We start from the raw sequence: 472,769 nt of genomic DNA, 5'->3' as shown, positions 1-472,769 counted from the left end.
TGACACACATGTACAGTGGTGTTAAAGCTTAAAGTAACCAAATTACGGTATCTCCAGCTCAAGAGCCATTGCACTGAACTACTCAGCTAGCGTTTGTCCAAAGTTGAAAATTTAAATTCCGGAACGGACCCATTGAATCCAAATCTCTATGAAAATGATCTGTGTTTTGTTGTTTTTTTGTTTTGTTGAGACAGGGTATTGCTCTGGTTGCCTAGGCTAGAGTGCAGTGACACTATCTCTGCAGTCTTGACCTCCTGGGGTCAGCTGATTCTCCCACCTCAGCCTACCAAGTGGCTAACACTACTGGCGTGCACCACTACACCTGATTAATATTTTGTATTTTTAGTAGAGATGAGTTTCACTATGTTGCTCAGGCTGGCCTGGAACTCCTGAGCTGAAGCAATCTGCCCACCTGGGCCTCCCAGAGTGCTAGGATTACAGGCATGAGCCACTGTGCCTGGCCTGAAAATGATCTGTTTTTAGCAAGCACTGCAGGGGAGCTCTTATGATCTTACAAATTTGGGAAATTCTTTTCTAAAGTAGCTGCCTACATCCAACACACTGTTTGAGTAGCTAATATGGCAACAACTACCATTCTCTAATCCTTGGCAAGAATCACCCATGAATCATAGTGGTTAAGAGTAATAAATGCCTGTGAGTCCTTAAGTTGGTCAACTTGGGTTCATCCTGGTTCTACCCACTTGCCGGTTGTATGCTCTTGAAAACTGCGTAGCTTCTCTATGCCTCAGTTTCCCTATCTGTGAAATGGGAACAATAGTAGCATCTAGGTCATAGAGTTGCTGAGAGTCTTAAATAAGTTCATGTTATCAAAGTGCTTAGAATAATAGTTCTAATAACAAACGGTAGGTACTCAATGAATATTAGTCATTGTTACTATTAATTATGATATCCCTATTCCCTGAATATGGCCTGGCCCAGAGGAAGAGTGCCAAGAAATGTGAAGGAGGCTGGGCGTGGTGGCTCACGCCTGTAATCCCACACTGTGGGAAGCCAAGGCAGGCAGATCACTAGGTCAAGACATCAAGACCATCCTGGCCAGCGTGGTGAAACCCCATCTCTACTAAAAATACAAAAATTAGCCGGGCATGGTGGTGTGTGCCTGTAGTCCCAGCTACTCAGGGGGCTGAGGCAGGAGAATCACTTGAACCTGGGAGGTGAAGGTTGCAGTGAACTGAGATTGTGCCACTGCACTGCAGCCTGGCAACAGAGCAAGACTCTGTCTCAAAAAAAAGAAAGAAAGAAAAGAAAAAGAAATGTGAAAGAGAAGCCGGCACAATGGCTCATGCCTGTAATCCCAGCACTTTGGGATTAGGCAGGAGGATTACTTGAGCTCAGGAGTTCAAGACTAGCCTGAGCAACATAGTGAGAGCTCATCTCTATTATATTAAAAAAAAAAAAAGAAGGGCCGGGCGCGGTGGCTCACGCCTATAATCCCAGCACTTTGGGAGGCCGAGACGGGTGGATCATGAGGTCTAGAGATCCAGACCATCCTGGCCACGGTGAAACCCCGTCTCTACTAAAAATATAAAAGTTAGCCGGGAGTGGTGACACGCGCTTATGGTCCCAGCCACTCGGGAGACTAAGGCGGAAGTATCGCTTGAATCCAGGAGGCAGAGGTGGCAGTGAGCCAAGATTACGCCACTGTACTCCAGCCTGGTGATAGAGCAAGACTCCGTCTCAAAAAAATAAGAGAAATGTGAAGGAGAGAATGAATGATAGAAACAAAAGTCCTAATGGTGGCCTCAAAGCCCTGCCTCTTATCCACTAGTTTTGTGGCCATACTGGCCATTCAGTTCATTAAACATGCAAATTTACTTCCCTTGCTGCATATGTGGTTCTTTCTGCTTTAAATGCCTCTTCCCCTGCTGAGCTAAAGTGCATTTGAACCTGAAGGCCTGTACTTAAATAACACCTCTATGGAGAGGCCGTACCCTACTCATTTGTATACTTTGCTGATCTAAACTAGGCCTCCCTCATTCTTTGTTAAAGCACTCTGTTTTTGTCCCTCATCGCACTTTGCACAGTTGATAATTGTATTTTTGGAGGTGTAATTATTTATTAAATGTTGACTTTCCCAACTCATGTATAAGGTCTATGAGCTTGGTTACCTTTTTAAAAAAATGTATTGTTTTGGCTGGGCACTGTAGCTCACACCTGTAACCCCAGCACTTCAAGAAGCCAAGGCAGGCAGATTATTTAAGGACAGGAGACCAAGAACAGCCTGGCCAACATAGTGAAATCCTGTCTTTCCTGAAAATATAAAAATTAGTCAGGCATTGGTGCACGCCTGTAATTCTAGCTACTCAGGAGGCTGTGACTGGATAATCACTTGAACCTGGGAGGCGGAGGTTGCAGTGAGCCGAGATTGTGCCGCTGCACTCTACCCTGGGTGACAAAGTAAGAGTCCACCTCAAAAAAAATTATTATCTCTTGTTATAGGGATGGTGTCTCACCATGTTACACAGGCTGGTCTTGAACTCAAGTGATCTTCCTGCCTCAGCTTCCCAAAGTGTTAGGATTACAGGCATGAGGCACCACGCCCAGCCAAGGGTGGTTACCTTGACTGTCTAGCTCACCAAGCAGGCTGCCTGAGGCATAGACACTAAAAGGTTGTTGCATTAATAAATGGATTATGAATATGTTGACAAGAAAACCCTAGTCCAAACCTCAGCAGCAGTTGGGAATAGCTCTATTGGCCGATCCGGAGCAACTTCAGAACTGCACCAGTGCATTGAATGATAGCAATAGCTGCAATTGTGAAAGAAAAATAAATACTGGGACCCCAAAATCACTAAGCCAAAGGAGAAGGTCAAGCTGGGAACTGCTTAGGGCAAACCTGCCTCCCTTTTTTTTTTTTTTTTTTTTTTTGAGATGGAGTCTCACTCCCTCTGTCACCCAGGCTGGAGTGCAGTAGTGCAATCTTGGCTCACTGCAACCTTTGCCACCTGGGTTCAAGTGATTCTCCTGTCTCGGCCTCCCCAGTAGTTGGGATTACAGGTGTATACCACTGTGCCCAGATAATGTTTTGTATTTTTAGTAGAGACAGGATTTCTCCATGTTGACCAGGCCGATCTCGAACAACTGACCTCTGGTGATCTGCCTGCCTTGGCCTCCCAAAGTTCTAGGATTACAGGTGTGAGCCACTGCAACTGGCCACCTGCCTCCCATTTTATTCCTAAAAAAGTTAGCTACCAAGGCTGGGTACAGTAGTTCACACCTTTTATCCCAGCACGTTGGGAGGCCGATGCAGATGGATCACTTGAACATGGTAGCATATGCCTATAATTCCAACTACTTGGGAGGCTGAGGCAAAAGAATCACCTGAACTCAGGAAGCTGAGGTTGCAGTGAGCCTAGATCGTGCCACTGCACTCCAGACTAGACGACAGAGCAAGAACCTGTCTCAAAAAAAAAAAAAAAAAGGTTCTGACCATGAGACACTCCTGGAGTCTCTGTGAATCTGCTGTGATTCTGGGGGCTACCTGATTCACAAATCATTCATTGCTCAATTAAACTACTTTGAACTTAATTTGGCTAAAGTTTTTATCACACAACTAAATTCTGTCATCACTGAGTTCCAGGAACCTCTTAGCCTCATGTCTGTCTCCTCCTTCCCCTCATCACTACACAGCTCAGTGGTTCCCACCTCCTCTGACTGTACTCTTTCAGCTCATACACACTTCTTTTCACTTGTCTGCTTGTGACCGCCTGACAGTTTCTTCAGGCCTGCTGCACAAACGCAATTCATGGATACTATGGCATTGCAGTAAAGAGTTTAATTGACAGGCTGACCATGCCACACAGGCGATGGAGTTATTACTTAAATCAATCTCTCTGAGAGTTTGGGGACTAGGGTTGTTCAAAGGTAGTTTGGGGGAAGGGCTGGAGTTGGCTAGGTAATGGGGGCTCGCTGCTGATTGTTTATGGCTGTAATCACAGGGGTCTGGGAAATGGTCCTCCTGCAGGCTGAGTTGCTTCTGGGTGGTGCCTCAGGAGCAGCTGGCGGGTCCAGGTGGAGCCATGCATCCTCAGCCATGCAAAAAACCTGAAAAGATATCTTAAAAGGCTAATCTTGGCTGGGTGCGGTGGCACACACCTGTAATCCCAGCATTTTGGAAGGCCGAGGTGGGCGGATCATGAGGTCAAGAGAACGAGACCATCCTGATCAACATAGTGAAACCTGGTCTCTACTAAAATACAAAAATTAGCTGGGCATGGTGGCACGCACCTGCAGTCCCAGCTACTTGGGAGGCTGAGGCAGGAGAATTGCTTGAACCCAGGAGGCAGCGGTTTCAGTGAGCCAAGATCATGCCACTGCACTCTAGCCTGGTGCCTGGAGACAGAACAAGACTCTGTCTCAAAAAAAAAAAAAGGCCGGGCGCGGTGGCTCAAGCCTGTAATCCCAGCACTTTGGGAGGCCGAGGCGGGTGGATCACGAGGTCAAGAGATCGAGACCATCCTGGTCAACATGGTGAAACCCCATCTCTACGAAAAATACAAAAAATTAGCTAGGCATGGTGGTGCATGCCTATAATCCCAGCTACTCAGGAGGCTGAGGCAGAATTGCCTGAACCCAGGAGGCAGAAGTTGTGGTGAGCCGAGATCGCGCCATTGCACTCCAGCCTGGGTAACAAGAGTGAAACTCCATCTCAAAAAAAAAAAAAAAAAAAAAAAAAAGTCAACTTTAGCTTCTGCAATTGTGATGTTATCTGCAGAAGTAATTGGAGAAATGCATATCATGCTACCTCCAGAATATGGCTGGCAATGATTTACGTCTATACTTTAGCACAATTCAGCTCCTCCCTTCCGCCTAGCCTGGTGGTCTCACATTAGCTTTTACAAAGGTGGTTGAATTTGGGGGAAGGGCTGTTATCATTTCAACTATAAATTAAATGTGTCCCAAAGTTAGCTTGGCCTAAGTCTAGGAATAAGTAAGGGCAACTTGAAGGCCAAAGGCAAGATAGGGTTTGGCCAGGTCAGATTTTGTTTATTTATTTATTTATTTTATTTAGTTTATTTATTTATTAATGCACTGAAGTGCCGTAATTTTCTCACTGTTATAAGTTTGGCAAAGGGATTTTCATTCCTGGAGGCTGAGAGGAGACACACAGGCAACATGAGAAGTGTGTATTCCTTGAATATAGTGTATACTCTTTGGGGGCACACAAATCTCAGAAATCACCGATAAAGAACCTACTCATTCTGGGTGTGGTGGCTGTAATCCCAGTACTTTCGGAAACTGAGATGGGTTAAATACCTGAGGTGAGGAGTTTAAGATCAGCCTGGCCAACATGGTGAAACTCTGTCTCTATTAAAAATACAAAAATTAGCCAGGCATGGTGGCATGTGCCTGTAATCCCAGCTACTTGGGAGACTGAGGCAGGAGAATTGCTTGAATCTGGGAGATGATTGTTGCAGTGAGCTGAGATCACACCATTGCACTCCAGCCTGGGTGACAGAGCAAGACTCCATCTCAAAAACAAAACACACAAAAAACTTATTCACATAGTCAAACACCACCTGTTCCCTAAAAACCTACTGGAATAAAAAATAAATTTAAAAAACAATTTTTTTTAATGAGAAGAGCATATTTCTGAGCATCAGGGAGACCTGTTCAGTCTATCTCGCAGCTGTGTGACTTTAAACCAATTAATCTCTGACCTTTTGCTTCTTCATCTAAAATGAGATAACCAGGCTGGGCAAGGTGGCTCATGCTTGTAATCCCAGCAATTAGAGAGGCTGAGGTGGGTGGATCACTTGAGATCAGGAGTTTGAGACTAGCCTGGCCAACATGGTAAAAACCCATCCCTATTAAAAATGCAAAAATTAGCCAGGCGTGGTGGTGGGCACCTGTAATCCCAGCTACTTGGGAGGCTGTGGCAGGAGAATGGCTTGAACCTGAAAGGCAGAAGTTGCAGTGAGCTGAGACCATGCCATTGCACTACAGCCTAGGTGACAGAGCGAGACTCCTTCTCAATAAATAAATAAACAAACTAACAAACAAACAAACAAAATAAAAAGCACCAACCTCATATGGTTTTTGTGAGAATTAAATAAGATGCTATGCAGAATTTCTGGAACGTGTAAAGGGTTTGATACATTTTGCTGTAGTTGATAATGTTAGCATGGTTGTAATTATTGTTACAGTATCCTTCAATTGATCCTTTTGTAGGCAAATTCTATTCCTTTTTCAAGATTCTATTCAAGTGTCACCTCTTATATGAGTCAGCATTGTTTCATTGCAAATTATACAATATCAGTTCAAAATAGCATAATCAGAAAAAGGATTAATTGGCATATATAAACTAAAACCCTGTTGCAGTTTGGTGAGGTTTGATCCAGGTGCCCATATGATGTTATAAGAATCCAACTTCTCTCCATTTATCCTCTTGAAACTACCATTGCAAAGTTATAACCGGGGAAACTATTACAGTGAAAGAGTTGGGGTCTAACTGAATCCATCCTGCTTCTAACCTTCAAGCTGTCCTTCTTTGCTCCTGGGCTTAGGCTGAACTAACTTTGCGAGGAACTTAGTTTATAGTTTAACTTTGAAGCAACGATGACAACAGTCCTCTTCCAAAACAATCCCCCTTCCTGCCTGGGGATTAGACTGCCTTTATTGGACTAACAAATTAGCTGCAAGATTAGAAATTATGGTTTAGGGCCGGGCACAATGGCTTACGCCTGTAATCCCAGAACTTTGGGAGGCCGAGGTGAGCACATCACCTGAGTTGGGGAGTTTGAGACCAGCTTGACCAACATGGAGAAACCCCATCGCTACTAAAAATACAAAATTAGCCGGATGTGGTGATGTATGCCTATAATGCTCAGGAGGCTGAGGCAAGAGAATCACTTGAACCCAGGAGGCTGAGGTTGCAGTGAGCTGAGATTGCACTATTGCACTCCAGCCTGGGCAACAGAGCATCTCCATCTCAAAATAAAAAATAAAATTATGGTTTAGGAGTCATCCATTTGGAGGCTGAAAGATTCTAAACCTCTCCAGATAGCTCCTGGGGATAACATCACTATTGTGAAACCTAAGATCAGTGGTTAAGATATTTTGCTGATCCTACACTTGATGGACAAACTGACACCCCCCCAGCTGAATAGACTGGCTCATCTGGTCTTTTTTTTTTTTTTGGAGACCGAGTTTTGCTCTTGTTGCCCAGGCTGCAGTGCAATGGCACTATCTCAGCTCACTATAAATTCCACCTCCTGGGTTCAAGCAATTATCCTGCTTCGGGCTCCTGAGTACCTGGAATTACAGGCAGGCACTACCAGGTCAGGCTAATTTTGTATTTTTAGTAGAGACACGGTTTCACCATGTTGATTAGGCTGGTCTCAAACTCCTGACCTCGGGTGATCCACCTGCCTTGGCCTTCTAAAGTGCTGGGATTATAGGCATGAGCCACCATGCTCAGCCATTTTGCCAGAGGTGCCTGAATTGGAGCGACTCTGTCTTGAATAGCAGATGGGTGAAATAAGGCTGAGATCTGCTGTGCTACATTCCCAGGAGGTTTACGCATTCTATGTCACAGGATGGACCTTGGGAGGGTAGCACAAGATATAGTCATAAAGACCTTGCTCAGCTGGGTTTTATGTATGATTACAGGGGCTCCTGCCTGTAATCTCAGCACTTTAGGAGGCTGAGGTGGGCAGATCACCTGAGGTGAGGATTTTGAGACCAGCCTGGCCAGCATGGAGAAACCCCATCTCTACTAAAAATACAACAATTAGCCTGGTGTGGTGGCAGGTGCCTGTAGTCCCAGCTACTTGGGAGGCTGAGGCAGGAGAAGCACTTGAACCTGAGAGGTGGAGGTTGCAGTGAGCTGAGACTGCACCACTGCACTCCAGCCTAGGTGACAGAGTGAGACCTCAAAAAAAAAAAAAAAAAAAAAAGAGACCTTGCTGATAAAATAGTTTGCAGTAAAGAAGCCAGCCAAAACCAAGATGACAATGAGAGCAACCTCTGGTTATCCTCATTGCTCATTATACACTAATTATTACGCATTAGCATGCTGACAGACACTGTCACCAGCACCACGACAGTTTACAAATGCCATGATAACATCAGGAAGTTATCTAATAAGGCCTAAAAAGGGGAAAAACTCTTCAGTTCCAGGAATTCCCCACCCCTTTCCTGGAAAACTCGTGAATAATCCACCCCTTGTTTAGCATATAATCAAGAAATAACCATGAAAATGTGCAACCAGCAGCCCTCAGGGCTGCTCTGCCTATAGAGTACCCCTTCTTTTATTCCCTTACTTTCTTAGTAAACTTGCTTTCACTTTACTCTATGGACTTGCCCCAAATTCTTCCTTGTGCAAGATCCAAGAATCCTCTCTTGGCATCTGGATAGAGACCCCTTTCCAGTAGCAGTCTTATGGCCCCCACCCAGGAACTGACTGACTTGCCACCAAGAGGTCGACTTCCCTATGATTTCATTTCCGAGCGAACCGATCTGCACTCCCAACTCACTGGCCCACTAGCCACCAAATTATCCTTGAAAAACCTGATCCCCACATTTTCACAAGGAGACCAATTTGAATAATAATAAAATTCTGGTCTCCCACACAGCCAGCTCTGAGTGAATTAAACTTTCTCTATTGCAATTCCCCTGTTTTGATAAATTGGTTTTGTCCAGCCAGCAGACAAGGAGAACTTGTTGGGCACTTACACCCTCTGCCTTTTATAATTTTGGCTTTATCTTCACTCTCTACAGAGAAGACTTCCTCCCAATCACTTGGAAGCTCCAGGCTCCCCCTTCCTGGGAGCAGAATGGCTACAGCAGTTCTAGAACACACTCTCATCAGACATCACCCAGGGAGGTGAGGAAGGAAGTGTCTTTTTTTTTCTCTGAAGTCCCTAGCAAACATCCCCTTGCATCACTGCAATGCCAGTTTAAAACCTAAAACTAAGGTCAGAAGGATAGACAGCATGTTTAAATTGGCTGTAGTCATAAGACCCACCCTGGAAAAGGCATGGTATCAATTTCACCCTAGTTACATGCTTAAGAATGGGGAGCACAGGCTGGGCACAGTGACCCATGCCTGTAATCCCAGCAATTTGGGAGGCTGAGGCAGGCTGAGGTCAAGAGTTCGAGACCAGCCTAATCAACATGGAGAAACCCCGTCTCTACTAAAAATACAAAATTAGCCAGGCGTGGTAGCACATGCCTGTAATCCCAGGTGCTCAGGAGGGTGAGGCAGGAGAATCACTTGAACCTGGGAGGTGAAGGTTGCAGTCAGCTGAGATCACGCCATTGCACTGCAGCCTGGGCAACAAGAGCAAAACTCTTGTCTCAAAAAATAAAAAAAATAGAACGGGGAGCACAATTCTCTTAAAATGAAATCGTGATGCCATTGCCCTGAGAAAGAAAGAACAACCAATTTCTAAAAAAAAGCCAATGGATAATGCATTACATTCTCCATGTAGGAGTGAGTATTGAAGTGGGGGTGCGAGAGTCACAAAGGCAGTGACTACCATCCCCGCTCCTCACCCTTTAAAAACACTGCCCTTTTTCTTCCCTCCCACTTCTTATAACACCTATTCTTGTAAAAAGCCCCTAATCTAAATGTACTGTTATTTAGGGTCCCAGATATATGATTAAGAACTTTACTTGCTGTACTGAGCTGTAGAATAGCCTCACTCCTTGAAGCAGGCAGAACAATTTGTCCTAACACTCAAAGGCCCTCGGCTGCTGGGCTTTTATAGTTCTTCTGTCTACTTTTTATAGATCTTCTGTCTCCTTGCTCCCAGCCTGTGAGCCATCACTCTTTGCTTTTCGTTGCATCTCCTCCAGGTCCTGTCTATCTCTTTCCCTTGTTTCTCATCTGCCCCAGTTTGTGAAGCTGGATGACAAAGCTTGTTAAGACCCTGAGCTCGGTTGGTTGATGGATTGGAGCCAGTAGGCTTGGCATAAAAGCCTAAGGCCTCATTTAGAGAGAAGCACTTGGGCCTTACAGTCATTCCTGGTAGGGCTGTGTGGCGGCTAATTTTATGGGTCAACTTGGCTGGACCACAATGCTCAGTTATTTGGTCAAACATTCTGAATGTTGCTCTTGTTACTGGTGGAGCGTGTCCAGATTCTTGGTGTCTTGAACAAAGAATTGGACAAAATGCACAAGCAAAGCAAGGAAAGAATGAAGCAACAAAAGCAGAGATTTATTGAGAATGAAAGTACACTCCACAGGGTGGGAGCAGGCCTGAGCATAGGGACTCAAGAGCCCAGTTACAGAATTATCTAGGGTTTAAATACCCTTTAGAGGTTTCCATTGGTTACTTTGTATATGCCCTATGTAAATAAAAAGGTAAAGTAAAGTTACAAAATTACTTACTTGGCACACACCCTACATAAATGAAGAAGATGAAGTAAAGTTATAGAGTCGTTTACTGGGTGTATGGTATATGTGCTAGTAAATGAAGAGGATATTTCCTGTTATAGCTGCAGTGTTTCCATTTGATTTAGTTCTAGGAAGTCCTTAGATTCCCTGCCTCCAGGTCTTCTTTTCCTGACTCACTTTTTTTTTTGAGAGGAAGTCTTGCTCTGTTGTCTAGGCTGGAGTGCAATAGTGCAATCTCAGCTTACTGCAATGTCTGCCCCCTGGGTTCAACTGATTCTCCTGCTTCAGCCTCCCGAGTAGCTGGAATTACAGGAGTGTGCCACCATGCCTGGGTAATTTTTGTATTTTCAGTAGAGGTGGGTTTCATCGTGTTGGCCAGGCTGGTCTCGAACTCCTGATCTCAGGTGATCCGCCCGCCTCGGCCTCCCAGCAGACCCCTTTGGACTTAAACTGCAGCAGCAGCTCTTCCTGGTCCCAAGCCTTATGGCCCACCCTGCAGATTTTGGACTTGCCAGCCTTTCTCTCTAGATAATCTGTATGCAGTCATGCATCACTTAATGACAGGGATACATTCTGAGAAATGTGTCATTAGGTGATTTCAGTATTGTGTGAACATCATAGAGTGTGCTTACACAAACTTAGATGACCTTGCCTACCTCGCACCTAGGTTGTGTGGTATTTATAGCCTATGGCTCCCAGGCTACACACCTGCTTAGCATGTTTCTGTACTGAATACTGTAGGCAGCTGTAACACAATGATAAGCATTTGTGTATCTAAATACCTCAAAACATAGAAAAGGTAAAGTAAAAATACAGTGTTATAACATATTTTTATTTTTGAGATGGAATCTCCCTCTGTCACCCAGGCTGGAGTGCAGTGGTGTGATCTTGGTTCACTGCAGCCTTCACCTGCCGTGTTCAAGTCATTTTCCTGCCTCAGCCTCTTGAGTAGCTGGGATTATAGGCATGTGCCACCACACCTGGCTAATTTTTGTATTTTTAGTAGAGATGGGGTTTCACCATGTTGATCAGGCTGGTCTTGAACTCCTAACCTCGTGATCTACCCACCTTGGCCTTCCAAAGTGCTGGGATTACAGATGTGAGCTACCCGGCCACAGTGTTATAATATTATGAGACCACCATCATATGTGAGTATATGTGGTAGGTTATTGACCAAAATACAATGCCGCACATGACTGTATATACTGTGAACGCAAAATAAATCTTGGGACCCCAAAATCACCAAGCCAAAGGGAAAAGTCAGGCTGAGAAGTGTATCAGGCAAAACTGCCTTCCACTTTATTCCTAAAATAAGATAGCTACAAAAATAAAAATATTACATACCTCCCTCACAATTTGCCCACAAGGAAATTCCTTGTGGACAAAGGACAGCTGGAACTCAGCCATATCACTGCTCATATGAGACAAAATGCATATCCGATTACTTTCTTTTTGAGATGGAGTTTTGCTCTTGTTGCCCAGGCTAGATTCAGTGGTGTGATCTCAGCTCACTGCAACCTCTGCCTCCCAGGTTCAAGAGATTATCCTGCCTCAGTCTCCCAAGTAGCTGGGATTACAGGCACCCACCACCACACATGGCTAATTTTTTGCATTCTTAGTAGAGATGGGGGTCTCATCCAAGTCTTATCCAATTATGTTGGCCAGTCTGCTCTCAAATTTCTGACCTCAGGTGATCCACCTGCCTCGGTCTCCCAAAGTTCTGGGATTACAGGCCTTAGCCACTGTGCACGGCCAACTTTCTAATCTTCATTTTTTTCATTTGAATAATGAACCTAGCCTCCTGAAGCATTTAAATGTTTTTCAGTTATTCACTTTGGGTTGTGAAATGACCTTTTTCCCCTTTTCCAACAAGCATAAGAGTATTCCTTAAAGCTCCACTTCCTGAACTCAATTGTACATTGACTGTACAACTTAAGCTCTTTGCAGAATTATAAGCTCCCCAAGGCTTATGTATCCATTAGAATACACCAAGTGTCCAGAACAGGACCTGACACATAGAAAGCCCTTAATGAATACAAAGCCCTTAATAAAAAGCCCTTAATCAAAGTGGAATTTGCTTCTCGGTTCAACTTACTAATGTTGAGAATCCTGAGGGCATATTTCAAATTCTATTTAGTTTCTCCATGAGCCTTGGTACTGGATGAGTTCACAATGAATAAGAGCAACAGAATTTCACATACTTCAACCCCCACCTCTTGCCTTCTTGTTTAATTTGTCACATGTCCTTGCAAAGTAACTGCAGGTGGTTCCTGGCCCTCTCAGGATGACATTTTTGTCATTGGGGGCTCAGGGCAAAATTGAAAGCTACTGATTTTGTCGGAAAACACTGTTGATACACGCAACTCTTTCTACATTTTCATTTTCTTTTTCCATCTTCCCCCTGCTGGGTACTGTTTGATTGAAGCCAAATCCTGTGTTTGCTAACCTCATAAATGTGCTTTGTTTCCTAGGAGGAAGAACACATGTCTGACTCTGTCAGATCTTACTGGTTTTTAATCTTCCCAAAGAACTAGTCTGGATTTTTGTATTGAGCATTTAATATTCTGGAGAAATAAGATCTATACCCAGAGGCACTCCACGAGCAGGATTCTGGATTTTTCTCTCTTGGGACTCTGAACATATTAGTCTCAATTAGTGGTTCTGAACCCTGACTGTGAATTAGAATCACCTGGGGAGCTTTCTGAAGCCTATTCGGTCCAAGACTCCGCCCTGGGAATTTCTGATTGGATGAGTCTTGGCTGAGACCTCAGCATTGGTCTTTAAATGTCCCAGGTGATCCTAATATGAAGCTAAGGTAGAGAACTGCTTGTCCACACAGTAAAATAAGCCAAATGGCTGGGCACGGCGGCTCACACCTGTAATCCCAGCACCTTCGGAAGGCAAGCAGGCAGATCACTTGAGGTTAGGAGTCCAAAATCATCTTGGACAACTTGATGAAGCCCCATTGCTACTAAAAATACAAAAAAATTTAGCTAGGCATGGTGGTGCACACTTGTAATTTCACTTGGACAACATGGTGAAGCCCCATTGCTACTAAAAATACAAAAAAAATTTAGCTAGGCATGGTGGTGCACACTTGTAATTTCAGCTATGTGGGAGGCTACTGCAGAAGGATCACTTGAACCTGGGAGGTGGAGGTTGCAGTGAGAGCCTAGATTGTGCCACTGCACTCCAGCCTGGGTGACAGAGTGAGACTCTGTCTCAAAAAAAAAGAAAGAAAGAAAGAAAGAAAAGAATGTAAAATAAGCCAACCACCTAAGTCAAATGAACAGCAAGGGAAAAATACAGCCTGTTGCTGGTGAGATGAGACAAAAACACTGTGGAGTCACTGGGCACTGGGATATGTACCTTTAATACAGATTCTTATTTTAGCTTCACCAAAGTCCTGATATTTTATGCATAGGATTGAATGATTGAATAATATCTTCACAAAATTCACGTCCACCCAAAACCTGTGCATATGATCTTAACTGTAAATCAGATCTTGGTAGATGTAATCAAGTTAATACTCATACTGGATTACAGAGGGCCCTAAAGCCAATGACTGATAACTTGAATTTTTTTTTTTTTTTTGAGGTGGAGTTTCACTCTTGTTGCCCAGGCTGGAGTGCAGTGACACAATCTGGGCTCACCACAACCTCTGCATCCCAGTTTCAAGCAATTCTGCCTCAGCCTCCCGAGTAGCTGGGATTGCAGGCATGTGCCACCATGCCTGGCTATTTTTTTTTTTTTTTGTAGAGATAGGGTTTTGCCAGGCTTGTCTCAAACTCCTGATCTCAAGTGATCTGCCCACCTCGGCCTCTCAAAGTACTGGGATTACAGGCATGAGCCACCAGGCTCAGCCTAGCCTGGATTTTTATTGAGCATTTAATATTTTGGAGAAATAAAGTTTATATCCAGAGGCACTCCCACAGCAGGATTCTGTGACTCTGAACATATTAGTGTCAATTAGTGGTTCTCAATCCTGGCTGCATACTAGAATCTCTTGGGGAACTTTTGAAGCATACTCGTCCTAAGACTTCACCCTGGGAGTTTCTGACTGGATGTCTTGTCCGGGCTGGTCTTGAACTCCTGGGCTCAAGTGATCCTCCTGCCTAGGTCTCTCAAAGTGCTGCAATTACAGGCATGAACCACCGTGCCTGGCCTGATTTTTTTTTTTTTTTTTTTTTGTGATGGAGTCTCACTCTGTCACTTAGGCTGGAGTGCAGTGGTGCAATCTCTGCTCACTGCAACCTCAGCCTTCCAGGTTCAAGTGATTCTCCTGCTTCAGCCTCCTGAGTAGCTGGGCCTACATATGTATGCCACCACCTCTGGCTGATTTTTTTTTGTATATTTAGTAGAGACCGTGTTTCATCATGTTAGCCAGGATGGTCTCTATCTCCTGACCTCGCGATTGCCCACCTCGGCTTCCCAAAGTGCTGAGATTATAGGCTGAGCCACTGTGCCTGGTGGCCTGATGTCTTTTAAGAAGAGAAAAGGACACACGAGAAAGCAGTGTGAAGACATCCACAGAGATTAAGAGTGTGTGGCTAGGATGCATCTATAAGACAAAGAATACCAAGATGGCCAGAAAACACCAGAAGCTAGGGCCCAGCATGGCAGCTCATTCCTGTAATCCCAGCACTTTGGGTGGCTGAGGTGAGAGAACTGTTTGAGCTGAGGACTTTGAGTCCAGCCTTGGCAACATCACAAGAACCTGTCTCTACAAAAATAAATAAATAAATAAAAATAAAAAATTCCCTAAGTGTGGTCCTGTGCACTTGTGGTCCTAGCTACTCAGGAAGCTGAGGTGGTGGAATTGCTTGAGCTCAGGAAGCAGAGGTTGCAGTGAGCTGAGATCGCACCACTGCACTCCAGCCTGGACGACAGAGCCAGACCATTAAAAAACCAAACAAAACAAAACTCCAGACACTAGGAAGAGGCGAGGCAAGGAAGCATTCTTCCCTGGAGCCTTTAGAGGAAGCATGGCGCCGCCAACACCTTGATCGCAGATTCTTGGCCTCCAGATACGAGAGAGAGTCTATTTTTGCTGTTTTAAGTCACCCAGTTTGTGCTACTGTGTTATGGAAGCCCTGGGAAACTATTACAGGTGGTTACTCTTGCCATTTGATGGATGAAAAATCTGAGGCAGTATGAAGGATGCCAAGAAGTTAGATGTGGGGCCCACCACTGGAATCTATACCAGGGCTGTGGGAAAGCATCCCATGTGGATTGAGAGCTTGGAGGCCACAGACCCGGGCAGCATCTGAGCCCCACCACTGGCCATATAACCTTGAACAAGTCCCCTAGTCTTTCTCAACCACACTGTCTTCATCTTCAAAATGAAATACTTCATAGAATTTTGGGGAAAATGAAATAAGAAACTGCAGGTAAACACAATGAACTTGCATGTGGTTAGCTCTCAAAAAGGATACCTGGGCCGGGTGCGGTGGATCTTGCCTGCAATCCCAGCACTTTGGGAGGCCAAGGCAGGCAGATCACTTGAGGTCAGGAGTTTGAGACCAGCCTGGCCAACATGGTGAAACCCTGTCTCAATGAAAAATACAAAAATTTGCCAGGCTTGGTGGCACGTGCCTGTAGTCCCGGCTGCTAGGGAGGCTGAGGCAGAAGAATAGCTTGAACCCTGGAAGAGGAGATTGCAAGGAGGTGCACTGCAGCCTGGGAAACAGAGCAAGATCTTGTCCCAAAAAGAAAGTACTCTGTTATTATTATTGGCATTAAATAATCGATATTAAATATTAATGTATATTGATAATTAAATTAATGAAAACAATTCAATTTATATTACATGTTAAATACATTATTTCATTGGTATTAAATAGATGAAACTGGCCAGGATGCTTTCAAGGGGAGGAATCAGACTTGACTTCTCATCTTCTGCTCCAGCTTCATCCCCTTCATATGGCCCAATTGTGATCTATGGTCAATAAAGTCAACTGACGGAAAGGGAGGAGGGTCTTGAGCGCCCCCTGAAGGTGAGTGTGGGTAACAGTCTGTGTGAGGAGGGAAGGGAAGAGAATACACCCCTGGGGTTAATGAGGCCAGATGGTGGAGAGCCTTGAATACTAGTGTATTAGTCTGTTCTCATGCTGCTAATAAAGACTTACCCAAGACTGGGTAATTTACAAGCGAAAGAGGTTTAATGGGCTCACAGTTCCACATGGCTGGAAGCCTCAGAAGCATGGCGGAAGGCAAAGGAAGAGCAAAGGGACTTCTTCCCTGGCTGCAGTCAACAAAGCGTGCGGGAGAACTGCCCTTTATAAAACCATCGGATCTCATGAGACTTGTTCACTAACATGAGAACAGTACTGGGGAAACCGCGCCCATGATTCAAATATCTCCACCTGGCCCTGCCCTTGACACGTGGGGATTATTCCAAGTCAATGAGATGTGGGTAGAGACACGGCCTGGGCGATAAGAGTGAAACTCCATCTCAAAAAGAGGAAAGAAAAAAAAGAAAAAGAAAAAAGAGAAACAGAGAACTGAGGACAGAGAATATTCACCCACTGCTAAAGATGGTCAAGGTTAAGAACATGAGGAGGAGGAAAGGCAATAAAAGAGACCGAAAAGGGGAGTTTAGATGGAATCCTGCAGGACATGAGAAGTCTCAGGGAAGCCGTATTAGTCCATTTTCATGCTGCTGATAAAGACAGACCTGGGCCTGGGCAATTTACAAAAGAAAGAGGTTTAATGTACTTACAGTTCCACGAGGCTGGAAGGGCCTTGCAATTATTGTGGAAGGTGAAAGGCATGTCTCATGTGGCAGCAGACAGGAGAAGAATGACAGAGCTTGTGTAGGGAAACTCCTGTCTTTAAAACTATCAGATGAAACTTATTCACTATCACAAGAACAGGATGGGAAAGACCTGCCCCTATGATTCAGTCATCTCCCACTGGATTCCTCCCATGAAATGTGGGAATTGTGGGAGTTACAATTCAAGATTCGGGTGAGGACACAGCCAAACCATATCAGAGGCATAGATGTCAAAGAGATTTCAGGGAATCTACGGTCAACTGAGGAACTATAGCAATGGCTGACGAACTGAGCATCTATATATGCTCATATTATCCTTGCAGCAACCCAACAAGGGGTGTTCTGTAAATCTCCCCATTTCTCAAGCATGGGAACTGAAGCTCAGAATGTTTAAATCACTCGTCCAAAGTTACATAGAATAAAACTTTTTCATCAATTATTGGAAATCTAGAACTAGCACAGTAAGTCCCTCTCTCTCTCTCTCTCTCCCTTTCTTTCTTTTCGTTTGTCTTCCTTCCTTCCTTTCTTCCTTCCTTCCTCTTTCTCTCTCTCTTTATTGCTTGCTTTCTTTTTTCTTTTGTTCTTTCTGACAGGGTCTCACTCTGTTGGCCAGGCTAGAGTGCAAAGGTGCTATCTAGGTTCATTGCAACTAATGCCTCCTGTACTCAAGCAGTCCTCCAGCCTCAGCTCTCGACTAGCTGGGACTACAGGCACGCCACCACACCTGGCTAATTTTTGTATTTTTGTAGAGGTGAGGTTTCACCATGTTTCCCAGGCTGGTCTTATACTCCTGGGCTAAAGCAATCCTCCCACCTTGGCCTCCCAAAGTGTTGGGATTGCAGGTGTGAGCCACTGTAACCAGCTAGTGTTATTTCTTAGATCTCCTTAAATTTTACACATATACACATTTCTATAGATGTTAAAGTGTTGGGATATATATACGTGCATATACAAACACACATATATGTATATATCTCAGATTGTCATCCCAAATTGTCAACAACAACAAAACAGAAGGGCCAAACAGAAAACAAACAATAAAAAAAAAAAAAGCTGAAGTTTTTTATAAAAGCCCTCAGATGGGACCCTCAGTAGAACTGACCTCAGATCAGTTCCTCAGCTGTGTTTTTTTGTGAGACGAAGTCTCACTCTGTCGCCCACACTGAAGAACAGTGACGCAATCTTGGCTCCCTGCAACCTCTGCCTCTCGGGTTCAATCGATTCTTGTGCCTCAGCCTCCTGATTAGCGGACACTGCAGGTGCCTGCCACCACGCCCAGCTAACTTTTGAATTTTTGGTAGAGACAGTTTCACCATGTTGCCCAGGCTGCTGTCGAACTTCTGACCTCAGACGATTCACCTGCCTCGCCCTCCCAAAGCGTTGGGATTATGGGTGTGAGCCACCACACCCGGCCCTCAGCTGTGTTCCTGAGCAATGCTGGCCACTGTGTCCAGTGCTGTGACAACCCACCATCCAGCTGTGAACATCTTTCTCAGCATGTGCACAACAGCCGCCACAAGCACAACACAGTCTGACATTCAGCCATGCAGGTCTTGACACAGATTATTAGAGCAAAAGATATGCAAAAACAAGAGAGCAAGGAGATTTGTTTTCCTGTGTTGTCCCTTACTGCCTTATTAGGAGAAGCTGTTCTATGGAAACTGTATGCCCTGGGTCAAGTCCACGTAAAAAATGTCATGACGCTAACACTGGCTCAAGGCTTTTAGAGTCCTAAGAACTGCAATTGTACCGCTCCTTTCTTCATAATGGAAATAATACCAAAATCAGGATGAGAAAGCCCAATACAATTCTGATTTTATTCCAGCACAGGCATCTTCGATGCTTGTATTATTGAAATATTATATATCCACTTCTTTCCATTTTTTTCTCCTTCTCCAACCCTTTTTTGCTGGTGGTCTGTTCATGTTTTGTTGGCCACCTGAGTGTTCTGACACTACAGTTAATGCAAATGGTAATGTGTGAAATTGAAGAAACGTCTCTAAGCCTCCAGGGAAGTTTTATTGCCTAATAAAAATACAGTCTCTATGAAATACTAAAGCAATAAAGAGCAAATGAGTTTTTTCTTTCCTTTTCTTTTTTTTTTGACAGGGTCTTGCTCTGTCACTCAGGCCGGAAGTGCAGTGGCACAATCATGGCTCACTGCAGCCTGGACCTCCCAGGCCCAAGCGATCCTCCCACCTCAGTCTCCGGAGTAGCTGGGACTACATACACACACCACCATGCCTTCCTAAATTAAAAAAAATTTTTTTTTGTAGAGACAGGATTCCACTATGGTGCCCAGGGTCTTCTCCAACTCCTGGGCTCAGAGCATCCTCCTGCCTTGGCCTCCCAGAGTGCTACGGTTGCAGGTGTGGGGTGCCTCGCCTGGTCTGAAAGTTTCTTGTAATTCAGTTTTTCCCAGACCAGTTTTCGGGGTGTGTGTGTGTGTGTGTGTTTGTGTGTGTGTGTGTGTGTGTATAAATATACATATATGTATATGCACATATATTCCTAGTTTTTAATGTCTCTAGAAATGTGGATGTGTGTATAGTTTAGGGCAGGCGTCCCCAGACTTTTTACACAGGGGGCCAGTTCACTGTCCCTCAGACCGTTGGAGGGCTGCCACGTACTGTGCTCCTCTCACTGACCACCAATGAAAGAGGTGCCCCTTCCTGAAGTGCGGTGGGGGGCTGGATAAATGGCCTCAGGGGGCCGCATGCGGCCCGCGGGCTGTAGTTTGGGGACACCTGGTTTAGGGTATCTAAGAACTAACACCATCATTCTCCATTTTGGTTCACAAACAATTGAGAGGTAGGCCTGGGAATTAGGCAGGCAGAAATCAGTGTATGTCCTTTGTTACATAACAAAGATATTTTATTAGATATACAGGGAGGTCAATATGCCTTTTAAGTTTGGAGGGCAAAGCTGGTGTGGATAATCAAGTCATCTTTTTTTTTTTTTTTTTGAGACAGGGTCTCACTCTGTCACACAGGCTGAAGGGCCCTGGCATGATTACAGCTCACTGCAGCCTCAGCCTCCTTGGGTCAAGTGATCATGAGTAGCTGGGACTACAGGTGCCTGCCACCATGCCCAGCTAATTTTTGTAGAGACAGGGTTTTGTCATGTTGCCCAGGCTGGTCTCAAACTCCTGGGCTCAAGGGATCTGCCTGCCTCAGCCTCCCAAAGTGCTGTGATTGCAGGCGTGAGCCACTGTGCCCAGCTCCAAGTCAGCTTTCTTTTTTTATAGAGCCTTGCTCTGTTGCCCAGGCTGGAGTGCAGTGGTGCAATCTTGGCTCACTGAAGCCTCTGCCTCCCAGTTTCAAACAATTCTCCTGCCTCAGCTTCCCGAGTAGCTGGGACTATAGTCACACGCCACCACACCCAGCAAATTTTTGCATTTTTGGTAGAGACGGGGTTTCACCATATTGGTCAGGCTAGTCTCGAACTCTTGACCTCAGGTGATCCACCCACCTTGGCCTCCCAAAATGCTGAGATTACAAGCATGAGCCACTGCGCCCAGCCTCCAGTCAGTTTTCTAACGCTTTCTGCCAGTGTTAGACAAACTCACCCAGTCATTACATAGCCAAACAACAATGGGCCTGTCCCAGCAAAATAGAATGCTATTTTGTAAGCTGCTTTCCTTTATTTTATTATTTTTTTATTTATTTTTTATTTATTTTTTTTATTTTTTGAGACGGAGTTTCGCTCTTGTTACCCAGGCTGGAGTGCAATGGCGTGATCTCGGCTCACCGCAACCTCCGCCTCCTGGGTTCAAGTAATTCTCCTGCCTCAGCCTCCTGAGTAGCTGGGAATACAGGCATGTGCCACCATGCCCAGCTAATTTTTTGTATTTTTAGTAGAGACGGGGTTTCACCATGTTGACCAGGATGGTCTCAATCTCGACCTCGTGATCCACCCGCCTCGGCCTCCCAAAGTGCTGGAATTACAGGCTTGAGCCACCGCGCCCGGCCTATTTTTTTATTTATTTTATTTTATTTTTTTGTGACAAAGTCTTGCTCTGTCACCCAGGCTAGAGTACAGTAGTGCCATCTTGGCTCACGGCAGCCTCCGTCTCCAGGGTTCCAGTGATTCTCCTGCCTCAGCCTCCTGAATACATGCGATTACAGGCACCTGCCACTGCACCCGGCTAATTTTTGTATTTTTAGTAGAGACAGCATTTTACCATCTTGGCCAGCCTGGTCTCGAACTCCTGACCTCGTGATCTACCTGCCTTAGCCTACCAAAGTGCTGAGATTACAGGCATGAGCCAGTGCACCTGGCCAATAAGCTGCTCTCTTTACTTAATACGTTGATGTCATGTATAATTAGACCCTGTCCCTCTACACTTGCATGGTTCCAGGAAGCAGTAAGAACAAGCCATCTCTGAAACCAGGCTAAACCAGTGAGAGAAAACTGAACGGCTGGGCCATCTACACTCATTTCCTTTTTGCCAAAATGCCCAGCACAAGTTATTTCTCCTTCCCTGGGGAGTTGTGAAGGGATGGAGAGGGATTAGGAATGTTACCGAGACAGAAGTTCCTACACTAGAAACATGATGGAGTGGGGAGTAAGTACATAGAAAAAAACTAATGGATATTTCCCCTCTCTGAGCTTTTGCTACTGGCCATAAAGCTTCATGACAGTGCTTAGGGGAGTAAAATCATGCCTTTTTTTTTTTTTTTTTTTTTTTTTTTGCACATGTTCTTGCTCTGTTGCCCAGGCTGGAGAGCAATGGTGTGATTATGGCTCACTGCAGCCTTCACCTCCCAGGCTCAAGTGTTCCTCCCATTTCAGGCTCCTGAGTAGCTGGGACAACAGGAATGCATCACAATGCCCAGCTAATTTTTTTTTTTAAAGAGATGGAGAATAGGGCTTCACCATGTTGCCCAGGCTGGTCTTGAACTACTGAACTCAAGTGATCTACCCCCTGTGACTCCAGTGATCCACCGGCCTTGGCCTCCCGGGATTACAGGCATGAGCCACCGTTCCTGGCCTAAGAATGTTATTTTGTAAGCTGCATTCTTTACTTAACATGATGATGCCATATATAATGTTATGTACGAGTGTGTATGCATATGTTGATATGCCATACATATATGTGTGTGTAAAATATTCCACAGTTTTACAGTTACACTTGGATTCTGAAGTTGTTTCAGATGCTATTCTTTTAGGCAGAACTCTGTGAAATTCCTGTGTTCATTGGTCAAAAATGGCCAAATACTAGCCATTTCATATGGTTCAACATACTATCTATGAGGACTATTGCAATAAACAGCTTAAATATATTGGTGCCCTTTTTTGGAGAATTTCTTTTTTTTTTTTTTTTTGAAAAGGAGTCTCCCTCTGTCACCCAGGCTGGAGTGCAGTGGTGCGATCTCAGCTCACTGCAAACTCCACCTCCTGGATTCAAGCAATTCTCTGTCTCAGCCTCCCAAGTAGCTGGGATTACAGGTGTCTGCCACCACACTTGGGTAATTTTTGTATTTTTAGTAGAGACGGGGTTTCACTATATTGGGCAGGGTGGTCTTGAACTCCTGATCTCATAATCCACCAGCCTTGGCCTCTTACAGGTGTGAGCCACTGCACCCAGCTGGAAAATTTCTTTAGGATAAGAAATGTGATCCTAGAAATGGGATCTTTGGGCTAAACAGTTCATACATATAAAATGCTGATGGGTTTTGTCACCATACCCTTTTTACCACCAGTAGTGTAAGGGGCTCCCGAATTTCCCTCACACCTGGCAAACTAATCTGTAAGTTATGGGTAAACTGGTTTATTCTTTTTTTTTTTTTTTTTTTTTTTTGAGATGGAATCTTGCTTTGTCGCCCAGGCTGGAGTGCAGTGGCGTGATCTTGACTCCCTGCAACCTCTGACTCCCAGGATCAAGTGACTCTCCTGCCTCAGCCTCTCGAATAGCTGGGATTACAGGCACCCATCACCACGTCCAGCTAATTTTTTTTTTTTTTTTTTTTTTTTTTAGTAGAGATGGGGTTTCGCCATGTTGGCCAGGCTCGTCTTAAACTCCTAATCGCAGGTGATCTGCCCACCGCGGCCTCCCAAAGGGCTGGGATTACAGGAGTGAGCCAGCACGCCTGGCCCTTAACCAGTTTACTCCTATGAAATACGTATGCACTCCTCTTTACGTGACATCTTTCTGTGGATCTTTGTATCCTGTTGCTTCCCTTCAGGGTGATCATTCCTCTGGCATACAGACACACAGCTGCCCCCCTCAACCCTCATTGCACAAGAATCAGGCAGTAGAAACTGTGAACCCAAACAGGTAGCCCAGGGAGGTTCCAATCAATTTAGGAAGTTTATTTTGCCAAGGTTAAGGACATGCCTGTGACACAGCCTCAGGAGATCCTGGTGACATGTGCCCAAGGTGCTTGGGGTACAGCTTGCTTTCAAATTTTTTAGCTAGACATCAATCAGTCAATATATGTGAGATGTGTATTGGTTTGAGCTGGAAAGGCGTGATAACTTGTGACAGGGGCTTCCAGATTACAGGCAGAGTTACAGATTTTCTGATGGGCAGTTGCTTAAAACAGTTAAGTTATTATCTGGATACCTGGATTCAACAGAAAGGAATATCTGGTCTATGATAATGGGTTGTGGAGACCAAAGTTTTAACATGCAGATGAAGCCTCCAGGTAGCAGGCTTCAGAGAGAATAGATTGTACATGTTTTTCTTTTCTTTTCTTTTCTTTTCTTTTTTTTTTTTTTTGAGACAGTTTTGCTCTGTTGCCCAGGCTGGAGTGCAGTGGTACAATCTTGGCTCACTGCAAACTCTGCCTCCTGGGATCAAGCAATTCTCTTGCCTCACACTCCTTAGGAGCTGGGACTACAGGCACCCACCACCACGCCTGGCTAATTTGTGTATTTTTAGTAGAGATGGGATTTCACAATGTTGCCCAGGCTGGTCTTGAACTCCTCCTGGCCTCAAGTGACCTGTCTGCATTGGCCTCCCAAAATGTTGGGATTATAGGCAGGAGCCACCAAGCCGGGCCTGTAAATGTTTCGTGTCAGCTTTAAGGTCTGTGTTGATGTTAATGTTGGTTGGCTTTTCCCGAATTTCAAAAGTGGGGAGAGTATAAAGAGGCATGTCCGACTCCCCGCCAACCATGGCCTGAACTAGTCGGGTTAACTTTGGAATGCCCTTGGCTAAGAGGAGGGGTCCATTCACGTGGCTGTGTATCCTTAGAATTTTATTTTTGGTTTACAAAACTGAAACTGTGTCTCCTTTTGTGACAACCATAACACTGAATTTCCTGACACATGATTTAAAAAATTGATTTGTATATTTAAAACTCCTGTATATCACATTAATTATTTCCTGAGTTGTGATCAATAAAAGAAAAGTAAATTTTGGCCAGGTGCAGTGGCTCACGCCTGTAATCCCAGCACTTTGGGAAGCCTAGGCAGGTGGATTGAGACCATCCTGGCCAACATGATGAAACCCTGTCTCTATTAGAAATACAAAAAATTTCTCCCAGTGTTATCCCTCCCCATCCTTCCTGCCCCCAATTTTATATTTGTAGTACATCTTAAGTCAAACAGTAAATTTTCATTGGTAACCTTTAAAAAAAATACAAAAAATTAGCTGGATGTGGTGGCGAGTGCCTGTAATCCCAGTTACTTGGGAGGCTGAGGCAGAGAATTGCTTGAACCCAGAACGTGGAGGATGCAGTGAGCTGAGATTGCACCACTGCACTCCAGCCTGAGTGAGAGTGAGACTCCGTCTCAAAAAAAAAGTAAATTTTAAAGTAAGCTTCCAAGGTGCCAGCTACAATGTTAAGCATTGTTTTATTGAATCTTTACAGCCATGCTGAGAAGTAGCTATTGGCATTCACGTTTTACACAGAAAAAACTTGGGCTCAGAGGTTAACTCACTCATCCAAGGTGGCATAGCTACTGTATTGTCTATTGCTACTTGATATGGTTACAATTCAAATCTCACTTGAATTGTAATAATCCCCACATGTCAAGAGGGCCAGCTGGAGATAACTGAATCTCTTACCTGGGGAGTGGTTTCTCATCCTATGGGGGTGGTTTCCCCTTACTATTCTTGTGGTAGTAAGTCTTACAGGATCTGATGGTTTTATAAATGGGAGTTTCCCTGCACAAGCTCTCTTTCCTGCCACCAGGTGAGATGTAACTTTGTCTCTCCTTCGCCTTCCACCATGATTGTGAGGCCTCCCAGCCATGGTGGAATTGTGAGTCCATTAAACCTTTTTCCTTTGTAAATTATGCAGTCTCTCCTATGTTTTTATTAGCAGCATGAGAAGACTAATACGCTACTTAACAAATTACCACAAACCTAGCATCCTTAACTGACAAATATGTATTATTTTACAGTTGGTGGGGGTCAGGCGTTTGGGCAAAGCTTAGCAAAATACTCTACTTATGGGCTCTCAAGAGGCTGTAACTGAGGTGTCAGCCAGGGTGGGGGTCACATCTGAAGACTCAGCTGGGGAAGGGTCTGCTTGCAACCTCACTTACATGGTTGTTGGGAGGATTCAGTTCCTTTAGGATTCTTGGCCTGAGGGCTTCAGTTTCCTGTTGGCTGGAGACCACTTTGAGTTCCTTGGCAATGGTGCTTTTTAACATGGTGGCTTACAACATGGAAACTTGCTTCATCAACGCAGCAAGGGACAGAATCTTCTAGCACGACAAAACTCACATCTTGTGTAGCTTCATCACAGAATAGCATCCAATTTCTTTAGCCATATTCTGTTGGTTAGAATCAAGCCCCCAGGGCAATCCACATTAGGGGAGGGGATTGCACAACTGCACAAACACCAGGAGGTAGGAATCACTGGGCCGTATAGAGTCTACCAGCTATTAAAGAGCAAAGCTAGGATGTGAAGCCAGTTCTGTCAAACTCTGATGCTCCCTACAGCTAACCATTAAGCTCTACTGCCTTCCACACAAATTAATCCGATTACATCTCAGAAATATTTATCTGGTTATTCTAATATAGACTCCAGTATTTATCTCAATGAGTTATCTTTTTAAATCCATTCTCTTAAGTGAGAGCTGAAACATCTAGCCAAAGCAAATGAATTTACTAGTTTCATGAATTTTCTTAAGAGGTAACTTTAGAAAGGAAGACAAACGACCTGAAGACTCCAACTTGTCCTCGAGCTGTTAGACCTAGCCTTCCCATATGATTTTTAGAACATCTGACCAATTTGCATAAAGATAAAAACAAATCAGGAAGGTGATTAGATTCAAAGAAGATAAGCAGAGCTTCCCTGGGAGAAAGAATCTAGACTATCCCCTCAACCTGTGTCCCCTCCCCTTTTATGTCTTGAATGTGTAACTAAGTTCGGAATTGAAATGACTAGCCTTAACAGACATCTTCAGACTCAGCCATACATCTGTGTATAATTTGGTTTGTGGGAGAGCAGGAGGACTGGTTCATGGGGCATCTTTGTGGGCAGCAATATATCTTCATTTATTGAAACGTTCCTAGCAACAGAAGTTGTTTTCTTTTCGCCCCCAAATCCTCAAAGTAGAAACAGGCAAAAACGATGACAAGAAATCTAGAAAATTGTAGATGCATTTAATGTTTTTAAAAATGCAATTTGTGGTGCAAGTGTATTTCATTGCATTTGGCCACATTAAGTCAAAAGCTTTTTTTAAAAAAATTTTAATGACAAACATAGATTCATGTACAATTTTTTCCTCCAAAAGCTAACATATGAAACAGTAGTGAAATGATGTCCTGTCATACTGCTTAGAGATTGCTTTGGGGTTTCAATTGTATCTCCCTGGAATGATGATTTTTTCTTTGGCTATTTTCATATTATTCAACTCTGCATGCATTCAGAACGTAGCCAGCTCAATTCATTATGGGGAGAAACAGTAACAATCATAAAATTTGTTAAAAATTGTTATTGATCACTTAATGTGTAGTCATTCTAGACTACACACTTTCCATGCATTATTTCAGTTTTCATAAAAATCCTAAAGCATAGGTAATTACCTAATTTTACAGATAAGGAAAATGAAGCTGGTAGCTCAGAGAACTTAAGTAGCTTGTCGAAGGCCACACAGCTAGTAATTAGTAGAGCAGGATTTCAGACCATGCTCTTTGGATTGTGTGATACTACCTTTCCAGTGTTTCGGCATATGCAGGGAATGAATGATCACTGAGCTCAATTAGAGCAGACCTTACTTGTTTTTTTTTTTTTTTGAAACGGAGTCTCGTTCTGTCACCCAGGCTGGAGTGCAGTGGTGTGATCTTGGCTCACTGCAACCTCTGCCTCCCAGGTTACAGCGATTCTCCTGCCTCAGCCTCCCGAGTAGCTGGGACTACAGGCACCTGCCACTACACCCAGCTAATTTTTTATTAGTAGTAGAGATGGGGTTTCACCATGTTGGCCATGAGGTTGAATTTCTCACCTCAGATGATCCAATGGCGTTGGTCCCCCAAAGTGCTGGGATTACAAGTGTGAGCCACCGTGCCTGTCCCCTCGGTTGTAAATGTATGATTAAATCACTGTTTCTCATTCTCTCCCATCCTCCATTGGCAAAGGGTACAGTGTAATGAGACCTCAGGCTTTGTGGGTGTTTGTGTTGGTAAAGACTGTAGGCTGTGGAGTCAGACAGAACTATATTCCGATTCAGAAACTGGAATATAATTTTTGTACAGCTTTTTAGCTGTACGACCTTGGCCAGGTTATATAACCTTGCTGAGCCTCAGTTTGCTCCTCAAGGCTGTCTGAAAACAATGATCTATTTTACTGAAATAAATATGACTATATCCACTTCTGACAGTTGATGTGAGGTCTGTGAGGGTGTTTGCATGAAGTGCTTACTTAGCATGGTAATGAATAAATGCTTACTCATTGGTGGTTACCATAATTACAATATCACATGGAGTTATGCAGAGTTGGATTTCAGTTCTGATTCTTTCACTTGTTAGCTCTGTGACTAGCAGTAAGATATCTCTCTGAGAGTCAGTTGCCCTATCTGTAAAATGGGTGTCATAATATCCCCCTTGCCATGAGCAATGCTGTGAAAGATTGTAGGGAAGTGGTTCTCAAGTGTCACCCAGAAATATTTGGCAGGGTTTGGAGACATCTTGGCTGTCATACCGAGGGGAGATGGTGGTGGTATTACGAGCATCTAGTGAGCAGAGGCCAGGGATGTTGCTGAACAGCTTAGAAGGCAAATGGCAGCCCCTACAACTCAGCATTATCTGGCCCCAAATACCAATGATTCCAAGGTGGAGAAATCCTTTGGAACAGGCACTTCATGCAGAGCGACTGCCCGAGAAATGCTAGCTATAATATTATTAGTATTTTTGTCATTTTGAGCTTCTTTTCTTTCCTTTTTTTCTTTTTTTCTCACTCTGTTGCCCAGGCTGGAGTGCAGTGGTGCAATCTTGGCTCGCTGAAATCTCCACCTCCTGAGTTCAAGTGATTCTCCTGCCTCAGCCTCCCAAGTAGCTGGGATTATAGACGCCCACCACCATGCCCAACTATTTTTTGTATTTTTAGTAGAGACGGGGTTTCGCTATGTTGGCCAGGCTGGTTTCGAACTCCTGACCTCAGGTGATCTGCCCACATTGGCCTCCTAAAGTGCTGGTGGTGGTGCTACTGTCCTCTAGTGGGTAGAGGCCAGGAATGCTGCTGAACATCTGTGCCTGGCTAGAGTTTCCATTTCCATTTTGAATTTATGAAGAGTTGGATTTGAGTCCTGATTCTTTCACTTAGGTCTGTGACTAGCAGCAAGATACCTCCCTTTATTAGGGTTCTCTAGAGAGACAGAACTAATGGGATAAATGTATATATAAAGGGGAGTTTATTAAGTATTAAACTCACATGAACTCAAAGTCCCACAATAGGCTGCCTGCAGGCTGAGAAGCAAGGAGAGCCAGTCTGAGCTCCAAAACTGAAGAACTTTGAGTCTGATGTTCAAGGGCAGGAGGCATGCACCATGGGAGAAAGACAGGCCGGGAGGCTAGGCCAGTCTCACCTCCTCACGTCTTTCTGCCTGCTTTATATTTGCTGGCAGCTGATTAGAGTGTGCCCTCCAGACTAAGGGTGGGTCTGTCTTCCCCAGCCCACTGACTCAAATGTTAATCTCCTTTGACAACGCCTCAGATACACCCAGGATCAATACTTCACATCCTTCAGCACAATCAAGTTGACACTCAGTATTAACCATCACACTCCCTGAGACTCAATTTTCCTGTCTATAAAATGGGTATCATAAATATCACCCTTGCTGGCTGGGCATGGTAGCTCACACCTGTAATCCCAGCACTTTGGGAGGCCGAGGTAGGTGGATCACCTGAGGTCAGGGGTTCGAAGCCAGCCTGATTAACATGGAGAAACCCTGTGTGTACTAAAAATACAAAATTAGCTGGGGATGGTGGTACATGCCTGTAATCCCAGCTACTTGGAAGGCTGAGGCAAGAGAATTGCTTGAACCTGGGAGGCGAAGGTTGCGGTGAGCTAAGATTGCGCCATTATACTCCAACTTGGGTAACAAGAATGAAACTGTCTCAAAAAATAAAAATACAATAAATAAAATAAATATCTCCCTCGCCATGAGGGATGCTTTGAAAAATTATGTATTATTTCTTTATTTTAATTTTGGTCAGTGGGGTGCTTATGCAGGGTTGTTACATGGAATATTTTGTGATGCTGAGGTTTGAGATAGGCATGGTCCCATCACCCAGATGGTAAGCATAGTACGTGTATTAGTTCACTCTTGTACTGCAATAAAGAACTACCTGAGACTGGATCATTTATGAAGAAAATATGCTTCATTGACTCACAGTTCTGCAGGCTATACAGGAGGCTTGGCTGGGGAGGCCTCAGGAAACTTACAATCATGGCAGAAGGCAAAGGGAAGCTGGCATGTCTTCCCATGACAGAGCAGGAGAGACAGAGCTAGGAGTTGGTGCCACACACTTTCAAACAGTCACATCTCCTGAGAAGTCACTTACTATTATGAGAATAGCAAGGGCGAAATCCACCTTTATGATCCAATCACCTCCCACCAGGCCTCTCCCCTGACATGTGGGGATTACAGTTTGACATGAGATTGGGAAAGGCGGCGGACACAGAGCCAAAGCGTATCAGGACCTAATAGGTAGTTTTCCAGCCCACATCTCTTGTCTCCTGCCTTTAGTAGTCCCCAGGGTCTGCAGTTCCCATCTTCCTGCATATGTGTAATACATTATTTCTAAGGACTCTTCAGCTTTAAAAGTCTTGGAGTCAGTGTAATATAAAACACAGATACAACTACATATATGAAACAAGTAGGGTATGAACGTTATTTCTGAGTGTTTTCATCAAGGCCAGTTGAAAACAATGAAATACTTAAATGAAAGCAATATATATACATTTTTTAAGACAGAGTGTCTTTCTGTCACCCAGACTGGAGTGCTGTGGTGCAATCTCAGCTCACTGCAACCTCCATCTCCCAGGTTCAAGCAATTCTCCTGCCTCAGCCTCCTGAGTAGCTGGGATTACAGGCACATGCCACCAAGCCTGGCTAATTTTTGTATTTTTAGCAGAGATGGAGTTTTGCCATGTTGGCCAGGCTGGTGTTGAACTCCTGACCTCGGGTGACCTGCCTGCCTCCACCTCCCAAAGTGCTGGGATTACAGATGTGAGCCACTCCGCCTGGCCTAGGCCATCTTTAATGTCAACGAAGAAGCAGATTAGCCTTCTACGTAGTTTAGATTTTTCTTTTTTTAGTAGCAACACTTAATCATTGTGGAAGACTTGCAAGTTAATCTAGTTGTAGTTTAATTACCTGCCCATCATTACACAGCTGGTAATGGAAGAAACTGGTGTTCAATCTCAGTTTTAATTCCAAAGCATTTTATTAATGTTAATAAAAACTATCCAAAACTTGGAAATTAAGACAGTTGGGCAGGATGGGGAGCGGGTAGGAGATGAAGCGGGGAGGGCATTAAAAAAAAAAAAGAAAGAAATACTGAGGAGAAGAAAGAAGAGATAAAGAAAACACTCAGCTGCGCATGGTGGCTCACACCTGTAATCCCAGTACTTTGGGAATCTGAGGCAGGAGGATTACTTGAGGCCAGGAGTGTAAGACCATCCTGGTCAACACAGGGAGACCTCCATGTCTAGGAAACTAGAAAAAATTTTAAAAATTTGGCCAAATGTGGTGGTGTGCCCATGTACTCCCAGCTACTTGGGAGGCTGAAGCAGGAGGATTGCTTGAGCCCAGGACTTTGAGGCTGCAGTGAGCTAGGATTGTGCCACTGCACTCCAGCTTGAGTGACAGAGCAAGACCCTGTCTGTTCTCCTCTCAAAGACAATGGTTTTGTCTTTATCTTTTCCCTTCATCTTCCTATTAACCTGCCTGCCATCTGCTTGCATCATACCACATATCCCGCCTCCTCTCTCCAATGACAATGTAGGGACAGACTGTGACACGCACAAAAAAGACCCTGTATTTTGTGAACTGCATGCTACTCTCTCTAATCTGCTTAGCAGATAGTAGTTTTCCCATCTGTACTCCGTATTTCCCTTCAGCACAGAATGGTAGACAGACTTTTGTTACAGCAGAAGTGTAACCACTAAATTGTCTGGTCTTTCTCTTCGGAGAGTGTGGGAAATAGAAAAGTTCCTTTTTAAAGTTTCATTTCTTGTTAAAGAATAAATGTGACAATAACTTTGTTAAGCCCTATCCTATGTAGCTGTTAGACATGCCACGCTTACAGGCATCTAGTATATTCTATGTCCTTGTATTTTAACCAAGGTGTCTGTGCTAGACAGGCTCACAGGCACGTCCCAGCCCTCCATTGCTTTTACCTCTTTAGAAAGGTTTTAAGTTATTAGCCAGTTGGGTTTTAGTTTAGATTGTGAGGTCTGGCTCCAGCCAGTGGAGATCAGACACAGCAGTAAGGACAACCCCAAATGTGTAAGGAATAAATTCATGTGTTTTCCTTTGTTCACTGTACTCTCATGGCAAGATGGCTAGTGAGAGTGCCCTTCCTGCAGTCCAGGAAGTAAAAATTGCATTGCTGAAAGATCCTTGGTCTCAGTGCCAATTTTCTTTGTGGCACTGAGCATCTATTTCCAACAGAGATGGAACTAAAAAAAAAAGATGCAAGGGGCAACATCTTGTCAGATGTGCTGACCCACTCAGGGTTCCTCTGAAGTGGTGTGGGCTGCAGCTGTCTTAACCTGCTGGAGAATTTGCATGTGGGACAGAGCAGCTGCCGCCCACACTGCAGAGTGCCTGAGACAAGCTATGAATTTTATTTTATTATATTTTATTTTATTTTGAGACAGAGTTTCCCTCCTGTTGCAATCTCTCAGCTCATTCCAACCCCTACCTCTCGGGTTCAAGTGATTCTCCTGCCTCAGCCTCCTGAGTAGCTGGGATGACAGGTGTCAGCTACCACACCCAGATAATTTTTAAAAATATTTTTAGTAGACATGGGGTTTTGCCATGCTGGCCACGCTGGTCTCGAACACCTGACCTCGGGTGATCCACTTGCGTCGGCCACCCAAAGTGCTGGAATTACAGGCATGAGCCACTGCACCTGGCCTCAGAAGTATATCAACCACTTTTTTTTTTGTCAGTACTTCCATATATCTGTAACTAATAACAATTGATATTCAGAATGATGAACCAAAGATCTATAAAGTCCTCAAATACCTTCTACTTCATTCGTAAAATGATAAAGCCTGGTCAGGAGGACCTTTTGTTTTGGTTTATGATTGGCAACTGATGATCTTTTTAAGTATGGTACCTAGTTGTACCACCAAGAGTACTGAATTCACCAGCTTCTTCTCCAATTACATCTGTACAGAGAAAGGAGTGTGGCATGAGTGAACCATGTCAGAACCAAACAGATCTGAGCTAGATGGCTGGTGCTGGCATTTCCCCACTGTGAAAACTAATTTAAATCTTCCCAGTACCTGGGAATAACAACACCTGTCTTGGAGGAATATGGGGAAAATGTGGAACCTGATCCTGTACTGTAATTATTATTGCTGTTTCTATTTCATCCGTAAGGTGCATGCTGAACAATGATTCCACTTGTTCCTTCCTCCCCACCAACAGAGTGCCTAGTGCGGAGCATAGTAGGTGTTCAATAAATGCTTACTGATTCATCACTTAGACTATTCTCTGAGTGAGTAGAGGGCTCTCATTTCTCTCCCCTACTCTTCTTCTGCATAAGTATATGTTGGTGTTTGTTTTTTTCTATGACACATATCACTATGTGGCATGACACGTTTATCTGCTTATTTTCTGCCTCCTCCATGAAATGTAAGCTCCAAGAAGATAAGACATTGTATTTGTTCAATCCCTATAGCCCTTTTCCTCCTCCTCCTCCTTCTTCTTCCCTTTCTTCTTCTTCTTCCTCTTCCTCTTCCTCCTTCTTCCTTCTTCCTTCTTTCTTATTTTTTCAGACAGGGTCTTGTTCTGTTGCCCAGGCTGGAGTGCAGTGGTGGGATCTTGGCTCACTGCAAACTCCACCTCCCAGGCTCAAGTCATTATTGTGCCTCAGCCTCTTGAGTAGCTGGGACCACAGGTGTGCATTGCCACACCCAGCTAATTTTTGTATTTTTAGTAGAGACGGAGTTTTGCCGTGTTGCCCAGGCTAGCCTCAAACCCCTGACCTCAAGTGATCCACCTGCCTTGGCCTCCCAAAGTGCTGGGATTGTAGGCATGAGCCACCATACCTGGCCTTTTTTTTTTTTTTTTTTTTTTTTTTGAGTCAGGGTCTGGAGTGCAGTGGTGGGATCTCAGCTCACTGTAGCCTCAACGTCCCAGGCTCAAGTGATCTTCCTGCCTCAGCCTCGTGAGTAGCCAGGACCGTAGGTGTCTGCCACCATGCCCAGCTAACTTTTGTATAGTAGAGATGGGGTTTCCCCATGTTGGCCAGGCTGGGTTTGAATTCTCGACCTCAGGTGATCTGCCCACTTTAGCCTCCCAAAGTGCTGGGATTACAGTGTAAGCCACTGCGCCTGGCCTTGGCTGCTTTTTAAATTCTTTTTTTTTTTTTTTTTTTTTTTGAGACGGAGTTTCGCTCTTGTTACCCAGGCTGGAGTGCAATGGCACGGTCTCAGCTCACCGCAACCTCCGCCTCCTGGGTTCAGGCAATTCTCCTGCCTCAGTCTCCTGAGTAGCTGGGATTATAGGCACGCACCACCATGCCCAGCTAATTTTTTGTATTTTTAGAGATGGGGTTTCACCATGTTGACCAGGATGGTCTCGATCTCTTGACCTTGTGATCCACCCGCCTCGGCCTCCCAAAGTGCTGGGATTACAGGCGTGAGCCACCGTGCCCGGCCTCTTTTTTTTTTTTTTTTTTTAAAACGACAGGGTCTTGCTGTGTTGCCTAAGCTGGTCTCAAACTCCTGGCCTCAAGCTATCTTTCTGTCTTGGCCTCCCAACATTCTGGGATTACGGGCATGAACCACCATGCCTGGCCTAGTTCCTACATATCTCTAGCACTCAGTACTGATTCTCATTATTGTAGAGGCTCAATGCTCAATAAATATTATTGAATAAATGAAGTGCATGAATGATGTAAGCAAAAAAACTAACTTTATTATTTCACATACAAAGTGAAACTCCAAAGACCATAAGCCAAATCACCTTGAAAAATTTGTTGCCTGGAAGATGGTGGACCTCACATTATTTCCAGCGGTAAGTTTTCACAAAGTAATTGATTTTTTTTGATTCACTTAGCGTGGGCTTAAACCATTTATCCAAAAGCGCTACAATATATCCTTTGAATTACTCAAACAATTAGAGATCCGAAAGCTGAAATGATGAGTTAAACACTTAGTTGAGCCATCTCTATTAGCATTTTGCGTTCATTGCCTTTCAGCATCATCTCTGCAGTGTGAGCTTCAGTGCACACTGGGGTCTTCTGGGGACCGATCGGATGAGTTCTTTCTGCGTTCCCCTCCCTGCTCACTGGAGGAAACTGCAGACCTGCCCACTGGTGACATCATGTCCTTGCAGCACAAGAGCTGCCTGCCGGACCTTCTGCACGGAGCTGCTTCCTTGTCTGGGCCCTCGCCTGCCGCCGCCCCTGCACCAGCAATATTTAATAACATGAAGAATACAAAGACTGGTGAGATGAGTCACTGTTGTGAGTGACCAGCCAAATCAAAATCTCCTTTAACGGAAAGGCCTTGAAATAAAGGAATCCAAATGCACTCTAATTTCCAGTTTTAGTGGGAATTAAATCCCTTTCCAGGGAGGACGCTCGCACCTGCTTCTTTCTGTTGGATGCCATACAACACCTCTGAACTTGAATTAGGTTCCAAATTCTTTCTTCACCCAGTGTTCTGTAAATTTCAGCATTTGTGTGCCATCTTCCCTAATTTCTTTGCCCCACCTGCCTGGCTCCTGTGTTATTATTTACTTTCTACTTTTCTTTACTATGATTCACTTTTGTTACTCAAATACCTTGGCTTAAAAGTGGAAAATAGGCCAGGGATGATGGCTCACGTCTTTAATCTCAGCACTTTGGGAGGCCAAGACAGGTGAATCACCTGAGGTCAGGAGTTCAAGACCGACCTGGCCAACATGACGAAACCCTGTCTCTACTAAAAATATAAAAATTAGCTAGGTGTGATGGTGATTGCAATCCCAGCTACTTTGCAGGCTGAGGCAGGAGAATCACTTGAACCTGGGAGGTGAAGGTTGCAGTGAGCCGAGATCACATCACTGCACTCCACCCTAGGCAACAAGAGCGAGACTCCATCTCAAAAAAAAAAAAAAAAGTGAAAAACTGATACTAGGAAATACTAGGAAACTAGAACCTCCGGCCACAAATAGACATGTATAAAATTAGAGGGGAAACAAAACAGTATCAACAGTTGTTCGGTAGCTTCTGCTGTCTGCTGGGGACCTTGAGACTGAGATTTGAGATCTCTTGGATCAAGGAGGAGGAAGAAAGTGTCAGGTGGTAAAGAAACAGTACATGCAAACCAAGGCTTTCTCCTTAAAGCAATAAAGTACATTGAAAAGGGAATACTGCCAGGAGCTCCTTTGTGGTGATAGGTTCTGTATCAGGATTATGCTCGTGGTTGTACAGAGGTACGCACAGAATAAAATTGCACAGAACACCCCACCCCTGCCACCCCCCCCCACAGGTAAAAACTGGTATATCTGAATGAACTCTGTAGCTTAGTTAACAATATTGTACTAATGCCTATTTCTTCGTTTTGATATAGCACTAAAGTTATATGTCACCATTTAGCTGATTGAAGCATGCACAGCACTTTCCGTGTTATTTTTGTGAGAACTTCCTATAGGTCTGCACTATTGCAAAATAAAAATAAAATTAGCTGGGCATGGTGGCTCAAGCCTGTAACCCAGCACTTTGGAAGGCTGAGGCAGGTAGATCATTTGAGATCAGGAGTTCAAGACCAGCCTGGCCAACATGGTGAAACCCCAACTCTACTAAAAATACAAAAACTAGCTGGGCATGGTGGCGGGCGCCTGTAATCTGAGCTCCTCAGGAGGCTGAGTCAGGAGAATCACTTGAACCTGGGAGGTGAAGGTTGCAGTGAGCCAAGACTGTGCCACTGCACTCCAGCCTGGGAAAGAGAGCGAGACTCTGTCTTAAAAAAAAACCAAAAATACATGGAGGGGAGTATTATCTTCCCTGTGTGACCTGCATCTGTGTACTGCCTAAAATCAATATGTCTACTGCTCACTTTGGACACAAATTGGTATATCTTTTTCTGCAGGTAAAAATCTAAGTCTATTCATTTATCTGGCTTTGGGCCCTTATGGAATAGTATGTAGTATCATTAGAGGCAAGATAGCATTGTGGTTAGGAGCCTAGGCTCAAGATTCCAACAGAAATGGAGGGAATCTCAGATTTTCTCTGCTATAGAGAGACCTTGGGTAATGGTCTTAAACCGCTCAGAGCCTAAGTTTTTTTTGATTGAACAGTGAGGATAATGTGATTATGATATGTTTCTCACAGGGGTTATAGATAGATTTTATGAAATAATTCAGATAAGGCACTTTGCATACTATATAGCACTTAATAAGTGCTCAAAGATCATTTGTCTTATCTTTATCATCTTCTTTCTCTTATTCGCCCTCTTTTTCCATTATCATCATCATCATCAATCATTATTATTGTCATCATAGGGGGTTGAATTGTGTCACTTAAAATGGTATGTTCAAGGCTGGGCACAGTGACTCACATCTGTAATCCTAGCACTTTGGGAGGCCGAGATGGGCAGACCACCTGAGATTGGGAGTTCGAGACCAGCCTGACCAATATGGTGAAACCCCCATCTCTATTAAAAATACAATATTAGCAGGTTGTGATGGCACATGCCTATAATCTCAGTGACTTGGGAGGCTGAGGCAAGAGAATCACTTGAACCCAGGAGTTAGAGGTTGCAGTGCACTGAGATTGCATCATTGCACTCCAGCCTGAGCAACAGGAGCAAAACTCTATCTCAAAAAAAAAAAAAATTGACAAGTTCAAGTTCTAACCCCTGGTATTTGTGAATGTGACCATATTTGTGAACAAGGTCTTCACAGATGTAATCAATCAAATTAAGATGAGGTCATTCAGGCTTGGGGGACCATACTCCACTGACTGGTATCTTTATAAAAGAAAGAAGAGGGTGATTCAGAGATAGAGACAAGGACAAGATGCTCAGGAAAGGAGACATGTAAAGATGAAGGAAGACGCCAGGTGCAGTGGCTCACACCTGTAATCCTAGCACTTTCGGAGGCCAAGGTGTGTGCATCACTTGAGGTTAGGAGTTTGAGGCCAGTCTAACGTTTATGGCAAAACTCTGTCTGTACTAAAAATACAAAGATTAGCTGAGCATGCTGGTGCATGCTGTAATCCCAGCTACTCAGGAGCTGAGGCATGAGAATCACTTGAACCTGGGAGGTGGAGGGTGCAGCTCCTGTGAGCTGAGGTCACACCATTGCACTCCAATCTAGGCAACAGAGGGAAACTTAAAAAAAAAAAAAAAAAAAAAAAAAAGATGGAGGCAGAGATTGGAGTTATACTGCTACAAACCAAGTAATGCCAAGAATTGCCAGTTCCAACTAGAAACTAGAAGAGCCAAGAAATAATCCTTTTCTAGAAACTTCAGCGGGAACATGACCCTGATAACACCTTGAATTTAGACTTCTAGTCTCCAGAATTATGAGAGAACAAATATGTATTTTAAGACAGCCAGTCTGTGATAATTTCTCATGGCAATTCTAGGAATCTAATAGAAATGTTTGTACTGGGAAGTGGAGTGCTGCTATAAAAATTACCTACAGTGGCTCAAGCCTGTAATCCCAGCACTTTGGGAGGCTGAGGCGGGTGGATCACGAGGTCAAGAGATCGAGACCATCCTGGTCAACATGGTGAAACCCCATCTCTACTAAAAATACAAAAAATTAGCTGGGCATGGTGGCGCGTGCCTGTAATCCCAGCTACTCGGGAGGCTGAGGCAGGAGAATTGCCTAAACCCAGGAGGCGGAGGTTGCAGTGAGCCGAGATCACGCCATTGCACTCCAGCCTGGGTAACAAGAGTGAAACTCCATCTCAAAAAAAATAATAATTACCTACAAATTGGCTGGGCACAGTGGCTCATGCCTGTAATTCCAGCACTTTGGGTGGTCAAGGCGAGCAGATGACTTGAGATCAGAAGTTAAAGACCAGCTGGGCCAACATGGTGAAACCCTGATTCTACTAAAAATACAAAAATTAGCTGGGCGTAGTGATGTATGCCTGTGGTCGCAGCTATTTGGAAGGCTGAGGCAGGAGAATTGCTTGAACCTGTAGGCAGAGGCTGCAGTGAGTTGAGATTGTACCACTGCACTCCAGCCTGGCTGACAGAGGACAACTGTCTCAAAAGAAAGAAGGAAGGAAGGAATGACTGAAGGAAGGAAGGAAAATAGGTAGGGAGGAAGGTAAGAAAGAAAGAAGGAAGAATCTGAAAATATGGAAGTGGCTTTGAAATTGGCTAGTGGGTAGAGGCTGAAAGAATTTTGAGGCATTGATAGAAGAAGACTATGTTGCCTTGAAGAGATTATTGGTAGAAATATGGACATTAAAGAAGATGTACTGATGAGAACTCAAAGGGAAGGGAAGAGGTTGGTAAAGAAAACTGCTATTGTTTTAGAGAATACATATATTGTCACAAACAGTCTGTTATAGAGATATGATAATTAAAGGTGCTTCTCTTGAGGCCTCAGCAGGAAATGAGGAAACCAAAAAATAAATAAATAAAAATAAAAAAAAGAAGAAAACAAGGAAACCAAAATAATTATTGCACAGAGGAGAAAAGGTAGTTCTTGTTATAAAGCGCCAGGAAGTGTGGCTGAATTGTATTCTACTATTGTGTGGAAGGTAGAACTTGTAAGCAGCGAATCTGCATGTTTAGCAGAGGAGATTTCCAAGCAAAGCATTGAAGGTGTGACTTGATTTCTCCTTGCATTTACAGTAAAATGCAAGAGGAAAGAGTTAAATCAAGGAAAAACCTATTAAGCAAGAAGGAGACAGAACTTGGTGATTTGAAATAATCCCAGTCTATCTATATTTCAAAAGATGATAAAACACATTCTGGAGAGAATTCCCATAGAGTAGCTGGAAAACCATTTGCTAAAGAGGTTCAATTTCTTTTCTTTTCTTTTCTTTTTTTTTGAGACAGAGTCTCTCTCTGTCACCCAGGGTGTACTGCAGTGGTGGGATCCTGGCTGACTGCAACCTCTACCTCCCAGGTTCAAGTTATTCTCATGCCTCAGCCTCCAGAGTAGCTGGGACTACAGGTACATGCCACCACACCCAGCTAATTTTTGTATTTCTTAGCAGTGACGGGGTTTCACTACATAGCTCAGGCTGGTCTCAAACTCCTGACTTCAAGTGATACACCAACCTCAGCCTTCCAAAGTGCTGGGATTACAGGTGTGAGCCACCACGCATGGCCTAATCTCCTTGTTTCTGACTGCTGTCTCTTGTTCCTAAAGAGGCTGAATATTTGACTAATGGCAACAATCTGCCATCCTAGCAGAAGCCAGGAATAGAGATGGGGATATCCAGGAAAGATATGTGGAGAACGCTCTTACTTGATGGTGTGGACTCTTTGAGTTGCACAGGAGACCCACAAAGCTTTGAGAATGTTATATCAGCAGAGTTACTGTCATTCTGAACTGAAAGGGACAGAGGCAGAATGAAGTGAAGTGAAGCTGTTGGATTTCCAAAATGTCACAGGCAGTATATGAGCCCATAAAGGTACTGCGCTTCAAACGTGTTTCCTCCAAGAAAAAGGAAGAATGACTCTTAGTACATCCCTAAGACTTGCAGGGCTTCTGTAGCCTCAGAAGGCAGAGCATCAGCCCTTTGAGGATTATTTTCAGGCCTTGAGACCTAATACAAATTTGTCTTGCTGAGGTTTTTTATTTTTAAAATTTTTTTAAGACAGACTCTTGCTCTGTCACCCAGGCTGGAGTACAGGCGTGCGATCTCAGCTCACTGCGGCCACACACTGCCTTCCAGGTTCAAGTGATTCTCCTGCTTCAGCCTCCCAAGTAGCTGGGATTACAGTCATGCACCACCAAGCCTGGCGAATTTTTGTATTTTTAGTGGAGACGGGGTTTTGCCATGTGGACCAGGCTGGTCTTGAACTCCTGACCTCAGGTGATCCACCTACCTCAGCCTCCCAAAGTGCTGGGATTACAGATGTGAGTCACTGTGCCTGACCTTGTCTTGCTAAGTTTTAAACTCGCTTGGGACAAGTGATCCCCTTATTCTTTCCATTTTCTCTCTCTAGGAACAGGAATGTCTCTCCTGTATCTGTCCTGTCATTGAATTTTGGAATCAGGTGACTTGTTTTATACTTTCACATATCCACAGATGAAGATTTTTGCCTCAGGGTTCACCATACCCAGAGTTGCACCCAAGCTTTATTTAGATATATTTTGTTGTTGTTTTTCTTGTTGTTTGTTTGTTTGTTTTGAGACAGGGTCTTGCTCTGTTACCCAGGCTGGAATGCTGTAGCATAATCACAGTTCACTCCATCCTCTGCCTCCTGGGTTCAAAAAATCCTCCTGCCTCAGTGTGCTGAGTAGCTGGGACTACAGGTGTGCACCACCATGCCTTACTAATTTTTGGATTTTTTAGTACAGATGGGGTTTCATAACGTTGCCCAGGCTGGTCTTGAACTCCTGGGCTCAAGAAACCTAGCTGCCTTGGCCTCCCAAAGTGCTGGGATTATTGGTGTGAGCCACCACAGTTGTCCATTAAGCCTCTTTTTCTGTTCTGATCTTTATTATTTCTTTCCTCCTATTAATTTTGGGCTTAATATTTCTACACATTAATAGTGAATGATCTGAAAAATAAATCAAGAAACCAATCCCATTTATAATAGCTACAAAATATAATGCTTAGGAATAAATTTAACCAAAGACATGAAATGTAAAACACTGACGAAAGAAATGGAAGAAGACATAAATAAATGGAAAGATATCCCATATGCATGGCTTGGAAGAATTAATATTGTTAAAATATTCGTATAATCAAAAGCAATGTACATATTCAATGCAATCCCTATAAAAATTCCAATGACATTATTCACAGAAATAGAAAAAACAATTCAAAAATTTGTATGGCACACAACATCCTGTATAGCTAAAGGACTCTTGAGCAAAAAGAACCGAGTTGGGGTCATCATACTACCTAGCTTCAAAATATATTACAAAGCTATAGTAACCAAAACAACATGGTACTGGCATACTAATAGACATATAGACCAATGGAACAGCTTAGAGAACACGAAAATAAATCTGCACACTTACAACCAGCTGATTTTTGACAAATTTGCCAAGAACATACTCGTCAGTAAATGACGCTGGGAAAACTGGATCTCCCTACACAGAAGAATAAAACTGGATACCTATCTATCACCCTATACAAAAATAAATGAACTCAAAATGGATTAAAGACTTAAACTTAAGACCTGAAATAATAAAATGACAAAACTACTAGAAGAAAACATAGAGAAATGCTTCTCGACATTGGTCCGTGCAAATTTTTTTTTTTTTTCATAAAACCTGAAAAGCACAGGCAACAAAAGCAAACAGAAAAAAAGGTAATTATTTAAAGCTAGAAAGCTTCTTCTCAGCAAAGAAAACAATGGACAGAGTGAAAAGACAACCTTCAGAACGGGAGAAAACATTTGCAAACTATATATCTGACCAGGGGTTAATATCTAGAACATATAAGGAACACAAACTACTTAATAGAACAAAACCCCAAACAAACCAATTAAAAATAAGCAAAAGACTTGAACAAACATTTCTCAAAGAAGACATATAAGCCAGGCGCGGTGGCTCAAGCCTGTAATCCCAGCACTTTGGGAGGCCGAGGCGGGTGGATCACGAGGTCAAGAGATCGAGACCATCCTGGCCAACATGGTGAAACCCCATCTCTACTAAAAATACAAAAAATTAGCTGGGCATGGTGGCACGTGCCTGTAATTCCAGCTACTCAGGAGGCTGAGGCAGGAGAATTGCCTGAACCCAGGAGGCGGAGGTTGCGGTGAGCCGAGATCGTGCCATTGCACTCCAGCCTGGATAACAAGAGCGAAACTCTGTCTCAAAAAAAAAAAAAAAAAAAAAAAGAAGACATATAAAAGACCAACAGGTTTATGAAAAATGCTCAACATCACTAATCATCAGGGAAATGCAAATCAGAACTACAATGAGATATCATCTTAACCCAGGTAAAATGGTTACTATCAAAATGAGAAAAAATAACGTGCTGGCATACATATGGAGAAAGGGGAACCCTCACACACAGCTGGTGGTAATGTAAGTAAGTACAGCCTTTATGGACAACAGTATGGCGGTTCCTCAAAGAACTAAGAGTGGAACTACCATGTGATCCAGCAATCCCACTACTGGGTATACTTCTAAGGGGAATGAAATCAATATGTCAAAGAGGTGTGTGCACTCCCATGTTTATTGCAGCACTATTCACAATAGGCAACGTATGAAATCAATCTAAGTGCCCATTAACAGATGAGTGGATAAAGAATATATATGTGCAATGGAGTACTATTTAGTCATTTAAAAGGAGGGAATTCTATCATTGCAGCAACCTGCATGAACCTGGAGGACATTATGTTAAATAAAATAAACCATGCACAGAAAGACAAATACCACATAATCTCCCTCCCATGTGGAACTGAAAGAAGTTGATCTCATAGAAGTAGAGAGTAGAATAGTGGATACCAGAGGCTGAGGAAGTTAGTGGAGAGGAGAATAGGGAGAGATTGGTCAACAGGTACAAAGTTGCAGTTAGATAGGAGGAATAAGTTCTTGTGTTCTACTGCACAATAGGGTGACTATGGTTAACAATTTGTTTTTGTTGTTGTTTGAGATGGAGTCTCACTCTGTTGCCCAGGCTGGAGTGCAGTGGCACAATCTCGGCTCACTGCAACCTCTGTCTCCTGGGTTTCAGTGATTCTCCTGCCTCAGCCTCCAGAGTAGCTGGGATTACAGGCACGTACCATGACACCCAGCTAAGGTTTGTATTTTTAGTACAGCTGAGGTTTCACCATGTTGGCCAGGCTGGTCTTGAACTCCTGACCTCAGATGATCTGCCTAGCTTGGCCTCCCAAAGTGCTGGTATTACAGGCATGAGTCACTGTACCTAGCCAACAGTATTGTATTATATATTTTGAAATAGCTAGAAGAGAGAATTTTGAAGGTACTCACCACAAAGAAATGATAAATGTATGAGGTGATTGACATGAATACCCTGATTTAATTTTTACACAATGCATATATATATTGAACCATTACACTATACCCCATAAATATATATCATTATTATGTGTCAGGTAATAACAAAATAATAACTAATAATAACAACTAATAACTAAAAACAAAAACAAAAATAAGCCATAGATCATAAAACCCATTAGAGGTAAAGTAAGGTTAATGCTTGAATGTATTAGATTTGGATTTGTGATTCCTCTAACTTTGCTATGGAATATATCATTCATAACAAAATATTTCCTTTAACTGATTATATATATATATTTTTTTCTCGGTTAATTCAATATTATTCCACATTTAGAGTTAATAATTTTCTACCAGACTTTTTTTTTCTATTTCAATTTGTTTCAACAGCACACTAGACCAACAACTAGTTTGCATGGGTTTTTAAATTGCATTTTCTTTGCCCACCTGAATGACCAGTAATGACATAAGTCCAACTGGCAAAGTGAAAAGGGGGTCCTACCAGATTTTAATACATAGTAAAATATATATAAGTAAACCAAAAGTAATGTTTTCCCTGACAAAACTATTTTAAAATCACTTTCAATTCATGTACCATGAAAAATGTTTAGATTTCCCCCCAGTTATGTAATTGTAGAATTGAGATACATTTTATATACTTGAATAGCTTACATGCTAATAAAGATGATAGTAACCCAGATAAACTGCGTGTTAGTTTATCAAATGTCTCAATGGGGAATCTTTTTTTGTTTTTTGTTTTTTTGTTTTTTGAGACAGGGTCTTGCTCTGTCTCCCAGGCTGGAGTGCAAGCGCTGTCATGTTGGCTCACTACAACATCCAGCTCCCAGGTTCAAGCGATTCTTATGCCTCAGTCTCCTGAGCAGCTGGGACTACATGTGCCCACTACGATGCCCAGTTAATTTTTGTATTTTTAATAGAGATGGCGTTTTACCATGCTGGCCAAGCTGGTCTCAAACTCCTGACCTCAAGTGATCCTCCCACCTTGGCCTACCCAAGTGCTGGGATTATAGGGGTGAGCCACTGTGCCCAGCCTGTTTTTTTCTTTTGCCCTCAAATTCTTAGTCAATGCTTGTAAGATATTTTAGCAAAACAGTGAATGAAAAGCAGAGAACTTAAAGTCCTAGAGTTGGAGAAGTAGTTTATCCAGAAGCATCCGCCAAGTGATTGACTTTTTGGGGACTGCAGGAACAGAACAGGTGCAAGGAATAACTTTTCTGGAAAATCAGGAAGTGATTGCCTCTCGTTCTTCAAATGAAGACAGGATTAACCAAGACAACGTGATTAAGTATTTGGCAAAGAGCTGCAGACCTCACATCCTGTACAAACGTCACATCTTGTCTTAATGTCTGAAAGAGATTATTTTTAATAGAGATGGAGTTTCACCATGCTGGCCAAGCTGTTGAGGATGCTGTTGGACCAGAGGGAAGAAAAGAACCAGTTCAAGCTGATGCTGCCACATTTACATCCCAAAACAGGAAGGCTGAGGAAACAAAAATTGTGTACCAGGCAAGCACTTAAAATACATCGTTCTTTTTTTGGACGGGCCAGAGTCTCACTCTTTCACCCAGGCTAGAGTGCAGTGGCATGATCTCTGCTCACTGCAACATCTGCCTTCCAAGTTTAAGGGATTCTCCTGGCTCAGCCTCCTGAGTAGCTGGAATTATAGGCACCTACCACGTTCGGCTAATTTTTGTGTTTTTAGAAGAGATGGGGTTTCTTCATGTTGGCCAGGCTGGTCTCGAACTCCTTACCTCAGGCAATCTGCCCACCTCAGCCTCCCAAAATGCTGGGATTTCAGGCATGAGCCACTGCACTCGGCCAATACTCCATCGTTTAAAGTCCTACCAGCATATATATGAGAAACATGCCAATACTCTCTTAGGAAAAAGGAACCCAAGGCTCAAAGGGGCTCATTTGTTCTTGATTTTATTTTGTTAATTGGCATTTATCGAGTACTCTTGCTAGGTGCCAGCACCTGTATAATTTATGTGTGCATATTATCTCATTCCGTCTTTAAAACCTGTGTGCCATTGTCCATACCATAGGTGAGAAAAGCGTGCATAAGGAATGTTAACACATTTCCATTCCTATGGAGGGGCAGGGAGAAATAAACACTTTGGAAACAAACTGAGGAACAAGATACAGTAGTCAGAAACAAGGAGATCAGGCCAAACGCAGCGGCTCATACCTATAATCCCAGGACTTGAGGCAGGAGGATCATTTGAGGTCAGGAGTTCAAGACTAGCTTGGCCAACCCCATCTCCACTAAAGATACAAAAATTAGCTGAGTATGGTGGTATATACCTGTAATTCCAGCTACTCAGGAGGCTGAGGCGGAAGAATTGCTTGAATCCAGGAGATGGGATTGCTCCACTGTACTCCAGCCTGGGCAACAGGATGAGACTCTGTCTCAAAGAAAAAAAAAAAAAGAAAGAAAAAGAAACAAGGAGATCAAAACACCACGTCGAAGACTGGTGGCCTTGTGAATGGATGTTGCTTTCCAATACGCCACAGGTTGAAGGTCGCACACACGGCTGGTGACCAGAGAAGATGGGATTCGAACTCTGATCCACATGACTCCAGAGCCCAGGCACTTACCTACCCTACTCTCCTGTTCTTATTCTCTTTTTCAGTGAAATAATGGTACAAGGCAACCATAAAAACAAACCCGAATCTTGGCTACTCACAGGCACTTCTACTTACTATCATTAACTGGTTAACTAAGAGTTAACAAACACTACAATTCTTTTTATTTCAGTCCTTGCAAATAAAAAATCTATTGACAAATGGTCCTCTGCTTGTTTTGGCAAATGAAATTAGCAATCTTTTTTTTTTTTTTTTGGGATGGCTTCTCACTCTGTTGCCCAGGCTGGTGGGCAGTGGTGATCTCGGCTCACTGCAACCTCTGCCTCCCAGGTTCAAGCAATTCTCATGTCTCATCCTCCTGAGTAGTTCGGATTACAGGGGTGCGCCACCATGCCCAGCTAATTTTTGTATTTTTAGTAGAGATGAGGTTTCACCATGTTGGCCAGGCTGGTCTCAAAATCCCAGCCTCAAGTGATCTTCCCGCCTCAGCCTCCCAAAGTGCTGGCATTACAGGCATGAGCCATCGTGCTCCAGTTGGAATCAGGACTCTTAGCTGCAAGTGATAGATCCAAATTCAACCAACTGCAACCAAAGGTTACTTTTATTAGTGAGATTCTTGAAAGTCATGCAAAGGGAAAAGGTTGAGTCAAACTGGGAGAAGAGCAGAGCAGAGATGCTGCTGAGCTTCCATTTGAGGGTGACAAGAGGCATGACCTGCCGGAAATCCCAGCCCAGCTTCTCCAGCAGCAGAAGTGAGTATTCATGTATCAGCATCCTATTGCCGCTGTAACACACGGCTGGAAATTGACTGGCTAAATGCCACGCAAATCTATTATTTTCTGATTCTGGAGGTCAGAAGTCTGACATTGAGCTGAAATCAAAGTACTGGCCAGGATGTGCTCCCACCTGGAGGTTCTAGGGGATAATTCATTTCCTTGCCTTTCTCTGTTTCTGGAGACTGCCTGCTTTCCTTGGGTCTTACATGCTTTCTTACGTCTTCAAAGCTAACAAGAGTTGCATCCCTCTCTGATTCTGGTTCTTCCATTCTTCTTATCTCCCCGTGATTCTCATTTTTTGCCTCTCTCTCTTTTTTTTTTTTTTTTTTTTTGGCGATGGGGGTCTCACTTTGTCACCAAGGCTGGCATGCAGTGGTGTGATCTCAGCTCACTGCAACCTCCACCCTCTGGGCTCAAGCCATCCATCCTCCCACCTCAGCCTCTTGAGTAGCTGGGACTACAGGTACATACCACCATGCACAGCTAATTTTTTTTTTTTTTTTTTTTTGTATTTTTGGTAGAGGAAGGGTTTCACCATGTTGCCCAGGCTGGTCTTGAACTCCTGAGCTCAAGTGAACCACCTGCCTCAGCCACCCAAAGTGCTTGGATTACAGGTGTGAGCCACTGGGCCAGGACTTTTGTACTTTTAATAACCCTCATGATGACATTGCTCTGGCACCCACCAACCACAGATCCTGTTTTAAGGTGAGATGATTAGCAACCATGGATTAGGATGTGAACAACTCTGGTGGGGGCAATCATTATTCTGTCTCCTATAGGAGCATACCCCTAGATTTACCAATCAGCAATTCTGGATGCAATAGGAAAAGGGTAGATTTCCAAAAGGAAATTGAAGTGTTAGAAAGGCGGATGGGTGGCTGGGCGTGGGGGCTCACACCTGTAATCCCAGCACTTTGGGAGGCCAAGGCAGGCAGATTGCTTTAGGTCAGGAGTTTAAGACCAGCCTGGCCAAAATGATGAGACCCCGCCTCTACTAAAAATAGAAAAATCAGCTGGGCGTGGTGGTGGGTGCCTGTAATTCCAGCTGCTTGGGAGGCTTGAACCAGGAGGCAGAGGTTGCAATGAGTTTAGATCCTGCCACTGTACTCTGGCCTGGGTGACAAAGTGAAACTCTGTATTTAAAAAAAAAAAAAAAAAGAAAGAAAAGAAAGGAGGATGGTAATCAGTAATTCTTAGCAATTCCAGAACAAGGAAGGGCTGCTGGGCAGACCTAGCCATAGCTGTCCACTATAGATTGAAACAGACGTCAAATCTGTCTTTGATGATTTATGCTCTTTCAACATCTCCAGATCAATCTAATGACTGCTACCAGTTGGACTTAGTATTAAACAGGTAGAAATACAAGTCAATGTGGATTTGTATTGACTTATAAGATACCCTGAAGTCTTTTTGTTTGTTTGTTTGTTTGAGACAGAGTTTCACTCTATCCTCCAGGCTGGAGTACAGTGGTATGATCACTGCGGCCTCTGCCTCCGGGGTTCAAGTGATTCTCATACCTCAGTCTCCCAAGTATCTGGGATTACAGGCATCCACCACCACATCCAGATCATTTTTGTATTTTTAGTAGAGATAGGGTTTTACCATATTGACCAGGCTGGTCTTGAACTCCTGACCTCAGGTGATTCACCTGCCTCAGCTTCCTAAAGTGCTGGAATTATAGGCATGAGCCACCACACCCAGCTATACCCTGAAGTTTTAAAAAATTCCTGCCTATGTTGTTCTTTTGTTGTCTGTCCTTTTCTTAAGTGCAGAATTCATAAAAATGGTTATGTGACGGCCCTAGTGAATTGAAATTTTATTCTGCTACATTTAAGAAAATCAACATCCTTAAAAATAAATGGTGTAATAGTAAGACTTTTTCTCAATTTAAGGCATTAAGCTTGTTCTCATCTCTACTAAGGGGGCATCTAAACTTGGTGAGTTGTCCTGGCCAGATAATATCCTTCATTTAAATTTTGGGGTGCTGTGGAATCCTCCCAACTCACTTCATTCCCAATCAGTACCTATGATTTATAGTTTGGTGTATATATTTTTCTAGATCTTTTGATCTGTTAAAATGTGTTCATATATAGGAACAAACTATAATTTTTTTTTTTTTTCAGATGGAGTCTCACCCTCTTGCCCAGGCTGGAGTGCAGTGCTGTCATCTCAGCTCACTGCAAACTCCACCTCCTGGGTTCGAGTAATTCTCTGCCTCAGCCTCCCGAGCAGCTAGGATTACAGGTACATGCCAACATGCCTGGCTAATGTTTGTATTTTTAGTAGAGACAGAATTTCATCATCTTGGTCAGCCTGGTCTTGACCTCCTGACCTTGTGATCTACCCACCTCTACCTCCCAAAGTGCTGGGATTACAGGCCTGAGCCACCACACCTGAACAAAAATTTTTTATTTCATTTTTTTTGGTGATATAACAAGTCTCTTTAGGCCAGGTGCAGGGGCTCATACCTGTACCCCCAGCACTTGTGAGGCCAAGGTAGAAGAATCACTTGAGCCTAGGAGTTTGAGAGCAGCCAGGGCAACATAGTGAGACCCTGTCTCAAAACTCAAAATACAAACCCACCAACCATCCCAATACTCTTTAGGAAACGTTGTAGATCAATCTATATATTAATAGTTCCACCTCCTTCTCGAAACAGATCATTGCAAGACCTTCCAAATGTTTTGAGAGAAACCCTAGATCCTGGATTTTATAGGAAACGTTCTGATATTTTAAATGTTGGCAACAAATTAAAACATTTACAGTGTGTAGTCTTTACTGCATATGCCTGCAGGCTTGATTCATCAACCCTGCACACCACTAGTCTGATACCTCGACTGAGTGTGTTTTCCAATCCAGCCCCATATGCCTGGTACTGCGCAGAATCTGCTAAAATCTGGAAGTGAGTAGACAAAGGAGGAGAGAAGCAGTGGTTGAAACTAATACCATTCATGATTATCCTGTTCTGTCTTCCTATGCACACAAATGGATTGCACTTTTTATCTCCCTTATCACCAGGCAGGGCCATGGACTAGCTCAGGTCTTGGGTGCCAGTGAGTAGAAGAGATGTGTGTCCCTTGCAGGCTTGCATATTTAACTGCTGGCATAAAACTTCTAGCTCTGCTTCCTCCAGTAATCATAGACATGCATCCTGAAATCACACAAGCCTTCCGCTGGCATAAAACTCCTAGCTCTGCTTCCTCCAGCAATCATAGACATGCATCCTGAAATCGTGCAAGCCTCCCGCATCCTGGGTCCCTGTGAGATTATTTTAAGTGGAGCCCTTCTGAGGACCCCCACTAGATGCTAGTGTGAGTGAGAAAGAAACCTTGGTGCTTTTATGATTCTGAGATTCTGTGGTTTCTAAAATAAATACTTTTTAAAAAATATAACGTGATTTATCCTGGCTTATACGGGGTATATTAGCTTTTGATTGCTGTCAAACAAATTACCGTAAACTTAGCAGCTGAGAGCAACACTGTTTGCTCACAGTTCTGCAGGTCAGAAGCTGGCATAGTGAGGCTGGGTTCTCTGCTAATGACATGACAAGGCTGAAATCAAGGTGTCTCTTGGGCTGTATCCTAATCTGGAGATTCCGCTGGGGAAGGTGCATTTCCACTTCCTGTGAGTATTTGGCAGAGTGCATTTGCTTGTGGTTGTAAAGCTGAGGTTCCTGTTGTCTGTTGCCGGACAAGGACCTTTTTTTTTTTTTTGAAACATGCTCTTGTTTTGATGCCTAGGTTTGAATGCAGTGGCACAAACACAGCTCACTGTAGCTTCAACTTCCCAGATTCAAGCCATTCTTCTGCCTCAGCCCTCCCAAGGCACACGCCACCACCCCTGGCTAATTTTGAAATTTTTTGTAAAGATGGGGTTTCACCCTGTTGCCCAGGCAGAGCTCAAACTCATGAGCTCAAGCAATCTACCCATCTTGGCCTCCCAAACTGCTGGGATTACAGATGTGAGCCACTGTGCACTGTCCAGCCCGTGGATTATTCTTGACTTCTACAGTCTACTCCTAGGTTCTGACCATGTGGTTCCTCCATCTTAGCAATTGAGAACTTTGCACAAATTGAATCTCTCTTATGCTTTGAGTCTCTGTCTTTTTTTTTTTTTCCTACAACCACCCAGAGAAAACTCTCTGTTTAGAAAGACTCTTGTGATAAGGTTAGTTGCAATCTCTTTATCGCCCTATTTTAAGGTCAGCTGTGGCACTTGGCATCACTCATTCATGGGAGTAAAACCCATCATGTTCACAGTACCAAGGATTACACAGGCCATGTACGCCAGAGGAACAGAACATCTTGGTGGCCATATTAAGATTCTAACACGTAGCAAGGAAGTAACAGAGGTTAAGTAAGAAAGAAAGACTAGGCTGGAGTCTTTACACGGTGGCTCATGCCTGTAATCCCAGCACTGTGGGAGACCAAGGCAGGTGGATCACGAGGTCAAGAGATTGAGACTATCCTGGCCAACATGGTGAAACCCCGTCTCTACTAAAAATATAAAAATTAGCTGGGTGTGGTGGCACGTGCCTATATTCCCAGCTTCTTGGAAGGCTGAGGCAGGAGAATTGCTTGAACCCGGGAGGCAGAGGTTGCAGTGAGCTGAGATCACGCCACTGCATTCCAGCCTGGTGACAGAGCAAGACTCTTCAAAAAGAAAAACAACAAAAAAAGAAAGACTATCTGTTGGCCTATTTCTGCATGGAGAAGGATCTATGTAACTATCTTTTGTTTAGTGACTTTAATTCATTCCCCAAAACCCTGTTGCTAAGTAAAAAGCTATTAAATTAAGAAAAATTTCCCTTTGTTTTAGTGGAAAAAATTATGATGCTATCCCTCACAAGCCATAAGTCCTCACAATGCTCGAAGATAAAAAAAATCAATTGAAAAATGAAAACATACTTACATAAGTAATGACTAAAACAGAGCAAGTAAAGAAATATAGTTTGTATCTAAGATATAGGAAGGTTTTACTGTCTTTGCCAAAAGAAGATAAGAACACTTAATTGCCAGTGGTAGCTGGTGAGGCAAGTATGCAAGAAAATCATTCTTTGAAAGGTAACTTTTGCTCTATGTGTCAGGTTCTTCTGTAATTTCCAAGCCATTTAAGGGCTGGCAGATTGGTTATTTTGCCCTGAAATAGCACACAAAAAACAGTAGAGCTCAGAGAAATGCCTTTAGGATGAAGCAAGCCTAGACATGAGTGTCCTCATGGAAGTAACACATGTGATAAACACACTGAGACCTAGAGAGGGCATTACTTCTTCATCCCTTTGTCTTGATATACATATGTAAGGCAAACCTTTCGGATTTACCCAATTATGGCTCGCAATTCACATTTGTTTTATTTGATGCTTTGACTTGAAACTGTTGTGCCAGGTAAACTGGAGAGCATAAGTTGACCTTAAACCATAGTGTCAAACTATGGTTTCACTTCTTTGCTTCTTTTTTCTTTGAGTCTCGCTCTGTTGCCAGGCTGCCGTGCAGTAGTGTGATCTCGGCTCACTGCAACCTCTGCCTCCTGGGTTCAAGTGATTCTCCTGCCTCAGCCTTCTGAGTAGCTGGGATTACAGGGGCCCGCCACCACACCTAGCTAATTTTTGTATTTTTAGTAGAGATGGGGTTTTGCCATGTTGGCCAGGACAGTCTCCAACTCCTGACCTCAAGTCATCAGCCCACCTCGGCCTCCCAAAGTACTGGGATTACAGGCATGAGCCACCGCGCCTGACCCAGTTCTTGTAACATATTTATTTAATGGGTTTTAGAGCAAAAAATATGCTCTATATACACCATGGAATAAAATAAGAGATGGTGTCTTTTGTGGGAACATGGATGGAGCTGGAGGCTATGATGTTCAGCAAACTAACATATGAACAGAAAAACCAAACACTGCATGTTCTCACTTATAAGTGGGAGGTAAATGATGAGAATTCACGAACACAAGTAAGCAAACAACAGACACAAGTCTATTTGAGGGTGGAGGGTGGGAGATGGGAGAGGAGCGGAAAAAAGTAACTACTGTGTCCTAGGCTTAATACCTGGGTGATGAAGTAATCTGTACCAACCCTATGACATGCGTTTTTTGTTTTTTTGTTTTTTTTTTGAGACGGAGTTTCGCTCTTGTTACCCAGACTGGAGTGCAATGGTGCGATCTCGGCTCACTGCAACCTCCGCCTCCTGGGCTCAGGCAATTCTCCTGCCTCAGCCTCCTGAGTAGCTGGGATTACAGGCATGCGCCACCACGCCCAGCAAGTTTTTTTTTTTTTTGTATTTTTAGTAGAGACGGGGTTTCACCATGTTGACCAGGATGTTCTCAATCTTTCGACCTCATGATCCACCCGCCTCGGCCTCCCAAAGTGCTGGGATTACAGGCTTGAGCCACCGCGCCCGGCTTGACATGCGTTTATCTATATAACAAACCTTTACGGGTATCCCTGAACCTAAAATAAAAGTTAAAAAATAAAAACACAACTGACTAACAAAAAAGACACTTCCCTATGAAGTTCCAAAGGTCCTTCAAGAACCTCAGTGATCCTGGCTGGGCACAGTAGCTCGTGTCTGTAATCCTAGCACTTTGGGAGGCCAAGGCAGGCAGATCACCTGAGGTCAGGAGTTTGAGACCAGCCTGGCCAACATGGTCAAACCCAGTCGCTACTAAAAATACAAAACTTTGCTGGGCATGGTGTTTATGCAATGGAGTTTAGGCAATTCCAGCTACTTGGGAAGCTGAGGCAGAAGAGTTTCTTGAACCTGGAATGCGAAGTTGCAGTGATCCGAGACTGCACTATTGCACTCCAGCTTGGGTGACAGAGCGAGACTCCATCTCAAACCAACCAACCTACCAACCAAGCAACCTCATTGATCTTGGTATAGAAACATTTTCAGGATTTAAGGCAAACATATCGTTTGTAGAGCATTCTTTATGGTTTCTGTTGAGTTTCATAGGACATCGAGTTCCATGCCATTTTTCATTCATTCATTCGCTTCCTTCTTTCTTTGTTAAATATTTATCATGTTTTGGGTACTGTGACAGGCGTTAATGATATATAGTCCTGGCAATCAAGAGACTCAGAGTGTTGAACAAAAGACACATTAATTACATTTTTTTTGGTATTTTTGAGATAGGTATAAATCACATAAAATAAAATTCACCAATTTTAAGTGTTAAAAAAAAAGGATCATTGTCTAAAATGTAGCATGACTTCTCAAGAGTCATTATGTCCAAAATTGACTGAACAGCTACAAATGTGATCTTGTATTTAGACTTAACCCTAGGATATATGGCTTAGGAACCTCTTGAGATATATAGGCCCTTAGACAGTTTCTACTTGTTCTCTCCAGTTAAAAAAAAAATTACTTTTCTTTTCCAAAGTTAAATTGAAAAGGAACAAGCCAAGTATTATAAGAGAAAATATTTGAGATTAAGCCAAAGTGACCGATTTGAAGGTCATCACTAATTAGAAATTTCTGAAAGAACCATGCTTAAGAACCAAATAGAGACCTTGACGTGGATAGTTACTGACTTTTAAGAATCTTTCAGTTTTTAAAATGAGGACATTTTAAAGTTAAATATTATTTTTATATTTTAGAGTGCTGCTTTCTATATCACATTATAATGTAAAAATAATTTTTAAAACTTAACACAAAATAATAATAATGAAGTCGCTACCTTCCTTTAAAGCATTTCAGCAGGAACTGTTCATTTCTATTATAGTATTATATCTCAACTTTCTAAATGCCATGTAGGGTACTTTTTTAGGATTCTGAATGAAGTAGGCTGTAAGCCTCAGCTTTTCTTTTGTTGTTTTTCCAAGATAGTCTTTAAAAATTCCCCAGTATAACATTTTCTTTGCCTAAAATGGACATAAGAATATTTTTAGTAAAGTCTCTTGAAAGTGCAAGAGGAGGAAATACAGTTTTAATTAAATACCATATAAATATATTACATGTCAGATAATGTTCATAAGAGATGCTGTTTTCTTTGTATTTTCAATAAATTTATAATCTAAAACTACTTACTTGGGGTCAATTCTGATATATATGCTATATACATATATATTTGAGAGGGAGTCTTGCTCTGTCACCCAGTCTGGAGTGCAGTGGCCCTATCTCGGCTCACTGCAGCCTCTGCTTCTCAAGCTCAAGTGATTCTCATGCCTCAGCCTCCTGAGTAGCTGGGACTACAGGTGTGCACCACCCTGTCCAGCGAATTTTTTAGTAGAGACAGAGTTTCACCATATTGGCCAGGCTGGTCTCTAACTTCTGACCTCAAGTGATCTGCCCACCTCAGCTTCCCAAGGGATTACAGGTGTGAGCCACCATACCTGGCCCAATCCTGGTATTTTTTTTTTTTTTTTTTTTTTGTTGAGACGGAGTTTCACTCTTGTTGCCCAGGCTGGAGTGCAACGGCGCGATCTCGGCTCACCACAACCTCCGCCTCCTGGGTTCAGGCAATTCTCCTGCCTCAGCCTCCTGAGTAGCTGGGATTACAGGCACACGCCACCATGCCCAGCTAATTTTTAGTATTTTTAGTAGGGACGGGGTTTCACCATGTTGACCAGGATGGTCTCGATCTCTTGACCTCCTGATCCACCCGCCTCGGCCTCCCAAAGTGCTGGGATTACAGGCTTGAGCCACCGCGCCCGGCCCTGATAGTTCTTAATGGTGTTTTTGGGAGGTAACACACACACTGTACTTACGGAGAAGTTGGTAGGGCCTTTCTCTTACCTTCTCTTCCCCACACTCCCTCTTCATTTATTGCTTTGGGTATGCATGTTGAGCAAGGTGAAGTCAAAACTTGATTTTGGTGAGGATTGAATCTTAGCATTTACCAAAAACAGAGCTCAGCACCATTTTCTTCAGAAAGGATTCCATTATGTTTTCTATTTGAGCAGGCTATATATTTATGAGTATTATCCTATACAAACTGATTCCCCCAAGATTTCCTTAGGTGAAATTATTATTAATAGTAGTTTTAGGACTTCTGTCTTCAAAATGCTGACAGATTGGAAGGGATTGTGTTGTATGCAAATGTGTTGGGATGCAAAATCATCCCAAAACATTGGCTCAAAAGTGTGTCTTTTTTTTAAACCCATATCAACGAAGCTTAGAGGCAGATATTTCAGGGCAAGTATGGCAGCTCCACACTTTTCAGGGGATCAGGTATTTTCTATACTCAATATGGCTTTTACCTCATTGCCCAAAGTGGCTACCATTGCTCCTGCCAGCAGAAGGAAGAAAGGGAAAAAGCAGAGTCCATAGGTGCATGGCAACTGCATCTCAGAAAGGTTTCCTAGCAGCCACAATAGATGACCTCCTCTCACACCTGGAATTTCATTACATGGCCATGCCTAACTATAAGGGAGGCTGAGATGTGTCACCTTTATTCTGAGTGGTTATATGCCTAGGTAAAAATCTGGAACATTATTACTATGACAAAAGAGGAGAATGAATCTTGATCTCTGCCACGAATAGAAAGAGCATGGTCTTTGAAGGCAGACACATCTAGACTCAAATCTAGCACTTATTATTATTATTATTATTTTTGAGATGGAGTCTTGCTCTGTTGTCCAGGCTGGAGTGCAGTGGTGTGATTTTGACTCACTGCAACCTCCACCTCCTGGGTTCAAGGAGTTCTTCTGCCTCAGCCTCCTGAGTAGCTGGAGCTACAGGCACCTGACATCATACCCAACTAATTTTTGTATTTTTATTAGAGATGAAGAGGTTTCACCATGTTAGCCAGCCTGGTCTTGAATTCCTGACCTCAAATGATCTGCCTGCCTCAGCTTCCCAAATTGCTGGGATGACAGGGGTGAGCCACTGGGCCCAGTTTTAATTTTTTTTTTTTTAACCTTGTGAAAGTCACTCTAGCCTTCTCCTGCTTTTAAAATTTGAAAGCAAAGATGGTATCACATAGCTTTTCTGGTAGCTATGGCCTGTCTTCCTAACTTCCATGAAGTGTATCTATGAAATAATAAAGCCCTGAATCCTGATATGTGCATATTCAGAGAGGTTTCCTAGTTACAGTATGACCCCTACAACACATTTAAATATATTTGGACACAGCTCTTTGATAAACTGCCTTCAAAGTCATATAAATCTCAGTAGATTGGAATCCAAACAACAGAGTGTGTGTACAGTAAATGTCGACTGAAAGCCTACATACAGTTAAAGAATGCCCCCATGATCTCTACCAAACAATTATAGAATAAATATTGTCTGGATAAAAAAAATTAAAGAAAAAATAGCCAGATTATACCATTCTTTACTTCAGAAAATAATTTTGAGTAAGTGCTGGCTCTGGGTGCTTCCATCAAGAGACAGGAGGGAATGAGAAAGCAAGATCCCTGCATTCATGGATCTTACAGTCTGTGAAAGGAGACCTGCTTTTTCCCATCTTAAGGGCACAATATCAGGATCATCCGGGAGAATGTGGAAAAAATTTAAAAACTTAAAAAAGAAAAACAACAACAAAAAAGGGCACAATACATTCACTGTACAAGACTGAAAGAATCTTGGCCTGATTGAAAAATCAAATCAAATCTAATTCCTGCAGATATTGGCTACGCTCTTCTACCTGGCAGTATGATTCTCTGTCAACATGTAGCAGGACCATAGCATTTCCAGCTCAGTCACTCAGTTGCTGCCGGATCTATCCATTCATCCATCCATCTGTCATCAAATATCTTTTGCAATGATGAGCAAGTTGTGGCTCCTGCCATCAAGAAGCTCACAGGGTTCTGGAGAAGATAAGCAAGCAGCCTGTTCCAATCTCACTATCGGCTCTAATCAGAACGAGTGACCAGCTCACATGAAGAGATTTATTACAGTAAAGAGGAATCCTCCAGGATTCAAAATAAATTTTTTTTTTTTTTTTTGGAAATGGAAACTCACTCTGTCGCCCAGGCTGGAGTGCAGTGGCATGATCTCAGCTCACTGCAACCTCCCTCTCCCTGGTTCAAGCAATTCTTCTGCCTCCGCCTCCCAGTAGCTGGGACTACAGGCGCACACCACCATGCCTGGCTAATTTTGCATTTTGAGTAGAGACGGGCTTTCACCATATTGGCCAAGCTGGTCTTGAATTCCTGACCTTGTGATACACCCATCTCAACCCTGCAAAGTGCTGGGGTTATAGGTATAAGCCACCGTGCCCAGTCCCCAGGTAGAAATTTTACCTACACCCCATGGGCACCGAACACTGCTTTGAATTGAAGTATCCACTCCCTCTCTTTGCTCCCTTTGTTATCTAATTCATTATTCTCTTTCCTGCATACTGGCCTCTTGGTGTTCCAGAAGCCCAACTGAGGCTTACACTTAGTGCTGGCATAATAAATGCTCAATAGAGCCTATCTCTTATTATATATTTAATATAAACTGATACATCCTCATGCACTTGTATGTGTCTAAGCTGATATATATTCATATGCATAGATGTCTTAAACAAATTTCACATCACGTACATTGGGATGTGATGTCGGTGGCCAATTATCCTTTGCAGTGAAACTGAGAGCAGCCTTTCATCAGGGTCGACAAAAGAGCGATCCTTGTTCCAGCCCCATCTGGGTGTCCCTTCTGTCACATTTTGGGGGTCCCCTTTTGCCTTCTGTGGTTCTTGTCCTGCTGGCTGATTACCTCATGGTCTTGGGATCTACACACTCAGTCGTCTCTGCCAGACTTTACTGAAGCACCAGCTTTATGAACTGTGCCCACAGGAGGCTCCCCTTTCTCCCAACAGATGCCACACAGTTTCAGCAGACCCCTCCCACGATCACACTTGCTTAAATGTGCTGTACTAGTCTGTTATCGTGCTGCTAAGAAAGACATACCTAAGACTGAGTAATTTATAAAAGAAAGAAGTTTAATTGACTCACAGTTCCCTATGGCTGGGGAGGCCTCACAATCATGGTGGAAGATGAAGGAGGAGCAAAGTCACTCACGTCTTACACGGCGGCAGGCAAGTCACCATGCGTAGGGGAACTCTCATTTATATAACCATCAGCTCTCGAGAACGTTATTCACTATCACAAGAACAGCATGAGAAAGACCCATTCCCATGATTCAATTACCTCCCCCGGGGTATCTCCCATGACATATGGGGATTATGGGAGCTAAAATTCAAGATGAGATTTGGGTGATGACACAGCCAAACTGTGTCATGTGCTTTGGTATTATGGTGTTGCTCTTTGAAAGCATGCTTTGCTTTGTTTTGTTCTTTTTTTTTGAGGTAGGGGCTCACTCTGTCACCCAGGCTAAAGTGCAGTGGTGCAATCACAGGTGTCTATAGCCTGAACCTCCTGGGCTCAAGTGATACCCCCTACTTCAGCCTGATAAGTAGCGAGGACTACAGGTCCACACTGCCACTGACTTTTGTATTTTTGTAGACATGGAGTTTTGCAATGTTGCCCAGGTTGGTCTCAAAACCCTGAGCTCAAGTGATTCTCCCACCTTGGCCTCCTAAAATGCTAGGATTACAGGTGTGTGCCACCATGCCCAGCCTATTCTGTTCTTAAACAGAACCATTAGGTATCTGTTTCCGCATCTGTAAAATTGAGGTAATAATAGAACCTACCTCACAGAAATGTTGTAACAAAAGTCTATAAATATGTATAAAGCATTTAGAAGAGAGGGACTTTTTAAAATTAATATTATAAAATTGAAATTTTCATTACAAAAGTCAGGGTTCTTCAGATAAACAGAACCAACAGGAATTATATCCGTATCTCTATATATGTCTCTCTCTCTCTATAGATAGTCATACACTGCTTAATGATGGAGATGGCAGTTTCTTCATTGTGTGAACATCATAGGTTGTACTTACAAAAACCTACATGACATAGCCTACACACCTAGGCTATATGGTAAAGCCTATTGCTCCTAGGCTACAAACCTGTACAGCATGTGATTGCACTGAATACTGTAGTCAGTTGTTAACACAGTGGTAAGTATTTGTGAGTATAAACCTATCTAAACATAGAAAAGGTACAGTAAAAACATGATACTAAAATCTTATGGGACCACTGTCTTAGACGTGTTCTGTTACTGACTAAAATGTCAATATGTGACGCATGATTGTACGTATACAAAATTTATTATAGGAATTGGCTTATAATGAATTATTATGGCAGCTAAGTCCTAAAATTTTTCTGTAGGCTTGAGACCCAGGAAAGCCAGTAATGATAGTTTGAAGGGCTAATAGCAACACAGCTGATGGTGTAGTTTTCAGTTTGAGTCTTAAGACCTGAGAACCAGAAACCTCAAGGGCAGGAGAAGATCACTGTCCCTGTTCAGGCAGTCAGGCAGAGAGAAATTTCAATCCTCCTCTAGCCTTTTGTCCTATGCAGGCCCTCAAGGGATTGAATGATGTCTACTTACAATAGGGAGGGGCAATCCACTTCACTTATTCCACCAATTCAAGTGCTTATCTCCTCCAGAAACACTCCTAAAGAAAGACCCAGAAAAAATATTTAACCAGATATCCGGGCACCCTACATGACCCAACATGACCCCATCAAGTTGACACATAAATTAACCATCATAAAAAGTAACAAGGCTGGGTGCAGTAGCTCATGCTTATAATCCAACCACTTTGGAAGGCTGAGGTGGGCAGATCACTTGAGGTTAGGAGTTGGAGACAAGCCTGGCCAACATGGTAAAACCCTGTTTATCCAAAAAACACAAAAATAATCTGGGTGTGGTGGCAGGTGCCTATAGACCCAGCTACTTGGGATGCTGAGGCAGGAGAATCGCTTGAACTGGGAGGTGGAGGCTGTAGCGAGCTGAGATTGCTCTACTGTATTCCAGCCTGGGTGACACAGTGAGACTCTCGCCTCCAAAAGAAAAAAAAAAAAAGCTGGGCGCGGTGGCTCAAGCCTGTAATCCCAGCACTTTGGGAGGCCAAGGTGGGTAGATCACGAGGTCAAGAGATCGAGACCATCCTGGTCAACATGGTGAAACCCCATCTCTACTAAAAATACTAAAAATTAGCTGGGCATGGTGGCACGTGCCTGTAATCCCAGCTACTCAGGAGGCTGAGGCAGGAGAATTGCCTGAACCCAGGAGGCGGAGGTTGCGGTGAGCCGAGATCGCGCCATTGCACTCCAGCCTGGGTAACAAGAGCGAAACTCCGTCTCAAAAACAAAACAAAACAAAACAAAACAAAACAATAAAATAGATTACAAAAAAATATGAAGTATAAAATAAAATAAAACATTACAGCCCATTATTGTCTTTATCTTTTAACTTCATTTCTCAAAAGGTAATTATTGTTTATAGTATGGCTTTTTTCCTTCTAGGCATTTTTTACTATACATGTTCAAAGATGTATATATATTTTATTAAATATACTATTAGGAAACTTGTTTTGTTTTCTTAACAATATACTTTGAACATAGATCCACATCATTTAATAAGAGCTGACTTTATTCTTTTTCATGGCTGTATACTACTCCATGGAATAGAGATACTGTAAAGTTCATAATGGATGTGTATATCATGCTGAGTTTTTCTCCATAACATATACTGTGGCCAGGAATATTCTTGTACAAATATTTTTTCTTACATCTATGAGAAAAATTTATAGAAATAAAATTACTTGACCTAAGGAGATGCACATTTGGCATTTAAATGTATAAAGACAAAATGCTACAAAAAGGCACATCACCATATTTTGTTGGCCATTGTCTGATACGCATCTGGATAGAAAAAAATGCCCCATTGAGGAAAGATACAAATTCCTTCATATTTTTAAATGTCTAACAACTCCTTACCATCTTTTTCCTCCCAGCAACCCAGGGGATTGTTTAACCATTTAACAACTGTACAAAAGAGAAAAGCCTGTCTAAAGTTTCCCTAAAGTATCAATAGTATCGTTTTGAAAACAGATATTGCTTCAAGTATACTGCTTTCTTTTAATCAGAGATCAGCAAACTACGACCTTCGGGCCACATCTAAATGCCATCTCTTTGTGTGCTGCCCGTGAGCTAAAAATAGTTTTTACGTAAGTGTTGAAAAAATAAAAAGCCAAATATCTGTGCTACATGAAAAGTACATGAAAGTCAAATTTCATGTCCATAGTAAAGTTTTATTGGAACACAGCCACACACACTCATTTGCATATTGTCTGTGGCTGCCTGCCCTCAACAATGGTAGAACTGATTTGTTACAACAGAGAACACATACGGCCTGCAAAGCTGAAAACATATGCTGTTAATTTGATTGACATCTTTGTATACTTACATGCAGTTATAAGAAATAATACAGAGAGATTGTACTCTTTGCCCAGTTTCCCCCAATGCTAACGTTTTGCAAAATTTAAGTGTAACAGTACAACCAGGATATTGACGTTGGTATAATCTACTGGGCTTGAAACTGAAAGTATTTACTACTTGGCCTTTCATGAGAAAATATTTTACAATCATTACTTTAGGTATGCAGTCTTATTTTTTTCTTCTCTGAATTTTTCTCTTTGTTTTTTTTCCCCTCAATACTTCTCTACAGATAATACTGCAAATTAGCAATGCCCACTTTCACAGTGAATTCCATCTTTCTACTTGCCAAGTTTCTAAGGTAAAATATATTTTAAGGAAAACAAGCAATAATGGTTTTTTCTTTGGTCTAAAATTAATTTGGGTCACAATATTAATATAAAGCTAATGAAATTCAGAACTAAGGGAATTAAAAAATATATATATATACATACATACATACATACGCACATAAAACCTAGTTTTTCATCTTTCTAGTCTTATTTTTCCCTAGAAAGACTGATTTACTTTTAGGGTAGAAACTGGAGATACTGGATAACCCCTCACAGGTGGAGTTCAACAAAACAAAGAAATCATTAACCCTTTCTGAGCTGGGGCTGACCAGGGGCTGAGTAGCTGCTTAAGTACCTCTGGAAAAGCGAACTTGTCAGCCCAAGGGTGCAGGGCTTGACTTGGTCTTTTTCGATTCATACCCTGGCTGGCTGGAGGTTAGTTTTGTAAGGTAAGAAAGCAGCATCTAGCAACGAAGGACAGACTGTGAGAGATAATTCTGGTGGTCCTTTTGCTGCTATGTCTCCTCCAAAATTCATGTTGGATTTTAGTTACAATGTTAACAATATTAGGAGGTGGGACCTTTGATGTGTCTGGCCCTTTGTGCCTCTTGGCCCTTCCACTTTCTGCCATGTGAGCATCCAGCCTTCCTTCCCTCTGGAGGACACAGTGTGAGGTGCCATCTTGGAAGAAGAGAATTGCCTCACCTTATCAGACACTAAACCTACCAACGCCATGACTTTAGCCTTCCCAGCCTCCCGAGCTGTGAGCCGACACATTTCTGTTCTTGATAAATTTCCAAGTCCCAGATGTTCTGTATTATTTTTGTTGTTCAGCACAAATGAGACCATGGCAGCCGCCATCTTGGGAGGACAATACAGAGCAGAGAGACGTGACAGAGGGCAGTGAGGACAGAGACCGGGCATGAGGGGGCTTTCTGAGAATTAACCTACATCAAAGCTTCAAAATGCGTTCCCAGGCCGGGTGCAGTGGCTCACGCCTGTAATCCCAGCACTTCGGGAGGCTCAGTCAGGCAGATCACCTGACGTCAGGAGTTTGAGACGAGCCTGGGCAACTTGGTAAACCCCGACTCAACTAAACATACAAAAATTAGCTGAGCACGGTGGCACATACCTGTAGTTCCAGCTACTTGGGATGCTGAGGTAGAAGGATCACTTCAACCCGAGAAGCAGAGGCCGCAGTGAGCCGAGATCTCACTCCTGCAGTCCAGCCTGGGCAACACAGTGAGACTTAGTCTCAAAAAAACCACAAAAAACAAAAAAGTCTTCCCAGACAAACAGGACCAGCATTCCTAGGGACTCTTGACTCTAGCAGCTTCTACCCTAAACCTACTAAGGCTGATTCTCTGGGGGTGGAGCACAGGAATCTGTTTTAACAAGCCTTTGGGTTATGATGATGATGAGGCAGAGTCTAGTTTAAGAACAGCTGCCCTCAATCCATGCCTAAGGGCCCACGCAAAGTCTCAAGGGAAAGCTCGTCTTCCAGGTCTGCTAAGATAGAAGTTTCCTGTTGCTCATTGTGTCTCCTGATGATAGCTACTATTTATCTAGTGCAAAGTATGTCTTAGATACTGTAGTACATGAAAATAATAGTGCTTAGGGCTTATTGAGTACTTAATATATTCCAGACTCTGTCCTTCATGCTTTTTAAAATTATCTCATTTAATTTTGGGAACATATTTTTCAGTGAGAACTAAGTGATAAGAACACAGGATCCCAGAGATGGGAACAGCAGACACTAAGGCCTACCAGAGGGTGGAGGGGAGGAAGAGGGAGAGAAGCAGGAGAAATAACTAATGGGTGGTAGCCTTGATACCTGGGTGACGAAATGATCTGTAAAACAAACCCCTGTGACACAAGTTTACCTATATAGCAAACCTACACATGGACCCCTGACCTTAAAAATTAAAGTTAAGGCTGGGCGTGGTGGTTCACACCTGTAATCCCAGCACTTTGGGAGGCCGAGGGGGGCAGATCACCTGAGGTCAGGAGATTGAGACCAGCCTGGCCAACAAGGTGAAACCCCATCTCTCCCCAAAACTACAAAAATTAGCTGGGCCTGGTGGCACGCACCTGTAATCCCGGCTTCTTGGAGTCTGAGGCGGGAGAATCGCTTGAACCCAGGAGGTGGAGGTTACAGTGTGATGAGATCGCGCCACTGCACTCCAGCCTGGGCGAAAGAGCAAGATTCTACCTCAAAAATAACTAACTAAATAAATAAATAAAATGAAAGTTAAGAATATCATAGTAAATGTAATATAAAGTATGCAAAGTTTTCACCAGTGTAGCTAATCAGAGTTGGCATTAGTATATACAAATGTAAAATTATTCTTAATAATAATTTTGAGAACACTCTAATGTGATAGGTGCTTTCATTAACTCTGTAATACAAATGAGAAAACCGAGGTCCAGAGAAGTTATGTCATTGGTGACGGGTCATAAAGGTAGCAAAGAGAAGACCCCAGCCTGACCCCAATAGTCCTGACTTATGACCCCTATGCTCTCTCATTGGTGTTCTGAGACGCATGAACTCGGTGGTTCTCAGCCTTTCTGACACCAGGGACCAGTTTCATGGAAGACAATTTTTCCATGGACTGGCATTAGGAGTGCAGGATGTTTTGGGGATGAAACTGTTCCACATTAGATTCCCATGAGGAGTGTGCAACCTAGGTTCCTCACATGCGCAGTTCACAATAGAGTTTACGCTTCTAGGAGAATCTAACAGGATTCTCTGATCTGATAGAAGGCGAAGCTCAGGTGGTGATGCTGGCTCGCCCACAGCTCACCTCCTGCTGTGTGGCTCGGTTCCCAACCCTCCGTCCCAGGGTCTGGGGACCCCTGCATCAACTCATTTAATCCCCTCAACATGACTAAGAAAAGTGAAATTAATTAGTGAAATTTTACAGCTTAGGAGAGGGAGGCTCTGAGAGGTCGGATGACTTGCCCCAAATCACATAGCTTGTTAAAAGCTCAGCTGGATTTAGAACCTGAGCCATTACTTGTGCTTGTCTCTCCTTGTGCTTGTCCTAGTGCCTGGCACCTACTGTGTCTTCAGACATTGAGTGATGCCAGCTGCTGACTCAGAGACCATCCCCTGATCCTGTTGGGGAGCAACCTGACCTGTTCTTTAGGGAGCACAAGGAAAGGGTCCTACATCCAACCCTAAACTGAGTATTCCCAGAAAGAACATTCCCCAGGAGCCTCCTTGAAGCTTGCTGCAAAATGCGATGAAGGCGAACCTGAATCAAGTGTGATTCATTTGAACAAAGTTTTAATTAGTAAATAAATTAGTTGGGGGGCAGGGGAAAAGATATCAATTAGAACATGTGGTTAAATAGGCAGAAATATGTAGAGAGTTTTTGTGCCTGGAGGAAATTTATGTGTTCCATTAGCACTAATTAAGAAGCACAGACTATCCTTTCTAGGCTACACGAGACTTGAGCTTCAAGAACAGAGAGGTGGTATCTTGCCAGACAGAGAGTCCGGCTGAGTCCTGCTTTAGGCTGAGTGCAGTGGCTCACATCGGTAATCCCAGTACTTTGCGTGTGGATCACCTGAAGTCAGGAGTTCGAGAACAGCCTGGCCAAAGTAATGTAACTCCATCTCTAGTAAAAATACAAAAAGTTAGCTGGGCGTGGTGGCGAGCACCTGTAATCTCAGCTCCTGGGGGAGGCTGAGGCATGAGAATTGCTTGAACCTGGGAGGCGGAGTTACAGTGAGCTGAGATCATATCATTGTACTCCAGCCTGGGTGACAAGAGTGAAACTCCATCTCTCTCTCTCTCTCTCTCTCTCTCTCTCTCTTTCTCTCTCATACACACACACACACACACACGCACATTCAAGTTGGGGCAAGCTGGTCACTTCAGGGCATTAAGAATAAAGCTTCCTAACTGTGTGAGCTCAGCCTCCAAAGCCTTAACTTCAGCTTTGCTAAAAAGGGTGATAATGATACTGACCAGATAGGATTATCAGAAGGTTCTGTGTGTTTGAGATTGTGAAGGCAGTGATATTTGAGGAGGTCCACATTTTTGATCTTGTTTTCCCCTAAACATAGCCTTGTGACTAGGTAGAGCAGAAATTACAAACCCATTTTTTTCAGGTGGAAAAACAGTAGAGTGGATCTAGTCACTTGTCTCTTTTAACATCGGTTCAACTTTTCTTTTTCTAGGACATCTCTCTTACTATGGAGACTGGAAAGTGAAAATCTGCAACACATTTCCCAGACTGCCTTGCAGCTAGAGCTCCCAGTCTGATTCACCAGTCACGTGGACTCACCAAAGACTTGAGTTTAGAATGAAGTTTGGTGGGGAGATGAGGCATCCAATTTGCTGATAGAGCTCATAGCAGATGAGGAGTGCCTCTACAAACAACAGGAGAAGGGATTGGTTCCTGCATCTGGACCATGGCTAACGTGGTGTGCTCCTGAAGCCAGACATCAGAAGGTGGCTTTCTGATGGCCCCTCTTCTTCTTTCTCTGATGGGCCAGTTCTGAGATGCTGCCTGAAAGTCATTCCTGGAGGATAGCCTAGATCCTGCTCCTTCAGCCCTCATGACAAGTTCATTTTGAACTAATTTTTTTTTTTTTTGGGGGGGATGGAGTCTCACTCTGCCACCCTGGCTGGACTGCAGTGGCATGATCTTGGCTCCCTGCAATCTCTGCCTCCCAGGTTCAAGCAACCCTTCTGCCTCAGCCTCCTGTGTAGCTGGGATTATAGGCACCCACCACCATGACCAGCTAATTTTTGTATTTTTAGTAGACGGGGGTTTCACCATGTTGGCCAGGCTGGTCTTGAACTCCTGACCTTCAGTGATCTGCCTGTCTTGGGCTCCCAAAGCGCTGGGATTATAGGCGTGAGCCCCTATGCCCAGCCTGAACTGAATTCTTTATATTAAATTCTTTTTTGCCTTATGTAGTGGGAGAGATTTTGCAGCTCAATTCCAGATGATACAATGCGTCATAGAGAGGTTTTGCCACTTGTCCTAATAAAAGTTAAGTGTTTGATATTGCTGGCTCTTAAAAAAAAATCCCTACAGATATTAATTTCATTTTCTGTGGATTTTACACTTTAATTTACTTCTTTAAGCCCCTGTTTCCTCATCTGTCAAATAGAAATAATAATATTTACCTTGCAGATGATGTGAGAATTGAACGAGATCATAGATAACAAATTATTAGAGTCATGTAGATACTCCACAAATGGTACCTATTAGTAATAAAAACTGGTTTTAGAAGAAATTCTATCAGGATGTGCTAGTTTGCATCAAGATAACAAATATTCCCCAAATCATTTCAATATCTTTTTTTTTTTTTTTTTTTGAGGCAAAGTTTTCACTCTTGTTCCCCAGGCTGGAGTGCAATGGCACAACCTCATCTCACTGCAACCTCTGCTTCCCAGGTTTCACTGATTCTCCTGCCTCAGCCTCCCAAGTAGCTGGGATTACAGGTGTCCACCACCACACCCGGCTAATTTTTTTGTATTTTTAGTAGAGACGGGGTTTCACTATGTTGGCCAGGCTGGTCTTGAACTTCTGGCCTCAGGCCATTCACCTGCCTTGGCCTCTCAAAGTGCTGGGATTACAGCTGTGAGCCACCACACCTGGCCCATTTCAATATCTTAAAAACAGACAGGGTTTATTTTTCATTCACACTCGTAGATACGTCTTGAGTTGGCAAGGGTGTTCTGCTCCTCTTGGTTACTCAGGGGTCCAGGCTAATGGAGCAGCCACCATCTCATATGCACACTCATGAAAGAAGACCCTTCGGAGGCCCTTCAGTGGGCAGTATGATGCCCTGGCTTGCAGCAATACAGGATACGTGCACTCACAGTTCATTTTCTAAAACCAGCCACAAGGTCCCAGCCGATCACAAGGGAACCAGGGAATGTAGTGCTGTCGCGGGATAAGCTGTATAAAATATCTGGTGACCACACAGAGAGTAGAAGTGGAGTGACAGCCAGACAGGAAGCTCTGCAGTGCTTCCAACATTTCTAAACTTCAGAACTCGTTCCATCTCCGATTAGGAACTGCAAGACTGCGATTGGATGGTTGGAAAGAAATTAAAGGGCATTTTCAGACAGCTGGAAGGAAGTCTGGAAATAGGAATCCTTCCAACACCTTGGTTTCTCTTGCTTTCCTACATCCCATTCCCCTCCCAGAATCTGGAGTGCTCCATGTGAACATGAATCAGATCACGTCATCTTCCCACTTAAAATCCTCAAATGGTGCTAAAAAGAAAACCCAGGCTTCTCACTATAGCGCTTCATGACTGTATTAGTTATTGATGGCTGCACAAGAAATAATTCCTAAAATATAGGGACTTAAGAGACCAAAAAATCTTCATTATCTCATGCAGTTTCTTTATTTGGTTTTGTTTTGCCTTTTTTGAGACAGGGTCTTGCTCTGTTGCCCAGGCTGCCGCGCAGTGGTGTGATCATAGCTCACTACAACCTTGAGCTCCTGGGCTCAAGAGATCCTTCTGTTTCAGTCTCCCAAGTAGCTGGAACTTCAGGGATGTGTCACCACACCTGGCTAGTTTTTTAAAATTTTTTGTAGAGACAGTGTCTTGCTATGTTGCCCGAGCTTGTCTTGAACTCCTAGCCTCAAGTGATCTTCCTCCTTTAGCCTCCCAAAGTTCTGGGATTGCAAATGTGAGCCACTGAGCTCGGACTAATGTAGTTTCTCTTGGTCGGGCATTTGGGAGCGACTCAGCTGAGTGTCTTGGCTTATGGCCTTTCAGAGGCTGCCATGATGACATCAGTCGGGATTGCAGTTTTCTGAAGGCTATATGGGGCTAAAGGATCTGAGATGATGCAGTCACATGGCTAGCGGGTTGATTCTGGCTATGGGCAGGAGGCTTCAGTTCCTGGTAACACGGAGCTTCCCATAGGACTGCCAAACGGTGCTCCTGACATGGTGGTTGGCTTTGTCCACAGTGAGTGGTCTGAGAAAGACAGCACAAGTCAGAAGCTGCAATGTGCTTCTATAAACCAGTCTTAGAACCCACACCCTGTCATTTCCTCCACGTCCTGCTGGTTCCCCAGGTCAGCCCTATTCATTGTTTACACAAGAGTGTGAATTCCAGGAGGCAGAGACCATGGGAGCATCCAGGAGGCTAGCAGGCAGTGACTTACCTCTCTGTTTTTGTCTCCTGTTGATTCACTAAGCACTCATCCCATCGACCTTCTATCTGTTCCAAACATGCTAAGCTGAGCCAAACCCAAGGCCTTTGCTTGCTCTTTCCTCCGCATGAGATACTTGTTCCTCCAATCTGTGCTTCATCGTCACATTCAGGTTTCAGCTCAAGGGTTGTTTTCTTAGAGAGGCTTTCCCTGACCACCCTGTTCAATATTGCTCTTCCCACTGGTCCCGACTCCAGGCTAATTGCTAGCACATGATTCTGTTTCTTCCTTTCACTCTTTGAAATCACTTTATTTATTTATTTACAGGCAGGGTCTCATTCTGTTGCCCAGCCTGGAATGCAGTAGCATGATCATGGCTCACTGCAGCCCTGACCTCCTGGGCTCAAGCCATCCTCCTGCCTCAGCCTCCTGACTAGCTGGTACTACAGGTGCATGCCACCATGCCTGGCTAATTCTATTTTTTTAAAAAAAATTTTGGAGAGATGGGGAGGGTCTCGCTATGTTGTCTAGGCTGGTCTTGAACTTCTATACCAGTGATCCTCCTGCCTTGGCCTCTCAAAGTGCTGGGATTACAGGCATGAGCTACCACACTCGGCCTTAGTCTGAAATCACTGTAATTACTGATTAGTTTATTAGGCCTCTGTCTCCTTTCTGACAACTTCAGGTCCCTGAGAGTGGGCCGGGCCCATTACGTTCATCTCAGCATCTCTAGCACCTGACATACCTGCTAGTCTATAGTAAGCGAACCCTACCTATGTGCCTAGTAAAGCAACAGCCTCCAGCCTCCCACCTCCCATGGGGAAGATTACAGATCCCTCCAATTTTCTCAAGACCTCTTGCTGTTATGAACCTGATCTGAAATCTGACCCTGGGTTTGTCCTAAGCTCCCTGCTCCTATGTGATCATTATTCACAGTGCAACCCGTGAGTCTGCAAAGCCCCACAATCTTCCTGGAGAGGAGAGGGTGAGAGAAATCCGGCTGGCAGGCTGAGAGGCTGCCTCGCTGCAGGCTCACCTGAACCCACAGCCAGAGCTCAACCTTCCAGCCCAGAAGCCTTTCCGGTTCAGTTGGTGATTATCTGAATAAGGCACCTTTAACTGCACAGTTTGACAAGGGCTTCTTGGCAGGTGACCTATTAATGCTGGCCTACATGGGAGTCACCTAGAGGGAGGGGAGCCCTGGGAGACCACTCTGAAAGCTTTAGCAGAATTCGTGGATTTCTCAGTTGCTGTAGCTTCCCCAGGTAATTAAATGGGCAGCAGACAAGATTACTCACTTAGCATCTCGAGCCTCTGGTCTCAGAGGCTGCAGGTGACTGAGAGGGACCATTGGAGCAGATCAACCATCTGCCCGGTAAGCTTCCTTTCATCTTTTCTCCATCTTTCCTTCCTCCCTCCCTCTCCCGTCCCCTTTCCCTCCTTCCCTTCCTTTGTCCCTCCCATCCTCCTCTCCCTGCCTAGGGAAGTTGCAAAAGGTTTATGAATTCCCCAGCCATCCACCTCCCACCTCTGGCTATTGGCTCCATCTACTCCATCCTTCTCCTGTATCTTCCCTGACTGTAACATCTGAAGTATTGAGATGACCTACTTTCACTGCATAAGTAGAGGCACTGGAGCTGTGGGCTAGACGTATGAGAGACATGGGCAGAGGCATCCGGCTGGTGAGAATCATGAGACCCCCCACTGACTATCTGGCTGGAATGCTGGTGGCTTCTTTTAGGCCTAGATTTTCAAAGCCTGGCACCTTGGACAGCATTTGTGCACCTGGAGTTTTTGACATGGGGCATTTTATTGCAGCTCTTTTAGTACATTTCTATAGCCAGAGTGCCACGTGGGGTCCAGCATTTGCTGAGTATTTCCGGGCACTGTGCTAGGCAATATGATTTCGTTAGTAATGACTGTGAATACTCTATAAAGCAAGAATTTTGCACATGCCATCTCATTTCATCCTCCCTCAAACCTTGTAAGATGGGGGTGATTTGTGCTCATTTTTCAGAAGAGAGAAGCTGATGTGCAGAGAGGTTACGCAGCTCAGGAAATTCTAAAGCCTTCATGTTGGGTAAGGATTCTCACATTTATTTTTATTTTTATTTTTAGACAGAGTCTCCACTCTCGTCGCCCAAGCTGGATTGCAATGGCACAGTCTTGGCTCACTGCAACCTCTGCCTCCTGGGTTCAAGAGATTCTCCTGCCTCAGCCTCCTGCGTAATTGGGATTACAGGCAGCTGCCGCTACATCCAGCTAATTTTTGTATTTTTTTAGAAGAGATGGATTTTCACCATGTTGGCCAGGCTGGTCTTGAACTCCTGACCTCAGGTGATCCACCTACCTTGGCCTCCCAAAGTGCTGGGATTACAGGTATGAACCACTGAGCCCAGCTGGGATTCTCAAATTTGATCCTTACAGCAACTCTGTGAGATGAAAATCATCAACCTCATTTTATATGTGAAAGCCCTGAAGCCTGAGAGTGAAGACCACACACCCATCAAGTTGGACATCTACTATTCATCAATAGTTCCCTGTGCATGTGATACTAGGTTGTATGTGCAAATGATTTACTATCGTGTGCAAAACTTGAAAATTGAGTTGTTAGGAAAATCATTTACTCATTCCACAAGTACTTCCTGTGTGCCAGTTAGGTATTAAGATCACAGTGATATGGTAGATTACACACATGGCCACAGACTGCTCTCTTCACTTTACCCATATCCCTGTGTAAAGTGGCTTTGAAGCTTCTCCCATCAGGAGGTAGAGTATGTGTCCTCACCTCTTATGTCTGGACTGGTCTTGTGATAAGCTTTGAACATTAGAATGTGACAAAAGTCACAGTGTGCCAGTCTAGACCTCTAGCTGTTTCTATTCTCTCTTGGAACCCCGTGAGCTCCATGTGAGCAATCCTTAGCTAATCAGCCAAGCACTGAGAGACATACGTCCCAGTCACACATGCTGTCTTAGCCAACCCCTAGAAACAGCTGTGGGGTGGACTGGCAGCTGCCCACAGATACATGAGTGAGCCCAGCCAAGACCAGAAGAACGGGCCAGCTGAGCACATCCCACATTGCCAGACCACATGTTCAGGAGCGAAATCAGTGATTCTGAAAATGTAGTTCCTAGTCCAGTAGCATCAGCCTCACTAGGGAACCTATCAGAAATGCAACTCTTTGAGGTAAGTTCTATTTTTTAAAATTTTTTTATTTCTGTAGGTTTTTGGGGGAACAGGTGGTATTTGGTTACCTAAGTTCTTTAGTGATGATTTGTGAGATTTTGGTGCATGCATCACCTGGGCAGTATACACTGCACCCATTTTGTAGTCTTTTATTTCTCACCCCATTCCCACCCTTTCCCCCAAAGTCCGTTATGTCATTCTTATTCCTTTGCATCCTCGTTGCTTAGCTTCCACTTAGGAGTGAGAACATACAATGTTTGGTTTTCCATTCCTGAGTTACTTCACTTAGAATAATAGTCTCCAGTCCCATCCAGGTTGCTGCAAATGCCATTAATTCATTCTTTTTATGGCTGAGTAGTATTCCATCACACACACACACACACACACACGCACCCCACAGTTTCTTTATTCACTCTTAGATTGATGGGTATTTGGGCTGGTTTCACTTTATATTTTATTATTTTGTTTTTAAGATGGACTCTTGCTTTGTTGCCCAGGCTGGAGTACAGTGGCACTATCTCAGTTCACTGCAACCTCCGCCTCCCATGTTCAAGCGATTCCCCTACCTCAGCCTCCCGAGTAGCTGGGACTACAGGCACATGCCACCATGCCTGGCTAATTTTTGTATTTTTTGGTAGAGATGGCACTTCACCATGCTGGCCAGGCTGGTTTCAAACTCCTGACCTGAGGCGATCTACCTGCCTTGTCCTTCCAAAGTGCTGGGATTACAGGCATGAGCTACTGTGCCTGGCCTGGTTCCACATTTTTGCACTTGAGAATTGTGCTGCTATAAACATGTGTGTGGAAGTATCTGTTTCATATAATGACTCGTCCTCTGGGTAGATATTCATTAGTGGGATTACTGGATCAAATGGGAATTGTACCTTTAGTTATTTAAGGAATCTCCATACTGTTTTCCATGGGGGTTGTACTAGTTTACATTCTGTGGTATCTATTTTTTTATGTTCATTTACAGATGAGGAAACCTAAGGCCTAAAGAAGATAAAAGCTTTGCCTGAGGTCACTCAAGCAGCCAGGATTCTGACTCAGGTGTCTGGCAGACTCTCAGGTTTATGCTCTTACATGTTGTGGGATCCAAACTCTTAGTTTGATGCAGAAAATGTGTGGTGGACACCCAGAGTGGCCAGAATGGGAGCATTACAGTTCCGTAAGTCAAAAGAGGTTTTAAGGGACAGGGATTCCTTCAGCTGACTATGTGGGCCAGGCAAGATTGGAACAGGTGGAGAGAGAAGAGAAAAGGAATTTCAGATGGAGGTAGCCACTTGAGCAAAGATGAGTGAACCAGCAAACCTTAATAAGAGCAAGTCATTTTATTGGCAGAAGGGAGTGTTCCAGGGTAAGACAGCAGCAGAATTTTAAATTCAGAGCATTACAAAGATTCAGCATTAATGAGTTTGTTAGAACATGAGGTGTGGAAAGGTTCCCTGAAATATTAAATTAGTAACCCCAGCGAATGTTTTTTGACTTTTGAGTAATGTGGTCTCTAAATTGACTTCCCTCCACCATTGGACTATAAATGGTTTGAAGATGTTAGATCTGAAAGAGTGGGGAGAATATTTTGCTGTTGCTTTAGTTTATTCTCTCACCTAAACTTTTTCTTTCAACATTTTTTTTTCCTTAAAGTGTATTGAGAAGGTGAGATGCCCCTCTTTCTGCTGTCTTCCTTTTCTATACCACTGATAAAAAGAGGAAATAGTCAGTGAGCATCTGTTAGGTACTCAACATCTGCCATGTTCACCACAAGTTAACACTGACCCTACAATCAAGAAACTTAGCAGTCTAACTGGACACTAACCCATCTGGCATGCATGCCAAAGACCATGAACAATTGAGAAGAGAAAAGTCAGTGTAGGCTGGAGAAACCAGGAAGATCTTCAGGGGAAACTCAGTCCTGACACGGAGGAAACATTTCAGTGTTTTTTTTTTTTTTCTTTCTGCTTCTTCTTTCCTCTTTCCTTCTCCTCCCACCTTCATTCTTCCCTCTTCCCTCCTTCTCCTCCTCCTCCTCTTTCTTTCTTCCCCCCTCCTCCTCCCCCTTCTTCTTCTCTACCTCCTCCCTCCACCTTCCTCTTCTTCCTCCTCCTCCTCTTCCCCCACCTCCACTTCCTCTTCCTTCTTCCTCTTTTCCTTCCCCCCTTCTCCTCCTTCTCTTCCTCCTTCACCCCCTCTTCCTTCTCCCCATCCTTCTCCTTCTTCTCCTCTCCCCTTCCTCTTGCCCCCTCCTCCTCCTCCTCTTTTTCTACTTCCTCTTCTTCCACCTCTTCCTTCTTCCCTCTTTTTCCTCCCCCTCCTTCTCCACATTCTTCTTTCTTCTCTTCATCTTCCTCTTTCTCCTCCTTTTTCTTTTTTTTAAAAACCAGTGAACAGAAATATTTCAGTTTTTCATATTGACATTCAGAACATTAGGACCAACCTCAGTACCACCTAGAATATATTCTCATCCAACTTAGGAAAACAAGAGATGATCCTTTGCCTAAAAACTTCTTGGCAGATTTTCAACCTGAAATGGCAAATGCTCTTTACCTCTCAGATCAGTACTGCCTGGAGTGCTATCTCGAATCTCAAAACTTTGGAGGCTTTCCAGCTTCAGAGGAAAGGAGTGTTGGAAGCAATTGGTGATGTCTGCTACGGTATGAGAAGTATGGGAGGAGTCGGGGAGAATATCCTATGTATATGACTTCTCTCTTCTACACTTTTCTCTGCGAATTATTATAAAATCTCTATTTTCATGTGCTCAAGTAGCTAAAATATGTAACTAATTGGACTGCATGCCTTGCTTTTGACTTTATTTATTTATTTATTTTTGAGATGAGGTCTCACTCTGTTGCCCAGGCTGGAGCGCGGTGGCACAATCTCAGGTCACTGAAATCTCTACCTCCCAGTTTCAAGTGATTCTCTTGCCTCGGCCTCCCAAGCAGTGTGGGCACCTGCTACCATGCTTGGCTCAGTTTTTTTGTTCTTTTAGTAGAGATGGGGTTTTACCATGTTGGCCAGGCTAGTTTTGAATTTCTGACTGGAAGTGATTCACATGCCTCGGCCTCCCACAGTGCTAGGATTACAGGTGTGAGCCAGTGCACCCGGCCCTTGCTTTTGACTTTTAAGACAGAGGCACACAAAAAGAAAATTAAACGTGTCAAATATCTGAAAAGAGAATGACCTGGTACATTGCTGTTCAGCTATTTCAATTGTAACCTAATATCCTATACTTTATTTGGAGTACTTCAAGTTGTTTCCTTTCTATCCCGAAAGATGACACTGAGATGCAGTAAAATACTAAATGATTAATGGATATATTCATATAAATACCAAGCTGTGTCCTGTTGAAAATATATGTTATCTGCATTAAGAAGGAAATAGTCATTTGAGGATGTAGTGACTTACCTGAGTGATACTAGGAGGTTCTAAAATGCTTGATTCTAATTAATAGCAACTCTAGATTTCCAAGGACAGAGATTAGGGTAAGAAGTGGGCCACATGGAGAAACATTTTTCTTTTCTTTTCTTTTCTTTTTTTTTTTCTGAGATGGAGTCTCACTGTGTTTCCCAGGCTGGAATGCGGTGGCGCGATCTCTGCTCACTGCAACCTCCACCTCCTGGGCTCAAGTGATTATCTTGCCTGAGCCTCCCAAATAGGTAGGATTATAGGCATGCACCACCACGCCTGGATAATTTTTGTATTTTAAGTAGAGACGGGGTTTTGCCATGTTGGGCAGGCTGATCTCGAACTCCTGACCTCAGGTGTTCCACTGGCCTTGGCTCCTAAAGTGTTGGGATTACAGGTGTGAGCCACCGCATCTGGCCAAGAACAATTTTTCTTGATTAGACAACAATAGCATGAATGGGAGTGGAGGTTAGTAGTCTTCCATAACCACAACTCTAGGAGACGCTGTTTGTGACACAGTCATTTGTAGCATAGTGTGTAACACCTTGTAGCATTGTGTCCTGAAGCTCTTCCAGTCTAGGCAAGTTCAAACGTCAATTTCACCTCAGCTCAACAAATATTTATTTCACACTTACCCAAGTGTTTTAGTCAAGGTTTTCCAGGGAAATTGAACCAACAGACTCTATGTATGGATTTGTTATAATGAATTGGCCTATGACATGATGGAGGCTGAGAAGTTCTATGACCAGCTGTCTACAAGCTGGAGAACCAGTGGTGTACTTCTACTCAGAGTGAAGGAGAGGAGCATTGTTCTAGGTCAAACAGGCAGAGAGCAAAGGTGAATTCTTACTCTGACCTTTTGTTTTATTCAGGCCCTCTATGAATTGTGTCTAGTTACATTGGGGAAGGCCATCTAATTTATTCAGTCTAGATACATAAATGTTAATCTGATCCAGAAAAACCACCACAGGAACACCTGAAAATAAGGTTTAGCCCAATATCTGGGCACCTTATCATCCAGTCAAGTTGACACGTACAATTAAGCATCATACCATGTGTCTGCCTCTGTGTTTAACACTAAAGAAACAGATAAATACAAAAGAATCCCCCATCTCAGGGAGGGGAGGGAGGCTGACAGCTATAATACAGCATCCTTAGGACATTAGAACAGGATTTCTTGGAATAGAGAATGTTTGGGTTGAACCTTGAAGGATGGGTGGGAGTTTATGCAGAAAACAAGATTTGGGAAGAGGCAGAGTAGCACAGCATGGTAGAAGGCATAGGGTATGAAGAACCATGGGGTATTGGGGGGACTCTAAGCCCTTCGGTATTGCCAAGAAGGGGGATGTGTAGAGCCGTATGTGGCTGGCAAGCAGACTGGGGAGCCAACAGAATCTCTGATGCTTAAGGATTTGGGACTTTATCCTGAAGGTAATGGTGATCCCATGAAGGGTTGCAAACATGAGTCAGATTTCCTTTTAGCTAAATCACTGGTGAGCAATGCAAAAGAAATGCAAGGACATGCATGAATCAGAGTCTCTCTCCTCCTTTACGCAATGAGATAGGGGAGAAGGAAATAGTTGAGACAGTCTCTAGGGCTTTGATCTCAAATAGCACTAAATGCTAAAAACTTGGAGTGAGAATGGTGTTTTAAGTGCATTCTGGAAGCTTTATGACTGTAATAAGAGATTCAGATGAGTTGACTTTATTCAATCTCACATACAGATGCATACATTCTACAGATATTTTTGAATTAAAATTTGATGAGGACCAACCCTAGAGAAACCTGTGCCCATGAGCTCAACATTCATGTCCTAGAATGTTCACAGGAACATTGTTCAAGATAGCCCTAAAATGGAAACAGCCTAAATGTGCCTCTGCTGTAGACCTGATAAGTACATTGTATACTCACAGGATAAAATACTATATAGCAGTGAGAATAAATATGGTAGAGCTACATGCACTCGTGAGAGTGAAACTGTCAGGTACAGTAAGTTTCTCTTCAAAAGTTTAACCTTTTTAACTTCCTTGTTCTCTGTTCTTGAGGTCAACTTCCTTGTACCTTCCCATCCCTAGTTACCCACTCTGTAAACAACCTCTCCCTCCAGTCCGAATCTGTAACCTTATTTGAAAAGAGTCTCTTTCACCCCTAGTTGCCCGTTCTGTGAACAGCTCTTCCTGCCAAAACGCCCCTTCCTGCTGCTGTAACCCATACTCCTGCTGTATTTGAACTAGCCAATCGACATCAGCTCAGAGTGTGCGGTCTGGCTCCAGCTGATGGGACCAAGACACAGAAGCAGGGACTGACTGCATTAGGGATAAAAATCCTTTCCCACCTTTGTTCAGTGTGCTCTTGCAGTGACCACAAGTATAAGCAGCACCCTTCTGCAGAAGTAAATTTGCCTTGCAGATCAATCTTTTGCTTGAGCCTTCAATTTCTTTGCAACTCTGAGCTCTTATTTCCAACAAAACTAAATGCATAATTAGAGCAAAAGAAGCAAAATTAGAAAGAATGTATACCGTACAATTAAATTTATATACGTTTCAAAAATAGTCAAAATGATACTATATTCTTTAGAGGTGCATCTATAGGTTGTAAAATTAAAAAGAAAGTCAAGAAAAAGTTATCTCTAAAGCCTGAGGGAGGTAGAGTGTTATGATGGGGAATTGACCCTGGGGTTCCTGGGGTATTGAGAGTGCTCTGTTCATGACCTAGGTGGCAGGTGCCTGGATATTTGCTTACTATTTAGTAAGTAGTATATTTATATTTTTACTCTTTTCTTCTGTATTTATATTTTATAATAAAATATTTTTAAAGTTAGAAAAAAGCCTTTGATCGTATTAAATGAAAAAAGTTGTCATAGGGGTAAAGCTGAAGGGAGACAAGGAAATTCCACAACATGCCAAGGCAGTTTTTTTTCTTTTTTTCTTTTTGAGATGGAGTCTCACTGTCACCCAGGCTGGAGTATAATGGCACAGTCTCAGCTCACTGCAACCTCTATCTTCCGGGTTCAAGCAATTCTCCTGTCTCAGCCTCCTGAGTAGCTAGGATTACAGGCACCTGCTACCACATCTGGCTACTTTTTGTATTTTTAGTAGAGATGGGGTTTTGCCATGTTGGCCAGGCTGGTCTCTAACTCCTGACCTCAGGTGACCCACCCTCTTCTGCCTCCCAAAGTGCTGGGATTACAGGTGTGAGCCACCATAGCCAGCCACCGAGGCATTTCAATATGTTTAAATCTTGCTCAAAAGTTTGTATCACATTTGTTTATCATAAGTGACTTATTTTGCTGCTACATGTTCTTTCTTAAGATTTGTTCAAAACATGCACACATACACCCCAAGCAGAACTGTGGGGTCCTTAAAATGACCCAAGCCCAAAGAAGTCTAGACACCACCTGGGGACAGCTCTGTGAATGCCAGGCATGGCGTCTAGGAACTTCTTAAAGATTGGTTCTAGAAGTTTGAGTTTCCAGAGATGAGAGATATCAAGGCTACCAAAAAAAGAAAAAGTTTATGTTTGCCCACTGTCCTCCCCAGAGGAAGGGCAAGATTACCCCTACCCGATAACTCCTGTTCTAAAACAGTGCTGTTTAATTGAAGTGAAATGTAAGCCACATACACAGCTTTTAATTTTCTAAAAATTAAAATCTTCACTGAAAAAAAACTAAAAAGAAACACGTGAAATTAGCTTTATTTTTATTTATTTTTCTCAGATGGAGTCTCACTCTGTTGCCCAGGCTAGAGTGCAGCGGCACAATCTTGGCTCACTGCAACCTCCGCCTCCTGGGTTCAAGCGGTTCTCTTGCCTCAGTCTCCTGAGTAGCTGAGACTACAGGCGCCGACCACCATGCCTGGCTAATTTTTGTATTTTTAGTAGAGATGGGGTTTCACCATGTCAGACAGGCTGCTCTTGAACTCCTGACCTCAAGTGATCCTCCTGCCTGGGCCTCCCAAACTGTTGGGAGTATAGGCGTGGGCCACTGCTCCCAGTCAAAATGAACTTTAATAACATATTTTACTTGACTCAGTAATGTCCAAAATATTATCCTTTCAATACGTAATCAATCTTTAAAAATTGGCATGCTTTGTCATTCTTTTTCCAGTAATAGGCCTTTGAAATCCTGTGTGTTTCTTACATCGATAGCACATTTTAATTTGGACCAGCCACTTTTCAAGTTCTCAGTAGCTCATGTGACTCATGGGTACCATCTTGGGCAGTCAAGTTCTAGAACATAAGCTCTCTGAGAATAGGATTTTTTGTCATTTTTTTTTACATTGCTATATTTTTAGGGCTTAATACAGTACATAGTACATAGCAGACTCTGTGATAGATACTTTAAAAATAAATGATTAAATGAATATCTAATTCTATTCCTAAGAGAGAAGAACATTCTTATACAGACTAGGCCACTTTAAAAGCAATAAGGGCCAACAAAATGAGTCAGAAAAATAATCCCATCTGGTGAATACTGCACAAGATGAAATCTACAAAACCACCATTAAATAGTCCAGTTTGCTGCCAGGTGGATGAAGTGTGTGGGGAGGAGGATTTTCCAATAAATTGCTGAGTTGTTCTGTTTGAAATGTCTTTCTCTGTCACACTCCCTCCCCCAAATGTGGTTTCGATATCCACATCATTGTGTTTTGTTTGTTTGGTGCTTTCTGAGACAGGGTCTTTCTCTGTCACCCAGGCTGGAGTACAGTGGTGCAATCATGGTTCACTGCAACCTCCATCTCCACCTCAGCCTTTCAAGTAGCTGGGACTTAAGAGGCATGACCCACCATACCCGACAACGTTTCGTATTTTTTGTAGAGACGGGGTTTCTCCATGTTTCTCTGACTGGTCTCAAACTCCTGGACTCAAGCAATCCTTCTGCCTTGTCCTCCCAAAGAGCTGGGATTACAGGCATGAGTCACTGCACCTGGACCATTGTGATCCTTATTTCAACACTTTTTTTTTTTTTTAAGGTGGAGTCTTGCTCTCTTGCCCAGGCTGGAGTGCAGTGGCACCATCTCAGCTCACCACAACCTCTGGCTCCCAGGTTCAAGTGATTCTCCTGCCTTAGCCTCCCAAGTAATTGGGACTACAGGCACACACCACCACACTTAGCTAATTTTTGTTTTTAGTAGAGACGGGGTTTCAATATGTTGGCCAGGCTGCTCTCTCGAACTCCTGACCTTGTGATTCATCTGCCTCAGCCTCCCAAAATGCTGGGATTACAAGTGTGAGCCACCACACCCAGCCTCTATACTCTTTTAATGCTTCAGACACTGTTTAAGAGAACCACAGGTTTCTTCTAGCTGCCTGGTCTAAAAAAAATTGGCTTGCTCTACCAGCACTTGAGATTCAGTTTTTTAATTGGCAAACATCACAACCTCCTGTGTATACATAGGCAGTTAAGTGTGCTATTAAAATGAGATGATGTTTTGTCCTTTACATATGACATGCTGATACAAGAAAACTGGCCACAAAAGACACAACCAGGACCTTCTGTCAGCAACTTTTCCCACATCTTCTCCCAATATCCTGATGTACTTTTAAAATTAGACTCCAAGGAATTACCATTCTGGGCAAGCTAGTTGTTCAGGAAGACACTGGACTCATTTCATGAACTTTTCTTCTTCCTCATGCTTCTAGCATTGATATAAATAAGTACTTATAGATGGACTAGAGTCTTCTTTTCTGCAGTTCAAGAAAAAGATTCTCCTCCATTGACAAACATCGAGGGAAAAATCCAACCATACTAACTGAAGTACAATACCTTTTCATCAAGAAATCATCTGTGGCCGGATGCAGTGGCTTATACCTGTAATCCCAGCACTTTGGGAGGCTGAGATGGGTGGTTCACCTAAGGTCAGGAGCTTGAGACCAGTCTGGCCAACATGGTGAAACCCCGTTTCTACTAAAAATACAAAAATTATCCAGACATGGTGACATACACCTGTAATCCCAGCTACTTGGGAGGCTGAGGCAGGAAAATCACTTGAACCTGGGAGGCAGAGGTTGCAGTGAGATGAGATTGCGCCACTGCAGTCCAGCCTGGGCGACAGAGAGAGACTCGGTCTCAAACAACAACAACAAAAAGAAATCACCTGTATTACAGTTGGTTGTTCCCTTTTCAATAAGTCTGCCATTTGGCCCCTGGCCCTGTCAGCACATCTGCTTCATGGATGTTATGCTAACCTGATGTCTCCCTGTAGGGTAAGCAGACACATTTTTCCAAAGTTCCTTCTAAGGCCAACTTTTTGCTATCTGTTAAGTGGTAACAATCTAGGCTTGCATTCTCTGGCTAAAATATTTTGCAGAAGGTTAACCCTCAGCTGAATTAGAGGTACCCAGCCTCTCATTCTAGTCTGTCATTTTTACTTCTCCCTAGACAAAAGAGGCTGTCTTGATCTCTCCAGTGAGGACAAATCAGTGGTTATGAGGCTTTTTGAGTCACTTTAAGATAAATGCATCCCTGGGGCTTACCGCAACCACTCTTGTTCGCTGCCGGGGAGAAAAGACTACCACCTTAAAATTAGACACTCACACAGGCACATATTCACAGGCTCGGTTATCTTAGCACCGAATGGCAAAACAGACATACATGACATTCTCTCACTACATATGGGTTAGAGGTTCTTCCTCTCTCTCTCCCTCCCTCCCTCCCTCCCTCCCTCTGTTCCTTCCTTCCTTCCCTTCCTCCCTCCCTCCCTCTTTTGCTCCCTCCCTCCCTCCCTCCCTCTCTTCCTCTCTCTCTCTCTTTATTTCTTTCCTTCTTTCTTTCTCCTTTCTTTCAGACAGAGTCTTACTTTGTCACTCCGGCTGAAGTGCAGTGGTACAATATTGGTTCACTGCAACCTCTGCCTCCTGAGTTCAAGGGATTCTCCTGCCTTAGCCTCCTGGTAGCTGGAACTACAGTTACCCACCACCATGCCTGGCTAATTTTTGTATTTTTAGTAGAGACGGGGTTCACCATGTTCACCAGGCTGGTCTTGAACTCCTGACCGCAGGTGATCTGCCTGCCTCAGCCTCCCAAAGCGCTGGAATTAGAGAGGTAATTTCTTACTGACCCAGGAAATCCACCAGAATCTGGTCCTCTCAACGTGATGATCAGCAGAATCACTTATAGGGCTTTTAAAAAAGAGCATTCTGGTTCTACTGAACATCATGTTCTCTTGTCTACTTGGCATCTGTTTAAAAACAGTTTTCCCTTGTGCTGGCAACAGGATACTTATTTTGTGGGGAAACTCATTTTTCTGATTTAGGTGGAGTCAGCACCGATTTCTCAACAACAGCCATGAACACATGGCTCAGGTCTTACCTATCAATGAACTATATCCTTCTGCCTACTGATTGGCTCAAAGATGGGCGTGTGACCCAACCTGGACCAGTCATATATCTCTCAGAGGCTTCTGCTGAAACTACCCGGAAGAAGGTATGTCCAATCTTTGAAGATAATGAGTGGAAAGACAAGGTAGTAACAGACTGCTGGGACTATTATTTCATCATGTGGAGAGCCCATGGATGGAACCAATTGGACTTCATCATGATAAGAGAGCCAGGAGAGGGAGGGGAGAGACAGAATCCTCAAGGCAGCATTTGATTCCCTGGATCTAGCCAGGTCTACAGCTGACCTTGAAATTTCAGTTTTATGAACTAATAAGTCTTCCTGCCTTTTATTTTCTTTTTTTAGCTTAATTTCACTTGAGTTTCTGTCATCTTAGAACAAAATGGCTTATATTAACACACTACTCTCATGAACACCCTGGTTCACTGGATCAGATATGGTGATTTTTAAACTTTAGAATACATAAAATTTAAACAGAGGACTGAGCATGGTGGCTCACACCTGTAATCCCTGCACTTAGAGAGGCTGAGGTGGGCAGATCATTTGAGGCCAGGAGTTCGAGACCAGCTGGGCCAACATGGTGAAATCCCTTTTTTACTAAAAATACACAAGAAAATTAGCCATACCTGGTGGAGCATGCCTGTAGTCCCAGCTACTCAGGAGGCTGAAGCAGGAGAACCACTTGAACCTGGGAGGTGGAGATTGCAGTGAGCTGAGGTTGCAGTGAGCCGAGATCACACCACTGCACTCCAGACTGGGTGACAGAGCAAGACTCTGTCGCCAAAAAAAAAAAAAAAAAAAGTTAAAAAAATAAACATAGGGCATTTTTAAAAAGACCCTGATTTCTGAGTCTTTCCCAGAAATTCTGACTTACAAGGATGGAGTCCAGAAATCTTCATTTAGCAAGCACTCCAGATGATTCTGATGTAAGGTCATGCTTTGAAAATCACAGAATTAGAGCCCCCTCATAGGCCACAACTGCATAATGAAAAAAGGTGGCTAAGTGCTATGTGTCTTCTATGAGCCACACACCGCTTGGCTATGTTCTGTACTTACTTCATTTAATCCCCAGAACAAGAGGTGCCAAAAAAAGAATAAGATATGGCCCTTTAGACTTGCAGAATGATTTTGGATCAAAGTGCAATAGCAATTCTATTCTTAACATGGGCAGATAGAGGCAAGAAATAAAAGAATCCACCTAGTCTTCATTGATTTTCATTCCAGGTGTTAATTCCAAGGACAACTGTAGCTAGGAGAACTTAATTAATTTCTTAAATAAAACCTACATGTAAGCAAGAGAAGGTAATATAGGTTTCAATAAACAGAATCATTAGTAGGTTACAGAGTCTGAGTAGTAATTACTATAGTTTCAAGTTGTTAGAAACTGTCATTATATCTGCTATGATTGGAATCAGTCTGTTTTGTGAAAATGTGGAGCTAGACCTTTCCACAGCTGGTCTTGGATCAGTGATCTTTGTACTTTTTGTTTCTAGTTTTAGCTTATGAGAATAATTGCCTGTGGCTGGGTGCAGTGGCTCAAGCCTGTAATCTCAGCATGTTGGCAGGCTGAGGTGGGCGGATCACTTGAGTCCAGAAGTTCGAGACCAGCCCGGGCAACATGGTGAAACCCTATCTCAACAAAAAATACAAAAATTAGCTGGATGTGGAGGTGCATGCCTGTAGGCCCATCTACTCAGGAGGCTGAGGCAGGAGAATTGCTTGGGCCTGGGAGGTGGAGACTGCAGTGAGCTGAGATTGTGTCACTGCACTCCAGCCTGGGCGAGAGAGCTGGAGCCCATCCTAAGATGGAGTTCTTCAGAAGAAAGCCTGAGATGAGGATTTACATGCAGTTGATTCTTTTTTTTTTTTTTTTTTGAGGCGGAGTTTTGGTCTTGTTGCCCAGGCTAGAGTGCAGTGGCACAATCCTGGCTCACTGCAACATCCACCTCCTGGGTTCAAGTGATTCCCCTGCTTCAGCCACCCAAGCAGCTGGGATTACAGGTGTGTGCCACCATGCCCAGCTAATTTTTTTGTAGTGTTAGTAGAGATGGGTTTTCACCATGTTGGTCAGGCTGGCCTCAAACTCCTGACCTCAGGTGATCCACCTACCGCAGGCCTCCCAAAGCGCTGGGATTGCAAAAGTGAGCCACTGCACCTGACCACAGTTGATTTACTAAGGAAGCATTTACAGGAGAAACCCATAAAGGAAAAACAAGAAGCCAAGCATCTTAGTCAATTTGCATTGTATAAAGAACAACCCAAGGCTGGATAATGTATAAAGAAAAATAAAACAAGTTTATTTGGCTCACGGTTCTGCAGGCTGTACAAGAAGCATGGCGCCAGCATGTGCTTCTGGTGAGGGCTTCAGGGAGCTTCTACTCACGGGGAAAAGTGAAGGGGAGCAGGCATCGCAGGGTGAAAGGAAGGAGGGAAAAGAGAGAGGAGGAAGGTGCCAGGTTCTCTTAACAATCAGATCTTGCAGGAACTAACATAGCAAGAAGTTGCTCATTACCATGAATATGGCATCAAGCCATTTATGATAGATTTGCTCCCATGACCCAAACACCCTCCAGCCCAGCCCATCTCCAACCCTGGGGATCACATTTCTTTTGTCTTTTCCTTCCTTCCTTCCTTCCTTCCTTCCTTCCTTCCTTCTTTCCTTCCTTCCTTCCTTCCTTCCTTCCTTCTCCTTCCTTCCTTTCCTTCCTTCCCTCCCTCCCTCCGTCCCTCCCTCCTTCCTTCCTTCTTTCTCTTTTTCTCTTTCTCTCTTTTGTTCTTATTTTCTTTCTTGCTCTGTCTCCCATGCTGGAGTGCAGTGGCATGATCTCAGCTCACTCCAACCTCCACCTCCCGGGTTCAAGTGATTCTTCTGTCTCAGCCTCCCATGTAGCTGGGATTACAGGCGCCTGCCACCACACCCAGCTAATTTTTGTATTTTTAGTAGAGACAAGGTTTCACCATGTTGGCCAGGCTAGTCTCAAACTCCTGACCACAGGTGATCTGCCCACCTTGGCCTCCCGAATTGCTGGGATTACAGGTGTGAGCCACAGCACCCAGCCTGGGGATTACATTTCAACATGCAATTTGGAGGCTGCAAATATCCAGACTATATAATCAAGCAAAAGTGAGATTTTAGACGGAGTTCCACAGTTCCTCTAGCTTAATCCTGCAGGAGACTCTGGAGTGCAAGTCGTATCTCAGAGTTTGATCTGACTTGAGGCAAGAGAGCTTGAATTTCATACTCCTGCATTTGCAAATCAGAGACCAGAGCCCTCTCCCCTCCAGGGATAGAACCTCTTAGCAATCTGACTTACTGAGTATCCAAGCAAATTTGTTCCAGCAGCTTCCAACAGTTGTCTTCCTATAAAAGTTCACCTGTGCATGGTAGTAGATGCAAAAGCACACTGAAGTGGGCATAAGACATGAGACATGGTCAGAGGAACCCAAGGGGTTCTGGCAGAGCACTGACTGTGTCTGGTCCAATAATACTGATTTCGTTGCTGACTTGACACATCTTTAGTAATTTTGTTTTATTTTTTTGAGACAAAGCCTCACTCTTGTTGCCCAGGCTAGAGTGCAATGGCATGATCTCAGCTCACCACGACCTCCGCCTTCTGGGTTCATGTGATTCTCCTGCTTCAGCCTCCTAAGTAGCTGCGATTACAGGCATGCACCACCACACCTGGTTAATTTTTTACTTTTAGTAGATACAGGGTTTCTCCATGTTGGTCAGTCTGGTCTTGAACTCCCGACCTCAAATGATCTGCCCACCTCGGCCTCCCAAAGTGCTAGGATTACAAGTGTGAGCCACTGTGCCCAGCCCATCTTTAGTAATTTTTATGCATTTTAATGAATTTATCAATAAATCACTGGCAGAAGACAGACACTGGTTTTATGATCTGACCCTGCTCTAGTTTTAGAATGAAAAATTAGGAAGTACTGTTTGCGTTGCCATTTCTCAAACATGTGCAGCTCTTAATATTTTTTGTGTGCCCGAAATGTGCAAAAAATTGTCATAGAGTTTATTTCCTTAACATTATTCCATTCAACAAAGTGAATCAGTTGAGGATATATTTACCATGAGACTTAATAAAGTGTTTGATTAAGGAATACTGGAGATTTATCAAAATTACAAAAGTAGAGCATGCCAAAATAAATGAAATAGGAAGTGAAAAATAAAATGGAAAAATCTCACTCTCACGTAGCACTGCCCAGACGTAATCACATTCTAATGCTTTATCCTATTTATTTCTTATTCTATTTATTTAGCCAATCTCCAGTATCCAACTGACGGACACTTAGGTGATTTCAATTTTTCATAATTACAATGTTACAATAAACTTTGTCAACAGTCTCGTGTATAATGATGCAAGTATCTTGTGTACCAGTAGGGATATCTTGAAAGAGGATTGTTGATTTCAAGGTTCATGCATTAAACATTTTAAAAGATGGAGTCAAATTCTCACCACATCAGTCAATGGTGGTGCTAACATATATTCTCATTAACAAAGGATTGGCCGGGCATGGTGGCTCAAGCCTGTAATCCCAGCACTTTGGGAGGCTGAGGTGGGTGGATCACGAGGTCAAAAGATCGAGACCATCCTGGTCAACATGGTGAAACCCCGTCTCTACTAAAAATACAAAAAATTAGCTGGGCATGGTGGCTCGTGCCTGTAATCCCAGCTACTCAGGAGGCTGAGGCAGGAGAATTGACTGAACCCAGGAGGCGGAGGTTGCGGCGAGCCAAGATCGCGCCATTGCACTCCAGCCTGGGTAACAAGAGTGAAACTCCGTCTCAAAAAAAAACAAAAAACAAAAAACAAAGGATTAATCATCCATTTCCCTAGTTATTTTAGTCTTTAATTAAAAAAGGCCAGGTGTAGTGGCTCAGGCCTGTAATCCCAGCACTTTGGGAGGTTGAGGTGGGTGGATCATCTGAGGTCAGGAGTTTGAGACCAGCCTGGCCAACATAGTGAAATCCCATCTCTACTAAAAATAAAAAATTAGCCAGGCACGGTAGCAGGCACCTGTAATCCCATCTACTTGGGAGGTTGAGGCAGGAGAATCGCTTGAACCTGGAGGCGGAGGTTGCAGTGAGCAGAAACTGCATCACTGCACTCCAGCTTGGGCAACAGAGTGAGACTTTGGAGACTTCATCTTAAAAAAAAAAAAATTAAAAAAAGGTTATCCATGTGGAGTTATGCATCACCTAATGATAGAAACAGGTACTGAGAATGTACATCACAGAGTATACTTACAGGAACCTAGATTGTATAGCTTGTACACACCTAGACTATATGGTATAATCTACTCCTTCTAGACTACAAACCTGTACAGCATGTTTCTGTATTGAATACTATAGGCAATTGTAACACAATAGTAAGTATTTGTGTATTTAGACATATCTAAACACAGAAGGCAAGGCATGGTGGTTCACAACTGTAATCCCAGTACTTTGGGAGGCCAAGGTGGGAGGATCTCTCGAGCCCAGGAGTTTGAGACCAGCCTGGGCAATATGGTGAAACTCTGCCTTTAAAAAAATACAAAAATTAGTTGGGCATGGTGGCTTATGCCTGTAGTCCCAGCTACTCAGAAGGCTGAGGTGGGAGCATTGCCTGAGACTGGGAAGGCTGGGGCTGCAGTGAGCTGTGATGATACCACTGTACTCCAGCTGGGTGTTCCTTTCAGCACTTGGAGACTTGTCAAATGCCACTCTTTTTAAAGAATCCCTATTGGCTTCGATAATTTAAAACACTGAGCTGGCGTCTTGGTGAAAGACAATGTGATTCACTGTTATATTCCCATCTTACCTTTCTAATCGATTCTTTCACGAAATTCCACCATGTACCCCATTGTTCATCTACACTAATCATCAACATTCCTTAGCTCCATGGGTTCATTCAAAATGGTCTCTTTTCCTAAAACACTCTTCCTTGGGACATTCTACACATTTTTCAAACCCATCTTCGGGGTCACTTCCTTTATGAAATCTTCCCTAATATTGATCTTCTCTTCTCATTTAACACCCATCATGCATTGTCTAAACCTCTTTTCTCAGATGATGTGCTGTGTTATGAGAATGACTTCACTGTGTCTGTCTTTCTCTATCTAAATGTGAGCTTCCTGATGGCAGGGACATTATTTTGTTCCTCTTTGAACTTTCCCATTGCTCAATAAGCATTTCCTGAATTGAACTGAATCACAGAATGCGTTAAAATGAATTTTGATAATATTTAATTAAACTATCTCCGGTAGTCTCATGGGAAAAAATTGATTAATATTTCTGGAAAATATACTTGTCTTAGAGCTTTTTTGGATGAAAGAAACACAAATCTATTCAAATTATCTTAGGTATAAATTGATTTCTTAAGGAAGATAAAAATCTCACAAAATCCGAAGCCAAGCTGGAGATCTACTTCTCTGAAAGGAAAGGAGCTGAGGTCGTCGTCCCAGGAATCGGCAGTAAGGGCCCACAGACCTTCCCTCAGGTGATTGTTTTTTCTTTTAGCTAATATTTATTGTGCACCTATTATGTGTCAGCAATAGTGGCAGGCACTGGGCATACAGCAGTCACCCAAGGATACTACAATCTCTGCTCACATGTACCTTTCGTTCTGGTTCCTAATATTAATATAAATTGATTATTCACCTCCACGCTCCCTCAGACTCAGTATTTCCTAGTTCAAGTTCCTGAAAAGAATCTTTTAAATTAATTTTTAATTTTTTACTTCCATATTTGGTTACATGAGTAACCAAATCTCACTTTAGTGGTGATTTGTGAGATTTTGGTGTACCCATCACCTGAGCAGTATATAGTAAATCCAATTTGTAGTCTTTTATTTGGTTGTGGGGACAGTCTCACTCTGTCACCCAGGCTGGAGTGCAATGGCACAATCTTGGCTCACTGCAACCTCTGCCTTCGGGGCTCAAGCAATTCTCCTGCCTCAGCCTCCCAAGTAGCTGGGATTACAGGTGCTCGCCACCATGCCCAGCTGATTTTGTATTGTTAGTAGAGACAGGGTTTCACCATGTTGGCCAGGCTGGTCTCGAACTCCTGACCTCAGGTGATCCGTCCACCTTGGCCTCCCAAAGTGCTGGATTACAGGCATGAACCACCAGGCCTGGTCAATTTGTAGTCTTTTATCCCTCGCCCCCCTCCCATGCTTTCCGTCTGAGTCACCAAACTCCATTGTGTCATTCTTATGTCTTTGCATCCTCATAGCTTAGTTTCCACTTATGAATAACACCATATGATGTTTGGTTTTCCATTGCTGAGTTACTTTGCTTAGAATAATGGTCTCTAGTCCCATACAGATTGCTGTGAATGCCATTAACTCATTCCTTTTTGTGGCTGAGTAGTATTCCATCTCAAATATGTATATATAATATGTATTATATATATATAATAAATTATATATATTATTTATATATAATAAATTATATTATATATTATATATAACATTTATTATGTATATTTATATATAATAAATTATATTATATATTTATTATATATAACATTATATATATTTATAGATAATAAATTATATTGTATATTTATTATATATAACATTTATTATATATATTTATATATAATAAATTATATACTTATATATTTATATATAATATATATTATTATACATTATTTTATATATGTATATATACCAGTTTCTTTTTTCTTTTAAGTTCTGAGGTACAGAACTTAAAATAAAAGAGAGATTTATCCCAGGCTTAAGAGAGGATTGCTTGAGCCTAGGATATGCAGGTTTGTTATATAGGTAAATGTGTGCCATGGTGCACACATTTCACATCAACCCATCACCTAGGTATGAAGCCTGGCATGCCTTAGCTATTCTTCTTAATGCTCTCCTCACCCCTAACCCTGCTGCCCTCCCTTGATGGTCCCCAGTGTGTGTTGTTCATATATCACAGTTTCTTTATCTGGTAGTTGATTGATGGGCATTTGGGCTGCTTTCATATTTTTGCAATTGCGAATTGTGCTGCTATAAACATGCGCGTGCAAGTTTATCTTTTTCATATAATGACTTCTCATCCTCTGGGTAGATATTCAGTAGTGAGATTGCTGGATCAAACAGCAGTTCTACCTGCGTGGAACCTAATTGGCTGTTGGGCAGCATTATGACCAATTGGCTCCTTCTGGGTCAGGTATTTGTCATCTCTGGTCATGGGGGCTACAGGAGGTGAGAGTTGGGTGAGGGGAGGGCAAAGACTTTTCTCAGAGAGATCAAGAGCTGGATCAGGGACTCAACTATGCCTCATTAAAAAAATCATCTTTGTTGTACGTGATTTGTAAATATTTATGATTCATTTTATGTCCTATAAGGCCCAGATTCCAAAGGCGATGCTAATAAAAGAAAAGCCATTTCATACTATGTTAGTAACAGCATATGCTGCTGTAAGAAGCCAGGACAATTGCTGCTTTAATTTGAAAGAAAGTTCTGCCCAAGCAGTTAGCTCTGTCAGTGAATATTGTAGATTACTTTGGAGATGGAACCTTAAAGATCATCTAGTTCTGCTGACCTGTTTTCTTTTCTGTCTCTCTCTTTTTTTTTTTTTAGTTGGAGTCTTGCTCTGTCACCCAGGCTGGAGTGCAGTGCCAAAATTTTGGTTCACTGCAACCTCTACCTCCTAGGTTCAAGTGCTACTCCTGCCTCAGCCTTTCAAGTAGCTAGGACTATAGGCATCTGCCACCATGCCTGGCTAATTTTTGTGCTTTTAGTAGAGAGGGGGTTTCACCATGTTGGCCAGGCTGGTTTTGAACTCCTGACCTCAAATGATCCGCCCACCTAGACCTCCCCAAGTGCTCAGGTTATAGGTGTGAGCCACCGGGACCGACCTTTGATCTGTTTTCCAGATGAAAAAAATCAGAGCTGGGCAGTGGTGGCTCACACCTGTAAATCTGGCACTTTAAGAGGCTGAGGCAGGAGGATTGTTTGAGCCTAGGGTTTCAAGACCAGCTTGGGCAACATAGTGAAAACCTGTCCCTAACCAAAATACAAATAATTAGCCAGGTACAGTGATGAGTGCCTGTGGTCCCAGCAACTTGGGAGGCTGAGGCGAGAGGATTACTTGAGCCTGGGAGGTAGAGGTTCCAGTGAGCTGTGATTGTGGCACTACATTCCAGCTTGCATGACATAGCCAGACCCTGTCTCCAAAAAAGAAAAGAAAGAAAGAAAGAAAGAAAGAAAGAAAGAAAGAAAGAAAGAAAGAAAGAAAGAAAAGGTTTTTCTTGGGTCAAGGTCAAAGTCAAGGATCTGTCAAAGGTGGAGCTGGGAATGGAACTCAGGTTGTTGCTGTCTTTATTAATCCAAGTGAATTGAAACTTGCTTTTTTCTTTTCATCTACCCTTCATCCATTCCTTCTTCTCTTTTTCTTTCCTTTTAAAAACTCTTTAATCAGTTTCTTTCCTTAAATCATTTAAAGCATACAGATGGTTTAAATAAAAACAGTATATAAAAGTATACAGGGAAAAGTATTTCTCCCTCCCACTCCAGTTCCTATCCTTAGAGGCTACCACTGCTTCTAGCATATCTTTATGAAGATAATCTGTGGGGTCTGAAAACGTGCGTGCGTGTGTGTGTGTGTGTGTGTGTGTGTGTATTATTTTTATTATTTTTACATTTTTAACTGTATCTTGAAGATCATATCTACTACATATGTAACATCCTGGGGATCAGGGGCAGTCATACCTAAATTGAATTTCAGATTTTTAAAAACTCCTTTTTTTAAACCACTGTATAGTATTCCATTATTCCATGATAATGAAAACACCGTAATTTGTTTAGCCAAGTTCTCACCGATGGACATTTAGGTTGCCTTCAATCCTCTGCTATTCCAAACAATGCCTTAAAGAGCACTCTTCATGCCCATCAATGACAGACTGGATAAAGAAAATGTAGTTCCTACACACCATGGAATACTATGCAGCCATGAAAAGGAATGAGATCATGTCCTTTGCAGAGACATGGATAAAGCTGCAAGCCATTATCAGCAGACTAACTCAGGAACCGAAAGCCAGACACTGCATGTTCTCCTAAGTGGGAGCTGGACAATGAGAACACATGGACACAGGGAGGGTAACAACACATGCTGGGGGCCTGTTGCGGGAGGAAGAACATTAGGAAAAATAGCTAATTCATGCTGGGCTTAATACCTAGTTGATGGGTTGACAGGTGGAACAAACCACCATGGCACACGTTTACCTATGTAACAAGCATGCACATCACGCACATTTACTTCAGAACTTTAAAAATAAAAATCAATTTGAAAAGCACTCTTCTAAAGATGTCTTTGTGTATGTTTGGATACATCCCTGCCCGCTCTTCTGTCTTCTCCACCAAGCTAATTCATGGAATCAGGAAAGACAGAAACAAGGCCGGGCATAGTGGTCACACCTGTAATCCGAGCACTTTGGGAGGCCAAGGCAGGCGGATCACCTGAGGTCAGGAGTTCGAGACCAGCCCGGCCAACATGGTGAAACCCCGTCTCTACTAAAAGCACACAAATTAGCTGGGTGTGGTGTCACACACCTGTTGTCCCAGCTACTTGGAAGGCTGAGGAAGGAGAACCGCTTGAACCTGGGAGGCAGAGGTTGTACTGAGCTGAGATCATGCCACTGCATTCTCGCCTGGGCGACAGAGTGAGCCTTCGTCTCAAAAAAAAAAAAAAAAAAAGAGCAAATCTTCGTCAGGTTACATCTGCTTCAGTACCACTCCTGTGCCCTAAGGTTAAAATTGAAATCTGCTACAAAACTCTATTTATCTGGACCTTGGTTCCTCTCAGCCTTAACCTTCATCTCCTCTCCACCCTCCTAACTCATTCAGAGTTTTACCTAGCTCATTAACAGTCATCCTTATTGGTAACTTAATTTAAGCATCACTTGCTATACTAACTTTCTCTTTCTTTTGTAGCAAGTTACCACAAAAGTATCTTAAAACAAGCAAAATTTATTCCCTTACAATGCTGGAGATCAGCAGTCCCAACGGAGGCTTAAGGGACAGAGCTGGCCGATTCCTTCTGGAGACTTCAAGGGAGCGTCTATTCCTTAACCTGTTTTTTAGCCTTTCATGTCCTTTTCCAGCTTTGGACCCTTCCTCCCTCTTCAAGAAACATCATTCCAATCTGTTCCTATCATCACCTTTCCTTTTCCTGTTCTGTAGTCAAGTCAAATCTTCCCCAATTTTTTTTTTTTTAGATACAGTCTCACTCTGTCACCCAGGCTGCAGTACAGTGATTTGATCTTATCTCACTGCAACCTCTGTCCCCCGGGTTCAAGCAATTCTCCTGCTTCAGCTGAGTAGCTGGGATTACAGGCACACACCACCACGCCTGGCTAATTTTTGTATTTTTAGTAGAGGCACTGTTTCACCATGTTGACTAGGCTGGCCTTGAACTCCTAACCTCAGGTGATCCACCTGCCTTGGCCTCCCACAGTGATGGGATTATAGGTGTGAGCCACTGTGCCTGCCCTCAATCTCCTTTTGATAAGAACATTTGTGATTACATTTAGGGTCAACTTGGATGATCCAGGATATTTTTCTCATCTCCAGATTTAGTGTAATCATGTCTGCAAAGTTGCTTTTACCAGGTAATAGGTTTCAGGTTCCAAATTCCAGAGATTAGAACCTGAATATCTTGGGGGACCATTATGCTGCTCCACCTTCCTGATGTCCAGGTTGTATTACACGTATTATACTCTCCCGCTGGTTCCAACAGAATGCTATCCTCCGATCATAGCGCCTATTACATGTCTTACGATCGTCTCAGGGCAAGGGCTTGTTACAGACTCCCCAATCCCCTTCCTTCTCTGAGCACACAGGAAAACTACATGTTAGCTGGGTGTGGTGGCTCATGCCTATAATCCCAGCACTTTGGGAGGCCGCGGTGGGCAGATCACGAGGTCAGGAGTTTAAGCCAGCCTGGCCAATATGGTGAAACCCTGTCTCTACTAAAAATACAAAAATTAGCTTGGCATGGTGGCACGTGCCTGTAATCACAGCTACTTGGGTGGCTGAGGCAGGAGAATGGCTTGAATCCAAGAGCCAAAGGTTGCAGTGAGCTGAGATCATGCCACTGCACTCCCATCTGGGTGACAGGGCAAGACTGTCTCAAAACAAACAAAACCCCCAAACCAAAAAACACACAACAAAACTACATGTCCCAGCTGCCTTTGCCCAGCTCTATATAACTGTTCATTGTTTGGTTGCAGTAGAAATCATGTGTACCAGCTTCTGAATCTGCAAAGTCCCTTTTGCCGGGTAATAGGTTTCAGGTTCTAGGGATTAGGGCCTGGATTTCTTGGGGAGGGGAGACTATTATCCAGCACACCACTCTACCTTCCTGACCCCCAGGTTGTATTAAATGTATTAAACTCTCCTCTGATTCCAAAAGGATGCTCTCTTCCAACCATAGCATCTATTACATGTTGTCTCTTGAGGCAAAGGCTGGCTGTATACTAATCAATCCTCTGACTATTGTTGGTTGGGCAGCCTTGGTGATATGGAGACTTTCATTTGACCGTGGTTGGTAGTGTTGGAAACAGATGCTCCCTGCCGCAAAGAAAAATCAGCACTGAGACAAAGGATCTCTCAGCAAAGCAATTTTTACTTCCTGCACTGCAGGAAGGGTATCCTTGCTAGCCATCTTGCCATGGGAGTACAATGAACAAAGGAAAAGCAGACAAATTTATTCCTTACACATTTGGGATTGTCCTTACTGCTGTGTCTGATCTCCATTGTTTGGAGCGAGACCTCACAATCTAAACTAAAACCCGATTGGCTAATAATTTAAAACCGTTTTAAACAGGTAAGGGGCATAGGCTGCAAGCTGGGACATGCTTGTGTGAGCATGTTCAGCACAGATATTTCGATTAAAGTACAAGGACATAAAATATACTATGTGCCTGTAAGGATGGCATGTTTAACAGCTACATAGGATAGGACTTAACAAAGAGTTATTAGCAAAGGAAACTATGAAGAGGAACTTTTTTACTTCCCACAGTAGTAATGAGATTTAAGCTTTATGGTAAACTGATATAAAAAATAGGCTGTGGTCATTCACACATCACACATATGCATGCCCCAATTTTTAGTATAACTTTGTGACTCTATCAAGAGAAGTCCATTTCTCTAGCCCTTGAATCCGGATTGGCTGTATGGCTTGATTTGGCAAATAAAATGTAGCAGAAGCGAAGGGGTGTGTGTTCTGACATCAAGTCTCAATGGGACTTGTGTGTTTCTTCCTTAGGACTTGCCAAGCCACTGTGCAAAAAAGGTTGGGCTAGCCTGAGGGAGGGTGAGACCTCATGGAGTGGAGAAGAGCTGTCCCAGCTGAAGTCTATTTCAGGTGAACCAGGACACAGCTGACCTGGTATAACAGCAAATGCATGAGTGAGCCCATCCAAGATCAGGATCAACCTTAATTAAATAAGAATGGTTGTTGTGAGCCAGTAAACTTTGGGGTGATTTGCTATATGGTAAGAACTAACTGATGCATTCTGTATTATAGGAATTTGACTGGAAAGACTGGGGATCTGGGGACTAAACAACTGTGGGGTTTTCATCTAGTCTCCATTGATTCCTGGGGATACACTAAGTTATTTTAATAAATGTAGTTAGCTGGAAAATGCATGATCCCAAAACCTATTTTGGTTTCATAGCACAGTTGGAAGGGATTAAATTATTTAGATAATTGCTTCAACTTACTACTGTATTTGTAAACAAAAGCTACTGTGAAGCTCTTAAATTAGTGGTCACAGACTTGAATTTCACCTTTAATAAAATGACCAAAAATTGGTGTCATTTAACTCCAGTTAATACATTTGCTAATTTTTCCCTGGTAAGAATTTTTTTTTTTAATACCACACATAGATCCCTCATAAACACAAAACGAACATTTACTAACTCCAGCACTATTTCAGAAAGTAAATTGTGACACTAATACAATGTCCAACAAATTTAAAAGGTGTTAACAGATTTTATCATCCTTGTTTTGTCTCAATTTTCTATGAACCATAGAAACCTTTAACTCATATTGGTATTGTTCTACTGTTCTAGCATTTCAGAACTGCCTTTTTTTTTTTTTTTTTTAATCTGAGCTCACTGCAACCTCTGCCTTCCAAGTTCAAGCAATTTTCCTGCTTCAGCCTCCCAACTAGCTGCAATTACAGGCGCTGGCCACCACACCTGGCTAATTTTTGAATTTTTAGTAGAGATGGGGTTTCACCGTGTTGGCCAGGATGGTCTCGAGCTCCTGACCTCAGGTGACCCTCCAGCCTCAGCCTTTCAAAGTGCTGGGATTATAGGCGTGAGGCACTGTGCCCAGCCTAAGAACTGCTTTCGAAGAGTGTTTACCAAAATTCTTCCTGCTGCTTCTGAAAATGCTTACATGTCTTTTACTACGACTTCTCAAATGTGTAAGTGGAGCTAAACATCCTCTTCTAAGTTCCTGTAACCTTAACCCCTATTTCTGCTGTAGGTGCATCACCTATTTACCAGACCAGCTACAATATTGGTGGTGCTCAGTACATTAGTCAAAATGATTTATCCCAGTGTAGAGCATTGAACCAAGCATGGGGCCCTTTAGAGCACGAAGAACTGTGCCCATAAAGCCTCTCTGCCTCTATAGTTCATCTTCCCCTAAAGATTTTGAGGTCATGGAGAGCAAAATCCTTGTCTCAGTTATCTAGCTTCCTGAACATCAGTATATTGCCTGGCGTCGTATCATCCTTCAGATTTACCATAGTAAGAGTGACCATTTATTCAGCACTGCTGAGGTTCTATTTACTGGTCACACACTTTATACAAAGTATCAACCATCTGTAGCATTCCTGGGTATAGGCACCCTTCTTATTCCCATTTTCCAGATGAGAAAACTAAGGCTTGGAGAGATTGAGTTATTCAAATTCATAGACATCCTATGAGAAACAGCCAGAATTAAACACAGCCATGACTCAGTGGGTTTCAATCAATGTTGCCCCTGAGGAAACATTTGGCAATGTCTATCAGCATTTTTGGTTGTCACAACCAGGGGGTGCTTCTGGCATCTAGGGGGTGGAGTTCACAGATGCTGTTAAATGTCCTACAAGGAACAAGAAAGACAAGACTTTCTCACTCACATGTTTCATACAGGGGCATGTTCCCAATAAACACCTACTGTAAGGCTGGTTGCCTCGCCGGGAGTTTGGACACGCCCATCTCCCCGCCCTGCTTGAAAATTAGAATATGTCAATCATCTAGCTCCGCCTTGGAAATCCCCTTTGCACTCGGCACCTAACCCCTCCCTTGGAAATCCCCTCTGCACTCAGCACTTAGCCCGCTCATAGGAAGTCCCACCTCCCTACCAATAGTAGCTCCCGCTGTCCACATCCTGTCTCTCCAAATCCAATCAAACGCCTTCACTCCCTATAAAACCCCACTCCTGAGCGGAAGTAGCGCGATTTCCTTGGCCCTTGTCCTCATGACCGCAGAAACTTGGGAGCTGAATAAATCGGAATTGGCATCTAATTTTCTTGAGCTGGCCTCAGTCTCCTCGTTTTTTACTCGGCTCCTGTCTTCAAAGAATAAACTTTACACCTACCTATGGTAGTGACTGTATTTGCCAACTAACTTGACGCGTTCAGAGGAAATAGACATTTTTCTTTGCGGAGCAAAATGAACCCAGGTGATTCTTCTCTCCTTTTAATATTTTTCAAAGGCTTAGGAATATTTTTCAACAGGCCGGGGCAATTTTCCAGGGAGTAGCGCTTCACCACCCACCACTCCCAGCCCAGAATTAGCCAGTCCAAAATGTCTACAGTCCTGAGATTGAGAAACTCTGGATGGAGGAAAGACCAAAGCCTGTGCTTCCTAAGCTTCAGTTTTTAGTACCAGACACTTCACATTGTTTCTTTATTTTATTTGTAAATACTATACTGTCTTTTTCTGAAATTGACTTTAATATACTTAAAATAGTTAACTATAAACTTTAAACGTTTATGCCAGTCAGCCCACGTTGGATGCATTATTATTTTCTAATACACATTGAAATACCTGCAAAACTATTAATATACAAAGATCTTTGCTGGGGTGCCAGCAAAAATCATCTTACCTGCCGCCACCAGAAGACCCGGGGAACCATACTTCTGAACGACTTCTTTTTTTTTTTTGAGACGGAGTCTCACTCTGTCACCCAGGCTGGAGTGCAGTGGCGTGATCTTGGCTCACTGCAACCTCCACTTTTCGGTTCAAGCGATTCTTGTGCGTCAGCCTCCCGAGCAGCTGGGACTATAGGCGGGACTATAGGCGTGCACCACCAGGCCCGGCTAATTGTTGTATTTTTAGTAGAGACGGGGTTTCACCAGATTGGCCAGGCTACTTGTGAACTTCTGACCTCATGATCCGCCCACGGAGGCCTCCCAAAGAGCTGGGATTACAGGCCTGAGCCACTGCACTCACCGAACCCAGACCTAGTTCACTTCTACAAGGATTCCCTCATCTCTTCAGGAGAGAATAAAATACATCAAATCACCTTGTTGCTTGAAACTGACAAAAGTGCTAGCTACATTTCACTTCTGTTTCATCTTTTTTTTTTTTTTTTTTCTCCTCCAGGCTAACAGTTGCTTAAAAACCTCTTTGAAACCCTAAAAGCCACCTGATGAGGGCAATTAACAAACCACTCATTCCGGTGAGGACCAGAGCACATATAATACAATTTGTTGAGTTGCTTCAGGACAGCGGTTGCAATGTACTGGTAAGCTAACATCCTTTGTTATTCATACATGGTTCTCTTCTCTAATTGTTAGGGAGTACAACTGCGTTCTGTTGCTGTGTGTACTGCAGTCTGACATAATTAAGGCAAGAGCAAGTGAGATTCTTCTTTAGATATGAAAAGTGCCTGTGTTGTAAATAATAATGTCATCCTCTCTTTCATAGAAAGTACTTTCATTAAGAGCTGCATTTTAATATCAGTTCATTTGCATGAATTCGTTTGGGTCATGGTGGGGAGGGCATTGATGATGATTTTTAATCTTCTGTGAGTCTGCCAGGTGTTCCAATTAGGTCATTTATAACCCCTACCTCTACCCGTCAGAATCCCTGAAAGAAATGCTTTCTCACTCACATGTTCCCAATAAGTACCCACCCATGGTAGTAACTGTATTTACTGACTTGATGTGCTGGGAGGAAATTGACATTTTTCTCTGCAGAGTAAAATGAACCCAGAGGATTCTTCTCTCTTTTTAATATTTTTTCAAAGCCTTGGGAAACAGGCTGGGGCAATATTCCAGGGAGTGGCGGCCGCTACAGCAGACAGGAGAGACAGGAGCAGGCAGGGAATCTGGTCTGGGGACAGCTCATGGGGGGATAGGAGGTTTACAGTTTAGAATCATTGGCACATAAGCCACGCAGGGTGGCTCTCTGCTTCTTTCCCAAGCACAAGCTTTGCACTCTTCTCGACACAAACAGGGGGCAGTCTCTGTTAATTAAAGCGAGGAGCAGCAGCCACAGTGAGTCTCCTCTGAGGACCGGAGTCAGATGTCCAGGTGACACGCAATATTTTACAGAGGTTGGAAGTAGATTCTGAAATGGACTTTTCTATCCAGATTTTGTCTTTTTTTCTGAATTATTTTTTAAATCAAATTTACACTTCCTTAAAACTCCCAACCCTTGCAGAAAGATGTCTGTGACCTACTGTTCTCCCCTGTCCCTGGTGAAACTCTGTCCTGATGTCTGCTGAGGTGGAGTCAGGCAGAGTGGAGCAAGAGCCCTGGGTTAGGAGTCAGGCATCTAAATCCAGCCCTGGTGGGACCATTGCTCGCCATATAATCTCCCACAAAGATCTTAACCTCTGAGCCACAGCTTCCTGGACCATGGGAAGCCTGCTTCAGGGTCCCTTTCCATTTCTGATTTAGTATATAAAAAACTCTCACCTTTTATATACATAATGACAGAAGAAACTCCATTACCCGTGCCCTAAGTGTTCCTTTCCTCTCTTGTTTTAAGACAGAGTCTTGCACAAAATATTCTAATTAATACAGCCCATGCATATTTTGGAGTGTTTACCATGTCTAGCACTGCACCCCAGGGCTGTGCCCTCCAGCTCTGCACGCAACCCAAAAGGCTCACATCCCTGGAGTTGCCTGAAGGGCTGGAGGGCAGAGCTGTGGACTGGTATGCCTGGGTTCTGGGTATTGGGGGACATGTTATGGGAGTCAAGACCCTCTCCATTACACAGTTTACATCTCAGTGCAGGTAGACAGTCGAAAACGTAAACACATTGTACGAGGTAGACAGAGTTTGGACGCCTAGTTTATGTGGTAGCTGGAGGGCCGTTTCTGGACTCAAATTTCATGGGTCAAATGCCAGTTCTGGCACTCATTTCCCGGAGCTACTTGGGCAACTGGTTTAATTGCTTTGGGGCACATCTCTCCCTCTGTTGTGTGGGCCTGGAACTATTCCCTAACGGAGAGTTACAGACCAGTCACTCGATGGTTCAGCAAACATTTCCAGACTGTCTGCTATATGCTGGGCACTGCTCTAAGCTTCCTTGAGGAGCAGCTTTTAGAAAAAGCAAGCTTAGTGGGTATGTTGCAGGCACTGAATAAATGTCAGCTCTCATTAGCTCTCAGACACCAATGCTTGTGTTTGTAGGACTCACAAGGTGGTGGTGGGCGTGGGTTGCCAGTCATGACAGACAGACTCTCCATACTGTCCTATTTTGGGGATCCTATTATAATGAATCTGGTGGATCTGGTTCAAACATGTTCATACCTTCCCCAGGTGGGTTTGGAATATAATACTCCTGGGTTGAGCCAGAGCAGCATGTCAGTGTCCTGCTGTGTGTTTGCAAATCTTTTTTGAAACATCAAAAGGTGAATTTTTAAAGGCAAAGGGGCAATTAGCCAAGCTTCCTCTCATTTGGAGAAAACTTGCAAGAGTCCCAATAAATCCTCCCACGTGTTCTCAATCCAGGGGACCCTGGTAAACCATTTTACATGTGGTCCAACTTTTCGTTTTCTGAAGATGCCCTGAGAAGCCCTTGACTGCAGCCAAGTGGAGAGGAGGGTTGTGGAAACATTATCTCCTTGCAAATCGCCTAGCAGCCTGCAAAGTGTATACTTAGTTAATGCAATTAAAAAACAAAACGCCGGGGCGTGGGGAGATCTAAATTTGGTGTAGCAGCTTTGGTGCAAATCCTGTTTTGGGGCTACTGGAGTCAAAATCAAGCAGAGGAGAGAAAGAGGTGGGAGAAATGAGAGAGGGCCTACGAGGAGCTGGAATTCGCTAGGAGAGAGAGGGCAGATTTGGAAACACACAGGAGACGGGAGGCTGGAAGCTGAGGAAGGAAGGCAGAGCTCCGCAGCCCCCGGTGAGGATTTCCGGGGGGATTCGTGGGGACAGGGGACAGCCAGCTCCGGAGACCGATGCGCGGGCTCCAGGTCCGGGAGGGTGGCTGAGGCTGGGTGCCCAGGCCTTGCGCTGCGCCAGATCCGGGAGCGCAGAGGCGGCGCCGCGGTATGCCCTCCTGTGGAGCGCAGAGAACGCTGCGGGGGCGAAGAGGGACAGAAAGCGGCAGGTCCGAGGGGCTTGGGGACTTCCAAGGAGAGACCTTCCAGGACACGCCATAGCCTCGGCCTTGTTTTGCTGTCCCCTCCTACTCCCGACCTTCTTCGATTAGTTCATTCCAAATCCCTCTCCCCGGTGGGTGCTTACCCCCGGCCCAGGGGCTTGCCACCTGTCCTTCCCAGCTCAGCCTGGGTCCTTGCCTCGCCCCAGGGAGTTGAGCCACGCGGGTTGCGCGCAGGGCTGGAGGGCGCAGCCGGGAAGGGCGAGACGGCTCCGCACGCCTGGGAGGGGCGATCCTGATCAGACTGCACCCAGTCTGTCTTGGAGTGAAAGCCATCTAGTCCGTCCCCATCCTCTCGGAGTCATCTTTTCCCTCGTGGGCAGATTTCGGCCGCCGCTCCTGCACACGCACCCGTGAAAAAGCCACGAGTTGAGCCGCCTCTGCGCTCTGGACAGGTCTGCGCCGCGCCTCCCACCCAGAGAGGGCGCGGGAGGTCCCGCCGAGGTTCTCCACCTGCCGGGAAATCCGAGCGGCTCCTCCAGCCTCGGTGGCTGCCGAGCTCGCTCCTCCCCGCCCGCTCGCCTGGCTCAGCTCTGCACGCCCCCCAGCTAGCTCCCGCTCGAGTCACCTCTCTCCGCGCCCCCGCCCCTCTAGAGCTCGCTCCCGCCCCCCCCACCCGCGCCTCCTCTGCCCGCCCTCCTCCCCCTCCCCCTTCCCTCCTGTCCTCCCTTCATTCCACAAGTGTCGCTTCGCTCTCACCAGCGCACTTGGCGAGCTGGAGAGGTGAGAAGGATACTGCGAGCGGGCTCGGGGCGGCCAGTCCGGGGCCGCCCGCCAAGGATAGGCGCTGCCAGCCCGATTCTCCCCCGCTCTCCGCCCCCGCCTCCCCCGGTGGCCGGCCGGACCTGCACCTCGCGCTTGCCCCCGCTCATCCTCCCCCCGCTCGGCCGGGCGCGCTCCTCCCTGGCCGGCCCCTCGGCGCGCGGCGCGCTGGAGGCGAACGCGGGCTGAGCCGAGCGCAGTGGCCGCCGACCACCGAGCGCCCCGCGCCGCTCCCTGCATGTGCGGCCCGCGGCGGCTCGCAGCCCCCGGCAGCAGCCTCGGCAGCTTCGGCCGCGCCTCGAGAGGCGGCCGCAGCGGCTCCAGCGGCAGCCGAGTGGCCGAGCCCGGGCTGGGAGACACGATGCGCCGCGTCCTCCGGCTGCTCCTCGGCTGCTTCCTCACCGAGCTGTGCGCCCGCGTGTGCCGGGCGCAGGAGCGAGCGGGGCACGGGCAGCTGGCGCAACTGGGCGGCGTGTTGCTGCTGGCGGGGGGCAACCGCTCCGGGGCCGCCTCGGGAGAGGCCAGCGAGGGCGCCGAGGCATCGGACGCGCCTCCGACCCGGGCGCCCACACCGGACTTCTGCCGGGGTTACTTCGATGTCATGGGCCAGTGGGACCCGCCATTCAACTGCAGCTCGGGCGACTTCATCTTCTGCTGCGGGACTTGTGGCTTCCGGTTCTGCTGCACATTTAAGAAGCGGCGACTGAACCAAAGCACCTGCACCAACTACGACACGCCGCTCTGGCTCAACACCGGCAAGCCCCCCGCCCGCAAGGACGACCCCTTGCACGACCCCACCAAGGACAAGACCAACCTGATCGTCTACATCATCTGCGGGGTGGTGGCCGTCATGGTGCTCGTGGGCATCTTCACCAAGCTGGGGCTGGAGAAAGCGCACCGGCCCCAAAGGGAGCACATGTCCAGGTGGGCTGCCTCCCCTTCGCCCTCCCCTCCGGGCTTCGCTCTCCCGGCTCTCTCCTCCCTACCTTCCCCTAGGCAATGGCGCTCCCCCAGGTCCCCGCTCCCTGCATATCAGCCTCTCCGCTGGGGGATGTCGCCGGGAAGCCAACTTCAGCTTGGAGCGCAGAGAAGGGGCTCTGGGCTTAGCACAGGTGTGGGTATGAGCGTGTGCGTGAGTGTGTGTGTGTGAGTGTGTGTGTGTGTGTGTGTGTGTGTAGGACTCTGCCCCCCCTCGCCCTCTGGCCGCCTTCTCCGGCTGGTGATTGAGGCGGACTTGACACACACAGCCTGGGAACCCGTGGCCCCGAAGTCTTGGGTTTTGGGGAGGGGGTCCATGGCACCCCTTGGATTCCAGGTGCTAGCTTCTTGGTAAACAGGGGCAGGCGAGCCCGAAAGGGAAGGGGGGCGTGTGTGAGCCCGCGCGCGTGTGTGTGTGAAGGAGGGAGGATCAGAGTGAGTGCCGCCTGCAACTCGTACGACTCGCGAAAAGGCGGCGAGGGAGGTGGAGTGAGGGGAGGGCGAGAACAAAAGCCTTGCTTGGAGCGGCCGCCTGGCTTTTTCAGAGCTTCGCTGTCCTGAGATTTCGGACCTCAGCTGCCCCCGCCCCTTTACCCACCTCATCCCTTTCTCCGACCTCCGTCTCTCGAAGCCCTGGGCCGGGGCCATCGCTGCAGATAGCGCCCCTTGCCCTCGTTGGCTTGGACTGCGGGGGCCCGAGACCCCTCCTCGCGCGCTCTTACTTCCATGCACCCTGATTTCGTCAACTTTCGGGGCTTGCCTTTTTCATTATACAAGCCCCAACACTGGCTAGTCGCAGCAGATAGGAAAAAGCATTGGGGGATTAATAGAGCTATTTGCCTTTTTCTTCCTTTTTTAAAAAATGTCGAAATCGATTCGCGAACTCCGTAACTTTGGAGGCGGAGGACGCAGCCACGAGGAGCACGAAGCCCTAAGCCCCCGGCCGCGGGAGAGGCGGGGGGTTGGCATGAGGTCCAGGCGGGCGGGGTGGAAGGAGCGACTAGCTGCCTGCGAACAGCTGGAGGGCTGGGGCACCAGCTTTAACTGTCCCCTTTCCGTCCGAATCTGGGTAACGAAGTCGCTATGTTTTCCTCTACCCACCCCTTCTCCCGCGCCCCCTCCGCCGGGGGCCTGCGCGCGCGCGTGTGTGCACGCGCTCCGTCTGATGCCTAAAAAAATCTGAACAAAGAGACCAACCAAAAATAGGCAAAGGAACATCACCACCTCACTAGTAATTATTTTCTACTTATACGCAGAGTATCCGATGAGATTTTTTTCTTTATTTCCAGGGAGTATAGATTTGGGAGGAAGAGGTGAGGAAGTTATCGGTTTGGGTCAGCAGGCAGCTGTGGGTGGATGGTGGGATCTTGCCGCACGCAAGTGAGCTCCGAGGGGCTTCAAGAAACCCTGACCTACTAAAGGGGCAAAGCTCTGGCCCCGCCCACCTTCCGCAGCCACAGGATGTCCTGTCCCCAGCCCCACCGGCCAGGCCAGTCCCTGTTAATTCCGGGGGTCTGTGTTAAGATGTGGGCAGAAGTGGTCTTAGGACTGCGGCATCGGTGTCGCCTTGGTAGGGAAAGATTCACTTTGAGACAGGTAGGCTGCCTTGCAGATTCGGTTAACTACTGCTGAAATCGCCACCAAGCCCTGTCTTCGCGAATCTGCTCTTAAAGGAACCCTCCCTGTCGGTTGGCCTGACGGGAGGTGGGCAGGTGGGGAGAGGAGCTAACCTTTGGGCATCTATGGGAGAAAGTGATGCTAGATCAGCCGTCTTTGATCTCGGTGTTCCGGTGACAGCTTTCTGCCAGTTACCTAAGGGCGCAGCAGGGATCCAACTTCTCGGTCCTGCGGCCCCCCCCCAACCCCGTGCGGCGCTGCTGGGGGGAAAATGACCACAGCTGAGCGGGTTGCAGCTACTTTGTTCTGCAGGTATAGAGAGGGTCTTCCTGGAGCCAGAATCTAGAGGACCGAGTCTTGGGGTACCAGAGGCTCAACACAGGTTGTCCCAGTATACATTTTTGAGAATTCCAGAATAGAGTGGAAGTGCATACTCCTGAAAAGAGAGTTGATTTTTTACTGGCAGCTTCTCAGGTGTGATTTTTCAACTGCAACTGCTGTTTAGTATCACCTGGAATGCTTTATAAAAAAGTCCCATCACCAGGGGTCTCATCCTAGGTTACTTAAATCCAAGTCTCTAAGGCGGGACCTAGGCATCATTTTATTTTTATTTTTAGTAGAGATGGGGTTTCACCATGTTGGCCAGGCTGGTTTCAAATTCCTTACTTCAAGTGATTCTCCCACCTTGGCCTCCAAAAGTGCTAGGATTACAGGTGTGAACCATTGTGCCTGGTTGCCTCTGCAATTTGAAAAGCTCTCCAGGTGATGCTAATGTTCTCCCAATCACTGTTAAGGAAAAGGAACTAACACCTGCTGAGCGATGTAAGTGGAGGCAGGCACTGTGCGGGGTGTGTGTGTGTGTGTGTGTGTGTGTGTGTGTAAAACGCCCTCTCATTTATTTAGTTCTTAGACGAGACAGGTGCTATTTTAATATCCATACACATACAAGAAAATCATGGCTCAGGTAAGATGCTGTGCTCAAGGTCACACAATTAGGAAATTGTGCATTACCAGTCTCCCAGTTTTGATTCAGAGACAGATGTTTCAGATTGAATAAACATCAGGATCTGGAGCAGTGTCCCAAAATGCAGATTCTTGAGTTTGACCCACAGAGATTCTGAATCAATAGATTCTGAGTGGGTCCAAGAAATCTTCATTTAACAACTCCCCTCCCCTAATGGCTCTGAGATAAAGTGGTCCACACTTGGGAAAACACTAGTTTTGGATTTGGGAATATTTCATAGGGTTGGGGAGTGGATAAATTAATCTGGGAGAAAGGAGAGGAGCCACTGTGACTCTCTTATTTGCTTTTTTTTTTTTTTTTTTTTTTTTTTTTTGTGAGATAGGAGTGTTGCTCTGTCATACAGCCTGGAGTGCAGTGGCAGGATCTCAGCTCACTGCAGTGTCTGCCTTCCAGGTTCAAGCAATTCTCCTGCCTTAGCTTTCAAAGTAGCTGGGACTACAGGTGTGCACGTCCATGCTCGGCTAATTGTTTTGTATTTTTAGTATAGACAGTGTATCACCTGGCCTGGGGTTGGCCAGGCTGGTCTCGAACTCCTGATCTCATGCAGTCCACCCACCTCTGCCTCCCGAAGTGCTGGGATTACATGCATGAGCCACTGTGCTTGGGCTTACTTGCATTCTGTTGCTTGTTTCTGTAATGTCGGGGCTGCCCCAGGTACCTGCCAAATGTGTCCTGAGCTGCTTACGCAGTTAATCATCTGGAATCCCAGCTATGGCAATTGACTCAGTAGCCTTTGCTGGATGGTGCTAAGGGATGCTCCAGTGGGTGCCAGCATGCCAAGCTTGGCATCAGAGAGGCTGCTTCCAGGTGAAATTAAACTGCCAGCCACAGCCTCTTAATTTTTGTCTGGAGCTGCAAGGGACCCTGAATAGGGGCTTGTTTTTATCCGGACTGAAAGCATATTCTTTTGAAAGACAACCATGTTGTCACGCCCCCCATTATAAACTTTGTCCCTAGTGGCCAGTAAACTTGGGTTTTCCTGCGGAGGTCTCCAAGATACCAGTTTGCAGGTTCAGAGTCCTGGGCCTGTGGCCTGCTTCCTTGTGGGCTAATTAGGGCTGAGAAAAGCAGAAAGACAGCAATTCCAGGAAGCCATGCGGGGAGGCGTGCACGGGATATAGTAAGAACTGAACAAATGCCCATTCAGCAGCTGTAAGAGCAGCCACAGTCAACCACTATTGATTAGAATAAATGACTGTGAATTGTAACCAGCTATGGTTACCAAACTGTGTAGACATGTTCTGCTTGATCTGCAAGGTATTTCTATTTAGGTGTTTTTATTTTTAAGTTTTCCTCAATTTTGTGTTGTGAAAAATTGTAGACATCCACAAAAACCTTGAAAAATCATAAAATAATTTCAGTGTATCCTTTATTTAGATGAGGATTTCTCAACCTTGGCTATACTGACTGGAGAATCCTTTATTGTGCGGGGCTGCGGTGCGGTGTGTTTGCCAGCATCTCTGGTCTCTGCCCACTCGATGCTGGTAGCACGTACTCCACACCCCGGTTGTGATGGTAAAAAATGTCTCTGGACATGGCCAAATGTCATCTAAGGGCAAAACTGGCCCTAGTTGGGAACCACTAATCGAGACTGAACAATTATTAGTATTTTACCATAGTTGCTTTATTGGTCACACACTCTCTCCATATTTTTTGTTTCCCTTCTCCCTCTCTTCCCTCTTCCCTCCTGCCCTTTCTCTCTCCCTTCCTCCTGTCCCTCTGTCTAGCCTTCCTTCCTTCCCTACTCCTTTCCTCTCTCCTTACCTTTCCTTCCTTTCTTCCTCCCTTCCTTCTTCCCTTCCTTCCTCTCTTCCTCCATTTTCCCTCTTTCCCTCCCTCCCTCCCTCCTTTTTCCCTCCCTCCCTTCTCTCTTCCCATTCTTCCCTTCTCTTTCCTTCCTTCCCCTCTTCTCATCTTCTTCCCTTCCTCCTTGTCTTCCTTTCCTTTCCCCCTTCCTCCCTTTCTTCTTTCTTTCTCTGCTGAAACGTGAAAATAAGTTGCAGACATGACACTTAGTCCTTAATATCTCAGCGTGGGGCTTTCCTGAGAGCAAGGAAATTCTCCTACCCAGCACAATTTTATTATCACACCCAGGAAAAAGAACACAGATCCCATAGTATCATCAGACATCCAGTCATTAAAAAATTTCTCACTCGTACAAAAAATGTCTTTTACAGCTTGGTTTTGCACATCAGGACCCGGCTTATTGTATTTGGCTGTGAAATCTCTTTAGTCTCCATTATGCATGGTGTTTTAAAACCAAGTGAGACTCAGTTGCCAGCATTTAAAAACTGGGAGATTTTATGCAGGAATCCAGATTCCCGGTTTCTCATGAGAACTTACTGGGTCTGGTGACATTGGATCTGCATTTTCACACAGCAGCTATTGGTTGCCACTGAGTGGTGACTGCCCCCTTCAGGAAGCTCTTGGGTTCCTCTCAGTCACCACCTCCATCGGAGTCACTCTGTTACATTTACTGTAGCCCCTAGAGAGTCAGTCGAATTGGTCTCAACAGCCCAGGCTTCGGCCAGATGGCCTGAGATTCAATCCTAGCTCAGCCACTTATTAGCTGTGTGACCTTGGGAAGGTTGCTTCACCTTTCTTAGTCTCAGGCTCTTGTCTGCAGATGAAGGATTCACTGAGACAGGGTTTGGAAAACAGTGAACACAGGACATGTCACATGGTTACTGCTCAGCAACTATTACCCTTTTATCACCATTCTTATTGAAAAATTCTACGTCTTGTCTACTGAAGAGAATTATGTTGTCATTTGGATCTTGGTGACTGACTCTTGCTCTGTTATATTTATTTAGCTGAGTGACATTGACCAAGTCTCCTAACCTCTCTGGACTTGCATTTGAATCTGAGCGGGAGGGGCTGGCAGGTGCAGAATAGGAGGGAGTGTCTATGTATGACCACATGAAATACACTGCAAAGTGGTGACCAAAGTGGTGGTGAAGAATCCTTGTTGATTTTGCAATTTTGCCATAAGCTTATGTGTAAATTCTCATTTAATTTCACACCCTTCCCTCATGAGGTAGGCTCTATGACAATCTGCTGTTTACGGAGGCACAGATTTCTTTCCAAGAGGATGAACCTGCCGCTGGTGAGTGGAGTGTTGGACTTCAAACCTGGATGGTCTGAGTGCACGGATCCTTGACTGCTAGGCCACACTGCGTGTGAGTGCATACCTGCAGGAATTCCAGTCTCCTCAGATCACAAAGAAGTGTGTGATGCCCTGCAAACAACAGCACATGCATCGAGGCCAGTTCAAGAAGCCAGCGTAAGATGAAGACTAGGAACGTTTTCTGCATCTGCCCCCATAGGCCCAGACATCGTGGTGGGGACGTTGGTGAGAAATGCCCTTGGGGACAGAAGCACATGTTTGAAGCTCTCTACACTTGAAGCCAGTAGGGAACACATGCCATTATTTTGTCCACCTTCAAACAGAATTGGAAATCAAAGTGGCAGATTGCAGAGCAGGGTCCTGTGTGTTTTTAAAACATGCTTCAGAAGAACTGGCGTCCCTTGCAAAGGAGTAGCAACAAATAGTGACAAATGCACCTCCTTCTCTTGCCTTTTCCCTTCCAATATCTCTCCTGTCTTCCATCTTCCTATGCATTTGTGGTTATCCTAAGGCTTTGACCGGCTTCCCAGGCTGGAGAAGTCCATGTTTGCATGCATATTGTGTTGGCCACAGAAAAGTATTTGTTTTTCTTTGCAGGATATGTTGGCTTCTCTCTAGGTACTGAGTTCTTGCATTTTAAAAATCAACTTCATTGAGGTCTAACTGACCCAATAAAATTCACACATTTTAAGTGTATAGTCTGATGCGCTTGGACAAATGTCTACACTTGTGTATCCGTTACTCTAGAAAATCCACTCATGCCCGTTGCCCTTGGATGCTTGAAAAATAAATGATGCTTCTTGTGCAAGAGGAAATGCTCAGGAATTCTATTGAAGGGTTTAAAAGTCAACACATAGATTGGACATTGGGATACCTGGAGGCTCTTAAGCAAGATACTGGGACTCTGAGTTCTGTTTGGAAATATTGGGGTCATGTGTTTATCATTGTAATTGGAAAGAAAAGAGATACACATTTTCTTCTTGTTCCTCAGATAAACTAAGCTCATTCCCACCTTGGAGCTGTTGTTGGCCCTTGTGTGGCTGGTCTCTCCTCATCACCCGGGTCCCAGCTCCAATGTCGCCTTCTCTGAGAAGCCGTCCCTGACCAGGCTTAGTTGCTTCCCACTCTAGCCTGACACACTCCAGCCCATCACCCAGTCAGTATTATTTGCTTCATTTTACATTATGGTCTAAAATGAACTTACTAAATAACTATTTTACTGGTTTATGTTATTGGTCTCCTTCCATTATCCTTTCCTTCCTTTTTTTTTTTTTTTTTTTGAGACAGAGTCTTGCTCTATTGTCCAGGCTAGAGTACAATGGTGCAATCTTGGCTTACTGCAACCTCTGCCTCCCCAGTTCAAGTGATTCTTCTGCCTCAGCCTCCCAAGTAGCTGAGACTACCAGCACCTGCCACTATGCTAGGCTAATTTTTATATTTTTATTAGAGATGGAGTTTCACCATGTTGGCCAGGCTGGTCTTGAACTCTTGACCTCAAGTGATCCACAGCCTCCCAAACTACTGGGATTACAGGCACGAGCCACCATCCCTGGCCTTTTCTTTTTCTTTTTTTTTTTTTTAATTGCATTTTAGGTTTTGGGGTACATGTGAAGAACATGCAAGATTGTTGCATAGGTACACACATGGCAGCGTGATTTGCTGCTTTCCTCCCCTTCACCTATGTCTGGCATTTCTCCCCATGCTGTCTCTCCCCACCTCCCCACCCTGGCCTTTTCATTATCATTCACAATAAGGCCCGCAGGGACCACAATTGTCTCTTCTAATCTGTAGTTGGATTCTGAGTGCTTAGTTCAGTACTTGGCAAGTAGAAGTTCTACATTTGATGATATCCTGGTTTACCTGGCATAACAAAGTACCTCCAAATTCACTCACTCACTCATTCATTCATTCAATAAATAGGTATTCGCTGAACATCTAACTTATGCCCGCACTGTGCCGAGAGCTGCAAGAGAACCATGAGTAGCACAAAAGCAATCCTTGCCCTTGCAGAGCCAACAGTCAAATATCAGGAGACAGGTAACACAAAAGGAAATGTACAAGAAAGTTGAACCAGCACTAGCTTTCAGTACTCTCATGAAATTGCCAATATTCAGTCATTTTCTCCCTCAAATATGGCCACATAATTATGTTTCAACACAATTGTTGTTTCAAACAATCATGTTTGAATATAATTCTGAACTGAGTGGAGGACTATCAAGAAAAAGTGTAGCTGCTTCTTCAGGTGCCTGCTAGAGACAGGGTTCTCCAGAGAAACAACAAATATACAAAGAGATTTCTTAGAAGGAATTGGCAAGTCCGCAATCTCCAGAGCCTTTGTTCTTGTACAAGTCTAAAGGCTGACAGACAGGAGAATTCTCTTTTTTGGGGAAAGGTCAGCGTTTTGTTCTAGGCCTTCAGATGATTGGGTGAGGCCCACTTGCCTTAGAAGGGCAATCTGTTTTACTCAGTTTACTAATTTAACTGTTAATCTAATCTAAGAGCACCCTCCCAGAACACCTAGAATAACAGTTGATCAAATATCTGGGCACCCCATAGCCCAGTTAAGTTGACACATTACACTAACTATCACAGTACCCTCAGGGTCTTGTCACTCAGAGTGTGGCCTGTGAACCAGCAGCGTTTTTATCACCTGGGAGCTTGGGCAGAATCTTAGGCCCCACCTCCCACTCATTGAATCCAAATTTGCATTTTAACAAGATCCCCAGGTGATCTGGATGCATCTTAACATCTGAGAAGCACTCAAACTATGTGCCACAAACAAATGCCAAATTCATAGGCATTTGTGTGGCTTGGGACACATAGTTGGTTCTTTGTACTGTTTATTAAAAATTTTCATCACATCCCTGTCTATAAAATGTTTTTTGTATGCAACCCAATATATGCACATTTGTTTTCCTAAGTATATGCATGTGCATGGACCCATGAACAATGATTAGGAACATTATGAAGCATACATAAGGACAAATTTCAAACTAAGCTTGAAGGTGAAATATTTGAAAATCTGTTGCTAATTGTGGTGACTTCATACCATGCTTACTGTCTCACATATGTACACTGAAGGGTGAAGTTCATCATTAATAAAAATGTATTTTAATCATTCCTCCTGAGCATTTTCATTTTTTTCTTCTGACTTTATTTTGATCTCAATAAACCGTCATTGTTTTACCTTTGCGAGAAGCTTTTGAAGAGAAGAGGAGGGAGTCCAGATTATTGTTTTTTTGTGCTTGCGTGATCAGCGCTATCTTTAGGCTGTGGTTTTGTTAGGAATGGGGCATTTTTAAACCACACGTCTGCTTTGTGATGGTTAGCTGAGTAAAAAATTTTAGGTTGGCGTAGAAGTAATTGCGGTTTTTGCCATTACTTTCAATGGCAAAAACCGCAATTACTTTTGCCCCAAGCTAATAAATGATCTGTGCATCCCCTTTAGGGGCACATACAATTGTCATACAGGCAGCACATCCCAGCAACGGCACTGCTGGCGGTCACCTGCCTTGGTCCAAGGTTCCTGATTCCTGCCATCTTACATGGGCCTTCCAAGAGTGGGCACCAGCATCAATACAGGTAAAACCAAAGAGGTTCCGACATTTCCTTTCCCTGCATCAAATCATTTATGCAGTCCCTGGAGTGAGCGAGCCTTTGTCCAGGAAATGATGGTCCCTAAGACTCCTCATCTCTGCCGCATGCTCTAGGAAGGGCTGCCCTGGGGAAAAGTGTCCTTGGGCTTTTGGGCTGAAATTTACAAATGTTGGTACTCAGAAGCCCAGGGGATCTGCGGATGGCAGAACTGACTGAGTTCACAGTAGCCCACCTGATTACGTACTTTGTTATCCTTTTGAAAGCCTGAACATTTTGGAGTTTGTTGGTGGGGGGGCGGCAGAAGGGGGGACTCCTTAGAAAACCGGATAGTGACGGCTTCTTGCTTGAGAAAAATGCACAAACAGAATTTCCATCCGGTTTCAGAGGATTCAGTCATCTCCTGAAGCTCAGTATGAAGAGCTTGTTTAAAAGTGAAAAAGGCAAGTTAGCTTTGGAAGGCCTCTGTCTTTTGTCTCAAAACTTTCTTACCCTGAAGCCCCTTTGAGTTTCAGACCCTGCTTATTGCATGGAGGTCAGAATTTTGATTTCAAAGACGTTCAGGTCTGCATCTCCTCTTCATCCCCACACTGCTTAGTGAGTACACGTGGGCAGTGTCTCGTTCCATGAAACGGGTTATACTGATTGACACCTTGTCACCCTCTCCTCGTCGTCTGCCCTGTTCTAGTGTCATTGACCTTCATGTTTATTCTCCAAATAACTCAGCTCTTTTCCGCCTCAAGGCCTTTGCGATTTCTGTTCTCTCAGCCTGAAATGCTCTTCCCATCCTCTTCACGTGACCGGGTCCTCCCTGTTCAAGGCCCATCTCCAGCGTCACCCCCGCACACAGGCGTTTCCTGATTTATACTGCATCTCTCCCTTCGCTGTTTATTTGTAACTTAAAAGTATACATTTAGTGGTTTTTAGTATATTTAGAAAGTATACTTTAAGAAAGTAGTTTGCGATTCAATGCTTTTTTATACAAAGGTTGGTGGTGCAAGAGTAATTGTGATTTTTGCCCTTACTTTTTTTTTTTTTTGAGACTGAGTTTTGCTCTTGTTGCCTAGCCTGGGGTGCAGTGATGTGATCTCGGCTCACTGCAATCTCCACCTCCCAGGTTCAAGCAATTCTCCTGCCTCAGCCTCCTGAGTAGCTGGGACTACAGGTACCCACCCCAACGCCCAGCTAATTATTGTATTCTTAGTGGAGAGGGGGCTTCACCATATTGGTCAGGCTGGTCTCAAAATCCCAACCTCAGGTAATCCTCCTGCTTAATCCTCCCAAAGTGCTGGGATTACAGGTGTCAGCCACTGCATCCAGCTGGCGATTTGGCTATTGTGTCTAATGGCAAAGGTCACAGTTCCTTTTGCCCCAACCTAATACTTAACAGAGTTGTACAACTACCACCACTACTTACTCCCAGTCCACTATCTAATTTTAGTAAGGTTTTTATCACCCTAAAAAAATCCGTATCCATTAGCAGTCACCTTCCTCTCCCCTCCCCATGTCCTTTGGTAACCACAAATCTACTTTCTATCTTGATGGATTTGCCTATTCTGGATATTGGATATCAATGGACTCATACAATGTATGGATTTTTGTGTCTGGCCTCTTTCACTGGGAATAACGTTTTCAAGATTCATTCACGTTGTAGCAGGTACCAGTGCTTCATTCCTGTGTATGGCTGGAGAATATTCCTTTTGCCGTAATATATCACGTGTGTCCATTCATCAGCTGATGGCCATTCGGGTTGTTTTCACTTGTTGGCTGTTGTGGAAATTGCTGCCGTGCCCCCAGGCTCTCTGGATCACATTACTCTTATTTATTTGATTTGCAGCCCTTGTTTATTTACCTAACATGTTTATTTAAAAAAAATCTTCTCCCATAGAATATAAGCTTTGGGAAGGCAGTAACGTTGTTCATCTTGGGCACTGCTGTATCCTCAGGGCCTTATATAGTGCGTGGCACATAGTAGACGATAAGTATTTGTGGAAACAACGAAAGAATGAGAGCTGTTGTTCCTCTCTCACCCCGGTAGACTCAGTCTTTTCCTCTAATTCATGTGGGGCTCTTGCTGTGCTGGCTTCTCACAACACGGCTGTTCTGAGAAGTATGTGCACTAGTCTGCATAAAGTCCCTGTGTTACCTCTCTCTCACATCCCAGCTGTCTTCTCACCAGCTGTAGTTCCTACCCCATGACTCCATTGCCCAGTGATCAACCATTCCCCCATGCATGCTCAGGGCCTCCATGGCCTTAGCACAGTCTCACATTTGAATGTGTACCAGATTCTCGCAAACTGCTGGGTGAAGTCCAGCCGTGGAGTTTCTGACTCGGGAGGGCTGGATGGATCTGAACATTTGCATCCTAACAAGTTCCCAGGCGACACTGCCAGGACACTGACACCGTTGATAGGCGGACTGTTGTTTGAGAATCACTGCTGTAGTGTGGTAAATTTCAGCGGACAGGCCCCCAGCCTGTCTGTGTGGGTCTCCCGCAAGCAGTTCCTCCTCCTCTTCTGTCTCCCAGTGTGTGGGCTCAGAGGGCTCTGGCCAGCTAACAGCTTGGGGGTGTATCCCCAAACACAGCAATACTACTTGTAGGTTTGTGCCCTGGAGAACTCCCTGGTACAGAGGAGGCCTGTATGAAGATGTTTATTGGCCAGCTGTGGTGGCTCATGCTTGTAATCCCGACACTTTCGGAGGTGGAGGTGGGAGGATCACTTGAAGCCGGGAGTTTGAAACCAGCCTGGTCAACATAGTGACCCTGAGATCGTGTCTCTAAAAAAGAAAACAAATTAGCGGGGCATGGTGGCATGTACCTGTGGTCCTAGCTATGCAGGAGGCTGAGGTGGGAGGATCACTTGCACCCAGGGATTTGAGGCTGCAGTGAGCCATGATCACACCTCTGCTGCACTCCAGCCTGGGTGACAGAGCAAGACCCTATCTGAAGAAAAAATAGAAAAGATGTTTATTGAAGTGTTGTTTCTCAGGGTCGGGGAGTTGGTGACCATCTAGATTGCCCATAATTATGGAAATGACAAATAGGGCTGATAGTCTGCTGGTTTGCAATGAGACAGTTGGTTTTTTGTAGCTGCCATCCATTCTGGGTTTCTGATGGGTCAGTTCCTCCACCAAACTAACTGCTGCATTCTGGCAGGTAAGTGAAGTGTGGGGATTGCATATGATGGAGTACTGTGCAGCAGTTGCAAGGGATGGACACATTCAGCAATATGGCTAATGGTCACTTGTGAACAAAGGAAGAAAGGGAATGAGGTTTATGATAAAAACACTGTTTATGTAAAACACACATATACAACAATACCTACAAAATGTATGTATGTATCTTTCAATAATATTCATATAATATGTATCTTTCAATAACATTCATATAATCTGAATAAACACATGACGGAGAGTAAAGAGAAAAAATGTGTTGATAGGTCTGATCTTAGGCGCAATATCTGTCTGACAGTTCTCAGGTCTGTTCTACATATGAACGCTGAGATTTTTTTTTGTTGTTGTTGTTAAGTTTACATCTAATCATGAAGGTCACTGTCATAGGTTGAATTGTGTCTCCATCCCCCTACACAGTCCAAAATTACTGAGGCTCAAATGCCTGTGCCACAACTTACTGGCTCTGTGACCTTGAGCAGGTCGATTCTCCTCTCTGAGCCTTTGTTTACTCATCTGCAAGGAGCAATAATCCTCATAATGTGTTTTGTGCTGCTTTGTTTAGTTAAGACACGTAATGCGATTAGCATAGTGCCTGGCTTATGGCAAATAATAAATGTTATCTGGTGTTACTAATACGCAGCCATTGCTGTACACTAGATATCTAGTGTTAGATATCAAGAGAGAACCAAATCTGTGGAGTGCAGACACATTACACGTATTCATCATTTAATCCTCTTAAAAACTCGGTGGGGTAGATACTCCTGTTATTACATGGCTGTTGTGAGAAGTGCACTATCCTGCGTAAAGCCCCTGTGTAACCTCTAATTACAGTGATTGCCTTTACTTAGGTTTTTCTGTATCCCACCCCTAACTAGAATGGTAGCTCCATGGAGCAATCTGCCTTGCCTTTTGTTCACCAGCTCGGTACTCAGTGCGTCGAAGCTGCCAGTCACTGGGTTCTGAATGAACAGATTTAAATTCATTCTTCTTCCAGGGCGCTTGCAGATGTCATGAGGCCACAGGGCCACTGCAACACTGATCACATGGAGAGAGACCTGAACATTGTTGTCCACGTCCAGCATTACGAGAACATGGACACGAGAACCCCCATAAATAATCTTCGTAAGTACAGCTGCATGAACCATTTCCAATCCCATGTGGTGACCTGAGCAGTGGTCACATTGCCAGATTTCATGGAGTGTGTGTGAGTAAGTTAAGAGCTTCTCTGTGTGGGCAAGTTAGAAACTTTCATCTCTTTCGGATGAAGCTGAATTTGGCAACATCAGATGTCACTTGGTTGGTTTCTTTGTTAAATAGCAGTCCACTTTGGTTGGTTGGATCACATGATTGGTGGTTCTTTTAACTAGTAGACTGCTCAATTGGTTCATCTTGATCTGTTAACTAGATTAGTGGCCCTCTTGGTTGTTTCACTATGGCTGGGTACTTAGTTAAGCAATGGATTATTGGGTTGGTTCATTTTAGGTAGTTAATCTATTAGTCACTGGTCCATTCACTTATAGGTCTGCCTCCTGAGGTAGACCAGTTGTGACTTCTACGTTTCCTGCTGTTTTCAGTTATGAAATACTAGTTCAGAAGAATTATGTCTGTGATTTGTAAAGCTAGAGTTTCATAAAAACAATCCACAAAACACTCTGTGTGTAGGGGGTGCAAGGAGTGGGTACTGAATTTTGGTCCTGTTGATTTGAGGTTCCTATGTGTGATTAAGCAGCAGCAAATTCGTTTCCATTGTTCTGCAAGGGGAAAAAAACTGGGTTTGCTATTGTGTTTCAATAGGTATTTTTCACAGAGCATGATTGGGATCTTGGTATACTCCCAAGGCTTTTCTTCCCTTTCAAAGGTCTGTATATACAATATACATCACAGAGCTGATGCTCTGACTAATGAGACTGGATGAAAAAGAAGATTGTTTGGTTTTTGACAATAGCGTACTACTGCGGTTACCCCAGTAATTATGTTTTCAAGTAACCCCCACGTTAAAGTAATGTGGAAGGCTTGGTTTAAAATAAGCAAAGCCAGACAATTTAGAGGATACATTTAGTTGTGGCTGGAGATTCCTGAAAACAGAAACAATTCTAGTGCTGCACATTTTAACAGACTGGGTCGCCTTTGCTGAGGCTCCGCTAGAAGTTGCCTGGTTTTTTATATGCTGAATCATAGTTTTGGACTGTTTGGTTGCAAATTCTCATGCTCATTGGGTAGAGGAAGAAGCCTGTGGAGTTCGACTGAGGCGATGTGAATTCTCTGATTTTGCATAGTCATGATTCTTTATGGTCTGAAAATTGTTGCAGTGTAAAGTCAATGTTTGCATGGTTTGAAAAATGGGCCACCAAATAGAATGTCTTAGGTTTCAGTATATTAAATAATGTAACATTATTAGCGAACTGGATCATAACGTGGTAGAAGAAATAGCCACATTTTAGAGCAAAATACACTAGCAAATGGAAGTTTTATGACCAAATCCCATAGCCCCCAAAGATATGGTAAATGGCATCAATTCTGACATGGCAATTGCTGTGTCCATTTCTGGCTTTAATGGAAATGATCACATTTTCTTTCTGTTGGCTCTGGGAAATAAGCTGAACCTAGTCATATGCTGGGGTCCCAAACATCATATATGAATGAACATGATCACGGAGCAGAGAAATTGAAATGGTGTAGAGTCCCTGGCTATAAGAGGCAATTGCTAACAGGTTCCTCACTGGAAGTTCCGATCTCTAGAATGATTTTCAGTCAGCACTCAGATGAAATAACAAACTCATTGGAGTCACCCAACTTTCATACTTCTATCAGGCAGCAGGAAACCTTAATGAATGTTGCTTACATAAGGCATTTTCATTGAAAGTTGTACTGAAAATGGATTACTGTTCAGAGATGGATGTCCAGGCTCTAAATAATTCATAAGTCTCTTGCGCCAGGCTACTTTGGTTTATTTATGATTCTTGCATTTGGTCTGTATTTGTGACTAAGTAATCAGTGATCTTTTACATCAAGGGAGAAAGTGTCTTGTAATAGTCTATTGGGTAGCAGTAGACTAGAGAATTCCTGGGAAGCTACAAAAGAGAATTCCAAGAATCGTGCTACAAACACTGCATTCTTAAAATAATTGCTGCTGATGTTAATTTTATATAATTCTTCCAGGTTGATGCAATTCTTCTTTCCTAGCTGTCTTGGGAATATCTGAATAACAAAAATAAGAAGCATGTGACCTTTTCACCAGTTTATATTAATAAGCTTAACACGTTAATTCAGTAGCTGACAGTAATAATAGGTTTCCTTATCTTTTTATTGATTTGTAGAAGTTATTTAGATATTATAGACACAGAAAAACATTTATATGTTTGGATGAACAAATGATTTGAGGAGTTCATTGAGAGAATAGTACGAAATGACTGATATTAATCAGTTAAGGGTTTAAGAAGCCAAGCAGTCATCAGAGAACATTTTGATTGATAGCAAAGTAGAAAGGACGGGATCCGGTCTAATAAATGGAAAATTAGACCAGCCCTTGGTGCCTGAACCAGAATGCATCCATTTAATATAAAACCCTTTCCTGGACATTATGGAATCTACAATGATTTGCCATTACACATTTGGAAAGAATGATGCATCTATTTGTGACACACCAAGAAGGGCACATCATGCCATTTTCAGTTTGTTTTTCACTGAACATCCAACTTGTTAGGTTTGACTGAGGATTCACTAGTCCCAAGTTAAATGTCATTTTCATGTCTATTCAATCACCCACTCGACATTGCTTTAAGAAAATGCTAATCTCCATCTATTTATCTCTTCTTAATACTAACCGTGGGTCTCTTTCTATTCTTTCCCTTAAGCTTTAGTCAAATGGTGAGATAAAATCAATAGCCAGTGTAGAAATCTGGATATTTGGAGGAAGGGCTGTGGAGAGGTGAAGGCGAACGGGGAGGAAAGAGAAAATTTTTGTCAACTTTTCTACATTAATTATCTGGGGTTGATTTTTCCTGTAATATGTTGGACTTGCCTTTTTATCTAGAGTTGGGTTTTTCTTCAGCGGATGCTGTTCATGTTCTTTCCAGGCATTCAGTGATATTGCCTAAAAATATTTAGTCTGATAATCAAAAGGGCCTCAACCTCTTTGATTAACAGGATGTAGTTTCCCGTGAGATGGTGCTTTTCTGCAAATGTTCCTCAGATTCTATATAATTATCATTTGTTTTTGAAGGCACATTTTGTCCTTAAGTGCTATGAACATATTCTGCCTCCCCCACCCCGACTTCCCTGGCTGCCAGTGACACCCATCTCCCGCGTTGGGAGTGCAGGCTTCATGTAGGCTTCATTTGTTCTTTTTTTTTGAGACAGAGTCTCGCTCTGTTGCCCAGGCTGGAGTGCAGTGATGCGATCTCAGCTCATTGCAACCTCCGCCTCCCAGGTTCAAGTGATTCTCCTGCCTCAGCCTCCCAAGTAGCTGGGATTTTTTTTTTTAAGCTTTTACCCTATCACTTCACAACACTGAGAGAAATCCTGAAATAAATCAGTAACATTTGCACAGTTTTTAAGGCTGACAGTTTTATTTTTTTTTCTTCCAGTTTTGTCTATTGCTGTAGCCAATGTAATTAGGTCATACCCATGTGAAAAGTTCTTCGTACAAGGAAAATTTTGGATGTGTGTGAGTATTTTCAGGAAGATTTGTTTCTGCTAATGATGTCATTCGCACATGAAACTAATTCACTTATTATCATATACAATTATTTAGAATATTATTATTGTTTCCAAAATCACAACTCTAATTCAAAAGGAAATAAGTGTTTGTTTATTTTTGTATCATGGTTAGAGCAATTACACTTAAAAATGTTTTTAGCAGATAAACCACTGATTTTAAAGTGTAGTATTTTAATAATACAGATTAGATTTCAACCCGAGAAGGGATCATTCGAGTAGAAAGGGGAGAAAGGACTAAATTATAATAGTTTTCCAGAAATGGCAGCAGAAATCAAATGCTAGCCTACATACCTTGGCATTGCCCTCTAATTTCACTTTTATAAAATTTGTAATTCTTAGGTCCTGGGTATCTTCCAATATGCTTTTTACTATTATACCAACAGATGGAATTTTCAGACCCACAAGAAAATTATTGCTTCTACACTTCTAGAAATGTTAGCAACCATGGGAGAATGCCATTTTTCACAAAATGAAGATACTTATTCATGTTTTCTGGAAAATCTTGATGTTAACTCCTTTTCTTCTTTAATAAGCTGAACACCTTGCTTTTATTTTTATGTATTAACTTAAGAATTTTAGTAACTGTTTTTTTTTTTTTAATAAAAAAGAAAAAAAGAAGTAGCTGGGATTACAGGTGTGCACCACCACGCCTGGCTAATATTTGTATTTTTAGTAGAGATGGGGTTTCATCATGTTGGTCAGACTGGTCTTGGACTTCTGACCTCATGATCCACCCCTGTGCCTCCAGGAGTGCTGGGATTACAGGCATGAGCCCCTGTGCCCCGCCCCATCTGGACTTCTTAAGGATGGGAGACGTGAGTGAGGGGCTGTGGCCAAAGCCTGGATCAACATTTCTCAACTTGTTTGTGTTCACAGCGCATTTTTTGAAATACATTTTTTGTTTTGGAGTACATTTTAAAATTTACAGCAGAAAGGTTGCAAAAGATAGTACCCAGGAAAATGAATAAGACCTGCTGTTTGATAGCACAACAGGCAACTACAGTCAATAATAACTTAATTGTACATTTTAAAATAATTTAAAGAGTGTCATTGGATTGTTTGTAACTCAAAGGATAAATGCTTGAGGGAATGGACACCCCATTCTCCATGATGTGCTTATTTTACATTCCGTGCCTGTGTCAAAACATGTCATGTACCTCATAAATATATACATCTACTATGTATCAGCAAGCATAAAACAGCAGCAGCAACAACAGCAAAAGATAGAATGCAGGGTTCTGTATACTCCTCTCCTGCTTTCCCCGATATCAACATTTGACATCACCAAGCACGTTTGTCAAAACTAAGAAATCAACAGGAGTACATTCCTTTTAGCTTAACTGCAGACATTGTTCGGATTTTGCTAGTTTCTTCACTGATATTCCTTTTTTGTTCTAGGTCCCATCCAGGATACCACACTGTCTTTAGCAGAGCACACTTTGATTATAGACTTTTGGTTGGGCAGTATTGCATAATGATGTGGTAAAGACAGAAAACAACACTACACAAGTCAGGAGCAAAACAGATCCTTGACTGCCACAGTGCAAAACGTGTCACCTAGTGTCTATAAAGACAACTACATAAAATGACTCTCTTTGGGTCAGTGTTGAAATGGAACCAGTTGCTTGTCTGACTGTACTCCTTGTGTATATTCACGGGACAAAGATTTTCATGTCCCACCCACCCTTACCACCCCTCTTTGAATCTGGATTATGCTATAAAATAAATCATGATGTTACATAATTTATTTTACAGCATAACCTGAGCAAGTGAGAAGAAGTGATGAATTGATGTTTTACAACACAAAATCCATCAGAAAGAGCAGGCTCCTATTCCAGCCCATCACACTTTCACTCTTCTAAGATAATTCCCAAATGGATTTACAAGGAACCCCAAAGCTGACATATGGCTTAGTTTCTGATGACACTATATACCTCATATCTAGGACCATTTACGAGTCTGTATTTACTGAAGCACCTGGGAGGTCCTACACTTAACTTTTGAAAATATTACCAAATATTTAACATATTTGGGAGGTCGAGCATGGCTCAGACCTGTAGTCTCAGTGCTTTAGGAGGCAGAAGCAGGAGGATTATTTGAGATCAGGAGTTGGAGGCCAGTCTGGGAAATAAGGTGAGACCCTGTCTCTAAAAAAAGTAGAAAGAATTAAAAAAAGTAGCTGGACATGGTGGCTCACACCTGTAGTGCCAGCTACTTGGGAGGCTGAAGTGGGAGATTGAACCCAGGAGGTCAAGGCTGCAGTGAGCTGTGATCACACCACTGCATTCCAGCCTGAGTGACAGAGTCAGACTCTGTCTCTATGAAAAATCAAAATAAAAAATTTGGGGTGAGTTTCCTAGCCAGGGCAGGCAAAATGATAAGTATAGAAAGGCACATAGAACAGTAAAAAATATATAAGATAGCATAATATCAGCAGTGATTTATACAGATAACATTATAAAACTCTAAAACATGAATTCCTCCAAACCTTATTAGGTTGATACTATTGTTTCCACCATCATAAGGATGGGGGAAACTGAGGCTCAGAGTGGTTAGGTGGCTTGTCTAAAGTTTGTATAGCTGCTTAGTGGTGACACTGGGATTTAAACTGAGCCAGTCAGGGCCCCAAGGTCTGTGATTGTAACCATTACACTTTATTGCCTTTTCTTGTGGTGCAGGTGTTTGCAGTGTGGGTAGGTCTTCCCCTGGGAGTAGAAACTGTTGAAAGATAAGCTAAGTCCATGGAAAGGTTCATTGGCATTTTAGCAAAGAGAGCTGTTTGAAAATATACATCCAATTTACGGTCTTATTAATAACTAACATTTCTTGAGCATGGTACTACATGCTTGGAATGTATTAGCTCATTTAGTTCTCAGTCAACCCTCAAAGAGCCCAGGTCTGTTCTGCCCCAGGGGCTTCGCACCTGTTGTGCTTCATGCCTCCAGCACACTGCTCCAGGCCTCCGTGTGTCTGATCTTTCCTCTTTCATCTCATACTCCAATGGCCACCTCATTAGAGAGGACTTCACTGTCTATCACTGCCCCCCAGGTCACCCACTGCTTCGCTTTTCCCCATTATTTTCTCTCTTTTCCTTTTGAGATGGAGTCTCGCTCTGTTGCCCAAGCTGGAGTGCAGTGATGCAATGTCAGCTTACTGCAACCTCCGCCTCCCAGATTCAAGCTGTTTTTCTTCCTCAGCCTTCTGAGTAGCTGGGATTATAGGCGCATGCAAACCTGGTTGATTTAGTTGATATTTGTATTTTTAATAGAGACTGGAATTCACCATGTTGGCCAGGTTAGTCTTGAACTCCTGACCTCAGGTGATTCACCTGCCTCAGCCTCCTAAAGTGCTGGGATTACAGGAGTGAGCCACCACATCCAGCCCCCATTTTCTTTATAGCATTTTGTTCTCTCTGAAGTTGTCTCACTCATTATTTTATTTATGCCTCTTCTACAATGTAAGCTGCAGGGGAGAAAATGCTTTGTATTATCACAACTGTACCGCCCCTGCCCAACCAGGAACTAGGCTGACTCATAGCAGCAGCTCTCTAGATTTTATTTTTTATTTTTGTAGAAATAGCTCTCACTATGTTGCCCAGGCTGGTCTTGAACTCCTGACCTTAGGTGATCCTCCTGCCTTAGCTTCACAAGTAGCTCTATACATTTCTGTTCTAGGAATAAAAAAGCCTATGGAAGATATTCCCATTTGATGAATGAAAAAATTGAGATTGGTGGAAATTAAAGAACTAATCTACCACATTGACTGAAATTTGCTTCAAACATACTCCATATAAAATTGTGAAAGATGGGGCCGGGTACCGTGGTTCACACGTGTAATCTCAGCACTTTGGGAGGCTGAGGCAGGCAGAACACTTGAGGCCAGGAGGTTGAGACCAGTCTGGCCAACATGTTGAAACCCCATCCCTAAAAAAATACAAAAATTAGCTGGGCATGGTGGCATTTCCCTGTAGTCTCAGTCACTTGAGAAGCTAAGGCATGCGAATCACTTGAACCTGGGAGGTAGAGGCTGCAGTGAGCTGAGATCATGCTATTGCACTCCAGCCTGTGTAACAGAGCAAGACTCTGTCGGAAAAAAAAAAAAAAGAAAAAAGAAGAAATTGTGGGAGATGATAATGAAACAGAGTCAGAAAAATATTGAGAGTTATTGTAGCTGGCTGACCAAACACATGGGAGTTCATTATTCTATTCCATGTTTGTGGATATTTGAAAATACATACAATAAAATATTAGAAATTAAAGAATTTGTCAAGGACATCATAGTTAATAAAGAGAGGATCCAGGATTCAAACCAAGGTCTGTCTGACTCCATAGCCTGGAATTTATTAGATGCACATGCTTTATCTCACGGTGAATATTTGAATCTCAGGACGGGTAGAGATGAGGACCGTCTCGGGAACTTCAGGAGGTAGAGTGGGAAAAACATCTTCTCTGTTCTTAATGTGCTCAGTCACTATGATTACTTACTACAAATTATTCAGAGAGACAGAGAGAATATGAATGGTTTCCAGCAGTCAATGGTCTGGCTTCCCCTGGATCAGTGGTCTGATCCTGGTTCCATCAGTTGGATGGGGTGGTGTGCCTTTTAGATTATTCTTTAGGATTGTAGTGGAGGAGATTCTCCAAGAAAGGTGTGCATGAGGAGGCAAAGGGGAGGTAGATGACTACTGGAATCTTCCTTGGGGATGGGCAGGGATGCATTTGTTTATTCACCCCTCTATCTTCAATGCCTAGGCAGTGTGCTGTATTGAATAGATCGTTATTGAATGAGTGAATGCATGAATGACTCTTTAGCACAAGCTTAACAAGAATCCCAGTGAAACTCTGGGACTTCTAGGATTTTGGGTTTTGAGGGAACTTGACTAATTCAAAATCAAGTGAAACTTTGATTCTCTTTTATATAGTCATAGCCCCCAACATTCTTATTCCCAAAAACTTAGTTCTTTTTCACAGTTGGGCATACTAGTGGTTTTATCTGAAGATCTGTGATTCTAATGGTTTTGGCATATGGGTTAGTAAGATAAGTAGTTAGTAAGCGTGAGGAGATGCTCTATACTGGATCAGCTAAAATAAGCTCATAGGTTCAGCACAGTAGCCTGAAATGAGTTTGACTGTTTTAGATAAAGAAATTTGTTTTTCCCTTGGGGTATGGTATTCAGTGGTATAGATGGATCTCTGATATTGAATATGGCTTTGAGGGCATGCAGTGAGGAAGTAGGGGATATGGACTTTGGAGCAGACAACCAAGATTGAGTATTTTCTGTGTCGCCTATTCACTGTTCAGTCTTGGAAAAATTAATCGAATTCTCTGAACCTCAGTTTCCCATTCTATAAAAAGAGTAAAACAATATCTGGCCGGGCGCAGTGGCTCAAGCCTGTAATCCCAGCACTTTGGGAGGCCAAGGCGGGTGGATCACGAGGTCAAGAGATCAAGACCATCCTGGTCAACATGTTGAAACCTCGTCTCTACTAAAAATACAAAAAAAAAAAAAAATATTAGCTGGTCATGGTGGCGCGTGCCTGTAATCCCAGCTACTCAGGAGGCCGAGGCAGGAGAATTGCCTGAACCCAGGAGGCAGAGGTTGCAGTGAGCCGAGATCGCGCCATTGCACTCCAGCCTGGGTAACAAGAGCGAAACTCCATCTCAAAACAAAACAAAAACCAATATCTACTTCACAAGGTTGTTGTGAGGATTAAATGAATCCACACATGTAAAGAACTTAGCACAGTGCTTGGTAACAAATATTAGTTGTTACTAATATTGTGTGTAGAATGAATGACTTGGTGCTAAAGTTGGCTGTGCATTAGGGGACAGTGATACAAATTGGCAAGAATTCATGGTGCAGTTGCCTTCACAGTGAAAATGTTTTCACTCTGCGTGCCAGTTGATAACGCCGTGTGTGTGTGTGTGTGTGTGTGTGTGTGTGTGTGTCTGTGTGTCTATGCACATGGGTGTGTTTGTTAGTACTAATGTTTGGATGCAGATGAGAAATGAAGAAACTGTCAATTCCTTCCCAAGGAAATAGCCTGGATGGAGCAGCTGTCTTATTCTTCGCCATTTGTTCCTGTCTTATGTTTTTCTTCTCTTCCCACTTAAAACACACAAGCTTTTATTCTATTAGGAATATTATTTTATTTACACTGGCAGACCGGGCCAGTAAGAATCTGTGTGGCCTCAAACATGTCTTATATTTGTACCCAGAAAATGAGATTGTGTGTGTGTGTGTGTGTGTGTGTGTGTGTGTGTGTGTGTGTACAAGCAACAGAGAAAGAGAGAGCCCTTAAGGGGAAAAAAAATCACTTTCTGTAAGTTGTCTCCTGGGCTCTTTTCAAAAATTGCTACTAATGCTGGCCACATGGCATTACCTAATTAGATTTGCATTACCTTTCCCAAGTGCTTCCAACCAGCTGTAGGACTATTTGTAAAGAAAGCCTAAGTGCTCCACACAGTGTCTGGTTTAGTTTAAAAGTTGCCAAGTTCTGTTCCTTCCATACCAGGAAAAGCTTATCCTTGGACATATTTCCTTTGGCAGAGCACTCCTACTTATATATCTGGGTTAAGTGACAGGACACGCCTACGATAGCATTGATACTTAGTGTGGATTGAAAGGAAGAATAAATAAAACAATGGCTTTTTTCTGCACTTACCACATGCATACTTTTTATATATTATTATTCTTATTTTTATTAGAGAGAGTGTCTCACCATGTTGGCCAGGCTGGTTTGGAACTCCTGACCTCAGATGATCCACCTGCCTCGGCCTCCCAGAGTGCTGGGATTACAGGTGTGTGCCACGGTACCCGGCCTGCATTTTGCTTGTCACAACATCTTCATAAAATAATTGAAATGTGTATTGCACTCACATATTGTAGATGAAGAAACTGTGACTCAGAGTTTCTAAGTAACCTGCCCAAGATCATGGAGATATTTGCTGAGTAATTCAAACCATGGACATGAACTCATGTCTACTTGGCCTTAAATCTTGTACTCTATTTATGACCTTTCTCACACCTTTCTAAAGGACTTATACTGCTTAATGTACCAGATTATGCTGCTTTTTCTTTTTTCTTTTCTTTTCTTTTTTTTTTCTTTTTCTTTTTTTTTTTTTTTGAAATAGGGTTTAGCTCTTGTTGCCCAGGCTGGAGTGCAATGGTGGGATCTTGGCTCACTGCAACCTCCGCCTCCCTGGCTCAAGTGATTGTCGTGTCTTAGCTTTCCAAGTAGCTGGGATTACAGGTGTGTGCCACCATGCCTGGCTAATTTTTTGTATTTTTATTACAGACAGGGTTTCACCATGTTGGCCAGGATGGACTTGAATGCCTGACTTCAGGTAATCTGCCCACTTCAGCCTCCCAAAGTGCTGGGATTACAGGCATGAGCTATCGTGCCTGACCTTTTCCTCTTTTTCTCTTTGTTTTCCTTATTTATTGATTGATGCTAAGAATTTCAGCATTAGACGACACTCACCTTTGAAAATGGACCAACCAAGATAAAGTCACCATTTCTGTCCTGGAGGACTCAGATTTTCACTAATTGTTTGGTTTCCTGTAATTAATATTTCCATTTAATCAACATTCAGCTGGTATTTGTTAAGATCCTGCTATGTGTAAGTCCATGTGTTAGGATTTGGAGGTACAAGGATGAATTAGGCATAAATAGGACATATCCTCTTGGAGCTTACAGTACAGTGGGAAAAACGGAAGAGTAAACAGGAAATTGCAAAGTAGGATGGTAGGAATAAGTTCAGGGTGCTGCGGAGCCAGGAGGTCTCTACAAAACATCTGCCTAGTAACATAAGTAGTACCTGCTAACACTGGGGCTAGGAGCGAGGGAAGAGATACCAGGTCAGACTTTCTGAGAAACAGATATTTTGCTCTGAAAGAAAAATACTCCCCATCAACTTGCTAAGAATCAGAGTGAAGAAAAGCAGAACATTTTCATGGGCTGACTTTGTCCACCTTTGAGTGAGGGGAGAACTATTTGTCTTAGACGATAGATCTTTCTTGCAGGTGTGGTGAATTTTGTACAAATTGCATCACGGGAGAAGAGGAGTTTGTTCAGCAAGGATCATACTGCTTTTGGTTGGAAAATAAGAATGCCAAGTCGGCCATGGGAAGATCGAAATTTCAGGATCAGCTGTTAGTAGCCGAATACAGATTCTTTTCAGAGTGCACTCTGTTCAGTCAGCCTGCTGTTCCTTGAATAGATTAGTGTTGAATTTTTTCTTCTTTTAATAATAGCCAACATAAAATTAAGTAACATTACTAATATCATAATACATATATTAAAATAATTTATAATAAGGTTTTAGGAAACTGCAAAAAAAAATCTCAATAAGCATTCTCAATAAAGTTAATTACAAGGTGCAGAGGAAATCCCATTACATTAGTCTCAGAATGCAGTTAATGAAACTAAGTGTAATCATAATCTGAATATTTCATTAAATGGAGACTTAAACTCATTAATTTTGGTATTAGGTCTGGAATTGCGTGCTCACACCAAGACTGCCAATCTCAATGCATAGTCTGTTTTTTACTTATTTATTTATTTAGAGACAGGGTCTTGCTCTGCCGCCTAGGCTGGAGTGCAGTGGTGAGATCACAGCTTACTGCAGTGTTGCCCTCCTGGGTTCATGTGATCCTGCCACCTCAGCCTCTCAAGTAGCTGGGACCACAGGCACATGCCATCATGCTCAGCTAATTTTTTTGATTTTATTTTTTTGGTAGAGACATGGTCTTGCTATGTTGCCTCAGCTGATCTCAAGCTTTTGGGCTCAAGCAATCCTCTTGTCTTGGCCTCCCAAAGTGTTGGGATTACAGTTGTGAACTACCATGATTGCCTGTTTTTTACTTATTTACATCCAGATCTTTGGCCACAAAGCATGGTGGGTTCCCACCCCATAGATCTGTCCACGGTGCTGAATCACACCATGAACGGAGTTACCCAGTTCAAACCACCCAGCCAGAAAAGTCTGTCTCATCACATTTGGAGCTGAAGGGAACTTTAGGTACCATCGTGCCTTTGGTATGCCACACTTCTGGTATCAAAGATGATTAAAATTTTAAAAAAATTAGAAGAATTGGAGGCCAGCATAGTGTGCTGACTTTTTGATTTTGCCAAGAATGAAAATTAAATAAAAAGAAACTACTTAGAAACAATTGCCTTCATTTCACAAAAGATAAGGGCATTTTAACATCAAACAATTTAAGTTAGAAGTAGTTCTCAAAATAAAAGACAATGCCTAAATTAAATGAAGTTAGCTTCATGGAAAACTAATTCCATTATCCTTACTTTTTCTTTTTTTTGCCCCCAATCTGTTGGAAATTAGAACATATATTTGCATTTCTGGTTATTTTCTTAATGAATGAGTATTTATTGAGTACCTACTAAATACTAGAGACTGGGGCTAGCCGAGGATACAGAGATTGGCAGTGTGTGTGTATGTGTATTTGTGTGTGTGTGTGTGTGTGTGTGTGTGCATGTAAGACTTTATAGACCTTATAATCAGATCATTCTCTGCATTTTACAAATAATGACCCTGAGTTCCAGGAAAAAGCATGAGTTTTCTGTAAGGTACACAACCATGAAACTTGTCTGGTTAATACTGTTTTACAAATTATTATTGAATATTTAGGGCACAATGACTGATTATAAATACATGTTAACTTCAGTTATTCAAGATGAATATAAGGATGTGAACAAAAGGGATGGACTATATTGCTATTGGTGTAGAGCTTCTCTGGTTGTGATGCCTTATTTATTATCCAAAGGGAGCCTTTTGAAATATGCAGATATTCTTGACATTTTAACAAAATATTGAATTGCCTATAGCCCATGAATTGGAAGTTGTGCAAGGGCAGCATGTGGTATTTACTTTCCTTTATTGAATAGCAACAAGAAATGGAAGAGCTCCTCATTCTGCAGAGGCATTATGTTTTAAAAGTCAGTGCGTATATCAAAGTCAAAGAAGGTCATCAAACAATTCTTTGGTAATAACTGACAAAGAAGTTGCATATGCATATTAAAAAAAACCTGTCCCCCCCCAAAAAAAAAAAAAACCAAAACTGTTCCTTATGAACATTTTGGTCTGCTAATCAGCTTATAAGTGGCTAAGTTCAGATACTGGTACTAGTCTTTAGAAATGTGTTTTAATGAACAGATGCTTCTCAAAAGAAGACATACATGTGGCCAACAAACATATAGAAAAAGTGCAACATCACTGATCTTTAGAGAAATACAAATCAAAACCACAATGACATACCATCTTACTCCAGTCAGAATGGCTACTATTAAAAAGCCAAAACAACAGATGCTGGCGAGGTTGCAGAGAAAAAAGAATGCTTTTACACTGTTGGTGGGAGTGTAAATTAGTTCAACCATTATGGAAGATAATGTGGTAAATCCATAAAGACCTAAAGGCAGAAATACCATTTGACCCAGCAATCTCATTACTGGGTATACACCCAAAGAAATAGAAATCATTCTATTATAGTGATATATGCATACATATGTTCATTGCAGCAATATTCACAACAGTAAAGACTTGGAATCAATCTAAATGCCCATCAATGATAGACTGGATAAAGAAAATGTGGTACATGGCTGAGTGCAGTGGCTCACGCCTGTGTCCCAGCACTTTGGGAGGCTGAGGCAGGCAGATCACCAGAGGTCAGGAGTTTGAGACCAGCCTGACCAATGTGGAGAAACCTTGTCTCTACTAAAAATACCAAATTATCCTAGTGTGGTGGTGCATGCCTTTAATTTCAACTATTCAGGAGGCTGAGGCAGGAGAACTGCTTGAACCCAGCAGGCGGGGGTTGTGGTGAGCCGAGATCATGCCATTGCACTCCAGCCTGGGCAGCAGGAGCGAAACTCCATCTCAGGAAAAAAAAAAAAAGAAGAAGAAAGAAAAGAAAAGAAAATGTGGTACAAATACACCATGGAATACTATGCAGCCATTAAAAAGAATGGTATCATGTCCTTTGCAAGGACGTGGATGGAGTTGGAAGTCATTGTCCTCAGCAAACTAATGCAGTGACAGAAAAGCAAACACTGCCTGTTCTCACTTATAAGTGGGAGCTGAATGATGAGAACACATGGACACAGGGAGGGGAACAACACACACTGGGGCCTGTCGGGGGTTTGAAGGAGGAAGAGCATCAGAAGAATAGCTAATGGATGCTGGTCTTAATACCCAGGTGATGGAATGATCTGTGCAGCAAACCACCACGGCACACGTTTACCTATGTAACAAACCTGCACATCCTGCACATGTGCCCCCTACACTTAAAATAAAAGCTGAAGGAAAAAAATCATGTTTTAAATTACCAGAATTGCTGGCCCTTCAGGGGTTTATGTACATTATTTTCTCTGCCTGCAACAAGCTTCCCCCATATCTTTGCAATGCTGACTTCTTCTCATTGTTTAGATCTGGGGTAACCTGTTATCTTTTTGGGGACCTTCTCTATAGAAAATAGCACCAGCCCATGTAAAGATCTCACCATCATCCTTCTCTATTAGGTTACTGTTTTATTTTCATCATAGTTCATACACTACCTAAAGTCATCTTGTCTACTTGGTCTTTTCACATTTTCCTCCTAACATATTAGCTCCAGGAGACCAGGAACCTTCCTCCCACTCACAACTGTATTCCCAGTGCCTAGTACTGTGCCTGGCACACAGGAAGTGCTCTATAAATGTTTTCCAGATGGAATAAATGCTGTCAAAATACAATACTGAGCACATTTTATCAAGTAAAGCTGCTATTATTTTTTCTTTGTCAGTTTGTTGGGGTCTTATTTCTTGTGGACTAAAGTTTCAGTGCTGTTATCAAAGTCTAGCAAGTGGCAAGCTGAGTACCAAGAGATGTTGCATACATTTAAAGCTCATGAATACATATTCCAGCATTACCTGGAGATTATGAAATGTCACACAAAGGCAGTGTTTTCAAAGTTCAGCCCACCAATTCAATCACAATTGATTTTTGTCAAAAGCATTTCCCTCCTTTTCATTTCTTTTTTTTTTTTTTTTTTTTTTTTTTGTGGGGGTTATTTTTTTTTTCTTTTTTTTTTATTGCATTTTAGGTTTTGGGGTACATGTGATGAACATGCAAGATTGTTGCATAGGTACACACATGGCAGTGTGCTTTGCTGCCTTCCGTCCCCTCACCTGTATCTGTCATTTCTTTTGGCTTCTCTGTATCATAGTTTGCCTCCTCATGTCCTGATCCACGCTGACTCAATTTCATTAGCATGAAAGCAAGTAAGGAGGAAATTGGGTGTGTTTAATATTTATGACATGACCATGTCGTGTTGATGTGGATAATAATGAAAAAAAGGTTAACACGGGTGATGCAAAGTAACCTTAACAATCCCCTGCTTAGGGTCACAGTGTTGAGTTTAGTGCATTGCCAAACAGACTGTTAAATCTCCAACAGTTATGTTTCACATGTAACTATTATTTTTAAAAGAAAGTCTTAAAACACAGAGAGAGGAAGTGATAGATACAAAGGTGGGGGGGAAACCCTAACAACTCCACAAATCAATTTCATATCCTATAATAAGGCAATCCTCCAATGGCAAGCCCCAAGCCCTGGCTTATTTGTGGTTAAAATCAAGTACTTACCTACTCTTTGACTCTGAATCCAAAAATACCCCAAATGTGCCACCAGATCTTATAATCCTCACCCCTGGAGCAAAATCAGGTCAAGCTAAGAAAAGCACTTAAGAACAAAAGATGCAGTCTCTGGGTGTTCCGTCAGGAATGCTGCGAGCATCCCCTGTGCTTGCTTCCAGGATGATTTTTAGTAAAAGTATGGGAGGAAACTGGGATGTATTATGTTGTGGATACAGAGGATGGAGGGAGAATGTTCTTCTTGATTATCTTTTCCTGGCTTTTGGTCTTTGTGTGCCACTGACATTGCTCATTTCATTTCACCTTTAAAATAATTACAGCTTTCATTTTACATTCAGGGGGACCCTGTGCAGGTTTGTTACATGGGTATATTGTGTGATGCTAAGGTCTGGGTTACAAATGATCCCATCGCCCAAGTGGTAAGCATAGCACCCAGTAGATAGTTTTCCAGCCCTTGTCCTCCCTCCCTCCTTCCCCCTCTAGCAGTCCCCAGTGTCTGTTGTTCCCATCTTTATGTCCATGTCTACCCAGTGTTTAGGTCCCTCTTATAAGTAAGAACATGGGTATTTGGTTTTCTGTTCCTGTGTTAATGTGCTTAGGATAATGGCCTCCAGGTGTATCCATGTTGCCATAAAGGACAATATTTGACTCCTTTTTTATGGTTCTGTAGTATTCCACAGTGTATATGTACCACTTTTTTTTTTCTTTTTTTTTTTTTTGAGATGGGGTCTCACTGTGTCACCCAGGCTGGTCTGCAGTGGTGTGATCTTGGCTCACTGCAATCTCTGCCTCCCGGATTCAAGCAATTCTCTGCCTCAGTCTTCTGAGTAGCTGGGATTACAGGTGCCCACCACCCGACCCAGCTAATTTGTGTATTTTTAGTAGAGATGGGGTTTCACCATGTTGGCCAGGCTGGTCTTGAACTCCTGACCACATGATCCGCCTGCCTTGGCCTCCCAAAATGCTGGGATTATAGGCATGAGCCACTGCGCCCAGCCACCACATTTTCTTTATCCAATCCATGGTTTCTCGGCACCGAGGTTGATTCCATGTGTTTGCTATTGTGAACAGTGCAGCGATGAGCATAAGAGTGGGTATTTACCCAGTCATGGGATTGCTAGATGAAATGAAATTGCCCCCCCGCACCCCCGCTTTTTTTTTTAAAGCAATGACTGTATGTGAAACACCATGTGAGGCATACTCAGGATAAAAGTAATGATATGGTTTGGCTGTGTCCCCACCCAAATCTCATCTTGAATTGTGCTTCCCATAATTCCATGTCGTGGGAGGGATCTGGTGGGAGGTAATTTAATCATGGGGCTAGTTTTTCTCTTGCTCTTCTTGTGATAGTGAATAAGTCTCATAAGATCTGATGGTTTTTTTTTAAACAAAGGACAGTCTCCCTGTACATGCTCTCTTGTCTGCCACCATGTGAGGTGTGCCTTTGCTCCTTGTTTATATTCTGTCATGATTGTGAGGCTTCCCCAGCCATGTGGAGCTGTAAGTGTATTAAATCTCTTTTTCTTTATAAATTACCAGTCTGAGGTATGTCTTCATTAGCAGCTTGAGAAGAGAATAATGCAAGTAATAACACTAATAGCATTTATTGGATATTTGCTGCATGATAGGTATTTCAAATATATCTTATTTAGTTTACTTTGCAACCCTGCAAAGTAGGTAGGATTATCTAGATTATTATTATTATTATTATTTTTTGAGATAGAGTCTCATTCTGTCACCCAGGCTGGAGTGCAGTGGTGCAATCTGGGCTCACTGCAACCTCTACCTCTCAGGTTCAAGGGATTCTCCTTCCTCAGCCTCCCAAGTAGCTGGGATTACAGGTGAGCACCATCATGGCTGGCTAATTTTTGTATTTTTAGTAGAGGTGGGGTTTCACCATGTTGGCCAGGCAGGTCTCAAGAACTTCTGACCTTAGGTGATCTGCCCATCTTGGCTTCCTGGAGTGCTGGGATTACAGGTGTGAGCTACTATGCCTGCCTGGATTATCTAGATCTTAGAGAGTAAAAAGACCAAGACTCTCCATCAAATGTACAACAGGGTTAGGACTCGAATACAGTTTGGTCTTACTGTGAAGCCTGGGCTTTCTTCCATCCAGAGTAGGCGAGTAGGTTTCATTTTGGGTGCTATGACTGATGACATGTTGTGGCTGCTTGCAGTGGAATGCCGACGATGATTTGAAGGCTGTATTCTAGCTCAGTGGGCATGAGTGCTGAGATTGATTAGCCATGTCTGCTATGAGAAAAGAATAGTCGAATGATGCTTGTGTGCCGTCTATTTACTCTCCTATTTCTGCTACAGATATAATAAAAGTCCCTCAAAGGACTTAGGATTTTGCAAATAAGGGGAGATAAATATGATATAAAATGAGGGAATGTAGACCATATTGATGGACTGGGAAGGCCCCAAGTGCGTAGTGCTTAACATATGGTGTTTGGATGTATAGTAGGTGATTAGCATATCGTTGTTTAACGAATGAACAAATATATGAATGAATAATTTGAAACATATAATAATCTCTTATTTGTCTATATTCTTTAAGCTATTTCCCTGCATCAAGTCAGACTACCAAAAAACAACACATCAGAACTGCATTCCTTTAGTTTTTATAGGAATGCTAATCCAGAGTTGTCTTTTCTTTTCTTTTCTTTCTTCTTCTTCTTCTATTTATTTTTTTTATTTTTTTATTTTTTTTTTATGAGATGGAGTATTGCTGAGTTCTGTCACCCAGCCTAGAGAGCAGTGGCTTGATTTTGGCTCACTGCAACTTCCACCTTCCAGGTTCAAGTGATTCTCCTGCTTCACCCTCAGTCCTTGTAGCTGGGACTACAAGCACATGCCACTGTACCTTGCTAATTTTTATATTTTTAGTAGAGATGAGGTTTCTCCATGTTGGCCAGGTTGATCTTGATTCCTGATCTCAGGTGATCTGCCCGCCTTGGCCTCCCAAAGTGCTGGGATTGGAGATTTGAGCCACTATGCCTGGCCCAGAATTGTCTTTTAATAGTATATATTTGATTTAAAAAACTTAGTTATGCCAGGCGCGGTGGCTCAAGCCTGTAATCCCAGCACTTTGGGAGGCCGAGGCGGGTGGATCACGAGGTCGAGAGATCGAGACCATCCTGGTCAACATGGTGAAACCCAGTCTCTACTAAAAAATACAAAAAATTAGCTGGGCATGGTGGCACGTGCCTGTAATCCCAGCTACTCAGGAGGCTGAGGCAGGAGAATTGCCTGAGCCCAGGAGGCGGAGGTTGTGGTGAGCCGAGATCGCGCCATCGCACTCCAGCCTGGGTAACAAAAGCGAAACTCCGTCTCAAAAAAAAAAAAAAAAAAAAACTTAGTTGATATAACAAAGGGAAATACGAAGAATACATCTGTCATTTTGCAAATCTGCTATTGAAAATGGGGAATGTTATATTGTGCCACATCCTTTATCTAGAGAATGACTTCTGTATTACACATTCATTCAAGAAATCTTTTTCTTGTGTTATCTAGTCAGGTACTGTGCTAATGAACCAAAAACCAAGCCAGGGTTCTGACCTTGGGAGCCTATGTTATAGTTGGGGAAGACTTCACACAGCCAATAGATAAAACATGTAAGAGGGTGATAAGTATGGAAAGAAATGAGGAAGGTGATGGGAGAAAGACTAACAAGGCTGGTATCACTGAGAAAGTGATGATTAAGATGAGACCCAGGGAAGGGAAGAACCAATCCAGTGAAGAGTGGGGGAAAGGTCATTCTGGTCAAAAAATCCCAGGATATGCAAAGGCCCTGAGACTGGAAAGAAATTTATGATGCTTGTGGAAGTCCAGTGGGGCTGGAGTCTGGTGAGGGAGGGGTTGAGTTTATACAAATAAATGTAGAGAATTGCTATGCAGAAAAGAGAACAAAGTCAGATACTGATTATAGACTACAGCTAGACTTCTTGAGCAACTACTATACGCTGGACCCTATGTTAGGTGTTTTATACATATTCTATTGTATGTCAGTGCTTGATCTGGCTATCCAGTAATGCTTCCAAGTGGATGCTCCATTGAACACTAATTAGTCCTTTGAAATGTTCTGCAAAATTAGAGTTCCTTGGCCACATTAAAGACTCCCGGACTATATGCAATAAAGCCGTTTACAATTATGTTCATCCCAGTGTTTTTCAAACTGATATTTCCATTAAACATCTTTTTATGTAACAACTATTGATATATTAACATCTTTTTATGTAACAACTATTGATATATAGGGGAAATAATATTCTGGAGAGAAGACGTTAAAGAAAACTGCTGGATTAAGGTTTACCTGGCCCTCCTTAATCACTTTCTATGGTGGCAAACTGGTTATGTCTCAAGGCAATACATTCTGTTTTCAGGCAGGCTTCATTCCTAGTGAGTTTGCCCTTTGGCCATTTCAAAGTTATCAGCCAAGCCCCTTTAAAATGGCCTACTGCTCCTCAGCCTTTTGGCTAAGATCAAGTGTAAAATAGCCTACCAAACAAAGTAGGATCCAAAGCAATCAATAATTTTCTTTCCTTTCCTGTCTGTACCCTTGTCTCTCTCATCCTTCAAGGCTTAGGGTAAATAGTCTGTGTCATGAAGTTCTGGTTACAAGCAGCAAAAGTCAATTCTTCTTCAAACTTAAGCAAAAAGGGAAATATTTTTAAGAATATGCGTTGGTTCACGGAACTGAAGGAACATCTGATGGTCCAAGTTGGGCATGTCAGGAACCAGGGCAGCTCCAACTATGGTCTTATCAGAGCTCTCCTGCTGTTACGAATTATTGTCACCATTTTGTCTCTGTGTCCATTCCAGTTTAAGATTCTTAAACTTGACAGCCTGATTGACCCATATTGAGTCACATGTTCACCCCCTGGCTGGGAAGGACAGGGGTTTTGAGTGACATTCTCACCAAGACTGCACATACTGAGGAATGGGAAAGTCTCCACAATGAAATTGAGATGCTGGTCAGAAGATGTAAGAAATGGAAGATGAATATTCAAAAAGGGAAACAAACAAACCTCCAAAGACCAAGCAAACCCTGTCTCCTGTCTGATCTCTTCTCTGCATTTATATATGCCTTGATATCTGTCCAAGTCATTTCCATCCCTTATAATTTGACCAACATCTGGATGCTGCCTGATGATATTTACTACGTTGTTTTTTTGCCCTGTGGCTTAGCTCCTGTGGTGCTGCTTAGCTATGGGGGTGTGTTTGCTTTTTGTCTCTAACTAGGCATAATAATAAAACCTATGAAATGTTTCTAGCAAAATGGGCACATGTGATCATGGGAAAATCATTCATGGGGAAGGAAAATCGAGTAATTAGAAGGGACAGGGCAGGCACAGTGGCTCTTGCCTGTAATCCCAGCGCTTTGGAAGCCAAAGCAGGCAGATCGCTTGAGGCTGGGGCTTTGAGATCAGCCTGGGTAACATAGTGAAACCCCATCTGTACAAAAAATACAACATATAGCTGGGCATAGTGGCACGTGCCTGTGGTCCCAACTACTTGGGAGGCTGAGATGGGAGGATTGCTTGAGCCTGGGGAGGTTGAGCCTGCAGTAAGCAGAGATTGTGCCACTGCACTCTATCCTGGGAAATAGAGCAAGACCCTGTCTCAAAAAAAAGAGGGACATATGAGATGGGGGTGTATTGAGGGGAGGGAGATGTGCGTGGACATGCAGGCCAGGGTGGAACGTGTTCTCAGAAGGCTGCTGGGGCAGGTGGAAAGGAACTAGCTTTACTTGGGCAGAGGGGCTGTCATCCAGAGTGAGGAATGATGGAGCTGACTGATGAATGGAAGGTCTGGAAGTCCAGCTAAAGGAGTTTAGAATGGAGTCTCTGGGAGTTCTTGAGCAGATGCACCACCTGATGTCCCTTTGCTAGCAGGGGTTTCGTTGGGTTCTTGGGATGATGGATGAAAAAGGCCTTTAAGACAATTTGGGGAAGCTCTCCAGAAATTTTAAACACAGCTGCCACCACCTTACCCAGGAAGTCCTTGTTCCCACCCTTCCCCAAAGCCTTTTGAGGGTTGCTAGGAAACTGGGGATGCTTGAGCAGTTGGGATCTGATTATAATAATTCTCTAGGTTTCCATGGTTGGAAGGACCCAGGTTGGTCCGATGTCTATTCTCTTACCTTACTGTGGAGCACAGTGAGGCATAAGTGTCTTTAAGTAACGTGAACTCAACTCTGTAATGTCAGTTCAGGGATGGGAGAAGGGATGGAGGAGGGGAAGAAAGAGAGAGAGAGAGAGAGAAAGTAACATAAATAATGTGAGTATTTCTGTTCCCCATTCCACACAATGAGCATATGCTGAAAGTGAGATGGGAGACATGAGTCTGCTTTTGCTTCAGACAGACTCACTTCCCACGAGCTTCTCCAGAGTGTGATTCTAGCATTTAAAGATATGCATTTTTCATATAACTTGGCCCCTAAACACAAGCCAGTTACTTCATCTGGTGCTGAACCAGAGAAACAGCCATCATGGGTAATTTTGGCTGAATATGATTTCAGCTGCTCCCCCTGGCCTCAGGTCTCTGCACAAGACAAGACTCTAGTGTTATTCTGTAAACCCCCTACTCGGCGCCTATGAATGATGCCATGCGGCTCCTGCCTGTTTATATACTTGTCTAAGCCCTTGACACAGCAGTGGGGCTTGCATATTTGTTCCTTACTGTCTTTTTAGATCACTATTGTAACCTGGAGCACAGGATACCCTCCAGGTACCTTCACATACTTAGCTGGTACTCTCATGAACCACACAGCCCCTTCCCCTGTGTTGTTCAAGCCCACCTATGTGCATATTTGTTGGAATTTGAGGAATTGAGTTTTAGATGATTTGTGGAGCTTAGAATTTCCCAGAAGGATGGCTTGCTCAGGCCTCTAGGCAGTGTCGTATGTCTAGCGGTCTATCTGTTTACATATAGTACATTAAAAAAAAATTAATGTATTTATCTATTTGAATAGGTCAATATGTACAGGATAGAAAAGAAAGTGAAGCAATATTCAAGGATGGGAAGCAAACACTAAGTGCCCTCTGTCCTCCAGCACCCTAATTCTCCTCTTCAGAGTCAACCACTGTAATATGTTTCCTGTCTGTTCTCTCAAAGACATTCTATGCATTTACTAACATTTCTGAACAATTCTGCACCTTGCTGATTGCACTTCACAGTGGATGCATTGGTCTGCTTGGGTTGGTCTAACAAAATAACACAAACTGGGTGGAATTTGTTTTCTCACTTATGGAAGTTAGACATACCAGACCAAGTCCATCAGGGACAGTTTCTGGAGAGGGCTCCCTTTTGGCCTTGCAGACGCCCACCTTCTTGCTGTGTCCTCACGTGGTAGAAAGAGAGAGAATGCTCGGGGTTTCTTCCTCTTCTGAGAAGAGGACCCGCCCTGTAAGATTAGGGCCCCATCCTTATGACTGCATTTGATCTTTGTCATCTTCTCACAGACTCCATCTCCAAAGACAGAACGGTTGGGGGTTAGGGCTTCAACATATAAATTTTGAGGGCACACAAACATTCAGGCCATAACAGTGGATACTGGAGATTTTTTGGCTTTTGGTCTATTTAGACATAGATATATCTTTTGCCCTTTTGCTGTGAGCTCAGCCTGGAGGATTGGTACCAGCTGTGATTTTATAAGATGAGACATCTGGGATCCAGAGAGGTAAATGGAATCCAGCCATTGACACCCATGAAGCGCAGACAGAGATCTTGGTCAGTGGCCACCAATCTCTCTTTGATGAACTGATGCCTTATTTGTAGAATAGAATGTGATTCTTACGAGGCCATGGCTATCCTCAACGCTTAGTGCGAGAGGGAAAGCCTGGGTCTTGGGGCCCATCCCAAGAAGGAGAAGAATAAAGCTATGCTTGTTCCAGTCTGCATAGTTGCAGATGGGTCAGTTCTTCATCTTCCAGAAACTCAGCAGCCTGGGAAATTGAGACCACAGTGGGGCTATCAGTGACTTCCTGCAACCCTCCCTGCACCACCTCTCTCCTTTATTGCTAGACAAATCTTACACATTTTGAGAACTCAAGGCAAAACTCAGCTCCTTATAATCAATCTTTCTTTTTCTTCCACTCTCTTGACTCTTTCTTAGTGATGTGCTCAATTCTGTTCTCTTCAAGTCAGCTTACCTTTTTTTTGAGATGTAGTTTTACTCTTGTCGCCTAGGCTGGATTGCAGTGGCGTCATCTTGGCTCACTGCAATCTTTACCTCCCCGGTTCAAGCGATTCTCTTGCCTCAGCCTCCTGAGTAGCTGGGATTCTATGCACCTGCTACCACTCCCAACTATTTTTCTTTTTTTGGATTTTTAGTAGAGAGGGGATTTCACCGTGTTGGGTAGGCTGGTCTTGAACTCCTGACCTCAGGTGATCACCTACCTCAGCCTCCACCAGTGCTGGGTTTACAGGCATGAGCCACCATGCCTGGCCTCTAGGGGCTACTTCTCATTCTGCCTTTTGACTTTCCATGCCACGTTGCCTTTGACTTTGATTTTTGTGGTGTATCTTAATTTTCCCAGGAGTCTGTAGTTTTCTCTCTTACTAGATTGAAAACACCTTGAGGGCAGCAAACACTTTTAAGTGCTCCCTTCCATGTCGAGTATATGCCATGTTCCAAGTAAGCATTGAGGATGGATATTCATTGAGTTAATACATTCAGATGATGTTTTGGGGGAATAATTAAGAAAAAGCTCCATCAGGAAGTAATTTGTTTGTTTCTTTATTTCTTTTTCTTTTCTTTTTCTGATATGGAATCTCCTTCTGTCACCCAGGCTGGAGTGCAGAGGCATGATCTTGGCTCACTGCAGCCTCCACCTCCCAGGTTCAAGTGATTCTCCTGCCTCAGCCTCCTGAGTAGCTGGGATCAGAGGTGCCCCCTACCATGCCTGGCTAAGTTTTGTATTTTTAGTGAAGACGAGGTTTCACCACGTTGGCCAGGCCGGTCACCTCGGATGATCTGCCTGTCTCAGCCTCCCACAGTGTTGGGATTACAGGTGTGAGTCAACTGCGCTCAGCCAGGAAGTAGTTTCTTTTGAATATTCCTGATTGGCCCATAATTTTCCTCCCAGAGGTTTGTCGTTGATGGAATACACCCCTTGTTTGCAAGGGTCACAGCCCTTTTTATTATACTTCGAATGGAATCCTGCAGTTGTCTGTGAGCAGGAGCGTGGATCAAGCTCTTGTGTACAATTTAAGCCAACCCCATGGGAAATTTATACTCAGGGAGGTTGTCACTTGTCCATGTAGCTGTGTTGGGAGTTGAATCCCTAGATATGACTGACTTGTGTTTTTTCTACTCCATCAACTTTTCTTAGCCTTCCTTCTTCCCCATTACCTGCCTCCCCCTGTCTATTGTGCTATTCAGTGAAACATCACGGAGAGGAAAGATGTGATTCAGCATCTGGCATATACCTGCTGCAGAACAGATTCTCTGCAAGTTCTTGTTAATGTAAGTTCTCTCCGCCGAACCTCATTCTCTGGAGACAGCAATGCTGAGAAAGCAAATCTGGGACTGGGGCTGTGATATATTCAAATTTAACAGCCTCACCCTCCTCCTAGTTGGTGCTGATGTCAGTGGTCGTGAGGCCATATTTTGCCTTAAAAGTCATTGCAATCCAGCCAACAAATTCTTACTCTGTGGTAAGTGGTAGATACGCAACTGAAGGTTGAACCTTCCCAAGGGTCATATTTTTATGGTGTGTTTCACCTGTAACCCTGCTGGGGAGGAGAGAATTTTTGATTGGATGATCTTCAGGGACAGAAGGTCCTTCTGCCTGCTCATGGTTCCATCAGGATCACTTTCCAAGGTCTGAGGCAGAGGCCAGGGCATGGGCTTGGAGGCCCAACTTGAATGCTTTCAAATCCACGGCTTCTGTCTCTTTCTAACGGTGCGAACTTGGGGGAGGGGCATTGCTCCTCCTTCCTCTCCTGGAAAATGGTAGTGTTACTATCCAGTTCTTTAGATCACTGTGCAGATGAAATGGGGTAATGCATGTAAAACCCTTGGCACAGTTCCTAAGATAGCCAAAAGAAACAAGCAAAACAAGAAGAAACAAACAAAACCAAACCCTGTCTTCCCCAGAGTCACCAGTTATCATGTTTTGCTACCAACCTGGCTTCATATGAGGCATTTGAGTGAGGTGCACAGTTGGAAAGAACCTTTAGAAAAATTTAAAAATTTTTTTGGCTGGGCGCTGTGGCTCATGCCTGTAATCCCAGCACTTGGAGAGGCTGAGGCGGGTGGATCAGTTGAGGTCAGGAGTTAGAGACCAGCCTGACCAACATGGTAAAACACCGTCTCCACTAAAAATACAAGAAAATTAGCCAGGTGTGGTAGTGTGTTCCTCTAATCCTAGCTACCTGGGAGGTTGAGGCAGGAGAATCGCTTGAACTGGGGAAGTGGAGGCCGCAGTGAGCTGAGATTGTACCACTGCACTCCAGCCTGGAAAACAGAGCAAGACTCCATCTCAAAAACAAATTTAATTGTTATATTTTAATTTTTTGGTATATAATAGGCGCATATATCTGTGTGACACGTGAGATATTTTGACACAGTTTGGTACAGGCATACAATGTGTAATAATCACATCATAGAAAATGGGGATATCCATCTCCTCAAGCATTTATCCTTTGTGTTGCAAACAATCCAATTATACTCCTTTAGTTATTTTTAAATGTACGCTTAAAAATGTACGATTAAATTATTCTGTCATGCCTATAATCCTCTGGGAGGCCGAGGTGGGTGAATCACCTAAGGTCAGGAGTTCGACACCAACCTGGCCAATATGTTGAAACCCTGTTTCTACTAAAAATACAAAAATTAGCCAGGTATGGTGGCACATGCCTGTAATCCCAGCTACTCAGGAGGCCAAGACAGAAGAATCACTTGAACCCGGGAGATGGAGGTTGCAGTGAGTTGAGATTGTGCAGCTGCACTTTAACCTGGGTGACAGAGCAAGACTCTGTCAAATAAAATTAAATAAATAAATAAATAATTTTGATTATAGTCACCCTGTTGTACTATCAAATACTATGTCTTATTTAATTAAACCTTATCAAAGCATCATCAGTCCAATGAAGGTTTTGGGGGCACAGTGGCTGGTTTTGTTTTTGATTTGCTTTGGGAAGTACAGGTTACCTGGAAGGATTTGTTACTTGGACTGGAGCCATTTGGGACCCTCAGTGCAGTGGCAGCCTGATGGTCATGTGAGATCCCAACAGCTTGATTTACTCATGGAGACAAGAGGTGACGAACAGGGATGCTGTGGAGGACAGCTGTCAAAATCTGCAGGGACTTCCATGAAACCCTTCTCAGGGATGAAGGGCAGGAGGTTTCAGTTGTCTTCTATTTCCCTCCTTGGGAAGGGAGAGTGGAACCTTGAGAAGTTGGTACAAATGAGCTTGCATCTGAGAGGAAAAGGGCAGAAATGGGCTGAGAGTTAGTCGTGGCTAAAATGTTTTGGGACCAGTTCCTGGAGCATTCACACGTGCTGGGAGTCTCTGGATGCATGCACACTCACACCACGTTGCCTTTCTCCCAACTCCACAAAATTGAGTTGACCAACCATGGAAGAATGAGTCCCTCAGCATTCATAACAGATGCTCTGAACAGCAGCCTTATAACTCCCATTATTGAATTTGCTGCAAGGTGTCAATTAAGGAAGACTCCTTATCTCTCACTAGTTCCTTCTAGAAAGCTACTGTGCTTTGAGAAATAAGTGCAAGAAAAAGCTTTGCCTCTTCTAAGGAACTTGAGTATTCTCACTTTATGCTGAATGAGAACAATGGGATTCACCAACTTTCCCTTTTCACTTTGTGTACCCAGAAGCGCACAGCCACATTTAAAACTGCATCCACCCTCATCTCCTGCTTTCTGTTTTCCATTCTTCTCTCATCTTGGCATATGCCTTGAACTATGATATGGTCTTTTAGGCTCAAGGGTCACAAATCTAAAGCAAAGAAAAAGAGGAATTTATTGGGGCATGTCTCTGACCTTTAGGCACAGGTAGGTTTCACCCTGCCACCACAGACAGGCCCTTTCCCTGTGGTGGCAGGGTGGTCACCAGCAGCCCCAAACCAGAATTGTCCTGAGTGCTTCAGGCTCCAGAGAAGGAAAGAGCACATTTCCCTACAGCTGTGGAAAACTCTTGGAAAAGTCCCGGATTGTTCTATGATAGGTCACATGCTCATTCCTGGACCAGCCACTTTGATGAGGGGAGGTGGTGCTCTGATTGGTCAGTCCAGGGTTCAGGTATCCACTCTTGGATTGGGTGGGATCAACTCCATCAAATCTCACAGGTTGAACAGGATTATAATGGAACAGGGTGTGGTGAGTGTGTGTGTGTGTGTGTGTGTGTGAGAGAGAGAGAGAGAGAGAGAGTGAGCGAGTGAGCGCGGGGGTGGAGAGGGAGACAGGGAGATATCCTCAGGGGAGATCTTCAGAGAACAGATTATAAACAGAAAAAAATGACAAAACCTCTACCCACCCCTTATTCTAATTTGTATTTTCCCTGTTTTGAATGTATGATTGTTTATTTATATTTTAATTTGCTGCCTCAAATCCTTTGTGAAATTAGGTGGAATAAATAAATGATAACTTGTGTATACTGACTGAATAAACAAATCAATGCATCTCTCCTTACAGGAGGAGGGTAAGGTTGATTAGAGGTAACAGCAAACTGAACATCAGCTTGAGCTCTGGAATGGGCCGGATGTAGAAACTTTCTCTCCTGTTGGCCACGGTGCACAGTCGACCTCCATTCTGTTCTGGGCATGCCTGTTAGAAAACACCGTGCCTCCGTTTGTGATGAGGGGCTCATCTAATGTAGATCTTATTTTATGGATTAATAAAAAAGTTAAGATAAAGACACTAGCTCGGGGTTCACATCTTGAAATTCTTGATTTACTTGTTTACTGTCATTCTGACCTTCCCTTCCATTTTTACATTATTTTACATTTTTAAGAATTAATTTCTCAACCTCAACACTATTGATATCTTGGGTCAGACAATTCTTTGTTGTGGGGATGCCTTGTGCATTGCAAGATGTTTAATAGTGTTTCTGGCCTCTACCCACTAGATGCCAGTAGTCCCCCTTCCCACCTGGTTGTGATAGCCAACTATATTTCTAGTTATTCTCGAGGGGTGAAATTGTCCTGGTTGAAAACCACTGTTCTATTAGACCATGACTTCTGAGGGAAGAGGAACCTTATATGAATTGGTCACTGTTTAATCCCTCAACTTAGTACAATGTCGGCACTTAGTAGATGCTCAATAAATCTTCATTGACTGAGGGCATTAGTTTGCTTTGAACTCTTACTTCTATGCTGTCTTGACCTGCAAGCAGCTACATTTCTTTGTAGAAGAACTAAAATTTACTATTTGTGTCCTCACTCTCTCTCAGGTACCTGAGTCAGTCAATACATGCTAGCATCTGGTTTTATTATTAGGATGATTGTTTCTTTATAATAATAGAAGATTGCTAAGCCCAAAGCCATGGGTTATTTTGCTTTTCTCGTTGAGCTTGCACGTTTGAACTAGAAGTTACTGGTGTATCTTGAACCTGCACGGAGAGATTGGATTGAAATAGCTGTAGACTGGGATATTGGCAACAGGCACAGAGGTTTGAAGGACTTTGGGAAGGTAGTACTCTGAGAAATGACTCTGGCTTTGGGTTCTTGGAGCCCAAGGTCTCTAGCTAGAAAGCAGCTGTGAAACTTAAATGTTCCTTATGCAGGAATAGTACTGTACCCTGCACACCTCCCTAAGACTGTTTTTAAAAAACGTAGCAAGCTTTTTCAGTATCAGCATCCCGTGGAGCTGCCGTGGTTTGCTTTTCCCACAAGCAGATGCTCAGACAAGGACATGAGAACAAAAAGTTGTTTGAGAGGTGATCCCAGGAAACACTGCTAGGTGAGCATAAGTGCGATAGGGAAGCCCGTCAGGGTGTATCATCCAGTTAGAACCATGGGCAACTGGAGCTCAGTCCTGCTGGAGAACTCTGGGGGAGCAAGAAGTACGTGCCTCGGAGTCATTACAATTGAAGGGCAAGGAAGCTGGGGGGCTACTCCACCAGATTCTAGCTCAGCTTTGCTTGTGGGCTGCTTCAAGGGGCATTCACTCTCTAGTGCTAATGGTTGCCTTGGGTGAGAACCAAATGTGTTTTTCAGCCCGAGCAAAGTTACCAGGCAGAGAGCCCCAGGTGTTTGTAGCTGGCACTCTTGAGTGTGGAGGTGAGCCTTGAAGGATCACTATAAGGAACTGACAGTGTCTAATATAGGACATCTGGTTTGCAGGGGCTGAACATCTCACAGCACATGAGGCAGCCCCTCGCAGGTAAGAATGGTCCACCCTCAATACCAATAGACATGCCTTTGAGAAACGTCATGAATAGGAATGTAGATTTCCTTTGGATTCCTGGAAGACAGAAGTCTGTTTTATTTTTATTTATAAATCAGTAAGTGTTATTTTTCCTGGTTATAAATGTAATAGGTACTCCTTGAAGAAAATGTGAAAAGTACAGGAAAAAAATCCTTAAAGGAGACACATTCTGGTGCATTTTTTCTTATTCTATGCAAAGTCTGTAGAAATAATGGTTACAAAACAAGTTCTGGGTTTAAATTTAGACTCCACTTCTTACTAGCTATGTGGCTTTGAACAAGTTAGTTCACCTCCGTGGGCCTTAGTTTTTCCAACTGAAATGATAGTATCTTATGTTCTTTTGGGATTTAAATAGGATGATATATGTAGAGTACTTGGCATGTAATAAGCACTCATTAAATATGGTATATACAAATGCATCCCCTTTTAAGAACGAGATTATGGCCAGGTGTGGTGGCTCACACCTGTAATCCCAGCACTTTGGGAGGTTGAGACTATGGCTTGGCCAATATAGCAAAGCCTGCTAAAAGTACAAAAATTAGCCAGGTGTGGTGGTGCACAACTGTAATCCCTGTTACCCAAGAGGCTGAGGCATGACAACTGCTTGACCCTGGGAGGTGGAGGTTGTTACATGACTTGGATAGCCTGTTTTTCCAGCACCATATATTGAATAGTACATCCTTTCCCCATTGATTGTTTTTGTCAGGTTTGTCGAAGATCAGATGGTTGTAGATATGTGATGTTATTTCTGAGGTCTCTGTTCTGTTCCATTGGTATATATATATCTGTTTTGGTACCAGTGCCATGTTGTTTTGGTTACTGTAGCTCTGTAGTATAGCTTGAAGTCAGGTAGCATGATTCCTCCAACTTTGTTCTTTTTGCTTAGGATTGTCTTGGCTATAAAATCTCAGAGTCTTACTGGGAAAGATACAACTTGAAAGCATAAGGGAACCAAGGAAAAAGACAATACTAGCATGGAGCTAGATTGGGTTTCCTAGAAGCAAAGTCTGAGTCTGGGGCTTAGGGGCATTTAATTTATTGAAGAAATGCTCTGGAAGGAGGGGAGCAAGGAGGGAGTATAGGGCAGGGGAATAGAGCCAAACGAGGAGATAATCTTGGTTGGAGACAAGCTGCAGCTTGATAACAGAGGAAGTTCTGGAGCATAAATTGTAACACCAAGTTGGTCTTGATTCAAGGCAAGTGGCTGGCCATTTGAACCTTCATGTCAGTCAGTCCCTGGCTCTGGCTATCCCCCTGGCTGGGTGTTAGGGGCAGTGTAATTTCCTAGAAGAGACATTCTAGATAGCCATGTTGGAGAAGGGAGCAACTGTGAGCCATTAGCTGCCAACGTTCTCAGCAACTGGTGAAAGGGATTTGATCAGGGCACCATGTGGCCATTGCAGTTCTCTGGGACAAGAGGCAGCAACTATAGCCCATGGGGTAATTCCTGCTTGCCCTGTGTTATTGTAAATAAAGTTTTATTAGCACACAGACACGCTTATTGTTTCACATATTGTTTGTGGCTTTTTGTGCTGCAACAGCAGAGTTCAGTAGTTGTGACAGTGGCTGTAGGGCCTTCAAAGCCTAACATATTCACGCTCTGGCCTTTTAAGAAACGATTTCCCAGCATTTGGTCTAGGGGAATCCCAAGAGAAATAAGAGGGGTTCAGTGTAATTTGGATGGTCCCAAGTTGGGGGTTACTCTTACTCTGGGATGTGGGGAAATGGTGAGGTTTGGGTTAGAGGTGAGAAATCTGGAAGACCTTCAAGGACTAGTGAGTTACTGCAGGTACAAGAGAAGTGAATATGTCTGGAAAAAGGCTTATGACTGTAGCAAGCAAGCATGATACGGTACAGATCCTTTTCTCCAAGGACCACGTAGATATCTGGGACAGTAGCTTGTTTAAGTGAAGAAATCCACTTAAGGCTCATTTCCAGGGAAGAATTCAGTTTAGAAACCCTTAATCAGAGGAGTGCATGGTCTGGGGTGTGCTAAATGCAAATGCATTCAAACGTAATTATTTGGAGCAGCTATAAACAAGTCTGGTCACTTAAGATAAAGATGTAAAGCGCACACTTTGCCTTCATCAAAGCAGCAAAAGGAGAAAAGGGTATCTCAGTCCTCCATGTTGGTGAATACTTAACAGGAATTCATTCAGCATGGGGAGACATCACGTGCTAGCTAACAGGGACATCGGGACAGCAGCTCTTGAAATCCATGGGCTATTTTTGTCAAAGGAGAATTCAGTTTTAAATATTCGATGCCTTTAGGATAACTCATCTATCACTGGGCCAATTTAAGTCTCATTAATCACATGAAGGAAAGAACTCCCTGCCCCTTGAAGCTATCAGTGTACAGCTGTGAAATGGAGGCCTGGTTCCCCTGAGAAATGAGGTGCAAGTGGTATAATTTTGCAAAGATGGCAGCAAGAGTGATCCCCCTGAGTAGGGACCATTCCTTGACTCAAAATTACCAGTTATGGGTTCTGTTGCCAAACCTGGGCCCCCCTGAATTGAGAGGGTTTAGAAGATCATGATCGGAATCTGTGGATCGCATTTGAGAAAGAATCATAGAGTTACATTAACACTGTGGCCTTTGGAACTAGGTAGCTATTTATTGTTCTACCTACTAAGAACAGATTGTGCACCAGGCAATGTGTGCTAAACCAATTGTGTGCCAGGATTTATGTTTAAAGTGCTTAGTTTAATCTTTATAATGCCTCCATGATATGTCATTAGCCCTTTTACATATCTGAAAATTGAAGTTTAGAGATGCTAACTCATTTGCTGAGGGTCATAGAACTTGAAAGTGGCAGAGCTGGGATTTGACTCCTGGTTTGACTATTTCTAAACAAAACCAAGCTCTTGAACTGTTTGTTACATGACTCTGCACTCTAGGAGAGCCACTCTCTTCAGGAAAGGAGCCCTTACTCACCCTGAAAAAAAAAAAAAAAAAGAAAATACAGAATGGTAAAAAGTAGAAAAAAAAATCAACCACTGTTAATTTTAATTGCCCCAAGTCAGTTATTGACAACATTGTGGTATATTTCCATCTTAGCTTGTTTGAGCTGCTATAAAAAAATACCATGACTGAATAGCTCATACACAAAAGAAGTTTATTGCTCAGCGTTTGGAGGCTGGGAAGTCCAAGATCAAGGTGCCAGCAAATTCAATGTCCGGCGAGGGCCTGTTTCTGACAGATGGTGCCTTCTTTCTGTGTCCTCATGTGGTGAAAAGGAGAAAAAAGCTCCCTAGAATCTCTCTCATATAGGCATTAATACTGTTTACAGGGGCTCTACCCTCATGAGCTAATTACATCCTGAAGGCCCTACCTCTTACCATCACTTTGGGGCCTGCAATTTCAATGTATGAACCTGGGGTGGGACACAGACATTCAGACCATAGCAATATCCTTTAAGGATTTAAAAAAATATTCATATCTGAAAAAACAGTATTCTCACAGTGCATTTTTATCTTATTTTTCCCAATAAACCAATATTATGCCGTAAGCATTTAAATGTTATTATATACCTTTGTAATATAATTTTAAATAACCTCATAGTATTTCACTATGTGGCTGGATATACTCATCTGTGTTTGTTTCCTTATCTTTAAAATACTGGTAATATTTCCCACCACATGGCTGGTTGGCAGGATGAGATAATGGCTATTAAGTGTCTGATGCATGATAGGTACTCAGTAGGTATTTGTGTCCTTCCCTCCCTGTGTTAACAAAGTTCCCTAGGAGCAGAGCCTGAGATGGGAATTCTTGTGCAACGCATGTATTATGGGAGCACTTTCAGGAAAGATCTGGAAGGGAGTGATAGCAGCGAGAGTGGGTGAGGAAGCATGTGAGTTGAGAACATGGTCTCCACTGGAGCCCAGCCACAGCCTGATTCCACGGGCGGCTCTGGAGCGCAGACTGCACTACAGTCAGCCTCACTTGGAGGCGGTGCGGTTGGCTGTTTATTTCTCCATGTCAGTAGTCATTGGCTGTGGACTGCTCATTGAGGAGGGGCGTAAAACATTTGGGTGAGGCACCTCCTATTCAAACAAGGGGTATGCTTTAGAGCAGCCCTTTCCAAAATGGCAGCCCTTAGCCACATGTGGCTACAAAGCATGTGACATGTGGCTGTTCTGAATCAAGCTGCATTGCAAGTAGAAAATACACACCAGATTTTGAAGGCTCAGTTGAAAAAATAGATGTCAATATCCTTAATAATTTTAGAAAATTGATTACATGTTTGCACTTTGAATATAATACTTTGATAATACTTTGAATACTTTGATAATATGTTATTAAATAATAAAACATATTATTGGCCAGGCACAATGACTCACACCTGTAATCCCAGCACTTTGGGAGGCTGAGGCAGGTGGATCTTGAGTCTGGGACCAGCTTGGCCAAAATGGTGAAACCTCATCTCTACTAAAAATACAAATATTAGCTGGGGTGTGGTGGTGGGCACCTGTAATCTCAGCTACTTGGGAGGCTGAGGCAGGAGAATTGTTTGAACCTGGGAGGTGGAGGTTATCGTGAGCTGAGATCATATCATTGCACTCCAGCCTGGGCAACAGGCAAGATTCTGTCTCAAAAAAAAAAAACCAACAAAACATTATTATGACATGTAATTAAAATTAGTTTCACTTATTTCTTTTTATTTTATTTTATCTTTTTAATTGATGCATAATCGTACATATTTATGGGGTACTTATTATACTTTGATACATGCATACAAATTGTAATAATCAAATAGGAACAATCAGGACATCCATCACCTCAAACATTTATTATTTCTTTGTATTGGGACCATTCCACATTATCTCTTCTAGTTATTTTGATATATGCAATAAATTGTTACTAATTATAGTTACCCTACTGTGCTACTGAACAGTAGAACTTGCTTCTTCAATCTAGCTGTAGTTTTTGTACCCATTAACCTTTTCTTCATTTCCACCACCCTCTACTTGTCACAGCCTCTGGTAAACACCATTCTACTCTCTTGCTCCTTGAGATAAACTTTTTAGTTCCCACATATGCATGAGAACATGCAATAATTTGTCTTTTTGTGCCTGACTTATTCCACTTAACACAATGCCTTCCAATTCCATCTATGTTGCTGCAAATGACAGATTTCATTCTTTTTAATGGCTGAGTAATATTCCTCTATGTATATATACCACATGTTCTCTGTCCGTTCTTTGATAGACGTTTACATCAACTCCATATCTTGGCTGTTGTGAATAGTGCCACGATAAACAAGAGAGTGCATATGTCTTTGATATACTGATACCTTTTCTTTTGCATATATAACAAGCAGTGGGATTCCCCCGGGAAATGCATCTCAAAATCACAATGAGAAATCATTTCAACCCAGTTAAAACAGCTGTTATCAAAAGAGCATAAAATAGCAGATGCTGGTGAGGATGTGGAGAATAAAAGGAACTCGAGTACATGGTTAGTGGGAATGTCAGTACAGCTACTGTGGAAGTTTGTATGGAGTGTCCTTAAAAAACAAAAAATAGATCTACCATATGACCTTTTATTTTTTTTAAATGTGACTGCTTGAAAAGTTGAAATTACTACTAAAATATGAAATATAATATTACTACTAAAATATAAAAATAAGCCAGGCGTGGTGGCAGGCATCTGTAACCCAGCTACTCAGGATATCGAGGCAGGAGAATTGCTTGAACCTTCCAGCCTGGGCCACTGAGCAAGACTCCCTCTCGGAAAAAAAAAAAAAAGTGAACTTATATACGTGGCTCATACCTGTGGCTCTCATTACGTTTCCCTTGGGCAACATCACTGGAGAGTAGAAGTCAACACAGTTTTTCTGTAAAAGAGCAGACAGTAAATATTGTCAACTTCGCAGGGTGTACAGTCTCTGTTGTAGTTACTTCACTCTGTATAGGTGAAGCAGCCACAGATAAAATAGGTACAAATAAGCGTGGCTGTGTTCCAATGAAACATTATTTACAAAACCAGGTGACGGGCTGGACTTGGCCCGTGGATTATCTTTCACTGACCCCTGCTCTAGAAAAAAAAAATCAGCTGTAAACTGTTTGCAGCCAGTACTCATTGTCTGGGGATAGCAGTGGTGGAGGGGATCTGGAGGAGGAACTGACAGTGTGTCCTCTATAGTTCAGTTTCTCTCCTGGTTAGAGATGAATTCTTCTTCCGGCGATTTTCCCCTGCCTACACCACTGACCTCTAGATAATTTGTCTTGAAAGAAAGAAGCTTTATTAGGGGTTGGGGTGGAGGGGGGAATTTCACTTCAGGGAACTGGGACTATGAAACACCCCAGCATCAGAGGCTAAAGATGGAGAAATATGCAGAAGGAGGAAAAACCAAACCAAACATTTATTTCCTTCTTAAAACTGAAGGAGAGGAACATATGCATGTCAATATGGCATTTGAAGATGCTACTTGGTATTCTGCAGGTCTGTGCAACTGGTCTACCCTGGAAGGCGGAGGCAGCGTCTTAGGGACTTAAGTGATTTTTTTTTTAAAAATAAGACATCCCCCAGCTTTTGCTAATGCAAACATAAACATGGAATTTTTCAATTGAGAGCAATTACCATATAATGCCTTAGGCCGGGAGATAATTAATACAAAATCCCGGAAAACAGCAGCGCTGCAGCTCATGCTGTCCCAAGGTGGAATTGCTTCATCGAAATGATACTTGGTCTCCAGGGAACTTTCCGTGACCTGTTTAGGATGGACTCGAATCTTTGCACTGGGCCTATGCGTCTCCTCTGGCAGCCCCATGGCACTGCCCCTCCTCATAAATGCGGAGACTCTCCCAGAGGGCCCTTTAGCTGATGTGCAGTTGAGTCTCTCCCAGTTTTTACCCATTGGTATTTTGGGATAATCTCCTCTGTCTTCACTGTCCTCCTATTAGAATTCTTTAGTTCTTTCAAGTCAGAATTGACATTATCTGATATGGTTTAGCTCTGTGTCCCCATCCAAATCTTATATTGAATTGTAATTTGAATTGTAGTCCCTATGTGTCTGGGGAGGGACCTAGTGGGAGGTGATTGGATCGTGGGGGTTGGTTTCATCCATGCTATTTTCTTAATTCTCATGAGATATGATAGTTTAAAAGTGGCACTTCCTCCTTCACTCTCTGTCTTCTGCCACCATCTAATACATACGTTGCTTCCCCTTTGCCTTCTGCCATGATTGTAAGTTTCCCAAGGCTTCCCCAGTCATGCAGAACTGTGAGTCAATCCACCCTCTTTTCTTCATAAATTACCCAGTCTCAGGTAGTAGCTTTATAGCAGTGTGAGAACAGACTAATACATTGTCCTCCATTCTGCCCTGTCCTCTTTTGCAAATGTTTATTGAACACCTACTATGTGCTGAGTCTGTTTTAGGCACTGTGTATGAGGCAGGCACAGACCCTGACTTCCATGCTCATTGGAAAGACTAATAATTAATATGTAAATAAATGGTAAAGTATGCAACTTCAGGAAGAGAAGGGCAGTGAAAAAATAAAGAAAGGCGAAAGAATAGAAGGTGATGTGTGTGGGATGTCTCTTTTAGACAGAGTGGGCAGGGAAGTCTCTTTGAGGAGGTAGCCCTTGAAAGGAAGGCTAAAAAAAGTAAAACGAACGAACAAGCCAGCCAAAGCTTATACAGGCCAAAGCTCAGAGAGTGCCTACTCTGTGCTAGGCATTGTTTGGAGTGCTTTGCAGACATTGACTGATTATACTTCATGACAACGTAATGTGTAACTATGATGAGCCCATTTGGTGGGTCAGAACCTAAGGCACAGAAAGACGAAGGTATTGGCCAAAGGATGCATAGTTCATCAGTGCTAGGATGAACTTAGAACCCAGAAATCTGACCTCCAAGTGCTCTTAACCAACAGAATACATAAGCATACTGATTGATTGAATATTTGATTTCTTAATTTATTGTACTCTCTCGTTCCTAGAGGGCCTAATGAGCATCAGGTAGGCATAAATGAGAACTATTACTCTCTTACCACTTACCGGTAAAGACAGCCTTGGGGCTCAGGCTTGCTGAGAAATGTTAGGTAAGATACTGTGTCAGCCTGGGACCATGGGGGAATGTATTAATTCATTCTCACTGCTATAAAAATTCTCTCTGAGACTGGGTAACTTATAAAGAAAGGAGGTTTAATTGACTCATAGTTTCACATGGCTGGGGGGGCCTCATGGAGGGAGGCAAAAGGGAAGCACCTTCTTCACAAAGCAGCAGGAAAGAAAGAAAGAGCCAGGAAGTGCCACACTTTAAAACCATCATCTCCTGTGAGAACTCACTCACTATCAGGAGAACAGCATGGGGTCGGGAGAGAACAGAACTGCCTCCATGATCCAGTGACCTCTAACCAGGTCCCTCCCTTGACATGTGGGGATTACAGTTCAGGATGAGATTTGGGTGGAGACACAGAGCCAAACCGTATCAAGGAATAAACAGGGAAGTCCACTCAGGAGGAGTGAGATGATTTAAGACTTGAAGAATGAGTTTGCAGGAAGACGATGTTGGACTCCAGATGTGGAAAATGAGGAAACAGCTGTCAGGAAGGGCATGCCAAGTGAAGGAACAGCCTGTGCAAAGGACTGGAGATGAGGTATGCCTGGGGAAGTAGAAGTGTCTCAACATGGCATAGGGAGCATGTAGGCAAATAACAGTTTATGAAACAGTCAATGCAGGCAGAATTTAGACAGAAACGTGGGCATACAGAACCCGGATTTTTATCTTGAGGGCAATGGGGAGCCAGTGGACAACTTTAAGTAAAGGGTGATATGTTTGGATTTGTGTGGTTAGAAGATTACATGGGGAATAATGTACATGTGGTTGGAAGATGACATGGAGAACAGTGTGTGTGAGGAAGGTCATTCCCTCAGTTCCTCTTGACACCTTCCACATAGCCTAGTAGAAATAGAACTTTATCCTTGATTCTTAGATATTTTAATGAGTAATAATAGCAGCTAATTTTAGGAACATATTAAAGGCTGAATAGATTTTATGCTATTTTATATTTTTATCTTATTTAATCCTAAAATACACTCTGTGGAATAGATATGACTATCATTTTTATTTTATAGGTGAGGAAACAGTTGTAGAGGGTATGTGGCACATTTTGAGTTACACAGCCAAATTGGTGAAACGGGGATTACAGGCTGGGGATCCTAATTCCAAAGGCTACAGTATTAAGCACTATGCTCTTATCACTCATCTTTTCATGTGCACAAGTATTATTTCCATACCCAGGGGCAGGGAATGCATAAATGCATTTATTAGGCATTTCCTGTGCGCTTGGTATGTGACAGACAGCTCCACACAGTATTATTTGTGTTTTCCTCACAATAGCCTGGTGCAGGATTATCTCCTTTTCATCGATGATAAAACTGAAGCCAGGAGGTGTGTGTTGCTGTGTTTTTTTTCTCCTGCCTAGTGTTTCCATTGGTTTCTCCCTGAGAGTTTTGTAAGCCTCCTTCTAGATCTTTACCTACTTCTCTTTCCTGTGGGATCGCCTCTGCTGTACCTGACAAAGGCTCTAGACAATGGGTGTTTGAGGATTGGCTGGGTTCCACCGATTCTCAGACACAAGGGTTTCTTCTCCTCCTTAGTTTGCTTCACTTAATGGCCATTGCTTCCTCATTTTCTTGCCGAGTGACCCCTCCACCAATGGCCTTCTCTCCAGGCTGGTAGGTGATCAGCAGTCTCCGTTGTGGTTACTCCACTCTGCATTTGTAGAGGTGAAGCAGCCTCAGGTAGAATATATACAAATATGAGTGACTGTGTTTCAATAAAACATGATTTGCAAAACCAGGTGGTGGGCTGGACTTGGCCCATGGACTATACTTCGCTGACCTGCACATATAGGCTTTGAGGTGATGTGTGCCTGAGTGTGTTTACCACTGCGGTACTAGGGTAGAGTGGAAGGGTTGCGTTCCTAGAGACAAACTCACGTTTCAAAGACCTTGAGTTTGCTTTTTTTGTTTTCAAGGTGCCATGATTTGCTTATTCATTATAGGCAAATAAATAAATAAATAAATAAATAAATAAATAAATAAAAATGTGAGCATGGTACTGGTATAAAAATAGATATACAGATCAATGGAACAAATAGAGAACCCAGAAATAAAGCCACATACCTACAGTCAACTTATCTTCAACAAACTTAAGAAAAAAAAACCAGCGGGGAAAGGACACCCTAGTAAATAAATGGTGCTTGGAGAATTAGCTAGCCATTATGCAGAATAATAAAACTGGTCTTCAAAACTCTCACCATATACAAAAATTAAATCAAAATGAATTAAAGACTTAAATCTAAGACCTGTTACTATAAAAATCCGAGAAGAAAACCTAGGGAGAGCGCTTGTGGACATTAGCCTAAGTGAATAATTTATGACGAAGACCCAAAAAGCCAATGCAACAAAACCAAAAATAGACAAATGAGACTTAATTTAACTAAAAAGCTTCTGTGCAGCAAAATAAATAATCAACAGAGGACACAGACAACCCACAGAATGGGAGAAAATATTTGTAAATTATGCCTCTGGTAAAAAAGTAATATCAAGAATCTACAAGTAATGGAAGCAATTCAACAAGAAACAAACAACCCCATTAAAAACTGGGCAAAGGGCATGACAGATTTCTCAAAAGGCTAAATGCAAGTGGCCAAGCAGCACATGAAAACATGCTCAATATTTAGATAAATGTGAATTAAAACCACACTGCGGTAAGTCTTACACCTGTCAGAATGACTATTATTAAAAAATCAGAAAACAAAAGATGTTGGCATGGATGTAGAGAAAAGGGAGTGCTTCTATACTGTTGGTGGAAATGTAAATTAGTTTAATCCTTATGAGAAACAGTATAGAGATATCTCAAAGAACTAAAAATAGAACTACCATTTGATCCAGCAATGACACTGCTCTGTATTTGCCCAAAAGGAAAGAAATCACTCTATACAAAAGACATCTGCACTCATGTTTATTTCAGCACTACTCATAATAGCAATCATGGAACCGACCTAAGTGTCCATTAATGGTTGATTGTATAAAGACAATGTGATATGTATATGCTGTGGACTGCTATGCAGCCATAAAAAAAAATGAAATAATGTTTTTTTGCAGCAACATGTATGCAGCTGGAGGCCATTATCCTAAGTGAACTACCTCAGAAACAGAAAATCAAATATCATGTTCTCAGTTATAAGTGGGAGGTAAACAATGGGTAGACATGGTCTTAAAGATGGCAGTAATAGACACTGGGGACTCCCAAAGTGGGGGAAGAATGAGAGCAAGAAGAGCTTTGGAAAATTACATATTGGGTAAAGTGTTCAATGTTTGAGTGATGGGTACACTTGAAGCCCAATCCCAACCATTACACAATATACTTATGTACCCCCCAAATCTAAAATTTAAAAAATGTGTATTGGTGCATTATTTTTAAATAAAGTTATAGATATATATTTTATCTAGATAAAGTTATACATATATAACTTTATTAAAAATAAACAATATATATTCATTGCCAAATGAATGTTTAGATAAGCTGAAAGAAGGAATGAAAATAACCTTTACTCTTATTACCTACAGATAAACACAGGTAACATTTTGGAGAGTATTCATCTATTCTCTTCTCCCTCCCTCCCTGTCTCCCTCCCTCCTTCTCTCTCTCTCTCCCTCCCTCTCTCTGATTTCAAAGTGAAAGCACATTGTATCAATAAATGCTGTTTTGTCATTGGTGTCTCCCTTTCACAGCTCAGCAGAGGCACCTTGACATTCTTCTTTAGCAATATCTTTCAAACTTCTTTTAGCAGCTTTTGAACTCTTTCTACAAGCATAGGACTTGGAAATATAATTTGTGACTGATTTTCTTGGTCTGATTTGGTGTGTCTTCATCAGTTCAGGCTGCCATAATAAAATGCCATAGACCGGGTGGCTTATGAACAACAGACATTTGTATCTCATTATTCTGGAGGCTGCAAGTCTGAGATCAGGGTGCCAGTGTGGTTGGGGTCGGGTGAGGGTCCTCCTCGGGGCTGCAGACTGCTGATTTCTTTCTGTGTCCTCACATGGCAGGGAACAGAGAGGGAAGCAACCTTTACCAGCACTCTTTTAAGGACACTGATCCCATTCACAGAGGCTTCACACCTTTATGACTTCATCTAATCCTAATTATTTCCCAAAGGCACCATGTCCAAATAGGATCACATTGAGGGGTAGGATTTCAACATAGGAATTTGGGGAGAGGTACATAAACATTCAGTTTATAACAGGCTGCTATAACAAAATACTGTAGACTAAGGGTTAAACAACAGGCATATTGTTTTTTCTTCTCACAGTTCTGGAGACTGGAAGTCAAAGATCAAGGTGCCAGGTGATTGAATTTCCTAGTGAGGGCTCTCTTCCTGGCTTGCAGATGGCCACCTTCTGGCTATGTCGTTATATGATCTGGTCTCTTCCTCTTCCTGTAAAGACACTAATACCAGCAAGGGGGCTCGACTCTCAAGTCCTTTTTTTTTTTTTAAGCCTAATTACCTCCCCAAACCTCCACTACCAAATACCATCCCAATGGGGATTAGGGTTTCAATATATGAATTTGATGATACACATTCATAACATAGATAAGAGCAGTTTAATTGGTGGAAGCAAAAGTAGAGGAAGTAAAATTCTGTATAGTTTCTACATTCTTTTGCCAAAACGGGCCCTGAAATCACTTTTGTGGATCTCCTCTAGGCTTCCAAGGAGCATTGTTTGCAAAACTATTCTCATCTGATAATATCTTAAATGTAGTGTGGTATTCTGTTGCATGGATATATGCCGTGGATTTATCTAGTTTCCTATTGTCGGACATCTAGGTTGCTTTCCATTTTTCGCCATTATAAACAAAATTCTATTGGACATCCTTGTACTTGCAACTTTGTGTGCACCTGTGATTGTTTCTCTTAGATGAAGTCTTAGAAGTGAAAATGTCCTTTGATTCCTGGCTTGTGGAAATTTCCCCTTGAAGCCCAAATCTCTGCTTTGGCAGGCCAGGAGGAAATTTGCCCAGAGTGTGGGCCTCAGTTCAGACTGGATATGTGCTGTACACAATATGTCTTCATAATAGATGGCCTGGTGTTGGACTGCTGAGTCATGCTCTGTTGTCAGGACAGCAATAGACTTTCCTCTGGGTCTGGGCTGGCAAGACTAGTGTGTATGATGTTGCCTTATATTTGCAATAGGCTTTTACAATTTTCAAAGCTCTTTTCATCTGTTTTTTCACAGTCACTACATGAGGTCAGTTGGGAAGAGATGAATGTATCTTTGAAAGCATATTGAAGTTCAAAGAGGTTAGATGACATTCCTAAAATTATGTATCTAGTAAATGGTGGTACTCTGTACTAGTCAGCTATTATGGCAATAATGCTGCATAACAAATACTCCCCCCAACCCCCAAGTCTCAGCATGTTTTATCAACAAACAGTATTTTTCTTTTTCCCATGAGAGTTGGGTCTCAGCATTGGCCATAGTTTAGCTGATCTCAGCTGAATGTGGCTATCATAGGGGGCAACGGGGTATGATGACACAAGACAATGTCAGAAAAGAAACCTTGGGCAAGACCTTAAAGGCCATGGTGCAGAGTTGGAATCATATTGCAATGGGAAGCGATTGGCGAATTTTCCATAGAGGAGTGACATGACCTGATTTGTGTTTTAAGAGCCTGTTTGGATTTGTTTGTTCAATGCTGTATTTTCTGTGCCTGGTTCATCATAGATGCTCCATAAATATTTTATTGGATTAATAATGAACCTGATTCCAAAAAAAGCAGTGGAGTGCAAGACTGGAGGAATTGGATATACTTCCATCCTGTGCAGAGTGCTTGTTAAGCTGGTTAGCTTCAGTGGTCAAGATCCGTTAGTTTATTTATTTATTCATTTCACTCGCTGAGAAAACATTTGCTAGGTGCTTCCTCTAGGGTGTCCACATCAGCAGAGGAAAGGCTAGAAAAGGCTATGACTTTGCAAACTTTGTAGAGACCTCCGATAGAATCCCCCCTCTACTATCCACTGTAGTTCTCTTTCGAGGAAAACAAAAGCCTCAGGGCAGCTGGAGAAAAAACAGAGCTGACACTCTAGACACAGTCTTCCCTCCCCAGAGGGTCAAACCACCAGGGCAGAGGGAGATAATCACTGTTAGAACTCGAACCTCCTTAACTCATCATTTCATTCAGCTCCATTGTGTAGAAGCAGAAACAGGCCTCTAGGATGGGGTTGAACTGCGTTGCTGGAGATGACCTAGGAAATGAGTGGCAGAGCCAGGGAGACTCCAGACCTCCAACCTTCCATTCCTGGGCTCTTTGCACAAAGCTGCCCTGCTGCCCTCACCTTTCAGCCGACAGTTTCTACACTCTACATACAACTTTTGGGGAGGAACATAATGCTGTTTATTTTGAAGTAAAATGCTTTTTAAAAAAATTAATAACCAACCACATGAAGGTAGTTTATGTTTAAAATTAAATGTTAAAGTGCAAAGGTTTCCTTCAGGAACAGGACTTATGTCTTCTAATTATGATATTTGGAACTACACATTTCCTTTGAAGAAATGCCTTATAAATAGGTCAAAACAGGCTTCTCAGATCTTATGTATTTATTTGCCTTGTGTGCTCATTTGGCGTTTGGCCCCGATATCATGCAGCCTTGAACCTTGGCTACATTTTCTTGTGTAAAGGAATTATCTCCAGTTAAACTGCAAACAGGATTTTATTTTCCTACTTGTCATTCTTTTTCCCTTCGTCACAATGTCTAGCATAGTGCCAGATATAGGCTGTTTGCTAAAATCCTTTTAAAAAAATTATTATTTTTTTTAAGTTCCAGGGTACATGTCAGAATGGGGAGGTTTCTTACATAGGTAAATGTGTGCCATTGTCAAAGATGTAGAACCAGAAATATCATTTGACCCAGCAATCCCATTACTGGATACTCACTCAAAGGAATATAAATCATTCTGTTATAAAGATACTTGCATGCCTATGCTCATTGCTGCACTATTCACAACAGCAAAGACATGGAATCAACCCAAATGCCCATCAGTGATAGACTGGATAAAGAAAGTGTCATACCTGCACACCATGGAATACTATGCAGCTATAAAAGGGAACAAGATCATGTCCTTTGCAGGGACATGGATGGAGCTGGAAGCCATTATCTTCAGCAAAGTAACGTAGGAACAGAAAACCAAACATCTCGTGTTCTCATTTATAAGTGGGAGCTAATATCCATTTTAATTTCCTTTTCCTCTCCTCCTCTCGCCGGTCCTCCTTCTCTTCCAGTTTTGTTCTCTTCCCTCCTCTCCAACCCTCACTCCCTCCCATCCTTCCTTCTTCCCTCTCTCACCCCTCTCCTCCTTTCCTTCCAGAAACTTTTCTGAGACAGAGTCTCACTCTGTCACCTAGGCCCAAGTGCAGTGCATGATCTCAGCTCACTGCAACCTCTGCCTCCTGGGTTCAAGTAGTTCTCCTGCCTCAGCCTCCCAAGTAGCTGAGACTACAGGTGTACACCACCATGCCCAGCTACTTTTTGTATTTTCAGTAGACGTGGGGTTTCACCATATTGGCCAGACTGGTATCGAACTCCTGACCTCAGGTGATCCATCCACCTTGGCCTCCCACAGTGCTGGGATTACAGATGTTCTATAACGTGCAAAGCACTTTACAGGGTTTAGGTACTCAGTGATGAATTAAAGTGAATGTGTTTCCTGCTCTCACAAAGCTTCGAGTCTGTTTTGGGGATGGGGGGCAGATGCTAAACAGCTAGCAGTGCACTCATACGTGTAATTACATCTGTAACGTGGAGGGGGATAGTGGCAGGAGAGGGTGGAATGGGGGTATTTGGTCAGGGTTCGGGGGATGCTTTCCCGAGGAATTGATGCTTTAGCTGAGACTGGGAGGATGAGTGGGAATGATCAGCTAAAGGAAGGGAGACAGTGGAATAGCAATCCAGGCAGAGGAAACTGCAAGGTGCAGGGACAGCCTTGAGTGGGGAGTGGCCCCGGGCTTTGGAGGGATGGACAGGAGGCCAGAATGGTGGGAGCAGAGGCAGTGGAGCGGGGCGTGGAGAGGTAAACACACACATCACACAAGGTCTCAGATGCCACGAGGAAGATTCTGGCGTTTTTCTTGAGAGCAGTGGAGATCTGTGGAAGGAATTTGAGCCAGAGAATAACACAGTCAGAATTCCATTTCTGGAAGGCCATTTGAGGCCAGAAGTGGAGGTGGCTCCATCAACAGGGAGTGGATTAAATAAACCATGTTACCTTCTCACAATGGCATGCTCTGTAGATGTAACGAAGAAAAAGTTCGTCTCTGTATCCTGGCGTGGAAAGGTCCCCAGAGCACCCCGGCTGAAACTGAGGAACAGAACAGAGTTTTTCAGCTGAAGAGAGAAGGAAGGAGGAGAAAGAAGGAGAACAGTGGCCACATCATATATTACAAAATGTTAGTGAACACAGAGCCTATACTCTCTGCCAAAAGTAACCTGTAAATCAGCCCCAGCAGGCACAGGAGTTCATTGCACTAGAAATTTCCCACCAATAAGCTCTCTCCTGTGAACAGCGAGTTCCTCACAACAAGTCAGGTTTCAGCTGAGCCCTGCAGATTGGGTGGCTGTCAGGTGTGATCACACACACCTGCTAGAGCTGGCCTTTCTCTGCCAGGGAGTCACACCTTCCAGCCTTCCAGCATGACTGAGACTGAGAATCGAGTGGCCAGAACCTCGGGCCTGGTAAGAATAATTAAAATGGGATCAGTGGTCTGTCCCTGTGGCGACATCAGCATCAGAGCTCCCAGCATGGAGGTCTCTGGTATGGCTGGACTTACTTGCTGAGAACTGGCTCTTGGCCTGTCTTGCCTGCACTGGCCTGGCTTACTCCAGTTGGTTGGAAGGCACTGCCTCCCACTGCCTGGCCATCATGTGCTGGCACTGTCTGTTGTCATTTCATACACATGATCTCAAATTCTCAAGACAACAGCCCTAGGAGGCAGGAAGGGGAAACTGAGGCTCAGAGAGGCTCAAGGACTTGCACACAGACAGTGAGAGAGCCAGAGTCAGGGTTGACCCCAGGCCTTTGGGCTGCCATTCTGGGTTTTCTGAGCTTCCTCACCATTATTTCCCAGTTCCCCAGTTGCATGAATGATGGTTGCCAGGTTCACTTGTGTTATGGACTGAATGTTTGGGTCTTCCTGCAAATTCATATGTTGGAACTCTAACCCCCAATGTGCGGATATTTAGAGGGGTCCTGGGAGGTAATTAGAGTTAGATTAGAATGTCATGAGGGTGGCACTCCCATGAAGGGATTAGTACCCCTAGAAGAAGAAGAGAGAGCAGAGTTTTCTCCCTGTCTGCTCCATTGGGACACAGTAAGAAGGTGGCATCTGCAAGACAGGAAGGGAGCCCTCACCAGGAACTGAATTTGCTGCTGCCTCAATTTGGACTTCCCAGCCTCCAGAATCGTGAGAAATAAACGTCTGTTGTTTAAGCCATCTGGCCTGTGGTAGCCCAAATGGACTAAGACAGCATTCATTCCCCCTCAGCACTTTAAAGCACCCTGATTTTCATTGAAAAGTTACATCCTTCTTCCTAGGTGCATCTTGATGGGCCTGACCAGGGGTAGCTGTGTGATCACTCAGAGCTGTTCTCCCAGGGCCTGGCCTCTTTGGTAGATTCTTCTAGTCTAATACCCTCCTTCTGTGGGGGTGCTCAGGAAATACAGGCAGGGAGCACAATTTCTGTTGTTCCATCCGGATCCTACTGCCAAGTTCAGTCCTCCAGCCTTGTGGTCCACTCTGTAAGCAACCTGGGGTCCACATGATCACATCCCTTTCTGCTTAGGTTTGCCACAGTTGTTTCTGTTGCTTGCAGTCAGAGGTGCCCGAAGGAAGCAGGAACCTGGCTGTAGGCACTCACTTTAAGTGGCGTTTGTTCTTACTTGTCAGCTGAAAGTGTGTTATGAGAGAATGTGTGCCTGTTGTGAGCGAGATGAGTGGGAAGGGTGAGGACATGGAGAGCGTCTCTGTAGAACCCAGTATAGCAGGTGAAAGGAGATGAAAACAAGGTCATAGTCTCTATGTCTTCCTCCAGGAAGAGCTGGGGGCTAGGACCAAATGGGCATGCAACATGGCCTTGGCCTTCAGGAGCTCCCAGTGTAGCAGGAGAGATGTAGTGTGTGGGATAATTAATAATAGTTGACATTCATCAAATTCTTATTATGTGCCAAGTGCCTTCCTAAATGTTTTATATGCTTATGTCATTTAATTTTCATCAGAACCCTTGGAAGTAGCTAGTATTAGTTCTCCCATTTTGTAGACATGGAGACTGAAGCACAGAGAGGTTATACAATTGGCTTATGGTTATAAGACTAGACAGGTGCCAGCTGGAGTTTAAATACTTCCATTTCTAGCACTCCAGCCCAGAGAAATTGCTGCTGAAGTTGGACCAGGCCCTGGGTTTGTTCTGAATGTTTCACCGGTTATTATAGGGGTAGAAGCTTTTGAGTAGAGTTGTGAAGGGCAGAAAATTTAGCCCCGAGTTAGCTTATGCTCACCTCAGCCAGAAGGCATTAAAGCAAGCGTTTTTGCATGTTTTGGATGTCATAGTGGAGGGAAAAACCATTCATGTAATCCCTTCCCTCTTGTCCTCACTGAGGGGGCCTCAGAAGCCCTTCAAGTCATAGTCTCATAATTAAGTAAATGAAAACCGTCCTGCCAACAAGGAAGCTTCAAAGGGCTACTGCTTGCAGGTAAAAAACTCTGACGGATCATGGTTTTCATTAGAATAAATTGTTGCTGAAGTTGGGCCAGGCCCTAGGTCTGTTCTGAATATGTTGAGAATCAGTCCATTGCCAGATCTGGTCTAAGGTGCTAACTTTGAAAAGGATTTAGAACCAAGATACAGATGGAGCTGATCTTGAAGGAAGCAAGAATGTGTCCACTGTTTTCACACCTAGGGCTTTACCACACGGCAGGCACTCAATACATCATCCATTGCCTGAGCAAATAAAAAAGGTCCCAGATTAATTCCATGGAGCACTGCGGGTGTACTGACTACAGGGGTGATGGTGTATCAGTCAAAACATTGGACTTTCTGTTTTTGTTGTTGTTGTTGTTGTTTGCAACAGAAACACAAACTGACTGAAATAGAATTTATTAGCTACCTAACTAAGAAGTTCCTAGGTACAGTGGCCATCAGGAAAGGTTTTATCCAGCAATATCTATGTCGGCAAGTTTTTTTTGCTTTTGTCTTGAGAGTTCAGCGCCTAGGAAATTTCAGACAGGATGTGTTTATATGACAGCCCTGTTTGAAGTCGGATGTTGTGCCTTGGTCAAGGGTAATATTTTACAGACACACAATCTGGCCCGAGACAGAAAGAACTCACCAGATTGCCAACATTTTTGTGGAGTACAGAGGAACAGATCAACACAATTCAAGATCATGACAGGGAATGTAGGGAATTCCTAGCTGTGTTAAACCTCAAAGAAGTTGCTTAAGTCCTGGGAGTCTTGTTTCCCTCCACAATAAGCATGAGGGAAACATAATTTCTGTCCTCTTTATTTCTTGGAGTTGTCAAAAGGCTCAATTGAGAACATACTTCTATTATGATTCTGCATAAAAGAGTAATATAATTAGGGATCATGGGAATTAACTGATTATCGATGATGGTGATTTCTTCTAGTAGGTGTTTAGGCTGATGCGTTCGTATATCCTTATATATATTTCCACACACATGAATAAATAAGTATCTGTGAAGGATATATATATATATATATATATATATATATATATATATATATATATATATCTCCTTCAGGAAAGGTTTGATCTAGCAATGTCAAACAGTGTCACCAAGTTATTGTTTTTGTGTTGACATCGCAGCCTCCACGAAATTCAAGAGATGGCTGTGTTACACAACATATTGCATCAGTGTTGCAGCCCTATTTGAAGTCTGTTTGAAACATGTATGTATGCATGTATGTTTGACATATATATGAGGTATAATTAATATACCATAAAATTTCAGCCTTTTAAGGTGTACAATTCAGTGGTTGTCCTTATATCCATAAAATTGTGCCACCATCACCACTACCTAATTCCAGAGCACTTGCACCACCTCAGAAAGAAACACTATATTTGTTGGCAGTCATTCCTCCTTCCTCCAGCCCTTGGCAACGACCAGTCTCCTTTCTGTCTCTTTTATTGGGCACATATCGTGTGGGAGGCACTCTACCAGTTCTGGAGATACAACTGTGAGACAATTCTCCAAACTCATTTGGAATCCGATGAACAAACCCTGAATTACTCAAGCAAAAAATTAATGGGCCTGGCTGGCCTCCAGCGTCACTTAGGAGGTGGCTGCTTTTTCAGAGAGAGACAATACAGAATGGAGTGTGCAGGGTCTGGGGCTTACTCCCACTGCCACACCATGGCAGCCACGTGGCCTTGGTGTTGTTGAGCTCGAGTTCTGTCCTCTGTAAAATGGCATCTCCCTTCTAGGGTTTTATGAAGATAGAATGAGATGATATATGTAAAACATCAACACCCAGCGCATAGTCAGTGCTCAGTAAATAGGAACACTATTGTATTTGACATGAAGGACACAAAATGTTTTTCACTGAAAAAATAGCAAAGGGCGATGAGTGCTTATCTTAGGAATTGAAGATCAGGGACATTTTCTTATCAACCTCATACTTCACCACGTTGAAACTGAGGTTTCTTGACCTTGGCTTTAGTATCGTCTTGGACTGGATAATTCTCTGTGGTAGAAAGCTTCTTGTCTGTCGTAGGATGGCATCTATCTGGGCTCTATCCCCAGGATACCATTAGCATTTCCCCAGTTGTCACAACCAAAATTGCCTCTCAACATTGCTAAATGTCCCCTAGAGGGCAAAACAGTCCCTGGCTGGGCACCACTGGCTGAAACAGAATGTGTTCTGTGCTGGATACTCCACTTTGCTACATCTGTGGTTTTGCTCACCTAGGGGACTTACGCTTCCCCAGTCCTACCCTTGGCCTTTAAGACCAAGCCCCGGTGCTACCTCCTTCCTGGATCTTCCCTGATCAAAGAGTTTCTTCCCTTCTCAAATCCCTAAAGCACTTTATCTCTGCATCTTGTATTACAAGAAGGAATGTCAACATTTACCAGATAATGTGCATTCGTTCTTTTTTTTTCTTTTTTGTAGAGACACAGTCTAACCATGTTGCCCAGGCTGGTCTCAAACTCCTGGGTTCAAGCAGTCCTCCCACCTCACCCTCCCAAAGCATGATTACAGGTGTGATCCACCATGCCTGGCAGTGCTTTGTAACCTTTATAACAATTCCACAAGGAAGGCATTTGTTATCCCCATTTGCAGATTAGGAAGCCGAGGTACAAAATATCCCTTTCTCTGGAGTGATCTGTGGGCAAAACTTAGTCCCTTTAAAGACTGAGTAGTCCCTGTCTCATTCATTTCCAGCACAGTGCCAAGCACAGTGTAAGTGCTAAGAAAATTTATTGAATGAATGAATAAAAAGAAAAAGAAGCCTTGGAGGAGGATGCTAAGGACAGTTATCAAGCCTTTGAATGTGGGAAAGACTCAGATCTTTCCTGGGTGGTTAAATACTCACCTTCCTGGAGGATAATTAGCTGTCCAGACCATGTCTTAAAATCTTGCCTGATTCTACCCATTCATCAGGTTTTCTGGGTGCCTCCTGGGTGCCAGGACTTGCTATGCTCTCTGGGGAGGTCCAGAAATGAATAAGACATTGTCCTGTTGGTAGAAATACTCTGGAGATTGAAGATGCCTGTGAGCTCCAAACCAGCAATTCCTCTCGTAAGTATAGCTCCTGAAGAAATTGTTGATCCTGGGCACAGAGAGACATGCAAATAACAGTTATTGCAGTGTTGCTGCTAATAGTGGAAAAATTGGAAGCAACGTAAATCAGTGATTCCCAAACTTGTCTGCATGTTAGAATCACCAGGAGATCTTTAGCAAATTCCAGAGCTAAGCTGGGCATGATGGCTTGTGCCTATAATCCCAGCACTTTGGGAGGCTGAGGCAGATGGATCACCTAAGGTCAGGAATTCAGTACCAGCCTGGCCTACATGGTGAAACCTCATCTCTCCTAAAAATACAAAAATCATACGGACATGGTGGCACACACTTGTAATCCCAGCTACTTGGGGGTCTGAGGCAGAAGGATCACTTGAACCTCAGAGGCAAAGGTTGCAGTGAGCTGAGGTGGAGTCACTGCACTCCAGCCTGGGCAACAGAGCGAGACTCCATCTCCAAAAAAAAAAAAAAAAATTCCAGAGCTCAGGCTACATATAACATATATCCCATATCAGATAAATCAGTCTCTAGGCTGGGACATAGCTGTCACTAAGTTTTGAAGATCCTGGGTAATTCCAATGTGTGGATTAGTTATAGAAACTACTGACCTAAATATCCATGATAAGGTGAGTGAATAAATAAATTATGGTCTACTTATATGATGGATTACCTTGCAGTAATTACAATGAATGAACTATACCAAAAAACACAGACAAGAATGTTTACAGCAACACTATTCATAATAGCCCCAAACTGGAAACACCTCAAACATCTGTCAACAGCTGAATGGATAAATAAATTGCATTGTAATCATAAAATGTAATATCATACATTTTTGAGAATGAACAGCTGTAATTATATGCGTGAATCTCAGAAATACGCTGTTGAGTGAAAGAAGCCAGGCACAAAGGCATACAGACTATGTGGTTCTGTTTATGCAAAGTTCTGGGAAAGGTCATCTGCAAACTTTCCTGTAAAGAGCTCAGTAGTAAATATTTTAGGCTTGTGAGTGATGTGGAGTGTCTGTTACTACCCAACTCTGCCACTGGGGTGCAAAACCAGCCATAGATGATACATGTAAATGAGTGAGGGTAGCTGTGTTTCAGTAGAGTTTTATTATTTAGTAAATGGGAAGTGCAGGCTGGGTGCGGAGTCTCACGCCTGTAATCCCAGCACTTTGGGAGGCTGAGGTGGGTGGATCACCTGAGGTCAGGACATTGAGACCAGCCTGGCCAACATGGTGAAACCCTGTCTCTACTAAATATACAAAAAACATTAGCCAAACACAGTAGCGTCTGCCTGTTGTCCCAGGTACTTGGAAGGCTGTGGCTGGAGAATCGCTTGAACCTGTGAGGTGGAGGTTGCAGGGAGGCAGAGGTTGCAGTGAGCTGAGATCTTGCCACTGCACTCTAGCCTGGTCGACAGAGCAAAACTCTGTCTCAAAATAAATAAATAAATAAATAAAAATTAAAAAAAAGGGGAGGTGCACAGGATTTGGCCCACAGTTTGTAGTTTGCTAATTTCTATTCTGGAGCAAACACCATTCACCTATGGTGAACCTGCCGTGGAATTTGTCACCCTAGGCGGAGGATGTAAAAAAAGCGTAAGAGACCTCCTGGGATTCAGGAGATGATTTTTTTTTTTCTTTTCTTGTCTGGGTGCTGATTATGCTACAGTGCTCACTTGGTAGAAAGTCATCACTCCTTGCACTTATAAAGTGTACACTTTTCTGTACAATGTTGTTCTTCAGGCGGGGCGCAGTGACTCACACCTGTAATCCCACCACTTTGGAAGGCCTAGGTGGGTGGATCCCCTGAGGCCAGGAGTTGGAGACCAGCTGTCGCCAACGTGGTGAAACTCCATCTCTACTAAAAATACAAAAACATTAGCCTGGTATAGGGCGCACACCTGTGGTAATAGCTACTCAGGTGGCTGAGGTGGGAGACTCACTTGAACCTGGGAGGTGGGAACTGTAGTGAGCCGAGATCCTGGCACTGCACGCCAGCTTGGGTGACAGAGTGACACTCTGTCCCCTCCACAAAACAAAAAACAAAAAAAGTTCTTTAATGTGAAGTGTACACTGGAAATAACCCTCCAGCCTGGGCGACAGAGCCAGACTCTGCCCCCCCACCACACCCCAAAAAATGTTGTTCTTCAATATAAGTGTACGCTGGAAACAGCAAACAAATAAATGAACGAGCTGGAACGATATGCATTGAATCAATGAGCAAAAAGTTTTGGAAGCTATATTCAAAATGTGGAACTTGCAAAGACAATATGGTAAACTGTTTTGGGACCATGCAATAGATTTAAAAGATAAGCAGGGAAAAAAATAATCACTATGTTCAGAATGGTGAATACCTCGAGACGAATGGGATGGGGAGAGGCACACAGGGGCTTCATGGATAGTCCTAATTTTTTTATTCTTGAGCTGAATAGTGAATAAATGGACTTTATTATGTTTGCTATCCTTTATTTCCCTTTATGTGTTTAAATATTAAATAATAGTAAAAAGAATAACAGACACTGTTTTTATTTTTCAGGAGTATATATATTTTTTCAATGACAGATTTAAGATGTACAAGTGTTGATTTGTTGCATGGATATATTGTGTAGTTGTAAAGTCTGGACTGGAAAAATTGGATTACCATGTGCAGAAGAATGAAAGTAGACCTCTATCTCTTGCCAGGGTGTGTGTGTATGGAGATGGAGTCTCACTCTGTTGCCCAGGCTGGAGTGCAGAGGTGTGATCTTGGCTCACTGCAACCTCTGCCTCCCAGGTTCAAGCGATTCTCCCACCTCAGCCTCCCAAATAGCTGGAACTACAAGCGTGTGCCACCATGCCTGGCTAATTTTTTTGTATTTTTAGTATAAAGCTTTACCATGTTGGCCAGGCTGGTCTCAAACTCCTGACCTCAGGGGATCTGCCTGCCTCAGTCTCCCAAAGTGTTGGGATTACAGGCATGAGCCACCCTGCCTGGCCGGGGTGTATGTTTTAAAGTGAGTTCAGAAGAATGTGAGCCCATGAGGCAGGGACATTTATTGATTTCATTCACTTACTATATTTGTCTGCAGTGCCTCTAACAGAGTCTAATACACAGGAGGCACTTGCAAAGTGTTTGTTGAATGAATGAATGAAACATCTCATGGACAGTTAGAAATTGATTGAGGGATACAATTTAGTAGTGCTGAGGGAATTTGAAGTGAAGGAGGACCAGGAGATCTCTAAAGACACCCCACCTGGGATCTTGACATTGCTTGCCTAGGTTGGAAGTTAGGCATTGCTAAGTCTCCCTTTTAGCCGTCTGCCAAGGTACTAATTTTCCAGCCTAAATGGCAAGACTAAAACTTTGGGGCAAATATTTAAAAGGTGACACCTGCTGCCCTTGTCCCCCCTCCAAATCAAGACTGTGCAGAGAAGGCTGTTGAGGACTTCTCAGCTTGCCTGCATCCTAAGGCTGTCTAGTAAATCCTGAAGCCTTTGCCAGTAGCCAAAAAGCTGAGATCACCTCTGATCACAGATGGGGAAGGAGGTTATGGGGGAGACAGAGACTGAGCCCAGCTGGGTTGGAGAGGCAGGCAGAAACCCTTTTGTCTCTTGGCTGGCTGCCTGGTCTTGAATGGGAGAAAGGTCTTCCCATGAAGCATGAGTCAGCCATCGAAGCTTGGGAGAGGATTGGGTGTGGGGAACTGTGGCCTAATTTGGTGCATAACTGGGGAGGCAAGCCTTTTCCGTGTGCTCTGGGGATGCTGTTGTTTAAACACTTTATAAATCTCCATACTCACCCCGAGGTGTTGCGTGGATCATCTCTCTTTAGGAGCAGAGGCTGTAGGAACCACACATCATGCCAGATTAATTTTATGACTGCCATTATTATGAATGCCATCATCATTGTTGTAGGGGAGGATCTTTGATGCAATTCATCACAGCTGCCAAAGTAAGGAAAATCCTGCAGAAATAAGGAAAGTTAATATAATAAAGACCTTCCTAGCTACTTTCCAGATTGGTGCTGCTCAATTTTAGTGGTCCCCAGGGTTATTCCTCTTAGCTTTCTCTTTAGAGAACTGTTCTGGAGATTCTGGTCTGTCTTTGCAGCGTAGTCTATTTAGTCCACAAAAAATTTCTCCTGCATGCTCAACCTATGCCAGACACCATTCTAGACACGGGGGTATGGTTGTAAGTAAATTAGGGAAAATCCTTGCGTTCATGGAGAGAGAGAGAGAGAGAGAGAGAGAGAGAGAGAGAGAGAGAGTGAGTGTATGTGTGTGTGTGTGTGTATGTGTGTTGAGAGGGGCAAATGGAAGAAAAAGGTAAATAAGTAAATAATTATGATCATTTCCAGTGATTGTAAGCACTAATATTTAAAGGGTAGTGGAATATGTTAGCTAGGGTGATCAGGGAAGGCTCTCTGGAAATACAGTATTTTAATTTGAAGCAGAAAGATAGGAAGAAACAAAAGAGCAGAATGAAAGAGTATTCCAGCCAAGAAGCACCACAGGGGCAGAGGTCCCAAGGTAGAAACAAAGTCTGGCAAGTCCTAAAACCAAATGAGAGGCCATTGTGGGTCATCTTCCCACCTATACTTCCATATACCATTAAGTGAGCAAGGATCAGAGTGATATATAATAAGGTAAGGGATGTTGGAAGCATGAAATCATACAGAATCTTTTTGACTCCAGCAAGGAGTTTAGACTTTCTTCTGAGTCAGCACTGTCCAAATCAACTTCTCAAGGTGGAAATACTCCATGCTGATTCTGTTCAATATGGCAGGTGCTGATCTTATGTGACTATTGGACCACTGATATCTGGGTAATACAACTGAGAAATGGAATTTTTAATTTTATTTAATTTTAACTAATTCAGAGTTGAATTGAATAGCCACATGTAACTATCAGCTACCATGTTGGATGCTGCAATTACAAGCGACCCAGAAAACAGTGAGGGTGTTGGTACAGTGGATGGTAAGATTGGGTAATGCCTTTTTAAATAATGGATTTTGCAGCTGGGTGCAGTGGCTCATGCCTGTAATCCCAGCTCTTTGGGAGGCTGAGGCAGGAGGATCATTTGAGGTCAGGAGTCCAAGACCAACCTGGCCAACATGTGAAACCCTGTCTCTATTAAAAATACAAAAATTAGCCAGGTGTGGTGGCACATGCCTGTAATCCCAGTTACTCCGGAGGCTGAGACAGAAGAATTGCTTGAACCCAGGTGGCAAATGTTGCAGTGAACTGAGATTGCACCTCTGCACTCCAGCCTGGGTGACAGAGCAAGATTCCATCTAAAAAAAAAAAAAATTTTGCAAGAGTAAAAGTGGGGACTCATGAAGGATCCTGTTCACTTTCCCTGAAGAGCCTAGCAGCCGACTCCCATATTCACAGAACACTTTCCTTTTGCCCTTCTTCTTTTTCTTTTCAAATGCTAACAGTTTTCCTGGAATGATATGGGATCAGGAGGGCCTTCTGGATGGAGCTGATTCTTCAGGGAAATTAGAAAGTCAAGAAACATGTGCATGTTGTTTCACTGGAGAGTTCAATTCTAGTGGTGCTTGGGAAGTGATTCTTAACTCCTATAAAGATAGAGGCTACAGACCAAGCTAGTTTATTCTGTTTGAGCGATCACTGGGTGAGTTGAACATTTTGATTTCAGAGCAGAGATTTGGCAGACAACTGGGAAGGATCACACTAATTCACCCCATCACTCTCCTTCCCTGCTGCAACAAAAATGAACTTAATAAAATCTGCAGGTGCTAGTGATAGTCACTTTTTTTTTTTTTTTTTTTTTTTAGAAGGAGTTTCACCATTGTTGCTCAGGCTGGAGTGCAGTGGTATCATCTTGGCTCACTGCAAACTCCATCTCCTGGGTTCAAGTGATTCTCCTGCCTCAGCCTTTCGAGTAGCTGGGATTACAGACATGTGCCACCATGCCAGGCTAATTTTGTATTTTTGTATTTTTAGTAGAGCCATGTTGGTCAGGCTGGTCTCAAACTCCTGACCTCAGCTGATCCACCAGCCTTGGCTTCCCAAAGTGCTGGGATTACAGGTGTGAGCCATTGCACCCGGCAGTGCATTGAACTTTTACAGCCACTCTACCTACTAATGAATGATTCTTAAGAAATTTCGTACTGCAGATATTTGTATGAAGACCCCCAGAGGTAGGGATAATATCATTGATTTGGCACAGTGGAAACAGTGCTGAATTTGGACTTCAGAAGCCTGTTTTCTGGTCTCAGTTTTGCCACTAATTGTCTGCATAGCCTTGCGAAAGGCTCCTCTTTTGTGTGGATATTATCTGGAGGGGATTAGTTAAGTATTCCTGAAGCACCCTTCTGGATTTTGTTGCCTGTGGGATAAAAGTATGTTTGCTTTCCTTATTATGCATAAGTGGCATCAGGGTATTATTGGAAGGGAAGCCTGGAGTGGGCTGAAGACGCAAGTCGAGGGTCTCCAGCACTGCCTGTCAGGATTCTTTGGTGGTAAGCAAAAGAGACCAATTCTTGCCATCTTGTAAAGTGGAAGGCCTAGGAAGAACAGGGACCAGGGAGTTCCAAGGTCCCTAGAGAATGGCAGTGAAGACCTATCTGGTGTCCATCCTTGTATTCACTGCTCATGATTCACATTATGGGCAGAAAGCATATGTTTGGACAAGCTTGGGCCACTCCTTGGACAGGAGAGGGCAGGACATCTTTACTGGTAATTTCTCTAAAATTATAGCCAATAGAAGAGACATAGTTCCCTGAAGGAAAATTGACATGCTCTTACCCAAGGAAGGGGGTATGGAGACCAGGTGGGCAAAAATGACCAAGACTATGGTTTCTAAAAATTAGGAATGTGACTTCCGTGTCCACATAAGCCATGCCTAGCAAGTGATTTCTTTGTTTCTTTTTTTTTTTTTTTGACGGAGTTTCACTCTGTTGCACAGGCTGGTATGAAGTGGTGTGAACTTGGTTCACTACAACCTCTGAACCCCGGGTTCAAGTGATTCTCCTGCCTCAGCTTCTCGAGTAGCTGGGATTACAGGTGCCTGCCACCATGCCCAGCTAATTTCTGTTTTTACTAGAGATGGGGTTTTGCCATGTTGGCCAGGCTGGTCTCGAAGTCCTGACCGCAGGTGATCCACTGGCCTCGGCCTTCCAACTAGCGAGTGATTTCTCAGTGTATGTGAAGTTGTTAATAATCAGAATCTTCAGGAGGCTGAGGCAGGAGAATTGCCTGAACCCAGGAGGCGGAGGTTGCGGTGAGCCGAGATCGCGCCATTGCACTCCAACCTGGGTAAGGAGAGCGAAACTCCGCCTCAAAAAAAAAAAAAAATAATAATAATCAGAATCTTCAGTTCAGTGGGATTTTTAGGTTACTTGTTATGAAAATTATTCTGAATCTGAAACTATCTATGTCTACATCTATAGCTCTATATTTATCTACATTTACATCTATAGCATCCATATCTGTATCTATATCTATCTCTCTATATAAACTTTCAGGGTTGCTATGGAGTCAGCTGCAATTCCAGCATTTGTACCTTGTTAACCTACATGCACAATGTTTTAATTAATTGATTAATTAATCCACCTGACAAATATTTGTTGAGCAGCTGTTGTGACCAGGCACTGTGTTTACTTGTCTGAGCAATATTCCCTGCTCTTGAGGGGTTTTTGACTAAGTATATGTTGTCTTTATTGATCATTCCACTAAAATTGTACCCAGTAGAAGAATTGTAGTTCACCCACAGCTATTATGTTCACATAATCAAAGTGTTTGGGGAGGGTGTTAAAGAATAGAGTTATTACCTCTGTCAGATAATTGCATTTATGAAAGTTGTGTGTTTAAGGATTAATAGAAATAGTTAGGTGATAATGGCCAGTGAAAGGCATTCAGTCAATGATAAATGGGAGGCAAGGGAATAACACAATGAACAGACCTGGCCCAAGCAGGGATTGGTGAATGTAAGAAGGAAATTGTAGGTGGGGCGGCTGGGAGGGGGATTGGAAGAAGATGGAAGAAGACCCAGATATTTGACAAGATTCATGGTCATCCTTGAAGAACTTGAAGTCACGCTCAGTGGTCTGAGTGATAAACAAGGATAATAGCTTCGTTTATTTGATAATAGCTTTTTATTTATTTATTTTTGCCAGTGAACATTAAACCAACAGAAATTTCTATTTAAATTTTAATTCGTCAGCAAATCTGAAGACCCAGGGCATCCTGACTAATCACTTTTACTGTGATTCTCAATTCGTTTCACTTGGCAACATGTTGGAACCAATCATGGGTTGTCTTCAAATTCATGAGTTGCATTTCCACTGATTGCTCTAGAAAAATAAACTCATTGTAATAATAATAATAATAATTTGAGACAGAGTCTTACTTTGTCACCCAGCTGGAGTGTAGTGGTGAGATCCCATTGTAACCTTCACCTCTCAGGTTCAAGAGATTCTTGTGTCTCAGCCTCCCGAGTAGCTGGAACCACAGGTGTGCACCACCACGCACAGCTAATTTTTTGTATTTTTAGTAGAGATGGGGTTTCACCATGTTGGCCCGGCTGGTCTTGAACTCCTGACCTCAAGTGATCTGCCTTCCTCAGCCCCCGACAAAGTGTTAGGCTTATAGGTGTGAGCCACCGCACCTTGCCAAACACATTAACTTTTTATGAGTGTGGCTCTTTGGATTTTCTTCTGTTATTTTGAGCCATTGACCTGGGTGTATCATCTTTAGCTTGAAAGGTTTGGGACTGAGCATCGTTTTCTGACTAATTTTTGCTCTGTTCCTGTCTCAACGGAATCATCGGGCTTTGGAAAGATGCTTAATTCCTCTGAAATTCAGTTACTGTAGATACTCAGGCTGAAGGTACTTTCCCATTCTCAGAATCTCTCTGATCATTTCAGGTGTTCTAAGGTGTAGTTGTTGCTTTCCATTTTGAGTGTGCCTTGCCGAGGGTAAGTAACAAGCAGGTTTCGAGCAGGTGAGTGTTACAGAAGCAGACAGCAAAAAATCGTGCTTGGGTCAGCCTGACCAGATTTCACCTGCGGCTTTGCCTAGAATGTCACCCCAAGCAGAGGAAATGAAACAGCGCGGTGGAAGGGGGAAAAAATATTTTGGACCTTGGAGAATGGCTGAAGGTGAGCCAGGGGCAGGTTTTAGAAAGTAGTGGCACTTAACGGTGAATCAAAAGAACATTGCAGGTTGTGTGGTTTCTCTGGAGGAGGAGAATATTGTAAGCTTCAGAGATATGAAAAAAGAAGGAGCACCAAGCAGAGTATGCCTTGGACACTTTTCTTCCAAACCCCCTGAGGTTTGGCATAGCCATATGACCTGCTGTTGCCAGTGAAACGTGAATGGACACCTTTAAGAGCCACTGTGTGACTCACTGCATTCTCTTCCCCCTGTCTTGCATTCTAGATAATGGAGGCGCAGATGGGCTGGATTCCTGGGTGGATAATCCTATAGCAGGCACTGGGGTTGCATAAATGAAAAAATGGCCCCTGCTCTCAGGGAATTCATGACAGACAGAAGCATTGGTGATGTAGAGAGCACAGTTCAACTTAGGGAAAATCAGGTAACACTTCTTGAGGACTGACACCTGAGCAAAGTTGTAAAGACTGAGAAGTTAAAACCACTGTGGAAGACAGTGAGGCAACTCCTGAAAGACCTAGAACGAGAAATACCATTTGACCCAGCAATCCCATTGCTGGGTGTATACCCAAAGGAGTATAAATCATTCTGTTATGGAGATACATGCACATGTATCATTGCAGCACTATTCACAATAGCAAAGACATGGAATCAGCCCAAATGCCCATTAATGATAGACTGGATAAAGAAAATGTGGTACCAGTATACCGTGGAATACTATGCAGCTATAAGAAGGAATGAGATCATGTCTTTTGCAGGGATGTGGATGAAGCTAGAAGCCATTATCCTTAGCAAACTAATGTATGAACAGAAAACAAAATACCGCATGGTTTCACTTATAAGTGGGAGCCGAACAATGAGAACACATGGACACAGGGAGGGGAAGAACACACTCGGAGGCCTGTTGAGGGTGGGGGCAGGGAGAGGGAGAGTACCAGCAAAAATAGCTAATGCATGTGGGGCTAATACCTGGGTGATGAGATGATCTGTGCAGCAAACCACCATGACACGCGTTTACCTATGTAACCTGCACATCCTGCACATGTGTAACCCGGAACTTAAAACAAATGCATAAGAGAAACAGAATGAGAAGTGAAGTGGGTGAGTAAGGATGGGGGAGAGGTAGGATGTTTGCAGAGGGACTAGTTTGTGCAAAGACAGGCAAGAGAAGGAGAGAGAAAGGGAGCACCTGAAATGGGCAGATGATACAACAATGGGATGCTTTTCTCCAGATAATAAAATGGAAACCTGAATTTAACCCCTGCATATTCCCTACCATTATTTACCAAAATGGCACCTCTGACGTGGTATAGAATCATCCGACAGTTCCCTGTTTATTCTGAAAGACGTAAGCATGACTTCTGTTCTCCCCTGGGAAAGAATTTTCGTAAGTGTAGCACTGTTTCATCAAATTATGATTGCTGATTTATATAGAGAAGGAAGAGTACTATGTAACCCAAGGAATGGATTTTGATTATAACTGACATCCGAATATTATTTGAAGCATGCAGAAATTAATTATTCTCGATGTAGACAGTAAATAATTTGAAATATTAGGCAATGAGTATATTTCCAAACTGCAGACCAACTGCCAATGATGTACATTACTACTTCCATAAAACTCCCTTAAACAACAATTAAGGACATCAATATTTCCTTCCAAAGTAATCTGCTTAACATTAATGTGGGTGATGTGATAAATAGTCTCAAAGGAGTGTTGTGAAGTAGTGTCTCATCACCTCAGATGGGGAGATGGCTTGACATCATCGTAGACCATTTGGTTTCTATGTTTAAGGAGGTGAGATATTTTCTTTGAAATTTGTTTTCTTCTCATTGCAATGTAGCAGAACCTTTTCTTTAAAAATATATGGATGATGAGTGGCTGGAGGGATGGATAGAAGGATAGATGTGTGTGAGGGAAAATACACCCAGGTAGTGATTGCAGAATCTAGGTGGTGAATATGTATGTGCTTGCCATACACGTTTAAAAAATTTTTTGTATCTGGAGAAGTTTCAATAATGACGTGTGGGGTGAACAAAACAGTGGCACGTGGGATGGCTCATGATCTGATTTTGGGATCCCAAAACCTCATTATCCACTTTGACTTCTCTCTCTTCCTTATCTCCGCATGTCATCAGTCATTGAGTCCTGTGGATTCTACCTTGCATTAAATCTTCAGACACCATCCTCCCCTTCCTTGTTCCCATCACTCCTGCCTTCAGCAGTTCTTGCATGGCTTACAGACATACTGTCTCTGCTGGTCTTTGTCCAATCTCACTCTGATAGATCCTTATTTTGTTGTCAAGGTAATGATTAATTCCAGAAACATTTTTTGATTATCTGCTGTATACAAGACACTGTGCCCAGTGCTGAAAATTTTTTTTTGACCTTATGGACACAAAACTGGATTGATTATGATTATTGATTTATGGCCTACTCCTATCGTTCCATGCAGGACTTGCTTTTGTCTAGTTAATTATGTTTAATAGAGTTCATTATTTTTAGTAATGTGATACGTGCCTGTGGGCCCATGCTCCAAACAAAAGCTGGAATATTGACAATAGTATGCGTCTAACCACATAGTTCTCTACCATCAGTCTTGGGTCACCATTTACTTGTTTCTGTTTTGATATCTATTGCTTCTCTTCTAGTCCTGAATGTGTATATTTTTATGTTGCTTGCTTTTTAATTTTGTGATGTATCATGCTGTGTATTACCCTTCAGAATTTTCTTTTTTCCCCCACTTACTAAGATTTATCCATACTGTCGTGTATTGACGTGGTGCATTTATTTTGACTGCTGTTTATCCACTTAAATTCATTTCCATCTGTTTAACTTTTTAAATTAAATTAAATTTTATTTTTTTTTATACTTTAAGTTCTGGGGTACATGTGCAGATCGTGCAGGATTGTTACGTAGGTATACACATGCCATGGCGGTTTGCTGAATCCATCCCCCTGTCATCTACATTAGGTATTTCTCCTAATGTTACCCCTCCCCAATCCCTACACCCCCTGCTATCACTCCCCTCGCTCCCCCACCCCCCAGCAGCACTCGGTGTGTGATGTTCCCCTCCCTGTGTCCATGTGTTCTCACTTTTTAAATTTTTCATCTTTGTTTTCTTTTCAAAAATAGATGCCTCTCTCTCCCCTCTAATAAAATAAGAACTTAGCATGCTCTCCCATGCCCTTTTTTTCCTCTTTCCTCTTTACTACCATTTCTGTTAGGTGACACTGTCTATTCTCAAACTTCTATGTGCATTCAAATCTCCTGGGGATTCTACTAAATGCAGAGTCTTTTTCAGTAGGTTGTGAGTGCAGTCCAAGTTCCGGTATTTTTACAGGCTCAGGTGAGGTTGAGGCTACTGGTCCAAGGAAGGACCCTTTGAGCAGGCTCTTGCGACTCTTACTCTGGTGCTTTTATAGATATAATTTCTCTTTTTATGGTCTTTAAAAGCTTTGGTCTTAGCTACGCTTTAAAGACAGCATCAAGCTTTACCGAGACATTTGATTACCTGCATCTGGGCATCTGGTTCCATCTCCTCTGGAAGTCTCTCCTCTTATTTGGGTAACTTATTCAAAAGTGTTTTTAATGTGGGGCTTTCTGTGGTAAATCTTTCAGGTCTCCTATGTCTGGAAATATTTTCATTGTACTTTAATATTTGAATGACAGCTTAATTGAATACAACATGTTAAGTTCTGTTTTTCTCATTGGATTATTTGAAAATATTATCTCACATATTCTTGCATCTAGTATTGCTGATGAAAACATTCCGACACCAGTATAATTTTTTCTTCTAAAAAATTTGATTTGCTTTTTCTCCATGGATGCCTTTAGAAGTTCCTTTGTTTTTAATAGTTTCTGAACTTCACTACAATATATCTAAATGCCTTTTTGTCTTCTCGTTTGGAGCTTTTTTAAAATCTGAGAAATGTGTGCCCATTATTTCTTAAATATTTACTCCTTTTACTTTTATTTCTCTCTGTTTCTGGGAGTCTTATTATTTTGATGTTAATGTTTCTGTTCTATACTCCATATAATTTACCTTTAATTTTTTTTTCTATTTTTTTGGTCATGACTTCTTTCTCTGGAAGACTTTCTCAATCTTATCTTCCAGTTAATTAATTCATTCTTCAGCTGTATGCATTTTGTGTCTATATACCCATTCATTGTATTTCTTATTTCAACTATTATATTTTTCATGCCTGATATTTCAAATTGGTTCTTTTAAATATTTTCTTATTCCTGCTTTATACGGTTAATATCTTTCCTTCTGCCTTTAATATGTTTAATAAAAGGCTAATTAAAAAAACAAGTTCATCTGTTCTAATATTTTTGCTTCTGTTAGAATCTGTAACCCCATGTATTACTTTTCTTTTAAAATGATTGTACTCCTCAAATGTCTTGTTATTGCGGGTTGTGAGCTCACTTTACCCTGGAGGTATTGGGCTACTCCATTGGGCAGTGTGGATGGGCAAAGGTCAGGGCCCCAAGTCAGCCCCAGTGAGCTCAGGGGCTGGCGGTAGGTGAGTCCTAGGATGGGGAGCTCCAGATCCTGGAAACTCACAGGCACTCACAAACCCAGAGCTTTTCCTCAGCCCTGATTTTATCTGTGGCAGCATTTGGAGCAGAGATCTGACTTGGGACATAGGGGCAGGCACTATTTGCCCCAGGGCAATGGCAGGGGAGCAGACAGAGCCATAATCCTTCAACCCCTGCTCCATCCCCCATTCCAGTTTATCCTTTCACAGCCTTACTGAGCAGCTTCTGTCTCAGATTCAAGACATCCCCTGGATCTCAGTCCAAATTAGCACCCAGCCACTCCAGTAATTCACCACAGGTCCTCTGCTTTCCTGGAGGTTCCTTCAAGGCTGAATATGGGGGAGGACGGCAACATTCTAGTCAGCTCAGCATCATGATCAGAGAACTGGCCATCTCGATTTTTAATCTCCTGGGTCTTCGTTACAGGCTGAATTGTGTCTTCTTGCCCGCAGTTCACATGTGGAAGTCCTAATCTCCAGTATCTAGGAATGAGACTATATTTAGAGACAGGGTCTTTAATGAGGTAATTAAGGTCAAATGAGTTCATATGGGTGGATTGTGACCCCATATGACTGGTGTCTTTATAACAAGAAGAGACTAGGACACAGAAATACACAAAGGGAAAAGACTGTGTGAAGACAATGGAGAAAAGGTGGCTATCTACAAGTCGAGATGAGAGACCTCAGAGGAGACCAACCCTCTTGGTATTTGATCTTGGACTTCCAGCCTCTGGAATCGTGAGAACACAAATTTCTATTATTTAAGCTCCCCAGTGTGTGGTAGAGCAGAGAGTGGTTTTTGTTTTTAACTATTCAGTTATTCACCCTTGTGAGCCCTGTCCTCTACCAGTGATTCTCAGTTAGAGTCCCCTTTTGCTCAAGCTAGTTTGAAGGGTTCTGTTTCGTGTCCCCAAATGCTGTGTGATTAAGATAATGAGTGCTCTTGGTTCTTGGTATTGGCTTCTGTTCATGGCTGTTATGGCAGCCCAAGCCAGAGCTCTCATCAGCTTTCAAACTAGACTTACGCTCCTTAAGTATGATTACTAGATGCCAGGCATATTAAGTACAAATGGGGATACTAAGGTACAGAGAGGTAAAGGAACTTCCTCTGAGTCATACAGCCAGTTGAAGGTGGAGCCAGTATCTCTTCTGCCTCTGGAGTTCACTGCTTAACATACTGGATTCACCATCCAGTATGGTGGCCATTAGCCACATGTGGCCATTTACATTTAAATTGATTAACATTAAATAAAATTAAAAATTCAGTTTCTCGGTCACACTAGCCATATGCCAAGTACACAACTGGTGACTGCCATCATGGACAGGAAATATTTAGAACATTTCCATCATCTTGGAAGGTTCTTTTGGACAGAACTACACTAGTGTATATTGCCTCTCAAGAAAATGATCACACTTCTTTTCTTAGCACAGAAAGTCATTCACAGACTGGCCCTTGCTTACCTTTTTAATCTCATTTTCTGGCATTCTCCTCTACATTCTCTATCCTCTCATGTTACCCAATTCCCTGAAGTTCCCCAGCAAGGCATGCATTGGTACCTTTGTATGATAGGTCATGCCAACTCACCATTCATTCAGACTGGGTTCATGAGACACCATCTTCAGAACATCTCCCCTGACTTGCTAGGCTAGACCAGGTTTACTTCTTTTGCAAGATGGCAGCACTGCTTGTTTCAGCCACAGCATGGCGATGGTTTACTTATGTGTCTATTCCAGGCATGGTCAGCGGGAAGGTATGATAATGTCTTCATCTGTAAAGCCCTGGTACCTGGAAAGAATAAGATATGTTAAAAAGTGTTGCATAAATAAATGAGGGGATTGTAGGTAGCTGTCAGTTTCCTTACTCACATATCCACTTCTAGCTGTCTTGATTCTATAAGGTGAAATCTTCCCCATCCCCATTGTCTTAGATGAAGACAATTAGGCTATTTGAGAATTTGAACCAAAGACACAGATACTCTTGTGAGGTGTATTGGGTGCCATTGAATGTAACTATTGATAAGGGTAGGCTGAACTCTCCCATCCTGGTGTTTTTTTTCTCTGGGTGCCATTTAGAACCAGGTTTGGGGTGACCATGTTTTCAGTCTGCAAGCCTCCTGAGGCAAGAAAAGCCAGGATGCAGAGAGAAGCATTCAGACTATAACAGGCCCAGAGAACACAGCCAATACCGAGCTCATGTGGCTTGTGGCAGTGGGGAGTGGCTTGGAGGACAAGTTTGGAATCCTTATTCTGCCACTTTCAAGCTGTGTGAGCATGGAACATTTCTTTAACCTCTTGGAACCTCAGTTTTGCCATCTGCAAAATGGGAATGTTTGTCCCCCAGAGATATTCTCCATGAGTTAACTAAGGAAATGCAGGAAAAGCATTCAGCACTGCACCCAACACGTAGTAGGGCCTAATAAACATTATTTTCTCTTATGTACAGTCAGAGAGCAGAGAGTGCTTTTTCTTTTTAACTCAGTTATTCACCCTTTTGAGCTCTGTCCTCTACCCCTGATTCTCAGTTAGAGTCCCCTTTGGCTCAAGCTGGTTTGAGGGGGTTCTGTTTCTTATCACCAAATGCTGTGTGATTAAGATAAGAGTGCTCTTGGTTCTTGGTATTGACTTCTGTTCATAACTCCCACATTGGTACCCATTCTGCTTGGCTGTTGGTGTTTTTTTTTTTTAATGTAAATACTTGGTTCTTAACATTGATTTTGGAGTTCCAGTCCATCTGGGGCTCCTTATATGGGACCCGGCATTCATGTAATCCCAGGTTTTTCAGCCCAGGGCCCCCTGGCTTTCCTACTGATTTTCCCTTGTCACTCCATTGCCAGTACATTCATCCCCACCTGTTTAAGCTTCCTTTACCTTGGAGCCTCTAGCATCAAGGAAATGAGCAGAGGAGGTGCTGAATGCCAGAAAGAAATGAAAGGTACTTTCAGTATATGCCATGTAAAAATTGAAGCCCCTGTAATGTATTCAATCATCTTCCTTGCGGAGGATTTCACATTAAATTTCAGCTGCCTTTTACTTTGCTCCCCCCACAAAATATGAGCTCAATTTGCTGAAGTTCTGTGAAGAGTCAAACTCTCTCTTGTTTACTGGTATCTGTGTGAATAAAGCTGAAGATTCAGGGGCAGCTTACTTGATTATGTCTCTCTCTCTCTCTCTGTAGAGGTGGAAAATGGGGCACTTTCCTTAGATTAGAGCTGTGTTTAAGTAAGTAATCAGCTCTTGTAAGTGGTCCTTGACATGATCTTCAGAATATCAGGAAAGGATGCTTTTTCTCCCCAGACAGTAGGAAAGTTGGTTCTTGGGGTTTAAAACCTAGAGTTTTGGAAAGAGCTGCTGGGCTTTGATAAGAACCGTGGGCATCCTGATGGGTCCTGCCTGTTTGTTCTCCACAGAGCCTCCAATTCATTTGGCATCCTCTGATTTCCTTGGCATGCTTCTCTGGGCTTTGCTTCTCTGTGACTCTTTGAAGGATTCCAGTGGGCTGCTGGAGCCACCCTATGTGGGAGTGAGTCTTTATGCCCCGGGGTGCCTAAAGGGTGCAGCCATAGGAGAGCCCAGTTCTCTTGCTTCCAGTTGGAACAAACTCTGCAGCCTAATGTATGCCCCAGAGCTCCAGATGGGATTAGGCTGAGGCTGAGACTTGTCTTGAAATTGTCCCTTGTTCAGCTCAGTTCCCTTCCCTGTCCTGCCCCTGAAACAGTTCCTTTATTGGTTTATCCTCTGAGCATTTCCTGAATACTGTGTTATATGTTACATGAATTGTGCATTAATCCTCATCTCAGGATCTGCTTCTGGGCCCTGTTTCCATCAAAAAGAATTGGTGTTTTGTATATGTCTATCAAAGCATCATACTGTATACCACAAATATCTACAATTTATATCTGTCAATTAAAAGTAAATAAAAGGAAGGGGTGTTGGATGGGAGAGGATGTTGGAAAGAATATTAGCTCTGCAGATCTGGGATTTTTTGGAATTTCTCTATTACTGCTTATTTCTGGTAAACCCTTCCCCAAGTTTCCGAAACTTGCTGAGCCTCAGTTTGTGCATCTGTGAAAAGGGAAGACTGTGACCACCTTGAAAACTTGTGACGTTGGACGTATCATCTGCGTGGTCCCTGGCACACTGTGGGCACTCTATTACATTTTAGCTCTTGTTACTATTTGGCAATGAAGGGGCTGAGCCTGGAGGCAAGGAGCTCATCTAGAAGCGAATTACCCGATAAAAGTAACGTTGAGCACAGAGCAGGGTCCCTGTGCTAAGATGTCATCATTTGTCTGCATTTCTTCCCTAAGGGTTTTGGATGACATTCAGCTGGTGTTGTGACAATGTTGGCCTTCCCCTCAGATCTCCTGGAACCCTTTTCACCATTTTTGTGGTCTACAATCTTTGACTTTCCTAGGCTTTTGCTTCCAACAGCCAGCGCCAGTGGCTCTTTTTCAGAGGACTTTTCTGGATACTGGAGCTGCTTTTTCTGTATGCAAAGAGCCACAAATGCCTAAGAGTTTGCATCCTGCTTCCAGGACAACTCTGAGCTCATGGCTACTGGGTGCACAAATATGAGAATTCCACTCTCTCACCTAAGACCAGGCTACCAGTGGGACTGACTTATACTCCAGAGCGCTTCTGTGGGATAAGATTGATGTCACCATCTGTGGGACTTTGATTAAAGTCTGCCCTTCAGGGATTCCTTCCTTTCTGTGTGCTGTGTCACCTGCTTCTTTACAGTATTTTTTTTTAAAATGACTTTGAGTAGTTTTTAAATAAATTGCTCATATACAAATCCTCATTTAATGGTCTATTTCTACAGAACCCTACTGAAGACAGCAGGTATGTACAAGTATTTCCATAGTGGGTATTAAAATATTGAAATACTTTCTTTTTTTTCCTTTGGACACAGAGTCTTGCTTGTCACCCAACCTGGAGTTAAGCGCTGTGATCCTAGCTTACCGCAGCCTCAAACTCCTGGGCTTGAGTAATGCTTCCACCTCAGCCTCTCAACATGCTGCCATTACAGGAGCGAGCCACTGTACTTGGCCTGAAATACTTTCCATAAGAAAATAATCAGGTGCTCCAAATGCCTGCCTGCTACCCTGGACCTCACCTTGGATCCACTAAACTGTTCCATGATTTTTAAACTAAAGGAAGTAATAACAGGGCAGTTTGAGAACCATCTCCAAAGCTATGGTCAAGGGTCCATTCTGATTCATCAGATTGTTAAATATTTTATCTATCACCCCTTTAAGTAGCTGTACAGGGAGTTACAGAGAAAAGTGTGTGTGTGTGTGTGTGTGTGTGTGTGTGTGTGTGTGTGTGTGTCTGTGTCTGTGTGTGTGTGTGTATGTGGTCTGGAATTACGAATGGCAGGCTGGCCTAAATCTATCATGATGGTGTTTCTCTCTGCCATCACAATACTTCCCTTGTTCAAAAAACCCTAACACTTTTGTCTGCCCAAATGTCCAGATTCATGCCGGGGAAAAGAAATAATTGGCTTCTGTTGAACATCACCAGGAGACCATGAGTCTGTTCAGCTTGAGAATCACCCAGAATGACCTGGGGCAGCTTCTGGGCAAGCAGGTGTTCAGGTGGAAGAGTCACAGAGAAGACACCTGTTTCCTGTCACCTGTCTGCTCTGTCATTCCACGTCAGATGAGAGTGTTCTCAGGTGTTCCAGCCCCTGTTTATCCTCAGAGAATCTTGCCTTGCCCACGGCTCTTTCCTCATCTTTTCCTGTTCTTGTTAAACATTTTCCCTTCCTCCCTTCCTCCCTCCCTCCTTCCTTCCTTCCCTTCTTTTCTTTCTCCTTCCCCTCCTTTCGCTTTTTTCCTTTGTTTTCCCTCTTTCTCTTCTTCTTTCCTTCCTTATCTGATTGCTTTTTTCCTTGCTATTTGTGTGTGTGGTCGGGGGTGGGGGGCTTTGGGGAGATGAGGGTGAAGTATTATTTTTAGAAGTAATTTGTAGTTTCATTTCCATTTAGAAAATGAACAAATTACTCTTTACAGCCACCGGTATTTTGTGTTTTGTGGGGAGGTAGTTAAAATAATGAAAGTGTCCATCTTGATTCTCAGAGTTTCCTCTGGACCTGTGTGGTGATGTTAAAGGGAATTTAGGTGTGATGAGGTCATGAGCTGGGAGGTCTTCTCAGACTAGATGTTGGATGGGATGGCTGAATCCCACTGGGAAGATCCCACTGTCCGCAGGGTCAGGGAGTGAGAGTGTTTTTCTAGGATCCATACATGTAGCTTCCCAGAATTTAGTAGTGGTAACAGCTAACACTTAGGAAACACTAACCATGTGCCAGGCATGGTTCTGACGGTTTTCTCTTATTTAGTCCTGACGACAATTCTATGAGAGAGAAGTACAACCATCATCCCCAATTTACAGATGAAATTACTGAGGTTTAGAGAGGCAAAGGAACCTGCCCAGGTTCATGTGGTTTGCAAGATCTGGGCTTAAAACCAGCCAGTCTGGCTCAAGGGCCTGAGGCCTTCACCATGACAGGATACTTCCTCTTCTCATTAGACGGTATTGCACCTGAATGATATGTAGCTGTCTCTCCCACATCTGTCTTCTCCACTGCAGAGGAGGACAGGGAGTGTTTCTTGGTCATCTCATTATTCCCAGTATCTACGGAGGATCTAGCACAGGTAAATCAATGTTGAAGGGAGAAGGGATGTGTGGTCACAGTGTTGTGCTAAGCCCTAGAACAACCAAGAAGTCTTGATGGGACTAAAGAGCTGTCTCGGGGCTAAAGAGTTATCTTTCATCCTTTGTGCCTCTGTCCATAGTTCTGTACCACATTTGCAGTTTCAAAGGGGTGAATTCCACTCTAAGGAAAGTTCAAATTCTATGTTTGGAGTAACTTCAAAAAAGCAATTAATAATCACCATTCTGACCGGTGTGAGCTGGTATCTTAAAGACATGGAATCAACCCAAATGCCCATCAATGATAGACTGGAGAAAGAAAATGTGGTACATATACACCATGGAATATTATGCAGCCATAAAAATGAATGAGATCATGTCCTTTGCAGGAACATGAATAAAGCTGGAAGCCATCCTCCTCAGCAAACTAACAGAGGAACAGAAAAACCAAATACCACACGTTCTCATTCATGAGTGGAAGCTGAACAACGAGAGCACATGGACATGGAGGATAACAACACACATCAGGGCCTGTTGGGGAAGCCCTTGGCTGTGGTGGAGGTGGGGAGCGGTGGGGAGGGAGATCATCAGGATAAATACCTAATGCATGTGGGGCTTAATACCTAGGTGATGGGCTGATAGGTACAGCAAACCACCATGACACATGTCTACCTATATAACTAACCTGCATGTTCTGCACATGTATCCCAGAATTTAAAATTAAAAAAAAAAGAAAAAGTAATTAGAGCTGCCATTTTGTTGAGTACTTGCTAGGTGCTACCAGACATGATGCTGAACATTCTGTGTAGTGTAGATTCAGCCATCCACCTTTGTAGAGGCAATAATGGAGGCTTCCATCCATGAAATAAGTAACTTACTCAGGGTTACAACAGCTAATATGTGAAGAAACCATAATTTACCCCTAGAGGGCTGGTCTCCAGTGTTCCTCTTCTTGGATGCTAAGCTATACTACTTCTTTAAATACATCGAGAATCAGATACCCAAAGAGGTAAAAGAATATGCAGGACAAGACAGCAAGACCTGGAAGCCAGGTCTCCAGATTCCTCACCATATCCCAAAGGCAGCAATGGGCTGAGATGCCTGTCTCTCTAGGCTCCACTCCAGATGGACCACAACAGGCACTATGTCATTTCCAGTTCACATTCCCAGTGCCTCTTTGGAAGCTTCTTCACTGGTAGTTTAAATTGTTAGGCAGTAAAAGTCTTCATGGCTGTTGACACGTTAATACTCTTGACTTGAAGCTTACTCACCAGCCTGTCCAATTCAAATAGCATTTTCCCGCAGGTCGTCCCCTTCTGCCAGGTGGATTTTTCATCTCTGTCTTCATTCTACCACTAACAGAGTTCCGCCCCGTGCCAAACCTCCAAATATCCACGATCACTCGTTCTTAGAAAAGGTCTCTCCCCAGAGAAAATGGACAAGCTCCTCTGGCTTGGTGTTTTATATTTGTTTTCTTATATTTTGTTGTTTTTGTTTGGTTTGTTAGAGACAGCGTCTTGCTGTGTTGCCAAGGCTGGAGTGCAGTGGTGTGATCTTGGCTCACTGCAACCTCCGCCTCCCTGGTTCAAGTGATTCTCCTTCTTCAGCCATCTGAGTAGTTGAGATTATAGGTGCCCAACACCACAGCTGACTAATTTTTGTATTTTTGGTAGAGACAGGGTTTCACCATGTTGGCCAGGCTGATCTCGAACCCCTGACCTCAAGTGATCCACCGGCCTTGGCCTCCCAAAGTGCTGGGATTATTGGTGTGAGAGCCACTATACCCAGCCAGCCTGTATTTGTTTTGTAAGAAAAAATAAAATAAAATAAAAGGAGTGCTTGTTAATGAAACTTACCTGTAACTGAATACTTAAAACCTGCCAACACCTTGCTAAGCATTTTTTTTTTTTTTTTTTTTTTTTAAAGACGTGGTTTCACCATGTTGGTCAGGCTGGTCTTGAACTCCCAACCTCAGGTCATCCGCCTGCCTTGGTCTCCAAAGTGCTTGGATTACAGGCTTGAGCTACCGTGCCTGGCTGCTAAGCATTTTATGTGCATAATTCCACTTGCTGTTTACCATTCTTTGCAATAAGCACACGACTATCTGTGTTTTGTCAATGAAGCCACAGGAACTCAGAAGATGAGGTAAGGGCTAGAAAGTGACGTCACTGGAACTTAAAGTGAGGGTTTTCAGGCTAAAGATCCATTCTCTGAGGTTATAGAACCAGTAGATGCTTCGAAACAGAAAATGAAAACTTCTTCTTCTGCTACTACCTAAAGATTATTACAATAGGCGTTTGTTTTATTTCCTTTTAGCCCGTTTTTCTTTTTTTTGTGATGAAGTCAGGCTGCAGTGCAGTGGCACGATCTAGGCTCACTGCACCCTCCACTTCCCGGGTTCCAAGTGATTCTCCTGCCTCAGCCTCCAGAGTAGCTGGGATTGCAAGCGCCTACCACCATGCCTGATTAATTTTTGTCGTTTTGGTAGAGATGGGGTTTCATCATGTTGGCCAGGCTGGTCTCAAACTCTTGTTCTCAAGTGATCTGCCTTCCTCAGCCTCTCAAAGTGTTGGAATTCAAGGCATGAGCCCATGCTCCTGGCCAAACTCATTAATTGTTTAGGAGTGTGGCTCTTTGGATTTTCTTCTGTTCTTTTGAGCCATTGACATGGGCGCCTCATCTTTAGCTTGAAAGGTTTGGGACTGAGCCACCGCTCCCAGCCCAGCCTGTTTTTTCTAAGAATATGCATGTCTACTTAAATAATTTTGTTCTTTGCTTTTTTTCATGTACCGTTTTATTATGATTAGGTTTCCATGTCATTAATTACTCATTAAAAGTAACATTTTAGACGAAGACATAATCTATCATAGGAACACATCATGAATTATTATTTTTCTTCAACTTTTAAGTGCAGGGGTACATGGGCAGGATGTGCAGGTTTGTTACATGGGTAAACGTGTGCCATAGTGGTTTGCTGCACAGACCATGCCATCACCTGAGTGTGAAGCCCAGCATGCATTAGCTATTCTTCCTCATGCTCTCCCCTCGCTCCCCTGCTGACAGGCCCCAGGGTGTGTTGTTCCCCTCTCTGTGTTCGTGTATTCTCATCATTCAACTCTTGCTTATAAGTGAGAATGTTCAGTGTTTGGTTTTCTGTTCCTGTGTTAGTTTACTGAGGATGATGGCTTCCAGCTCCACCCATGTTCCTGCAAAGGATGTGATCTCTTTCTTAGCGGCTGTATAGTATTCCATTGTATATATGTACTACATTTTGTTTATCCAGTCTATCATCAGTGGGCATTTGGGTTGATGCCATGTCTTTATCATTGTGAATAGTGCAGCAGTAAACATACATGTGCATGTATCTTTTTAATAGAATGATTTACATTCCTTTGGGTGTATACCTAGTAATGGAATCGCTGGGTCAAATGGTATTTCTGCCTCTAGGTCTTTGAGAAATCACCACACTGTCTTTCACAATGGTTGAACAAATTTACACTCCCACCAACAGTGTAAAAGCATTCTTTTTTTTTCAGCAACCTCACCAGCATTGGTGGTTTTTTGACTTTTTAATAATCACCATACTGGCATAAGATGGTATCTCACTGTGGTTTTGATTCACTTCATGAATTATTTAACCATTTTGTGTCCTTGGACATTTAGGAAGTTTAAAATTTTTGCTCTTGGATCACTGATTCTCAATGCAGGTTTTGCCTCCCAGGGGACACGTGGCAATGTCTGAAGACCATTTTGATTGTCATAACTGGAGATGGATGGGGGTGGTGCTATTGCTATCTGGTAGGTAGAGGCCAGGGATGCTGGTATACACCCCACTATGTAGTGGGAAGGCCCCACAACAAAGAATTAATTGTCCAACCCCAAGTGTCAATGATACTGTGGTTGAAAAATCCCATTCTTAGATATACCATCATGAGGAACATCCCTGCAAATTAAACCAAACATGTTTCACCGATAGCTTCTCTATGGTTTTCCAAGGATTGATTGCTAGAAGGGGAATTATTGTCTCAAAGATTATAACTTCTCTGAAAGATCTTGAAACACAATATCAAATTGCTCTCCAGAAATGTAGAAATATTATTCTTCCAACAACAGAATCTATTTCACCCCAGTCTTGCCGGCATGAAAAGTTGTTACGTTATAAGCCTTTGTTAATTTGGGGAAACAAAAAACTCTCTGCTCTCTTGTTGTTTTAATTGGTATTCTCTTTGATTATTAAGGAGTTCAAATAGTGTTTCTTCTCCTGTGCTAATAATTATTAGTTCATGCCCCTCATCCTTTTTTCTACTGAAGTTTTAAAGGGTTTTAATTGATTGGTGGGAAAGTTTTCCTTTTCAAATCTTTTTTGTATTTCAGAGGCAACTGAGAACATATATTTTGCTCATTATGCAAAACTTACTAAACATTGTCTGGTAGGAGCTGTCTACTAGGATGATTATAGGTTTTTTGAGCCTTTCTCCTGTTAGATATAGAGAGGTCATTTAAAGTTGGTAACACTCTTTGAAGATCAAAACATGTTTGCCTGGATGTAAACATCCCATTTTAATGAAGAGAAGGCAATGAAAGTACCCGAAGTTCGGAGTGTGAATTGAAAACAGAGAACTAAGAAGTTCAAGCATGCTCTTGAACTGACAAGGCCCCAGTCTCAGGCTCAGAAAACAAGTTCTTGCAGTTGCTGAATAATTACTCAATTAACGTCACTCTGTTCAGTGCTCTATCAGAGTGGGTTGGAAGAGAGGAAGATGAGCTGAGTCAATCTTTTCTTCAGAGGAATTTAGAATGGCACAATTTTAAGAGTCGCAAGGGATCTTTGATATGATCTAAGCCTGTGTGTTCAAAAGCATCCACCTCGTATCACTTAGGTACCACCAAGACGATAAGTGGACATTGATAGATCCTTTTCCCTTTGATAGTTATGCATTTATTTTTATGTACATTAGAACAAAATATATCCTTAGCTTATCCGTCTGATGAGTTCATGGACATTATCGCTTAGGATGACACTAAAATTGATACTAAGTTTTTAAAAAGTCATCTGTAACATTCCTCAGTGTCTAGAGGAGTGCCCAGCACATAGTAGGTGCTCAACAAATATTTTGTTGAAGAAATGAATATAATTTAAAAATATTAAATAAGTAATAGTGTGGGAGATATATAAATATTTCATAATAACAACTGTCAAGGTAGTAGAATAATGATACATTTGATGATAAGTTTCACACTGATAAGTTTCAGAAATAGCATTCTCAACACCCTTGTCTTCAGACAAGAAAACCAAGTCTTGCAGAAAGGAAAACTTGTTCCAGGGCTGGGTGCAGTGGCGGCTCACGCCTATAATCCTAGCACTTTGGGAGGCCAAGGTATATGGATCACTTGAGGTCAGGAGTTGGAGACCAGCCTGGCCAACATGGTGAAACCCTGTCTCTACTAAAAATACAAAAATTAGCTGGATGTGGTGGTGTACTCTTGTAATCCCTGCTACTTGGTCAGCTGAAGCAGGAGAATCACTTGAACCTGGGAGGTGGAGGTTGCAGTAAGCTGAGGTCACACCACTGCATTCCAGCCTGAGTGACAGAGTAGGACTCTGTCTCAAACAAAACAAAACAGAACAAAACAAAACAAAACACCCACACACATAAATACCAAAATTGCCTCAGGTCATAAGAGCCAGAATCTGGTCTAGATTCCAGTTTTCTGTCTCAGAGACCAGTGTTCTTTCAGCCACAACAAAAGGTTGTTTTCCGCAGTTTTATCAGAGTTTTCTTCCTTGCTTTTTTTTACCTGTAAGGTTGAACATGTGTCACTCTGTCATTTTTGCTTTCAGAAAATCACAAGTGGTGTCCTGCATGCTTTAAGGGGCATGCCTTCCAGAGATGGTAACATTTACTGAATGCTCACCATGTCCTAGGCAATGAATGAGAGCTTCACACGCTTTATCTCTTGGATTCTTTCCCATGTGTTAGGAGGTAGATGTCATCCCATTTTATAACTGGGAAAATTGAGGCACAGGAAGATGACATCAGACTTCTAGTGTGGGATTGTCTCTACAATCCATTTGGCACACACTGCCTTGGGACATACTCTTCATTTCAATCTTGGATTTTAAAGATATTTGATTTTTTGGTGTGTATTTATACCTTCTTCTCTAAACGAGATGACATGTTTCATGGTAGAGGTTGGGTAGAGAGAATGGGTAGTATCGGTGCCTCCGTGAGGCTTCCAGGCATCTACCCTTAGATATAAAAAGTTCAGATTCAAAATAAGGGTTTGATTTTCTCCTTATTATAAAAAAATATTTTTGGAACAGAGTTTCAGTCTTGCTGCCCAGGCTGGAGTGCAGTGGTACTATCTTGACTCAATGAATCCTCTGCCTACCGAGCTCAAGCGATTCTCCTGCCTCAGCCTCTCGAGTAGCTGGGATCATAGGTGTGTGCCACTACACACAGCTGATTTTGTATTATTAGTAGAGATGGGATTTCTCCATCTTGGTCAGGCTGGTCTTGAACTCCTGACCTGAGGTGATCTGCCTGCCTCAGCTTCCCAAAATGCTGGGATTACAGTCATGAGCCACTGCACCTGGCTTTCCTTGTTTTTGAGGCTGGGTTTGGTTGTAAAGAATGGGTCCATGACAGGTTTTGTCTTAGGTCCTGAGAAATCACCTTCGAGTTTTCTCTAGAGCCAGCAACATAACACAGTAGTTAATTGTGTGGACTCTGAAAGTAGATTCAACTGGATTTTTATCTGAGTTCAGTTTTTCCTAGTGGTGTGACTTTAGTTGCATTATTCTACCTTCCTGAGCTTTTGTTTCCTTGAATCAATACAACTAGAGCAGGCATGATAATAAAATAAAATAACATAAAAAGCCCCTAGGTGCCCAGTAAAAGATAGCTTGGCATTTGTTCAACAACCAATTATGGAGCGTCTACTGTGTGCAATGCTAGTGACTCGGTGTGGGAAAAATAGATTTAGCTCCTGCCTGCATAGAGTTTACCCTGTAGCAGGAGACACACATCGAGCTGATACTTTAAGTAGCCACTTATAATTTCAATTTGTAATAAACATAGGTTAAGAAACTATTAGGAGGAGTTCATTTAGACTAGGCAATCACAAAAGCCCATTCTGAGCAAAATAATTTTTTTAATTGTAATTTAAGTTCTGGGGTACATGTGTAGAACATGCAGGTTTGTTACATAGGTATATACATGCCATGGTGATTGCCTGTATCCATCATCCCATTATCTACATTAGGTATTTCTCCTAATGCTATCCCTTCCCTAGCCCCACACCCTCTGACAGTCCCTCGTGTGTGATGTTCCCTTCCCTGCGTCCATGTGTTCTCATTGTTCAACTCTCACTTATGAGTAAGAACATGCAGTTAGTTTGCTGAGAATGATGGTTTCCAGCTTCATCCATGTTCCTGCTAAGAACATGAACTCATCCATTTTTATGGGTGCATAGTATTCCATGGTGTATATGTGCCACATTTTCTTTATCCAGTCTGTCATTGGTGGGCATTTGGGTTGATTCCAAGTCTGCTGTTGTGAACAGTGCTGTAATAAACACACATGTGCATGTGTCTTTATAATATAACGATTTATAATTCTTTGGATATATACTCAGTAATGGGATTGCTGGGTCAAATGGTATTTCTAGTTCTAGATCTTTGAGGAATTGCCATACTGTCTTCCACAATGGTTGAGCTAATTTACACTCCCACCAACAGTGTAAAAGTGTTTCTATTCTCCACATCCTCTCCAGCATCTGTTGTCTCCCGACTTTTTAATGATCACCATTCTAACTGGCGTGAGATGGTACCTCAGTGTGGTTCTGATTTGAATTTTAAGTGGAGATCTGCAAGGTGAATAAGAGGAAGCCCAGGTAACAAGGAAGATGGGAAGGGGGCTCCAGGTGGAGGGAGTGGCACCCAGGCCAAGGGAATGGCTGGGAGACAGGAAAGAGGGAGGAGAATTAGGGGGACCTGAAGGCAGGCCAGTGTGGCTGCAGCAGGTAGGAGAGGGGGAAAGGGAAAAAATAATGAAGTTAGAGACCCTATAGAGGGCTGTGGATGCCTGGCTAAAAACCCCGGAGCTAGAGAGATAGGGGGAAGCTTGCGTAGAGATTTAGAGATCAGGATACGGAATTTGGATCTTTCCTGAGTGGATTGGGCATCCACTGGAAACGGAAGTTGTGTGAAAGTCATGGTGGCTGCTGTGTAGACAGATTGGAAGGGCTGAGGGAGTCAGGGATAGTAGTTGGAAGGCTGTTGTAGACATGCAGTTGAGAGATGATGGTGACTTGGACTAGAGTGTGAGCCATGAAAGCAGAGAGAAGCGGATGGACCTGGAATATGTTTTGGAGGTCATTAAAGTTATCATTGTTCAGCAAATATTCTTTCTCCCCTCCATTGAAAGATACTTCCTTATTCCACTGATGCTGGGCTTGGCCTGATGACATACTTTGGTGTTGATAACATGAGCAGAACTGAGCAGAGGCTTTCAGAGGCCCTGTATATGTCCACTGGCTTCTCGTGTTCCTGTTACTTGCCATGAGAATGACAAGGTAAGATTTAAGGTGGTGGTGGTGGTGGGTGCCTCTGTGGTGTAGACCTGAATTTGACCTGCATTCTACTGGTAAAATTCATAAGCCCAGCAGAACTGTCATTGACTCACTGTGGTATTCAACCACTAAGGTTTCAGGGTTGTTTGTTACTGCAGTAAAAAATGAGCCCAATGAAAGTAGAACTGGTGTAATGCATGGGCCATGGCCAGGAATATGATGTGACGGGGTAAGCAGAATGGAGGTATCAAGGATGCCCATATTTTTGGTATAGACAGCTGGGTGGATAGAGGTCCCATTTAGTACGATTACGACGATCAGGAGTTCAGTTTTAGTTTTGTCAATCTGAGATACCTGTGAGGTGCCCAAGCGGAGGTGTCAAGTCCACAGGTGAGTGTATGGGTTTTGGGCCCACAAGAGTGTTCTGGGCTAAAGGTATGCTTTTTATCGCATGTAAACAATATTCAAAGCCACAGGAGTGGATAAGCTTATTTGGGCCAGTATTTCTTTTTTGAAAATAAAAACAAATTATTTTATTTTTAACTTTTACTTTTTGTGGGTATATAGTAGGTGTGTATATTTATGGGGTACATGAGATGTTTTGAAGCAGGCATGCAAGGTGTAAAAATGACATCAAAGTAAATGGGGTATCCACCCCCTCAAGCATTTACCCTTTGTGTTACAAACATCATTTACACTCTTTAATTATTTTTAAAAGTACAATTAAGTTATCATTGACTGTAGTCACCCCACTGTGCTGTCAAACAGCAGGTCTTATTCATTCTTTCTGGCTGTTTGGGCTGGTATTTCTTGAACTTTAATGTGTATTGATGCTTGCTGAGAAAGCAGGTGCCTTGGCCACACTCATGGAGAGGCTGACTCAGTAAGCATCTGGTAGGACTCAAGAATTTACATTTTAAGATTCTTCTTGGTGATTCAGTGGTAGGGGTTCTATAGGACCACACTTTGAGAGATATGGGCCTAAGGAGGGTTGTCTCAAATCTGAAGGAGAGTGTCTTGATTGCTCATCTGGCATTCAGCCCAGCAGAAAGGATGTGCTGGATTTCTGAATTTCCTTCCACCTTTCCACTGTTAAGGTCCCTAAGCCTCAGAGGATTTCTCAAAGCAATCCTGCAGAAGAAAGGTTTTAAGAGAATAAGATCAAAACATGTTTACATTCATTCCTATGGATTTATTTATAAAGACAATTCTGACTTCAGATGATTTCATTTAGGTGGTTTTATCTCATTAATCCATCTAAGTGTTGCCTGTGAGAGGCTTGAGGTTGAGATGCATGCGGGAAAGTCATGAAATTCCTGCTTTCATAATGGTGGTCACCCCAGCACATCATTGGCCAAAGCATGGACATACCCACGGCTCTGATGATGCTTCTCGAGCTGTGGTTTGTGCCTATGTCTCCAGCAATGCTGGTTGCATAATTCCCTGGAAATTGAAGGAGGGTGTAAATGAAGTCTCCTTGCTCTCAGAAAGCAGACAGCTCAGTTTCCTGGATCCAGGACACAAAGGGGTGATGTACACGTGCCTCTTTTTAATCTCTTGCCAACAGCTCAGATGCTTTTTGATGACAGTCTACAACCAAAAGTTGCAAACTGATGGCCTAGAAGGTGGATTTGTCTGGCAGATATATTTGATTTGAGCTACACAATGTGTTTTTTCAAATTAAATTAATTTCCAGCATTGAAACACTGAGAGGCTTTATATAAGATCCAGATTTTTGGCTTCTCTTGAAAAAAAAAAAAAAAAAAAAAAGTGAAGATCTGGCAGTGCCAAGCCCATTTTCCCACATAGCAACCATCAGCTGGAGGTGAGTAGCAGCTGTCCCCTTTAAACAGGGCTGTGTTCCTCTGTTTGGCACAGGCCCCCAGCACACCCTCCTGAGCCTGATGCTGTGGCTGAGTGCTCGCTACCACTTACCGTCTTTCCCAGGTCAGCTTGACTTGCTGACTTTCTCATTTTACCAGTATGACCCCTAGGGCAACTACATTGTGCACTTCCACTCCTGTGATTCATATTGTAGTCTGGATTTGTGCAGTGTTCAACTGTGCAACTGAACTTAGGAGTCCTGCTGGTTGTGTTGGATCAGTGGTTTTTAACCTGGGATATGTGGGCACTTAGGGTCTTTGGATGTGTCTCAGGGGTCCCATAGAGTTGAAGAAGAGACCTTGAGGGTAGAACCTCTAAGTGACCTTTGATTTCTTATCTGTACTTTAAACAGAACAGCTTCCTTTAGGTCTGGTATTTTGGAATGCTGAATAATATTTTAATTTTGAAAAAAAAAGTTTCATGGCTAAGAAAATTTGAAAAAGATGGCTGCCAAAGTTAGTCTTATATAAGGCACCCAAGTCCTCTGAAGAATAAAACTACTCAGCTTGCATGAAACTCACTTCTGCAGCACCCAACTGCCAAATCCTTAGGCTAGAACTTGTTTTCATCAGTATAGTTTACATACAGTGACATGTACATATCTTAAGTGTATAATTCAGTAAGTTTTGAAAGATGCATATTCCCCTGCAGGCAACTCCTCTTTTAAGAGGAAAAGCATTTTCATCATCCCCAGAATTCCCTCATGCTTATTCTCATTCAGGTCCACCCATCTCCCAGATATAACCACTGTTCTGATTACTTTTACCATAGAGAGTTTTGAACATCCCATATATGGGATCACAGCATATATAGCCCTTTGTGCCTGGCTTCTTTTGCTTGGCAGGACATCTTTGCATTTGTCCATGTTACTGTTTGTCCTGGTAATTCATTCCTTTTATTGCTGAGTAGTATTCCATAGTATACTGCAGTTATCTATCTATTCTCCTGTTAATGACATTTGACATGTTTACAGTTTAGGCTTAACCTGGATTTTTTTTTTTTTTTTTTTTTTTTTTTTTTTTTTTTTTTTTTTGAGATGGAGTCTCACTCTGTCATCCAGGCTGGTATGCAATGGTGCAATCTCAGCTCACTGCAACTTCCGCACCCTGGGTTCAAGCAATTCTCATGCCTCAGCCTCCTCAGTAGCTGAGATTACAGGCACCCACCATCATGCCTGGCTAATTTTTATATTTTCGTAGAGATGGGGTTTCATCCTGTTGGCCAGGCTGGTCTCAAACTCCTGACCTCAGGTGATCCGTCCACCTCAGCTTCCCAAAATGCTGGGACTTCAGGCATGAGCTACCACACTTGGCCTAAACCTGGTTTTGAGGCCCTTCATCATTTGGACTCTGCTTTCCCATCTGGCCTCACCACATGGCTTTTGCCAAATACCCTTCATGGTGCTCCCTCACTGAGGCCCTTCACATCTGTGTCCACATCTTTGTACATAACTTGTTTTGCCTGGGGTACCTCTAAACAATCACCCACTTGACAAACTTGCCATTTTTCAAGACTCAGCTTAAACGGTGCCTTCTTGTCCAGTTACCATGTCATATAGACCTTAGGCTAGAATGCTTTGTGTTTGATTATGTCTTTAACTTTCTACCAGAAACTATGGACTGGGTCCATATTTTATTCACTCTTGTATCCCCAGTACCTGTACATAAGATAAAGTAATGCTCAGTACATATTTGTTGGGATAATGTGTCCTGCTACTCAAATATCATATTTTCTTAGAGCTGAGCATGCCTGATTGGTGGACTATGCTTCATGTTCTCTCTGATAGTAAGAGGAACATATAGGGAAGCAGGTTAACTTTGTAAAGCCTTGGAGGGTCCACACATTAGTTAAAGTAGGCTATACCACTGTATAAAAGTAGGCACTGACATGTGTAATGTCTCAAAGATAATTGACATTTATTTCTCGCTCATGTGGCACTTCAAGGCAGGTGTTCTTCGTTGGTAAACAGCTATTCCCAATGTGGTAATGTATGACCCAGGCTCCTTTTGGTATGTAGCTCTACCATCCCTTGGGGGTAAGGTTCACAAACTTTCTTTAAGCTCACAGTACCCTTAATGTCTTTGTAATGTTTTTCATAGCACTCTATGCTAAAGAAATCACTTATTTTTACTGATTGATTTTTGAGGCAGGGTCTCACTCTGTTGGCCAGGCTGAAGTACAGTGGCGTGATCATGGTTCGTAGCAATCTCTACTTTCTTGGCTCAAGCAATCCTCCCACCTCAGCCTCCTGAGTAGCTAGGTATACAAGCGTGGGCCCCCATGCTCGACTAATTTTATTTTATTTTATTTTTGTAAAGATGAGTTTTCAGCGTATTGCCCAGGCAGAAAATCACTTATTTTCAAGTAGTAGATTTGAACTACTTGATGAGTATTTATGTCTGTAACAACTCCATGCCTACATTGATCTTCATACAGTACAGTTGATCCTCATTATTTGTGGTAGATATATTTTCTAAGTTCACCAAAAACACTGAATTAGCAAATCCCTAACCATTACTCTTAGAAGAAATACAGGGTTGGGTTCCTGTGAGCCCTTAATCACAACATTTTTGACAACCAATCAATACATAACCTGTATTTTGATGTATTTGATGTGTGTTTCTGTTTAAAGACATCTTATTTGGTATCAATTATTGGTTCATTAACACTGAACTCACAGCCAGTATCACTATAACTCATGCCTGGAGAAAACTTACCTAACTCATATTTTCTTTATAAGGCACATCACAGTCTTCTTATGCTTAGGAACACTAGACTAGACAGCTCTGCAGCACTACACGTGGGGGCTGCTTTAAACAGCAAAGCTGCTTTAAACAGCAAAATCACCAACAGAAAGAACAAAAATGGAAAAAACCTGGCACTAAATAGACCATGAAAAGGCTACTTGTTTACAGTTTGAGAGCTGAAACAAGGAGGCAGAGGGACACCTTGTTTGACCTTGGCTTTCCTTGGGCATGTTGGGTGGTTCAGACTTTTTGCTGCTCTGCACATATTCACAAATGACTTTGAAAACACATGAGTATTGATTTGGGGATTGTGAATAAATTTTAGTGAGGAGGTGAATTCATACAGACTCTGTAGATAATGAGAATCTACTATACTTGCTTTTTATCCTAACAACTGCCAAATACTCAGCTTTGCAAAGATATGACATCATCAAAAAGAACATAGTGATTAATGTGAAGCCCTGAATTACCTTGAGCTAGTGCATTGCATGGGGCCTGATAGATGTTGCTGTGTATTCCTCAAGAATCTAAAATATCCTATGGCACCAAGGTGAGTTTGTGGTGATGCCCCGACAGGATATGTTGACATCTAGTTTGGGAACTGTGGTATTAGTGCCTCGAGGTTGCCTTCATACAGCCAGCAGGAAGATGAACGTGGAGGATGTACTCCTGCTTCCCACCGTACCCTTTCCCACAAATGTTCAACATCACTTCCTCTCACATTTCATTGGCCAGAACTAGTCACATGGCCACACAGAGTGCAGTAGAAGCTGGGAAATGTAGTTCATCTATGTGCATGGGAAAAAGAGAAATGTGTTTTGGTGAACAGCCTAAACAGGCTGCCACTGGTCTTTAATTTCTCATCTATTGGGGATAACAATTTGACTCTCTTTATATGTCCTTATCACTAAAATTCTTTATATGCTTAAGTGTCTTTTAATTCTCATGGGTGTTCTATGAATTAGGGACACTTAACATTCATGTCAAAGGTTTGGAGGCAGACGTTACTGGAAGCAAATTCAGATCCATCGAATTCAAGCTAGGTGAACGGGGACAAGCTGCTTCAGTTCCCTGGGCCTGAATTCCCCATCTCTAAAATGGGGTAACAAAGCCTGAGTTGGAGATTCTCATGCAGGTGATTTATTAAGGGAGCTGCCCTTGGGAGAAACTGTGAGGAAATAAGGGAAGTAAAGGTAGGGCAAGGGAGATGAAACAAGGATATGGTTTTAGGTAGAGACTAGCCTCACGTTGATCCTGTGAACAGCTCTGGAGTATAAATTGCATCTCAGAGTTTGTTTTACCTTGAGGAAAGGAACAAAACCCTTCGTGTCAGTTGGTCACTGGCTCGGGCTACTGCAGATTGAGAGGAGTAACTCCCTGGAATGTCTGGACAAGGTGGCTCCTATGACCCCAAGGATGATCACAGGTGTCAGCCTGTCGCAGGAGCATCCACATCTGCAAACAGAAGGGGTCCCCAGGAGGCTGATGGGGCATTGGCAGTGTCTGCTAGAAGGGCTGCAGGGGATGACGCATGGGGATGGCTTCCCAGAGCGCCTGGTGCATGGTAAACATTCAAGAATGAGCAGCTGCCATTATGATTGTTATGACTCTTATTTACCCCCTTGGCATCTAAACTCAGACACTTGGAACATGCTGTGTAAGACTGAGAGGCTACAATTTCAAAAATAAAGCTTGTTCCTGGACAGCTGGGAGATGAAAATAGCCAGAGAGGGGTCAGGCAACTGCCCTCATCTTGGGTTGCTTCTTTTTTTTCTTTTTTTTTTTTTTTTTTTTTTGAGATGGAGTCTCACTCTGCCAACCAGATTGGAGTGCAGTGGTGTGATCTTGGCTCACTGGAATCTCTGTCTCCCAGGTTTAAGTGATTCTCCTGCCTCACCCTCCTGAGTAGCTGGGACTACAGGCGCCTGCCTCTGTGCCTGGCTAATTTTTTATTTTTAGTAAAGATGGGGTTTCACCATGTTGGCCAGGCTGGTCTCAAACTCCTGACCTCAGTTGATCTGCCCACCTTGGCCTCCTAAAGTGCTGGGATTACAGTTGTGATCCACTGCTCCCAGCCAGGTTGCTGCTTTTTGAGACACAACTTTCTTGTTGGCTTGTAGCACAGACTCCAGATGGCCACAATGATTGTGGGATGAAGGGTCCAGGGATCTGCTTCTCCCTCTCCTCCCCTGGCTTGCCTGTCCTAAGGTCCCATTAACTAAGGATCGGGGGTCCTTTCTGTTATTCCTAGTGTTTCTTCCCCTCTCCTGAACCCCCCTGGGATAGATACATTTACCTGGACCTTTGGTTCTGGGCGCTGATTTCACAGAGAACCTTCTCTAGAGAATTTAAAATTGCAATGCCCCAAACTAATCTTTGGTAGAAAAAAATGAAAACATTGGTTGATTCTAGGGAATGGGGATGCAGATTGACTGAGGAATGGCAGAAGAAAGCCTTCTGGGCTGATGTGAATGTTCTCTATCTTGATATGCAATGTTATATTCATGTATATGTAATATTAAACTCATAAAATAGTATTCTTAGATTTGTTTTCTTACCTTCTAAATAAATTTTATCTCTGAAGAAAAGAATGTAAATCGATATTGAACTCTAGTTAATGAAACGATAAGCATGCTGACATACTTAGGGAAAAATATACTGATGTCTGCAATTTACTTTGAAATGAATAAAAAAATCAATATGGGTTGATGAGTGGGTAGAGGGGTGGGTAGATGAATAAAAAGGTGATAAAGAAAAAATGATGCAATGTTAAATGTAGAAGTTAGGTTGTGTGTATTGAGTGTTCACTGTAAAAATCTTTCAACGGTTATATATGCTTAACATTTTGCAGTAAAAATGTTGGAAAAAATAAATACCGATGCCCAGAAAAATGGATGTAATTGGCCTGGAATAGGGCCTGGCATCTGTGTTTTGTAAAATTCCCTGGTGATTGAAAACACTGACCCGACTTACAGCAATAACACTTGTGCCTTATAAAATGCCTATGATATGCCAGGACCTTTACATAAAAGATCTCATTTAGTTCTCACGGAAGTCTGGATGATCAGAGAGGTGTCACGTGTTTAATGTTACATGGCTACTAAGTGGCAGAGACAGGCTTGTAAACACCATATTCTAAATCACTAAACAGTGACCTTTTATTGATCCCTTCACGTGTGCCAGGCATGGTAATAAAAGCCTGCAGAATTTCACTGCTTGTCCCTGCAACCATCCTCGGAGTTAGTCATGATTATCCGCATTGTCCACAAGCAAGATGGTTCCAGGAAGTAAGTTGCATAATCAGTCATTCATTTAATTAATAAAACTTGATACACCAGACACTGTGCTAGGATCTGGCATTGCAATGTGAGACCAGTTGGTTCCTATCTTTTTTTTTTTTCTTTTCTTTTTTGAGACAGTGTCTCAGTCTGTTGTCCAGGCTGGAGTGCAGTGGTATGATCTCGGCTCACTGTGACCTCTGCCCCTCAGGCTCAAGCCTTAAGCGGTTCTGCTGCCTCAGCCTCCTGAGTAGCTGGAATTATGGGTGCCCACCACCACAGCTGGCTAATTTTTGTATTTTTAGTAGAGACAAGGTTTCATTATATTGGCCAGGCTAGTCTTGAACTTCTGACCCCAGGTGATCCTCCCGCCTTGGCCTCCCAAAGTGCTGGGATTACAGGCATGAGCCACTGCACCTGGGCGGTTCCTGTCTTCATGGCACTTGCTGGAGTAGGAAGTTAGGCTCAAACTTGCATTGTCAAGCAAGTACTTACTTACAATAATGACTTACGCTGCAGAAATAGAATTAGAGGGTGCTATGAATGTATTTAAGAGGGACACTAGGCTGAACATAAGAGATGAGGAGGCCATCAAAAAAAAGGCTTCCCTAAGATAATATCCTGAGCTGAAAACTGAAGAAATAGTTGGCATTGGCAAGGGGAGCACATTTCAGCTGGAAGGAACAATATGTGCGGGAACTTCAGAGTGGGAAAGATTTCCGGAGAAAGAAGGGCAGTGTGGCTGACACAGAGCGTGAGAGAGGAGGGCTGGTGCAAAATGATCTAGAGCAGTAGGCAAAGGTCAGACCCTGCAGGGTTTTGTACGCCACCGGAGTGACTTGAGACTTCAGCCCTAAGTCCCTGGGGAACCATGAACGTGTTTCAAGGCAGGGGGAAAGCATGATCTATTTTGCTCCAGGTTATATAAGTTAGAAAATGGCCAAGTCCAGATTTAGACCTGGATCTCTCTGCCCTCAAAGACTTTCTTCTAACTCTCCTACACTGTTTTCCTAAGCTTGCTGGGATTCCAAACTTTTCAAACGTTGGTGTATGTATTTCCAAGAAGTAGTAGTTTTGTCCATGTGCAAAAACTCAACCGGCTCGGCAGGCAAGACTAATCCCACTGCAGGGCAAAGGATGTCAAGCAACCTGCAACCACCACTAACAACAGTGAATAATACTAAGTTACCGACTGGGTGTGGTGGCTCACACCTGTAATCCCAGCACTTTGGGAGGCCAAGGTGGATGTCATCTGAGGTCAGGAGTTTGAGACCAGCTTGACCTGCATGGTGAAACCCCATCTCTACTAAAAACACAAAAATTAGCCAGGCATGGTGGTGCATGTCCTGTAGTCTCAGCTACTCAGGAGGCTTACGCAGGAGAATTGCTTGAACCTGGGAGTCGGAGGTTGCAGTGAACCGAGATTGCACCTCTGCACTCTAGTGTGGGCAACAGAGAGAGACTTTGTCTCAATAATAATCATAATCATAACCATAATGTTACAACATCCATAATATTCTGGGTAACAGGACTAATTAGTGAGCCTGGGATAAATTGTGTGTTGGTGGTGCTTTCTGTACATCTTCTATTACAGAGATGTTCTGGGGGAATCAATGCGTTGGGTCCAGCAAGCAGTGGGAAGGGAGAGGATGTCAGGGTGGAGGCATTTGGTAGATTCATTGCACTCTGCTTTTTAACTCTGAGCGTTTGAGGACTACAGCGTGGACAAGTTGGATCTCTTCTTTAAGCCTGCCTCAAAGGGGATACAGGGAAATGTCTGGCTTTTAACAGATCTGGAAAGGTCCCTAGTGACAAACTTGTCCATTTTACAGGGATCCAAGGAAGGGACTTGATGTAGTCAAGCCTCAATAGTGAGTCCGTGGCAGCTGAGGAACTAGAATCCAGGTCACTAGAGGGCTGGATCAGTTTGTTAAATGTCTCCAGAGGCAGAGGCATAGTCAATGGTGAGGCTACAGGAGTGGGCAGGACTGGTTCATGCTCTCTCTTTGAGTGATGGTAGGAGTTTTGATTTTATTCTAACAGTGCTGGGAAGCCATTGGAAGGCTTTAAGCAGAGGGAACGATTTGATCAGATTTACATTTTACAAAGAGATCTGTTGATGCTGTCTAGAGAGTATTGGTGCATTCATCTGGGTGGGAGATAATGATGATTGAGCCCAGGGTGGGATAAACAAGATGGTAAAAAAGAAACAGGGCCGGCTGGGTGCAGTGGCTCATGCCCATAATCCCAGCCCTTTGGGAGACTGAGGCGGGTGGATCACCTGAGGTCAGGAGTTTAAGACCAGCCTGACCAGTATGGTAAAACCCCATCTCTACTAAAAATACAAAATTCAGCCGGGTGTGGTGGTGGGCTCCTGTAATCCTAGCTGCTTGGGAGGCTGAGGCAGGAGAATCGCTTGAACCTGGGAGGTGGAGGTTGCAGTGAATAGAGATCATGCTACTGTACTCCAGCCTGGGTGACAGAGTGAGACTGTCTCAAAACAAACAAACAAACAACAACAACAACAAAACGGTCAAGAAAGGTATAGATGCAATCCATAGAACCTGATGATGGTTTGGTTTTGAGGGTGGGAGACAGAGGGATCAAGGATACATCTTTGGTTTCTGGGTTGGGCAATTAAGACCCTTGGAGAGGAGATGCCATTCCCTAGATGAAGGTGACTTGTGTGGAGTTAGTGTAGGGAAGAGTGTATCATTAAGCTCAGTTTGAGGTACTGTAAAGTTTGGGAATGCTTGGGAGACATCCAAACAGAGAAGCCAAGTCATTATTGGATATTGAGTATGAAGTTCTGGAGAAAGATTACTCCTGGAGATGTAAATTTGAGGCTTTTGGAGGGTGATAAGGCTGATTAGATCAGCTGCTAAGGAAATATAGAAGATGCTGGGGTGTGGTGAAGGGCAACCAACATTTATGAAGCACCTACCATGTGCCAGGTCATCTTGCAAGCACCATATGGATGAATGTTCATTTTAACAATGAGGAAAAGTAATTTCCTCAAGGTCTTATAGTCATTAAGTGATGGCAGAGGTGGGATTTATATCCAGATTTTTCTTCCTCTTGCCTATAGAAAGCAAGCTTCTCTTGCTTTCTGATTCCCAGGAGGGTCCTTGGATTGACTCTTACCAGGAAAATCTGGGTACTTTATCATCCCTGCCTCCATCTCTCAGGCCATTGGGACCGTCTGATTGGTCAGGTCTGGGACATGTGCCAACCCACCAATCCCTGAAACCAGTCTTCAGTGTTGACCTTGCCCAACCACATGGCTGGAGAGTAGGGGAGGGAACGTGGGGAGGAGACGTGGGAGTGAATACTGGTGAGAGCAGAGAGGTGTTCACAGCAGACAGACACTTTGCTCCTTGGGCATCGACATTCTAGGGACTGCTGCCTGTTTAGAAAGGCATTGCTGCCACGTGGCGGTTCTTGGGTGACCTCGGCGTGTGAACAGGGGAAGGTCTGAAGCAGAGGGAGGCCCTTATTTCAGAGAGTTGAGCACAGGATGTTGGAGTCCTTTTCGATTGCAAAGTCACCCACAAAGGCATGTGTATCCCTGCAGCTTGGGCTACAGATGGGCAGTGAAGCATGCGCACACGCACACACACACGCACGCACTCTGAGAGACTGACTTCAGACGAGCTTTTATTAGCTAACATATCATCTGTGCAAAGCAGAGACTCACATGTGAGCATTTGCATGATTTGGAGGAAAGAAAAATAAGCCTGCCAGATTCTTTTCTTCCTCCCCAAAGGAAGGAGCCAGAGTGACCTCAGCAACCTGGGGGGCTGCATTTTCTCTAAGCACCTGTTCCTTGGCGAGTCTTCTAAATCCGAAATGGGAGGGGTCAAACCATGAGTCATGGGCAGTGGGGAAGGAGTCTATGGGGAGGAGGAGGGTCTCCATACACTGCCACCCATCAACATACCAGCCAACCTGTGACAGTGTTTCTCAAGCACATTCTCTGTCTCTCCAACTTGTGACTGTGGACAAAGAGGATGCCAGTGAAGCAAGACAAAGAGACTGAGTCTCCAAGGACTTTGCAAGTCACCTGGGGACCTCGTTTATTCACTCATTCATCAGATGTTATCTGTCTTGTTTGTTATTATATTGCCCGAATCTTGCACAATGCTTGGCTCACAATAGGTGCTTAGCAAATATTTGTTTTATGGACAAAAATTTGCTAAAAAAGTGGGTGAAGAAATGAGGAAATGAACTGTGTTAGACGTTGTGATGACAGGACTGTGAATCTACCTTGAGACGTTAACAGCTGATTGGGGGAAGCAGACATCCATTACTGATTCTGTCATACTCTCCCGCAGCTGCCTGGCTACACCTTGTGTTTGACACCATTGTCCACTGTCTGATCATTGAAGCTCACCCCCCAACCCCTACTCTTGGTTTTCATGCTCTACTTTCTCTACTGTTTCTCTTCAACCTCTCTGACCGTCTAGCTCAAGCTACTTCCTTCCAGCCTGTTCTAACTGTGGATATCTTCAGCTCTCTTTTTGTCACCCTGCACACCTGCATACCTGCTGCTTCAGCATCCTATCAGTGTTGAGCTATTGAGCCCCCAAATTATTCACTTGTTACATGAACAGCTATCTATGGAATACTGTTCATGTGCCAGTCTATTCTAGGCACTAGAGAGAATACAACATATAACACAGACTAACTCCTTGTTCTTAAGGAACTTCAACTTTCCACTCTAAACTCTCTGGCTTGACCTCTGGACTTGACTTTCTATTAGATGTCCAAAAGGACATTCATTGTCTCCCACTGTGGAGCATCGCTTTCTCCTGTGTTGTAATGCTCAGGAGAGGGCTCTTCCCAGTATCCAGTTTCCCAAGCCAGAGATGGGAAACTTACCCTAGGCTCCTCCCTCTTTCCCAACCTCCCACCCCCAACAGGCCCCTAGTCCTGAGGTTTCTGTATCTCACGCATCTCCCACAGCCTCCTTTACCCCACCCTCTCTGCACAAGTGCTCTTTACTTGTTGCCTGCATTTTTTGCTGTGGCCGCTATATTGGTTTCCTTTCCAGCTTCTCTCTCCACCTCAACTTATTCCTCTTATAACTTATGTCTCCCCTGCAGCCAGGGAATCTGAGATCCCAATCGCTTCATGTTTTTCCATTGCTGAAAAACCTGAGGGCCTCCCATGACCCTAGGGTGAGAACCCAAGCCTTTTTATACAACCTACAGGGCCCAGCTTGATTCATCCCTCTCACATAGCCAGTGCAGGTCTGATCACCTTTCCTTTAGCATGCCTGCCTGTGTCAGCCTGAAACCCTTTGCTTATGCTTGTCTTCTTCTATGAAGCTGTTTTTTGTGTTTTTTTTTTTTTTTTTTTTTTGAGGTGGAGTTTCGCTCTCGTTGCCCAGGCTGGAGTACAGTGGGGCAATCTCAGCTCAGGGAAACCTTTTCCTCCCAGGTTCAAGCAATTCTCCTTTTTCAGCCTCCTGAGTATCTGGGATCACAGGTGTGTGCCACCATGCCCGACTAATTTTATATTTTTAGTAGAGACAGGGTTTCTCCCTGTTAGTCAGGCTGGTCTCGAACTCCAGACCTCAGGTTCACTTACCTTGGCCTCCCAAAGTGCTGGAATTACAGGCGTGAGCCACCGTGCCCGGCCCTATGCAGCTGGGTCTAATCTTCTCCCGTGTAGAACTGGCCTCCTCCTCCCTTACCTCCCTCTTGTGCCATCATCTCTCTGCTCAGGCAATTCTTATTGCACACACTTGTTTACATTCCTTCCTTTTTCCATCCTACAATGGAAGGAGCAGGGTTTTAGTATTCCCAGGGCCTTGCAGTGGTATGTGACTGTAGCAGACATTATTGTGCTCTACCTTATTTCTTCTGCTTTCCTATACAAGCTCCAGGCTTTCTGCTGCAAGCCTCTGTGACTCTGCCTGATGGTTTTCTCCAGCCATAAGAGCTTGCTTGGGATATGACTGGGTAAGAATGAAAGCGCCAGGGAGTTAATGCTCTATTAACAGGTGGGTAAATAACAGGTCAAAAATATGTCAAATAAGAATAGACATTTGGTAGATTAATAGCCTGGCATATTTACTCCTCGGTGGATAACTCTGAGATTGTTTTACATCCTTTTTCAGAGGTCCATAATGTGAACATGTCCAGTTGTGACAGTGGTAAGCTGTTCATTAATATACTCTCCCCCCATGTCACATCCCCATTCTTAAACTGGGGTTTCCTGGGATCATCTCCAAAATAAACCATTGTACTTGAATCTTCGTCTCAAAGTCTGCTTCTGTGGGAGCTCAACTGAGATAATACCTGGTGTGGCTTGGCCCTGTGTCCCCAGCCAAATCTTTTTTTTTTTTTTTTTTTTTTTTGAGACAGAGTTTCGCTCTTGTTACCCAGGCTGGAGTGCAATGGCGGGATCTTGGCTCACCGCAACCTCCGCCTCCTGGGTTCAGGCAATTCTCCTGCCTCAGCCTCCTGAGTAGCTGGGATTACAGGCACATGCCACTATGCCCAGCTAATTTTTTGTTTTTTGTTTTTTTTTTAGTAGAGACGGGGTTTCACCGTGTTGACCAGGATGGTCTCGATCTCTTGACCTCGTGATCCACCCGCCTCGGCCTCCCAAAGTGCTGGGATTACAGGCCTGAGCCACCGCGCCCGGCCGAATCTTATTTTGAATTGTAATCCCCACGTGTTGAGGGAGGGGCCTGGTAGGAGGTGATTGGATCATGGAGGCAGCCCCGCAGGTTGTTCTCATGATAGTGAGTGAGTTCTCGCGAGATCTGATTGTTCCGTACGTGCTGGTACTTCCTTTTCGTTTCCTTTTCTCTCCTGGCACCTTGTGAGATGTACCTTGCTTCCCCTCGGCCTTCCACCGTGACTGTAAGTTCCCTGAAACCTGCCCGGCCATACAAAACTGTGAGTCATGTAAACCTTTTTTCTTCATAAATTAGCCAGTTTCAAGTATGTCTTTATAGCAATGTGAGAACGGACTAATACAATGTCTTCAGAAATGTTTGAAGAGTGAGTGTAATACAATGACTATAAAATATCCATGCAGCAGTAGGTGGGCAACATAAGATAGCTTACAAGCAAGAATCCACAGTTCCAAAGTCTTTGTCAGTCAGGGGAGAAGGACTCCATAGGGGATGGAGAGTGACAAAAGCTGGGACTTGAGGAACATTTGTTATGTTCTAGGTTCCATTCTAAGAGAATGCATGTGTGTGTGTGTGTGTGTGTGTGTGTGTGTGTGTGTGTGTTTTAATTTAAACATCTCAGCAACTCATGGTAGGCGCTGTTCTAAACCTGATTTACAAACAAGGAAGTAAACGGGGGCGCAGAAAGTTTAAGCACGGGTCTTCTTAGCTGTAAGTGGAGGAGCTGAGAGTCGTTGGCTCCACGCAGTCTGGCTTCGAGCGGGATTCAGAACCACTGTGGCTTGTAGAGGTGGTGAGATTTGATCCAGGTCTTGAATGACTGGAAGGGATTGGAAAGGACGTTCAGGTGGGTGGGTCAGCTGAAACAAAGGCACGGAGATGAGGCTGCACGCGCCTTGCTCAGGGTCATAGCCTTGGAGGCGTCTTCTTTTGCAGGAAGGTCTCCATTCTGGAACTATCTCATTTCCTCCTCCGTTTTCCCTGCCCTTCCTCACTTACTTTCAACACTCTGGGGATGTGGGGAGGGTGAAAGGGCCAATAGCTGGAACCAGAAGCCTCTGAGGAACCTGGCTGCAGCTATTAAAGCAGCAGATTATCTTCTGTAGCTTCATTGATTTATACTCAGAGTTTGCAAGAGTCTCAAACACACACTAAGTCTTAGATGCTAACATCGCAGGATCCCAGAAACCTCATATCCCAGGTTGCAAACTCAAATGCCTGCAAGGGCCAAGCAGCCAAGGGGAACAGAGAAAAGCACAGGTGTGGGATGATCAAGGGCTCCGCAGATGCCCTGCCTGAAGGAAGCTGGGCCCAGCTGCAGCCCATCATGGCCTGGGGGAGTAGGGCGTTAGCATGGCTTGTTTTGCCTTTTAATAAAAAGAGGCGGCCAGGCATAGTGGCGCACACCTGTAATCCCAGTACTTCGGGAGGTTGAGGTGGGAGGACAGCTTGCGGTCAGGAGTTTGACACCAGCCTGGGTAGAGAGATCCATGTCTACAAATAAAAGGTTTTAAAAAATTAGCTGGTTGTGGTGATACACACCTGTGGTCCCAGCTTCTCAGGAGGCTGAGGCAGGAGGGTCCCTTGAGCTGAGGAGGTTGAGGCTGCAGTGAGTTGTGATTGTGCCACTGCACTCCAGCTTGGGCGACAGAGCAAAATCTTGTCTCAAAACAAGAAAAAAGGAGAAGCCAGAACTCCAGTTTTAATCGATGAAACATTTCAAATTTTACATACTGGCAGTAAATTAAAAATAAAACTCTTTGCAGGTTGGCATTAAGGACATCAAACAAAATGCATTAATGGTTCAAATTGGTTCCTGAGTGCCCATGTTAAGACCCGCCCTAGACAATAGGATATTATACTTAAACTGACAGTGTCTTAGAGAATCATAGCTTCAGAATCATTAGCCTAATAGATTCTTAGACTTAAAACTGTCTCTTAGGATACTTGGCTTGTTGAATCATTAAAAAAAATAGACATAGAATTTTAGCTGAGATCTCAGGTACATAAAATCATATAAGCAGAAAATCAATCTGCAGCATAATAGGTCTTTTTCTCATTAACCTTTACAATCTCAGAGTTAAACAGTACTGGAATCAGAATTCCTCTACATGGAATATCTGATTTTTAAAAAATGCTAGTTAAATAATGGTTGGGTGTGGTGGCTTGTGCCTGTAATCCCAGCAGCTTGGGAGGCCGAGGTGGGAGGATCACCTGAAATCAGGAGTTGGGACCAGCTTGGCCAACATGGTGAAACCCCATCTCTACTAAATATACAAAAATTAGCCAGGTATGGTGGCTCATGTCTGTAATCCCAGCTACTCGGGAGGCTGAGGCACAAGAATCACTTGAAGCTAGGAAGTGGAGGTTGTAGTAGGTTGAGATCGTACCACTGCACTCCAGCCTTCCAGCCTGGGCAGCAGAGGGAGACTCTGTCTTAAAGCTAGGAAAAAAAAAAAAAAAAAAAAAAAGCTAGTTAAATAAATACTCTTGTGAAGTTTCTGAATGAGATCCTCCTGCTCCAATATTCTTGGTAGTTTTCTTCCACAATAAAAATATTCCACAACTATTTTTATTGAGCACCTAATACGGGCAGCAGTGAACCAGAGAGCCTGCTGTAATGCATTTTATCTTCTAGCGCAGGTGAGCTGGCGGTAAACATACAGAAAATATGATTTTAGACCGTGAATCTTTTTTTTGATTTCTTAAAAAATAATTTTTATTGTGTATATAAGGTATGTAAGGTGACATGAGATGTGTGTAGATAGTAAAATAGTAACTACAGTGAAGCAAATTCACATACCTCATATTAGCACTGTTTTGTTTTTTTTTTTTTTGCAAGAGCAGCTAAAATCTACTCATTCAGCACAAGTCCCCAATATGATACACTGTTGGTAACCACAGTCCACATGTTTAGATATCTAGACTTGTTCATCCTACATATCTGCTATTTTGTGTCCTTTAACCACATCTCCTCATTTGCTCCTGGCACCCCATCCCTGGTAACCTCTATCTCTGTATATTTGACTTTCGTTTTGTCTTTTTTTGAGATGGATTCTTGCTCTGTTGCCGAGGCTGGTGTGCAGTGGCACGATCTTGACTTAGTGCAACCTCTGCATCCCGGGTTCAAGCGATTCCAGTGCCTCAGCCTCTTGAGTAGCTGGAACTATAGGGGTGCGCTACCATGCCCAGCTAATTATTTTTTTTTGAGATGGAATCTCACTCTATTGTGCAGGCTGGAGTGCAGTGGCACAGTCTCAACATGCTGCAACCTCCACCTCCCAGGTTTAAGCAATTCTCATGCCTCAGCCTCCTGAGTAGCTGGGACTACAGGTGCATGCTATCACGTCTGGCTAATGTTTGTATTTTTAGTAGGGACAGAGTTTTGTCATATTGGCCAGGCTGGTCTCGAATTCCTGACCTCATGTGATCCACCCGCCTTGGCTTCCCAAAGTGCTGGGATTACAGGCGTGAGCCATCCTACCCAGCTGCCCCCGCCACCCCGCTTTTTTTTTTTTCTTTTTACAGATTCCACATATAAGTGAGATCCCACAATATTTGTCTTTCTGTGTCTGGCTTATTTCACTTAGAGTGTGAACATTTGCAAAAGAAGATGGGGCTAACCTACGTGTTCAAATGGCTGTCTCTGCAGAAGTGACCTTGGAAAATGAGAATGGAATGATGAGGAGGAATCAGGCATGGGAATATGTGGGGCAAGAGAGTTCTGGACAGAGTGAACAGCGAGTACAAGGCCCTGAGCTCAGGCTGAGCTTGTTTGATGGAGGTGTAGGAAGATCCTCCATGTGGCGGTAGCCTAGTGACTGGGAGGGGGAGTGTGAGGGTGGGGGTGGGGTAGGATGAGACCGATGAACTGAGTAAGGATGCACATGCTTTTCATTTCAACCAAGAAACTTCTGGTACCCCGATATGAACCAGCTATCCTCTACACATTGGAGGGAAGTGCTTGCTAATGTTTTAGGTGAAATAATCAGGTCTCTGAGAAACACGTGGGGCTTAGTGAGGACTGTCCTTGGCCACAGCGTCATAAAGGGCCTGCAGGGGAATTTCCTCAATGCTGTTGTAAGCATCCTGCTTGATACTTACACCGCCTGCCCATCACTGCTGCCTTGCGACAGCCCCTCCTCCCTTGTCCTGTAGTGCTGGGTCCTGTGTCTCCATCAGCCAGCCACGGCCAGACAGGGAGGAGAGACAACTATCAAAAGGGTGTGTGAGTGCTGTGACAGCCTCTGTGCTTGCCATCTCCATGGTGCCCAGGCAGGGGGACAATCTAATTAGGCTATTTTCAGCATACCGGAGGGAGGGGAGTGGACGGAGGCAGGGAAAAGGGCACCTGCACCTCCTTCTCCACCCGGCCTCATTAATTAAGCAGTTAGAGGCTACGTAAGTAGGACCTTTCCATGGTCTGTGCTGGGATCAGAGGAGACTTTGTGGCCACTTGGTCGTGGGCCGTGTGAACAGCATCAGGGACTCTGGCTGGAAGGCTTCCCAGTGCTCTGTGCTAATGAGCTCTGCAGCCTGTAGCTTTGACCAGAATCACATCCTCTGCAGGCTGTTTGTCCTCTGCTGGGGCTGGCTGCCACCAACTTCCTCTGAAATGATGGGCCCGGTGTCAAGGATGCCAGGAGCCCTTTGTTTCTTAGCCTCGGGCCTGTCTTGGCCTTAGCGGTGTTTTCCTGTGATATTCAGAGCCTCGAAGGGGAAACTGAGCTTTCATCTGCCTGGAGCACGGGTGGCTAGTGGCTCTTGGAAGTGACTCATGGGTTGTGAACTCAATGGAAACATGCTTCACTCTAAGTTCCTAGTGGCATGTTCAGTTTGCTCAGCTCATGCCCCAGAGTCCAGACTTAATACGTGCTAAACAGCTATTCATCAAATATCTTGTTCTATAAGCCTGTAGAAAGGGTGTCTCCTAAAGGGTCTTCTCTTAACTCCTGAGGCTTCACTGTCACATCCCTTCACTGGCCACTACTTTGCCCAGGTGTGCTAGATCTAGAGGTTAATGTGGTCAATCAAGGCGGGAAAATAATACCTTTAGAGCCCTTGCTATATTTAGGAACTGTGTCCGGAGGTGCACATGCATCCTAAGAACTCAGTGAGACAGGCATACCCTGCAAGGCTGTTATTCCCATTTTACAGATAAGGAAACTGAGGCCGAGGGCAGTTACAGCCCCGTGCCCAAGACAACACCGTGGGCCTGAATCCAGAGGTGTCTTTCCAGCTGACACATTTAAATGGGATTCTCAGCTTCAGAACTCATTGGAGTCTTTAATGTGATTTATAAATCTCAAAGAAAGGGGAGTTCCTAAAATCATTCAACCCTTTTTGTTTTTTTCTGGGCACACTTGTTAACATCTTCTGACAGCAGTTTGGGAAGGGCTGCTAGGAGGTAATTAAACAGAGCAAGCGATAATATCCTTAATTAAGCCAATCCAGTCTCTTTCAATTGTGCTTATTTCATTATGTTAGTGATAGCTCCAACAGGAAGGCTTTAAAGAATCAAACCACTGGTTATTCCTTCTGACTCCAGAAAGAGCATGAACACTCAAAACGGAGATTTCAAAGAGAATTTCATCTCGGATTACTGCTTTGCACCAACCTGAGACTTGGTGCTGTCTGTTACAGCAGAGAGCTGGGATGCATTCTGAACTGGGGGTGGAATTCGGGATGATAACCTGCAGGTGACGGCTGTTAACCCCTCCTCTTCCCCCATACAAATGCCTTGATGAATCAGGCCTCCCAGTGGGACTTTGTTCTTCTGTTTAAAATATTATGAACCCACAAGGCTTCAAAGACACTCCTCTGCTATTTTCTGTTGCCATATTCCTTTTCACCCATTATTTAGCTATTTGGCATGTTCAGATAGTGCCTTGAAGGTGGGGATCTCACCTGTATGCCTCTTGCCCACTCAGTGTCCAGCAGAGGGCTGGACGTGAAGGCATCCTCCACAAATGCCTGATTAGTGGATCCTCTCCATTCATCAGCATTGCTACCTACATCGTCAAAGCTACCATTTATTGATTGTCTTTGTGTGTAAATATTGGACTGTATGCTCTGCATTTAGGAGTCAGCCGCACTGCAGCCCATGGGCCAAGTCTGGCCTGCTGCCTGTTGTATTTTTTTTATTTTTATTTTTTGGGATGGAGTTTCACTCACATTGCCCAGGCTAGAGTGCAATGGTGCAATCTCAGCTCACCACAACCACCACCTCCCAGGTTCAAGTGATTCTCCTGCCTCAGCCTCCTGAGTAGCAGGGTTTCTAGGCATGTGACACCATGCCCACCTAATTTTGCACTTTTTTAGTAGAGAGGGTGTTTCTCCATGTTGGCCAGGCTGGTCTCGAACTCCCAAAGTCAGGTGATCCACCTGCCTTGGCTTCCCAAAGTGCAGGGATTACAGATGTGAGCCACCGTGCCTGGCCACCTGTTTAATTTTTGCTGGAACCCAGCCATGGTTATTCATTTATGTATTGTCTGTGGCATCTTTTGTGCTGCCATGGCATGGTTGAGTAGTTGGGATGGAGATTCTATGGCCCCACAAAGCCTAAAATATTAACCATTTGCCCTTTCAGAAGAAGTTTGCTGACCTCTGCTTTATTCATAATCAGTACGTAATCTTTTAATATTCTTGTGACAACCTTGAAAGGAATTGCTGCCATTTCACAGATGAGAAGGTCAAGGCTCAAAGATGTTAAACAATTTGCCCAACTGGTGAGTGGGAGATGCAGTGTTTGGACCCCAGTCTGCATGTCCAAATCCAGTGCTCTTTGCTCCACTCTGTTCTCCCCACCAAACTGAGAGCAAACTAAATGTATTTTACCTTTATTTTTGAACCAACTCTTCTGAGCATCTGGGGTTAATTCTAATGGGGCTTCAAAGTCAATGCTAGCATAAAATTGCCCCAAAGGCAGGCAGGAAACCTGGGTAGTTGGTAGCTGAAGGGGATCTGTTAACTTACACATAGATACACCAGTTCCATCCTGGAGATCAAAGGTTTCTGGAGCAGCTGATTCATCAGCACCCTTGAAGTCTGCTGTCAATTTCACAAAGATGTGTCCCTTTCCCCTTTCCCTTTCTTTCTCTTTCTCTTTCTCTCTCTCTCTTTCTGTTTTTCTCCTCTCTTCCCTCCCCTCTCTCCCTCCCTCCTTTCTTTCTCCCCTCCCCTCCCCTTCCTTTCCTTCCCCTTTCCTCCCCTCCCCTTTTCTTTTATTTTCCCCATTTAATAGGTGAGACAAACTGAGGTTTAGAGCAGTTAAGTAGTAGGCTCAAGGTCCCTCACCTTGAAAGCACCAAGGGCAGAGCTCAAATGCTTCCTTGTGTGATGCCAGTGCGGCAGGGGTGTGAAACCTGGTAACTTGTGGTATACTCAAGTTTTACTAGTTCATGCATTCAATCCAGAATGTCTCTGTCTTGAGGCCTATCACATTAAATCCCCTTATTCAATGAAAAAATTAACTAAGCTTTAAGGAAACTCCCTCCTACTCATATTGCCTTCTCAAAGGAAATTTTTGGCTACTTAAAAGAGAAAGTTCTGGACTTGGCTTTCTTCTTTATAACGTTTGAGACCATGCACTCTTCCCTAAATCCTGTGTTGTCCTCTGCTGAGGAGCTAGATCAGAACCCTGGCCCTTGGCCCAACAGAAGTGGTCACTTTTGGAGCCCTTGAGCGGGTCAGCTGTTCTCCAGCCTGCGTTCCTTGCTCTGTTTTGGATGCATTGTCCATCAGCACAGCTTCACTGTGAGGAGGGTTTATTGGACCACTGCTGGCCTGGCTTCCCTTTGTCATTCGTGCTTTGCCTCCAAATCTCTGATCCCAAATCTGGCAAGAGGGATCTGGCCTCCAATTTCTATCTAGTCTCAAGCAAGTTGGCCCTGCTTCCTGAAGAAGCTATCGCAATGGCCGGTGAAGACCAGTTTTATGATATTGCCTGTTTCTTTTCTGTTCTTTTCTCCTGCTCTCAGTCTGTCCACTCGACCTCCTAGTATTTGCCCAGCACCCAAATCTTCCACCTCATGAACTATCTTTTACAAGCTGTAATTTTGAGCAAGATGTGGGAAGAGGGGAAGGTCTAATCGGGATGCAGGCGATTTGCAGCAGGGTGGAGATGAGAGTCCCAGGCAGGGAGTGTAGCGACTTCTCAGTGCTCTGCCTCCATCTCAGTCATTTCCAGTCCGGGAGAGGCACTGCAGCTGGTGATATTTCCAAAACATAAATCTGCTCAGAATCCTTTATTGATTCCCAGTCGCCTATCAACTTCAGCAACACAAATTTGAATGTGCATAAATACCAGCTGGTGAGTGTGTGAAAATGCAGATTCCTAGGTGCCCACTCTCAGAGATCCTGAGTCAGTCCAGGGGGGTGATTGGTGTGTGCCAGAGCCTCGCATGATTAGGATGCAGGATGGTCCCAGAACTAAAGCACACTGGGAAGCCTTGACCTACAAAGTCCGAACTCCTTGGCCTGTGCCTTGGTCTGCTCAAGCTGTGATAGCAAAGTGTCATAGACTGGGTGCCTTCAGCAACAGAAATGCTTTTTCTTTTTCCTTTTCTTCTCCCTCCCTCCCTTCCTTCCTCTTTCTTTTCCTTCCTTCCTTCCTTCCTTTCCTTTCCTGCTCTCTTTTGACAGAGTCTGGCTCTGTCACCCAGGTGCAGTGGCACAATCTCAGCTGACTGCAACCTCCGCCTCCCTGCTTCAAGAGATTCTTCTGCCTCAGCCTTCCCGGTAGCTGCAATTACAGGCACTCACCACCATGTCTGGCTAATATTTGTATTTTTAGTAAAGATGGGGCTTCATTCTGTTGGCCAGGCTAGTCTTGAACTCCTAGCCTCAAGTGATCTGCCTGCCTCAGCCTCCCAGAGTGCTGAGATTACAGTCAGTAGATTACAGTCATTGCGCCCGGCCCAGTCATTTATTTTCTCACAGTTGTGGAGGCTAGAAGTCCAAGATCCAGGTTCTGGCATAGCCATTTTCTGGTAGGGGCTGTCTTCCTGGCCTGCCGATGGTGCCAGGAAGCAATGACCTCTTGCTATGTCCTCGCATGATGGTTCCTCGGTCAGAGAGAGAACGAGCTCTGTGGTGTCTTCCCCCGCCCCCCCAGATTTTAAAAATTGTGGTTAACTATAATCAAAATCTCTGATTTTAACTATTTTTAGGTGTACATTTAATGGCATTAGGTACATTCGCAATGCTGTGCAATCATGATCACTCTTCATTTCCTGATTTTTTTTTTTTTTGGCTTTTAAGTTCAGGGATACAAGTGCAGGTTTGTTACACAGGTAAACTTGTGTCACGGGAGTTTGCTGTATAGATTACTTCATCACCCAGGTATTAAGCCTAGTACTCATTAGGTTGTACCCATCACCCCAGGTATTAAGCCTAGTGCCTGCCCCTCCCTCCCTCCCTCCCTACCTCTCTCTCTCTCTCTCTGTCGCTCTCTCTTTCTCTTTCTCTCTCTCTCTCTTTTCTCTTTCTTTCCTTTCTTCCTTCCCTCCTTCCCTTCCTCCCTCCCTCCTTCCTTTTCTTTTTGTCTTTTTCTTCTTTTCTTCTCTTTTTCTCTTTCTTTCTCTCTGTCTTTCTCCCCTCCTTCCCTCCCTCCTTTCTTTTTCTCTCTCTTTCCCCCTCCTCTCCCCTCCCCTTCTTCTTCCTCTCAGAGTCTTGCTGTGTCACCCAGGCTGGAGTGCAGAGGCTTAATCTCACCTCACTGCAACTTCTGCCTCCTGTACTCAAGAAATTCTCCTGCCTTAGCCTCAGGAGTAGCTGGGATTACAGGCATGTGCCACCAACTCCTGCTAATTCTTGTGTTTTTAATAGACAGGTTTTTGCCATGTTGGCCAGGTTTCTCTTGAACTCTTGATCTCAGGTGATCCCCCCACTTCTACCTCCCAAAGTGCTAGGATTACAGGTGTGAGCCACCACACCCAGCCTTAATTTTTATTTTTAAAAGATAGGAGGGCCTCACTGTGATGCTCAGGTTGGTCTTAAACTCCTGGGCTCAAATAATCCTCCTGCCTCAGTCCCCTGAGTAGGAGGGCCCACAGGTGCATATCACCATGCCTAACAAACTGATTTTTTGAAGCAGGGTCTCGCTGTGCTGCCTAGGCTAGCATCCAACTCCGGGGCTCAAGCAGTCCTCCTGCCTCAACCTCCCAAAGTGCTGGGAGCCACCATACCCAGCATTCTGCCTTACTTTTATAAGGACATCTGTCAGTAGATTGAGGGGCCACCCTGTAATCCAGAATGATCTCATCTCTAGATTAACTTGATCACATCTGCAAAGACTCCTTGTTCTAAACGAAGTCACATTCATAGGTTCTGAAGGTTAGGACATGGTCGTATTTTTCAGAGGGACATTATTCAACCCACTCCAGTTGGGAGTAAAACACAAAGATGGGAAGGAATGATAAAAAACACAGCGTAGAATATGATGTACCACCCACGGTGCTGGGAAAGGAGAGGTGAGGAAGAGAAGAAAGTAAGAGGAATAGGACACCTTTTATGTGCCAGGAATTGGGCTAAAGCTCTTAATTTCTCATGTCCGATAATCCTCATTACCACTTAATGGATTGGTTATCTCCATTTTAAAGGTGGAGAGAGAAGCTCAGAGAAGGTACACCAGTAGCTGAGTCACCTACGGAACAAATCTGCTGGTTCCAGAGCCCGTGCTCTTTCTAGGTTGAAGGAAACATTTGCATGGCCTCCTCCTGGCAGCTACAGGGAGAGAGGAAGCCCAGAACATCTCATTTGCAACAGAGGAGCTGTCATTGCTCTTCCCAGGCTTCCAGCAGCTGGTGCTCACCTACTTTCCTTTGGCAGCTGGAGCCCAGGTGCTGGACAGCCCAGTTGGCCCAGAGCCTCTTGAAGCAGAGATGTGGAGAGAGATTTTGGCTGGTTCAGATACAGCACCCTTTCTGGCACCTTTGGCCACTTGGCACTATGGGGGAGCTAGTCCGATACATACATTTTAGAGGGTTGGGATTCCTTACTCCCACCAGTGCTGGGATCCATGCAAGCTGAGCAGGACTTTGTGAGGGGCAGTATAGTGTGATAGAAAAGGAAAATTGAGATGAGAGAGACCTGGATTCAAATCTTATTTTTGCGACTTATGGGTATGTGACCACAAGTGAGCTGTTTTACTTCTCTGAGCCTGAGCTGCTTCCACTGTAAATCAGGGGGTGATAATAGCCATTTTCACAGAGCTCGCGCATAAGGCACCTTGAACAATGCCTGCTACACAGTAGAGACTCAAACTTTCTTGTGTTGGCTGAGTCTGCACGTACCTGTGATACTTCTATGCCTGGTTAGCATCTGTCTCTGCTTTCATGAAAGTAGCAGCTTTGCAGCCAGGATCTCAACTGCCGGGTAACATCTGTCAAATGCAAGTGTGAACACTGCTGCTAATGAAAGTAATGAAAGGGGCAGATACTGGGGAAGGATGTCTTACCTCATGCCTGCTCGTAGTTACTTGGACATTGATACCAATATGTTAAGAGGATTCTTATAAAACTCAGCATAACATCATTTCCTCTTGGAATTTTTTTTCTGAATCTCTAGATATTGGGTGGCCCCTTTTCTGAGTTTCTGGAATATCCTGTATTTCATTTATTACAACAGTTATGACACTGTAACCTATTTATTAGACAGGGATACATTTGTAGGCAAGGGCTAATTACTCATTTCCTCTATCTTTCTAGACCAGTAGTTTTCAACATTTGTTTCTTAGACCACCAGCAGCAGCATTACCTGGAAACTTGTTAGACCTGCAGATTCTCAGGACACACTGCAGACCTGCTGAATTAGAGACTCTGGTCCTGAGGCTTGGCAATCTGTGTTAACAAAGCTTTCATGTGATTCTGATGCATGCTTAGGTTGAAACAACACTTCCCTAGAGGACTGGTCCTTAACTTTGGAGGAACTCCTGGAATCTGAAACCCCTGAAGAGCTTTAGAAAATAGCAATGCCTCTGTCCCACATCTAGAGGTGCTGACCTAATTGTTGAGGGGTGTGAACTGGGCATTGAAATTCTTTAAAATCTCCAGAGGATCCTAATATTGAGCCAGGGGTGAGAACTACCAGTACACAGCTCCACTCCTAATAGGACTCAATAGTAGAACATCAAAGTTGAGTGCCTGCTTGGCAGTCACATAGATGTAGGTCACAGGCTGACTTCCTTCTTCCTAACTGTGGGTCAGTTCTTTATTTTTTATTTATTTTTAATTTTTAACCAACCCAAATGCCCATCAGTGATAGGCTGGACAAAGAAAATGTGGTGTGTGTGTGTGTGTGTGTGTGTGTGTGTGTATATATATATATATATATATATATATATATATATAAAACGTTTTTTGTTGTTGTAAGAACACTTAACGTGAGATCAACCCTCTTAACATTTTAAGTGTATAATACAGTATTGTCAACTATAGGGACAGTGCTATAAGGCAGATTTCTAGAATGTATCCGTCTGCCACCATTGAGACGTTTTTTGCTCATTGATTAGCAACTCCTAATTTTCCCCTCCTCACCCCGCTGGCAACTACCCTACTGCTTTCTGTTTCTATGAGTTTGACTACATTAGAGTTCTCATTGAAGAGGAATCGGCAACATTTGCCCCTTTGTGACCAATTTATTCATTTAGCATAATGTCCTCAAGTCTCATCTATATGTTGTATGTAACAGGATTTCCCGCTTTTTAAAGGCTGAATAATAATCCATTGTACAGCTATACCTACTACATTTTCTTTAACCATTCATGTGTTGACGGACATCTGTGTCACTTCCGTATCTTGGCTGTTGTGAGTAATGCTGCAGTGAACAGGGGAGTGCAGATAGCTCTTTAAGATCCAGATTTCAATTCTATAGATCCGTAAATGGTTTTGCTGCATCGTATGTTCTATTTTTAATCTTTTGCGAAACCTCTATATTGTGTTTCACAGCAGCTGCACCATTTTACATTCACTGTGGATCAATTCTGACTTCCTTCAGCCTTACTTTTCCTACCTGTAAATGTGAGTAGTGGTGGGAATATTCTCCTAGCATCATTTTGAAGACTACCTATGTAATGCAGATAAAGGATCACACAATGGAAGGCTACCAGTTAGCTATGATAATTAGTATTATTTCCATTTTATAGGAAAAGGATGTGAAGTTCAGAGAATTTGGCCATGGGTAGGGAAAACAAGTGCCCCTCCCTTCCTTGATCAGAGTCAACATTTAGGTTTTAAGGGGTTTGAAAGTCATTGTCTTTGTCTTCAAGGTACCACAGCCACCTAAAGTTTCAAGGCCTGAAAGAGACCTGGAGTTCGTTGGTACCTTCCTCCCCCACTGCTGTATCTGAGTCTTTTGGAGTATAACGAAAACTTTGGGGATCCCCAAGATTTCTGTGCTGAACATTGAATTGTACCATTGGTTGACAAATGTTGGGTGAAGAGCCCTCAGCTTTCTTTGGAAATTCTGGCTGACACTTTTGATGTTCTTACCTGGAGCGTGGGCTCCATCAGTATTGTTTCAGTTATAGGGAGCAGTAAAAACCACCTCAAACTTCCTTAAGCAATTAACATGCGTTAAGTCATGTAGCAAAACTTCCAGAAACCTAGCTAGTTAGAGGTGCCCCAAAGAGGCTGTTAAAAGTCTGCCTTTTGTTTCTTACAAAGTGAAGCATAAAATCCAATATACACTTAGCATGCAACCCAGCAATTTTATTCCTAAGTATCTATCCAAGAGAATTGAAAATTATGTCCACACAAAGAATCTGCACTAGTAGTCACAGAAGCTCTATTTGTAATAGCTAAAAGCTGGAAACAACCCAAACATCTATCAATGGGAGAATGAATAAACAAACTGTGGTACATCCACACAATGGAATAATTCTCAGCAATAAAAAGAATGAATATTGATTCACAGAAAACATGGCTGAATCTCAAAAGGCACGAAAGAGTGTATAGTGTTGGGAGGCTGAGGCAGGCGGATCACCTCAGGTCAGGAGTTTGAGACCAGCCTGGCTGACATGGTGAAATCCTGTCTCTACTAAAAATAGAAAAATTAGCTGAGTGTGCTGGTAGACTCTTGTAATCCCAGCTACTCCAGAGGCTGAGACAGGAGAATCACTTGAACCTGGGAGGTGGAGGTTGCAGTGAGCTGAGATCATGCCACTGTACTCCAGCCTGGGTGACAAGAGTGAAACTCTATCTCAAAAAAAAAAAGAGTATTAAAAAAAAACCAAGCAACAAACTGTGTGTATTATATGATGCTATTTATATGAGATTCTGAAAAGGTAAAACTACAGTGACAAAAGGAGAATGGTGGCTATAAACAGGTGTGAAAGAACCTTCTCGGGTGATGAAAACTGTATCTCGTGATTGTCATGGTGGTCTTGACTGTATGTGTCCAAATTGATCAAACTATATACTTAACATGGGTACATTTTAGTGAATATAAGTTAGACATCTATAAAGGTCATTTAAAAGAAATCCGCCTTTCTCTTTGGGTTCTGTTTATCTCTACATGGCTTCATTCTTAGGCAGGCTTTCTCCAGGTAGTGGTAAAGAAAGCTACATTAGTCTGTTTTCACATTGGTGATAAAGACATGCTTGAGACTAGGTAATTTATAAAGAAAAAGAGGTTTAATGGACTCATAGTTCCACATGGCTGGGGAGGCCTCACAATCATGGCAGAAGGCAAAAGGCATGTCTTACATGGTGGTGGGCAAGAGAGAATGAGAACCAAGTGAAGGGGGCAACCCCTTATAAAATCATCAGATCTAATGAGACTTAATCACTACCTTGAGAACAGTAGTGGAGAGACTGCCCCCATGATTCAATTATCTCCCACGGGGTTCCTCTTACAACACATGGGAATTATGAGAGCTGCAGTTGAAGATGAGATTTGTGTGGGAACGGAGCCAAACCATATCAAAAGCCTTCAGCAGTTTTGCTCCTCAGCTCGGCAATCCCCATGGAAAAGAGCTTCTTCCTATAGATAAGTTATGGCACAGAGGGTCATTGGAACAGCAGGGGTCATAGGACATTCCTTGAATCAATACATGTGTCTGCAAGTGGTGGTGAAATTCTCTGTTTGGTCAGGATTGGATCATGTTCTGGAGCCAGCTGGTGGTGTCAACACATCCATGGAGTGTGAGTGGGGGAAGAGTCCTTACCCAAAGGAAAGTAAAGGTGCTGTTATTACTAGAAGACTGAGGAATAGAGGCAAATTTCCCAGGCTAGATTTACCCTAGATATAACCTTCCAGGCTAGTTACCCATCTCTTTTAATTTTTTTTTTTAATTTTTGTGGGCACCTAGTAGGTATACAGAGCTACCATATGCTCTAGCAATCCCATTGTGGGGTATATACCCCAAAGAAAGAAAATTAGTGTATCAAAAAGAGATCTGCACTCCTGTGTTTATTACTGTACTGTTCACGAAAGTCAGATTTGGCAGCAACCTAAGTGACCATCAGCTGATGAATGGATAAAGAAAATGTGGTGCATGTACACAATGCAATACTATTCAGCCATAAAAAGAATGAGATATTGGCTTATGCCTGTAATCCCATCATTTTGGGAGGCCAAGGGAGGCTGGATCATTTGAGCTCAGGAGTTTGAGACTGACCTGGGAAAAAAGGCAAAACCTGGTCTGTATAGAAAAATAGAAAAAAGTAGCTGAGTGTGGTGGTACATGCTTGTGGTCCCAGCTATGCAGGAGGCTGAGGTGGGAGGATTGCTTGGGCCAGGAGGTCAAAGCTACAGTGAGCTGAGATTGTGCCAGTGCATTCCAGCCTGGGTGACAGAAGGAGACCGTGTCTAAACAAAAAAAGAGAATGAGATTCTGTCATTTGCAACAACAGGGATGGCATTAGAGATCATTATGTTAAGTGAAATAAGCCAGGTACAGAAAGGTGGACAGAGCATGTTCTCACTTGTTTGTGGGATCTAGACATCAAAACAATTGAACCCGTCTCTCTTGTGGACCTCTCACCCTCCAGACTTAGATAGATCCACATCTGTCTCATTGCTTTTGTGATTTATGACAGCATAAAGTAGTGGAAAGATGACAGCTGCAAGCCAGAGATCTGGAGGTTCAAATCTCAGCTCTGCTTCTTCCTTGCCTCCTGACCCTAGGCAATTTATTCAAGCTCTCTAAGAATCAGTTGTCATGTCTGTGAACTGAGGATAATTAGAGGACCCACCTTGTGATGCTGCTGTGAGGACTAAATGAGATCTTTCATATCTAGTGTTTAGCTTAGTGGCTGGCACACAGTAAGCACTTGATCAGTGTCATTTATAATTACTGTTTTTAGAATTTTGAATGACTTTTAAAAATGGAGTATTTATCTGTAACCAGGTGTAGCAGGTGTATTGACGCCCTGTCCACATCTCCTTGGTACTTCTATTCTCAAATGCACTGATGAATACTATTGCGAGAATTGCCCCCCCCACCACCCCGACCCCCTGCCAGCTGAATCAGACTGTATAGGGGCTTTCTCTGACATGCTACTCTCCTGCAGGTAAGGTGAAGTGCTTCTAGAAGTGCTGGAGAGTTGAGGTCCCTGGGAGCAGCCCCCAGCCAATGCTAGTCACCCATCTTTCTGATTACTTGGGTGAGACTACTCTAAGGCACATTTTATAGCCTTCCCTATAGGGGAAGACCCCCTTTAGGGGTCTCACACAGTACTGAGCTCAGTTGCCCACTGCAGTAACATGCCCATTGACGCTAGATTGGTTTGCCTCTCCTCTCTTACCTGTGTAACTTTCTCATTTTTTTTTTTTTTTTTTGAGGCGGAGCCTCACTCTGTCTCCCAGGCTAGAGTGCAATGGCATGATCTCAGCTCACTGCAACCTCTACCTCCTGGGTTCAAGTGATTCTCCTGCATCAGCCTCCTGAGTAGCTGGGATTACACATGGGTGCCACCAACTTCAGCTAATTTTTATATTTTTAGTAGAGACAGGGTTTCACCATGTTGGTCAGGCTGGTCTCAAACTCCTGACTTAGTGATCTGCCCGCCCTGGCCTCCCAAAGTGCTGGGATTATAGGCGTGAGTCACTGTGCCCAGCCCCCATTCCTGCTTTTGAGATCACCTTCCCAAGAACCTGTCTGCACTGAAAATTGATTTCAGAACCTGCTTCTTGGGGAACTCAACCTGAGATCTGGACCACATGAGTGAGTTGAAACATCATGTTTTTCTGCTCTTGGCTGGAATTACAGCAACATTTGTATAGTGTCACAGTGTAGTACAGTTATCTCTTGTAGACCACAGGCTCTAACGGGCAGCTCTTTACGGCTTTGATGAACAAAATGTAGTAGGAAAGAATTATTCTTTAATAAATGCAGCTTTCTGGGTAGGCACATTCTACAAAACCATTTATAGGAGAGGAGTGCAGTGGGGAAAATGAATCCCAAAGACCCCCTTCATGGCCAAAATGGAGTCACTGACAGGGGAGTTCTAAGTATTGGTTGAGTGATAGATTATCTTGGCTCTTAGCACAGGGCTATTACTCAGTGTCAGAATAATGAGCTGTGGGTTTATGTGTGGCCAAGTGACTGCAGAACTGCAAGGCTTGGAAGGCTGACCCAAGTCTTCCAGCCATTTCTGTATCTCTGTTGTGTTGATGGTGAGGGGGCTATTGTAAATAAACAATGGCCAAACCAGGTCCCACGGGGCACTGTGACTACCATCAATCTTACTCTAGGTATATTGGGAAAGTACTGGGGATCCACAGTCTCGGATTTTAATCTGTCTTCTGCCTCTGCCTTCCTGTGCGACCTTGATGAATCCCTTGTTTTCTCTGGCCCTTGGTTTCCTCCTGTGTCAAATGGAATAGGTTGGATAAAAATCCCCAGTTGTTCATCCTTTGGGAGCTGAATGACCTCTGTTGCCTTGACAATATGTACTCAGTCATTACACCCTCTCCGTGGGGTGGGTAAGCAGCAAATGGATACTGTTTCATTTTACAGATGGGGTGCCTGAGGTAGAGTGGACAATCCGATGCAAGCACTAACCACTTACTGTGCCAAGTCATATTTCAGTGCAGAATCTTGTGTAATTCCTGAGACTTAACAAGAAGGCAGCCAAGGCTAAGGCAGTGTATACACACATCACAGGAAACACTGGAGTTCAGATGGCTCATGCCCGTATGAAAAGCATGTGAGCACTAGCGTCTGACAGATGTGGGTTTGAATTTTAAGTCTGCTACTCAGTGGCTCTCAGCCTCAGTCTCTTCACTCTATAGCCTGAAAAATAATATCTGTCATGAGGTTAAGGCTAGGCTCATGTGAGACAGTTCTGTTATGACACTTGTTCTGAAAACATGAATTTGCACAAGTGAGATAGATATGTCAAGAAACAATTTGAGCATAATGTGAATTTTGCATTTGCTCATGAGCAGTTTTGTCAGTGAGAAACAATAGGTGAATGCAGAAAACTGCACTCAAATGAACTGAGCCATATAGGAATACGTAAAATACGCATACCTCAAACATCTGCCTGCCTTCTGAGTTGTAAGCCAGGCCCACCCACATCTGGCATTCCCACTGTCTCTCCAACTTTTAATATATGCCTTTTAAAATTTTACTTTAATTTCTGGGATACATGTGCAGAACGTGCAGGTTTGTTACATAGGTATACATGTGCCATGGTGGTTTGCTGTACCTGTCAACCCATCATCTGGGTTTTAAGCCCCACATGCATTAGGTATTTGTCCTAATGCTCTCCCTCCTCTTGCCCCACATTCCCAAGAGAGTCTCCGGTGTGTGATGTTCCCCTCCCTATGTTCATGTGTTCTCATTGTTTAACTCCGACTTATGAGTGAGAATAGGAGGTGTTTGGTTTTCTATTCCTGTGTCGGTTTGCTGAGAATGATGCTTTCTAGCTTCACAATGTCCCTGAAAAGGACTTGAACTCTTCTTTTTAATGGCTGCATAGTATTCCATGGTGTCTATGTGCCACATTTTCTTTATCTAGAAACCAACCCAAATGCCCACATTTCAACATTTTTATGTGAGGTTCCTGTCTCTGAAAAATGTGTCACTGATGAAGATTTTGAATGTTGTACCCCTAACCACATTTTCCCATAAATGCTGTAGTTTTTATTGTATGATTTTGTAGAGTACAGTAATTTTTAGAAATGTGTATATTGCATGTTAGCAGTGGAACTGTGTAATAAAGTGCTTAGTACAGAGTAAATATTAGACTGCTCTCATCGACGACTTTCTGTTATACTCTAATTATCTTATGTAATAGAGAGCAGAAAGGTCCTGAATTATGACTCTTTGATTGTAGTAAGAGAAGCTACTCAGACTCCATAGCTGGAAGTTGATAGGGATGTCTCACGGACGGGAATGCAACTTGACTTCAGAGAAGTCGTAGTTTTTACCTTGGTGAGAAACAGAAAACCTAGTTCATAATAGCTAAGACAGAAAGCTTATAGCTGCAAAGTTCTCTGGAGATAGTGCTTCAGTCAGAGCCGGATTAAGGACTCAATCCATGAGATGTTATCAGGGCTTAGTTTCCATTTCTCAGAGCTGCCTTCTGCTATGTTGGCCTCATTTTAAAACAGGCTTTCTTTGCATGGTGACCAGATGGTGTCCAGAAGTTCCTGGTTTGCAACCATACAGCTTCAAGTCTAGCAGAAAAGATAGGGTGCTTTTTCCTTCTAGTCACATCTGCCTAAATCCTGGGATTAGCCAGCTCTAACTGGATTATGATCTCATTTCTGAAATCACAATGCTGTGCCCATATTTGGCTAGGCTTAGGTGACTTACCCTCCCCAACAATGAGAGTGAAACTGGACTGATGGCCTGGACTGACGGGAAGGGGGAAGGTAGTTCTCCAAAGGAAGTTCAAAGTATTGATACCTGAACAAGGAAAAATGAACATTGGTCAGGCAAAACCAGCACACTTCCACTATAAGAACCCAAACCAGGGATTTGGAAGCCATTGAGGTTCTATTTCCTACACTGCGCTTCTTCCCTTTCTTTTTCAGAAACCTTTCTTTTTCTGCTTCTCTAATCCACATGATATTCATGATCATGGTAGTAGCTGCCAAACCCAAACTTCCCAGAAAGGACCGAATATTCCAATTTTCAATTCAAAAGAAATGGTTCTGACCCACCTTGGATTAGGGGCCCACTTGCATTCAAATCAATAGACTCAAGCATGGGGAATGGTGGCGTCCTGTTGAATAAATAAACTGCCAGGGGCTCACTGGTATGTCCTTGGCTTGGAAGGCCAATAGGAGTGGTTCTTGTGATTGGCCACACCACCCAGTAGATGTCCATAAAAAGGAATTTCTTCTCAATTTGCTCCAGTACACCTTCATTACTTTCTGGATCTAAGTCCAAGGTGGTTTAGCCCATAATTGGCAAAGTAAAAGAAGCTTGTTAGGATACCTCTGTCTGGCTGTGTGTGGTGTCTGGGCATGGTGGCTCACGCCTTTAATCCCAGCACTTTGGGAGGCTGAGGTGGGTGGATCACCTGAGGCCAGGAGTTCGAGACCAGCCTAACAAACATGGCAAAACTCTATCTATCTCTACTAAAAAACAAAAATTACCCAGGTGTGGTGGTTCAGGCCTATAATCCCAGCTACTTGGGAGCCTGAGGCAGGAGAATAACTTGAATCCTAGAGGCCGAGGTTGCAGTGAGCCAAGATTGTGCCGTTGCACTTCAGCTTGGGTGACAAGAGCAAAAACTCCATCTAAAAAAAAAAAAAAAGATACCTCCGAGACCAGAATCTTTATCTCTTCCAAACAGAGAAGTAGTCTGCTTGGCTTCTTGGACTCTAGCTCATTTAGCAGGATAGAGGGAAAGATACAGGATGGCATTGGTGGGCATACGGGTGATGAGCACCATTAGCATCTCCTTGTGAATGACCCAACTTCTCAGCTTCTGTTTCACCTTCTGTCCTAGCTAGTCTTGCTAATGAGCAGTGGTACCAACTCACATCTTACAGAAGTCCGGTCATTGGGATGCTCTTTGTTCTGGGATCTGGGAGAATTGGATCATAGATATTTGGCCTTAGTCCAGAATAAGTAAAACCTGAGGGCAGGAAAATACTTTTTATTTTGTGGGGGGGCCACTTGGAGATTGCTTTGTGTAGCAGACTGTAACGATAGACCTAATTCTTCAGACCTCACTGCATGCACACACTTTTCCATGTGACTTTGCAGTTTATATCATAAGAGATGTGGAGTCTATTTCCCTACCTCTTGAATTTGTTCTGGCCTTGTGATTTGTTTTGGCCAATAGAATGTGGTAGGAGTGACTTTGTGCCAATTCTGAGCCTACAGCTGAAGAGTTCTTGTGTGCACCTCTGCCATTGTCAAGAGTATCCTGATGGAGGAGGAGAAACAAACCCAGGTCATTCCCTTCTCCCATCCAAGATCATCCCACATTAGTCAACAGCCAGCCAATACTAGACATATAAGCTGAGCTGAGACTGAAAGATCTACCCAGCTGATCCCAGACTAACCAATTACAGATTTAGGAGCTAAATAAATGAATTTTTTTTTGAAAGCTATGGTGTTTTGGAGGGTGGTTTTGAAGTCAGCATTATTTGGTGGATTCTCTGTTAAAATCTTTGCCAACTTAAATCTGATATTAAGACTAACAACAAATCAAAGATATTTGTTATGGTAACAGATAACTGATATGTTTATGACTAAAATGAAAAACACTGGACAGTATCAAGTGATGGTGAAAATATGGAGTGACTGGAATTCTCACATGCTGCAGGTATAAAATAGTACAACAGAAAAGGGTTTGGAAGTTTTTAAATAAACTTTAACGTACACTTACTATATGACACATCAATTCCACTTCTAGATGTCTGCTCAAGGCACATAAACACATATGCCCACACAGTCTTGTACACTAATGTTCATAGTAGCTTTATTCATAATAGCTCCAAGCTTAAAAGTAACCCCTAAATCTATTCATAGGTGAGTGGATAAATTACTTGTGTGATATACTTTAATAACATTAATAAATAAGCTACTGATACGTGTACCAGTATCAATGCATTTAAAAAATTATGCAGAGAGAAGACAGATATAAAAGAGTACATATTACGTAATTTCATTTATTTGAAATCTAGAAATGACAAATGATATATACTGTGTCAGAAGGCTGATTAGTGTTTGTCTGAAGCCAGCCAGTGATTGGGGGTTCATTAAGATGACATCTAATGGGACTTTCAGGGGTAATGGAAATATTCTGTATTTTGATGGTAGTGCTGTTGATGGTAGTGCTGGTTATGTTCGTGTATAAATTTGCAAAAGTCATCAAAATTTACAATTAAAATGCATGCACTTGTATATAAGCCATAACTCCATAAAGTTGATTTTCAGAGACCTAAGATTATGTTTTATGAAAATCACATGGTTATGAATTTCTGGGGAATGATGTATGGGTTTGTTAGAATACGCTTCCTGAAGTTGAGTTTTTTTTTTTTTTTTTAAAAAAAAAAAAAGCTCCCACCGTTAGAGGCAATTCAGGACCACGGATAGCACCCCCAGTACTAAATGAGGTAAAGCAGTTTGCACAAATCTGGCAACAGTAAGCGCTCACTCAAATGCAGCTCACAAAACCCTTTAATAAATGCCTACTACGTGCCAAATATCACGTAAAGCCCTATTTATGTGAATTATTTCATTTTAGTCTCAGCAACCACTTGTAAATTAAGGACTATTAATATCCTTACTTTGCAGTTGAGAAATCAGGCGTTCTCAATGTAGTTTTGTAAGTAAAAGGAAAGCAGGGAATGATCTCTTCCCCCTTCCCAACACACACACACACACATAGAGTGTTGGTCCCAGTTCTGAAAGTGGAAAGGACCATTCTTGCCTCTCTTGTGTAACTGTGTTTTGCTCCCAGGGCATTTGAAGGCAGAGGTAGTCGGCAGGCAAGCAGATGTAAGTGCCAACGTGTAGAAGAATTACAGGTACATTTCCCCAAGCCTCTGGCAGATTATTTTTTATGTACAAAATTACTTGTCAGGCAGTCTTTTTTTCCCTCTCTTGGTTCTCATCGTATAGAAACAAGTGTTGCATAACATGCGTATCAGAAGCGATGGTTTTGCACAGCATGTAACCAAGGTAGGGAGGAGGAAGCAGCAATGAGGGAGAGTGCAAGTTATAGCCAAAGACCCTCAATGTCAGAGGTTATGGAAAGGATGCTGGATGAGACAATGGGGCAGAGGTGAACTTTCCTTTGCAAGACTGGGCAAAATCCTAGGCAGGGAGTAAAACCTGGGGCCTTTGCCTGCCTTTCATTCACACTGTTATCACCATGGTTTCAACCCTCCTTTCTTTCCTGGAATAAGCAGCCCCCTGACTGTTCCTCCCACTTCCAGCCTTTTGTTTTTCTGTATCTTTTTTTTTTTTTTTTTGAGACGGAGTTTCGCTCTTGTTACCCAGGCTGGAGTGCAATGGCGCGATCTCGGCTCACTGCAACCTCCGCCTCCTGGGTTCAGGCAATTCTCCTGCCTCAGCCTCCTGAGTAGCTGGGATTACAGGCACGTGCCACCATGTCCAGCTAATTTTTTGTATTTTTAGTAGGGACAGGGTTTCACCATGTTGACCAGGATGGTCTTGATCTCTTGACCTCGTGATCCACCCGCCTCGGCCTCCCAAAGTGCTGGGATTACAGGCTTGAGCCACCGCGCCCGGCTGTATCTTGACCCTAGAATGTTACAGACATGTATATCTTTTTTTTTGTTGTTGTTAGACAGAGTTCACTCTTGTTGCCCAAGCTGGAGTGCAATGGTGCGATCTTGGCTCACTGCAACCTCTGCCACCTAGATTCAAGTGAGTCTCCTGCTCAGCTTCCTGATTAACTAAGATTACAGGTGCCCACCCCATGCCCATAAATTTTTTGTAGTTTTAGTAGAGATGGCATTTCACTATGTTGGGCAGGCTAGTCTCGAACTCCTGACCTCAGGTGATCTGCCCACCTTGGCCTCCTAAAGTGCTGGGATTATAAGCATGAGCCACCGCAACAAGTCATTTGCTACCTTCTCTCAAATGTGCTAAACATGCCTGAAAAATGAACTTCTTAATGTGAAGTTCTTTATAAGCACCAAAGGTCACTCAAAAATCAGAGCCCTGAGTACTCCACCAGTCTCTTCTTGATTTTGTCCAATCTTGATCCTAACCCTAATGATTACTTGAAGATCTCTAAAAGCATCATGCTATGCTGAACTTTGCCTACGTTCCATTTAATTTTTTCCTTCCTTTCTCTCTCTCTCCCTTCCTCTTCTCCTCTCCCCTCCCTCTCCTCCTCTCCCTTCCCCTCTCCCTTCCCCCTCCCCTCTTCCCTGAGCTCCCGTCCCCCTTCTTCTTCTTCTTCCTTCTTCTTCTTTCTTCTTTCTTCTTCCTTCCTCCTCCTCCTCCTCCTCCTTCCTTCTTCTTTCCCTCCCTCCTTCCCTCCCTCCTTCCTTCCTTCCTTCCTTCCTTCCTTTTTTCTCTTTCTTAGGGCCTTGTTCTGTCACTCAGGTTGGCGTGCAGTGGCACGGTCTGGGCTCACTGCAACCTCCGCCTCCTGTGTTCAAGTGATTCATGTGCTTCAGCCACCCAAGTAGCTGGGATTACAGGCATGCACCACCATGCCCGGCTGATTTTTATATTTTTAGTAGAGACTGTGTTTCACCATGTTGCCCAGGCTGGTTTCGAACTCCTGGCCTTATGTGATCCGCCTGCCTTGGCCTCCCAAAGTGCTGGGATTACAGGCATAGGCCACCATGCCCAACATCTGTTTAATTATTCTGCAGTTTGCCTTCTTTTCTCCATGTCTCTCCCTTTCCTACTTTTCCTTCAGAGCAACTAGGATAACCTTACTGTGGCCCACAAGGTCCTGCACCATCTAGCCCCTTCTCTGGCTCCAGCCTCACCTTGTCTCTCCTTCACTCTACTCTGACCTCTTGCTTTTTTGAAGTCCTCCAATGTGAGCCTTACTCCTTTCTGCCCCAAGACTTTTGCATGTACTGTTTCTACTGCCTAGAACTCTTGCCTCCTCCTCCGTAGTTGCTCATCTCACAGTTAATTCTTATATGGTCTCCAAATTTTAGCTCAATCACTTCCCAGGAAAGCCTTCTCCGGTCCTTAACATCACCCTGCATGTTTCCTTAAAACAGACATGCCAAACATGACAAGTTATGTATTTACTGATGTGACCATTTTTAAAAAAAAAATATATATAGTGTTTTGGGTTTTGGGGTACGTGTGAAGAACATGCAGGATTGTTGCATACGTACATACATGGCAATGTGGTTTGCTGCCTTCCTCCCCTTCACCTATATTTGGCGTTTCTCCCCATGTTACCCCTCCCCAACTCCCCACCCTCTGCTGTCCCTCCCCTAGTTCCCCCACCACAGACCTCAGTGTGTGATGCTCCCCTCCCTGTGTCCATGTGTTCTTATTGTTCAACACCTGCCTGTGAGTAAGAACATGGGGCGTTTGACTTTCTGTTCTTGTGTCAGTTTGCTGAGAATGATGGTTTCCAGCTTCATCCATGTCCCTATGAAGGACATAAACTCATCGTTTTTTATGGCTGCATAGTATTCCATGGTGTACATGTGCCACATTTTCCCTGTCCAGTCTATCATCAATGGGCATTTGGGTTGGTTCCAGGTCTTTGCTATTGTAAACAGTGCTGCAGTGAACATTTGTGTGCATGTGTCCTTATAATAGAATGATTTATAGTCCTTTGGATATATACCCAGTAATGGGATTACTGGCTCAAATAGAATTTCTATTTCTAGGTCCTTGTGGTGGGAGTGTAAATTAGTTCAACCATTGTGGAAGACTATTTGTAACTCTTTTCCTCACTAGACTTTAAGCTCCACAGAGGCGAAGACTTCGTATCATGTCAGTTTTGCCCACTACTGAATTACTAGTGTCTGACACATAGTAGAGGTTCTATAAATATTTGTTGAATGACTCAGTGGCTGTCTCTATTTATTTAATACTAAAGAATTCCCAATTTTATTATTATTTTTTAAGACAGAGTCTCACTCTGTTGCCCAGGCTGGAGTGCAGTGCTACAATCTCTGCTCACTGTACCCGCCACCTCCTGGATTCAAGTGACTCTCCTGCCTCAGCCTCCTGAGTAGCTGAAACTACAGGTGTGCACCACCACGCCTGGTTGATTTTTGTATTTGTGGTAGAGGCGTGGTTTCACCATGTTGGCCAGGCTGCTCTCGAACTTCTGACCTCAGGTGATCTGCCCACCTCGACCTCCCAAACTGTTGGGATTACAGGCACAAGTCACCGCACCCTGCCAAGAATTTCCAGTATTAACTGTAATGTCAAACATTTCACTTCACAAATGACTTTCACATGCAATGTCTTAAATGATCAGACTTGAACTCTCAGAGTTGTCAGGATAGGGATATTACACCGGTTTTCACATGAGGAATTTGAGGCTGAGAGAGGCCGAGTGACTTATACAAGGTCATGTATCTTCAAGATCCTCCACTTCCAGGTCTTTCCATGCTCTCAACCCCAGCTTTATTATTTGCAGGAAGACATGCCTGCCAAATGTGTCAATGTCATGGGTTTGTTTTTTTTGAAACTTAGGAGGTTGTGAGACTAAGGAAGATGACATACTGAGAGCCCAGAGAAAGAGAGTATAATGTGAGCCCTTATTACATTACCCTCTGGAAGATGAATTGGAGCTGCCAAGCATTTGCCTAAATCAATAAACAGTGTGGCATTAACTAGTGTGAGGTTCATTTTTCCTCTCCAAATGAGGAGTAGTTGGCGTACAGGGAATGCACAAACCCCACACACCTGTTCTTTGTCAGTGACCGCCAAGAGCAAAAGCTCCATCCAAAGAAAACAGAAAGGAAAGAACATGAGGGCTCTGAAGCCTCCCAGATCTGGCTTCAGATCCTGGCCCTGACAGTTTCCAGCTGTGTGATCTGTACCTCAGTTTCCTGATCTGAAAAATGGGGATAAGCCATTCTTCATCGTCCACAGTGGTGGCTGCTGTGTTTTATTCCCCTCTGCCCTGAGTCTTGTCAACTCTACCCACTTAATATATCCAAGTGTCTTCACTTCCTGGCATTGTCTTTGAACAAGTCAAGGCCTCCTCCCAGGTTTCCCTGATTCCTCTCTTGCTTTCTCTCTCCAGTCCATTCTCCACACAAGAGCCAGAATTGTCCTTCAAAACCAAATCACATCATGTTACCATTCCACTCTTATATTCCACCTGCAAACTCCTCACTGTAGCCTGCAAAGTGTGCTCGATCTGATCTCCGCTTCCTGCTCTTTTATCCCTTGGGTCTGCCTTTACTACCTAGTTCTAATCACACTTACCAGCTTTCTACTTAAACACACGATGCTTGTCTCTACCCCAGGACCTTTGCACTGGCTGTTAACAATGCCTGGTGTGCTCTGCCGTCTGAGGTTTGTATGATCCTCTTCTTTTAATTCAGATTTCAAGAAAAATTACAAGAAGCTGAAATGCCATTTCTGCAAATGGTCTCCTTTTCTAAAAAGCTTCCTGCCCTGTCTCCTTCTTTGGCATATCCCTGTTTAATTTTTTATTCATTGCATTGATTATATTCCAAATAATCTCCTTCATTTGCATGTTTTCATGTTTATGGCCTGACTTGCTCATTAGAATATAAACTTTAAGAGAACAGGGATCTCATCTACTTTTCCCCCTTGTTCTATCACCAGTGTTTGATGCAGTGCTTAATGCACAGAATGCCCCAATAGAATTTTGAAATTGAAAAACATTGAAAAGTCATTTGGTAAAGAAAAGCTTCTCTTCTCTTCTTCCTATCCTGCTAAGGTAAGCTGCCCTGCTGAGCTTTCCAAGCCTTTTTCTAGGGCCAGCCTGACTTTGCTGGCACTTAGAATGGGGAGCAAGTGTGGGGTCCTGAGCCTCATCCAAGTGCCCCCCGACCTGGAAATGTGCTTTTGCTGCAGAGGGTTCCTGCAGTAGATACAAAGCTCTTCATCCGTTCATTCGTTTAAGAAGTACTGTGTTGTTTGAGAACCAGCCTTTGCAGATCCTGGGCTAGGTACCAGGCGTGCAGCACTCAACAAAATGCATGAACCTTCTCCTCCCAGCAGCTCAGAGCTGGATGTGTTGTTGTCAAAATACTATATTACCAGAGAAGCTTAATGGTCTGCAGAAGGGATGCAGGCCCCCACAAAGAAATTTTGTTTTCTCATCATTTCCTCCCTGGTGGAATGAAGACTGCTTATTTGACCAACCCAGTATTTGTGCCTTGGACTCTAGTTTTCGTAATGGCTGACCCAGACTTAGGACTCCTGCTGTTGACTCTACCCTGGGCTTGGCCTGTCCCTGACTCCCTGCTCTGCTATTCATCAGGGCTTTGTAACAGCCTGCTTCTTCCTCCAGTGCAAACTTTTTTCCTCTCTTTGGCTATTCTGTTCCCTGTTGGAGCCATGTAACTGCAGATATGGCTTCTGTTGACTGCTCTCTACTACCAGCGACTCAAGCCTGAACTTGCAAACAAGGAGCTATATGTAGCTGCATTCTGATTTATTGTGTGTTTTGAAATCCAAAGGAGGAGTTGATTTTAAGAAAGCATTTCGATCAAGTTTGAAAGCCACTCATCTGATCAGCTGCATGCACAAATGAGCTCCCCTTCTGTTTAGCAAAATGCCAGAGCTGTGCCTAGGCTAGCAGTTCTCAAACGGTAGGGTACTTGAGGCTCACTGGGGAAGCCTGATAACACACCAATTCCAGGACCTCACTGCCATGGATTCCAATTTAGTAGGTCTCTGGTGGGACTCAGGAATCTGCAATTCTAACACATTCCCTGGGGATTCTGATGTAGCTCCGGGGTAATAAGAATATTTCGCACATATTATGACCACCATCAGATTGTCAAGGTCTTGGGGCTCCCCACTCCCTCTTGCCAAATACCTGGCTTTGATTGTTTGGTTTCTGGATTATGAGAGGTCTAGGGGATTTTTGAGGAGGGATTGTAGCAGCTGGGTAATCAGGGTTCTCAGGGAAGCCGTCATTACCAACAAGTACAGAGATAGTTCCCTGTCTTAATAACTGGGATAATTGCCAAGCTGTTCCTGATGTGTTGGATAGACAGTGCACAACACAGTGGCTACAAGGACATTGGGAATCTTGCACCAGTCACCACCTTTTCCTCAGCCAGAAACTGTGTGTTCATGTTGACTAGCGTCCAAAAGGCACTCCTTACCTGCTCCTCAGAAAAGTGCTGAAACCATGCTTGTGGCTTCTTTTTGCTCATTGACAGAATTTGTGCCTTTGGGAGCTGGTGTGTAGGATTATTGGGAAATTTGCTTTGGCTGCAGTAGCATTGGGTGGGATGAAATACAGCTGACCCAGGCTTCCCAAACACAGACTCTAAACAAATGATTGCCTCAGTTGTTCTCATCAAAGTCTTCCCAAGCCAAGAACATTTGGTTTCCTCTGAGTTGAGTGTCTGCTTTTTTAAATAGACGTGACCCCAAGAATGCCCCCTTTTCTGATTTTCTGGTCCTTTGGTGTCTAAAATGTTTGTGGGTACTAAAATGAAGTTTTGTATTTCAGAGTCTGAGGGAAATGATTGCCCTAATTAAGATATGTGCCCTTCCCCCTATTTTCTGGTCAAACCATCTTTTTGTTTCCTTTATAGCGCTATCATTGGCAGGAACAATCTTATTTGTTTACTTGTTTATACTCGGTCTCCTCCCACTAAAGTTACGTAAGAGCAGAAATCTTTTCCTTGGCTGCCACCATATCACTAATGCCTAGAAGCATCCCTGGCACACGGTACAGGCTCAAAGAATATTTATAGAATGAGCTAATGAAAGGGGTATATTAAGGTAATGCTGGCTTCTGGAACAGATAAACTCAGGAATTTCAGGGGCTTAATACTAAAGAAATTAATTTTGCATTCACATAAAGTTAATTTCTGGACAGCAGTTGGAGGGTAGAGGTAGGCATGGGATGCTTTGCTCCATGAGTTTACAAAAGGACCCAGGATGACGGAGGAACTTCCAGCTTTATCATGTGACTTTCAGTATTGACCTGAGCATCACTATCTAGCCAGTAAGCTGTGGGGAGTGGCAAGGAAAGAGGAGTGGCAGATCCCATGGGAGGTCTCAACAGGCCTGTCCTGGAAGTGGGTACATCAGTTCCATCCATATTCTACTGGACAGAACTCAGTTGTATGGCCACACCTAGCTGCAAGGGAGTCTGGGAAATATTGTCTAGCTGAACACCCGGGAGGAAAGAGAAATGGGCTTAGTAAATAGCGAGCCACTTTCTGCCACGGGAGGGTATTTGTGGTTTATCTATGATTCCTGAATTGGATTTTAAAATTACCCTGTTTCTATCGGGTTGGGGCAAAAGTAATTGTGGCTTTTGCCATTACATTTAATGCCAAACACATTATATTAATTGCAAAAATAGCAATTATTTTTGCATCAACCTAATATGAAGACCCAAAATTGTCATCTGTACTCCTGCAGTACTCCTTAACCTCCCACAGCTTAAACTCACTGTCTCTACATCCTTAGGGCTGTGTCCCTCCTTGATCTGACGCTCAGTAGTCCAGAGACATGCACTTTATACCTCAGGGTTTTTGCTATTCTCTTTGCCAAGAATGCCTTATTACCTTACATTTATTGAAATCTAAGCTGATCTGAAATCCTTCAGAGCTCAGCCCGAAATTTCTCTCTCCTGGATGTCCCATGCCATCCCTCCCAGTGAAACTAGTCCCTGTCCCTCTTGGATCCTGTGACCATGGCTCACTTCTCTGCTTTACTTTGTTATGCTTCCCTGTGTCCTTACTTTGTTATTGCTTCATCCTAGGCTGGAATAATATTTTATTTCTTTTTGTATCACTCTCCAGAACGTAGCCTGGCCAAAGAAACTTAGCCTGTTTGTTTTTCCCCAGTTAGAAAAGAGGGCTCTGGCTAGATTTAGAAACTGGATTATGGGGTTTTGAAGACTCAATGTGTGGTCTGTTTCAGGAGGCAGAATCTGAAAATCCTCTAGGGAAGGAGTCCTAAAAGAGGTCTAATTAAATTTCCCCGTTTCAGACACGCAAATGTTAAATCCATGTGGCACTTACAGATACCACGTTGGTGCAAAAGTAATTTTGCCACTACGTGAATGGCAGAAACTGAAGTTACTTTTGCACCAAATTCCTGTGGTAGGAGGGACTTGGATCTAGAGAGACATCAGTCTGAGTTTCAGCCCTGCCACTTACTGGCTGCCTGTCTTTGGGCAAGTTACTGAACCTTTCTGAACCTTCGTATCTCATCCATAAAATGATGGTTTTACAAGAGAAATGTTTATTGAGTGCCCAGTAGATATTGGCCATAGGGGAGTGAATGAAACGTACATACATCTTGGAGATCAGTGGGCACTGATCCAATGGCTTTAAAATTTAGGTTTGTGGTTACCATGCTAGGAGAAACTTCAAGGGAAGGTTTGTTTGCAGAAGCATCGTGTGGTTCAGACCTGAAGATTAGTAAGGGCAGATGAGGAAGTTGCAGAAGGATCTAGGCAGAGGCTACAGAATGTGTGAAGGCTCAGAGGCGAGAGGGCACCGGGCTGCGTTGTTTAGGGGATTAATTGAACGGCTGCGGTTTCTCAGTGTGTGAGAAATGCCACGCTAGTAGTTGTGAGGGCGAGTCTTGGTTGTTCGCTAAGTGATCACTCCAAACCCTGTTATGTCATCTTGTCTCTACTGTTTGTATGTTAAAAAATTTTCATCATAATACGTCAAATAAAAAGTACACAATTTATGTATTTATGTTGATGCTTATATTTGCTGCTTGAAAAGTGACGTGTGCATTCCAGGGCGCAGTCTGGTGCAGATGTTAAGCACACAGATTCTGGAGCGTATTGCTTTGCTACTTGCCAGCTCTGCGGCCTCATGCCTGTGACGTGTGCCTCGGTTTCCTGATCTGTAAAATGGGGACAATAAGAGTACTTACCTCATAGGGCAGTTACAGAGATTCAACATGTTTGTTATTATGGGTGGGAATAATTTAAAGTTTTAGAAATGTTAAGCTAATAATGGCCAACTTTGGATACTTAAGTGCCATTCTGAGTCACTCACACACATTATCTCATTGAATGCCTTCTATGAGGTAGCTGTTACTAACCCATTTTACAGGTACAGGCAGATGACTAGTTTGATCAGCATCACACAGTTGATGGCAGAGCAAGGATTCCAATGCAGGAATTCTGTCTCCAGAGCTCACACCTCTCCAGTAAATATTCCACAAGATAGATATCTTACCACACTGTCTTGGTTAAGTAGTACAGATGGGTTCACGAGCAATGCAAGATTATTCACTCAGGAAATATTTATTGAGTGTCTACTATGTGCTTGGCTCTGTTGAAAATGCTGGAGTTAACAATGGAACACGGTAAATCTCCCACAGAGCTTTCTCTTACAGATGAGGAATCAGTAAACAAAGACATAAACCAGATCATTTCAGACCCAGGTAAGTCGTGCAAAGAAAATAAAACTGGACAGTGGAAAATAAAGTGAGTGGGGAGCTTTTGCGCTGTCCCCTGCCCCCCATGTCCCCCACGGGGAGTCCGCACCGTGCCTGGGAAGGAGGGTTTTTGTCCTTCCCAAGCTGCCGCTTGACTTCCCTGATAAGCCGGGCTGCGTCACTGCTATGAATTCAATCCAGATTTCAAGACAGTCAGGCCTATTAAGTCAGACCTTCTGATGAGTGTGCAGAGCATGGATTTATTATATGTCAATGTTTGTTTAAATTTGTAACTCTCTCACAGTGGAATTGAGGAGGCAGGCTCCAAATAACCATCAAAACCCATTAATTTTCTCCAAATGCAATAGCATGTTAATCAGACATCACTGAGGGGCTGTGGTCCAGAGGTGATGCTGATGCAAGATAGATATCTTATCTACCCCACTCCCTGCCTCTCCCAGGGAGAAGCAGGTTTTCCTCTGTGACTGGGTATTTATTACACAGCCTTGTGGCCAAGATGAATAATGAATGTAGAATCATAGTTGTGTTTGAGCCAGAAGGGACCTTGTTGAGGGAGGCTGTATTTTCTGAACCTAAATTTAGGTCCTATATGAGCTGACAAGGGATATTTAAGCTGCTTCTAAGTATGAGAGGCATTCTGGATATGGGCTTCAGGCTCTCAGAAAGCTGAATTTTAGATGGTTTGGGGAGTGTGTGACACAAAGGCCTTCTTGGGCCTGCCCGGGGGAAAGCCAAGGAGAATTCTTATTGTGGCTTTACTGTAGCATTAGTCCTCTTTTCTCATCTTCTAGAAAATGGGGCTTTGAGAAGGTGTGAATTGCCCATAGCACACAGTAAGTTACTGAGAGAACCAATATTCCATATAAAGCAGACAGGGCATGTTTCATAAAAGGGAATTTGATTGCACTGCACCTCCCTCTGCCTAAAGCCATCCATGGCTCCCTATTGCTGTAACAGAGAAAGTTAAATTCCTAGCCATAGCCTCCTGTGCATTTGGGTCCTGGTCTCCTTTGACCTCCTGCTTCTCTCCTCTCCAATCCAGCCATCATGAACTACTTTCACTTCCTTAGATACTTTGATTTCATTCACCTCCACGTCTGTGATAATGTTACTCCCTCTGCCTAAATCACTCTACCTCTGTTGGCTGGCTGGTTTCTGCTCAGACTTATGCTTCAGTGGTAGCACCATTCCCCCTGTTACATCGTCCTGGGACCTGCGGGTTAGGGTGATCTCTCCTGCTCTCTGTGGCTCTTACTCCCTGTGTGCCTTGCATGCGGTTCTACTCAGTGTTAGACATAGAGAAGGAGCCTGACTAAGTGAATTCATTTCGGAGATGATGGTTAGTATGTGGTTCTCTCTCCAGTGGCAGTGGTTTGGTATTTTCTAGAATGATAAACCAAAGAAGGCTAGAAGTTTATTCCTTGAGAATCTCACCAATTCTGAACTCTTTTTACTTGCCTTAATTTAATGCCTCCAGGATCAGTGTTTTGAAAATTCCCAGTCTGGCAGTTTTCTTGGAAGTTTAATAAATTCTTCTCTGTCCCTTCTGCCCATCATGGGAAGAAGAGAGCCAGCTCACTGCCTGCCCCTGGCCAGCAGGCTGTCTGTTCCTCCATCAATCAGACCATTAAAAAAAGATCAGGAAAATTCCTGGGAGCCTTTATGAGCAGGGGCAGGGCCTTCAGTTGGGCTTCTGCTAGAATCTGTCCAGCCCCAGATGGTGGCAGATTTGCAGTTTTTACATTGAACAAAGTTTCTTAGGCTATGGAAAGAAGTTTGCAACCTGTCTGCTTGCCTGGTTTTGAGCCAAAGAGCTCTGGGAGTGTCTGATCCAGGACCTGGGGATTAGCTTTTTGATGGTTGCTTTCAGGAGGGTGCCTGGATGTTCACTGCGTAATAGCTTTGCCCTGCAGAAGAGCAATAAATATAGAAAATTCCCAATAAGGCCATCTGGAAAAAGTGACAAGAAATAAACATCTATCAAGTATCTCCCATGTCCCAGGATCTGTGCAAGATTCTTTGCATCTTTTATCTCACTTGAGGCTTACACAACCCTGTGGACTTATTGCTGCAAATATTATTTAGTAGTAAAATTGCAAATGTTTACTGGGCACTTGCCATGTCTCAGGCCTTACGTTGAGTGCTTACAATGTATCATCTCATGGGATCATGACCACTGTTCTCTAAGGTACAGGTTACAAATGTCTCTTCCAATAGAGGGACACTGAAACAAGCACAGGTTGATACCATGTGGAAGTAGAATTCAGGCCCTGTCCAGAAGACTCCAAGACTCATTGTTAATTTCAGCATCCAGCATTCCTGCTTAGTGCCCACCTCGAGACTTCCTGGGCACAGCTTTCTGAAGGATATTATTCCAGAAGACCACCCTCCAAACCAGGATTTTCTTTGGTGGATTTAGAGGACTCAGTTTTCAGGTTGCATGACTTCAGCATTTGCACAGCATATAACTAGCCTCTTATTTCATTTCCCATATACTCTTGTTTTGCTAAATGGCATATCTCAAAAAGTATGGTGATGAAGTAACAAATAATTCATCTGATTTTTACATAGTAGATGCATAACTCAAAATCAGATGGGATCATTAGAACTTCTGATTAGCACTATACGGAGCCAAGCATTTGTGAAACCTAAAGCAAATCCAGGCATATATTGAGTGTGCAATTTCTAGTAAGCCTTTTGAGCCACTGAAAATGGGCACAGAAGATTGACTCTGAATACAAATTGGCATGCTCAGGCAGAGGGCTAGAAGGTAGGACTTCATATACCCAAGCCCAACTATGTTCACACACAGTTCTTACAGAGCTCCTTGTGGCCTGGGAACTCTGCCTTCTCAGGAAACTGGGAAGATATGCCTTCATGCTTGCTCAGTACAGGGAGCCTTACAAAAACCAGTAGTGTCTTACAAAAACCAACAGAGCTAGATGCCATCTCAAAAAAAAAAAAATTTTTTTTTTTGAGATGGCATCTAGCTCTGTTGTCCAGGCTGGAGTACATGGCGTGATCTCTGCTCACTGTAACCTCCACCTCCCAGGTTCAAGTGATTCTCCTGCCTCAGCCTCCTGAGTAGCAGGGATTATAGGTGTGCACCACCACTACACCAGGCTAATTTTTGTATTTTTAGTAGGAATGGAATTTCACCATGTTGGCCAGGCTGGTCTCAAACTCCTGACCTCGAGTGATCCACCTGCCTTGGCCTGTCAAAGTGTTGGGGTTACAGGCATGCACCACTGCACCTGGCTTACGTAGAACATTTTTAAAAGAACACTTTATGGGTCCAGGAATCTAGAAAAGAAGCTCTGTTCTAAGATAAGCTTTGGACCTCAAGAGAACTCCATAGTAGGTGGAGTTTATGAGATAGAACTGCTTGAATATGTGTGGGTTTTACTGAGTAGGTCACTTAGATATAAATTAATTATTCAATTAAATGCATGTATACACCACACATTCATTTACTATTTTAATTCTCCTGTTACTGAGTCTGTCATTCAATTCATTAAAGCCTTTAGTCATTCAACAAACATTTCTGGTCCAGTGTGTGAGCTGCTGGACTCTGCAGGGAAAAGTAACTTAAAAAATCTGTTTCATGTTCCAGATTCAGCAGACACTATCCAGGAAATTACTGACAGATCCAAAGGCTTGAGCTGCCATTCTAAGCTTTGGTTAGGAGCGTGTGTGTGAGAGATCTGCAGGCTTACTCTTGGTATTTTGCCACATAGATATCTAGGCTTCATTTCTGGCAAGTGGAAGATCATCTCCGAGTCTCCCTTTCCACATCTGTAAAATAATCAGGTTGAATAGATAACGTGGGAATCGTGGTCTGATTGTCCATCAGGTGCCTGGCTCTGTGCTCTCAGTAGGTGATTGCTCTCTTGCAACTTTCGCTGCAGGTTTGAAATGAGGATTCGTGAGGAAAGGACCTAGTTTGGCTTTGCCCTTTACACCCAAGGGAGGAAAATGTGTCCCTGTGGTTGTCTCCCCCACTGAATTGCTGACAGTGGTGAAGGAGTAGGGGATGCTGGGCCTGGCTGCATGTGTTGTAACAAAAACAAGAACAGCTCTTGACAGCATGAATTTTTTTTCTCTATCCATAACTTAAATCTTCTCTGTCAAAAGGGGAAAATTAGACAAAGGAAAAATTCCAAAAAGATAATGAGTCCTCATTTCCTCCTGCTGCTTCTCCTCCTTGGGCAGTGCAGTCAAAATGTCCTGGCATCACCCTCCTGCCTCCACCTCAGCTTATGCTTCCAGATGATTCTTCCATCCTGAAATGCCTAAGCTGTGGAGGGCTGACATGGGGGTCTGATCCTGCCTCTTGGTGCCTTGGTACAGCATCTGGAACCCCACTCCTGGTACTTTTCCTTTTGTTTTGTTATTTGTCCCATATTTGTCCTTGTAAGTCTCCAAGGATAGAGGATATATATCTTCCCAAGTAGAGAAACAACTTCTAGCAATTTTCTAAAAAAAAAAAAAAATCGTCTAAATGATTTCCAAAGAAATCATCTTGGAGGTGTCAAACTAAATGCCCCCCAAAGGGGATGTTACATAGAGGAAGTACTATGATGATGTAGGATAACTATTGACATGAAGAGATGTGTAGGATATATTGTTAAGTTTTAAAAATGCATGGTTATAAAATCATATGAATAATATGGTCTTATTTGTGATATTGATTGAGATATGAATGTAGATATACATCTATAACAGAATATTAACTAGTATAAATTAATCTCTGGATGCAGATACTATGGATAAATTTATCTTTTCCTTTTTTTTTTTTAACTTGTTCACAGTATTATAACATTTTTTAAAATTTGAGATTAAATTAAGTGTGTCTGGCCCCCTCACCCAGGCTGGAGTGTAGTGGGATGATCTCGGCTCACTGCAACCTCTGCCTCCCAGACTCAAGCCATCCCCCTACCTCAGCCTCTCAAGTAGCTGGGGCTACAGGTGCGTACCGCCATATCTGGCTAATTTTTATGTTTTTAGTAGAGACGGGGTTTCATCATGTTGTCCAGGACAATCTCGGACTCCTAGCTCAAGAAGTTTGCTCTCTTCAGCCTCCCAAAATGCTGGGATTACAGGCATGAGCCGCTGCACCTGGGCATATTATAATTGTGTATAGTGCACGTATGTTATGACTGTAAGAAACAAAATGCAGTAATGATTATCTTAGAATCTTAAGTGGGGAAGCCAGGGGATGGAGGAGTTACATGTCTCTCCTCTGCCCCTTGATAAGCCAGTAACAGATTGGAACCCAGTCTTTCTGCTTCTGTGCTCAAGTTGTATTTATGGGACATCCTGGTCTCCTAAAGATTCATCAAGAAGGGTCCACCAGGAAAATCCCAATTTTAAATATTCTGCTATGTTGCTGTCATGGGTAAACCCCTATGCATAGAAGCAGTATAACAGTGTGCTTTGGAGTTCTGTTTTTACCACTTCTTAGCTGTGTGACATTGGACCTCCATTTTGTCATTTGAACAGTGAGATTAATAATAATCCCGATCTCAGAGGGCAGAGGTGAATATTCCTTGTGGTGACGCCATTGCACAATGCATCATATTGAGTACGTACTTGTATTAGTCTGTTCTTACACTGCTAATAAAGACTTACCAAAGCTGTGTAATTTATAAAGGAAAGAAGTTGAATGGACTCACAGTTCCACATGGCTGGGGAGGCCTCACAATTATGGCAGAAGGCAAAGGAGAAGCAAAGGCACATCTTACATGGCAGCAGGCAAGACAACCTGTGCAGGAGAACTCCCATTTATAAAAGCATCAGATGTCATGAGACTTAATACCACAAGAATTGTATGGGGGAAACCACCCCCATGATTCAGTTATGTCCACCTGGCCCTGCCCTTGACCTCGGGTTTATTAAAATTCAAGGTGAGATTTCAATGAGGACAGTCAAACCATTTCAGTACTGAATGCATATTGACTTCAATTTGGGGTTCAGAAAGTGTGATCACTTGACACACCTTCTCATCCACCTGCTTTCATTTTTTATTTTTTAGTTCACGGAAGTTTAGTGGCATTGAACAACTATTGTGCTAGGTAGGGGAAGATTAAACAAACAAATGACCGAAGAAAAGTGAATGTTGAAAGCCAGCCCTTATTTCCAGAGGCAAAAGACTGCCTTGAATCAGCCCAATTTGCCTTCTGTTTCTCCCCCATACAGTTCTTGGGTTTTTATAGCATTTCAATATTTTAGTAACTTCTCATTGCAAGTCTTAAATCCCCAAAGGAGAACTGAGTAAATCTAATTTAAGGTAGAAACCTCCAGTCATTAAGAAATAATAATAATCCAAGAAAAGAAAAAAAGCAAGCAATGTGGTGTCAGACAAGTTACAATCCCATCTCTGAAGGGCTTTGTGTTTTTGTTAGTGATTTAGAGACTTTTTTCCCTTCCTTTCTGAATATGCTTCTGAGCAGTGGAAATAGTTTTTCTGTAATAACTCTTGGGGAACATGTCACCTGAACTGTTTGCCTCTAAAGATGATTAAAGAGGTGAGGGAGCAAAGAAATAAGCCAACAAGCCCATTGCCGTGTGAGGGCTCTACCAACAGTCATTATTAGGAGAGATTCCTCCCTTGTTCCACTCCAGTTGATGAGTCATGACTCAACCACGAATCTCAACTACTGTGGGCTGCCAATTACCCTGAAATAATTGAGTCTTGAACCCAATCTATGGCAAAAATACAACTGACTTGACGGACACTTTGAAAAACCCTATTCAGATGAGTTCACCCAACCAAGAAACCCATATGGCTCCAAGTTGCTGGGGAGTTGTTTCTATTTTCTCGGATTAAGTTAAATGTCTTTAACCATATGTTGTTCTTTTCCAGTGGTAGCCAAACTTCAAACATACTAAGGGGAAAATAGCTTTTTAAAAAAATGCCACCTGGGCTGAGCCCTGTGCTATCTTACAGGTATTTGGTTCTCCAGGAAACCTTCAGTGTGGGTGTGGTTATTTCCATTTTTAGCTGGGGAAACTAAGGCTCAGAAAAGTTAGTTACTCTAGTTGGCATAGCTATTAGACACCAAGAAATCTTTTAGGATCCCTTTCCTTCCTTCCTTTCTTTTTTTTTTTTTTAAACTTTGCTTTCTTCTTTTTTTGAGATGGAGGCATCACATGGAGAGAGAAAGGAGGGAAGAGAGAGAGGAGGAAGGTGCCAGTCTCTTCTAGAAATCGGATCTTGCAGGAACTAATAGAGCAAGAAGATAATCATTACCATGAAGATGGCATCAAGCCATTTATGAGGGATCTGTCCCCATGACCCAAACACCCTCCACCCCAGCCCCATCTCCAATCCTGGGAATCACATTTCTTTCTTTCTTTTTCTTTTTTGAATTGGTTTCTCACTCTGTCACCCAGGCTGGAGTGCAGTGGCATGATCTTGGCTCATTGCAACCTGCACCTCCCAGGTTCAAGCAATTCTCAGACCTCATTCAGGTAGCTGGCATTACAGGTGTCTAGCACCACACCTGGCTAATTTTTGTATTTTTAGTAGAGATGAGGGTTCCCCATGTTGGCCAGGCTGGTCTTGAACTTCTGACCTCAGGTGATGTGCCCACTTCAGCCTCCCAAAGTGCTGAGATTACAGGCTTGAGCCACTGCACTTGGCCCCCTTTCCTTTCTACTGTGTGCATTCAAACCTTCAAGCGTTGGCGTATCACCTCTGCAATGTAGTTGACAATCTGGTCACTTCTTTTTATTTCCATAACCTCCAACATGGTCCAAGGCTCCATCATTGTTCACCTGAGCTATAGCCAATGCCTCTAACAGGTTGACCTACAACAATGTTAACCTCTTACTGTCTATTGCTGCAGCAGTCCAACTGTTGACTTAAAACATGCAGATCAGATTATATCATTCCATTATGGTACCCTTCCAGAGTTTTCCCATCCACATGGATTAAAATCTGGACTCTGCCCGATCACCTACCACCTCTCTCTGACTTCACCTTGCCTGATTCCCTGTTGCTTTCTTCACTGTGTTGAGACCTGCCTAATCTTTCTTTGTGTATCTTAAGCCTGCCGAGCTCATTCTTGCCTCAGTGACTATGTATTTTCACTTGCTCTTCATTCTGCCTGGAATGCTCTTCTCAGGTCCAGTGTCACCTCCCCAGAGACGGTATCCATGATGATTCCAGCCAGAGGAGTCTCACCTCTTCTCCTCCAGCTGGAAGTTTGATCTCTTCTCTCTCTTTCCTCTAACCTGCTTTATTTTCTTTAAAGCCCACATCAATCCTGAGATTATATAGTTTACATATGAATTTGCTCATTTGGTATGCCGTCCCTATTAGAATGTAACTTCCATGAGGACAGAAACCACAGCTGCCTGTTTCCTGCACCTAGAAGCATGCCTGGCACTTCATTCAAACACTGGCCTTAAACAACCCACCACCTAAAGAGCCTCAGTTTAGTCATCTATAAAAATAAGAATAATGATGATCTTTGCCTTACAGGGTTGATGCTAAGATGAAATAAGAAAAACTTGTGGCTCCCACGGTCTGCTCAGCATCTGGCGCACAGTTGGCCTTCCATGACTGTTACCCTCCTTCTTTCCCGTCCATCTTTTGGTGTGGCATTGAAATTTCTTAAGCAGCAAATGATGGCTGTTCTATTTTAAACTCCCTGATATTTCTGGGAACCAAGAAGTCTTGTAAGTCATTTGACTGCACACATGTCCATGGAAATTCTTATTGGTGAATCAAAGAAAGTGTCTTTAACTTTCCATTCCAACCTCCCTTTAAAAATAGCGATAAATTTGACTTATTTTCAGGGCAACAATGGGATTTTGCTAAGGAAGTTAAAGTCCTCTTGAGATGGTTGCTAAAAAGGCAAATAATATCTGGTATGCAGAGCGTTTAGACTTGCCTGTAGGCCGATGCTTAGAATAGAGAGAAATCTTTAAGACGGCACCTCTTTCTGGCCTCTGCCTCTACCTCCAGTCCCCTCATGTTCACCTTGCTGTCTGTCTTACAGCCATACTGAGTTCATTTCAGTGAATGGAAATTTCCATGCTCTCTCCTGCCACAGGGCCTTTGTACATGCAATACCCACTGGTTCACTCTTCTTTCTGGTCATTTGTTTTTACTTGTCCTTCAAATTTCTACTTACATGGATCTTTTAGGGAGAGCTTCACTCATGTTTCCAAATCAAATCTCTTTGTCCTACAATCTCAAGGTGTCCCACGTTTATATGTATGCATATCATTATTAAATTAATAGGCCTTCTCCTAATTTGGCCATCATATAATATCTCACACTCTTAGAATTTGTTCTGTTCTAAGCACTTCAGTTGTATTATTTTATATAATCTATAGAAGCCTCATGAGTAGCGCACTATGATTATGCCCATTGTATAGGTGGGAAAACTGAGTCACAGGGAAAGTAAGTGATTTACCCAAGAGTACACTTCAAGTAGATAGAACTGGAATTAGGACTCGGACATCTTTGTTCCAGAGTCTGTGATCATAACCACTATGTGTTTTGTGTCTCTTTTAGGCTCCTTGGGAGCAATGACTGTGTTAATTTTTGCTTCTCACTGTCTCTCTGGTTCTAGTGCAGGAACTCATGCATAGTAAACTCCACCTAAGTATTTGGGGATGAATGAATGGCTCCTTCTCTCTATTTCTGTACCCCAAAGCCTCTATTTCCTTACAGTCTTGGGGGTGATCATGAGAAAGCGTCTTGGCTCTCACAGTTTGAATTCCAATTCCAGGAGCACTGTAATGCAACTTTGTCAGACCCATTGAAGAATGAGCCAGCATCCCACTCCGAATTCAAAGAGCTGAGCATAATTCTAAATTCTCCCTCCATGCCCACTCACCCTCTTCCCTCATAGCACTCTGGAGGCTGTGTGCCACCCAGGGAAACACAGAAATGTATTCTAGGGCAACAGAAGTCACCAGAATTACTGAGGATGCAGCAAAGTTGATGTTCTCTTATGGATTACTCAACCGAGATGTGTTATTTATTAAGGAACCTTGTGCTTAGGTGAGAGTGGTGGAACAAAGCAACTTTCCTTGTTAATACCCAGTGAGTACAACAGGCCTTTGCTGAGTGATGCCCACAGGTAGCTGGCCAGCTAGATCTACAGATGGTTGCCGATGCCACACACGTGATTTTCATGAAGCTTGGGACACAAGTATGCATCGTGGGTGGCAGACCCGCCTCTGTCATGTAGATTGTGAGCTCTGGGAGGGCAGAGACCCAGCAGGGACCTCTCAGGGCACAGCTCAGAGCCTGACTCATAGTAGGTGCTTGGGCTATATTGGCTGGATGAAAGTATAGGGTATAGGGGCCTTGCACTTAAATGGGCTGAACTCTGAATGCTTTATCCCAGGGCAGCAGGAGAGCAGAGGAAGCATGCATGCATGACACAGCACTAAATGACAGAAGTGTGCTGGGGGTGTATACTTGAATCAAAGAGGTATTGGTAGAAGAGCTGCTTCCTCCCCACCAGAGTCTTACTCTGTTGCCAGGCTGGAGAATTTGCTGCTGTGGGGAAGGGATGATTCTTAGCATTGGTTAAAATTGAGACCCAGGGTACCTACTGCTCTGTGCCTCTTACTACTCAGGGTTTTCCTGGTGATTATAGCAAGGGGGAATCATGTTGACAAGTACCTGCTGTGGTCATCCCTGAGCCATGAGGCACTTTACACTTCCTCCTTCATTTACTCCCACAACTACCTTGACTTATCATTGTTGCCATTATATAGATGAGCAAAGTGAGGCCGAGGGAGAAAAGCTGTGATGTTGAGAAGGGTTGGAGCTGAGAATAAAATCCTAGAGGTAGAAAAGTTCTCTTCTAGGCTTCCACTCCAAATTTAATGTAGGAGCAAGTGTAATCTTTTGAAGAGAGGTGGCTGAAAGCTTTTGCACAGTGTCAGGGCTGCCATACACCATGATGGTTTCGTGTCATTGCCCAGTGGTGTGTGTGTGGGGGGTGGTGTGTCTGTATGATAGGAGGTGTCTCCCACAGCTAGGGATCCAGCCAGGCCCAGTACACATAATGCCATTGCTCACTAACTAACAGCTCAGCAAGGGAAGTACATAATTCTAGACCATTTGGCCAAAGCATGAGATGAGTGTGGGTTTGGGGAGTGGACATTTGGGAAGGTGTTTCCATATACATTTTCTGTATTAATAAGATATTCTTAGAATGATTATGAGTTGAGGCTGTGCTTGGTGGCTCATGCCTGTAATCCCAGCACTTTGGAAGTCTGAGGCAGGCGGATCACGAGGTCAGGAGATAGAAACCATCCTGGCCAACATGGTGAAACCTCATCTCTACTAAAAATACAAAAGTTAGCCATAGCCAGGTGTGGCTAACAGGCGCCTGTAGTCCTAGCTACTGGGGAAGCAGAGGCAGGAGAATCGATTGAACCCAGGAAGTGAAGGTTGCAGTGAGCTGAGATAGTACCACTGCACTCCAGCCTGGAGACAGAGTAAGACTCCATTCCCCTCCTCCCCCAAAATGAATGATTATGAGTTGAATGGTTGCTTCCCAACTCCTATGTTAAAGCCTTAGCTCCCAGTACCTCTTAATGTGATATCTGATATTATTCCTTACCTCTGTGAAGATTCTATCTTTACCTCTATCTGATAGACTTTTGACAGAATTAGAGTCTGTCTGGACACACATGGACTTATGGGTTGGGGACAACACAGGGCCTGTCGGAAGGTGCAGTGTGGGAGGGAGAGCATCCGGACGAATAGCTGATGCATCCAGGGCTCCATACCTAGGTGATGGGTTGATAGGTGCAGCAAACCACCGTGGCGCACATTTACCTATGTAACAAACCTGTACATCCTCCACATGTCAACTTGAAAGATGAAAGTCTATCTGCAAATAATACCACATTCTGATACTATGATAGGACCACATTCTGACCTCAAGTTAGACTAAGGTCCTTACAGTGAGTCCCAGTTCAATATGACTACTGTTCTTACAAAAGGGGAAATGTGGACAAAGAAAGGGTGATGTGAAGAGACTCGCGGAGAAGGCAGCCATTGGCAAGCCCAGGAGAAAGGCCTCTGAAGGACCCCACCCTGCCCACACCTTGATCTTAAACTTCCTGACGCGAGAACCGTGAGACAATACGTTTCTGTCCTTTAAGCCACCCAGTCTGTGGTTCTTTATCATAACAGCCCTAGCAAACAAATACACACGGTAATTCCTGTTATTACCCTCATTTGACAGGCGAGGTAGCCAGGATTCAGAGAGATCATGACCTTCTCCCAGAGGTGCATGACAGTTTAAGTACAGGTGACCCCACTAAATCCCAGATGTGCCTGGCTCCATGGTTCCAGTTTCCTCTACTCTCTCACTGTACCCCACTGTTCCATGTTATGGAGGCTGGATGGACGTTATTCCTGGGAAAGGCATTTAGATTTCATTCCCCTTCCTTTCTCTGACAGAAGCTACTGGTGATGAAGGTAATGATCTTGATGAAACTGTCCCCAAAATGCGTGCCTGCCTTTGGAAGGAGCAGACTGGGATGAGATTCTCTACTCTGCACCTTATCAACTAGAGGACACAGGCAGTTTTCTTAACCTCTGTCCGGGCTTCCGTTTCCTTCTCTGAGAAACATGGAGATGGGTAACTGATCGCAGAGGGCAATGGTGAAGACTGGATGAAATCAGTGCCTGAAAATAGCCTAGCACCGTGCCTGGGCATAGCAAGCCTTGGGCAGTGGTAGCCGCTGCTTATCTTGAAGTTAGATCATGTCCTCTCCGAGGCAGGGTGCATGGTATGGGGATCCAGGGACCCTGTGATACCAGTGCTTCTGTCTCCACTGGGACTAAGGGAACTGGTATACAGGAAAAGCAGGGCTTGCTTCTCACCCTGTCTCTTGGAAGCCAATCCTCGTTAAACATAGTAAACACAGGGATGCTTTTTCAGGCCCTCCACTAGGGGCCTGATACAGCTACAAGCAAGACCTACTAGAATAGTCTTCTGAAGGCTTTGCATATGTTCTGTGCTACAGCCAGCGATATAAATATGCCTCCTCACACACGGCGTTAAAAGAATCATTCCGCAGCCTACACAGATGTCAAAATAATAACAGGATGATGTTAGGCAAGGAAATATTTTTGATGCCTTTTCCCCCATTCAGAGTTATATAATGCATTCTTTGGTTGTTATTGTTGTTCAGGAAAGTAGTCTGCAAGTCGCTTGGTCCGACAATCTAAGATTGTTACGTATCAGCAAAACGTCTGAAGCTGGCAGGTTTGTGCAATTGTCAGGATTAAAGGTAACTTGGGTATAAGGCCACTTTGGAGAATGGTTTAGCTGGACTGGGGGTGCTTGGTGCTTACGTTAACTCAACGTATGTATTGAGGACTCGTACACACAGGGTACTGTGCTGGAGATACAGATGGATCAGACAGGTATAGCTCCTGCCCTCTGGAGCTCTGCAATTCATTACAGAAAAGCAACTCCAACCCACTAACCAACCAGGTAATAAAGTTATTGCAAATTGTGATTTCTGCTATAAAAGAAACAAACAAAACGCTGACAGAATGAAAGAAACGGGATATGAAATGATGGGTTAGGCCTCTCTGAGGAGGCAGCATTTAAGCTGAGACTCAAAGGCTAAAAAAGAGAGAACCATTGAATGGCGAGGGGAGGAGCATTCTAAGCAGACATTAGAGCCTGCACAAATTCCTTAAGTTGGAAGGAGCTCAATGTGTCAAAGGAAAGGAGAAGGCCCTTGGGGCTGGACTTGAGTGAGACAGGCAGCAGGGAAGGAAGGGAAGTGTCCAGTTAAGTTCTAGCTCTGATTATTTTTATTATCCCAAGTCTGTTGCAGCTTGGGTTGCCAAATAAAATACAGGACCCCCAGATACAATTGAATCTCAGAACAACAATGGTTGGCATTTTAGTGGAAGTATGTCTCAAATATTGCAGAGGACTTACACTAAAAAAAAAAAAAAAAAAATTGTTTATCTGAAATGTGAATTTAACTGGGAGTCCTATATCTTTATTTGCCAAATCTGGTAACCAAATCTGGTAACCCTGGCTGTAGTGATCGACTGACTCCATGTACACCAGAAAGACAGCAGAGGTGTTCAGACAAATCCTTTGTACAAATGTGATGGTTTGTTTTGTACCTGCAATTTCTGCAGAGGAGATCGAGGACGGCATCTAGGTACAGTGGACCTTGCTGTGTGACCTAAAGCAGATTGCTTAACCTCTCTGCATCTTGCCTGTCGCAACTGAGAAACATGGATCCTTCTGGGTCTTGAGTAGCTCAGTAGGTTTTACTGAGGCTTCCATTGCAGAATGCTTCCTAAAGGTCTGCAGAGAGGAGTGGGGTTTTGATTATTTGAGAGTGTGAGTTTTCATGGCCCTTTTGAGCCCCTGAGACTAGATTACTCAGAGGAATTTCCTGTAGTAGAGTGAGGGGAGTATACTGATTTTTCCTTTTGCTCCTGAGTCTAATTTGGCTTATAATCACACTTACTGATTCTGCCTTAATTTAAAATTTTGATACTTTGTTCAACATGGATTTTTAGAATGACTTTTGATGTTTAAAGCTATTGCATTTGAATACTATTTGTCCCGATGACAGGGTTTCTTGGTGCCCCCATGAAGTTGTGCACCCAGGGAATGTGGCTTACCAGCCCCACCCTGGTACCCTAATCCTGGCTGCTGATGGAGAGAACACAGTGTCCACACCAGGTGCACTTGCCTGGGTATGATTTCAGACCCATCTCCCACTAGCTGAGTGATCCTATCTCAGTTTCTTTATCTGTAAAATAGGTTTAAAGAAAGCACAATCTTACAGTTGGTTGGGACCTTAAATGGAAAAAAAAAAAAAAAAAGCAAAACAAAAACCATGTCCTGTAATTAGGCTAGTGTCTGGCATTCACAAAGTGCTCAAAGCGTGTTCGCCATCACCATTGTTATCTTTGAATCTCAGTTTCCTCATCTCATAAAGTAGAAAAGACGCTAATTTCTGCCTCCATGTGTTCTTGTGGGGCATCAAGGAAATGATGCAGAATGTCCATCTAAGTGCTGGGTCTTTCAGCATCCTCTTCTTTATTTACGCCAGGAAAGCAGGATATTTTTATTTATTGTGCAATTTCATTGACAGCTCACTGCTTTCCAGCAAGAGTCAGTGATGGTATCCAAGTAAGGGTGTTTATGCTGTAAAGGCTGTAACAGAGACACAGACATTGGCACCATGAAGCAGAACCATGTGGAAATGTATCAACCAGGAGATGATAAGGGGAGAATGACCCTATGCAGCCCTCAGCCTTTCTGCACCAGGAAAAAGCAAGGGTTTGTCCAGAGCCCACTCTTTGGGTAGCCCTAACCCATTCTGACAGCCAGGCTGACTCTTGACTCTGACTTCTGACTCCCACAGCAGCCCTTGGCTCTGCCTTACCCAGGACTTAATTTTAAAGCTTCCTGGCCTAGGCAGGTTTTGTGTTGGCACCAGTGGCTCCTGGCTCTTCTGTGGTTTGTGTTTGGACCCACATCACTGCTTCCACCTTTAATTTTCTGTATTTTGGGTGGTTTTTTTTTTTCACATGGGGACTCACTGTGTTGTCCAGGCTGGACTCAAACTCTTGGGCTCATGTGATCCTCTTGCTTAGCCTCCAGAGTGTATTTTGACTCCACTTTTGCACTGAGAGCCAAGACTTGAACAGGCTTAATGCCAGGCCACACTCATTAATTTATTCAGTCAACAATACTCATTGAGCACCTACTATGTGCTAGGTACTTGTACAGATGCTGGAGATACCAGCAGCAAATTAACAGACAAGCGACCTTGCTTAGGGAGCTCATCTTCCTGTGGTGGAGGAAGACAAGAAAGAATAGAACAAAGGAGATGAAGCATGTTCAGGGTTGGATGGTCACTGACAAACGTTCCCCTGGAGCCTAAAACAAAAGGTGAAAATAGTAACAATAAAATAATTTTAAACACACTGCCCCTTCATCATATCAAAGTCAAGCAAATGTGATGTGTCTAAGAATTTTGAATGATAGAAGGATCGTCATATATGTACTCATAAGTGCACACACATGTTGCAGTTCAATACCGTTAGTAGCCAGTATCAGAAGTTTGCATTATGTATCTACCCAGAAAACAAAAGAGAGTCTCCTAAAACTATTAAAGGAAAACCTCAGATTTTTCTGTTTGCAGATGTTTTTCTACAATGAACATGTTTTAAACAATGTGAAATAAAAGATTGAAAGACAAAAATAAAAAGCAAGAAAAAAGAACAAATAGATGGGAAAGATAACACTCACGATAGTGCGATGTAAATAAAACAGAGCCAGGGGAGAGGGCGAGATGCAGGAAGAGGGTGTTTTGGGGAGGGGTAGCCTCACTAAGGTGTAACATTTGAGCTGAGACCCGATGGACTTGGCAAACCACATTCCTCCTTCGAGCTTTGTGTCTTCGTCTGTGACATGGGATCAGAGACCCCACGTCTTGGGAGGATGGTGGAAAGTAACCACTTGACAGTGTGGTCAGTCTGGCATTAAGATGTCTTGCCTTTATCTTCCCTAGGTCTCCCGACCCGTGGTCCTCACCTAACAAGGGTATTGGTTGTCTGCCTGGTATGTCACGTCTCCATGGTCACCTTCTTCTCCCCTTGTTTTGCATCCTTGGCATTGATCTCACTTTATTGCCACCAATCTTCATCCTTATCACTCACTCTTTCTCCCTTCTCCCCTCCCTCATCTCTGTATCTTTCTCTTTTTCTTTAAAACCCATGTCCTTACCCCTGTGTGAATTGCATCCCAGCCTGGATACCAGCTCCACGTTGAGATCGGGACTAGGTGTATTTGTAAACTATGAACCAGTGAAAGTTTTATAAAGAAGAAAACAGAATTCAAGGTCAGAGCCATGTCAAGGACAGGATAAGCTGAAACTACCTGTGTTCACATGAAAAGAACACACGTCTTATAGCACTTGATATGAAAAATGATAACTTCAGGCACCATCAAGTGGGTTTTTGCCCGTGTTTCTAGCTCTTGGGTGAGATTTCTTTTCTGCTTTTAATGTTCTTTCCCTAATTAAGAAATTCTGTTAGTAAGGAAGGGTTCGAAGGCCTGCCATGTTTCCCACATGGCAGCTCTTCTGTAGGAAAGAACAGAGTAAGGAAAATACAAGTTTCCAAACCAAGGTGTAAGTGCTTTGAATTTTCCAAGAAAGGCAGAAGCAAAGACTGTTGTCTGGTGCTCCTAGAATCTCTGCTTGTCAGGATGACTCTGCAGGTCTTTCATCACTCTGAAGGAGACCTTGACAAAGGGCTGACTTTCACAGCTCAATTTGCAAGTCTTAGTCTTGTGTATGCATGGTGTATGAACAGTCTTGGGCCAGCGTCATTTATAATTTATCCTAGTCACCTGGTCCAGTAGAAAGTGTGAGCTTATAAAAGGCGAGAGTTCAAACCCAAGTCCTTCAACTTAGCATCCAAAGGATCTTTCTAGACCTCTGCTCAAAGAAGTCCCCCACATTTTTCTCTATCCCTCACTGAGGGAGATAGAAGCTTTCAGAGCCAGTGTTTGATTCTCCCCATCCTCTTACTCTTGCTGTGATGATAACACTTGAGACGGATGTCCATGTGAGATGTTGACCACCACCTGCAGAAGTCTGGCCTGCAGACCCTGACTCAACAACAGATGAATGAATGTACTCTCACAGCATTACAGTGATACAAGTGACCTAGGGATGGCTGTTGGCTGCTTTCAGAGGCCAGAATGCAACCAATCGACCAAGATTCCTTGTTCATCCACACTTCTGTAGATTTTACAACAGGTTCTAAGTTAACATACTTGTGGATAATCAACATGGTTAAGAGAATGGTTTTTACGACTGATAAAAGCTTTAGGTTCTAGGGCCTACAGTGAACACTGTTAACAGGTAATTCTCCTTTAATCTTCCCCTGAGAGGACCACCCAGCACAAAATTTACGTGAGTAAACAGAGTGGACACAAAGGGATGTGGGGTAAACAACCTTAAACTGGGAAGGCCTTTGATTGTTTATATCTCTTTCCTATGCTAACGTAAATGAGGCTGCTGCCTTCAGCATGCCTCAATAAAACCTTTTGGCCTATCTCCTTCCTTATCTGCACTTGACATGCAGTGAGAATCAGAAATGGACTAGCTCTGGAGACTTAGGGGCTGTTTGTTACTGCATTGTCACCTGATGGTTTCTGACTGATACAACAGCATCTTTCGTTTTTTCTTTTTCCTCTGTGGCAGTTGTCACCATTACCATGTTTATTTATACTTGATATGTTTATTCATTTTCTGTCTTTGTATAATATAAATTCCATAAAACCCATCTTTTTGTTGTTGCTGATGTTCAAAGGAGTAACTTCAGTATCTGGACTGCCCAGTACATAATAGGCACTCAATGAATATATGTATTGAATGAATTGATTAATAATGTGATTAATGCAGGTTAATTTCTTGCAATAATGTAGTTAATGCAGGTTAATTGTCTCTAAGTTCCATAGAGGAAAAAGAAAAAATGAAAGATGCTATTGTATCAGTCAGAATCCATTAGGTTATGCTGCAGTAACAAATTGCTCCAAAGTCTCTAGAGCTGGTCCATTTCTGATTCACACTACAAGTCAGGAAGGTCACCTGACTTCTATAAGCCTCACATTCTTTATCTGTAAAATGGGAATATTAACCACACCTGCCTCATAAGGCTGCTTTGAGAATTAAACGTGTGATGAATGTAAAGTACCTGGCACCATACGTGGCACACAGTAGGCATGCAGTAAATATGTACTGTAACAATTGTTGCTCCTGTAAACCAAGAACAGGGCCTCTATATGTAACATGAGTTACATTTTGTAGATGTAGTTTGTTTTCCAGTTGTGTTAAAGTTTCCTTAGCAAATAGGTGGCATGGTTGCATTGCAATCTAGGATCCTCTGACACTGAGACTCTAGATGGTTTGTTACAAATTTCTGCTATTAGGTCACAGTCTGAACACTGGTTTTGGGGAAAGTATTTCTACTATATTGGGCTGGAGTATCATCAAGATCCCTTAGAGCTTTCAATGCTTTGGGTCTTAGGGTGAATGTGAGGCAAATAGGAAGGAACTCTGGGAGCTAGTGCCTGAGGGAGCTTCCAGGGATATGGGTAAAAACACTATATGGAGAATTAAGCTTTGAAGTGAATAACACCTTGAAGAGACAGCGCATGCTTGACTTAGCTTACATTTATTTTATTTGCCCAGTATTGGGTGTGGGATCTGGTCCTGATGCAGGAGAAATGGACACAGTGGAATCCTATAGATTCTTGTTGGCCAAGAGATTGATGAATCTAGATGGAACACCTAGGTGGGAAGGGGCTTGTGTTGGTGCCCAGGAGCTGGGCTCTGGCATTGAATGAACTCAAGTTCATTTCTGACTCCTTCACTTTCTAATTGAGTAATGCTGGGCAAATACTCTCTCCTTTCTGTGCCTTGGTTTCCTCATCTGCTATTTTGGTTAGACTCAAGTAGGATTCTGTGTCTCCCCTACTGGACTTCCTTCTGTCTGTTTTCTTGGCCAAGGCCAATGTGTGCTAAGTGGCAAATTGGATCATGTAATTTCTCTCCTAGAACTTCCACCCGACCTAGGGGGTCGAGGCTGCAGTGAGCCATGATTGTACCACTGCACACCAGCCTGGGTGACAGCATGAGAGCCCTGTCTCAAAAAAGGAAAATTTCAGTGCCTTGGCATTGTCTTCAGGGGAGAGTGTAACTGAGTATTCCAGCTCAGGCCCTGTCTCAGCTGGCCTTTTCTCAATCCCCAGTCTGCCTGCTCCTGCTGCTCCTGCTGCAGCCTCACTCCAGTCTGGCTTTGCAGCAGGCCTTCTCACCATTTAGATTCTGCTCAGCAGCCCCTACACTGCACCTTCATCCCTCTCCTGTCCTCCCACTGATTCCTCCTCAACCTTCAGATCTCACTTTAGATGTCACTTCCTCAAACCCCCGGACACTGGCATTAATGCTCACCATACTACACCGATGTCATCTTTTTAATTGTCTGCCTTCTCACAGTCAGTTTCAGACTGGCTGGGGTGGGGCCATAATTGTGGGAAGGCCAAATAGCTGAGAGGTTGACCACACAGGCTCTGAGATCAGGCTTCCTGGGCTGGAATTGTAGGTTCATAAATGAGAGTTCTGGGTCCTTGGACAACCTTCCTGTGCCTTGGTTTCCCCATCCATAGTGTGGCGTCCTTAGACAACACTCTTACCTTCCTGTGCCTCAGTTTCCCCATTGTGATACGGGCCATTGTACAGCACTTTTTATCTGCCCAGGCCTCAGTTTCTCCACCCATAAAATGAGCCAACAGCAGTCATTCTTGTGTGGCTGCAATCAGACAATGGAAATAGCTGTTTTTGTGACTTTTTCTATGGGTTTGTGGCCCTGACAATGAAAAGGTTCACAGAAAGGTGTGTGTTCACCCACACAGACAGCTGTTGTGCACCTGTTCTCACTCTCCCTTCACCAGGGGACGTTGGGAATGCTCCCCTTATAGCACTGAACTCTGCACAGCAGTTAGATTAGTTTAGGAGTGGCCTGGAGTTTAGATGGAGACAGGATGGGTTGTCTGTCTAGGCTTTGCTTCGATTCCATACTAGCAGCTCCATAAACAAATGTGATTTTGAGGCATGGCTTTCACAGGCTTACTGAATCCCAGCAAGTACTGTGACTGGGCCATTAAGCAGCGCAGCATTCCCTGCAACCTGCGATGGTAAAAGGGTCCAAGATGTGTGTGCGTATGAATGTGTGAATTCAGGTTTATGCATTCATGTATGTATGTATGCATACCTGCAATATGTGTAGGTGTGTACATGCAATGTGTATATGTCTGTACATGCAGTCGTGTGTGTATGTATATACATGTGTGTACATGCAATGTGTGCGTGTGTATATGTGTACACACTATATGTGTATGTGTGTACACAATGTATGCATTTGTATGTGTATATGTTTAAGTGTGTGTATACACAATGCATGCATGTGTAGGTAGATGTGTATTTTTGTGTGTTTTTGTGACTTTATGGGTGTTTTTGCGACTACACACAGTGCGTGCATTTATGTATGTATATATGTGTGCATGTGTATACATGTGATGTGTGTATGTGTGTATACACGAGTATGTGTGTACACACAATATATGCATGTGTATATGTGTATATAAGTACGTGTGTACATGTGTATACTTGCGATTTGTATATTTGTGCATGTGTGTACATGCTCTGTGTGTCTGTGTACATTAAGGTAAATGCATGTGGTGTGGTGTACTCTTCTACATATGTGTGTATTTGTGTGTACCCATACATGTGAGGGTGCTATGGCTGAATATTTGTGTCCCCTCACATTTGTATCTTGAAACTTAATCCTTACTGTGTGCATACGAGGAGGTGAGGCCTTTGGGAAGTGATTAGGTCATGAGGGCTCTGCTCTCCTGAATGGAGTCTTTGCCCTTATAAAAGAGACCCCAGAGAGATCCCTCAGCCCTGTGCCCCGTGATGACACCATGAGAAGACAGCTCTCTGTGAGGAATGAGTCCTCATCAGATACCTAATCTGCCAGCCCCTGAATCTTGGTCTTCGCAGCCTGCAGAATGGTGGGAAATCAATTTATGTTATAAGCCACCAGTCTCTGGTGTTTTGTCATAGCAGCTCTGGTGGACTAAGAGAAAGGGTGTCACTTGGAAATTAGGGGGCTTTTATTTTATGTATTGTGCTTTTAGCTGTCTTTCCTTTAAAAATATCACCCTTTTTAAAGTACGTGTGTGTGTGTGTGTGTGTGTGTGTGTGTGCACCTGTCTGTGGCAACTGCTGAAGAAAACAGGGAATTCCTCCTCTTCTCCCTCCTCCCATCCTTCTGTTTCGTCTCCCTGTGCCCCTTGTGTTGCTTTGTCCCCAGACTCTGCCTCCATCTCTTTCTCTCTTTCCCTGTCTCTCTCTCTCTCTCCTCCTTCAGTTTGCCCAGCACCCAGTCTGTGTTGGCACAGGAGTGCTGGTTGCCTAGGAAACCACCGCAGGGTGAGCACATGTGATTGGCTAGCCTGGGACCTGACTCTGGGTTGGCGGGCAGATTTTTTGGGTGATTCTTGTCCTCATTCCCCTTCAGGGGAGGGACATTTTCGGGATACAAAGAAAACTGGCTGTGCCTTGGCTGCTAGGGCTTCTCAGCCTGGGAAGGAATTCCTGTCCTAATGAGGATTCAGACTTGCAGAATGAGGCCACCCAGGAACAAATGTCCAAAAAGGCAGGAGGCTGGGAGGTGGGGATAGGGTGCCAGGACAATCATAGCTAACACCTATGTGTCAGGCACTGTTTGCTAAGCTCTTTATATGGATTCGCTCATTAGTATACCTAGACAGTTAGTGTTACCTTTCTCCTGACTTATTTTATAGATTAGTAGAGAGAGAGACTGAGGGATAATAAATAACGTGGTTGAGGTCATGCAGTTGCTAAAGTGCAGAGCTGGGATTCGAATGCTGGTGTGTTGTGTCATGAAGTCCTCATGGCCGCCTTACCTGAGGACTTCAGAGGAGAGAGGGAAGATGTAGGGCCACGTGGATAGATTAGATAGCTCTGTAATGTTCTCTGGCTTACATCCACCCTCATCCTTGACCTGGTTCTTCTCTCTCTTGAGTAACCACCCTTTCCATTCACGGAGGTCTGAAGTCCTCAGGTACTATCATGTTCCACCTGCTAACTCGTCTTTCAGGAATGACAAGGGGTTCTAGAGATGGATGGTGGTGATGGTTGCCCAACAGTGTTAATGTAGTTAATGACACAGAGCCGTACCCTTAATGGTCAAGATGGTAAACTTTATGTTTATTTTACAACAGTTTTTTAAAAACGAGTGACAGGGTCATACATATAGTCAGCCTGGTCTTGTGAACTTGTGATTTTGTCCCTCTGATTTTACCATACTAGGGATAGGAATCAGCTAGCACGGTGGTCTTGAGCACTTCCTGTGTGATTGGCAGATTGTGTGATGAGCGCTTAAACGTGGATTACGTGATGGAATCCTTCCAACAGTTCCTCCTGTTGTTTCCATTTTACAGATGAAGTAGCGGAGGCTCAGAACATTCAGAAATTTCTAGAAGTTATATAGTGAGCTAATGATGCAGCCAGGCCTGTCTTGAACTCCTAAGCTCAAGTCATCTTCCTGCCTCAGACTCCTGTAGTGCTGGGGTTACAGGTATGAGGCACGTGCCTGGCCTAACCCCAGGCTTTCTGACACATGCTCTTCCCAGATTGCCTAGGACCTGCTCATTGTTGCAGGAATGTGAATGCGAGAACTCTGCTTCTCTGCAGTGCCTGAGGATTAAGTGATTCCCCACCCCTGGTTCCAGCTCAGTCACTTTAGATGGCTTCAGTGCCCATCAGTTTCCTTATGGGCAGTTGGCTGGCCCAGGCCATCTCACCAGTGTCCTCAAAGTGTCAAAGCCACTTCAGTGAGCTTTAGCAGTGGTGGCTGGAAATAAAGTCAGTATCCAGTGCAGGTAAGCCTGCCAGCTCAAAGCTAATGAACCCTGTCCTCAGGAAACACAGTGGAGTTTGGGAACATCTGGTGTGATTACTACTATCATGGGTTCTGGAGACGCGGCTGGTGGGTCAGTAGCTTGGTGGTGGAGGAGGAAGAGGAATTGAGGGCTTTGCAGGGCCATGGGAGGAAGTGACGGGGTAGGTCCACTACCTTTCACTTACCACATGGCGAAATTGCAGCCCTTCCTGCTGTAATGTGCCCATCACGCATCCTGTCTGGCCCACTTAGCAGAATGGCTGGGTTGCTGTGATTTTTAGCTCTGGCAGTTGCTACTCTTGCATGTATCATCTCATTCAATCCTTTCAAGACCTATGATCAAGTTAGTCAACAGTTTTATTTCCATTTTATTTTGAGACTGATTTTTACTCTGTCGCCCAGGCTGGAGTGCGGTGGTACAGTATCGGCTCACTGCAACCTCTGCCTCCCAGGTTGTAGGTATTCTCTTGCCTCAGCCTCCCAAGTAACTGGGATTTCAGGTGCTGGCCATCACACCTGGCTAATTTTTGTATTTTTAGTAGAGATAGTGTTTCGCCATGTTGGCCCGGCTGGTCTTGAACTTTTGGGCTCAAGTGACCTGTCCGCCTTGGCCTCCCAAAGTGCTGGGATTACAGGCATGAGTCACCATGCCTGGCCTTATTTTATTCTTTCGAGACAGGGTCTTGCTATGTTGCCGAAGCTGGTCTTGATCTCCTAAGCTTGAGTGATCCTCCTGTCTTGGCTTCTCAGATTGTTGGGATAACAGGCATGAGCTGCAATGCTCATCACTTATTTCCAGTTTATAGAGAAGGAAACTGAGGCTCTGAGGGATGAAACGGTTCATCCAAGCTCACACAGGTAGCAAAATGCACAGCCAGGTCTGGCTAAGCCCAACTCTCTCCTCTCTGTCTCCTTCTCCTCTCTTTTTTTTTTTTTTTGTACAACAGGAGTTATTGCTTCTTGAGGATTGATTGAGGTCCTGGTGAGTTGGGGTAGGAAACTTTATCAGGTGGTTGAGGATGAAAAGTGGGAGCAGAGTCTTTTCCATCTTTCACAGTTCTGTTCAGTGTACACACCTGACACTTGCTAGATACCAGAATACAAAGTCACTTGGATGTGCAGTATTTGCCAAGGGTATTGATCCTCCACATGGGGGTCCCCGGACCAGCAGCAGCAGCATCATGTGGAAATTTGTTAGAAATGCAAATTCTCAGACCCCAGCTCAGACCTGGTGAGTCAGTAATGCTGGATTTGGGGCCCAGCAATCTGCAGTGCAAAGTTGAATGGTGGTAAAAAGACATGTCCATCTAGAACTGGTGACCGTGACCTTATTTGGATAAAGAGATCTTTGAAGATGTTATTAAGGTGAAGATTATGGGATGAGGTTATCCTGCATGAGAGTGAGCCCTCAAATGAAAGACAAATGTCCTTAGAAGAAAAGGGGAGAGGATTCACAGAGAAGGCCACATGAATAGGAGCAAGGCAGCTACAAGCCAAGGCATGCCAAAGATGGCTGGTAACCTTTGGAAGGCAGGAGAACAGTGTGGGGCGGGTTCTCCTGCAGCGCCTCCAGAAAGCAACCAAGTCTGTGGACTGTTTGATTTCAGACTGCTGGCCTCTAGAACTGTGAGAATACATTTATGCTTTTTTTTTTTTTTTTTTTTCTTTCTTTCTTGAGGTGAAGTTTCACTCTGTTTCCCAGGCTGGAGTGTGGTGGCAGGATTTTGGCTCACTGCAATCTCCGTCTCTTGGGTTCAAATGAGTCTCCTGCCTCAGCCTCCTAAGTAGCTGGGATTATAGGCACCCCCCACCAGGCCTGGGTTAATTTTTATATTTTTAGTAGAGATGGGATTTCACCATGTTGGTCAGGCTAGTCTCCAACTCCTGACCTCAGGTGATCCACCCGCCTTGGCCTCTCAAAGTACTGGAATTGCAGGCATGAGCCATCGTGCCCGGCCATTTCTGCTGTTTAAACCAGCCAGTTGGTAGTGATTTGTTATGGTAGCCACAGAAAACCAATACAAAGCCCTCCAGGTGTTTCTGATTCACAAAAAAGTTTGAGAACCAATGGCTCCGAGCAGTGTCTCTCCAAGAGTGGGGATGTAAATATACATATAGGCCCCATTTTTTGCGCACCCAATCAAAATCAGCCCAAGGATGCATATTTTTTAGTAGGCTTTTGATGGTGGTTTTTATGTGTACTAAAAATTGAGAGCATTTAGCCTTGAGGAGTGTTATATGGTAAGGAAATACCTTTTGTGTCTCTGTCAGTCTGGCTATACCCAGCCAGATAAGATACATTCTTCATCCAGCTTCCTGTACTTGTGGAAGTACTGCTATTTTTATTATCATTATTACTTTTCCTTCCTCCCTCCCTCCGAGATGGAGTTTCGCTCCTGCCACTTAGGCTGGACTGCAGTGGCGTGATCTCGGCTCACTGCCATCTCTGCCTCCCAAGTTCAAGCAGTTCTCCTGCCTCAGCCTCCTGAGTAGCTGGGATTGCAGGTGCATGCCACCACACCTGGCTAATTTTTTTAAGTTTAGTTAGTAGACACAGCGTTCCGCCAAGTTGGCCAGGCTGGTCTCGAACTCCTGACCTCAGGTGATCCGTATGTCTCAGCCTCCCAAAGTGCTGGGATTACAGGTGTGAGCCACTGTGCCCAGCCATTACTATTATTTTTATTGCTAGCATTCTCTGCTTCTTTGCAGTTGGCAGGAGAGCAAAATGAACCAGTTTATGGTAGAGATGATTATACCCAATTAGGACTCTGTATTCTGACCCCTACCGTAAGTGCTCTGGGCACACTGTACAAAGTGTTGGAGACTGGATGTGAGATTAGCAAAGCGGACAGGCATGAGTCTCAGCTACCAGCTCACATCTCAAGAGGCAGGACCACCATGGAAGCAGATCAGGGGCATAGGAATTTCCTAATCATCTGCTTGGATAGCATAATGAAGTCAACATGCAACATAATTACACACTTGGGAAGTTTCTATTATGCACCATGTTCTGATCGCTAGCACCTGGTGTCAGCCCCTCCAGAGACATAGAGGCTGGCTGGCTGGCTGGCTGGCAGGAGAAGCTTGCATGGCTCCCTGGGCTCTGAAGCCAAGGGATCCTGAGCACATCATCGTGCCTTGAACCCATGGGAAGGTCTTTTGAATCCAGGTTGTCCACCTCCTGCTTGCAGGAGACAGGGAAACGGGAAGACACAGCAGGCTGGGAGAAACAGTCAGCTGAGGTCATGGGCTCCCCATGGGATACTTCTGGTTCTGAAGCCTCAACCTTGAGTTTTTTCTTTCAGCAGTGCCTGGTCTTATTTTATTGAGACAGGTTCTTCCTATGTTGCCCAGGCTGGTCTTGAACTCCTGAGCTTGAGCTATCCTCCTGTCTTGGGTTTTGTCAGTGCTGGGAATACAGGCGTGAGCTACAATGCTCATCTCTTATTCTCAGAGAAGGAAACTGAAGCTCTCTTCTGTAAAGATATAAAGAAATACCTCTCTTTCTCTCCCCCTGACTCCCCTCTCCCTCTGCCCACCCCTGATGTTTTTAAAGGAAAAACAGCTAAAACCACAATACATAAAACGGAATGCTTAGACTTTCTTAGTGACACCCTTTCTCTTAGTCCACCTGAGCTGCCATGACAAAACACCAGAGACTGGGTGGCTTATAACAGAAATTGATTTCCCACCATTCTGCAGGCTGCGAAGACCGAGAATAAGGTGCGGGCAGATGTAAAGTACAGTAATCTACTCTTCCTTTTTCCTCCCTCCCTCCTTCCCTCTTTCCCTCTTTCCTTCCCTCCTTCCTTCCCTCCTTTGTGTCCTTCCTGTCCTTCCATCTTTCCTTTTTGATAGGGTCTCTCTCTGTCACCCAGGCTGGAGGGCAGTGGCACAATTTCTGGACTTGTTGAGCAGGAGTAGCCAGTTCCATTCATCATGTCTATCAGTGGCATTGTTCATCTCCTGTATGCAAGGCACTTCACATATGATCTTAGTTAAGTTTCGTAAAATGTCTATTCTGAAGGTACTATTGATTCACATTTCAGAGAAGTTGAAATAGGCCAGCAGAAAAAGTAGCCTGATAAAGATCACACCGCTGGCAGGACAGAAGCAAGATGTGTCTAACTCAGAGTTTCTTACCTCGGTGCTGTTGCCATTCAGGGCCAGATGATTCTTTGTTGGGAGGATTGTCCTGTGTGTTCTAGGGCAATCCTCAGCTTCTGCTCATCAGATGCCAGTAGCTCACCCCAGCTCTGTTGTGACAACCACAAGTGTCTCCAGACATTGTCCAGACATTTGCTCCCCTAAGGAGCAAAAATCACTCCCCATTGGGAAACAGATTTTTTTTTTTTTTTTTTTTTTTTTTTTTTTTTTGAGATGGAGTCTTGCTCTGTTACCTAGGCTGCAGTGTAGGGGCGTGATCTTGGCTCACTGCAACCTCTGATTCCCAGTTTAAGCAATTCTCCTGAGTCAGCCTCCCAAGTAGCTGGGATTAGAGGCATGTGCCACTACACCTAGCTAATTTTTGTATTTTTAGTAGAGACGGGATTTCACCATATCAGCCACTGGTCTTGAACTCCTGATGTCAGGCGATCTGCCCAACTAAGCCTCTCAAAATGCTGGGATTTACAGGCATGAGCCACCATGCCTGGGTGAGAAACAGATTTTATGTTTCTTCTAAGATGCTCCTCTGCCTCTACAAACGTTCTAGATCTGAGCAGCTTTGAGGCACCAGGGTATAAGTTTATCTATGACATTACTTCTTTACCTATTAGCTTTCTAGTTAGCCCACTTCCCTCTGCTCCCTCCTTCACCCCACCCTCTGTCTTGCACATACACAACCTTCTGCCCTTTTAGAGTTATGGAACAACAAAGAATTTGGTTGACTTGTTAGAAGTTCATATAGCTAGTAAGTAATGAAATCAAAGTTAAGCTAAGTTTTGCAGACCCTCTTCTAGCCCTTTTCCTATTTCCCCATTTTCTCTTCTCCAGCAGCTTCTAGGCCTGCAGGAAGCTGAGTGAGCTTCCTGAAGCTTTGTTACGTGGCAGTGGCCTCTTGCAGTAATTGGTTTTCTTACTTTCTCTCCATTCTTTTCCAGGAATCTACTTGGTTGTCACCTCCACAGATGAATAGCTGTCACTAGTGTGTTTGAGACCATATCCCTACTTTCATGGTCCCTGTACATAGCAGGTCCTCAGTACATATTTGTTGAATTAATGACTAAGTCACTCTGAGTATCGTTTCCACAAATTAAAATAACATGACCTTAGCTCATAGTGTCAGTGACACACTTTGCCTGGGTCACAACTGGTTTTGAGGCAAGAAACAAAAGCACATGGAGGCTGCAGAGAGCAAAAGGGCTTACTGGGAAGACCCAGGATACCTCACAGATACCAAGGGCAGAAGTGCAGTCCAGCTAATGCAGTACCAGGACCAGGACTAAGGTCATTATTCTGCCTTCTACTCTGGGCTGAACAGCTTCTGATCTCAGATTTGCACAGCAGTTGGTTTCATCTCTATCTCCTCTGTTTCTATTTCTCGCTTCTTTTTTTTAACCTTCTGAATTCGACTCTATGTCCAGACCAGTGTTCCCTACTTTATCTGTATGAAAAAAGATGACCCCATCAGCATAGCAAGCTCAACACTCACCTCCACATTGACTTCTCCTCATATTCAAGAACTAACCCAGATCAAGGAAGATCTTGCACACTCATTTTCAAATTTGCAGGAGAAAGAATCTGATTGGCTCTCCTTGTATCAGGTGCTGCTCTCTGGCCCAATCAGGAATGGCCAGGAAGTAGGGCTTTTTAGTATAACAGTGACCCCTCAGGTCCATTTCCATTTTTGGGGAGTGGTTTGTAGAAAACTGGGGGATGGGGTAACACCCAAAGCCTCTAGTACATTGTCCCTGCCCAGGTGAGAAGTAGTAGCCCACCCCACCTTGCCTGCATCAAAGTCAAGTGTTGGAGAAAAATCAGGAATGGGCATGTGAGTCTTAGGTGGGCATAACTGGCTCAGACTCGCATCCAATCCTTTTCCTTTTCTGACAAAAAGGCTCAGAAGGAGACCCTGAAAGGAAGTTGGAGTGCAACAGCTGCCACTTGTAATTACAGCTAGTCTTAGTCAAGTTGGATTAATTGGGGGCAGAAGTCCAATTTACACAAAAGAACAATCATATATAAATTTCTCTGTTTTGATTGCCTATGAGGACATACAGCAAGTTATACTACAATGATTAAAAAACATGGCAAACACAGGTAGAAAGAAGGCAAGGAGGACAAACAGAAGCTCAAGCAATAGAAATCCCAGGGGACCGGCTTTATTGAATGAAACTGTAGTGATTGTGATAAACATACACACAGTTGGAATGATAACACGTGCTTATAAGATGTTTGGAAACAGGTTTGATTCTCTTGAGTAGTAATAATGATAAGAAAGAAAAATAGCAAATGTGTATGTAGTTGCGTCTCAGTATCTGCAGGGGATCGGCTCCAGGAGCCGCAAGGATACCAAAATCTGCAGATGCTCAAGGACCTCATATAAAATGGCATATTTGCACACAGCATACTTCTCCTGAATGCTTTAAATCATCTCTTAGGTTACTTATAATGACTAATACAATGTAAATCCTATGTAAATAGTAGTAGCACTGTATTGTTTGTGTTTGTTGTTGTTATTACATTTTTATTTTTTGTTTTTTTTCCTTAACTATTTTTTTTTTTTAAGACAGAGTCTTATTCTGTCACCTAGGCTGGAGTGCAGTGGCATGATCTTGGCTCACTGTAACCTGTACCTATTGGGTCTAAGAGATTCTTCTGCCTCAGCCACCTGAGTAGCTGGGATTACAGGCATGTACCACCATGCCTGGCTAATTTTTATATTTTTAGTAGAGATTGGGTTTCGCCGTGTTGGCCAAGCTGGTCTCGAACTCCTGGCCTCATGTGATCGACCCATCTTGGTCTCCCAAAGTACTGGGATTACAGGTGTGAGCCACCATGCCCAGCCCCTTCTCAACTATTTTTGATTCTCAGTTGATTGAACCCTTGTATAAGGAGGCCTGATACACATTTACTGTGTACCAGGCTCTGTTGTAAGTGTCGATGGAGTGTGTGTCCACTCATTTAATTCTGTAGCATTTTGATGACGGAGACGCTGCTGGGCAGTGGAGGTGTTCGCAGTTGTCAAAAGTGCTTTAAAAATTAACCAGGAGAGTAAAAGGGGAGAGCGTGTCTGATCCTCTCTAGAAGAAGTATAACAGAGTGGACAAGAGCTGGGATTATGCAGCAGCCAGATAGCCTTGGTTTGTATGTGACCCTGTGTGAGTTACTGAATCTCTTGAGTTTTGACTTTCTCCTCTTTAAAACATAGCTAATAGAAATTTCCTTAGATAATTGTGGTAAGGATGAAACGTGGCATGGAACTATGTGGAATGGCACAGGCCTTGGCACATAGAAGACACAATAAATGCCGTGATATGTAGGTGGGGTTACAGGGTCTACAGTCCAGCTGTGAATATTACAAGATTTGCACACTTGGAGTGACCTGTTGCCAAGCTGCCTTTTTCTCATCTGGGAAAACATGGATGATGATAGAATCTTCCTCTTGTGTTCTCTTGAGGAAGGATTCAGGTAGTGCAGGTCAGGTTCTTAATACAGTGTCTCACGTATTGTAAGTTTTTACTATATGTGATTGTTTTTGTTGTTAGCATTCTAGAATAATGAAATAAGCACCGAGAAAAAGGTAGGTCATTAAAAATGACAACATGAAACCCATTATACTGTTAAGTGATTTGCGCTGTGCAATTAGCAAATTACACTCATTTTTTCCCCCAAAAGTGCTTTAACAAGAGGAGGCTGTTTGTGCCAATCACAGCACCCTGTAAACAATGCATTTCTCCTGGAAGATCGATTTTCTCCTGACAGCACTCTCAGTTTGATGGTATTTGCATTCCCCTTGATTTGCCTAATTTTAATGAGACATTAGACCAACATCACAAAAGCAATTTCAGATTACTCCGAGTTCCCTGACAAAAATCCTATTGTCACGACATTGTTCAGTTTATACATGGAGAATTTTTGCCATTGATTTCTGGGACAAAGCTCTTATGTAATGCCAGTAAAAGTGTGAAATTGTTATTTTTTTTAAAACATATAATTATGGTTTAAAAAATCCAGGAAGCACCTTCTTGGGGTGTTAACACTACACATTAGTGTTTGACGATTCAAGCAGAAGAAACCAACCTTTCTTAGCATAAAAAAAAAATGAGTATGTTGAATGCCTTAGAGAAGGGAAGGCCAGGGATCCAGAAACCAGGGAAATTTTAGGCATCCAGAAAGCCTCATTATTTTGTACAAACACCACCACTTGGTCAGCTCCAATGTTTGTGTCAGCCTAGTTTCATTTATGATGTAAAGTCCCAGGAGGTGTTTCATTGGCCTAGTGTGGATCCTACGTCTGCCCCTTAGTGGCTAAGGGAGAATGAGACTTGATTATTTATAGCTTTACCAAGACCACAGACATTGGAGGAGAGCAGATTTCCTAAAAGAAGAGCAGGAATGAGAGGACTGAGGACATGGTGCGTTTGTAGGTGTGGGAATTCCTTTTCTGTAGTTATCACCAGAATTCCCAGTTAATAATGCTTTGTAGTGATTTATTAATGTCCAACTTCTGCTGGCTGTTGACTGTCAATGGAAAACAGCCACACTGTGGAAGAAGGTTGTCACTATGTGTGTTAGTCACCATGTGTGTTAGACCATAGATGGAGTGGCTTAAGCCACAAACATTTATTTCTCACAGTTCTAGAGACGGGGAAGTCCAAAGCCAAGGTGCCTACAGATACAGTGTCTGGTGGGCACTGGATTCTTGGTTTGCAGACGGTGGCTTTGTCACTGTATCCTCACATGGCCAAGAGAAAGGTAACCTTTCATATCTCTTCTTATAATCTCACTCACAAAGGGTCCACCCTCATGGCCTAATTACCTTCCTGAAGCACCGCCTCCAAATAACCATCACACTGGGAATTAGCTTCAACATATGAACTCGCGGGGAGACACAGACGTTCATACCATAGCACTACATTATGGAGAAATGGAGTTTTCAAAACTATTCTTAGTTTCATTTAATTTAGAAGAGTTTTTGCTGTCCCTAGGAATGGCTAGAAATTGTACTTTACAAAAGATGGGCACTTTTTGTGATCTGGGCTTTGCAGTCATTTTGCATGGAGAGGGAGTGCCTGGTCTAGGTTGAAACCCAAAGCTGTGGGAAGGAATCATTTAGCACGGGAAGATGATGAGATGGCAAAGCCGACTTTATAGCACTCTTTATCATGGATGTAAAAGGGTTAGGCGAGGCTGACAAGCCAGTCCTCACGGCTGCTGTGAACAGGCCATGGAAAGCTGGACTGAAATTGCACTGTAAATTATTTAGGTGGAACATGAAGAAAGACTGGCTGGCTGCAAGGCAAGTTAGACATTGTGGCAAGACTTCAAGGTACGTTTTTTTTCTGATCCGAGGTGGCCAATGTGTACATTCTCTCCTCCTCTACCCCTGATTGCTATATCTAAGGGGTATGTCACCAGGTAATCATAGTGCTTGTCTCCTCCTAGGCAGGAGTAATCTCAGAATATTTCTCAACTCAGTACGTAAGAGGGTTTCAGCTGGGTCTGGTGGCTCACACCTGTAATCCCAGCCCTTTGAGAGGCCGGAATGGGGAGGAGGCTGGATCACAAGGTCAAGAGGTCAAGACCATCCTGGCCAGCATGGTGAAACCCTGTCCCTACTGAAAAGACAAAAATGTCCAGGCCTGGTGGCTCACGCCTGTAATCCAGGCATTTTGGGAGCCCAAGGTGGGTAGATCATGAGGTCAGGAGATTGAGACCATCCCGACCAACGTGGTGAAACCCTGTCTCTTCTAAAAATACAGAAATCAGCTGGGCATGGTGGTGCACACTTGCAATCCCAGCTACTTGGCAGGCTGAGGTAGGAGAATTGCTTGAACCCGGAAGGCAGAAGTTGCAGTGAACTGAGACTGTGCCACTGTACTCCAGCCTGGTGACAGAGTGAGACTCCATTTCAAAAAAAAAAAAAAAAAGCCAGGTGTGGTGGTGGCATGCACCTGTAGTCCCAGCTACTTGGGAGGCTGAGGCAGGAGAATCACTTGAACTCAGGAGGCAGAGATTGCAGTGAGACAAGATCGCGCCACTGTTCTACAGCCTGGGGGACAGAGTGAGACTTTGTCTAAAAAGAAAAAAATGATTTCTGCTGATCAACTAGATTTAGCAAATGTGTGTGGTGGGGCGGGGCGTGGGGGGGTGGTGGGACGGTTGGTGATGATGGTGACAAGGCTCAATTTACTGCCCCTCCTGTAGATGTATAATTGTGAGTTTAAGTAGAGACATGGGCTGCACTAAATATCTTTTCAATGTTTCACCTTACTTGGGAGTTACCGCCAACTCAACAGGTAACTGCCAAGGCAACAACAATGACTACTACAACAACAGAAACCCCCAAGGGGGGAATAAAAGGACAGTGAAGCTTACAGGGTGTGAATTCTTTGAAGCAGTGTGAGGTATTAACCAGAAGTGTTTAACTCCCTTGAGAACGCAGAATAGAGACATATGCAAGACATTTTGCATTGTATACAAAAAGAAAACACAAACCACTCTAGCTTAAATAATTTATGCAACTTATTGACTAAAGCAATGGGAAAATCAAGATACAATGCCTAGTTCAGGTGGGGCTTCATCTAGCAGTTTAAAGACCTGAGTTCCTCTCCCTTTGCTTTTCAATTACATCCTTGGAACCTCTTGTCTCCACGAAGGTCAATCCTTAGAACAAAGGGGAAGATCAGTCCTGTGTAAACTATATGGCTAAGATTGGTGTAGAGGTAAGTTCTCCAAATGAGAAGCAGGTTATGGTGGAAAGGAATGGGGAGAATGGATACTGCAATGAAGTTCTCTTTGCAGTGGTAGTTTGTACATGTGTGGGTGAGGGAGCTGAAGTCGTTTGTCCAAGAGCCACTCCTTAAATAGGAATAAGACAAAGATGGAAAGTTCATCATGTCTAGAGGTTACCGAAGTGCCAATTGTAGAGAAAATCCTTTCCTTCTTAAGAGAGTCCATCACCTCCTTCATTGCCTCTTGATGTAGAAATTGGGATTTGGGCCAACTCACCCCTGGATCGCTCCACCAGCTTTGCCTGGAGTTTTCTCCCATTAGCAACTGCTGCCATATGTGTTTGTGCACCCTGCTTGGCTGGGAGCTGATGTGCTGAGAAAGCCTGTGCTTTCCCAGTGCTGGTGGATTTAGGGGTGGGCAGCCAACAGTGGGGTCAGCAGAGGGGTGGCAAAGGAGGAACTTTTCCTCTGTCTCTTCTGGCAGTTCATGGCTACTCCATGTGGCTGGATGGCTACTCCAACAGAATGGAGACTTTTTAAGATTCAGGCTTGAACAAGTTGCTCAACTTCTCATGGTCTTAGGCCTCATCTGTACAATGATCATGTAAGTGCGTCATTCTTTGAATAGTTATAGGCATTCCGTGAGATGATGTATGCAGAGCAAGAAGGCTTCACCTTGCACGTTAGGTTGGATTCCCTAGAAGAAGAGTCCGAGGTGGGGATTCTTGTGTAAGCGGTTCATAGAGGGATGCATTCCAGAGAAGGGTAGTGAGGAAAGCAAGATTGTGCAGGGTGAGGAACTCAGCAAGGATGTGGCAGGGGAAGGGGACCAGCTCGGCCATTGTTCTTCAGCCTGATTCCATGCAAGGTCCTAAGCATCGTTTGCATCTCAGAGCCGCTTCTGCTTTGAGGCGAGAGTCTGGTCGTTCGTGTTCTTGTGTCAGTCATGTGGGCTGCCTTGTATATGGGCTGCTTCAAGCAGTGGGGAAGGAAACCTTATTGGCAAGGTAGCTCCCATTCAGTTAGAGCCAATTTTCCATAGAAGAAGGTGGCTGTGAGCCATTAGCAATCATCATTCACAGCCTCTGGGGGAAGGGGACACCTGCTGTGTAAGGAATCTGGGCAGGGCCCCAATGGTATCCATCACACCAGGATGGATACAATCTGGTTTCAAAGTGGGAGGGAGGCAGGATTTGGGATTAACTCTAGTTTATAGACAGTACAACTGAAGTCAAGAGATCGGGCCGCTTGCCCAAGGTCATACGGCTGGTAGATGTTACAGAAGGAATGAGGAAGCACATTTCTTGCCTTTTGCAATGAGGTTATTTATATTATCATAGTTTTCTCAAAAAAAGGTCAGTTTCTTATAAATTATCTGCTCAGCCCCTTTATTTTAAAAACAAGGAACCTGAGGGCCAGAAAAGAACAAACACTCCAGGTTCACAGAGAGAGAGGGACAGACCGAAGACCAAACCTGTGTGGTCATATCTACCTTTGAACCCGACAAATCTCATTCTGCTGCTGCTTTTTGAAAACCGGCAATGAAGGAAGCTGCTGTTGCTTTGAGGAAATGTGTTCCCATGAACTCGATGACCCCCTGCTGCTTAGAAGCAAGTCTTGATCCGGCAGTGAATAAACCTTCCAGACAACAGTATTCTTGCTTCAGGAGAGGCTTGTGGAAAAATGCAGTGGGCTCAGGTGCCTCGGAGTGAGGGTAACACAAAGGGCTGGAGGAAGAACCCTTGTGTTTACTTGACAAATATTTATTGTGCTAGGCAGTTGGGGTGTACCACTGCACCCTCCAGACAGGTTCCTCCTGCTGGGGTTACAGTCCAGTGGGAAAGGCAATAATTAACTAAACTACCCTTTATGGGATTTAAATGACAATAATGGTGCACGCTATGCAGAAGTTTGGGATGTTGTATGAACATATGATGGAGGGACCTAACCTCATTTGGGGCCAGAAAGGTTTTCTCTGTAGGCTTAGACCATAGACACAGCGGTTTAAACAACAAATGGAGATATAAAGAATGAAGAGGAATTAATGAGAAAAGGGGATGGAGGGAGGAGCTAGAAGAACATTCCAGGCAGAGGGAACAGCTTGTGCATGGTCTCCAAGGTGGGAACGTTTTGTTTGAGGCCAGTTTATTTGAGAAAGACCAGGGTGGCTGGAGAGCACGGTGATAACAGGTTCGATTGGAGATGAAGATGGAGATTCAGTTCTTTAATGAAAGGGAAGACATAAAATGAAAGTAAGCAGGAAGGTGTCCCAAATGTGTGTGTTTGTGGGACAGGTAATAGGACAAGACTTGTGTTGTAGAGGTATCATTCTGATGGTGGTGGCTTGGGAAGGAATGTACTTAACCAATATGGCGGACTCAACTGACAACATTGCAGACTCAACTGGCATGGCCCTTTTTCTTCAAAATACTTAGATATATTTGAGACTATCTATATCTATCTGTCTGTATCTATGTCAATATCTATATCTCCAAAAGAAAGATGAATAATTAGTAGCTAGTAGGATTTTGTCTAAAGGATTAGACAATTAAAAAGGAAGAGTTCCAACATAGATACAGGTTCTAAAATATAAAGGCTGGTGTTGACGTCTTGTCAAGAGGTAGGTAACATGGCCAAGAGCCAGTATAAGTGTGGAACTGCAACTGACGTCCCTATAATAAGGCTAGGACTTTGCCTGCTTTATGAAGGGCTAGAAAAATGCTCTTGGCATATCCAAAGAGGCCGTAGGAAAGGTTGTCTGCCCGCCCAGCGTTCAAGGTTGAGAATAGAAAATCTCTGGTGAGAAAGTAAAAGGTCAAGTCTATGTTATGTGTAGGTGTACTGCCTGGGCTTAGAAATTCTAATGTGAGAAATTAAGGCGTGAACTAATCTAGGGGTAAAAAAAACATCTGGTGAACAAGCCATCTTGGTAGTCTTGTTTCTATAGCCCTTGGCTTAGAGGACTTTTACAGAATATCAGAACCTCTGTTGAAGGTTCTAATAAAATATTATAAGCCACATAATTAGGCATCTCACATAAGGAAAGTTACCAGACACAGTAAGTAGTAGTGTCTCAAGAATTTGAAACAAAGGAACCAAATGGAAGAAACGAATTTAAACGGACCAAAGGAGTTTCTTTTTTAAAAAAAGAATGAGGCCAGGCGCGGTGGCTCACACCTGTAATCCCAGCACTTTGGGAGGCTGAGGTGGGTGGATCACGAGGTCAAGAGATTGAGACCATCCTGGTCAACACGGTGAAACCCTGTCTCTACTAAAAATACAAAAAATTAGCTGGGCATGGAGGTGTGTGCCTGTAATCCCAGGTACTCAGGAGGCTGAGGCAGGAGAATTGCCTGAACCCAGGAGGCGGAGGTTGCGGTGAGCCGAGATCGCGCCATTGCACTCCAGCCTGGGTAACGAGCGAAACTCCATCTCAACAAGTAAAAAAGAATGAGAGGCCATAAGGAAAACACAGGGTATTACTAAAAACAAAACAAAACAAAACAAAAAACCCAGGAAGATTGTTTTTAAAATGAACTAAAATTTATAGAAATGGAGAATATTTTCAGGGAAATTAAATAGTAAATTTCAGAGTTAAACAACAAATTAGATATACTTCAGAAAGAGGTAGTTAATTGAAAGACGGACCTGTGGAAATTAAGATAGACCAGGGTGCAAAAAAATGAAGACTTGAGGATGGATTGGAAGAAGCCCAGAGTAGCTAAGAAAGATAACTTCAGTCATGTAGGTGAGAGATGGTTGTGGTGTCTTGGGCCAAATGGTACTAGTTAAAAATGGAGACAGGGGAATGGATTAGAATAAAATTTAGGATACTTTGTATTTCAAGGTTGAGAAAAAGAACAGGTCAAGGCCAAGAGATACATGCTTGCCTTTGAAGGAAAAACAACCACCAATGGATGGAAGTGGGAGAGAGATTCTAATGCATTATAAGGAAGATTTTTTAAAAATATATTTTAAGTTCTGGGGTACATGTGCAGAACATGCAGGTTTGTTACATAGGTATATATGTGCCATGGTGATTTGCTGCTTCCATTACCCCGTCATCTACATGAGGTATTTCTCCTAATACTAGTCCTCCCCTAGTCCCCTACCCACTGCTGTCCCTCCCCTAGACCCCTGCCCCAAAGAAGCCCCCAGTGTGTAATGTTCCACTTCTCGTGTCCATGTGTTCTCATTGTTCAACACCCACTTACGAGTGAGAACATGGAGGATTTGGTTTTCTGATCTTGTGTCAGTTTGCTGAGAGTGGTTTCCAGCTTCATCCACGTTCCTGCAAAGGACATGAACTCATCCTTTTTTATGGCTGCATAGTACTCCATGGTGTATATGTGCCACATTTTCTTTATCCAGTCTATGGGCATTTGGGTTGGCTCCAAGTCTTTGCTATTGTGAACAGTGCCGCAGTAAACATACGTGTGCATGTGCCTTTATAATAGAATGATTTATAATTCTTTGGGTATATACTCAGTAATGGGATTGTTGGGTCAAATGATGCTTCAAGTTCTAGATCCTTGAGGAATCACCATACTGTCTACCACAGTGGTTGAACTAATCTGCACTCCCACCAACAGTGTAAAAGCGTTCCTGTTTCTCCACATCCTCTGCAGCATCTGTCGTCTCCTGATTTTTTAATGATCGCCATTCTAACTGGCATGAGATGGTATCTCAATGTGGTTTTGATATGCACCTCTCTAATGACCAGTGATGATGAGCTTTTTTTCATGTTTGTTGGCTGCATAAATGTCTTCTTTTGAGAAGTATCTGTTCATATTCTTCCCCCACTTTTTGATGAGGTGGTTTTTTTCTTTTAAGTTCTTTGTAGATTCGGGGTATTAGCCCTCTGTCAGATGGGTAGATCGCAAAAATTTGTTTCCATTCTGTTGGTTGGTGGTTCACTCTAATGTTTGTTTCTTTTGCTGTGCAGAAGCTCTTGAGTTTAATTAGATCCCATTTGTCTATTCTGGCTTTTGTTGCCTTTGCTTTTGGTGTTTTAGTCATGAAGTCCTTGCCCATGCCTGTGTCCTGAATGGTATTGCCTGGGTTTTCTTCTTGGGTTTTTATGGTGTTGGGTCTTAGGTTTCAATCTTTAATCCACCTGACTATGAGCATGTAATGTTTTTCCATCTGTTTGTGTCCTCTCTTATTTCCTTGAGCAGTGGTTTATAGTTCTCTAAGAACCAGACTTTTAAAGATTATATGACCATTAGAGATATGATACGAACCTAACGCTTTTTGACACCAAAACCCTTTTGTGGAAATACTGATCTGGTATGGAAAGGGATGTAGTTTTCAAGTTTACACACTGGGCATAGAGTCCTGGGTTCTGTTGGCAGCAGAGGAGTTGGAAAGGGTGAGGAACATGGGGCAACCAGCTCAGGTGGCTGCACACTTCTTGTTTGGGGTCTTGGCCTAGGACTTCACTTCGACCTGTGATGACAAGCTAACTTAGATGAGAGAAACTTCTCTTGTGGAGCCTGCCTCTCGCTGTAAGTGTTGGGTTAAGAAAAGCCCAACTCTGCCACTTCCTAGATGGTGATCTTGGTCCAGTTGCTCTTCATCTTTGAGCCTCAGTTTTTCTATAAAGTGGGGATGATGATAGGACTTACCTTGCTGGGATTTGCATGGGATTAACTGCATAATGCACAAAACGTCAAGGTCACTGCAGAATTATAATACATGTTAGCAGAATGGTGGCTATTCATGACTGTTTCTAGATACCATTCAGACCTGGGAATAGGGTCCATACAAGAGGAGATTTCATGAGCACTGGCTGTCATGGATTTCCAGATAAGGACTGCAAGGAGTGACTTAACTATTGAAATCAAAGCATCATGTGCATGTGAGAGGTGGGAGGAGTGGGGCAGATGATAAATCAGCAAAATCCCAGAGGAAGCCAGGTCTCTGGAGAAAGTCTTGTTTCTCTTTGGTAGCTGGTGCTGCAGTTCAGCCTTGGATTTTTGTCCAGGTGCCCAGGTGTGTGCTTTGAGGATTTCCTCAGGAGTCTGGTATTTTGCTTCGTTGACCTCCCCCACCTCTGCCTTTGCATGCCTTTGTGTCTTTACTGAGCAGGGCCTGTCTGAGTACACCACACAGCACTGTGGGGCCTATAAATACACAGTGACAGGGCAAACTAGTTCAGATGCAATTGTTGCTGACTCAGACATTGGCTTCTCTGGCAGAAGGGAGCCACCATAGGACTTCAGTAGGTGTGGCTCGCCCCTCCCCTTACTCCTTGTCTGCCTTTCCCACCATTCTGCCTGCCTCCCAGCCACCTTCACTGACGGAGGGTCCCCACGGAAGTCGGCTCTTTCACAGGTCTCCCATACCAAGGAGGCTGCAGGGGTCCCAGTGTCTTGGTACTTTTCCATTCTCTCTTTGCCCTTTGCCACTGTGCCAGCAGAAGAGACGCTTGGAAAGAAAAGGTTGTCATTGTCACAAGAAAGGAGATAAGGTAAAGTATGACAAATTTCCCAACTGTGCTCCTCTGATTTGCATTGTAGGGAGAGGAGGCAGTTTTTCTCCCCACCTCGGAACTGCATAGAACAGTTGACAAAACAGGCAACTTCTCATCCTTGGATGATGACTTTAAAATAGGCCATTAGACAAAAGTAAGCTAAGAGCCAGTGTACTGCTGAATATACCCATTCTTATAAAGTCTGCTATTTTTGAGTTAAATGTTGCGGAAATTACCGAATTTGCATTTAATTATTTTAATAGATCTTGTTTACAGATGACTAGGCAAAAATAAAATAAAAAAATCCCCCAAACTAATTCACTTTGACTGCTCTGGTTGTAACTGTGCCTAAAATAGAAATTTACTCTGAATATTTTCTCAAAGTCGGAGGGAAGTCCATTTTGTCTCATTGTCAATACCACACATACCATTTCTTCTATTAAATGAGATTTATACTTTCGAAGTCAGAGATAAATATATTTTCCCTGGTGAAGGACTCTTCTAGATCTGACTCCAGATTGGCTTGTAGACTTTGTTTTGGGTCAAATGAGGGGAAAAAGTGTTACATCATCCACAAAAGCATGACCTTTGTGGTTAAGCAGTCCTGGGGTTCGAGTCAAGCTTTGCTTCTTACACAAAGCTGTGTGTCTTTGGGCAAGTCACTTAACCTCTCTGAGTCCTTTTGCTGTTTTCAAATTGAGATAGCAATTTAACTGTGTAAGAGTGTTACAAAAATTCACAAAAAGGTATGTAAGGCAGCTACTAAAGTGCCTGGCAAACAGTAGGTCCTCAGTAAATAGATATTCCTTCCCTTTCCTCCTCTGTTCCATCTTTAGATATCATCAGGCACTTTCTTCCTCCTTGGCAGAGAAAACTTGATAGGTTCAACGGTTTGTCAAATGCTTTCCAGGCTCCAAGGATAACTGAGAGAGAAGAAGAGAATTTTCTGAGCAATCGTTGTTCTGGCCATACTTGCGGGCAGCTTGTGTTTGGAGGCTGTTTCTCAGAAGGAGAAACTAGTCTACTCCAAATACTTTTTATTCCTACCTCTGCCCATCAACCTACAATAAGCGATCAGCCTTTGTGCTTTGAAGCTCCGCTGAGAATGCTGGAAGTGGTCAGCTTTGCTGTTTTGTTTCTGTGTTGGCAGGTCCCCTACATTCTGCAGAGGTTACACATCTTAATTAAATGAGGAAGCAGCAGTGAGTGAAAGAGGTGGATTAGAGGGGACATACTCATGTATGATCACTTCACTGGGCCAGGGTAGGAAAAACAAAACAGGAAGTGGTGATGGTAAGCGGGGTGGCTTCCAGTATCCTCCTTAGGACTGTTGTAGCTCCCATGAGTCTCAGCGGAATACTTGCCACATACCAAGGAAAAGGATTACAGTCCAGACCATCTTCATTTTACTGAACTCTACCCTTGGGTTTCCAAGTATGAGAGAATAGCACATTCATTCAACAAACACTGCACCATGAGTTCCATAGAGGCAGGGGCTGTTGACGATCTTTTCTCCCCAGTGTACTCTCAGCATTTAACATACTGTCAGGTACCTAGTGAATACTCTATAAATAGTGAATGGGTTTATCCAGCAAGGCAGTCAGCTCTAGCGCAAGGGCTCTCAAGCTTGGGCACGCATCACTGGGAGAGCTTGTTAAAACACAGACTGTTGTTGGCCAGTATGCCTAGAATTTCCAACTCCTTATGCCTGTGGTGGGCCTCGAGAATTTCCATTTGTTGTAAGTTTCCAAATGATGCTGTTGCTGCTGGTCCAAGGGCCATATTTTGAGAATCAAGAGTGAAAGTGCTGGAATCAAGAACACTTGAGTCTGAATCCCTCCTTCACTAGGTATTAACTGGTTAATGATGAGCAAGTTACTTAACTCCTTTAGGCCTCTATTTCTATGTCTATGAAGTTGAGATAATAATACCTATGTTATAGGACGATGAAGAGGATTAAATGAGAGAAGACTGACTTAAAATTCTCGGTGTAGGCCCTGCTCATAGTAGACATTAATGTACGGAACGTAACTGGATTATGCACTGAGCGTGTACTGTGGCAAGGCCCTAAGCCTTGTGATGCAGAATGCGGAGACAAACATAGTATCATCTCTGCCCTCAAGAAGCTTGTAGATTAGTGGGGAAGACAGGTGGTTAAACCAGTAATCATTTACCGTGTGATAACTATAGGCTCCTATGGGCACAGAGGGAGGTATTCGACCTATCTGGGGCTGGGGGCTCAGGAAAGGATTCTGGTGCAAGACTCATGCTGAAGCTGAATCTGAAATGTAGAGAAGATTACAGAAGGTTGTTACAAGCAGAGAAAATGTTTGGGTAGAATTGGAAGGGCCCGTTTGGTGGCCTTGTGGCTATCCAAAGGCCTTTCATGGTGCCCAAATCATACTATGAATAACCCCTTGGAGTCAAGGCAGATTCTGTCTTGGAAATTTAATTCATTGAAACTTTATTAGATATAGACTTTCTTAGCTGCTGAGTTCCACTGTCTTGGACTTCTGATGTTTCGTGAGCATCTGAAGTTTGTTCCTACCCCAGCCTTTTGCATGTGCCATTTTTTTTTAACTACAACTCTCTCTTTCCTGAGATGTACTCATGGATGACTCCTCTTTATGTGCCCTGCCCAGAGAGGCCATTCTCTGACACCTGTTTTAGAGTGACCCGTCTGTTTCCTACACTATATTCCTACTGGGCTTCATTTCTCTTCAGGGCACTTCTCATTTTCTCAAGTCATATATTTATTCACTCATTTATTGTCTCTCTCCCCCACTAGAAGTTCAGCTCCATGAAGACAGGGGCTGTGTCTGGCTTTAAGTGCTTAGGAACATAATCAGCACTTGATAATTGTTTGTTGAATGACTATGAGTAATAGTAAATGGGTGAATGAGTGAATCCCTATACAGAACCCCACAATGGTCCTTGGAGACTACCTAGTTTCTCCTTCATGTTACATTGGAGGGATTTGAGGTCCTGGGAAGGGAATTTCCCAAAGCCACACAGGGAGTTGATGTTATATCTGGTCTTGAACCCAGGAAGTTTATCCTTGGAATAATGCTCTTAGCTCATCTACCCAGAGAGCAGGCATTTTACAGGATGAGCCACACATGGTGGAATGTCCCACATCATAGTGACATTGTGCAATCAGAATTTTTTTTTTTTATTGAGTGGGGTTTTGCTCTGTCCCTCAGGCTGGAGTACAATGATGCAGTCATTCCTGGGCTCAAGTGATCCTCCTGGTTCAGTCTCCCAAGTAGCTAGGACCACAGGTTTGTGCCACCATGCCTACCTATTTCAAAATAAATTATTTTTAGAGATGGGGGTCTTGCCTTGTTACCTAGGCTGAGCTTGAACTCTTGGCCTCAAGTGATTCTCCTGCCTTGGTCTCCCAAAGTGCTGGGATGACAGGTGCAAGCCACCATGCTTGGCCTGATTATACAGTCTTTAGGAGCTTTGACTTTGGAAGTGTCATTCCTATATAGAGTGGAGCTTAATAGCACTGGGTGACCGGGAATGGACAGGAATGAGTTTTAGAAGTAAGTACAGTAAAATATCATAATAGACAGCATCATACTTCACCAGTTTGTCCTGGCCAATGGTGAAAATTCTGTGATTCTGAGTCAAACCAAATAAGCTAATAATCACAGTAGTACTAATTCTAGCCCTACTACTAATAATAATGCGGTCAGTAGTAATTGAGCACTTACTCTGTGTAGGCCATTGTGTCTAGTGCTTTACATACGCAGAATCTTTCAACAGTATCAAATTGGCATCTTTGTTACCACCCCATTTCACAGAAGAAATGAAGGGTCAGAGAGATGAAGTCACCTGTCCCTGGTTTTGGACTACGGTTGGTTGACTCCAGAGCACACGCTCTTAATGCTCATAACATGTAAATCCTGGGCTCACATCCTGACTGTGACACTTAGGGCCTCAGGCAAGCCATAACCTCTCCGAGCCTTGGTTTCCTCATCCATAAAAATGGTGCAAAAATCCACTCCCTGATGGATTGCCACAAATCCCATTCAGGGATTCATTATGGCATTTATTGGCATCCATAAATGTGAGCTCTTATAGTTAATGGCCTCTCTTCTTTTCTTTAATTCTATTTCAGTATTAGGTGTTCTGTGTTACCATATATCCATTAAGGTCCCAGGAACCCAGGGAATCTCCATGTTTTCTCTGTCTTGCTGGCCATGTGTTTTCCCTCTTGCCTTCAGAATTTTTGAATCTTGTTTTGTGCAAGTGAGAAAGCAGGGAGGCTCTCTTTGTAAAACGTTAAGAGCTACTATTACACTGCAATGAGACAGGAAGGAGGCCTGGAGAAAGTGACATCTGGAATCAACCCAAAGGACTTGAGTGGTTTCTGGAGGTTGCAGGGGGCAGAATGTCCAAAGGTTCCTCCTTAAGGAGCAGCTGTGGGCTCCCATACACTCTGTGCATGCAGCTGTTGCTGCCTCCCAGAACACAGCTCAGTGTTGAGTCAGATGGAATTTCACAAAGGCTGGGTGGTTCTGGAGTCAGACAGGCTTCCAGCTCTGTTAAATCTGGGTCAGTCTCTTCCTAAATCTGCAGTCTTGGACAACTCCCTTTGTTTCTCTGAGATTTGGTTTCCTCATCTGCAAAATGGGCTGGTTGTGAAGAGTAAAAAAAGGGATGAGTAGTTAAAGAAAAGGATTGTATACACATGACTGACATTAAAAGCTGCTGTGGTTGGCGCGGTGGCTCATGCCTGTAATTCCAGAACTTTGGGAGGCTTAGGTGAGCCAATCATGAGGTCAAGAGATAGAGATCACCCTGACCAACATGATGAAACCCCATCTCCACTAAAAAAAGATTTTAAAATTAGCTGGGCATGGTGGTGTGCACCTGTAATCCCAGCTACTCAGGAGACTGAGGCAGGAGAATCGCTTCAACACAGGAGGTGGAGGTTGCAGTGAGCCGAGATCGTGCCACTGCACTCCACCCTGGCGACCAGGTGAGACGGTGAGACTGTCTCCAAAAAAAAAAAAAAAAAAAAAAAAAAAGGCTGCTAAATTTATTCAACAAATATTTATTTATTGAATACTAAATGCCTCTGAGGTACTGTTCTAGATCTGGGGTTGGCAAACTATGACCCTTAGGCCAAACCCAGCTGCCATTGTTTTTTCAAATAACATTTTAGTGCAACCCATCCAGGTTGATTCATTGACCTATCATCTATGGCAGATGCTACTGCAACAGAAGTGCATAGTTGTGACAATAACAGGCTCAAAAGATTACAGTATGTAGTCTCCCGCTCTTTACAGAAAAGTTGCTCATCCCTGATGAAAGGGATGGGAAAAAGTGAATAAGACACATACACATCTCTGATGGAACTTTCCAGGAGGAGGGAGACCATAATAAGCAAAGTAAAAAATAAACTAATATATAAGAAGGTGGCAAATACAGGGGAGAATAATAAAACAAGGGTGAGGAGAGAGAATGCTGGGGGAGAAAGTAGAATGGTGGTTCTGAGCAGGCTGACCCGGGCCAACTTCACTGAGAAGGTACCATTTCAGCCTTGAGTTGATGGGGAGGAGAGAGCAGGCAGTGAGGATATTCGGAATTGTTCCAAGCAGAAGCACCAGAAACTGCAAAGGCCCTGGGGCAGGAGTGTGCTCCGAGCATCCTAATGTCAGTGGGGAGTCAAGTGTGGCTAGACCCAGTTGGGCAGTGGGGACTGGGTCGGCGAGGGCAGAAGCAGGAGATGCGAATCCTCCTTTTAGGGTCACCAGTTGTCTCAGACCTTGTGGTGTTTCTGTATACTGCCTTTTTCTCCCGGTGAGCTGGAAGCCACTCCCCAGGGTTGACCCAAGAAGTCACATGATCAGAGTTATGCTTTACAAATCCCAAGGACCTCCGGGCGAGCTGGAGAAAAATCCAGATTAGAGAGCCTGGGAGGCTCCCTGTTGACCTCTGAGCCTTTTGTTCCTGAATATTTCTTTCTTTCTTTCTTTTTTCTTTTTCTTTTTTTTTTTTTTTTTTTTGAGACGGAGTTTCACTGTTGCTACCCAGGCTGGAGTGCAATGGCGCGATCTCAGCTCACAGCAACCTCCACCTCCTGGGTTCAGGCAATTCTCCTGCCTCAGCCTCCTGAGTAACTGGGATTATAGGCACGTGCCACCATGCCCAGCTAATTTTTTGTGTTTTTAGTAGAAACGGGGTTTCACCATGTTGACCAGGATGGTTTCGATATCTTGACCTCGTGATCCACCCGCCTCAGCCTCCCAAAGTGCTGGGATTACAGGTGTGAGCCACCGCGCCCGGCTCTGAATATTTCTTTTTACACTTCAGGCAGGCATCAAGAATCCAGACACCTACAGGACCTTGGCTGGATGGGACACAGCAGGAGTTCTTAGGACCTTAGCAAAGTGAGGGACACACGGCCCTTGAAGGACGACCACAATTTACCTCCAGTCAGTGGCTGTTATATAGGAAGGTCAGCTCAGTGTCATCAGAACTGACCCCTCAAGAGAAGTCAGAGATTTTTATATAAAAATTTTCTGCATTTATATATGGAATAGTAATTCAACCTGTCTTTTTAAACATCATGCTGAACAAAACATATTTGCAGTACCTTTTCTGCAAACATATTCCCAGTTTACTCAATGCAAGGATTTGGGCTTCTTTTTGTTTTATTTTTTTGAGTAGGTCTTTGGGACCTGGTGTTAGAAAATTGTTGTTTGTAATAAGGTGCCCAGGTAAATTGTGATATGGACCGGAGCACACACACAGGAGGACTCTGTGGTGCCCTGCGTAGCCCTCGGGCTGGGGTAGCAGGTTGCAAAAGACTTAGGTCTGAATATCCCTTTTGGCTTCTGTTACCTTGCGGGTGTAGCTGGCACAGGAATGACAGCTCATTTATATTCTGGGGCTGGCCATGTGCTCAGGACTGTCCGAGAGATTGAGAAGTTGACTCCTTGCTTGGGGCCTCTGGAAGTGTATACTCCAGGGGAAAGGGTAGCACAAGCTGTCCTTAAAAACAGAAATACTACTCTCTGTGTCTGCAAGTTTGGGTTATTTATTTATTTATTTATTTTTGAGATGGGGTTTCACTGTCGTTGCCCAGGCTGGAAATGCAGTGGTGTGATCTCGGCTCACTGCAATCTCCACCACCTGGGTTCAAGGGATTCTCTTGCCTCAGCCTCCTGAGTAGCTGGGGTTACAGGCATGTGCCACCACGCCTGGCTAATTTTATATTTTTAGTAGAGGTGGGGTTTCATCGTGTTAGGCTGGTCTTGAATTCTTGGCCTCAGGTGATCTGCCCCGCCTTGGTCTCCCAAAATGCTGGGATTACAGGCATGAGTCACTGTGCCTGGCCTGAGTTTCGCTATTTTAGATTCCACATCTACATGGGATCCTGCAATGTTTGTCTTTCAATGACTGGCTTATTTCTCTTAGCATCATGCCTTTCAGATGTGTCTATGTTTCCAGGGCTGTGGGGAGAGGGAAGTGGGGAGATAATGACCAAGAGGTAGCAGGTTTCAGTTGCTCAAGGTGAATGAGCTCTGGAGACCTAATGTACAGTCATGTGACCTTTGCTAACAGTACTATATGCTTGAGACTTGCCTAGATGGTAGGTCTTTAAGTGTTCTCACACAAAGAAACAAAAGGAAATAATAGCTAACCCTACTGTGGTGTATGTCACAACGCATATGTATACCAGAACATCAAGTTGTTTACCTCAAATACATACAATTTTAATTTTTCAGTCATACTTCATTAAGGCTGGAATAAAGAAATATGTACTGGAAACAAACACACATATGGAAACCCAGTGGAGAAATACTGGCTGGTGCCAGTTTACCAAAATGAAGGCCTCAGGCCAGTCTGGCCAATAATCATGTTGTGTTTGGGTTGATGATCTTGTTTAAAAAAATGTTTTAAGCTACTTGTTGGCTTTCAGAAATCAAAAGGTTTCATACTGTTCCTTTCCATATATACCCAGAAGCGAGATTGCTGTATCATAGGGTCATTATATTTTTTGAGCGGCCTCCATACTGTTTTCCATAGTAGCTGTACTAACTTCTACTCCTACCAGCAGTGGATAAGGGTTCCCTTTCCTCCACCTCCTCGCCAACACTTGCTGTCATTAGTCTTTTTGATAATATTCCAACAGATGTGAAGGAATATGCACAATTAATATTTGTCAATTAAAACTAAATAAGTAAATAAAAAGGAGGAAGAAGACTTCACAGTAAATTCTAGATGTGAGCTGCTCTTGATGCAAAGTATCAGGAGATTCTGGCCATACCAGGCCCAAATTCCTGCATGGATGAGAATGGCTGCCTCTTGCAGGTGCAGGGATGTGCTCCCTAGTCACCTGGCAGTTGACTTTACTTGTTTACATTTCCTGCACATCTGCTTCCTCCCCGAGGGCTTTTGAGTTTGCATCTCTTGAAGTTGGGGCTGCTGATCTGAGCAAGGCTCACCTGGAGTTGTGTCCCGTTGGCAAGAACCTCCATGCTCAACCCCAGGACTAGAATGCCCTGAGTTCTCCCTGACCATTGACCAGTTATGATTGCCCTACTTTGTTACATCTTTAAACACCTGGCACTGTGCGCCAGCTCAGCCTCCAGGGCACAGGACAGAGCAGCCTTCAGAAGAAATTACAAGGAGGTGTAGGGCTGCTATTTTGGTAGAATTCTGACCTGTCTCTTGGGTTCCAGAAGTTGACTTTCTTCTCTTCCAAGTCCTTCTGTCCTGACCTGGTGGCCCAAGTGGTCCCTGTGTCCGAGGGTGAAGTCTGTGGCCACTGATATTATTCTGGAACACTGAGAGGCAAGGGAGAGAACAGATTTTCCCTCTTTCCCATCTGATGTCCTAATGTAGCCTTCTCGGGCAACTTTATCACACAGCAAAGTCTGGGCTGCAGCTGGCACTCTGGAAACATTTCATCCATGACGTCGTAATTGATTTTCCTCCTTTTGTCCTCCCTCTGGATTCCTCTCTCTTTCCCTCACCATTCTTGGCCACTGTAATGCTTCACTGATTCCCTTTGATGGTTGGGGAGAATTGACTCTCCATGACTTGTTTTGTCCCTGTTAATCCCCAATCAATACATGGCATCCAATATAGTCGGTGTTCGGGGAAAAGTAATTATTATTCTGCCTAGGCCAAGAGTCATCTTAATTTAAAAGGATAAATTGCTCACTCAACTTCCAGACTTCCGTCAAAAGGGAGACAAGTTCATGGGTTGGCAGAGGGAGGAGGTGTTTCCTCTTAGTCTATGCATATAGAAATACCCTTTTTATCCTTTCACAAACTCTTGTTTATATTTTTTACTGAAGGATGTGCCAATCTCTTTGAACACATTTTCTCTACTCCTCCCAATAGCCTGAGAGTAGTTGATTCATTTATAACATGAAGAAACTGAGGCAAAGAGATGAAAAGATTTATCCAAAGTCATTTAACTTGTCAGTACAGAGCTGGGATTGAACTTAGTGTGTTAGACTCCAAAGCTCATGCTATACATTGAAGAAAATACTCTTCCAGACCTTCGTGCCCCACCATTTCATTTTTTTTCTGTCTCCCAGGCTAAAAACTCCCTTCTCAAAGCTCTTCTCCTGGCATGAGTTTGATGATTTATTTTTCTCCAGCAAGCCAGATGTAGAGAGTTTCAGTTATGTAGAGAGGGAAATGATTGTTTCTGAGATGAATTATTGCACATCTGAGGTCACAAAGTGTTCTTAATGTCCCATGAGCAGGTGAGTGGAAGGATCAGGGGCTACTGAATGGGAAGAAAGCCAGGGACACAGGCATTTGCAGAGCCACAAGAATCTCAGGCGAGGCTCAGCTCAGCTCTTCAACACAGTAACCCAAACTGCCTACGCTTCCCAGTCTGTGGGTGAGATGAAGTAATGGAAACAGGAATTGTGCACATTTTCTGGCTCTTTAACTTCATTCACACATACAGGACTTCTGCCCATGAAAAGTTTTCCTCTGTCCTGTCTGAGAATTCTTGTGGTGAGGTTATTGCACCCTTGCTTTTAGGTGACTGCATTCGTCTCATTGTGTCTTATGTTTTTTTCTTCCACGTTGGCCTCATAGTCAATGTGTGTATCTTGAGATGCTCTTGAGGGTGCCAGGGGTCACCATGTTACAGGTTTTGTGTCCTGATGTTTATGAAGGTGCCAACTCTAAAGATTTCCAGAGCAGTGGAAAGAAGTTCTCTCTCTCCCATTCTGGGATAGACACCACTCTCCAAGCTCCAAAGCCATCCTGCTGGGGCTTTGTCCTAGAGTCCTATGAAAACAGAGCTGTTAGTTTTTCCATCTGTTCCATCTCCAAATTGCTCCAGGGGGCATGCATCTGGTTCTTGATCCAACCTCATTTCTTTCTTTGGTGACATCAAAGCTTCTTGCTTTCTTCTTCATCCCCAACTTATGCCCTCATGCAGTTGTCGGAGGGGGCCACGTTTACCAGCTTTCCATATTCTCAGTCATGTCTGAATTCCGGTTTGGCTTCAAGGTAGGGTATAGTAGTGTTTAATAGTATGGGCTTGGGTGGGAGTGTAAAATGGTGCAGCAGCTTTGGAAAACAGTTTGGCAGTTTTTTAACATGTTAAATATGAACTTACTATACGACCCAGCAATTTCCCTTCTAGGCAGCCACCCAAGAAAAGTGAAAGCATATGTTCACACAAAGACATATCCATGAATATTCATACAAACATTATTTATAATCAAAGTAGAAACACTCCAAATGTCAATCAGTAAGTGGATAAACAAACTGTGGTATATCCATATAATGGAATATAATTTAGCAAGAAAAAAGGAATAAAATACTGATACCTGCTACAACATGGGTGTTCCTCAGTAACCGAATACTAAGTGAAAGAAGCCAGATGTATAGGCTCGTGTTGCAGAATTCCATTATGAATTGTCCAGAAATGGCAAATCTATTGGGAAAGAAAGTAGATTAGTGATTGCCTGACCTGGATTGGGGGTGGAGGTGAAAATGAATAGCAGATGAGCATGGGGACTTTTTGGGGGTGTTGAAAATGTTCTAAAACTGGAAGATAATTGAAATTCTATAAATTTACTAAAAATCACAGAAATGTGTACTTAACAATGTGTGAGTTTTATGGTATGCAAATTACATATCAGTAAAGCTGTTATTTGTTTTGAAAGTATTGATTTTAGATTCAGTCAGACCTTAATTGCTTGTTTCCTCTGTTGCTTACTAACTGTGCCACTCTGGATTACTTAAGTTGGTTGAGCCTCAGTTTCTTTATCCATAAATTGGGCATAAATACCACTTGATAGGGTTGTTGTCAAGATTAAAACCGGTTAAATTTGAGAAATGTTTAACATTGAGAGAATATAATAATAAAAAGTAAAATATATGAAAAACAATATTGATATACTATTATATGCTTAATAAAAGTTAATTTTTGTGATTGCCTTTCCTTGCTGTGAAAACTTTTTTTGTATTATTAACATTTTGAAATATACCATAGGAGTATACAGGTAGCAAAATAATTGGGTCTCTTTTATTTTGGAAAGTGTTTCTGAATATGCAGCATGCCTGTGGATGGAAGGTGTCTAAGCTTGGAGGAGACATGGCGAGCGTTACTATTACTGTCTACTGCGTGTTGTCCCAAGTGCGTCCTGTCTGAACCCCATTTCAGGCTATCACCCTCCCTCCCACTTGCTTACCACATTAGGTCTTCTGGTCTTCACAGGCTCCTGGGCTCCCGCTTCCTATTTTTGCCACACTTCTCTTAGAGAGGCTTAGAAGGAGAGAGGATGGGCAGGATGTCCCCACGGGGCTTCCCGCAGCCTCCCAATTAGACTAGTTGTGGGGAGACTCCGGAGGAGGGAGCTCTGGACCCATGCCAGCAGGATGGCTGTGAGTCTACAGAGAGAGAAAATAGAGCACAGAAAGGGAGCTGAACTTTCTAAGCAGCCAGTTTCATTTTGGGCATGGCAGTTGCTTGTGCTGTCAGGGAGAATCAAGCTCATCTGCTAAGGAGAGCTGCCAGGGGCTGACAAACTCCATCCTTACAGGTTCCTCAGCTTCTCTCTGGCTTACTGAAAACTTGGCTCTGCCTATCTGGGAGTACAGAGCTTCTAGGTTGAGGAACGTTGGGCATGTTGAAGTTGAGCCTTTCAGATGATTTACTGGCACTTGAAGTCCTCATTGTCTGGCTTCTGTCCTAGATACACTTGACTCTTGCATCTCACACAGGGTTGACTTCTCCATGTCTCCTGGTCTCTCTGTTCCCATAGGTACTGTGCTACCTTCTACCTCTTGACCTTTATCCCTCCAGCCCTGGACGATGCTTATTTTTGCAGATAAGGAAACTGAGCCTGAGAAAGATCCAATAATTTGCTCAAGGTCACACAGCTAATAAGTGACAGAGCTGGAGTTAGAACTCAGGTTTTAGTGATTCAAGAGCCCGAGGGCTTGGCTCTTAAGCTCTGCCACCTTCCAAATTTTGGTGTGAATTACAGCACATTTTATCATAATTGTATCCTGCACATCTGCCTCTCTTGTGCAAAGACTGTATACTTTTCATCTCTGTATCTTCTTGGCCCAGCATGAAGCCTGAAGTACAGTAGCAAATTTGGTACAAGTTTAAGTTCCTGCGTCAGAGCCCACCCCCACTACTTACTAGCTCTGTGGCTTTCAGTGACTCAGTTAAACATTTCTGATCCTCAGTTTTCTTGTTAAAGGATAGCAATACCTACCCAGGGTGTTTGTGAAGATTTGGTGACATGATGCATATTTGGTGTTTGATGCATAACAGGTGTGGTAGACATTTTTGTTTTCTTTTGGGACATTGAATCCTGTGTATTCTCAACTGTGCTGTTTAGATAGGCTTCACCTTAATCTCCGGCTTCAAGGAGAGAGAACCCTGGGCAGCCTGGCCAATCAGAGGGCTGAATTACCCGGGTCACAGGGATTGACTCAAAGGTGGACATGTGACCTCGATGAGCCAATCTTTGCCTTCTCTGGGACTCTGGCTAGAAATATCAGGAAGTGGCAAATTACATCCTTCTGAAATGATGGATACAGTGAACCAAGTAAATAGTGAGCTGTGTAGACACCAGGTGGCAAAGGATTTTTCTGAGAATGAAACCAACCCAGAGGAAACGGAACCAAGAGGAGAAAGAAAGAGAGTTTTGATCATATTGTTCATTTTATGCCTGTAGTTTTTTAGTCACATAAATGAATAAACTCATTCTGTCTTTTCTATGATTTCTCTCTCTCTCTCTCTCTCTCTCTCTCTGTCTGCCTTGAGCTAACTGAAGTTGGTATTTGGCACTACTGAGTGAAATTTACATATATATATATATATATATATATATATATATATGTCTCTTTTTTTTAAATTGCGCTTTAAGTTCTGGGGTACAAGTGCAGATTATGCAGGATTGTTGCATAGGTACATACATGGCAGTGTGGTTTGCTGCATCCGTCCCCGTCACCTATATCTGGCATTTCTCCCCATGTTATCCCTCCCCAACCTCCCTGCCTTCTGCTTTCCCTCCCGTAATTCCCCGCAACAGACCCCAGTGCGTGATGCTCCCCTCCCTGTGTGAATTTTTATTCCAACAAAGGAGGTGTTTTAAAATGGTGAGGTTTGCCTTTATTCCCTGAGTGAGGGAATGCCCAAAATAATATACGCTTGTTAAAGATCAGAGTTAACTTTAGTTCTAGGAAAGATCAAATAATTAGGTAGGCAGTCAAGATGAAGACAGGTAACAGGTTCAGAATTTACAGGGAAGAAAGTTCTTGGAGGGGGAAGCAGGACTTTCAGGCTTAGTGATTTCATTACTAAGAGAGCTGCAGGAGGGAGGGGTGGCAGGTGAGATTGACCAGGTAGGTTGGGGCCAGGTGAACAGGAGCCTTAACTATGATGTAAATGGATTGGAACATGAATAGTGGATGGTGAAACTGAAGGCTGGTAGGCCATTTGTGAAACAATGGGGATGAATGAGGACAATGACAGAAACCACCATGCCTGACCCAAAGAGAGCATCTTTGATAAGAAAGCTAACCATTATCTCAAGACACATGAGACCGCATGCTTATTAATTTCTGGAAAAATATTTATCATGTAATGCTGTAGGGGAAAAAATCAGCATAGGAATTAGAAGCAGATTATGTTGGAGCAAGATTGCTTTTTACCACTGGGGAAATCTTGAATCAGATTTGATCTTTTTCATTTATTTATTTATGAATTTTTAAATGAATTTTTAAAAGTCCACATCAGAACACTAGAGAGTGTTGTGAGCCCCAAACTGAGTACAGTATCCCTAGGTATGGCCACTTTCTCAATGTTTCTCCTAAAGTGTAGTGTCGGAAATAAAACTTTCAAGAGCATGCTGAGCAGCGTTTGAAAAGGGACAAATGGACGGTTTTTTCCAGGCCTGTGAAAGGTGTATGATGATTCAGGGTGGCTGCTTCAACCTGGTTCTCTCTAGACTCGGGAGCATTCTGGGATTCTGAAAATCAAAATTATTCTCATTCTCTCTCTCTCTCTCTCTCTCTCTCTCTCTCTCTCTCTCTCTCTCTCTCTCTGTGTGTGTGTGTGTGTGTCTGTGTGTGTGTGTGTGTGTGTGTGTGTGTCTGTGTGTGTCTGTGTGAATTTCTGAGTGTTGCAGCCATCAGTCTTGACCTCTGAGGTTCAAATGATCCTCTCACCTAAGCCTCTTGAGCAGCTGAGACTATAGGTATGTGGCGCCATCCTTGGCTAATTGTTATGTTTTTCTGGAGATGGGATTTTGCTTTATTGCCCAGGCTGATCTTGAACTCCTGGGCTCAAGCAATCCTCACATGTTGGCTTCCTGGGTAGCTGGGACTATAGGCAGGCCCCACCACACTCGGCTAAGATCTACTTGTGCTCTTCAAGGGAAGCCCCAACTTGCCCTCATTCCTCATCCACCCATTTCTCCTCACTCACCACTTACTCACTTGAATCTCTTCTCATGCTCAGGGATGGGCTGGTGGGTGAAAATCTTGAAAAGTACTTAATTACACCCATCACTCAGTTGTTCATAAAAGCTAAATGTTGAATTACTTAAAAGTTCCCAACTTTATGATGGTATAATTGACATAACATCAGATTGACCCAGTACACCATTTAGCGATTTTTAGAAAATTTACTAACTTGTGTAACTATCACCAGCATCTGACTTGAGGACATTTTTGTCATCGCAATAAGATCCTTGTGCCTGTTCTCATCCCTAACTCCAGATAACTGCTGATCTGTTTTCTAGCTCTACAGCTGTGTCTTTTCTGCACATTTCATATGAATGGAATTATACAGTATGTGGTCTTCGATGTGTGACTTCTTTCACTTAGCATAATGTTGTTGAGATTCATCCATGTCGTATCAGGTTTCATTATTTCATTATTTATTGTTGCATACTCTTCCATCATATGGTAGACCACTCCATTCACAAATTGTTAGACATTTGAACTTTTTTTTTTAACTTCTGGGATATTATGAGTAATGCTGCTATGAATACTCACTTGTGAGTCTTTTGTCGACGTATGTTTCAATTTCTCTTGAGTAGATACCTAGGAATGGAATTGTTGGGTAATATATTAAGATTACGTTCAACTTTTCAGGAAAGGAATGACTTGGTGTTTAAGCTGTGCCAAAGTTCTCTCCCCACCACATACAGAGGGTTGTGTTAGCATCTCTCATAACCTGGAATGCTCTCCACACATGGCTGCAGCTGAGCTATTTGCAGTGGAATGTTCAGGTCTTTCCATGCCCAGTCATTTGCCGGAGCAGTTCTGCTTACCAGTCATTCCTCCAAGCCTCCCCTTCCTGCCACAGCCAACCCCGAGGAAGGGGAAACACAAAGACGTCTGTGGCTGTCTGCACGTGGCTTTTTCTCCAGATGGGACAGACGTAGTGGCTGTAAAAGCAGCTGTGATGTTTCCGTGCTAAAAGGGCTTTTCATGCAAGAGATGAAAAGTGGAATGTCTTGCTGGAAAGGTGAACTTTGGGAGCGGGTATGAAAAGAATGTGATGTGTGCTCCCCTGTTTCTCTGGGACAAATGAGTCATGTTTGAGAAATGGTCCCTTTTCAGCCTCAGTGACTGCTTGCATCTATTTCAACCTCCAAAAAAAGCTCAGGGAGAGAAGATCTGGAACTTTAGCAAGACTCAAAGGTTGCTAGAGACTCAGAAACAGTCATCTGATGGTGTGACAGGTCAGTGAGCCAATCAGCCAGCCAAAGAGCTGTGATGAAGGGAGAGACTGTGATTGTAGAGTGACACATGGCCTCATTTATCCTGGAGAAAGCTGGGGAATTTGGTCTCAAACAGCTGGTAATGAATTGAGTCTTTGTATGACCAAGAGACAAGATTCATTTAAATTGAACAGTTGCCAACATTACTTGGGCTTCTTAGTGGTAACTGATCCTCCCCTCGTGGGTCTGAGGTATTAAAAAATATTTATAACTCAGCTTCCAAGATTTAATTGTAGCCCTTAAGAAGTAAAGTCAGACGTAAAAGAGACGTGAAACTGGCCAGCAATATGCAGAAAACTGAAACCGGACCCCTTCCTTACACTTATACAAAAATTAACTCAGGATGGATTGAAGACTTAAATGGAAGACCTAAAGCCATAAAAACCCTAAAAGAAAACCTAGGGAATACCATTCAGGATATAGGCATGGGCAAAGACTTCATGACTGAAACGCCAAAAGCTATGGCAACAAAAGCCAAAATTGACAAATGGGATCTAATTAAACTAAAGAGCTTCTGCACAGCAAAAGAAACTGACATCAGAGTGAACAGGCAATGTATAGAATGGGAGAAAATTTTTGCAATCTGTCCATCTGACAAAGGGCTAATACCCAGAATCTACAAGGAACTTAAAACAGCTTCTCTTATTTGTTAAGGTGATCTCAGATGGCAGACTTCCTGAGTTCAAATCCTGATTGCAGAAGATCATTGAATAATATTTTTAACTTCTTTGTGCCCTGGTGTTCTCGTATGTAAAGTGAGACTGAAAATAATACTTTCCAGTTTTGAGAATTAACTGAGATCATCTACGTAAGACACTTAGCATATTGGTGGGCACATGGAAATGTCAGAGTAAACATTAACTATCATTACTATTGTTTTGAAATTTATTTTTTATTATTAAGATAATTTTCTATTTTATCAGGTGGATGTAATAGAAAATTATCAGGAGCTTTTATCAGGAGCTTCTATTTTATCAGGTGGATGAAACTGGAATCTTTGCCTATTCTAGGTGACCCCAAACAATTCAGTATCGAATATTAAGTATTCAATGAAGTATCAAATTGCCTCTCTTCGGAGATTTGTGTTCTGTAAATGTGTGGCAGAATTATGTTTGAAGGAGGCTAGGAGACTGTGATTGTCCCTGGATAGGTGAGAGGCCATCTGGTTTTCAGTTATCATCTGTTGAGACTGACATTCATGGAGATCCATTTCATCTTGCATTTGCAAATGAAAAAACTGAGGCTCAGAGAGGTTAGGAAACTTGACTAAAGACACACAGCTAGGTAGTGGATCCAGGACTCAAAACCAGGTCTGTCTGACTTTAGGGCCCTTGCTCTTTATCATTAATCTTCTTAAAATGACTCTGTAGACCCTTCATCTTATATCTGAGTGGTCATACCATTAAGCAAAAAGGGTAAGAATTATTTTTTTTTAAGACATGGGTTAGGTTGTTTCATGATTCGTCAAAAAAAGGCCTGAGGACTTGTGTCAGATGCCAAATAAAGCCTTAGTTCTTGGTAAATTTGGAGAGCGATTTGGTGTTTTAGCTAATAAGAGAAATGCAACGCGTATTTGTTGAATTGAAGAAAAGAGAGAGGAAAGAAGGAAAAAAGTAAGATAGAGGCAAGAAAAAAGAAAAAAGACAGGAGGAGAAGGAGGGAGGCAGGGAGGAAGGGAAGAAAAGGCTCTGATTTTCACTTGCCAGCCACACCTTTTGAGTATATTGGTTTTATGGAGCTTTACCAAGGTTTTATGCCTTGGAATCTCTTGAGGAACATTTTCAAAATACACAGTCTAGGACCCCATGTGACACCTACTGAATCAATCAGAATCCCTGGGGTCAGTCCTGAGCAAACCAACTCAGGCAATTTTAGATGATACTTCTCTTTAAGAAGCATGAGTTTGTGATTATTATTATTATTTTTCACAAAGCAAATTAGAGATCAGTTTAGACCCCACAAGGGCTTGTTCTGGTTTGTGAGTGGCTTCCTCTCTTATTTGGATGCTTCCCAGTGATGTCTCTGCTGGGAGGAGGTGGTTGGTGTTCCTTTTTAGAGGGCATTAAAAGGTAGCTCTGGTTCCTGGCTCTTACTCCCCTTTGTGAAGGCCAGAGAATGTATGGGGTTGATACTTTCCCTGAAACTAAATCCGGTGCCACTTGTAATTAGGGTCTCTTTTGACCCTAATTCCACCTCAGCTAGCTGGCAATAGTAAAAAATTTGAGGCCAGGCATGGTGGCTCACACCTGTAATCCCAGCATTTTGGAAGGCCAAGGCAGGTGGATCACTTGATGTCAGGATTTCGAAACCAGCCTGGCCAACATGGTGAAACGGCATCTCTATTAAAAATACCAAAAATTAGCTGTGCATGGTGATACAGGCCTGTAATTCCAGATACTCATGAGGCTGTGACACAACAGTTGCTTGAACCCGGGAGGCAGAGGTTGCAGTGAGCCGAGATAGTACCACTGCACTCCAGCCTGGGTGATAGAATGATACTCCATATTTAAAAAAAAAAAAAAATTGAAAACATCTTCCTGGTTTTCAGGCCTAGACTGACCTAGAGTAAACTGTTTTCATTTGTTGTAGTGATGATGGTGGTAGTGGTTCCCCAAAGGACGAGTCAGAGTCTCTGCTGTCTCCTTGGTAAGAGGCAGTCACGGTTACCCTTAGAGAGATCATGTAGTGGAGGCAGTGTCTGTCCTAACCGAGCCTGGAGGTTGTTGCCCGATTTGTACATCCCCTGATCAAGAATAGGAGAGGAAGATCTTTGTTTGGCATAGCATCTCTGAATTAATTGGCAGCCTTCCACAGGACTTGGCACTAATTGGACAGAAATAGGCACTAAAGTTCTGGGAATATTGTCTTGCCAGAGAGGCTCATTATTGCATCTAATACAAAGGAATTTGGGTAGGGAGGTCAGAGTTAATGTGTTTAATATCCAGTTGCTGCAGGGACCCAGCCAAGGGATTGAGAGTGTCCTGAAAATCACTGGCCTCGTTTGTTTGTCTTTTCTTGCTGCGTTCTTGGCACCCGTGGAGGAGAAAGGGATGAACACAATAGAAACTAGAAGATCTGGGCCTGTATCTCAGCGACAAAAAAGGCTTTGTGGTCATCTTCAAGAGGAATCATTGTCTGAGTCCCAGTGAATGTAGGCTTCTTCCCTAAGCTACCTGGCAGGGATCACTGACTTACTCTCTCACTCCATTGTCCATTCATTCATTCATCAAAGCACTTAGCGCAGACACACTGTAAACCTGGAATTGTGCTTGGAAAACTTCCGGAGGTTAAAATACTACTAGAAATAAATGACTGTTGATCTAAGAGCAGAGAGACTTAACAATGAGCACAGTCACAACATTGAAGGCTCACCAACTCCCAATTTTCTTTTTCTTAAATTATAATTTTTATTTTGAGGAAATTAGAAAATAATACAAAAAAATATAAAGAATTAGATAACAGTCACCCAGGTCCCCACTACCTAGAATCAACAATGGTTAACATTTTGTTATTGCTAACAATGTCTTCAAGTATTATTGCTTCAACATAAGAATGAATATATTACAGATAATGTTTAAATTTCCTCTTCCCTATTGCCTTCAATACCCCACCCTCTCCCAACCAGGCCATTATAGTCATGAATTCTTATGCTTAATCCCTAATCTGTTAACTTTTACATATAGATGTATGTTTTCGTAAACTGTATGTATTATGTGTTTTACTTTATGTGAATTTTATATTTTAAATTTTATTCTGCATCTTGCTTTTTTTCACTTGACATAATGCTTTGGGGCTTTAAATATGTTTATAACTAGCCAAGTATCACATCTAACTCCTTCCTTCCTTCCTTCCTTCCTTCCTTCCTTCCTTCCTTCCTTCCTTCCTTCCCTCTCTCCCTGTATCGATGTATCTATCTATATATCTGTCTATCATTATCTATAAGTCTATCCATCTATCCATTCACCTGTCTATTTCTTCATCACCATTGTCATATTTATGTATCTGTTTTTCATTTTGCTGGCTGTGTGTCTATTTTAGGTATGTTCTATTTCACATACTTAGTCCTTCATTTTTCTTGCCTGGTTCCTTAGCAGGGATGATATTCCAAATATTTAACAACTCATATGCGCCAGGCACCAAATAATAAAAACATATGATGACCTAGTCAGACTAAACCTGGCCATGAATAACTAGTAAGCCCATTATACTGGTTCATACCAGCTGACTAGTAGCCTTACCTATAGGCATTTTGGTTTGCAAACCCTGCACTAACAATTCCTTCCAACACCGACCATCTTAAGAACAAAACCCTTGGAGTTTCTTTCTCGGGAGTACCTTCCTTTCTGATTGCCTGTAATCCTCCCTCATCTCTACTTTTAGAAATCTAAGCAGCCTTTCAGGCCAAGTTCAAATACCGTTTCCTGCATGAATGACTCTGGGATGTCCAAGACAGATTTTAATTCTTCATTCTGCCTTATTATTGGGTTTATATCTGTAGTTTTGTCTATGGATTGAATCCTTCAGTGAACCATGAGTTACTCAGAGCTTGGATGGCTTCTTACTAATCTCTCTCACCTTGTTTTATATCCATCCCTCACTCAAAAGTGCACATAAGCTGATGCCTGTGATACATCACTAACCCTTGTTAGTGGCAGAGAATTAATGGTGGATTCTACCTGGCATGGGGTCATTAAGAGTGGAACATAGATGATACAGCATGAAGATGTTAGCACCTAGGATTTTCATTCACGGACACTTTCCAAGGTGTTCCTTGGAAATAAATACGTGGTCTCTAATGGTCCTTGGCTCCGAGACAGCTTGTCAGAGCACCATGGTTTAGAGTATGGCAGAATGACATTGCTGAGGGACCCTGGAAGGAGCTGAAATTTCAGATGAGAAAGTGATTTGAGAAGGAGCAGCAGAGGTGTCCGTTGAGAGACGGGCGGGATGGGACAGTGAGCAGGACACTGGCTTTGGAGCTAGTTGCTATGTTCTGTGGGCCCATGCCTAGAAACCAGTCTTGACAAGTGTGCATTTGGGTCCTGTCATTTCTGGAGCATGATGGGCACTCTGCAAATATTTGCTAAGTGTGTGAATGGAGCCAGGTAGTCTTGGGTTCCAATCCCTGATCTGGACTGAGTTTCGGTTTTTCTATCTGAAAAATGGTGAAGATAATGTCTACGCTTAAGGATTATTGGACAAAGGAGATTTCATAGATGGATAGTACCCAATACAACCTGAAGGGCCACTAGGACTCATAGGACAGCATTATTTTTTAGTGACTATGTGATAAATGCATTGGACTTATTAATATAGGTTAGGGCCTTTATATATGTTAGGAACAAACACCCCAGGGGCCAGCCATAGGTCCCAGTGCTATTTCAGTTGTGTGATACTGGAAAGATTATTTTATTTTATTACTTTATTTGTTGAGGCAGCACTTGCTCTGTTGCCCAGGCTGGATTGCAGTGGCATGATCTTGGCTCACTGCAACCTCCACCTCCCAGCTTCAAGTGATTCTCCTGCCTCAGCCTTCTGAGTAGCTGGGATTACAGGCGTGTGCTACTACTCCTGGCTAATTTTGTATTTTTAATAGAGACAAGGTCTCGGCATGTTGGCCAGGCTGGTCTCGAACTCCTGACCTCAGGTAATCCTCCTGCCTTGGGTTCCCAACGTGCTGGGATTATGGGCATGAGCCATTGTGCCTGGCCCTTTTTATTTGTTTTTCAATACTCTTGGCTTTAGTTTCTGCATCTATGAAGTGAGAATACATAAATACAACGGACGTGTGTTTGGATACCTACTGTGAGATGGCAGAGTGGGCCGAATTGTGACCCTCCAGAAATGGCCTCATCCTGGAACCTGTGCATGTGACTATATTTGGTAAAAAAGGGTTTTGCATATGTAATCAAGCTAAGGATCTGCAGGGAAGGAGTTTAAGTTCATTACGAATAATCTGAATAGGCCCTAAATCTGCCAGCAAGTGTCCTTACAAGAGATACACAGAAAAGAGACATGTGGAGAAAAGAGGAGGAGGCATTGTGACCACGTGGGAGAGATCCTAGAGCTACCAGAAGCTGTAGGAGACAAGGGATGGGTTCTCCTCTAGAGCCTTGCAAGGGGTCATGGCCCTGCCAACACCCCAGCTTCACACTTCTGGCCTCCAGAACCGAGATGAAAGGAGCTCTGTTGTTCCAGTGCGGTTAGTTTGTGATAGTATGTTACAGCAGCATCAGGAAACTGACACCGTCATTTTCTTCATTCTGGCTCTGAGAGAACGTCTTACATATTGTAAGTGCTTACTGAAATGCCCTTAATAAGCTCGTAGTTGTCCTGGTGTGATGGCTCATGCCTGCAATCCCAGCACTTTGGGAGGCTGAGGCAGGAGTTGAACTCCTAAGTTCAGGAGTTTGACTCCTGGCCAACATGGCGAAACCCTGTCTCTACTAAAAACACAAAAATTAGCCAGACGTGGTGGTGCATGCCTTTAATCCTAGCTACTCAGGAAGCTGAGGCAGGAGAATTGCTTGAACCCGGGAGGCAGAGGTAGATCAGGCCGTTGCACTCCAGCCTGGGTGACACAGCGAGACTGTCTGAAAAAAAAAAAAAAAAAAAAAAAAAAAAAAAAAAAAAAAAAAAAAAAAAGGCTTACAATCTATGTCTGGGAGATGACACATTCACCAACAATGATACAATCTAGCAGGTTAAGGTTGTGATAAAGGGGCACCCAAGAAGGTCAGACACCCTGGCAGGGAGGTGTGTGTGTGTGAGTGGTCCTGGGAATATTTACTGGAGCTTTTCTCAGCTGAACCCTAAAGAGCAAGGAGATATTAGCCAGGCAAAGAAGAGGACAGGATATTTTGTTAGAGAAAGCAGAATGCACAGAGGCATGAGACAGCAAGAACAGGCAGTCATTCTTGTCTTCCTAATTCCTGGGAAGGTCAGATAGCCACCTAGAGCATTGCTTCCCAAAAGGTGAGGTGCATGTGGGTCACTGGGGAGTTGTGCTTAAATGAAGAAAATCAGATTGAGAGTCAGCGAGTCTGGGGCAGGCCCAGAGATCCTGCATTTCTTACAACGGACGGGATGCCGATGGTGCTGGTCTGTTGACCACACTTTGAGGAGCAAGGTCTTAGCACACTAAAGTCTATGGCATTTCTGCCCGTTTCTTATCTTATTTCAGCTTCTGCCCATCAAGAGAGAGCGAGCCAGATTTGCAGCTGTGAAACCAGATTCTGAAAGAAGGGAGGTACTTTGCTCAAGGTCACACAGGCTCAGATGGTATAATTGATTTCAGAACCTGGGTTTTCTGACTTTGAATACACTGTTCCTTTTAATAACTCATCGTACAATTTCAGTATGACACAGAAATAAGGACTAGATTTTGATTTTTGATCCAGTGTCAGGGTCTTTTTCTTTTAGTAGACGGTGTATATCACATTTCCACTTGTTGACCCTTAAAGTGTATGTTTATTATTTAGTAATAATGATCATTTATGCTATATGCAACGATATATTAATAAACCATTCAGTAACTACTAACCATCATTATAATCATTAACAATCACTAATAATTAATAATTACTAACAAATAAGTTAATTATAATTAAGCTGTCTCTTTCTGTAGTTTCTCCCAAAAAATGTGGCAGCAATTTATTTGCTGTTTTCTTCAGGGGTCTGAGGGTGAACGGGGCTGTATGTGATTTCTTCCCCTAATCAGAGTCCTAGAAAACTGTCCAGTAGATCTTACATTTCGCTCAAGAAAAACATGCTACCGAGTTCTTGGCTAACTAGTTATCTCAGACAAGTACTGAATATTGAAAGGGAGTTGAATAGGTTTTTGCTGTTGGGGATTGTATGAGATTTAAGCTGTTGTCTAAGTCTACCTTCAATAACAGTATAGTTGTACAGTTTTTTTTTTTTCTTTTTTTGGAGACAGTCTCACTCTGTCACTCAGGCTGGAGTGCAGTGGCATGATCTTGGTTCACTGCAACCTCTGCCTCCCAGCTTCAAGCAATTCTCTGCCTCAGCCTCCTGTGTAGCTGGGATTACAGATGCCCACCACACCTGGCTAATTTTTGTATTTTTAGTAGAGACAGGGTTTCACCATCATTGGCAAGGCTGGTCTTGAACGCTTGACCTTGTGATCCACCTGCCTCAGACTCCCAAAGTACTGATATTACAGGTATGAGTCACCATACCTGGCCAGATGTACAGTTTTTCTAGGAAGAGGAGTGGTAGATGACCTCAGAAAGAGAGAGCAGAGACTCCAAAAAGAATGGGAACGTGACGGAGAGACATAAAGGGAGAAGGACAGTGTGCTCTTAAGGGCAGCTGGGCATGGGATGACCACAGCTAGCATGACCTTACAGATGGCACAACTACAGCTGGTCACCAGAGGGAGGGGACAGACAGGTGTCTGCAAATAGCACTGGGAGAAAATTAAAAGAAGGAAGGGTGCAGATGTGTTATTATAGAAATAGTACTTAATTTTGGCAAAGCTAGTTTGAATGCAGAGTTATTTGCCCAGGAACCCTCACAGTGCTGTTGATAGTAATGCAGAGATAGTAATTTTGGAGCTTTGGGGCCCTTTGGCTTATCTGCAAGGACCTGTTACCAGGGGACTTGTTAACAGGGGATTGCACAGCAAACATCTGTTCCTTTCCCACGAAAAGGATGAAGCCAGTGGCCCCTGTGCACCACCCGGCTGCCTGGAAGCACCATATTCATAGTGCCCCAAAGGCTTCCATGGTCGAATGTAGGGCGGGGAACACCGGGGACTGAGAGAACATATTCTTTCACATAAATATTTATGTCAAACGAGCTCTGTTAAGAAGGTGGCAAAACAAGGCGTGAAAACACAATGAGACGGAGCAGCCTGACTTTCTGCAAATATTTATGAGACAGGAAAATGCTGAGAGAGAGAAATAGCCCTGGAAGGTTGGCGAAGAAGGAGAGAGAAACGCCCAGGATGTCTCGAACTGTGGGAAGCCTGTCTTCTTAGAGGAAGGATGTGTAGAGGGCAGGGCTGATCAAGTCATAATGCTGTTAGGGAGGGAAGATTGACAGGTTTTCTTTGCCTTTTAAGTGCCTGTATGACAGGTTGCTAAGCACATAAGGTTCCTTCAGAGGTCTTCACAGCCCATTTTACAGATGGTCAGGGGGAAAAAGAGATTTTTTTTTGTAGCTTGTACTTTTATTTGTTTATTTACTTATTTATTGTACTTTAAGTTCTGGGGTACGTGTGCAGATCTTGTAGGATTGTTGCATAGGTACACACATGCCATGGTGGTTTAATGTCTCCATCCCCCTGTCACCTGTATCAGGCATTTCTCCCAATGTTATCCCTCCCCAACCTCCCCAACCCACGCTGTCCCTCTCCTAGCCCCCTAGCCCCAGCAGACCCCAGTGTGTGACGTTCCCTTCCCTGTGCTCATATGTTCCCCTTGTTCAGCACCCGCCTATGAGTGAGAACATGAGATTATTTTTCAAGGTAGCCAGCTGCCAAGGGAAAGAACTGGGATTCTGTTTCTATCAGCTTGCTTCCAGTCCCCTGGAGTCTTCCCATCACTATACAGTTCCCTGGCCCAGTTCAGGGCTGGGCAGTAGTGTGATAGACAGTTAAAATAACCTGGAGGCTGAGGTGGGAGTATTGCCTGAGCCCAGGAAGGGGAGGCTACAGTGAGCTGTGATTTTACTCACTGAACCCCAGCGTGGGCCATGGGGAGCTCCCCATCTCAAAAAAAATTAGTAAGTCAAAATAAATAAATAATTAAAATAATCTGAGCTGGGCATGGTGGCTCACACCCATAATAACAGCACTTTTGGAGGCTGAAGTGGGAGGATCGCTTGAACTCAGGAGTTTGATACCAACCTGGGCAACATAGTGATCTCCTCTCTCTACAAAAAAATGAAAATCAGCCAGGCACGGTGTTTGTTCCTGTCTGTGGTCCCAGCTACTTGGGAGACTCAGGCAGAAGGATTGCTTGGGCATGAGTGTTTGAGACTGTAGTGAGGTGTGATCATGCCACTGCGCTTCAGCTTGGGTGACAGAGCAAGAGCCCATCTTTAAAAGAATGATAATTTGTTTCTGCCTTCTGTACATTTCTTGTAATACTCATGTATTACTTTTGCAGCTGAAAATATAAACATTAACATATTAATTCAAAACTCTAGTAACAGTCTAATATAGTAAGAATTATTTTTAATATGCCTTTTCTGCCGGAGCAATACCTGCTCTGCAAGCATCCATGCCAAACTGCATCAATGCTAATTTTGTGGAGATGGTGGCAGGGAAGAATGGGCAACTTCAGTGCTTCATTTCGTCAGTTTTTGTTCATACTCTTTCTACAATGGACACTATGACATTAAACACCTATACATACATGCATACACAAACACACACATACACAGAACAGGCTTATATAACAGGCATAATTAGCATTCTTCCCTCTGAGCCTCAGTTTCTGCTTTGATAAAATGATAGTAAGAGCAGTCCCGTTTCCTGGGATTATCTGAGGATTGAGTGACGCTGTCCTCATAAAATACTTACCACGGTGCCCAGAACATTGGGAACCCTCAGTCCACATCAGATGACATGTTTTGGCAGACAGCTCATTGCAGGAGTCCACTGAGTACTGGTCAGGGGATCTAGCACATGCCTTGCCCATAGTAGGGGATCTAGCACATGCCTTGCCCATAGTAGGGGCTCAATGCTTTCCTTGTTGTTGAAGAAATAAATACAATGGGACCGAAACAAATCCAGCCTTTGTGAACCATTTAGCTGTAGGCAGTTATCAGTCATTGCCAGATTCTTTTGCTGCTGCTCAGCCAAGGCTCCCCAGAAGCCCTCTTCTGATGTCCCTTTAGGGCACAGCCACTTCTTGCCAAGTCACCAACAATTGTTCCTGCCTCTGGCAAGCAGTTATTTCAGGGGGACTTAAGAGTGTCGTCCTTTCTAAATGCTGGATGCCGGAGAGAATGGAATAGAAAAATCTCTGTGTTAGAGGAAGCCAGCCAGACTGTGGTGGTCACGGGGGAAAGAGAAGCTCCTAAGAGGTTTGCATGTTTTCTTAAGAACAAGCTGCAAAAGAAATAGGTGGAATGTCACCTGGATTTGAAGGGTTGTTGCATAGAGTTATTCAACCGTTCTGTTTTCTTTCTTTATTTTTCTTTTCTTTCTTTTCTTTCTTTTTTTTTTTTTTTATTACAAATCCTGCCCCGGGTTTATTCGTACAACTAGCACAGGAGGACCCCAGCCCCATGCAGATTGGCAGACAGAGATATCTACTCCGAAGCCTTTGTAGGGGCCTAGGTACCTTTGGGGAGCCTGAGCTGGAACTGAAGCTGGAGCTGGAGCCTGCGCCTTGGTTTGACCCTTGCCGTTGGGATGTAGCCAGCATAGCCTGAGCCCCTTTGCAATGCAGGCACCAGCACGCTTCCCAAGCTTGGGGTGGGTAATGTTGGCAAGTCGATCGAGCTTGCGGCTGGCACCCTTTGGGATCTTGAGCTTAACCTCATTTACGAGGGCCTTGATGGCCTTGGCACCTGCACTCATGGCCTTGGCATTGTTGGCTGGCATCATCTTTAGGCCCTTCTTGTTGTGCTTCTCGGCAATGTGCATTTTCCTCAGGAACTTAAGGTCCACCCCCTTAAGAGATTCATACTTTGTGATTGGGGTTTGTTGATACCATTTCTGTGCCATGTTCGGGACTGATTCTGTGTGGGGTGTGGTTCTTGGACTTGGCCCTGTCTGCCTTTTAAGCCGTGACTCCCAAAGCCTCAACCCGAGTTTTCTATAAGGAGCAAACAGGCAAGCATAGTTATCGGCTGTTGCAGAAAAAAAGGGGAGAAGGATGTTGACATTAGCGGAGTGCCCGTTGTGCTAGGCACGGTCTTTGATGCACTAAGTATGTTTTCTTTTTTCATACTCAAACCATATTATTAGGTTTGAAGATTTAAAAATATTAAAAAGGGCCAGGACAGTGATTCAAACCTGTAACCCCAGCGCTTTGGGAGGTCGAGGTGGGAGGATCACCTGAGGGGAGGGGTTCGAGACCAGCCTGGCCAATGTGGCGAAACCTTGTCTGTACTACATATAAAAAGTTAGCTGGGCATGATGGCATGTGCCTGTAGTTCCAGCTACTTGGGAGGTTGAGGCAGGAGGATCACTTGAACCCAGGAAGCGGAGGTTGCAGTGAGCTGAGATTGCACCACTAAACTCCAGCCTCGGCGACAGAGCAAGACTCCATCTCAGAAAAGATACTGTTAACATGTCTGTTTTATTGATGAGAAATCAACTTGCCTAAGGTCATGTAATTCAAACAAACAAGATAAAACTAGGATTTCAGAAGTAGGATATCTATTTGGATTGGAATCATCCTGAGGGTGTGTGGGGGACAGAAAAATTAAAAATACAAGGTGGTAAATGGATACATTAAAATATGGTCAATTTTATTTTCTGCTCTCTTGGGAAGTGAGGCAGGCAGGAAGAGACCTTGTTACTCAACAAAGATAAATTCATTTATTTACGAGCTGGGATTGGCTTGGGCTATGGATGGCAAGAAGATTAAATCTTGAGTGCCTAGCTTGATCCATTGGGAATGGCAGCTTGGTGGGAAATTGATTAACGGTATCTGTTAAGGTTATGAAATAGAGATTAGTGGTCTAATTGTTAGATCCTTGATACCTACTCATGAAGCAGAGAAGTGGCTGTTCTAAGTAACACAGGAAGAAGTGCTATATTGAATGGCACAGATAAGGGGATGCTGGATTCTATCTTGGTGAGAACAAAGCTCTGAGACAGATGGTGAGCACAGTGGGAAGATTCTGAGAATCCCATGAGGATAGGCAAAGGCTTCCTTTGGGGTTATGACAGGAGATAGTCAACTTACAATTCTTCAGCTACCTCCATGGGAAGCAGCCCAGTCTGGACAAGAGAGAGACTTTAGGAAGAATCCAGGAAGCAAGCCCTTCTTGTAGCAAAGTTGTTAACTGTGGGACTATGGGAGCTAGACAGGGCCACATTTCAAATCCTGGCTCCATCATGTATGAGCTGTGGGAACTGGGGAACTGACCTCTCTGTTGTTACCAGCAAAATGCAGCTTCTAACTGGTGGTGGTGTCTGAAGATGAAATGAGATAACATTATTAAAGTGCTTTGCACACAACAGGCCCTCAATGTATGACTGTTTTCCTTTCCCTGCACCCCAGGGTATTCTGCAGCTGGGAATGCTCACCCTGTGAGGAAAGGTGTTACTGGAAGGCACTTAGCTTAGCCCTTGGTGTACAGGTGACTCTAATGCCCCCTTTCCACAGCTGAACTTTAGGGCCCCCTTTTACTATTGATGAAAACTGTGTTCCTAATTCCCCTCCCACTGTGCAATTTACCTCTTAAAACCTGGCAGAGGCAGCATGCAGTAAGATTGACAACATTGCTCACACTGTTTAAAGGTTCCACTTCGTGTTGAAAATTGTCTAAATTGGGGGATAATGAACAATCACTGAATTGGAGCTTTCTCAAGCTGAGAGGAAGGAAAGGTTTTGGAGAGAGGATGTCATCTGACCAAGCTTGTTAGCTAGGGTGGAGAGATGGAGGAGCAATGGTGTCAGTTCCCCAACCCCAAAAAAGGTTGGACCTGTTAGAGTATGAAGCATCTGGGGGCTATTCACTGTTAGCAGTTTATGTGGTTACTTTCTAGGGAATGCTGGGATCAGACAGGGACATGTACACCTTGGATTCTGCCTGCCCCAGACACATTAATGAAACTGTGAGCCCATGGGCTTCCACCATAATCTGGACTGACCTGACCTGTGAAGACAATGCTAAAATTTATATGGAACCACAAAACACCCAGAATAGCCAAAGCTATCCTAAGAAAGAACAGCAAAATTGGAGGAATCACATTACCTGACTTCAAATTATGCTACTGAGCTATAGTAACCAAAACAGCATGACACTGGCATTAAAAAAACACACACAAGCCGGGCGCGGTGGCTCAAGCCTGTAATCCCAGCACTTTGGGAGGCCGAGGCGGGTGGATCACGAGGTCAAGACATCGAGACCATCCTGGTCAACAAGGTGAAACCCCATCTCTACTAAAAATACAAAAAATTAGCTGGGCATGGTGGCGCGTGCCTGTAATCCCAGCTACTCAGGAGGCTGAGGCAGGAGAATTGCCTGAACCCAGGAGGCGGAGGTTGCGGTGAGCCAAGATCGTGCCATTGCACTCCAGCCTGGGTAACAAGAGCGAAACTCTGTCTCAGACACACACACACACACACACACACACACACACACACACACACACACACACACAAAGACACATAGACTAATGGGGCAGAGTAGAGAACCCAGAAACAAATCGGCACATTTTCAGTGAGCTCTTTTTTGACAGCAATGCCAAGAATATACACTAGGAACAAGTCTCTTCAAAAAATAATACTGGGAAAACTAGATATCCATATGCAAAAGAATGAAATGAAATCCCTCTCTCTCACCATATAGTGAAATCAAATCAAAATGGATTAAAGACTTAGATCTAAGGCCTCAAACTATGAAATGACTACAAGAGCATTAGAGACAGTCAATCTCCAGGACATTGAAATAGGCAAAGATTTCTTGAGTAATACCCAACAAGCACAGGCAACCAAAGCAAAAATGAATAAATGGGATCACATCAAGTTAAAAACCTTCTGCATAACAAAGGAAACAGTCAACAAAGTGAAGAGACAACCCAGAGAATGGGAAAAAATATTTGCAAACTATCCGTCTGTCAAGGGATTAGTAACTAGAATACATAAGGAGCACAAACAACTCTATAGGAATAAATCTAATAATCTCATGCCAAGTGGGCAAAAGATTGGAATAGACACCATTGATTTTCTGATGGCAACTTTCTCAGTGGGATGGGGTGTCCTGGGTGGAAAGATTGTCTCAAATCCTGGCTTTCTGTTTTATTAGCAGTGTGTGTTTGGACAGGTAACTTCACTTCTTTGAGTCTCTACTTCTTTCCTGGTAAATGAGGGGTAGTAACACTTATCTCATAGAACCACTCTGATGGCTTGCAGTCACAAATTTAGAAACCATAAGTGCAATTTCCACCTTACTTTATGGTGGATGGGATACTATACTAGTCTCCAGTTTGATCAACAGTCATGCAAGGTAGGCATTACTATCCACTCTTGCAAAAAGGAAACATTAAGCCTCATAGAGTTGGTATTTCTCATTCAAAACCTCACCATTAGAAACCAAAATCTGTTTGACTCCAAACTTGATACTTTATTTCCTCTACGCAAGACTACCATGACATGACATGCTTGCTGATGGCAAAACCCATTCTGATGCAAGAACATCATGAGGGCTCAAAAAGTATGTGTTTATTGTTCATTGATTTGTTCACACAAATATCAAGCATTGATTAGCTCCGAGGCTGATGTTGGACCTTAGTTGGTTGATATCTAACATTACTGGCTATTGACTGTTAACCTGGGTCAGAGCACAGAAGCAACCTGCTTTCTTTTTCACTTAACCATGATTAGTAACTGTCTGAGAAATGGCCATCAATATTTGCAATTGGCAGGAGGTGAGAAGAAGGTGAAATCCAACTCTTGACATATACTAGCTACTGGCAAACCCTTGGGTATCTTATAGCCTATTGGAAACTCATCGGTCTATGGAGGCTCACAAAGATTCGGCAGCCCCATGTGTGTAGAAGGTGACATCTTCAGCCTGCACAGCAGTTTGGGGAGGGATGCAGAGGCTCTCTGAGAGGAAGCCTTCCCTGGGGCCCTCCTCCAGTTCCTCTGCCATCACGCTGACCTCACTGCTGTCATGATCTGTTTTCCTCTTTGTTCCTCTGCCCCAGCTGAGTATGAGATCTTGGGGTCAGAGACAATGTCTAATTGATCTGCGGATAACCAATGCATTGCATAAGGTCAGGCAAAGAATAGGCAGTTAATCAGAGCAGAGAGGGGAAGATAGAGAGAAAAGGAGAGATAAAGAGATTGAAGGAGAGAGAGGGAAAGAAGGGGGAGAGAGAAAGGGAGATTGAGGGAGAGAGAGAAAGAGACTAAGGGAAGGAGAGAGGGAGAGAAAGGCGGGGGAGAGAGAGTGGGAAGGGAAAGAGAAGGAAAGAAAGACTGAGGGAAGAAGAGACAGATTAGTAGAGAGAGGGAAGGAAGGATAGAGGGAGACTGGGAAGGAGAAAGAGGTAGAGAGCTGAGAAGAAAAGAGACTGAGGGAGAGAGGAAAGGGGAGAGTGAAGGAGGGGAAGAGGGAGGGAGAGAAAGAGGAAGGGGCAGAGAGTGAGGGAAGGAGAGAGAAAAGAAGAGAGGAGAAAGCGATAGGGAGAGAGGGACTGAGGGAGGGAGAAAGAAAAACGAGTAATAGAAAAGAAAGAAAACAAGAGAAGATAGAGCATAAAGGGAGAAAAGTAAAGAGAGGTGGAACTCTGAAGGGAAGGAGGCACCGAGAAGAGAAGGGGAGGGTGAGCAGCTTGACAGGTCAGCTCCTGCAGGGTTTCTCTGGCTCTCCTCCAGAAGATGCGCTCTTAAGCTATAAACATGACCTATTTCTTAGGGCACTGAAGCTTAGGGATTTTTTTTCTTCCAGAAGACCCAATTATCTGTAAGCCTCAGTCCCCTTGTCTGTGAAATGGGCTTAACCGCGTCTATTTCACACAGTTGTTGTGGGAATGGAACCATAAAATCACAGAGAAAGCACCGTAGCCCCCATACAGCGCACGGGAGGGAGGCTGAAGTCCAGATGTAGCGCTTTGGAGAGAAGCTCTCAGGGAGAGGCCAGGACTGCTGGGACAGCCCAGCTTTTGATGCTGACCCCTCCGCCCTTCCAGTTCTAAGCACTGCGATCATTCCATTCTTTTATTAGATGCTTTTCTCTGGCTTAATAGGCCCATGTCTGTGAACGGGACCTTTCCTGAGGTGCAAACAGACTGTGCTATTTTGAATTCTGCATCATTAAGATAATTAGATGCCCAGACAGAGTTTAAATACTATTAAGAGTTTGGTGCATACTGGCTGGCCCCAGTGACAGAGTCACTTGGGGACACAGTCTCTGATTCCTGCTGATTTTCTGAGCCCAGAACCTTGATTAGAATGAAATGGCTCTCCTGGGCCAAGGAAAGGAAGGGAAAAGAAGAGAGGTGACATATTTTGGGGCCCATTCTTAGTGCCAGGTGTTCTGCAGGGAATTCTGTGTGCATTGTCTGATTTGATTTTGCCCTTCTAACAAACCTATTGGGTGGGTGTGGTTGCTCCCATTTCATAGATGAAGAAACACAGTGGTAGAATGGAAGGTAAATTTGTGTGCTTCCGATCTAGCAGCTGGGAAGCTACATTGGGAGGTGGCCTTGAGCACTTTTCTCTACCTCTTGAAGCCTAAATTTTCTGGCTTGTAGAGTGAAGACAATAGTAATTCCTACCACGTAGGGTTGGTGAGAGAATCTTCATGACTGAGATGGGGCATATAACACTCATTGCAGTGCCGAGTGGCTGGAACAAACTAGGTCAGTGTTAGTTAACATTCTTATTCATTCCCATATTGTTGAGACCAAAGCTTGGGTTTGACTCTATGACTTTGTGAGTCTAGCTAATGTCCCACTGGGAGAGAGACATGGGTCCCACATGGACATGGGAGCTGAAAGTCCCGGATCCTGTTTAGGGTATGAGCACTTTGGGTTCTCATCATGCTGTGGGAATTCATTTGTGCTGTGCCTGTGTACCTGGGTGGTACCCATGATGCCATAGGAATTTGGCACTGCCATATCTGCATATATGTACTGTGCTTGTTCATGTGCACATCCGCCTCTGTGGGGATGGTAGAATTAATATTGTAACAGAACTTTGCTGTTCACAGAAGTGGTTTCGTGTATATGCCTTTATCTTGTCTTTCCAACGACTCTGTGTCATTGCCATTTATATTGCCCTTAGCTTGCTAATATTTTTGTCTACAAATGTTCTCTGAGCATCTTCTTTATATCAGACATTGTTGTAGACCGAAGAGTGAATAAGAAGACAGTTACTGTCTTCATTGTATTGCAGATGCTTCTGTTTCAGTGACAGTGAATGTAAAGGAAAAAAGAAAATTTTATGTATCAGTTAGGACTCTGAAGAAGAAAAACAACTCCAAATTCTCAAGGCATGTATATAATTGATGTTTATTTCTCATTCACAGTACAGTGAGCTTTGCTCCATGCAGTCATTCAGGGACTCGGGCGGCTTTCATCCTCTGGCTCCGCTATTCTCCTAAGGCCTGGGAGTCCTCCTCTATGTCCTCTGCAACTAACCAGCAGACAAGGGAAGGGTGAAAGATTGGGGACTGGATGGGAGGCTTTAAGTAGGCCAGGCTTTGTGTGGGAAATGTAACTTCTATCTGCATTCCATTGGCGGGAACTGTCATATGGCTATACCTAATTGTAGAGGAGGCTGGTGTAAGGTTGTCCAAAAGAAGGGAGGGGCAGACCCAGGGTCAGGTTTAGCAAGTTTTATTCAACCTGCCAGGCTGCTTCACCACAGGCAGTGAAGACAGCCACCCAGCTTACAAACGATGGGGGTTATATAGGGGGGTTTGCAGGTAGTCACGTGGTATTCTAAGAAAAACAGCATCTTGGATCTCAGAGGCTAACATCCTGCTTAATTAGGTCAACATTCTGGGTCTGAGAGCTAGGTGACCTGTTTACAAGGCCTGAGGCTATTTCTGTTTTGAGCTTGGCTTAAAAGGCCAGGAATCTTGGTTGGGACCCTAACAGCTGATACATCTGGTCTAGCTGGTTTCCTAGGAAGGAGGAGGAACCACTTTAATAAGTATGCATACACCCTCCACCACAGTACACAAATATGGCTGTGTTTATGCTCACTGTGGCTTTGCATTTGCATGGCTTTCTTTGGAGGGGCTTAGAAGAGCTATTCTCTGCAAGAAAAGGATTCATCTTTGGTGTATGGTCTCTTAATGTTCAGTAAGGGAAGTCTGACCTCTAGATCTGCCTTTTTCACACACTCCTTTCTCCTCTTTATTATCTCTTATCCCATGTCCGACCAGAGACTCGGATCTAGTGCTCTACTTGTGTGCCTTCTCTCCTTCTCACTTCCCAGAGTGAAGCTCTTCCACTCTTGAAAATCCCTCACCACTCCACAGAGGCTACACACAACTGGGAACCCAGCTAGCTTCTTGTACCTTTGAAACATTCTTCACCATCGGTAGCCATCATTGTAATGCTACCACTTAAGTTGAATGGCCCTGACAATTTTCAAAGAACATTCATGTATTGCAATTTCTTCCTCACGATCTATTTCATGAGACCCCTGTGAAGATCTGATGGCCCCATAGGCTCTCTGAGCACATCTGTATGTCTGGTGACTGTCATGGTTCCTGGCATATAGTGGGACATCTGTATGACACAGCCAGTGAACAAATGAATCAGTTACTGACTATGTCTTATTTAATTGTCCCAGTAACCTTAAGATTTAAGTACAATTCTCTGTCCCTAGTTTCATATTACTCTTAGAGAAGAAAACTGGGACTCAGGAAATTTAATAGCTCTCCCAAAATCATAATAGTAGTAATTTGTTGGACTTGGATTCAAACTCAGATGTGCTTGATGCCAAATTCTATGTTTTTTTAAACTACATGTTATTACATTCCTGTAATTTAATATTGATACCACATCCTTATATTTCTTAGTACTTTTTCAAAGTACCTTCACATATGTCATTTTATCAGAGCAACACAGTGGTTCAGTGGTGCATGTAATACAAGTATGAGTTTTTATTTTCATAGATTTAAAAATATCTTCTGCAATGAAATACCTTTACACTAGAACTTAGCAGACTTTTTCTGTACAGAGCTAGATGGGGAATATTTTAGACTTTGTGGACCATGCCGTCTCTGTTCAACTCCTCAACCCTGCCATGGTAGCACAAACATGGCCACAGGCAATATGTAGAAGACTGGTATGGCCATGTTCTGGTAAGGCTTTATTTACATAAATTTGTTGGCTGCATGAATGCCTTCTTTTGAAGGTCACTAATCATTAGAGAAGTGTAAATCAAGACCACAGTGAGATACCAACTCACAGCAGTCAGAATGGGGATTATGAAAAAGTCAAGAAACAACAGATACTGGTGAGGTTGTGAAGAAAAAGGAATACTTTTACACTGTTGTGGGAATGTGGATTAGTTCAACCATTGTGGAAGACAGTGTGGTGATTTCTCAAAGATGTAGAAGCAGAAATACCATTTGACCCAGCAATCCCATTACTGAGTATATACCCAAAGGAATATAAATCATCCTATTATAAAAATACATGCACATGTATCATTGCAGTACTGTTGACAATAGCAAAGACATGGTATCAACCCAATACCTATCAATGATAGACCAGATAAAGAAAATGTGGTACATATACACCGTGAAATACTATGCAGCCATAAAAAGGAATGAGATTATGTCCTATACAGGGACTTGGATGGAGCTGGAAGCCATTAGCCTCAGCAAACTAACACAGGAGCAGAAAACCAAACACCACATATTCTCACTTAGAAGTGGGAGCTAAACAATAAGAACACATGGACACATTATGGGGAACAACACACACTGGGGCCTGTTGTGGGGGTTGCGGGTAGGGAGAGCATCAGAAAGAACAGCAAATGGATGCTGGGCTTAATACCTAAGTGATGGTTGATCTGTGCAGCAAATCACCGTGACATATGTTTACCCATGTAACAAACCTGCACATCCTGCACATGTACCCTAGAACTTAAAAGTTGATGGGGGGGGGGAATATTTACAAAAGCAAGTGACAACCATATGACAACCATATTTGGCCTATGAGCCACAGTTTTCAACTCCTGCTCTACACAACCCTCAAAGAGTGAAAATGGAAAAAAAAAAAAAATCATACCTGAGAGTCTAAGTAACTTGTCCAAAGTTTCACAGCGTATTTGTGGCAGAGTTCTGGTCCTGAATCCATGTTTCTTGCTTTCTAATATAATGTTCTTTCCATGGTACCATCCTTCCTTATTAACCACTCTGGTGGAAATAGAAGGTGATCCCGGACTCATGGGTTTGCCATTTGTTCTCCCCAGTTAGAAATATTAGTCACTGTTTAGTCTTCAGTTGGATAGCTTTTTTCCTACAAAAACCTGTAGAAGTGCTGAGTTCTAATCACAGTGACAAGCACAGGACAATGTGTCTGTTTCTAAAAGACATGAGTGTAGAAGCCACAACGGAATTCCCTCCCTGATTTTCAATAGCACAGAGTGGTAAAGAATACAGATTTGGAGATAGATAGTTGAGGGTATCAATAGCAGCTCTGATACTTACTAGTTGGGTGACTGACTGTCTTAGTTGCCTCATTTGTAGAATGGGGATAGTAATAGTATCCCCAGAGGACTGTTGGATGAGAATTAAAACAGTTAAAATGTAAAGCACTTAGAAAAGTGTCTGATACCTAGTAGAGGTTTACTGCTATTGCTGCTAATATTATTTTTTCCCAAAATGGGATTTGTTACTTCTTATATTTACTGCTTCTAACCTTCAGTGCCTCTAATGCAGAATTTTCATACCCTTGGCATGAGTGACATTTTGGACTGGAAAATTCTTTGCTGTGTGTTGGGGGGTGTCTTGTACATTTTTGCAGCATCCCTGGCCTCTACTCACTAGATTGGGGGTCATCTGCTTCCCTCAGCTGTGACAACCAAAGTGTATCCAGACGTTGCCAAAAGTCTCCTTGATCCTAGAGGCAAAATGGTCCCCATTTGAATCAGCGAATCTGAAACCATTGTCTCTTCCTTGTGATTGGTTCGCTGCTTCTGACACATGCTTTCCTCATGAAGGGGAAAAATGAATAGGTGGTAAGGGAAAGTATTGAAAGCAATTATCTCTTGAGTGAGACCCTCTGACTGATAAGATGAATTGAAGGTCTTCAAAGAAAACTTCTGGGAAAAAGTAGACAAATTTTGGGAAACATTTCCATTAAAAACCAAACAATTCAGGATGTATTCTGGCCCAGAACTCTACATCTTCCCCATGATTGGGGTGCGGTGGGACATTCTGCGTAATCTGGTTTATCACTTGCAGAAAGTATGTAAGGAAAGAGTCACCCAGGTCTGACCTTAACAGAGAGAGGCAAAGCCATCATTTATTCATTCAACAAGCCAAAGACTACTTCTGCAGCTAAAAAAGCAAAGAGGAGTGAGACATTGTCTCTACATTCCAGAAACTCACAATCTAGTCCAAGGCTAACAAGCAGACAAATAAGTGAGCAGTCCCACGGATTGGGATTACAGAGCTAGGTGGAATCTTGGACATGTCTTTTTATTTTTCTAGACCTTGATTTTTACCACGTATGAAGGGATTTTTACTGATGTGAAGGAAAGTGTGCAAATGTTGAAATTCCTTTCCTCTCTCATGATAAAATGTCCATAAGATTATCATCAAAGTCTCAAATGGACATCAAAGGAATGTCCATACTTTTCATTTTTCTTTTTCTTGAAAAAAAAAAGTAGTTTGGTAAGTAGTGGCTGTTTATACTTGGCTTATTGCCCTATGGTGTCTTTATCAATTCAGGTTCCTCTTTCCTTCCTAAATGCTCCTTCCACTGGCATAGGCAGGGCAGCAGGGTGAGATACTGCTCTGTCCCCACACCTCAGGTTGATGAGTGATGCAAGGCCCATTGTATATGAAAAGTGGTCCATTTTCTTCCTTTCCTGAATGCCAGTCCCCTCCAGCTGGGTTGGCTGGTTCCCCCTCACATTTCGCCCACATTACCAAAGGGAAGCAATGTGTCAAACCAGGCTATAGGCTTTGCTTTAATTGAAAGTCATGGAAGTAATTGGCCTGTTCTCTGTCAATTGCTACATCTTCATCATTCTCATTATCATCAATTCTATCAACTTGTTCATTCATTCATTTAGCAACCATTCAGTGTTAAATCAAAGAGGGTGTGGAATGGAAATGGTCCATGTTGGCAGGGAAGAATATTTTATCATTGTCATTGTTTCAGATTGCTTGTGCATGGTGATAATATAAAGCAGATAAAATCTTAGTGATTTTATTATTGTTTAAAGATTTCCTACCGACAATGTACTCTCTCTATGCCTGCACTAGGAGCAGACTCTACAAACGTCTTTATCTCGATATACTACTTAGACCATTTATCTAGTGTCCATTAGGTGTAAGAAACTTTGTTAGAATCTGGGCATGCACGGATAGCTGCAAGGTAGCACAGTGGTTAAGAAGTAGGTAGTAGCGTAGATTGCCTGGGTCTATCACTGCCAAGTGTAAACTAAAATGCTTAACCTGTCTGGGTCTCAGTTTTCTCATTTGTGAAATGGGTAACAGTAAAATACCTACCTTAATTTAATTTAAAATTAACTAAAATGATGTACATAAAGCAAACAGCACAATGTGTGGCACACTCAGTATATGCTAGCTGTTTTTTATTACAGCAAATATTTGTTAAACCTCTACTGAGTGCCTGACATTGTGCAAGAGACTGGATGGAAATGAGGGAAACAGTTTCTTCCCAGGCCACTGGGGGAGAGAGGAGGGGTTGTTTCTGTCTCTGGAGAAGGGGTGAAGAAAAATTTCAGAGAGTGCAGAATATTTTAGGTAAATCTTAAAGGAGGGGTAGGATTTTTTTTTCAAGAAGGGAAATGGGTTTGATGTGGCTGGAGCAAAGGTGAGGTGGAGGTGAGTATGGTGAGAGACGAGGCTGGAGAGATGGGCAGGGGCTGAATCATGTGAAGTCTTGCTGAGGCGCTTGGACTTTATGCCTCAAAGTTAGTGGGAGGCATTTGAGTCAGTCTAAGCTAAGGTATGCTGCCTTAACAAGCATCCTCAAACATCTTGGTGGCTTGAAACAACACAAGCCTGTTTCTCACACATATACCTGTCCGGTGTATGGAGTGCCTATAGCTCTGCTCCATGTGCCTTCACTCAGGAATCTGTGCTGAAGTAGCAGCCCCTCTGTGGGACATCCTGGACTCTTAGCAGAGAGTGAAAAATAGACCTTTAAGGACTCTTGAAGCTTCTGCTCAGAAGAGACACATTTTACATTCACTCAGATCTTACTGGCCAAAGCAAGTCACATGACTCAGGTTGCTGTCAATAGGGGCAGAAGGCAATTCTTCCATAGGGAAGAACAACAAATGTTTTGAACAACAACAGAATTTACTACAGGATATCATGATCATATCTGGATTGGGAGGAGCAAATGTACCAGTGGTATGAAAGTGTCACACATTGTAAAGCTCTATTCAAATACTGGTAGTTACCACTAATTTTGGTAATGAAAGATGCACCACTTGGATCATTTTTCAAACAAGATCCTGCTGCATAGCTGCAAGGAGTGTGATCAGCAGATAGCCTGCAACTACCAACTCTTCATCTGTAGAGATGTACATCATTGTAGTTTTTCCAGGGCAGCCAGTGTCCATGACTGAAGGGGACACATATATAAAGGTTGGCTCCCTTCTTGCTAGAAGGGGGACAACCTCAATGGACAATATTCCATTCTGATCTCCTTGCTAGGATGTCCCAGGCTTGTCAAGCCTGGTTGCAGTTGAACTTGTCCCTCTGTCCAATCTTGTCGCCTCGCCCTTCGTGTCACAGGTGTTGATTCCTCATTAAATGTATTGCACCCCAAATTCTGTCTCAACATCTGCTTCTGGAGAACTCAATCTTTGACCTTATTATAATAGTAATAGTAATCATAATTATTTGTATCATATACAGTAATGCCTATAGCAAGATGGATGCAAGAGCCAACAAAAGGAAATAAACCAGATTGCAGGATTAGGGATTAAGGCAATAGATTATTTCTTGAGGTTTCATCTGGCAAAAACTACCATTTTGTTCCTTAAGGATTTTGTGCTTCTGGGGAAGATATTCCAGGGCTTCACTATCAGGTCCTTTTTGGAATCAACCAGAAGCTGACATGTCAGTCCTAGGCCGTCTGAAACTGAGGGTTCTGGGCCAGGAATAGCCCTTAAAGAGAACTCATTCACTTTTAGCTGCTAGAGAATATCGCCGCTGAAGCATATGCTATTCTGAGTTCTGCTTCTTTGTTTAAATTAGTAATATTTCTCTTGATGCGTCTGTTTAGTAGACTATAGTGGGAAAGGGCCCATGTTTCAGTCTAGAGAGACTCAGGTTTGAATTCTAGCTCTTCTACTACCTGACTGGCAGCGGGCAAATCACTTAACTCCTCTGAAACACCTCTATAGAATATGGGTGGCAATATTTACCCTAGAAGGTTGTCTGAGGATTAGATGAAGTGTTTTATACATAAACATTTCTTACAGAAGTGCGTATCACATAGTAGGGGATCATGTAAATGTCCACTTTGCTTTCTCCTCTTCTTGTGTGAAATATACACAATTTCCTTCTTTAATAAGTAGTTGGGTCACTTCACTTGATGACTCTGGAATAAGAGTCCTTTCTACTGGTAAGTCCACACCATGTGGAAAAATTATGGCAGCTTTTTGTTCCTATGCCCAGTAAAACATTTATTTTGACTAATGTCTCATTTAAAGATGAATTAAAAGATGAGAAGAATTTCCTCTTAGGTGCAAGCTCTTTTCAGTTCTTGGCAGGTTCCTAAGGAGTTAGGTTGAGAAGGTTTCTGCAAAAGCTTGTGGGTTAGGCAGGAAAGAGAGCAAGGATTCATCAATGATGTCTGCTAGTGAGTAGAATTAGGAAGTGGTGATACACGTGATACCTACTTGCATTCTCTGTGGCATTTCAACAGAATGTTTCTTTTCCCTTTCAGGAGTTTTTGAGCCTGTCTCAGCTTGTGAGAAGTCAAGTCCAGTTTTGCCTTGGCAACAATCCTAACCTTCCGTATCTGGCCAAATGGAGTTGGATGAAATATATTTGTTGGCCCTGAAAGGGGAGGCAGACAGTGGAATCTATGATAGATGCTGTTGTGCAGGGCCCTAATATGGCAATAGTGATTAGAATCTGAGATCATGAAAAAATAAGTCTCAAGAAACCAGGAAAATGAATGAATGAATGACTCCAACTTCTTATATCTGTTAGTGTGAATAGTGTTGAATTGATCACACTACAGAGGCTCATTAGAAAGCCGTCAGTGGAGGATCTAATCTTTTTTTCTGTTTGAGATGCAGTCTCAGTCTGTCGCTAGGCTAGAGTATAGTGGTGTGATCTTGGCTCACTGCAACCTCCACCTGCCGGGTTCAAGCAATTCTCCTGTCTCAGCCCCCTGAGTAGCTGGGACTACAGTCATGCACCACCATGCCCAGCTAATTTTTGTATTTTTAGTAGAGACAGGGTCTCGCCATGTTGGCCAGGATGGTCTCCATCTCTTGACCTTGTGATTTGCCCACCTCAGCCTCCCAAAGTGCTGGGATTACAGGCACGAACCACCATGCCCAGCCAGAGGATGAAATCTTTAATCATGTTCGCTGCTTCCTTTCTTTGATCCATGCATGCTGCATCAAACCACTCCTGGTTCCCAGTTCATTCCTCTTCCTACGCTTTTGTCCCGCTGTTTCTTTGCCTGAAATGCCACTTTTTCACTTTGTTTTCATGGCTAACTCTTCTTTTTCTTCAGGACTGAGTGCAGGTAGATTCCCAAGGAGGCTGCATCTCAAATGTTACCTGCGTGATAGTCACACAGAGAATTTGGTAAAACAGATTTCTGGGCTTCACCTCCAGAGATTCGGACTCAGTGGGTGTGGAGTAAAGCCTGATAATTGGCATTTATGCACACCGAAAAGTGATGGTGATGCTGCTAGTCCCTGGACCATGTTTTGCGTGGCTGTGCTCTGGGACTTTGCTTCTCTACCTGTGCTCTATGGACTAGCAATGGCAGCAGCATTTGGGAGCCTGATGGAAATGCAAATCTGAGGCCTGGTCACAGAGCAACTGAATCAGAAACCACATTTTAATAAAATGTTTGGGTAGCCCATAGGTAGATTAGAACTTGAGACCACTGGGCTGGGGGCGGTGGCTCACACATGTAATCCCAGCATTTTGGGAGGTCGAGGCGGGCGGATCACCTGAGGTTGGGAGTTTGAGACCAGCCTGACTAACAAGGAGAAACCCCATCTCTACTAAAAATAGAAAATTAGCCAGATGTGGTGGTGCATGCCTGTAATCCCAGCTACTGGGGAGGCTGAGGCAGGAGAATCGCTTCAATCTGGGAGGTGGAAGTTGTGGTGAGCCGAGATGGTGCCATTGCACTCCAGCCTGGGCAACAAGAGCAAAATTTCATCTCAAAAAATGAAAAAAAAATTTAAAAAGAACTTGAGACCCCTGGTCTAGAAACTCTTCTTTGACTTTCCTTTGCTAGAACAGGTGCTCACACTTTTCTACAGAGTCCTTGTGCTACATGGTTTTGACCTCATCACACTCTTAAAATCAGAGTGGTCTATCTCTGAGACCTTGAGCTTTTGAGAACAGGGATGGCATCGTCATTACTGTAGATTCATCTCCTATGACAGTGCATGGCATATACGAGATTGTCAGAAAATGTAAGTTGAATGAACACGCATGGCAGTTCCCAAACCTTAGACTCCATGAGGCTCATTCATTTTCTCTTTTATAGTCTTGAAGAAAGATTTTTCTCACTGATTCACGATTATGAATGGATGCCTCACAAAGGGTGTCTTCAAGCCATTTATGAGGACAAGGGTGTTCCAGGCACATCATCTCTTGTTCACATGCAAAGAATGGCTGCCCTTATAATGAGTCTTTTTTCTCCATTCTTGTGAGCATGTTATGAGGATTCGTATTTGGAAACTTTTAATATTACTTTTTTTAAAAATGGGATTCATGGCTCCGGACATGGCCAGAGTGTCTGATCTCTTATTTGAAGTTTTAAATTCCATGATACCCACTTTCACCTTTGCTTTTTGATTCATTGGGCATCTTGGCTTGGAGCATCTATTAGGACACCCTGAAGCATTGCGGGGGGTGGAGGGGAGGAAGATGTACCTAATGAACCTCCTGTCCTCAAACATGGGGTACTGAGTTGGGAGTTAGAGGACTGAAGTTGTCAGCACTACAGTGCCATTACCTTCTGCTGCGGCCTCAGAAATACCATTCTTTCTGTTTTCTCAGTGCAGGTTTGGGTTTTATTTGTAATTTTTTTCTTCATTCCTTCACTTTCTTAATTGTATTCCCTTTATTGTCTCCCTCCCTCCTTTCCTCCCTCCCTCCCTCCCTCCCTCCTTCCCTCCTTTTTCCTTCCCTCAATGCCTTTTTTCTTATGATCTTTGTCTTCATTTTAATTCCCTTCCTCTATCACTTCCTCCTTCCTTCTTTTTTATTTTCTCCCTCTCCTCCTCTCACTTCCTTTTTCTTCCTTCACTCCCCTTGCCTCCCTCACTCCCTCTCCTTCCTTTCTTCCTTCCCTTCCTTTCTCCCTCCCTCCCTCCTCACCTCCTCCTACTCTTTTCTCTCTCTATCTCTCTTTCCACCCCTCTCTCTCCCCCCCATCCCCCCCACTGGAGTGCAGTGGCACCATCTCCACTCACTGTAATGTCCACCTTCCAGGTTCAGGCAGTTCTCCTGCCTCAGTCTCCTGAGTAGCTGCGATTACAAGTGCCTGCAACCACAATTGGCTAATTTTTGTATTTTTAGTTGACATGGGGTTTCACCATGTTGGCCAGTCTGGTCTTGAACTCCTGATCTCAGGTGTTGCACTTGCCTTGGCCTCCCAAAATGTCAGGATTACAGGCATAAACCATGACACCCAGCCGATGGTACTCCTTTCTGGGGGTAACTTAACACCTCCTTATTTGTTCATTTAATAAATCCACCTGTCAAAGATTTATTACAGCAAGTTCTGCTTTTAATTTACAGCAAATTCTGTATTTAATTTACAGCAAGTTCTGCAAGTTTTGACACAGTACTAGGTACTGGGGATGCAGTGATACATCAGACACTATCCTTACCCTCAGCGATCTCATAATATGTCTAAACATGCAAACAGATCAATATCAATCAGTGTGACAAGTGCAGTGATAGGAATGTGTGTATGGGCAGTGAGGGGACAGTGAATTTGGTAGGAAGGGTTTGTGGGGTCAGGAAAGATTTCCACCTGTGTTTTGAATGAAAAATCAAACAAGTAGACTAGGGAGGTAGAAGGCATTTGAAGCTGTGAGACTGGGTGTACAAAGTCACAGAGTATGTCTGACACAGCTGTGGGAACTTAGAGTCATCCAGAAATACTGGCATGTAAAGGGTAAGGAAGAGTGGTGGATGCTGAATCTGGAGAAACAGGACCAGATCACAAAAGCCTGATATATTACTTGCAGGAGCTTCATTGTTAGATGGTAGAACAACAGTGAAGCCTTTTACAAAAATCCCTTTTTCCTTCAAAATTAATCATGGAAAATTGAGAGGACAAAGCAAAAGTAAGAAAAAGAAAAAACTCCATTGACTTTGCATATGGAATCCCACCATCTAAAGGCAACCATTGCTCTAATTCCTGCTTATTTCCTTCCAGTCTTTTTTCTACGTGAGTTTTTTCTACCATGGAGATAATGACAATGGAGATACTTAAACAAGAGATTTAAATTCAGACCTGCCTATTACAACAGTCGCTTTATGTGCTGAGCAGTAGCTTGAACCCTGCACACAAGCTCAGTGAACTAGAAATCACTTTTGTTTTTATATGTTTTATTAAAACGTAGTTCAGATTGACAGAAAAATTGTAAAGGTGGTAAGAGCTCTTGTATCTTCCTCTCGTTTCTTATTTAGGTCTTTCAATTAAATAGTCAGCACTACTTGGTGTTAGTCAAATAAGAAAATGGGGAAGTCATGGGGATTTGTCTACTAACATAGTGACCTCTCACTGCATCCCTTTACCTCCCCAATCCTTCGTGGCTGTAATAACCAGACATTGAGAATGAGAATTCACACTGACAACCCTGGAGGAACAGATCTGTAGATCTTCCATGCTGAAGCAGGAAATTAACTAGGTTTTTAGAAAGATTCCACATCACACAGGTTGAAATAAACACAGCTTTCTGTTCTACCCGAAACAATATTCCAGCGTTGCCATTCTAGGAGCATTTCTAAGGCTCAGCGTTGCATCCATAGCCAGTTCAAGGTGGTTCACCGAGTATGACTCCTGGTCTCTCTTGTCTGGATGTGGACTGAGTGAAGTAGGAGCTTAGAAATCGTTCTGATTTGGCTGGGAATGGGCGTACCTAGCAGGTCCAAGCTGAATGGTATATCCACGACCACTTATTAGATCTTCCTTAAGCCCATATCAGTAATAGCTCACGTGTTTCCTTCTGTAGCTGTTCAGTTCAAGTTCCCTAAACTAGACTGCCTGAGGCAGGCAGTTTAATTTTTTGCAGTTTCTGAGTTTTTCTGGGCTTCACTGGATTTTCACATTCTGGCTAGATGAGAGCAATCAGAGCTAATTTATTGCATGCCTCTGTGGCCAGCTGCAATGGGAACTGTATAAGTAGGAGCCAGCAGTGTTCAATACTCAAATTCCAAGTCTTCATGTAGACTCCTCTGTAGTTTCCTTGCCTTTCCTGTGAAGTCTGCAGGCAATGCCTTCCTGCTCCTTCTGCCAAATAGTCCTTTTTATTTTTCATCATCTGACTCAAAGTACCTTGCCTTTTGTTTACTCCAAGTTCATTACTTTATTATCATCTCATTATTACCTTTATTTTACTGCCATCTCATTATTTCACAAAGTAGGGGTGGGGGATGTTTCCATGGTGATGCAGCAACCTTACCACATTGAACGCACTGAAAGCACATTAGCACGCTGGCTGGGGATTTATTTTTAGAGGGGACATGATTCAGTATGCTATAGAGAATGTAACAGAGCTACAAGACCCTTCCTAATTCCCCTTCTTACATAATTAATGGGAGAGGATATAGTCAAGTTAGTGGGGATGAATTTAGCAGTCTCTAAGGGTTGATGAATAGCCTCTGTATCTGTTTCCTTTATTTCATTTTATTTTGAGTCAGAGTTTCACTCTTGATGCCCAGGCAGGAGTATGGTAGTGTGATCTCGGCTCACTGCAACCTCTACCTTCTGGGTTCAAGTGATTCTCCTGCATCAGCCTCCTGAGTAGCTGGAGTTACAGCCATGTGTCACCACCAGGACTGGCTAATTTTTCTGTATGTTTAGTAGAGACGAGGTTTCACCATGTTGGCCAGGCTGGTCTCGACCTCCTGATCTTGAGTGATCCACCAGCCTTGGTCTCTGAAAGTGCTGGGATTATAGGTGTGAGGCTCTGTGTCTGGCCTCTCCTTTATTCTGATTAGCCTGCTTACTTCATATGTTAACAAGTTTTTAGCCTAACAGAATGATGTGCCAAGGATGAATATATCAACATACCTATCTTTCTGGAATTCAGAGCCAACCAGGAAAGAAGCAAACAGTTACAATAGAGGGCAATTTGAATTTCATATGAGGCAGAGGAAAGGCCACTGGAGTTCCCTATGGGAAGCTGTACTGTGATCTGGTCACCATTTCCTTACCATGTTCCCCAGCCTTAGTGGTGATCCGTTTTGATGTGATTCAGCTCCAGGGACTGATTCTTACTAGATTGGTGTATAAACCATCATTCAAATATATCTGTTCCGTTAAAGACAAGAGCTAGCCATCAGACAGTGCAGAGGCAGATGAATTCTCTCCCATGGGCCAAACCACATAGGAAGCTAAATTACAATCCCTGAGGCAGTACTATGGGTGACGCTTGAGCCAGCTTGTCCTGAGTGACTCATAAGAACGAGTTGCTCACATCTCTTCCCAAAGCCACATTTAGTGATTTCACTTTGATTGCTTGCAGTTGGTCATGGCAGGGATTTTTGCACTGTGATCATTGGAAAATCTTATAAGTTAAGGACTTATTTTGTCCCCCAGAAATATGATGACTGGACATTTGCCACCAATAGCATTTGATCTATTTCGTAAAATAAACTCAGTGGGTTAAGTAGGGTACCATATATCTAGGAGGGGAATGGTCAATTTCTTTTTCTTTTATTCTCCTCATTCAATGGACAGAAGATAAAGAAGCCTTCTGAGGGATGAGTAATATCCTAGCATGGATTCTTTTGGGTTTGGAGGGGCTAGTTCTTTACCACCACCTATCTCTGCTCTGGTGTGTACCTTGTATTCATTGGGTAACCTGGCTCCTAGGTTCCAAGTCCTTGGGGCCACCTCACTGTTAGCCATGTGTATGCTAATTGGGGTGGGGGAGAAAAGAGATGAAATGAAAAAAATAGTGAGAAGAGGGCTATTATCATTTTTAGTGACTTTTACCATCTTAATTTTATCTTTGCTAAACAATAGAAATAGATTTAATGGAAGCCTAAGTTTTATGCTGAAACTGGACTTCCGCTGATTCTGGTTCTCGGTTTGGACAAATGGAGGGCAGTGGAAGCCACCGCTAAGTGGATTTTGCTCTTCTTAATGAGGGATATAGTGCCAAAAAAATTAACTTTCTTTCATTAGTGAAAATGAGGCTACTCCATCAACTTACACATTATACAAAGAAAGAAGTGGGGGAAAGTCCAGGCAAGAGAGAAGGGAGGGAGGCTAGACAAAGTAAACAATTATTTTTGATTTATTGATCCCTGCAAGAAGATAGAGCCCTTGGCAGAGGAGGGAGTATCTTTCTTAATTAGTGTCATGATATTCTGGCAGTGATGGACAATGTTTATTCAACCCTGTTGTTTTCATAGGGTCGGCTGCTTCCCTTGTGCTCCTTGCCAGGTAGCTTGCAGACCCCATCTCGTGGGTGAGAGAGACAGAGGACTCTTAGGATCTCCCAGGAAGCCACAGGAGTGCTTGCATTGCAGCCTAGTCCATCTTTGAAACCAGCTCTGCCCTCAAATCCCAATTCTAGCACTTAGTAGTTATGTGGGCCGGGCGCAGTGGCTCACACCTGCAATCCCAGCACTTTGGGAGGCCAAGGTGGACGGATCACTTGAGGTCAGGAGTTTGAGAACAGCCTGGCCAACATGGTGAAACCATATCTCTACTAAAAATATTTAAAAAATTTAGGTGGGCATGGTGGCAGGCACCTGTAATCCCAGCTACTCAGAAGGCTGCGGCAGGAGAATTGCTTGAATCCAGGAGGCAGAGGTTGCAGTGAGCCAAGATCACACCATGGTATTCCAGCCTGGACAAATAGGGCAAAACCCCATCTCAAAAAAAAAAAAAAAAAAAAAAAAAAGTTACGTGGCTGTGTGACCTCACTGAGTCCTAGATTAGTTAGCTTGCTCACCTACAAAAGGGAATAATCATGACTTTAGTTGAGAGAAGTAAAGACGAGGTGTGGAGTACATTGCATAGTACACGTGGAAAGTGAAAGTTATGAATGATAGTAATGGTCGGAGAGATTAATTATAATCTGCCAGTAGGTACGGTATTCATTACCTTAACAGATATTTATTGAGCACGTACTGTGTGCCAGTATTGAGCACCTACTGTGTTCTAAACCCTGAAGTTACATCAGTGAGCAAGACAGACAAAAAAATTCTGTCTTCATAGAATGAACACTCTAATACCTCATTTAAAATTCACAAGGCCAGGTGCGGTGGCTCATGCCTGTAATCCCAACACTTTGGGAGGACAAGGCAGGCAGATCGCTTGAGGTTAAGAGTTCGAGACCAGCTTGGCCAACATGGGAAAACCTTGTCTCTGCTGAAAATACAAAAATTAGCCAGGCATAGTGGTGTGTGCCTGTGATCCCAGCTACTTGGGGGCCTAAGGTGGGAGAATTTCCCTTGAACCCGAGAGGCAAACGTTGCAGTTAGCCAAGACTGCATCATTGTACTCCAGCCTGGGTGACAGAGTGAGTGAGACTCCATCTCAAAGAAAAAAATTCATAGTTACAATGATTGTTTGAATTGAGAATATGCTGGAGGTCTCAGCCTAATGGACTAGGCTCTTAAATGAATCCAAATTTCCTGCATTCAGGACATGAAAGAGGCATAATTCAAGCCTATTGGGAGGAAGTTAGGTGCATAGCCTTTATTTTTTTAAATTTTTGTGTTTAATGTTTCTGAGTACATAGTAGGTATATTTATTTATAGGGTACATGAGATATTTTGATACAGGCATATAATGCATACTAATATCATCATGGGGTATCCATCACCTCAAACATTCATCCTTTCCTTGTGTTAAAAACAACTGAGTTGTACTCTTTCTGTTATTTGAAAATGTACAATGAATTGTGGTTGACTGTAGTCTAGGTGCATGGCTTTTAAAGCCAACATTTATTGATCCCTTGTAGTGAGACAGTATCTCATTCAACCCTTTGAGGTAAGTTTATTACATGAAGCACTGGAGCACAAAAAGTTTAAAAACTTATCCAAGACCATACATCTTAACATTGTCAAAGTCTGGTTTCAATCCCAGATGTGCCTAATCCTGAAATCATGCTCTTAGGTGTGACTAATGGGGCACCAACTCAGTGAATGGGATCTGTTCTTCAACTTCTTCCCTCCAGATTCAGACATAGATTTTGGGACTAGGTGTCTGGAGAAAAGTCTTATTTCCATAAATTTTAGTTTATGAGCTTTGCAAAGGAAAGAAGCATATTTATTGGTTGGCACATTCTAGAACCTAACTGATCCACTGAAATCTATTAATAGCTCAACATATTTTGGATGGATGGATGACTGAATGAATGAATGAATGTAGTATGTGTCCTTATTTGTCTTTCTGCAGAAAAGAGAAACCTAAACGTATTGAGCACACAAGACAGCCAGATACATACTGGTTTTGGCTGAGATAACATTGCCTTTGAGGAAAGTCAGTAGATTGGTGAGCCTGGAAGATGTGTTGACATGGAAGAAGAATAGGAAATAAGAAACTAGCAGGGGCCAGGGTCTTAGAGGGTATGCTAAGGAGATTGAATTCTATCTAAGGGCTATGGGGAGCTACTGAATAGCTTTTAGTGGAGTGGGAAAGAGTTAAGACAAAATTCTAGAACCAAGGGTTTGCCCAAGGTCAGATTGTAAAATAGTGACAAAGCATGAACTAGAAACTTTAAGGCTAGGGATTTTTTTTCTTCTAAGCTACACTGTGTTTTCTTAATTCTTAAAGAGAAAGTGTAAACTGAGCTTTTTTTTTTTTTTCCTTCTTTTTTCTTTAAGACAGGTTTGCTCTGTCACCCAGGCTGGAATATAGTGCGGTGGCGGGATCTCAGCTCACTGCAACCTCTGCCTCCCAGGTTCAAGCAATTCTTCTGCCTCAGGCTCCCAAGTAGATGGGACTACAGGTGCACGCCACCATGCATGGCTAATTTTTGTATTTTTAGTAGAGACAGGCTATCACCATGTTGGGCAGGCTGGTCTTGAACTCCTTACCTCAGGTGATCTGCCTGCCTTGGCCTCCCAAAGTGCTGAGATGGCAGGTGTGAGCCACCACACTGGGCCTCAGCTGAGCTTTAACGCTGGGCTGTTTCTGATCATGATAGGCTCTATGGTTTTTCTCTTTTTTGTTTGTTTTTGTCCACCTCCACTGGGTGGGAAAATCATTTCCTACTGAGCAGAGCTTGAGAGAAGCTCACATGTGTCAAGAAATGCTACCCACCCCAAATACTTTGTGCCTAGTCAAAGGGATAATGAGGGACTGAGGAGGGACAAAGGAGAGCAGTAGGACCGCCTTCTGGAGAACACTTCAAATAGATCTCTGGAAGTATGTTGCAGAAGGACCTAGGGTGTTCTCAACATTGGGGAGGGGTGCTCAGGACTCGGCAGCCATCTTGCCTGGTGTCACTCTTCACGGCATGCACACTTACACATATATACACCTGCCAGCACACACCTTTGTGACCTTCATGCCCTTCCTGTACTTTTGGCACATCTCCCCTGCACATCACATTTCCTGTGTGTATTTCCCACACTTCCACAGACACCTGAATATACACACACCCATATTTCCCACGCTCCGTGAAATAAATCCACCACACACTCACAGGCAAGAGCAGATGCAATACCTTAGGTTCACAGACCCTTTACACACCCCTGCAAACACATACACGCTACACACACCATGCATAGTTTCCATGACACCCCCACACAAGGCATACTTTTGGCCATAGACATATAGCACACAACTGCATCAAAACCTTTTCACACACGAAACATACATACCTCATACTCAAGTACCCACCCAGGTCACATTGACACTCATATCAGCACCATCTCACCACAGCAAACCACAGCCCACATTCACTCTATATCTATTAATATATCTATATCTACCATGTATAACTCTGTCTGTATTCATTGCATACATCCTATAGACACACAGATTCTCATTCACACACCCACCCTCCACATCCTCATTCTCTCTCTGACACACAGCACACACACACCATCACTACCCTGCATATAGACTGTACTTATTTCTTAGGGATCAGAATTCAACAGCAAAAAATTGCCTGAGGCCACAAGCAATCCTAGCCTAGAATCACTAAAAAAAAAAAAAATTATTTAAAGTCTAAAAAGTTTATAGGGAAATAAAATTCTATTTGCCTATTTATAGCTTCCCTGAGGTTAAATATGGCCTTCTGCCATGCTCAAGCAGCTTCTGGGATTATGTAACTCCAACAGTTCTGACGTCTGACGTCAGTGCCGCTCTACCCTTGGTGACGGAAGTGCAACACCCTTTCATCCACCACCACCAGCAGCAGGTATTCTAAGCAAAGGGATATTTACTGCTGTGGTTAAGGGATGGAGTGGAATAAATGTGGGGAAATGGTGCCCTCAGCCAGTGAGATGAGCTTCCTTGACACACAAAACCCTGCTTGGTAGGGACTGAGGCCCAGACCAACATCTGAAAACGATCCTATCTTGCCATATGCACCTTCTCAAACTTGGTGGGAGACAAGTGTTTGGGGGGAAAAGGGCAGGGACTCTAGCTGACCTGGCTGACATCCTGAGCCTGGCATTGAAGGGCAGCTGGGAATAGAGAGGAGGGTCATGGGAGGAGAGGGTGTGGTTCAACATCTGGGGCTTTGTGGTTTATGCTCACTGGGCACAGGGTCACAGAGGGTTTCCCAGATCCACTTACCAGCAGACATAGAGAAGGACCACAGTGTTGCCAGGTTGGGGGTAGTATAGTGTAATGGTTAATCACATGGTACTCTGAGTTGCATCAGGTCAATTTCTGGCACCTCATCTTCTATTAGCTCTATTAGCTCTTTGACCCTGCGCAGGTTACACTGCATCTCTGAGCCTCTCTTTTCCCATTATTAAACAGAGATAGCCGTGATGTTCAAAAGAGGTAGTCATGGGGCAGGGCATGGTGGCTCACATCTGTAATCCCAGCACTTTGGGAGGCTGAGGTAAGTGGATCACTTGAGGTCAGGAGTTCAAGACCAGCCTGGCCAACATGGTGAAACCCCATCTCTACTAAAAATATAAAAATTAGCCATTTGTGGTGGCAGGCACCTGTAATCTGAGCTGCACAAGAGGCTGAGGCCCAAGAATCACTTGAACCCAGGAAGCGGAGGTTGCAGTGAGTAGCGATCGCGTCACTGCACTCCAGCCTCAGTGATAGAGCAAGACTCTGTCTCAAAAAAGAAAAAAAAAAAAAAAGGTAATCATGAAAAGAGATTACCACAGTGCCCAGTACACAGAAAATACTCAGTCGTCATTATCATTGAGTATTAAAACAAAAACAAAAACAAAAAAAACCACACTAAGCCAGTTTTTCTTAGTTAAATGCACCGAGTGTCTACTCTGGCCAAGATTGACTAAGGATGCCCCACTCTTTTTATTTTTCCTTTGAAGGCAGCATGTTCCTCTTCATCCCTATTGGCATTTCAGTAGTTCCCTACATCTACTGCGTTTGTTCCACCTCTGTGTCTTTTCTCCTGCTGTCTCATTTGCATGCACTGCCATCATCTCCCTTGTTGGTTTTGGCAAACATCTACTCACCCTTCAAGAGCAAGCTCAAATGCTACTTGTCATGGAGAGCTTCCTAGACACCCCAAGGCAGACTTGGGCTTCCTCTCATCTCTCACTCCCTTAGATATGGTGACTTCCATGTCTCCCAGACCCCTGCAGTCATTTTATATTGTGGTAGACTTGGCCCTATTTGTCAGCAGCAAGAGACAAGGCAAGTAGCTAAGAAAGAGGGCTCACAGCAAACTATAAGATAGTGAGGTTATTCTGCTCCTAGCCTTGCTACCCCAAGTATATCCTGGGGACGAGTAGTGTCATCACCTGGGAAGTTACATGAAATTCTGAGATGCAGAATTTCAGCCCTACCCTAAGCTTATTGAATCAGAATTTGAATTTTTTAAAATGAGGTGATTCATCTGCACAGCATCATTGCGGAGGCCTTGTCTAGGACCTCCCACCAGCCCTGCATGCAGCGATGATGGCGGGTAGTGCAGGTAAAGCCATGTGCATACATTAATACTTGATTTACTTAGTTGGGATTCCACCATGACCATGGAAGAATCCCCAGGAGGGATTATATCCAAGATGCAATCAAAACCACAATTTAACCTTTCCTTTTCATTGAATCCTCAAATAATCCTTCTCTTCATTTCTTCCTTTTTGCGTTATCTCAAACCTCTCCTAAACCCCATCTCAAATTTTTCCAAGGTAGAACCAGCAGAATAGGAGTTACCATCCTCTAATTATTACTGACTTCATTTTCATGGGGGTATACTTCTTATATTATTATTAGCATGAGAAAGGAGCTCCACGAATGGGGGCAAGCAAGAGTGGCTCTTGGTCACATTTATTTATTTATTTTTTTATTTAAGATGCAGTCTTGCTGTCAACCAGGCTGGAATGCAGTGGCATGATCTCAGCTCACTGCAACATTTGCCTCCCAGGTTCAAGCAATTCTCCTGCCTCAGCTTCCCAAGTAGCTGAGATTACAGGTGCACACCACCACACCTGGCTAATAACTGTATTTTTAATAGAGATGGGGTTTCACCATGTTGGTCAGGCTGGTCTTGAACTCCTGGCCTCAAGCAATCCACCCGCCTCAAGTTCCCAACCTGCTGGGATTACAGGCGTGAATCACCACGCCCAGCCACTTTGATTTTCAGGTGATCACAACCCCCCTCAATGTGGCTGAACAACAAACAGCTCACCTTCTTCTTATGGTCCCAAGAATGTAAAGACCCTGTAGTTGTAGCCTTATTACTTCACCTGTGTCTGGATATAGCTTATCCACCCAGACATGTTACCTCAAATCCCCTCAATTAGTAACTATCTCTACTCTTGTTATATAAAGAATATTTCCAAATTTACATGACTGCATAATTTACAAACTCTTTACAAGCTCTTGAGCTAAATATATTTTAGATTCTTATAAATTAGCCAAATGCACTTCTCTCATTCAGAAAAATAGATTTCCCTGATGATCATTCTGCACATCAGTACATGCCCATTTAATAGCTTTTATCACTAGTCTTGAATTGCTGTGAGAACGTAGTCATGGATTGGCTGGCGTATAGTAGGCTTTCTCAGAAATTTGTTCTTAGGTAAATAAATCAATAAGACCCTTGTGTCTAGGGAGTCAGAATATTTCATCTCCGCATCTCCAGGGTTTCTGGCACATAGTAGGTGTTATCATTTGTTTTCAATGAATGAATGTAGAGAAACTGCAGTCATTTCTGCCACCTTTATCTCTAGGGGTCCATGTGGCTTCTTAAATTGTGTGAGAAAAAGATCAAGGAGGAAAACAAAGCAGAAACCTTATTTTGTGCATATTATCATATTGGTTTTTTCATTCAGTGTAAATAAATAAAAGGGGCTAGTTCCAACAATGGAACTACTAAAATACCCAGAGATGCATATGAAAAGTCTACCACTCCTTAGAAATAAATTTATCTAGTTGAGCTATTTATTTCAGACTCACTTTTTTTCCCCCCAAAATAAATCTTCTATCCTCCATACAAGTCAGGAGAGGTTGTCTTTGTGTCTGTTTATCTTTAAGTGTGGTAGGTTTCTCTGTTTATCTCTCTGTGTCTTTATTTGAATTTGAGTCTGCGAAGGGTTATGGGTTATAAGCAACAGAAAGTAACTTTGGATGACTTAAACAAATACATGATCTATTGGAAGAAAAGCGAGATATTAATAGCTCACAGAATCAGAGGATGTTCTAGAGAACCACACTTTAGTAAGGAAGGAGACAAGGAAATTTCAGAGTTCTGGAAACTTTAGAAACATATCCTGTCATTGAAAAGATTGGAGGTCATCCATTTTCCATTATTGAGTCACTTAACTCAAGATTTAAATCCCAGGGGCAGGGTTAAATTTCAGGACAACCTTGAGTCACGTGTTCAGTCCTTTGCCAGGCAAGGATGGAATACCGTTTGGTCAATTGATGAAGACTGTATCAGAAGAAGGAAGAACAGATACGGTGGTAGACGGAATAATGGACCCCTAAGATGTCCACGTCCTAACAATTGGAAACTATATGAATATGTTAGGTTAATTGACAAGAGAGAATTAAGATAGAATTAAGGTTGCTAATCAGTTGACTTTTAAGAGGAAGGCTTCCCTGGATTACCAAGGTAAGCCACTATAATCACAAGCTTTCTTCAAATGTCAGTGAGGTAGGTAGAAGAGTGTCAGAGTGATGTAATCAGCCACAGCTTACTGTGAGTATGGGAGTGGGCTGTGAGTCAAAGAATATGGCAGCCCCTAGAGCAGGCGTCCCCAGATTTTTTACACAGGGGGCCAGTTCACTGTCCCTCAGACCATTGGAGGGCCACCACATACTGTACTCCTCTCACCACCAGTGAAAGAGGTGCCCCTTCCTGAAGTGCAGCAGCGGGGGTGGGGGTGCCAGATAAATGGCCTCAGGGGGCTGCATGCAGCCCGCGGGCCGTAGTTTGGGGACGCCTGCCCTAGAGGCTGCAAAAGGTAAGAAAATGATCCTACCTTCAAGTCTGCAGAAAGGTGCAGCTTTGCTGATGCCTTGATTTTAGCACAGTGAGACCTGTTTTGGACTTCTGACTCTGGACATGTAAGGTAATAAGTCTCTCTTGTTTTAAGTCACTGAGTTTGTGGTAGTTTGTGACAGCCAAGTTAGGAAATGGATATAGAACTCAACCAGAAAAAAAACACATGCCTGTAATATAGTATGCCTTTATACTTACAATGTTTGCTTCTAGGTTGGAATTTTAATAGAACGCTTGGTAGTTGCAATCCCCTTGGGGTGGAGAATTGGAGAATCACAAGTTAGTTCAAAGGCGTAGTTCAGAGGACGTGCTTGAGAAATACTGGCTGCATAAATTGATAGACATGGAACCTTCTTTCTCTTGATCCTTCCAAGTATGGTATACAGTGGATTGCTAAGGTATCCCACGTGCATTGCTGGAGAACCTTGTGGTGGATCTAACGTGTGATTTTCACAACAGAGAGGGTCCTCAGGCACTGCCTCCCACAAGGTCTTCAGAAAAGGCAAAACCATGCCCCAGAGTACCAATTTCATCCTAGTACAAGCTCCAGCAAGCAGAAAAATGTGGCCCTCTGGAGGGTATCAAACCTGATGTTCCAGGGTGTTTGCCAGTCTTCTCTGGAGCATGAGAAAATATTGCACTTGATGATGGCTCATTTTGATTACACTTCTGCTCCAGGGATTATGGTACTTTTTTTCTGCAATGTTTGGGAACTCAGGATCTCTGGGTATTGGTCTATGCCCATCAGAAATCAGTGTTGTGATATAATTACATTTGTGAAGCAGATGGTTCACCAACAAGCACGTGGCCAAAGTTCCTGTTGCAAATAGAGGCAACAGATCTGAGGGCTGGGATGGGAGTGGGGGTGGGGGTGGGGGTGGGTAGAAAGCTCCTCTTTGTTCCCAGATAAGAGCCATCTAGCTTGTGTCTCTGGTGTTTTTGCAAGGATTTTGGCAGGGAGATAAATGCAGAGGCTCCAAGAAGGGAATTACCACTAATGTGCTATTTTTTTTCTATACCTATCTCACTTAATATTTATAATGAACCTAAGAAATAGATTTTAATTATTGGCATTTTTACAGGTGGGGAGACTGAGGCTTAAGGAAATTTAAGTTAGGGGTCTACAGGTATGTAGCTGGTGTGCTGGTCATAAGCACTGCCCACCAAATACTTCCACTTCTCCTCCCAAGCACATGAGAATGTCTCTGCTCTTTGGCCCTCTCAAAATGTGGTTTCTGTTCTCCTGCCTTTGAATGAGGGTAGAAGCATGTGACTCGCTTAGGAGAGTTAAAGGTAAGCACAAATGAAGCTGTTCTCTTGTAGGTGGAAGCTTCATGAGCCAGTGCACAGTTCACGTGCTTTTTCCCTCCACCATGGTGATCGGTCATGTTCACCATGGTGATGGGTCATGTTCCAGATGGAAGTTGCTCTGCCATCGGGCTCTTGTCAGTGAGGATGGCATGGAACAGAGACCTGAGTCAATGGATGAGAGAGAGGAATCATGAGTGAGAAATAAACTTAGTTGATTTAAGCCACTGAGATTTTGAGGCTGTTGGCTGCAGCAGCATAACCCTGTCTAATACAGCTGCTAAGGAGAAGGTCTGGAATTTGACCACAAATCAGCCTGGCTTTTAACCTCCACTCTGCAGAGCACCAAAGTGATCTTGGTTTCTTGTTTATGATCCATGTAGAGAGTTAGAACTTCAGGTTTGGGATTTTCTCTTTGTTGTGATTCTTTATTTTTCTGAGCTTATGAAGGCAAATAGGGTCAGGTGGTTGTTCTCAGGATGTTCTGTCAGGGTTGTTTCTGCCTCCCTAAAAGGCCGAGAAGATGGGGACTCTGTCCCTCTCTAGGTATCCCTCTCTAGACATCACTCATGGTACACATGGCTGCTCACATTGTAGATGATGATGAAATGCTTCCTGTAGGAGTTATTGGCATAGATTAAGAAGACAATGAAATAATGAAATGGGATGAAATATAATGGAATAGAATGAACTGGGGACAGAATGGCTTGAAATGGAAGAGGTTGAGTTGCAACAGAATCAAATGGAATGGAAGTAGATTAGAACAGAATGGATTGAACTGGGAACAAATGAGATGAGTTGGACTTTAAATGGGATAGAGTGGCTTAGATGGAATATATTGGAGTGGAATATATTGGAATGGTGTGGAGTGGAATACTTGGATACAACAGAATGGGATGAATTGGATGGAACATAATTATTGGCTTAAAAGCATGTATTGGAAAGAAATGGATTAAAATGGAAAAAGATTGTAACTTAGTTCTTTTCTTCTAGTGTCCTATACCTCCCCACCTGCCCTGGAACTATTTTTGCTGCTTTTAACTAGTGAACATAATACTGAGAAAATGATATTATAACTAGATGACCCCTCTGAGGGAGATAATTTCAATCTTCTCGTTAACTCTACCAGATTGCTTTGTGGGGTTGGCCTCTGGTCTTTGTGTGTGTGTGTGTGTGTGTGTGTGTGTGTGTGTGTGTGTGTGTGTGTGTGTGTACAGTGCTCTACCCTCACATATGGTGAGGGTAGAGCACTGTACTAGTAAACGTACCCAGGCCACAGCCTTTGAATTAACAATTACTGGATCTGGGGGGAAACATGGCTGGGGTAGGGGACGTTTGGCTAATTCCATTTGGTGAAGTTCATGATCTCATTTGCTTTTCTGCCTTTTCCCCACTTCTCCCTCTCCCCCTACCCCTATTCCACGTTCCCTGTATAGTAACAAGAGGCTTTCTCTGATTTTTTTTCCTTCCCTCTCCCAGAATGAGGGAATGTGCTTGGAAACAGTTGCCGAGGGAGCAATCTTGTTTTTGAAAAAGAAACTGTAAAAAATGTGTTTGCAGGGATGCCAAAGTGGAGGATCCTTATTTAAGTGAGTGAGGTGGTGGGAATGTGTTTACACAGCAGAAAAACACAAGCCGGGCGTCTACTGTTTCTTAAGTGGATGGTATTTTGAAGGGACTTTATGGTCTGTCTTAATTCATTGTTACTGCTTCCGTCCAGGAAAGTGTGCGTTTCTCGTGTTCTTCATGTAGCTTGGGTTAAGCAGCAGAAAACTGACAGCCAGTCTGAGCCTGTGCTTACCTAATAAAAGTCTGTGTGCATACAGCTCAGACAGAGCCATAAATGTGCATAACTGGGTGCATCCATGACCACTGTGAGGATTAAATGAGGTGATACTTGCCAACATGCTTAGGACTGAGCCTGGCATGTAATAAGCTCTAAATAAGTGTTAGCCCATTCTTAATTGTGTGTACATGCGCATATGCACGCAATCCTGCCAACACTCATTGATAGGTACCATTGTATACACATAAAAAATTACTTCCTTGCACAACTGTGCAGACCAATAGCTAGGCACACCTGCGGGATTATGTTGTTACACCAAATCCTATGCACACTCATAACTTTGCTTATGTACAATCAAGTATTTTCTCATCTTTGTGCATGGCTCCACATTGTGTGTACCATCAAAAGATGAAGGCATGAAAGAAGAAACAACAAGTATTGAGTTTTTTATATGGAATATATATAAATTCAATTTGCAGATTTTCTTTGGAAACCTTGCTGAGGGCTTTTTCAAATATGCATCAGAGGATTCCTATTTAGAGCTTTGTTTCTATGTTCCATTCTTTCTTGGTTTCAAATGGCTCTTTTCTTTTTATCTCCTCTGCTCTCATCTGAATCTTCTTCTTAATGTGTTTATTCATCCATCCATTTATCCATCCACTGTCCACCCACCCACCCACCCATCCGTTCATCTATCCATCCATCCAACCATCTATCCCACTAAGATGCTTTACATGATGCTGAGTGTTGGTCTATAAGACAGATTTGAGTCAACCCTTTAAGAGCCTCTCAGCTACCCTGGCATTAAGTAAATTATTTGCTAATATGTGTGTAGCAATTTATCATGGCAAAGCCCTATTGCATACATCATAATACTTGATTAGCAAAGAATTAGATCTCAGATTTTGGAACTTGAACACCTGGGTTCAGATCCCAGCTCTACCAGTTATTTGCTGTAACTGGACAAGTTACTTAGCCCTTCTGTGCCCCCGTTTCTCATCGGTAAAGAAGAGACCACAAAATACCCATTTTCAAAGATTTTGGTGAGGATTGAAGGAATTCATATATGGAAAGCACTTAAAACAGGGTGTGGTACATATTCAGTGCTGTATGTTGTGGCTAAAATTGCTATTGCTGATTTTCTCAGACCTATGCAATTAGTAGTGTTATCTGCATTTTGCACATAAAAAAACAGGGTCAGGGCAGTTCAGCATGATCCATGAGTAACTGCCACGGCTGGTCAGCTGTCCTCCCTACCTGTTCCCTTCTGCCAGCCCCCAATCCTGAGGCAGTCATTCATTCCCGCTGTCAGTCTCCCAGGAACTGTCAGTGAACAGAGATTTCGTCTTGTTCTGAAAGGAGGGCTTCGTAAATGACTGCTCAAGGCTCAGGAAGCCTCAGCTCTGTCTGGCTGTTTTCAGCACTCTCCCGCTTTGACTCATCTCCAGGGTTCTTATTCCCTCTAACATGGGCTCCTCAGTTAGTCTGAAACAAAATTTTTATGTCAGGAAGGGGTGGTGGAGAATGTTAAGGTAGGGGTAAGCTGTGGCATGTTATAAAGAAGCAGAATCTTAGGGTCAGACCTGGGCTTTGATCGCTTTCAGGTAGAACAGTTCCCTGTCCTCTCTGTACCTCATCTGTAAAATGGGATGACAGTTTTTCCAGCATGTCCCCTCAGAGCAGTGTAGTGATAATGGAGAAGCAGGCTTTCTCTTCAGACTGACCAACATTCCGATCCCAGCTTTGCCTCTCACTGACTAGGACTTGCGTGTCTTCCTTGCAATGGAATTAGCTTGGATTCGTAGTTGCAAGCAAAAGCGCCCAACTCTAAATGATCTCAGCAGAGAATGAATGTATTAAAAGGAAGCTCATAGATTTTCTGGATGTCTGAGAAACTGGCCTAGAAACTGAGAAGAAACAGACAAAATAGCCAGAACTACCCCAAAAACCATGCCACAAAAGTTGTCCTGCAGGACCCTGCTATTGCCCACACTGGACGCTGGATGTTGCGTGGTGTTACTTTTCCCAGATGGTTCCTTTACAGTCCCTGTTACTTGGGCTACCAGCTCCCAATTCAAAGTCACATCAAACTGGCCAAGCCATGCTCTTGCCTGTACTGCAAGGGAGGCTGGGAAAGCAAATATTTGGTCTTTTCAACTTGGAGGGAGGCTCCATTTCTCTCCAAGACCTGTAAGAAGGGTAGCTCCCAAACATAGGAGAAGGTGATGAAGATGATTTTAGAAACATAACAAAAACGAAAAATTAAACTGTCAACTACAATATGGATTCTTCCATACAATTTGGCAAACAAGGCCCATTTCTAGGAATTATTGTGAAAGTTACATAAATTAACATGAATTAGGCATAATACCTAGCACATTATATGCGCTCAACAAATGCTGGTTTCCTGCCTCAGTTACTAGAAGGTGTTCCAGGGTCTGAGTTTCTGGGGTGGTTCCCAGAAGGCTTCTTTCTCCTAGCTGTGGAGGAGGTAAAGACTGCCTTTGTCCATGATGCTGATTTATCTCCAGATCCCTAGTGGCTCACAGATGGTCCTGAGAAGAGCTGATCTTGAGATACGAGAGAAGAGAGCCCAGTACCGTTTGGTTCTCAGGAGGAGATCAGGATTGGGAATAGTCTTACTCTTCTGCCTAAAACTGGAGTAAAATTTCACGTGGCAGATGAACAGAAATGAAGAGGACTGGCTCTTGGTTCATTAATCAGAGTATCATTTGAGTATATGCTTTTCTCTTGATAAAAACTCACTATATTTCAGTTCCACCAAAGCCTTGTTACAGGTTCTGTAGATTTCAGATACCAGTTGACCTCCCTTAGAGGAGAACATAGACTCACGGGCATGTTCACACCATTTGCCTGTTTTCCAAGGTCCAGGTTCAAGTCCATGCCCTTGGGTGAAGCTGTCCAAGATCATTCATTCCCCAGAAACTTCCACCTTCTTTGAATGCCTCTGAAGCTCATATTTATTGCTTCCCCCTCTTCCTCACTCCTGTTCCTTCTCTCACAAATATTTGTTAAGGGCATACTACATGCTGGGCACTGGAAATAAAGTCATAAAACCAACAAGCTCTCTGCTCTCAGATAATTTTCCATTCTGGTAAAGGAAAGAGAAAATAAAGAAAATAGTTCTATATTGCAGTGGGTGAGTGTAAGGAAGGCCAAAACGATGAAGTCAGGGGAGATTGGGAAACTTTATGTGTGGTTGTCAATGAGGTCCCTTCTAAGAAAGACTGAGCCCTATGAAGGCCTAGGGAAGACAGTTGCAGGTGGTTGGAATCACAGGTGAACAGATTCTGATGGAAGCATGAGCTGGTGTCTTCTGGGTACAGATAAAAGATTAGCCTGGCTAGAGAGTAGCAAGAGAGGGAGAGAGGAATTGGATAAAGCTTAGTAGTGCTTGGTATTGTGGTTTTTTCAACTGGATTTCCTATAAATCAGACCTGTGCCTTCTGCTCTTTGGTGTCTGCCTGCTACCGTGTCTAGTGTATTCTGTTCACCCAAGAGACACTTAAGTTTATGCTTAATTGACATGAATCCCTCCTCCAGTTATATATCACACAACATAGGTGGCCCTGGTCCCTTTGAGTGGTTATTTTCTACAAAAATCATGATGCTGAATGCAGACTGTGAGCTCCTACAGTGTGTCAGGTGTGGTGCATCGAAGTTGGGTCACGTTCTGTCAATGCAGTCAAATCAGGAGGCCTAAACCTGTGAATGGAGCATGAGAACCAAACTCTGATGAGAAAATTTTATTAGGGCAGGCTGGGCCAATTTTTAACACCCCCAGGGGCTTCATTTAAAGGCACAGTCCTCTGGACCTCCTGTTTCACAACCTGCTTGTCAAATGCTTACATAGATGTATCAGAATACTTATGCTAGGAACATGCCCACAGGAGAGAAGTGGCGATGTTGCCCTGGAGCCTCCTAATTCTGCTGCCTCTGGCTGAGACAGGGTAGGCAAGAAATCAACACTTTTCCCTTTCAGCCTGGATGGCTTCAAGGAAACAAGTAAATTCTCAGCCACAGGGTAGATATTGGTGTTGAAATGACCCTGATTTTTCTTCCTAGACCCATTCCCCAGTGGCAGGAGAAGTTAGGTTGGCTTTTGAGCCAAAGCTTTATAAGTAATTTGCAGGAAAAGGCAAACCCTGGTAGAACCAAAGACGTATGTATTTCAAAGGAGTCATAGAAATTCTTACTTTTCTGTCCTGGCTGGCTCTAGGGAGTTGGAGGCAGAGAGAATTATAGTCTATTGTGCTCCAGGCTGTCCAGGGCTTTTAGAGATGTCTGTGAAAAACAGAATCTCCCAGGATGGTCAAAGTCAAAAGGTGTGGCAGGAACTTAGCTACATTGATGGGTGGCTCTGTGATACCACTCAGGATATCTTTCCCTGATGCTTGGGTCTTTGTGTTTCAGACTCATCTGCCCATGTGGCTAGCCTCACGTAAGACCTAGACCCTTACACGTCCTCACTCCTCTATCCTGTTTCTGAGCAACTTCTCTGAACCCATCTTGCAGCATCCTACTGAGCAGCTTCTGACCCAGTTAATCATACTCTTTCATTTGGGTCTTGACTTTTGGCATGTTTCTCATCTTGACCCTGGACTGTCCTGCTACGCTACAGCTAGCATGCCACCTCTACAAGGTTTCAAAGGCGTTTTTCTGTCCCAGCCATCCCCTCCTATGTTGGTCCAGACCCGTGGTCAGGACACAAGCCGTGAAGAACAGAATGAGTCTTTCTTGTCTTTGCATTCTAGGTCTTTTATACCTTGACTCTTAGATCTTCCAGCTTCTTTTGTAGGCAGTGTGTGCTTTGAATACCTACCATACGCAAGATAAAATTATAAGTGGGCTGAGGGTGGAAAGCTTGAACTCTGCCTTATAAGAAAAATCTTAGGTTTTTTTTCTCTATCAGTGCTAGAAATGGCAAGTTTCTAAAGATTTGTTTCCTTATTACTGGAATATCTGTTCCTAGTTTGCTGAAAGTTTTTTTATTGGTGATACATGTTGTATTTTATTACATGATTTTTCTGCATCCATTGAAATGATCTTATGGCTGTTCTTTTTTAGATTGTTACTATTATGAATTACGTGGATTGAAATTCAGGTGGTAAACCAACCTTGGATTAATTAGGTGAATTAGAAGTGGATAATGTAATGGCAGAGGTGGACCTAGAATGTGGCTATCAATAGAGTACAAGTTAGCCCATGTGACCCTCAGTATTCCCTCAAGTAGGTAATGTAAGACTTAGTAAAAGTATCCAGAAGTGAGGGTATTCAGTGGGTGGGGGAGAGCTTTCTCCTGGGGACCAAGTGTATGCATCTTATTTTCAGGTTCTTTGGAGAACTAGTTGGTGAAGAAGATATAAAGAGACCATGAGTTTTTAGGATTGATGGGTTGGTGTAGAATTGTGTAATTCTTTGTTGGGAAACAGGGAATGGGAGGCATTTGTTTGGATATAGGAGCCATTAAGGTGCAAATTAAACAGGGGTTTCAGGTAATTCTTATAGAACTGTCAAGGAAAACCACTTTGACGGGTAGGGAATATTCTTTTTTATTTGCCACATTAGCATCTATCACTACTGTGAGCATAGAACACATCTTGAGTATGTGAGACTGCTTGAATGATACACCAAATTCCATTAAAAGAGATTCGAAGCTCATCCAAATTCTCCTCTCTGATAGAACTGGGCTATGGCATATGGAACTGGAAATAAGTAGGCCACCCCTGGGCCTTGACAGTGTGTTTTGCACAGGATTTTGTTAGAATGTCATTTTACATAGTAGGTGCCTATTATCAAATAGGTATATAACTATTGTCATAAGAGAAAGTGGGAATTAATCTTAGCAAAGTAGATGTCAGAACATTTGAAAAAGATTATAATTGCAAGTGTTCTGGAAAGGAAAGCAAATTAAGTTAGTCATTTACATTTAAAAAAAAACCTGATACAAGAAAAAGAGGAAGGGGTTTTGAGCACATCTAGTTTTATCCCCTTGGAGCAGTTATCCTGTCCACCAAAGGTGGTTCTTTTGGTCCTAACTTCTAAGGTGAATATGTTATTTATAACACTCTCTATGTCAAAGAGAGAAAAAAGATGAATGAAAGAAGGAAAGATGAGGAATTTTAAGTCAGTCTTCATCCTTTTGCTTGTTTCTGAAAGCCAGTGATTTAAAAGAACATGGATAGAAACCGACTGACCTTGGACAAGTCACTTAGCTTACCTGAGTCAGTTTCTTCATCTGTGAAAGGATGCTAATAATGCTTAAGCATTTAGGTTTACAATAAAGAATGAGAAAATGTATTTGAAAGTACCTACTTAGGGCTGGGCGCAGTGGCTCACACCTGTAATCCCAGCACTTTGGGAGGCCAAGGTGGGTGGATCAAGAGACCGAGACCATCGTGGCCAACATGGTGAAACCTCGTTTCTACTAAAAATACAAAAATTAGCTGGATATGGCAGTGTGTGCCTGTAGTACTAGCTACTAGGGAAGCTGAGACAGGAGAGTCACCTGAACCCACGAGGTAGAGGTTGCAGTGAGCCAAGATTGCACCACTGTACTCCAGCCTGGTGACAGAGCAAGACTCAGTCTCAAAAAAAAAAAAAAAAAAAAAAAAAAAAAAAAAAAATTAAAATAAATTTTTTTAAAAAAAGAAAGAGGAATACTGGGAAGATGGCCGCCTAAGAACAGCTCAGGACTTGGGCTCCCAGTGAAAGTGCAGAGGGTGAGTGGACACCGCATTTCCAGACGAACTCTTATTGCCCACAGACCAGGAGATACCCAGGCAGAGGGGTCGCCAGCGTCGCAGTCCCAGTCGGTGCAGCTGTTTTGGCCCCCATGGTGCTGATTCCTACTGCGCGGCTGCTGTGACCACGCCCTGTTGCTGCGGTTCTCCATACAAAAGCCACTGGTCTGGGAGCCCTCATAGCTGGCGATCAGAGCCCTGAGACGGCAGAGTTGCCCATTCATCTGAAATAGCGAGCCAGACCAGGAGATTCCTAGGCAAAAAATACACCAGGAGCTGGCACCGCAGTTCCAGCCGACTCAGTGAGTCGCAGCACGGGAGATCCCGGCGCCTTTTCAACAAGTGACTGGAACGCAGGGTCGTTCAACTTAAAAGAAAAGACTCTGAGTCAGGGAGCCAGGTGATCAGGCTTGGTTGGTCCCACCTCCCATCCCCAACAACAACGAAAACAAAAACAGTAATTGGAAACCCTCTGGGTTGAGCCCTTCAAACCAAGCACAGCTGAACTGGGATGGTCCGGCTCGGTGGGGGAGGGGCTTCCGCCATTACTGAGACTCTCCACCACTATGGAGGCAGGCTGCCGTTGCCGAGGCAACCCACCGTTGCTGAGGCAACCTGCTACAACAGAGAGAGTCCCCCATAACAGAGGCGGGGCCACCGTTGCCGAGACAGTTCTAACTACGCCCATATAAACACGACTGCAGGGAAGAGCTCAGGGCAGCTGGGCGGAGCCCACAGCAGCTCAGCAAAGACCCTGCGGGAAGGCAGTGGCTAGGCGTGCTGCTAGCTGGGTGGGTCAGACCTGAAAGAAAAATCAAAAAAGGCAGTAGTGCAACGGAAACTCATAAAGCTCCAACTCCCTGGGACAGAGCACCTGGCAACAAAAAGTGCTTTATGAGTTCACCTGCAGCAGACCTAAACATACCTGCCCAGCAGCTCTGAACGAAAAACGGAGCTCACAACTCAGGACTTAAGCCCAATAAAAGATAGACTGTCTCCTCAAGTAGCTCCCTGACCCCCATAGATCCAAAGACTCACCTCATAAAGGAGAGAACGGACTGACAGTAGGCGAGCATCCTTCTGGGACAAAGATAGCAGAAGAGGAAACTGGCAGCAACCCTTACTGTTCTGCAGCTGCTGCAGGTGACCCCCAGGCAAGCAGGGCCTGGAGAGGACCTCAGCAGTCCTACAGCAGAGGGGCCAGACTGTTAGAAGGAAAGCTAAAAAAAAAAAAAAAAAAAAGAAGTAACTTTAGCATCCATGAACTAGAAGCTCACTCAGAGACCCATGAAAGACAGTAATTACAAAGACAACAGGTGGATAAACCCTCAAAAATGGGAAGAAACCAGCGCAAAAAGGAAGAAAACTCCAGAAACCAGAACACCTCTCCTCCTAAAAGGGATCACAACTCCTCACCAGCAAGGGAACCAGACCGGATGGAGAAGGAGGGTGATGAAATGACAGAATCAGACTTCAGAAGGTGGGTAGTAAGAAACTACAGTGAGCTAAAAGAACATGTTCTAACCGAACGCAAAGAAAATAGGAACCTTGAAAAAAGATTGGACGAATTGCTAACGAGAATGGACAGCATAGAGAGGAGTATAAGTGAATTGATGGAGCTGAAAAACACAACACGAGAACTTCGTGAAGCATGCACAAGCTTCAACAGCCGAATTGACCAAGCAGAAGAAAGGATATCAGAGGTTGAAGATCAACTCAATGAAATAAAAAGAGAAAGCAAGAACAGAGAAAAAAGCACAAAAAGGAATGAACAAAATCTTCAAGAAATGTGGGACTATGTGAAAAGACCCAATCTACGTCTGATAGGTGTACCTGAATGTGATGAAGAGAATGAATCCAAGCTGGAAAATACTCTTCAGGATATTATCCAGGAAAACTTCCCCAACCTAGCAAGGCAGACCAATATTCAAATCCAGGAAATACAGAGAACTCCACAAAGATATTCCTCAAGAAGAGCAGCCCCAAGGCACATAATCGTCAGATTCACCAGGGTTGAAATGAAAGAGAAAATGCTAAGGGCAGCCAGAGAGAAAGGTCAGGTTACCCACAAAGGGAAGCCCATTAGACTCACAGCAGATCTCTCAGCAGAAACCCTACAAGCCAGAAGAGATTGGGGGCCAATATTCAACATCCTTAAAGAAAAGAACTTTCAACCCAGAATCTCCTATCCAGCCAAACTAAGCTTCATAAGTGAAGGAAAAATAAAATCCTTTGTGAACAAGCAAGCACTCAGAGATTTCATCACCACCAAACCTGCCCTACAAGAAGTCCTGAAAGAGGCTCTACACATATAAAGGAACAACCAGTACCAGCCACTCCAAAAACACACCAAATGGTAAAAGAGCATCAACACAATCAAGAAGCTGCATCAACTAACCAACAAAACAGCCAGGTAGCATCAAAATGACAGTATCAAATTCACACATAACAATACTATCCCTAAATGTCAATGGACTAAATGCCCCAATCAAAAGACACGGACTGGAAAATTGGATAAAAAGCCAAAACCCATCAGTGTGCTGTATCCAGGAAACCCATCTTACATGCAAGGATACACAAAGGCTCAAAATAAAGGGGTGGAGGAAGATCTAGCAAGCAAATGGAGAGCAAAAAAAGGCAGGAGTTGCAATTCTCATCTCTGATAAAATAGACTTTAAAGCAACAAAGATCAAAAGAGACAAAGAAGGACATTACATAATGGTAAAAGGATCACTGCAACAAGAAGAGCTAACGATCCTAAATATATACGCACCCAATACAGGAGCACCCAGATACATAAGGCAAGTTCTTAATGACTTACAAAGAGACTTAGACTCCCACACAATAATAGTGGGAGACTTTAACACCCCATTGTCAATATTAGACAGATCAACCAGACAGAAAATCAACGAGGATATCCAGGACCTGAACTCAGACCAGGAACAAGCAAACCTAATAGACATTTACAGAACTCTCCACCCCAAATCCACAGAATATACATTCTTCTCAGCACCACATCACACCTACTCTAAAATTGACCACATAATTGGCAATAAATCACTCCTCAGCAAATGCAAAAGAACAGAAATCATAACAAACAGTCTCTCAGACCACAGTGCAATCGAGTTAGAACTCAGAATGCAGAAACTAACTCAGAACCGCACAGCCTCATGGAAACTGAACAACTTGCTCTTGAATGTTGACTGGATAAACAATGAAATGAAGGCAGAAATAAAGCTGTTCTTTGAAACCAATGAGAACGAAGACACAACATACCGGAATCTCTGGGACACTTTTAAAGCAGTCTCTAGAGGAAGATATATAGCAATGAGTGCCCACATGAGAAGAAAGGAGAGATCTAAAATTGACACCCTATCATCAAAATTGAAAGAGCTAGAGGAGCAAGATCAAAAAAACTCAAAACCTAGCAGAAGACAGGAAATAACTAAGATCAGAGCAGAACTGAAGGAAATAGAGACACAAAAAAACTCTTCAAAAAATCAATAAATCCAGGAGCTGGTTTTTTGAAAAGATCAACAAAATAGACAGACCACTAGCCAGATTAATAAAAAAGAAAAGAGAGAATAACCAAATTGATGCAATAAAAAACGATAAAGGGGCTATCACTACAGATTCCACAGAAATCCAAACCATCATCAGAGATTATTACAAACAACTCTATGCACATAAACTAGTAAACCTGGAAGAAATGGATAAATTCCTGGACACCTGCATCCTCCCAAGCCTAAACCTGGAAGAAGCCGAAACCCTGAATAGACCAATAACATGGTCTGAAGTCGAGGCAGCAATAAAGAGCCTACCACCCAAAAAAAGCCCAGGTCCAGATGGATTCACAGCCGAATTCTACCAGACATACAAAGAGGAGCTGATACCATTCCTTCTGAAACTATTCCAGACAATCCAAAAAGAGGGAATCCTTCCCAAATCATTTTACGAAAACAACATCATCCTGATACCAAAACCCGGCAGAGACTCAACAAGAAAAGAAAATTTCAGGCCAATATCCATGATGAACATAGATGCAAAAATCTTCAATAAAACACTGGCAAACAGATTGCAACAGCATATCAAAAAGCTCATCCACCATGATCAAGTAGGATTCATCCCGGGGATGCAAGGCTGGTTCAACATACGCAAGTCCATAAACGTAATTCACCACATAAACAGAACCAAAGACAAAAACCACATGATTATCTCGATTGATGCAGAGAAGGCTTTTGACAAAATTCAACAACCTTTATGCTAAAAACCCTCAATAAACTAGGTATTGATGGAACGTATCTCAAAACAATAAAAGCTATTTATGACAAACCAACAGCCAATATCATACTGAATGGGCAAAAACTGGAAGCATTCCCTTTGAAATCTGGCACTAGACAAGGATGCCCTCTCTCACCACTCCTATTGAATATAGTACTGGAAGTTCTAGCCAGAGCAATCAGGCAAGAAAAAGAAATAAAGGGTATCCAAATTGGAAAGGAGGAAATCAAATTGTCTCTATTTGCAGATGACATGATTGTATATCTGGAAGACCCCATCATCTCAGCCCAAAGTCTCCTGAAACTGATAAACAACTTCAGCAAAGTCTCAGGATACAAAATAAATGTGCAAAAATCACAAGCATTCCTATACACCAGTAATAGAATTAAAGAGAGCCAAATCAAGAATGAACTGCCATTCACAATTGCTACAAAGAGAATAAAATACCTAGGAATACAACTAACAAGGAACGTAAAGGACCTCTTCAAGGAGAACTACAAGCCATTGCTCAACGAAATAAGAGAGGATACAAACAGATGGAGAAACATTCCATGTTCATGGTTAGGAAGAATCAACATCGTGAAAATGGCCATACTGCCCAAAGCAATTTACAGATTCAACGCTATTCCCATCAAGCTACCAATGACCTTCTTCACAGAACTGGAAAAAAAACACCTTAAACTTCATATGGAACCAAAAGAGAGCCCGCATAGCCAAGTCAATTCTAAGCAAAAAGAACAAAGCAGGAGGCATCACACTACCAGACTTCAAACTATACTACAAGGCTACAGTAATCAAAACAGCATGGTACTGGTACCAAAACAGAGATACAGACCAATGGAACAGAACAGAGCCCTCAGAGGAAATACAACATACCCACAACCATCTGATCTTCGACAAACCAGACAAAAACAAGCAATGGGGAAAGGACTCCCTGTTTAATAAATGGTGTTGGGAAAACTGGCTAGCCATGTGCAGAAAGCAGACACAGGACCCCTTCCTGACACCTTACACCAAAATTAACTCCAGATGGATTAAAGACTGAAACATCAGACCTAACACCATAAAAACCCTAGAAGAAAATCTAGGCAAAACCATTCAAGACATAGGTGTAGGCAAGGACTTCATGACCAAAATGCCAAAAGCAATGGCAACAAAAGCCAAAATAGACAAATGGGACCTAATCAAACTCCACAGCTTCTGCCTGGCAAAAGAAACAGTCAGTAGGTTGAATCGGCAACCAACAGAATGGGAAAAAATTTTTGCAGTCTACCCATCTGACAAGGGGCTGATATCCAGAATTTACAAAGAACTAAAACAGATTTACAAGAAAAAAACAAAGAAGCCCATTCAAAAATGGGCGAAGGATATGAACAGATACTTTACAAAAGAAGACATACAGGAGGCCAACAAACATATGAAAAAATGCTCATCATCACTGGTCATCAGAGAAATGCAAATCAAAACCATATTGAGATACCATCTCACACCAGTTAGAATGGCGATCATTAAAAAATCGGGAAACAACAGATGCTGGAGAGGATGTGGAGAAATAGGAACACTTTTACACTGTTGGTGGGAATGTAAATTAATTCAACCATTGTGGAAGACAGTGTGGCGATTCCTCAAGGACCTAAAAATAGAAATCCCGTTTGACCCAGCAATCCCATTACTGGGTATATATCCAAAGGATTATAAATCATTCTACTACAAGGACACGTGCACAGGAATGTTCATTGCAGCACTGTTTACAATAGCAAAGACCTGGAACCAACCCAAATGCCCAACGATGATAGACTGGATAGGGAAAATGTGGTACATATACACCATGGAATATTACGCAGCCATCAAAAACGATGAGTTCACGTCCTTTGTAGGGACATGGATGAACCTGGAAACCATCATTCTCAGCAAACTGACACAAGAGCAGAAAATCAAACACCGTATATTCTCACTCATAGGTGGGTGTTGAACAATGAGAACACATGGACACAGGGAGGGGAGCACTACACACTGGGGTCCGTTCGGGGGAAATGGGGGAGGGACGGGGAGGTGGGGAGGTGGGAAGAGATAGCATGGGAAGAAATGACAGATACAGGTGAGGGGACAGAAGACAGCAAACCACACTGCCTTGTGTGTACCTATGCAACAATCTTGCATGTTCTTCACATGTACCCCAAAACCTAAAATGCAAATAAATAAATAAATAAATAAATTAAAAAAAAAAGAAAGAAAGAAAGAAAAGAAAGTACCTGACTAGAAAAGGCCTAGGCTGGGGGACAAGGTGAGACTCCAATGAGTCTCAAATGTCTTTTAAAAAAGAATCTTCATTTGACCTTTGAAAAGTTATTTAACATCTCTGAGCCAACTTTAGTTGCTAAAGTCGTTTTGGCTCTTACAGATCTTTTGAATTTCCATATGAATTTTAAAATTAGATAATCATTTCTACAAAAATGTTTGCTTGAATTTTTATTGTGATTGCATTGAGTTTAATAAATCTTTTGTTATTTTTAACTCTCTTCCTTCTGTATACAATGTGCCCTTGATTCTCTGATTTTTTTTTTATTATTTTCTTGTTGGTTTTCAGGAATTTAGTTAAGATTAATTTGGGAAAGAAATGATAGCTTAAAAAACTGAGTATTTTAAAACCATGAACATGGCATATTTCTACATATATTTAGGTCTTTTAAAATTTCTCTCAGTAAAGTTTTTATTGTAAGAGGCTTTGCTTTTCTTTTGTGAGATTTATCCTTAAATATTTAATATTTTTGTAGTTATTGTAAATGGTATTTTATTAACTTTCAATAGACCGACTGTGTTATACATACACAACTGAGTTTTGCACACAAATCTTGTGTCTTGCAGCCTTGCTAAAATCACTTATTAGTTGTAATGGTTTTCTTTTTAGATTGCAAAGAATTCTCTACAGAGATGATCTCATCTGCAAGTTGAGACAGTATTAATTATCCTTTTCCAATACGAATTCCTTTTCTTTTTCTTGCTGTATTGCACTGGATAGAACCCGTCGTAAAATGTTGAATATAAGTGACAAAAGTAGATGTTCTTTCTTGCTTTTCTCTTGACCTTGGGGATAAATGTTGGATCTCCCACGATTAAGTATGGTGTTATCATAGATGTCCATTATCAATTTGAAGAATTTCTCCTCTATTCCTGGTTTGCTGAAAGTTTTTATTGACGATACACATTGCATTTTATCACATGATTTTTTTGCATCCATTGAAGTGGTCTATGGCTGTTCTTTTTTAGACTGTTAATATTATGAATTACATGGGTTGAAATTCAAGTGGTAAACCAACCTTGGATATATTATTTTTATATATTGCTAAATTTAGTTTGCTCCAATTTACTGAGAAATTTTTAATGTTTTTGATGGACATTGGTCTGTAGTTTTCTTTTTCTTGTCATGTTTTTGTTTGTATCAGGGTAATACTGGCCTTATGAAATTAGTTGCAAAATATTCCATCCTTGTTAATGTTTTGTAAAAGGTTCTGTAGAGTTAATATTATTTCTTCCTTAAATGTTGAAGCTGAGGTCATTCCTTTGCAATTTCCTAACGTGGGCATTGGTGCTATAAATTAGCCTCTAGGTACTGCTATAACTGCATTTCACATATTTTGATATGTTACATTTTTCATTCTTTTCAGTTCAAATACATTTTTGGTTCCCTCTGAGTTTTTAAATTTTATTCATAGGTTATTTAGCAGTAAATTTTAGCCACCAGATATTTGGGCATTTTCTGTTACTGGTTTCTAATTTAATTCCACAAGGTCTCACAATATAGTTTAGATGACATGAACCCTTTTAAAATAATTGAGATTTATACTGTGACCTAGAATATGGTTCATCTGTGGATTTTTTCTAGGTTGTATTATTTGATTGGAAATCTGCTATTATCCTTATCTCTGTTTCCTCTGTAAATAATGTATCCTTTATGTCTCTTTTTGCTTTTATGAGTTCTTGTTGGTTTTCAGAAATTTAGTTAAGTTATGCCTTGGTATAGTTTTCTCCATGTTTCTTCTACTTGTAATTTGTTAGCCTTCTTGGCCTTGTATGTGTAGAGTTTTCATAATACTTTGAGAATATGTGGCCATTAATTTTTTTTTCTGTCTCCTTTCTTCGCTCCTTTAGGAACTCTGATTCCACATATATTAAGTCACTTGATGTATTCCACGGTTCAGTCATGCTATTTTTGTATTTTGCTGTCTCTTTTAATCTCAGTGTTTATTTTTAATTGATTTGTCACCATGTTTTCCAGTTGACTAATATTTTCTCCTCCATTGTGTCATCTGCTTTTAATCCAATCCAGTATATTTCTTTTATCTTATAGTTGGTATCCTTAGAAGTTTTCCTTTGCTTCAAATAAAGTAAAGGTAGCGATTTGAGACCTGAATTTATTTTAAGAAGAGTTATTTAATAAATAGTAGTATAGGTAGTGGTTGAATTTGGCAACAACCATGGAAGTGACTGAGGCTTAGGACACTTCCTATTACATGTCCTCTTATTGATGGAGAAACTGAGGCTGAGTTGGATGCAGATTCCTCCAACCATGAGTGAAGGCACTTAGTAACGTCTTTGTTCTCTGTCTTTAGGCAGCTCACAGTTCCACATGCTCCAGCCATTCCCACAACAGTCAGCGGGGTAGAACAGTATCACATGCTGAGTTGCAAGTAAAGTCCTTTCTGCTGTGTATTTATTAAGATTAATTTACTAGGGTGGTTGGGGGTTTATCAAGCACTTAAAAATGTTAATGGACACTGTTCCCAATAAATCATGTCAACAGATCTTTATAAAAACAGTGGGGAGCTTTTAAAATGAGCCCAGGAAGCAGTATTGACTTCACATGGTGGGTTCAGTACAACCTTCAGGAAAATGACAGATACTATCAGCCGAGTCTGGAGCCGATAATTCCCCAGCTACTGAATTCTCCATGAAGAGCCATCCTCGTAATAATAGCTATTATTTGTTAATGCCTACCGTTTGTAGGAGATTAGTCTTGGCATTTGATAGATGCTCTCTTTGATCCCATCAATGTCAGTTTTATTAACTCCCATTTTGTAGATGAGATAATCAAGGTCCTGATAAATGAAGCCGAAGATTGTAGCTTTTCTCCAAGTCCCTCTCTCTCGGCTCTAGCAACGTCAGACCTGTGAGAGTTTCTACAATCATATGTTATCCTTTCCTGTTTCTGGACCTTGGTTTCCATTGTTCTTTCTACCTGGAACATCCTTTCTCTTGCTTTTTGGCTGCCTTCACATCTCAGCCCTTTTGATAAAACAGATTAGTTCATGTTACTCATCACTTAACTGTCTTAGAATGTCCCCTTTGCTTTAGGATGAAGTGTGTGCTGCTTAGCATAGCCAGCAAGGTAAGATTTGAGAGACCATTCCTAGTCTCTTCTAATAAAACTCATCTCTCCATCCTTCTGTACCCTCTCTCCGTTTTCCTGCTTCACTTTTCTCCATAGCCTCGGTCTTACCTGACAGTATACATTTATCCACTGTGTTATCATTCTCCCCCACTTGAATGTCACCACCATGAGGGCAGGCATTCCTGTCTGTTTTGTCTACTGTGTGTGTCCCCAGTGCCTCCTCCAGATGTGGCAGAGAAGCTGTCAAAGTGAAGGCATAGGAAAAGTCATGGGATGCGATAGTGAGAAGGTAGTGGTGAAGGTAGTTGTTGTGGGCAAAGAAGCCAGACCATGGTGGCAGAAGCAGGGAAGAAGAGGAGGCAGTAGGCAGTAGGCAGAATACTCTATCAAGAATTTTTTTCCTTAGCCAATGCATGCTGGGCTTAATATCTACCTCATGGGTTGATAGGGGCAGCAAACCACCATAGCACACATTTACCTGTGTCACAAAGCTGCACATCCTACACATGTACCCCAGAACTTAAAATTAAAAAAAAATTTTTTTTTAAAGATTGTTTTTTCCTTTAGGAGAACATCTTTTTATTCTCACTTTACTCCACTTCTTAGCCACATTTGACGCCATTGCCTGCTCCTTTCCTCCTCTTAGAATACTCCTTTGACTTGTGCTGTTCCTTACATTTCCAGTGACTCAATATGGTTTGGATCTGTGTCCCCACCCAAATCTCATGTTCAATTATAATCCCCAGTGTTGGAGGGTGGGGCCTGGTGGGAGGTGATTGGATCATGGGGGCCATGTCTAATGCTTTAGGACCACCCTCCCAGTGCTATTCTTCTGATAGCATTCTCATGAGATCTGGTTGTTTAAACGTGTGTAGCCCTTTTTCCATCCCTCCCTTCCTTCTGCTCTGGCCAGGTAAAATGTACCTGCTTCTCCTGTGCCTTCTGCCATGATTGTGAGTTACCCAAGGCTTCCCCAGCAGTGCTTCCTGTACAGCCTGTGGAACTGTGAGCCAATAAAACCTCTTTTCTTTATAAGTCACTCAGCCTCAGACATTTCTTTATAGCAGACCATAGTGCAAGAACAGACAAATACACTTCTTCTTTCTTAATTCTTGAATTTCCTATGTTGTTCTGCGTGTTTCAAGTATGTCTTATTACTCTTTCCATGGCTGACGGCTTCTCATTCTTCAGGTCTCAGCTCATCTGTCTGTAACAGCCACATTTTCCAGCTTCTGTACTTGATGCTTTGATGTCTTGGCACCTTGCTGACGTTGGAGGGACTGGCTGTCTCAGGGTTAGCCAATTCCTGGAGATAGTAAAGGACTTAACTTAAGTGTGACTGTGTCTTATGCAAACTAACCAATCTAAAGCCCACACCTCCAACCACCGCCATTAAGGGCTCACTCCGGGTTGATTACCTACCTGTCCTAATCACCCCAGGGCCAGTGATTAAGTTTTAGCTCAGTTAGGCAAGACCAGGCTATGTAGGAATGACGAATAAACCTGTAAGTCCAGTTAGTTTCATTCAGTAAAACTTTATTTCTTTTTTACCCAAACTTTGCCACACATGGGCGGCCATTTCCATCTCATAGCAATGCCATCCAAACCTGTGGCCTCCAACATTACCACATCAGTCACATGGAAGTGGCTTACATCACTTCTACCCATTGGCCAGCGTATAATCACATGGCTCCGGTCCACCAGCAAGGGAAGTTGGAAAATGTATTCTTCCTAAGTGCCCCAGGTGTGGCAAACTACACCATGAAAGGGAGAAGGGAGCCTCTTTAGGAGGCTGTGAACTACTGCCCTGGAGAAAGCTGGCCAGAAAGCGGTGAGAGCTTAGGAGCAGCTGGTGACCTGGGATTTGCTCTGGATCTCATCAGCACCTAGTTTCTCACATTCTGCATTTCTAGCATGCTCGGAGCCCAGGATGTGGACGGTGACATCAGAAATGCATGATGCATGTTCCACTTCCACCACTGGCCAGCTGTATGGCCTTGGGCAAGTCATATCAACTGTCTCAGCCCTTCTGTGTTTACCACCAAGAGTAGGCATCAATGCCTGCTTTATAGAGGTGACATGAGAACTGGACACGGATGATGCCTGCATCATGCCTGGTGGGAACACCTTGGTCAATGAGTGATTATTACCACATTAGTTGTTTTTCTCATCTTTATAATTATAGTAAAACCTGCTGAGGCATGGACCTTAGCAAAGTGGGAGCAGCTTTCAATTGTGGATGTCCAACTCTGTATATGATGACCCCTACAGAAGACCTCATACCTGTTTCAAAGAAGAGAACAATACCCACCCCTGGGTTTGGCCATTCACTTTGTCTTACAATTGTCACAGGATCTTCACACCTCCCAGCTCTAGTTGGAAGGTGAATTGCAGTGCAGCCCTTTTCCAGGGTAATAAGTTTTTTAATGTAGACGCAATTAGTGAATAAGCAGTTGATTAGTTCATTATGAAAATACTGAAAACAACACCATTTGTGGTGGCAGAAGCTTCAGGAAGACAGATGCGTTCCCTTTTCATGTTACGGGCTGGGTCAGAATGCCAGGAAAGTTAACATATTTTACCATAATATTAAGCCCTTTTAACACTGAAAGGCCATTATGTTAGGAAAAAATCCCCCTCTGGGGTATTAATTAGAGAGAGAGAGCTTTAAAAAAATCATAATCCCATTAAATTCCTCTCTTACAGCCATTTTCATAAAGAATCCTTAATGTGCATTGTGGATGGAAAACTGCAACTCTGGCTAAAGAATTTATGAAAAACACTAGGCAGCTGATTTATCATTTTTAAGAGGAGGAAAACAAAACATTTTGTCAGGTTCCTGGCTTTGGGTTTCTAAAACAATTATGAACAGCCTAGACCAGAAGTCAGAGAGTAATGCTGTCTTTATAGTATAGTCTCTAGCCTTCCCTAAAGCTAATGATGACAGGTGATTGCTCTGGGTGGAAACGTATGCTCTCTGTCCCAACTTCGGATCACTCTCTTCTCTTGGGGCTTTCCCAAGTTGCACTGGATCTCTGGCTGGCGTGGTAATCTGGTTCTGAATTTTTACATGTATACTTGAAATAGGTATTTAAAATATTATGTTCAGGCTGGGCACAGTGGCTGACACCTTGTAATCCTAGTACTTTGCGGGGCTGAGGCGGGTAGATCACCTAAGGTCAGGAATTCAAAACCAGCCTGGCCAACATGGTGTATTCCCAGCTACTCAGGAGGCTGAGGAAGGAAAATTGCTTGAACCTGGGAGGCAGAGGTTGCAGTAAGCCAAGATCACACCATTACACTCCAGCCTGGATAACAGAGTAAGACTCAGTCTCCAAAAAAAAAAAAAGTAAAATATATGTTCATTTGTTCTTTTATTCATCCATATGATAAATATCCACTGAGCCACTCTGCATGCCACATGCTGTGCTACGTGCATGAGATAGAATGGTGAACAGAGTAAACAAGGTCCCTGAACTTGGGCTTTGTGTTCATTTTGTGTTGCTGTAAAGGAATACCCGAGACTGGGTGATTTATAAAGAAAAGACGTTCGTGATGAGAACACTTGGGGAACAACACACCCTGGAGCCTGTGGGCAGTGGTGTGGAGAGCGTCAGGAAGAAGAGCTAATGGACACTGGGCTTAGTACCTAGGTGATGGGTTGATATGTGTGGCAAAATACCATGGCACATTTTTACCTACATAATCAACCTACACATCCTGCACATGTACCCCTGAATTTCAGATAAAAGCTTTTGGTTTTTCTCAGTTTTGTTTTTTGCAATGGAGTCTTGCTCTGTTGCCCAGGCTGGAGTGCAATGGTGTGATCTTGGCTGACTGCAACCTCTGCCTCCCAAGTTCAAGCCATTCTCCTGCCTCAGTCTCCTGAGTAGCTTTGTGTGCCACCATGCTCACCTAGTTTTTGTATGTTTAGTAGGGAAGGGATTTCACCATGTTGTCCAGGCTGGTCTCAAATTCCTGACCTCAGGTAATCTGCCCACCTTGGCCTCCCAAAGTGCTCAGAGGTATGAGCCATCACCACCAGCCTAAAATAAAAGTAGAAGGAAAAAATAAAAAAGTAAAAGAAAAGAGGTTTATTTGGCTCACTGTTCTGGAGGCTGTACAAGAAGTATGTTGCTGGCATCTGCTTCCAGTGAGGGCTTCAGGAAGCTTCCAATCATGGCGGAAGTTGAAGGGGGAGCAGGCTTGTCACATGGCAAGAGAGTGAACAAGAGACAGTGGAGATCTCAGACGTTTTTCCCCCCACCCCAGACAGAGTCTTGCTCTGTTGCCAGACGCCTGGCTGGAGTGTAGTGGTGCAATCTCGGCTCACTGCAACCTCCACCTCCCGGGTTCAAGCAATTCTCCTGCCTCAGCCTCCGGAGTAGCTGGGACCACAGGTGCGTGTCACCACGCCCAGCTAATTTTTTAGTTTGTTAGTAGAAATGGGGTTTCACCATGGTCTCAATCTCTTGATCTCATGATCCACCCGCCTCAGCCTCCCAAAGTGCTGGGATTACAGGTCCCAGACTCTTTTTAACAACCGGATATCCTGTGAACTTACTAAGGCAGTGGAAAGGGCTCCAAGCCATTTGTGAGGGATCCACCCCCACGACTCTTAACACCTCCCACCAGGCCCCAACACTGGGGATCACATTTCAACATGAGATTTGGAAGAGGCAAATATCCAAACCATATCAGGCCTCCATCACAGAGGCTTGCCTGAAGTTGCAAATGGGTAGATGTCATGGAGGACGGAGTTGTTCAGTGCTGGGAGAGTGAGTGACAGGCCGTTGACGCAGCAGGAGGCGGGGGCGAAGGCAGGGGAGACCTTCCCTGAAGCACACAGGTAGGAAGGCAGGGGTGAGCAGATGAATGGGGGTGCTTCCAGCAGAGGAAATAGTATTTTCCAAGGTCCCACCCTGGGAGAGAAAGAGTAAACAGCATTTGGGTAGGTGAAAGGAGACCAGGTGACTAAAAGCTTAGCAGGAGAGTGGGGAGTGACATGGCATGAGGCTGGAGGGGTGGGTAGGGGCTGTGTGGGCCAGGTAAGGACTGTCATCTTTATCCTGAGAGATGGGTAACCACTAGAGCAATGTACGCGGCATGATCATGTTTGTATACATGTGTTGACATTCGTATACATATACATAAAATTGCATTGTGTGATGCTGAGTGAATTGCTCTGTCTCTCTGATTCTTTCCTCGTTTATTAAATGATACTAATAACAGGAGTTACTTCTGGTTTTACAGTAGCTATTACATGAAATAACCCAAATGAAAATGCTTATCCTAGTCTTTGGTATGCTGGATGTATACAAGGAAATTTTATTCCTTCCTTCCCACTTTATCTCCGTCCCTTCCTTTCTCCCCCTCCCTCCTCCCCTCCTCTCTGGTGCCTTTACAGAATAGCTAACTGAATATATCTTGCTTCTTTTAACTTAGGACTCATGGCTGTTTTCTTTTTGAACTAGGGATTCTGCTTTGCTTATTGCTCTTATTAAATCAGTTGATTATCATATCATTAGGTCAGTGAGTAATAAATGGGCACTAACTTTGTGCCTGGTTCTGCAGAGATGCTTAAGATGCCTAGGGGATTGGAAGGCTTCCTAGTTATAACACCTGTACGTCTTTTCGGTCCAAAGTGCACAAGACGTTTTCAATTAAACAGGTGGCTTTAGAAAGAGAAACTATACAAAGCCAAGTAACTGGCTGGTTGTTCATCCTCAAGAAGTTGTCTTTAGTCATATCATATAATCAACGTGTGCATGAAGCCTGTTTAAATACGCACAACCGTCTTGACTTTGGTTTTGACTATTTCCTCTCCTCAGATTTTGTGTGTGTGTGTGAAATAACAAAGCACCATTTCACCACCACCTTCATGCTGGCAAGAAGAGCCATCATTGAGTCTTCCAGCAACAGTTTCAGTCTGGTTTCACATGTCTGTTTACGCCCATGAGAGAGTACCAAGAACAATCATATGACTTAATTACAATTCACTTATCTTGATGATTTTTTTTTTTTTAGTAAATAATCTTGATGTAAATTCCTAGTGGGCCATGAGAGAGGAGGCAGGATTTTAATGAACTGGTGATGAAGTGGAAATATTTTGAACTGCAAAATAATGTATTTTGCTTGTCACCTAATTACTTATCTGTCGCCTAATAGCACATTTCATAATGTCTTACTTCCCGATCTGTTCAACTGGCAATAATTTTTGTGTGTGTGTGATTGCCACATGCTCCCAAGACCAGTGTATTAGAAGCTCAACATATAATGATGCTATAATGACCCTGATGATGCCCCTTTTATGAAATGGAGAAAGGGTTTTGTTCACTGAAAATACGTTTTCTGCTCCATGTGAATATTATTTGAAAAGGAGCTGTTTATCAGTCAGATGTGCACATATGTGCATGTGCACACACACTCTCACCCTCATTTACCAATCCAGAAACAGTTTTTAAGTTTTGATGAACGCCTTACTTTTGTGTTAACAATGGAATGTAAACACGCAGAAATGTTGAAGGTATCCAGAAGAACAAAACTCTTATATCCTTTGGAATATTTATATCCTGTATATTTCAGACACTACAGTGTGGAAATGTACACACACGCACACACAGACACACATGTATTTTCCTAATTGATTAAATTGATTGCATGTTTACCATGTTCTGGGACCCGTGCTACATAGTATGAGTGGAAAGAACAAGACGACACCATTTCTGCTTGCATAGACCTAACAGTCTAGATCAGCAGTTCTTAACTAGGGGCAATTTTGCTTTGTGCCCCTATTTGGGGATATTTAACAATGCCTGGAGACGTTTTTGGTTTTCACAACTTACAGGACTCAGTGGGCAGGGATGTGCTAAGCTCCTGCAATGCACAGGACAGACCCCTATCACCCACTCAAGCAAAGAGTGATTCTTCCCAGGATGTCATTTGTGCCAACATTCGGAAACCGTGGTCTAATGGAGAAGACAAATGGAAAACCCAGCAATTACAACAGAGTCAGACCAGTATATTCTAAGCCAGAGGCAATTTAGAGGGCTGTTGAGGAAAGTAGCTGGGTATCTCACCCAGCTTGGAGCTTCAGGGCGGGCTTCCTAGAGGAGATGATGGCTGAACAGAGTCATAAACTAGATGAAGAAATGGGGAAAAGGTGTTCTGGGAAATGTAACACCACCTGGGGAGTGAGAGTCCTGGCAGATTCCACAGTCTGGGACATGCTAGGGCCTTAAACAAGTCATATCACCTCTCTGGGCCTCAGTCTCCCATCCCCACCCTTCATTCTCAATAAAATGATGGGCTGGACTTGGTGATTTCCAAGGTCTTTACTAACTTTATTATCCTACACTCTGCCTTGTATAAACTTGTAAAATATAGCATTTGTTTTGTTTGTTTTCTGGGTTTTAATTTTTATTTTGGGCCGTCTCATGCAACAATTTCCAGTCTCCTGCTTGTTTACCCAACAAAAAAATGACTTTCCTCTGGTCCCTGCCTTGTGCTGGGCTCTGGGAACCCAGATATTCTTCCTCCTCATGCACCTTACAGTCTGGCCCCAAATCAGTTCACAGAAGCCCCCTTTTGTCACTGTCAGGGTCCTTGACTGTCTCTTGGGAGTTAAGGAGCTGTGAGCCCATTGGTGCCCACACCTCTTCCCTAAGACCATGTTGGTCCTCGGGGATATAGCGGTGGCCTGAATTAAGGCGGGCAAATTGGAGACAGAACTGGGGGCAGGCATGGAGGCTAAGAAATTTGAGAAATGTTGATGAGAAAGAATCCCCAGGACTGGAGGCTTATTGGGGATGGAAGGATGAGGTGATGGAGAAGCCCAGGTGTCTGGACTTGAGAGGGTGAGTAGCAATGCCCTCCTCTCACATGGGGTGAGGTGCAGAGGGAAGATGCTGGCTTCATAGGCAGATGAAACCTCATCTCTCTTTCTTCCTGGTCAGGGGACCAGGGAGGATTACGGGAGTGTGAGAGGTCCGAAGGAGCCAACCTGGTTCCGTTACAATCTCTGGATCCCAGGCTGCTGTGAGGCAGTAAAAGAAAGACTCCTTATGTGAGGAAAAGAACCCCTGAAACTCTGGGTACTTCCTGAGCTCCCATAACAGACTTGGGTGAAGATATGAGACAATTTATGACTGGGGCCTGGTGCTCAGCACAGGGTATCAAATGAGGCTTGCATTTGGCATGAAACAATCTCAGCACCAGTCTCAGGTCTGCCTGTGGTATAGTAGCTCTCGGCCTCACTTTCCCTGTTTGAGATGGATGTGGTAGCTGGCTCATGCCTGTAATCCCAGCACTTCAGGAGACCAAGGCAGGAGGATCACTTGAGCCCAGGAGTTTGAGACCAGCCTGGGAAACACAGTGAGATCCTGTTCCTGCAAGAAAAAAAAAAAAATAGCTGTGTGTGGTGTCACATACCTGTGGTCTCAGCAACTCTGAGGTGGGAGGATCAGGATCGCTCAAGCCCAGGAGGTCAAGGCTGCAGTGAGCCATAGGCAACAGAATGAGACTTCCTTTCCAAAATAAATACATACAAATAAAATAAAAACAGATTGGATGGTTTCCTCTATGTTCCAGAGTTAAAAATTATTTGCAGGCTGGGAAGTTCTGTGATTTGAGGGAGACATGCCCAGGGGTGGGTTCTGAGATGGTTATAGTTTCAGTCTCAAGCCCACTGCTGGCCAGGCAGGAGGTGAAGGTTATTGTGACCTGTAAGACAGGCAGGGCTGGTTGAAAGTTATTTTTCAACTGGTCTTAAAGGAACTTGGAATATTAGCTCAAGTGTTTCTCTGCATGGGGATGGTGAGGACATTGGGTGGAATGATGAGTCCCTATGGGACACCACGCATTGCAGGATATTTCAGCAACCCTGGTGCCCAATGCTAGTAGCCTCCCCTGTATCACTTTGATAATAAAATATGCCCCCCCCAACTTCCACGTGCTTCCGAGGGTGGGTGGGGGGTGGTCTCACTTTCCTTAGAACTTCACGTATGAGGAGACCAAGAGAGAGAAACTAGTTGGGCACAAATCCAGATGGCTGTTGAGTGGCAGAACTGAGATTTGAACCGAGGTATGTTCTCCCTCTCCCTTTCTCTCTTGCCAAATCGAATCTCTAAAGTTACATTTAAATGTAACTTTAAATATATTTATTATAACTTAGCTTAATTTGTTTTATTTTAAATAAAAACCTGCCTAGTGTTTAAAAACTCACAATTGTAATCAACCTAGTTGATTACAGTTTCTTTACTCAATTTATTCTGCCTTTATCCTTGTCTCTAGATTGCATCTAGATTTGGAGGGGTCTATGTATGGCCTTTGGTCATTATGTACCCACAGTCACTTCTGCTAACCAGTTGGGTTTCTGGCCAACGTACGTGATCTGTCCTGATGCCTGCAGACGTGCCCATTTTAATCTCTTTGGTCTCTGATCACACAGGTCATGCCATGCCTACTTCTCTGCCTCCTGGTCCTGACCCCAAAGTCTGTCCAGATCTCACAATCTACTCTCAGAAACTAGATCTTAACCAGTGGCTGATGCCACCATTCTTATGTTGGTGGTCTTATGCCTTTCAGGGCCAAGTGCCACTCACAGACCCTGGGAAGTCCGGCCCAAAATAGCCGGACAGACCCAGGAACACGGACCCACAGTGGGAGTTCTGAATTCAGCTCAAGACTTGGCCCCCTCCCACTTACATAACTAGTGGTGCCCGTTCCATCTCTCAGCTGGCTTTTGACTCACCACTGCTTTTTTTCTTTTTCCAAGAAGTAAAATATAATTGCAGGGTTATTGTTATATTATAACCTCACATGGAAGAGTGGGTGGTAGGGTGGGCTGAAGCTCAAGACAGATAATGGCCTTATAGATCTGCAACCCTCAGATCACCCACATGTCTTCTCCCCTCTCTGTTCTTAATCTTATGTTGAGACAATAATGAAGCCACAATGCTGAGTCGCTGTTACTCATCCAAGTGGTTACTCGGAGGCTGGGGAGGACACCTGAGTCCAATTATAGGCTGTTCCCCAGCTTTTGATCTTTGAGGGCCTGGAGCTGAGATCCTCTGAATTTGCTCGCTGAGGAAAGCCTGATTGTCTCTGCATTTCATTTTCTCAGCTTAGCCCACCAGCAGGAAATACCGGTAGTCCAAGGTGAAACTCTTAGATTGTGGTTGGGAGTTTGAGGATTATGAAAATCTGCATTTTGTTTCTGCCATGGACGGTATACAGAACTCTATCTCAGAGAACACCTATGCAGCTCACTTAATTGCTCTCTGATCTTTTTCCTCTCCCAGAGCCGAGATGCTTCATTCCTTCCAGACCAGAAACAAAACCTAGATCAGCAAATGCTTGTCCATAGAAATACTATGTTTTAAAGCTCAGAATCCTAGAATGGATCTTTTAGGGTCTGATGCTGTTGTGCAAACTCTCCACAGAGACTCTGGTTGCTCTGTGGCCATCTGCCCAATCATGAAGTGCCACTGTATACAAAAATGGATCAGGGAAAACATAATGGTCAGTTCTTAATAATACCCCACCACACGTGAATTAGGCATGACTAGTGCTCAATACTTTTACTTTAAAAGAAACCAGCACAGGTGAGAAGCATATATCTACTCATACATAATTTTCTCTCTAACTGGTATCTGTCTTGCTCACTAGATTATCGGCTCCTGGAGGCAGGATATAGGTTCATGTTTTTTAACTGATGTAGTCCCAGTGCCTGGAATGATGCTTTTCACATAAAGACATTTCAAAAATATTCTTGAATGAATGAGTAAGTGAATAATCACATCTATTCTGGGGTACTTTAAAGAAGAGAAGATGCTCAAACTTGAAGAACAATTGTGAGCAGTGACAAAGGAGCTAGGGTAATTTATTCTTCTTAAGTTGCCCAGAGCATTCTCCTCCATCCGTGGAGATGGAGCTCAAGGATGGGTACAAGGATGGGTCAGGTATGTGCATGGAGAGAGGTCATCCTAGAGTGTTAGCTTTCTTCTTGGCATATTTGTAGGGCAACTATGAGTAAATCCATTCCTCTCTCTTGATCTTTTCATCTGTAAAATTTTTAAGGGGACTGAGAGAGTCAAGGTTCCCAGTTCTACTATCTCCTAAGGATGCTTCTGTCTACCATCTTGGGCCCCACGTTTTACAGTTGCTTCCTCCAATTACTCTCCAAGCTACCGACACAGCAGATGGAGCTGGTGCCCGCCCACGACTGACAGATGAGCCTCATTTACAGCCCTCAACATTTAACCACTTGGCTATTTGGCAGAGTCATCTAGCTCCGGGATGCTGGGAGAGTCCTCCCCATCCCCAGCAATACAGACAACTTCCCACTCCCGTGTCTCTGCTAGCACCAGGGACCTGGGAAAGTGAAACAGAGAAGCCAGCAGCCTCCAGCCTTGAGTCTGCAAGGCCTTAGAGGGAAACCACATCTGAAAATAGTAATATTTCCCAGAGAGCAGAAGATGATGGGGAGGTGTCTGGACATACATTAGCCAGCTTGGACTATTTCCAGATCCAGTTTCTTAGAGACCAGGGTTTTGTTTTTGTTTTTGTGTTTAGGGCTGTTTCTTTAGGTGGATCTTGACCCAGGGCATTGATGATGGCTTTACTATGTGAGAGAGGTATCAGGTGGTTAGGAAACTCTCCTGAGTGTGTGAGGCAAATGACCTCTGGTTAATCAAGTTTCTTAACTAAGATTGTCTGAGAACTGAGAACTTAGGATGTAGAACTCCACGAAGCAGTTAGATCTGGACATTACAGTGTACCTGAAGCATTTGTTCAGGGCATGTAGACACTGTTTAACACTTTTAAACTTTGAATACTTGGCTCCTATGAAAAGGTATAGATATATTCAGAACCTCTGCCCCTTTACTGGACTCCAAGCTATACTGCCTATCCACATTCCTGTTGAGAGATATTTGCTGTGTTGACTCCTACATGACTCTGCCCCCATACCAGTCACAGAAGTGTGGACCAGGGGTGCAGGATGCCTAACCCAGAGCAAGCTGTCCATGGCTGACCTCGGTGCTTAGAATAAAAAAGACAAACTGATCAGCTGGGCATGGTGGCTGATGCCACAATCCCAGCGCTTTGGGAGGCCAAGGTGGGTGGATCACTTGAGCTTAGGCGTTCAAGACCAGCCTGAGCAGGACAATGAGATCTTGTGTCTACATAAAAAATTTAAAAATTAGCTGGGCATGATGGGATGCACCTGTAGTCTTGTCTACTTGGGAGGCTGAGGTGGAAGGATTGCTTGAACCCAGGAGTTTGAAGCTCTAGTGAACCCTGATTGCATCATGGCATTCCAGCCTAGGTAACAGAGTGAGACCCTGTCTCAAACAAATTAATGAATAAATGGATCGACTGAGATCAGTGCGTGGAACTCGAAAGACAAGAAACTGAGCCATCCTTATGGAATCAAGATTATCGACACTGCACAGAGTGCTAAGTAGGATTCAAATTCCCAGGAAATTGATGTGGGGGACAGTCTCCTTTCCAGATGGGAAGTTATTCTTGCTTCAGGAGACACCTGATGGAATCATAGTCAATTGGAGTAACATTTGGAATCGTGTGCTGTTAATTCACTATTTTTTTTTTCATCCAAAAACATGTTCTGAGCAGTTACCGTGGGCTAGATATTGTACCGGATACTGGCATTAAACCAGTAGGAGAAATAGATAAAGTTATTGCACATCCGGTGGGGAAGACAGGTATCAATTAAATAATCCTGCAAATATATATATAATAGTTTTTTATAAACTATGATTATGGAGGAAAAGTAAAGGGTATTATCATTTTTTGTTGTTTGTATAATCATAATAATTATAATTACCATGGTGGGTGGAGCAGATTTATATGGGAGATTAGGCCCGAGGAAGTCTTTCCTAAAATAAAATTTCATACACACACATACACACACACACACACACACACACACACACACACACACACACATACAAGCAGAGTACAAAAATGAATGGGAAATCAGGAGAAGCAAGAACATTCTAAGCAAAGGGAAGAATGTGTGTGAAGGCTGTGAGGGGATAAATAACGTATATTTATTTGAAGGTTTAACTGAGGACTCGGCTTGCTGGGGGCTAGAGATCAATAGGAAAGGTAATGCCATGTGTCTGGAGAGGTTGGCAGGTGCAGGATCATGCAGGACCTTGTCATACATGGTGTAGGTTTTGATTTTACTCTAAAGTGCAGCGAGAATTAGTTAACAAGTCATAAGCAGGGAGTGATGCCAAAGCATGTATGTGTTAGAGATTACCCTGAATTGTGGGTGATTAATGGATTGGAAGTGACAGGGAGAAAGAGAGGCATCTCAGTAGGAGGTCCAGGTAGGAGACAATTCTGGTTTCATCTAAAGAGGAGATGGTGGAGATGGTGAGAGGGGAGATGAATTTGGAAAATATTTTGAAAGGAGAATCTAAAGGTCATAACCTTTAAAATGCCCTTGAGATGTGTGTGTTGGGCAGGAAGGGATTCATGCTTCATTTGGAATTATTTTAAGGGAACCAGCAAAAAATGAGGTGTGACATTAGGTGGAAATTCAACAAAGGCTTGTTCTGTACTAGCAATAAGTATGGTGCATAACAGCCATCAGGTGTTTGGGGACTGATGTGGGGAAGCAGAAATTGCACCAGAGCCAGTGGTGACCAGAAGCTACATAATGCTGGAATATGTAGCAATCTCAGAGTAAATATGTAAAGAAAATGATGGTGTCTGGGACATTCCAAGTTCTGACAATAGGTTTCACCTAAGTTGCCACAGTATCTCTAATTTCTTTATCATTGTGGGTTCATTTATGCCTGGTGTTTTTGAGAATGGGGACTTGTAAAAAAAGAAATAGGAGTCATTATTCTTATTTTACAATGAGGGATGAGTGCATCAGAGAAGTTAAGTAACTTACCTGAGGTCACATAGCCAAAAACTCCAAGCCTGGAGCTCATTGTATAAACCCATCCTCTTGGTTAGGAATGTTTGGCTGAAAGAAGACCTTTCCTTTTCATCCCTCTTTGGGCAGGCATTCATATCACTTGCCCTTTTTTATTTTCCAGCAGGTCTCAGCCTATCCACTAATGGTGATGTTGACAGGTTAGGTTTATAACACTGAGTCAAGGGTATAAGGGTTCTATTTTTCCTCTGATGGCCTCAGTTGTAGTAAATGTTGGGATTGCAGTTAAATTTCATCTCATTTGAATTGTTGTAAAGTTGGAAGTGGTGCTTATGCAAATCTAGTGTTTCAGATTTACAAACTAAGATGTTTTTCTTATGTCATGGCTGTGTACTGAATCACTCTACAACTTAATACACAGTGGACACAGACCTCCACCACTAGGTGGAAAAAATGTCAACATCACTTTGCAAAAAGTGTGTTTGAGAGAGGGCAATGTTGTGATGACCATCTTTGGAAACTTGGTAGCTTAAAACAAGAGCAACAATCATTTTATTATTTTCCATAGTTCTTGGAGTTGACTGTTCAGCCATGCAGTTCCCACTCAGGATCTGTCATGCAGTTGCAGTCACATGGTGGCTGGAGCAGAAGTCACCTTGAAGGTGATCCACTCACATGTCTGGCAGTAGATACTGGGTGTCATCTGGAACTTAGCTAGGGCTGTTGGCTGGAACATCTACACATGGCTCTTAATGTAGCCTGAGCTTCCCTACAGCATGGTCACTGAGTCCCAAGAAAGCAAGTAGAATTGCCTGGCATTTTATGACCTAGACACAAAATTCACAGGGCATAATTTCTGCCATACTCCACTGGCCAAGGCAGTCACAAAGATCTGCTTAACAGGAGGGGACACAGACTTCCACCACTAGGTGGAAAAAATGCCAACATCACTTTGCAAAAAGTGCATATGAGAGAGGGAGATATTGTGATGGACATCTTTAGAAAATAACAACGTGCCACAGAAAGGTATAGATTAGGTAACACACTTGGAAAGTATTAACACTATGTATCTGTGTACTTAAGACACTTTGAACACTTTAACTGCAAAGTAATCCATGGCTAGCGTTAGTAATCGAAGTTGTAGTAAAAACAGGAACTTTTCCCTATGTATTTTCTGCTCCAGATTCACTGATATTTTAAAGTTCATAAAAGGCATAAAATGCGTTTTTTGTGGTTCTTTATATTTTTTCCCTTGAATTAAAATACATATATATATATATATATATATATATATATTTTTTTTTAATTGCATTTTAGGTTTTGGGGTACATGTGAAGAACATGCAAGATTTTTGTATAGGTACACACATGGCAGCGTGATTTGCTGCCTTCCTCCCCTTCACCTATATCTGGCATTTCTCCCCATGCTATCTCTCCCCAACTCCCCACCCCCCTGCTGTCCCTCCCCTCTTTCCCCGCAACAGACCCCAGTGTATGATGCTCCCCTCCCTGTGTCCATGTGTTCTCATTGTTCAACACCCACCAATGAGTGAGAACATGCGGTGTTTGATTTTCTGTTTTTGTGTCAGTTGGCTGAGAATGATGGTTTCCAGGTTCATCCATGTTCTTACAAAGGAAACAAACTCATTGTTTTTGATGGCTGCATAATATTCCATGGTATATATGTGCCACATTTTCCCTGTCCAGTCTATCATTGATGGGCATTTGGGTTGGTTCCAGGTCTTTGCTATCGTAAACAGTGCTGCAATGAACATTTGTTGTGCATGTGTCCTTATAGTAGGACGATTTATAATCCTTTGGATATATACCCAGTAATGGGATTGTTGGGTCAAATGGAATTTCTATTTCTACATCCTTGAGGAATCATCACACTCTCTTCCACAATAGTTGAACTAATTTCCCCTCCCACCAACAGTGTAAAAGTGTTCGTATTTCTCCACAACCTCTCCAGCATCTGTTGTCTACAAATTTTTTAATGATCGCCATTCTAACTGGTATGAGACGGTATCTCAATGTAGTTTTGATTTGTATTTCTCTAATGACCAGTGATGATGAGCATTTTTTCATATGTTTCTTGGCCTCACGTATGTCTTCTTTTGTGAAGTGTCTGTTCATATCCTTCGCCCATTTTTGAATGTTTTTTTTCTTGTAAATCTGTTTTAGTTCTTTGTAATTCTGGATATCAGCCCTTTGTCAGATGGGTAGACTGCAAAAATTTTTTCCCATTCTGTTGGTTGCCGATTCACTCTAATGACTGTTTCTTTTGCCGTGCAGAAGCTGTGGAGTTTGGTTAGGTCCCATTTGTCTATTTTGGCTTTTGTTGCCAATGCTTTTGGTGTTTTGGTCATGAAGTCCTTGCCTACGGCTATGTCCTGAGTGGTTCTGCCTAGATTTTCTTCTAGAGTTTTATGGTGTTAGGTCTTATGTTTAAGTCTTTAATCCATCTGGAGTTAATTTTAGTGTATGGTGTCAGGAAGGGGTCCAGTTTCTGCTTTCTGCGCATGGCTAGCCAGTTTTCCCAACACCATTTATTAAACAGGGAATCCTTTCCCCATTGCTTGTTTTTGTGAGGTTTGTCAAAGATCAGATGGTTGTAGATATGTTGTGTTGCCTCTGAGGCCTTTGTTCTTTTCCATTGGTCTTTATCTGTGTTTTGGTACCAGTACCATGCTGTAATAGATTACTATAGCCTTGTAGTATAGTTTGAAGTCCAGTAGTGTGACGCCTCCCACTTTGTTCTTTTTGCTTAGAGTTGACTTGGCTACAAGGGCTGTCTTTTGGTTTCATATGAAGTTTAAGGTGGTTTTCTCCAGTTCTGTGAAGCTCATTGGTAGCTTGATGGAGATAGCATTGAATCTGTAAATTACTTTGGGCAGTATGGCCATTTTCATGATACTGATTCTTCCTAACCATGAACATGGAATGTTTCTCCATCTGTTTGTGTTCTCTTTTATTTCGTTGAGCAGTGGTTTGTAGTTTTCCTTGAAGAGGTCCTTTACATTCCTTGTTAGTTGTATTCCTAGGTATTTTATTTTCTTTGTAGCAGTTGTGAATGGCAGTTTGTTCTTGATTTGGCTCTCTTTAAGTCTGTTATTGGTGTATAGGAATGCTTGTGATTTTTGCACATTGATTTTTGTATCCTTAGATTTTGCTGAAGTTGCTTATTAGTTTCAGGAGATTTTGGGCTGAGATGCTGGGGTCTTCTAGATATACAATCATGTCGTCTGCAAATAGAGACAATTTGACTTCCTCCTTTCCTAATTGAATACCCTTTATTTCTTTTTCTTCCCTGATTGCTCTGGCTAGAACGTCCAGTACTATATTGAATAGGAGTGGTGAGAGAGGGCATCCTTGTCTAGTGCCTGATTTCAAAGGAAATGCTTCCAGTTTTTGCCCATTCAGTATGATATTGGCTGTGGGTTTGTCATAAATACCTTTCATTATTTTGAGATACGTTCCATCAATACCTAGTTTATTGAGGGTTATTAGCATAAAGGGCTGTTGAATTTTGTCAAAGGCCTTCTCTGCATCAATTGAGATAATCATGTGGTTTTTGTCTTTGGTTCTGTTTATGTGGTGAATTACGTTTATAGACTTGCGTATGTTGAACCAGCCTTGCATCCCCGGGATGAATCCTACTTGATCATGGTGGATAAGATTTTTGATGTGCTGTTGCAGTCAGCTTGCCAGTATTTTATTGAAGATTTTTGCATCTATGTTCATCATGGATATTGTTCTGAGGTTTTCTTTTCTTGCTGAATCTCTGCCGTGTTTTGGTATCAGGAGAATGTTGGTCTCATAAAATGATTTGGGGAGGATTTCCTCTTTTTGGATTATTTGGCATAGTTTCAGAAGGAATGGTACCAGCTCCTCTTTGTATGTTTGTGGTTCTTTACCATCATTCTTGTAGTTTCTTTGGACAAGAATGATCTCCCAATTTAGCACTTGAAGATTCAAGAAAACCTTCCCTGAATCCTCCAGATAGATAATTAACTCTCTATGAAATGTGCTGTCTTGGTTTCCACAACTGTTTTCCTTTTGTGAAGAACTCTGTTAGGTTCTTTTTTCGTAACTACCTATTCTTATTTCAGGTATGCAATGTACTCTTATCCCTCTGAGGATTTTAATTATACTTACTTAAGGTCCTGATGTAATTGCTCTATTGGCTCTCTTTCCATGGATTTGAATTCTTCCACTTGGGAGTGTATCTTTCCTATTTCACGGTGTTGGTATTATCATGCAGTTAGTGACCATGGATTGGATGTGAAGTTTTTTGATTGTGATTCCTTGTTGACTCTCTGCTGGATTTGTTTGCATTGTCTTCTTGGTGGAGGGGTGGACAGAAGCTCTTGTTACTGGCTGTTTCTTATCCACATTCTGTGAGAGGGACGGAAATATCACTCAGGAGACACTTGGGCAGTTGGTCTTCTGGGTGGAGGACAGTTTTTCTTGAGCACCCTCCTCTACCCAGAGGATTTTTCTGTCCCTCCAATCCAGGAACTCTCAGTCATAGTAGCTGACTCACTAAATTGAGAAACCAGACGGTTTGGGAAGAGGCAGGATGGCTTTCAATCTATGTACCTACCTATTTCCATTCCACTGCATCATATAACTAATCACCTGTAAATGTCCTCACGTGCTTTTGTTTCCAGAATCTATCTCTGCTGGGATGTTTGAACCTATTTTCTGCAGCTGAACTTTCTGCCTCAGATCCTGGGCTGTGGACTCCCATCTTAAGCTAACCCCATTTAAGCCCCATATTTCAGGGAGTTCTCACCATATCTGGAACACCAGCAGTTACTCTCTGTTTCCAAGTGGTGTGATGTCTTTATGTATTTTTTTAAAAACCTTTTAAATTTACTTTATGATTTACATACAGTAAAATTCATTCTTTTTGGGATGGTTCTGTGAGTTTTGACAAATGTGTCGAGTCCTGTAACTACCACTGCAATCAAGACACAATGTGATTTTGCTCCCACACCACCAGTTCCCTTGGTTTGCACTTTTATGGGCCTTTGTGGACCTGGCAGTCACTGCTCTGTCTTCAGTCTGTATAGTTTTGGCTTTTCCAGAATGCCGTGTAAATTGAATCATAAAATGGAATCATACCATATGTGGCATTTTGCGTCCGGCTTTTTTCACTTAGCATAATGCATGTATCACTTAACAATTCATTTCTTTTTAATTCCTGAGTGTTTTCTGTGTGTATGGACATACCACACAGTGTGTTTATGAATTCACCAATTGAGGGATATTTGTGTTGTGCTCAGTTTTTGGCAATTATGAATAAATCCTCTTTAAACATTTGTACAAGACTTTGTGTAAATAAAATTTTTTCTCTTGATTACCTAGGAGTGGGATTATAGGATCATATTGCAAATATATGTCTAACTTTAATAGGAAGTATTTTCCCAAAAGAGCTGTAGCATTTTATATTCCCAACAGCAAAGTATAAGCGTTTCACTTGCTACATACTGTGTGTTGAGACTTGACATTACCATATTCGTGTTTTTGTTTTACTTTTTTGCTATTCTTATGGATATATAGTGATAGCATTTTTGTTTTATTTATGCATTTTAATATTTATTTTTTATATCTTTTTTGTTTGTTCTTAGAAACAGGGTCTTGCTCTGTCTCCCAGGCTACAGTGCAGTGGCACTCATAGCTTACTGTAGCGTCAAACTCTTGGGCTTCAGCAATCTTCCTGCCTCAGCCTCCCAAGTAGATGGGACTAAAGCGACATGCCACCGTGGCTGCCTACTTGAAAATGTTTTTTGTCGAGATGGGGGTCTTGCTATGCTGCCCAGGTTGGCATTAAACTCCCGGCCTCAAGTGATCTTCCCACCTTAGCCTTCCAAAGTGCTGTGATTATAGTCATGAAGCACCAAGCCTGGGCCATTTGTTTATGTCTTGAGTAACATTTTTAGAAATTTGGCATAGGAGGGATTACAATAAGGCAAACCCTGATTTGAAACAATATTGCCTCTAATCTTGGTACCTGCTTTTAAATAAGCTCACATGTGTGACAAGGATATTGTTTACCTGTTTCCCTCATTGGACTCTGAGCTTCTCAAAGGCAGGAGTGAGTCTTGTCCATTTTTCTTCCCTCAGTACCCAGAATGATGCCTAACCTAGGATGGACACATGGTGATTATTTGATAAGTGGGTTGTTCATGAATAAATTTGCCTAATCTATAATTAGAAGGGGTTTGATTTACTCAGCAATCATCACCCTGAGCATTTTCAGAGGGGAAAAATGGTTAAGTTGTTTTTATCAAGGATTGAGTTTTATAAAAATGGAAATATGGAAAAAAGCAGACAGTATCTAACATTACAGAGCACCTCCACATGCCAGGCTCTAAGGGTGATGTTTTAGGACATATTTCCCTTTACCCTACCCTAAACTCCATGATAGCTAATCGGCTGGGACAGAATGTTGCTTTGGATAAAGCTGATTGTATCTCTCCTGCTTGCGACTTTGAATAAGTGGCTCAAAGCCTCCCTTTGCCTATTCAAAATGAGCACAATAACGCCTAGTTTATAGAATGGGTGTGAGAATAAAGGATATGTATATGAAGCGCTTGGGGGGAGGCGGTGTGCACGCGTGCATGTGTGAAACTGGAAAAAAGGCATAATATGAAATTTACCAATTTAACCTTTTTTAAGTGTACACTTCCTAGAGTTTAATACATTTACATTGTTGTGCAACCAATTTCCAGAACTTCTTCGTCTTCCCAAATGTACATCTACCAAACAGTAAATCCCAATGCCCGTTTCCCCAGCCCTGAGTAACCACCATTCTACTTTCCATCTGTATGAATTTGACTACTCTAGGGAACTCGCAGAAATGAAATCATACAGTGTTTTCTCTTTTTGTGACTTGCTTCTTTTACTTAGCATAAATAATGTTGTCAAGGTTTGTCCATGTCATGCCACGGGTCAGAATTTCCTTCCTTCCTTTTTATTTTATTTTATTTTATTTTGAGATGGAGTTTCGCTCTTGTTACCCAGGCTGGAGTGCAGTGGCGTGATTTTGGCTCACCGCAACCTCAGCCTACTGGGCTCAGGCAATTCTCCTGCCTCAGCCTCCTGAGTAGCTGGGATTACAGGCACACGCCACCATGCCCAGCTAATGTTTTGTATTTTTAGTAGAGACGGGGTTTCACCATGTTGACCAGGATGGTCTTGATCTCTTGACCTCGTGATCCACCCGCCTTGGCCGCCCAAAGTGCTGGTGCTGGGATTACAGGCGTGAGCCACCATGCCTGGCCTAATTTCCTTCCTTTTTAAAGCTGAATTATACTTCCCTGGAAGATCAGACCACAACATTTTGTTTATCCATTCATCTGTCGATGGACATGTAGGTTGCTGTCACCTCCTGGCTGTTGTAACGAGTGCTGCTGTGAACACCAGTCTGCAAATAGCACTTCAAGATCCTGCTTTCAGTTCTGTGGTTGACATGTGTTTAACACTGACTTCCCTGTTTCCCCCCTTCCATGTGCCCCAGCAGACTCTGAAAGGCTAATTAATTTGCCTTCTTAATATGATCTTTTAAGATCAGTTGCCTGTGGCCTGACAACTCATGCATTTACTAGGGCAGGATTAGAACCCAAGTTCTCTGGCTCTGCGTGATCCATTCTGTCTTCAAAGCCTCAGTTTATCTCCAGAATTCTCAGGAAGTGGGATTGGCACCTTGAGGGACAGAGAATGCTTCTTTTTTTCTTCCCTCCCTCCCTCCCTCCCTTCCTTCTTCCCTCCATCTCTTCTTTTCCTCCCCCCTCCCTTCCTTCCTTCTGTCCCTCCCTCCCTCCCTCTTTACTTCCCTCCCTCTCTTGTTCCTCCCTCCCTCCCTCCCTTCCTTCCTTCTCTCCTTCCTTCCTTCCTTCCTTTTCTTTCTTTTTTTTTTTTTTCCTTTTCTTTCTTTCTTTGTCTTTTGACAGAGTCTCTCACTCTATCACCTAGGCTGGAGTGCAGTGGTGCAATCTCAGCTCACTGCAGCCTCTGCCTCCTGGGTTCAAGCGATTCTCCTGCCTCAGCCTCCCAAGTAGCTGGAACTGCAGACATGCACCACCATGCTGGGCTAATATTTGTATTTTTAGTAGAGATGAAATTTCCCCATACTGGCCAGGCTGGTCTCAAACCCCTGACCTTCAGTGATCCACCAACCTCGGCCCTGCAAAGTGTTGACATTACAGGCGTGAGCCACCATGCCCAGCCTATTTGGGGAGCTTCTGAGGGTCTAGAAAAGAGTGAGACAGATTTTAGTAACCTTTGCTCTGAAATTCGTAATCATTCACTTACACTTTTTCTGATAGGTCCTTAAAAATGAAATGTCAAAGTGAAGTAGGGGAGATATGCACCCTAATTTCAGTGGGCTTGTGTGTGGACAAAATGTACAGGTTATTGACAAAGTAGCATGCTCCCACACACTGACCATGTGCAACCTAGATGTGATGCACAGTGAAAATTTCATGAAGAAAACCTGATGTGGGGTTGTCTAGACGTTCCGCCAACCCCTGAGTAGAGATGTTCTTTTCTAGAGACTTACTAGAAAGTTCATAATCGATCCTCCAACCATGGGGGACATGTGCTACCTGATCAGAGTAGTATCCTTATTTGGAACAAAAAGCTGAGCCTCGTTTTTCTCATTTGTTGCATTGTTTTTCTTTTGTGTTGTCATCTACTGTCCCAGGTATTAAATGATCCATAAACAAAACACTTACCCACTGCATACACACTTCAAAAAGAGCAAATTTCAGAGCAACCGAAATGTTGCTAACCCAGTCAATGAAAGTCCATGCATTTTGCTTAGAGCAATGTCTGACTTTTAGGTAAAGCACCTTGCAAACTGCCTTCACATAGCAGGTGCCTGCGAAATACTTTTTCTCTTTCTTTCCTGGGTTAGAAATCAGATCCAGTAACTAGGAGCGAGGCTAAGCACTGGAAATGGAATGATGAAGGAGATGGACATCCGTCCTGACCTCAGAAAGGTATGGAGAGGCTGGGCCCAGTGGCTCATGCCTGTAATCCAAGCACTTTGGGAGGCCAAGGTGAGAGGACGGCTTGATCCTAGCAGTTTGAGACCAGCCTCGGAAACACCGCAAGACCCCACTGCTACAAAAATTAAAAAAAAAAAAAATCAGCCAGGCATAGTTTCAGTCTGTTTTACCAGCCACATAGTGAGAAGCAGCCTTCTTTGCTTCCCGTCCTAAGCATAATCTATGTTATGAGATTAGATACTCAAGCTCATTAGAATAAATTGATGTGACAAATTAACCGTATACAAAATACAGTTTTCTTCTGCAGGAATGCTCTGTTCTCCTTTATGTTTTTCCCAAACTAACTCTGATCCATCTTTCAGGTCTCAGCTTAAACACACGCCTTCCACATCATTCTCTCTCCTTTCTCTTCAAAGCAGATGGTTACCACAGGCTAACTCAGACAAAAGTCGTGTACTCAGAAAGGCCAAATGAAAAGGCATGTAAAAACTTTTTACACTCATGTTTCTAAGTATAACAATCCTATTTTACAAAGAAGGAAACCAAAGCTCAGAGAAATTGAGTGGCTTTTCCAGAGTCACACAGCATGTTATAACACATTAGGATTCGATGCCAGATTTGTATGATGGCAAAACTGATGTTGCTTCCCTCAAGCTAAGCCTGCCCCTAGCACATACCAGGAAGAGTCTGGAGGTTCGGCGTTGAGCCACCTCTATGGAGAGAAACTTCCTTCTGCCTTGAGCATCTTCCTTCTTCCATGCCCCTCAAGGGACCTCCCTAATCTTCATCCCGTCACTAAATACTCCTGTAGCTTCCTGTATTCGTCTGCTAGGGTAATATAGCAGAGAACAACAAATGTGGTGGCTTCTGATGGTTACCTGGCAACCTTTGACCTTTCTTGGTTTGGAGATCTCTGCTTCTGTCTTCACGTGGCATTCTCCATGTGTGTCTGCATCCAAATTTCCCTTTGTTGTTAGGAGACCAGTCATTCTGGATTAGGGGCTTACCCTAATCCAGTACAGCTTCATCTCAACTAATTGCATCTGCAGTGACCCCAAATAAAGTCACATTATGGGGGTACTGGGAGATAGGACTTCAATATTATATTCAGTGTAATATTATGGGGACACAGTGCAACCTGCAATGTCCCTTTTCTTTTTCTTCCTTACATTTATACTTGCTTTTATTTTCAATTCCTGTTTTCCTCACATCTTTTTTTTTTCCACATGTAGTCTTCACTATTGAGCGAAGGGGCAAACATCTCCTGTTGATAGTATCTCATTAAGTTGGATGAAGTGGCCGCTGTGGGCATAAAACACCCTTTGGTCTTTGAAATGATGACACTGAGCCACCAAGAGTGAGTTACAGGACGTTAGGGATGTTCTCTTTCAGAAGTGATAACAGTACATTGTGGTTTCTTCGTCAACCTATACATGATGCTACTTCAAATCACAATCGAACAACTCCTCTTCTTTTTGCTGCCTTTGAGACTCTTGGAGAATACAGATGCCTTCTAAAACTGGGTTCGGCGGCCCTCTCTTGTGCTTGTGCAGGAACCTCTGTTTTGCTGCATCACAGCAATCACCGCTGCTGATTGCAACTAGTCCTCCATGCCTCCTGCCATGCTGCCGATCCGCCTCCTACCCTAGACTATTATCTATTTGCAGCACAGCCCAGGATTTTGAAGTGAATCTCTGTCCCCCAGAGCCTGCATAAAAACTGGCTGAACGTGAGCATTAAATAAATATTTAACAACTCTAGTTTTAAAATATTTCCATCCTAAATGGTTCAAACATTTTTTTTTAAGTTTTCATGCTTAAAGATATAAACTCTTGGGTAAAACCAATGTCTCATTTTCCAAAGGTTTTATGATTATATATGTGTTTTTTTTTTCTTTATTGCAAATTCCTGCTGGTCTGTCTGCCACCAAGATTCAGTAAGATTCGATTCTCCAAACCTTTTCTGTTGTAAGCCTAGCCTGCTATATTCTCTTTTGACAAACCCAGGGTAATTTTGAGTTGGATTGGATACTTTCTCTTCCTTGCTTGTGAACAGAAAAAAAACCTACATGGTATTTCAAACTATAATTTCTAGGTTTTCCCTTAAAAAGATTGCTGCCATAAAGATTTGGAAAGGTTAGAAAGAAAAACAGCTAAAAGCCAGAACTCTGTTCTGATTTCTGAATGTCTATTCTCCCTTTTTGTTCTTATGAGAATTACCAGTGTAATTGGCCCAGCAGGGACATCTCCTACCCATTCCCTGTCATTTGTCTGGTTTTGAGACAAGTGAACAGTCTAGACTACTTCCAAGAATTCTGAACCCAGAGAGGGCCTTATGGAAACCCAAGATTCGATTCCTCACGGCCACCCTGTTATGTTGTCTTGGCTTCCTAAACAATGGGAGGCAATCAGGCTTTAGCTACCATGCGTTGGGCGTTTACAGTGTTTCAGTGCATTGCTAAGCATGGTGTCCCTCATGTCTTTGAACCTCACAGTAGCCCCATGAGAAAGCTGTTATGGTCCCAATTTAGAGCTTAGAAGACAGGCTCATACAGAGTTTATAACACACCCAAAGATGTTGTGGGTAAACGGAAGATCCAAAATTTGAGTCCAAAGTGAACTGACTCAAACTCCATTCTTATTTCATTATGTTGTCCTGGGTTGTGCTGTCTGTGGAGAGAGAGATGGCTGAGGCCACATCATAGGGAGATGGGCAGGAGATGTCCCTGCTGGGGCCAGTTACACTGGTATAGAAGGTGTGTTGCAAACAGTGGAGATGAAGAAGGTCCATGGGCCAGACCAGTGTGGCCTCATGGGGCAGGCAAAGCATGGTCCCTCTTGAGTATTGAAAGCTTTCATAGAATTTTTTTAGTTGATGTGCTCATCAACAGTTGACTGGATAAAGAAAATGTGTTATATACACACCGTGGAATGGTATGCAGCCAGGAAAAAGAACAAAATCATGTTCTTTGCAGCAACAAGGATGGAGTTGGAGGCCATTTTTCTAAGTAAACTAACTCAGAAACAGAAAATAAAATACTGCATGTTCTTACTTACAAGTTAGAGCTAAACAGTAGGTACACAGGGAAATAAAGATGGAAATCACAGACACTAGGGACTCCAAAAGGGAGAGGGAAGGGAAAGGAGTGAACGTTGAAAATTACCTTTCGGGTACAATGCTATTTGGATGATGGGTACGCTAGGTCCCTGACCCCAGCCTTTATATAATATGCCCATGTAACAAATATGCACAAATATATATCTAAAATAAAATTTGGAAAAAAAAAAAGAGCTTTGGAAAAATTTTTACGAGGTTCTTTAGTAAGTGGTGTAAGAGCTAGGAACTGTTAGCCAAGCACAATGCCTATAACAACACAGACACTAAAATCTGTGAGGAAGAATGGACAGATGAACCAAGCTGAAGAGGCAAGGACGTAGGTAGGTTTCACAAGGAAGCAATGTATTTCTAGTTTGGGAAGAAACTTGTTTATTACCTGCTTAGAACAGTCAGTTCCATTCTCTGGATAAAAGAAGAAACAGGGCTGGGTGTGGTGGCTCACCCCTGTAATACCGGCACTTTGGGAGGCCAAGAAGGACAAGTCCAGGTCAAGAGATCAAGACCATCCTGGCCAACATGGTGAAAACCTGTCTCTACTAAAAATAGAAAAATTAGCTGGGTGTGTTGGCTCATGTCTGTAGTCCCAGCTACTCAAGAGGCTGAGGCAGGAGAATCGCTTGAACCTGGGAGGTGGAGGCTGCAGTGAGCTGACATCATGCCACTGTACTCCAGCCTGGGTGATAGAGGGAGAGAGAAAAAAAAAAGAAAAAAAGAAACAAAAAGGCAAAAAGAAACAAAAAGGCATAGATCCTGCCAGTGGTTTTCTCATCTGACTAGGACATTTTGCAGGAAGAAGGACGTTACTCAAGACAGAAGGGAGTTTGTCTCCATAGAGATGGTTCAATGCTGAAACTCCAGACTCTTTTTGATCCATTCTGGGTCAGTCTAGCTTGGAGGAGGAAACATCAATTTTGCCATCAGACATACTGGTCGTCGAATCCTACACTGTTATATCATGCTGTCTGGCTTTGGGCACTCAACCTCTCTGAGCTTTGCTTTCCTTTGTAAAATAGGATTATTTTACTTAAGAGATATGCTATATAAGGGAAAATTGTTTTTACATGATTAATGTGCCTTTTCCTTTTTTTGGCTTTTTTTTTTTTTTTTTTTTTTTTTTTTTAAGATGGAGTCTTGCTCTATTGCTCATGTTGGAGTGCAGTGGCATGATCTCAGCTCACTGCAACCTCCGCCTCCCAGGTTGAAGCAATTCTCCTGCCTCAGGTTCCCAAGGAGCTGGGATTATAGGTATGTGCCACCACACCCGGCTAATTTTTGTGTTTTTAGTAAAGATGGAGTTTCACCATGTTGGTCAGGCTGGTCTTGAACTCCTGACCTCAGGTAATCCACCCACCTCAGCCTCCCAAAGTGCTGGGATTACAGGTGTGAGCCATGGTGCTTGGCCAGTTTGACCTTTCTGAGTGCATGACTTTAGTCTGAGTTAGCCTGTGGTAACCATCTGCTTAGGAGAGAAAGGAGAAAGAATGAAGTGGAAGGAAACCCAGTCCACACCATTGTGTAAGGCCCGTTGCCTCATAGTGTCAGGTTCTGTGGTAACTCCTCAGCTCTTGGGGTATCTGGTATCTAAGAGTCATTGGGGAGTGCCAAACAGACAACCTTTTGGTTAGATTATATCACTATTTCTTTTTTTCTTTTTAAATTTATTTTTATATACATTTTATTGCACCTTAGGTTCTGGGGTACATGTGAAGAACATGAAGGATTGTTGCATAGGTACATACGTGGCAATGTGGATTGCTGCCTCCATCCCCATCACCTATATCTGGCATTTCTCCCCATATTATTCCTCCCCATCTTCCTGCCGCCTACTGTCCCTCCCACAGACCCCAGTGTGTGATGCTTCCCTTCCTGTGTCCATGTGTTCTCATTGTTCACCACCCGCCTATGAATGAGAACATGTGGTGTTTGATTTTCTGTTCTTGTGTCAGTTTGCTGAGAATGATGGTTTCCACATTCATCCATGTCCCTACAAAGGGCACGAACTCATTGTTTTTTTATGGCTGTATAGTATTCCATGGTGTATATGTGCCACATTTTCCCTGTCCAGTCTATCATCAGTGGACATTTGGGTTGGTTCCAGGTCTTTGCTATTGTAAACAGTACCACAATGAACATACATGTGCATATGTCTTTATAATAGAATGATTTATAATCCTTTGGATATATACCCGCTAATGGAATTGCTGGGTCAAATGGAATTTCTATTTCTAGGTCCTTGAGGACTGGCCACACTGTCTTCCAGAATGGTTGAACTAATTTACACTCCCACCAACAGTGTAAAAGTGTTCCTATTTCTCCACATCCTCTCCAGCACCTGTTGTGTCCAGATTTTTTAATGATCGCCATTCTAACTGGCGTGAAATGGTACCTCAATGTGGTTTTGATTTACATTTCTCTAATGACCACTGATTATGAGCAATTTTTCATGGTTGTTGGCCTCATATATGTCTTCTTTTGAAAAGTGTCTGTTCATATCCTTCGCCTACTTTTGAATGGGTTTTTTTCTTGTAAATCTGTCCTAGTTCTTTGTAGATTCTGGACATTAGCCCTTTGTCAGATGGGTAGATGGCAAAAATGTTTTCCCATTCTGTTGGTTGCTGGTTCACACTAATGATTTTTTCTTTTGCTGTGCATAAGCTCTAAAGTTTAATTAGATCCCATTTATCTATTTTGGCTTTTGTTGCCAATGCTTTTGGTGTTTTAGTCATGAAGTCCTTTACTATGCCTATGTCCTGAATGGTTTTGCCTAGTTTTCTTGTAGTGTTTTTATAGTGTTAGGTCTTATGTTTAAGTCTTTAATCCACCTGGAGTTAATTTTAGTGTAAGGGATAAGGAAGGGTCCAGTTTCTGCTTTCAGCATACAGCTAGCCAGTTTTCCCATCACCATTTATTAAACAGGGAATCGTTTGCTATTACTTGTTTTTGTCAGGTTTGTCAAAGATCAGATGGTTGTAGATGTATGGCATTGTTCTGAGGCCTCTGTTCTGTTCCATTGGTCTGTTTTGGTACCAGTACCATGCTGTTTTGATTACTGTAGCCTTTTAGTATAGTTTGAAGTCAGGTAGAGTGATGCCTCCAGCTTTGTTCTTTTTGCTTAGAATTGGCTTGGCTATGTGGGCTCTCTTTTGGTTCCATATGAAGTTTAAGGTGGTTTTTTCCAGTTCTGCTAGGAGGGTCATAGGTAGCTTGAAGGGGATAGTGTTGAATCTACAAATTACTTTGGGCAGTATAGCCATTTTCACAATATTGATTCTTCCTAAACATGAGCATGGTATGCTTTTCCATCTGTTTGTGTCCTCTCTTACTTCCTTGAGCAGTGGTTTGTAGTTCTCCTTGAAGAGGTCCTTTACATTCCTTGTTAGTTGTATTCCTAGGTATTTTACTGTCTTTGTAGCAACTGTGAATGGCAGTTCGTCCTTGATTTGGCTGTCTTTAAGTCTGTTATTGGTGTATAGGAATGCTTGTGATTTCTGCACATTGATTTTGTATCCTGAGACTTTGCTGAAGTTGCTTATCAGTTTCAGGAGATTTTGGGCTGAGAGGATGGGGTCTTCTAAATACACAATCATGTCATCTGCAGATAGAGACAATTTAACTTCCTCCTTTCCTAATTGAATACCCTTTATTTCTTTTTCTTCTCTGTTTGCTCTGGCTAGAACTTCCAGAACTCTATTGAATAGGAATGGTGAGAGAAGATGTCCTTGTCTAGTGCCAGATTTCAAAGGTAATGCTTCCAGTTTTTGCCCATTCAGTATGTTATTAGCTGTGGGTTTGTCATAAATACCTTTTATTATTTTGAGATATGCTCCTTCGATACCTAGTTTATTGAGAGATTTTAGCGTAAAGAGCTGTTGAATATTATCAAAGGCCTTCTCTGCATCCATTGAGATAATCATGTGGTTTTTGTCTTTGGTTCTGTTTATGTGGTGAATTACATTTATAGACTTGCATATGTTGAACCAGCCTTGCATCTCCGGGATGAAGCCTACTTGATGGTAATGGATAAACTTTTTGATGTGCTGTTAGAATTGATTTGCCAGTATTTTATTGAAGATTTTTGCATCTATGTTCATCATGGATATTGGCCTGAAGTTTTCTTTTCTTAATGAGTCTCTGCCAGGTTTTGGTATCAGGATGATGTTGGTCTCATAAAATGAGATTCCCTCTTTATGGATTGTTTGGAATAGTTTCAGAAGGCATGGTACCAACTCCTCTTTGTATGTCTGGTAGAATTTGGCTGTGAACCCATCTGGACCTGGCCTTTTTTTTAATTTGGTATGCTATTAATTGCTGCCTCAACTTCAGCCATAATTATTACTGATCTATTCATGGTTTTGACTTCTTCCTGGTTTAGGCTTGGGAGGGTGCAAGTGTCCACGAATGTGTCCATTTCTTCCAGGTTTACTGGTTTATGTGCATGGAGTTGTTTGTAGTAATCTCTGATGTAGTTTGTATTTCTGTGAAATCTGTGGTGATATCCCCTTTAGCTTTTTTTAATGCATGTATTTAATTCTTCTCTCTTTTCTTTTTTATTAGTTTGGCTAGTTGTCAGTCTATTTTGTTGATCTTTTCCAAAAACCAGCTCCTGGATTTATTAATTTTTGAAGGGTTTTTTTGTGTGTCTATCCCCTTGAGTTCTGCTCTGATTTTAGTTACTTCTTGTCTTCTGCTAGCTTTTGAGTTTTTTGGTCTTGCTTCTCTAGCTCTTTCAATTTTGATTATAGGGTGTCAATTTTAGATATTTCCTTGCTTCTCATGTGGGCATTTATTGCTATAAATTTTCCTCTAGATGCTACTTTAAATTTGTCCCAGCGATTCTGGTATGTTGTGTCTTTGTTCTCATTGTTTTTGAAGAACATCTTTATTTCTGCCTTCACTTCATTGTTTATCCAGTCAACATTCAAGAGCCAGTTGTTAAGTTTCCATGAAGTTGTGCCATTCCGAGTGAGTTTCGTAATCCTGAATTCTAACTTGATTGCACTGCGGTTTGAGAGACTGTTATGATTTCCATTCTTTTGCATTTGCTGAGGAGTGATTTACTTCCAATTATGTGGTGAGTTTTAGAGTAGGTGTGATGTGATGCTTAGAAGAATGTAAATTCTGTGGATTTGTGGTGGAGAGTTCTGTAAATGTCTATTAGGTTTGCTTGGTCCAGACCTGAGATCAAGTCCTGGGTATCCTTGTTAATTTTCTGTCTCGTTGATCTGTCTAATATTGACAGTGGAGTGTTAAAGTCTCCCACTATTATTGTGTGGGAGTGTAAGTCTCTTTGTAGGTTGTTAAGAACTTGCTTTACATACCTGGGTGTTCCTGTATTGGGTGCATATATATTCAGGATCATTCACTCTTCTTATTGCATTGTTCCCTTTACCATTATGCACTGCCCTTCTTTGTCTCTTTTGATCTTTGTTGTTTAAAGTCTATTTTATCAGAGACTGGGATTGCAACTGCTGCTTTTTTTTTTTTTTTTGCTCTCCATTTGCTTGGTAAATCTTCCTCCATCCCTCTATTTTGAGCCTATATGTATCCTTGCATGTGAGATGGGTTTCCTGGATACAGCACATGGATGGGTTTTGACTTCTTTTTTTTTTTTGAGATGGAGTTTTGCTCTTGTTACTCAGGCTGGAGTGCAATGGCACGATCTCGGCTCACCGCAACCTCTGCCTCCTGAGTAGCTGGGATTACAGGCACGTGCCACCATGCCCAGCTAATTTTTTGTATTTTTAGTAGAGACAGGGTTTCATCATGTTGACCAGGATGGTCTCGAACTCTTGACCTTGTGATCCACCTGCCTCGGCCTCCCAAAGTGCTGGGATTACAGGCGTGAGCCACCGCTCCCAGCCAGGTTTTGACTTCTTATCCAATTTGCCAGTCTGTGTCTTTTGATTGGGACATTTAGCCCATTTACATTTAAGGTTAATATTGTTAGGTGTAAATTTGATCCTGCCATTTTGATGCCAGCTGGTTGTTTTGCCCATTAGTTGACACAGTTTCTTCTTTGGTCAATGCTCTTTACCATTTGGTACATTTCTGGAGTGACTACTACTGGTTGTTCCTTTTTATGTTTAGTGCTTCTTTCAGGAGTTCTTGTAAGGCAGACCTGGTGGTGATGAAATCTCTGAGCGACTGCTTGTTCATAAAGGATTTTATTTCTCCTTCACTTATGAAGCTTAGTTTGGCTGGATATGAAATTCTAGGATGAAAGTTCTTTTCTTTAAGAATGTTGAATATTGGCCCCCACTCCCTTCTGGCTGGTAGGGTTTCTGCGGAGAGATCTTGCTATGAGTCTGATGGGCTTCCCTTTGTGGGTAACCCAACATTTATTTCTGCCTGCCCTCAGCATTTTTTCCTTCATTTCAACCCTGGTGAATCTGATGATTATGTGCTGTGGGGTTGCTCTTCTTGAGGAATATCTTTGTGGTGTTCTCTGTATTTCCTGGACTTGAATATTGGCCTGCCTTCCTAGGTTGGGAAGTTCTCCTGGATAATATCCTAAAGAGTGTTTTCCAGCTTGGATTCATTCTCTCCATCACATTCAGGTGCACCTCTCAAATGTAGATTAGGTCTTTTCACATAATCCTATATTTCGTGGAAGCTTTGTTTATTTCTTTTTACTCTTTTTTCTCTGATCTTGCTTTCTTGATTTATTTCATTGAGTTTATGTTCAATCTCTGATACCCTTTCTTCTGCTCGGTCAGTTCGGCTGTTGAACCTTGGGTATGCTTTGCCATGTTCTCGTGTTGTGTTTTTCAGCTCCATCAATTCATTTATATTCTTCCCTAAGCTGTTTATTCTTGTTAGCATTTCCTGAAACCTTTTTTCAAGTTTTTAAGTCTCTTTGCATTGGGTTACCACATGTTCTGTTAGCTCAGAGAAGTTTGTATTACCCACTTTCTGAAGCCTGTTTCTGTCAATTCATCAGACTCATTCTCCATCCAGCCTTGTTCCCTTGATGGTGAGGAGTTGTGATCCCTTGGAGGAGGAGAGGCATTCTGGTTTTGGGTGTTTCCATCCTTTTTGCACTGGTGTCTTCCTATCTTTTGTAGTTGGTGGCTTTCAGATGGGGTCTCTGAGTGGATATACTTTTGTTGATGATAATTTGTTTGTTTTTTAGTTTTCCTTCTAACAGTCTGGCCTCTGTGCTGTAGAACTGCTGGAGGTCCCTTCCAGACCCTGCTTGCCTGGGGATCACCTGCAGTGACTGCAGAACAGTAAGGATTGCTGCCAGTTTCTTCTTCTGTTATCTTTGTCCCAGAAGGATACCCACCAGGTGTCAGCCTGAGCTCTCCTTTATGAGGTGTGTCTTTGAATATATGGGATCAGGAGCTTCTTGAGGGGACAGTCTGTCCCTTATAGGAGCTCAGGTGCTGAGCTGTGAGCTCTGTTGTTCCGTTCAGAGCTGTTGGACAGGTGCTTTTAAGTCTGCTACAGCGGAACTCATAACCGCCTTTTTTTCCCAGGTGCTCTGTCCTGGGAAAGTGGGGCTTTATTTTTAAGTTCCTGATGTGCTGCTGCCTTTTTTCAGAGGTGCCCTGCACAGCGAGGAGGTAGCCTAGTCACAGTCTGCCAGCAGAGGCATTGCTGAGCTGCCGTGGGCTCTGCCCAGCTGCTGTGTGAACTTCTTTGTGGTTTTGTTTATGGAGGTATAGTTAAAACTGCCTCAGTAATGGCGGTCTGTGTCAGTAATGGTGGACTGCCTCAGTATTGGCAGTCTGCCTCAGTAATGGTGGACTCTCTGTGTAATGGCGGACTATGTTGCTAATGGTGGACTGCCTCAGTAGTGGTGGACTGCCTCGATAATGGTAGATCCCCTTCCCCCCACAGAGCTGGACTGTCCCAGTTCTAGTTGTGCTTGCTGTGAAACTCTCAGTCCAGAGCGTTTCAGATTGCTGGTCTTTGTGTGGGTGGGACTTGTTGAGCCAGATCACCTGGCTCCCTGTTTCAGCCCCCTTTTTTTCAGTTTAATGGGCGATTCTGTCTCCCAAGCATTCCAGGTACCAGTTGAAATGGCGCCCAGATTTGTGTGAGTTTTTGTGCGGAGACCTGCTGCACTGGCTAAAACAGCCGTGCTAGAGACTCCTGGCACTTTTCCGCCTGGGAATCTCCTGGTGTGGGCAGTAAAAATTCATTTGGAAATGTGGTGATCACTCACCCTCTGCATTCTCACTGGGAACTGCACTCCCAAGCTGTTCCTCTTTGGCCATCTTGGATCATCTCCCCTCCACTCCATTTCTTAACTGGCTCAACTGCCCTGTGACAGCTTAGAGTTTCACTATGAGCTCCTGCCGTAGACTCAGAAAGAAAGCAAGATAAGCGACTCGTGCCTCAAGCATTCCCCGCAACTCATCCATGACTCCCTCATCCTGGGTCTGAAGCCCAAAGAGGGAAAGTCATTTGACATGATTTTAGTCTTCTTCCTCTCTCTTTTCCTTCTCACATCCCCCAAGAACTGGAGGAGTCAGACATCTCATCCCATTCCTGTCTGGTCCATTCTTGTAAAAATTCTGTGGTCTTGCCAACAAGTCTGGTCTTTACTCTGCTGAAAGGTGGAGATTTAAAAAAAAATTGAGGACAAAACACCTTTCAAAAACCGTAGTGTGACTTCACATTTTATTCCTGTCTGGCTGCCAAATCATTTCTGAATGTTACAGATTTGAGTATTACCTCTTTCAGAGGCAGTAAGGAAGTGCCTAAGTCCACAGATTCTAGAGTCAGACTGCCAGGTTCAAAGAATGGCTCTGCTGTTTAAAATGATGTAACTTTGGGCCATACCTCTATGTGCCTTGGCTTTCTCCTCTACACAGTGGGGTTGATAATAGTATCTCATAAGGATGCCTGGGATGATTCCATTGGTTAGTATATGGTTTAGTGCAGGATACCTCATAATCCTGTAGGAAGTAGAACAGTTCCTTCTTCAAAGTTTCCTTTCTTGTTCAAGAATGAATCGTAGTTAGAAATAATAGTTTGTTTTAAAGACTTCGTTTAAAGCTTTCTTGCTTTTTGCTGATAACTCTTTGTTAAGCCCCATCCTATGTAGCCGTTAGATGTAAAAGAATAAATACATTCTATGTCCTTGCACTTTAACCAAGATATTTATGTTATTACTTTTCTAAGTCCTTTTGCAAGCAATTTCCTGTCCCTTCTTTATTTAGACGTCCTCTTTTACTTTTGTTCTCCATTGCCTTTACGTAGTCAAGGAAATTTTAAGTTTTGAAACTTAAAAGTTCAATTTTAGATTGCGAAGTCTGGCTCCAACCAACAGAGATCAGACACAGGAGTAAAGATGACCCTGACCCCAAATGCGTAAAAGATAAATATGTCTGCTTTTCCTTTGTTAGTTGTACTCTCTTGGCAAGATCGCTAACAGGAACACTTTCTGCAGAAAGTAAAATGGCCTTGTTGAGAGATTCTTTGTCTCAGTGCTGATTTTTCTTTGCAGCACTGACCATCTGTTTCCAACAACCCCTTTATGTTTATTATATATAGAAGTGTGTCTTCACCTTCCTCATCATTATCAGCGTCATCATTTTTTGTGTGTTACCCCTGTGATGAATCTCAATTTCCCAACCCTACCTGGGAATATGGAAGTCATGGGTGATTCAGAGCCAAGCCCCCAAACTCAGGAAGACAAGAGAAAAACACATCATTAACCTAAAAAATACATAGTCCATAAGCACTGCCTTCTAGTTGATAAAGTTGTGTCCATGAGGATATGGGTTAACAATTCTAATACTGCTATATATATGTACTGGGATTGAACAACTAACAAATCGATGGTGAATAATGGGAGCCAGGTTTATTACTCTTGGAGTGAGAGGTTACAGGTAATCCAGTGAGGAGGCTAGAATGATTCATTTGACAATGAGTTAGAATTATAGAGACATTGGGATGACTTCATACTTGGGTTAATAAATAGGCACAGAGTTGCATCTGTAAATGTTTGTAGATATGTGTGTATATACAAGTGTTAGCATACACACCTAAATTCCTTTACCTTGGCAACATGGAGTAGAAACAGCCAGCACACTGGCACCCAAATTTTGGTTTCTAATATTATTCTCCAATGAAATGAACTAGGCTCCTTGAAGAAATGGCTGATTGTTGGACCAGGATAACAAATCTGTGGAACATGCACCTGGAGAATCTTGTATTGGGAGAAAGTAAGAAAGTGATTAGAAAAGTAAAAAAATGAAGGGGAGATGTCAAAGGAGCCAATTGCCATATTTTCTGATGCCCAAATTTGGAATAATCTGAGCAATAAAACAAAATTAAGTGGTATTGGATTATAACCCAAAGTATAAAATACGTGTCCATGTGTCTACACTGATATGAATACATGATTGAGCCAACAAATAAATGGGGAAGAAGAGACAAATGTTCCATGAGAAATAATTCCAAATATATAGGTTTTTCCTCTCAAGGAGGTAGAGCATAGCCCCTACTCGTTAAGCGTGGTGTGGATGGCACATAAAGTATGGAAACGGGAAAAAATAGAAAATTTTATAGAGGAGAAATCTGTCTAACACTACCTAAGCCAGGTAAAGTTTAACATCAATGGTGATGAGCCATCATAATATGTCCCTTTGCTATTTTATAATGAGAATATCACTTTATGTCCATTATTCCCCCACCCCCAAACCCGTAATTCCAGTCTAATCATGACAAAAATATGAAGCAAATTCCAATCGACCCAGCATGGTGGCTCACGCTTATAATCTCAACACTTTGAGTGGCTGAGGCGGGGTCATCCGAGGTCAGGAGTTAAAGACCAGCCTAGCCAACATGGTGGAACGCCATAGCTACTAAAAATACAAAAAAATTAGCCAGGCGTGGTGGTGTGTGCCTGTGGTCCCAGCTACTTGGGAGGCTGAGACAGGAGAATCGCTTGAACCTGGGAGGTGGAGGCTGCAGTGAGCCGAGATTGCACCATTGCACTCCAGCCTGGGTAACAGAGCAGGACTCTGTCACAAGAAAAAAAAAAAAAAAAAAAAAAAAAAAAAAAAAGTCCATTCTACAAGATAGGTGAACTGTACTTCTCAAAACTGTCAAAGTCATCAAAATAGGAAAAGTCTGAGAAACTGTCACAGGCAAGAGGAATTTAGAGAGATACGACTAAATTTAATGTGGTACCTAGATAATTTGAAACAGAAAAGGACATTAGGTAAAAGCTAAGGAAACCCAAATAAAGTGTGGGCTTTAGTTAAGAGTAGCATACCAATATTGATTCATTCACTGTAACAAATGTACCATACTAATATGTTAATGACAGGTAAACTGGGTCTGGAGGATACAGGGACTCTCTATACTATCTTTGCAGTACTTCCGTAACTCTAAAACTGTTTCATAGTCAAGAGGTTATTTTAAAAATATATTGTTCAAGGTCAGGTATGGTGGCTCACGCCTCTAATCCCAGCGCTTTGGGACACTAAGGCAGGTAGACTACTCGAAGTCAGGAGTTCATGACCAGCCTGGCCAACATGGCGAAACCCTGTTTCTAATAAAAATACAAACAGCCGGGTATGGTGGCTCACACCTGTAATCCCAGCTACTTGGGATGCTGAGGTGGGAGGGTCACTTGAACCTGGGAGGTGAAGATTGCAGTGAGCTGAGATCATGCCACTGCACTGCATCCTGGGTGATAGAATGAAACACTATCTCAAATATACAGAGAGAGAGAGAGGGAGAGAGAGAGAGAGAGAGAGAGAGAGAGAGAGAGAGAGAGAGAGAGAGAGAGAGAACACGCGGCTGGGCGCGGTGGCTCAAGCCTGTAATCCCAGCACTTTGGGAGGCTGAGGCGGGTGGATCACGAGGTCAAGAAATCGAGACCATCCTGGTTAACATAGTGAAACCCAGTCTCTACTAAAAATACAAAAAATTAGCTGGGCATGGTGGCACGTGCCTGTAATCCCAGCTACTCAGGAGGCTGAGGCAGGAGAATCGCCTGAACCAAGGAGGCGGAGGTTGCGGTGAGCCGAGATCGCGCCATTGCACTCCAGCCTGGGTAACAAGAACGAAACTCCGTCTCAAAAAAAAAAAAAGAAAAGAAAACACGCGAGTACTCACATGAGAAAGTCTTTACCAACTGTCTGGAACGTTGTGTGTACTCGACAAAACTACACTATTTGACTATCCTTGGGATATGCTTTGAAGGAGTTACTATGTTATCGTTCCTTTAAGATAAGCCAGAATGGTCTAGTCTCTGACAGTTAATATTTGTCTTTGTACACAGAGAAACTTAGAGCGTCCTCTCAGTGTTTGTAACTGAGCATTTTTATCTTAACTGGCTCGATCTGAATTTCATTCATTTTATTTCCCTATTGAGTAACTAAGATACATCACACAACAACAGGAGTTACATGGTGGTTACCGTGGCATAAGTCTGCCAGATGCTTCCAATTAGAGTAATTGTATCTTAACTTTCTTTGAGAATGGTTGTTGGATATACGAGGCTTCTTCTCTGTCTTAGGAAGGAGAACACAGGACACCGTGAATTTCTTGTTTGCATACTGAGGGTCTGCATGGAAAACAGCATCACAGAAGGACAAGTCTTCCTTAGTTATTTTGAAGGGTCCAAATGAGTTGCACTTATAATGAAGTGGGGAAAGTTTTCTTGTGGCATTGAAGAAGGGGTACCTTTCCACAGAGGTGGGGAAGATATCTCTGAGGCTGGGGAATGTTTAGAAGGGAAGTCATTCTTCGGAGAGGAAGACATCTTAGTGGATTCCATCTATGCTATGACTGTGCACAAAAAATTATATGTGTGTATATGCATGCCTGTATACTTATATGTACATATGCATACACATATACACGCATATTTCTTCTCTCAACTTGGCAAGGGCAAGATTTGCAGATTATAACCTAGATCTCATTCATGCTGCATTTTTTCCACTCACCCTATTGTTCTTCTTTTCTTGGATTCCAACCTGGGCTTATCTCCAATCTGCATTTTTTGTTTATCCTCCTTAGCTGAATATATTTGTGGAAAACTCACAAAGCAACTGGGTTGCCAGATCTGGTCCCTTTCTTCCTGTCCAGTAAAATGAAAATGACATTTAGAAAACCCAGTCACAAATGTATGTTTAATGTATTTTGATTGCTGCCCTGAAACTGGATTTTAATATATCTGAATATTCAATGCCAAGAAGCTCATGCAAAATGGCTATCTAAAACTGCCAGAAATTTTGCTTTCTCTGGTTCTTAATGTGAAACTGGAAATAAGACTTTGGGGTGGCCTCACTTCTTCTTTTGAGAGGGATCGCTTTGGTGGGCTTGTATGGTTATGCCTACTTATATTATGTACCTACTCACTGCCTCTGAGGTGTCTCAGAAATTGGGAGAAATAATCTAAAAGCAAATACTTTATAATGGAATATCATATATTCTGTTTAATAATATAGTAGGTGGTCCTAAGATACTCAGTGAGGAACATTTCTGTAGAATTTTTTTTTTCTTTAATGAGGTGTTTAGTATTTTCTCTGGCAGACCTAGAAACAGAGTTTGAGCCCACAGGTTGGGTCTGGGACTGACAGATCAAAGACATGAAATGGAGGACTTAAACTGGAGGATAACAGGCTTATCCTAATGAAGGTTCAGCTCTTTCATTAGACAGTCCAGTGTTTGGCACGTATTTCCAGGGGTAAGGGAACCTGCCATTGAGACATTAGTTAGCTTACTAATGTCCTTAGGCACACTCTATGCAGTATTCAGACAATTTGTTGTTTGGAATTTCTACTGTAGCTCTGTAGAAAACTGAGGGGCAACACCTTTTCCATCTTGATGCAGTACTTGGGTTAGCCCCCTGGACAGCCTTCCCTCTAGTCAATTTCAGCTTCCCAGAGGAAATCCAGACAACAACTGCCATGGTCAGACTCTCCTTTGTAAGTGGCAGGAGCCACTAAACATACTCTTTAGAAAGGGTCTTCTCTCTCTCCTCAGTGTCTTTCATGTGGGTGTGATTCTTCATCTTTCATAATGAAGAAAGATTTTCTCCACTCGGTAGATTCCAATTCACTTTACTTGATGGCCTTTTTGTTGTTTGATTCCAATGATTCCAAGCAGAAAAGTTGGTGGAAGAACCAAAAAGATTGGCCCAGCTTAAATCACATGCTCTCCTCTAGTCCAATCACTGTAAGAAGAAGAAGGTATTGGGATTGGTCTGATTCCAGCCCCATGCTGACTGCGATGGCCAGGGGTCTGACTTACTACAGCACGGTGGACCCTTACTATTTGGGCACATACTCACCTGCTTTTCAACTGCCAGCTCACATCCCTGAGCGAGAGTGTCTCTGGCCACCAGAGCTTGCTTTGCCTGGGAATGTGGGCTGTTGCAAGTGCTGACAAATTAATGTCCCCCAGAAGCATCACTCAACCAATGACTAATAGGAATTTGTGTATAAATACTAAGGGTTCCTTTGTCCTTGGGGTGATGTAATTTTGAGGCATGGATTCAATATCATTTACTAGAATTCCAAAGTGGGATTAAACTGTGGTTGACTGCATTGCATCTTGCTTGGCATTGCACATTTTATTTGCTGCTGCTTGTTCCTTAACGCCCCCATCCTTTTGCTACAAGTATTTCCTGAGATCACCTGCCAAATATGCTTGAATTTGAGTCCTTTGGTACACTGCTTTATCCCCACTTGAGTTGTGTGATGAGCTGCCAATCATGGTAACTATCTTAGTTTGTGTTTCCCCAGAAGAGTCACTAAGATGAAGACTTTGCACAAAACAGTAGCTATCCACCAAAAAATACATCATGCAACACAGACACACACACACACAGCGGTGGCAGCATACAATGAGAACTTACAGTAAGCCATTTTCCACTGGCCCACTACTTGGGAACAAAACGTGTGTGGCCTGACACACCCAGGGGAAGCAGACAGGAACCCTGATGGGTTGGCTTTGGAGAGGAGAACGTCAGAGGATCTTTGGGTCCAAGTTGCAGTGAAACCATTCCTGATCAACACCTTTCCTACTGTTATTTTATTAAGCCTGGGACTCTCCCAGCACAGCCGAATCTCAGTCAAAGAGCTGAGAAAGATACATGCATCTCTCCAGACGCTGGCCAGAGACTGGGTTACTTGGTTCTTATGTTTGGCAACATTCCCATTAAATACTTGGGCTTGTATGATGGCTCATGCAGGTGAAATGATAAAAATACTCTCCCTATCATCATACCTCAGCTAGGGTATCCCTGCCTCTTTCCATTAGGGTTTGTTGGCTTCTAAAGCTAAACATTTTCCTTATACATCAGGGACTGAGTTATCTAAAAGCAAAGCCTGGGAAAGGGGTTCAGATGCATGTGACCCTGAGGGCGTGCTCTTCAGGTAACAAACACATCAAAAGCTGTGGGAGAACAGTAGGAACAGTTACGGAGCCACGTAAAAATGGGATCTCAGGTAAGGTCCAGATTCAGGGGTTGTCAAACTATAGCCCTTGGGTCAAATTTGGTACCACCTGTTTTTGTAAATAAAGTTTTATTGTAACATAGCCATGACCATTTATGTAGTTGTCCCATGGTATCCGTGGGGATTTAGTTTCATGACCCTCTATGGATACCAATATCAACGGATGCTCAAGTCCGGCATATAAAATGGCATAGTATTTGCATATAACCTACTCACATCCTCTCATATTCTTTAAATCATCTCTAGATTACTTATAAAACCTAGTACAACACAAATGTTACGTGAATAGTTGTACTGTATTTTTACTTGTATTTTTTGTATTATTTTTAATTTTTTGATATGTTTGATTGCACTTTAGGTTCTGGGGTACATGTGCAGAACATGCAGGATTGTCACATAGGTACATACATGGCAATGTGGTTTGCTGCCTCCATCCCTGTCACCTATATCTGGCATTTCTCCCCATGCTATCTCTCCCCAACTCTCCACCCCCCACTGTCCCTCCCCTATTTCCCCCCAACTGACCCCAGTGTGTGATGCTCCCCTCCCTGTGTCCATGTGTTCTCCTTGTTCAACACCCACCTATGAGAGAGAACATGCGGTGTTTGATTTTCTGTTTGAGTTTGCTGACAATGATGGTTTCCAGATTCATCCATGTCCCTACAAAGGACATGAACTCATCATTTTTTTATGGTTGCATAGTATTCCATGGTGTATGTGTGCCATGTTTTCCTTGTCCAGTGTATCATAGATGGGCATGTGGGTTGGTTCCCAGTCTTTGTTATTGTAAACAGTGCCACAATGAACATACGTGTGCCTATGTCTTTATAATAGAATGATTTATAATCCTTTGGATATATACTCAGTAATGGGATTGCTGGATCAAATGAAATTTCTGTTTCTAGGTCCTTGAGGAATCGCCACACTGTCTTCCACAATGGTTGAACTAATTTACACTCCCACCACCAGTGTAAAAGTGTTCCTATTTCTCCACATCCTCCCCAGCATCTGTTGTCTCCAGATTTTTTAATGATCGCCATTCTAACTGGCATGAGATGGTATCTCGATGTGGTTTTGATTTGCATTTCTCTAACGACCCATGATGATCATTTTTCCATGTTTGTTGGCCTCATGTATGTCTTCTTTTGTAAAGTGCCTGTTCATATCCTTTGCCCACTTTTGAATGGGCTTGTTTTTTTCTTGTAAATCTGTTTTAGTTCTTTGTAGATTCTGGATATTAGCCCTTTGTCAGACGGGTAGATTGCAAAAATGTTTTCCCATTCTGTTCATTTCCAGTTCACTCTAATGATTGTTTCTTTTGCTGTATAGAAGTTGTGGAGTTTAATTAGATCTCATTTGTCTATTTTGGCTTTTGTTGCCAATGTTTTTGATGTTTTAGTCATGAAGTCCTTGCCTAATCCTATATCCTGAATGGTTTTGCCTAGGTTTTCTTGTAGGGTTTTTTATGGTGTTAGGTCTTATGTTTAAGTCTTTAATCCATTTAGAGTTAATTTTAGTATACAGTGTCAGGTAGGGGTCCGGTTTCTGCTTTCTGCACATGGCTAGCCAGTTTTCCCAACACCATTTATTAAACAGGAAATCCTTTCCCCATTGCTAGTTTTTGTGCGGTTTGTCAATGATCAGATGGTTGTAGATGTGTGGCATTGCTCTGAGGCCTCTCTTCTGTTCCATTGGTTTATATCTCTGTTTTCGTACCAGCACCATGCTGTTTTGATTACTGTAGCATTGTACTATAATTTGAAATCAGGTAGCGTGATGCCTCCAGCTTTATTCTTTTTGTTTACAATTGTCTTGGCTATGTGGGCTGTCTTTTGGTTCCATATGAAGTTTAAGGTGGTTTTTCCAGTTCTGTGAAGAGGGTCATAGGTAGCTTGATGGAGATAGCTTTGAATCTATAAATTACTTTGGGCAGTATGGCCATTTTCAGAACATTGATTCTTCCTAACCATGAGCATGGAATGTTTTTCCATCTGTTTGTGTCCTCTCTTATTTCCTTGAGCAGTGGTTTATAGTTCTCCTTGAAGAGGTCCTTTACATCCCTTGTTAGTTGTATTCCTAGATATTTTATTCTCTTTGTAGCAATTGTGAAAGGCAGTTTGTTCTTGATTTGGCTCTCTTTAAGTCTGCACATTGATTTTGTATCCTGAGACTTTGCTGAAGTTGCTTATCAGTTTCAGGAGATTTTTGGACTGAGATGATGGGGTCTTCTTAATATACAATCTTGATGGTAATCTATAAGCTTTTTGATATGCTGTTGCAATCAGTTTGCCAGTATTTTATTGAAGATTTTTGCATCTATGTTCATCATGGATATTGGCCTGAAGTTTTCTTTTCTTATTGAGTCTCTGCTGAGTTTTGCTATCAGGATGATGTTGGTCTTATAAAATGATTTGGGAAGGATTCCCTTTTTTTGTATTGTTTGGAATAGTTTCAGAAGGAGTGGTACTAGCTCCTCTTTGTACCTCTGGTAGAATTCAGCTGTGAACCCATCTGGACCTGGGCTTTTTTTGGTTGGTAGGCTATTAATTTCTGCCTCAACCTTCAGCCTTTGTTACTGGTCTATTCAGGGTTTCGACTTCTTCCTGGTTTAGGCATGGGAAGGTGCAACTGTCCAGGAATTTATCCATTTCTTCCAGGTTTACTGGTTTATGTGCATAGAGTTGTTTGTAGTAATCTCTGATGGTAGTTTGTATTTCTGTGGAATTGGTGGTGATCTCCCCTTTATCATTTTTTTTGCATCTATTTGATTATTCTCTCTTTTCTTTTTTTATTAATCTGGCTAGTGGTCTATTTTGTTGATCTTTTCAAAAAACTAGCTTCTGGATTTAATAATTTTTTGAAGGGTTTTTGTGTCTCTATCTCCTTGAGTTCTGCTCTGATCTTAGTTATTTCTTGTCTTCTAGCTCTTGAGGTTTTTTGGTCTTACTTCTCTAGCTCTTTCAATTTTGATGATAGAGTGTCGATTTTAGATATTTCCTTGCTTCTCATGTGGGCATTTATTGCTGTAAATTTTCCTCTAGACACTGCTATAAATGTGTCCCAGTGATTCTGGTATGTTTTGTCTTCATTCTCATTGGTTTCAAAGAACATCTTTATTTCTGCCTTCATTTCATTGTTTATCCAGTCAACATTCAAGAGCCAGTTGTTCAGTTTCCATGAAGTTGTGTGGTTCTGGGTTTGTTAAAACTGATTTCTAATTTGATTGCATTGTGGTCTGAGAGACTGTTTATGATTTCTATTCTTTTACATTTGCTGGGGAGTGATTTACTTCCAGTTACATGGTCAATTTTAGAGTAGGTGTGATGTGGTGCTGAGAAGAATGTAAATTCTGTGGATTTGTGGTGGAGAGTTCTGTAAATGTCTATTAGGTTTGCTTGGTCCAGACCTGAGATCAAGTCCTGGGTATCCTTGTTAATTTTCTGTCTCATTGGTCTGTCTAATATTGACAGTGGAGTGTTAAAGTCTCCCATTATTATTGCGTAGAAGTCTAAGTCTCTTTGTCAGTCATTAAGAACTTGCTTTACATATCTGGATGCTCCTGTATTGGGTGCATATATATTTAGGATCATTAGCTCTTCTTGTTGCATTGATCCTTTTACTGTTATGTACTGCCCTTCTTTGTCTCTTTTGATCTTCGTCGGTTTAAAGTCTATTTTATCAGAGATTAGGATTGCAACTCCTGCTTTTTTTTTTTTTTCCCCTCTCCATTTGCTTGGTAAATCTTCCTTCATCCCTTTATTTTGAGCCTGTGTGTGTCCTTGCATGTGAGATAGGTTTCCTGGATTACAGCACACCAATGGTTTTTGACTTTTTGTCCAATTTGCCAGTCTGTGTCTTTTTACTGGGACATTTAGCCCATTTACATTTAAGGTTAATATTGTTATGTGTGAATTTGATCCTGCCATTTTGATGCTAGCTGGTTGTTGTGCCCTTTAGTTGATACAGTTTCTTTATTGTGTTGATGCTCTTTACCATTTGGTACTTTTTGGGAGTGGCTGGTACTGGTTGTTCCTTTCTATGTTTAGTGCTTCTTTTAGGAGGTCTTGTAAGGCAGGCCTGGTAGTAACGAAATCTCTCAGCAATTGCCTATTCACAAAGCATTTTCTTTCTCCTTTGCTTATGAAGCTTAGTTTGGCTGGATATGAAATTCTGGGTTGAAAGTTCTTTTCTTTTCTTTAAGGATGTTGGATATTGGCACCCACTCCCTTCTGGCTGATACGGTTTCTGTGGAGAGATCCACTCTGAGTCCAATGGGCTTCCCTTCGTGGGTAACCTGACCTTTCTTTCTGGCTGCCTTTAGCATTTTTTCCTTCATTTCAACCCTGGTGAATCTGACAATTATATGCCTTGGTGTTGCTCTTCTTGAGGATTATCTTTGTGGTGTTCTCTGTATTTCCTAGACTTGAATATTGGCCTGCCTTGCTAGGTTGGGAAGTTCTCCTGGATAATATCCTGAAGAATGTTTTCCAGCTAGGATTCATTCTTTCCATCACATTCAGGTACACCTCTCAAATGTAGATTAGGTCTTTTCACATAATCCCATATTTCTTGGAGGCTTTGTTCATTTCTTTTCACTCTTTTTTCTCTAATCTTGCTTTGTCGTTTTATTTCATTGAGTTGTTCTCCAATCTCTGATATCCTTTCTTCTGCTTGGTTGATTCAGCTATTGAAATTGTGTATGCTTTGCAAAGTTCTCATGTTGTGTTTTTCCCCTCCATCAGTTCATTTATATTCTTCTCCAAGCTGTTTATTCTCATTAGCATTTCCTCAAACCTTTTTGCAAGTTTCTTAGTTTGTTTGCATTGGGTTACCACATGTTCTTTTAGCTCAGAGAAGTTTGTTATACTCACCTTTTGTCAATTCATCAGACTCATTCTCTATCCAGCCTTGTTCCCTTGATGGTGAGGAGTTGTGATCCCTTGGAGGAGGAGAGGTGTTCTGGTTTTGGGTGTTTCCATCCTTTTTGCTCTGGTTTCTTCCCATCTTTGTGGATTCATCTACCTGTGGTCTTTGTAGTTGGTGGCTTTCAGATGAGGTCTCTGAGTGGATGCCCTTTTTGTGGATGATAAAGTTATTTCTGTTTTTTAGTTTTCCTTCTAACAGGCCCCTTTTCTGTAGGACTGCCGGAGGTCCCTTCCAGACCCTGCTTGCCTGGGGATCACCTGCAGTGGCTGCAAAACAGTAAGGATTGCTGCCAATTTCTTCTTCTTTTATCTTTGTCCGTGAAGGATACCCACCAGATGTCAGCCTGAGCTCTCCTTTATGAGGTGACTGGATATACAGGGATTGGGGAGTTGCCTGAGGAGATAGTCTGTCCTTTATAGGAGATCAAGTGCTGAGCTGTGAGCTCCATTGTTCCATTCAGAGCTGCTGGGCAGGTATAAGTCTTCTACAGCGTAACTCATGACCCCCTTTTTTCCCCAGGTGCTCTGTCCTGGGATGGTGGGCCTTCATTTTTAAGTTCCTCATGTGCTGCTGCCTTTTTTCAGAGGTGCCCTGCCCAGTGAGGAGGTAGCCTAGTCACAGTCTGCCAGCAGAGGGATTGCTGAGGTGCTTTGAGGTCTGCCCAGCTGCTGTGTGAACTTCCTTGAGATTTTGTTTATAGAGGTATAGTTAGAAATGCGTGCGTAATGGCAGTCTCCCTCAGAAATGGTAGACTGTCTCTGTAAAGGTGGATGGCCTCGGTAATGGCAGACTGCCTCAGTAGTGGTGGACTGCCTCAGTAATGGCAGACACCCTTCCTCCCACAGAGGTGGACCGTCCTGGGTCCTGCTGTGCTTACTGTGAAACTGTCAGTCCTGAGTGTTGCAGATTGCTGGTCTTTGTGTGAGTGGGACCTGCTGAGCCAGATCACCTGGTTCCGTTTCAGTCCCGTTTCTTTGAGTTGAATGGGCAACTCTGTCTCCCAGGTGTTCCAGGCACCAGTTGAAATGGCCACCCTGATGTGTGTGAGTTTTTGTATGGAGACCTGCTGTGCCAGTTGAGACAGCTGTGCTGGAGACTTATGGTACTTTCCCACCCAGCAATATTCTGGTCTGTGGGCAGTAAAAATTCTTTTGGAAATGCTGTTTCCCTCTGTTCTTGCTGGGAACTGCCCTCCAGAACTGTTCTTATTCAGCCATCTTCAGTCATCAAAATTCTATTTTTAATTTTTTTTCTGGGTATTTTCTAATCCACAGTTGGCTGAATCCAAGCGTATAGAACCTGTGGATACACAGGGCCACCTGTCTCCCATCTAGGGCTTCATTCATGCTACCATGGCAGAGGGGAGTAGTTAAAACAGAGACTGATGGCCAGCCTACAAAGCCTAAGATACTTACTCTCTGGCCCTTGACAGAAAAAGTTTGCTGATCTGTATTCTAAACTTGACCCAATCCATCTGAACTCTGGAGCATCCATGGTTTCACAAAATTAGCCCCATATTGAGGCAAGGGGCTGGCCTTTGTACTTCAGTGTCAGCAGGACATTGGTTGCTGACCACCTGAGGAGGTGCATGAAGCATATTAACCCCTGGCAGTGGCTCCATCAGCCAAGGGCAGTTCTCTGGGTATTGAAGGCCGCTGTGAGCTATTAGCAGCCAACATTTGCAGCAACTGGAAAATGGGTACACATGCTTGATTCTTTAAGGTATGGCCAGCATCCACTGCAGTGCATACTTGGATCAACACATATGCTTTATGAAGCCAGAGGGAACCCGTACTTTCCACCTGAAACTGAGCCATCATTATCTCACAGTGATGGAATGGATAGATGGGAGGCGACAACCAAATAGAAATGGAATCTCCTGTTTGGTTCTCGCCTCCGATCTATCCATCCCATTGCTCTAAGGATGAAGATATCGGGATCCTTCCCAGTGTTCACTGAGTCCCACTAGCCTCCCCAGCCCCACCTTATTCCACTTTCCTCACACTGTATTCTCTAGCTGTGCATGATGAGAGCTCAGCGGGCAATTCCTTCTGTTGCAAAACATGTCGGGTTACACCCAGCTTCAGGGCCTTTGCTCATGCTGTTTCCTCTGCCTCAAATACCCTCCCTCATACCTTCCACCTTCCACCACAATGCAGTATTAACAACTCTCCTTCCTGCAGATTTCAGCTCAGAAAAACCTCGTATCAGAAAAACCTTCTTGAATCTAATTTGCCCTCAAGTAGCCAATAATTAGTTTCTTTACATGTTTCTGTCTTGTGCAAACCTATACAGTAGCTTATAAAAATATACCCATAGTGTTTTACTTAACAAAAAATGCTATACTATTTGCTTTCCTTTAAAGCTTGCTTTTCTCCCTTTAGCAATATAAACCATAAGAAACTATTCAATTTTTCATTCATTTTCAGCACCTGAATGACATTGTCATATGTGTTCATATGTACATCATATGTATTGTAATAAATCATTTAAGAACTCCCAGCCAGGCACTGTGGCTCACACCTGTAATCCCAGCACTTTGGGAGGCCGAGGCGGGTAGATCATGAGGTCAGGAGTTCAAGACCACCCTGGCCAATATGCTGAAATTCCATCTCAACTAAAAATACAAAAATTAGCCAGGTGTGGTGGTACACACCTGTAGTCCCAGCTAAATGGCAGGCTGAGGCAGAAGAATCACTTGAACCCAGGGGGTGGAGGCTGCAGTGAGCCAAGATCACACCACTGCACTACAGCCTGGGTGACAGAGCAAGACTCCATCTCAGGAAAAAAAAAAAAAAAAAAAAAGAATTCCCATATTGATAGGAGTTCAGATTGTTTCTGTGTCTCTGTGTGTGTGTGTGTGTGTGTGTGTGTGTGTCATTTTACAAATAATGGTGTAAAAACATCTCTGAACGAATATCCTTACATTCTGATGCTTTTATTTCTGTAGGCTCAGTTGCTAGAGGTGGTATTGTTCAGTCAGCATATACATGCACTTCATGCACTTAACATTTCAGTAGTCAGTGTTAGATTTCTTTCTGCAAATATAGCAAATTGCACGTCCACCAGCAGCTTTAGGAGTCTGCCAGTCTCTTGGCAAAAGAATGGCTTCTCCTTGTTCTGACTTGTATTTCTTTGATCATTACTGAGGTTGCGCATCTTTTTATAAAAATACTATTTCAATAACAAAATAACCCCTCTACTCATAGGACCTTCACATGTTAATTGAACATGTTTTGAGCATATCCTTTGAGATGATGTCAGAAAAACACCCACCTGTCCTCATTTGCTCTCCAGTTAAGATTATGAACTCACTTGTGTCCTATGTATCTGTGAACCTTCTACTGTTTTGTGACTTGCATCCCTAAAGGGTGGGGAGAGTGTTGGTCTCCAGGGATATGGTGATGGGAGGGAAGGTAGACAGTTATGCCCTGTCTGTGACCTTCTCCTTCTGTCTCTTCACTTCCAGACACCACCCAGATGAACAACGCAGTGCCCACCTCTCCTTTGCTCCAGCAGATGGGCCATCCCCATTCGTACCCGAACCTGGGCCAGATCTCCAATCCCTACGAACAGCAGCCGCCAGGGAAAGAGCTCAACAAGTATGCCTCCTTAAAGGCAGTCGGTAAGGGTCTCCTGATGGATCTTTTTTTCTTTTTCCTCTTTCCTGTCCTTTGTAGCTTCTTGTAGAAGCTTCTTATACTATTGCTGTATAGTATAAGTGAATAGGGGGATGGATAGATAGATGATAGGATAATTCTACCTACCTACCAATTTACTATCAATCTGTCATCCATCTCTCCTTCCTTCCATTTATCTGCCTATCCAGTTATCTATCAATCTGTTATCTACCATCAATCTTAGATCTACCTACTACCTATCCATCTATCATCAATCATATATCTACCTATTATCTATCTATTATCATTTATCTACCTACCTATCTGTCTGTCTGTCTGTCTATCTATCTAATCTTCTGGGTCTCTCTTCCTGGGACCCAGCTTTCTAAGGACCAGAGTCCCTCAGCTGCTTTCTCTGACATAGAGCAAGTCCCATATTGCTGTGTGAGGCAGGGTGGCTGGGTGAGGGCTATTTTCTGGGGAGAAGGACCTGGTTGCTCATTTACTCTCACTGACATTTTAACCCCTTTATCATCTCCATCTACCCTCGTTGATCCTCAGGGAATCTTGACATAGAATCTAGGTCTTTCCATCTCAGAAATGCCTTACCCTTGAGTGGGTAACACCCTTCACCTACGCAGTCCATACCATTTCTAAGAAGTTGGTAAACAATGCACATTGCTATCCCAGGCAACTTCTCTCCGGGATTTAAATCTTTACTAGGGTAGGAAGCCTGGAGCTACTACTAACTGAGTTCTTATCAAGTGCAGGACATTGAATTAAACCCTTGTTTTTTCATAGTGATCCAAAGGCAAAGTCACAATGATTATTCCAATTGCCAGATTGGAAAACTGAGACTCTAAGAGGCTAATATAACTTGCCCAAGTCAAGGAGCAGTGGGTGAGAGAGATGAGACTTGAACCCTGTTTTTATTCCTCCACAGCCACTGCTCCCAACATTGCCTGGTTCCTTCAGTTCATTCTTCAATTTAAACATGAGGGGGTGTGAAAGTAACCCTAACAGTGACTAAGGCTCTTGAACAGTTGCTCATAAAAGGGTTCTATTGGATAGAAGCAGCAGCCACAGAAAGCGGTTCCTGACTCCTGATTGGCTGTGGCAACCTCAGGGTGTCCTCAGTAGATGGTTCTGACATGTGGATGACAATTACTAGAATCACCTGGAGAGCAGGTAAAACACCCTGATGCCCACCCTAGAGTTTTTAATTGAACTGGTTGAGGATAAGAATCAGACCTGGGCATTTTTAAAGGACTCTGTGGCTGCTTCTAGTGTGAAGCCAGGGCTGACAGCCGTTCATGAAAACCACTGCAACCCCACATCCAGGAAAACCAAATCCTGTTTCAAGTGCTTGCTCTGAATTTGGTTTTCTAATGACCTTAATTGTTATTTACTTTGCCGGTCATTGTTAATACAGTGGGGAGAGTTCCTTTCCTTTCCTTCTCACTGTCCTGTGAGTTCTGTTTTTTCTCCCTGTCTCAGAGGAGAGAATTTAAAGCCAGGTTTTCCACTTAACCTGTTTCTTCTCTGAGTGTATTCCCTGGGGAGCTAGAAAGAGCCAAAAAGATGGGAGTTCAAAGCCTAGCTCTACTACTATCTGTATATTTTTGGGCAACACATAACCCCTTTTAAAGATCTGTCTTCTAATCTGTAAAATGGGCCTAAGGATGCCTGTGATGACTTCTATTATAGCCTGGTAAAGGACATTCATTCGGCTGGGTGCAGTGGCTCATGCCTGTAATCCAAGCACTTTGGGAGGCCGAGGCAGGCAGATCACCTAAGGTCAGGAGTTTCAGACCAGCCTGGCCAACATGGTGAAACTCCATCTCTACTAAAAATACAAAAATTAGCCAGGTATGGTGGCAGGTGCCTGCAATCCCAGCTTCAGAAAGCTGAGGCAGTAGAATTGCTTGAACCTGGGAGGCAGAGGTTGTGGTGAGTCGAGATTGAACCCCACTGCATTCTAGCATGGGAGACTGAGCAAGATACCATCTCAAAAAAAAAAAAAAAAAAAAAAAAAGACATGCATTAAACATGTATTTGTCACCTCATTTCTCCAGAACCCCATGGTCTTGTTTCTAGTAGCCCCATGGATGAATCCTTTTTTGATTTCCATCTTATAGCATGCTCAGATATTATGGGCTGGTCATCTTCTTTTTTTCTTTTCTGAGATGGAGTCTCACCCTGTCATCCAGGCTGGAGTGCAGTGGCATGATCTCAGGTCACTGCAAGCTCCATCTCCCGAGTTCAAGCAATTCTCCTGCCTCAGCCTCCTGAGTGTCTGAGATTACAAGCATGTGCCACACCACTCCTGGCTAATTTTTTTTCTTTTTTTCTTTTTTTGTGCATTTTTAGTAGAGACAGGGTTTCACTATGTTGGTCAGGCTGGACTCAAACTCCTGACCTCAAATTATCCACCCACCTTGGCCTCCCAAAGTGTTGAGATTATAGGCGTGGGCCACCGCAACTGACCAGGAAGGTCTTCTTTATACATGCTTCTTTTCTTACACCAAGTCCTCACTTTCTTGGCAGAACTGACTGTCAGAAGCTCCAGAGCATTAAAACAATTCACTCTGAGTGGAATCCTGTTTTATGGATAGAGGTCCTTCTGATCTTTAGTTATTCATAAAATTTGTTTATCTATTCCCACATACTGTTGGTTCCTGGAAAACTCTGGGCAGGCAGAAAACTCCACAAATCATGTACTTTCTTTTATTAACTGTTCATCCTCTTCCCTCTCCTCCCAAACACAATGCCAGGTCCCTCACTAGAGATGGGATGGGAGATACTTGCTGATTGATTTCAGTATGAAATACACTAATCCCATTTTAAACTAATACCAGAACCTACAGCACAGACACATGATAGGATGGGAGATACTTGCTGATTGATTTCAGTATGAAATACACTAATCCTGTTTTAAACTAATACCAGAACCTACAGCACAGACACAACCATGTGTCTCTGATGCCTGTGATAACTGTGATCAACACACATCAGAACCACAAAACAAGCATTTTGGTGCCTAGCATAGGGCAAGGCACATACTAGGTACTTAGCAAATGTTTATACTAGAAGTCTCTCTTTGGGAGTTCATGTTCCCTGATTTCTTAGGATTTCTGGATAGAATCATTCAAAGAGTGACTGAGCCAGATTTATAATACCAAGGACACGGGATGTTCAGACTGACACAGGCTTTTCTAAATCTGAAGCCTTGTAAGACCCTACATACTGGTTACCCGTGTTTAACGTTGAATTTCTATGGCCAGCTCAAGCCTCATTACGTCCCACGACCACAGATGCCTTCTCTTCCATATGCCTGTTTGCACAGCATATGCATCCTAAGCACATTCAAATACACTCAGTATTACTAGGAAGGGATGAGGGGTGTTACCTAGGCGAGCAAGAGTCAAGGCATCTTTGCCAGTGTAACTGTGGAAACCTTCATGTGCTATTTGGTGGCACACTTCTTCTTCTGACCTTTGCAGTTAGATAATAAATAGCATATGCCATTACATTCAATTCTTCTTTAGGCATTAAAAAGTCAGTCAAGCCGGGAGTTGAAAACCAGCCTGTCCAATATGCCAAAACCCTCTCTCTACTCAAAACACAAAAATTAGCCAGGCGTGGTGGCAGGACCCTGTCATCCCAGCTACTTGGGAGGCTGAGGCATGAGAATCACTTTAACCTGGGAGGTAGAGGTTGCAGTGAGCCGAAATGTTGACACTGCACTGCAGCCTGACATCCAGTTGGTGTCTGAGAAAATAGCAGAGGGATATTCCAGCAGAGCTCCCTGATTTTCTCCAAGATTTATGTGAGGCTCCTCTATGTAGCAAATGTCTGCAGTGCATTTGGGATTAAGTTTTTAGTGTGAAAATCATTTCACACTCTTTGAGTAAGCCTCTGTTCATAACTCAGGAACTCCTGAAATGTTTGTTGAATGAATGAATGAATGAATGAATGATCTTGTCTTTGACAAGAATAAAAAAAAGAATAGCTTGGTTGTGAGGAAGCATGCTTATACCTCCTAGAAAACTCTGAAGGATACCACATTGGGCACCTTTCCCAGTCCTAGATGTGGTTGATATACTCCTACTGTTTTTCTTTTTCTTTTTTTTCTTTTTTTCTGACCATTGTGAGAGTTCTTAGGGCTTTCTCTGAGACACAGATGGTCTTGTGAATCTGGAGGGCCAATGCAGAGCAGACTGAGGGAATGCTTGAACCATGGGTTAGCCAGGAATCCAGCATCCGCATGCACACAAAAAGATGAAAATTCCACAATAAATATTCTTTTAAGCGTTCTTTGTTAAAGCATAACGTGATCATGGTGTGAATGATGAAAGGCATTAATGAAATCATTATCACCCAGGAGAGAAGTTGTTTAAAAAATGGTTTGCTGTTGAAAGTTCTGCAACCCCTGATAACCAGATTCATTCTCTAAATATTTCAGTCTGGAGAATAAGGAGAGGTTAGACAATCTTTAGGGTTAACTGCTAAGTTCAAAAATACTTCTGGAAAATAAATGTCTCTGGGAAGCTTTAACATCCAAAGCTCTAAAGATTATCAGAGGCTCTGTCTCACTCAGACTCTAACCACACCTAGCTGTATGACTTTGAGCAGGTCACTGAGGCTCTTGGACTTCAGCTTCTTCATATGTCCAAGCTCCATTTTAATTATAAAATTAGAAAAATAATTCTACTTGTTCTAGTTCTTAGAATACCTTAAACATGTCCCATTCATTCCCTGCCAACTCTGGGGAAAAAAGGTTTGAATAAAGGGTGATAATGTTGGTTGGTCCTGAGACAAATTCTCCCCAAACCTGCCTGCCTTTTTATTGTATTTTATTTTTGTTTGCTTGTTGGGATCACCCTCATGTTTAAAGAGACCTCTTTTCTTTTTACAATTGAGAGATTTGGACATGCACCATCTAGTCATACACAGCATGTAACTACAGAATGGTTTCTGTTCCCAAGGGGTTCACTGCCCAGCTCTTGGTAAAATATTAGCACACACTAGGGAAGTGTCAGGGGCTAAGCCATATAGGACTTTGTACAAGAAGGGATGATGACTCTGAATTATTTCTGCAGTTCATTCATTCATTCTCCAAACATTAAGTCTGGTTTCCTTTGACTGCAGATCCCATTGAGGCATGAACCAAGTCTATCCATTTGTCAGTGTATCCAGTGCTATGTAGGGTGCTTAGTAAGGACTCCCAACACTTACTTGTAAAACTAGTAAATAACACCATATGATAAGCACCTCATGTAGCCTGAGAGGGGCCTGAGAGAATAAGCAGGAAAGCAGAATACAGCATGGGCTCTGGAATTGGTCAGGGCTGAGTTTAAGACCTAGCTTGGGCCAGGCACAGTGGCTTATGCCTGTAATCCCATCACTTTGGGAGGCTGAGGTGGGTGGATAACGAGGTCAGGAGTTTAAGACTAGCCTGGCCAACATGGTGAAACCCCGTCTCTACTAAAAATACAAAAATTAGCTGGGCATGGTGGTGCATGCCTGTAATCCCAGCTACTCAGGAGGCTAAGGCAGAAGAATCGCTTGAACCCTGGAGGTAGAGGTTGTAGTGAGCCGAGATCGTGCCACTGTACTCCAGCCTGGGCGAGAGAGTGAGACTGCATCTCAAAAGAAACAACAACAACAACAAAAAAAAAACAAGAGCTAGTTTGGACATTTATCAAGTAATTGCAGAAATTATTTAACTTCCTAAGGTCTCAGTTTCCCCTTCTGTAAAATGAAGATAATAATGACGATATACAGGTAATGGCTTTGAAAACTTGATGATACAGTGTAGGTAAAGTTCTCACCCTGACACATAGTCCTCAGGAAATACCGCAGCATATTAAAGACCCAGACCAGAGTTATCCGCAGTCATATTTTTTCCCCTGATCTCCGAGATACACTGGTACCTGGATTAACATGCAATTGTCCACGTTTCATTGTGAGGGAGAGTTGGTTCCATATTCTTTACTCTGGTCTGATGGAAAAGACATACACGAATGTTAACTCATGTCGGGATCTGATAAAACAAACAGGCAAGCAAGCAAGCAAATGGCTTTTCTAAGCTGTCCTAAGGACACTCACATAATCAATCCAGGCTTCTTCCACTTCCCCAACTACAGGATGGACAATCAAAGTCAATGCTCACACATGCAGATCCTGTAATACAATCCGTTAGATAAACGTTCCGTTTCAATGCAATCCTTCAGAGAAATAGTCTGTTTCACTCAATTGACTCTCCTTACTAAAGCAAAAATGGGGATTTAAACATTTCCCACTAATGTTGAGGTTGAGAGCGTGTCTTATAGACTGAGCCAAAAATGTAACCTGAAAACCCAGTTAAGCATGAAAGTTCCCTGGCCCGTGGTGCCCATATGGTTACAGCATGGGAGCCTACCTTGTGGTTCTTCATAGGTGAAAATTTGGAAGGCCAATGTGTTGGTGAAAATATCCCTAAAGCTTACTTGGTTCAGAGAGGGATGATTGGTAGTTCCAGAACTGGAAAAGATCACCCTTTCACCCGTCTGTGTAATTCCTGATAGGCTTTGCAAACCAAATTGCCTGTACATTTACATTTATCTTTCATGAGCCTCTTGTCTAGTGTTTCCTCTAGGTTTGTGATTATTGAACTCCTCATCATGTGCCCTTAAGATGGCTCAATGCAACCTTGGCCACTGAGTATAAGAAACACATTATATCATTGATAGAATGCTGTGTGCCTTCATTTCTAATTCAAAATTCTAATTTTATTTTAAAAATGTTTTCTGTGTTGCTATTTGACAGATGATTGACTGTTTTGCCAGAATCACAATGTATTTTCCAATAGCACTTTTTCAAACAGCAGCAGCAATGCACTTCAATGTGGCAGGAATTCCCTCTTTACTCTTGAAATCATGAGTGAAAACCCTGAGTCATACAAGAAGCTCTTGGCCATGGATTGGCCTCTACTAGTTTAATTTTTTTTTTTAAGTTAGGGCAGAAAGGGGGCTAACATCACTGAACTCAGGAACACCACACCTCTGAGGGAGGTATGAATCCCACCATTTTGCAGCTGGGGAAACAAGCTTAGCATAGTTAAGTAATTTTCCCATAATCCATACTTGTAGTAAACAGCAGAGCCAAGACTCACATTCAAGAATGCCTGACTTGGAATCCTGTGTCTTTTCATGAATCTATGCTGTCTTCTGGAGACAAATTTCTGGCATCTAAAGTATGTAACTAGGCAAAAAAAAAAAGTTGGGGAAGCCTGTCCCCTGCTCTTCTGGGGGAAGGAGAGCTTACCATGGTATTCATCATTTTTCTTTGTTTGAAAGTAAAAGTTTGGCTGGGCACAGTGGCTCCCTGTAATCCCAGCACTTTGGGAGGCCGAAGAGGGAGCATAACTTGAGATCAGTTCAGTACCAGCCTGGCCAACATGGTGAGACCCCATCTCTACGAAAAATACAAAAATTGGCCAGGTGTGGTGGTACTAGCCTGTAATCTCAGCTATTGTGGAGGCTGGGGCAGGAGAATCACTTGAACCCATTGGGTGGGGAAGTAGAATTTGCAGTGAGCCAAGATTGTGCCAGTGTACTCCAGCCTGGACAACAGAGTGAGACTCTGTCTCAAGAAAAAAAAAAAAAAACCAACAGGAAGTGTTTAAATGGGGCCGGATCTGTGCTCTGTAATCATTCAGATGACAAACTGTTCCCTTTGCCTTCACTCAGCCTGATACATCTTTGGAAATGGTGCCAAACTCTTGAGGACCTGGGTCTTTCTAGGTGGATGCCTAAGAAAGAGCTAGGGGCACACGCTGATTGGTCAGATCTCCAGCCAATGAGGAGAATCCCCATGGATAGGTTTGCCACACTTTTAAGTAAAACCCAATCTTACAGAAAAGAACTATCAAAGAAACTGCGATATTGTGGGGGTTGGGGATGGATCTGACCTTAGCCCTTTCTCGCTATCCTTTATTTTATGAAAGCAGTCACTATGGAATTCTCTTAAAAATATTAGATCCCCCACAGCTCATTCGGGACATCTGAAAGGGAATTCAATTCGGATAAACTGATTTATAATGAAAATTCCAGGCACACATCTGTTGTGTAAAGCAATGTATTACTCATTATGGGATTCTCAGATCACAAGCTTGATCTCTTACTGTTAAGGAGAATTTCTCTACCTTAGAAAGGGTGACTCTTCGGATAAAATTGAATGCATTCCTTCATTCAGAAATATTTTCCTAACACAGACTGTGTGTTAGGTAATGTGGTAAGGTAGTCCCCACCCCACAGAGCCTGCCACGCAGCATTTAAAGTCACAGTCAGCTGAGCCTGTCCCAACTTGAATCTGGGGCCAATAGTGTGCCCCTTTTCAGGAGGGGCATTGCAGTAGAACACAATCAAAATCCATCCTTTGTCATCAGAGTGTAGTCTTGAGCCAAGGTGAACTCATATAACGCAAATTCTTTCTTTCTTTCTAAGCAGGTTGAAATTTAGAGCCAGATTTTCTACGTGAGAATTCTCTGTGTGCCTTACATAACAGAAAATATCTAGGCCTTTTTCAGGAGGCTTCTTTTGATGTTCTGTTGGGTGTTAACACGATGCTGCTTCAAGGCCTTGCAGAAAGAGGTGCAGACCTAGCCGCATTTTCACATGTGGCTTCCTTCCCTGTTCCCTGGGTCCCCTGAGGCCTCCCCCTGCTTGGAGGCTATAGCAGGGGCAGCCACCAGCACCTGGGTGTGAGGGCACACTGAACATATGTGCCCTGTGAACAGATCATCAGCATCTCTTGATTATTTTTTTAGGAAGTTCTGATGGTGACTGGGCAGTATCGACACTTAAGTCACCAAAAGGTACTGTATGGCTTTTTCTAGCTCTTTTGTCCAGGTGTTGTCAAATTTGGCATTAAATAATGAAGGGATGGAGAGTCCTGGTGTCTGTGTGACCTGTACACACCTGTGTCTGCATAGGGTGGCATCTGCAAGTCTGTCTAAGTTCTAGTGTGTAGGTGTTTGTGTATGTGTGTACATCTAGCAATTGTTGGACAGTGTGCTACCCCTCACTTCCCAATATTTGTTGCCTGATGGAAAATACCACTATGAGAAATCATGCCAGGTAAGGTGAAATACGTTCATTTTTCTGAGAAAGTTGCAATGGCAAAACACAAGGTAAATTAATTGTGTGCAGGGATGGGAAGAACACAGCTTCTGAGGGAGAGATAAACCCAATCAAGTTATTGGCCAAGGGTCTTCGGAATGATGAGCCTTGTAGGGAACAGAATGCTGTTTTCAGTGTGCCTGGAACAGCGTGGTGAGCAGAGAGGGTTAAGAAGTTGGTCTACTTGAGTCTGGGAGTTAACTAAACTAGCTGGGTGACCACGCCAGGTGGTAACTATAATTAATTAGCTCCCAACTATGTGCCAGATAACTGGGCCTTTACATCTTTTTATCACTGAATTCTCTGATGATAAGGCTGTGTAGGCCTTGTCATCCATATTGAGAAATGAGATCATGATGTCTGAGTAAGGATATGTCTTGCTGGTCTAGAGTCATATGACTATTCCATGGTTTAGAGCTACCATTTGAACCTGCGTCAGTCTGACTCTTACTCTAAGCTATTTTCCACTGGGGTGTAATGGAAGCACCTGTTTTTACAATAGACCAGAAATACTCTTCTCAATATGCTTTTTTGGACTTGGTGGAGAAGTAGCTGACCTAAGGAGGTGGAGGTAGAACTCTTTTTTTTTTTTTTTTTTTTTTTTTTTTGAGACAGAGTCTTGCTCTGTCACCCAGGCTGGAGTGCAGTGCACAATCTCAGCTCACTGAAACTTCTGCTTCCCAGGTTCAAGTGATTCTCCTGCCTCAGGCTCCTGAGTAGCTTGGACTACAGGCACGAACCACCATGCCTGGCTAAGGTCTTTTTTTAATTTTTTAGTAGATACGGGGTCTCACCATGTTGGGCAGACTGGTCTCAAAATCCTGACCTCAGGTGATCCGCCCACCTTGACCTCCCCAAGAGCTAGGATGACAGGCATGAGGTACTGAGCCTGGCTCCTTTTCTTTTCTTTTTTTTGAGATGGAGTCTTGCTCTGTTGCCCAGGCTGGAGTGCAATGACATGATCTTAGATCACTGCAACCTCCCTGCCTCCCAGGTTCAAGCATTTCTCCTGTCTCAGCCTCCCAAGTAGCTGGGATTACAGGCACTCCCACCACACTGGCTAATTTTTGCATTCTTAGTAGAGACAGTGTTTCACCATATTGGTCAAGCTAATCTCGAACTCCTGACCTCAGGTGATCTGCCCACCTCAGCCTCCCAAAGTGTTGGAATTACAGGCATGAGCCACTGCACCTGACTGGTTAAACTCTTTAACGAGCTTGAGCTGGCGAAAATTAGGAGTCACTGCAAGGATATAAGCAGGAAACTGGTGTGTTAGTCCATTTTCATGCTGCTGATAAAGACATACCTAAAACTGGGCAGTTTACAAAAGAACAAGATTGATTGGATTCACAGTTCCATGTGGCTGGCGAGGCCTCACAATCATGGCAGGAGGCAGGGAGGAGCAAGTCACATCTTACATGGATGGCAGCAGGCAAAGAGAGAGCTTGTGTAGGGCAGCTTCCGTTTTTAAAACCATCTGATCTTGTGAGACTCATTCACTATCATGAGAACAGTGCAGGAAAGACCCACCCTGTAATCAATTGCACAACACGTGGAAATTGTTGGGTGGGAATGACCTCATGATTACAATATGAGATTATTATTAAGTTACAATTTAAGATGAGATTTAGGTGGGGACACAGCCAAAGCATATCAACTGGCATGGCCATTTTTTGCCCTCTCAAAAAATTATTCCGGATTCTGAGTGGAGACTGGATTAGGAGATTGTGGACTAGAATTGCGGACAGCCACTGGGAGGCTCTTGCAGGTGAGTGGTAACCTGCACTGGGGTAGGTAGAAGACGGAGAGGAGAAAATAGAGTGGAAGGACAATTGAGAGACTGCAAAAAGTTAGGACGAGGAGGAGGAGGGACCATGACATCAATGGCTCTCATGTTGTAAGCTGCTTGAGCAGGCATCAGCATCACCTGGAGGCTTGTTAACAAATCCAGAGTCCTGGGCCTTACCCAGGAGCACCTGATTTACTAAGCCTTGGATGGGGTCTGAGGAGCTGAACTGATAACAGGTACCAACGTGATAGTGATGCTACAGGTCTAGGACCACACTTTGAAAACTACTGTAGTCAAGATACCTTTCTGGGAAACTAACATTCTCTGACTAGTTCTCCAGATACCGTTTTGGAAGGTGAAGGCTCTGAAGAGCAGAGTTTGACCAGGGTTCCAAAGACTCAAATATCCTGAGCTGTTGGGGGGAGGGAGTTCATTCTCTTCCCTCATTGGGAAAGAGAGCTTTACATCTGTGTGTTCAATGAGAGTACCCTGATTACCTGGCTGTTGCCTTGAGAGAGATTTCTGGGTTTTCCATTTGATAAAAAGTGTTCACATGTCAAAGTCCGTTTTTAGAAATGCTAACAGTTTGGAACATGACAGACCTACTAATTTGAGGCATTAACTTTTTTTTTTCCTTCCCTGTGAAAAACAAAGCCATTATGATCTCTGTGACGGCATTTGGTGGCAGTCTGCATTTCTGTCCTTATATCATCCTTTTGTCGTCTGATGTATTTAGAATATATTTCAGGATAGGTTAAAGGCAGGAGCTGTTTTGTACCCAAACTAGGCTAACTTCATCTGTCCTGCTAAATGCACCTTTATCCTGCTTTGGGGAGAGAAAAGGGGTCCCAGTGAGAACCAAGTTCCTTTGGGGTCATAGGTGTGCCTCTAGTATTCTCTACTCAGCCTCTAGACCCAGACTTTAGATGAGGAATGGTAGCAAGGTAGGAAAGTTTGTATGCCTCCGCCGTCCATATTCTGCCACTTTCTTAAAAGGGAGAGGCAGGCCAGGCACTGTGGCTCACACCTGTAATCCCAGCACTTTGGGAGGCTGAGGCAGGTAGATCACCTGTGGTAAGGGGTTCAAGATGAGCCTGGCCAGCATGGTGAAAACCTGTCTCTACTAAAAATGCAAAAATTAACCAGGTGTGGTGGTGCGTATTTGTAGTCTCAGCTACTCAGGAGGCTGAGGCAGGAGAATCGCTTGAACCTAGGAGGTAGGGGTTGCAATGAGCCTAGATCATGTCATTGCACTCCAGCCTGGGTGCAGAGCGAGACTCTATCTTGAAAAAAAAAAAAAAAAAAAAAAAAAAAGAGAGAGAAGTTGGATATTATGGATGTAGACTCAGACACACAGGGCTTCCAATATAGGCACCATCATTTTCTGGTTCTTGTTATCTTCAGCCTCTCTGATCTCCCATTTTCTGATCTGCAAAATGGAGACAATCATATCACCTACTTCCTAGGTTGTCCTGAGATAAGATGTTTAAAACACGTGTTACAGTACCTGGTATATGGAAAGTAATACATGCATGCAGGTCATTACTGGTATTCGTAGTACTGTGATTATCAGGTGAGGGAATTAAAGGCTCTGAAAAGCCTCATGGTAATAAAAACTGGTGAACTCTTTTTAACCCGCCATTTCCCAAACACTTTTGACATCTGATCTCTTTACTCTTAAGGAAAACCAGTGAACATCTTAACATCCAGTGGCATGAATGTTGCTGGCAACCCCCTTTGGGAACATAAGGCATGGGCAGGGAAGTAGATAGAGGTGCAGATGCCACGGGTGGAGCGGGGTGTCACTGGGGGAGATGGGAAAAGGAAGAGGTAGCTGTCAAGGAGAAAGGACAAAGTCCTTGAAGATACAAGTTCCCTACCGCAACCTGCATTGATAATGACTCCCTTTAGAGGAGGAATGTGTCTGCCAGGACAGGAAATGGTAAACATAATGCTAGTTTGTATGATATATTTTTCACTGCCTAGGGCTTCCCATGCAAGTTGCCTCCTAGTGATTATTGCTGTTGGTCCATCCACACCGCCCCCCTTGAACTTCGCCCAGTGAGAAATGCTCATGCTGAAGGCACAAGGCAATAGACCATGTGTGACAGGGTTACAGTTCCCTTGGAGTGCACACAGCCTATATACCATCCTGGGGGAATACCTACCACCTAAAGGCAGCTTTAAAACATTACACCCAGCCTTGGAAATGCCTGTCACACCTGTTTAAGATTCACCTCAAGTCCAACAGACTGTCCTAATCGAGACGAATCCATATCTTTGGAAATCTATTTATTTTGCAGATGGAATCTTTAAACCTAAGTCCAGTCCCACAGCAAAGCAACCAAATTAGGAGAAACTGCCATAGACTGCAATTTAATCTCTCTGCATCTGACTAGAATTGGCCTGGGTTTCCTTTTCCGAGCGACACGCATGCTCCAGGCTCCCATTTCTACCATTTCTCCAATAGAGGAGATCAGAGAATCTACTCTCCATAGGGTTTGCACGGGGCTTGGCTTGGTAAATAATAGGTGCTCAATAAAAGAAGCCAGTACTCAAAAAATCTCCATTCATCTCTGCTTTGGAGATAGTTCTTAGTCATCCTGATGGAGTCTTTCAGAAAGAAATACACTTCCCTAGGCCAGGTGCGGTGGCTCAAGCCTGTAATCCCAGCACTTTGGGAGGCCGAGGTGGGTGGATCACTTGAGGTCAGGAGTTTGAGACCATCCTGGCTAACATGGCAAAACCTCATCTCTACTAAAAATACAAAAATAAGCCAGGTGCAGTGGCACATGCCTGTAGTCCCAGCTACCGGGGAGGCTGAGGCAAGAGAATCACATGAACCCCAGAGGCAGAGTTTGCAGTGAGCTGAGAACATGCCATTGCCCTTCAGCCTGGGTGACACAGTAAGGCCCTGTCTAAAGAAGAGGAGGAGGAGAAAGAGAAGAAGGAGGAGGAAGGAAGAAGGGATAGAAGGAGAGAGAGAGGGAAGGAGAGAAAAAAGGAAAGCAAACAAGAAAGAAAGCAAGAAAGAGGGAAGGAGGGAGGGAAGGGAAGGGAGACACTTCACCTAGCTTTTCTGCTTTTATAGATGAGGAAACTGGGTCCCCTTGAGAAAACTGCGCTTTCTTAAAACCACACAAGAAAAATAGATCACAAGACGTCCAGGGTCCAGACCTCAAAGAGGGGCTTGAGGTATTGACCCAGAATCACTGGAGATGCTTGTTACAAATGTAGATCCTGGGCCCAGTCATTGCTAAGGAATTAGAACCTCTGAGTGTAGTGTCCCAGCATATTCAATTTTTAAATACACCTCCTGGGTGGTTCTTACGTATATTAGAGCTTAGATCTAGCTTTTCCTAATCCCCCCACCCTAGATGCAATCGCACTTTGCAACACAGCATCAATTCTTGTATACTGGTGTTCTTCCCAGTGTATTTTTGCTGTTTGCTGAAATGAAACTATTTTCTTAGTGCTGGTTTGAGCTGGGGCCACAGCTGGGTGGTAACAGCCTTGCAGGTGGATAGTCTTGGGTTTGCTTTTCTGCTCTGCCACTTATTGGCAGTATCAGAGTAATTTGGCAGTCAAATTATTTAACATCTCCGGGCCTTAGTTCCTTCATATGTCACTTGGAAAGAATGATACTGCCTGCCGTGTCTCTTTAAGAGAGTTTAAATGAGACAATGTAGGTAAAATGGCTAAACCAGTGTCTAGCCCATAATAGGTACTCAGAACATGTTAGTTCTTTCTTTCTTCTATGAAAATTGACTTAGGCCAATGAGAAATGCTCATGCAGAAGACACAAGACAATAGACAATGTGCAACAGGGTTACAGTTCCATTGGAGTGCATGCAGCCTATAGACCGTCCCAGGGAAGCACCCACCACCTAAAGGCAGCTTTAAAACATTACTTCATGAAACTCAGACTTTTGCAATTTCCTGATTTGGGTTATTGGTTTGTTCATGAGCCGCCGGGTGCAAAGCCAGGTGGAAGACAGGAGGGTGATGTGAGGTGAAGTTTTTTAATAAAAATCAAATCCCGCTCACTGCTGAGTTCGGTCCCCTTTGAGAAGCACACAACAAACCCTGGAGTTTTGATGAGCTTCCTTGCGAACCCATAGGGCATGAAATGAATGAGCGAGGAGAGTTCTCTGGTTTGCATAAAATGCCCTTGCATCAAGATTGCAGTAAAGATTTGGCTAGTTTAGCCCTTTGTCCCTCTGAGGGTAACCCAACCAGATCCTGTTCATTCCATAGCCATCTTGCATGCCGGCCACAGCACACACAGTAGGCACTCAACATACATTTTGTTAATAAATTACTAAATGAAACTGGTCATAGCATTCAAAGGAAAGTTTCTTTTCTGAAAAGGCACTGGGAAGTGAGAATCAACCATACCCAGTATTCTGGTCCCACTGCTGCTTTATCCATTCATTTGATGGTCTTTGAGCTTGTTATATAACAGGTGCCGAAGTTGCCTCTCCTGAAAAATGGGAAGCTTGAGACTATTAATCTTTTTTGCTCACTTGGCCTCTATAAGTAAATATCCCAGGCTTTGCTCTGATTAGCTTGTCATATGGCCACCTATGAACAAATCTGTAGGAGGAGGGCAAAGAAATGAAGAATGACTTGGGGCATGGGGAAGTAGAGGGATATGACATCCAAATCACATGGATTAAGAATAGGAAAGAAACTTTGGGAGGCTGAGGTGGGAGGATCACCTGCGTTCAGGAGTTCAAGACCAGCCTGGCCAACATGGTGAAACCCTGTCTCTACAAAAATACAAAAATTAGCTGTGTATGATGGTGGGTGCTTGTAACCCCAGCTACTTGGGAGGCTGAGGCAGGAGAATCACTCGAACCCAGGAGACGGAGGTTGCAGTGAGCCAAGATCACACCACTGCACTCCAGCCTGAGTGACAGAGTGAGACTCCATCTCAAAAATAATAATAATGATAATAGTAATAGAAGAAAGATGCATTCCACCTGAAAATTGAGGGCTCTTCTTGGAAGTATGGTGAGTGAATGGTATTTGTATCAGTCAGCTACTGCCACAATAACACTGCATAACAAATAATCTCAAATCTTGTGGCTTAAAATTTATTTGGTTCAGACAGGAGTCTATATGCCACAGATTCCCTGGATGTGGGAGGTTGTTCTTAGCTAATTTCACCCATCTCTCTGGGAATTGGCTGGATGTTGGCTGATCTAGGCTGGTTTTAACTGGAATGACTTCAGTGACTTGAGTCTGCTCCACGTGCCTCACCTCAAAGAGGGCAGCCCAGACATGGTCTCATGAGGGTGGCAGAGATGCAAGAGAGAGAGAAATCCAAACCAGGAAGCACTTCTCCAAATGTCTGTTTGTCTCATGTCTGCTAACATCTTTTGGTCACATGGAACAGAATGTGGATACGGAAAAGGTCAAAGAATTTGATTCATGTGTTAGTCTAACATAGGATCCCAAATATCATAATTATCTACATTGACATGGTCCCAGGAAACTACAGCCAAGAGGAAGGTGACAAGTAGGGCTTAGAATTCTTTCCCTTAATTTGCTTCATTTAGAAAACCACCAGTTGTATGAAATTTCACCAGCTGGGAGGATGATTGGAAGACAGACCATGCGATGAATTTCTGGAAAAAAAAAAAATTCTATGTATAGAGCAGCAATGCATAGGAAGGCAGTGAGTGGACACAGTTCCATCCAGGATCCTGTGTGGGAAGGAGGAGGGGTCTGTGGTCAGCCATGACTGGAGCATGAGCCTGGCCCCCTTTGTCTAGTAGCCTTTAAGAAGAAATTGACTGCACAGCAGGACTGTGTAAGCAAAGAGAGAAAGGGCCTGAGGCTTCAGAGGGCTCCTGGCAGCCGCAACAAAGGGGGTCCATGATACAGGCTGGACAGCTTCGGTGCAAAGCCCAAGCCAGGGGCTGTTATAGAATTTTCCCCAGCAAGGGCTTCTTCCTCAGTCTGGATTAATAGTTTGCCTCTATATGGGATTTTGGAGGTGGGGGGGGGGGGGGAGTCACATTACCACTTCCTGTCTGGAGGCTTCAGGGTTAAGGCTAAAAAGGGCCAGTGTCCTGGACGCCCTTTCTGATTTTCTCTCTTAGAGCAATATGGCTTTGGGAAAGATATGGTACCCTGTGGGGAGGGCCAGATGCCCGAAGCTTCTTTAGGACCTGATTTATGTATAGTTTCCCCTACTCATGTCTCTGCAGCAAGGCCCGGAGGCAGGTGAAATGCAGCTAATTCACCATAAAGACAAGTCTTCCTATCTCCTCCTTGGTCCTCTCCTGCTTAGGAAACTCAGGCTTTTTTCCCTACCTTTCATGTTTCTGTCTGCTGAGACAGCCTCTGGAACCTGTACAGCTTTATAGCATGTGGTTCAAAAGAAGAGAAAAATACCTGGACTTTTTTTTTCTTAAACAACACAAACTCTATCCCTTTTACTTTTTAATTCAGCTTATGAAGAAGAAAAAGAGACCTAGAAAAGAGTCCTATATAAGTTAAAGTAAATACTGTTTCACAGTCCCAAAAGGTCCCACAAATAGAGTGTTTAAGAGAAGGAAGTACTTCTTTTTTTTTTTTTTAACAGCTTTATTGAGATATGATTCACCCCTTATCATACAATTCACCCATTTAAAGTGTAAAATCCAGTGGTTTTCAGAATGTTCACAAAGTTATACAACCATTATTACAGTCAATATTAGAACATTTTCCTCACCCTGGAAAGAAACTCTAACCATTAATAGACACGTCCCATTTCTCTCATTGTCTTAGCAGTCCCCTCCCAGCTAACCCCTGGTTCAGGCAATGACTTGTCTATTTTGCGTCTTTATATATTTGCCTATTTTGGACATTACTGTTACATGGAATAATCCTGTATTAGTTTGTTTTCATGCTCCTAATAAGGACATACCCGAGACTGGGTAATGTAGAAAGGACAGAGGTTTAATGGACTCACAGTTCCACATGCCTGGGGAGGCCTCAGGATTATGGTAGAAGACCGAGGGGAAGCAAGACATGTCTTACATGGCAGCAGGCAAAAGAACGTGTGCAGGGGAACTCGCCTTTATAAAACCATCAGATCTCACGAGACTTATTCATTATTACAAGAACAGCACAGTAAAATCCCACCCCCATGACTCAGTTACCTCCCACCAGGTCCTTCCCCTGACACATGGGATGCATTACACTTCAAGGTAAGATTTGGGTGGGGACACAGCCAAACCATGTCATGACCCAAGGAGAGTAGTCCAAGTTGGTGGTGGGCAGCTCTATTCCATGTGGTCACTCCAGGACCCAGGTTCCTCCAGCCTTGTTGCCCTGTGACTCTCACCATCTTGTCCTCATCTGGATTAGTATAGATGGTTGCTGTCATTGCATAATTCTGTCCTGGGGGAAGTGGAAAGAGAGGATGTACAAGACAAGCATTTTTTTGTTTAAGCAAGTCGGGTGAAGCAGAAATTGAACACATCCCTTTTGCTATTACTTCATTGGCAAAAGATCACTCTCATGGCCAAATATAGATTCCAAGAGGACTGGTAAAAGTAGTTCTGAGTTGAGTGACCATGTGTCCAAGAAGAAAAAAAGATAGAATAAATCTGTGCTAGAAGATAAGTAGCAGTTAGCTGTGGTATCTTCTCTGATGGGAATGTATATTTCAGGAGATGGACCATGCACCCTATATAATGTTCTGAGTTTTTACAAGCCTTTTCTCATTTACTACTACACTGCATTCCACAGGTGTATTTTATTATCCTCATTTTATAATCTTTATATTTTCTGATAGTGACAGAAATAGCAGCTACTATCTTTTGAATACTTGGCTGTAAGGCAATGATACTGGACTTTTTCAGGATTGAAGGTACTCTACCCAATTCTCTTCCACACACTCCATTTCTAGACCACACAGACCTGATTATTTTAGTTTCAATTTTGTAGGTGAAGCTTAGAGAGATGAACCCAGATCAATTTGCTGTCAAAGTTTATGCTGTTTCCTCTGTATGGTAAAGAAGATTTTGTTGTCATGAAAATCAGACATGGCTGGGTATGGTGGCTCATGCCTGTAATCCCAGTACTTTTGGAGGATGAGGTGGGAGGATTGCTTGAGCTTGTAGTCATGAAAATTAGACATGGCTGGGTGCAGTGGCTCATGCCTGTACTTTTGGAGGCTGAGGTGGGTGGATTGCTTGAGCTCAGGAGTTTGAGACAAGCCTGGACAACATGGCAAGTTCTCCTTCTCTACAAAAATAAAAACAAAAATAAATAGCCAGGCATGGTGGTGTATGGCTGTAGTCCCAGCTTCTTGGGAGGCTAAGGTGGGAGGATCACTTGAGCCGAGGATGTTGAGGCTATAGTGACCTATGATCACGTCACTACACTGCAGCCTGAATGACAGAGTAAGCTGTGCATACTTCCAAACTTTGTTATCTGTCATATAAAACTGGTGCACTGAATCCTTCAAACTCCCAGCCATATTAACTCCTGTTTTCTTCTCAGCATTCCCAGATCTCATTGTCTTGTCTTTCAAGACTGGGGGCTCTACCATAGCTTTCAAGAGCCTAGTGTAAGGATTCAAATCCAGTGCATTAGTTCTTTGTCATCAGTCTGTTCTTACTCTGCTAATAAAGATGTACCCAAGACTGGGTAATTTATTAAGGAAAGAGGTTTGGGCTGGACGTGGTGGCTCATGCCTGTAATCCCAGAACTTTGGGAGGCTGAGGTGGGTGAATTACAAGATCAGGAGATCAAGACCATCCTGGCTAACATGGTGAAACCCTGTTTCTACTAAAAAAAATACAAAAAATTAGCCAGGCTTGGTGACACACGCCTATAGTCCCAGCTATTGGAGAGGCTGAGGCAAGAGAATCACTTGAACCTGGGAGGCAGAGGTTGCAGTAAGCCGAGATCTTTCCACTGCAGTGTAGCCTGGGAAACAGAGCGATACTCCTTCTAAAAAAAAAAAAAAAAAAAAAAGGAAAGTGTTTTGATGGGCTCACAGTTCCACATGGCTGGGGAGGCCTTGCAATCATGGTAGAAGGTCAAGTAGGAGCAAAGGCACATCTTATGTGGTGGCAGGCAAGAGAGGGCATGTGCAGAGGAACTCCCCTTTACAGAACCACTAGATCTTATGAGACGTATTCACTATCATGAGAACAGCATGTGAGAAACCCACCTCCATGATTCAGTGACCTCTCACTGGGAGTCTCTCACAACATGTGAGGATTATTGCAATTTAAGGTGAAATGTGGGTGGGAACACAGAGCCAAACTATATCATCATTGGAAGTGACGAGGGATAGGCTGGTGAAGAGATAGGCCGGGTGCCATGGTTCATGCTTGTAATTCCAGCACTTTGGGAGGCCGAGGCAGGTGGATCATGAGGTCAGGAGTTTGAGACCAGCCTCACCAACATGTTGAAAGCCCATCTCTACTAAAAATACAAAAATTAGCTGGTGTGGTGGCGGGTACCTGTAATCCCAGCTACTCAGGAGGTTGAGGGAAGAGAATCATTTGAATCTGGGAGGCAGAGGTTGCAGTCAAGCCAAGATTGCCCCACTGCACTACAGTCTGGGCGATAGAGCTAGACTCAGTCTCAAAAAACAAAAAGCAAAATCAACGAAAAAAAAAAAAAGTGAAGAGATAATGGAAGCACATGGAAAAGAAAATTTGATTAATATCTCAAAATAAGATCTCAGTACATTGTCATGGAGGGATCAGTGAGATAGGATATGAAAAGCCCAGGAAACCACATGGACCTCAGTGGCTCAGAGGATCAACTAAATGAGAAAACACAGGGAAAGCTGCCAGCGAGTGTCTGGACTGGAGTGATGGTGAAGAAACCTCAGTCTCAGTTCCCATTTCTATTATTAGTCTGCAGTTCTATCGAACCTATCCCTGTGATAGGAAACCAACTTCCAGTCTGTGACTGGCCAGTACTTCATCCGTAACTCAGGGGATGCTAGATCCATGCCTCCTGTAATGCAGTAGCCAACCTCAATGCAGTAACCAAATTGGCAGGGAGTCCGTCTCACATCGCCCGAGGCTCTCTCCTCCTACCCCACCTTGAGGAAGAAAAAGATAAACATGTTTTGCCTTGAGGGCAAATTTCCGGGCTTCATTAAACTTAAGGTGGTGCCATCCTGATTTTTTCTCTTGGGAATATGATATTTACACATTTGCCCCAATCCCTAGTGTTTTGAGAGGAAGAATCAAGAAGAGTTTTTCCCTGCAGAACTCTCATGCCCGTGTTCTTTAGTTTTGAAAGGATACTTTCCTGTAGATGAACCCTTGTGAAAGAAGCCATATTCATTTTACATTGCAGGCAATGTAGAATGCCTACATTGCAATATTCTACATTGCAGGCAACAGGTTCAATAAATATTGAGTGTTATGGCCAAAAATTCAAGCAGTGGAGCCAGGTGTTCTGGGTTGAAGTCTCAGTTTCATTTCTTGGACAAACTACCAAAGCTCTCTGAGCCCTCTGAGCCTCAGTTTCCCCACTTATAAGATGAATAGTGGCACCTACCTCATTAGGATGTTGAGAGTACTGAAGGGGGCAGCAAATGTAAAATCCCTAGTGAAGGTGGTAGCCTAGAACACACATAATAAAGGTGATTTGTTACTTAGTTTGCCACTGACAAGAGTGGGAAGATAGAGAGGAAGTCCCTGTCGATACACAGACCTCTGATACACCTGAACAGTCTTCTTTAATGGATCCCTGCCTCCTTCACCTGATTTTATTCTGCCTCCCTCCCCTGTGCTAGGTCCAGTAAAGAGTATCCAGGCCTCTGCAAATTCTCAGACAGGAAGATGGATCCTAGTTCATCTGTTCGAGAAATGAAAGCACTTAACCTGAGCTCCAGCCCTTCAATCCCTGTAAAGAACAGATCACTCAGTCTTTGGTGATAGACCAGGAGATGAAACATTCGTGCCCATTTCTCATATTTTAGGGACTGGGTCATTAAACTTGGAATATCATCAGTGCTTTCCCTCTTTCATCACATGCATATTATTACACCCATGCTGTGTACCAGGAACTGGGCTGGATGTTGAGGATAAAGCTGGGAGCAGAACAGATACAACCTCTGCCCTAAGTAGAGCTTTATATTTTGGTTAAGGAAGACAGAGCATATGCAAATAACGAAGAAAGATAACTTTATGTAGTAATATGGTCTATGATCATATTAAAATTTGGCTTGGTCATCAGAGCCATGTGTAGGGGTGTCTTCTTTGGGTATTAGGAGGGTTTCTCTAGAAGTAGCCTTTGGTCAGAGGTCCAGATGATGAGAAGGAGCATTTAGGCATACGAAACAGCACGAGTAAGGTCCAAAGGCCCTGAGATGGTGACAAGCTTGGTGAGTTCAGGAACAGAAAGGAATCTCACGTATAGTGGAATAGTATAACCCGCAAATCCGTGTCCACTCAGAACTTCAGGGTGGGAATGCACATGGAAATAGGGTCTTTGCAGAGGTCATCAAGTTGAGGATATACTGAATTAATGTCGCCCTAATCCAGTGGCTGATGTCCTTATAAGAAGGGAGAAACTTGGATGCGTGCACACACGGAAAGTGGCCATGTAAGGCCCAAGGCAGAGATTGAAATGGATGCAATTTACAAGGGAAGAGAGGCCAGGGATTGCCAGCAGCCACCAGAAACTAGAAGAGGCAACAATGTATCTTCTGGGGGGGCTTTGAGAAGGAGCCCTGTACAGCCAACTTCTGGCCTTAGGAAATGCAAGAGAATATATTTCTGTTGTTTGAAGCCTTCGAACTGTGATACATCAAGTTTGTGGAAAGAAACACATCCTGTGATGTGTTCACAATAGGTACGGAGGAGAGAAGTATGCATCCTTAGCCAGAGTCCAGGTCACACAGACCTCAAGGACCACTGCAAAGAATTCAGGTTTTTTTCCGAAGTGTAATGGGAGGATTCATTGCTGGCTTGTATCATACCCTTGAACCAAAGGCAGAAATCAATGAGGAAATGTACAAGCGTTGGTTGGGGCATTGCTTGCCAGGTGAAATCCATCACCTGTGACCGAAGAATATTACCAAGCAAGAATGAGTGGTAGAAACCCCTCCCTAAGATATCATTGCCTCAAGGAAAGGAGGTAGGTAGGAGGCCACCTGCTGAGACCCTCAGGTGTGTAGCTTGCTTTGGAAACTGGTTATTACCTTGACATTCTCCCTTTCCATGGAATCCAGGCTCCATCCTGCCCCGCACCTGTACAAGTGTCTGCTGCTAATTAAGAAAGAAACAGATGGTGGAAGGTATAGTTTAATTTTACAGCCCCAGTTTCTTCAAAGCAATTAGGCTCATCGGAAGGAAAGCACCTTTTTCTTTCTTTCTTCCTCTCTTGTAAATGAAGAAAAATCAAACGGGAGAGGACCAGTGTTGTTGAAAGGCTCACAAGTCTGTTTTCCTGGTTCGTTTGTCAGCCATCTGCCCACGAGGTACGAGGGCTGATTAGGTTAATGCATTTATTAATGGGGCTTGCAAGACTGTTCAATGAATCTGTTATTTCTTTCTCAAGGAGCTTTTTAATATACTAAGACAGGGACCACACTGCACAAAGCCAACCATGAGTGGCTAGGTAAGCATTTCTTCCCCTCATCTGGCTCCAAAGTAGAGAGTATCAGAAACATTATGAAACCAGGGTTTCCTGAAAACTGCATTTCCAGAAAATGGAAATGATTCATCCATCTAACCTCTAACCACCTCTTTGTTGTTGAAATAATCTTGAAAATATCTCTTTGGAGGTGTAATCCCAGCACTTTGGGAGGCTGAGGCAGGCGGATCACGAGGTCAAGAGATGAAGACCATCCGGGTCAACATGGTAAAACCCTGTCTCTACTAAAAATACAAAAAATTCGCTGGGTATGGTGGCGCGTGCCTGTAATCCCAGCTTCTCAGGAGGCTGAGGCAGGAGAATTGCCTGAACCCAGGAGGCGGAGGTTGTGGTGAGCCGAGATCACGCCATTGCACTCCAGCCTGGGTAACAAGAGCAAAACTCCGTCTCAAAAAATATATATATATATAAATATACATACATATATATATATATATATATATATATATATATTTATATATATATATATATATATATTTATATATATATATCTTTGGAGGATAGTTTCACACACCAGGCACCAGTTCATTGCCTACACTGCACTTTTCTAAAACACCTGAGTCCCACAGAGGGAGAATGTTTAGTTAAATGAATAGGCATGAATGATATATATAATCTTGCCTACAGGGCATTAGATGGCCTGAGGACCCCTTGACTTCTTCACTCTGCAACTCGATATCTTTTTAGTTTGTTGAACCTACTTGCCTCGTTCTCACCTCAAAGCTTTTGCAAATGCTGTCAAATTTCAGCTATCAACTGCTGCATAACAAATGACTCCAAATCTTAGTTGCTTAGCATAGCAACCATTTTCTGAGATGATTATTCTGGGTCAGTGGGGAAGTTATTATTTGGGCTGGATTGGCTCCTCTCAGTTAAGTTTGCTTGGTATCTGTGGTCCACTGTTAGGTGGCTGATGGCTACAGGGTCTAGGATGGCCTCACTGAACATGCTGCAGTTAGCAGTCTGTTGGTTGTGGTGAACAGCGGTAACTAGCCTTTGGGTTTCTTGTTCTCCAGGAGCCTAGGGGCTTCCTTCTTCACAAGGAGGCAGAGTGCCAGAGCCTTAGGGTAGAAATTGCTAGAATCTACTGGTTCAAGCCCACCACAGTGCCAGGTCATATTCAAATCATGGGGCAATAGACTCCATTTCTTAGTGATAAGAGCTGCCAATTATTTTGGTCATTCTTGCAATATGCCGCGTATTTCCTCACATGGGTTGCTCTTTCTGTTGCTCTTCACCTTCTGATCTCAGCTTAAGGAGCTCTTTCTCAGGAGGCAGGATGAACGCCTGCCTCTCTAGTAGAATGTTTACCCGAGGAGGGCAGGAACTGTGTCTGTTTCTGTTTCTGATTGTCTTTCATATATCAAGTGTCCAGCGTATGGTGGGTACCCATTTGATGAATGACTAAATGACTGAACAAACAGCTCGAAGACTGTGGCATGGAGAATGGATTGGAGGAGGTGAAACAAGGCAGGGAGGCCAGTTTAGTTATGGAAGGAAAACAACATTCAAAGCGGGTAGGAGGAAAGGAATAGGTTGAAAAAATATTTGTTAGATTGGCTGGAAGGACTTGTGCTGGAAGAGAAGAAGAGAATGAAGTCAGCCGTTGCTCCCAAGTTTCTGGCATAAATGGCTAAGAGATGGGTGGTCTCACATGAGAGACAAGGGAGAAGCTGAGGAACAGAACTGAGCAATGTTGCTGGGTTCAGGCTTGACCATCTGGGGCCAGAGATGCTGGTGAATCTGTCCAGGAGGTAACCGGATATATAACTTTTTGAAGTCTAAACAATAATCTTAAGAGTATTTTTTGACTGAAGTTTCATGGCACTGGAAATGTGACACTTTCTTCTAAGAGGCAGGAAAACGGGTTTAAGTCCCAGCTCTAATATTAGTTTGTGCCGCCTTAAACAATAGCGCTTCCCTGATCACCGCCTCCCTCCTGATCAGATCAAGGTCCCTTTGTGTGCCCTTTCATGGAGTAAACTAGGCACTCAACAGACATGGTGGGTGGAAAAAGGAAAGAGGGGAGCCAGAAAAGAAGGCAGGTTGATTTGAACGCCTGCTTCGTGTCTATTAAGTTGCCTACCATAAAGTAAGTGTTCAAACAATGTCTAATTTAATCCAGGGCTTCTTTCTTAAGGCAGGGGATAGATAATATATATGTTCTGAGCAGTTACTACATTCCAAGAGTTGTGCTGCGCAGCTGGTGTATCTCATGCAATTCATTGCTCACAACCCAAGGGTAGTTAATATCCCCATTTCACACCTAAGGAAACAGGCAGAAATGGTTAAGTGATGTTCCTAAGGTCTCATAAACTCAGGTCTGTCTGATTTCAGAGCTAACACACTTCCTTATTCACTCCACTCTTGCCCAAGTACCAGGCACTTTCTGTGCCCAGGGAGTACCCAATACAAGGTTTGCCCAGCAACCAGCTCAGAGTTAGGTATGGAGGAGGGTGTGGATTCTCCACGTGGGACTCAGTGTTTCCTCTTAATGGGTTCCCCCCCCCAACATCTGCACAGATAGGGAAAGACTTGGATACCTCTGTATTACTTTACTTTAGCACGTTCTGAGGGGTCATGATGTATTGCAGGTGTCGGGATGCCTAATTCATAATTTATTTTGTCTGTTTCTCAGAAACAGGAACCGTTGAATGTATCCCTTGCTCAGAGCAGACCTCAGACTAGTCTGATGTCTAAAAAGAGGAACATGGGAAAGAATGATGCTGGATCATTATAAGGCGTATATAATGAGAGTGAGTGAGATTCTTCAGCGAGAGATTACTGAGAGGAAAATAAGAAAGTTAGCTTCCACCCCATTCTTGCCCTGGTATCCTCTGTGCTCTCACTGTATTTTGCTCACATATGTTTTTTTAACATTTAAGTTCAGGGGTACAAGTGCAGGTTTGTTACATAGTATACTTCTGTTACAGGGGGGTTTTGTGCTGATTATTTCATTCCCCAGGTATTAAGCCTAGAACTCATTATTTTTCCTGATCTTCTCCCTCCTCCCACCTTCATAAATTCATTCATCAAATATTTACTGAGGCTAGGTGCAGTGGCTCACACCTGTAATCTTAGCCCTTTGGGAGGCTGAGGTGGGTGGATCACTTGAGGTCAGGAGTTTGAGACCAGCCAGGCCAACATGGCAAAACCCCATCTCTACTGAAAATACAAAAATTAGCCAGGCATGGTGGCACACACCTGGAATCCCAACTGCTTGGGAAGCTGAGACAGGAAAATTGCTTTAGCCCAGGAGACAGAGGCTGTAGTGAGCCAAGACCGCGCCACTGCACGCCAACCGGGGTGACAGCGAGACACTGTCACAAAAAAAAATTACTGAGACCTTAATATCTGCCAGGAACTAGGCTGGACATTGCTAATATAATGCTGGGCAAGTCATACCTGGTCTTTTTGAAATGCTAGTGAGTGAGATGGATGCTAATGAATCAATTGCATGAACAAGTATAAAATGACAGCTGTGATAAATGCCATGGGGAGGGGCTTATTATGGAGAGATCTGACCTTGTCAGATTTTCTAGATCAGAGAGGTACTGGCTGTGAGAGGCAGCTGGGCATAGTAGGAGGTAGGAGTATACTTCCCTTTAGCGCTCTACAAAAAAAAAAAAAAAAAAAAAAAAAAAAAAAAACCATGTGCTGGAACTATAATAATGGTAGGGACTCTACCTGTGGTTCTGAACCCTGGCTCCACATTAGAATCATCTGAGGGATTAGAAAATCTATGTCTGGGCCACATGCTCTGAGATTTTGATTAAATTGGTTTGGGAAGGGGTCCAGGTGTCTGAACAGTTTTAAAGCTCCCCCATGTGATTTCTATGTACTGCCAGGAGCCAGGACTGAGAACTACTGAGCCCCCCAGATGGAAGGATATTTCTGCTCTCAAAGAACTCATGGTCTAGTGGGGAAACAGATGTGAACACAGAAAATTATAAAACAGCATAGTCAGTGTTATGATGGAGAGAACAGGGGTGGCTGAGAAAGTCTGAGAGAATGAGGGAGGCAACAACATCTTAGCTAAGTCTTGCAAGATGAGTAACAGTGAGCCTTGCGCTAATAAAGGGGATAGACTGCAGCTCAGACACGTGGTTCTTAGACCAGATAGGGGACTTCGTTATAAATACTGCTGTGATTGGTTAGCTCCGCTTCATAGCACTTACCATAGTTATACTTTTATCTAATTTGGGGGATTATTTGACCGCCACGTCCTTCCTGATCATATCAAGGCCCCTTTCTGTGCCCTTTCATGGAGTAAACTAGACACTCAACAAACATGGTGGGTGGAAGAAGGAAAGACAGGAGACAGAGAAGAAGGCAGATTGGTTTGGATGAATGCCTACCTCCATACTAGAATGTCCACCCCAGCAGGGCAAGAACCATGTCTGTTTCTCATTCTCCTTTGTATTTCAAGTGTCCAGCACACGGTGGGTACCTGTTTGATGAATGACTAAATGACTGAACAAATAGCTGGAAGACTGCAGCATGGAGAATGAATTGGAGGAGGTGAAACAAGGCAGGGAGGCCAGTTTGGTTACTGAAGTAGAACAGCGTTCAAAGAGGTAGGAGAAAGGGAATAGGCTGAAATTTTTGTTAGATATAGCTTGCAGGACTTGCCGGTCGGGCAGTTGTGCTGCAAGAGACGAGGAGAGCGAAGTCAACCATTGTGCCCAAGTTTCTGGCTTCAGTGGCTAAGGAGTGGGTGGTCCCATTTGAGAGATAAGGAAGAAGCTGAAGAAGAGATCTGAGTAATGTTGCTGGGTTCCAGCATGGCCACCTTAGTTATGGGAAAGGGGTCTCCATCTAGACCCCAAGAGAGAGTTCTTGGATCTCACAGAAGAAAGAATTCAGGGAGAGTCCACAGAGTAAAGTGACAGTACGGTAAGAAAGTAGAAGAATAAAAGGATGGCTACTCCATAGACAGAGCAGCCCCGAGGACTGCTGGTTATCCATTTTTATGGTTATTTCTCGATTCTTAATATGCTAAATAAGAAATGGATTACGTATGCCTCCCCTTTGCAGACTACATAGGGTGACTTCCTGATGTTGCCATAGTATTTGTCAGCTGTCACAGCATTGGTGGGAGTGTAGCGGTGAGGACGCCCAGAGGTCACTCTCATGGCCATCTTGGTTTTGGTGGGATTTAGCCAGCTTCTTTACTGCAGCCTGTTTTATCAGCAAGGCCTTTATGACCTGTATCTTGTGCCATCCTTCTGTCTCATCCTGTTACTTAGAATGCCTTAATTGCCTTAATTGTGAATGCAGCCCCGTAGGTCTCAGCCTCATTTTACCCAGCTCCTATTCAAGATGGAGTCGCTCTGGTTCACATGCCTCTGACAGTTGTGCTGCAAGAGAAGAGAAGAATGAAGTCAACCATTGCTCCCAAGTTTCTGGCTTAGGTGGCTAAAGGGTGGGTGGTCCCATGTGATAGAAAAGAAAGAGACTGAAGAACAGGTCTAAGTAATGTTACTGGGTTCAGGCTAAACCACCTTGCACCAGAGATGCTGGTGCATCTGTCCAGGAGGTAATGACACACAAATTTTGGTGTCTAAGAAGGAATCTTTGAGCATTCTTCTATTGAAGTTTCAGGGCATTGGAAATCTAGAATGTTCCTCTAAAAGGCAGGAAGATGGGTTCCAGTCCCAGCTCTAATATTAACTTGTGCTACCTTAAACAATTCATGACATTTCAGGAATGTGTGATCCTCAGAGCCTTAGTAGCAGATTCCAAACCTTTTGGCTTTGACATTTGGTACCTTCAGGTAGCCCTAGAATGTAAAGAGGTACTTTCTCTTGAAAGGCTTTATCAGTTGGAGCTATTTGCATTACAAGGAATATAAACTCAGCTGAAACTGTGCTATACATAGAAAGTTAATATGTGGCTTCCTGGGGTGGTGCCTTGAGCAGTAGACCAAGCGGAGGACACAGTCGCCAGGAAAGAGTGCGTGATTCATGAATGATGTCTAGCATAGACACAGAGGCAGAAACAAGGACATACTTTTGTTTCAGTTCTGAAACCAAAGCTTTTCCTCTATGGCCTTTTCAAATAATGTTGATTGAACGTAGGTTCCACTCTGGCTCAGCCATTTGCTCTTGGTAACCTTAGTTTAATCATTTTATATGCCAGAGCTTAACAGTTTCCTTATTTGTCACGCAGGAGTAATAGTCCTGTTTTTTCTACCTTCATTGTTGAAAGGATCTAATGAGAAAAGGAGGACAGAGCCCTGATGGTCTCTGTGAATTTCTGTAAATTCATGTATGTGACACTGAGATCCCAATATGTGATGAAAGAGCAGCAAATACTTCTGGTCTCCTGAGAGATGAAAGTTCAAAGTTTATTGCTAATGAATTAATTTTTAAAATGTAGAGAGTCTTATAATACAAGAATCTGGAAACAAGAAAAAATAAAAGGAGCTATCATAAAATTGTCAAATAAAAGTTAAATAAAGTGTCAGCAAAGCACCATGGCACATGTATACCTATGTAACAAACCGGCATGTTCTGCTCATGTATCCCGGAACTTAAAGTATAATTTAAAAAATTAAAAAAAAAAAAAAAAAAAAAGGGCCAGACGCAGTGGCTCATGCCTGTAATCCCGGTGCTTTGGGAGGCAGAGGTGGCAGGTGCTTGTAATCCCAGCTACTCAGGAGGCTGAGACAAGAGAATTGCTTAAACCTGGGTCAGAGGTTGCAGTGAGCCGAGATCATGCCGCTGCACTCCAGCCTGGGCTACAGAGCAAGACTCCGTCTCAAAAACATAAAAAGGGAAGAAAATGTCAATGAAAAGAGTCAAACTCTGTAAAATATTTGGAGAGATTTATTCTGAGCCAAATATGAGTGACCATGGCCCGTGACACAGCCCTCAGGACTCCTGAGAACATGTGCCCAAGGTGGTTGGGATGCAGCTTGGTTTTATACCTTTTAGGGAGGTGTGAGACATCAATCAAATACATTGAAGAAATACATTGGTTTGGTCCAGAAAAATGGGACAATTTGAAGGGGCTTGGGGGGACTTCAAGACTATAGGTAAATTTAAACATTTTCTGGTTGACAATTGGTTGAGTCTAAAGACCGGCGACCAATAGAAAATGTTCACGTTAAGATAAAAGATGGTGGAGAACAAGGTTCTTTTGAAGTCTCATAGTGGCTGCCCTTATAGACAATGGATGACAAATGTTTCCTATTCAGACCTTTAAAAGGTGATAGACTCTCAGTTAATCTCTTCAGGATTGTGAGGACTGGAAGAAAAAGATCAAGCTATGTTAATAGAGCTTCTTTACAGATGTAGATCCCCGCCCTCCCCCACCACAAAAAAAAAAAAAAAAAAAAAAAAAATGGCTTTGTAGGGCCACTTCAAAATATAGCAAAAAAAAAAAGTGTTTTGGGGTAAATTACTTTGATTTTCTTCTGTCATGTAATGTGCCAGAGTCAGATAGGAAAGTAAGTCATGATATAGAATGTTAAATAAAACCCATCTGATGAGAATTTCTGGTTTGCAGGGCATGACTCCCAGACCACTTAGATAGAAATTTGGGCAAGATAAGACAAAATCAGAGCTTAGTCCTCAAAAGAAAGAGAAAGAGAAGTAACAATGAAGGAATAGAGGGAGGGAGAGAGAGAGGAAGGAAGGAAGAAGAGAAGGAAAAAAGGAAGGACAGAGGAAGGAAGAAGGGAAGGAAGAAAGAAGGGAAGGAGGGAGGGAGGAAAGGAAGGAAGGAATCATTCAGAGCAGGAGAGAATGTAGTTAAATTGAATGGAAATTGATAAAACTCTTTCATAGAAGAGTTGGCAATATTTGTCAAGAGCCTTAACAGTGTTTATACTCTTTGGCCAAATAATTCCACGTTTTATAATCCAGATCAAAAGTTAGCAAACTTAATAAAGGACTGGATAGTAAATATCTCCAGCTCTTCTGGCCTTGCAGTTTCTATCACCAGCACACCACTCTACTATAGCAGAGCAAAAGCAGCCGTGGATAATACATAAATGAATGGGTATGGTTTTGTTTCCATTAAAACTTGATTTACAAAACCAGGATATGGCCAGATTTGGCCTGTGGGTCATAGTTTGCCAATCCCTGATGTAAATTAAGAAAACAGGCCCGGTACCATGGCTCACACTTGTAATCTCAACATTTTGGGAGGCCAAGGTGGGAGGATTGCTTGAACCCAGGAGTTCAAGACAAGCCTGGGCAACATGGTAAAACCTCATTTCTACAATAAATAAATAAATAAATAAATAAATAAGTAAATTAACCTGGTGTAGTGGTGCATGCCTGTGGTCCCAGCTACTCAGGAGAATCATCTCAGCCTGGCAGGTAGAGGCTGCACTCTAGCCTGAGCAGCAGAGTGAGATGCTGTCTCAAAAACAAGTAAGTTAATTAAAAAGAAAACATTTTTAGAATTATTCTAAATTCAAAATTATAAATATAATGAGAGGTTTCAACGAAAAGAGTTTCATCTCAGTTTTATTTGTAATAGCAAAATATTGGCACAACTGTAACACTAATTAATAGAGGGATTCATTTGATTTTTTACTCAATCAAATATTAAGTACACAAAAATGCTATTTAATAATAATTTATAACATGAAGAAATATTGATAAAACATTACATGAGAAATGGAAACAAACTTATTTATAATGATGATAATGGTGGTGAATAGTATCTAAGTCTTTACGCAAGTCATTTAACTCTCCAAACACATCTATGAAGTCACTTTTTTAATGGAATGACTTTCCTTATGGAGAAGCTGATGGTGATAAACATTAAGTAATTTAGTCAAGGTTAAGCTGCTAGCAGGTGTCAGAGATGGAACGTGAATACAGGTCTGCTTAACTGCAAAAAGCAAAAACAAAAGCAACCAACCAAGAAAAACCCCAAATTAAACTGTTTAAAAGACCAGAAGAAACTACACTCAAAAGTTGCTATCGGCTGTCTTGATTGGTAAGAGGTGGATAGGAACATCGAGTAACGTGTTCAGTATTTTCTCTGATGAGAATGTATCATTTTAGTAATGAAGAAGCAACACATGAATTTCACAGGAAAGCCAAGGATGGCAGAATGGTAAGTGGGACTGCGGTGGGAGAAGTGTTTATTTTGGGGGTCTAGAGGTTCCCTTGGGGATGCCCTTCATCCTCTTGGTCCTGCTTTTGTTTGTGAAAAGGACATGGTGCTACCCTTCCCTCTGTCTTGTTCTAGGTGGAGTTTCTAGTGTGTCTTTTGTTGGGACGGTTGGCCTGTTTTTATGCTGTTCTTGGGTTGACATGCCAGTCTCTAACTCACTCTCTCTCTCTGTCTGTCTCTCTCTCCATTTCTCTTTTTCCCCTTCTTCATCCACTTGTTCCACTCTGCAGCTGACAAGGTCAATGACGACTTCTACACCAAGCGACGGCACCTGGCTGAGCTGGCTGCCAAGGGGAACCTACCTTTGCACCCCGTAAGAGTGGAGGACGAGCCGCGGGCCTTCAGCCCCGAGCACGGTCCTGCCAAGCAGAATGGACAGAAGTCTCGCACCAACAAGATGCCCCCACATCCCCTGGCCTACAACTCCACCACCAACTTTAAGGGCTGGGACCCCAGCGAGCAGTCCCTGCGGCGGCAGGCTTACGGCAACAAGGGCAAGCTTGGCACGGCCGAGACAGGCTCCAGTGACCCCTTGGGAACTCGCCCCCAGCACTACCCACCCCCACAGCCATACTTCATCACCAACAGCAAAACAGAAGTGACTGTCTGAGCTTTCAACACAGGGAGCACCCTGGAGACCACACCCAATTGAGAGATGCAAAAAAAAAACAAAAAAAAAAACAAAAAAAAAAACCCTGGCCCCACCCTCCCCTCTCCAACACATGCACCCATACACTAACTCTCAACAAGAACCAACTATGAACCTACTGGGGACACGGAGTCGCATTTTTCCCAGGTCATGCCTAGCATATGTTGGCAGGCAGCTGAGAAAGGCCGAAGCGTGGACATTCAGCAATACAGCAAAGGGGAAACTGAGGCACACTCTTTCCACTGCAGGCCCAACGTGGCCAACTCAACATGCCCAAATGTGGGGATGATTCTTTTCCTCCTAACTTGAAACCGAAATCCATGATGAAAAAATATAAAAGTAGCACAATTTAGAGAAATTGTCCGTTTGAGCACATACACTACTTGCCACGTGCTGTTTCTAGGTACGAGAGCCAGGGTGGAGTGGGGGCAGAGAACGAGGGAGGACACAGAGTGTATTTCAGAAGAGGAGCTCTTCTGGGAGGAATCTGCCTACATTAGAAGTATTTTTCTAATTCCAAGAAGTGGTGACATGGACATAAAATTTTGACAAGCCTGAAACGGTCACTGGACCCCAACTGTTCTATTTATAGTACTTTTCATATCCACGTTGGAAGCAAAAAAATATCCTCAAACTCACAAAAAATAAATAGACCCTGAACCCACTGATAATGATGGGAAGAAAATAAAACATTTTAGAGAACTCCCATAAGGACCATGACCATGGAAATGGGAGGGATGGGCTTTTATGGCAGGGAGAGGTTCTGGAGAGTATTCGATAACTTTTTAAAAAGAGAACTAAAATGAAAGCCCACTACAAAACAGATAAAAATCGCAAATTAGGGGTTTTTCCCTCCACAATCTTGAAGACTTGGTGTTGACATCAACAACAATGGATCCACAGTTGGAAAAGTCCACAGGAGATCAGATGAGGACCTAGAAGACTGATTTCTGGGGTTTGCCTCCAAGACCTGAAACAGCCACAGAAACAAGTCCTCTACAAACTCTATGTCCCTGACGTCCCTTTTCCTTCAGCGCGTTGCCGCCGCCGCTGCCAAACTTCAACTGCTTTGGACTGAAAATGTCATAAGCGTGGGTGGTGCCTTCAATGTGTTACTGTTGTTTCATGACAGTCTTGTTTCCCAAGTGCAACCTGTGTTCTTTTAGCCTTCTTTCCTCTTGTTTTTCTGCAGTACTAAAAGGTGTTTCCATCCTTCCTTTGTAGGTGAGCCCACCCCATCACACCCTCTGAGGGGCTGCTACAATGTCAGGGGTATCCAAGAACGAAGACCTCCCTCCTCTCCACACTATCAAAATGAGTCCTATTTTCTAGCCCAGCCCCCAAACCTGTCAGATGTTTCTTGGTCCCATAATTGCCATGGTCCCTCCAGATTACCTCCCCACAAACTTTGGTGTGTTCCTCTCCCATCCAGAATGTCCTGAGGTGGTTTTTCTGGGTGGTTCTCATAACCCATAGCCCATGGGGTCCCAACAAAGTCAGTTTTCCTATAAGTTCTCTTTGTTTTGTGGAAGCCCCAAGAGGTGGATTGAGAAGAGATTTTCATCTAAGGTGAAAGGTTTTTCAACTAGCCCCTAAAGGTCTTAGGTAGTTAATGAACCTTCAACAGACCCACAGCAATTCTGGTGTCAGAAGTTATCAGTGGTCTGGTCAAAGAAGACTCAGAGCATTTTCTGGAATCCTGAACTACAAGGTTCTGCCTCACCTCTCTCTACTCTGACATCGTGAAATCAGCAAAACCAGGTATTTATTCTCCTCCTCGCTCCCAGCAGATCTGAGGGCACTGACAGTGCAGCTGATCCCTCTGGGCCTCAGCCTCCCATCTGAAACATGGGGCATTGGGGTCAGTCAAGCTTTTTGAAATGGCAAAACCTCGGCCTGTTCTTAAAAATGAGATCTTTTGGCCGGGCGCAGTGGTTCACGCCTACAATCCCAGCACTTTGGGAGGCCGAGACAGGTGGATCATCTGAGGTCTGGAGTTCGAGACCAGCCTGGCCAACATGGAGAAACTCCATCTCTAGTAAAAATACAAAAATTAGCCAGGCGTGGTAGATGCCTTTAATCCCAGCTACTCGAGAGGCGGAGGCAGGAGAATTGCTCAAACCCAGGAGGTGGTGGTTACGATGAGCTGAAACTGTGCCACTGCACTCCAACCTGAACAATGACATGAGACTGTCTCAAAAAAGAAAAAAAATCAAAGAACACACGATAGGAGATCTCCATGTATAAAAAGGCACCATGATGTACAAAGCAGGAGTCAGATTTAGTGCCCACCTCCTTAGCCTCCTTGGGGATACCACAGTGCTTCCCAGAGTCAAGTAAATACCACTGGATATGGTCAGAGTTTCCTTGGCATTAGTGACCTATGTACCTGTAACACACTTTGACATCTCTGTGTATCACCTTCACAATATTTGTATCTAAATTAATTCATTTGAATACATTTTGTTTTTAAAATGAAAACTTCCTGTCTTGATCACAAGTTTTAAAAAAATCAATTGCTGTAAATAGAAAGTAAGCATAAAAATACAAAGAAAACAAGCAGCAATGATTAAATTCCAGCTGGAGTCTGTTGTCTGTGAGTCTGAACTAAAACCTGGGGTTCGTTCTTTATCTCTCTGTCTCTGTTCTCTCTCTCTCTCTCTCTCTCTCTCTCTCTCTCTCTCTCCCTGAAAATGATATTAGCAGTTATTAAATAATTGTTAAAGATACCAGCACCCAATGAAGACTTTCTCTTTGTAGTAATAAGATGGACCGAAAGGTAATGAAAGGGGAGTCATTTCCTATGCAAGTCAGTGTTGAGCAATGCTGTATCCATGTACTGCCTGTGGTCACTGTGCATACACTAGGGGTGTACAGCCCACACTTCAGAAGATCCTGGGTTAACTTAACTATGAGATTGTTTCTGACTCAAAAGTTTCTGTAATTCTTATCTCCCTTTTAACTCATCTTTGCTCTTTGCCCCCAGTCCACTTCATTTCACCATCATCTCAACTCTGATTAAGAGTCTTTCTTGGCCTCCGAATTGATAGTACTTTATTGCTTCTGCATGCTCCTTCTCCTCTGAATAAACTTCATCAATTGAACTGGGCTCCTTGGGGTCTGCAGTTGTAATTTGGGCAGGAGAGGTGCAGCCTGGTCATTAAAACGTAGCCACAGTGCCAGTACTGGGAAGGACCAGTACTTCCCAAGTAGTCCTGCCTAGGATGGAAAGCTTAGGAAGTGCTTCCTAGTTTATTATCTTCCAGTTGGCTTTGGGAGATGAAGAGGGAAGTTTGGACAGGGAAGGTCTTTTTGTTTTTTGACTTCCTCTTGGGAGGCTAGACAGACCTCGCGGTACTGAAAGACGGGACAACCCATGGAGCTATCTGTGACTTCCATGTACCAAGACAAGGACCCTATAGCTAGGGTAGTGACACCTAGAAGAGAAACCAGAACAAAGCAGACAGGCCGTCCTCTTCCTAATTCCATGCCCTGATAACAACCCCTATTTTTTGCCTTTAGCTGTCCCCTGATTTCCAACCCAGTGGGACCAGAATCTGACTTCCCTTTAACCCTTTCACGGCGTCTCAGCCTCCATCTGCCTTGGGCTCTGCCTGGCCTCCCCATCTAACTCTTCCCAGTTTTTGTGTAAATGGAGCATATTTTATGTGCGAATATTTTAGTAACCATATGTTCTGCAAGTAAACTTGTGTTAATACTTGTCAACAACTACAGAGTTTATGATACGAATAATTCTTCCTACCATGAAGAAAAAAAACACGTTTGTTTTCTAAGAATGTTTATTTGTAAACATGTATTCACTATATTAATATAAATTTCTTACCTGGCAATAAAACTGATTATATGTGATGCTGTTGGGGTTGTCATGTATCTTTCTAATGCCCTGCTTCCTTATTTGTGTGTTCACCAGGAAACACCAGTATTAGCATAGAGAGGGAGGTCTTTAATACTCAGAATATTTGGGAAGTTGTTTCAGGCAAAGGCAATTTCTAGTTAACAGCAACTTACCTACATTTTCCAGGAGATTTTGTGTTTGCAACCTTTCTGGTAAGTTTGCATCACATCTCCTAGTTCACAACCTTGCCTTTAGAAATCTATTGTTGCTAGGTTTCCTCATCATAACTAAATTTATCCTTGATGGTCAAGAATCTTGCTACGATCTGAACTTAGTTTTAAACACTGATCAGGGTCATTGAAGACACAAATATTGAAAGAGTGGAAGATTGGATTCTTCTCCTAATTATTAAATTTTATTTCCTGTCTGGTCTCTGTTAGCATGGAGTTTGAAATTTTCAGGTAGAAACTTGTCTGGATATGGTTCTTCCAGAAAGAGTCTCTGAGATGAGGATGTGAGAAGTGAAGAGAATACTGGGAGGGGATGGGCGGTTCAATAAGGAATGGAAAGCAGCCAAGAAGAATATGACATCATGCCGGCTACCACTATGCATGGCTGGGGTTCATGCTGCAGGGAAACTTTGGGAGAGGATGTTGAACACGTACACAGAATCGTCCTGCCCAGGTAACATGGAGCTTGAGTGTTTGTGTGCCCACAGCCATCGTGCCTTGTTTCAAAATTGCTTTCAGGGATGCTAATGTTCAGGTACCTCATGTGCAAAAGCAGAAGGTTTTCATGGTGTCAAGAATCCCTAGGCACAGAGACGCACCTACTGGCGATTGTAAGCCAGTCATTGTGTGCAGAAGTCCCAAAGACACTGAGGATGTGGCCAGGAACTCAGAGTGGCTGCCCAAAGCCAGAGATCTGAGGCCCGTGGGAAATGAAACTTCCACTCTCTGGATACTTAGAGGTGTTGTCGATGGCAAGCGAAGGGGAGAGTAGACCACGATTTGCAGTCAGGGTCAGGAATCGGGATCTTTACTCTGGGATTTGAAGACCCTTCATTGGCCACAGGATCACTTGGCATCACCAAGAGCAGATCCCGTGGGTTGTCTTTGGGGCATAGTTCTGGTTATCAGAGAAGTCTGGAAGGCAGAGGATGCTCTTTCAGTACCGGCAAAGTGTGATAACGGGAGTCACTCCCATCACAGCCGCATGAATGCAGTCATAGGAGAGAGAAGTACACCTCTGTGACAAGGGCCACACTATTCCTCTAGTGAGCCACTTGGTTGATTATAACTCATAACAACAATAACAATCATAACAAGCTTATTTGCAGAGCCACACACTGTTGATGACCTATCCATTGCCACATTGGTTCACACTGCAAAAGGTAAGTACTATTATGCTTTGGAGATGCTGTTTAGAGATTTATCTAAAATTTGAGTGATTTTCCTAAAGCAGTTCAACTAGTACATGATAGAACTGGGATTCAAACTCCAGAGCTCATGCTTTAATGGCTCTGTCAACAGTTCTCACTTGGGGCCAGGCATGGTGGCTCATACCTGTAATCCCAGCACTTTGGGAGACTGAGGCAGGTGGCTCACCTGAGGTCAGGAGTTTGCAACCAGACTGGCCAACATGGGGAAACCCTGTCTATACTAAAAATGCAAAAATTAGCCAGACGTGGTAGCAGGTGCCTGTAATCCCTGCTACTCAGGAGGCTGAGGCAGGAGAATCACTTGAACCCAGGAGGTAGAGGTTGCAGTGAGCCGAGATTGCGCCATTGCACTCCAACCTAGGGGACGAGAGTGAGACTTCCTCTCAAAAAAAAAAAAAAAAAAAAAAAATTTATCACTTGGATTAGTGTGTGAATAAGTGGGGCAGCTTGATAAAAACATGCATTCCCATGCTCTCTCAAAGAACTTCAAATAACCTCAAATGAAGTAACTCTGAGTTGGGGACCAGGGACCAGTGTATGTAACGAGCTCCCTGTCATTGCCCTGCAGTGAGTGGCTCCTGGAACCTATGGTGAGAAGCTTACACGGTGCCACATTGCCTCATCATCCAACATCTGTGAGATCATCCCAAGGATCTTAAGATGCAGAAGAAATTGGAATGGACCTGTGTGCTTCCAGAGAAAGGAGCTCTTATCATCTGGCTTCGTGTCAGATATTGAAAGGTTGTGTCCTGTCTCCAGGAGACTTGGTTGGTGGTATTGCTTCCAATGCCAACTTGCCACATGCTTTGAAACTATCCTTTCCTGCAGCTCAACTTCTTCATCTTCCTTCAGAAGGAGGAGGTTGCAGTTAATAATCTTCAACTGGGCTCTCTGACTTGACTGAGTGTTGTTCTTCCTGATCACCATGAAATGGGTACAACCAACAGAACTGAGTCTCTTACCACTTTCAAAGGTTAGCTCCTGGATGACCGGGCATTTAGTGGGTATAATAATAACATCATAGTAATGGATTCTGAGTATTGAGCACTTGCCAGGTACCTGGTGTGGATCCAGAAAATCAGACAAGTCTGTTAATTTAGAACATTTATTTTGCCAAGGTTGAGCATGTGTACCCGTGACACAGCCTCAGGAGTCCTGATGCCATGTGCCCAAGGAGGTTGGGGTGCTGCTCCATTTTATACATTTTAGGGTGGTATGAGACATCAAGTACATTTAAGAAATACATTGGTTTGGTCCAGAAAGACAGGACAACTCCAAGTCAAGGGGCTTCCAGGCTGTAGGTAAATGTAAACATTTTCTGGTTGACACTTGGTCGAGTTTGTCTAAAGACCTGGGATCAATAAAAAGGAGTTTTGGGTTGTGATAAGCGGTTGTGGAGACGGAAGTTTTATCATGTAGATGAAGTGTTTACCTAGCAGGCTTCAGAGAGAACAGGCTGTAAAATGTTTCTTATCAGACTTAAAGTCTGTGTTGATGTTAAGGAGAGGTATAATGAGGCATGTCCCATGCCTACTTCCCTTGATGGCCTGAACCAGTCTTTCGGGGGCCTTAGAATTTTATTTTTGGTTTACACCAGCTTTATGCTGAGGGTTTTCTGATGCTCTAGCAGCCATGGGCTACTATGGATATTCTGAATGTTCTTAGGCCATGAATCCTTTTGACTGTGGATTCCCTTTTCAGAATAATGACTTTAAAGGCATAAAATAAAATACATAGGATTATAAAAGAAATCTGTTATCTCGATATATAGTCATAAAAATATTTTTTTTAAAATCGGATTTGTAATATGGTAATACAGTTGACCCTTGCACAACACAGCTTTGAAGTGCATGGGTCCACTTACGTGTGAATTTTCTTTCACTTCTGCCACCCCTGAGACAGCAAGACCAAGCCCTCCTCTTCCTCAGCCTACTCAGCGTGAAGATGACCGAGATGAAGACCTTTATGATGATCCACTTCCACTTAATACATAGTAAATATATTTTCTCTTCCTTATGATTTTTAAAAATTATGTTTTCTTGGGCCGGCTTTAGCTCAGCAGTTATTTCAACAATGCTTTCTATGGTGGAAAAAAAAATAACATTTTCTTTTCTCTAGCTTACTTTATCGTAAGAACAATGTTTTTAATCTATATCTATATATAACACATATACTAAATATGTGTTAATCAATTGTTTATGTTATTAAGTAAGGCTTCTGGCCAAAGTAGACTATTAGTAGTTTAGTTTTGGCGGAGTCAAAAACTATATGAGATTTCTGACTACATGGGGTTTGGTGACCCTAACCCCTGCATTGTTCTAGGATCAACTGTATATGTGCTTTTCAACTAATGCAATAAATAACATGATGTATTGATGGATTTCAAAGTATTGATGAGCACAAATAATTCTTTGAGCTGTCTGCTACATATGCAATGTGATATAACAGTATCTGTGATTCTACTGTTGACAAAGTCCCAGGTCACTGCTAATATGATAGGTGGCTCTTTGCCTACATTTGTTCGTTTTTGAGACAGTGGCTCACTATGTTGCCCAGGCTGGAGTATAGTGGTGCAGTCACAGCTCACTGCAGCCTTGACCTCCCAGGCTCTAGCAATCCTCCCACCTCACCCTCCTGAGTAGCTAGAACTACAGGTATGTGTCACCATGCCCAGCTAATTTTCTGTATTTTTTGTAGAGATGGGCGTTTGCCACATTGCCCAGGCTGGTCTCTAACTCCTGGGCTCAAGTAATCTGCCCACTTCAGCCTCTCAAAGTGCTAAGATTACAGGCATGAGCCTCTGTGCCCTGTCTTATTGTCTACATTTATAATTGAGGGATGTGCTAAATTTTAACTAGAGGCCAGTGAAAGTAAAGACGTTATATATTTTCTCCCAGCTAACTTCACAAACCCACTGAAGTCCATCCACAGATCCCTCTGCAGGTATGTGGATCCCAGGCGAAGAATTCGTGTACAGTGGGACTTAGAGCTACTTACCTGTTCTCTTCATGCTTCTTTTTAAATAGGGATAACAATAGTATCTCTATCATTGGCTGTTATGAGAGAGAAACTAATAGATAAAAAGATAGTAGCTTAATGCTTGACACCTAGTAAATACTTCAGCATTAGCTTTTGTTATTAGAATGATTCTCCAGAAAGTCAGTGGCAGAGCTGATTGAAGCCTGGTTTTCTCTGACATAACCTCAAGCTCTGGACAGTCTTGGATGCTGTGTCACCTGTTGAAAGTGATTGTATTCTTTCCCTGGAATGAGACTAGACCAACACTAGAGTAGATCACAATGAATGTCCCCATTTCTTCACCCATCCCAGAGGAGAAAGACAAATGTCCAAGGCTCAGGAAGCTCTTACCTATTTATTTAAGGGCTTATTGGAGGCAGTTAAGACCAATGTCCTCCCTTAAACAGCAAGCTCTCTCCAGCCCAGTAATTACAAGATCCCAATTATAAACCCCACTGTCCCAGAAATTGTCAGATTCTACTTTTTTTTTTTTAATCTATCCTCTTAGGAATATATTCACCACATAAAATCAAAATAAGTCTTTGATATGGCTTGGCTGTGTCCCCACCAAAATCTCATCTTGAATTGTAGCTCCCATAATTCTCACGTGTTGTGGGAGGAACCTCGTGGGAGATAATTGAATCATGGGGGTGGTTTCCCCCATACTGTTCTCATGGTAGTCAGTAAGTCTCATGAGATCTGATGGTTTCATAAGGGGAAACCCTTTTTCCTTGGCTCTCATTCTTCTCCTTGCTGCCACCATGTAAGATGTGTCTTTCACCTTCTACCATGATTATGATGCCTCCCTAGCCATGTGGAACTGTGAGTCTATTAAACCTCTTTTTCTTTATAAATTACCTAGTCTCAGGTTTGTCTTCATCAGCAGCATGAGAACAGACTAATACAATCTATCTCATACATTCAGTCTCGGTCTTGAAATATAATCATCATAATGCTAATAGCAACAGCTTCTTTTATTACCAATTGTTAAACTTTTTTTTTTTTTTTTGTATCTGGTACTGGATTAGGCACTGGAAATGCTTCATTCTTTTTTTTTTTTGCCGGGGCTCTGAGCCTCAGTCAGCCTGAGTCTCTAAATGGTTTTGTGAAGCCGTAGCTTCCTTTACCACCATTGCTACCACCAACTGGACTTTATGTGAGTAAGGAATAATCTTCTATTATTATCATTTTGTTAAGCATGGAGATTTCAGGGCTTATCTGTTAGAGTAGCTAGAATTTCCTTAACAAATACAAAAGATGAAGCACTTAGAACTGCATCTGACAGTATTAAAAAAAAAAAAAAGATGTTATCTGTTGCCATCATCATCATTATCATCATTGCGGTAGTCTGTTTTCACACTGCTATAAAGAACTACCTTAGATTGGATAATTTATGATGAAAGACATTTAATTGACTCACAGTTCCACATGGCTGCCAGGCCTCGGGAAACTAACAACCATGGTGGAAGGGGAAGGGGAAGTATGCACCTCCTTCATATGGTGGCAGGAGACAGAGAGAGCAAGCAAAGGGGAAATGCCACACTTGTAAACCATCACATCTCTTGAGAACTCACTATCACAAGAACAGCATAGGGGTACTGCCTGCATAATCCAGCCACCTCCCACCAGGTCCCTCCCACAAGGTGATTACAATTAGAGATGAGATTTGGGTGGAGACACAGAGTGAAACCCCATCAATCATCTTAACTAAACTTCTCCTCTGTGCTTGCATATTTACATACCTGATCTTTAATCCTTTCAGTAACCCTGAAAGAATTCATAACTCTGTTTTATAGATAAGAGAACTGAGAGGTTAAATGTCTTAGTCAAGGTCACAGAGCAAGTGCTGGAAATGAGAATCTAAACCTGGAGTTTTCTGGTTCCGCCATTTCTAGCACCCCACTTAACCGTCTTAAAGTTGCTGATACTCTCTAGATCCCGTTACTGTGGTTAAAAAAATAAATAAACAAAAGTGTCTTTGTAGAAGAAAAATGTCTTCATCGTCAGCTTGGCATCTCACTTATTTTCTTGTAAGATTCCAAATCCTAACTCATGCTGTGTTGTACAGTTCGAGGAAAGCATTTCACATCAAGAAATGTCATGGTTGCTAGAAATAATTTTGTCACATCCTCTTGAATTTTCCCTTTTTGCAAGTTCAGAGGTTTCAGTTAGATTCACATCTTACAATGCCTCTTTTTAAAACATTATGAAAGGGCAACTCATTTTTAAAAGTATCAGCATCCAAATGGAACCCTTTATTGTTTACATCTTAAAAGGTAAGAAATGGTAAGACTTTAAAGAGGCAACTTACAATATGCAGGTGCCTTATTTTCTGGTAGCTTGAAGCTGTTTTTGATGCTGTAATTTTGTTTTTTAATTTTGCTGTCTGCTTATCAAAGGCAGTTGAGCTGAACGTACTGGAATTCTACAAGTTAGGTGTCTGTTGAATTCTCAGATCCAGGGTACCAAAACTCAGCACTGTGTAGGTCTTAAAACCTTTCTCTTGGGTCTTACTAGTTGCCATGAGAATCTTCCTCATGGGTGTTTGATTCTTTCTCACTTGGAGTCAACAGACTTTTGGACAAAATGTACAGAACACCACTGAGTGCTTGGTTCTGCTCCAAGAACCTCATTTTGTAATTCATTGAACAAATACAGACCATTTACGATGTGCCAGCCATGGTGCTGGGCCTTGAGAGTACAAGACTCCTTTTGCTATCACCCTTCTCCAAAAAGTAAAAATAAGGAAGGTAGAAGATGGACAATAGAAAGCAGGCGCTGTAAAGAAATCAAGAGAGGTACCGCAGGTAGAGGGAAGCCTTGGTGTTAGGTAACCTTGGATTGGAGTTCTCTCTAGCACTTCTAATTACGTGACCTTGGGGAAGCTACTGAGCCTTTCAGAGCTTAGTTTTTCTCATCTCTAGAGCAAGCCCAGTCATACCAACCTTGTCATGTTGTTTCAGCACTTGAGATGAGATATGCAAAACATCTACTCATGGTAGATGCTCAACAAATTTGGGCTGTTATTAATAGGAAGTATTTGCTGATTTACTGCCACCTGTTAGGAACCAGGCTAATGTGGTAACTTGGCTTGTCCATTTTGTTTTTGTTGGGGTCCCCAGAAAGAGATCCTGAGGCAGGAATTAATATGCAAGGAAGGAAGGAATTTTGGAAGAAACTGATAAGGGGATGGCAGAAGTTAGGTCAAAGGAGAAGGACCCAAGCAAGGACACAATTTTAGGCAAAGTCACAGAGAGGGTACATCTTATGTGCATTACTCTTTAGAATCTGCGTTGACTTCAAGCAAGGGAGCTTGCTTTTTTTTTTTTTTTTTACAAGCCTGCCAGTCATTTGCCAAAGAGATGGGAGTGTCTAGCAACTCTGGCTTATTGCATATTGAGGGAAAAGTTCGCCAAGAGTCTCAGGTGCTGGTGGTTAGAACTAAAGACAGAATCTGCAAAGGAGGTGCATGGAAACAGGAAGAAGGACATGAGGACATCTAGGTGAAACACCGTGTTGGTTATACTTTGCTTTGCTGACTTCTCAGGGACATTAGCTCTGGCCCAGTTAGTCCCAGTAAAGAAGAAGAGTTTTCCTTGGTTCCTAAAAGCAAGACATTTGGAGAATTTGCCTGCCAAAAATATGGGGAATGGTTTTGGGGTCAGACTTGTTGAAGATAAAGTCTCAGCCTAACTTTTTATAGCCCATGTCATTTTGGGCAATCAGTTTGCCTTCTTGACCTAGATTTTCTCATGTATAAAATAGGAATAGTGATGCGCTTTCTGTACGTTTGTTGTAGCTTGAAATGATTTTATATTCCCTGGCTTATTTGACAAATATATGCTGAGCATCTGCTACATGTCAAACATGGGTAAGCATTGGTACATAGAGATCAATCAGACTCAGGTCCTGCCTTCCAAGACCTTGGTATTCAGTGCAAGAGGCAGACACAGAAATTGCAGACTGTTTTCTTCCTTACACATTTTTCTCTCTTTCTCTGTTTCCTTCTCTATATCTGTTTTTTACTCATTTGCATCTTTTCATTTTTCTACCCCTCTTCCTTCTCCTTCACTTTATCTCCATCTTTCTTTTATTATTATTTATTTTACTTTTTAGAGAAAAAGTCTCACTCTGTCATCCAAGCTAGTGGCATGTGGGCTCACAACAGCCTCAACCTCCAAGGCTCAAGTGATGCCTCAGCCTCCAAGAAGCTGGAATTACAGGCACACACCACCCTGCCCAGCTAAATTTTTTTAATATTTTGTGGAGCTGAGTTTTGCTATGTTGCCCAGGCTGGACTTGAACTCCTGGGTTCAAGCAGTCATTCTGCCTTGGTCTCCTGAGTAGCTGGGACTTCAGGTGTGTGCCACTTCTATCTTGCATTCTCTGACCCTCGCCACATTCATACCTAATCTTTATATTAACTGGAGGATATCTAATCTGCTACCCTTGCAAGTCCCTGATCCCTGCTGCTGTTTACCAAAATTTCTTCTGCAAGTTCTACAGCATATGAAGTTCTGGGGAATTCAACTGGACCCAGACCCTCGGGTGTGACGGGAGACTTGGAGATAGCAGAAAACCATCCAGAGCTGTACTTAAAGCTTAGGGGTGGAGGAGTGGGGAGTAGGAGGAGCAACTAGCTGTCCTGTGTGGGTAGTGCTGGGGAATGGAAAATAGAATTTATAGTTAACTGCATTTGGGGGAGAGGGTCAGAGGTGATTTTCCCTGCTATTTTGCACATGGTAGACGCCTAAGTGCATTAGGATAGGAGCCAGAAATTCTTAGTTTTAATTTTAGCTCTGAAACTAGCTGTATCATCTTAGATGTTGATTTCCTCATCCATATGATACAGAGGTTGCATTCAGTGACTTTTTAGGACTTCTCTGACCTTCTTGGTCAGGAACTCTGCCTTCATAAATTTCTTATCTCCCCAACCCCCATTGTGTCTTACTCTGGGAATGGCACCCACCAGGCGCTTATATATAGAAAACAACAATTCCAGGCTTCTGTATTCCAGGCTTCTGGGGATGATTAGCCCTGGATTTGAGAAAGATCTATATTTGAGGCCCTGGAAGCAGACTCTGTTGGCTGGAATCAATTCAGCCATTTTACTGTGAAGTCCAGAGCAGCAGCTGCAGATGGTGAGGCAAACCCCAATGGCTTGCGTAACCTGGTACTTCTCAGACTCCACCACCCTGATTCAGAGGCTCTGGGAGCTCAGGAATTTGCATTTTAAGAAACACATTGGGGATTCTGATGCAAGTGGTGGGTGGACTACTGTTGAGAGTCAGTTCTAGAGACCCGAGCTTAGCGCTGCCACCAGTGCTCTGTGTGACCCTTACCTAGTTGCCTCAGGTCTTTGAACACCTTTATTCACCTGCACAGTAGGGCTCTTCACCCCTGCCCCATTTTCCTGCAGGATTTCTGTGAGGAACAGATAAAATGGCAGATGGAAAAGCTCTAAGAGGCTCCACAAGAATCAAAGATGGTGGCTGTCGTGTGTGAAGATGCACCATCCCCAAGCTTCCTCCTCTCCATACTCATAGGCAACAAGACTGCAGGCAGAGAATATTCCAGGGAACACTTCAGCGCCTCACCCCATCTTCTGTATCAGATACTTCTTGAGCCCCATTTCACCTGCTTTTGACCAACTTACTTGACTCCAACCGTTGCCATGACAACCAGCTATGCAGGTGTACCTAGATAGCACCTGGCCTGGGTGTGCTTTAGAGCTGTTGCCTTCTGACTCAGTGCCTCATGTCCTCAGCATGTGCAAACCTGGATGTGTGAGAGGGTTAATATTCCATGGCTCAAACTTTGACTAATGGTGGGGAGCGGAGCGGGAGGGTGGGGATTGGAGACTAGTGGAGCATATTCCCCTCTCCATCTCTTGGGTGGATATTCTAAGTGATTGTTTCCAGCTCCTCAGAGGGTCCTAGTGGGTTGGAACCCACTTGCACATATAGTGGATACCAGGTCCATAAAGTACCATGTGGTTGACTTTTCATCCTTCCTGTTGCTTTTTTCCAAGCCCCTCCTCCTTTTCCTTAGGATACTTTCCAAAATAAATACCTGCACATGGCATCTTGCTCAAGTTCTGGTTTGGGGGCCAAACCAGGCTGACACAAAGGGGGCTTTGTTGATGAACCATCCTGGATCTCCAGTAGTAGTTCCAGGTCTAGGATTGTCAACCCACAATTGACTGTTTACTTAGTAGCAGAGTGAGGGCAAGTGACAGGAAATATAACCTGTCTATTTCCTACTTGACCAGCAAGAACTGAATTCAAATCCCAGCCTTGTGCCCTAGGGCCAGGTACAATGTAGGTAAAGAGCTCTGCAACAATGTGTGGCACATAGCAAGTTCCCTTAAGGCAGGTTACAGTATTCTTTCTTCAGTTCCCCGCTTTTCACGTCACAGAGTCAAAGTCCTTAAAACAAGTGGAAAAGACCTTCCATGATCTGACCTCCAACTCCCTCTCTGCCTTCCTGTTGTACCACTCACCCCTTCACTCACTCTGTTCCAGCCCCCGCTGGTATCCTTGCTATTACTCAAATGCCCCAAGACTGTGCCCACCTGGAGTGCTTTGTCCATCAACTGGGACAATGTCCTCTCCCTACTCCAGGGCACATTTGGCAATATCTGGACATGTTTTTGGTTGTCTCAAAGTGGGAGATAGGTTGCTACTGGCATCTAGTGCATAGAGGCCAAAGATGCTGCTAGACATCCTACAAGGCATAGGACAGCTTTCCTCCTCCAGAGATGGAAAATTCTCTGTTCCCACATGACAGTAGTGCTGAGGGTAAGAAACCCCACAGGACTCATCTTCGTGCTGCAGTCTTCCTCTCCTGGTTCACCCCACATCTGTTGGGTCTTTGATTATATTTCACCTTCTCAGTGAGTCCTAATGCCCTGTTGATACTGCAGCTTGTGCTGCCCATGTGTCCTGGTCTGTCTTAACCTGCTCTACTATTTTCTATTGGATGCAGCCCTTTCTACCATATTGTTTCATTGATCTACTTATGTTTACTCTCATTGTCTGCCTCTTCTCACTGGGATGGAAGCTCCGTGAGGGTAGAAATCTTTGATTGCTGCCATATCCCCTCTACCTACCACAGTGCCTGGAACATAATAGGCATTCAGTAAATATTTGTTGAATGAATGAATGAATGAATGAATGAATGAATGGAAATACAGTTGACCCTTGAACAACATGAGTTTGAACTGTGTAGATCTACTTATCCTTGGATTTTCTTCCGCCTCTACCACCCCAGAAATAGCAAGATGAACTCCTCCTCTCATTCCTCTTCTTAGCCTCCTCAACATGAAGATGAGGATGAAGACCTTCATGATGATCCACTTCCACTTAATAAATAGGAAATATATTTTCTCCTCCTATTTTCTTAATAATATTTTATTTTCTCTAGCTTACTTTAGTATAAGAATACAATATGTAATACATATAACATGCAAAATATGTGTTACTTGACTGTTTCTATTATCAGTAGGATTGCTGGTCAATAAGAGGCTATTAGTAGTTAAATTTTGGGGGAGTTGAAGATTATATGCAGATTTTTTACTGTGTGGGGGTAGGAGTTGTTCAAGGGTCAACTGTGTTGTGAGGTTGAGGTTTGAGGCACGTCTCTCCTACTATCATGACAGTGTCATCAATGATTATGGGAACACCTGTCCAAAGGTGCAAGGGAGATGGCAGTGTGTATTACTCTGTTTTCACACTCCTAATAAAGACATACCCAAGACTGGGTAATATATAAAGGAAAGAGGCTTAATGGACTCACAGTTCCACGTGGCTGGGGAGGCCTCAAAATCATGGTAGAGGGTAAAAAAGAAGCAAAGGCAAATGTTGCATGGTGACAGGCAAAAGAGCTTGTGCAGGGGAATTCCCATTTATAAAACGATCAGATCTGGTGAGACTTATTCCCCACCATGAGTATGGAGGAAACTGCCCCCATGTTTCAATTGTCTCTACCTGGCCCTGCCCTTGATATGTGGGGATTATTACAATTTAGGGTGAGATTTGGGTGGGGACATAGTCAAACCATATCACGGCATGAGGATGGAAAAGATTCCTTAAAGTCATGGAGTTTATCTATGACTTGATTCTGTGTCAACTGTTTGCCACTCTTCAGAACAAAGCCATTAGCATTTTCTTACACTCTTATGCCAGCACCGAAGTTCATGACCCCTGACATCCTGCTGCTCACACCTCAACATGAAGCTTTTACTTTCTACCCATGGCAAATCTCATACAAAGAGACATCCCAAAGCAAGTCTTCCAACTACAACCTCAATTCGGAACCTCTTATCCAAAGCCCTTGTCCACACCCTGCTCCATCCTGCACTCAGGATGTACTCAGTGATTCTGTGGGTCCACCATGTCTTGAGCTGTGAGGAAAATTCTAATAGTCCATTCTCATGCTGCTGATAAAGACATACCTGAGACTGGGTAATTTATAAAGAAAAAGAGGTTTGATGGACTCACAGTCCCACATGGTTGGGGAGGCCTCACAATCAGGAGAAAGGTAAAAGGCATGGCTTACATGGCAGCAGGCAGAGGGGGTTTCCCCTTATAAAACCATCAGATCTTGTGAGACTTTACGGTGAAAACAGTATGGGAGGAACCACCCCATGATTCAGTTATCTCCCACCAGGTCCCTCCCAAAACATGTGAGAATTATGGGAGCTAGAATTCAAGATGCGATATGGCCAAACCATATCAGAAATATATCCACTTGGACATTAATTATCCATGGAACTAGAGTATTATGAAACACCCCTATTAGGTCAGAGGGTGAGACGTTTCATCCAATTTCTTTTAACACTCACCAAGATTAGGAAGAGATAAGATATTACTGAAAGTTGCTTTTTTTTTTTTTTTTTTCTCACTTTTAAAAAATCCTTCCCGTTTCTGTTTCTCCAGGGATATTTAAAAGTGTCTTCTCGGCCGGGCGCGGTGGCTCGAGCCTGTAATCCCAGCACTTTGGGAGGCCGAGGTGGGTGGATCACGAGGTCGAGAGATCGAGACCATCCTGGTCAACATGGTAAAACCCCGTCTCTACTAAAAATACAAAAAATTAGCTGGGCATGGTGGCTCGTATCTGTAATCCCAGCTACTCAGGAGGCTGAGGCAGGAGAATTGTCTGAACCCAGGAGGCGGAGGTTGCAGTGAGCTGAGATCGCGCCATTGCACTCCAGCCTGGGTAACGAGCGAAACTCCGTCTCAAAAAAAAAAAAAAAGTGTCTTCTCAAACATTTCTCATTATCAGAACTTAATGAGGATTCTAATTAGGGCTACTACATACTTCAGGGGTAGTTTTTCAAAACGGAGCTCTGGCTTCATCTTTGTTAGGCTGCTAGTCTTTTCCATCCTCACCAAAGATGCCCTCTATAATAGTAATACTAATAATTATCATTTATTGAAAATCTATGTGCCAGACAATTTGCATACATTAGCAGTTTTCTTCACAAAAATCATATGAGGTGGGAACTATTAATTCTAGTTTCAGATGAAGTGATTTACCCAAAGCCAAGCAGCTAGAAATTGACAGAACTGGGATTCAAACTCAAGTCTATCATCTGGTCCAAAACTTTCCATGTCCAGCCTTCACAGATTTAGGGGAGAGAGAAGATGAGACAACAGGACCACTTATCACTGCTTCCAGCATGGCCATCAGTTCCAACAGGAGTGTTTGTTACGAGTTATTATGTCTCTAGCCTTGGTTGCTAGGTCTCTCTGGGAACAGAGTTTTAGGGAATCCCAGGAGACTCTCAAACACCCAATTAGAAAGGCGATAATAGCAGATCCAAGAATAGACTGATTGCTTATTCATTATTCTTTTTGTTTCTGGACTCTTCCATCTGTCATACAGAGGGCTGTCAGCAATTACCATGACGTTCTTTCCAGAAAGGGGCCTCTTGGCCCCGCTAATCACCTTGCCCAGAACCAAATAGAGTCTTCCAGGTGGCAAATTCTTCAGAAGCAACATTAAAATGCTGCTGTCTCTGGGGCTTCCCAGTGAATCCTCCGTGGACACCTTGCGGGCAAAGTGAAAGCCCTGGACTTCCACGAGTGAAGAAATAGTTTATTCCGGGCTTGTTAAGTGCCAGGAGCCTTGTTGAGCAGGTGTCTCCCAGAGGCAATGTGGTCTTGTAATGGATCGGTCAATTAATACCAGGGAGCAGAGAATCAGACCTGAATCTGAACTTGAGCTATTTTGGAGTATTAAGACGGTGTCTGTTCCCCTCACCCTCCAGCAGGAGATTGTTTCATTTGTTTTCTTCTTCTTTCTGCATCATGCTCTTTTTCTTTTTTGCTCCTCTATCTAATAACACCACAGACCTTGATACCTGGCTTTAGCAGGTAGAGGACGTCATTGACAACTGTTATGTCCTAACCTCTCACTGCTTTCTCACACTTCCTCTTTCCTCTTCTCTCTCGGTGTGGTTCTACTTTTGACTGTCTCTTTCTCCTTAATGCTCCTTTTCCTCTCTCTTCCTCTCTGTCGCCCTCAATTCTCTCTCTGTGTGTGTCTCTCGTTCTCTTTCTGTCTCATGCATCTTTCTTCGTTTTTATTTCATGCGCTTCTCACCCTCTAAGATCTGCCTTTCTCTGAAACACATTCTCTCTGCCTTTCGGTCTCTTCTCTCTTGCCCTCTATCTTTGGGACTCTGTGTCTCTTTGTGTGTGTACATATCTCTCTTTCATATACATACAAAGGGTTAGTTCTATATTTAGGTTAGTTCACATTAAACCATCACCGCCATCTTTCACTCCCACTTCTGTTGTCTGGAAAAAGTACCATTCAAGTTCAGAAGGCAGAAGTGAAATCCGGATCTGGCTGATTCTGAAGCTTGTGATGTTAGGAGCTGCCTCAATTTCCTTCTTCTTCACCTTCCACATATAATCTATTTCCAGTCCCTGCCAATTTCATTCTCTAAATATTTCTCAAACATTAATTCCACCTCCCCATCCTTACTACTAATTTATTCATTCAACATATTATTATATGAGCACCTGCTATATGTGATAGGTCTAGGGACAAGTGAAAGAAAAGACTGAAGAAGACACGACTCCACTCTGTGGGGAACAGAGACGATCACTATCTTTGCTCAAGTTCTCACCATTTCATGCCTGGGTAAATAGAACAAATTTTCCTCAGCTCACTCTCTATACTGCAGCCAGAACACCTAAATTTGTGTTTAAGTCTTTAAATAAGATCTCTTCCCTATAGAATAAAGAGGTGTCATATAGCAACCTTCTTAACCTGTCTTACAACCTCGCCAGACTGATCTTTTACCATTTTGGCTTCTTTTTGTTCTAGGACAGTTAAGGTATTGGAAGTTCACCCATAAATCATTCACCATGCTGTTTCTACCACCTGGCCTGCCTCTCCTCTGCCAGAAGAACTTTCCTCCCACACCTGTTTAACCCTGATAATCCTGTAAGACTCAGATCAGGCTGGGCATGGTGGCTCATGCCTATAATCCCAGCACTTTGGGAGGCCAAGGCAGGAGGATCACCTGAGGTCAGGAGTTCAAGGCCTGATCAACATGGTGAAACCTCGTCTGTACTACAGTTAGAAAAATTAACTGGATGTGGCGGCACATGCCTATAAGCTCTGCTACTCAGGAGGCTGAGACAGGAGAATCACTTGAACCCAGGAGGTGGAGATTGTGGTGAGCCAAGATCATGCCATTGCACTCTAGCCTGGGCTACAAGAGCGAAACTCCATCTTAAAGAAGAAGAAGAAAAAAAAGACTTGGATCAGATTCTTTCCTGCTTTCCCATCCTGGATTAGGTGCTTCTTCTTATGGCCTGTAAATATCCATTATTGAAATTATAGCATATTGTTTTGTAATCAGGTGCTGAGGTATCTTCCTCCCTACTAGACTGGAGGCTCTTTACAGATTAGTTTGTCTCTGATTTCTCATTGCCTGAAACTGAGTGTAAAGTCAGGCAACTGATAAACACTTGAATGAGTGAACAGATGAATGAATGAATGAGGAAATGAATGAACATTTCTCTTACTATGCTGCATGTCCTTTTGGGTATTTATAATAAGAGTTTACTGAGGACAAAGATAATTTGTGGTTTGAAAGTTCTAGGGATTGAAAACCTTCCTTTGGTAAAGGAATGTCTTAGACCCCTTTAAGCATCTGTTGAAATCAGTGAACCTTCCCCCAGAAAAATACATATATTCACAATATGTTTGATATACTTGCAGGGGACGTAGGGCTTCTGTGATGTTCATATGTGCCAACATTTGGTGTCCTTGCACCCATTGTTGAGAACTCCAACACCAGAAATTATGTCAGCATACAAACAACCATCCAGAGACTCTCTGCCCATTTATGAAGTTTTGTAGGAGCAGAGATGAGAGTAGAATTTATGCTTTCTTCCTGTTTTCCCTTGCATTCTTTCTTGGCCAAAGAGTTTGGTCATTGGTAAGGAACCTTCCTAGGACAAGCTTTTCTTTCTAGCATTGTTGCTACTAAATGAGATACTTTGTAAGAACACTGGAGAGCGACTTGGAGATGCAGTGTAGGGTAATTGAATGCAGTTAAGCTGATCAAATCGTGCCTGGCTTGCTTCATATTCACTATGTGGCAACTTATTTAAGCTCTGGGACTCTACTTTTTGATCACTAAGATTGGTTTCACGATATTAAGCCCACAAGGCATTAAATAGCTAACATTCAAGGGTGGTGACTAGGACAATATTGGATATATGGTCCATGCTCAATTATACACCATCACACGGTATCATCATCATCCTCACCACCATCATCAGCTCTCTTTGCCTGACTATGTGAGGCTTTACCTTTACAATGACATCACCTTATTTTGATCCCTCCCTTTCATAAAGTAGGGGAATGTCAGCAAATATTTCCTCCAGGTGTCCACTTCTGCCAATTTAAATACTGTGGTTCTAAAAAACACTCCAGATGTCTTTGGAGGTGTTGCCATGGCTGTATGAGTGTCCACCAGGGATCACACATTTATGTAAAAGCTCTTAATTTGACTTTTAGAGTGGGAATTATTTCTGTCTTCTTAATATTTTAGGCTCCCTTCTGTGCTACTCAGAAGCTGATGAAATCTGAAACTGCTCATTACGTGCTTTTTGGAGGAAAACCCAATTTAAATACTTTATTATTATTATTATTATTTTTGGTAATGTAAACCTATGCTTCCCATGTTCTTTGTAAAGAACACTGAGATTTGCAAGCATCCCTCTACAAATAAAAACATCATGACTAGACTTCTCAGCATGCCCTGCGTCAATGGATAGTTTTGCAAATGGACAAAAATTGTGCATTTTCTTAATTTCAGGTGGCTGAAATTTGACTAGAAAATCTTTGCAGCCCTAAGGCTGTGTAATTTAGTGTTCTTGACACCATTCAGCCATCTGCCACCCACACTCTAATCTTAGTTTCCCTCCCCTACAACTCCATTTGGACACAGTAAAAGTTTGATTACCTAGAATAGCCAAAGTAAAGCAGATTCTGAATAAATAAATTTTCTGGTTCATTAGGGAGTCATACTCGTATAAAAATTCTTGGATCTGTGTTTGGGTATGGTCACTGTCACTTGTTAACTGTTTGTCATTTAAATTAACTTTTCAGGGTCTTCATTACTCCAGCCGAAAAAATAGGGATGGAAACGGAAACACTTCAAAGTTTCTTTGAAGACTAGAAATAAGTTTGTGAAGCATATAGCATATACCAGGTGAACAGTAAGAGTTGGTTCTTTTTTACTTAGTGATTCATTCATTTCATAATATGTTGAATAATTACAAGGTCCCCAGCACATTCCTAGGGAAGAGGGATACAGTGGTGTATTAGTTTTCACACTGCTGATAAAGACATACCTGAAACTGGGAAGAAAAAGAAGTTTAGTTGGGGCGGGGCGTAGTGGCCCAAGCCTGTAATCCCAGCATTTTGGGAGGCTGAGGCGGGTGGATCACGAGGTCAAGAGATCAAGACCATCCTGGTCAACATGGTGAAACCCCATGTCTACTAAAAATACAAAAAATTAGCTGGGCGTGGTGGTGCATGCCTGTAATCCCAGCTACTCAGGAGGCTGAGGCAGGAGAATTGCCTGAACCCAGGAGGTGGAGGTTGCGGTGAACCGAGATATCACGCCATTGCACTCCAGCCTGGGTAATAAGAGCGAAACTCTGTCTCAAAAAAAAAAAAAAAAAAAAAAAAAAAAAAAAGAAGTTTAGTTGGATTTACAGTTCCACATGGCTGGGGAGGCCTCAGAATCATGGTGGGAGGTGAAAGGCACTTTTTACCTGGTGGTGGCAAGAGAAAATGAGGAATAAGCAAAAGCAGAAACCCCTGATAAACCCATCAGATCTCATGAGACTTATTCACTATCATGAGAATAGCATGGGAAAAACCAGCCCGCATGATTCAATTATCTCCCTCTGGGTCCCTCCCACAATACATGGGAATTCTGGGAGACACAATTCAAGTTAAGATTTGGGTGGGAACACAGTCAAGTCACACCGTTCCACCCTTGGCCCCTCCAAATCTCATGTCCTCACATTTCAAAACCAGTCGTGCCTTCCCACCAGTTTCCCAACGTCTTAACTCATTTCAGCATTAACCCAAAAGTCCACAGTCCAAAGTCTCACCTAAGACGAAGCAAGTCTCTTCTGCCTATGAGCCTGTAAAATCAAAAGCAAGTTAGTTACTTCCTAGCTATGATGGGGGTACAGGTATTGGATAAATACACCCATTCCAAACTGGCCAAAACAAAGGGGTTACAGGGTCCATACAAGTTTAAAATCCAATGGGGTAGTCAAATTTTAAAGCTTTAAAATCATCTGCTTTAACTCCAGGTCTCACATCCAGGTCATACTGATACAAGAGGTGGATTCCTATGGTCTTGGACAGCTCTGCTCCTATGGCTTTGCAAGGTACAGCTTCCATCCAGGCTGCTTTCATGGGTTGGTGTTTTCCAGGCACATGGTATCAGCTGTCAGTGGATCTACCATTCTGGGGTCTGGAGGATGGTGGCCCTCTTTTCACAGCTCTGCTACGCAGTGTCCCAGTAAGGACTGTGTTTGGAGGCTCCAGCGCCACATTTTCCTTCCGCACTGCCCTAGCAAAGGTTCTCCATGAGGGCCCCACCCCTGCAGCAAACTTTTTCCTGCACGTCCAGGAGTTTCCGTACATCTTCTGAAATCTAGGTGGAGGTTCCCAAACCTCAATTTTTGACTTCTTTGCACCCACAGGCTTAACACCACAAGGAAGCTGCCAAGGCGTGGGGTTTCCACCCTCTGAAGCCATAACCAGAGCTGTATGTTGGCCCCTTTAACCCACGGCTGGAGCGGCTAGGACACAGGAAACCAAGTCTGTAGGCTGCACGCAGCGTGGGGACTCGGTCCGGCCTGCAAAACCATTTTTTTTTCCCCTTCTTGGCCTCTGGGCCTGTGATGGGAAGAGCTGCTGTGAAGTTCTCTGACATGGCCTAGAGACATTTTCCCCATGGTCTGGGGGATTAACACTAAGCTCCTTCCTACTGAGGCAGATTTCTGCAGTTGGGTTGAATTTCTCCCGAGAAAATGTGTTTTTCTTTTCTGTTGCATAGTCAGGCTGTATGTTTTCCAAACTTTTATGCTCTGCTTCCCTTATAAAATGGAATGCCTTTAACAGTACCCCAGTTACCTCTTGAATACTTTGCTGCTTAGAAATTTCTTCCACCAGATACCCTAAATTATCTCTCAAGTTCGAAGTTCCACAAATCTCTAGAGCAGGGGCAAAATGTCACCAGTCTCTTTGCTAAAACATAACAGGAGTCACCTTTGCTCTAGTTCCCAAGAAATTCCTCATCTCCATCTGAGACCACCTCAGCCTGGCACCATATTGTCCATATTGCTATCAGCATTCTGGGCAAAGCCATTCCATGAGACTCTAAGAAGTTCTAAACTTTCCCTCATTTTCCTTTCTTCTTCTGAGCCCTCCAAACCGTTCCAGCTTCTGCCTGTTACAAAGTTCCAAAGTCACTTCCACATTTCTGGGTATCTTTTCAGCAGTGCCCCCCTCTACTGGTACCAATTTACTGTACTAGTTCGCTTCTGATAAGGACATACCCAAAACTGGGGGAAAAA

At 43.2% G+C, this 472,769-nt stretch overlaps 1 protein-coding gene and 1 non-coding gene across 4 annotated transcripts; one reads left to right on the top strand and one right to left on the bottom strand.

Annotated features, from left to right (window-relative positions):
- Positions 1-44,259: 44,259 nt before the first annotated feature.
- LOC120367477 (small nucleolar RNA SNORA27) lies at positions 44,260-44,381 on the bottom strand. The gene has a single exon (XR_005581858.1). It is a non-coding gene; the product is annotated as a small nucleolar RNA SNORA27 (small nucleolar RNA).
- Positions 44,382-104,160: 59,779 nt separating this feature from the next.
- Positions 104,161-452,188, top strand: SHISA9 (shisa family member 9). Of its 3 annotated transcripts, XM_074382211.1 has the most exons (5): positions 104,161-105,176; positions 118,761-118,888; positions 414,795-414,950; positions 423,758-423,805; positions 447,900-452,188. In XM_074382211.1, exons 1-5 carry the CDS (start codon positions 104,491-104,493, stop codon positions 448,277-448,279), a joined length of 1,398 nt encoding a protein of 465 aa, XP_074238312.1. In that variant the 5' UTR covers positions 104,161-104,490; the 3' UTR covers positions 448,280-452,188. The 3 variants fall into 3 exon arrangements, with proteins under 3 accessions (XP_074238312.1, XP_010337702.3, XP_039334146.1); XM_010339400.3 differs by lacking the exon at positions 423,758-423,805; XM_039478212.2 differs by lacking the exons at positions 118,761-118,888; positions 414,795-414,950; positions 423,758-423,805; positions 447,900-452,188 and adding an exon at positions 110,913-114,118.
- The last annotated feature ends 20,581 nt before the right edge of the window (positions 452,189-472,769 follow it).

The sequence above is a fragment of the Saimiri boliviensis genome, chromosome 12 (assembly GCF_048565385.1).
Source record: "Saimiri boliviensis isolate mSaiBol1 chromosome 12, mSaiBol1.pri, whole genome shotgun sequence".
Classification (NCBI taxonomy): Eukaryota; Metazoa; Chordata; class Mammalia; order Primates; family Cebidae; genus Saimiri; species Saimiri boliviensis.
The sequence above is the reverse complement of the archived record's forward strand: the minus strand, read 5'-3'. Positions and strand labels throughout refer to the sequence as shown.

What these genes read in the sequence shown, in the direction of transcription:
- SHISA9 (XM_074382211.1), top strand. Translation starts at nt 104,491, where the DNA reads ATGTGCGGCCCGCGGCGGCTCGCAGCCCCCGGCAGCAGCCTCGGCAGC. An exon ending in TGCCTCCTTAAAGGCAGTCG is followed by an intron (nt 414,951 to 423,757) that starts GTAAGGGTCTCC and finishes TTATTTTTTTAG; the next exon opens with GAAGTTCTGATGGTGACTGG. An exon ending in GACACTTAAGTCACCAAAAG is followed by an intron (nt 423,806 to 447,899) that starts GTACTGTATGGC and finishes TCCACTCTGCAG; the next exon opens with CTGACAAGGTCAATGACGAC.